This window comes from Pleurodeles waltl, chromosome 11 (genome assembly GCF_031143425.1).
Source record: "Pleurodeles waltl isolate 20211129_DDA chromosome 11, aPleWal1.hap1.20221129, whole genome shotgun sequence".
NCBI classification, from domain to species: domain Eukaryota; kingdom Metazoa; phylum Chordata; class Amphibia; order Caudata; family Salamandridae; genus Pleurodeles; species Pleurodeles waltl.
The window spans coordinates 315,711,549-316,288,264 of record NC_090450.1 but is presented as its reverse complement, the minus strand read 5'-3'; the positions used below and the strand labels follow the sequence as shown (position 1 = coordinate 316,288,264).

Sequence of the window (576,716 nt, the reverse complement as noted above, 5' to 3'; positions counted from 1 at the left end):
GCCCTAAAGGCACTTTTGTCGTGTACGTGTCTTGACTACCTGGCTTGCCTGCCTCCACCTCTTCTTAAAATAGCGTATGGCCAGTCAGTGGTACTGGGATCCTTAGCAGGCTACCACTCTGTTGTTCAGATGTGACCCTTTTAATGGGTAAGCGCAAAGCGCTTCGTCCATTCTGTAATCTCTCTTTGGGGTTCAAACCACGCCCATGTCACGTCAGTTACTTACATTGGTTCCTGGCCTTGCCTTTTAAAATCCGCTTGCTTTCATTTGTGAAAGGCATGCATACGTCATGACTTTTCTGGTGTTTAGCCCACCTAAACAGCACCGGTAAACTACTAAAAACATGCGTGGATCGATATTTTCAGCCTGGAGTCCGGACTACTTTATCTGTTTATTTTCCAAGCAGCGCAATAGCGCTGCATTTTACATAGCGCGATCGTGCTGCGTTTCTTTTTCTTTACAACGCTAATAGCTCTAACTCGAGCAAATGCGAGACCCATTACATTGGAAATGCTTGTTATGAAGTTCCGAGTGGTACTGTCTCAGTCGCTTAAGTTGCTGTAATTTTTTTGCCTATTACCGGAACCGCCTGGATCCCTGAATCTCCATTAATTTCTGTCATCTGACACCCATCTTGTTCACTAGCTTTCTGCAAAATTTCCATATATACCAAATATTTCCAGTTGTATCCTCTTGCCTATTACTAATATATTATATTATTTGTCCTATTGAACCACAATTGACCGCAGAAGAGATTTACATGAATTTTTATTGAACAACCTAACAGTAAAAATGCATGCACCTTTTACTTCCTGATTGCTTGATATTTTATTTGGAACCAGTCAGCATATCTGTGATCTATGATTCATATGAAGTTACTAAATTATCTCCATACCTGAACGGCGGCCTTGTGCAATCTTTAACTCTTTGCTCACCTCAGCCCAGTCCCTTGCTTGTAAATGAGCTTTGAGAGAGACTGATTTCTGACCGATTTTCATCTGTTTCCTAGTTCCTCTTGGAACAGATCCATGACATTTGTTAATCCTAAGTGCCGCAAATTGCACCCCGCTTAAGTTATTTTTATATGTACCAAGAAATAACAACACCATTAGTTTCATTTTTACTTTTCTATGAAAACCACTGAACGATATTAGAGAAAAAAATCAGACAAAGGGGGACAAAGAGTTCACCTATAGAAGAAACACAATAGATTATACAATTCTTAGACTTGGCATCTTTGACGTGGTCTCCCCTAACTTTTTGCCTCTGTTTCCCAGGTTGCTGATGTGTGCTGGACTCTGTTTTTGATGCTCTGGGCACTTTACCACTGTTACCCGGTGCTAAAGTGCAAGTGCTCCCATGCAGAATGCATGTGTAATTGGCTCTTCATGATTGGCATATTTGATTTACTAGTAAGTCCTTAGTACAGTGCAATATGGGTGGCCGGGGCCTGTAAATCAAATGCTACTAGTGGGTCTGCAGCACTGGTTGTGCCACCCACATTAGTAGCCCTGTAAACATGGCTCAGACCTGTCACTACAGTGTCTGTGTGTGCAGTTTTAAACTGCCATTTCGACTTGGCAAGTGTACCCACTTGCCAGGCCTAAACCTTCCCTTTTCTTACATGTAAGGCCCCCCTAAGTTAGGCCCTGGGTGCCCCATGAGCAGGGTGCAGTGTTGTTTAAGGTAGTACATATACTAATGTGTTTTATATGTCCTGACAGTGAAATACTGCCAAACGTGTTTTTCAAGGGTGTAAGGCCTATCTCTCTCATAGGGTGACATGGGTGCTGCCTATAAATATTATTAAAGTGCAGTATCCCTTTGGGAGCAGATAGAAATGTGGAGTTTAGGATCTCTAAACTCACAATTTTAAAATACATCTTTGAGTAAAGTTTGTTTTCAGATTGTGTGTTTGAAAGTGCCACTTTTAGAAAGTAGACATTTTCTTGCTTAATCCACACTGTGACTCTACCTGTTTGTGAATTCCCTGTCTGGGTCAGTTTGACAGTTGGGCTGTTTACACCTCTCCTCTAGACAGTGACACCAAGGGAGCTGAGGTGTAGCCTGCATATCCTGATGAGCCATCTGTGCTGGGAGGGAGGGGAGGAGGGGCCACTCACACCTGAAAGGGCTGTGTCTGCCCTCATACAATGCAGTGTCCAACCCCCTGGTGTGTGTCTGGGGCCTGACCTGGGCAAGGCAGGATCTTACAAACAAGAGAGACTTTCCTTTGAAGTTTGCCTACTTCAAAGGCAGAAAGAAGTATAGGTAGTGGACCCAAAACCCCTGGAAATTAGATCACTTCTGGTATCAAGAGGAACCTCTGCCAAGGAGTAGAGCTGAAGAGCTGTCTGTGAAAGGGGACAAAGACTGGACTTTGTTGTGCGTTCCTGCTTGAGAAGAAGCTCCAAGGGCTTGAACTGAGCTTGCCTCCTGTTGTTGAAGTCTCAGGGCCATCAAAGACTCCCCCTGCAAGCACCTGGACTCTCTGCTGAGACTCCTTCCCTGCCAAATGGTGCCCTATCCAGTCCCTGGGCCCGTGAGAGGTGAAGCTGGCAGACAAGAACTGAAAATCTATGCACAGAATGCAGTGTGGGGAAATTTTACGGTGCACCTTCCGCAACACGGCTGAAAAACGACGCGCCGGCTTCACGTCTGAAATCGATGCTCCACCTGCATAGCGGCTGGGAGATCGATCCGACACCATGGAGAAACAACGCGCAACACCCGCTTACAGAGGCTAATAATGACGCAAACCCTACAAAACGTGTTTTTCTGTTACTGTGCGACCGGATTTTCCACGAATCGTCCCAGGGCATCAAAGTAAACCCAACTCTGCGTGGATTCGAGGTGCCCCACCCAGAAATCGACGTATCGCTCTCTTGCAAGGGAGAAAAACAATGCATTGCTGACCAGACGGAGAAGGAAACAACGCACTGCCTCACTTGTGAGTAAGGAATCAACACATCGCAACCCATTTCTGACGCATGCTAGCTCGTACGGTTTTATTTTTTACACTAACCAGGTAATTTGTGTAACAACAGCATTCTCACTGTTTTATAAGGATTAAGGCCCTCATTATGACATTGACGGTAAATCCCACTTACCGCCATGCCGACTGCTGCCAACATAGCGCGGCGGCGGATAACTGCCAACCATATTCTGACACACACACCACAATCCGTCACTATAGAGCCACACACACAAGTCCGCCAGCACAAAAGTCAGTAATAAACTGGCGGTAGCAAAACTTACACCGTTACGCCAACAGAACAACATCCATCACATTATGACCCACGAATCACTGTGGCGGACATTCAATGGCGGTAAACCATTGGCGATACATACCGCCGCGCCCAAAATACACACACACATACAAAACAACACCACATTGGTCAATTCAAACTACACACACATGACACCCATACACACACCACACCATTATAAAACACCCACCCACATTACCCACAAACCTTTAAAATCACAAACAATTGCCAACAGAGAGGGATACAGCAAGAGCACCCACTCAACCAGAGACACATAACACCATCACCTATACACCACCCATGCCCCTTACATCACACACCCCAACACATCACCCCACACACCTTCACCCACACCACTCACACTACACCCATGGCACCACAACGACACCCCAGGTTCTCAGAGGAGGAGCTAAGGGTCGTGGGGGAGGAATTCATCCGGGTAGAGCCACAGCTATTTGGATCACAAGTGCAGGAGACATCCATTGCTAGGAAGATGGAGCTATGGCGGAGAATCATGGACAGGGTCAGCGCTGTGGGACAGCAACCCAGAAAAGAGATGACATCAGGATGAGGTGGAACGACCTACGGGGGAAGGTGCGTTCCGTGGCAGCAAGGCACCAGCTTGCAATACAGAGGACTGGTGGTGGACCCCCACCTCCTCCCCCACAACTTACAATATGGGAGGAGCAAGACTTGGCAATCATGCATCCTGAGGGCCTGGCAGGAGTAGGAGGAGGACTGGACTCTGGTAAGTCAAATCTCTATTACTATCACCCTGACCTGCATGCATCACATACCCCCACCCTTACCCCTACTCCCATCACTCCACCACCTCCCACATACCCCACCATCACAACCCACTCATCCCAATACCAAGCCCTGCATGCAACACCAATGCATGGACGCCCCTCACAGACCTACATGGACACCTATCACCACTGCATGCACACTGGAGAGAATCACCTAGCCCACCAAATAACAACTCACACAAGGGAAATCTGCCAGGGCAATAACAACCGTAGAGGGCAACGCACCCATGCACAATATGTCACATGCAGAAACAATAACACTGCAATTACATCCCCACAGGTACTCAGCCAATGTCACCAGAGAAGAGGTGCCAGCAACATCCAGTCCCCCCACAGCAGAGGCCCAAAGTGATGACAGCAGCTCTGATCACCTGTATCTGGATGACCAACCTGGCCCATCAGGGATCTCCGGACAGGAACACTCTTACACCACAACAGAGCATCCCCCCTCAGGAAACACCACCAAAGCACCCACCCAGAAGGCCCATACCTCTGTCCCCAGGACACGTCAATCAGCAGTGTGTCCACCACTACAGGGACACCAGGGCACCCCACAAACAGAGGACAATCAGGGACCTCGGGTCAGTGGCAGTGAGCACACGGTTCAGGGGACAGAGGCACAAGACAACAGGGAAGCTGGGAGGACTGCTGTGCGACAGGGGGAGGACAGGCCCAGGGAACCGACTCTCCAGGAGGCACTCACCGCGATCCTGGGAGCATACCAACATTCCCAGGATACACTGGGCCAGATACTGGAGAAGTTGCAGGAGAACATGCGGCTGCAGGAGGGACAGTACCTGGGGATCAGGGAGGACTTGAAGGACATCAACACCACCCTGGTCTCCATTGCAGGGGTGCAGGCAGACATGGCCAACACTATGAGGGAGGCAGTGGCACACCACCAGGCCCCTGACCCTAGTCAAATCAACGAACAGCCCTCCACCTCTGCTGCCGCTAGTGGACAGGAGGCCCCATCACAAGAGCAACAGGCCACCAGCACCCCTCCCACTATTGCCAAGACTCCTGCCAGGAAATAAGACTCTCATGATTGTCACCCTTGTGTCCCACTCAGTCACCCTGTCCACCTTGAACTGCCATTGCTCCCCTTCCTATGCCCCCTTGGACAATGCACCTGTGCTACAAATAGACTGGACTCTATCCTGGACTTTCCTCCATCATCACCCCAGCCCATTGCATTTCCCCCTCTACTTCTTAGCACTTAAACACCCTTTGAAAAAATACAAGTATGGAGTATGTCAAATAATTTAAGTATGTATTCGTTTAACAAGGTTTAAACATTGCAATTCAACTGTACAGTAATGTATACATAGGAAAGACCTGTAGTTGGCTACAGTGAACACACCAGGAGTGACAGTGGGGCACCAACATCTGCAAAAAGAGTTGCCAAAGGGTACAGTGAGTGGCCATAGAAGTGGGAAATCACAGCCTGCCAGTGACAATGTCAAACACTAAACTGTCACTTCAATGTAAAGTTACTCTGTCTCACCTGTGTGCCATTGGAAGTATTGACGAATAATTGCACTTCTGTTGTCCTTATCCTCATCCTCTGCCTTCTCATCTTCACTGTCCACAGGGTCCACTGCTGCCACAGAGCCATCTCAAGCCTCCTCCTCTTGCGGAAAAGGCACCTGGCGACGCAAGACAAGGTTGTGCAACATACAACATGCCACGATGATCTGGCAGACCTTCTTGGGTGAGTAGCACAGTGATCCACCTGTTAGATGGAGGCAACGAAGCCTGGCCTTCAGGAGGCCAAAGGTCCTCTCTATAATTCTTGTTCGCATTGTGCCTCATTTTAATATTCTTCTGCCCCTGTCCTGGGATCCCTCACAGGAGTCAGTAGCCATGAGAGGTTTGGGTAACCAGAGTCACATGCAAATATCGAGGGACAACTGTTAGCTACACGCTAACCCTTAGGGCCCACACCATACCCATACACCAATATATACTGGGTGTGAACCAGGCTCACCTATTAGCCACACCTTGTGCCTCTGGAGTTGAGCCATCACATTTGGGATTCTGCTATTCCTCAGGAAAAAGGCATCATGCACAGACCCAGGGTACTTTTCATTGACGTGGGAGATGTACTGCTCCGCCAGGCACACCATCTGCACATTCATGGAGTGAAAGCTCTTTCAATTGATGAACACCAGTTCATTTCGCCGGGTGGAGAACAAATGCAATATTTGTTCCATCAATAGCCCCATTAATTTTGGGAATATGTCCCATTGCATAGAAATCAGCTTTCACGGTGACCAAATCCTCCACCTGGGCGAAAACGATGTAGCTGCACATGTGTTTAATCAGGGCAGACAGCACTCTGGTCAGCACTATTGAGAACATTGGCTGAGATATTCCTGCTGCTGTTAAGACCACTGCCACTTGGAAAGAACCTGTTGCCAAAAATGAGGAGCACAAATAGCACTTGCACAAGAGGGGAGATCCCAGTGGAATGACGAATAGCTGATATCAGCTGAATAGCTGAACAGCTGAATAGCTGAGGTCAGGCTCCAATTGAGCACACAGCTCTCTGATTGTGGCCCTGTCCAGTCTATAGGTGAGGATAATGTGCCTGTCCTCCATTGTTGCCAAGTCCACCAGGGGTTTGTACACAGGGGGTGTATCCATCTCCTATTCATCTGCAGCTGTTGCCATCTATGGGGTAAAATATTGAGCAGCTGGTCATTCTCTGTACACTGTAACCACTTCAGTTCAATGCATATTGTGATTGTTACAATATTTTGGTGAAATATGCCCAGCTTGTGAAATTGTGAACTATGATGCAGTTGGGATCCATGGCCTCCCCCTCACCCTAAAAATGGCATCCGCCTGTCCTGTATGGAGTGAAAGGTGGAAATTAGATAATTCGCTGACGTTGTGTGCCGTTGCGGGAGGCGGTCGAGAACAGCCGTGCAACTCCTCATTGATTAACATTGCGACCTACGGGGTACAGTGGCCAATGGTGATGTACGCCGGCAGTGACGGAATGCACCGCTGCAGAGGTCACTGCCATTTTCTATCTAATTCCTCACGTGCTTCCTGACCTTTAATAGGAGAGGCCCTACACTGCATGTGCTGCTGTGACCTGTGCCTGGAACTGACCATGGCTCCTGTGACTGGGGCAAGCGCCCCTGCCTTCACCTCAGCGGAGTTGGAGTCACTGGTGGATGGTGTCCTACCCAGTACTGAATGCTGTATGGGCCTCCAGACCAACAGGTGAGTACACCGTGAATACGATGCATGGGGCGTGAGTGTATGGAGTGCTGTGTGTGAAGGCCTCATGTATGGGGTTGGTGGTGGAAGGGCTCAGGGCAGCGTGCAGCATGTGTGGTCGGCCATGTCTGTGCTAATGGGGATGGGAAGGGGCATGGTGGGCTATGAGTGTAACAGGCAGGACGGTCTGACTAATACCTTTCACTGTGTCTATTTCCCTTCTGGTCAGCGCCAATCAAAAGAAGGGTATATGGTGTGCCATCGCCAAGGACGTGCGCACCCTGGGGGTCTATGGCAGGTGGAGCACCCACTGTCGGAAACAGTGGGAGGACATGAGATGGTGGGCATGGAAGACGGCGGAGGCCCAGCTGGGGATGGCCTCCCAACTAGGAAGGGGTGCCACTTGAACCCTGACCCCTCTGATGGCCCGCATACTGGCAGTGGCCTATCCGGAGCAAGATGGGCACTTGGGGGCATCACTGCAGCATCAAGGGGGTGAATACAGTGCCCCAATATACAACTTACGCCTGATGGGGTGGTATCCGGGTGGGTGGTGTGGGCCCTGTGGGTGCCCCTAGCCCAAGCCTGGCATTGCAGGGTAGGTCCCACGTTGGGCAGGGTTCTGATGTGAAAGTGCTCCAACCAAGCTAGTAGGCATCCACTACTGGGCAGGGGTCTGTGGGTCTCAGGTATGCTGCAATTGGCAATAGGTGTCCCTATCCATGGGCTGGTAACTAGTATTGTGACTGGTAGCGGTGTTGCTTAGTGTGTAGGGCTGTTCCCTGTGTGTGAGTGTGTCATGTACGCCAATGGTGGTGTTGTTGGAGCCATTGACCAAGTGTATCCTTTGTCTCTCCTCCCCTCTTTTTTGCCACCCCCCGTCCTTATGTGCATTAGCATCATGTGGCGGAGAAGCAGAGGCACCGGCGACAGAGGGAGCTGCATCCCACAGGACCTAGGAGGCCGAATCCACCGACAGAGGGCGAGGGGGAGCACCACGGCAGAGACAGGAGGGGACAGTTCAGACACAGATACCTCCCCCGATGGGAGCTCCCTGGTGGTGGCAGACACTTCTGTGCCCACCCTAGCTACAGGTACAGCCACCACCCCCGTACAAGCACCACCCTCCCAGCAGCCCCTCAGCAAGTTTCCTGCGCCCGCTAACCCAGGAGGGTGGGCGATCTCCTTCGCCCCAGGCAACTCAGGCCCTGCCCCAGTTAGCCCTGCTGCCCTGAGTGAGGAGGCTATTGACCTCCTGCGATCCATCTCTGTTGGGTAGTCAACCAATGTGAATGCCATCCAGGGGCTGGTAGCCCAAATGCAACAGACAAATGCATTCCTGGAGGGCATTCACACTGGCTTGGCGGCCCAACATAGATCAATCCAGCCTCTGGCATCCTCTCTGATAGCAGCCATTGTCCCTGTTTCCAGCCTCCCCCCTCCAACTACCTCTTCCCAATCCCATTCCCCTCAACCTATCCCAAGCACACAGTCAGACAATCATGCACACAGGACAACACACAAGAGTGGACATGGTAAACACAAGCACCACCCTTCATCCCACAAATACTCACACAAACACCATCCAGAAGCAGACATCCTCATCCACTACCACCATCACCAGCACACCTAACAGTATACACCCCTCACTGGAAAGTCACCAGCCCCACATCCATGCACACATCCCCTGTGTTCTTTCTCACTGGGTTTATGCCCCCTACTCCCAAAGTACACAAACACAAGCACTCAGACACCCAACAGCCATCCACCTCACAACAGCATCCAGCCAATGCACCTGCACCCAAACGCAGCAGACAGACACCTCCTACCACCACTCCCTCTTCCTCCACTCCAAAACCATCTCCATCTTCCCACCCCAATGTCCCCAAGAAGCTCACCATTCACCTCTTCCCTACCCCTCACATCAGGCCAGGGCAGTCGAAACCCAGGCAAGCACCTCAGCCACCCAGTCCACGGGCACAGTAGTTTCCCCAACTACTCCAAGTGGGAAAGGATCACGACCACCAGCCAGCCAGAAGGACAGGGTGTCAGCCCCAAGTGCATTGAGGAAGGGCAAGGAGTCAGCCGCAGCTGCAGGAAGGAAGGGCAAGGAGGCAGCCTCAGCTGCAGGACAGAGGGCATATAATATTTTATATGTTGGTTTTCATGGTTGACGGCAGCATAGTTTCTACTACAGGGCAGAGTGGCCCCTGGCTGAAGGTCTATACCACAATCTATATCATAGTAGTACAGAATAACCATAATTTTTATTTTGTCCAGGACATCTTTATAGGCAGTGTAAGAAATGGGCAGATAGATTCCTGGAGAACTGCATACTGCAGTGGAGCTCAACAGGATTATCAACACATGGATTTCCTTATACACAATTTTAAACCCAAGCTCATGCTCCTTTTTTGGTGGTACACACTGGGGTTAGGTTGTTGGTGCCAGGGTACATGCAGAATGTCTCCAAACAAAGGAGTATCAATAAGATCAAAACTAATTTGTTCCACATAACCATTGTCACATAACATGGTGATTGACTCAGTTTCATAAATTATAAGGCCACAAGAAAGGTCTGAACCATCTACTGCCCATACCACTTCAGGAGTTTCTTCCCAATACAAAAAATATCAAGGGTCTTAGCCGGGGAGATAACCTGGAAATTCTTGGTAGCACCTCACTCAAGCATGTCATTTAGCACTTTTGTGTGCTGTTGGTAGAAATCAAGGTTATAGGGATAGTTAGATGTTTAGGACCAGAGGTTGTAGAGTTTATTTTTCCATTGAGAGAGGAAGACCTGTGTATTACTCTGTAAAACAGTCTTCACTTCCACGAAGCCTGTATGTTAGCTGAATTGTATGTAGGGCAGTGTTTTACATCAAGGCCACGGTTTTGGAAGATGTTAGTTTAGCAGTGCAATCCCTGGAGAAAAATCCTTCTTTTCCACAGTAAAGACATACATTTAATCTCTGTTTATCCTTCTCTTTTTTCAACAAAGGCCCTCTTATGCTCCCAGTTTGCTTAGGTTCCACCTCCTCTACATTGCTTTTTTTTTTCTTGGTTTCCTATTTTGCCTGCCTACTACAATACGAGGGTTAAATCAATTTTTTTTCTCTTTCACGTACACCATTACAATGATCTAACTTAGCTACTAATTCTATGAGACCTTCAATATCCTCAGGCGGATCCACAATCTGGAACTAGGCATCTTTTAAGTCCTCACATAAACCTTGATAGAACAGGGAACATCTTTGTTCATCTGGCCTGTTGGTCTCAGTCGCCAGTCTGTTGAAATTTGACAGATAAGTGAGTCCTTGTTTGCCAGTTTAGCAACTCATTGACAAATAAGTGAGTCCTTATTTCCCAGTTTGAGACTTATCAACTTATTGTCCAAGGCTTATTTGTATGTATATTTGGAATCATATTCCGCATTGCCTCTTTAAATTCAGAATAGCCATATAATTCATGTTTTTTCACCTATGCACAGATGTAGAACAGTAGTGTAAGATGTTTTTTTAAAGCAATTGTTCGGAAGTGTTAAAGTCTATTAATTTATCAACACCCTTAATAAAAATAAAATGTACTAAAATGTGTTGCTTTTCATTGAGCAGTGGCTAAACTTAAATTAAAGTAAGCTGCATCCATTGAAAATCGTTGATGTTTGATCAATTTTGACATTGACTGCCACGCTGAATTTTAACAAGTCCGATTTGTTTTATTTGTGAATGGTTAGACAATGCATGTTTTAAGCTGGCACAGGTTAACTGATTTTCTACGTCTATGTATATTTCCATCAAAACTACTTTTACCAAGTGGTATATGTTCATATTATCTTGCTCAGGACCAGAGACGTTTTAAGACAAGGGCAAAGTGGGCTCTAGCCAAGGGGCTCCAGCTTTTCAGGGAGCCCCTCACTAGATCCGCCTCTGTGCCCCGCCCAGTCCTGCCCTAATGACCTTGAATGATTCTTAAACATAGATTGTTTTAAATACCATTTTCCTCTCATTTATAAAGTGATGTATGGGAGTCTATTACAGAGAAATGTTGTTTGTTTTTCAACACCATGCAACATCCATAAAAAGTTGATTTTATATCAATACCAGACCTCACATATGAGAAATTGAAGTGGGTCGCAGAGTTTATTTCAAATATTAGTGAGCTGCTGCTGCTGTATCACAATATTAAAAATACACATCGCTATCCCTGAATATTAGATAGAAACACATTTAGAATGCAGACCACTGTGCCTGTGCACTGTTGGTTGCCTGGCCAAAGAGGGCATGAAAAAGCTGAAATAGGATCACAAATTCAAAGCTGTTCCAAAGAGGGCCCCTAAAGTATGTTTGGCCTAAAGCCCCCGAATCCATAAGATGTCCCTGACTAGGGAGGTATGGAAGCGTCTCTAGACCCATGTTTGTGTATGTATGTATGCATCCAAATACTGCCACTTCCTCCTTCAAAGCTTTCTCACTACTTAGAGCTCTATTGACATGACCTTCCTTCTAAAGTACCTGATCAGTCCTGCTGGAGGCCATCGTCTTTTCTTGCAGTACCCAGTCAGTTACGTAGGACTTCACACAATGAGCTGGAATGCCTTTTTTCGTGCAGCCGGTGGCCTTGAGGCACTATATATTATGGGTAATATTACTTGTGCCACAGGAACTACATTTGGAAACCAAAATTCTCCCTTTATTCTGAAGTCAATAGCAGCTATGATGTACTGTCACAGCTTACTCATGGAATTTTTAGTAGATTTGTAATTCAGATTGAATATAACACAAGGATCACATGCATAATAAAGCCAATGCTCAATGATAGCTAATAGGAAATGCAGGTCAGTTACAAATAGGTGTACCAGAGAAAATTGGAGGTTCCTACTAGCAACTTCTGGGGCTTAGATACTGCCCTAAATGTAACTCTGTTGTATATAAGTGTTAACCGTGAGTGATACAACTAACCATAAAAGTTACATTACAATGCACACTGATCACAGTCAGTGGGGAATTGCAATACTTTTTCAATAGCCTGTTCTTGGATAACTCAAGTAACTATGTTTGAGGCAACAGTAACTGTTCTGTAAATGAGCAGCAGCACTGTAAGAGAGATCTTATTGATTCCTCAGCTCCTTGTCAGAGTCTTCCTGCAACTCAAGGTTCAAAGTCAGTGCATAAGCAAATGCCAACAGTGTTCCACAGAATGGTTAGGTGATTGGCAAGGAGAGTAACTCAGCCTCTTATTTTTTAATTCTTTGCATGACTCTAGGACAACGCAAAGGCTTCAGTGATATTTACAAAGTCACACAAAGCCTGATTTGCTAGCCCTTCCATGTTTTGTAGAGAAATGTAATATAAGGCAGCTGCTTGGAAACGTTCCATGTGAAGCATGGATGTTCCCATTCATCCAACCATTGATTCTGGTACATTGTCAGCTCTGCAAAGACGTATGAATGAGTAAAAATGCTATGCTTTCCCGAGTGAGGTGTACCGAGAATAAATATCTTTATATATCCTTTATTTATCCTTGTCATTTTCTCTTTCACATGTGCTGCATTCTGCAGCACACATAGAAAAGGGACAATGCCTACAAGGATTGTTTTGTGCAGAAAGATGTCCCTTCTTGCACAAAAGAATCCTGCCTGTAATGCAATCATCCTTGCAAGGGTGCCTGCACACCAGCACATGGAAACAACAGAAATGCTTAGTATCTTTGCAAATATGAAACATTCCCTGTCTCTCCCTTTCATACCATGCAGCACAGCAACTTTGGTAATTAGTAAATGTGTCCCCCAGTATTATCACAATACTTTGTTGCCTGGTGTACCAAGGCCGTGGGCTATGTACCTGGGAATGTAACCCGACAATGTTGAGTTCAGTAGTGAGCTCACAAAAGTGGTCCTGTCACTGGGTTAGAGTACTCAAGGGTGGACTGGTTCCAGTAGCATAACAAAATTTGGGGGGGGGGGGTCTGCAAAGTATATGGAATGTGCCCTTTTGAGCTCACTCAGGAGCTCTCAGGCCTGGGTACTGTGCTGAGGGGGCCTTTGTGATGCCACTGAATGGTTCTTCACAAATGGCAGTCAAAGAAATGGCAGAAATGTTGTAAGCAGCTGATAAATGTTTCCCTTGATATAACAGCCATAGGAACCATAGCAACCATTTGACTCGACACCACCATATTGGAACACCTGGGAAATCTGGTTTTAATATAGCAAGCACCCAAACTAATAAGCACTATCTTTGTAACTCATACCACTCATTGCCAGATAGTGTAGCATAAAGTGATGCCCTCGACTGCAGAATGTGAAGAGGGGAGCCTGAGTCTCCAATATCTCACAGATATTCATTGGCCTTGGGTCAGAATGGGGCCCTCTGAAGGGCTGAAGGCCCTCGTGCCACAGGGGCTGCAGGGGCCAGTGTTACGACCCAGAGACCAGCCAGCACTAGCCAATGGAAGACAGTTGAAATGGCCAGTGTAAGAGGTAGCAACTCATGTGTTTCTCTTAGATTCATGATTTGTTGACATCAGATCCCACAGAGGTTTGCAGTGTGAGGGTTTCCATGCTCACCAACTGAGGGGAGTCCTGTTATGGTTGCAAAATGTCCAAAACCATAAAGCTTATGCATACAGTTATCTTTTTTGTAGCTTTGCTGTTAGTCTGCAGGGCTGACCATTCCTAAAGCTCCTATGCATATTCTCTTCCATGAATCATCTTCCAAACAGGTTCAGTCAGCTGAGTTTATGCTTACTTTGAAAGTCAGGACAGCCTTTTCTACTTTTCACACTAGGCCACCAGTTTGTCTTTCAGATAAAAGATAACAGAAGGGCTTTTACAATTTCCGAGCCTTGGTCTCAGCCATGCTAGCCATTCACACTAAGTCCTGGTCCTTTTCAATGCCTTCTTTGAGCTGGGCTGCTGCACTTATTAGAAGTAATATGTTAATACAACCTGCTTACTCCAGACACCAAGCATATATCTAGATCTGAGGGAAGGGAAGGGAAGCCAGGCCCAATCCAAAGATAAACTTTGTTTAGAAAACAAACTCTGAGTCACACAGGGGAACGTCTTCATGTGTTTTGGAACCAGGGCTTCTACACTGAATGTGTGGAATCGCATTTTACAGTTCCTAGGTATGCTATGCCTAGTGGCCCCTGTGATACACAATGACAATCTCTGCACAGGCCTATCATTAAGTAAAGAGGCCTACAAATGTAATTCGCTACTGCTAGGAACGCATTATGTTGCAAGGCTTGCCCTCTGAACAGACATCATGAAAGATCCTCGTCATTGCATGCTAGCTGAAGCAATCTCCCTTCTGGAAAGTACCAGTCTGAGTACGTGATGTTCTCAAGTTCTGTCACAAGATGGACCATGTGATATTAGGCACGTAGGCCACCTTGTGTAAAATCCTTTTCTAGGCTTTTTGTTACTATATATAGTATGATAGGAAAAACGACCTCAGCCATAATGGAGAAGTAGTCATGCGTCAATCATACGTCAAAGCCAAAGAACCAATAAGACGTTGAATTATGTTTGTGGTTTAATACTATAAAAGATCATGTATTACTTCCTTGTATTAGGCTGCTCGAGTGTACACTAGTACAGAGCATCCTCCATGTACATGTCTTTCTATTCTATCCCTAATAAATTGGTATTATGTTTATCTAGAAGAGCTGGCTAACGGTCGTTTGTATCCTGAATGGGTGCTGAATAATTAAGCTTCTACATTTGGTGGAGAATGGAAGAATTGCGGTCTCGTTCAGCGAATAGTTTCCTTCAGCCCGGCTCCTGTTTCGGTTGGGGCGACAGCTGACCCATTGGACAGGGCCCCTCCTGCGACGGAGTCTGGAGCTGTCGTGAGTATCTATTGCTGCTTCGTGGTCCTGCTCTCGCTGTTTGCTCTACTGTTTTTCCGGTGTAAATATTGCGAAACGGAGGTAACTGGGGTGTTTCGTTAATATGTTTCCTGCATAGAGTGGTTATGCATTTATGGTTAATATTTCTATTTGCCGTACCCCTTAGCCAGCTTTTTGTAATGACATCTTTTTATTTCTCTGTCTCCGGTGGCATGCCAAGGGCATTTCTTCCTCTGTTGTCCTCTGTTGCGGGCTCCGATAATGCACCTCGTGAAAACATTCAGATAGTTAACTATAACCGTCCGCGGGCTGCTAGCATTCTGTGTTAATTTGGTTCTTCCATTGTATTACACCATTTCCTTCCTCCCTGCGCTGCAGCTGTATACTTAGAATAGCTTCCTGTATTTCATGTAGCTTGTTACTGTTAAAAAAAAAAAAGATGTCCGAGGAATAGAGGCAACTAGCGGTGTTGCTTCAGAACACAGCGCGAGTCGCTGTTTGAGGTCCCCAGCCGGAGGGGCTGGGGCGGATAACTCTGGTCAGAGAGGGTGTTGTAAAAGGGCGTTGCCCAGATATGGGATGGTAGTAGTCCGTTCCAGGTTCTATGTGTACATTTAAGAGGAACTGGCATGTCATTTCAGCTTCCTTGTGTTTATAGGAGTGATAGTGGTTCATTCCAGTAACTGGATGATTGTGGTTCATTCCAGTGGAGCAGGCAGGCTCTGTTTGTCGTGTTAAAAAATTGTTATGTTATCTGTTTCCTGTAATATTGCAGCTCTTTGAACAATGCTTATGGCATATTGAACTATCGGCTACTCATGTGAAATGGTGTAAACTGTAGAAGTGGTTTTTGAGGTATAAATCAATGTGTGTGTAAAAGTGGTTTTCGAGGTATAAATCCGTGTGTGTGCTTAAGTGGTTTTTGAGGTATAAATCCATGTGTGTGTAAAAGTGGTTTTTGAGGTATAAATCCGTGTGTGTGCGAAAGTGGTTTTTGAGTTATAAATCTGTGTGTGTGCGAAAGTGGTTTTTGAGGTATAAATCCATGTGTGTGCAAAAGTGGTTTTTGAGGTATAAATACGTGTGTGTGTCTGAAAGTGGTTTTTGAGATATAAATACGTGTGTGTGCGAAAGTGGTTTTTGATTGATGAAGGAAGGGTTGACAACAAGGTGGTGTACTGTAATTTATTTTGACTTCATGCATTTGCGATTTAGGATAAGAATTTTTAGAAAATTTAAGACTAGGTGGGTGGACTCATGGGCGACATAATACAGATTTTTATGACAATTGACTGATTTAATCTGCAAACATCACACAGTACAAACACCCCCCTGCACTCACTACATATTGATACAAGGGTTGGGAGTAGGATCACCCCACAGGGCTAATTGTACTGTGACCCTTGTCTATGGTTCTGCCGTCACATGTGGTTGCTTGACTTGTTCACCGCTATTGCATTATCTGTGTGTCACTGGCCAAGGATCTGGTCCAGCTTCCAATATCATACAGCCGCACCCTGTCCCTCCTGACTATTCTGTCATCTCTTGATTCACCCCAAAGGACGCCAGTGTGGACGCCGTCACTAGCACCTTGGGTACTGTCTGATTTCAAACTTTTTGTGAGCTAAGGTGGACATGGCTGGCTGAAATTGTGGCATGGATGCAGACCGGCTTGCTTCCTGCTTTTACTAATCAATAATTGCGGCTGGCAAAGAGAGGCTGCATGTGTGAATATACCCATTGTTACCCCTTCTGTGTCATGGGGTATGAGCGGTGTAATAAGAAAAAAAATACACCGACATCCTACTGTTTTCTGGAACGATTGTAATTGTCTTCGTGTTATGTAACAAAAGGCTAGGGTAAGACAGTCACGAGGAACCCTCTTAGTAAAGGCAAACTAGAGACACATCAACATAGCGCCAAGGACAGTCCAGCGTACCAAATAGAGGCGAAAGAAGGCCTATAGGGACTACTGTACTTAGACTTTGACTTTGCAAGGAAAGTGACAGTAGTGTTTCTGTAGCTTTGCGGACATGTGTGGTGCTTTACAATGCTGCCTACATGCTAGTTGCATGTGGGATGTGCATTGAATGTGGGGCTGTCCTGTAGGTGGAGGATAAATAAAAAAAAAAGAAGAGAAATAAATAAACTGAACTGAAGAATGGTTTCCTCCACATGGTGGGGGGGCTGACAAGGGCAGGGAAGATTGGAGGACGAAAAAAAAAAAAAAAAAAGAGAGATAATAGGGGCTTGTCAAGCTCTCTTCCTGTGACAAGTGCACAGTCACAGGAACAAAATATCGATTTTGTTTGAAGACATTTGGGAAATACACTACAGCGTGAGGGCACCACAGCAGGGACCAAACACTCTGAGCTGCCTCTACAACAGCAGGCAGAGACGGAACGTGAAAGCCGCACCCTGGAATGGCGTTTGATGGATGAGGAAGTGAAAAATAAAAGCAAAACGTAAGAGACCTTGTGAAAGAATTAGACAGTTATTCCATAGCCAGGGTAAAGAGGAAGTGGCTAATGCAATAAGAAAAAAATGAACAGAAGTACGAACAGATATCAAATTAAATGGAAAAATGTATTGGCAAGGGGCGAGAGGGATCACACAATTTACTATGGGATATGTCCACGTATGCACATCACACAATGCATAACATCAAGATGTGGAAGGAGGTGCTCAGCAATACAAACACACAGCTGGAGATCACAAGAGACAGTCTCTCGACGTACATAAACATGTACAGAGTTAAACAGAATAATAGCCATGGGAAGGGCTGCTTTGGAAGGATCTGAATACATTGTTTAGCATTATTGTACCATGAGATTGGTGGGAGGATTGTAAGAAGGCGATACACTGGCCTGAAATATGTGGCCACTACTCCAATTACTACACTATAATTTGACACTACACTGAGTATGGGAAAGGTTTGCAAGTAGACAAGGGATGGCTGTAACATGCTTACACACTGTAGAAAATTTAAGTTTAATTGTTAAGTTATCACACGTAATAAGACACAAAATTCAGACTTTATTACTTGTTATTTGCTTTAAAAGTACTGCAAAGAGCATTGTACAGCAAAAAAATAAAAGCGTCAAGATAACTCCAGTGATTAATGTACCTGCTGGGGAGGAATGAGAGTTTTGGACAGTGGCAGTGGATGGCACAGTGGGTTACTGCTTTTGTCACAGAGATTCTTTAGTTACTGTACAGTTCATAATAGTAATCTAGCACATTGAGCTATGAACTGCAATTAAGGAGCTGCATGCCAACTGCATAGCACAAATTAGAAAGCTGTTTTTTCCCAGTCTTTCATTTTAAAGTGCTGTAAAGTGCTCCAACACCTACACTGGTATGAGAGATGCTATAATAAAAATTAATTAAATGTGACAAAAAGGATAGGGAGAGAAGAGAGGCACTTATGGTTAAAAATTGAAAAGTTGGTCGCCAAGATGCAGCACCAACATTTCCAATAAAATGTTTAGATTTTTGCATATTTTTTCAATATAAAAAGAATGATTTCATGTTTGAAATTTAAATTGTGCAAATTGCTTGGGGGTACCTGGCTTCCGGTAACGTTTCACTGGTGGTCCCCAGGAGTAAAAAGGTTAGGAACCACAGGTGTACAACAAATTAGAACTTTCTTATGTAGGGATTACATTTAAAAATATTTGACCCATGCAAAGGTTGCCAAAATTCTTACAGTGAACAAATTTAGTCTGGAGGGAACAGAGGATTCATTTGCAGCAGTTAACAATATGTTGTCAGGAGTGTGGAATTTTATAAAATGTCTAAATTGTCCATGGGACAGTTTGTGTCATCAGTCTACTTGTCCTGTAAAAAGACATGCATATTTTCCTCCTGCTAAAATGGTGTTTACAAATATTGTCTAGGAGTTCGATTTCCTGGTCTGCCTCATTAAATGCTAGCTCATGTATAAAAGCTGTAAATTTGCACTAATGCAGGAACAGATACCATGGGTGTACTTTGTGATTTTCTTTGAGAATTCTGCCATAAACTGGTTATCACAGATCTTTTGTTATTTGAATTCTGTCTCTCTGTTTATTGGCTGGCTTCAGTGGTAGTGACACCATTCTGCTCTTCCATACGAAGAATATTGGCACAAAGTAGTTTTGGCACAAAGTAGTTTTGTTCATGCCAGGAACTACTATGGCAATGTGTAACTTTGATGAAAAGGTTACATTGATTTTTCCTGTTATGAATATAAATGTTGGAAATACCACCATGCATCCGCACATTTTACTAAATGATGCTTCAAAGAAATGACACCTAAAACATCATGGTAGTTTAGCAGAATGTTTCTTTCCTAGTTACATTGTTTGTGAAGGTATTTTGAAAGCAAGGAATAACAAAATTTTGCTTTTATTTGTAGTTCCATACCCCTGGTTGTGTATTTCTTCATAGCTTTATAGAGTACATACTAATAATTTAGTCATGTTCAATGAAAGAAGAGATATAGAAATTAAAAGAAGTGTTAAATGTGATGAATTGTAAATAATATAAGTAAATAAGAGATATATAAAAATGTGGGTTATTGTTGGGGTGTAGAGTGAGTTAATGAAGTGATAAACTTCTACTAAGGTGTATTGATATTTAAAATAAACACATTAGTGCAGTAATAATTATTACACATGACGTGTTAGTGACTTATCTATTTCACTTAATGAGAGGCTAAAAGAAAATAACACAAGTGGATGTTTAAACATCTGCAGTACATGTAGTATGTTGAAGTCATGTGAGTGCAACAAGGGTGTCAAAAGGGCAATGAATGGGTATAAATGCAGCACATTTGTCACAAATGTGTTTTATTTTTATGGTATTTTATTTTGTGCATTTATCTGCCAGGTCCCGTCCCTATATTAAATTGTAGCAGTTAAGATTACCTTCCCCATTTCTGAAAACCACAGACTCTGGGCATGACTCCAAGGGCAAAGCCACGGATTGTTGCGATATGTTACCATGACGTTCCAAGTAGAAATGTAAAATAAATGTACAGCTGAATGGAATAGGATTTTTTTTTATAAACACCCTGGACGCAGGATGTATGTATCTACGTAGGAGTATTTTTCTATCCATGTTTTTCCCTAGGTTTCAGAACATGGACGAGAAGATGTGGTTTCTGTATCCGTCTGTCTATGTTACGTTTTATGTTTTCATAATTAATGGGAGTCTTCCGTGGTACATCTTAAATGAGCGCAGTGAAATGGATTGCCTTCATGTGTTGGTAGATTGCAACTAAATATTCTCCAAACTGGTTTTGGGTATTGAAAATACCTATTTTAGGATAGAGTTATTACTACCTTAGGATGTGCTATGTAGTACTGCAATACAGCTATCAGTAATATACCTCTGATGATGAGGGTGCCAAATATAAATAAATAAAATAAATATAATATCTTAAAGGAACATCAGCATTTCAGAACATCACACTTGTACGAGAAAGGGGAAGTGACTTCTGATGGCGGTGATGCCTGCAAAGTCTCAACCCTTCCAGCATTGATGCAGATATTCTGGGTGTTGAAATAGAATAATAGGATACAATGCTATGTTAAAAAATTATACTGGCTGTATACCAGTGTAACATGTGTTTTCGCCTGACCTTTGGATCACCATTTGTTTGGTGAAATAGTTTGTGTGAATATTCCACTGTTACTGAGTGTAATTGTTATTTATTTTTTAGTGTTTATTTGAGTTTAAGAGTGTGCTAGTTACCCCATAAACAAGTCAGATATGTCCCTTTATAAGATTTTGTGCATCTGCTGAGCGGTTCTAGATTGATGCAATACCGCTTGCTTCATTGGTCAAGAAAGGCACCCTTGACAAAGTTGTCAAAGTGAGCACCGACTGAGATACTGTTTGACTGGCCTATGAACATGTCTGGTGCTGAGAAGTTATTATCTGATAGGACATTTTGACAGCAGTTTGCCTTACCTTCAGCATTAGGTGCTGCAGGCCCTTCCTGGCTGGACAGCACTACCTGGACATGATCTCCAACAGGGAGATTGGGCTTGGGTCTCCTGAAAAGTAGGAGGGAATGACCTCCTGGATCCACAGCTATTACACCAAGAAGGTACACCACCGGAACACAACTGCATCCTGTAGACTGGGTGTGGGTAAAGGCCACACCAGACGTCACTGCCTTCAACTACGGTGGAGGGGACCATACCAAGTCCTGTTGACAACAGCCACAGCAGCCAAGTGTGAGGGCATCACATCCTGGGTCCATACCTCACACACCAAGAAGGCCGCTGGACCAAAGGACGACCAGCCGCCAACAAAGTTGCCGATGAGAGTAATGCCACCTTCACCACAGCGGTACAACCTTCGTTCGACAAGCGCCACCAGTCAACACTGACGGAACTGCTCGTGCTACACTCCCACAGGAGTCGGAGAGTGTAAGCGGGTTCCCCAGTACACCAGAGCATTGTTCTTGGACTGCTCGTGCTGCAACCCCACAGGAGTCGGAGGGTGCAAGCGGGTCCTCAAGACACCAGGATATTCTTTCAGAACTGCTCGTGCTACTCTCCACAGGAGTCGGAGAGTCAAGCAAGGCCACTTAAGTATTAAAGACATCAGGATATAAATGAACAGAATACTAAAAGTCCGCTAGAAAAATTTGCGCCAAGAGGTACAGATCCCAGTCCTACGGAAGCGGCTGGTCACTAGGATCAGTGCGGTTTGTAGCCCCATTGGGAGGTGCCTCTTCCAATTAGGAATACAGCAAAAATAGGACAAAAGGGCCATCCCTCTGGTCAGTGGACTATCGCACCCAACTCCCTTAGAACTGGACACTGGGATTCATCCCTTTATACTCTGCATAACTACAAGTGTCAAATAGCATTCAACGTCGCCCCGAAAATATACAGAAGGAATAGACTACTCGTGTGGCACTCCTACAGGAATAAGGAGGTACCAAAGGTTACATACCAATAGAACTGGTTTCAAGTGCTAGCCACATCTGACCACACCCTATAAGGCGACATAGATTTAAGATTACAACATAAGAAAAAGGAGCAGAAGAAGTGGCCTGTGGTGGTCACAGCATTACTCACCCCAGTAGCAGCTATAGTAATAACAACAATCCTGATAGTATATAAAGACGACATACACATTCCATGGCTCGACCAGGAACACTACATCCCCAAAAATGGCCAAGGTGAAAGAACAACAGGTGGTGAGAACAACAATATCTAAAAATAACATGAGAGGGTGGAGGATAAAACAAAATGGGTGAAATATACAAAATGGAAAGAAGATGGAGAAGATTATAAGGTCAATACATTTGTGCAAATGGTATCAATGTACAAAGAACTAGCAAATGTGTCTGATTGTTATATATGTACCCACCTACCGACCACTAGCCAGGAGAAAAGAAATTACACTTAGATGCCCCTCACAGAATTCGTGGCATGTAACATATTAGATAATATGTTAGGGGGAAATTTAAAAGAAATGAGAACAAGGAAAAGGGAAAAGGAGAGAATAAGAGAAAATATAAAGATAGGAGAAATGAGGAGAAAAAGGGATGACTATGGTTTGGAAGACGAACCTTATGTAGGTGATATGCAAGGAAAATTGGTAGAAAGAGTGTAAAATAAATTGAAGGAAAAAGATAGAAGGAGAAGAAAGAAGTGTAGGAGATTAGAACCGGAAGAAAGAAGAAGAGAATTTATTGAATGCATTTACAACAGAAAAAGGGAAGGGTTACACTGAAAGGGATCATGGCTCAGAACAACGAATACCATGCCTGGCCATAGATACAGAAATAAAGGCACCATGGTGTTTAAAATGCTCAAGAGGTAACGCAGACACTAGCAAACACAGAATTGATGTGGGACATAGTATTTGCAATACAACATTGAGCCTGGACTACAAAAGAAATGACACAACAGGCTTGTCCATAGGCCTGACACCTCCCAAAGGAATATTTATTATATGTGGGACATCTGCATTTTTTTTGAATTGCCAGCAGGTTGGCAAGGTACCTGCTACCTAGCATTCGTGCTACCAAAAATGGCACATAGAACCGAATTACAGAAGGGGGAAAAGAGAACACTTGGCGGGGTGCGCAGGAAGAGGACACCAACGTGGGGAATATAAGAAAGGAAATAGAGGATATAAAAAAGGAAGAAGAAGGAGCTGGGAAAGTGGCAGATGGGACAGACGTCAGAGGAATACTGGATCGAGTAGCAGCATGGTTCAGGGGTTGGGGTACCTGGTTGGTAGAGGTACTAGCGATAGGGATCGTGGCACTGATAACGATATGTGTGCTCATACCAGTTTGTCCATCCTTCCTGGCCCTACTCTTGAAAAAAAAAAAAAAAAAAAAAAAAAAAAAAAAAGAAACTGTCACCAGTAGAGGTATAAATGAGAGCAATACACCATGACCCTTAGATTTGTCATTGAGTATCAGAGGGCGGAATGTCGAATTGCATTTTACAGTTCCTAGGTATGCTATGCCTAGTGGCCCCTGTGATACACAATGACAATCTCTGCACAGGCCTATCATTAAGTAAAGAGGCCTACAAATGTAATTCGCTACTGCTAGGAACGCATTATGTTGCAAGGCTTGCCCTCTGAACAGACATCATGAAAGATCCTCGTCATTGCATGCTAGCTGAAGCAATCTCCCTTCTGGAAAGTACCAGTCTGAGTACGTGATGTTCTCAAGTTCTGTCACAAGATGGACCATGTGATATTAGGCACGTAGGCCACCTTGTGTAAAATCCTTTTCTAGGCTTTTTGTTACTATATATAGTATGACAGGAAAAACGACCTCAGCCATAATGGAGAAGTAGTCATGCGTCAATCATACGTCAAAGCCAAAGAACCAATAAGACGTTGAATTATGTTTGTGGTTTAATACTATAAAAGATCATGTATTACTTCCTTGTATTAGGCTGCTCGAGTGTACACTAGTACAGAGCATCCTCCATGTACATGTCTTTCTATTCTATCCCTAATAAATTGGTATTATGTTTATCTAGAAGAGCTGGCTAACGGTCGTTTGTATCCTGAATGGGTGCTGAATAATTAAGCTTCTACAAATGAAGGAGGCGTCACCAACTAATCTGGTCAGAGGATGTGTCTTGAAAAGACACAGACCAGGCAACCTAGACAGGCTCTCTCCAATGCTGCACACACCGCAGGACATCTAAATACGTGAGTTGGGGTTTGGGCGATGCTGTTGGAGGGATCACAATAATTATCAGGATATGAATGTGCATTCCCCCAACCTTCAAACAGGCTACTAGGCTTTACACAAGTAGGTTGTAAAGTTCCACAGGGCAAAGTATCTGGGGCAGGGTACCATTCATGCAGTACATGGACTCTGAAGAATGGGCACAAAACACAAACACCACTGCCTGGAACAAACTCTCAGAGACATTTTAACAACACCAGTTATGGGTGACTGAATACATTTTGTTAAGGTGAGCCAACTCAGTTAAGGTTACTCAGAAGAGCTTTATTAATGCAGCATTCACCACAATGTATACAGGCTCCTTCCTCTCTTCTTTTCCCTTCTCCAACTGCAGCTCTTAGAGTCCCTCGACATCCCACCTTCTAATCTCTGACATCATTAGGCTAATGATGTCAGAGCGCTGAACCAAACCACAACACATCTCCCCCTTCTACAGTAACAACAAATATAGATTTAGCTTAGCTTATGTTACAATGACATCAAAAAACAAATAAAATGAAGAAACAAGAAAAAAGGAAAAAAAACAACAATGCAAACTTGAATAATAGTAAACCCCATTGACTATAAGTAAATGGAATTAATGCAATCCTAAAGATTCTAAAGGTAAAAGAGTTAATGGTTAATATACAATTATACATTATACTACTATCACAGATGCCTTAACGTACAAAATTCTCTAAATATTTGGGAAACATCTTTTCCCTTACACTCCTCCTAATCTTTCCACCAGGGTCAGACCCACCAATATTTAGCTGTTTGCATATTCTCTCACCCAACGATCCTTTATCCACACACTTAGCCAAACGTGACATACTCCACACATCACTTCCTTCCAGAACATTCTTTATGACCTGCACAATCTTCTTCGGTCCCATAAATTTGGATGCACCCTTTTTTTTCCATATAGGTTTCTTTATATACCCCATATCACCTACATGCCAAACTCCTTGACGTGCACTATGTCTGTCATCAAATGCTTCCTTATATTTAGCTTGGCGCGCAATAATTTCCATTAACTGGCATCTCCCCACATTCCTTACCAGGCAACAGCCACAATGGATTTAATTTAGATCCTGCCAATCTACCTCTTAAGATTCTAAAAGGAAACATACCAGTAACAGTATTTTTAGCATTCCTATGGGCCCACAATTTCTCCCTGAGAACAGTTTTTAAAGGAAGTTTATTATCGATAGCAGTCTGCACACTAGCTCTCACTAACTGGTTCATTTTTTCAACCAAACCATTAGCCTGGGGAGAATATAATGCAGTGCAAAAATGAGAAATGGCAAAATTGCTAAGGAAATTCTTCATCTCTAATGAAGTGAACTATACACTATTATCAGTGACTATCACCTTAGGAATACCTTCACATGCAAAAACATTAGTTAAAAACTCTATAATGACATTAGTAGCGATAGAACTCACACAACTGGCAGTGACCCACTTGGAAGTATAATCAACCAGCACAATTACAAACCTTTCAATATAAGGTAAGGTTTCAAACGGTCCCATTAGATCCAATCCTAGTTTGCACCACGATTCATCAGGAACCAGAACAGGAGATAAAGGAACAGTCCTCACACTTTGGGATTTATCATTGCTTGCACACTGCACATCATTTTTAACAATCGCCTCAACTTGTCTATCTAGACCAGGCCTCCCTAAATGTCCTTCATGAGCCAAATTAACCAGTCTCTCATACAATCGAGATGGTGAACCAATCTATCACACCTGTACCAATTACCTTCAACAATACTTAATCCATCTTTGACGTTCCAGAATGCCTCTGCACCTTCCGAACAGCTGTTTAAACCAGGCCAGCCTTCCACCATATAGTCAGAAACCAACTTGCGAACAGTGTCCTTCTCACACTCTGACAACCATTCTTCTTTATCAATATCTGATTCTTTAACCCACAAAATTGGAAACTGATCACCTGCAGTGTGATCCGCCAAAGGTAATCAAGAAAGAAAATCAGCTGGAATATTTTCCTTCCCAGGCAAATATTCAACATGAAAATTATGCTCCATCCAATTTTCTACTCAGCGTTTGATACGCGGGTTGTCTTTTCTATATTACGTCAAGAAAACATCTGCACCAACGGCCTGTGATCACTCCTAAGTACAAATGGACACCCCCAGAGATAGTACCTAAAATGATTTATAGCCCAATTGCATGCCAAGGCCTCACGCTCTATTACTGAAATAACGTACTTCTGCTTCTTTAAGTGAATGAGAAGAAAAAGCCACCACTCTTTCTTCACCATCCACCATCTGTGAGAGGACCACACCAAGACCCGTCAGACTTGCATCAGTGGACAACAAGGTTTTCCTTTTAGTATCAAAATGCCCCAGAGTAGGCATTTCTCCAATTCTGGATTTTACAACATAAAAGGCTTCTTCACACTCTGAAGATCATACAAAACCCATACCCTTCTTTAACGTGACTCTTAAGGGTTGCACCACACTTACAAAATTCTTAATACATTTTGAATAATATTCAGCTAGACCAAGAAAAGATCGTACTTGATCCTTGTCAGAAAGAGCAGGCATCGATATAATTGACTTAGCTAATGCTACTTTAGATTTAATACCATCGCCTGAGATAGTGTGCCCTAAGTAAGAAACTGTACCAACCCTAAATTTGTATTTTTCCTTCTTCAAGGTTAACTCCTTTTTCTTTCAACCTCTTCAAGACCGCTCTGAGAGCAGTGTAATGTTTCTCCTCATTTTCACCATAGATTAACATATCATCTTGGGAAAACAGGACCGAATCCAGACCCTGAAGTACTTCTTTAATCACCTTTTGGAAGCACGCAGCAGCTGATGCTACACCGAAAGGCATCCTAAAAAATCTGAATGCTCCGAAAGGTGTAACAAAAGAAGTAAGGTGCTTCAAGTCTTCATGGAGTAAAATTTGATGCTAAGCTGCTGACAAATTCATCACACTTAATACTTTGGAATGTGAAAGCATAGTCAGGGTTTCATTAATATTTGGTAAAGGTTGACGATCCACCCATATACACTGGTTGAGACTCCTCAAGTCCACACACATTCTTATTTTAGATCCATTATCCTTGGGCACTAAAACAATAGGGGCTAACCATTCTGAAGCTTTAATTTATTCAATGACTCCCAAACTCAACAACCTATTGAGTTCATCCTGCAATGGAGTCAACATCAAATGAGGTACCTTTTTCACTTTATGCACTACTGGTTTAGCAGAAGTTTTCAAAATAATACTATATGTAAAATCCATCAACAACCCCAATTTATCACTGTATACTTCAGGAAATGTATCCACAATATTGGCATCATCCCCTACATGTGATACAATATTGGCATCATCCCCTACATGTGATACAGAAAGAACCTGCTCAGGAGAATTCGGATTGAGAATGATACACAAGCCCCTTTAGTATCTCCAACCCAACAAATTGTCTCCTCGTTTAGCCACATAAATCTTCCCTACTGTTTCTCGCCCTATAAATTTGATTGGCATCAAGGAATAGCTGAATAAATCAATCTTCTGTCCACCATAACCTATGAGGTCAATGTCAGGTGGTGATAGTTCAATGTTGTCATCTCCAAAAAAAAATCCCCATTCAAAGTGAAAGGAGGCCCTGACACTGCAAGGACAGGAACAATTTTCCCGTCAACCTCAATGTCGCATTTTGGCATCACCAGTTTAGTACCACCACTTGTAGAAGGACATTGATTATCAGGACAATTCACATTCAATATCATTTGTTGACTCAACGATGCCTTATCCACCATGTTTATCCTCTGACTCTTGCAAACCTTTGCTAAAGGTCCTTTCTTCCCACAGTTCCTGCAGTTGATATTCCTGGCAGAACATCTTGGGTTATTTGTTAAATGTCCAGAACTACCACATTTGTAACATCTACATTTGGACTCCTTGGGCATCTCATTGTCCCCATTGAGACAGCTTGCTGCTATCTTTTGTATGATGTCTCTTTCTTGCAAACTTTCTTGAGCTGAAACTCTAGCCACTGCAGAATTAAACGAGGATTTAGCTACTGGTGCAGAATAAGCAAGACAATTTGAAGCAGTGTCCTTCATTTCCTTAACCCAACAGGTATCATGCTCCATACTCTCCACAATAGTAATGGCTTCGCATAAAAAGAAGGGTTTTATGTCAACAATTTTTCTTGCACTCTTGGATTATTGGTACACCTTACAAGCTGATTCCTAATAAGAGAATCAGTTAAATCAGCAAATTTGCAGGTCTGTGCCAATGTTTTAAGAGATGCAATGTAGTTTCCCACTCTTTCATCTTTGGCTTGTGTTCTCAAGAAAAATGTAAATCTTTCCATATCAATATTTATCCAAGTACCAAAGTGTTTTTTAGCACCATAACTGACATTAGGCTGCAATAAATATTTTTTCCTTCAATACGCAAATTATGTAAGAGGATTCCTTGCTTCCTTGCAGGCGAGAATTTCTCTCCACCAATGCCAATCAAATAAGACTCAACAAGATTAATCAATTTTTTCCAAGGTAAAACAGGTTCACCTCGTTCAGATAAAAACTGCTGTGGTTGGGAGAAACTGAGAGGAGCCATTTGAGCCATATTGTAGCAATAAGTTCCAATCAACAAGAAAAAAAATAATGAGGAAATAAGAAGTTATGTTAAAATTAACACACACTGCAGCCAATAATAAAAATTTTAAAAAACATGGAATGTTCAAGTTCCAAGTTACTTCTTATGTCTGTAAAGTAAGAAATCAGAAGCAACTTGGAATAATATATAACATTGTTTCTACTCCTTCCTCCTTTAAACAAAAAATTACCATTCTTCTGTGATTATAATTAGCATTCCAGCTTCTTTGTTGAATCAGGAAATGAGTTCACAAATTTCAGGAAGTAAATCAAGTTAAGATGTGCCAATGAAAAAGTTGCCGGTCTAGTCAATTCGCTCACAAAAACACGCAAGATCTGACATTCATGCTAGTCTCCAGACACGTCCGAGTGAATGTGCCAGCCTCTGAATTCTTCCTGCGCAAGCCACACTCAAGCCACGCTCATGCAATGCGCAAATGAAAACACTAACAAAATCTCCCTGTGCACGCTGTGCTCGAGCGGTACACAACGCGCTCCACTACATGCATGAGCCCAAAAGCGGCGAAAACATCCCAAGGAATGCTTCCAGCACAAATCCACACACCCATGTGGAAGGCGGTGCACACAACACGGTACAACAACAGCAGTTCTTCAGCTCGCCGCGCCTCACCAGAATGGCTGCGAGAGTCCTCAATGGCAACAGCCCTCCACCACACGCCGAAATTGGCTGACAATCAACAATACGCTGAGATTCATCAAATCGGTGGATGCTGCAGTCCCTCGTCGCCACTGTTAAGGTGAGCCCACTCAGTTAAGGTTACTCAGAAGAGCTTTATTAATGCAGCATCCACCACAATGTATCCAGGCTCCTTCCTCTCTTCTTTTCCCTTCTCCAACTGCCACTCTTAGAATCCCTCGACATCCCACCTTCTAATCTCTGACATCATTAGGCTAACAATGTCAGAGAGCTAAACCAAACCACAACAAATTTTACATGAGGTCGAAATGCCCTCTTGTTATGTATTTCACCATTTACCTATGAGATTTTGGCAATGGCATTTTATCTGTTACCTCAGTGGAGACATAACATAGATTTTATCATTATAGCTTTATGTTATGATAGTTTGTTGGTTTATGATGTTTATTATATGTCTGTATGAGATCTGTGTATGTACGTAATTGTGTTTTTAACATTTCTATGTATCCATATTTTTGTTCCCTTTATTGGTATTTATCCATATTCATTTTGTGTTCACTGAAAAAATAAGTTACAAGTAGATTTCCAGATTTATTTAGATGATAAATGTATACTCACAACTGGATGCCAGTCATAATTTCGCACTATAAAGTATCCATATAGCACAATAATACAATAAGACAAAATATTGGCATTATATTGCAAACGTGAATATTTGCACGGTATTTAACACGTTCTCAACCTTTCTTTACTCCCCACTTTTTCAGTCTGCACAGGTTAGGCCTGGCACTTTTGATTCACAGCATGGAGAGCCACTCTCAAACGAAGACTTCCTTTCTGTATTTTTTTTTTTTTTTTTATAATGCAGACATGAGAATATAATGTTTATTGTCTGCTTGAGTGTAAAAATCGGTAAAGTGGAAAGTGGGAAGCCTTGTTTATTTATCAATAATAATAATAATAAGGCGCACCCTTTGTTATGCCCTACACTGTACTCATTGTTTTACAGGTGTGCAATTCTTACAATGAATACCCATGGATATCTTGGGGAGACAGTTTCCATGTTTTGTATTCAGCAAACTGTGTTTTAACCCTTGTATAAACCCCTGTGGTTTAGCTACCAGCCAACGGGGACTATTTCATGACGTGAGGCACTCTGAATGGCACCAAAGCAATATGCCCTCAGACTAGTATGCCTGTCAAAAGGTGGGCTGCACTTGTTTCATACTTACTAGAGGAAAGAAATGGGGTTTGGCAGATTCTGTTAGCCCTTTCCTAAAACATTAGTTATATTTCTTGCATTCTGCGTTTTAAATGCCTGTGCTGATGCCCTGATTATTACCACTATAAGTGCTATTCATTTTTAAACTTTAGGTTCCAATGCATTGATCCTTGTACCTAAAGGACGCACCTGACACTTCAGACATGGTCAACACAACTACTTCCAGCGTATTGCATGTGATCTGATTGGGAAAATGTTTTGGAAATTCAATGGCACTCCTCCATTTACATCCATTCATAGTTTATCCAAGTGAATGGAACTTCAGATTCCCAAATGCCTTGAGCCAGAGTTTGAAGCTACATCCTACAAAGAAGTCAACATAATGTCATACTTTCAAGGATGTTCTCTTTTTAGCTAAGATTTTAGCTAAATTAAACAAAACATTTATGGAACCATGCAGGATGTGTCCTGTGTAGGTACTGAGCAAAAATATTAGTTTTTCAAGAAATTAGAAAGTGTATTAAGGTGTGGTGGCCTTAGGGAATGGACCATTCTCCTTATGTAGTAAGTACTGGGATGAAAAAGAGAGTATGGTAGAAGATTGCCAGTAAGTAATCCAACCATCATTTTTTACAGGGGCACTGACATGCATGCGTGGACTTCTTTACATTAAAATAGAAGAAAATATAATCACACCTGTACAACAAATATACAAATAATGCATGAATGGAAAATAGCAGATCATTTGTGGCAGCTTCAAAAAGGGGAAACCATAAGCTTCATTATCTTCCTTCCCAGATGAGATAATTGAAAAATAAAAAAAAAGTTGGAAGAAGTAACTTAACTTCAAGAAGGCAACCATTTTGGACATATTAATTAAACATTCAGAGACCACATGCATTAAATGAGAGAATGAAATGGGGAATTACGGCCGACATGGAAGAAATGTGCTTTAAATGAGTCTTATGGTTAGGAGAAGGGTGGACATTTGAAAAAAAAAAGAAATTGGCGTTATGAAACTCATGTTGAATGTGTATAGGTTTGCTGCCCTTCTCATTCACCTTATGTAACAGAGATATTATGTTTCAATTTCTTGATTTATGTTTAACATACTTATTTTTTTATTGACCTAAACAATGATAGAGGGAATTGTGTGCTATAGTAACCAAAAGTTTGTTCTCCTGATAAAGGGATTTTTTTCCCCAAAATGCAGAGACAGTTATATAAACATTACAAACTTGAATACGGCATTATAACATGGAATTTGAGAAACTGGTTATTAAAGAGGAACTTGAAACACAATGGAATGGACTTTCTGATTTCAAACCAGGGAATGGTGTGTATATATATATATATATATATATATATATATATATATATTGACTAAATTAAACAATTCAGTTTTCAAAATTGAAAAAAAACAGTGATGTAATTCGTTGTGCTTAATGAATGTTGGGTATGTACATGTCTCACAACTGGCAGGGCGGAGCAAAAATCAGTTCCACAGTTGGCATGAAACCTGCATTAGTCATAAACATAGCTCTCTGCCCATAAAAGAGTAAGAGTGAACATCAGAGCCATAAATGCCACATTTAATTTTGCCAGAGCAGCCAAAACCTCATAGTTGCTGTAGGCTAACATTCAAAATAAAAATAAATCGTCTCAGAGTCTAATTTCAAAGGGATAATATGTCAGTGCACAAATGGTTCGATAGATACGTTTAAATATACCCTGGTTCTTGTACTGAGTGGACATTAATGGGGGGCACATTGTGCTTTGCTCCAGATTTAAGGCAGACTAGTGCTAGTGTTTATGATTCCTGGGGATGTCATCAAAACTGAACACCTGTTAATAACCAAGGGCCTCTTGTACAAAGGGGTTTTGAATTTTCAACCCCTCTTATTCGGTAAATCAGTGGATTTACAAATGCTAAAGCCATTTTTGAACTGTATTAAGCCCATTTAATCATTCAGAAAAGGTTTTCCGAATTGTTAAACTGGTTTAGGAAACCATAAGGAATCAGTATTTGGAAGAGGCATGGTAAGGGTGTTCCTTCCAAATGTCAGTCCCTTATGGTCTGGGGCGTAGCTTCCGGGAAGGTGTTACACCCCCTAACAAATATAGTATTTAGTAAATAGTTGGGTACAGGAGCTTTCAGTCAGGCATGAGAGGGTGTCTGTCAGATGACACTAGGGGCCTCATTTACAAGAATCTGACGCATTGTCATTTATGTGTCAGATTTCTTGCACCTGCTGCACATCCCCTAACAATGCCATGGATGCGGTGCATTTACAATACAGAGTTCATGGCGCACATTTTCACAATGCGTCAGAAATTCTGAAACATCTGTTGGCGCTAAATTGATGCATTGCTGGAGTTACGTAGTTAAACTGACGCAACTCCAGCAATGCGAGGAGAGTCCTGTAGGAAAAAGCCTTGCATCAATTTTATGCCTGCTCTGAGCAGCCAATAACATTTTGACACAGTGAAGTCGTAGAATGATGCAGTGAAAAGTTGTAAATTTCACTGAGTCAGTTCTGTGTGGTTTTTCCCAAGGAAACGCCTACCCTGCATACATTATACCTGGCGCAGGTAAAATGTGACACAGGGCTTTACAAAATGACACATTGGGCCCGATGCATCAGTTTGTAAATGTGGAGCATTGTAGTGCACTGCTAGCACCAACGCTGCTTCGAAAAAAATGACATAGCAGTGGCGCAAAGGGATTGTAAATAAGGCCCCGGGATTTTTAAATACTGTTTATCAAGTACCCCTCACAATCTGCACTCTCTTCCCTTTCCACTGGCCCTTAAGCCCCCTCATGCGCTGCTTCTCATGTAATGATTAACATGATATGCCAACTTACTTGTCGTAAAATCAACAGTTACACCCCCCTAGTCTTACTGACTAAGCTACACCCTTGATTATGGTGTGTATTAATGTTCTGCAATTGACATTGGTTGCAAAGTATTAATAGTTTTCCACCACCTCAAAGGAGGGAATATAGCATTTGAAAATGCAAAGAGGTCCCCAAAGGACCCATTCCTCATTGTGAATGTTGAAAAGATGTTTTCTTAAGGAGCAGGCAGGGGTCCATGGGACGTTGCTGGCACCTAAATAATGTTTGCAAAAATGTGCGTTTTATTTTTTTAGACACACACTGTTTTCCAATTAGGAAAACCGGCTCCAGTTTTGTAAAAAAAGAAGGCAATTCTCCAATGAAAATCTGTCTCACTCACACATGTTCTTCCCTTCCATCAAAGGCCACCGACTAATGAATGTCAGGGGTCCTGCACTGCTTAAAGCTGGACTTCAAATGTATTTGTTCTTGCCTGGTGTCATCATAAAGGCATTCCTGGGCAGGAAAAAGCAGAATTGTGCCTAACAGGGAGCTAGAATATTCCTTGTGCAAGATGTATATTTATGTTTTGGTGCTCAGATTGTTTCTGAGAAACAAGAACATAGTGGCGCAGACTGCTAATGGCATGGCAATGATATTTCACCTTATGTTCTCTCTGTGTAAACAGGAGCATTTTTGGCACAGCTGCTGCCCCAACCTGATGCAGAACTCTCGATTTTGCATGCTGTGGTTGTGCTGGCAGAACTGGGAGTCCAAACTTTTGCAGCACACCAGGTAATCTGTAAATGTTGCAGTCTGTTTTATTCCTTTCATATTCGTGGGTTTTGAGTATTTCTCTTCAAGAGTTCCACAAATAAATTTCCCTTTTTCTGCTATGGGAAGAAGACTGATGCCATCTCTTAATTAGGAAGAACATTTGCTTGTTACCACAAGGCCTACCTCTCAATATTAAACCCCCTCTGGCTTCCATTTTCTCATATTAAAAGAATAGTAAACTATGTCTCATTCACCTCTGAATGCTTCCTACTGCCCCATTAATAGAAGCTTTGCCCTATTGTCTTACCTCCTGGTTTTGGTATGTCCTACATTAGATGGTGCTTCAACCACTCCTCCTCAAATGTTAGTTTCACGTGATTTGTACATTCTGCTCTCCTTCTATGCAATTTGTTTGTGTGGGAGAATCTCCTTTAGGTACCTGATTCTCCTCTGACAAGTGCACAAATAATGCTGCAAGACTCTCTAGAGGCTGCCTGGTGTTGTCATGGATACCTATAATGATGTATCTGGGCATATTCCAGAACCAAGGCCAAGCCATTCTAACCTCTGATTCCATGTGAAAACTAGAATCAAAACAATTGCAAATATGGCCTTATAGCCCGCTGTAGTGGGCTACACTGGCCATTAAAGGCCCACTCCAGTATTAAAAACCCGAGCCGAGACCCAGTCAATCAATCAATCAATCAAGAAATTTGTATAGCGCGCTACTCACCCGGAGGGTCTCAAGGCGCTGGGGGAGGGGGGACCGCTTCTGCTCGAACAGCCAGGTCTTGAGTTGCTTCCTGAAGGAGAGGTGGTCTAGGGTCAGACGGAGGTGGATGGGAGGGAGTTCCAAGTCTTGGCTGCCTGGCAGGAAAAGGATCTTCCTCCCATGGTGGCTTTTCTAATGCGTGGCACGGCGGCGAGGGCTTGGCTGGTCGATCGTAGCTGGCGGGTGGGAGTGTAGAAGGTCAGGCGGTTGTTGAGGTACCTAGGGCCCAGGTCGTGGAGGGCCTTGTGTGCGTGGGTGAGGAGACGGAATGTGATTCTCTTGCTGACGGGGAGCCAGTGCAAGTCTGTGAGAAACTAGGGCTGATTGCAGAGGCCCCATAACTTTTTGCCCCCATTTTCCACTTTATGCTGGTGTTTTCCTGACTCTGCTAACCAGTCCCAGGGCCTGTGCTCTGTGTAAAATGGATATGCAAATTAGGCTAATTATAATTGGCTAAGTTAACCTACCTATAAGTCCCTAGTATATGGTAGGGCATGTAGGTTTAGGGACCACAGCATAGGTGGTGCACACCTAGGTGCATTGCTGAGGTGCCCAGTGTCATTTTAAAAGCAAGCCTGCCTTGCTGGCTGCTTTTAAATTAAAGTTATATGCAAATTCGACTTTGGAATTAAAGGTACTTCCAAAGTCTTAAACTACCTTATTTTTACATATAAGTCACCCCTAAGGTGTGCCCTATGTGCCCCTAGGGCTGGGTGCCATGTAACTATAAGCAGGGACTTTATAAAAATAGATTTATAAGCCCTGGTGAGGTAAAAACAGCCAAATTCGTTTTTCCCTCATTGAAGTAAATGGCCTTCATAGGCTAGAATGGGCAGACTTTATTTTAAATTTTAAAGTCTCCTTAAATGTTACATACCAAGAATTTGGTATCAAATTGATTGTTATAATAAATCCCACAACTTCCAGTTGTTGGATTTAATATAACTAGTTCAGGTAAAAAGTTTAGACTTTACCTAAAAAGTTGCCAATTTCAGCTCTGCATTGTTTTTGCTGCTGTGTTCTGATTGGCCAGCCTGCAGCAGCTTCTGCCAGGCTACTTTAATGAGGTGTGAAGTGTCCTGGCTTCACACAAAGGAATGTGCTTGGGTGAGAGAATCTCCCCTCAGCAGATGGTGAGGCAGGAAGGGGGAGGGCTGCCAAACTGGTCTTCAAAGGCAGAGAAGGACATCTGGAGCACCCAGCAACACCCCCACATCCTGCAACCCCAGACAGCTAGGTGCCCCCTTGATTAGATTAGGAGAGGGCAGGAGAGGGGTGTGTTTATGATTTTTAGCCACACCAGTGGGTGGGCTCAGCCAGATCTCTCCTCCAAAAATCAGATTCATCCATTTTGGATTTTTAGAGACTGTTGCCTTCTGGGATGGATTTTTGCCACACTTCCCAGGAAGTGGTCATCACAGGGGGACGACCCTGTCCCTGATTGGAGAACCAGGGCCCCCCTGCTTTTCACCCAGGAGCAAGGATAAAACTGGCAGACCTGCACCCACACCTCAGATCCCCTCCAGAATTCAACAAGAAAGGAACTAAAGAAGAAGAAGGACTGCCCTGCTGGACCCCTGGCCTGCACCTGGACCCTGCACTCAGAAGGACTGCACCAGCTGCACACTTGGGCTTCACCACAAGAAGGACTTTGCCTGGCTTCAACTGGTTCAAGGAGGGACTCCCTGTTTGCTACAGGTGAAAAATTGCTAAACCAGAGTCCCCTGCACCAACTCCTGAAGAAAGCGACCAGCTGACCACTGTCCAGTGGCCAAAAAGGAGTTTGCGCCAGGTGCATTCTGGGAGTTGAAGTCCGCACCCCCCAAGGACCATCACAGAACTTCTGGACCCTTGGGGTGAGCTGTGGACCCCAAAAGAACCTTAAAAGAACATCTGGGTGAAGCCCCAGAAGTTTGGAAAAGATTTGAGAATTTTTGGAGAAAAGCTCCAGAGAGGGACCGACCCGCCGCGGAAATTCTAGCCGGCTTGCCTCAACCGCGACCCGGCCTGACTTCGTGGTTCGTCCCGGTAAAGAAAAACATCCAAAAAAGAGACTAAGTCCGAACGTAAAAAGTTGACCGGGACCTCCCAGCCATCGTATCCGAGAAGGGCTCCATGGACGTCGGATCAAGATCCAGGTTTACCCCGGTCGAAGGATTTTCATCTCGAAAAAACGACTAAGTCCGAAGGTAAAAGTCTCCACCGAGGAAACCCACATCGCGTATCCGGACAAGGGCTCCAGGAGGTCGGATTCAACTGGCAGGTTCGTCCCGGTGAAGAAAAACTTCAAAATAAAGACTAAGTCAGAAGGTAACTTTTTAACCGAGGCCTCCCGCGACCTGTAGCCGAGCAGGGCTCCATCGCGGTCGGCCTGAAAGTTTGACTTTGCCCCGGTCGAGGTGCAACCAGATGACCCGATTGGCGCTTTTTGTTTCTAAGCGCTAGAAAAGTAATAATTCTTTAAAAATTCATATCTCCGGTTCCCCTGAACCGATTTTAATTGTTTTTGTGTCATTTTAAAGATAAAAATATAAACTATTTTTATAAATTGGTTTTGGATTTTTAAACTGTTTCCTGTGTTTTATTTAATTACTGTTTTGTGATATTTGAATGCCTTACACTTTGTCTCCTAAGTTAAGCCTTGACGCTCGATGCCAAGCTACCAAGGGTTGAGCTGGGATTAATTTACTGAGACCCAACTGTACCTATGTGGAGGTTAGTGGCTTGTTGCTAGGTGTAGGTACCTACCTGCCCTACCAATAACCCATTTTCCAACATAATTGGAGGCAGCGACGGGATCCTGTACTTGTGTTCAATATCACGTTACAGTTTTGGGTAAAACAAATTAAAAATCCTTTAAATTGTCCTAGTGCAAAAATTGTTTTTAATTTTTAATTTGGATTAATTTCAATTATTGAATTTTTGTAATTTTTCTAAGTTCTTGTTTCCAATTTTTGCAAAAACTTTTTGTTGACACAAAACTAGGGAACCATGGAGCTTGATCTGGCTAGCCTACCCACACTGACAGTAGTCCAGCATAGGGGGTTGTGTATTGAAAGAGGGTTGCCTGCAACCACTGATCTCAGGAAGCAAATCCTGATCACATCCCTGACAGCATGGGCTGAGGCCCAAGAGGTAGAGTCAGAAGAAGCTCCAGAGGAGGGAGAAAGAAGGGAGGATGCAAGCTCTAACCACTCAGGGGAGGGAAGGCATCTGAGCCTAAGTGAGGATGAGGAAGAACGGTCCTCAGTAAACACAGTCACTAGGGGCAGATCCAAAGCTAGTGGTGGGAAGGGGGTCCTTTCAGGAGGAGAGAACCCATCCATCAGAGAAAGAGAGCTGGAGGCCCAGCTAGCATACATAGCTTTGGAAGCAGAGAAGCTGGCCCTAGAAAAGAAAAAGTGGGCATACAAAGAGAAAAGAGATGGAAGCAGCGATAAAGAAGCTGAGGTGTCCATGGGTGGGGGAGTTTGCCCCATATTACCCAAGGGGGTGGTTCCTGCTTTTGTAGAGGGGGATGACATAGATAAGTGGCTGGGGGCCTTTGAGAGGGCACTCCAAATGAGAAGGGTTAGGCCTCAATACTGGGGTTCCCTTTTGTGGGAGTTGGTCCCCAACTCAGGGAGGGATAGGCTTCTGACCTTAAGGGGGGAGGAGGCGGATTCATACCCTAGTATGAAGAGGTGCTTAGCCAAGAAGTTTGGTCTGACCCCAGAGCAATATAGAATGAAGTTAAGGGACACCCAGAAGGTCAGTACCCAGTCTTGGGTTGACTTTGTGGACATTTCACTAAAGGCACTAGAGGGCTGGATTATTGGTAACAAAGTAGATACTTATGAGGGGTTATACAATCTGATCATGAGAGAGCACATCTTGACCAATTGTACCCAAGAAAGGTTACGCCAGCATCTAGTGGACTCTAAGCAGACCAACCCTAGAGAGCTAGGGGAGGCAGCTGATGAGTGGTTGAGAACCAGGGTGGTTGTCAAGTCCCAGGGGGGAGACTCCAAGAAGGGGGGGACAGGTCCCCAAAAACCTAAGGAGGGAGGTGGTAAGCCCACCACAGAGACTCCCTCTGTACCCCAGAACCCTAAGAAGGAGGAGAGTAAATCCCACTCCCACTCTGACAAGCAGAGACAGGGAGACCCAGGGTTAAAAAAACTCTTGGACAGTAGGGCTTGCTTTGACTGTCAGCAGACAGGTCACTTCAGAGGAGATGCAGCCTGTCCAAGGAAGGTGGTTAGCACTGGGCTGTCCAGTGTAGCCATAGAGGAGGATTCCTCAGATGATGAAGTCCTCCTAGCATTGTGCTGGGAGACAGGACCAGATGGTAAGCTGGTGATCCCTGAGGGTGGGAGTAGGCACTTCCACCACATTCAAGTGAATGGGATCCCTACCACTGGCCTGAGGGACACCTGTGCCAGTCACACTATAGTGAGTGACCGGTTAGTGACCCCAGACATGTATGTCCCAGGAAAGACAAAGAAAGTCAGGATAGCCACAGGGGAGGTCACCTCCAAACCTGTAGCCATAGTGCCCCTAGAGAGGGAGGGTATCCTTGACTGGATTAGGGTGGTAGTCAGTGCTGACCTTCCCCTAGATTGTATCCTGGGCAATGACCTCCCAGAGGTGAGTCTGGTCACAGATGGGGTGGTCGCCCAGGGCGCCCCCCCAACCCAAAGTCCTGGGGAGTCAGTCCCTACAGTTAGGAGACAGGGGTCCCCAAGAAAAAGAAAGAAGAAAAGGAAGGGTAGGCCACTCTTAAAGAGAGTTCCAGGGAGCCAAGGGCCTTCTTCCCCAGTAGGGGGGGAGCCCAGAGTTGGCACTGGTGAGGCCTCACCTGACCCCAAGGAAGTCCTGAGTAGTCAGGCAGCTGTCCAGATGCAAGGTGTTGCCCCTGCACTGACAGAAGGGAGAGTGGAAGGAGGGTGTCTGCCACAGGAAGTGGTAGCCCCCCACTCTAGACAGCAAGAGGGGTGCCAGGACCTCACAATTGCCCCTAAAGCAGCTCATCCACCTGTCAGTGGAGAGCTTAGGGTGTGGTTCTGGGTACTGACAGCTGTCAGTAGCCTCTGCTGGGTGCTAGCCTTCCTGGCAGCACTGTACTTGGCCTGGGAGGCAGACCCCAGGGCCAATAGCAAAGTAGGCCCCCTGACCCTATTGGTCATGGTGGGGTTGCTCAAGTGTTGGGTGACCTCTTTGGGTAAGCTAGGTGTTGCCCTAGCAAAGTTAGGAGTAGGGGAGGTGGGCACCTCACTACCCAAGTTGGCAGAGAGAGAGGAGGAAGACCCCCCTAGAGGAAAGTTTCAGTTTGAGTTGGGTCCTTTTACTGTTGGGATGGCTTCACTACCCAGAGGGAGTGACCCTGACAGGAGGATATAAGGCAGAGTAGGCCCTGCAAAGGGACAGCCAGTTTTCTTCACTGTCTTCCTCGCCTAACAAGCCAGGAAGACTCTCCCAGGGTTGGGCTGAGTCTCCTGGGCGTGTGGGCTGGGGGGGGGTTGTGTGAGAAACTAGGGCTGATTGCAGAGGCCCCATAACTTTTTGCCCCCATTTTCCACTTTATGCTGGTGTTTTCCTGACTCTGATGGTGCCCTGGGTACTGCTAACCAGTCCCAGGGCCTGTGCTCTGTGTAAAATGGATATGCAAATTAGGCTAATTATAATTGGCTAAGTTAACCTACCTATAAGTCCCTAGTATATGGTAGGGCATGTAGGTTTAGGGACCACAGCATAGGTGGTGCACACCTAGGTGCATTGCTGAGGTGCCCAGTGTCATTTTAAAAGCAAGCCTGCCTTGCTGGCTGCTTTTAAATTAAAGTTATATGCAAATTCGACTTTGGAATTAAAGGTACTTCCAAAGTCTTAAACTACCTTATTTTTACATATAAGTCACCCCTAAGGTGTGCCCTATGTGCCCCTAGGGCTGGGTGCCATGTAACTATAAGCAGGGACTTTATAAAAATAGATTTATAAGCCCTGGTGAGGTAAAAACAGCCAAATTCGTTTTTCCCTCATTGAAGTAAATGGCCTTCATAGGCTAGAATGGGCAGACTTTATTTTAAATTTTAAAGTCTCCTTAAATGTTACATACCAAGAATTTGGTATCAAATTGATTGTTATAATAAATCCCACAACTTCCAGTTGTTGGATTTAATATAACTAGTTCAGGTAAAAAGTTTAGACTTTACCTAAAAGTTGCCAATTTCAGCTCTGCATTGTTTTTGCTGCTGTGCTCTGATTGGCCAGCCTGCAGCAGCTTCTGCCAGGCTACTTTAATGAGGTGTGAAGTGGCCTGGCTTCACACAAAGGAATGTGCTTGGGGGAGAGAATCTCCCCTCAGCAGATGGTGAGGCAGGAAGGGGGAGGGCTGCCAAACTGGTCTTCAAAGGCAGAGAAGGACATCTGGAGCACCCAGCAACACCCCCACATCCTGCAACCCCAGACAGCTAGGTGCCCCCTTGATTAGATTAGGAGAGGGCAGGAGAGGGGTGTGTTTATGATTTTTAGCCACACCAGTGGGTGGGCTCAGCCAGATCTCTCCTCCAAAAATCAGATTCATCCATTTTGGATTTTTAGAGACTGTTGCCTTCTGGGATGGATTTTTGCCACACTTCCCAGGAAGTGGTCATCACAGGGGGACGACCCTGTCCCTGATTGGAGAACCAGGGCCCCCCTGCTTTTCACCCAGGAGCATGGATAAAACTGGCAGACATGCACCCACACCTCAGATCCCCTCCAGAATTCAACAAGAAAGGAACTAAAGAAGAAGAAGGACTGCCCTGCTGGGCCCCTGGCCTGCACCTGGACCCTGCACTCAGAAGGACTGCACCAGCTGCACACTTGGGCTTCACCACAAGAAGGACTTTGCCTGGCTTCAACTGGTTCAAGGAGGGACTCCCTGTTTGCTACAGGTGAAAAATTGCTAAACCAGAGTCCCCTGCACCAACTCCTGAAGAAAGCGACCAGCTGACCACTGTCCAGTGGCCAAAAAGGAGTTTGCGCCAGGTGCATTCTGGGAGTTGAAGTCCGCACCCCCCAAGGACCATCACAGAACTTCTGGACCCTTGGGGTGAGCTGTGGACCCCAAAAGAACCTTAAAAGAACATCTGGGTGAAGCCCCAGAAGTTTGGAAAAGATTTGAGAATTTTTGGAAAAAAGCTCCAGAGAGGGACCAACCCGCCGCGGAATTTCTAGCCGGCTTGCCTCAACCGCGACCCGGCCTGACTTCGTGGTTCGTCCCGGTAAAGAAAAACATCAAAAAAAGAGACTAAGTCCGAACGTAAAAAGTTGACCGGGACCTCCCAGCCATCGTATCCGAGAAGGGCTCCATGGACGTCGGATCAAGATCCAGGTTTACCCCGGTCGAAGGATTTTCATCTCGAAAAAACGACTAAGTCCGAAGGTAAAAGTCTCCACCGAGGAAACCCACATCGCGTATCCGGACAAGGGCTCCAGGAGGTCGGATTCAACTGGCAGGTTCGTCCCGGTGAAGAAAAACTTCAAAATAAAGACTAAGTCAGAAGGTAACTTTTTAACCGAGGCCTCCCGCGACCTGTAGCCGAGCAGGGCTCCATCGCGGTCGGCCTGAAAGTTTGACTTTGCCCCGGTCGAGGTGCAACCAGATGACCCGATTGGCGCTTTTTGTTTCTAAGCGCTAGAAAAGTAATAATTCTTTAAAAATTCATATCTCCGGTTCCCCTGAACCGATTTTAATCGTTTTTGTGTCATTTTAAAGATAAAAATATAAACTATTTTTATAAATTGGTTTTGGATTTTTAAACTGTTTCCTGTGTTTTATTTAATTACTGTTTTGTGATATTTGAATGCTTTACACTTTGTCTCCTAAGTTAAGCCTTGACGCTCGATGCCAAGCTACCAAGGGTTGAGCTGGGATTAATTTACTGAGACCCAACTGTACCTATATGGAGGTTAGTGGCTTGTTGCTAGGTGTAGGTACCTACCTGCCCTACCAATAACCCATTTTCCAACAAAGTCTCTCAGGTGTCCGGAGATGTGGCTGTGTCGGGGGATGTCAAGGATGAGGCGTGCAGAGGCGTTCTGGATGTGTTGGAGTCTTTTCTGTAGTTTGACCGTGGTTCCGGTGTAGAGGGTGTTACCGTAGTCCAGTCGACTGGTGACGAGTGCCTGGGTGACCGTCTTCCTGGATTCGGTGGGGATCCATCGGAAGATCTTTCGGAGCATGCGTAGGATGTTTAAGCATGATGATGAGACGGCGTTGACTTGTCTGGTCATCGAGAGGGAGGAGTCCAGGATGAAGCCCAGGTTGCGTGCGTGGTCCGTTGGTTTGGGTGCGCTGCCCAGGGCAGGGGGCCACCAGGAGTCGTCCCAGGCAGAGGGTGATGATCCAAGGATGAGGACTTCCGTCTTGTCTGAGTTCAGTTTCAGGCGGCTGTTCATCATCCACTCGGCTACGTCTTTCATCCCTTCGTGCAAGTTGGTTCTGGCGGTAGCTGGGTCATTGGTGAGGGAGAGGATCAGCTGGGTGTCGTCGGCGTAGGAGATGATGTTGAGGTTGTGTTGGCGTGCGATGGTTGCGAGGGGGCTCATGTAGATGTTGAAGAGGGTGGGGCTGAGTGATGATCCTTGTGGTACGCCGCAGATGACTTTGGTGGCCTCGGATCTGAACGGGGGGAGGAGGACTCTCTGGGTTCTTCCGGCGAGGAACGAGATGATCCACTCTAGTGCCTTGTCTTGGATTCCGATGTTGCTGAGGCGCTGCATTAGGGTGCGGTGGCAGACAGTGTCGAATGCTGCGGAGAGGTCCAGGAGGATGAGGGCCGCTGTTTCCCCGTTGTCGAGCAGGGCTCGGATGTCGTCAGTGGCTGCGATGAGGGCGGTCTCAGTGCTGTGGTTGGCTCGGAAGCCGGACTGCGAGTGGTCGAGGGATCCATTAGTCTCGAGGAAGGTGGCTAGCTGTCTGTTGACGGTCTTCTCGATGACTTTGGCAGGAAACGGGATGAGCGAGATGGGGCGGTAGTTCTTGAGGTCGGTGGGGTCTGCTGATGGTTTCTTCAGGAGGGCGCTGAGTTCGGCATGCTTCCAGCTCTCCGGGAAGGTGGCGGTGTTGAAGGAGCAGTTGATGATGTACCGGAGATGGGGTGCGATGACGGAGTCGGCCTTGTTGAAGACGTGGTGGGGGCATGGGTCGGTTGGTGATCCGGAATGGATGGTGTTCATCATATGGATGGTGTCTTCGGTGCTGACCGGGGTCCAGGCGCGGAGGGTGGTGTTGGGGGGTGTCGGTTTGGTGGTTGGGTGCGTGGTCTGTGCGCCGAAGCTGTTGTGTATGTCGGCGATCTTGCGGGGGGAAAGAACGAGGCGAGTGAGTCGCAGAGGTCTTGTGAGGGAGTGATGTCGTTGTTGGTGGTGTTTGCGGGAGGCGTGCTTGAGGGCGCTCATGTTGTCTGTGGTCGGGTTTTTTCGCCAGGCTTTCTCGAGGGTGTGGCAGTTCTTCTTGGAGTTCTTGAGGTCGTTGTTGAACCAGGAGGCTTTCTTGCTGTTGGGCCTGGTGGGGTGGGTTTTCAGAGGTGCGAGGTTGTCAGCGCAGTTGGGGATCCACTGTGTGAGGTTGTTGGCTGCTTGGTTGGGGTCCGCTGAGCTGGCGGGAGGGTTCTGGCTCAATGATGTGGAGAGCTGGTCAGTGGTGATCTTGTTCCAGCTCCTGAGGGAAGCCTGTTGTGGGTGGTGGTGAGTCGTGGTTCTTCTGAAGCTGAAGTGGACGCAACTGTGGTCTGTCCAGTGGAGTCCGGTGGAGTGGCTGAAGGAGATGTACTTGCTGGAGGAGAAGACTGGGTCAAGCGTGTGTCCGGCGTAGTGGGTGGGGGTGTTCACCAGTTGCTTGAGTCCGAGGTTGGCGAGGTTGTCCAGCAGGGTGGTGGTGTTGTTGTCGTTGTTGTTCTCCAGGTGGAAGTTGAGGTCCCCTAGGAGGATGTAGTCAGCGGAGGGGAGGGCGTGTGGGCTGACGAAGTCTGCGATGTCTTCGCTGAATTGTGTGCGGGGTCCTGGGGGTCTGTAGATGAGGGTGTCTCTGAGTGTGGTCTTGGGGTCGGTGTGTATCTGGAAGTGGAGATGTTCGGCGGCTGTGAGGGTGTCGTCGGAGTTGGTCGTGATGCGGATGGTGTTCTTGTGGACGATGGCGATGCCTCCTCCTGTCTGGTTGACACGGTCCCTCCGGGTGATCTTGTATCCGTCCGGGATGGCGATGGCGATGTCGGGCGCTGAGGAGGCGTTCATCCAGGTTTCTGTGAGGAAGGCGACGTCTGGAGATGTGGTGTTGAGCAGGGTCCAGAGTTCCACGCCGTGTCTGTGGATGGAGCGGGTGTTGAGCAGGATGCACTTCAGGTGGTTGCTGCTGGTGCTTGGCTTGGCGGGTGCGGTCCGGGTTCGGATGCAGGAGAACTTGCAGGATTGGCAGGTGAAGGGCCCGTGGGTGCGTCTAGGGGTGGCTCTGCAGCAGCCGGGGATCCGGCCGGTGTTGAGTGCGATGAGAGTGGCGGCGTTGTAGGTCTTGCGGGTGGGCTGGCCTCTGCGGGGGACAGGGGGTCTGGCGCTGGGCGCGGGCCAGGCGCAGACGGGCGCAGATAGGCTTGCCTTAGGCTGCGCTGCCTCCATATGAGTGGGAGAGGGAGGAGCAGCTGGGAGGTGGGAGCGGGGCAGCCAATGGGGTGCGAGGGGGGCGGAGCTACGGGACGTGGCAGCGGGAAACGGGCGGCGAGGGGGAGACGCGGAGCGCAGAGAAAACAGAAAATAAGGATCACAATCTGGGCAAAACAAGGAGAGGGGAACAATACAAGGCGGCAAGGACACAGGTATAATGGGGGCGAAGTACAGGCACTCACTCGTGGGAACAGAAGAGAAGGAGGGCACTGGCACTCGACGCAGGCAGAAGAATACAGCAGCGGTCAGCGGTCACACAGGGGGCTGCGTGGCGGTGAGGGTCAGAGGTCGCTGGGCAGCATTTTCCCTCTTTCCACATAATGAGAATATGGTAAACTCTGTCTTGTTCAACTCCGAATGCCTCCTACTGCTAAATTAATAGGAGTGAGAGAGTGTAGTTTAAATATTACCTATTTTAGATGTGAAATGCTTATATTTAACAATGTTGCATTAATAATATTCTTAATTGAAATGTATTTTAAACGTGAAGAATTATTGTACGCATATACTAATATTAATAAGAAGAAATGATTACTTGTATTTTGATTAAAACATACGAAGATTGCACTTATTAGAATCCATAAGCCTTAAGTTAGCATGAGATGAAAAACTGGCTGTGTAGCTCTCATATTAAAGCATATTTTTCTGTTTCTCCAGTGTGCTGACTTGCAAAAGGGCCATGACCCAGCATTTGTTCTCTTCTTTGTTTTTGCAACAATGCTAGTTTTTCTCATCCGCATGCTAGCTGCTTTAGTATAAAGTTTATACACTTTGCAACAGAATATGGAAACCTTCAAGGACATTCGACCATGGAAAAGAGAACTTTTGACCTGAAGAACGTGCCAAAGAATGAAGTAACCCCGGATGTGCCACCTACGAAAAACATAAATTATGAAGACCAATCAAAGTGTTATAATTTATCGTGAAATGACAAGTGCATTACTTAATATATAATTTGATAGGTTACAGATAGTGGGGTGAAATGACTATCCAATAGAATTTTGGGGGAAGGTATTGCCAAAAGGGGATAAAAACTCATGACACAGGAGACTCAAGAGAACTAGGTAGGGAATGATATCGATTGCATCCAGAAACTCTGTCACTCTGTTTGGTGACTTGAGACCTAATAAAACCATCCTCACCCTTAGTCGCCCCATTTCACTTTCTTCCTTATGAAGGAAGTGTCCCCTGTCCTTAGACTAGATAGACTAACGGCGATATAACTGATGTCCTGAAGACGAAGACTGATCCTGTATGCTGACTCATTCCGAGGAGGGTAATTATGACTGTTGCGACTGAAATTCGTCTATTTGCCTTTCCTTTCTAGGTACCAACTGCTGTATTTTTGATTAGAGACCTTAGTTAGATGTTTTCCAAATCGATGTTCTAAATTGTTTTTGCATGAAGTCCAACATGCTAATGCTAATTAGTGGTGAGGCTAGGGTTCACCTTGACTGACACGACGAACGTGACTGACATTGTGCTATGCTGAACTGAGACATACGTGCTATTTTACTTCTTTGATTTGTGCATATATCATATATTAGTGGCTAAATGTTTGTCATCTTCATATTGTCAAAATCTTATCATAATTGCCATATCGTGACTATGCTCCTTTGCTTCTTGGTTTTGAGATTAATACATCTGCTGTTAGATTGTAATCAATAGGGAATAAAATTCACAAAACTTCAACAAAGGTGTGGTTATTCATGGTCATGGTTGCGTCGACAGTTTAACAAATGTCTAAAGTGAAATACATTGTGGTGATATATGTTGATAACATTATTGATATATTGCTTGACATACTGATTAGTTACCTCGTCTTACGGTGTCTCACCACTGGGTCAAAAGATTCATCAGCCTAAAACGAGTCCTAATGTGTATAAATTGACATAGAAGGACGCGTTATCAGGAGCATTGCCCATTTATATTACTGACTGGTTGTCAGCCAGGCGGACAGGGTGTCAGCCCCAAGTGCATTGAGGAAGGGCAAGGAGTCAGCCGCAGCTGCAGGAAGGAAGGGCAATGAGGCATCCTCCGCTGCAGGACGGAGGGCATATCATATTTTATATGTTGGTTTTCATGGTTGCTGACAGCATAGATTCTGCTACAGGGCAGAGAGCCCCTTGGCTGAAGGTCTATACCACACTCTATATCATAGTAGTATGGAATAACCATAATTTTTATTTTGTCCAAGACATCTTTATAGGCAGTGTAAGAATTGGGCAGATAGATTCCTGGGGAACTGCATACTGCAGTGGAGCTCAACAGGATTATCAACACATGGATTTCCTTATACACAATTTGAAACCCAAGCTCATGCTCCTTTTTTGGTGGTACACACTGTCGTTATGTTGTTGGTGCCAGGGTACATGCAGAATGTCTCCAAACAAAGGAGTATCAATAAGATCAAAACTAATTTGTTCCTAATAACCATTGTCACACAACATGGTGATTGACTCAGTTTCATAAATTATAAGGCCACAAGAAAGGTCTGAACCCTCTACTGTCCATACCACTTCAGGAGTTTCTTCCTAATACAAAAAATATCAAGGGTCTTAGCCGGGGAGATAACCTGGAAATTCTTGGTAGCACCTCACTCAAGCATGACATTTAGCACTTTTGTGTGCTGTTGGTAGAAATGAAGATTATAGGGACAGTTAGATGTTTAGGACCAGAGGTTGTAGAGTTTATTTTTCCATTGAAAGAGGAAGACCTGTGTTTTACTCTGTAAAACAGTCTTCACTTTCACAAAGCCTGTATGTTAGCTGAATTGTCTGTAGGGCAGTGTCTTACATCAAGGCCACGGTTTTGGAAGATGTTTGTTTAGCAGTGCAATCCCTGGTGAAAAATCCTTCTTTTCCACAGTAAAGACATACATTTAATCTCTGCTTATCCTTCTCTTTTTTAAACCAAGGCCCTCCTATGCTCCCAGTTTGCTTAGGTTCCACCTCCTCTACATTGCGTTTTTTCACCTGGTTTCCTATTCTGCCTGCCTACCACAATACAGGGGTTAAATCTATTTTTTTTCTCTTTCACGTACACCATTACAATGATCTAACTTAGCTACTAATTTTATGAGACCTTCAATGTCCTCAGGCGGATCCACAATTTGGAACTAGGCATCTTTTATGTCCTCACATAAACCTTGATAGAACAGGGAACATCTTTGTTCATCTGGCCTGTTGGGCTCAGTCGCCAGTCTGTTGAAATATGACAAATAAGTGAGTCCTTGTTTGCCAGTTTAGCAACTCATTGACAAATATGTGAGTCCTTATTTCCAAGTTTGAGACTTATCAACTTATTGTCAAAGGCTTATTTGTATGTATGTTTGGCGTCAGTTTCCGCATTGCCTCTTTAAATTCAGAACAGCCATATAATTCATGTTTTTTCACCTATGCACAGATGTAGAACAGTAGTGTAAGATGTGTTTTTTAAAGAAATTGTTCGGAAGCGTTAAAGTCTATTAATTTATCAACACCCTTAATAAAAATAAAATGTACTAAAATGTGTTGCTTGCCATTGAGCAGTGGCTAAACTTAAATTAAAATAAGCTGCGTCCCTTGAAAATCGTTGATGTTTGATCAATTTTTACATTGACTGCCACACTGAATTTTAACAAGTCCGATTTGTTTTATTTGTTAATGGTTAGACAATGCATGTTTTAAGGTGGCCTAGGTTAATGGATTTTCTACATCTATATATATTTCAAACTACTTTTACCAAGTGGGATATGTTCATATTATATTGCTCAGGGCCAGAGACATTTTAAGACAAGGGCAAAGTGGGCTCTAGCCAAGGGGCTCCAGCCTTTCAGGGAGCCCCTCAGTAGATCCGGCTCTGTGCCCCGCCCAGTCCTGCCCTAATGACCTTGAATGATTCTTAAACATAGATTGTTTTAAATACCATTTTCCTTCCATTGATAAAGTGGTGTATTGGAGTCTATTACAGAGAAATGTTGTTTGTTTTTCAACACCATGCAACATCCATAAAAAGTTGATTTTATATCAATTCCAGACCTCACATATGAGAAATGGCAGTGGGTCGCAGAGTTTATTTCCAATATTAGTGAGCTGCTTCTGTATTACAATATTAAAAATACACATCGCTATCCCTGAATATTAGATAGAAACACATTTAGAATGCGGACCACTGTGCCTGTGCAGTGTTGGTTGCCTGGCCAAGGAGGGCATGAAAAAGCTGAAATAGGATCACAAATTCAAAGCTGTTCCAAAGAAGGTCCCCTAAAGTATGTTTGGCCTAAAGCCCCCGAATCCATAAGATGTCCCTGACCAGGGAGGTATGGGTGGGTCTCTAGACCCATGTTTGTGTATGTATGTGTGCATCCAAATACTGCCACTTCCTCCTTCAAAGCTTACTCCCTACTTAGAGCTCTATTGACATGACCTTCCTTCTAAAGTACCTGATCAGTCCTGGTGGAGGCCATCAGCTTTTTCTTGCAGTAGCCAGTCAGTTATGTAGGACGTCACACAATGAGCTGAAATGCCTTTTTTTGTGCAGCCGGTGGCACTATATATTATGGGCAATTTTACTTGTGCCACAGGAACTACATTTGGAAAAACCAAATTCTCCCTTTATTCTGAGGTCAATAGCAGCTATGATGTACTGTCACAGCTTACACATGGAATTTTTAGTAGATTTGTAATTCAGATTGAATATAACACAAACATCACCTGCATAATAAATCCAATGCTCACTGATAGCTAATAGGAAATGCAGGTCAGTTACAAATAGATGTACAAAGAAAATTGGAGGTTCCTACTAGCACCTTCTGGGGCTTAGATACTGCCCTAAATGTAACTCTGTTGTTTATAAGTGTTAACCGTGAGTGATATAAATAACCATAAAAGTGACATTACAACGCACACTGATCGCAGTCAGTGGGGAATTGCAACACTTTTTCAATAACCTGTTCTTGGATGACTCAAGTAACTATGTTTGAGGCAACAATAACTGTTCTGAAAATGAGCAGCAGCACTGTGAGAGAGATCTTATTGATTTGTCAGCTCCTTGTCAGAGTCTTCCTGCAACTCAAGGTTCAAAATCAGTGATGCAGCAAATGTCAACAGTGTTCCACATAATGGTTAGGTGATTGGCAAGGAGAGTAACTCAGCCTCCTATTTTTTAATTCTTTGCATGACTCAAGGACAACGCAAAGGCTTCAGTGATATTTACAAAAGTCACACAAGGCCTGATTTGCTAGCCCTTGCATGGTTTGTAGAGAAATGTAATACAAGGCAGCTGCTTGGAGACGTTCCATGTGAAGCACGGATGTTCCCATACATCCACCCATTGATTCTGGTACATTGTCAGCTCTGCAAAGACGTATGAATGAGTCAAAATGCTATGCTTTCCCAAGTGAGGTGTACCAAGAATAAATATCTTTATTTATCCTTTATTTCTCCTTGTCATTTTCTATTTCACATGTGCTACATTCTACAACACACATAGAAAAGGGACAATGCCTACAAGGATTGTTTTGTGCAGAAAGATGTCCCTTCTTGCACAAAAGAATCCTGCCTGTAATGCAATCATCCTTTCAAGGGTGCCTGCACACCAGCACATGGAAACAGCAGAAATGCTCAGTATCTTTGCAAATATGAAACATTCCCTGTCTCTCCCTTTCATACCATGCAGCACAGCAACTTTGGTAACTAGTAAATGTGTCCCTCAGTATTATCACAATACTTTGTTGTCTGGTGTACCAAGGCCATGGGCTATACTGCTGGGAGTGTAACCCGACAATGTTGAGTTCAGTAGTGAGCTCACAAAAGTGGCCCAGTCACTGGGTTAGAGTACTCAAGGGTGGACTGGTTCCAGTAGCATAACAAAATTTGAGGGGGGGCCAGCAAAGTATATGGAATGTGCCCTTTTGAGCTCACTCAGGAGCTCTCAGGCCTGGATACTGTGCTGAGGGGGCCTTGTGATGCCACTGAATGGTTCTTCACAAATGGCAGTCAAAGAAAGGGCAGAAATGTTGTAAGCAGCTGATAAATGATTCCCTTGATATAACAGCCACAGGAACCATAGCAACCATTTGACTGGACATCCCCATATTGGAACACCTGGGAAATTTGGTTTTAATTTAGCAAGCACCCGAACTAATAGGCACGATCTTTGTAACTCATACCACTCAATGCCAGTAGTGTAGCATAAAGTGATGCCCTCGACTGCAGAATGTGAAGAGGGGAGCCTGAGTCTCCAATATCTCACAGATATTCATTGGCCTTGGGTCAGAATGGGGCCCTCTGAAGGGCCAAAGGCCCCCGTGCCCCAGGGGCTGCAGGGGCCAGTGTTACAACCCAGAAACCAACCAGCACTAGCCAATGGAAGACAGTTGAAATGGCCAGCGTAAGAGGTAGAAACCCATGTGTTTCTCTTAGACTCATGATTTGTTGACATCAGATCCCATAGAGGTTTGCAGTGTGAGGGTTCCCATGCTCACCAACTGGGGGGAGTCATGTTATGGTTGCAAAATGTCTAAAACCATAAAGCTTATGCATACAGGTATCTTTTTTGTAGCTTGGCTGTTAGTCTGCAGGGCTGACCATTCCTAAAGCTCCTATGCATATTCTCTTCCATGAATCATCTTCCAAACAGGTTCAGTCAGCTGGGTTTATGCTTACTTCAGGACAGCCTTTTCTACTTTTCACACTAGGCCATCAGTTTGTCTTTCAGATAAAATATAACAGAAGGGCTTTTACAATTTCCGAGCCTTGGTCTCAGCCATGCTAGCCATTAACCCCAAGTCCTGGTCCTTTTCAATGACTACTTTGAGGTGGGCTGCTGCACTTCTTAGAAGTAATATGTTAATACAACCTGCTTACTCCAGACACCAAGCATATATCTAGATCTGAGGGAAGGGATGGGAAGCCAGGCCCAATCCAAAGTTAAACTTTGTTTAGAAAACAAACTCTGAGTCACACAGGGGAACGTCTTCATGCGTTTTGAACCAGGGCTTCTACGCTGGATGAAGGAGGCATCACCAACTAGTCCGGTCAGAGGATGTGTCTTGAAAAGATACAGACCAGGAAACCTAGACAGGCTCTCTCCAATGCTGCACACACCTCAGAACATCTAAATACTTGAGTTGGGGTTTGGGCAATGCTGTTGGAGGGATCACAATACTTATCAGGATATGAATGTGCATTCCCCCAACCTTCAAACAGGCAACTAGGCTTTACACAAGTAGGTTGTAAAGTTCCCCAGGGCAAAGTATCTGGGGCAGGGTACCATTCATGCAGTACATGGACTCTGAAGAATGGGCACAAAACACAAACACCACTGCCTGGAACAAATTCTCAGAGACATTTTAACAACACCAGTTATGGGTGACTGAATACATTTTGTTAAGGTGAGGCAACTCAGTTAAGGTTACTCAGAAGAGCTTTATTAATGCAGCATTCACCACAATGTATACAGGCTCCTTCCTCCCTTCTTTTTCCTTCTCCAACTTCCGCTCTTAGAATCCCTCGGCATCCCACCTTGTAATCTCTGACATCATTAGGCTAACGATGTCAGAGAGCTGAACCAAACCACAACACATCTCCCCCTTCTACAGTAACAAATATAGCTTTAGCTTAGCTTATGTTACAATGACATCATAAAACAAATAAAATGAAGAAACAAGAAAAAAGGAAAAAAAACAACAATGCAAACTTGGATAATAGTAAACCCCATTGACTATATGTAAATGGAATTAATGGAATCCTAAAGATTCTAAAGGTAAAATAGTTAATGGTTAATACACAATTATACATTATACCACTATCACAGATGCCTTAACGTACACAATTCTCTAAATATTTGGGAAATATATTTTTCCTTACACTCCTCCTAATCTTTCCACCAGGGTCGGACCCACCAATATTTTGCTCTTTGCATATTCTCTCACCCAACGATACTTTATCCACACACTTAGACAAACGTGGCATACTCCACACATCACTTCCTTCCAGAACAACAACATTCTTTCTTACCTGCACAATCTTCTTCGGTCCCATAAATTTGGATGCACCCTTTTTTGTCCATATAGGTTTCTTTATATACCCCATATCACCTACATGCCAAACTCCTTGACGTGCACTATGGGGGTCATTCTGACCCTGGCGGTCATGGACTGCCAGGGCCAACGACTGTGGAAGCACCGCCAACAGGCTGGCGGTGCTTCTGGGGCCATTCTGACCGCGGCGGTAAAGCCACGGTCAGAAAAGGGAAACCGGCGGTTTCCCGCCGGTTTTCCCCTACCCCAAAGAATCCTCCATGGCGGCGCTGCTCGCAGCACCGCCATGGGGATTCCGACCCCCTTCCCGCCATCCTGGTCCTGGCGGTAAAAACCGCCAGGAACAGGATGGCGGGAACGGGTGTCGTGGGGCCCCTGGGGGCCCCTGCACTGCCCATGCCACAGGCAACCTAGGCACAGGCCACAGGCATGGGCAGTGCAGGGGCCCCCTAACAGGGCCCGTAATGATTTTCAGTGTCTGCTTTGCAGACACTGAAAATCGCGATGGGTGCCACTGCACTCGTCGCACCCCTTCGACTCCGCCGGCTCCATTCGGAGCCGGCTTCATCGCGGAGGGTTTCCCGCTGGGCCGGCGGGCGGCCTTCTGGCGTGTCGCCCGCCGGCCCAGCGGGAAAGCCAGAATGGCCAGTGCGGTCATTCGGCGGTTTCCGCTTGGCGGGCCGTCTGTCATCAAATTCTTTCTTATATTTAGCTTGACGCGCAATAATTTTATGCCGGATCGAACCTCAATTAACAGCCATCTCCCCACATTCCTTACCAGGCAACAGCCACAATGGATTTAATTTAGATCCTGCCAATCTACCTCTTAAGATTCTAAAAGGAAACATACCAGTAACAGCATCTTTAGCATTCCTATGGGCCCACAATTTCTCCCTGAGAACAGTTTTTAAAGGAAGTTTATTATCAATAGCAATCTGCACAATAGCTCTCACTAACTGGTTAATTTTTTCAATCAAACCATTAGCCTGGGGAGAATATAATGCAGTGCGAAAATGAGAAATGGCTAAATTGCTAAGGAAATTCTTCATCTCTATTGAAGTGAACTATACACCATTGTCAGTGACTATCACCTTAGGAATACCTTCATGTGCAAAAACATCAGTTAAAAACTCTATAACGACCTTAGTAGAGATAGAACTCACACAGTGGCAGTGACCCACTTGGAAGTATAATCAACCGGCACTATTACGAACCTTTCAATATAAGGTAAGGTTTCAAACGGTCCCATTAGATCCAATCCTAGTTTGCACCAAGATTCATCAGGAACTAGAACATGAGATAAAGGAACAGTCCTCACACTTTTGGATTTATCATTGCTTGCACACTGCACATCATTTTTAACAATCGCCTCAACTTGTCTATCTAGACCAGGACACCAGTAACATTCTCTGATACTAGCTTTAGTCAAATTCCTACCTAAATGTCCTTCATGAGCCAAATTGACCAGTCTCTCATACAATCGAGCTGGTGGAACCAATCTATCACACCTGCACAAATTGCCTTCAACTATACTTAATCCATTTTTGACATTCCAGAATGCCTCAGCACCTTCCGAACAGCTGTTTAAACCAGGCCAGCCTTCCACCACATATTCAGAAACCAACTTGCAAACAGTGTCCTTCCCACACTCTGACAACCATTCTTCTTTATCAATAGCTGATTCTTTAACCCACAAATTTGGAATCTGATCACCTGCAGTGTGATCCGCCAAAGGTAATCTGGAAAGAAAATCAGCTGGAATATTTTCCTTCCCAGGCAAATATTCAACATGAAAATTATGCTCCATCAAATTTTCTACTCAGCGTTTGATACGCAGGGTTGTGTTTTCTATATTACGGCAAGAAAACATCTGCACCAACGGCCTGTGATCACTCGTAAGTACAAATGGTAACCCCCACAGATATTACCTAAAATGATTTATAGCCCAATTGCATGCCAAGGCCTCACGCTCTATTACTGAATAACGTACTTCTGCTTCTTCAAGTGAATGAGAAGCAAAAGCCACCACTCTTTCTTCACCATCCACCATCTGTGAAAGGACTGCACCAAGACCCTTCAGACTTGCATCAGTGGACAACAAGGTTTTCCTTTTAGTATCAAAATGCCCCAAAGTAGGTGTTAGAGGACGGTTCTGACCATCAGGTCTGCCCTGATTTTCTGATTTTTGACCACCTGGTTTTTGACTGTTTACTGTGAGGAAGCCTCCTATGAGGTGACTCACGCACAATAAACACATGGTGAAATGGACTGCACATGTTTACCGCCGGTGCCGCCGTGCTAAGGAAAGGCTGCTGTTGCGCAGCAAGGGCAGGAGGCCCCAGGCAGGTAACATGTGATCATGTGTGCGCTTGGATGTGCACCCATGTGAGGGCTGTGGGAGGAGGATTCCTGGTGTGTGCAGCCCAAGAACTGCGCTTAGGTAGTCCTGATGCAGGAGGAACTATGCAGAGTGGGTGGTGACCTGGAGTAGGTCTCATGAGAGGGGTGTATACATGTGAGGGAGAGTCAGTGTGCTTACTGTCTTTTCACTGTAGGGACACCCAGTTCAATGCCAATGTCAGTGTGCTTAAGGTATTTGCATTGGGGGGATACTCCATTGAATGTCAATGGGAAAGGAGGGCCTAGGGTGCAACTCCAGTTCTCTGGGGTACATCGAGACCAGAGTCACACCAAACTACACTGTAACCTGTAAGAAAAGAATGATGCGGTAGGTCACAAGAGCATAGTTGTACAACTCATGGGTCATCCAGGGATGTCATCTTTCTCTGACTCAGCTCAGGATTAAGCCCAATTACTGCTCTGTCCAGTTGCTGGAGCAGGGCCTTGCATCAATCAGCCAGCTGTCATTCCGTGCCAGGAGCAGGCTGGAGAAGCCCTGCCAGGAATGTCAGGGAGGAGGGGCTGAGACTTTCAGAGCACATGTGGCAACTAACTCCTGGAGGATGCCATTTTGAGCTATCCCAGAAGACTGTGCAAGAAGGAGGGGACGGGGACAAGGAAGTGATGTGGCACATCTGGATAGGCCAGAGGCGCACACCTGCTGGACACTTCCGCCCCCACTTAAAAGGTCCTGCACAGGGAAGAGCTCTCTCTTGGCTGTGCTTCACTGCTGGACACTGGGACTGAAGACTGGCGTCATGGACAACTGGAAGGAAGAACCTCCTGACTGCCCTTGGGACAGGGACTCTGCCCCTGAAGGATTCCAGGCCAGCGAGGCGAATGCCAGGGCCAGGCAAGCTGGCCCCCTTACCCCCCCAGAGGACTAGTTGGGGGAAGGACTGGGCTAGCGCAAGGAGAGCGCGCTGCCCAGAAGGAAAAGAGGTAACCCAGAGGAAAGGCTGCTGCATGGAGTCAGTGGGACTGGCTCCCTGAGGATCTGGGACCCTCCCGGGCCTGGAGGTCTAAGGAGAGTGCTCCTGGTGGCAAGGGCTTGTCACCAGGAGCGGAATGACGCAAGAAGGATGAAAATCGGCCCTTGGGGGCCCGAGATATCACAGGACAAAGGATGGTGACCTTTGACCTTTGGGAAAGCAGCTACGAAGCGCGTGGAGCTCCGCAGCTGCTTGAGACTGTTCCCCCAGGGTGGGCCAGGGCCTGGGGGCTGCCCCAGGAGGAGGAGGAGCAAGGGGGGTGGCGTAGCACTCCCCCTTGCAGAAGAGGAAGGGGCCCCGGACCCCATCCTGGGGCTCCGTGAAGCCTGGTTAATTTTTTATCAGATGGGGGGGGGTGCCGTCGCGCACCCCACTGCCGCTGTGTGAAGGGACCCCGTACCCCATCCCGGGGCCCCATGTGGCGAAGACAAGTCGGGGAGCGCCTTTGCGTTCCCCGCGAAGATGTGAAGAATGGAGGGGGCGCCATCGCGTACCCCCAGCAGAAGGGAAGCTGGGGAGCGCCATCGCGCTCCCGGTGAAGATGGCCCTTAGATGCTCTGGACCCCATCCCGGGGCCCCGTGAAGAGGCAGGAGTGGGGTGCGCCGTCGTGCACCCCCAGCCGAAGAGGAAGCCGGTGGCCAAAAGGGGACCTGTATCCCATCCCGGGGCCCGAGAAGAAGACCTCGGGGAGGGCTGTCCTGCTCCCCGCCAAGGAGAGGAGGGGCCCCAGACCCCATCCCGGGGCCCCGAGAAGACGAGGACCTCGGGGAGCGCCGTTGCGCTCCCCGCCACAAGGAGGAGGGGCCCTGGACCCCATCCCGGGGCCCGAAGATGCAGAAGGAAGGGGGGAGTGCCGCTGCACTCTCCGCGCGGCCGTCCGGCCGTGAGTATTTCTATGTCTGCCAGACCTCAAAGCATCAGGCCGGCTCCCGCAGCAGCACCCGGAGGTGCTGGCCGTGCGGGGAGCTGGCGGGGGGCGGCCAGGGGTGGGCCGCCCTCCATCGAGGGATCCTCTGTGTTGGCTGCGGGGGTGTCCGGGTGGGACCGGCACCCCCAGGAGAACTGTCAAAGAAATGGCACAGCGGCTCTCCCCAGCTCAGCGGGAGAGCCGCTCATCATTTATGCAGCTGCCCCAGCATGCTTTGCGGGGCAGGAGCTGCCATTTGAGCCCCCAGAACGGCTGTGGTGGTCCCAGGGAGATGGGGCCACCACCAAAGGAATACCAAGAGACAGGGGGAGCTGCAGGAGCAGCGCAGACTCCCCCCAACATCGGTTGGTGTCCCCACCCTAGGTAGGGTGGGACACATGAAAGATAACCCCTCAAGGGTTGGAGTGGTGTATGAAGCACAAGCTTCAGTGAGCTTTTGTTTCTGCTTGTGCAAGGGTGCCTACCATAGGTGTATTTTGGTATTGCCCCATGTATTATACTGTTATTTTATGGTCAATTAGGAGTAATCTAAAAGTATTCCTGATGGTCATACTGCTAGAATTTGGTCCCATATGTTCCCTGATTATGCTAATTTGAATAATGATACTGACAGATATCTCTTGTCAAAATGTTGAATACTGTCAAATGTTCAAATGTCGCAAGGGGGGCACTGGCATTGTTTTGCCATGTGGATTGTTGGATTATACTATCCCTTGAGGAGACCTGAGAGATTACATAATGTTTGCCCAGAGTGATTCTATCACTTTGTATATATTTGTAGATTGTTGCATAGTATTGAGTAGTGTGTGTGAATAATAAATGTACTTTTACATTATCAAAATAAAAAGCACAGACTGGACAATCATTTATTGAGAGTCATGCTTGTGTTCTCGTGAATGGGGATTACTAGCCCACACCACCTCCCTTGAGTAAGCCTTGGACTCCTCTGCAACGCTACCCTATGAGAGTCAAGCGCTACAGTGGGGTGTTTGGTTGCCAGTGGCGGTCGTGTGCGGACTCGATACTTGTGCAGGCCAGACAACTAATGACCCACCTTCCAACAGTAGGCATTTCTCCAATTCTGGATTTTACAACATAAAAGGCTTCTTCACACTCTGAAGATCATACAAAACCATTTAACATGACTCTTAAGGGTTGCACCACACTCACAAAATTCTTAATAAATTTTGAATAATATTCAGCTAGACCAAGAAAAGATCATACTTGATCCTTGCCAGAAAGAGTAGGTATTGATATAATTGACTTAGCTAATGCTACTTTAGATTTAATACCATCGCCTGAGATAGTGTGCCCTAAGTAAGAAACTGTTCCAACTCTGAATTTGCATTTTTCCTTCTTTAAGGTTAACCCTTTTTCTTTCAACCTCTTCAAGACCGCTCTGAGAGCAGTGTCATGTTTCTCCTCATTTTCACCATAGATTAACATATCATCTTGGAAAAACAGGACCGAATCCAGACCCTGAAGTACTTCTTTCATCACCTTTTGGAAGCACGCAGCAGCTGATGCTAGACCGAAAGACATCCTAAAAAATCTGAATGCTCCGAAAGGTGTAACAAAAGAAGTAACGTGCCTCAAGTCTTCATGGAGTAAAATGTGATGATAAGCTGCTGACAAATCCATCACACTTAATACTTTGGAATTTGAAAGCATAGTCAGGGTTTCATTAATATTTGGTAAAGGTTGACGATCCACCCATATACACTGGTTGAGACTCCTCAAGTCCACACACATTCTTATTTTAGATCCATTATCCTTGGGAACTAAAACAATAGGGGCTAACCATTCCGAAACTTCAATTTCTTCTATGACTCCCAAACTCAACAACCTATTGAGTTCATCCTGCAATGAAGTCAACATCAAATGAGGTACTTTTTTCACTTTATGCACTACTGGTTTAGCAGAAGATTTAAAAATAATCATATATTTAAAATCCATCAACAAACCCAATTTATCACTGTATACTTAAGGAAATGAATCCACAATATTGGCATCATCCCCTACACGTGATACAGAAAGAACCTGCTCAGGAGAATTCGGATTGAGAATGATACCCAAGTCCCTTTGGTATCTCCAACCCAACAAATTGTCTCCTCGTTTAGTCACATAAATCTTCCCTACTGTTTCTCTCCCTTTAAATTTGATTGTCATCAAGGAATAGCTGAATAAATCAATCTTCTGTCCACCATAACCTATGGGGTCAATGTCAGGTGGTGATGGTTCAATGTTGTCATCTCCAAAAATTGTTTCCCCATTCTTATCACCTATCAAAGTGAAAGGAGATCCTGAGTCAGCAAGGACAGAAACTATTTTCCCATCAACCTCAATGTCGCATTTTGGCATCACCAGTTTAGTACCACCACTTGTAGAAGGACATTGATTATCAGGACAATTCACATTCAATATAATCTGTTGACTCGACTATGCCTCGTCCACCATGTTTATCCTCTGACTCTTGCAAACCTTTGCTAAATGTCTTTTCTTCCCACAGTTCCTGCAGTTAATATTCCTGGCAGAACATCTTGGGTTATTTGCTAAATGTCCAGAACTACCACATCTGTAACATCTACATTTGGACTCCTTGGGCATCTCATTGCCCCCATTGAGACAGCTTGCTGCTATCTTTTGTCTGATGTCGCTTTCTTGCAAACTTTCTTGAGCTGAAACTCTAGCTACTGCAGAATTAAACGAGGATTCAGCTACTGGTGTAGAATAAGCAAGACAATTTGAAGCAGTGTCCTTCATTTCCTTAACCCAACAGGTAGCATGCTCCATACTTTCCACAATAGTTATGGCTTCGCTTAAAGAAGGGTTTTTTGCTAACAAATTTTCTTGCACTCTTGGATTATTGTTACACCTTACAAGCTGATCCCTAATAAGAGAATCAGTTAAATCAGCAAATTTGCAGGTCTGTGCCAATGTTTTAAGAGATGCAATGTAGTTTCCCACTCTTTCATCTTTGGCTTGTGTTCTCATGAAAAATGTATATCTTTCCATATCAATATTTATCTAAGTACCAAAGTGTTTTTGAGCACCATAACTGACATTAGGCTGTCATAAATATTCCTTCCTTCAATACCCAAATTATGTAAGAAGATTCCTTGCTTCCTTGCAGGCGAGAATTTCTCTCCACCAATGCTAATCAAATAAGACTCAAAAAGATTAATACATTTTTTCCAAGGTAAAACAGGTTCACCTCGTTCAGATAAAAATTGCTGTGGTTGGGATAAACTGAGAGGAGCCATTTGAGCCATATTGTAGCAATAAGTTCCAATCAACAAGAAAAAAAAATAATGAGGAAATAAGAAATTATGTTAAAATTAACACACACTGCAGCCAACAATAAAAAAAAAAACATGGAATGTTCAAGTTCCAAGTTACTTCTTATGTCTGTAAAGTAAGAAATCAGAAGCAACTTCTAATAATATATAACATTGTTTCCACTCTTTCCTCCTTTAAAAAAAAATGACAATTCTTCTGTGATTATAATTAGCATTCCAGCTTCTTTGTTGAATCAGGAAGTGAGTTCACAAATTTCAGGAAGTAGATCAAGTTAAGATGTGCCAATGAAAAGGATGCCGGTCTAGTCAATTCGCCGACAAAAACACGCAAGATCTGACATTCATGCCAGTCTCCAGACACGTCCAAGTGAATGTGCCGGCCTCTGAATTCTTCCTGCACAAGCCACACTCAAGCAGTACGCTCGTGCAATGCGCAAATGAAAACACTAAAGAAATCTCCCTGTGCACGCCGTGCTCGAGCGGTACACAACGCGCTCCGCTACATGCATGCGCCCAGAAGCGGCAAAAACATCCCAAGGAATGCTTCCAGCACAAATCCACACACCCATGTGGAAGGCGGTGCACACAACACGGCACAACAGCAGTTCTTCAGCTCGTCGCGCCTCACCAGAATGACTGCGAGAGTCCTCAAAGGCAACAGCCTTCCACCACATGCCGAAATTGGCTGACAATCCACCACATGCCCAGGTTCATCAAATCGGTAGATGCTGCAGTCCCTCATCGCCACTGTTAAGGTGAGTCCACTCAGTTAAGGTTACTCAGAAGAGCTTTATTAATGCAGCATCCACCACAATGTATACAGGCTCCTTCCTCTCTTCTTTTCCCTTCTCCAACTGCCACTTTTAGAATCCCTCGACATCCCACCTTCTAAACTCTGACATCATTAGGCTAACGATGTCAGAGAGCTAAACCAAATCACAACAAATTTTACATGAGGTCGAAATGCCCTCTTGTTATGTATTTCACCATTTACCCATGAGATTTGGGCAATGGCGTTTTATCTGTTATCTCAGTGAGACATAACATAGATTTTATCATTATAGCTTTATGTTAAGATAGTTTGTTGGGTTATGATGTTTATTATATGTCTGTATGAGTTCTGTGTATGTAAGTGATTGTGTTTTTAACATTTCTATGTATCCCTATTTTTGTTCCCTTTATTGGTATTTATCCATATTCATTTTGTGTTCACTGAAAAACTAAGTTGCAACAAGTAAATTTCCAGATTTATTTAGATGATAAATGTATACTCACAACTGGATGCCAGTCATACTTTCGCACTATAAAGTATCCATATAACACAATAATACAATAAGACAAAATATTGGCATTATATTGCAAACATGTGAATATTTGCACGGTATTTAACACGTTCTCAACCTTTCTTTACTCCCCACGTTCCCAGTCTGCACAGGTTAGGCCTGGCACTTTTGATTCACAGCATGGAGAGCCACTCTCAAAAGAAGACTTCCTTTCTGAATTTTCTTTTTTTTTAATAATGCAGACATGAGAATATAATGTTTATTGTCTGTGTTTGAGTGTAAAAATCTGTAAAGTGGAAAGTGGGAAGCCTTGTTTATTTATCAATAATAATAATAATAAGGCGCACCCTTTGTTATGCCCTACACTGTACTCATTGTTTTATAGGTGTGCAATTCTTACAATGAATACCCATGGACATCTTGGGGAGACAGTTTCCATGTTTTGTATTCAGCAAACTGTGTTTTAACCCCTGTATAAACCCCTGTGGTTTAGCTACCAGCCAACGGGGAGTATTTCATGACGTGAGGCACTCTGAATGGCACCAAAGCAATATGCCCTCAGACTAGTATGCCTGACAAAAGGTGGGCTGCACTTGTTTCATACTTACCAGAGGAAAGAAATGGGGATTGGCAGATTCTGTTAGCCCTTTCCTAAAACATTAGTTATATTTCTCGCATTCGGCGTTTTAAGTGCCTATTCTGATGCCCTGATTATTACTACTATAAGTGCTATTCATTTTTTAACTTTAGGTTCCAATGCATTGATCCTTGTATCTAAAGGACGCACCTGACACTTCAGACATGGTCAACACAACTACTTCCAGCATATTGCATGTGATCTGATTGGGAAAATGTTTTGGAAATTCAATGGTACTCCTCCATTTACAACCATTCATAGTTTATCAGAGTGAATGGAACTTCAGATTCCCAGATGCCTTGAGCCAGAGTTTGAAGCCACATCCTACAATAAAGTCAACATGTCATACTGTCAAGGATGTTCTCTTTTTAGCTAAGATTTTAGCTAAATTAAACAAAACATTTATTGAACCATGCAGGATGTGTCCTGTGTAGGCACTGAGCAAACATATTTGTTTTTCAAGCAATTAGAAAGCTTATTAAGGGGCGGTGGCCTTAGGGAATGGACCATTCTCCTTATGTAGTAAGTACTGGGATGAAAAAGAGAGTATGGGAGAAGATTTCCAGTAAGTAATCCAACCATCATTTTTTACAAGGGGACTGACATGCATGCGTGGACTTCTTTACATTAAAATAGAAGAAAATATAATCACATCTGTACAACAAATATAAAAATAACTCATGAATGGCAAATAGCAGATCATTTGTGGCAGTTTCAAAGAGGGGAAACCATAAGGTTCATTGTCTTCCTTCCCAGAAGAGATAATTGAAAAATAAAAAACAAGGTGGAAGAAGTAACTTAACTTCAAGAAGGCAACCATTTTGGACATATTAATTAAACATTCAGAGACCACATGCATTAAATGAGAGAATGAAATGGGGAATAACGGCCGACATGGAAGAAATGTGCTTTAAATGAGTCTTATGGTTAGGAGAAGTGTGGACATTTGACAAAAAATTAATTTTGGCGTTATGAAACTCATGTTGAATGTGTATAGGTTTGCTGCACTACTCATTCACCTTATGTAACAGAGATAATATGTTTCAATTTCTTGATTTGTGTTTAACATACTTATTTTTTTATTGACCTAAACAATGATAGAGGGAATTGTGTGCTATAGTAACCAAAAGTTTGTTCTCCTGACAAAGGGATTTTTTCCCCAAAATGCACAGACAGTTATATAGACATTGCAAACTTGAATACGGCATTATAACATGGAATTTGAGAAACTGGTTATTAAAATTAAAGAGGAACTTGAAACACAATGTAATGGACTTTCTGATTTCAAAGCAGGGAAGGGTGTGTATATATATATATATATATATTGACTAAATTAAACAATTCAGTTTTCAAAATTGAAAAAAAACAGTGATGTAATTTGTTTTGCTTAATGAATGTTGGGTATGTACATTTCTCACAACTGGCAGGGGGTAGCAAAAATCAGTTCCACAGTTGGCATGAAGCCTTTATTAGTCATAAACATAGCTCTCTGCCCATACAAGAGTAAAAGTGAACATCAGAGCCATAAATGACACATTTAACTTTGCCAGAGCAGCCAAAACCTCATAGGCGCTATAGCCTGAAATTCAAAATAAAAATAAATCGTCTCAGAGTATAATTTCAAAGGGATAATATGTCAGTGCACAAATGGTTCGATAGATACGTTTAAATATGCCCTAGGTCTTGTACTGAGTGGACATTAATGGGGGGCACATTGTGCTTTGCTCCAGATTTAAGGCAGACTGGTGCTAGTGTTTATGATTCCTGGGGATGTCATCAAAACTGAACACCTGTTAATAACCAAGGGCCTCTTGTACAAAGGGGTTTTGAATTTTCAACCCCTCTTATTAGGTAAATCAGTGGATTTACAAATGCTAAACCTATTTTTGAACTGTATTAAGCCCATTTAATCATTCAGAAAAGTTTTTCCGAATTGTTAAACTGGTTTAGGAAACCATAAGGAATCAGTATTTGGAAGAGGCCTGGTAAGGGTGTTCCTTCCAAATGTCAGTCCCTTATGGTCTGGGGCGTAGCGAGAGGTGTTACACCCCCCAACAAATATAGTATTTAGTAAATAGTTGGGTACAGGAGCTTTCAGTCAGGCATGAGAGGGTGTCTGTCAGATGACACTAGGGGCCTCATTTACAAGAATCTGACGCATTGTCATTTATGTGTCAGATTTCTTGCACCTGCTGCACATCCCCTAACAATGCCATGGATGTGGTGTATTTACAATACAGGGTTCATGGCACACATTTTCACAATGCGTCAGAAATTCTGAAACATCTGTTGCCACTAAATTGATGCATTGCTGGAGTTGCGTAGTTAAACTGATGCAACTCCAGCAATGCGAGGAGAGTCCTGTAGAAAAAAGCCTTGCATCAATTTTATGCCTGCTCTGAGCAGCCAATAACATTTTGACACAGTGAAGTCGTAGAATGACGCAGTGAAAAGTTGTAAATTTCACTGAGTCAGTTCTATGTGGTTTTTCCCAAGGAAACGCCTACCCTGCATACATTATACCTGGCGCAGGTAAAATGTGACACAGGGCTTTACAAAATGACACATTGGGCCCTATGCATCAGTTTGTAAATGTGGAGCATTGTAGTGCACTGCTAGCACCAACGCTGCTTCAAAAAAATGACATAACGGTAGCGCAAAGGGATTGTAAATGAGGCCCTGGAATTTTTAAATACTGTTTATCAAGTACCCCTCACAATCTGCACTCTCTTCCCTTTCCACTGGCCCTTAAGCCCCCCTCATGCGCTGCTTCTTATGTAATGATTAACATGAGATGCCAACTTAATTGTCGTAAATCAATAGTTACACCCCCCTAGTCTTACTGACCAAGCTACACCCTTGATTATGGTGTGTATTAATGTTCTGCAATTGACATTGGTTGCAAAGTATTAATAGTTTTCCACCATCTCAAAGGAGGTAGTATCCCATTCAAAACTGGAAAGGGGTCCCCAAAGGACCCATTCCTCATTGTGAATGTTAAAAAAAAAAATTCTTAAGGAGCAGGCAGGGGTCCATGGGACGTTGCTGGCACCTAAATAATGTTTGCAAAAATGTTTGTTTTATTTTTTAGACACACACTGTTTTCCAGTTAGGAAAACCGGCTCCAGTTTTGTTTTAAAAAAAGGCAATTCTCCAAAAAAAAATCTGTCTCACTCACACGTGTTCTTCCCATCCATCAAAGGCCACCGACTAATGAATGTCAGGGGTCCTGCACTGCTTAAAGCTGGACTTCAAATGTATTTAATCTTGCCTGGTGTCATCATAAAGGCATTCCTGGGCAGGAAAAAGCAGAATTGTGCCTTACGGGGAGCGAGAATATTTATGTATATTTATGTTTTAGTGCTCAGTTTGTTTCTGCGAAACAAGAACACAGTAGCGCAGACTGCTAATGGCATGGCAATATTTCACCTTATGTTCTCTCTGTGTAAACAGGAACCTTTTTGGCACAGCTGCTGCCCCAACCTGATGCAGAACTCTCGATGTTGTATGCCGTGGTTGTGCTAGCAGAACTGGGAGCCCAAACTTTTGCAGCACACCAGGTAATCTGTAAATGTTGCAGTCTGTTTTATTCCTTTCATATTCGTGGGTTTTGAGTATTTCTCTTCAAGAGTTCCACAAATAATTTTTCCTTTTTCTGCTATCGGAAGAAGACTGATGCCATCTCTTAATTAGGAAGAACTACCTCTCAATATTAAACCCCCTCTGGCTTCCATTTTCTCATATTAAAAGAATAGTAAACTATGCCTCATTCACCTCTGAATGCTTCATACTGCCCCATTAATAGAAGCTTTGCCCAATTGTCTTACCTCCTGGTTTTGGTATGTCCTACATTAGATGGTGCTTCAACCACTCCCCCTCAAATGTTAGTTTCACGTGATTTGTACATTCTGCTCTCCTTCTATGCAATTTGTTTGTGAGGGAGAATCTTCTTTAGGTACCTGATTCTCCTCTGACAAGTGCACAAATAATGCTGCAAGACTCCCTGGAGGCTGCCTGGTGTTGTCATGGATACCTATAATTATGTATCTGTGCATATTCCAGAACCAAGGCCAAGCCATTCTAACCTCTGATTCCATGTGAAAACTCGAATCAAGACAATTGCAAATATGGCCTTATAGCCCGCTGTAGTGGGCTATACTGGCCATTAAAGGCCCACTCCAGTATTAAAAACCCGAGCCGAGACCCAGGAGCTGGGCAGCATTTCCCCTCTTTCCACATAATGAGAATATGGTAAACTCTTTCTTGTTAATCTCTGAATGCCTCCTACTGCTATATTAATAGGAGCATTGCCCATTTATCTTACTGACTGGTTGTGGTCTGTCCTATATTAGAAGGTGTTTCCTCAAATGTGAGTTTCACATGATTTGCACCATTCTGCTCTCTTTCTATGCAATTTGTATGGGGGAGAGTCTTCTTTAGGCACCTGATTCCCCTCCGACAAGTGAACAAATAGTGCTGGAACACTCTCTAGAGGCTGCCTGGTGTTGTCATGGATACCTATAAGAATGTAGCAGTGAATGTTCCAGAACCAAGGGCAATCCATTCTAACCTATGATTCCATGTGAATACTAGAATTAACACCATTCCATAATACAGCCTTATAGCCCGCCGTAGCAGACTATACCGCCATTAAATGCCTGCTCCAGCTTTAAAGGCCCAAGCCGAGACCCAGGAGCTGAGCAGCATTCCCCCTCCTTCCTTCTGAGGCTCAAGTGATTCCGTGAGCTACAGGGGATGGGAGGGGGTTTGTCCTGGTGTGCCCTGCAGCACAGCCTGCTCCTTTTGTTTTTCCTGGCCCATTCCATATATTTTGTAACGTCAGTGGAAAGAGAGAGGTAGAGGCTGTGTATGTTGAGACCAGCCCGCCTGTATCAGTTTATATAAGCCGCTGCTGTTCCATTGTTTTAAATGGAGCTCTCAACTTTCCAATGTTCTAATACATGTAAGAATCCAGATTGGAACTATTAACCTAAATGTTGATATATATTTGAGTCAATGACAAGTGTATCTGGAGACTGGCCTGTCACCATGATTCTGAACTCATTGTTAACAAATGATTATGCAACATCCAGCTCTGCATGAAGAAGTGATGCCTGACCAGCGACGTGTGTGTTTTGGAAAGCAGAGGGTGTTCTTGTGAGCCTCACCTTTTGTAGACACTTCATTACCTTTAGTGCATGCGAAAATATGAGCTGATTTGCATTTTTTTGTTTTGTTTTTCTATGTGAGGAAAGAGTGGTAAATCTCAATGCATGGACAAGAATAACAGAAACATCTGAATGTCTGTAATGAGGACTCTGTTTGAGGCTACATGAAGATATATATCGTGCTGAGAGTTTCCTACACAATATTGAAAGAAGGGTGTATGCTCTGAGTGCGAGGAGTCTTGTCTGACAAAACCGTCCGTGAGTGTATGAGGAACGTATGCCAATGTTCGCCTCAGTCGATGAAGCACTGGAGTCTGGGTCTCACTTGGTTGTAACCGAATAAATATCACAAACAGAACCCTCTCTACATATAGCACTGGGAATGACCTCTAAACCTCAAAGACTCTTTCAGCTCAACATTGTTAAAGTCTGTCCCTCGCTTGAGATTAGTGATTAAAGTCCCTTTGAACAATGATGAGAAGGTCGCCTTCCTCAAAATAATTAAAAGTCCTCTTTCCCAAACTGAAATGGGTGCAGCCCTTTGTGTAGACTGCATTTGTAAGTAAGGAGGTGAGGACCTTAGCTGCACTGACAGTTTAGCACCATAATTTCCTTTTGTCCCCATACATGGACTGATTGTGAGGTTTCCTTTGCGGGGTCATTCGTCCCTCCTCTGGGCTTTCTTCCCCCATAGATTCTAGGCTCCCGAGGTAAAAGGGGTCTCTGGAAGGAGAGAAAGAGGGATCAGGGCTACCTGGGCATGCCCAGAGAGCTGGTCTTAGGTCAGAATGGCCAATGGGCTCATGAGATAAGATGAGCACCATTCATTCCTTGTTTTGAACCTCTCCTCTTGCTTATGTAGAGTGTTAATGTTCACCCACTCGTCCCTTTGATTTGGCCTTCATAAAGACTCTTAATGTTCACTTGTAGTAAAGAAAGACAATGAACAAGCTTATGTGCCTGTTTTTAGTCAAACTTTGTCTTCATAGACTTTAATGTTGGTTTCAGGCTGGTATAAGGTGAAGGATGGCCTACTACTGGTCTTACCTCTACCCCACAGCTGCCCACAACGTGGTGTCTTCTTTTGTTGGTAGGGCTGTAATCTAGCGGTCATCTGGCTTTACCACAGATGGTTCTCCCTGGTTACTTGGTGTCAATCTTTGAAATTACCTAAATTCCACAAAGCAAAGAACAATGTCACAATGCACAAGATGATTATAATTGAAAATTATATAAAAAACAAGCATTTGCAATGCAACGGATCTCGCGTGTGCTCACGTTAGAGCTATTAGCGTCGTAAACTCCTAACCGGACTTTTCTTGCCACAAGATCTAATAATGAAAAGTAAAACAGTTTCACATATGCGAGCTGATGGTCACCATGAGCGTGAAGGAGATAAAGAAAAGGAAAGAGAAGTTCGCTTGCAGTGAAACTTATCAACAAAAGTGCAATTATCCATGTTACTGGCAGAAGTGCAATTATCCATCTAACCAGCAAAAGTGCAATTATCCATGTAACAGGGTCGATCTCATGCAAAGCGCTCAACTTCTGCCTAACGAGATCGCGCTGCACAGGAAAGAATAAATAAAGTAGTCCAGAAACCAGCTGAAAACACTGAGTCTCGTATGTTTTCAGTAGTTTTCCGGTGCACTTGAGGAGGGCTAAACACTGGAAAAGACATGACGTATGCATTTCTTTCACAAATGGAATCAATCCATTTTTAAAAGGCAAGCCCACAAACTAATTAAAGTGACGGGCATGACATGGGCGTGGTTAGAAGCCCACAGAGAGATTACAACATGGTCCAGAGCGCTTGCGCGCGTTCGTCCCTAAAAAGGAGAAAATGTAAAGCTGCTAAAATTATAACGCTTTTTTGGCACAATGTTGAACTGTGCAAGATATGTTATCACTTGCATTTGGTCTTAAGGTTAATCATTAATTATGTATCTTTTGTTAAATGGAAGTTGCCAATTGTTCCACCCAGTAGCTGCTCGAGGGCTACGGAAGGGGCGGGTGGGGTGGCGCAGCAGGGGGGGAGGTGGGAGAAAATAAACATTACATTTAATAAAGAAAAAAAAAACACTTACCTCCTCTGCCGCTCCTCTGTCCCTCGACGCTCCTCTTCCTCTGCAGGCACAAGCTCCCAGCCTGCCCTGCGCCAATCCTGACATTGCTCAAAACAGCTAGGGCACTTCCAAGCAGACTGGGAGCTTGCACAGGTTTTCTCCAGCCTAGCAACTATATTGTTGGGCTGGAGAGAGCCTGCAGCGCATGTGTTTTTGCCCGGCCTGAGACAGCCGGCAAACACACATGTGCTGTGAAGGGGGAGTGCTGAGCACTCCCCCTTAGTGCACGTCACCCTATAGCCCCACCCCTTTCAAAGAAAATGTTAATAAACTTAGTTTATTATCGTTTTCTTTGAAAGGTTTTGCAGCTGCCTCTGCTGACGGGGGAACAACACTCCTCTGCCCAAACGGAGGAGCCACCACTGGTTCCACCTGATAATTCTGATAATTTATATCAAACACTGGTCCAGTCTTCCTATGTGTGAAAAAATGTGTGCGAATACCATTACATTTAACATAACTCATTCTGTTCAACACTAGTAGTCTATCACTATCATGATAAAGTGGGGGAAACACCTTTCCTTGCTGTGGCTAAGTAACAAACAAAAAATCGAAGACGGTCCCTTAGCAAGAATCAAACTAAACATGGTTGATTACATCTTTATTAGTTAAAGGATTATAATACCACAAAGATTCCCCCCATGGGCAATCACAAAACTCCCTGTTCAGACTCCTTTTCTCACCTCCATCTTCTAGAACCCGTGCATTTAAGCCAACAGCATTTTATAAGACCTCATAACTGCTCGGCGGAATAGGACAGAGGAACACAGAGATACCTAAGCACACTAAATAGTTCTGACTCCAAAGTGACAACTCAAAGGAAGGCCATTACATACAGATTTCTACACCTGTTCTGCTGAGCACAACTCAACCACACAAACAATATACTATAGAAAAAGGCCCTCATTAATACTGAACAAATGAGAGTTTAGGCATTTACAGCACAAGGTAAATAGGCATGTAGCAATATGTGGTTGTTAATGGATGAGATACATATGTTGCATCTAGAGCTTACCCCATGAAAATGTTAGGAATTACATGTAGCACTTACTGCTTTCTGCGTCGAACTCCACATGTGTCGAAATGGACTGCACTGCGTTTTGTCAGGTTTGATCTTCCAAAATTCACCAGAGAAACCTTGCATGGGTGCGGTAAATACTGCAAATCTCAGAATTCCAATTCCTGTGCAAACAGGGGATTGCACTGAGTTTGATATTTATCCCATCAGTGATAATCAGGGTCGAAGATGGAAAAATGCTACACAAACAAAAGAGTATTAGTAACCTATCAACAAATCACACATAGTACACAAGCTGTTGTATCAATCTAACACTCATATACAAAAAAGTAACACACCTTCTACTGCACCCTTTGCTTAATCCGTGCAGGGGCCGTGCTCCATCATATGCACAACCAGGGCTAGCTTTAGCGCTGGTGGCACCCTGTGCAACAGTCTTTTTTGACACCCCTCACCCCATGATCACCTCCTTAGATTCCCCTACTATCACCCGGCAAATGTGCCCCTTATCTCTCCATAGCCCCCATTTTACATAAATTCATTTGATTTAAAGCGCTTGTAAAGGCTGGCTTTACTAATCCACTCAGCTATTCACATAAAATACAGTTCTTTTGTTTGAAGCAAGCATATTAACCCTCTATGCTACTTTATGGCAAGTCAAAGCTGCCAATAGACAAATGTCACATCTCTCTCCCTAGCAGGAACATTAATCACAAGAGGTATCACATTTTAATTGCTTCCTGAAGGACGCACAAGGAACACTTTCAGCAGTTGCTTTTAAATCACAAGTTTCTAAATCATTCCTAAACAAGGTGCACCCTGAGGTCAGCGGTCCCAAATTCAGTTTAGCACCCAGTGTAGCTCCACCTCTCACACTACCTAAAGCCGACCCTGTGCTCAACAGTGCACATCCAAGTCTAAGCAAAACTCTGAGCAGGCACATTGTTTGGACTGAAAAGTCCTTTGCTTTGTGGTGCAAGTGCAAACCTGCCTTGAGTGCCCCAGCTGCAATGAAGTCTGAAATCGTAATGTTGATTTTTGTTGTCAAGGGCGAACACAAATTAGGTGTGTGCATCATGACATAGGCCTGTTTTGGAAATGGGGTCTCTAATTGGCAGTCAGTTTATACCCTGTCCAAGTATGACCCTCACTATAGTCAGTGTAAGGGAGTCACACACCTAAGATAACCCCTGCTCATCTCCTTGGTAGCTTGGCACAAGCAGTCAGGCTTATCTCAGAGGTAATGTGTAAAGTATTAGTACACACACACACACACACACACACACAGTAACATGGTGAAAACACCACAAAAGTACTCCACACCAGTATAGAAAAATAGCGAATATTTATCGAGTAAAAAAAGACCAAATGACAAAAATCAAACATACACAAAAAGATATTAATTTTTCAAGTTAAAAGAGTTTTGATACATAGGAATCAATGGATGCATTGTTTTAGCACAAAGTGCCTGGTATGTATCAAAAATAAAGCCGCATGGGAGGTGATGCATCAAAAGAGCAAGCGATGCGTCGATTCCTTACTCGCAAGTGAGGCCGTGCGTTGATTATTTACCTGCTGGGTAGGCAATGCAGTGATTCTTTCCCCCACAGGAGAACAATGCATTGATTTCCAGACACGCAGCCTCCTGTCCTTGCTGCAATGTTAAAGATTTGATGCCCAGGATCAATGCCTGGAAAATTCCGACACACTGTGCTAAGGGTCCACATTGAGAACAGGTTTGCATTGAATTTGCAGCTGCGGGACAGGAGCTGTGTCGGATTTTCAGCCGCTGGACAGGCGCTGCATCGATTTTTCTGACTCACACACAGCGGTGCATGGATCTTCCCATGCAGGATACCTGCTTTCACTTCTTAAGACCCGGGGACTGAATTTGGCACCACTTAGCAAGTCAGGACTCACAGCAGAAGAGCCGAGGCACTGGCAGATAAAGAGGGTCATTCTGACCCTGGCGGCCGGTGGCCGCCAGGGCCACCGACCACGGGAGCACCGCCGACAGGCTGGCGGTGCTCCAATGAGCATTCTGACCGCGGCGGTTCAGCCGCGGTCAGAAGCGGAAAGTCAGCGGTCTCCCGCTGACTTTCCGCTGCTCATTGGAATCCTCCATGGCTGCGGAGCGCGCTCCGCAGCCATGAGGATTCTGACCCCCCCTACCGCCATCCAGTTCATGGCGGGAAAGCCGCCATGAACGGGATGGCGGTAGGGGGGGTCGCGGGGCCCCTGGGGGCCCCTGCCGTGCCCATGCCAATGGCATGGGCACGGCAGGGGCCCCCGTAAGAGGGCCCCAAAATGTATTTCACTGTCTGCCTTGCAGACAGTGAAATACGCGACGGGTGCAGTAGCACCCGTCGCACCTTCCCACTCCGCCGGCTCAATTACGAGCCGGCATCCTCGTGGGAAGGTCGTTTTCCCCTGGGCTGGCGGGCGGTTTAACTGGAACCGCCCGCCAGCCCAGGGGAAAACTCGTAATACCCGCCGATGTCTTTTGACCGCGGCGCGGTAATTTGGAGGGCGGGATCCTGGCGGGCGGCCTCCGCCGCCCGCCAGGGTCATAATGAGGCCCAAAGTCTTTGATGTCTCTGAGTCTACACAACAGGAGGCAAGCTCCGTTCAAGTTCTTGGAGAGCCTTGGAAAGCAGTAGAAAGCAAAGTCTGGTCCTTTCACTCCCAGGGTAGAAGTAATAGCAGCATGCCAGACCAGCAAAGCGACATCCAGTGTAGCAGGTCCTCCTCAAGCATCCACCTCTTTTCCCTGGCAGAGTGTCCTCAGTCCAGAAGTATTCTAAAGTTGTGGGGTCAGCAGCCCAATACTTATACTCATTTCTGCCTTTCAAGTAGACAAACGTCAAAGGAAAGCATTTGTAGTTCACAAGACCCTGCCTCTCCCTGTCCTGGCCCCAGACAGACTCTAGTGGGTTGGAGACTGTATTTTAAGAGGACAAGCACAGCTGTATTCAGGTGCAAGAATAAGCTCATCCCACCACTCAGGATATGCAGGACACACCTCAGCTCTCTTTCTATGACTGTCTACAGTGAATTCACAAACAACCCAACTGTCAGTCTGACCCAGACATATGTTCCACAGCCAGGCAGAGAAACAGAATGGTTAAGCAGGAAAATGTCCACTTTCTAAAAGTGGCATTTTCACACTTACGTTTTAAAAAACAACTTCACCAACAGATGTATTTTAAATTGTGAGTTCACAGACCCAAAACTCCAGATCTCCATCTACTCCTAATGGGAAACTGCACAATAAAGATAATTCAAGGCAAACTCCATGTTAACCTGTGGGAGGGATAGCCTTGCAATAGTGAAAAACTAATTTAGCAGTGTTTCACTATTGGGACATGTAAAACACACCAGTACATGTCGTACCTTTCAAATGCCCTGCACCCTGCCCCTATAGCTGCCTTGGGCAAACCCTAGGGGTGACTTACATAAAATAAAAATGAAGGTTTGGGCCGGTCAAGTGGGTGCACTTGCCAGGTCTAATTGGCTGCTCCAAACCGCCCACACAAACATTGTGGGGGCAGGTCTGAGACATATTTACAGGGCTACTCATGTGGGTGGCACAAGCAGTGCTGCATGCCCACTAGTAGCATTTGATTTACAGGCAGTGGGCACCTCTGGTGCACTTCACCAGGGTCATAGTAGTAAATCAAATAAGCCAATCTTGGATAAACCAATCACCAATATAATTTAGATAGAGCACTGGTCAGCAGTGGTAAAGTGCCCAGAGTACTAATAACTAAAAACAACAAAAACAGGTCAGAACAAATGGGAAGGAAAGAGGCAAAATGTTTGGTAATGACCCTGCAAAAAGGGCCAGGTCCAACAGTCTGTCTCATGGATTTCAATTTTTGGGACCTGAAAGGGTACCCAAGAACTGCCATCATAATGGTGAAAGGCTACTGTCTTTGCCAAGAGTTAAGCAGCACAAGAGCTGTGCTTACTGCATACCATGTAGTGATCAGTAGGCGTGAATAGATTTGTTTTACCTGTGTCACTGGAGCAAGCCCTACAGGCGCACTCATTTAAAGTTCTGTTGCTGTTTGCTTAACTCAGCTTTGGTCTAGATTGGTTTGGTGTGTAGTGCTGCACTGTGCATGTGTGATATCATGTGCTGGGTGCATGTGTGCTTGTCAGTTGTACAATACAGGGATAATGCAGTGCTGTGCAGCAAGAGTATGCTATCCACATGTGCTGGATGTACGTGTCCCTGTAAATGGTACAATGCATAAAGAATTTACTACTGCACAGTGCATGTATGCTATATGCACATTCTGGGTGGATGTTGTCTTTAAAGTGTCACACTACTTGGAAGACTCTGGGTTTTGTCAGAGATGACTAGAGGAACATGAAGAAAGGAAGGATGAAGAGGTATCTCCCCACAGACATATTTGAGGATTGCTGAATAAATGTAAATTGGGTGAGACACGCAGGAGAAAGGTAGAGGCAGGCTCTTCCATATATTTCTAAAGGGTGCTCTTTGTTTCAGAGATAGGCCACTGGGAAGGTTCCTGGGCACATCTCAGAAAGGAGAAGGGGCTGATAAGAGAATCAGTGTAGGTAGGGCTGAGGTCCTGAGGTAAAGCTTTGATGTACATTTCGCTGTGGCGAACATCCCGGTGTGAAACTCTAATCACTCCCATGGCCTCGGTTGTGAGACTATCTGATTTGGAGTTACCCCAGCTGTGACAGACTGCTTTCTGGAAGAAGGGCAAGCCAGAGGAGAGGGCATTTCGTAAGGAAGCAGGCACTCAAAATAAACTTCAAAGACTTAGACTCTAAATCACATCTGGTGTCTAGATTTGGATTATAAGAAGGGGAGTGCAAGGTCCCCAATGTTGTCAGCTGTCAAGTAGCCAGTCTGCTGTGTGAGGAGGAGAATCTCCACAAGACTTCTTCCTGTGAGCAGGGCGGGGGATGAAGGCCTACCAGACTCTCCGCCAGGTGAGATTACGTCATCCTGGTACTCCTGAACAACCTGCCCCCTGATGCCAGGAGCACCTGGCCGCTTGCAAAGATCAGTGTGCCCTGTGAAAGAGAGGAAAGTGATGGAGGGAGTGAGGTCCAGTGGGGATCCTGGCGATTGAGTCCCTGTATGAAGGTGTAAGGAGATGGCTGCTGCACTGATCTGGTTGTTGACCATGTGCAGGGGAAAGTCTGTGACCCCTATATGCCAGAGGAGGGCCGCTGTGAACTTTGCTGCACTAATCGGGTCAACACTCATGTACTGGCTGTAAGCTGGCATCTCTGTATGCCAGTTGGGCACATCATGAAGATCACTGCTGTGCTATTTGGGCCTTAGCTCATGTGCAAAATCAGGTTGGTGACCCTGTATGCCAGGTGGGGCTGAAGTGAGGATTGTTCTTGTGCTGATCAGGCCATAGAACATATCCAGAAGTAAAACCTGTGTGCCTGGGAAGGCCACTGGGACAAGGCAAGGAGTATGGTCTGGTCAAGACTGTTAGTGGAAGAAGGAGGCCACCATACAATTAGAGAGGACCCAAGCCATGAACTGAGTAATATTTCCAGGAGTGCCACACCACTATACCTGGGGGAGGATCCCAAGAAACTTACCAGTATCGGAAGAGCATCAAGAGGATCCCTGCCCTCTGCTGAACTGGAGAGACCAAGGGGCATATTTATACTCTGTTTGCGCCGGATTTGCGTAGTTTTTTTTAACGCAAATCCGACGCAAAACGAACTCCATATTTATACTTTGGCGTTAGACGCGTCGAGCGCCAAAGATCTTGGAGTTTGCATCATTTTTTTGCGTGGACACCTTCCTTGCTTTAATGATATGCAAGGGAGGCATTCCCTACTAAAAAATTACTCTGAGGCATGTGCGTCGTATTTATACTCCTGGGCAAAAATGACGCCCGGGAGTGGGCGGGTCAAAAAAAATGACGTCTACCCTCGTTAGCATCATTTTTTAATGCCTGCTCAGGGCAGGCGTTAAGGGACCTGTGGGCTCGGAAGGAGCCCAGAGGTGCCCTCCCATGCCCCCAGGGACACCCCCTGACACCCTTGCCCACCCCAGGAGGACGCCCAAGGATGGAGGGACCCATCCCAGGGAACTTAAGGTAAGTTCAGGTAAGTAATTTTTTAAAATATTTTTTGTGGCATAGGGGGGCCTGATTTGTGCCCCCCTACATGCCACTATGCCCAATGACCATGCCCAGGGGACATAGGTCCCCTGGGCATGGCCATTGGGCAAGGGGGCATGACTCCTGTCTTTGCTAAGACAGGAGTCATTTCAATGTGGGTTGGGAGTTAAAAAAAACGGCGCAATTCGGGTTGAGGCGAATATTTTGCCTCAGCCTGAGTTGCCCCATTTTTTGACGCCCAAGCTCCATATTCCCCTACGCCGGCGCTGCCTGGTGTAAGTCATTTTTTTTGACGCACACCAGGCAGCTCCACCGGCTAACGTCATTGAATAAATACGGCGCCCGCATGGCGCTTCAGAATGGCGTTAGCCGGCGTTACATTTTTTGACGCACAACTGCGTTGGCGCAGTTGTGCATCGAAAAGTATAATTATGGCCCCAAGGATCTGGCAGGTGCTGCAGCTACAGCACATGAGAAGGCACTCAGAACCTGCTGGTGCATGTAAAACTGATTTAGGAGCCAAATGGGTCAGAGGAATTTGGCTGCCACATAGCACTTCAGCACTGGAACACTTTTGACTTTAATAAAGAGAGCGGGACTCCTGAGACTCCTGATTACTATGAGGGCTTACCCTGAATGTCACCTTTAGTAAATGGGGAATAAGTACTACCACTAGTGAGAGGGGAGTGGGACTGAGAGACATGCCTATGAAACACTACAGCCCTGACCTCAGGGTACTGAAATATTGATGTTGAATGCTGTGTTTTATTTTGTGTTTATATATAAAACTCCTTTTTTCCATAAAAGCAGGTATTTGACTGGACAATTATTTATTGCTGTTGCTGATCATATTTAAAGTTGTGAGTTTGTGTTCACCCACCTGTGTCTACGTCCCCCCGAGGAGCCTTTGACTAATTGACCTGCGCTACCATTGAGAATCAAGTGCTAAAGAGGTACTTGGCCAAGTTGCGCAGGATACATAATAGGTCAGCCCGTGGTCATACAGAGTTAAAGGCCGTAACCTCCATGGTTGGGCCTAGCAGCTCCTGCTTGCCCAATGACCCTGTGAACAGGGTTCTGGCACACATCTTTGCACTGATCACAGTTCTCAGCACATTTGAGAACCCATATGTGGCTGAACTTCACAGTTTTGCTCATTCACAACCTAGCAGTGAAGAAACAGGTATGATGTTTCCTGCCACTTGATCCAGGGACATGACCAATCTGGCCACCTTTCTGCCCATCCACTTGGATATCACCTAGTGAACAACAGTAATCTTTCCCTTTTGTCTACGGGGGGGAAAGGGAGAACTCCTAATAAAAGAGATATACTTTTTCTGCCCTCTCAATGACAGTGACACCCTTGAATCGCTAGGAAAACTCCAACCCTATCACATTGTAATTATAATTGCATATCTGCATCGCTTACTACCCCTGACAGAGTGCTGAAGTACTTTTCATCAAGTACCACGCTAGTCAGGAACTAAAGAGGAATTCGTGGTAGATTAATAGAGGGGAAAATAAAAGTTGTTATTGGGAGTTGTGGACACATGTGCCTGTCAGTTGGATGAATAGGTTAACAGAGGGATAAAGGAAGGAAGAGTTTGGAGAAGGTCATTTGTGATCGGTTATTATTGGGAGTGGTGACATGTGCACCTGTTAATTGGATTAATATATTAAAGGAGGGATAAATGAGGGAACAGTTTGGAAGGGGTTATTTTAGACTCCACTATAGCATGAAACATTTGGGAAGTCAGAGTATGGAGGTAGGGGGATAGTTCGAAAGAGGTTTAGGATTAGTCATAGAGTAGTGACTTGGAGAGTGTTGCAAAGGTTTTTTTTCCCTTTGCAGTAACTGGAAAATATATAAATATATAGATACATATCCACACAATAAATGTATAAATACTTAGAGATGTTAACATAGTACGCGTATGAAAATTAGTTTAAATATTGTTTTTGGAAATGTTGAGCTGGCTCATCAAAAATCAACACCAGCATCCGAACAACAGAAACATTGCAAACTATGTAGGACGGAAACATAATTTTATTTAAGGGACAGAGGTTTGATACATTTAAAATATGGTCATTTGAAAATAGTATAAATAATTCTAATGAAATTAATATTTAAATATATTTCAAGTCAGAAGAAGACAAGGGTTGAGCAACCAATCACACAAAACCTACTCACTCACAGTAACCGAGCTTAGTTTTCAGAATATAAGTAGCTTAATAGTGGCCAGAGTGCCAAGGTACGGTCACTAGAAATTTAAGGCCTGTTTCAAAATATATTTTTGATAATTGTGATTAAATTTACAATTGAAGTGTCCACATTTTAAATTGAGAACTTAGTGTGATATGCACAGCAAAAATGTTGTTTGATTCCTAGGGGCTTTCATACTTCTTGAACTGTGGAGGACACAAGGAGAGAGCCGTTGTAACTGAGAAGTCAAAAAGGGAACACAAAGTAGGAATGAAAGCTCTGATTAACATTTTTGCTACTGTTACGGTGGCTTCCTAAGTAAAGCAGCATGCCTCAATCCATCCAGAAAACATACATTCACCATGATATAAGAGAATGAAAAGTATTCCGGCAATGGATAACATCAATCTGTAGATGCATAAAAAGGCTCCCATTGAAGGGGCTGGGTTGCAGGATGCCTTGTAATCCCTTTAGCAATGCAGTGGGCTTGGCAGGTGGCACAGTGTTGCAGCTGGGATCCATCTATTCAGTGAGCCCTGATTTGTTTGCTTTTTGGATCACCCAGTTTTGGACTTTTAGCTCACTACGTGTGTTTCACCCACTGTAATCACATGGCAAATGCACTGCTTGTGTCTGACCACCAGTGTCTGCCTTTTAAGATATGGTCACTGCAACACTGCAAGGGTAAGGGGCCCTTTGCTAGTTACACATGAACATGTGTACACACACGTACACATGTGTGCAGACTGTGCACGAGAGACTACTGTTCAGAGCAGCCAGGTAACTGTGCACATGCAGCTTGGCGCAATGGGAACTCTGTTGGATTAGATATTCACCTGTGATAGGCCTTGTAATGAGAGTGTACACTAATAGGGAAAGTCAGTGTGATTTACTGTTTTGTCTGTAGTGACACTTCATTATACACATAGGGAGAGAACTGCCTCAGGGTGCAGTTTCGCTTCCCTTTGATCTACAGAGACTATTGACGTCTTGAATTGGTGTGTAGCCTGTGCATGAAAATCAATTCTGTGTTTTTAAAATGGTAATTGAACACTTTATAGAGCATCCAGAGTTGTCATATTTCTCTGGCTCAGCTCAGGATCACAGTCCATGTCTTTTGTCACCCTGATGTGCACAGTTAATTACATTTCTCTCCAGCAGCACAATCAAAAGCTGTCCCACACTAAAGGAGCAATTAACAGTACTTCACCCAGCTCCTGTGGAGGAAAGGGGTTGAGCGGAATGATCTGCGCCAATCACCCTGATGTCACACTGTACCAGGGATGGGCCTGCCCAAGCCGACTGAATAAAGGAGAGAGCCCAGACAACTGGGCCAACCCAGGAGAGAGACCCTTGGCACTTTTGGTGTGCAGGACCCTGGCAGTGATGTCAGTGAGGGACGAAGTTGAGACCCCAGGAGCAGATGTGACTCCTGGATGATGACATTTTAGACTGCCCCAGCATGCTGTACAGGAGGGTTGGGGCGTGGAAGGAGAAGTGATGTGTCCCCCTAGGATTGAACAGGGATGATTGAATTTGGGAACCTTCGTCTCCCCTTTAAAAACTCTTGCACAGGGAGAAGACACTCTCTTGCCTGTGGATTTCACTGCTGGACCTTGAGACTACCATGGAGAACTGAAAGAAGGAACCTCCTGACCTCCACAAAGGACTAAACACTCTACCCAGTTGACTCCAGGACCAGTGGGTCTCCCCATTGGCCAGTGAGACTGGTCCCCTTTCACCCCCTTAGGAAAAGTTGGGGAACTGGACTTTTGTGCCCAGAAACCAAGATCATGAGGAAAGCTGGTGCAGGGAGCCGAGAGAACGAGCTCCTTGAGGGCTGCACTACTGTGGAGGCGAGGAGGCTGCAACTGTTCCTGGTTGATAGAACTCACTACCAGTAGTAAAATGAGTCTAAGATCATCCATATTGGCCCAATGGGGCCTGAGTTATCATATTTTAAGGTTGTGGTGTCCTTTGACTGTTTCTTGACACCAGAGTGCATGGGGCTGCACTGCTTTGTCCTATAATTACCCCTGGGGTCGACCAAGGCTCAGGAGTCGGTGCTAGGAGATTTGTATTCTTCCCCAGGGAGGTGGAATGCCTGGGCCCCCTCCCTTTGCCTTTTTAAATGCCTAGGGACCCCATCCCCAAGTGTACTCTTTGCAGGGGTCTGAGACCACATCCTCGAGCCCCGCATGCACAAAAACAATGGTGGGAGCGCCATTGCGCTCCTTCAACAGTGGTCATCCTCTCCGCTCCTAGTGCCTGTGCCTGGGGAGAATGGGTGGCTGCCACAGACTGCAGTTCCTGCCCACAGAACAAAGAAGGCAGAGAGGCCTTGCCAGCTCCCACAGCAGCATAGAAGAGTGCTGCCTTGGTGGAGAGCCGGGGGGGGTGGCCACAGGTAGGCTCCCTGAGCAGCCTCCTCACTGTGGACAAAGTACAGGGTGCTCGGTGGGACCAGGCACCCATAAAAACATGAAAAAAGGCTGCAAGGTGCAGCATGTAGAAAACAAAAATAAACAAAGGCCATTGCTCTCCCTGGTACAGCGGGACAGGTGCTAATGAAATATTCCATGTTCACAAAAGAGCGTCCCATAATGCTCTGTAGGGCTGGATCATTGTTGACTGTTTTGGCCCTCATTGTCATTGTTTCTTCCTTTGTGGTGGCTACAGAGTGACAGGGGAAACTCCAACAACGTTTTTGAAGTGTGCAGCCTTCCCCAAAAAGGATTGGAGGACTCCCCACCCTAAGATTGGTGGGACTCTAAAAGAATAATCACCCCTAGATTTCCTTGTTCATTCCAAGCACTCCCAAGACTGAAGCTTTTGCTCTACAGTTGAAAGTGCTGGGTTATGTTTAAAGTTGCAGTTGTTATGGTCCGAACGGACCTACATGGTTACAATACAATTTTATGTTCTCTAGTGGCTGCTTTTATAATTACAGTTTTATGGATCACAAAGTTTTTATTTGTATCCATAAGTGCATTTTCCTGGCATTATTGTATTGGATAATCGTATTGGTGTGTTGGATGATAATTTAACATGTGGCTTGTTGCTTTAGAACCTTGACACGATCAATAGACTGACTTGATATATGTGTGTGCGACCCCTTTAGGAGGTCAAAAGTGAGTATGCAGTGTCAACTATGGTATTTTTTATCTGCCAATATACATATTTGTAAATTATTGCATAGTATTTAGTAGTGTGTGTGTAATAAATGTACTTCTTTTTCTAATCAATAAGTACTGACTGGACAATCATTTATTGAGTGCAATGATTGTGTGCCATTGACTGGTGGTTACTGGCCCACACCACCTCCCCTAAGTAGGCCTTCGACTGCTCTGCCTTGCTACCAGAGAGTGTCAAGTGCTACAATGGGTTGCTTGGTTCCCAGTAAGTTGATTGTGGACCTATTACTTGTACAGGTCACACAACCAAAAACCCAATTTCCTACATATGGGAATAGAAATATTTTCAGGCAGCTGAAAAAAATAATGGAAAAACTGATGGGTATTTGCGACACAGTTAATGCCATGCTGAAAGGAGTAATAATATGGTATGATATGGAGATGTTCGGGAGGAGAAATTTTGGGGCAATCACCCTCCTGGTCCTGCCTCTCGAAACTCCACAGAGGTCTCTTTTACAGTTTTGTTTCATTCATGTTTGCGTCCCAGGTTCTGAGGCACACTGCTGCTTTTGACATAAATCTTTAGTGTTGGTACAGCAGTTTTAGCAACATATAGGGTTGTGTAAAAATGTAAGCATGATGCCACTTTCTTTATAGTCTAATTAGCAAAACCACGACCCCCAGGCACTTTCTCCTGAGAAGATTAAAGAGCAGCAGATGAAACAATGGCTATTTTGAAAGGACATTTAAGTGCTTTAAGTACACTCTTAACCTGTTGAGTGCTGAGGACTTACTGCACAGTTCCGTAGCTGAAATCTCTGTGGTGCTATGGACATGTCCAGCATCTCCGAGCACAGGGGACTAGAAAACAATCTGGTGCAAACACCCAAAGGACTTCCTTTATCAAAAAACTCTTTGAGAAAGGGCGATTTACTCAGCAGCCCTATACTTTTTTATGATTTGGAGATGATAAGTGCGCATGGTGCGCTGACAACATCAAAGTTATTGTGGATGCTGTGAAGCCTTACATTTTTTATGGGAAAAGTATTGTTGAAAAAAAGAGACTCTCCCCTTTTCAATGGACCCTCTTCCTGGTAGGTCCCTGCTTGAGGATTGGCACAACTGTTATGTTATGTTATGTCATGTTATGTTATGTTATGTTATGTTATGTTATGTTATGTTATGTTATGTTATGTTACGGTACGTTACATTATGCTCTCGAATAACCTTAGTCTCATGTGTCTTGTCTGCCTTTCGTGTGGTAAAGGTTATGCTTTGGGAGGATGCAAACTTTGACAGCCTGAACCTGCCGCATAGGCTCTCATTATTCTAAAGAGACTGCCGGATTTTGAGTATCAGAATCGCCCGCAGTGTGGGAGACTAAGGTGGTCATTCTGACCCTGGCGGTCTTTGACCGCCAGGGCGGAGGACCGCGGGAGCACCGCCGACAGGCCGGCGGTGCTCCAATGGGGATTCCGACCGCGGCGGTAAAGCCGCGGTCGGACCGGCACCACTGGCGGGGTCCCGCCAGTGTACCGCGGCCCCATTGAATCCTCCGCGGCGGCGCAGCTTGCTGCACCGCCGTGGGGATTCCGACCCCCCCTACCGCCATCCAGATCCCGGCGGTCGGACCGCCGAGATCCGGATGGCGGTAGGGGGGGTCGCGGGGCCCCTGGGGGCCCCTGCAGTGCCCATGCCACTGGCATGGGCATTGCAGGGGCCCCCGTAAGAGGGCCCCTACATGTATTTCACTGTCTGCTGCGCAGACAGTGAAATACGCGACGGGTGCAACTGCACCCGTCGCACAGCTTCCACTCCGCCGGCTCGATTCCGAGCCGGCTTCATCGTGGAAGCCTCTTTCCCGCTGGGCTGGCTGGCGGTCTGAAGGCGACCGCCCGCCAGCCCAGCGGGAAAGTCAGAATTACCGCCGCGGTCTTTCGACCGCGGAACGGTAACCTGACGGCGGGACTTTGGCGGGCGGCCTCCGCCGCCCGCCAAGGTCAGAATGAGGGCCTAAGTCTAACCCACTGCAGGGGACACCTGTCTCTCCAATCCGGGTTTTGCTCCGGCTAACTAGCAGTGCCTCATCTCTACCCGAGGCCAGGGATGACTGGGCAGCCGACGCATGACATAATTGGTTTCTCAGGGAAGCCGTGGTCACTCAGGTCTCATCCGTTCCTCTGTTAAATTAGTCTCATATATACAATGACAAATAGAGGCAGTATATGTTTCAATAATGATTTTAATGAAGCAACTGCATCTTAGATAGCAAAGCGTGAGCTGCAATAACCAGGATGACACAGCATGACAATATTAAAATTGTGGGACAAAATGGCCACAGCACACAGAGAGTAATGTCCAACAGTAAAGCAAGAAGAGATATTCCTGGTGTGGTTCTGTGGGTTGGGAGAAGTATGAAGTTGAAACGAGTCTCAAATCCTGTTTGCAGATGGTGTCTTTATTAGTAGGTGCTTAGAAAGCATTGAGTCATCGTGGAGATACAGCCAACACGTGTTTCGTCACACAGGTGACTTCATCAAGGCTGTAATACAGTAATGACAGCAAACATTGGATACATATGTGTGTATTGGAATCTGGTGTGAAAACCAGAAAACGGAAATCATAGGTGCGAGTTTGTGTAAGTGAGCAATTGGTTAACATGGCTATAAAGGTGAGTGGTGGTGGGACCCAAATTAAGAAACATGAAATTACTAGGTAAAACACCGTGGTCATGTGGAAAATGTCTAAAAACACAAGTGTTGGAAAGTTAAAATTATAAGCACTATGTAGCAATATAAGTACGCAATTGGTATGCAATTGGGAGAATATTGTAAGACTAAGAGAAAGCAGGGAGAGAAAGTAAGTAGAAACAACAAAGGGGAGATAAGACTAGGTGCAAGGTGGAAAAAAGAAGAAGTGACGAGGGCGGTGGGCCCCGAAGGGCATAATGGAGGGGTAGAATTCATACCTGGGGCAGCTGGCCTAAGTAAGTAAGTGGTGGCGTTTAGTAGCGAAGTTGCTCTGTGATCAGTTGAGTGGGCTGGAAAGAAAGTAAGTAGGATAAGCCAAAGAAAGAAAGAGTAATGGAATAGATGGAGGGGATAGGTAATAGTGTGTAACAGGACAGTTGGAAAAAAGCGTAGAAAAATAAAATTAAAATTAAAGATAAGGTAGTCCGGAGGAGAAAATGGTGAGAAAAGTTGGATTGGAGAGAAAGAAAAAGCCATATAAATAGATATAAAATAAAATTGGTCAGTGAGAACATACCTGAGTTAAATGGTAAGGAACTGTAATTAGTATGGCTGCGCCAGGCAGCTACAGGTACGTAGGTAAAAGGCTTGTGTGATAATGAAGATTGGGGAGGCCCTGATAAGCCTGTAAACATGACCTAAAATAGTACCAGGTAAGAAAAAATAGAGTATAAAGAAAGGGCAGGATGGCTAGCACCGGAAGACTTGAAAAGGAAATTAATGTAAAAGAGAAGGTAAAGAAAAAAACGAAATGCTAACGTAAATGTGATTCGAATAAGGAGTAAAAGCATTGGGAAACCGGCATGCATAACTTGTAAGTCGAGAATGCTCGAGCGGTTGGTAACTGGTGATTATGTTAAGGGAAAATGCACCAGAGGTTAAATCACAACCAGTTTAAAGAATCAGAGTCGGGGCGCGCGGTGATATAATGTTGGGCACGTGGCCCCAAATTGGATAAATCATAATTAGAAGAGTAAACATAGCCCGAGTCGTGGTGGGCGGCTGTTGCGGGCTAAACAAAAATGAATCATGGTTAGAAAAGTGGCCGCAGGAGCGTGGGCATAAACTTAGTAAGTGGGAAAGGCAGGAGTTGAAAGATGGTAATTACGGTGAGAAAACCGCTATGAAAAAAGTTACAAAGGCGAGTCTCGATCTAGGAAAGTAATAGGCATAATACGTTGACTGGTAGCAGTGAAAATTGACCGCAGGAGCTTGGGCATAAACTCAGTAAGTGGGAAAAGCCGGAGTTAAGAGATGGTAATTACGGTGAGTAAACCGCTATGAAAAAAGTTACAAAGGCGAGTCTCGATCTAGGAAAGTAATAGGCATAATACGTTGACTGGTAGCGGAGAGGACAACGTTACAAGATACGTTGTAAAGGCGAGTTGGACACTTACCAGGAAGAAGCGTAGCGGTGAGCTATCCAGTAGTCGCGAGAACGTGTATTGTTCTGCGAGGGGAATTGCTAACTAATTAAGTAGAAGGTGGAAATTTAACAGAAATGGAAGAGGGACTTGGCTAAATGGCTACAACGGCGACCATCTTGGGTGTGACTGGGCTATAATGGTTAAAACGGCGGCCATCTTGTGTGTGACACGGAGATAGCGTAAAATGATGATAATGGGAAAAGCAAAGGCAGTAAAGTAGTAAGAATTCGACAATGACTAAGTTGGTGCTAGGCACCGAGAAAGTGCATAGATAACCAGTGAGAAAGATAGAGTCAAGAATTGAGGACGTGACAATGTAATGGTGTCCAAAGATATTAAGAGTGTAATAGTACATTGCTGGGCAGGGACAACAGAAGACGATAGATGAAACGTATAGGAGCCATTCACATGTGTTGCAGTGAAAAGATACAACAATCAAATCAGTATATATAGGTGCACTGTACAATTGTGATGGTAAGTAAAACATATAAAGGTAGAGACCATGAAGTGCAGTAAATAAGTGCAACAGTTAACACATTTGTATAGAAATATAAGTGCATTAATGGGATATACAGTAGTCCACAGTATTATTAGAGTTAGGAAATATTAGGTTGGGTGCAACCGTTAATACATTTGTATAAAAGCATACGTGCATTAATGGGATATACAGTAGTTCACAGTCTTATTGAAGTTAGGAAATATTAATGTGAACAATGTTGCAGACAGGGGGAATGGCGAATCATGTGAGAAAAAAGTGAAGTTCACGATCCGTGTTCAGGCCTAGTTCAACTGCGCGAAGTTTTATGATCCATTTAGACTCGCATCTACGTAGATCTCTGGTTCTGTCTCCCCATCTCAGTGAATTTGGGACCTGAGTGATGCCATGGAACCTAAGGCTCAGGAGATCCTGTTCCCTATGTGAAGTGTTGAAATGAACAGCCATAGGATAGTTAATGTTAGCATTTCTGATGGCTCTGACATGTTCGTGAATCCGTTCCTTCAGTGGGGGTATCGAGCTGCCAACATAGATCAGACCACATACACATATCAGACAGTAGACAGTAAACTTTGTGTTGCAATTCATGAAAGTCTTGATGTGGTGCGTGGTCACGGTGTTGTAGGAAAAGGAAATGGTTTTGTTGAGGGCTAGTTGGAAGGAAATACAGCAGCCACATTTGTAAAAACCATTCGGTTTCACAGGAATCCACCCTGTAGACGGTGTCAGAGGTGAGGGACAGAGAAAGCTAGGGCACAGAATGTTCCTAAGGGTCCGACCTCTGCTATGTACAATGGTTGGAGACCCGCCTATTGAGTCCTTGAGGCATGTGTCCAACATTAGCAGATGCCAGTGTTTCTTGAGAATACGCAGCACATCCTTACTCGCAGGGCCGTATTGGGTAATGAAGGAGACCGGTCTACTGTTAGAAAAGCCCTTGGCCACTGGTTCTCTGCGGCTCTTAATCAGTAAATCGTGTTGGTTTTTGTTTAGTATGCGTTTGCTGGCAACCGAGATGAGTTTGTTGGTATATCCTCTAGCTTGAAAGCGATAAGTCAGGTTCTTAAGCTCCTGTTTGAAAACATCATTGTCAGTACAGTTACGTCGAATTCTGACCATTTCACCGTATGGGATGGCTCTAATCTGTGAAAGGGGGTGGGCGCTATGAGCATGTAGGACAGAGTTACAGGCAGTAGGTTTCCTGTAGAGTCTTGACATGATCTTGTTGTTGGTGATGTACAGAAGTAAATCCAGGAACTCGATTTTAGTAGTGTCCACTTTGTGAGTGAAAACTAAGTTGAAATCGTTGGTGTTGAGGTGTTCAATGAGTATATTGAGGTCCGAAACGTTGCCAGTCCAGATAGCCAGAATATCATCAATATATCTACCCCAATAAAGGATGTGTTCTGTGAGGTGTGACGGGTAGTTGGACCATAAGTGTATTTTCTCAAATTGACCCATGTAGAGATTGGCATATGAAGGGGAGAACTTAGCTCTGCAGGGGACACCTGTCTCTCCAATCCGGGTTTTGCTCCGGCTAACTAGCAGTGCCTCATCTCTACCCGAGGCCAGGGATGACTGGGCAGCCGACGCATGACATAATTGGTTTCTCAGGGAAGCCGTGGTCACTCAGGTCTCATCCGTTCCTCTGTTAAATTAGTCTCATATATACAATGACAAATAGAGGCAGTATATGTTTCAATAATGATTTTAATGAAGCAACTGCATCTTAGATAGCAAAGCGTGAGCTGCAATAACCAGGATGACACAGCATGACAATATTAAAATTGTGACAAGGAGAATGAAGCATAAAAATAACGCTCCCATATTGTCACTACAGTCAATAGACTAATTCCTACCTAGGCTATGATAGAGCACATCGTGTTGAGCTCTAATTCTGCCCTTCAGGTTCCCCTGGGAAGACATCATCCCCCATAGCTGAGCAAAGGCCTGAAGTCTGCAAAACAGCTGTAGCGAAGCATTCGGCAATCAGCAGACAGTCGTGGTTCTCTGGCCAGAATCTCACTCTAACATGTAAGGGACAGGGAAGTGTTTTTATTATAAAACAGCTGATGTTCTGAGAAATTGTCCCTACGTAAGGATGTGTGTTTTCTACGAATGTCGGAGACTAAACTTATACCACGTTCAACGGCAATGCACCTTGCAGTAGCCTTGGAAAAGGCACAGAGTGAGCAAGAATGTCTTGTTTGAGAACAGAGTGCTGGCCTAGGCAAAAACAGTTAGATAAACAGAAAATAAAACAAGACCGTAAAAGTGGCTATTGTAACAATAATAAAATAAAGCCGAATAAAATATATCTAGGTTAGAGTGCACAGCGGCTTGGCCTAGTGTGTCAAAATAACGTGCATGGAGCTATAGCTAAAATGGCTACACAACCCCCTCCCCTTGTCGGTTGAAGGTGGTTCAAAGCCTAGTGACATAACAAATTGGTACTAAAAAAGCTCAACCTAAGATATACATGTAAAAATTAATGTCAATTATGAAAAGTCGAAGGGACACGTGAGCATATGAAAGGACAATTTAAAACGTGAACATGTGGCATAAAAGACTGAATTTCAAAAGACAAAGTTATTTTTTTTTAATTCCAATCGATTCCGAGACCTTAGAAGACAGGAAATCTTCCACTTCGGCAGATGTTAAAGTTGGAAAGGCATCGCCAAGAAGGACCAAGGAGCAGTCTTGTTCCATAGCCTCAGACAAGGCGGCATTCCGTGGTGTACCCACAGATGAGTTAAGAGCCACATCCTCCGGGAAGCGCAACTCATAAGTAGCTTCCCGTAGCAAACGCAACCTAAGCGTGCACGTCTGGTAATGAGCCCTCAGCGAGAACATCAACAGATCAGCGTCCAATTAAAGCAAGCGCTGCGTAGAAAGACAGACTTCCAGTGCGTATTCGAAAGAGCACCAGAGGCACTGAAACACGGGCTGCACACAATGCGAAACCGGTCTAAATGACAGAGAACAGTCACACTCCAAGTGCTCCAAGTGCTCCAGGAGTATTGCTCCAAAATACTGCATTATGCGTTCACGACACAGCTACGCTGATGGGAGCTCTTTCATTCCTCCTTGTTGCGGTTGGGTATAGCTATTGCACATTAAAAATAGCGACTGCAAAATGGCAACAATTATAGCCAACGTTATTGGAAATCCCCTGAAAATACTGGAGAAAATTGAATGAATGGCGATGGTTTCAAACCGAATATGGAGGAGAAGGTGTGAACGAAACAAGAACCAACAGCCTTAAAAACGTTTGCGATTCCAGTTGTACTGGGCGCATTAAATATCCGTCCCACAAGTTCACCAAAGTGTCTTGGAAAGTTTGGAATTAAAAGGGTCTGTATCTCTGCTGATGACCTTGCCACCTGAAGTGCGTAGGTCTTGCATGCAGATGTAAGGGCCACATGCTTCTGAAACAATAAAGCCTTGAGTCTGCTCAACTTGTCAAAATTCACATTAGAAGTAGCAATGTGAGGCCAAATGTCTGCCACCTCTTTTATTTTAGTAGGAGGAAACAGTACGTTCCTGCAGCATGTAACAATCTTAGAGGCCGAAACAACATAAACTATTCAGGCTCGCATCCCACAACAGTCTTCACCGTTGAGGAGAACATAGCTGCCATTTGAAAGCACCTGGAACTTAGGTCTAATCAAGGGGACATAAACTCCTTTCAGATAACAAGCTAAATTTGCTGCAGACACGTTACACGCCCCATGCAAGGACAGCTGTTTACAAACCATTGAATGGCTGACTGAAGTCTTGCATTCACTACCGCTAAGAAAGACTTCTTTCATGCCACTGAGACATTTGTACGAGAAGGGTAGCTCCCACACACCATGGATGTAACTATCTCCAACCTTTCATATCTGCCTACCGGAACGTGTTTTAAACAGAAGGTGAATTGAAGTGTAGAAATAGGCAGATTAATGACCCCGTGTATTAGCCACTCAACAGATGGTATTTCAGCCACAGTAAAAAGCAACTTTTCTAATTTCTCGATGTTAACCATGACATAAGTCGCCTCTTTCGTAGCCATTAGTTGTTGTTGTCACATTAAATTAAAAGAAGAAAATATTTCCCTTGCATTGACATGTTGCCAGGGAATGCGACTCGCCTTCTGTGTTTGAAGTGTCCAACCCAACTGCATAATGGACCTTTGCTGACTCTGTCTGTGGTGTAAGGAAGACATACCTGTTTGTATAATGTCTATAGCAGAAGAGACAATGGGCCTGATTCTAACTTTGGAGGACGGTGTTAAACCGTCCCAAAAGTGGCGGATATACCACCTACCGTATTACGAGTCCATTATATCCTATGGAACTCGTAATACGGTAGGTGGTATATCCGCCACTTTTGGGACGGTTTAACACCGTCCTCCAAAGTTAGAATCAGGCCCAATGTTATTTAAGGTGTATATCCGGTCGGACAGGGTATTAATCCCACTATCCACAACAGCTAATGCCTTTTTTGAATTTTCCTGGTCTATTTGCCTTAACCGGGCAGCTGCTTCTTGTTGGGAACGCTTCCAAATTCCATTATATACTTCCTATAAGAAACACTTGTTGCTGTGTTTTCTGGGGCCTAACAGGAAGTCCTGTAAATCGGTATTACTGGACAGGAGACTGAGGGGTTCTCTAACCGCATCTAGTGAGGAAGTTCTTAACCATTGCTAGCATAGTTTCCCTACACTGTATTTTGTAACTATACCCGCATGTTTGGATGATATATAGCGAGGGTCTGGACTATTAGTTCTAAAACCCCCTGAGGAGGTGATAAAATGTTGGTGACACTCATTGGTATCTACTGGCCACAATACCCACCCACCAGGATGTGTCAGTGAAACATTTAATGTACCATTCTGGACCCATTTGTCGAGCTGATCTTCGGTTGCATTTTTTATATTTTTGCCATTTATAAAATCTTGCAGGTATACTGGGTGTGTTTAATTCTTTGATCTTTGATAAGCCTAGACAACGTGTTTGTTGTACGGTTTCATTTAAGAATATCATTTGTACAGGTATGAGGCCTGCTCTGAATAAAGCTTCCTTACCCCTTATTTGCCAATGTCTAGTTCCCCACACACTTTTTAAGTCAATCGACTTCAGCCAATATTCATAGCCTTCTATAGTCAACATTGAAACAAAGGAATCCGAATATATGCATTTTGTATTTGTCAATAATATTTGTATGTTTTCAGTAGGTGGCAATTGAAAATAATACGACTCAGCATTTGTTAACATCATGACTAGAAAAATATGTACACTTTTCAGAATATGTTTTAGAACTCCCTTGTGGTGGAGTCGGACAATGTTCCCATTGAGTATAATTAAAAACAGTTTTGGGGCTGCTTGCTCTGTGTATGAAATGGTGCCCATAATAATTATAGGAAAACAAATCACCATAATTTTCTTTAGATTGATAAACATCTTTGTTTTCAAATACAGCATAATACTGCAATTCAGTCATCATAGAATCAACTGTTTTCACATCTCAATCATCAGAAACAATGTCTGGTATTATTATATCATTCATGGAGAGTTTGAACACATTTAATATTTGAATGACCTCCGTAGGGCCGTATATATAAAAAGTTACTTTATCCCAAACAATCCCATCAGGAATTGGTATTGCGGATATGTTCACAAAAGACAAGTCTCTTCCGACTTTGTGTGATGAAAAATGTGGTTTTAGGACCTCATCCACCAGTTCAACTATTGATTTTTTAGGAAGAAAATGACCATGTATTAACAAAAAGGAAGTGACGACAAAACCAATCCAAAGTAGGAAAGCTAGTACAGTCAAGGAAAGCCACAGATAGTTCCATGGAAAAATAAAGTATGTTATTTTAAGCCAGGTCATTAGCTTAAGTGTTCTTGACAGTTCAGGTGTTGAAGAGGCGAATGAGTCTGAGATGTCATCATTGATGTCAGCAAAATATCCAGAAGCAGTTTGTGCAAAAACAGGAGCTGTGTTAGTTGGTGGAGTTGATGTTTCTCGCGGTGGCACAGAATAAATAGCACCATCCATTTGTGTTGAAGCTGTATCAAATCAATAAACTATTTCTGTATTAGTTAATGTTAGTGGAACCAATGCAAGATCATTTTCCACCCTCCCCAAACTCGGAAAGGTGTCAGTGTTGCTACTCACAACTTGTAGAGGAACGTCCTGACCAGTAGTGAGCGGGATTCGGGAACTACTGGTTGTTCCTCTTGGTCTTCTGCGCAGGATCGGCCACATGGTGTAGTTTGACATTGTCGACAGAGACAAAACGATTTTCTTTGGCACCTGCCAACGGTGGTAGAATTACAGTTCTGGTACTGTGTATTCCCAAGACTGGGACTGGTGCTCGATAAGAATGACCAAATTCCTTTTTCACAGCAACCTTTTCATGTACTAGATCCCATACTCTAGGAATCCAGCCGGTAGGCATTACAGGTACATCCTTGATTCCTGTGGAGGCAGCACTGATAGAAGAATTGTCGCCACTGAACTGTTGTAAATCCTGTAAGACAGTGACACGTTCATTTATGTCAAAGGGTGTTTCCGCCACCTCCACGCCAGGACCATCCAGATCTGGAACATACATTTGAGTTCCAAAAAGGCACTCATATGAAGTACAACTCCCCAGGGATCTTCTAGGCAGATTGCTAAGTGCTCTCTGAACTCCATACAGGTGATTAAGTCAACTACGACCCGTACCCAACCCTCTGGCTGTTAAGGATTGCTTTAAATCATGGTTTAATCACTCCATGACACTATTTCCCTCGAGATGAAATGGAAACGAGTACTGGAGTTGGACCCCCAACGAAGCAAGGGGGTCCCTGAATGCCCTTGAGGTGAAAGCAGGGCCCTAGTCCGAGTGGAAAGCTGCAACTGCATATGTACCGACAAAGACTCGCAAATCTTTAATAAGAGTCCGAGCGTCAGCTGAGCGTTGTAGCCACACCCATAGAAATCTGGAGCAAGAGTCAACAGCGACCAGAATATACTTGTATGCACTGTCCGGTGTTAGGGGACCGCAATAGTCCAAGTACACACAATGTACAAGTTTATTTGAAATCAAGAGGGGTGTCCATGATGGGGGTTTGGCAGTGGAATCTTTAATTTGTTGGCAGATGTCACAACAAAGGACATACTGCTTTTCTCCTTGTAGAGGCCTGGCCTCCAATAGCGGGCTTGTAAGATTTATATTGTAGCTGCCACACCAGCATGGGCAGATGCTACCCCTTCGTGTACTGCTTTAATCAATTGTGGTCTTATATCTTTGTTGGTAATATCTCACACCCCTACGCCTGGTACCTTAACTTCAGCATTCAGGCTACCTCCCATTTGGTAGGAATATTTGCCAGGAAATGCTTTTGGATAGGGCGTACCATCAGCCGTAGCTTTCACGGCAGCCCACATGTCTGCGTCCGGTTTCATACTTAAACGAGTTACTGCAGCAACAGCAGCCACAGCTACTGCTGACTTTGCGGCTTCATCAGCCAATGTATTCTCAACATCATGTATTCCAACGCGCTGGTGTCCAAGTGTGTGTACCACATGGACATTTGGTAGCGTTTCTTTCAGATCCGCTACTTTCCCCCACAGAAGTCTGTGTTTAATGGTGTTGCCTTTAGAATCTCTGAACCCATTCTGGTGCCAGTAATGCAGATATTCATCGAAGAACTGGACACAATAGTACAAATCACAAACAATCAGTGTATACTATGCAGGATCCATATGTTCCAGTGTCATCACCAGAGCTTTGAGCTCTGCTAATTGTGCTGTGCAATCCCCTAGGACTTGCGTAAATGTATGGAGTGGACAGAACATATTGTCCTCCATATAGCCCGCTTATGACTACGCAAGCAGCAGAGTATTGATCCTTTGTGAATATTGCTTTAACGTTGGGGACACTTGCTTTTGTGACAGCCTCTAGAGCTGGAATTGGAGAAATTACAATATTGCGTTTGCTCTGGGCTAGAGGTCTTTCTTTAATGACAGCCATCTGAACAGCAGTGAGAATTTTCTGAGTGGGAGCAAAGCGTTGTTCTGCTACTGAGTACAAATGTGGTTTGTGAGCTATCAGGACGGTCTGACCCTCATTTAAGGTTACATAAATGAAACCAATGGCCCCAGCAATTACTCTGATGACCAAGTGTGTTTTATTGTCCCTCGTGTGTAGGTGTTGTGCTGCAAGCATGTCTGTCTGCAGTTCCGTAAGTATTTGTGTGTGTTCCACTGTCCAAAATTTACTTGAAAAGTCAGGACGTATTAAGTCACAAAGGTGTGTTAGGCCATTTGCTAATAAATGTGTAGTCAGAGGTTGTCTCATATTGACTGCTATTGCTACCTGTTGCGGATTCACCATTTTAGATGGTAAATTTGTTCAGAGAAAGCATACCAAATAGGGTTTTTCCTTTTAGAGTTCAAGCTTGAACGACCTCTTAGCATCAGATGGGATTTCCTAAGTAGCTGAGGAGGAAGTCCTCAATACCACGGAAGTCTCTGTATACTGTATAGTACTGAGGTATTGATGTATCTAGTGAGACAGAGATACTCAGGAGGACCCGAAAATTAGAGCCTGACCAAACGTTGGCGGTGCCATGTCACGTAGGCTCTCATTGTTCTAATGAGACTACTGGATTTTGAGCGGCAGAATCCCCCGTGGTGTGGGAGACTAACCCATTGCAGGTGACACCTGTCGCTCCAATCTGGGTTTTGCTCCGGCTAACTAGCAGTGCCTCATCTCTACTGAGGGCAGGGATGAGAGGGCAGCCGAGCGCATGACATAATTGGTTTCTCAGGGAAAACGTGGTTACTCAGGTCTCATCCGTTTCTCTCAGTTACATTAGTCTCATTTATACAATGACAAACAGAGGCAGTATATGTTTCAATAATGATTTTAATGAAGCGACTGCATCTTAGATAGCAAAGCGTGAGCTGCAATAACCAGGACGACACAGCATGACAATATTAAATTTGTGACAAGGAGAGAGAAGCATAAGAATAACGCTACCATATTGTCACTACAGTCAATCAACTAATTCCTACCTAGGCTATGAAAGAGCACAGCGTGTTAAGCTCTAATTCTGCCCTTCAGGTTCCTCTGGGAAGACATCATCCCCCATACCTGAGCAAAGGCCTAAAGTCTGCAAAACAGCTGTAGCGAAGCATTTGGCAATCAGCATACAGTCATGGTGGTCTGGCTGGAATCTCCCTCTAACATGTAAGGGACAGGGAAGTGTTTTTTATAGTAAAACAGCTGATGTTCTGAGAAAATGTCCCTACGTAAGGATGTATGTTTTCTACGAATGTCGGAGGCTAAACATATACCACGTTCAACGGCAATGTACCTTGCAGTAGCCTTGGAAAAAGTACTGAGTGAGCAAGAATGTCTTGTTTGATAACAGAGTGCTCGCCTAGGCAAAAACAGTTAAATAAACAAAAAATTAAAACTGAAGGAGAGCCTCAAAGGGAAAGCCGGGCCACTCTAGGTAGGTCACATGTGAGTGGCAATATAGGGCAAAAGCTACCCAGGTGGAAGCTGAAGGTGAGCGGCAAAGGCAAACCTGGTCGCTCTGACAGGTCACAGATGCGAGCGGCAAAGCTGGGCAAAAGCCGTACAGAGTGAAGCTGAGGATGAGGGGCAAAGGAGAGTGGCGCCACTCTGGAAGGTCACAGATGCGAATGGCGAAGCTGGGCAAAAGCTGCTCAGGTTAAAGCTGAAGGTGAGCAGCAAAGGAAAGCAGGGCCGCTTTGCCAGGTCACAGATGCGAGCGGCGAAGTTGGGCAAAAGCTGCTCGGGTTAAAGCTGAAGGTGAGTGGCAAATGAAAGCTGGGGCACTCTGGACGGTCACAGATGTGAGCGGTAAGGCTTGGCAAAAGCTGCTGAAAGTGAGTTGCAAAGGAAAGCAGGGCCTCTCCTGCAGGTCACAGATGCGGGTGGCATAGCAGGACAAAAGCCGTTCGAGTTAAAGCTGAAGGTGCATGGCAAAGGAAAGCAGGGCCACTCCAGCAGGTCACAGATGCGAGAGGTGTAGCTGGGTAAAACTCGCTCTGGTTAAAGCTGAAGGTGAGCAGCAAAGGGAAGCAAGGCCTCTCCAGCAGGTCACAGATGTGAGCGGTGAAGCTGGGCAAAAGCCGATCAGGTTACAGTTGAAGGCGAGCTGTAAAAGAAAACAGGGCCAATTGAAGTCAGTCTGGATTTGTAGGATGGGTCGTGGGTTACTGAGCAGAGATTAGCAGGCAGCAGGGCATCACAGCAAAGCCGGGCAGCAGTTCCTGAGAGCAGTCAAACCTGGTAGAGTATCAATCCTGGCACAGCAGTGCTTATACTAGAAAGTGATTTTGATATGGGGTGACTACAAAGAATTTTTGTGAATTGCAAAGATTTCCCTTTCAGGTCAGCCTCAGCTGCCGACTATCAGTTGAAGGTAATCAGCCCCTTTGTGTGGACTACTACCCTTTGAGATGTAGGTGGTAGCCCTTCCCAACCTCCTCCCCAGGAAGACCAAACTGTATGCAGATGCATGCAGATGTAGTTGAGTATCCTGTGTTGTGGGTGTCTGAAGGGAATGCAGAAGTATAGCTGTCACCTAGCCCAAGCCAGGTGTGATTTGGAGATAGGCTGTGGGCACACAAGCCAGTAAGTGCAGAGAAATGTCTACTTTCTAAAAGCTGCACTTCTAAAATTGTAAAAATAAATCTGATTTTACCAGAAAAGAGGATTTATTATTACCATTCCAATGGTACTAAAAGTGATGCAGCTACTAAGGAATGCCAAATGCAGGCCTATGAGATGGGCAGGCCTCACAGTAATGAAAAACAACTTTGGGGAGTTTTTCATTGCCAGGACAAGGAACTTAAAACTATATGTCCTGCCTTTGGCTTGCATAGCACCCTCCCACATGGGCTACCCAGGGCCTACCTTAGGGGTGACATTTGTAACAAAAGGGGAGTTCTGGACATCGCAAGAAGTTCTAAGTGCCAAGTCAGTGTGGCAGACTGAGCACACAGGCCCTGCAGTGGCAGGCCTGAGACACATTTACATGGTTACTTAAGTGGGCGGCACAATCAGTGCTGCAGGCCCAGTAGTAGCATTTAATTTACAGGCCCTAGGTATATAGTATACCACTCTACAAGAGACTTACAGGTCAATTAAATATGCCATTTGTGGAGACACCAATGTTACCATCTTTTAGGGGAGAAGCACATTCACTTTAGCACTGTGTAGCAGTGGTAAAGTGCTTAGAGTCCTAAGGCCATCAAAACAATACAGGCACAAAACAGGAGGCACAGGCACAAAGTCTGTGGTAAATCCACCCTAAGGATGCCAGGTCTAACAAGTAGCTGCCCAAATCATCAGAATAGTTCAGTTTGCACAGTGAAATCTTGATGTAGCCACGTTTCATTTTTAGGCTTTTCCTGTCATGGCTGAGAGGCACAACCACATCACCAGAGCTCTTTTTTTTAGGGAGAAGTGTAGAACGAGGAGTGCTAGAAATCATCTAGATTCACACACATTGCAGAACTTTTTCTCACTGAAATTTGAGGGGAATGTGCCGTTTTAGGCAAAGGTTGACATTTGAGGGCATTCTGAGTAGGTAAACGTAGCTGGGTCCCCACAAGTCACACCACCAAAGACTCCCCTCAGAGTCTAGTTTTCAGAAATGTCTGTATTAGGTAGGTTTCCCTGGGTCCCAGCTAGCTGGGGCTCAAATTCCTCAGCTGCTAACATCGCCAGAATGGATCCATTCATAAGGCAAAAACTTGATGTCCGAAATAGATTTGGGTACATAAGCTTTACATTTACAATTATTCATACAATAAGTAGTTCATGTAAAATATGTAGCACTTAATTTTCACTCACCTTCAGTGCATTCAAATAAGCACCATTATTATTGTAATAAACAGTGCACTTTAATTAACATAGGAGGTCCTGCTAGCGCGCCTGATCCTTAGTAAGTAAACTTTCGAGGGGACACGTATAGGTCGATGAACCTTTTGGATCGCATGGAGTATCCTAATCATATAGTGACCACTGATATCAATATTCAGTATAAACATTGAATTATATTTTAATGAGATCCACTAAAAACCATCTATTCGTGAATAACCACAACTCATAAAGCGTTTAACAACTTTTATTTCCCTATTTGGTTACAGTACTAAGTCATCAAGTTAGATCAAACTTTATTCAATCAGCTCCGTATTAGTTCATTAAGGAACATCAATATCATAATCTAATCAAAACTTGAAGAAACATATGTTTGAGTGCTCCTACCTAAGCCAATAAAAGAATACATAATATCAATAGCAGAGTTCAGCAGAAAGTTCGTCAGTCATTTTTCACTGTTAATGTCACCCCTAGTAAGCCTGCCTAACCAATATTAGCATTAGCATGTGGGGCTTCATGCAAACAATTTAGGACAAAATTAATTTGGACAACATCTAGCTAGAAGGAAAACTATAAGACAGCGCAGTTGGTACCTAGAAGGAAAGGCACAGAGTTAATCAATCACATTGTCATTGCTACCTATCCACGGAACGGATCAGCAACCAAGTCAGTCTTCGTCTTCTGGTCATCAATAGATCAGTTTATCATCAGGCTCTCATTAGTATGAGCCCAACACAGAATCTCGAACAACGCCTCCTGACCTCTTCAGTCAGTGCTTCCATTGTTCAGGTCCTGAGAAAGTACGTTTAGCCTACTCTATACATAATTGTATCAAATTTTCTTCATCATGCAGAAAATTCCAGCTTAGCAACTTTAACATCGGGTAGTTCAGCGTCAAACCATGCATTTGCTTCTCTACAGCGTGTTAGTATTTCAGTCCTTCTTGTGAGGCCTGGAAAAAGGCTAGGCCTTATCCACGGCTAATTTAACTCTACAAATTAATATGAACATAGGTTATACACTTCAATATGACATATTATTACATTATTCTTATACATTTTCATTATTTCACACAATTTCAGTTATATTAGTACAATCTCGCATAAGTGCCTGACATGCCCCGTAGGCACATTTTCGAACGTGTACATTATTTTTGCTACAATTAATTTTCTATGAGCTTTTCATTAATCAAACACACAATTAGCATATTTGCTCCAGCAGTCCCTTTACAAAAAGGAGTGCTGATCAATGATGGAACCAAGGTAATGGAGACAAGGGTAGAAATGCAGTATGGGAATCTCGTTTTGAAATGTCAACCGCATTGCTGGATGGGCCAGAGTTTTTCACAGCTGATCTCCTAACGCTAGCATCAATACGTCATAAGGTATTTTTCTCGTTTAACACACATTTAAAGTAGATTCCGTTTCAGTCTACAAGGCTCAGTGTATATACGGAGCAGTTGGCAACTCTGGGTTTGCCTTAAACGGCAGTATATCAGCCTGGAAGGAGATGAATAAACTCAGATTGGTCAGGTTGGGACTCAATTGTCTACAGCTAAAACATGAACCTTGCAGATGAGCCAAATCTCCCAACCCCCAATAGTGGTTTTGTCCCACTTTTCATCCCCATCATCCAATAATCTCATTCAATCTGCCTAATCCTCCTGCTGCCTCTCCATTTTACTTTTTTAAAAATAATCAATGCACTTGGAAAGACGTCAGCCTAGATTAATTTGACCCTTATTTTCATTTTTTAGATTGCGAAGCAGTAGTTAGCGATAGATACCAACTCAGGTAATCCTTTAGTCTGAAACCCACTGCAAAATGTTCGGGGTTGCTTCTGGTCTTTGGGTAAGAGACCCTCAATAAAAGCATCACAAATATCTTCCTGAACATTTTTGGCAAGTTGATAAATACAAGAATATATCTCAAATACATCCTTTAATCAATGTAAATAATCAGCAGGCGATTCTCCTTTGTTTTATTTACAGCTTGATGTTGTGTTTTAATAAGTCTTAATTAGGCATGCCCTTTTGCAGCATTTTATAATGCATCCTTTGTGGCTACTGTGACAGCAACATCATCACTGGAATATCATGGCCTGTTTCCCTTTTCCATGAATTAACCGCACAGAAGTACCCAAACTAGTTTGCCATATTGTCACCTACCCAGACAACAATATCAAGTTTCTTCAAAAAGTACTACAACATATAAACATGAGCAGAATTCCAAATTCAAAAACATATACATGCCCTAATGGTGCCTGACCTGATTCGGTGGGGGAAATTCTCTACACCAGTCATCCAGGAGAATATTATTATAGCCTTAGAACCTAGGAGCCCGCTACGGCTGGTTCTAAGGCTATTAGAACATTCTGCCACTCAGGGCAGAATGTTCTATTAAAAAAAAAAATGTTCACGGAGCTCGAGGGGACTAAAATCCCCTCGGGCTCCGTGAGGCTTTGTTCACAGCTGCTGCTGTGAACAAAGCGAACATTGGAATGTTGGCGCTGCGGGCTTTTACCGGCCAGTAAAAACCCTCAGCACTCCATTGTTATCAATGGAGCCCACATCATTCCAATATTCTAATTACCTTTAACGCATAGAGTCAGCCTGTAGGGTCCACCTGACTATTCCTCACCTAAGTGGTGGGGGGAGACAGTCCCCACTAAAGCAGCAGTGGGTGATGACCAGAAGAAAAATCTGCTCACATGTCTACTTGAAGTCTTAACTTGTTTAATAGAAACACAAAATTATATTCTTTGAATTAGAGAGTCAGGTGACAAGAGTTCCACCTGCACCCAATGAACATACATGCTAAGACACATGTAAAAATGTATAGTTTGTACACATTAGCAGAAGGGAAGATCATGCGGCAGAAACATAAACAATGAGAACAGTGCAGGTGCAGATGGAAACTGTCACACAGCACACAGTCACCCTTCCTGTTCTCATGCTGTGGAAACCTTCACCCTATAAGAACTGGGCAAGCCAGAAGGGAAGAGTAAGATTAAGGCCCATATTTATACTTTTTTTCGCCGCATTTACATCATCTTTTGACACAAAAGTTGCGAAAACTTACAAAATTTAATTGTATTTTGTAAGTTTGCGCCGCTTTTGCGTCAAAAATTGAGGCAAATGCAGTGAAAAAAAAGTATAAATATGGGCCTAAGCTACATTTATAATGTTTCTGTAACTCATAGGCTCATATGTATACATCTCTGGGGCCTCATTTGTGCCGCTTTTTGACTCAAAAGTGGCGCAAACTTACAAAATACAATTGTGGCCCATATTTATACCTTTTTAGTGCAGCATGTGAGTAATTTTTTTTTAACGCAAATCAGCTCAAACTTACAAAATACAATTGTATTTTGTAAGTTTGCGCTGCTTTTGCGTAAAAGAAATTAAGCAAATGCGGTGCTAAAAAAGTATAAATATGGTCCTGTATTTTGTAAGTTTGCGCCGCTTTTGCGTCAAAAATCGGCGCAAGTGCAGCGCTTAAAATGTATAAATATGGGCCTTAGTTTGTAGGCTCTTTCCCAGTATCAGTGCCTACTGCCTTCACCATCTCCATTGTTCAAAAGGATAAATGTATGCATAGCGATGACGGGATGCTCTGTATGATGTTTATATGCACACACAGTAAATTTTCTGGTCCCGCCACTAGGTGTCTTCAATAGCCACAGGTTAATATTATGAACCAACCTATGGTCTAAGAGTAACAGTCACCGTAAAGGTATCTTTATCCTTTTGGTTAGAAAATATACTAATATCTATTAGCCATGTGATAGCCGTATGACATTTCTTCCCTTGACCCTTTGAAGTAATGTTGCTGTATTCGGTCTATGACAACTGCCTACCATTGTTAGAACGTGGTAGATGGTGGTGTGTTATTAAATCATGGCTCTATACCTTTCTGAGTTTTAACCTGATTAAACACCTGTAGGGAAATAGGAAGAGGAATGAAAAATAGAGGGAGTAGGAAGAGTGAGGGAAGAGACTGTCAGAAAAAGTAGATAGAAGAATGCAGAGAGATTAATAAAAGGAAATGGAGAGGCAAAGGAGGCAATGAGAGGGAACAAAAAAGTGACACGTTTATTTGAAATATTTCTGCTGGGACTATTACTGTGACCTTCATGAATCACTTCACTACCCTTTGCTCTTTTTGCATACATCAGAGTCGGTTGGAACATATGATATTATACTATGAACTCCTTCGCTGCCAGCCCTTTCCCCCTCAGACGCCAAGGCTTTTTCTTGGCTATTTGGGGCAGTTTGCGCTTAGGGCCTCATAACGTTTTCTCCACATAAGCTACCCACGCTAAATTTGCGTCCTTTTTTTCCAACATCCTAGGGATTCTAGAGGTATCCAGACTTTGTAGGGTCCCTGAAGGAGAAGAAATTAGCCAAAATATTGCAAAAATTTTGTTTTTTTCAAAAAATAGGAAAAGGGCTGCAGAAGGCGGCTTGTGGCTTTGTCCCTGAAAATGGCACCTACAAAGGGTTTGCTGTGCTAAAATCACCATCTTCCCAGCTTTCAGGAACAGGCTGACTTGAATCAGAAAACCCAATTTTTCAACACAATTTTGGCATTGTACTGGGACATACCCCATTTTTACTATTTTTTGTGCTTTCAGCATCCTTCCAGTTAGTGACAAAAATAGGTGTGAAACCAATGCTGGATCCCAGAAAGCTAAACATTTGTAAAAAGCAGACAACATTCTGAATTCAACAAGGGGTAATTTGTGTAGATCCTACAAGGTTTTTCTACAGAAAATAACAGCTGAAATAAAAAAATATTGAAATTGAGCTAAAATAACAGCAATTTTTTGCCATGTTTTACTCTGCAACTTTTTCCTACAATGTCAGATGTTTTAAAGCAGTATACCGTTATGTCTGCTGGACTCTTCTGGTTGAGGGGATATATAGGGATTGTAGGTTCATCAAGAAACCTAGGTACCCAGAGCCAATGAATGAGCTGCACCTTGCAATGGGTTTTTATTCTGTACCGGGTATCCAGCCTTTGTATTTCCAAAATGGGCACAAGATAAGGTGTTGAGAATCTGTGATTATTTGCACATCTGTGAATGTCGGGGTGTCCATACTAGCATGTGAATTACAGGGCATTTTTCAAATAGACGTCTTTTTTACACATTGTCTTACATTTCAAAGGAAAACATGTAGAGAAAGGCAAGGGCAATAACACTTGTTTTGCTGTTCTGTGTTCCCCCAAGTCTCCTGATAAAAATGGTACCTCACTTGTATGGGTAGGCCTAGTGCCTGCGACAGGAAATGCCCCAAAACACAACGTGGACACATCACATTTTCCCAAAGAAAACAGAACTTTTTTTTGCAAAGTGCCTAGCTGTGGATTTTGTCCTCTAGCTCAGCCGGGACCTAGGGAAACCTACCACACCTGTGCATTTTCGAAGAGTAGACACCTAGGGGAATCCAAGATGGGGTGACTTGTGGGGCTCTTACCAGGTTCTGTTACCCAAACTCATGTGCAAACCGCTGATTTTTGCCAAAAAGACACTTTTTCCTCAAATTTTGGTGACAGAAAGTTCTGGAATCTGAGAGGAGCCACAAATTTCCTTCCACCCAGCATTCCCCTAAGTCTGCCGATAAAAATGGTTCCTCACTTGTGTGGGTGGCCTAGGTGCCTGCCACAGAAAAAGGCCAAAAACCTGTAGAGATTGAGGGGATAGCACAGTGAGTTGATAAGCACATATTTTTCTTTTATACATCTTTAGGCTGACTCTGCTTTGGGGACCCACACAAGTGAGGTGTCATTTTATTTAGGAGACTGAGGGGAATGCTGTGTGGTAGGAAATTTGTGAGGGGGCGGTGATCCTACAAAGAAGTGAGAAAAATATGCTTTTTTAAACACTAATTATAAATAAGTACAGAAGTACAAACACAAAAGCTCTAACTGAATACATGACAGTAATGCCAACCATGAAACTGAACATATGAAAATATAAAACAGCAGTTTATGCTCATGGTATTTCCCACTAATTATTCTGTGTTTGGCAGCTCCTGAAACAGCCACCCACACACAGCCCAGGCTTTGAAGGACAACCAGGGCAGTACATCCTAGTCTCCTTCCTGATACCTCTTTGAGCACAGATTCTATATCTCTTAGCAGGAAAGTCTTTTTTAGCTGTGGGTGAAATGTGCTCAGCAAAGTGGCGATCTTTAAATCTAGCCACATCCTCCACCACTGCTTCTCTAGGAACTCTTGCCTGTTCCAGCACAACAAGGCTCGCTATGATAGACTCCTGAAATTTCACAAATGTCATCCTTGACTCTGGAGAACTATCCTTGAACACAACAACAGCATTAAAAGTTGCCAAGTGGAACAGGTGAACCGCTAATTTCTCATACCAAACATAAGCCTGACAAGCAGCAGTGTAAGGTTTCAACCTCTGATCTACTTTATCAACATCACCCATGTGCCTATTGTAGTCTAAAATGCACACGGGCTTGCGCACTTCAGCAACTTGACCCCAAACAGCCACAGGTGAAGTACTCTCATCATGGATGGTAGTTAGCATGTACACATCCCTCCTGTCTACAAATTTCAGAGCTAGCAGCTCATCATTCCGCAAGGCTCTGCACTGTCCCTTCTCACGTGTTTTACAGACAAGCTCTCTTGGGTACCCTTTCTGATTAGAGCGGATTGTGCCACAAGCAACAGTGTCCACTCTGAACAATTCTTTGAATAACTTAACTCCAATGTAGAAGTTATCTACATATAAATGGTGACCTTTGTTAAACAGTCATCTACCAAGTTCCCACACAATTTTATCACTAACTCCAAAAGTGTACGGACAACCAGGGGGGTCAATACTGGAATCCCTACCAGTGTAGACCTGGAAATTATAAACATATCATACTGTGCCCTCTTGCTAGGAATGTACTGCCTAAAAACCAAACGACCCTTGAACAGGACCAAAGACTCATCTACAGATATTTCTTTACCTGGAACATAGATCTCTGAAAACCGATCTACAGAATCATCAAGGACATGTCTAATCTTAAAAAGACCACCAGAATCAAGGTGATCTCGTGGCAAGGCTAAAGCATTATCTACAGAATGCAACATCCGAAGAAGATGCTCATACCGGTTACGACTCATGATTGCAGGAAATATAGCAGTTGCCATCAAGGGACTAGTAGACAAATATGAAGACTGTGATGGCTTCCTTATCAGCCCCATCAAAAAGTTATACACAAGAGCTTTTTCAACTCTTCCAGATTTGTGGGAATCCACCAGCTAGCTCTCGAGTGTGGCCTAAGTCTGGCAGCATTGTCCCTCAAATACTGCTCTGCATACAAATTAGTCTGCTCAACAATCTCTTCCAAAAATACATCGTCCATAAACAACTCAAAGATGTTGACAGGCAAAAAGTTTTCCGTATTTACTCCACACCCTGGGATACCAGTAAAGGCAGGCAACTGCGGCTGCTCCATGTGTGGTGCAACCCATGTGTCAGGTCTTTCACTTCGGAAGCCTTTCAGCCGCTGGCTGCTGCACCATTGGCACATCAGTGTCCTCCTCTAAAACAGGCACGTCATCAGATGATTCCTCTCTGACAGAAAATTCACTTCCAGAATCTTGCACTTCCTCTTCTGCCTCAGATGCAGAGTCAGTCTCATAATCATGGTCAGAAGACGACTCAAAAAGCACACCAACAACCTGCTGAGCGATCATCCTATGGCTAGCCATGATCCTTCCCGCAAAAAGTAACTGTACAAATGCACCACCAACAACCAGCACTGTCTAAGATACGTAATAAAGCGGAGCTTTATCACTAAGATTTAGTACCTCAAAAACTATACTGCTCACTTGCCTGAAAAAGCTTGACTCACCAGCAACTACTCTGCGCAGCCACAGCAATCACCAATGATATCCCACTAAAAAGAAAAAAGAAAATCAAACGAGATATAAGACAACACAAATATAATTGTGCATAAATCTAAGGACAATTTCACACACAATCCTGCATTTACCTACAAACATGTCATTCATGCATGGCAACAATACTCCTTCAGAGTTAATTTATTTATTAATCTAAAACATGCAATTACGCAAACCACATTACAACCACTGCCAAAACTGCAACAAGTCACAGCAAAGGAAGCAAAAGCTTTGAACTAGAACAAAAAGGAGAAATAAACTGTTATAGACACAAATGCAAATACTTCGCCAGTTGACAAACATCCCGCCACCAAACATTTATATATTTTCCCTAGTGTCTAGTGTTCTCTGCCCATGGGCCTAAAAAAGTAGGTCAATCTGCCCCGGTGGGTGGAAATGGCATAGAATATATTGCCCCTTTAGGGGGGCGACCCTTGCCCAAGGGGCCACCCCCACACAAAGCACACACACATGATCCCTGGTGCTAAGTGGATTCTGCCTCCCTTGGGGGCAGATGGGCCTAAAACAAATAGGCTGATCTGCCCCCAACCAACCTAGAAGAAGGTGCAAAAGAGGAGTCTCTGGTTGGAAGCAGACTTCAGCAATGCACCAAGGGAAGATGGCTGCGGGTTCCTGCATGATGCAATGGATGTCCCATGTGGATATGTTGGATGCAGGCGGGTTTCGGCGCTGGATTAGTCCAACAAGCCTTGGTTCAAGCAATATCACAGATTGCGTCAAAGTGGCGCTGCCTGGGCCCAGGAGGAACCTGGGGGCCTCAACTCAGAGGAGGCAGAGGGGAACCCACAGATGACCAGGCAGCACCTACAGAGGTCCCAGGACAAGAGGACAAAGAAGGTGCAAATTGTGGTTGTTCCAGCACTACAAAAGAAGGTCCCACACTGCCGGAGGACAACTCCGCGAGATGAGCATTGCAGGATAGAGTGCTGGGGACCTCGGCCAGGCTGTGCACAAAGGATTCTTACAAATAGTGCACAAAGGCCTCAGGAGGTGAAGAGAACGCAGTGCATAGGGGCACTGTTGCAAACAGGGAAGGCAAGCTCTTACCGCCTCCAAATTTGGACAGCAGGACCTTAGGACAGTGTGTGTCGAAGGGGTCCACCACCTGTGTTCCAAGGAGCACGCTCTTCTCCAGGAGGGGAGTCCAAAAGAACCAGTCATCATCTTAGAAGGTGCCTGCTGGAGCAGGGAAGTGACTCTGTCACTCCAAAGGAAATTTCTCCAGTCCTTCTGGTGCAGGGTGAAAACAGGGAGTCCCCAGAGCATGCACACAGTGGAAACTTTTGCAGTTGCTGGCTGGAGCTGAAGTTGCAGAGGAAAAGTAGCCCTTCTGGATACTTTGTTGCTGTAACAGCGGTTCCTGGAGCAGTCTGCGGTCGATCTGAGGTCAGAGGATGAAGTAGTGGTTGCAGAGGATTCCTGCTGGAAAATTTCAAGTAGAATCTGAGGAGAAACCCACAGGAGAGACCCTAAATTGGGGATTGGATACCTTATCAGGAGGGGTCTCTGACGTCACCTGCTGGCACTGGCTACTCAGAGGCCTCTGGAGTGTCCCCACACCTTGGAAAACAAGATGACTGAAGTCTGGGACACACTGGAGGAGCTCTGGGCACCACCCCTGGGGTGAAAATGCTTTGTTCTGCCTTCCTGGGACTGAGCTGCTCAGACCCCAAGAGGGCAGAACCCTGTCAGTGAGGTGGCAGCAGCTGTAGCTGCAGTGCAAGCCTCAGAGAGCTGGTTTAGCAGTACTGGGGATCCATAGTAGACCCCCAGGATGCCTGGAAATTGGCTCCCCAATACCATATTTGGAATGGGGGGACAATTCCATGATCTTAGACACCTTACATGGCCATATTCGGGGGTTACCATTGTGAAGCTACATATAGGTATTGACCTATATGTAGTGCCCACGTGTAATGGTGTCCCCGCACTCACAAACTCTGGGGAATCCTCCCTGGACTGCGTGGGGGCACCTTTGGTAGTGCAAGGGTGCCCTCACACTTAGTAACTTTGCACCTAGCCTTCAGTAAATGAAGGTTAGACATATAGGTGACTTATAAGTTACTTAAGTGCAGTGAAAAGGACTGTGAAATAGTGTGTGCAGGCTGCAGTGGCAGTCTTCTGAAAGGGTTTGTCTGAGCTCCTTATGTGTGGCAAAAGAAATGCTGCAGCCCATAAGGATCTCCCGGAACCCCAATGCCCTGGGTACCTAGGTACCATATACTAGGGACATATAAGGGTGGTCCAGTGTGCCAATTGAAATTGGTAAATAAAGTCACTAGCCTACAGTGATAAATTTAAAAGCAGAGAGAGCATAAGCACTGAGGTTCTGATTAGCAGAGCCTCAGTGACACAGTTAAGCACTATACAGACACACACATTAGGCCACAAACTATGAGCACTGGGGTCCTGACCATCAGGATCCGAGTGAGACAGGCAATAACATACTGACTCACAGGTAAAAATGGGGGTAACATGCCAAGAAAGATGGTACTTTCCTACAAGATGGCCTAAAAAAAAGGCTAATCTGCCCCCTGGGGGGGCAGAAATGGCATAGAATATATTGCCCAAGGGGCCACCCCTCCACACAAAGCGCACACACATGATCCTTGGTGCTAAGTGGATTTTGCCCCCCTTAGGGGCAGATGGGCCTAAGAAGAAATAGGCGGATCTGCCTCAAGGGGGGGGGCAGAACTATCCAACAGTGCTTTGTCCCCTTTGGGGGTGACCCTTGCCAAAGGGGGTGCCCCCAACATAAAAAAACAAAGGAGAGAAAAAAATAATCCTTGGCGTCTTTATGGCACCTGTCCCCCCTGGGGGCAGAAGGGCCTAAAACAAATAGTCCAATCTGCCCCCAGTGGGGGCATAAATAGCATAGGATATATTGCCCTCTTTGGGGGGCAACCCTTGCCCAAAGGGCCATCCCCCCACACAAAGCACACACACATACATGATCCCTAGCGCTAAGTGGATTCTGCCCCCAGGGCAGAACTGCCTGATAGTGCTTTTTGCCCCTTGGGGGTGACCCTTGCCCAAGGGGCCACCGCACAACACAAAACAAACTGACACAAAAACAATCCCTGGTTTCTAGTGTCTTCTGCTCTGCTTGGGGCAGATCGTCCTAAAAATAAAGGGCCAATCTGCCCCCAAGGGGGGAAGAAACGGCAATAAATATATTGGCCCCCGAAGGGGAGCGACCCTTGCCCAAGAGGTCCATACTCCACATTGTAAACACACACACACACACATAAACAAATTCCCAGGTGTCTAGTGGGCATTCCTGCTGCGTGATCGCATTGGAATGCTGAAAGAGACATCAAGGGAAAGGAAAACCCTTTCCTTTCCTCTGATGCCTCTTTTTTAGCAGTCCCAACCCTCCGTCTTCCTGGCACCCTCGGATGATGTCAGCTCGCGCTTCCCCCGAGGGCCGGTCCCAGGACGTAATGGTTACATCCCCGGCGCCACAGCGCTGTGGCCACAGACGTAACTATTACGTTCTTGGTGGGGAAGGGGTTAAGCTGCAGTAGACTGTAGCTTACCTTTTATATTAGCATAGACCAAGGTGGTAAAGCTTCTCTGCAGTCTTCAAAATACAAGCATGTCTCTGAGACCTGCAGATGCCCTAGAAGTCACTCAGTAGATTCACTTTAAAGTTTTCGGACTATTTATATTTTCCATTTGAGCTAATCACTCTGTATTTTCATTCAAAAGGGCTTGAGCCTTTTCGCTATCTTTGGCCAGAATCCATCCCTTCTAGTAAGCCTACTGTGAAGGGAGGCTTTCAGAGGCTTGGCACACTGTTTTGTAATGTAGGGCCTGATTTAGAATTCAGTTAACATGACAAACATGATGGACATCCTGTCCGCTGTATTACAAGTACATTATATCCAATGCACTTCTAATACGACAGAAAGGATATCTACAAGTTTGTGACAGAGAACAGGATATCTACAAGTTTGTGACAGAGGAACAAGTCCGCCGAACTCTAAATCAGGCCATTAGTTCCATATCACCTACAACATCCTGCTGAGTTCTTCTAATTTAAAAAGCTTTAAAGACCAATCTCTTCAGCTGGCTCCTGTGCCCGGTATTTTTTCCTCTCTTGTGTCTGTCTATTGATTATGGGCCAGAAGTACATACATTTCCATTTGCAATTTCCTAATAGCAGATTTTTGAGATTCGCTATTAGGAAATTGCAAACAACTCTGTACAACAGTGTGTTTTACACTGTTTGCAGTTCCCAGTGGGTCGCAATTGACCTACCTCATTAATAATCTTGAGGTAGGTCACAATTTGCAACACATTGGGAGTCTCTAAAAACACAGGGATAGTGGCCTGCTGGGGACATCAGACCACCATGTCTGTGTTTGCTTTTTAAATAAAGCAACGTTTTTTTTTTAAATGCAGCCTGTTTTCCTTAAAGGAAAATGGGATTCTTTAAACAAAAACAAAAAAAGTTTTTATTTAATTTTTAAGAGTACCACTGCCTGCTGGTGGTAAACTGTGAATGTTTTGCAACCACATTTTGTTCACAACACATTCTTACATGCCACTGAAAGTGTCTATTAGGAAGGGACACCCTTAACACACTCTTTCCAAATATCGAATCGCTAACCTATTTTGTGATTCGTTAATAGGTTACTGATTCACAAAATAGATTTGATACATATTAAAATGCTTTTAACGAGTTGCAAACGGCCCAGTTCTGCGAATTGGGCTGTTTGAGACCAGAGAAAATCTATGTACATCTGGCCCTATGTTCTGTTCCAAGTGCTGTGATGCCATGTGGGATACAGTCTGCACATTACGAATAAATAAATGAAATCATTTGTCAACTTTTTTAGGTAACTGATTTTAGGTTGTTATGTATAGTCCTGCTTCAGTATTTGTATATGCTATAATTGTTTGGCATTGTGGGCTTGAGTCAGCTAGTACTTTCTTGGTGCCATTTTTGGATTTCCAATTTTGCAGTGGCTAAATTCTGAGTGGCAGGAATGCTGCCAGAAATATACAATTTGTTAGAGAAGAAGTTTGCTCTTTCCTTGAGAAGGTCTTACTTTATTGCAGCAATTAATCTACATTTTTTTGCTCCAATTTAAAAAGTCAATATAATGTACAAAGTACATAGTAGGCAAAAATGCTCTTCATGATACAGTTGCACCCGACAACTAGATGAAAGAAAGATGGCAGAGTATCATCAAGCATCCAATGTCATGCATACGTGAGAAAACAAACAACGTGGTAAGATCAGCAAAATGATGGACAGCATGAGGAGGACATGACGGGCAAGCAGCATGAGGGAGGGTGGGGCAAACAAGACCACAGACAGAGGGAGAAGGAGGAAAGGCAGATGAGTCAAGCAAGGAAGGACACTATGTAGAAATCAATCAGTACTTGGTCCATTCTCCATCGAAGGAAAAAACACACAAGACAAAGTGAAACCGAATACAATAACCAGACTTGATAACCAATGAAATGTAAGGAAATAGGAGTGAATATGAACCCAACCAATGATAAGTAACGGGTGGGCTCAAAGACCCTTTTTAGAGTTTTTGTTTCCAGAAACAAAAGATCATCCCAAGGGACAGTACATGCATGCTGCGAGACATAAAAAAGCTGAACACAGCTGCAATTGAAGGAAATGGAGGACCACAGGGGGCAAAGAACGTCGATGAACCCTTTCTTCAGGGAACAACTGCTACTTATCTCACTCAGAAAGGGGTTACCCCACAAAAAAGAAATATCTGCTCTAGAGAACATATGGTGGTGCAGATCGTCGGAGAATAGAGGTGGAGCCAAGCTGCAAGCCGTTCAGATAAAAGGGAATTTGAAATGGAAGGGTCTAGGCTGTATGTGTGGAAGGAAGAAAGGAAGGGTGGAAAGATGGTTACTGGGGAAGCATTTGCCATTGTTACTGGTATTAAGTGCAAGACAGTCATTTTGATCTATCAATTGATTCAAAGATGTGTTATTACTGTTCCATAATTATTTTGGTTGAGGAAGTAGGCTTTGAGTCTCAGCATGCTATGAAAATGTAGACTTTTTTCAGAAGCAAGCTAGGCTAGCATAACACAACCTACCTTCAGCTTTGCCTTACACACTAATCACACCCTCACAATGAACTAACACTAAATAACTATATCTTCCTTAAACAACAATCTAAAGCAACCCACTTCTAATTATTCCCCCACCTGTTCTCATTAACAATAACATTCCTAAATTCCAGCTTCCCCTTTTTGTGTTTGGGCTTATAGTCCCTTCTGGCTGGCTCAGCTCTCTTTCAGCATTACAGACCAGCCCACTCCTGGGCCAGGCTACCTTTCAGGTCTTTTCTCATTCAATCTTCCCCTATGTATTCTGTGGTTCTCTTACTCTTGTTATCCCAATCTTTGCCCTATCTCCCTCACACCACAACCATAAAAACTTCTCCCTTGGATGTTCTTTTCGCCCCCAGTGTCCTTCAACCCTGCCTCCTCCTCCATCCCTGAAACACCTTTGTCACCACCTCCAAGTATATCCTGTTTCCTACTAATCACCGGTGCACCTCATAATGCCTGAACAACACTGCAGTTATTCAAATGTCTGGTGCCTTATGACCTCCATGCCATGGACCCTGCAAAAATCTTAACCTCTCTGTTGACCTCTTTCCTCACCCTGTTGATTGCTGCTGGGTTTCTTGCCTACATCCAAACATCCTAGACAATAAGGCCATGATTTATAGTTTTTGATGCAAAACTGCACAAACGCGGTTTTGCATCAAAAAGAAAAGTGCCAGTTTGCATCCTTCCAGAGCGCCAGCCAGGCGCAAAATTTATGGAATGCTGCAAGCCAGTGCAAAGGGTGGGCTAGCGTAGAAATAATGAAGTTAGCCGGGTGGGGATGGCGGTATGGGAGAAGGGAGTTTTGCACAAAAAAATGATGTTAGGCTGGTTAGAGGCAAAAAATGCCTCTAACCAGGCTAGTGTCGTTTTCTGACGCAAAACCATCCATACCACATGATTCCTGTCTTAGAAAAGACACAAGTCATGCCCACCACCCCAATGGCCAGCACAGGGCACTTTAATTTAAAATAAAAATACTTGCCTATACCTACCCTGCTCACCTGGGATTGGGTCCCCCATCCTCCGATGTCCCTATGGTGTGGGCGGGGGTGTTCCTGGGGCTTGAGGAGGGCACCTGTGGACCCATTCCATGGTGTTCAAGCTGGTCTAACCCAGGCATCAAATAATGGTGCAAAGCATGCTTTGCACCATTATTCAGCCCCTCCTCCCACCTGTGCATCATTTTAGCATGGAGGGATAAATATGGGGCTATGTGGTTAGCACAATTTTTTAGATGTGAACGCCTACCTTGCATCACAAGGTAGGTTTATGCATATTTAAAAATGGTGCAAACTCCAATATTTTGACGTTAGAGGGGTCTAACGTCAAAATATAAATATGGAGTTCGTTTTGCGCTGAATTTGAGTAAAAAAATGACTCAAATTCTGTACTAACTGTGTCCAAAATAGGTTGGACTTGCCCCACCTGTCGTTCACCTTCCTTAAATTCCTCTTAGTCGTTTTTTTCAATTTTAAACAGGTCTCCTTACCCAATTATTTTCAGTCAGGTAGATTACAACTGTGTCTGCCAGGGCCATTTGGCCCTTAATTCCCATATTGTTCACATAATTTGCTCCCATCACTTACCTCCTCGGCCATACCACCACACCAACTCCTCATTAAAATTCAGTGCCAGTTGTTACCCATAGCTTTGTCTCTTCACTTGTACACTTGCCCACTTTACAGTGGAGTAGCCATAAATCCAGACCATATTATTTCTGCTTGCCGCTGCTACATCATTTTGATCAATGTACTTCCGTCCCTGGTCTTATGACTGCACATAAGCCTGCACAAAATGACTCTTCCCTTTTCCAAATATTTCTCCTATCACTCCTTTGGGCCTACCCTAAACCCTTCTTTGGCCATACCTATCTTCAATCAGTGTGAGCCAAACTGTTTTCCTTCCAAACTCCCTATCCCTTTTTAAGGCATGTTCTCAAGATCCCCAGTGCCTGCCTTGCTGCCATCTATATGAAAAAATAAAGGGCTGAATCCCCTTTTCCTGTATTTCAACCACTGCCCCATTTCCCTCACTGGGCATACAGTCACCTAGCCGGAAGGCTTTAGCTTCACCAAAGAGCTGACTGCACTTTGACCCATGTTGCTGTTCCTTACTCTTATCATCATCGTACCTCCTGCCACCATCATGCCTTCCATCAGCAATTCCTCAAAGTCCTTCTCCCAAACCTCTTTTGACACTGTTAATGCTCCAAAGAACATCAACGTAAATAGTACTGTGAACATTTGAAACTCCCAGGCGGATGTGCATGCGCCCACTTCACTATGCCAACTGTAGACACGTTTAATTTGCTGAAAATTATAATTAATTTAGATATGCATTAGTTATTATACCTAGGCCCCACCAGCCCACACTGACAACCACTCATGAAATGCTGCAGAAAACTGCATGTTCATTTTAGGCGTGTATAATATATGTTGTTCTCTCCTGAGGTAAGGATGCTACTTCTCTTAAACTTTTATGGTGGTTTAGCAGATCTCCACTATATTTGAGCGAGCTATTGTATCCCTGTGTTTCATAATGTATGATTTCATCGCCTTAATTAACTTTGCATAGCTTTAACCATTAAGATGCCTTCGGAAGAAGGAGTAACTACGGGTGTTATATCAACGAATATATTGGTTTGTTTTCACAAATGGAATATTTTTAACCAACCATTCTACATAATGTCATGCTCTGAAATGAGTTTGCCTTTTTTTCTGGAAAACATTGTAAAAGACGTGCTTCTTTGGAGGAAAGCCAGATCTTTAGTGCTATATGTCAGTCTAATTTCAGATCTATTTATATTTTTTAACTAACTACTTTTTGTTTTCTGTAAAGATACTTTGCATAAAACCACAAGGTTGATAACTTTAAAATGTTTTTGTGTGCAGGTTTTATTTATAATCTTCAACTAAGTCTATGAGAGATTCAGTCCCGTTCCTGCTTAACAACCCTCTTTTTGAATATGTTGTTGAAAATTGAAGGACTTTCTGTATACCCCTGTGGGATCCTATCCAAAACCAAGACTCTATTTTGAAATTTAAAAGTCAAAAGATATTGACTATTCTCATGAAGAGTAATGGAGGAAAATGCTGTGTACAGATCTTTCACAGTGAACCAATTCACAATTACTGGGATTTGAAACAAAATTACTTCAGGATTCTGTGATACCAACAAGGAACTACTATCACATTTATTGTGTGAAGCCCCTGAACTATTCTCTATTTGTTTTGTGCAATCCAATTATAGATGAATGACATGTCTTTCCTAAAACCTCTTTAGAATGCCTTGTTACACCATCTTTTCAATTACAAGTGCAATCTCTTGTTCAGATCCAGGAGTAAGTTAATATTGGTAATGCATGAATACCCCACAACTAGTTTGACTGTAATTTGCACTATTTTCTTCGTTTTTAATCAGCTCAGTCTCTTTTCCTGTAAATGATGGTCACTGAAATTGGTCTCTACAAATGAACTCTCTTTCCTTTTTCACATTCGTCCCGTATCCTCCATACCAGGTCCTCTTTCCCCAGCTCAGAGCCCCAACAACACTTCCCATAGTAGGTGATACCTGCCACCTTCCCAGTTATCGTAACAGAGGATATGCCTTTGTCAGGTGGGCTCACCACTAATTTCACTATATGATCTGACTGTGCTTCCCCTTTCTATTCTGTCTCGTTTCTTGGCCCCTATACCCAAAAATTCCTTCCACCCTTGCCAATATGATTCCTATGTCGAATCCCCCAGTGACTTCTCTGTCATCTCCTAGGTTCTCATGCTCCAGTGTCCCACATATTGAGTCTTACTGCTATCACTGCATTGTCTGCCTCTGATGCCAAACCATAGAATCTCATCTCATGTGAATGAGACAGTGTATCACAACCTAGTTGCCTGGACCTGGAATGTGTCAAGCCCTAAAACAGTATTCCAATACAAGCACAGCAAAGCATGTTCTCTAAACAAAGCATGTGCCAATCTTTTATGGACTGTTTATTTACCACATGTCCTTCTGCCTAGCTGGCCAAACTGAGGCCCTCATTATGGCTTTGGCAATCATTTTCAAAGAGTTGTAAAGACGCAAGCAGACAGCCTACTGCCAGTGCTGGTGGTATGCTGGTCGCCCTTTTAGGAGTTTTCTGCTGGGCCAGTGAGCAAAAACAGCATTTCCGCCTGCTGGCTGAGTTGAAAACTCACCACAACATTGATGCTGGCTCATAATCGATCTAGCAGCAATGTTGTGGTGCGTCGGGTGCGACAGCGCCTGTTGCTCATTTCACTGCCCGTAATTCAGGCAGTGAAATGAGCGATGGGCCTGTCCATGGGGGCCCCCGATGCCCCCTTTCCACCAGTCTTAGCACAGCGTTGAGGCCCACCATACAAAGACTGGCGGAAAAAGGACTGGTAATCCCCAGGACAGTGCTATTTGCAGCACTGCCCTGGCAGATTGCGACCGCTGAGACCACCAGGATGTCGACAGACGGCAACCTGGCAGTGCCAGCGGTCGGACCATGGCCAATCTGCCATGGTCATGATAGGGCAGTTGGACTGCCCTGTCTTTGGCGTTCCGACCGCAAACGCGAGTGTGGCGGTCTTGTGACCGCCACACTTGTAATGAGGGCCTGAGTGTCGTATTTCTATGCCCCACAGCTCTCCACGCAGCCTGATTGCCAGCACCAATGGAAAAAAGATTAAAAATACAAAGATGTGCCTCTCTTCTATCCATGGCACAAGTCATGCCTCAGCTTGTAAAACTCACTAAGGAAACCATCTTCTAGAGGGAATCTGCCTGACATAGTGTGCCTTAAATAGGATGCATGATTTGTGTGGAAGCCAGTGTAGTTCTTTCATAATGGGAAGATGTAGATGAAGGGCTTCTTCAATTTGGCACAGTTGGCTGTGGCAGGGGCTGAGAGTACAGTGAGTAGGGGATTATCTTTATGTGGGATAAAACCCACATAGAACCTGTATGGTTACTCAGAAATTAAGTAAATCAGAAAGGGGATATTCCAAAGAAGAGATTAAGCTGACACCATTCTTTTAAGGATTCCATCTTTATTGGTGTTCTTTGATAGGGAGCCAAAAGTCCATGTGAAAAGAAAAAGATTTGGGCAACATATGAGATGAGGACAGAAGCGATCAAGGGTACTACAGAGAAATTGGATAAGATTAAGGGGTTTAAATTATTCACTATCCAGGAACATTATCTCTGTTTTTATTGGATTTAGTTTTAGGTTAACACCTGTGTGAAATAGGGAAATGGGGAATGTGCATACTGGAGGTTGGTGGTACAATCACTACCCTCTTCAGCCTCAAGGAGACACATTTCCTAGAGAAAGAGAAAGATGTCTAGGGAGGAGAAAACTGGAAACAGAAAAGGGGTAAACAGATAGGGAAGGGGAGAAAGTGTCTAAAAAACCAAAACATACCATCCTCCAGGAGCTTAGAGTTGATGCAAGGAAAGAGAAACCAGCTGGACCCTCTTGGAGAGACAGACACCAGCCAGACGACCAGCATAGACCGGAGAGCCACAGATGGAGAAGCAGCCTGTACTATGAGGAGAAAGTCCCAGAGAGAAGCAAACTCAATGGGGAAAGTGGAGAGGAGCTGAAACCAGCAGAAGTGCTCCAGGGGACAAACAAGTGGTGCGGGAAGCCAGAAGTGATGACCCACCTGACTTCACAATAATGCGCAGTCATGATCCTGGAGATTTGTGGTATGCTTACTTTGGTGTGTTAAATCAGGAAGGCACGCCATTAAGTGGGGGTGAGATAAAAAGGGGTCACAGGCATTTGTGAGTGACAGGTGGGAAAGGGGTATTGTGGAGACTGAAGGAGAGCTGGGGAATATCTCAAGGCTTCCTCTGGACTGAACTAAATTCTGTGACTCTTTCTTTTTCAATTGTATTTCTTACATTTCAAATACACCTATGGACTATGACAGAGGGAAGGCTGGTTTCAAACGTGCACAGGGAAGCTAATCAGAACCCAGAGGAAGAGCCCAATGTAAACCTCTGTGGGGAGGGGAGATGTGCAGAAGTAACTAGAGATTTAATGAGACATAGGAAAGAGGAGAGATAAAAAGGGCAAATGAGATAGAAAAAAATGGCATCAAGGTAGTCCTGTTACCTAATATATTTCTATTCTCCCAGAGGGCCAACTCTAAAACACCATGTTGAGTGCGGTCCATGGAGACAACAGAAACCTGTCCTGATGAAGAAGCATGGGTTCAGTGCAAGAAAAGGGTAAACACCCATCCTGTATCCTTAATACTTATCCTGAATCTAACTTTATCCTGCCTTTACTGTAAAGATTAATTGTTGGGCATAATAAAAGTCAAACCTGTCCATACGGTAACTAAGCACAATGTTTCTGTACCCGCCTAAACCTGTTACAAACTGGCATCACTTTTAGAATAAAGGAGATGCATTGTTTTCAGAGCACTGACTATCACTGACATTGACACGCTAAGATATATTCACATCATTAGTCTATTATTGGATAAGGTTGTCCAGGTCTACAGTCAGAGCTTGAAGTGGCTACAAATATAATTTGCAGATTATTAGCAATAACATGGACCTTGGGGGTTGATACTGGTATTGGAGTTGTGATATTTCAACTTAGACTAATTGATGTCTGTAAGAAATTGGGTGAGTCAGTTTAGGACTGTGTTTTCAGTGAATACTTTCAAAGATAAGGTAAAAATGAGAACCAGGTGCATGATGGTAGTGAATGATATTGGAAAGGAAGGATGGTCTGACCGGAATAGTTAATAGAAAAAAGGAGACTAATTATTGATGAATACTGTCATACAATGATTTAACATGTGAGTGCCTTATCCTCATGAAGAAGTTGGAATGTACAATAGAATGCTATAATACAATACAATACACTTTGAAAAATAGCTAGCAAAAGGATTGACATTGTGAGGAAACATGGCATCTATTGTCATCAATGAACTATGATGTGTGAAGGAAGCAGGAGTTATACTCCTACATAAGGATTTCAAATGTACACAGAAGTTAAGTAGGGCAGAGATGCCCACTAATTCTACAAACATTCTCACTGGAAGAAAATACATATTTTCTGAGATTTTGCATGGAGTTGCTTGAGCTAAGAAAGTTCTGCTTTCTAATGGAACTATTATCTGACTGTGTCCTTGTTTAATTTTTAAATGGTCTGATGATGGGTTACAGCGGATGATGGGAGTTAGCAAGAGGGTAATGAGAAACTGATTCTAAAACAGAATCATTGAGCATATCAAAGGTCACTCATGACCCAGGAGCACTAGAATGGAATACTTACCCAGATGTATGAAGGAGGTATTCAGCAATATTCCAATGAATTATTAGTTCCTTTCCTGCCAATTACTTTTTTTGCCAATTACTTGTGAGTTTGAGAATGATTTTGCAGACACAACACTGCAACTTTCTTAAGGAACATTAAAAGTAACTGCTGTTTGAAGTGGGAATATATTTAAAGGTAGGCAACTTCACAGAAATGTATATTGGAGTGGGCAAGGGTTAGCACTTTTCATTGTGTAACTTTGGGGCCCAGAAAATGCTATCTGATGGGCAAATGTTTAGTTGGGGGAGAATTTTACATCCTCCTAGCCTCAGTGGACACCATCCTCTGCTACCAGCCTTGTTGGTGCTTTTCTTTGCGCATATTTGGCACCCATAAAGTGCTATCTGAAATTTGCAACTGGGGCTAGTCATCCAGTGAATGCATTTAAATATCATGAAGCACATTAGGCTCCACAAGGAAGGCAAAGAATTGTTAGGTTTTCAAACCAGAAAGGTTTCAAAAAGGTTAAAGGTTTACAGAAACACAATTCATCAAGTTAGAGTTAATCAATAATCAATATAGAAATGCATTAGTAAACATTAAATTCAAATCAATCAAAATGTTATAATTAAAAGGACAACCTTAAAGTTACCCCAAAGGAAAAGCTAAGTAAAATCAATTCTCCCATTAAGAGAGTACCCTACTCTTCTCTATGTTGTCTTGAAAGTGGAAAACTCATGTCTGCAATATAATCTTCCCTGAAGTAATTCTATCATTTGCTACATGTATGCATAGTTCCCATAAAAGATCAAATAAAGTTAGAGTAAAATGATACAATCTTGAGCTAATTCGTTTCTCAGGATCCTCCACAATACAGCTTCTGTCAGTGTCCTTCAAACTTACACTTATCTGCAACAAAGCAAGATGCTTCGGACCATTCTATACCCTCCAGGAGTACTGTGACAATCACTTATAACATTAAATGGTTATCACATAAAAGAAAACATTTCACATATGAAGGAAAGCAAAGAAACATTGCGTTGGTTAATTTTGACTAGTATCAACTAAAAATAAAATTCACGTGCAATGAGGCAAGATGGCAAGTGAACATGGCTATGGTCAATCCAAATGTAAATAGTACACAGTTAATACATTTGCGTGTTTACACGTGAAATTTGAATAAATACAAAACATTTATTATGATAAACAAAACCTTCAATCCCTCCCCCTGGTGACTCTAAGAGACCACAAATTACACTTTTCCTATTTTGAAATCTCCCCTTACACATAAGATGTCGACGTTGAAAGCTTATGTATATATTTCTCAAATTTATGTAGTTCACAGTCAATTTTACTTTGGCGGTCTACAAGTCTGAGCTCTTCACATTTCCCTTTTCTCCCTCTCAAATCTGCCAACTGATTCTCTCCATTGCTCTTTGACCCATTCTTTTGTAGATATCATTTTATTCTTCTTATGAAAAGAAATTAACATATCTTACAAATCATAATGAGCAGTATTAATTTGAGTACCAACTTTAATATTCCACCACTAATATCACTAATCAACTCACCAATCTTGGAAAATACTTTCCCTATTGCTTCCCAGTCATCTGTCTCCTTCAACTCCTTCATCACACGAGAAATGTCAGGCATATTCGTAACAAACTCATCTGGCCATTTCAGGGAAGCAGACGTTCACACCTTGGCTGATCAACATGTTAGAGTGCAGCTGATTTGTTCATTAACTGTAGATGCTTCTTGCCTGTAGCTACAGTGCAATCTCAGCTCTATCTGTAGTGCTACAAACAACTTCATTATGTCTTTTTTAAAGTGGGTTCCACAATCAGACTTCAGAGAAACTGGTAGGCTAAACCTGGCAATTAATTGCCTCAGTAAAATCTTGACCACAGTAAGGCTATAGTACCTTCTGGTTGGGTACCAGAAGGCTTCAACCCAATGGGAGAACAAACAGAGTACCACCATGATATGTCAAAGCCCATTACAGATGGGCATATCTACGACGTTCACCTGAATACTGATGAATACTGTATATAGTTAAGGGAACCACCTGATCTCCCTTTTTTACTCATGGTCACAACTGTACTGCCCGGTTTTAACTGTTGGCAAACCATGCACCTGTGACACAAACTCTCACTAATGATTCAAAATAAGGGATTATACCAGCAGTTCTTGAAAAGATGGATCATAGCATCTCTCCCTGTGTCCGTAAGACCATGGAAATGCCTGACCGCAGGTGAAAGCATAGTATTAAGTAAAACAGGACTCAAATCCGTTGAAACCCAAGCTTCATCCTACTTCCTTATACATACAAACCTCAACCACTTTTCCTTCTCAGTTCCTCAGCTTCATCCTGTAAGTCTTTTAGTTCCTCCCAGGAGTTTATTGCACTCAACAACATGTTTGGATTAGAGTCACTTCTCGAATCACATGGGTTTTCTTAATTGAATGTACAGGCCTCAGTACCTTGCCATTTCAGTCGCATAGCGGCTTGCTGAAGTAACACAATCCAACCTGCTCCTGTGTGTTTCCCATTTTATAACAGATAGTTCACGTCTAACAAACCCATCACATATTTCTTATTTCATACAAGGGACCTAGAGGAAGCCAAGAAACCCCTCTGTGACCACAGCTGTCCAAAATTGGGGACCACAGCAAAACCATATTGACTATATACAGAAATAGTAATACTCAGACTGTCGGAATTGCAACTTTCTCTGGTAAGTGCCATCAGTTCAGCCACCAGTGTAGAGAATGCATTACATAAAGCCTTCTACAACACCTTCTAGTGTGCACACAGCATAAGCTGCTCTTGAAATTCCTCACCCATCTCCTAAATAGGAGCCTTCCAAAAACATGATAAAATCAGGCTCTTCCATAGGGACATCTTGAATGGCGGGTGTTGGTGCACAGTTCAGTATCATTTTGACCAGTGGTTCTTAACCTTTTGACTTCTGTAAATCCTCATGAATAATTAGTGAAATCCAGGGACTCCTACTAAATCATTATTGGAATCTGAGTACTCCCATTGAGTAATTCCTGGAAGATGAAGACCACAGCATAAGCAATTTCTATTATTTGAAACTCAAAACAATACACACAAATACAGGAACAGGCATTCATTATTAAAATACACAAGTGGTGAAAAAATGTTTTTTTCCAAATATAAAAATAAATATTAAAAAAATCATTTTAATTGGAAGTTTGGGGTTTTCCTCAATTCAACTGAGGTCACCCATCATTAATGTTATATTGTGTTTAATGTATTTCCACTGATCCCACAAATAAATCTGAGAACATCAACTTAATTTTTAGCCTCTAATTCTAAAATTCCTCAAGATTTGTGGGTTGTTTTAAAAATTTCAGTCTTACATTTTGTTTCATTATTTTTGTACACTTTATGAATCTGTTAATATTATTTTATTTTCTAAGCAGTCGTGGACCCATTAAGTAGAAGTTGTGGACCCTGAGTGGTCCCTAGACCACAGGTTAAGAACTACTGATCTAGACAGCCATGGTCAACCCCATCATCATCCGAATTGCTCTGTGGAAGTGGTATGAGAGAAGCAGGGTTTAAAATGCTACATCTCTTCAAAGATACAATTTCTTCCGTCAAAATCTCTTGTTCATATTAAGCAAGTCTGCTGTTTGTCATGCGTTTGTTTGAGTGTGGGACAACAAGATATCAACTGAATATAGTACCATAACAATAAGCGAGCAGCCCATAACAATTCCCTTGCACTGTTGGATATTGACACCCACTAACGCCACTGCTTTTAGGCATCCAGGAAGCACTGTGACTGCTAGATCAAGTTTAGTAGAGAATTAAACCACTGGCCATTTTGGTTCCCCATGGGTCTGTATCAAAATAGACAATGAGCACCCTCATGCTTGTGACAGTATATTACAAGGTCTGTTTCATAATCGGCCATTCCTAGGACTGGTGTGTGCAGAGTCTCTCTCTGAGCTCTAGGAAGGTGCTCATGCATTTGTTGTCTCAGGGCAGCGGTTCAGACACATCATTGTGTGTAAGTCTCTGTATAGGCTTTGCCACTAGAAAAGAGTTGGGAATCCACTGACAACAGTAGCTCACTGTTAGAAATAGGGTCTCCAGTTGGCAGTCGGTTTGCATCCTGTCCAAGTAGGGACCTTCACTCTAGTCTGGATAACGGAGATACACGCTCATATAACCCCTGCTCACCCCCTTGGGAGCTTGGTACAAGCAGTCAGACTTATCTCTGAAGCAATGTATAAAGAATTTGCACATAGCACACAGTAATACAGTGAAAACACTACAAAATGACACCACACCAATTTTAGAAAAATAGCAAATATTTATAAGTGTAAAACAAGACCAAAATGATACAAACCCAACATACAGTAATAAATATATGAATTCTGCAAGATTTACTCAAGAATACAGTTCCTTGAAGTTGATAGCTCCACCTGGGGCTATCACGGCGTCGTGATCAACAAAACCACCAGTTCAGGCCAGCTGCTGCATCGCGAGCCATCTACGGTTTTGGGAAGACCTGCAAACAGTACCTTTGGAATTGCAGGGCATTGTGATCCTTGCAGTGAACTCCGGAGAGTGGCATCACTGGCATCACGTTGTTGGTTCCGGAGTCAGTGCGGGAGTCGTCGGCCCTTGAAGTCACATGCCTTGGTGATCGAACTCTGGGCTGATGAAGTCAGGAGCGCTGGCGTGGATGGCATCGGGGCTGCGGTGCGAAGCAGGACGATACAACGTGTCGTGCCCACAGGTCACGTTGCAGGCAGCAGCTCGGTGATTGCGTCCAGTGGCGTTGGTGGGATCAGGGCTGCAGTGTGAAGTGGGGAGGAGCTACATGCGGTGTCACCAGGTCACAGTGCAGGCTACGGAGGCGTCGTTGCTGAAGCGCTTCCATCAGTAGGCCCAAGCCAGCGGTGCGGGACGGGATGGTGCTTTGTGATGCTCACGAGCAGTGTCCACAGGCCATAGTGCAGGCAGGATACCTAGTGATGACACTGGAGTCGGTGGTGCTGGCGTTGGTGGACTGGGGCTGTGGTGAGGGACATGACGGTGCTTCATGTGCCTCACGAGCAGTGTCCGCAGGCCACGGTGCAGGCAGCGGTGCCGGTGTCAGCAGTGGCGTTGTCATAGGGGATGCCCAGGCTGCGGTGTGAGCATAGGATGCCGGAGTGCGGGCCCACAGTTCACTGTGCGAAGCAGGGCCATGCGACTCCGTGCCGCGTCAGCAGGTCACGGTGCAGGCCAGTGGCTTTGTTGGTGGTGTTGCAGTGGATTCTCGTCTTGAACTGCTCAAAACACACAGTTCCAGTGCTGCAGGTTGAGGAAACTGATGTCTTTGGTGTCCCTGAGACTTCCAACAGGAGGTAAGCCCTACTCCAAGTCCTTGGAGAACTTTCTCACGCAAGACACACATCAAATTTTACCCTTTGCAGTCTTTTCAGGCAGAAGCAGCAACTGCAGGCCAGTCCAGTAAAGTAACATAGCAAAGGGACAGTACTCCTCCTCCAGCTCTTCAGCTCTTCTTCTTGGCAGAGGTTCCTCTTGATTCCAGAAAGATTCTAAAATTCTGGAGTTTTGGGTCTTCTTCTTATACCCCTTTCTGCCTTTAAAGTTAGCAAACTTCAAAGCAAAGTCTCAAGTGTTTGCAAGATCCTTCCATGTCCAGGCCAGACCCCAGACACACACCAGGGGGTTGGACACTGCATTGTGTGAGGGCAGGGATAGTCCTTTCAGGTGTAAGGGACCCCTACTCCCTACACTCTAGCTCAGATGGCCCATCAGAATATGCAGGCTACACCCCAGACCTCTTTGTGTTACTTTCTAGATCAAATGCACAACAGCCCAACTGTCAAACTAACCCGACAGGGAATCCACAAACAGACAGAGTCACAGAATGGTTTAAGTAAGAAAATGCCTACTTTCTAAAAGTGGCATTTTGAAACTCACAATCTAAAAACCAACTTCACTAAAATATGTATTTTTCAATTGAGACTTCAGACCCCAAACTCCATATTTCTGTCTGACCTCAAAGGGAATCTGAGCTTTAAAGTTATTTAAAGGCAGCCCCTATGTTAATCTATGAGGGAGATAGGCCTTGCAACAGAGAAACCCAAATTTGGCAGTATTTCACTGTTAGGACATGTACAACACACCAGTACATGTCCTACCTTTTAAATACACTGCACCCTGCCCATAGGGTGACTAGGGCCTACCTTAGGGGAGCCTTACATGTACCAAAAGGGAAGGTTTGGGCATGGCAAGTGGGTACACTTGCCAGGTTGAGTTGGCAGTTTAAAACTGCACTCACGGACACTGCTGTGGCAGGTTTGAGCCATGTTTACAGGGCTACTAATGTGGGTGGCATAACGAGTGCTGCAGGTCTACTAGTAGCATTTGATTTACAGGCCCTGGGCACCTCTAGTGCACCATGCTAGGGACTTACCCGTAAATCAAATATTCCAATCATGGTGAAACCAATACAATTTACCTAGGTAGTACTTGCACCTTAGCACTGATTAACAGTGGTAAAGAGCACAGAGACAATAAACCAGCAAAAACAGACCTGAACAAATAGGAGGAAGAAGGCAAAAAGTTTGGGCATAACCCTGCTGAAAGGGCCATTTCCAACACCCACCATTCCCAGTGACATCCTGATTTATCTCTGTATGGTGGTAGGTGGTCATTTTCAGGATTGTAGGGATACGCTCTTGGAACACTTTCCTAGCTCTTTCTCAAAGTGATGTCCCAGATATAGAACCTCCATCTGACAGTACTGTAATTTAGTAGGGGACACTGTAGTAAAGTGCCCTTCTTGTATGGTCACTCCCACACTTTTAGCTCTCATGCTGATGGTTATGACTCTGAAAGTGCACTGAAGCAGGGGCGGCTAGTGCCATTTCAAAGTGGTGGGGCATAAAAGTTCGGGATGAGTGCCCTGTGGTAAGTGAGCATAAAGAGAGAGTGCCTGAGAGTCATAAGGGAGATTCGGGGGGGTTCTCTCCCCGTTTCTCCCCCCCAGGGAAATTATGAAAAAGAAGTGGTTAAATGGTGCGTTTACAAGAAAATTTGAAAAAGAAAGGTCTATCAAGCAATTGTGAAAGTGTAGACTTAAAATACTAAAACACATACAAATGCTCCACATCATACTGAAATCAAATTGTTCAACATCTTATACATTACCTGCTTAACTTACAAGTTATACAAACAATGACTTCTATCACTGCTTGCTGCAGATCAAGCTGCACAGCACATTTGCTAACTCCCTTGGCTGATCACATGAGCAGACTAGTGTGATCAAAGGCAAGGCTGGGATTTTCTTTCCCAATGTTTACCCAGATCAGACTAGAAGCTGAGGCCATCCGGTACCAGGCTCTGTGTTTATGTTCTGACAGATGGTTTATATTTATTGGTTGCATTCGGAGGGGGTAGAAGTACCAGTTTTCAGCAGTTTTATTCAGATTGAATCCATTTGTCAGGACATAAACACAGACCTGTAAACTAGTTTGATGAAGGAAAGCCCAGGCATCTTGCCTTTGATGCCACATCACACAGACAATCTACCATGGTTAAGCACATATATTACCACAATCAGGGCCTGATTGAGAACTCAAAGCAGTCCTAGCAAATGTTGTCAAACCAGCTTCCATATGGTGCGTAGTGGGTGAGGGCAGCAAGCAAGCCTGAACACTCCAAGGAAGCTTGGATGTGGCGGTCCTCCTTCAAGAAAATGTGGACAAAAATGCCAATTGAATTTGCTCTTATAGCATAGTAAATGATGACCTTACTGTGCACCGGGATTAGACAATCTTTGTTGGGGCTCATCAATAATTCCCTCACTAGCACCCTCTAGCACTGCCCCTCATCTCTCCACAGCTCCTCTCTCACGTGTATTTCATTTGTTTAAAGTGCCAGCAGCGCCTTTCATACCATTGTAGGGTCTCGGAGCACATTACATCATACACAAATACAGAGACAATGAATCATACGTGTGTAAATCAGTTTAAAAAATATTACATAAGACAAAGGGTCTAAAAGATGTAGGTTTCATGTCATCCATACTGATTCAATGCCATGTACATAGAGTGGTGCCTCAGAAGCACAGGCAAACTAAAAGCATGCTGGCGGGCACACCTTTCAGAGAACCATGCATGCAAACATGCACACACTAATTGGTGCACATTTCTGAGACCACTGGCACTGCACACTGAAAATGCCAACACTCAGTGGTCTGCATACACACAGCAACATACTAGTCCGGTGGCACACATCCAATCACTGGTACATACCAACATGCATGAATGCAGTCATGTATCGACAAACTGTCCAAAAACAAAACCATATCAGTAACATAAACCATACCTAGACCCCGCCAGACTAATGTCCCTAAAATACCCCATCACTTACTTGAAGATTGTGTAGGGATACAAAACGGCACCTTTGGGTTGGATTCTATTCCTCATGCGCCCACTCCCTCTCCTTTTTTCAGGTGGAAGGAGGTACTGTGGAACTTGATACCTCTTAAGGGAGGGGGCTTAATTGCCCTCCATGGGGCTGGGTGGAAGTACCACCCCGCGCTGGAATCAGCCATTGGCGGCCTTTGGGAATCTCACAGGGGTTGCGAGCTGCAACCTCCGGTATGTCGCTCCTTATAGAAACTAGAGCCTTTACATTGTCCCACAACTTTAAACTAGACCCTATTACTCATTTTGTGTAAACTACTGTTTAAACTAATGTTCCGTACTGTGTGTCCGCCAGCACTCCACAGCCCCAGGTTCCTTGGCCCTCACCCCTGCCGCTTGTGGATGACCCCAAGGAAGATATTCTTGCACTGCTCCATTCCCCGTTTCCTGAGGCCCGTCCTTCAGGCAGTCTAAGACATGGGTGAGGCGGAGCGCAGCACGTGCATGGCTGCAATAGCCTGGGTGAATGCCTCCAGTTTCACTGGTGTCTGCAATGTCGTACCCTCTCGGTCATCATTCTGGGCTGCCTTTCTTTCTCACCCACAGTCTGTCCCTACCCAACCCAACCATATTTTTTCTTTTTTTTCTGCATTGCTGCAGGGTAGGTAAAAGCAGTGAGGGAGAAACGATGAGGTTACTTAAAGAGGGGTTAAGCACATGTGGGTTGGTTACTGCAGTTATGCAATTGCTGTTAGGGCCACAAGTACTGGCCAGTCCTGACACTGCCTCCTTGCTGAGAGCAGCAACAGTATTAGATTGGGCAGATGAATCCAGTGCTCATTCTGAGCGCAGGGAGCTGCGGCTGCCCAGCCCACTCCCTCACTATGCACAGATGGTAAAAGGCCTCTAGTGCGCATGTCTGGCTGGTCGCTTAAAGGTAGTTGACCAACCTGACATGCGCACTTTAAAGTGCAAGTGTGTGTTGACCAGGAGTTGGGCCTGTATTATAAGTCCTGCCCACTCATCACTAAGCAACTCTCTCTTGGCCAATAAAAAAAATACATAGCGCCCGCCAACTGAATTATTTTTTTTATCTGTACATGTATTTACATTTAATTTGGGGCATAAGGGATGCAAATATAGTTGCATGATAATTGATAACCCCAGTTGGCAATGACATTATCAATCAATCAGGACTTATAAAACGCAGCTAATCCTCCGATAGGGTATCCAGGCACTTGCAGGTCCCACAGGCTTATCAGAACAGTCAGGTCATGAGGGCCATTCAGAATTCCCATAGTGAGGTGATGGTCCGGAGGTGCGTGGGGATGCTGTTCCAGGTTTTTGCCACAGTGTGAGCAAAGGAGCGTCCTCCACTTCTGCTTTGGTAGATTCGGGGAGTATTGGCAAGTGAAAGGGAGACTGAGCATACTCTTCTCGATGGTTGTTGGAAGTTCAGACGGGGTTAATGTACACAGGTCCTTGGTTGTCTACAGCCTTGTGTGCATGGGTCATCAGCTTGAATTGGCATATCTGTACAGGGAGACAGCGGAGTTGACTGAGGTTGGGTGTGATGTGGGTTTGTCGGGAAAGGTTGAGGATGAGTCTGGCTGCAGCGTTCTGTATGGTCTGCAGTATCTGTAGGAGGTGTGCGGTGATTCCTATGTTACGGCATTACAGTGGTCCAGTCAGCTGGTAATGAGGGCCTGTGTCAATGTGCGTCTCGTGTGTAGGGGTAGACACTTGAAGATCTTATGTAGCATGTGCAAAGTGAGAAGGCAGGCGGAGGAGACAGTGCTTGAGCTGTGATTTAATGGTAAGTTTGTTGTCAATGATGATTCCTTGGTTTGTAGTATGGTTGGAAGGAGTGGGTGTGGGTCCTAGCTCTGATGGCCACCATGAGTCATTCCATGTGTTGCAGCTATTGCCAAAGATCTGTACTTTCAGGGAGATTGGCTGGTAGTTTTTAGGTTCTCTGGGGTCGGCAGAGGGTTTTTGAGTAGTGGTCTGACTTCAGCATGTTTCCAGGTGTCAGGAAATGTTACAGTGGTGATAGAGGTGTTGAGAAGGATGGTGAGTTCCCGGCCTATCCTTTGGTTTTCAGGACTGAAGATGTGGTGCAGGCATGGGTCTGTGGGAGCTCCTAAGTAAATGGATTTTATGGTCAGTGTGTGGTTTGTGTCGGTTACAGTGGTGGCATATCTATTGAGGTAGTGTGTAGGTGTAGGTTGGGGTTTCAAGTTTCTTTATATGATTGTGATCTTGTGGTGGAAGTAGTGGGTGAGGTTGTCACACAGCTCCTGTGAGGATGTGATGTTGTTTTCGCTAGCAGACGGGTTGGAGAACTCCTTAGCAATGCTGAAAAGTTCCTTGGTGTTGTTGATGCTAGTTTCGATCCATGCAGCAAGAGCTGTCTTTTCTGTTGCCATCCGCAGGCGGTGGTAGAGGTTGAGGGAGGTCTACAGGCTGCTTTGTTGGAGGCATCCTTGCTGTCCAGCTGTTTGCCATCTTGTTTCGCTATTCTGAGTTCTCGGGCGTACCAGCTGGCCTCTTTGGAGGATTTTCTCTTGTTGCTCTTGATGGGGACGATGCTGTTGTGTAATTGGTGATCCAGGTGTTGAAGTTTTTAACTCCTTATTCAAAGCTGGTGAGAGTAGCGTGGTCAGAGGTGCTGGTGGGTGTCTGCCCAGCTGGCCTCTGAGATTTTGTTCCACCTCCGGTGAGGGGCACTGGTCATCTTGGGGGAGGAGTTGTGGGGACTGAAAGGCTGAAGTGGATGATGGATTGATCAGTCTATGCAAGTTCTCTGACATGGCTGTATTTGACACAGTTGCTGGAGGTGAAAATGGGGTCCAGCGTGTGTCCTTTGGTTTGTGTAAGATCGTGGATGATCTGGGTCAATCCGAGGCTGCTCATGTTGTGAGGAGGTGTGCAGTGATGTTGTCGTTGGGGTCGTCGATGTTTGCATTACCCCTTATAAGTCCTTGGTAAGTGATAACTGTGGTACTAGGATCATGGGTGTTCAGGGGGTCACCAGGATGTGAAGCATTGTTTGAGCCACCGTGAGTGACCCTAGTAAAACAGATGTCAGCAGTCCTGCCATTGCAGACTGCATGAGCAGTGCAAACTGCTTAAACTCAACTTTGTCCTCACCATGAGTGGCAAGGCCAGAGAATATTTTTAGTATGTGCCAGTGCCCTGTAGGAAAGTATCATCTTGCCTGGCATGTTACCCCAATTTTCACTGTATGTATGTTTGTTTTTGCCTATGTGTCACTGGGATCCTGCTAGTCAGGACCTCAGTGCTCATAATGTATGCCCTGTATGAGTACCCTGTGTGGTGCCTAACTGTATCACTGAGGCTCTGCTAACCAGAACCTCAGTGTTGATGCTCTCTTTGCTTTTAAAATTGTCACTGCAGGCTAGTGACTAATTTTACCAATTCTCATTGGCACACTGGAACACCCTTATAATTCCCTTGTATATGGTACCTAGGTACCCAGGGTATTGGGGTTCCAGGAGATCCCTATGGCCTGCAGCATTTATTTTGCCACCCATAGGGAGCTCAGACAATTCTTACACAGGACTGCCACTGCAGCTTGAGTGAAATAACGTCCACATTATTTCACAGCCATTTTACACTGCACTTAAGTAACTTATAAGTCACCTATATATCTAACCCTCACTTGGTGAAGGTTAGGTGCAAAGTTACTTAGTGTGTGGCCACCCTGGCACTAGTCAAGGTGCCCCCCACATTGTTCAGGCCAAATTCCCCGGACTTTGTGAGTGCGGGGACACTATTACACGTGTGCACTACGTATAGGTCAACACCTATATGTAGCGTCACCATGGTAACTCCTAACATGGCCATGTAACATGTCTAGGATCATGGAATTGTCCCCCCAATACCATTCTGGTATTGGGGGGACAATTCCATGCATCCCCGGGTCTCCAGAACAGAGCCCGGTTACAGCCAAACTAACTTTACGGGGTCTCCACTGCAGATACTTCTGCTGCCAACACCTCAGACACGTTTATGTCCCCCTGGGGCCTGGGCAGCCTGGTCCCAGGAAGGCAGAATCTGAGAGTGGGTGTTACACCCTCTCCCTTTGGAAATAGGTGTGAAGGGCTGAGGAGGAAAAGCCTCCCCCAGCCTCTGGAAATGCTTTGATGGGAACAGATGGTGCCCTCGCTGCTTAAGCCAGCCTACACCGGTTCAGGGATCCCTCCCCCAGCTCTGGTTCGAAACTGGACAATGGAAAGGGAAGTGGACACTCTCCTGACCAGCACCTCCCAGAGGAGGTGCCCAGAGCTCCTCCAGTGTGTCCCAGACCTCTGCCATCTTGGATGCAGAGGTGTGAGGGCACAATGGACAGCTCTGAGTGGCCAGTGCCAGCAGATGACGTCAGAGACCCCTCCTGATAGGGGCTTACTTTTCTCAGTAGCCAATCCTCCTCTGTGGGCTATTTAGTGTCTCTCCTCTGGGCTATTCCTCAGATGACGAACGCAAGAGCTCACCAGAGTTCCTCTGCACTTCCCTCTTCGACTTCTGCCAAGGATTGACCACTGACTGCTCCAGGACGCCTGCATAACTGCAACAAAGTAGCAAGAAGACTACCAGCAACATTATAGCGCCTCATCCTGACGGCTTTCTCGACTGTTTCCTGGTGGTGCATGCTCTGAGGGCTGTCTGCCTTCACCCTGCACTGGAAGCCAAGAAGAAATCTCCTGTGGGTCGACAGAATCTTCCCCCTGCCAACGCTGGCACCAAACTTCTGCATCACCGGTCCTCTGGGTCCCCTCTCATCCTGACGGGCGTGGTCCCTGGAACACAGGAGCTGGGCCCAAATGTCTCCCACAGTCCAGTGGCCCTTCTGTCCAAATTTGGTGGAGGTAAGTCTGCTCCCAACGCCAGACAGTAATCCTTTGTATTGCATGAACTGCAGCTGCTCGGGCTTCTGTGCACTTTTGCAAGACTTCCTTCGTGCACAGCCTAGCCCATGTCCCCAGCACTCTGTCCTGCATTGCCCAACTCGCTGAGTTGAACTCCGACGTCGTGGGACCCTCCTTTGTGACTCTGAGTCGACCGCTGTCCTCAGATCTTCTAAGCACCCGTTCAGGTACTTCTGTGGGCGCTGCCTGCTTCTGCGTGGGCTCTCTGAGTTGCTGAGCGCCCCCTCTGTCTCCTCCTTCAAGGGTCGACCTTCTGATCCTTCCTGGGCCCCAGCAGCACCCAAAATCCTCAACCGCGACTCTTGCAGCTAGCAATGCTTGTTTGCGGTCTTTCTGCGTGAAAACAACTCTGCATCCTCCAGCACGCCGTAGGACATCTTCTGACCAAAGGAGAAGTTCCTGCCACCTTCTGTTGTTACAGAATCTTTGGCTTCTTCCACCCAGAGGCAGCCCTTTTGCACCTTCATTCGGGGTTTAGTGGGCTCCTGCCCACCCTGGACACTTGCGTGACTCTTGGACTTGGTCCCCTTCCTTTACAGGTCCTCAGGTCCAGGAATCCGTCTTCAGTGTTTTGCAGTCAGTTGTTGTCCTTGCAGAATCCCCTATCTCGACTTTACTGTCTTTCTCGGGTAGTATGGTAACTTTACTCCTACTTTTCAGGGTTTTGGGGTGGGGTATCATGGACACCCTTAGTGTTTTCCTACACTCCCAGCGACCCTCTACACACTACACTAGGCCTGGGGTCCATTTTTAGTTTACATTCCACTTTTGGAGTATATGGTTTTTGTTGCCCCTAGGCCTATTTCTCCCTATTGCATTCTATTGTGATTCTACATTGTTTGCACTACTTTTCTAAATGTTACTTACCTGATTTTGGTTTGTGTGCATATAATATGTGTATACTACTTACCTCCTAAGGGAGTGCATCCTCTGAGATACTTTTGGCATATTGTCACTAAAATAAAGTACCTTTATGTTTAGTAACTCTGAGTATTGTGTTTTCTTATGATAAAGTGCTATATGATATAAGTGGTATAGTAGGAGCTTTGCATGTCTCCTAGTTCATCCTAAGCTGCTCTGCTATAGCTTCCTCTATCAGCCTAAGCTGCTAGAACACCTTTAATCTACTAATAAGGGATAACTGGACCTCGCACAAGGTGTAAGTACCACACAGTACCCACTATAAGCCAGGCGAGCCTCCTACATGCCCATTAAGACATGCCTCCTGAGCCCAGGTGCCAGGGTGCATTATACTGAAAGTGTGGACATTTAAGTGCAAACTCATATGTCCTTATAGTAGTCTCCTTCCGTCATGAGCTACTATAAATGGTGAGGGGGTCATAGGATAACATGGGCTGGCACTTTGGCTTTTTGGGTTTTGCCTGCTCCTTTATGGCCCACTGAAACATGTGATGGTTGGTATCAAACATCCTTTTTTATTAAACCTGACTTTTTTCCCATGTCAGATTTATTGTGACATGCACCCAGGTGTCTACCTTAGAGGTTGCCCACTTGGTTGCCCCAAGCTTTCTTGTATCATGACTGACAACCTACAGTTGCTGCCACCAAGACATGAATGTGACCTCCTGCCTGGAGGTGTGAACTCTTTTAAAAAATCATAATTCCAGTTACAATCATTGTGATGGGGCATCTTATACTGAAGCTGCCCCTCAGTGCCCCAGGTGCGCTCATCCAATCGCGGACGGCCCCAGGGTGCCTGCTGATGACGACCGCCTGGACCCGGAAGTACTTCTGGGGACTGCCTTCAGGACGGCAGATGTCGAACCATCGGAGTCTTTTGAGAACCCCCACCGTCACTCAAGGAGGGATCCACCTTCCCAGGAAAATGCATTCCAGAGACCTGCCGACGCCAAAGAAGAGGAGGATCGTGGCGTCGGGGAGTCAGGAATCCCCTCTTTCTATTCTTTTGATTCGCTTGTAACGCGTTTGGGTATTTCGTTTGTCTGGTGACTTAAAAATGTTCTAACTATCGCGTCAAGAATTTTAGATTCTATTAAGGACACGGAGGCAAGGATTATGCTTCTCTTAACTTTACTGACAAACACAGCAGCCAATAAACAAACATTTTTTCCAAAAACTACATTTCCCATGAGCCTTAGCCCACCAATCATAGCACGATAATGTCCGTAAATAGCTCAGACACCACAGTCCTTCCTCTTTCTTTGCGAAACAGTTCAAACATGCGAACTTGCCAACTTGATCTAGAACTCGTTCCAACTCTTTAATGAAGATCTCCCGAACTGGAAGATGAACTCAAAACACCTGCTTCCTTGATATCCTTCATGAAGTCGTATTAGGATTTCCTGAAATAACGAAAAAACACAACTACTAATATCAAAGTATCATGGGTGGGCATCATTCTCATTATTTAAAAATTATGACAATTGATCATACTCATATTATTGACTTAAATGACCATCAAACCTTAACCATCTTGATAATATAGCTAAAAAACTGGGTGGGATAATCCTCGCCTCCGTGTCCTTAATAGAATCTCAAATTCTTGACGCGATAGCTAGAAAATTTTTAATTCTATGTCAGGACCGGAGGCTTCGGATTATGCTAGTTCAAAGTCTGTTTACCACCTCCGATACCACATCCACAATAGGCTTATGATAGAAAACCTTAAATGTAGAATCATTGGACCAGTCAGCTGCAGCCATGATGTCTTCCAATCTGGCTCCTGTCGCATAGGCTTTGGAGGCCATGGCCCCTCTAACTGAATGAGCACCGAACATATTTATGTCAATGCCTGCTTCGGCTAAAAGCCACTTGACCCATCGGGCTTACGTTGCTGTAGATACAGGCTTAAACGGTTTTTGTAATGAAATCAACAGTTGCCCTGAAACATCCTGTCTGAAATCTCGTGTGACTTCTTCGTAACACTTCAAACATTGAACAACACATAACTTTTTGTTGTGTGGAAACGAAGGGTAAGAAATGCATTTGGATGAGGTTTTTGTACGTCTGGAAATAGAAAAGGATACCCCAGTAGGAGTGAATATTCTACCTGTTAGATCCAGAGCTTTAACATCCGACACCCTTCTGCAAGATAATAAGCATAAAAGCATAGTCAATTTTGCAGACAGTTGTTTACGGGATAGCTCCTCATTGTCTGGCCAGATCCCGAGGAAACGTAAAATAACATTAACATCCCACAACGCGGAATATTTTGGTTGTGGTGGTTTTACCATACGGATACCTCTAAGTAACTTACAAATCAAAGGTTGTTCACCTACCGGTTTCCCTTGGATGTGTGGATGACCGGCTGAAAGGGCTGAACGACAATTGTTAATTGTCCTATAAGCCAGACCCTGGGAAGCCAAATCCGACAAAAAATCGGCTATGACTTGAATCTCTGACCCCAGGGGATCCACACTCCTTGAATCGCACCAACGTAACCATTTCCTCCAGGCTTGTTCGTATCTTTTGTGCGTGGAGGGGGCCCAAGATTGGGATAGGAAAAACAATGCTGATTCCGAAACTCCCGGCACTTGCCATCGTCGCCTGAAAGTCTCCAGGCCATCAGGGTTAACAGACCTTGTATCACCAATGGATGAAAGCTGCTTGATGGGTCTGATAGAAGATCTTCCGACCACGGAATTCTCACCGGAAGGTTGCATGACTGATTCATTGTGGAAGGGAACCATGGTTGAGCACTCCACCAGGGAGTCACAAGAATGATCTCCGAACGTTGGCGACGCACTTGTGCCAGGACGCGCGGGATCATCACAAAGGGAGGAAAGGCATAGAGAAGGACTCTTGGCCATACTTGCATGAATGCGTCCGTCCCCTTTGCTTGAGGGTCCGGCCTCCAACTGAAGAAACAGGGAACTTGACAGTTCAGAAGCGAAGCAAAAAGATCCATCTGACATGTCCCCCAACGAGATTGCAGCGCTTGAAAAATGCTCCGATTGAGCATCCAATCGCTGCCATCCCGGAGGAAGCGAGAATTCCAATCCGCAGCTGTATTGATTCTGCCCGGAATGTATTCCGCTATCACCGAAATCCTCTGATTGAGGCAGAAATGCCAGAATTCCTTCGCTATCTCCGCTAGGAGACGAGATCTGGTTCCCCTAGGCGATTGATGTACCTTACTGCGGAGACATTGTCCATCCGCAGAAGGATGCAGCAATGAGCCTGGCGAGGGGCCAAGGATTTTATGGCGAAAGATCCTGCCAGGAGTTCCAGACAGTTGATGTGATAGGATAACTCCCCCGGGGACCAACGGCCTCCTGTCTCCACCCGGCCGCATCGGGCTCCCCAGCCCCAACGACTGGCATCCGACTCTATCACTACGTCTGGGGAGGAGGGAAAAATCGCTCTGCCATTCCATGCATCCATGTGATCCAGCCACCACGATATTTCCATCTTGGCTTCCTCTGAGAGGGGAACCAACTCTGAATACTGAAGACCCTTCTGAAGGTGACGAATCTTCAACCTCTGAAGTGCCCTGTAGTGTAAAGGCCCCGGGAAGATCGCCTGAATGGATGATGCTAAAAGACCGACCAGGCGGGCTAAAGTCCTCAAGGATATAGTCGGAGAGGCAAGCGCTCTCCTCAACTCCTTCTTGATCAGGTTCCGTTTGCTGACTGGAAGAATCAGTAATGACGTTAAGGAATCTATCTGAAAACCCAGAAACTCCATATTCTGTGAAGGGATCAGGCTGGATTTCTCTGAATTCAGGACAAACCCGAGGTCCTGGAGCAATTTTATTGTCCAATTTAGATGAATCAGCACTAGATCTTTCTCCTGGGCCATGATGAGAATATCGTCTAGATAAAAAATTAGACGTACTCCTCTCTCTCTCAAGTATTGCACTACAGGTCGGAGGAGTTTGGTGAAACACCAGGGTGCTGATGATAGGCCGAACGGAAGTACTTTGAATTCGAACCATTAGGAACCCCATTGGAATTGGAGGAAACGTCTGTGTGGGGCGAATATTGGAACTGAGAGGTAGGCGTCTTTGAGGTCTAATCGAACCATCCAGTCCCTGTCCCTCAAAAGATCCCTGAGCAGGTGAATACCCTCCATCTTGAAATGGCGATACACCATCCAGGAATTGAAATATTTTAAATTCAGGACTAGTCTGGCTCCGCCGCCTTTCTTTTGCACCAAAAAGATAGTGCTGACGAAACCTCGAGGATGAGGGGAGGATTCCACCACCGCCCCTTTCTGAATGAGAGAAAGAATCTCTTCTTTTATGAAATTGCGATCTGAGAGGGAAAAAAGGAGGGGCGTGGGAGGGTTCGATTGTTTTGGGGGTGCGTAAAACTCTAGATGGAAACCCTGAACCGTCTGCAGAACCCAAGGATCTTGCGTAATGGATTCCCAAATCGGAAGAAACAGACCAATTCTGCCCCCCAACATTACTTCTGAGGGAAGAATGATTCTCACCTGAGTTAGTGCTGTCTTGAATGGAGTTAGCTCCCCGGTACCCTCTTGAATTTCTACCTCGACCTCTGTATCGATTGGGATAGAAGTTGCCTTGGTTTGAATAACTTCCTCTATTACCCTGGGAAGCATATCTGGGGTTCTGGAATCTTCGGCCCGGCGCTCGACCCCTGAAGCGTCCGGCCCGAAGAAAAAGAGTATTGTTGAATACCTTTTTTATGTTAGACTGGGCCTTATCAAGAGCTGTGAATGTAGCCACATATTTGCTTAAATTGGAGATGAATTTCTCTCCGAAGAGCATTCCATTAGCTGCCGGACCGGCTTCGTTAATGGCCAATTCGGCCAGCTTTGGGTCCAAGCGAATCAGGAAGGACCGCCTGCGCTCCGCTGACATGGCGCAATTTGCGTTGCCTAAAAGGCAAATGGCCCTCTGGGCCCATTGAAGAATAGCTTCCGTATCCAGAGGGGTTTCGGATTCTTTGGATTCTACCGCTAAATCCAAAATTTTTGTAAGCGGGCCGGATAAATCTAATAATTTGTCCTGGCAGCCTTTCCAGGCCCGGTCTAGGCCCTTCTTTGGATCCTTAGCGAATTTGCGGAGAAAGGATGCCATGTTGGGATCCAGCTCTGGTGTGTCTGCTACCTTGCCCAGTAGGGAGGGGCGGGGACACTCAGATCTAAGAGTGTTGCGCACATCTTTCTCGAAGCTTTTGCGCAGCCTGTCCTGCACATAGTTTGCAAGCTCTTGATAAGGAACCCACTCGGTAGAGCGAGGATGGATGATATCTTCCGGGGAGAATAAAAGGTTCTTGCCTTGATTAACGTCCTCTTTAGAAGCGCCATGCTTCGTCTTGCGCCGTTTTTTGCGCGGTTGGGGATCCACCTGCGACTCATCTGAGTCCGATTTTGAGGATGACGGGTCGTGATAGCTAGATTGTGATGATGCTTGCACCGGGAAGGAAGATGAGCTTTGAGGAGGCAATAGACCTCCATATGCATGTTCGCGCAACACTGAAGTTGCCATTTGAGACAATATTTCCGCAGAGGAAGTGCCACCTGAGCGCTGTACGTTAAGATCCAGCACCTCACCAGACTCCCCGGTCTGCCTGCGAGGTTGACTACCTTCGCCTAGAAATTCCCTTCTAGCAAAATTAGATAGAGGTTGGGTAAATGGCTTGAGAGCCTGAATTAACGCCCAATTCACGGAATCTTGCACATGGAAACCAAGTGCTTCCACCAGTCTTTCCTCCATATGATGTTCGGAAGGATTCTCTTGCAGTTGCTCATACTGCTCTTCTTCCTCGGCGTAGTACGCCATCCTTAGATTATAAAATTTTGATCTGCTAGGAGGAGTTAACAGGGGGAGGGGCCCTGGACAGGTGTAACAGTTAGAGACTGTATTTCTATCTATATATAGTGGAGGGAGCCACCTGTCCTAATATTCAAAAAGTTTTAAGTCTTATAACAAAAAGCCTCCAGAGCCAGGCTCAGACAGTATTATTACAGCCCCTACGGGCGCTCTGAGGCCACAAAATTGCACGAGGTGCCCAGCGCATAGCTCGCGTCGCACCAAGCCGGTCGGAAAACTCTTCCGATCGGGAAATGGTGCGCGCGCGCGCGCGCGCATGGGCATCAAAAGAGGACTGCGTCCTCCAACACGAGCGAACGCTCGTTGCTTAAGGCCTGCTCCCACTCCACAAATCAACTGCAATGGTACAGCGAGCAAGAGCTCCTTAAAACAATACAATAACACTTATTAAAACGCATTTCGAAAACATTAGCAATCAAACTTAGACGCGCCGATAATTCCCTAAATAGCTTAAACAAATACAGAGCGCAGCGTGCGTGACTTAACTGGCTGCTGGAGCAGCAAAGAAAGAGGAAGGACTGTGGTGTCTGAGCTATTTACGGACATTATCGTGCTATGATTGGTGGGCTAAGGCTCATGGGAAATGTAGTTTTTGGAAAAAATGTTTGTTTATTGGCTGCTGTGTTTGTCAGTAAAGTTAAGAGAAGCATAATCCGAAGCCTCCGGTCCTGACATAGAATCAGGAGTCCGGGCATAGAATTTAATGACCATAGCAAGCACCCTCGAGGCCCATGCTTGCTCATTGTTAATACAACAGTGTTTACTTTTTTTTTTTAGTACACATAGATGTGAAAATACCATAAAACTCGACTGACTCGGCAGAAGCCTGTTCTTTTATTTTCTATGTGGACATATTTCAAGTGGTGTGGGGTCTCAGAGATTATTAAGTAGTATTACAGAATGCCTTTATTTTGGATCGAAACAAAACTCAAGAGAAGCTAACTACAACACACAAAATATCGTGATAGATTATCCAGATAAAGAAGACAGAAAAGCCATTCAAGCACACGGAGAGAGCGAGAGATAGGAGAGAGAGAGAGAGAGAGAAAACCTTAGGAAAAGGAAGAGAAAAGATTAAAGGAAAATAAGAAGTAATAAAGGAAGGACAGAGGGACATTAAGAAGAAAACCAATCAGTAGATACTAGCAACAGGAAAAGAAGAGAAGAAAGGAAAGAGATAAGGTCAAGGGAAGGCTGAAGGGGGAAAAGAAAGAAAGAACCTACATACCCACTGTCTGTGTTCTTCTTTCCCTTACATGCTCCTCCTGAGTGGACCCTGGGAAAAGAAAGAAAGACAAGAGCACAAGTGTGAAAACCCAGATAGAAGACAGCGACGAGGAAGAAAAAACGAAAGACCATAACAGACGTTGTTTGTTTTGTTTTACCCAACAACCTACCATTGACTTATATACCAACAATAAAACTCTTTTGAAAATACGTTCGGGTCCCTCCATTTTCTGACGCCTCCTCACACTCACCATACCATTTTTCATCAATTGTTGTGGGTTTCCTTTCAAGTCATGTCAATTAATTATCATCCATGTTGTACTCTGAAATGCTAAACACATGTTCCTGTAGTAAAGCCTGACTGCTGTATGCCATGCTACCAGACCTGAGCTAGGGATTTATTATTGTGAATCCAAAGGCCTTATTGAGGGTATTGTAAAGGTATTACATAGTGAAGCTTTACCAGCCTCACTGCACAATACCCAACTTTCCGAAAGACATCTTGTGTACGTTCTCTGCCATTTGATTTAGTAATGCACATGTGTCATGTTTACAGTCTTCTTGCATTATTGATGCCAGTAGTTTGTCTTCAATGTATTGGAGCACAGGTGAGTTGCATGGCAACTGCATGGTCTCCAGATTCTTCTTCAATAAGTGTTAAAGATTGAGGGGCTATTTGTTCACCCCTGTGGTTCTCGGCAGCACACCATAGTTTCCCCCTTAAAAACTGAAGCACAAAACAAGCTGACTATTCTCATGTAAGGGAATGGAAAATAATGCTTGACACAGATCAGTGACAGAGAATCACTCAGCATCCCAGGATTTGGTATTAGAGGACAACATTGGATTACAATTTGATTCACCTTTCTCAGGTCTTGGACTATCCTACATTTTTATTTCATTTCTGCAAACCCATCACAGATGAGTTGCACGAACTCCTTAACACTTCTTTTAAGATGCCCTGCTCTAGACAGAACTCAATGACAAGTGTAATTCCAGCCACCGCCTCAGGCATTAGGTTGTATTGGGGCATTCTGCATTAGTCTTTACTTTGATTTTCATTGGTTTGACATTTTTCAACAGACTATAGCTTTTACCTGTGAAATTACAGATTTCCTCTTTCACCACACATCTTAAGTCAGCTTCTCTTGCTAGGACTGGGAACAACCAGTTTTCTACTTCTTGCAATTTTACTTTAAAGTCTACATCCTCATAGTAAGCCCATCTGTGCCCATCCTCATCCAGCACCAGGACCCCTGGTCTTCCCATCCCCACACCACCAAGGAGCTCCAGGTCCTGAATGTCAGACAGATGCTTCACTGCCTCCCCATGCTCAACCAAAAGACCCTTCACCTGCCCACACTGCTGTTTCTCTTGCAACGTGGGGCCCACCAGCGCACTGTATTGCCCGCACTGCACCCACACAGAAGACTACAAACAACCAAGCAGTACTCCAACGCATCCTGCTAAATGCCTGCTCCTTATGCACACAAGTAATGGAATCTGAGACAACATCACCACCCTCAACCTGGACGGGGCCTTCATCACCGAAACATGGCTAACACCCTGCTCAAAATCCAATATCGCCATGTCCAGCCCTGACGGATACAAGTTGATAGACTGAGACTGCACCAACAAACATGGCGGGTCATCTTCAAGGAAACTATCCAAAGTACCATCACCGGCGACGACCGAACGCCTCTCATGGAGCACCTCAATTTCCAACTCCAAACAAATGCCAACACCTCACATACAGACCCCTGGGACCACGCCCAGCCTTCTGGAACATCATCAACAATCTTACAGTCCTCCTCGCCATCAACTCCCTCCACTACATTCTGCTAGGAGATCCCAATTTCCACCTCAATGACCCCCGACTCCACTTCCACTTCCCTCATAGAGAACCTCAGCAACATTGGCCTCACCCAACTAGTCACCAAACCCATGCACAAAGCCGGACACACACTGTACGCCATCTTCACTTCTAGCAACAGAAGCAATTTCACCCATGACTGAACTCACTTGGACTGACCACCTCAACGTCCACTTTACCATCTCCAGTTTCCAGCACACCACCTCCAAGAACCTCAGCACCCCTGCTAAAGCTGGGGCAAGGTAGCCGAGAGCCTGTGGGCACAGGCCCTAGGTACTGCACAACCAGATCCCACGGCAGACCCCGACCCCCAACTGGGCCATGCAAAATTTCAAAATCTGGATCACCAAATTCGCTAACAGAGTTGTTCCGCTGAAACCAGCTAAAACCAATAACACCTCTAAGTCAGCAAGATACTACACTCTGGAGCTCAGAAACTCCAAACATGACTGCCACCAACTCAAGAAACAATCATGCATGACCAAGGAACCCTCTGACAGAGCCACCAACAAGTAACCCTCAACAACTACCACCACCACATCAAGGCAGCAAAAGGAGCAGTAATCATTGCCCACATAAACACAGCAGCTAACCACATGAAAGAACTTTTCAGAATCATCAAGGAATTGTCTAACCCGATAGCCACAGAGATCACCATCCACCCATCTCTGCGATACCCTCTCAGTCTACTTCCATTGCAAGATCTCACCATATACAACAATTTATGACCCCCAACTCTCCACCTTCAACCTAGACAACATATTTCAACCAGCAAACACCAGCCACATCATAACCTCCTGGTCCCCGATTACCATACAGACCAACACAGCCATCATGTCATCCATCCAGTCCAGGGCCCCAACGACCCCTGCCCCCACTGGCTTTTTCAACATTGGAGCCAATACTATTAGCACAGAACTAACCTGCATCCTCAACACCTCTATCTCCACAGCAACCTTCCTGGATGAATGGAAGCATGCAGAGGCCTAAAGAAACCCTCCATCGACCTGAGGAACCTCAAAAACTACAGACCGATCTCCCTGCTCCCCTTCCCGGCCAAAGTGCTTGAGAAAGCCGTTAGCCACTCGCTCACCGACTACCTTGAACAAAACCACCTTATCAACACCTCACAATCAGGATTCCGGGCCAATCACAGCACGGAGGCTGCACTGACCACTGCCACGGACGACATCAGGACATTCCTTAACCAAGGAGAGTCAGCAGCTCTGATCCTTCTGGACCTCTTTGCAGCATTCAATACAGCCTCCCACCACCATCTCCCCAACAAACTCCACAACATAGGCCTTCAAAAAAATGCCCTTAAGTGGGTTGCCTTTTTCCTCTCAGGCAGCACGCAGAGCATCTGCCTTCCTCCCTTCACTTCTACATCCAAGAACATCACATGCGGAATACCCCAAGGATCCTCTTTCAGCCTAAGCACATTCAACATCTACATGGCCACCCTCGCAGACATCGTCAGATCCAACGGAATCAATATAGTTTCCTATACTGACGACTCTCGACTAATCCTCTCACTCACAGAAGACCCCCACAGGGCTAAAGCTAACTTCCGCAATGCCATGACCAATGTAGCAACATGAATGAAAAGCAGCTGCCTCAAACTAAACACCAACAAATCAGATGTTGGGAAGAAAACCTCCACTTGGGACCACATCTGGTGGCGAGCAGAATTAGGACCAATGCCTTCTCCATCAGAACATACCCAAAACCTTTGCACTATCCTTGACTGCCAACCATATATGAATCGACACATAAACTCGGTCACCTCCTCTTGCTTCTATATTCTCTGTATGCTCTGGCAAATCTTCAAATGGATCCCTACAGACACCAGAAAGACAGTCATGCATGCCCTCTTCACCAGCCACCTCAACTATGGCAATGCTCTCTACGCTGTCCTTCCAGCTACTTAAAACACTCCAGACTACAGAACACGGCAGCCAGACTCATCCTCAACCTCCCCAAGCACTCAAGCATCACCCCACACCTCAGGAATCTCCACTGGCTCCCCGTCCAGAAGAGATGCCAATTCAAAATCCTCACACTTGTATACAAGGCTCTCCACAACCTTGGGTCATCCTACATCAACCACTGACTGAACTTCTTTGTCCCAGCAAGACAACTAAATTCTGCCTTTCTAAACCTGGGACACACACCCCACATCCATCGCAGCCGCAGCAGAGGCTGCTCCTTCTCTTACACAGCAGCCAAGTCCTGGAACAGCCTGCCCCTCCTCCTCTGAACAGCTCCCTCCCAGGCAGACTTCAGAAGGAGACTCAAGACGTGGCTTTTTGACAGAGGCACAGCATCCTCAGTCCCCAGATGCATAGGGGTGATAGTGTAGCACTTTACAAATGCTATGATTGATCGATTGATTGATTATGTGGCAGAAGTTCCACACAATCCGGTAAGCAATAAAGCACTCATTTTAATTTGCAGAGTAAATCCATGCCCAACAGATTAACAGGACTTGAGTCATGTATTACAAACAGATGGTCCTCTTCAAGAGGCCCTGTTTTTACCATGACCTTATCTAAAATTCTTTTCGTACTCTGCTGATTTGAAATACCTACAACTTGGACTTGTTTTTCCTAGAGGAGTAGGAATGGGACCTCTACTTTTCTAAAAGTTGAGTGGATATCTCCAGTATCAACATATTGCCAAATCTGGTTTTCCCTTTTGAGCTGCACCAAGTACACAGTCATTCTCAAATCTGAGGCACCGTCATTGTGATTGATTTGAATCCAGTCCATTGTGACTGTCAAACCCTGGGAACTGTTGTAGATTGTTGGCACTCCTGTAAGGGTTCTGTTGAATCTTTGTGTTTGAATTTGATTGTACCTTCGCTTGGCCATGTTTTTACTCCATCACTGGGGATTGGGGCATGTCGGCACTATATGAACTTTGAACTTGAATATTCTGCACTGGGATAGCATTCATATTTGAACATCATTTTGCAATCGATTTGGAGTCAATCTACCTTCTTGTTTCCAGTGGCTTGCCTTATTACAAATAGGACAAGTCGTGGTTTTATTCAACCTGTTTATGTCCATTCATGCATTCTGATCAACAGGTATCCCCCAGCCTCTGCCTTGCAGAGCAAATATTCCCTACCTGTGTCATCTGGCCACAGACTTGAAAACCAACTCTCTGCATTCCTGCGCCAACTCTGGGAGCAGAAATAGACACTAAATCCAAAACATATGGACTGCTCTGAGATCTTCTCTATGCCATGACAGGTTATTCTGTGCCAAATAACTTCTCCTTAATCTTCTGCTTCATCTTCAAGTTTTCACAGCAATATTTTACATCACAAAGAATGTCATCCAGAGAGTCTCACTTACAACAAATCACATTTGCAGTATACAGGAGCTACTTTCTTGATGTAGTCCACAAACAACCTGTGACAAAAACCCACTAAGATTTTCCCTATCAGGATTTTCATACCCCTGATCTTTTGGAAAACTTGCATCAACCTCTCATAACATGCATGCAAAGACTCTTTGGACTTTTGACTAGTTCTTGTTATTTTGGGTCAATCAACCTCTTTCTTCAGGTCCTTAGTTATCAAATGAGCAATTACCCGGTTATACCTGTCCTAAAAGCTAGGGGAAGACACATTTGTTCTAGAATCTCTCTGCTGTTCAGCATTTAGCCAACTTACAACTACCTAGCATACTGTCCACAAGTCCTTAGGGACTACAACATCAAAGAACTCACTCAAGTCCTTCTTTACAGTTGCTGATATCATTTTCTTTAATGCTTCCTTAGTCATGAACATCCTAGGACTCCTCCTTAATTTGTGATTTTTATTCAAATCCACTCCAAATTCAATCTCCAACGCTTCCAATGTTTGCAGCTTCCCTACCCAAGAACTTAAGGTCTGCTTCATGTGTTGAATCTATGAAATCCAACTGGAGACTTCCTTTTGCAAGTTCATTAGATTGTTCATTTAATTTTATGATATGAATTTCTCTAAGAGGAGTCTCTCTTTTCTGAGTCTGTGGCTCTGAATCTGCATCAGTTGCAACAGTAGAGATATTTCTGAGATACCCCTTAGTTATGGGGTTTTGTTCCCAAGTCTAGCGGTGTGCCTGTTCCTGATGTACTAGCAGTTGTGGTGACAACAGATTCAACAAGGGTAGTAATGACAATAGTGGTCCTAGTGATTCTTAATGAGGGATCAGGAGTGGCAAGGTGTAAACCTTCGTCTAAGGATCCCAGGTCAACAAGCGTACTCACACTAACACCCAAGTTTGTTTCTCCACCCTCGGCCCCCACTTTTGGTTTCAGTCCACTACAGGGTAATGAACAACACTGTATGGTGGTTGTCGGGAATTTATTATAGTCAACGTCACAAACATCCAATCCTAGCATGACACTACTGATCTGACCACTTGCAGCGTGGCACCGAATTACGTAACAATCAATCCCTGCACGGGACACAAGCTGAACAACCATCTCCAGCGCTACGCCTACTGACTTAACTCGCAGCACCCCACAAATGCTCTAACTTCACTTCAATCAGCTGCGCATAAGCTACAATATCACAAATAAATCAATCATTGTCTGTTTCCCACCGAAATATAGAATCAATAATCACTGAAAGGGAATAGGCAATGATACCCTCCTAGCACTATCAAGCACACAAAGCGAGTCTTCGACCAGCAGGAACTTACTCATACAAACAAAAGCAATCTACTCCAGAGCTTGAAGCATAGACTACCCATAGATGTTTAATAAGTCCTTATCTTGGTGTATCGTGTACCTTGGTGCCTCATAGTTCAAAATACAATGACCTCATTCAGATATTTGTAATGGAAGTCAATGGCTCATAATCCTGTCAACCTGTCCCCGTGCCTTTCAATAGTGACAGTTTGACACAGACTCCATAGGATCACAATAGATACCTAAAACTCCAACAATCATACAGTATAGACATCAGTTAGTGATCTCCAGGGGTCGCAGCTGCGACCTCTGGCTTACCACTTACATAGGGTGACCAGATGTCCCAGATTTCCCCAGACAGTCTGGGCATTAGAGGATTGTCCCAGTTCCCAACACTTCACCTAATTTTAAATAAATGTCCCGGTTTTGGGGACAAAGGTCATTTTATTATCATCTAGGGAAGCACAAGTTAAAGAGGCCTACAAAGTATGAAATAATTAAAGTATTTTATCTGTTACTGTCAGGCTACACAGTCCCCTGTCTGTTCCGAGCAGAGAGATGGAGTGGGGAGCAGACAGAGGTGAGTAGGGGTAGGATGGGGGTGCAGGGTGGGAGGTTAAGCCATAGCTAATTTTATATCTGTAGTCTTGTACACGTGTGTGTGTGTGTGTGCGCACATGCACAAAGCTACCCAAAAAAACAGGACAGGCCATTTTAGTCCATTTATGTCTGACCTGTCCCGGTTTTTGCTCCTCAAAATCTGGTCACCCTACACTTACAACCCCTGGTACTGCCTTTGCAACTGCTGGCCTCAGAAATGGAAAAAGCAGTATTAAAACAGAATGAAATGTAAAAGGTGCTCTGGTGTGCACTGTTAACTGTGCAGCTCCGGCAGTGAACTGGGGCATTCAACCTCAAACAAATAAGTATACAGCAGTGCAAGGTATACTCTGCTGAATAAAAGTTAACAAATGAAATAAAAAATATGCATTTTTAAACAAGATGTTGCAGATTTTTGATATTGTGAATATACAAAAATTATGTGACTGAAAAAATCCTCTGCTATCTGCTGTAGTGAATGATACATAATGATAATGATACACATAATGCTGACCACAATGCATTAACATTAAGGAACAAATTATTTCAATAATATTGTTCACATTGTTTTGAACCAAAATTCTGCAGCCACTGCCCAACCGTGATGAGGCCTCGGAAAACTGCCGAACGGGGCGAGGCCTTACTTCACCACAAGACGCGCCAGATAACAATTCTCCTTCTTCCGCTTGTAACATTTCGTCTTCTTCCACTTATCTTCTTATAGTAGGTCAGCGTGGCACAGTGTATGTTTTTTATGAGCAAAGCTCTGTCTGCTCTGTTATACAAGCTGGACTCAGGAGGTGTCTCAAGTTAATGGACCTTGGCAAGCACATTTATAGTTTTATATAGCGCGAACTCGAGCATTGGAGCGCTTTCCAGGAGCACCACTTTCATTAAACAATGACGCTCTTTTTAGGCATGAAAATATTAAGTGATTTCCCCAGGATCACAGAATGTTGAACCCCCATATGGATTCGAACTTGGTGCCCCAGTAACAAAGTCGTCAGCTCTGGCAGTAAGCATCTCTTCCATCTCTACTCGTATTCATCCATCTTATTTATTTCTGTTATTATGACAAAATTATGAAAACAGCGTTCCCTGTTATGGTTTGATCCTGCTGTAGCTTTAATGAACTGGTCTACAAACATATCAATAGGGGCTACGATGTGGCGTAAGGACCAATGCTGCTGCTAGCGTGCCTGGTCCTTACGTATAGGCCGATGAACCTTTTGGATCACATGGAGTATCCTAGCTATGTAGTAATCGATGAACATCAATTACTAATGTAATCAATCAATAACCACTAAGAGAATCATTAAGCATGAGACAATATATTGACATTTCGTGAATAACCACAACTCGTTTACACATTTTATCAATTTTATTTACCTATTAGTTACAATACTAAGTCATAAGGTTAATTCAAACTTTATTCAATCAGCTCAGAGTTAATTTATTAGAGACCACCGATAACATAATCTAATCAGAACTCGAGGAAAACATATACTCTAATGCTTCAGCATAAGCCAACAAAGATGACTATGTCGACATATTTAGCAGAGTTCAACAATCAGTTTTTCTTCCATTTATCACTGTCAATGTCACCCAAAGAAACCCTACCTAACCCAAATTATCATTTAGCATGTGGGACTTCATGCAAAAAAATTTAGAACATGAATTTGGAAAACATCTACCTAGTAGATAACCTATAGAAACAGCGCGGTTGGTACCTCGAAAGAAAAGGCACAAAAGTTAATCAGTCACATTGTCATAGCTACCTATCCATGAAATGGATCAGCGACATCGTCTTTAGGTCATCAATTGATCAGCAACGCATCGGGCTCTCAAGAGCATGAGCCCGATGATATAATCTCGAATCGCGTTTTCTGGCATCAGCATTTCACCCCTCACATCTGAAGTTTTAGCCCCTTGTCATGACTTTTTATTAGAGTTTTTCAGTCCATCCCCCTAATTCCTAATTGGTCAGTGAATCAGCAGGACTTTATCCTATAATACTAATTTTGCAAATCTATGAATTCTAATATTTATCCGTCCTCAATTTGTTGATTGGTTCACTGTACGATGTCCTCATCATCCGCCTCATCAGGTATCGAAAATGTTGCATCTTCTTCTCCAGTGTCTTTATTGTTTGAGTCCTGGGCAAGTACATTGAGTCTGTCTTACAGCAAACTGTAAGATTTTATTTTCATAATCTCCTGTCCATTGGTACATTGCAGAAAACTCTAGCAAATCAGATTTTGTTAAGCAGCAAACAGTTCACGGTCAGTTCAACGCACCAGCAACTTCTACATTGTGCGTCTATTAATTCAGCTCCTGCATGAGGCCTGGAAAGACTAGGCCACAACTTCTGCTAAGTTAACTCTACAATATAATGCAGAACATGGGTTGTACATCTTAATATGACACATTACTACTTTAGTAATATACATTTTCAATGCATTTTTAGTCATTTTAGTACAAGTTCATATAAGTGTCTGCCAGTCCCATAACATATAAGCGTTTATTCATCATTTCTAATTAGCATATCTGCTTCAACAGTCCCTCCTCTGATGACTGAATATGTCATCACATTTTTCATTCCCCATCATTTAACAATTCTGTTTCGGCTGTATTTTGTCTCCTTCTCAAATCTTCCCTATAAATTATTTCCCTGTTTCGTACTTCCCTCCTCTGATTATTTTTAGATCTTTCAATTGTATCTTTTGACATAATTTACATGAACCACATAATCCTAATATGCAAGCAATCACAGTTAATATCCCTTGTATGATTTTTAATAATACCCCATTCCAAATTTGCCTAAGCTAATTTCCCACTGAAGCAAATCCTTTTCCATCCTTTTACCAAACACCTGGCTCCTTCAATTCTTTCAAATCCTTACTTGAGTTAGTCAGATTAGTGAGTAAGGGGGTCATCACAACATTGGCGGTAAAAGACGCTTACCGCCGTGCAGAAGACCGCCAATACACCGATGCGGCTGCGGAATTCCGCCACAGCTATTATGACCCACATCTCGGAAACCGCCGAATTTCAGACACCCACACAACTCCGCCACACCAAAGGTCAGTGTTAAACTGGCGAAAACAAATACTCCACCTCCACGGCAACAGAAACACGCCCATGCTATTACGACCCACGAATCCACGCAGCGGTCTTTCAACCGCGGTATTCCATTGGCGGTACACACCGCCGCGCTCAAAATACACACACATCTCCAAAACACCACCACATTGGACAATTCCAAATACACACACCTGATACACATACAAACAACACTCCCACACACCCAACTCAATATAAAACACACACCCACATCACCCACAAACCCCTACGACCAAAGATTTTGACGAAGGCCAGAGAGACAGCACAGCATAGACAACCCCACCACACAGAGGCACACAACACCATCACCTACAAAACACCACACACATCAACACTCACACCGCCCCACACATCACACACACCACCCCATGGCAGGCCAAAGACACCCCCGCTTTTCGGAGGAGGAGCTCAGGGTCATGGTGGAGGAAATCATCCGGGTAGAGCCACAGCTATTTGGCTCACAGGTGGGGCACACATCCATAGCCAGGAAGATGGAGCTATGGCGCAGAATAGTGGACAGGGACAACACTGTGGGACTGGCGGCAGACCCCCACCTCCTCCCCCACATCTAACAACATGGGAGGAGCAAGTCTTGACCATCTTGCATCCAGAGGGCCTTGGAGGAGTCGGTGGAGGAATGGACACTGGTAAGTCAAATCTTAACTATAATATCCCCCACCCTACCTGCATGCTATCACACACCCCCACCCTCACCCCCTCCCCTATCACTCCAACTCCTCACTAATGTACTCATAACACAAACCACACATCCCAACACCAAGCCCTGCATGACACAACTAAGCATGGACACCCAGCACTAAAACATGCTCACTGCACATACCCATAACAACCCCCCAACCATCATCATACAAGCCCCCACACAGGAATGCTTGCACTGGGGTTCACGCACACCCACCCATTGCACACCATGACACACACACATGCAATAATCATGCTCTTATGCCCCTGCAGGATAACGAAGGACCGTCACCACACCGGAGGGTCCAGACATCTCCACTCCACCCACAGAAGAGGCCCACAGTGACAATAGCAGCTCTGCCCTACTGGAGCCTGATGACCAGCCCGGACCATCGTCGGCCTCGGGACAGTCGGTTCCCCTTGCACAGGCACAGCCCAACACTGACCTTCCACCCTCTGGTAACACCAGTACAGCACCCACCCAGCGGGCCCAAACCTCTGTACCCAGGACAGGTCAATCAGCTGTGTGTCCACCACTACAGGGAACCCAGGATAACCCACCACCCCAACAACAACAGTGACCTGGGGGCAGTCGTAGTGGGCACACGGTCCAGGGGACGGAGGCACAGGAACACAGGGGAACTGGGAGGGCTGCTGTGCGACAGGGGGCGGACAGGCCAAGGGAACCCACTCTCCACGAGGCCCTCTCCTCCATCATAGGAGCATACCACCACTCCCAGGAGACGATGGCCACGGTCCTGGTCAAGTTTCAGGAGACCCAGCGCCTGCTGGAGGACCGGTATTTGGGGTTCAGGGAGGAGCTCAGGACCATCAGCTCTGCCTTGGGCACCATCGTAGGGGTGCTGAAGGACATATAGCAGACCTTGAGGGACACCGTGGCACTCCAAGGGGCCCCTGACACTAGCATGGACGATGAACTGCCCACCACCTCCGCCGGCGCTAGTGGACAGGACGCCCCGCCACAGGACCACCACACCAGCACCCCAGACTAATAGACTGGACTCTGCCATGGACATTCCTCCACCATCACCCATCACCATTTTACAACCCCCCTCCATTTTTGAGCACTTAAATAAGCACCCTTGAACCACAAATCAATCTGGAGTCAGTCTATGATTTGGTAAAATGTATTATCAATGACAGTGTCAAAATGCGTTTTTAGTTGTAAAGGCAACATACCAATGTCACACATCACAAGTCCTTGAAGGATGCATGCAGGTGACACACGTTGGTAACCACACCTGTGAAACCGTAATGGAAAGAAACAATTACCAAATAATCCCATGAAATTACACACAGGATAGAGGAAGACGTGTGACACTGAATGTAATGGTAAAAATGAAAATTTTCTCACCTGTGTGTCACTGGAAATATTGCTGTATGACTGACTCCCTGTTGTCGTTTTCTTCTTCCTCAGCTTCCTCCTCATCACTGTCCACAGGCTCCACAGCTGCCAAAACATCGTCATCTGGACCATCCTCCTGCAGAAAAGGCACCTGGTGTTGCAAAGCAAGATTGTGAAGCATCGAGCAGGCGATGATGATCTGGCACACCTTCTTTGGTGAGTAGAATAGGGAACCACCTGTCATATGGAGGCACCTGAACCTGGCCTTCAGGAGGCCGAAGGTGCGTTCGATCACCCTCTTATTCCGCCCATGGGCCTCATTGTACCGTTCCTCTGCCCTGGTCCTGGGATTCCTCACTGGGGTCAATAGCCAGGACAGGTTGGGGTAACCAGAGTCCCCTAATAGCCACACACGGTGCCTCTGGAGTTGACCCATCATATCAGGGATGCTGCTATTCCACAGGATGTAGGCGTCATGCACTGAGCCAGGGAACATAGCATTAACCTGGGAGATGTACTGGTCAGCCAAACATACCATCTGTACATTCATAGAATGATAACTCTTCCTGTTCCTGTACACCTGTTCACTCCTGTGTGGGGGGACCAGAGCTACATGGGTCCCATCAATAGCACCTATGATGTTGGGGATATGACCAAGGGCATAGAAGTCACCTTTCACTGTAGCCAAATCTTCCACTTCAGGGAAAATGATGTATCTCCTTACGTGTTTCAGCAGGGCAGACAACACTCTGGACAGCACGTTGGAAAACATAGGCTGGGACATCCCTGATGCCATGGCCACTGTTGTCTGAAAAGACCCACTTGCAAGGAAATGGAGCACTGACAGCCCATGCACATCAGGGGGTATTCAAGTGGGATGGCGGATTGGTGACATCAGGTCTGGCTCCAACTGGGTACATAGTTCCTGGATAGTGGCACGGTCAAACATGTAGGTGACGATTAAATGTCGCTCCTCCATTGTCAACAGGTCCACCAGCGGTTGGTACACCGGAGGATTCGGCCATCTCCTCACATGTCCCAGCTGACGGTGCCTAGGAAGGACAAAAGTGACTATCGAGTCAATTTTTTCCCAGGTATGTACCCACAGTTACACAGCAGACGACACCAAACACAAAACCCTTCCTGTATGTGTGTTGAGTGTAGGCCTAGCTATGTGTGACGCAGAAGTAAATGAAGCCATGTGGGCCCCTGAAATGGCGGCTGCCTGACCTCTAAACTGGGACAATGGAAATGTGGGGTAACTGCGTTGCCATTGCACACCGTCGCAGTAGGCGGTCGTTGACCGCGGCGCAATGCTGCATTGGTTAACATTGGACCCTATGGGTCCCAGGAGCCAATGAACAAGTGCGCCAGCGGTGATGATACGCACCACCGCGGACGTCACCGCCGCGGATGTCACCGCCATTTTCTATCTGTTCAATCACTAGATACCTTATCTTCGACAGGAGAGGACCTACACTGCAAGTGCTGCTGTGACCTCGGTCTGGGAGCGACGATGGCTGCTGCGTCTGGGGAAAGGGCCACTGCCTTCACTGCTCAGGAGTTGGAGAAACTAGTAGACGGGGCCCTCCCCCAGTACACGCTACTCTACGGTCCTCCAGACCAACAGGTTAGTACACAGGTAGCACGTTGTATGGGTTAGGCCTGGGTGGAGAGGGCTGGTTGTAAGAGGGAAGGGGGCAAAGTTCAGGGAACATGAATGCATGTGAATGAATGTGCCACATGGCTAGAGTAGGGAGGGGGGACACTCACATCGACGGTGCAGTTGGTAATGACTTCGCTTCTTCCCTTGTGAATGTCATGTAGGTCAGCGCTCACCAGAAGAAGGACATTTGGCGTGCCATCGCCAAGGACATCCGGACCCTGGGGGTCTACCAGAGACGGGGCACCCACTGCCGGAAAAGATGGGAGGAAATTCGCCACTGGAGCAAGAAGACGGCGGAGGCTCAGCTGGGGATGGCCTCCCAACGTGGGAGGGGTGCCCGTCGCCCCATGACCCCCCTGAAGTTCTGGATCCTGGCGGTGGCCTACCCTGAGTTGGATGGGGGCTGGAGGGCATCACAGCAGACACAAGGGGGTGAGTACTCTCTCATTCTGGGGACTTTGCGCGCAGTGGAGGTGTCTGGGTGGGGGAGGAGGCCTGTGGGTGTACCTAGGCCAGGGCGAGTTCCATAGGCTAGGCCCCTCCGTAATGCAGACCGCAGTAGAGTGCCAAGTACAGGTATACATGCCCCTGTGGCATCCATGTGTGCAGATGTCCACAATAGCCATGTAGGCCAGATCCCAGAAAAGGCACCTGGCGTTGCAAAGCAAGATTGTGAAGCATCGAGCAGGCGATGATGATCTGGCACACCTTCTTCTGTGAGTAGAATAGGGAACCACTGGTCATCTGTGCGCCCCACTTCTACAGGTACAGCCGCCACCTCCCCTACCAGCACCGCCCTCCCAACAGCCCCTCAGCGTTCGCCTAGTGCCCGCTCACCCAGGAGGGTGGGCATCACCTTCGCCCCAGGCCCCTCAGGCCCTGCCCCTGTCACCCCTGCTGCCCTCAGTGAGGAGGCCATTGACCTCCTCAGGTCACTCACTGTTGGGCAGTCTACCATTGTGAATGCCATCGAGGGTGTAGAAAGGGAGTTGCAACACGGTAATGCATTCCTGGAGGGCATTGATTCTGGTCAGGCTGTCCTTCAGCGAACCCTGCAATCTCTGGCCTCAGCACTGATGGCAGCCATTTTCCCTATGTCTAGCCTCCCCCTCCAACCTCCTCCACCCAGACCCAATCCCCTGTACCCCAGCCCATCCCAAGCATACCTACAGACCAGCATGCACACACGTCAACACACAAGGGAAGCTCAGGCAAACATAGGCATCACACAACCCACAGGCACACACACAAGCATCACCCACATGCAGCCACAGCAACATCCACTGCCTCCACTGTGTCCCCCTCCTCATCGTCTCCCTCCTCCCTCCCTGTCTCGTCTACACTCTCACCTGCATGCACTACATCCACAGGCACCAGGAGTCGCACCAGAACACCCAGCACCACACCCCGCTCACCTGCAATCACCACCTCCACTCCCATTTACACGTCCCCTGTGTCCTCTCCCAGTGTGTCTGTGACGCCCCCTCCCAAAGTACACAAACGCGGGCACCCACACACCCAACATCCATCCACCTCACGACAGCCTCCAGTACCTGCACCTGCACCCAAAACACCTAAAGTGACACCTCCTACAACCACCTCCTCTTCCTCCACTCCCAAACTACCCATCCCAGTGTTCGTCAGAAACTGTCCCACTGTAAAGTTTACCTTTTTGCCCCCACCCCCCTCCAATTCATCAGTCCCGTCGTAGCGCCTCAGCCAAAAAGCCTCCAATACCAGTGGTGCCTGTTCAAGGTGTATGGAGTGCACCAGCCACCAGGGCAGGCAGTGTGACCCGGAGCCAAGGCACTGGCAGCCCACCCCCTGTAAAGGCTCTGAAATTGGAAAGTGGCCGACAGAACCCTGTGAAGACTCCTGGAGGCAAAACAACTCACAGGAGTCCCAGGGGGATTGCAGAGTCAGCTGTGACTCCTCCAAAGGTGGGGAAGGGCCAGAGGAAGTCTGCACAGCCTGGTGTGAGCATCACGGCGGAGAAGGGCGGCATCCTTCCCGGTGGTCGGGACGCCACCGCCAGCACCGTCGTCACTGGTCCGGAGACCACCGCCAGTGTCAGTGCCCAGGAGGGCCCAAGTATCGTCACTGGTCCGGAGACCACCGCCAGAGTCAGTGCCCAGGAGGGCCCAAGTATCGTCACTGGTCAGGAGACCACCGCCACCGCCGGAGTCAGTGCCCAGGAGGGCCCAAGTATCGTCACTGGTCCGGAGACCACCGCCAGAGTCATTGCCCAGGAGGGCCCAAGTATCGTCACTGGTCCGGAGACCACCGCCGGAGTCAGTGCCCAGGAGGGCCCAAGTATTGTCACTGGTCTGGAGACCACCGCCAGAGTCAGTGCCCAGGAGGGCCCAAGTATCGTCACTGGTCAGGAGACCACCGCCGGAGTCAGTGCCGAGGAGGGCCCAAGTATCGTCACTGGTCCGGAGACCACCGCCAGAGTCATTGCCCAAGAGGGCCCAAGTATCGTCACTGGTCCAGAGACCACCGCCGGAGTCAGTGCCCAGGAGGGCCCAAGTATCGTCACTGGTCAGGAGACCACCGCCAGAGGCAGTGCCCAGGAGGGCCCAAGTATCATCACTGGTCAGGAGACCACCGCCACCGCTGGAGTCAGTGCCCAGGAGGGCCCAAGTATCGTCACTGGTCCGGAGACCACCGCCAGAATCATTGCCCAGGAGGGCCCAAGTATCGTCACTGGTCAGGAGACCACCGCCAGAGTCAGTGCCCAGGATGGCCCCGGCTGCCACAGCCCCGCAGGGCAATGAGGGAACGTCATGCCACATACCAATGCCCTGTCCAGAGAACGTCATGCCACACACCAATGCCCAGTCCAGAACTGCCATGGCAAAGCACCACTGAACAGTCCAGAACTGCCATGGCAAAGCACCGCTGAACAGTCCAGAGACCGCCATGGCAAAGCACCACTGAACAGGGCAAGCACCGCTGAACAGTCCAGAGACTGCCATGGCAAAGCACCGCTGAACAGGGTAAGCACCGCTGAACAGTCCAGAACAGCCATGGGAAAGCACCACTGAACAGTCCAGAGACCGCCATGGCAAAGCACCGCTGAACAGGGCATGCACCGGGGAAGAATGAAAAGGCCGCCACATCAAGCATCATTATCCCATGTGCAGCTGGGACAGTGACGTGACAGGAACTTTCACGGGGAGACTAATCCAGTCTGGGCACCAGTCCCCCTCCAGAACCAGTGGAGGCTGTTATCTACTTGCGAAACTGTGGCTTTACACTCCCCAGGATGTAACAGTGGGCAAGCCACCCACTGTAGAGACTTGAGAGACTGGCTTTGCACTCCCCAGGATGATACAGTGGGCAACCCACCCACTGTAGAGACTTGAGAGACTGTGGCTTTGCACTCCCCAGGATGGTACAGTGTGCAAGCCACCCACTGTAGAGACTTGAGAGACTGTGGCTTTGCACTCCCCAGGATGTAACAGTGGGCAAGCCACCCACTGTAGAGACTTGAGAGACTGTGGCTTTGCACTCCCCAGGATGGTACAGTGGGCAAGCCACCCACTGTAGAGACTTGAGAGACTGTGGCTTTGCACTCCCCAGGATGGTACAGTGGGCAAGCCACCCACTGTAGAGACTTGAGAGACTGTGGCTTTGCACTCCCCAGGATCCATCAATGGGCATGGAGCCCATTGTGGATCTGTCTTTGCACTCATCCCGCTGAGGTGCCCCCCCTTCCCTTCCCACTGAGGTGCCTGTAGTATTTCGATGTGATGCCCCGGCAGTGTTCTCTCCGTTTGTGGACAGGTATCTTTTGTGGGCCTCGCCCATGCATTTTTGGACTAGTGGTGCACGGACATTGAGATGTGCATATCTGCACTACTTCTCGTACTGTATATACTTTTGATTGATTTTATAATATATCTGTATATTTTCGAGACATGTATATTGATACATTACAATGTTTGAACTGATTTTGTTTTGTCTTTGCATTCTTCTGGGGGAGTTGTGGGTTGTTACTGTGATTTTTGTGAATGCATTGGTGTGTGTGTTGTAGTATGCGAGGGTGGGGGTGTTTCGTGTGTGTCCCCCTAACTTTTGCCTCCCCCTTCCCCTATGTCGTATGTGCAGTACTCACCATTGTCTTCGCCGGCGTTGCTCTTCGTAGATGAGTAGGAATACAAGGGCCGGTAGGATTTGTAATTCGGGCTCCATGGAGTCCTCCTTCCTCGTGGGATGTGTTCAGGTGAGCGTTTTCCCATTGCAGTAACTGTTTCCGCCGTATTTTTATCCACTGTGAATCCGCCCCGGAAAATGTGGCGGATTGGTTTGTTGTGATACTATGGGCGGTACATTGTCTTCCGCCAGTCTGTTGGGGGTGACCGCCACGCTGCTTGTCTGTACCGCCGTGGCGGGCGGAGTGTTAAAGTGGCTGTCTTTGTTGGCGGTTTCCGCCACGGTCAAAATTCCCTTTTTTTGTCCGCCAGCCTGTTTGCGGTATTACCGCACCTTTAACACCATCCGCCAGGGTTGTAATGACCCCCGAAGTCTCTTATCTCCCTATCATTGTCCGGAATATAGGAACAACAATGCCTAGCATTAATCATCTTACAAACTCTGCCGTCTTTTGCTAAAAGAATGTCTAAAGCAAGCCTATTTTGAAGCATCATAGCTCTATCCGTGGCTAATTCAGTATTTATCAGGATTGCCACTGTAAAATTTGTCAGCAGGTTATCCACAATATTAGACAACGTTTGTATCTTGATCGAATTCAGAATGACTCCCACTGAAAGAACCACTGCACCAAAGATATCTCCCACAATTTCAGAAGAGGTTTCCCTCATTTGTTGCTTACGTTGTAATTCTGTCAATTTCGGAAACTTCTTTAAGTCATCTATCTGGTAAATTTTTGTGAAAACTATCCCCAAATAACATGTCTCATACCATCCTCTTGGAAGATGGTAATAAACATTTAGTCCATAAGGGGGGGGTGGAGCCAGCCGGCCAGCAAGATGGCCGTCACTGAGTGAGGCTCCGCCGGACTTGGGGCTCCTTTCAGCATTTCTCCTGACGGAGTGGCCTGAATAGCGCTCCCCCCGGCTGGGACTGGTGCCCCTGTAGGCATTGAGGCCCCGGCTGTGGATGGGCCTCTTGGCCGGATTGCGAAGGTGGGCCCGGCTGGTGTTGGGCCCGCAAGGAAAGGCGTGCCTGGCCCGCGCGGGCGGCCTCTTGCTGCTGCGGACACCCGGGGGTTGTTTCTTGACCCCCACTGAAGAGGCGCACGTGGTGAGTGTCGCTGGGGAGGGGCCTCGGCGGTCTTGTTGGGCCACGGCCCCCCCCTGGGAGAGCTGCACCTCCGGCGGCCCGTTGCCTGGTGTGGCCTTGCTGCGGGGGAGGCGCCGAGGACGGCAGGGGCTGTTCTGCCTCCGGAGAGGCGGCTGAATTGCACGAGTCCGGGGTCGGCCGGTGGCGGCCTCCTGAGCAGCACGGCCTCTGGAGTGAGGAGGCCCCCCTGGAGTTGGTGGCAGTGGGGCCTCCTGTGCAGGGGAGTGCCTGGGGTTTAGGCTCTGGGGATTTGCGGGCCTGCCCTGGGCCTCAAGTAATCGGCCCTTGCCGGGAGGGCCTGGAAGCGGTGTTCGCCGGTCAGATCGGGCTGGGGGGTGCGCTGGAGGTATTTTTTTGGCGCATTGTCGGTCCCCTGTAGTGAACTGAGGCCCCCATTGGCGAGCTACTGCCGCTGGTGGGCCTGGAGATGGTGACGGGGGCGCCCTGGTGGTGGCGGCGGCCTCTGGGTGCCTCTGGGTGGCATCTTGTGCCATTTGAGGAGAGGGACTTACCTGGAGGATCCCTGGTGCTACTTGTGGCGTGTGTGCTTATTGGCTGAGGGGACCTGTCTGGCCTCTGGGCTCCTCAGCAGAACGACGCCTGGGCCCCATATTTTTTTATTTTTACATTTTTTGTGTGACCTGTCTGCTTCGTGGTAGTTGACGGTGTAATTTCTGTTGGGCTTGCAGTGGTGCAGCTATGGGCAAGGCGGATCTGCGGCAGGCCAAGCTGTCCTTTGATTGCGGCAAGCGGAAGGGAGGCCCCCCTACACCGCTGCCTGGAAACGCACAGACGGACGATGTGCTCTCGGAAACTTCTGTTAAATCCATGTTTCTGGACCTTAAGTGCAGCTTGGCGGGCATTGATGCTAAGCTTGATAATCTGGTGGAGCAGATGGATCGCATCAGGGCCCGGGTAGAGGACCATGACGCCCCATTTGACCGCCTTGAGGCGCGTACCTCGGAGATGGAGGATCAGCGGCAGGGTGAGAGAAAACGCTTGCTGCAGATGGAGATGGTCCTGGAGGTTATCAGGAGCAAAAATGAAGACTTGGAGGCGAGGTCCCGGCGTAATAACATCAGGCTGATTGGTCTTCCTGAGTCCACGGACATGGGTAGGATGGAGGTCTTTATGGAGAAAATGCTTTCTGACTTGTTTCCTTGTGAGTTATCTCGAATGTTGGTGGTCGAGCGGGCTCATTGGTCATTGGGCCCTAGGCCCCCTCCTGGAACTCCGCCACGTCCTGTTATTTTCCGTCTTTTGAATTATCGCGACAGAGACACTCTGTTGCGGTTGGCCAGAGAATGGCACCCGGTGATCTATAAAAATATGGAGCTGCATTTTGTTCCAGACTACACCCCAAGCGCACATGCGGCGCGTAAGGCGTTCCTGCCTATTAAGCGCTCTTTAAGTCTGACCGCAGCTCGTTTTTCATTCATTTATCCGGCGAAGCTTCGAATACAGCATGGGGGCACATTACATTTCTTTACGGATCCGAAGCTGGCGGCCAAATTTGTCAAGACGCTTCCTCGGTGAGCTGCGGCTGAGCAGTCTGGAGATCCTGGCTCGGAGTGGGCAAACCTTAGTGATACTGATTGACTGTTTTTGGCCTTGTGATACTACTGGGCCCTTGTCTTTGTAAAGTGCTTGGCTATGTTGCCTTGTATATTGCTGCTGTGTCGGTTTATCCGTTACTTTAGCCCTTTGTCCCTTCCTGCTCATCTGCGTTGCCGATGGGCTGGATGGCTCGACTCCCGCCCCATGGATGAGTCCTTTTGTTCAGCTATGTTCTTGGTTCCCAATCCCTTTGGATGGGAAATGGGGGGGGGGTTCTGCTTTGGCCCGTTTGGGGGGTCTGCGTGGGTGGGTGTGGGTTTGTGCTGTTGGCTCGTTGTATCTCTGACGTTTGGATCTGTTATCTTTGTCTATTTGTGTTGATTGAGTCTGTTGGATGGTGGCGGGTGACTCTGTGTCGGGACGCATGGAAATGTTGCTGTGACGTGATGGGAGATAATGATGGTGGTTAATTGCTTAACTTGGAATGTGCATGGTTTAAATGATCAGCGTAAGGTGTGTCTTATGTCCGCCTACATTCAGCATCATCAGATTGATGTATGTATGCTTCAAGAGACTCATTTGGTGGCCTCCACGTTGAATCGGCTGAAGGCTGGGTGGATTGGTGAATGCCATGGAGCGGTGTACTCACGTTATGCCAGAGGGGTGGCGATATTGTTGCGTAAGGGGTTGCAGTGGAGTACTCGCCGGGCTATAGTGGACCCAAATGGACGTTATGTGTTGTTGAGCGGGACGCTGTTAGATAGACCTTGCCGGCTGGTGTCAGTTTACGGCCCTAATGTGGATAACCCTGGTTTTTTCAGTGAGGTGTGGCGCCTGATTGAATCACTGGGGGGTGGGGCTGTGATTTGGGGGGGAGACTTCAATGTGGTTTTGGATCCAGAGAGAGACCGAGAGAGTGGGGCTAGGCCCCGACACTCTGCTTCTGCTGCCACCTTGATGACTTTGATGAGTGATGGTCGTTTAATTGTTTTATGGAGGGCTAAGCATGGCGATGGATGGGAGGGCACGTGTGTCATCTATGTGCATAATAGCTGGTCCCATTTGGACCGGTGGTTGGGAACTAGAGATGTCGCGATGTGGATGCAGTCAGTGGAGCAACTGGCCCGGACCCTTTCGGATCATTCCCCGGTTAAGCTGCAGTTGTCGATCCCTGGGATCCCTAGCACTGCGTTTGCTTGGCACTTGCCACGGGGGGGCCTGCGGGATGAGGTGTTTCGCAAGGAGATTCGTGTGGCCATTTTTCATTATTTGGCTGAGAACTCTGGATCGGTTAGTTCAGCCGGCATGCTGTGGGAGGCCTTTAAAGTGGTTATCCGGGGAGAGTGCCTTTCCAAGCAGCATGGTGTGCTTCGCTCCCTGCACCGTGAGTTGGCAGGACTGGAGTGGCAGATAGCGGAGCTGGAGACGAAACTAGTGGAAGATTGGGCTGGTGAGACGCTGGCAGGTTTACGCGAGGCAGTCTCACGATATGAGGAAGCCTCCCAGCGGGAAGTTTGTTTTTTGGGGCGATACGCTAGAGCTCGGCGTTATGGGGAGGGAGACAGGGCGGGTCAAACACTGGCGAACATGTTGCGGAAACCTTGGGTGAGTGACTACGTTACTGAAATTGACCGACAGGGCGGTGAGCGGGTGGTGGGCACGGAGGGAGTCCTGAAGGTTTTCACTAGTTATTTTGAGGATTTGTACTCGGCCCCGCTGAGTTTCATCTTGACGCGGTTCGTGCTTATTTTTCAGAGATTAGCTTGCTTTGGTTCGAAGAGGCACACAGAGCTTACTTTGATGAACCTTCTTTGGTTGAGGAGATCAAGGCCGTAATCAGTGGATTGCCTGGTGATAAGTCCCCTGGCATTGGATGGCTGAACCGCTGCCTTTTACAAGGAGTATTCCGAGATTTTAGCCCCTCATCTGCAGGAGGTTTATGCTGAGGCACTGGAGTCTGGGTCTCTTCCTGCCTCCCTGCGAGAGGCATTGATCGTTAAAATACTTTAGCCGGGTAAGGATCCCTGTCATTGTGAGTCGTATCGCCCGCTCTGCATGATTAATGTGGATAACAAAATTCTGGCTAAGTTGTTGGCGCTGCGATTGAGGCCGCTGATGCCGCGCTTGGTGCTTCCCCATCAGTCTGCATTCGTACCGGAGCGGTCGACGGCACATAATTTGCGTGTGCTTTTTGCGGCTCTGGGTGGCCTTGCGGCAGAGGATGAGGTGGTGGCGGTGTTCCTTGATGCAACAAAGGTGTTTGATTCTTTGGCATGGCTTTACTTATTTGAGTTGTTGGGTAAGGTGGGTATGAGTGGCTGTTTCATAAAGTTGATTTGTCTGTTGTACACGGATCCAGTTGCGAGGCTACGGTTGAACGGCTGTATCTCAGCCCCCTTCCCTGTGGCTCGGGGGACTTGGCAGGAGTGCCCTTTGTCCCCCCTACTTTTTGCTATAGCGATGGAGCCACTGGCAGCCTACTTGCGGCAGCATCATAATGATAGGGGGCTGCAGTTCAGGCAACGTCTGATTTTAATTTCTATGTACGCGGATGACATTCCACTGTACGTGCGGGAGCCGGGTGCAGATCTCGAGGTCTTGCTCGCTGAGGTTGAAAAAAAAAAAAAAAAAAGCATTTAGTCCACATATATTATAGATCCCAGGAATCATAGGGTCCCGACCATTCAGCATAAAAGTCCACTTATTCTGAAACAAAAACACATGCCTCCATTCACTCGTTCCCACAAATAAAGTGTCAGTGTGTGATTTTGGCTTATATATACAAACCTTCCCCACATTTAGTGCATCTAATGCTAATTTCCCTTGCGTTTTAATTGCAGTGTAAGCATAATCATTCTTGTAAGTCCTCTTTCTATCCCCTTCTCTAATTTCTCTTTTAGTGCTTTTCTTTTATCATCAGTATGCCCTATTGAAGCTTTTCTCTAATGGTGTAAGCAAGCATGTTAGGTTGTTCGATGCGCATAGGCTGTTCCAAATGTTAATGTAGGCTCAAAGAATCCTTTAACTAGCACTATATCATGCTCTCTAGCTATTTTACTCAGGTATCTAATAATAGGAACAAATGAAAACACAACATCATGGTCAGAATAAAAATATTGTATATACTCTTGATTATAGAACCTTGTTAGTAGCAAACTACAGCTTATTCCATAGGTTAATGGTAAACTATGGTATGTAACTCCTTCCTCTACTGACGAAGGAATTTGCATACACACAAGACAATTCTTCGCATCCATCATTTCAACATACTCACTCAACAAGCGAAAGAAAACGTTAGAAGAAAGCTCTCCTTGAGCATTAGTATAGTCATACAAATATTTCTCATCTAGCTTAAACCTCTCTAAAGCTGTTAGTGTAGTAGTTTCAGGATCAGGAGTAATAGTAACTCTTTTCATGTCACGAACAGACATTCCCAAATCATCACTATAAACATTATTCCACACATAACTGCCAATCCAACATTCATGTATCTACAATGCCTAGCAATTCTGTCTTGATTATTTAGCTCAGCCATGATCTGTAAAGATATATAGAGTGCAGTAAAGAACTAAAAATGAAGAAAAATTCTTGTCTCACAATTCAGATTCACAACCAGGAACCCTTTTTCCTTGTCAAATTGATTAGCAGCTTGTCACATCCGGTTTTCAGTGTCAAATCAGATTATCAATGTCTCCTTCAGTTTTATTTTCAAACAGACTTTTTTTTCATTTTGTTTCAGATTAGCTCAACAATTCAGCTTCCTTGATCACCTTCAGGTTACATCAAAGTACTGACTCAGAACTTCTCTATCACAACAAAAAGACATAAACTTGTGTTGCCATTCATTGGTAGTTGCATACGCCCAATCAGGACCTGCGTAGCGTCCACCTGCTATTCTCTTTCTTTTCAACCTTCGATCACCACTTAGTTCTCCTTCACTCAATTAATCTTTTCTCGTAGTATCTACTTCTTCCTCTATTGTTTCATTTATGACCAGTTCCTTTTTCTTCCCTTTCTGCGATTCAGGTCAATTATCTCCTTTTCTTGTTCCTTCTGTTAATATTCTTCTCATGATTGGACTCTTTTCCCTCTCTTTCTCTATGGTGTTTTCCCTTCATGGACCTGCAACAGGCTCAGGAGGAGTCAGATCACCTTGACTTTGATCCGTCTGAACTCTTTCTCCCTCTTGGTGTGGCCCTTGCTCTGTCTGCTTTTCAGCACCGTCTGCTTCTGGGAGAACCTCTGCTAAGTCAGGCTCTCCTGCTGTATCCGTTGAGATTGGTTCTGGCACACCCTCCCATAATTCTTCACTTTCATCTCTTACAGGGGTGACAGGACCATCTTCCACAAGCTCTGGTTCAACTTCAGGCTCTATTGGCTCCTTTCTGGTTCAGGTGCGGTGACCTGTTTCGCTGTCATTGGTGCTTTCAACAACGCTTCTTCATGATCTGGTGGACATACCACTCTCTTTGTATGTCTCGCGTGTATCCAGTTTGGGAATCCTGCACACTTCACAGCTGTCGTAGTTGTTAACACCACCTGATAAGGACCACTCCAACGCGGTTCCAAACAGGTCTTGCGACCATGCTTTCTGATAACGACCCAGTCACCGCCTCTCAGATTGTTCCCTGGATCGTGGATGGGTGGCTGGGTGGTGGCCTGCACCAGCTGAGAGAAAGAGCGAACCACATCAGCCAGACCCTTGCAGTAGTCCAATACCATATCATCTGTAATGTTTACAAGTGCATTGGCTGGAACTGCTGGTAATCTTATTGCTTTGCCCATGAGGATCTCATCGGACGACGCCCTGTCTTCCTTTCAGGTGTGTTTCTCATTGACATCAACATCAAAGGCAATGCATTTGGCCATTTCAGATTCGTAGCTGCACACATCTTTGCAATTCTTGATTTCAAGGTACCATTCATCTGTTCCACCAGTCCTCATGCTTCAGGGAAGTAACTACAATGCAACTTCTGCTCAATGTTTAGTGCTGCACATAAGAGTTTAATCACCTTGTTATTGAAGTGAGTTCCCCTATCTGATTCTATCTGATTCTAAAGAGATCGGAAACCCAAAACGTGGTATCAACTCTCTGAGTAACAGCTTTGCTACGGTGAGACTGTCATTCCATCTTGTAGGGACACACACTATCACCAACACACACTTTAAACCTCCACACACAGGAATCTCAATGAAATCCAATTGCATTCTGCTGAATGGACCTCCTGCTCTTCCAATGTGGCTCAAATTCACCACTGTCCCTTTTCCCACATTTAGCTGCTGACAAATTATACAGCAATGACATACTGCCTCTGCTGTCTGCCTAAACTTAGGGTTAAACCAGTCGATCTTGAACAATCTAACCATGGCATCCCTCCTAATATGTGCCTGTCCATGATAATACCTGGCCATTTGCAACAAGAAACTATTGGGCAGGACCATCTGACCCTACTCAGAAACCCAAATCTCATCAGGACGTTGCACACATTTCAATCTGGCCTAAAGACGTTTCTCTTCCTTGTCAACATTACTTTGCAATGTTTTCAACTCTTCAAGAGTATCAATCACTTTTAATGCAAAACTTGTGCATGTGTTATCTTCTTCTGACATTAATCCCACTTGTCCTTGAACGATATACAGTTTAATGAGCAAAACCTTGCAACTTGATCCGCACATCCATTTCCTAGTGAGATGTAATCCTGTGCCTTTTTATGTGCACTGCATTTCACCACGGCAATTTCTTCAGGTAACTGTATTGCATACAACAACTCTTTTATCTTGTCGGCATCTCTTACTGGTGTACCAGTAGAGGTCAGGAAACCTCTTTACAACCGCAATTGACTAAAATCATGAACAATTCCAAATCCATATTGGCTGTCAGTATAGATTGTGACTCTCAGTCTAGCAGAAAAATGCCATGCTCTAGTAAGAGCTACCAATTCTGCTACTTGTGCAGAATATACACCTCAAAGCCAGGAAGCTTCTAATGTACCTGTGAGTGTCCATATAGCACATTCTGCTCTCAATGTCCCTGTCCCATCTCTGAGACATGAGCCATCAACAAAGACAATCTGGTCATTTTCTTCCAATCGTGTATCTCTGATATCAGGCCTTGGTTTTGTACACAGTTCACTTACCTCAAGACAATCATGCTTGATGTCTTCCTCTTTTTCAATTTCAACAGTATCACTTGGAAGTAATGCTGTCGGGTTCGTCTTATATCTTGTCAATCTGGCACCAGTCAAATACTATGTTTTCATCCTTGGCAGTAAAATCTCAACAGAGTGAGGTACCATTACCGTCAAAGGGTATCCCATCACCACTCCCTCACATTGTGAAAGGCTTTTACCAACTGCGGCAACAGCATGCAGACAACCATGGTAAAGCTGCTGCAACTGGGTCCAAAGTAGCTGAAAAATAGGCTACTGGGCGATAAGCACCTCCATGGACCTGTGTCAAAACAGACAAATAACAAGCATCATGTTCATGGCAAAACAATGTGAATGGCTTTGCGTAATCAGGCATTCCCAACGCTGGAGCTCTGTACAAACTCTCTCTCAACTCAGTGAATGCTTTCATCTGAACATCATCTAAAGTTATGGGATCTGTAATCTCTTTGTGTGTCAGCTGCTGCAATGGTTTGGCAATCGCAGCAAAATTTGGAGTCCACCTACGACAATAACCTACCATTCCCAGAAACATTCTGACATCTCTCTGTGAAGTCGGAGGTCTTCTCTGCAATATCATTGTAATCCTTTCTCTGGAGATTCTCCTTGACCCTCTCTCAATCTGGTGTCCCAAGTATTTCACTGACTTCTGACAGTACTGCACTTTCAAAAGTGACACTTTATGTCCAATCTTTTCCAAATGATTCAGCAGGGCAATCGAGCCGTACTTACACTTGTCCCTTGTCTTGGATGCAATCAGCAAATCATCAATGTACTGCACTAGAGTCGATTGGTACTGTAGTTCTAATTACTCCAAATTATTTTTCAGGATCTGATTGAACACAGACGGTGACTCCGAATACCCTTGTGGGAGCCTGCACCAGCTGTAGACTCTGTCTAGGAATTTGAAAGTAAAAAGAAACTGACTATCCTCATGAAGTGGCACAGAAAAGAAAGATTGTGACAAATCAACCACTGAGAACCACTCTGCATCGCATGGAATCTGAAACAGTATCACTGCTGGGATCGGCACTACAGGACAACACTTGACCGTCATGTCATTCACTTTTTGCAAGTCTTGCACAATGCGCACTTTCCCACACGGCTTCTTCAAGCCCATTATCGGTGAATTACATGGACTGCTCAACACTTCTTTCAAAACCCCTTGTTTCAGGAAATCTCCAATTATCTGTGCCACTGACACCAGAACGTCTTGTGCCATGCTATACTGTGGAAGCTGCGGAAACACTACATTCGGCTTCAAAGTAATCTTAATCAGTTCTACTCCTTTGATCAAGCCTACTTCTTTACCTGTCAGATCCCACACGTTCTACCTGCATGCAATTCTCTCACAGTAAAAATCGGGAAAAACACAATCAACAGGTACTGTTTGTTAACATTTTTAGTCTCCGTTTTAGGTGCTTGTTCTTCCTCATCATCACTATTCGTCTGAACTTCTATTCCTGCAGTCGAACAACTAATCGAACATCTGGTCTTGCACAACAAGTCCCTTCCCAGTAGAGATACTGGACTTGAGTCACAGACTACAAACTTATGCAGGAACTGGAAGTTGCCAATCGCAACTTGTACTGGATCTGTGATCGGATTTGTCAATTGCTACTCCCACAACCTGAACTGTTCTGCCTGAAAGAGGTAAATTTGGAACTTCTGCACTTCTTACTGTAGAGCGTGTAGCTCCTGTGTCTACTAAGAATGAGACTCTGTGACCCATCACCTTTCCCTTCAAAAAAAGTCCTCTCTGATCTACCTCTAAGGATGCTGCTAGCATACATGGCTCTTCATCTGAACTAATACTCATCCATTCATCATTTACTTCATTCTCACTATGTAATGTGAATTGGTGCACTGTGGCGTTACTTTTGTCTTGTCTCTGACCTGTGACCTGCTGAATAGCCTTCATATGTTGCTGTTTCAGCGGGGCTTGAGGTATCTGCATTTGCTGTCTAGGTACCATAGGAACCAGCTGCTGCATTGGTTGTAACTGTGTCACTTGTGCACGCGGCATTTGCACCTGCTGCATGGGCTGAAAATTCTGCACTTGATTTTGCAAATTCGGATTAAGTCCTCTCATTCTAGGGACTGTCACAGTTTGGAATGTATTGACCTCACCACTTTGCTGAACAACACTATCCTGCACCATCAACGGACACTCCCACTTCCATTGTCCCATGTTTCTGCACAGATGACACAGTAATATATTTTTCATACCTTGCACATCATTTTGAACCACTACAGTACTCAAATCTGGATCACGAGTCATATTAACTCCATGACCGCTACCTCTCATCTGGGGTTGGAACATGTCAGTTCCCTGCTGCTGCGGCATCTGTTGCACTGAAGCTCCTTGTGCTCCTGTCTATGCTGCCTTACTTTGCATCACCATTGCCTTCTCCTTCAACCTTTTCTGCTTCAACTCAATCTCATCACTACAGTATTTCGCATACTGCAACACCTCATCAATCGGTTTTGCTTGCCAACAGATCGAGTGACTCTTAATCATCTGCCCTATTTTAGGTCACAATCCTTTGATGCACCTAAACACAAAGTGCAAGATGTCTTTCGGCTCAATTGCTTCTTTACCACTGTACTCTTTGAATGCTGTCATTAATCTCTCATAGTACGTATGTATCAACTCTTTTACTTCTTGCACTTTCCTGTCAATCCTCTGCCAGTCAATATTTTTAGGTGAGATTCTCACTTTCAGGAACTCAATCACCTTATAATAAGGTTTCATCACTTCAGGTGATGGTGCACCTGTAACTCTATCTCTTTCCGGTTCACTCGTTGGCCAATCCACTGCTCTCTTACATTCAAGTCACAAGTCAGCTGGAACCACTATTTCCAACAAGGTATTCAAGTCTTCCCACAGACATTACAAAGCTTCACAAATCTATCTGTCTGCTGGTACCACTCAATTGGTTTCTCTCTCAGTTTTGGATAATCATTTGTGAATGACAGAATATTACTCCTGTGCCTTTGAACATGAACAAACTGCCCTCCTGGAATTTCCCTCTTCAGTAAAATGTTCGCTGGATCCTTTTCTTTCTGAACACCATCAGGCCCTTTTTGTGAATCTCGTTTCTGTTTATCCTTCTTCTTTGCCCATCTGCCTTCCCACTTTTCTAATGCTCCTCAAATCTGAGCACTCTGCAATAATTCTTTTAGATAAGCCCTCATCCCTGCTGATCTCATGTACTCAAAACCCTTCGCTTCAACTGCTTTGTTTTCTTAATTTCTATGTCATGTATCTCTGCCAGATCTGCCAATTTCTGATGTATCTTGCCTACTTCTCTTGTAATCCTCAGACACATATACCTCAGCTCTTCTTCTGTATAAGATTCTAATTGATTTATTCCCATCTTTCCCTCGACTAGCTTGGTTATTTTGGTAGCCAACCTTACACGATTTATCTGCTCTTCACCCTTGGAAGCATTACGAGCAGTATTCAAACTATCCAACCACTCATTCAATTGCTGGGCTGTCAATCCCGGTAATGAGATCTTACTTGCATTTGGCATTGGCATCTGTTGTACCATGGCACCTGGAGTTTGCGGTGTCAAAAGCTTCAAGCTCTGACTTACACTCGGGCCATTTATCGCATCTGGAAGCGCAACAAGTGGACTAAGATCCATTAACGATCTAGATCCATCAAAGGTCTGACCCATAGACGATATCACCTGCACATGACCTCTCCCTCCCCTCCTCACGAGGCTCTGTGACATTTCACCCTGTTCTCCTACATTCGAGTTCTTTTGCGCAAACAATGGTACCGCTGGCCCAACAGTAATCGGCAACAATATTGCATCTGGTGCTGCTCTGACACTCGCATTTTGTGGAAGGGCTACTCCCCTACTCTGATTCATCACTGGTGTCACATCTGACTGTGTCCCTGTCATTGGTGTGAACTTGGGCAAACCGTGTGGCTGTGCCTGAGGCAACAACATTGGAGTCGGCTTAGTCTGAACTAACATCGGCCTCAGAACCACTTGCTCCGACGGCACCACTAAGTTCGAAGTTTTCTCAAGAACTGGTACATCTGGATAAATTATCTGTATCAATGGTGGGTGCATCTACACTTGGACCACTCTAAGTAGTCACTGCATTAGGAGTACTCTGCACTATCCCTTGTATCTGACCATTACCTGTCTGCGCTGGTTCCGCTGTTCCCGTCCCTTGTGCTGGAGAAGTCGGAACAAAACTGGTACTTCGACCCCCTTCATGCGCCACATATGGCGGAGGTCGAGCCTTCAATATCTGTGTAATACGATCCTCAACATGTGAATCTTCTTCGCCTTCATAAGTCTTTTTCTTCTTCTTATCTCCTGAACCCTTATCACTCTTGCCAGCATCCTCTTTTTCTTCTGACTCATCTTCCTCCGTAACAGCAGGAAACAACCTAACACCCTGTAACGTTGTCATTCTCCACTTCTTCTGTTCCCAATCCCACCTTGCTTCTGCTAAGGATTTTTCTTCCTTCCTTATTCTCCTTTGGAACTTCATCTCTTGCTGCTGTCTGGCTACAAGCTCCCAAACTGCCAAAGCCTCAAACTGTGCTGGTCTTGGAAGTGGCTTCGTCTCATATAATGTCATTCGCAATTGATCCAAAATTCTCAAATTAAAAGTTCCATGCTCTGGAAACGCCAAAGCTCCCTGTTTCCCTGACACCTCGCTCCTCCATCACAATAAATGCCAGAGAATTTTCCGGTGGGGTTGGCTCCCAAACTTTCGCCTTAATGTAACTATTGCCCTTCATGGCACTCCTGAACGCTTTGAAAAACGTCATCTTCTCTGTTTTTATTCGATTCAATAAGGAAATTACTTTTATTTCCAAGATTCCTTTCACCCGCCTTCTCAACCAATTGCCCCTTACGGAGAGCTGCCAATCTGCTCGCGACTCTTCTCACTAACCGACCTATCCCAGTGCAACTCACTCTGTCACCACACTCACACACTGCGGCTGACAAAGTCTTGCGGCTTGTCCTCCTAATCTTCGATTCACACAAAACTAATGTAAATTATTGCAAGCACTAACCGAAAACCAATAACCAAAAACAAACCTGCTGGTTTACTACAGGAAGGTACACAATTGCTTCAGAGACCGTACGGATTTTCACTGATGGCCCTTTCGCTCATACAGCTATTCCTCTTTCTCAGTCTCCCACATTCGCAAGCAAAATTCGACCCGCCAATTTCACTCTCAACAGATCAATGGGTCTGTCCTGGTGCACGTAGGACTCACCAAATCTCAGTTAAAAATGTATTTAACTCACACACCAACTTCTTGACCCCGCCCGATCAACCTGCTAAACCAGACAGATTACAAAATATAACCAAGTTTCTCCTACACTTGTCAATATACTCCGGAGTCTTAGACCACGCAGGGTCCGCACATCACCAACAACCACGTGGACAATTTTTTAGCACAAAGCGCGACGCATATATGAAGTTCGTTTACTTTCCTACTCTCATACTGCAGAGTATGCACACTCCTTCTAAACCTCAACCGGAGTATGTAAACTCCCTACTTCCCTCACATACATCACAATTTACCTGCGATTTGCATAAGCCTTTGCAAGCGCAATCCTACCACTTTCATACTATCACAAATACGCCAAGAACATACCCAACTTTACTAGCGGGATCCAGGATCTGGGAAAGTCATTTCTGGGCTTAAGGGGACATCATCTTTGCTACAATTTCCATTATGAAAAACAAAAATTCAAACCTCATAAAATGAAAAACTAACCCTAACTTATACTACCACCATAACCATTTATCACCACATAACTAGTTCTCTAAAGAAACTATCCATCAGGCTGCTACGAAAAACTGCTAGCGCGTGGTCCTTAGTAGGTAAGCTTACAAGGGGACGGGTATAGGCCGATAAACCTTTCGGATTGCATGGAGTATCCCAGCTTTATAGTAATCGATGAACATCAATTATTAATTTAATCAATCAGTAACTACTAAGTGAATCATTAAGCATGAGACAATATATCGACATTTTGTGAATAACCACAACTAGTTGATACGTTTTATTAATTTTATTTCCCTATTAGTTAGAATACTAAGTCATAAGGTTAATTCAAACTTTATTCAATCAGCTCAGAGTTAATTTATTAGAGACCACCAATAACATAATCTAATCAGAACTCGAGAAAACATATACTCTAATGCTTCAGCATAAGCCAACAAAGATGAATATGTGGACATTAATAGCAGAGTTCAGCAATCAGTTTGTCAATCATTTATCACTGTCAATGTCACCCAAAGAAACCCTACCTAACCCAAATTAGCATTTAGCATGTGGGACTTCATGCAAAAACAATTTAGAACATGAATTTGGAAAACACCTAGCTAGTAGATAACTTACAGAAACAGCGCAGTTGGTACCTAGAAAGAAAAGGCACACAAGTTAATCGGTCACATTGTCATAGCTACCTATCCACAAAATGGATCACCAATAAAGTCAATCTTCGTCTTCAGGTCATCAATTGATCAGCAACGCATCAGGCTCTCAAGAGCATGAGCCCAATTACATAATTTTGAATCGCGTCTTCTGGCATCAGCATTTTACCCCTCACATCTGAAGTTTTAGCCCCTTGTCATGACTTTTTATTTGAGTTTTTCAGTCCATCCCCCTAATTCCTAATTGGTCAGTCAATCAGCAGTTATGACTCTATCCTATAATATTAATTTAGCAAGTCTATGAATTCTAATATTTTTCCGTCCTCAATTCATTGAATGGTTCACTGTACTATGTCCTCATCATCCAGCTCATCAGGTATCGAAAATGTTGCATCTTCTTCTCCAGTCAGTGTCTCTATTGTTTGAGTCCAGGGAAAGTACATCGAGTCTGCCTTACACCAAACTGTAACATTTTAGTTTCATCATCTCCTGTCCTTCGGTACATTGCAGAAAACTCTAGCAAAGCAGATTTTATTAAGCAGCAAACAGTTCACGGTCAGTTCAATGCACCAGCAACTTCGACATTGTGCGCCTATTAATTTGGCTCCTGCATGAGGCCCGGAAAGACTAGGCCACAACTTTGGCTAAGTAAACTCCACAATATAATGCAAAACATAGGTTATACATCCTAATATGACACATTACTACATTATTATTATTATACATTTTCATTATTTCCACGCATTTTTTGTCATTTTAGTACAAGTTCGTATAAGTGGTTGCCATTCCCCGTGGGCACATTTTCAAACGTGCACATTCATTTTTCTCCACAATTAATTTCTCTGTGAATTATCATAAACCATAACATATAAACGTTTATTAATAATTTCTAATTATCATATCTGCTTCAACACTGCCAACCTTGGAGCCAGAGAACAGGGTTCCAGCTATGGCCTCAGCTCAACATCCTGTGATTCTGGGCAAATCACCTATTCTCCCTTGACCTACCAAAACGTGAATGTATTTTTGTGCACTGTAATTGGTGCACATGCAAAGCGCTCCAATACATTCGGGCCGAGTTGGCGCTATATAAACTGCAAAAAAAACAACAAAAAAAACAAAGAAAAAGCCTGTCTTGTAGGAGATAATATGGCTGACCTACGGCGAGTCTTACAGAGGCTTGATACGCGATTCCTAGAGTGATTATCAAACCATGTTCAAGTTCAGAAGACCCATTTTCAGATATCTACGTTAATTCTTCTGACAGTCGGGAAGTCGCTCGTATTTATATCTAGCTTTTTTAAATTATTTGCCAGTAGTCTATCACAATACCCGTTTTGGATTTTTTTCCCCAAACCACTGTAATATAATACAGCGGTAGTCAATTGAATTTAGCCAAAACTGCAGCTCCCACAATGCTCTATTTTGTTCTATTCCCTTTGCTTCATATGGTCACCTCGTTTGCCTCGCCGTTGGAACTCTTTCGCTACTGTGCACCCTAGAAATTAGATTTTACTTTTACAGGGACGCTAGACGGCAATATACTTCGACTCTCCCGGTACATAACAAGACACAACCTTCCACGCCAACAAAATTAAAGGTAAGCATGCTTATGTTTATCGCCTCTATAAATGCCAGGTAGTACACACCACGCCTAACCAGATAAGCTCCAAATTGGACTTGGGACTGACTTTCCGGCAAAGCAGGTTGTGTATACTTCCTTCTCGTAGCGCTTTGACTGTGCCTCTTAGCAACAAGGAAGCTGGCCCTCGGTTAATACACAGGTGAAAGACACCTGTAGCAGCAGACGCTCAGAATCAAATGCACGATCATACCGACGGTGTAACTTCAGTGTGGAGGCATTAAGGTAAGGCAAGCCTCAGCTATTTCTGCTACCTTAAGTGAAAAATAGGAATGCTGCTTTGAGGAATACTCTGTCGCTAGTACGTCTGGTCCAGGTTAACCCTTGCTCCAATCTTCAGTATACTCGAATTTGGATGTTTTCTGTTTACAATAAAAAAGAACTGAAACTGTGAATGTGGAGGAGAATGCTGGCATCCACCTGTGGACCTTTAGTCAGTTATTATGCGGTCAGGGTTATGAGGCGAGTCGTGCTGCAACACTTCATACCAACAAGTGTAAATAGACCTGTGAACTTCTTGACTCACAAATGTGGGTTAAACCAGGCATCTAAGAAGGTTATCCTATTAAGATGAATGGAAAATTGTTTTTTGGGAGGGTGATACACGTTCGAAAATTGTGTGACCCCTACTAGCGTAGCAAGGATGCCATTGTCCCTGGTACGAGCAAGGACAATGGCCCTTTTCAGTTTTGATGGGTAGTAAATGACAGTAATTATCAGTGTTCAATGTCCCCCCGTACACTGCACTTGCTGCACCAATGGTAGCTACGCCCCTGGTGCTGGTGACGCCATTAAAGACTGGAGGCAGTTTGGATTCTGGCAGATGAACACAAGTAAAAAGAGGGTGGCATGCCAAATGGAGGCGTGTTGACAGGTATCGGTAAACAGCCCCTATATTAACCCAGCAAATAGCGAGAAGTGATTTAAAAAGAGTGAATTAAGAAATACAAGATGGTTGTGAGAAGTAACGGCAAATAAGGTTAAATGCAAACAAGTGCAAATTCACTTTGGAGACCTCAAGTTTCACTCATTTGGTTTGGGGATCCGTTATGCTCCCATTCATATTAGGCTAAGGGCCTGATTTGTGGGAAAAGTTAGCGCCGATTTTGCGTCATTTTCTGATGCAAAAGCAGCACAAACTTACAAAAATGATATTTTGTAAGTTAGCTCCGCTTTTGCATCAAAAAATGACACAAAGGTCGTCACTAACTTTTCACAAATATATTTTGTAAGTTTGCGCTGCTTTTGCGTCACAAAATGACGCAAAGGCGGTACTAACTTTTCATAAATCAGCCCCTACGTGTTATAATTTGCAAGAAACGTGAAGACCTGAACCCTAAGTGTGACTGTTCAGAGCGCCTCTGAGTGCAGAGGAAACACTGGGAGCAAAAGAGGCTTCTTGAATTTGCTGCACTTCTTGCAGCCCTCCTACAGACTCTCAGTTGATGAGAGCAGGTGCTCTGTACACCTAAGTGCTGCATGACTAATTTTGTATTCCACAGGTCTAATGAGATTTTGCTGTTCTTTTGTTCAATTACATTTGTTTGTATAATCTATGTATGGAGTATTTCAACAGGGCAAACCTAGCCAAAAATCAGAGGAATGCTGTACAAAGTCGAGGATAAAGTAAATGAATGATAGGAGAAGTAGCTTGTATTAGATGGGTAATGTATTGTGATGTAATGTTCCTAAAGGGGTGTATCATCAACTCTTTCCTAAATTGGAACAACAGGGTGGTTCAAGACTCTGGATGTACAAATGGAAAAGGCCTACTGCCTTTTTTTTCTTGTTTACAGTTCTTAGGTTTCAGTCTGATGGTGCTCGAGCTGTGGGTGTGCACAGAGAAGCATCAGAGACGGTGAACTTGTCTGCAGGATAACCAGAGTGCTGGTCATGATGGCTTTGTAAATGATGTAGCTGGTTTTGATAATGGTGGTTGCCAGCAAATGGAGACAATGGAGTTACATCAGGGTGAGGGATGTGATCATATTTCTTCAAGCCCTGGATGATATGTGCTGTGGCATGTAGGATGCCCCTAGGGGCTGCTACTGTGGAGTCTTGAAGGTCATGGAGGGGGATGTTAACACCATCCTAATGAAATATATTGAGGACTCAAAGAGTATGTATGAAGTCATTTTCTGGAAAAAACATTTTCACTTTCTTTAGAAGAGAGAGCTGCTATCATGCTGTCTTTGCTTTTTGGAATGTGTTTCTTGAGGGTCAGACTGGTGTCTAGGGTGAATCCAAGTGACTTGGCATTAGATGAAAGTTGCACAACAAAACAGTCATGGGTCTTGTCAAAGAGACAGAACCATCTTGTTTGTTGCTCTTGAAAAAAACAGTAATTTATTCTTGGTTGGGTTGAGTTTCAGGTAGGCTCTGGACCTCCAGGTCAGGATGATACGCAGGCAGTGTTTGAAGTGTTGGATATCTGAAGCAGAGGAGCCTTTCAAGTAGAGCCGGGTATCATCAGTGTATTGCTGAATCTTAATGCTGTTGTATGTGAGTAGAGCACAAAGTGGCTCCATGTAGAGGTGAAAGATTAAAGGACATTATGGAACACTGTAGGACTCCGCAGAGTATAGGGATCTTTTTAGGTCCTGAAGTGCCAATGTGAACAAACTGATGGGTTAGAAACTTGGAAAGAGAAAAAAATGAAAGACGTGTGTCAAAGACAGCTGATAGGTCCAGCAGTATCAAGAGGCAGGGGCCATCATCATCTGTAGTCAAAAGGGCATCATCTACAGTCAATCAATCAATCAAATAAATCAATACATTTTCAGAGTACTACTTGTCACCCGATAGTGTATCTAGATGCTGGCAGGGTCCAGTTGATTAGCCATGTTTCAGTGACTTTCAGAACTCTAGAAGAGATGGGGAGGTCCGTAGATGAAAGGTAAGCTTGTTTCATGTCTTCGCTGTTAGGCAGGACTAGGAGTAACCTCTGCATATGAAAAGTCTGATGAGGGGGTGAGGGTTAGAGAAAGGGATGCAGAGTGGAGGTGTCTGGTAGTCTAATCGAAGTTCAGGGGGCAGTCAAGGAGTTGGGTCTACAGTTCTGTACGGCCTTGTATGCATGTGCCAGGAACTTGAACTCGCATCTTTTCTGTACAGGGAGCCAGTGGAGTTCCATGAGGTAGAAGGTGATGTGGGATGATCTAGGGAGATCCAGGACAAATCTGGCTGCAGCATTCTGTATGGTCTGTAGTAATCAGAGGACATGAGCTGTGAACCCTGTGTAGAGAGGTTTGCCATAGTACAGTCGGCTGGATATGTGGGCCTGGGTAATGGTGCATCTTGAGCTTTGGGGTAGCCATTTGAAAATCTTGTAAAGCATGCAGAGGATAAAGAAGCAGGAGGAGGAGACAGAGTTGACCTTAGTTTTCCTCGTTAGTTTGTTGTCCAGAATGATACCTAGGTTCCTATCATGGTCAGTGGTGGTAGGGCTGAGTTCTGAGGGCCACCTTGATTCGTCTCTGGGGGAGCTTTTGTTTCTGAAAATCAGTACCACTGACTTGTTTGTGTTGATATTCAGGCATTTGTCATTCAGCCTGTTGGTGAAGTCTGTCATGCAGTTGTAGAAGTTGGTTTTGGTGTCGGAGAAGAAGATGATTTGTGTTTCATTGGCATATAATATGATGTTGAGTCTGTGTGCTTCTGGCGATGCTGACCAGGGCTGCCACTTATCTACAGTGTTTAAGATAGCAGTTTCCATGCTGCTGCGTGATCAGAGGCTCTACAGGTATTCGGTCAGCAGATGATTAGCATTATTGTGATCTTGGAGTTGAAGACAGACTTCTTTTATGCAATGTCTGTGTTCTCACAGATGTCAAAGGTTATGGACATTACTTCCTCTGATGCCTTCCAATATGCTAATTAGTTTGCAATCATAAGAATCTTCAAAACATTTTTGGTGTCACGCATGTACAGGGGAGAAATCATGGTGGGAGGACCATAGCTGCTATTAGTGCCACATGTTGTGGCAGTGGGGCAGAGGGACTTAAGGGGCCAACTGTTTGTAATAATTGTTCACTTTTACTACACCATCTGGGGAAAGGGCTCATTTTCCTTGCCAGCATTAGGGCCCATGACATTGCTGCTACTGCATTTCCTTGCAAGTACATATCCCCAACGTATCCCAGTTCACTGAATGAGTACCTCATCCAGTTCAGTCAGAGTTTTGCTTTGGGACTTTTAGTCCTGATTCATAATGTGATAAACATGACTACAAGTCTCAGGCAAATCCAGTCAGTTTCTACAGAAAGCATACTATTGGCTTTGCCAATGCTTTTTGATGTATGCATTCATCCGCATACCAGGCAGTCTTGCACTGGGTTTTCCCTTATTTTAAAAAAAATAATTTCATGATTCCTGCTGATGCTCTTACGTGTGTATTGATGTGTGTAAGTGTTATGACGGGGCCGTGAGCATGCCTCGTGATGCGTGGTAGCTATACTTAGTTTAACATTCTAATATTGCTGAAACCTCTTGTTCGAACAGTACATTACAATTAAAAAATAAAACTGAAAAACAAGTGATTAAAAAAGGAAAGTGAATGACTGTAGCACTCATTAAAATAAATAAGAGTGCATGGGTGGGGGCTGAGGAAAAAGTGGTGGAGAGAGGAAATGAATACACTGCCCTGGAGTGCTTACTGCCAAACAAAGCAAAAAGGTGGCTAAGGCAATAGGTCTGACTTGCATTTTGAGTTCTGGCTAAAATAGTTAGAAAAGTCTGCTGCAGTGAAAAAAAGAAAACAAGAATTATCTTTCTATACAAAATGTTCACTTACATCATCACACCCAACAATTGTGGCAGGTCTAAAAGCGATTATAAATATATATATATATATATATATATATCTAATATATGTGATCAAGACCATGACTGGTTGAAACGTGTTGTGTTTCCCTGTATCTGGCGATTAAAACTACAATCTAAATTGACTCCATTGGTTTTGGCTTGTTTTTAACAATTGATACAAAGGTCTTGGGGCATGGGTCAACACACACACACACACAGACACACACATATATGTGTGTGTGTTAGACCTGGCAGCATTTTGGCGTGTCTCCCCTGTCTTTTTGTTTGCTGACCTTCTGTTTTTATGGGTTACTGGACTCTGTTTTTGCTGGTTTATTGTCTCTGTGCACTGTACCACTGCTGATCAGTGCTAAAGTGCAAGTGCTCCCTAGGTAAATTATACTGTTGATTGGTTTATCCATAATTGGCATAATTGATTTACTGGTATGTCCCTAGTAAAGTGCACCAGAGGTGCCAAGGGCCTGTTAATCAAATGCTACTAGTGGGCCTGCTGCACTGATTGTGCCACCCACATAAGTAGCCCTGTAAACATGCTCAGACCTGCCACTGCAGTGTCTGTATGTGCAGTTTTAAACTGTCAGTTCGACCTGGAAAGTGTACCTACTTGCCAGGCCCAAACCTTCCCTTTTTATACATGTAAGGCACCACTAAGGTAGGCCTTAGCTAGCCCCATGGGCAGGGTGCAGTGTATTTAAAAGGCAGGACATGTACTGGTGTGTTTTACATGTCCTAACAGTGAAATACTGCCAAATTCGGTTTTACTGTTGAAAGGCCTATTTCCCTCATAGGTTAACATGGGGGCTGCCTTTAAATAACTTTAAGGTGTAGATTCACTTTGAGGGCAGATAGAAATGTGGAGTTTGGGGTCTCTGAAAGCACAATTTAAAAATACATCTTTTAGTGAAGTTGGTTTTTAGACTGAGAGTTTGAAAATGCCACTTTTAGAAAGTAGGCATTTTCTTGATTAAACAATTCTGTGACTCTGCCTGTTTGAGGATTCCCCGTCTGGGTCAGTTTGACAGTTGGGCTTCTCACACCTCTCCTCTAGACAGTGACACAAAGGGAGCTTCATGAGCCATCTGTGCTAGAGTGGAGGGAGGAGTGGTCAGTTACACCAGAAAGAGTTGTGCCTGTCCTCACACAATGCAGTCTCCAACCCCCTGGTGTGTGTCTGGGGCCTGGCCTGGACAAGGAAGGATCTTGCAAACACTTGAGACTTTGCTTTGAAGTTTACTTCAAAGGCAGAACGGGGTATAAGAAGAAGACCCAAACCCCAGACTTTTAGAATCTTTCTTGATTCAAGAGGGAAAGCTGAAGGAGGAGCACTGTCTCTTTGATGTGTTACTTTGCTGGACTGGCCTGCAGTTGCTGCTTTTGCCTGAAAAGAGTGCAAATGGTGAACTTTGCTGTGTGTTCTGCATGAGAAAGTTCTCCAAGGGCTTGGATTAGAGCTTGCCTCCTGTTGGAAGTCTCAGTGACACCAAAGACTTCGGTTTCCTCGACCTGCAGCACTGGGAACTGTGTGTTTTGTGCTGTTCAAGAGGAGAAACCACTGTCATGCTGCCAACGACACCGCTGGTCGGCACCATGACCTGCTGATGCCACACGGAGCCCCACTGCCCGCTTCGCACTGTGACCCTGATTGCACCGACATCGTCATCAGATGACTTTACAGAGCCACTGCTCGCACCGCAACCTGTGGGCCCCACACTCTGGCATCGCCTGCTCACACAGCAGCCTGGGCATCCCCAGTGACGCAGCTCCTGCTGACACCGACGCCGCTGCCTGCACTATGGACTGTGGACACCGCTCGTGAGGTACACAAATCACCATCCCATCTCCCACTGCAGCCCCACTACAAGGACACCAGCATCATCGACTCAAGTGTCGTCACCAGGCATCCTGCCTTCATCGTGGCCTGTGGACACCGCTCGTGAGGGTCACGAAGCACCGTCCCGTCCCGCACCTCTTGCTGGGGCCTACTGACGGCAGTGCTTTAGCAACGACGATGCCGCTACCTGTACCATGACCTGGTGACACCGCACGTCGCACCGCCCTGCTTCACACCGCAGCCCTGGTCTCACCGACGCCGCTGGATGACTTCACCAAGCTGCTGCCTGCACCATGACCTGTGGCACCGCATGTCGCATCCTCCCACTTCGCACCACAGCCATCCACGCCAACGCTCCTGACTTCATTAGCCCGGAGTTTGATTTGCAACGTGTTTGACTTGAAGGGGCCAATGACCCACGCACTGACTCCGGAACCGACACCGCAATGCCAGCGACGGCGCTCTCCAGAGCTCACTGTGAGGATCATGATGCCCTACAAATCCAAGGTACTGTTTGCGGGTCTTACCAACATCGTACCTTGCCCGCAACGCCGCAGCTGGCCTGAACTGTTGGGTTTGTTGACCACGACACTGTGATAGCTCCAGGTGAAGCTATCGATTTCAACAAACTGTATTTTTGAGTAAATATTGCAGAATTCATATATCTAATACTGTATGGTGGATTTTTATGGTATTTGGTCTCATCATACAGATAAATATTGGCTATTTTTCTAAAACTTGTGTGGTGTCCTTTTGTAGTGTTTTAGTTTATTACTGTGTGTTATGTGCAAATGCTTTACACATTGCTTCTGAGATAAGCCTGACTGCTCGTGCCAAGCTACCAAGGGGGTGAGCAGGGGTTATCTGAGCGGGTATCTCCCTCATCCTGGATAGAGTGAGGGTCCCTACTTGGACAGGGTTCAAACCAATTGCCAATTAGAGACCCCATTTCTAACTAATATATATATATATATATATATATATATATATATATATATATATATATATATAATCTCACACATCGTTTTTGGAAGGGGTAGTGGTCTTCGGAGTGTTCTCAATAGTTCACATTTTCCTCTTCACACCACTCTCTTTTGGTTAGATACTTAGGGGGTCATTCTGACCCCGGCCGGCGGCGGAAGCCGCCGGCCTGGCTGGAACCTCCAGAATACCGCTGCGCGGTCAAAAGACCGCCGCGGATATTCTGAGTTTCCCGGTGGGCGGGCGGGCGACCGCCAGAAGGCCGCCCGCCCGCCCAGCGGCAAACACCCTTCAATGAGGATGCCGGCTCCGAATGGAGCCGGCGGAGTGGAAGGGGTGCGACGGGTGCAGTTGCACCCGTCGCGATTTTCAGTGTCTGCCACGCAGACACTGAAAATCTATGTGGGGCCCCCAGGGGCCCCACGACACCCGTTCCCGCCAGCCAGGTTCTGGCGGTGAAAACCACCAGAACCAGGCTGGCGGGAAGGGGGTCGGAATCCCCATGGCGGCGCTGCAAGCAGCGCCGCCATGGAGGATTCCTTTGGGCAGGGGTAAACCGGCGGGAAACCGCCGGTTGCCCTTTTCAGACCGCGGCTTTACTGCCGCGGTCAGAATTGCCCATGTGGCACCGCCAGCCTGTTGGCGGTGCTACCCCGGCCTCCACCCTGGCGGTCATAGACCGCCAGGGTCAGAATCAGGCCCTTAATCTCTTTTTCTCCTCATATCTTTTTAAAACACCCTAGCTGCATATTGCACTACTCATTTCATTCCTCTTCAGCATGCTCTTTTCTGCACATACTTGCTTGCATGTGTTTTCGGTTCACCACTCCACACACACACATGCAATGCACTCCTATCTTTTAGAGTCTTGTTTGTTTTCTGGGCTGGGCAGGGCAGAGCTATGGTTATCAGAGTGCACATCCTAAGTGGCATCAATGAATCCAAATGGAATTCATGGCTTCCATCAGATTTTATGCAAGTGTCGTGCAGCTATAAAACCTCTTCAATAGGAATCACGAGTGACAAAACTTATTGATATAAACAAAATAGATGACTGTATCTAGAACAATAAGGACTAATTTTACATCATGATACTTTAACCCAGACCAAGGGAAAGTAAGAGAAGAAATGAAGAAGAGAAAGATAAAACAGTGATGAAAGGAGAATTGAGAGATGATAAAAATAAAAGAGACAATGCAATATGATGTGTAGTGTTGGCGAAGAAAGAGGCATGAGGTGGATTAAACTATAGGCTGCATTGAAGTTTGGCAACCATGCATATAGTGGCACATGTGGCAGGCCTTTAAGAAATATCTGAACCTGCCCATTTCATTGTAGGCCATAAAACATGATGTCTGTCTTCCACGAATGGATTTTTGAACAAGGGAACTAATATACCAGCAACACTTGGATCACTCTGATAATGTTTGCATCCTTAGATCCATGTGAAGTTAAACCACAACTAAACCACTTCTGCCACATTCGCTAGGTTAGACTGATGTGGATATCCAACTCAACTGGGGTGTAAACTTTAAAATTCTGCCAAGAGATGTTTTTATACCACTGCCCATTACTATATAGGTCCGTGGATTTTGACACACTGCTGTGAGCCATGGACCTAGAATAGACGTTCTACAGGAATGCAGAGAAAAGGCAAGCTCGAGTCTTTCATTAAACTAATTTAACCCCTTCGCTGCCAGACCTTTTCCCCTCAGGTGCCAAGCCTTTTTTTGGCTGTTCGGGCAGTTCACGCTTCGGCCCTCATAACTTTATGTCCACATAAGCTACCCATGCCAAATTTGTGTCCTTTTTTTCCAACATCCTAGGGATTCTAGAGGTACCCAGACTTTGTGGGTTCCCCTGAAGGAGACCAAGAAATTAACCAGAATACAGCGAAAACTTCATTTTTTAAAAAAAAAAAGGGAACAAAGGGCTGAAGAAGAAGGCTCGTATTTTTTTTCTCCTGAAAATGGCATCAACAAAGTGTTTGTGGTGCGAAAATCACCAACTTCCCAGCTTTCAGGAACAGGCAGACTTGAATCAGAAAACCCTATTTTTCAACACAATTTTGGCATTTTACTGGGACATACCAGATTTTTACTCTTTTTTTGTGCTTTCAGCCTCCTTCCAGTTAGTGACAGAAATGGATGTGAAACCAGTGCTGGATCCCAGACAGCTAAACATTTCTGAAAAGTAGACATAATTCTGAATTCAGCACGGGGTAATTTGTGTAGATCGTACAAGGGTTTCCTAATAGAAAATAACAGGTGAAATAAAAAAATATTGAAATTGAGCTGAAAAAAACCAGCCATTTGTTTTCCATGTTTTACTCTGTAACTTTTTCCTGCTATGTCAGATTTTTTAAAGCAAGATACCATTACGTCTACAGGACTCATCTGGTTGCGGGGATATGTAGGGCTTATAGGTTCATCAAGAAACCTAGGTACCCAGAGCCAATAAATGAGCTGCACCTTGCAATGGGTTTTCATTCTATACTGGGTATACAGCATTTCATTTGCTGAAATCTAAAGAGTGAAAAATAGGTATCAAGGAAACCTTCAGATTTCCAAAAGCGGGCACAAGATAAGGTGTTGATAAGCAGTTGTTATTTGCACATCTCTGAATTCTGTGGTGCCCATACTAGCATGTGAATTGTAAGGCATTTCTCAAATAGACGTCTTTTTACACACTGTCTTATGTTTGGAAGGAAAAAATGTAGAGAAAGACAATGGGCAATAACACTTGTTTTGCTATTCTGTGTTCCCCCATGTCTCCCGATAAAAATGGTACCTCACTTGCATGGATAGGCCTAATGCTCGCGACAGAAAACGCAACATGGACACATCACATTTTTACATTGAAATCTGAAGTTTTTTTCAAAGTGCCTAGCTGTAGATTTTGTCCTGTAGCTCAGCCGGCACCTAGGGAAACCTACCAAACCTGCTCATTTTTTTAAAACTACACACCAGGGGGAATCCACGATGGGGTGACTTGTGTGGCTCTCACCATGTTCTATTAGCCAGAATCCTTTGCAAACCTCAAAATCCGACCAAAAAACACTTTTTCCTCACATTTCGGTGATAGAAAGTTCTGGAATCTGAGAGGAGCCATGCCCCAAAACACAACATGGACACATCACATTTTCCCAAAGAAAACAGAGCTGTTTTTTGCAAAGTGCCTAGCTGTGGATTTTGGCCTCTAGCTCAGCCAGCACCTAGTTGTAACCTACCAAACCTGTGCATTTTTTAAAGCTAGACACCTAGGGAAATCCAGGATGGGGTGACTTGTGGGGCTCTCACCAGGTTCTGTTACCCAGAATCCTTTTCAAACCTCAAAATGTGGCCCAAAAAACACTTTTTCCTCACATTTCAGTGACAGAAAGTTCTGTAATCTGAGAGGAGCTACAAATTTCCTTCCACCCAGCGTTCCCTGAAGTCTCCCCGTAAAAATGGCACCTCATTTGTGAGGGTAGGCCTAGCGCCCACGACAGGAAATGCCCCAAAACCATGTTCTGTTAGCCAGAATCCTTTCCAAACGTCAAAATTTGGCCAAAAAACACTTTTTCCTCACATTTCAGTGATAGAAAGTTCTAGAATCTGAGAGGAGCCACACATTTCCTTCCACCCATCTTTCCCCCAAGTCTTCTGATAAAAATAGTACCTCACTTGTTTGGTAGGCCTAGCGCCCTCGACAAGACATGCCCCAAAACACAACATGGACACATCGCATTTTCCCAAAGAAAACAGAGCTGTTTTTGCAAAGTGCCTAGCTGTGGATTTTGGCCTCTAGCTCAGCCGGCACCTAGGGAAACCTACTAAACCTGCACATTTTTTAAAACTAGACACCTAGGGGAATCCAAGATGGGGTGACTTCTGGGGCTCTCACTAGGTTCTGTTGCCCAGAATTCTTTGAAAATCTAAATATTTTGCCCCCCAAAGCATTTTCCTCTCATTTCGGTGACAGAAAGTTCTGGAATCTGAGAGGAGCCACAAATTTCCTTCCACCCAGCGATCCCCCAAGTCTCCCGATAAAAATGGTACCTCACTTATGTGCGTAGGCCTAGTGCCTGTGAAGGGAAATGCCCCAAAACATTATCTGAACACATCAAAATTATCAAGTGCGAAACTACCTGTTTTTACAGGGGAGCACCTGCGTTTTTGGTCCTGGGCTCAGCAGCCATCTGGGGAACCTACCAAACCCAGACATTTCTGAAAACTAGACACCGAAGGAGTCCAGGGAGGTGTGACTTGCATGGATCCCCTAATGTTTTCTTACACAGAATCCTCAGCAAACCTAAAATTTAGCTAAACAAAAATTACATTTTTCCCATATTTCTGTGTGGGATCACCGCACCGGGACAAATTTCCTACCACCCAACATTTCCCTCAGTCTCCTGGTAAAAATGATACCTCACTTGTGTTGGTGGACCAAGTGTCTGTGACAGGGAAGAGCGAAAAACATGTCGAAATTGAGGGGGAACCAAAGCGGGTCCAAAAGGGCAGTTTGAAAAATAACATTTTAAGTCTGACAAGTGCAGCACAATTTTTATCGGTATAGATGAGAAAATGCTGGGTGGTAGGAATTTTGGGGATTTCTGCAAATCCTGGAAGGTTCCAGCACAAAAATGTGGGAAAAATGTGTGAGTTCCAGCAAAGTTGGAGGTTTGCAGAGCATTGTGGGTAAGAAAATGGTGTGTGGTGCATGTGAAGCATACCACCCTGGAATCAACCAACTGTTTAGTTTTCAGATGTGTCAAGGTATTGTGGATTGTTCTACATAGCAGTGTCCCAAAGTCAAAAAAGTGCAGCCCTCACCATTCCAAGTGGGATGATTTTGAGAGTTACCAAGCTCTCATTGCCCAAATGTAAAACCAAAACCCCAAATAATCAAATGTCCGCTTGCTTGCCGTGGGATAAGATGTTTTAGTGTGCGGAGGAGAGTTGAAAGACTGTTACCCCCTTCAGTTGGGGTGGGGGCATAATCAGGCCCATACTGGTTGGTAGCCAGCACCCCACTATTTTTTAAAAAATTCCCTAGCATCTAGTAGACTTTCTGACCATCCCCCCAAGGGTGTGAATCAGGGATAATTGCCCAATCTGCCCACTTGTGGCAGCAAACTTTGGCCCCATTTATTTGGGGTGCGGGTATGGCGATACCCCCTCTCTCTTATTTTGAAAAAAATCTTCCCTGGTCTCTGGTGGGCTTTCTGCCCCCTTTGGGGGCAGATGTGCCTTCCAAAAATAGGCTGATCAGATATGGCGAATAGTAATGTGCCCCCATGGGGAGCGCCCTTTGCCCAAGGGGCTGCCCCCAAACAAAACACACACATACACACATACCAATCCCTGGTGTCTAGTGGTTTCTGCCCCCCTTGGGAGCAGATTGGCCTAACACAAATTAGCCGATATGCCCCCAAAGTGGGGCAGAAATGGCCTAAATACAATTTCCCCCTCCTGGGGAGTGACCGTTGCCCGAGGGGCCGCTCCTCTTATGCGGAAGTATAATAAAAAATTCCCTGGTGTCTAATAGTTTCTGCCCCCCCTGGGGCAGATTGGCTTAATTATATGAGGCTGATCTGCCCCCAGGGAGGCAGGAATGGCCTACAAATAATTTGGTCCCCGAGGAGCAACCCTTGCCTAAAAAATATCCCTGGTGTCTAGGGGTTTGCTGCCCTCCCTGGGGGCAGATCGGCCTAATTACCTTAGGCTGATCTGCCCCAAGTGGAGGCATAAATGGACTAAAAATAATGTGGATCCCTGGGGACGCTCCCCACATATAAAAAAAAAATATATATATCCCTGGTGTCTAGCGTTTTTCTGCTCTCCCTGGGGGAAGCAATGGCCTAAAAATAAATCGGCCCCCTGGGAAGCGGCCCTTGCTGAGGTGAGGCTCATGGGGGGAGTGCTAGCGCTTCCCCCATGAGCCAGTAGCAGGACATAACGGTTACATCCTTGGCGCCTCAGCCCCGTAGCCAAGGACGTAACCATTACGTCCTTGGCTGCCAAAGGGTTGATGTTAGCTAAATACACACAAACGAGAATATGTCACAAGAGGAATCCTACGAGAATAAAAATTGAATACAGATCACTGTCGTCGCTAAGCAGTACCCTCAGATTTCAATGGGACAAACCATTTTTTTTGACTGACACAGGCAAAACACAAACTACACATATTCACTCACTATTTCAAACAAGCACAATACGACCAAGGTCAGTAGGTAGGCACGTTTTTGGTCTTTCACTTAAAATAAAAAATGTCTGCCTAGCATCAAACTTCAGACTCACAGCTTTTTCTGTTTTTGATCAATGACTGATATTGTGTAAATTCTTGATTCACTGTACAGCAGTCTTTTGCACTGTGCACATACACTTCAAAGCACAACTGCAAATATTTAAGACAACAAAAGATTATATAGTTACTAGGAGGCTAGAGGTTCCTGTCCACATCTCACCAATGCTCCTTTACGCCACAGTTCCTCTGTATCTTTGTCCGCTTTTCAATCTAAGGTAGCATGTTCCCTAAGGACAAGAGTACCATTAAATGCAAATCTAGCATTCCGCTAAAATATGTTTAGGATACTCTAGAACACAGAAGAACATAAACCTGGATCTCCACTCTTTAGTCTCAAGTGGGTTACCCCCACACCAGTGCCTTTACTAAGATTCTGGCCAGTGTCCGCATTTATACACATAGCAGTAGCTGGGTCCAAGAGTAATGCCTAATGTCTACCTACGTAAAATAAGTACTATGACTGCTGACAAATGCACTCCTTTTATTATCATGTTTATTACATACATGTTAGTAAAGATTCTCTGATTCCACATGCAACAATGATTATGAACATCAGAACAAGTGTGGATGGAAGGCTGCTCCTGTTCATCCTTGGTTTAACTGTCTCTAGATTTGAACAATGAATGGAAAAATGAAGATGGATGAAGGCTACTGTCCCCAGAGAAGCAACAGCAGAGCCCATCTTCTAATCACCCCCTCACACCTTTCTCCACATAATCTGACTATAGGTAATATCCAATTATTCCTATCAGACCTGACCCCAGGAGAATGTATCTGCCTCATGTCACATGCACCAGCCTTCAAAATGCATTTTCAGAACTGACCCAGGCCTGATCTACCCAACATTTTGCTAAGGAGGAAAAATCTGCCCCAATATTACTGTTAGGCTTTGGTACATTATTTAACATATTGACAAGTGTCCACTGCCCTACTGCCATAAATGGAACACAAATGCAGGATTTTCCTGCCATCAAAGGGAGGGTCTACATCCATATTTAGATGCTCCATGAGGTCTTGGGTGGAATGTGTATACATCTTTGGTACTTGCAAGCTTGGACACAATATATCCTGAGGATCAGTCCCCTTTCAAGCGACCCCAACACTGCCTCCCTTAACCTCAAGCAATGGCTCGACGACTGCGCTCCACTCAGAACAAACGCCAACATCCGCACCAGCAAGAAAGCTCCCTGGTTCACCTTAGTCCTTCAAGCCTCCAAGAGGGAATGCCAGAAAGCTGAGAAGATCTGGCGCCAAGAGCAAACAGAAAGCAACCACTCCGCCCTCAAATCAGCCATACACAAACACCACTAGCTCATCCGGACCACCAAAAGAGCTTTCTACAAAGAACGAATTGACAACAATGCACACAACAACAAGGAGCTCTTCAATGTCATCAAGGAACTCGCCAACCCCAAATCCTGCTCTGCCGACCCCCCTCACTCGCAAGACCTCTGTGACTCCTTTGCCACCTTTTTTCACTGCAAGATCACAGACATCCATGAAAGCTTCACAGTGCCGCTTCCCACCATCACCACTACCAACGCCTACCCCAACGCACCCATCCACACCCATCCGCACCAACACCCTGAATGCCTGGTCCCACACCAACGACGAAGAAACTACCAAGACCATGAGCATCATCCACTCTGGATCACCCGCCGACCCATGCCCTCACCACGTCTTCGATAAAGCCAGCCAAATCAATGCTTCCCAGCTCTGGACCATCATCAACAGCTCCTTTGAAACCGCCATTTTCCAGGAGAGCTGGAAACACGCTGAAGTCAACGCCCTGCTCAAAAAGCCCAAAGCTGATCCCGAAGACCTCAAAAACTACTGGCCCATCTCCCTACTCCCCTTCCCTGCGAAAGTCATCGAGAAGATAAGCAAGAGCCAGCTATCTCATTTCCTGGAGGACAACAACCTACTCAACATCTCCGAATCCGGCTTCCGCAAGAACCACAGCACTGAGACTGCTCTTCTCGCTGCCACCGACGACATCAGGAGCAGGCTCGACAAAGGAGAAACCTTTGCCCTCATCCTCCTTGACCTTTCCGCAGCCTTCGACACCGTCTGTCACCACACACTTTGCACACGCCTCCACGACACTGGAATCCGCCACATAGCCTTGAACTGGCTCACATCCTTCCTCTCGGGCAGAACCCAAAGAGTCTGCATCCCACCGTTCCTGTCAAAAGCCACCAAGACCATCTGCCGAGTACCCCAAGGATCCTCACTCAGCCCCACCCTCTTCAATATCTACATGACTCCACTCGCCAACATCGTCCGATCCCACGGCCTCAATATCGTCTCCTATGCGGACGACACTTAGCTGATCCTCTCTCTCATGGACCACGCAACCGCCAAGACCAACCTCCACACCGGACTCCACGCCATCGCCAACTGGATGGAGGCAAGCCGCCTCAAACTAACTCAGAGAAGACCGAGATCATCATCTTCGGCTCCAACAATGCAGCATGGGATGACTCCTGTTGGCCTGCCACATTGGGAACCGCCCCACGCGCGCAACCTCGGCTTCATACTGGACTCATCGCTCACTATGACCCAACAAGTCAACGCCATCTCATCCTCCTGCTTTAACATGCTTCGCAAGACCTTCAGATGGATTCCCATTGAAACCAGAACGGTCACCCACGCCCTCGTCAGCAGCAGACTGGACTACGGCAACGCACTCTATGCGGGAACAACTACCAAGCTCCAGAGAAAAATTGAGCATATCCAGAACACCTCAGGACGACTCATCCTCAACTTCCCTCGCCACGAACACATCCCAGTCCACCTCAGAGACCTCCACTGGCTCCCCGTCAACAAAAGGATCACCTTCAAACTCCTGATCCACGCCAACAAAGCTCTCCACGATGCTGGACCTGCCTACCTCAACGAGTGCCTCAGCTTCTACACCCCAACACGCCAGCTCCACTCCGCCAACCTCGCCCTCGCCACCATTCCCCGCGTCTACCCTACAACAGCCGGCGGCAGTTCCTTCTCCCACCTTGCTGCCAAGAACTGGAACTCCCTCCCCGTCAACCTTTGTCTGACTCAGAACCTCCTGGCCTTCATGAAGCACCTCCCCCCGTGCCTTGAGACCCTACCAGGTGAGTAGCGCGCTCAACAAATTACTGATTGATTGATTTCTGGCCCCTTCAAATCCTTGAACTCTCATCCTAACCATGGAGCCTTTATCCTTCTATCACAAGCGTCTTTCGGTCAGGATATCAGGATACATCTAACTTGTAATTTACTGTCAAACCATAATCTACACGAAAAAGCAGGTTTCCTTCTTGTTCAAATAACTTGTTACCACAAATAATTGATATTACTATGCAAGTCACTTGATTCACCCTCACCCGAAGGTTGTGTCTTTTACATTGTTGCTCATGTAATTTTCCTAGGCATTGCAGTCTGTTTGTGATTGATAGTCACAAAGTATGGAGGATTGATTTGAGGGAAGTTTTTAAGCCTCAATGGTCTCAAATAATTACGAAAAGCATCGAGTTCACAATCACTTAGTAATCATAAACAGTATATAATGGGTGGAGCATGGTGGTCAAGAACTGCTGCTCTATTTAATTTTTAGTATCATATTGCTTTATTTATTTGTGTATTTCCTATGGTATATGTCTGACTATAGAAGTGTGTTAGACCTGGCACTTTTAGGGTGGTTTTCCTCCTAACATTTTGCATTGACTCCTCTTATTTTTATGACTTGTTTTTTTGCTGGCTTTAGGACTCTCCACACTTTACAACTGATAACTAGTGCTAAAGTGATTGTGCTCTCTCCGTAAAACATGGTAGATGTGGCTTATACTGAACTGGCATATTTGATTTACTTGTAAGTCCTTAGGAAACAGCCACAACCTATGGCCAGGGCCTGTAAATCAAATGGTACTAGCGGGCCTGCAGCACTGATTGTGACCCACTCAAGTAGCCCTTTAAATATTTCTCAGGCCTGCAATTGCACAATGTGTGTGCAGTTTTAAACTGCTATTTCAAACTGACAAAATAAACCTTTTGTCAGACCCAAGTCTTCACTTTAATACATATACATCACCCCTAGGGTAGGCCCTTGATGGCCCAGAGGTCAGGGTGCAGTGTATTTAAGGAGCTGGACATGTACTTTTAAGTTGTACATTTCCTGGTAGTGAAAACCTCTTAAATTCGTTTTATAACCACTGCAAGGCCTACCTCTCCCATAGGATAACATTGGAGTTACCGTATTACATTTAATAAGCTGTAATGTCCAAATGGGAACAGGTAACCAGTTCACATATGATGTCTTTGGAACTGTAATGAAATATCCTCTCTTATGGAAAACACAGATTTGAAATAACCATTTTGAACAGGCTACTTTTAGAAAGTTGGCATTTTCCTACCTTAGCCATTTAGCCTGTCTCTGGATCCCATGACTAGGGGTAGCTGACAATTGAACTTTGTGGATTCCTCCTAGAGAGCCACGCACAACAGAGGTCTTAGATGTGTCTGGATGGGCCATCACTGGCAGGATGGGGTAGAGGAGCTGTGCACAGCTCTTCTTAAACTTGAATAGGCTGTGCCCTGCCTCCACATAAAGAGCTACATACCACTTGTAGTCAATGTGGACCACTTTTAGAAAGTTGGCATTTTCCTACCTTAGCCATTTAGTCTCTGTAGCCTGTCTCTGGATTCCATGACTGGGTGTAGCTGATGTTTGAGCTTTGTGGATTCCTCCTAGAGAGCCACACACAATAGAGGTCTTAGGTGTGTCTGGATTGGCCATCACTGGCAGTATGGGGTAGAGGAGCTGTGTACAGCACTTCTTAACCTTAAACTTGAATGGGCTGTGTCCTGCCGCCACATAAAGAGCTGAATATCACTTGTAGTCAATCTGGAGCCATGGCAGGGAAGGCAGGAAATCTGTGCACTTTAAAGGACACATCTGATATAAACTTGGACCTCAGACACCAGCTATTCCATACACCTCTAGACCTGTGGAGACTCTGCCAGGAAGAAGGACTGCTGTTCTTCAGAAAGGACTGCCACTCACTCTGCTGGACGCCTGCCTTGCTGGACTGCTACGTTGCTGGATTGCTGCCTTGCTGCCCTGTTGCCTTCCTGCCTGAGAAAGAAAGAGTGGACCTGAACCCAGGACTCCCAGAGTGACTGTAAGGACTTGTCTGCTGGCCTCCTATTCGGTTCCACAGGGACATAATAGGCTCCCAACCACATAAACCAGCACCCCTGATCCCTCAGGGGAGACCCCTTGGTGTAGAATCAGTGAAGCTGAATTGAATGGGCCTTTTGGCGTCAACACCTTTTCACTAGCACTGCCCGCCAATTCGATGTTCCATCAAACCTACCCTTTGTGCTACAGCATTGTCCGCTCACTGGGGGAGCCACAGCTAAACTCCATCCCTACAGTTCACGATGACAAGAGGATGTTCGCAATATAGCGACACCCGTCCAGGATGCCAGGCCTGCTCTTCCTTGCAACATTGACAACCCTCCACGACTCTTCTCTGCTCTTTGTGGACCCCTCCAACAAGAACAGGACTCTTAAGGCTGAACTGGGAGGGTAACTTTTCAGCGAGACTAGCATGGTCCCTGTATCCAGCTTGCGCTCCAAACAGTAAGCCTGAACTTGTGAATTTCTCCCAGTCTTGCACAACCAGATAGCCATGAGGATTGATTTGGGCTGTTTGGCTATTTTGTTGTTTTGGTGTCAAGTTCTTTGTTACATTTTGCTGTATTGTTTTCAATTGGTGTGTGATTTTTCATGTGTGGTGTTTTCACTTTATTACTGTTTAAAGTGTAGCATAAATATTGTGCACACTGCCTTTTAAGTTAAGCCCAATTGCTCTATGCCAAGCTACCAGAGGGTTGAGCACAGGTTAATATGAAATTTGCTTGTGCCTCATCCGGACTAGGGGTGGGTGGTATTCACAGAGTTTTGTTCCATGGAATTCCGAGGAGTTAGTAAAAACTCAGCAAGCTTCTGCAGCATTCTGCCCACCCTTACTTTCAAATCAGACAACTATTGCATGCATGTCAGACAATCCTAAATTGCTGCCTTGCAAAAATAAATAATGCATGTTTTTGTTTCCATCACTGACACCGGCTTCAAAAGTGATTTGTTTTTTTCAAAATGCTGAAACACACAACAGCATCGGAGTGCAATTTGAATTTCTAACTCAAAGCTTTATAAAAAGTTCAAAGGGCACCTTCAATCTCACACTACCATCTAGATACTGCTGTAGAATGCAACAGCAGCATCATCATCATCATCATCAAAATGCTTTATTTGGTGTGAAAATTATCAACCATAGAAATAAATAAACAACAGATCACATAGAAACAAGATTCATTAAGTCAATATGTATATCCCCTCATGTCATATTAACCAAATTTACACATATAAAACAATTACAGTCCAAAATTAATTAAAAGAATAATAATTCAATAATGTTAAAAATGAAAGATCATTTAAAAATACTCTAAATTGTTCCACCAGGTTATAGCTCCTTTAAGAAAAGACCCCACCCCGCCACACCAGCGCATCAGAAGCCATATGCAGCCACAAAAAACCTGGGCGATATTGCACAGAACCCCTAGGCCTCAATAGGGGGAATAAGAAATGACGCCTAAAGGAGGCATAAAAGTCACAGAACAAAGTAAAATGTATTAAAGTCTGCAGAGACACTCCATCACAGGGGTATAGTTTTATGGATTTTCATCATACTGACCTAACGGAAAGCAGAAGTTGCTTCTGATAACCCCTAGACGGAATCGCAAGATGACAGTCCTTTCCCTCACATTTCTTATCTCCAAGAGGTAGGGCTGAGGACCCACCCCCATCTTTAGCATTATAAAATCCCTTACAGATTTTTTCCTTAGATCTTCCTCCTCCCTATTAACCCCCAAGATTTTCAGGAAATTCTCCTTTGCCCAATGTTTACCAGAGCTAGTTGACCCTCTGGAGCCTCGAACATATCTGGCCAGTCCAACACATAGGCTACCTTTCTTATAAACATGAGCCAGGGAATATCCTTCGCATAATCACAAGCCAAACAGTTCCGCAAGATCTCTCTATTAAAAGAGGCACACTCAGTAGTCCAAATAGAGATCCATAACATAAAGGCAACGATCTGGATGGTATCTCATACAAAATGTAGATCCAATTCAACATGCAGACAAAAGCCAGAGGTATTTTGACCAATTCCTAGCAGCCTTCTGCAAAAGAGATTTTCCTCTACTGCAGGGGCCCTATTATCCGTGTAACCGCAGAGTGGAGCCCCACACAACAGGACTGAGAGACATTTGCGCCTGTAAACTTCAAGCAAGGGCTTAATAGGTTTATTTCCCACCCTTGTGGCAAAGTCGAATGTGGCACCAACTATAGCATTGAAAAGCACCCCTCTCCTGGAAATACAAGGTTTTCAGGTGCCTTTGTCATCAAAATTAACACCCTAAATAGGGGAATTCCTGAACCTTGCTAATTACTTGCTCATTTATCTTCAGCCCCCCCACCCTGCTGAGTGGTTTCCCAAAGACCATAAAATGTGATTTCTTGGAGTTTATCCCTAGATCTAAGGCTGACATAAAAGATTCATAGGCTCTAACTGCCTCACGAAGGCCATTCATAGTACGGGTCATGAACACTGCGTCATCAATGCCAGGACACTTTTACTATTAATTTTGGGAGCATACTTGCATTGTTTCACTAAAAAATGAAACCATTCATTAGTATACAAAAGAAAGAGGGTAGGGGCCAGGACACACCCCTGGCGCACACCCCTGTTAAGCTCAAATGCATCTGGGATTCCCCATTTGTCACAACCCTCACATTTGCATTAGTTCCTAAGTGGAGGTACTAAAGCAACTCCACAATTTGGGGATCCATACCCAAATGGATTAACCTCTCCCACAGCTTAGATCGATTTTCCTTATCAAAGGCACAACTAAGATCCATGAATACAAGATATAAGGTGCCTTTCCTGGCTTGTGTATATTTCCCAATCACCATCAGCAGGTTTAGACACTGTTCCTGCTCAATATTTCATTTTCAGCCATCCAAGCCTCCATGCGCCTTCAAATAATCTGGCCGAAAATTTTGGCCGAAGAATCAAGGAGAGAAATTGGGCGATATGACTTGGGATCATTTCGGTCCCCCTTTTTGAACACAGGAATAATACAAGCCCATCTTCAAGTGGCAGGGATTCCACACTTACTGCTGCATTTAGGACATTTAGCAGGTTGGGCGCCCATAGCTGGGGACAAGATTTATAAAGATCCATTGGAATTGTGTGTGGGCCTGGAGGTATATTGCTAGCACTGTCATGAAGCACCTCCCTTAACTCGTGGAGTGTGAACCTGATAGCTAAATTGGGGTGATCATCATGTTGTTTACCCCAATTATTTCCTAAAGAACTCCCTGGAAAGATTCTACGAAAATGATTCACCCAAACCTCAGAGGCAGTGTTACAGCCCAGACCCTCAGATGTTTCTGATTCAAAGAGACCCCTGTTTACAACCTTCCAAAACAGGCCAGGGTTATTGTGATCTACTGCACGTTCCAATTTCTCCCAGGCTAGCTCCTTGAGCTTTAGCTCTCTTGCTCTCAAGACACTTTTATACTGAGCCCTCGTATCTCTAACATGGTCCTTTTCTCTGGGGTGCACATTTAAGGCCTTCCACAGAATTTTCTTAGCTTCATAGCAGGGCTTACTAAACCATCCTCCCTTATACTTATGGGGGGACTGAGCAGCTAGAATCAAGCAATCTTTAAAAGCTTCATTCACTCTGAGCATCGCATCCATAACTTCCCCTGGACTGGGAGTCTCTGCCAGAAGTATAGCTGTAATCAGATTTAGGTTATCACCCACCACCCTTGTAGGAGGCTGGACTGGCTTGTAGTGAGTACCAAGGGGTACTTGCACCTTGCACCAGGCCCAGTTATCCCTTATTAGTGTATAGGGTGTCTAGCAGCATAGGCTGATAGATAATGGTAGCTTAGCAGAGCAGCTTAGGCTGAACTAGGAGACGAGTGAAGCTCCTACAGTACCACTAGTGTCACTTGCACAATATCATAAGAAAACACAATACACAGTTATACTAAAAATAAAGGTACTTTATTTTTATGACAATATGCCAAAGTATCTCAGAGTGTACCCTCAGTGAGCGGATAGGAAATATACACAAGATATATATACACAATAGCAAAAATATGCAGTATAGTCTTAGAAAACAGTGCAAACAATGTATAGTTACAATAGGATGCAATGGGGACACATAGGGATAGGGGCAACACAAACCATACACTCCAAAAGTGGAATGCGAACCAAGAATGGACCCCAAACCTATGTGACCTTGTAGAGGGTCGCTGGGACTAATAGAAAATAGTGAGGGTTAGAAAAATAGCCTACCCCAAGACCCTGAAAAGTGAGTGCAAAGTGCACTAAAGTTCCCCAAAGGACAAGGAAGTTGTGATAGGGGAATACTGCAGGAAAGACACAAACCAGCAATGCAACAATGATGGATTTCCAGTCGAGGGTACCTGTAGAACAAGGGGACCAAGTCCAAAAGTCACAAGCAAGTCGGAGATGGGCAGATGCCCAGGAAATGCCAGCTGTGGGTGCAAAGAAGCTTCTACTGGACAGAAGAAGCTGAGGTTTCTGCAGGAACGACAAGGGCTAGAGACTTCCCCTTTGGAGGACGGATCCCTCGCGCTGTGGAGAGTCGTGTAGAAGTGTTTACCCGCCGAAAGACCGCCAACAAGCCTTGCTAGCTGTAAATCGTGCGATAAGCGTTTTTGGATGCTACTGTGGGCCAGGAGGGACCAGGATGTCGCAAATTACGTCAGGAGAGAGAGGGGACGTCGAGCAAGAGAAGGAGCCCTCTCGACAGCAGGTAGCACCTGCACCTAGAGAAGTGCCAGAAACAGGCACTACAAGGATGCGTGAAACGGTGCTCACCCGAAGTTACACAAAGGAGTCCCACGTCGCCGGAGACCAACTTAGAAAGTCGTGCAATGCAGGTTAGAGTGCTGTGGACCCAGGCTTGGCTGTGCACAAAGGATTTCCGCCGGAAGTGCACAGGGGCCGGAGTAGCTGCAAAAGTCGCGGTTCCCAGCAATGCAGTCTGGCGTGGGGAGGCAAGGACTTACCTCCACCAAACTTGGACTGAAGAGTCACTGGACTGTGGGGGTCACTTGGACACAGTTGCTGGATTCGAGGGACCTCGCTCGTTGTGCTGAGAGGAGACCCAAGGGACCGGTAATGCAGCTTTTTGGTGCCTGCGGTTGCAGGGGGAAGATTCCGTCGACCCACGGGAGATTTCTTCGGAGCTTCTAGTGCAGAGAAGAGGCAGACTACCCCCACAGCATGCACCACCAGGAAAACAGTTGAGAAGGCGGCAGGATCAGCGTTACAGAGTTGCAGTAGTCGTCTTTGCTACTATGTTGCAGTTTTGCAGGCTTCCAGCGCGGTCAGCAGTCGATTCCTTGGCAGAAGGTGAAGAGAGAGATGCAGAGGAACTCGGATGAGCTCTTGCATTCGTTATCTAAAATTTCCCCAGAGACAGAGACCCTAAATAGCCAGAAAAGAGGGGTAGGCTACCTAGGAGAGAGGATAGCCTAGCAACACCTGAAGGAGCCTATCAGAAGGAGTCTCTGACGTCACCTGGTAGCACTGGCCACTCAGAGCAGTCCAGTGTGCCAGCAGCACCTCTGTTTCCAAGATGGCTGAGGTCTGGAGCACACTGGAGGAGCTCTGGACACCTCCCAGGGGAGGTGCAGGTCAGGGGAGTGGTCACTACCCTTTCCTTTGTCCAGTTTCGCACCAGAGCAGGGCTAAGGGGTCCCCTGAACCGGTGTAGACTGGCTTATGCAGAATTGGGCACATCTGTGCCCAAGAAAGCATTTCCAGAGGCTGGGGGAGGCTACTCCTCCCCTGCCTTCACACCATTTTCCAAAGGGAGAGGGTGTAACACCCTCTTTCAGAGGAAGTCCTTTGTTCTGCCATCCTGGGACAAGCCTGGCTTGACCCCAGGAGGGCAGAAACCTGTCTGAGGGGTTGGCAGCAGCAGCAGCTGCAGTGAAACCCCAGGAAAGGCAGTTTGGCAGTACCAGGGTCTGTGCTACAGACCACTGGGATCATGGGATTGTGCCAACTATGCCAGGATGGTATAGAGGGGGCAATTCCATGATCATAGACATGTTACATGGCCATATTCGGAGTTACCATTGTGAAGCTACATATAGGTAGTGACCTATGTGTAGTGCACGTGTGTAATGGTGTCCCCACACTCACAAAGTCCGGGGAATTGGCCCTGAACAATGTGGGGGCACCTTAGCTAGTGCCAGGGTGCCCTCACCCTAAGTAACTTTGCACCTAACCTTTACCAGGTAAAGGTTAGACATATAGGTGACTTCTAAGTTACTTAAGTGCAGTGGTAAATGGCTGTGAAATAACGTGGACGTTATTTCACTCAGGCTGCAGTGGCAGGCCTGTGTAAGAATTGTCAGAGCTCCCTATGGGTGGCAAAAGAAATGCTGCAGCCCATAGGGATCTCCTGGAACCACAATACCCTGGGTACCTCAGTACCATATACTAGGGAATTATAAGGGTGTTCCAGTAAGCCAATGTAAATTGGTAAAATTGGTCACTAGCCTGTTAGTGACAATTTGAAAGAAATGAGAGAGCATAACCACTGAGGTTCTGGATAGCAGAGCCTCAGTGAGACAGTTAGGCATCACACAGGGAACACATACATATAGGTCACAAACTTATGAGCACTGGGGTCCTGGCTAGCAGGGTCCCAGTGACACATAACAAACATACTGAAAACATAGGGTTCTCACTATGAGCACTGGGCCCTGGCTGGCAGGATCCCAGTGAGACAGTGAAAACACCCTGACATACACTCACAAACAGGCCAAAAGTGGGGGTAACAAGGCTAGAAAGAGGCTACTTTCTCACAACCCTTTCTACTACTAGCTGGATATTGACCTGTCTCCAACCAACTCTCCTGCCCTTGTCTTTTATCCTCACCGAAACTGACCCTTACCGTCCTGGTTTATATAGAGCCTCTGGAAAATTGAAAAAGACCGTGAAGGGGTTATGACCACTAAGGTGCCTCTCTACCACCTCTCCACCTATAACAACAGTTTTTAGAGGCGGGGACACAAACATATAGTCCATTGTTGTACCAGACCCTCTACCTACAAAGGTTGGGAACTGATGTGTACCCACCACTTCAATATCACAAATATTCAGATGACGCATATTCTGTAGGCCCTTAATCAAGTCCCTGCCTCTGGGATCCTGTGCTCCCTCAGCTGAGCAAACCTTGCGATCCAACTCAAAAGGATTTACCACTGTGCTATGCCATTCAATCTTGGCATTAAAATCTCCTGACATAGCACAGAATTCCACCCCTACCTCCTCCATTCTGCAATTCAGTATCTGGAGAACTGAGAAAATGACCCTAATTTTGCACCCCAAGTCCCAAACAGCGTTATAGAAATTTACCAAGCGGACATTAAATTTATTAGGAAAAACTACCCAATCAGTACACCCTGATGGTTACAGTTAATTTGACCGCCGAGCAGCCGGGACTGCAAACCTATGATATCCATCCCAGGCTGCCTGCCCTTTCGACCAGGTTTCTTGGAGCAAAATAAAATCATACTGAGCCAGACACCTTGTCCATTCCTGGTCTAATAACTTTGTGCCATACCCTGCTACGTTCCATGAAATAAGATAGCACTTTGTGGCCCTCCCACCCTGGTCCTCACTAGTCATAACAGCATTGGGGAGTACTGCCAAGCCCTCTATATGTCTCCTTGCGCAGCGTCAATCCACCCCCTCCAAGTCAGGAGTGCTGATAATAGCATTCCTCCAACTAGTTAGCTGTGGGATGCTCTGGCAACATAATTTAAAAGTGATGACATAATTAAAAATTATTTTTCACACTTTCGGGAGAAATGAGTTTGAACTAGCATGGCTTTGCTGTTCCAGTCTGTAATTATAAAGTAATGACACTGAGCAACATCTTTGTAAAGGCACCGGTAACTGGTGACACAGCGCCATTAATATCGCTGATTGCAGTGTGTGCAACCTCACGATTCTTTTGAGGGATTGCAAGCACTGCTCTGGGTATACTGTGGAGAGGCAACCTTGATAACAGTAACCTTCACCTGCTGCCCTCATTACATGGCCTGACCCTCGGGTTGCTCACTTCGCAGCTGGCACCAAAGGCTGCACAGTGGCATGCTCCTCTGCACTGTGGCCATTCATGCCCAGGGTCTCTAGCTGCACCAGAGCGTGGCCTCGGCCACTCGGCTGGTCTTGGTTCAGCTCTGCATGCCGGGCACGGGCCTTGCCACACCTCCTGCCACTGGTGGTTCCTGGAGTTCCTGTTACCAGTTTGCTGCAGGATGGGAGGATACTGTGCATGCCCGCCTCTAGCGGAACCAAATATAAACAATAAAACAACCACAATTCTCCTGGAAAAAAGTCCAAAACCAGCGTAAGACCCACCAAATAGCTCGAAACAAGACCGGCACCCCACAAAAATGCAACCGGGTCAGAAAGGAACTGTAAGGAAATGCCTCCTTGGCATGGTTACCCCCCGACTTTTTGCCTTTGCTGATGCTATGTTTTGATTTGAAAGTGTGCTGAGGCCTGCTAACCAGGCCCAGCACCAGTGTTCTTTCCCTAACCTGTACTTTTGTATCCACAATTGGCACACCCTGGCATCCAGGTAAGTCCCTTGTAACTGGTACCCCTGGTACCAAGGGCCCTGATGCCAGGGAAGGTCTCTAAGGGCTGCAGCATATCTTATGGCACCCTGGGGACCCCTCACTCAGCACAGACACACTGCTTGCCAGCTTGTGTGTGCTGGTGAGGACAAAACGAGCAAGTCAACAATGCACTCCCCTCAGGGTGCCATCCCAACCTCACACTGCCTATGCAGTATAGATAAGTCACCCCTCTAGCAGGCCTTACAGCCCTAAGGCAGGGTACACTATACCATAGGTGAGGGCACCAGTGCATGAGCACTGTGCCCCTACAGTGTCTAAGCCAAACCTTAGGCATTGTAAGTGCAGGGTAGCCATAAGAGTATATGGTCTGGGAGTCTGTCAAACACAAACTCCACAGCACCATAATGGCTACACTGAAAACTGGGAAGTTTGGTATCAAACTTCTCAGCACAATAAATGCACACTGATGCCAGTGCACATTTTATTGTAACATACACCCCAGAGGGCACCTTAGAGGTGCCCCCTGAAACCTTAACCAACTACCTGTGTAGGCTGACTGGTTTTAGCAGCCTGCCACACTCGAGACATGTTCCTGGCCACAAGGGGAGAGTGCCTTTGTCACTCTGTGGCTAGTAACAAAGCCTGCACTGGGTGGAGATGCTTATCACCTCCCCCTTGCAGGAGCTGTAACACCTGGCGGTGAGCCTCAAAGGCTCACCCCCTTTGTTACAGCGCCACAGGGCATTCCATCTAGTGGAGTTGCCCGCCCCCTCCGGCCACGGCCCCACTTTTGGCGGCAAGGCCTGGGGAGATAATGAGAAAAACAAGGAGGAGTCACTGACCAGTCAGGACAGCACCTAAGGCAACCTGAGCTGAAGTGACTCTGACTTTTAGGAATCCTCCATCTTGCAGATGGAGGATCCCCCAAATAGGGATAGGAATGTGACCCCCTCCCCTTGGGAGGAGGCACAAAGAGGGTGTAGCCACCCTCAGGGCTAGTAGCCATTGGCTACTGCCCTCCCTGACCTAAACACCCCCCCAAATTCTGTATTTAGGGTCTCCCCAGAACCTCCGAAGACGCGGGTACTTACCTGCTGGCAGACTGGAACCGGGGCACCCCCTTCTCCATTGAAGCCTATGCGTTTTGGGCATCACTTTGAACTCTGCACCTGACCGGCCCTGAGCTGCTGGTGTGGTAACTTTGGGGTTGCTCTGAACCCCCAACGGTGGGCTACCTTGAACCCAAACTTGAACCCCGTAGGTGGTTTACTTACCTGCAAGAACTAACAATTACTTTCCTCCCCTAGGAACTGTGAAAATTGCACTGTCTAGTTTTAAAATAGCTATATGTGATTTATTTGAAAAGTATATATGCTATTGTGATTATTCAAAGTTCCTAAAGTACTTACCTGCAATACCTTTCTATTGAGATATTACATGTAAAATTTGAACCTGTGGTTCTTAAAATAAACTAAGAAAATATATTTTTCTATACAAAAACCTATTGGCCTGGATTTGTCTCTGAGTGTGTGTTCCTCATTTATTGCCTGTGGGTGTACAACAAATGCTTAACACTACTCCTTTGATAAGCCTACTGCTCGACCACACTACCACAAAATAGAGCATTAGTATTATCTCTTTTTGGCACTATCTTACCTCTAAGGGGAACCCTTGGACTCTGTGCATACTATTCCTTACTTTGAAATAGTGCATACAGAGCCAACTTCCTACAGGAACCATTCCACATTCATCAAATTAGACTTCCCAGAAAACCTAGTGCAGAATGATTAATTCTGTGAGTGGAGCAACCTAATTTATTTATAATTCAGCGTTGCAAGAGTAACGCAGAATTACTAAATAACTTCAATTCCTCTGGCAGAATTAAAAATTCCACCTACCCCTAAACCTGACAAAGATTGTGGTTGTTGCTTGAGTTGGATTTCATCCTTTCAACCAATAGCCCTATTTCTCACACTGTAGCTGCATTTTTAAAGTAGTATTAAACAAAATACGAACTCCTGCTCGATCCTGGATCTTCTTTATAGACTTTCACAGGCTACCTTTGTTTCACAGAGCTTTATGCTAATTTTCCATCACATAAAAATGTAGTGGATTGTAAGGAACCCCCAATCTCCTCTTTGGTATTTCTGAACTTTGACTTGTTGGATTGGGGAAAAGGCTTGCTACTAGGAACATGTTTTCAAGTTATATTGTTGGAGCTGCTGTTTACAGTAAAATTGTTGGTCATTCTTATTCTCACTTCAGACTAATTTTAGATGTGGCTTTAGACAGCTTTCTCTGTCTAATCTACTTTAACCAAGTCTTTAAAATAAACACAAAGCAGGCTTTATCTTTGCCCTAGAGGATTATGGGCCTGATTATGACCTCGGCGAAGGGGGATTACTCCTGCCCAAATGTGACGGATATCCCGTCTGCAGTATTACAAGTTCTACTATATCCTATGGAACTTGCAACACGGCGGACCGGATATGCGTCACTGTGGGACAGTAATCCCCTCCGCCAAGGTTGTAATCAGGGCCTATGTCTTTCTTGCCCAATTCTCCTTGAAGTATCATTCCATTCCCTGTGGAGTGCTTAAATTTATATTAAAAACGGATTATTTTACATCTAAAAGTTGCATTCAATCTTCCCACAATCCATATTTTATGTCATGCATGGATTCTATAAACGAGGTAATCCTTTTTAGGTTAAAGCCTACCAGACAGCCATTAATTTTCCTGCAGCGTCAGACACTCAGAAGCCTGAGGGGTCACCTGAATTGCTACTCCTGTAATCTCTACACATCTTTTTTTCAAGGGGCCATTACATCAGCCCGTGAGTGATTACAAGTGACTACAAGATCCAGAGGGAGCAACAGCAGGGCGGCCACAGGTGATATCGTGCCTGCCTGTTGAGGCCATTTAAAGACTTTGGTGGTCATTACAACCCTGGCGGTCGGTGTTAAAGCGGCGGTAAAACCGCCAACAGGCTGGCGGTAAAAAAAATGGAATTCTGACCCTGGCGGAAAACGCCAACAGAGACCGCCACATCAACACACCGCCCGCCACGGGGGTACAAACAAACAGCGCGGCGGTCCCCGCCAACATACGGCAGTCAATGTACCGCCCACAGTATCACAACCTACCAATCCGCCACCTTTTCTGGGGCGGTAGCCCCACCAATAAAAACACGGTGGAAACAGCCATTTCGAAGGGAAAACGCTCACCTCCATACACCCCACGAGGAATCCGGACAGCATGGAACCCGAACTCCACATACTCCCAGCGATAGTCTTCCTGCTCCTCTACCAGGAGCACCAACGCCGGCACAGAAGACAACGGTGAGTACTGCACCTACGACACAGGGGAGGGGGGAGGAAAAAAATTACGGGGACACACATACGCGACACACCCACCCCCACCCTCACCCACTACAACACACACATCAATGCATAGCAATACATCACAGTTACCCCCCCAAACCCTCCGGAAGAATGCAAAGACAAAAGGAAATGATTCTAAACATTGAAATATATTGCAATACTGCCATACAAATTTATATACACATCAAAAACTCTTATATACAGAAATGTTCCGAGCATTGAGGCAGGCATTGTCCGTGGTCCACTGGGCCCAAATCACATGGGCAAAGCCCACACAGGATACCTGACGCCAACAAAGAGAACACTGCAGGGGCATCAGATAGCAAAACTACAGGCACCTCAGGGGGAAGGGAAGTGGGGGCTCCTCAGCCAGATGAGTGCACGACGCCAGATCCACGAGGGGCTTCCATTGCCACTGTTCAATCCTGGGGAGTGCAAAGCCACAGTCTCACAAGTCCAGACAGTGGGTGGCCTGCCCACTGCTCAATCCTGGGAAGTGCAACGCCACAGTCTCACAAGTCCAGACAGTGGGTGGGCTGCCCACTGTTCAATCCTGGGGAGTGCAAAGCCACAGTCTCACAAGTCCAGACAGTGGGTGGGCTGCCCACTGCTCAATCCTGGGGAGTGCAAAGCCACAGTCTCACAAGTCCAGACAGTGGGTGGGCTGCCCACTGCTCAATCCTGGGGAGTGCAAAGCCACAGTCTCACAAGTCCAGACAGTGGGTGGACTGCCCACTGCTCAGTCCTGGGGAGTGCAAAGCCACAGCCTCACAAGTGGATAACAGTCTCCACTGGTTCTGGAGGGGGCCTGGTGCCCAGAGTGCCTCGTGCAGCCCTGCCTGACACAGATGCGGGCCAGCCCCTGCCGCTCATGGGCCAGCGGTGCCTGCGATGGAGCGGCCAGTTCAGCGGTGCTTGAGACGGCGGTGCCCAGTGTAGCGGTGCTTGAGATGAAGGGCCCAGTTCAGCGGTGCTTGAGATGAAGGGCCCAGTGCAGCTGTGCTTGAGACGGCGGTGCCCAGTTCAGCGGTGCTTGAGATGGCGGTGCCTAGTGTAGTGGTGCTTGAGATGAAGGGCCCAGTGCAGCGGTGCTTGAGACGGCGGTGCCCAGTGTAGCAGTGCTTGAGATGAAGGGCCCAGTGCAGCGGTGCTTGAGACGGCGGTGCCCAGTTCAGCGGTGCTTGAGACGGCGGTGCCCAGTGTAGCGGTGCTTGAGATGAAGGGCCCAGTTCAGTGGTGCTTGAGATGAAGGGCCCAGTTCAGTGGTGCTTGAGATGAAGGGCCCAGTGCAGCGGTGCTTGAGACGGCGGTGCCCAGTTCAGCGGTGCTTGAGACGGCGGTGCCCAGTGTAGCGGTGCTTGAGATGAAGGGCCCAGTGCAGCGGTGCTTGAGACGGCGGTGCCCAGTGTAGCGGTGCTTGAGATGAAGGGACCAGTGCAGTGGTGCTTGAGACGGCGGTGCCCAGTTCAGCGCTGCTTGAGATGAAGGGCCCAGTGCAGCGGTGCTTGAGACGAAGGGCCCAGTGCAGCGGTGCTTGAGACGAAGGGCCCAGTGCAGCGGTGCTTGAGACGAAGGGCCCAGTGCAGCGGTGCTTGAGACGAAGGGCCCAGTGCAGCGGTGCTTGAGACGAAGGGCCCAGTGCAGCGGTGCTTGAGACGAAGGGCCCACTGCAGCGGTGCTTGAGACGAAGGGCCCAGTGCAGCGGTGCTTGAGACGGCGGTGCCCAGTGTAGCAGTGCTTGAGACGGCGGTGCCCAGTTCAGCGGTGCTTGAGACGGCGGTGCCCAGTTCAGCGGTGCTTGAGACGGCGGTGCCCAGTGTAGCAGTGCTTGAGATGAAGGGCCCAGTTCAGCGGTTACGGCCATGGCGGGGAGGTCATTTGCCACCTGTCCTGTGGCTGGCGGGGCCCTCCTGCCCATCTGTCCTGTGGCTGGCGGGGCCCTCCTGGGCAGCTGTGCCGGGGCTGTTGGTGGCCTCCTGCCCACCTGGGATGGGGCTTGCGGGGCCCTCCTGGCCAGCTGGGCTGATGGCGGTGTTGTCGGGCGTGCTGCCCTTCCCAGCCTTCCCTGATCGCCTGTGGCCCTTCCCCACCTTGGGCGGTGTGCCAGCTGTCTCTACACTCCCTGCCGGAGTCCTGGTAGGGGTTTTAGTCCCTGGTGTTTTCACCCTCTCGCGCCGGCCACTGCCTATCTTGGGATGTTTCTCCGGGGGTGGGCTGCCCGTGCCTTGGCTTCGCACCAAACTGGCTGGCCTGGATGGTGGGGCACTCCACTGTCCATGGCAGACTGTGATGACAGGGGCCGGTTTTGTCGTGGCTGAGGTGCTGACTGTAGCCCTATGACATGGACGGGGTGGGGGAGTTGGTGGAAAGAGGTTGAGTTTAGATAGGAAAAGCTTTTTTGGAGCAGTGGGACGGGTAGGTGTAGTGGGTATGGCAGTGGAGGAAGAGGTTGTGGTTGTAGTAGTTGTAAGTCTGGTGGCTTTGGGTGCAGGTGCTTGGGCTGGAGGCTGTCGTGAGGTGGATGGCTGTTGGGTGGGTGGCTGCCTGCGTTTGTGTATCTTGGAAGAGGGGGTCACAGACACACTGGGAGAGGACACAGGGGACATGTAAATGGCAGTGGGGGTGGTGACTGCACGTGTGCGGGGGGTTCCGGTGTGTGTGCTGCTGAGGGACGTAGTGGCTGAAGATGTTGTACATGCAGGTGTGAGTGGAGATGTGACGTGGAGGGAGGAGGGAGACGAGGAGGAGGGGGACACAGTGGTGGCAGTGGGTGTTGGTATGTCTGTATGTGGATGTTGCTTGTGTGAGTGCCTGTGTTATGTGTGGTGTTTATGTCTGGCTGAGCTTCCCTTGGGTGTTGAGGTGTGTGCAGGCTGGTCTGATGGTGTGTCTGGGATAGGCAGCGGTACAGGTGATAGGGTATGGGTGGAGGAAGTTGGAGGGGGGAGGCTAGAGACAGGGACAATGGCTGCCATCAGTGCCGAGGCCAGAGTCTGGAATGATCGCTGAAGGGCCGCCTGACCAGAATGAATGCCCTCCAGGTATGCATTACTCTAGTGCACGTCTCTTTCTACACCCTGGATGGCATTCAAAATGGTAGACTGCCCAACAGTGAGCGTCCTCAGGAGGTCAATGACCTCCTCACTAAGGGCAGCAAGGGTGACCGGGGCAGGGCCTGAGGTGCCTGGGGCGAAGGAGATGCCCACCTTCCTGGGTGAGCAGGCACGGGCCAAACGCTGAGGGGCTGCTGGGAGGGCGGTGCTGGTGCGGTGGGTGGCGGCTGTACCTGTTGTTGCGGGGGGCACAGATGTTGCCTCCACCACAAGCGAGCTCCCTTCAGAGGACGAGTCGGTGTCACTGATGTCTGCCCGAGTCCCCGCTGTGGAGCTCGCCTCGCCCTCCGTCCCACTGGTGAATTCGGAGTCCGTTGCGTGGCCCTCCATGGCCATGTGGGATGCAGCTTCCTCGTGCTCCGATGCCACTTCTCCTCCGCCTGATGATGCTAATGCACACATGAACAGGAAGACCACAAAAAGGGGGGGGAGAGAATAAAGACATGTTGAGTGCATGCATTGGCGACACCGTTGGCGGATAGGACAGACACAGAAGCCCCCTGCACTACGCCGCGCACTTGGGGTCGACTACTCAATCCGTGGGACATGGCCTACAAGCCTATGGATGACATCTGCACACATAGATGACACAGGGCCATGAATAGCTGTACTTGGCACCCTACTGAGGTGGGGGGCGGGGGCACAGGGCCATGCCTTACGGAGGGGCCTAGCCTACAGAAATCGCCCTGGCCTAGGGATACCCACAGCCCTCCTCCCCCACCTAGACACCTCCACTGCGTGCAAAGTCAGCAGAATGAGAGTGTACTCACCCCCTTGTGTCTGCTGTGATGTCCTCACGCGCCCATCCAAATCGGGGTAGGCCACCGCCAGGATCCGGGACATCAGGGGGGTCAAAATCCGACTGGCACCCCTCCTACGTTGGGAGGCCATCCCCAGCTGAGCCTCCGCCGTCTTCCTGCTCCAGCTGTTGCGCCGCGTGGTGCGGCGCGAGCCGAGCATTCGGCTCGCGCCGCGCAGCGCGTTCTCAAGACGCGGCGCGCCCCGAGTCTTCTTTGTACAGCGCGAGGCCCCAGATATTATTTTGGCCCTCGCTCTGCCTTCTGTTGTGTCCCTGTTCTCCCCTGACCCCTCCTTACCTGTTTCTTTTTCTTTCTTCTTCTTCTTTTTCTTCTTTACTTTTTCGAGGCATTTTTCTGTCCTTTCTTTATGTCTTTCCCCCTTCCCATGTTACCTTTTTCTTCCCAGCATTCCTTGGTTCCCATTTTCTATGGTTCCTGTTCTATTCTATCCTATGTACTTTTTCCCTATCTAAAATGGTGTCGTTTTACTTCCTGTTGGTCACTTCCTGTTTCTTGGTATATAAGGGCTCTGTTTTCTCCCTTTCCTTGCGCTGCATCACTTTCTGCTCAGATTGTGTCTTCGCTCCTGATTCTTAGCCTTCGGTTCTGAATCTTTTCAATTTTGCATTTACCTGCATTTTGTTCCTGTTTGATTCCTGGTTTTGTTTTCGTTTCAGGAATCCATTTTTTGGAGGTTTTTTCCCCTTTATTGGGGTTTTTTCCCTCTGGCACTAATTCTAAAGGGCACGGTCTGTTCTTGGCGTTTCCACTGCCTGCAGCACCGTGGCTACTAGAAAGAGTCGCCCTTTTCTGGGCCAAAGCCGAACCCTCAAGACCTACGCCACTAGATCTGCGGTTTCCAGGCGCCAGCAGCACGTGAGTCGTGACCGAATGCAGCGCCAAACCATTCCGACATCTTCTGACACTATGGATGACACAGTGGCGGCGGCTGCAGATCCTGATTCATCTTTTTTGACTACTATTCAACAACAAGCTCAGGAATTGCAACAATTGCGCAACGAGAATGCGGTCTTACGACAGGCTTTGGCCCTCCGCAGTGGCGATGTTCCGACTATCTCCGCCTCAACGCCTCGCTTCTCTGGTGAACCAACTAAACTGCGTGAATTCCTGGATGCATTAACGGTTTACTTCGCCTTCAGACCTACCCAATTCTCTCATGACAGGACAAAGGTGGGATATCTTATTAGTGCATTATCCGGTCCTGCCTTGGCCTGGGCAACCCCGATGGTGTCATCCAACGATCCAGTATTGTCGGACTATTCTGCCTTCGTGACCCGCTTCAAACAAATGTTTAGTCGCCCAGGATTGGAAGCCTCGGCAGAGGAAGCATTATGTGATATCCAGCAAGTTCCCAGGATGTCCTCCGATATATTACACGTTTCCGTCAATTAGCGGCAGAGACCACTTGGGTGGAGCGTACCCTGGTAACTTTGTTCCGCAGAGGACTTAAGGAAGAAATTAAGGATGAATTAGTACATTCCACCAGAGTTGAAGATCTTCGTGGCCTCATGGATCAAGCACTTTCCATCGAGTATCGTCTTCAAGAACGACGAATGGAGAAGAGAAGGAGTAGAGGATCGTCTCAGCCAAGCTCTTCACGGATGTATCCACCTCATCCTGAGGAATCTCGTCCTCCTGCTAAAGATATAGAAGGGGAACCCATGCAAGTGGATTCTACTCGAGGGCCACTCTCTGCTAGTGAGAAGGAAGACAGACGGAAGAAGGGATTGTGCCTCTACTGTGGTTCTGCTGGTCACATGCTTCGTACATGTCCTGTACGTCCACCTAGACCCTTGGGAAACGCCACCTCCCGTCCTCTGTAAGAAGGGAGGGGACGGGATCATCGGCTATACCTTCTATCAGCTCATTCAACGACAATACAACTTACTTGTTCGTGTTACCAGTCATATTACAACTACCTGATGGCCGCCAAGAAAGAACTATGGCATTATTGGATTGTGGTGCTAGTGGTATATACATGGACAAGACATGGGCCACTAATCTGCAAATTCCCACTCAACCCAAAGACATTCCTGAACAAGTACACACCGTGGATGGATCTTTAATATCCTCAGGTCCAGTCGATACTACGACCTTGATGTTAAATTTACAGTTTGGTAATCATCAAGAACACCTCTCTTTTGATCTCATTTCATCTCCCAACCATACCATTATTCTCAGAATTCCATGGTTTACTAGACATAACCCATATGTGAACTGGGTAACCCGGACAATTTCTTTATCCTCACAGTTTTGTCAAGAAAATTGCTTTGCTTCCGATAAATATTGGTCACCAAACAGATTAACACCTATGAAGAGTACTACGGAGTATTCCATCAACACTGTCCAAGGGGTTCCTGAACATTATTTAGAGTTCCAAGACGTGTTTCAAAAACCATCCAGACCTGTATTACCTCCACATCGAGAGTACGATTGTGCTATTCCTTTGGAACCTGGAACAGTCGTTCCCTTTGGGAGGATGTATTCTCTCACGGAACCTGAAAAGGAAGTTCTTAAGGAGTATCTGGAGGAAAATGTACAGGGTGGTCTCATTGTTCCATCATCTTCTCCAGCAGGGGCTCCTCTCTTTTTTGTACCTAAGAAGACCAAAGATCTTCGTCCTTGCATAGACTTTCGAGGCCTAAACAAGATAACTATTAAGGATCGTTATCCTTTGCCCCTCATTATGGATATTTTAGAGGCAGTCAGAGGGGCTCAACGTTTTACCAAGTTGTATCTTCGGGGAGCTTACCACCTTTTACGTATAAAAGAAGGAGACGAGTGGAAAACAGCATTCAGGACACCGTTCGGTCATTTTGAATATAAAGTCATGCCCTTTGGTCTTACGAACGCTCCTGCTATATTTCAAAGGTTTATGGACTCAATATTTTCCGATCTCTTGAACCAGACACTCGTAATCTACTTGGACGACATCCTTATTTTTTCCAGACACCCCGAACTCCATTCTTCTCATGTGAAACAAGTCCTTCACAGACTCCGAGCACATCAACTATTCTGTAAACCCGAAAAGTGTGAGTTCGATAAGACGGAAGTCAAATATCTGGGTTATCATTTAAGTTCCACCGGCATAGCTATGGACCTAGAAAAGGTACAAGCAATTCTAGAGTGGCCTTCTCCCTCTTCTATCAAAGAAACACAATGTTTCCTAGGATTAGCAAATTTTTACCGACAGTTCATTCAAGACTTTGCTAAACAGACCAGCCATATAACCCATACCTTAAAGAAGGAAAATCTAAAACAGGGGTTTGTCTGGACCAAGGCGGCTGAAACAGCTTTTCAAGAATTAAAGAAGGCATTCACTCAAGCTCCCATCTTGAGACATCCAGATACCAATAAACAGTTTATCGTAGTTACCGATGCTTCCGAAAAAGCTATTGGAGCAGTCTTGCTTCAACTTCAAGAAGATGATGGTCTTGAACATCCTGTTTTCTATTTGTCCCATATTCTCTCTTCAGCTGAACAACATTACTCAGTACTAGAAAGAGAGTTGTTAGCTCTGAAGACAGCCTGCCTCGAATGGAGACAGTTTCTGATGGGATCCAAGGAGCCTTTCGAGGCGAGAACAGATCACCGTAATCTGCAATGTCTACGTAATTTTGTATGCCAAAATAGTCGCCAGGCGCGTTGGGCCTTTTTCTTTAGTCAGTATGACTTTTACATCACCTATATTCCTGGATCTCAAAACATTCTGGCCGATGCTCTGTCTCGACGCTATCCAGATTGTACTCCTTCCCCATCTCAGTTTCTACTGGAGCCTAGTAAGATCATTGGAGTTGCTCAATCTTTTCTGGATGAGGTACAACTGGAGTATTCCAGCCTGTCTAATAGCGAAATAGAGAAATTAAGAACCTTTTTATGCAAGAAAGAGGGATTCTTTTTTCATCAGAAGCTGTTATTCCTCCCTACTAACAGAGTGCGAGACAAAGCATTACAGATGTGCCATGATTCACCGGTTGCTGGACATAGAGGTATTAAGGCCACACAAGAACTTCTTTCGCGATCTTTCTGGTGGCCTACCTGGAAATCAGATGTCGAAAGATATGTTCAGGCTTGTCCCATATGTGCCCAAGTCAAGATTCCCCGTAGCAGACCTGCAGGATTACTACAGCCTTTGCCAGTTCCACCAACGCCATGGCATACTATTTCCACTGACTTTATGTGTTCACTTCCGCCATCAGCTGGAAACCAGGTTATCATGGTCACTGTTGATTCTTTCACTAAGATGTCCCACTTTACTGCTCTAAAGAAATTACCAACATCCCAAGAATTGAGCCAGATATTTATCGACCATATTTTCCGTCTCCATGGACTTCCACATACCATTGTGTCTGACAGGGGTCCCCAGTATATTTCCCGGTTTTGGAAACATTTTTGCAAGACACTAAATATCAATATAGCACTATCATCCGGTTTCCATCCTCAGACCAATGGACAAACTGAGCGTTTGAATCAAGGACTAGAACAATACCTTCGTTGTTTTTGTAATTCCACCCAAAGCAACTGGAACACTTATCTTCCTATTGCTGAATATTCCTACAACAATTCTGTCCATAGTGCCTCCAAGGTCACTCCCTTTTTCTGTTCCTATGGCTATCATCCGACCTCTTTTCCTACTGCTCCTCAATCTACCTCTCCTCTGCCTGCCATTACATCTTTTTCCAAACGTCTCCTGCAACTCCATAAGCTAATTAGATCTAATTTATTGCACACTAAGAGATATATGAAGAAGATCGCTGATAAGAAACGTGGACCCACTCCTGATTATCACCCTCAGGATAAAGTCTGGCTTTCTTCCAAATTCTTGCCCTCTCGCCTTTCTCTGAATAAGTTCACGCCTCGCTATTATGGGCCTTTTCGTATTCTTCAGTTGCTCAATCCTGTCACTGTTCGTCTTCGCTTGCCTCATACTTGGAAAATTCATCCGGTCTTTCATGTATCCCAACTCAAACCTTATGTCCCTGATCCTTTCTCTCGTCAGTTTCCTTGTCCTCCTCCTGTGTTGGTGAATGATGTCCCTGAATATGAGGTTCAAGAAATTTGTGACTCTCGCCTTTTTCACCGGCGTCTTCAGTATTTGATTCACTGGAAGGGTTATCCTCTTAGTGAATGCTCTTGGGAAGATGCTTCTTCTGTTCACGCCCCTCTTTTGATTTCTCGTTTTCATCGTTTGTTTCCCTTCAAACCTAGGCCTTCGGGGGGGGGGACCTACTGTTGCGCCGCGGCGCGCCCCGAGTCTTCTTTGTACAGCGCGAGGCCCCAGATATTATTTTGGGCCTCGCTCTGCCTTCTGTTGTGTCCCTGTTCTCCCCTGACCCCTCCTTACCTGTTTCTTTTTCTTTCTTCTTCTTCTTTTTCTTCTTTACTTTTTCGAGGCATTTTTCTGTCCTTTCTTTATGTCTTTCCCCCTTCCCATGTTACCTTTTTCTTCCCAGCATTCCTTGGTTCCCATTTTCTATGGTTCCTGTTCTATTCTATCCTATGTACTTTTTCCCTATCTAAAATGGTGTTGTTTTACTTCCTGTTGGTCACTTCCTGTTTCTTGGTATATAAGGGCTCTGTTTTCTCCCTTTCCTTGCGCTGCATCACTTTCTGCTCAGATTGTGTCTTCGCTCCTGATTCTTAGCCTTCGGTTCTGAATCTTTTCAATTTAGCATTTACCTGCATTTTGTTCCTGTTTGATTCCTGGTTTTGTTTTCGTTTCAGGAATCCATTTTTTGGAGGTTTTTTCCTCTTTATTGGGGTTTTTTCCCTCTGGCACTAATTCTAAAGGGCACGGTCTGTTCTTGGCGTTTCCACTGCCTGCAGCACCGTGGCTACTAGAAAGAGTCGCCCTTTTCTGGGCCAAAGCCGAAGCCTCAAGACCTACGCCACTAGATCTGCGGTTTCCAGGCGCCAGCAGCACGTGAGTCGTGACACCAGCGGCGGATGTCCCCCCATCTCTTCCGGCAGTGGGTGCCCCGTCTGTGGTGGACCCCCAGGGTCCGGACGTCCTTGGCGATGGCACGCCAAATATCGATCTTCTGGTGGGCGCTGACCTATATGAAATGTACAGGGGGAGAAGAATAGTCATCACCTTCTGCACCCTCAATGTGAGTGGCCCCCCATCCCTACCCTTGCCATGTGGCACATGCTCTCACCATCGTTTGATGCATGCCTCAATCGCTCCCCTCTCCCCCATCTTTAATCCACCCCAGTCAACACAGGCATAGCCCATAAAGCATGCTCCCAGTGTATTTACCTGTTTGTCTGGAGGACCGTAGAGTAGCGCGTACTGGGGGAGGACCCCATCCACAAGTTTATCCAACTCCTCCGCAGTGAAGGCAGGGGCCCTTTCCCCAGTCGCATGAGCCATTGTCTCCTCCAGACCGAGGTCACAGCAGCACTTGCAGTGTAGGTCCTCTCCTGTCGAAGATCAGGTATCAAGTGATTAAGCAGATAGAAAATGGCGGTCACGCCCGCGGCGGTGCGTACCGCAGCGGTGCGTACCGCGACCGCTGGCGCACATGGTCATTGGCTCCTGAGACCCATAGGGTTCAATGTTAACCAATGCTGCTTTGCGCCGCGGTCTTCGACCGCCTACCGCCACGGTGTGCAACGCCAGCGCATTTACCTCACATCCCATTGTCGCACTTTACAGGTCAGGCAGCCGCCATTTCAGGGGCCCACATGGCTTACTTTTTACTGCATCACACATACCTAGGCCTTGCATCAACACTCATACAAACCATTCAATGGATTGAGAATCGTGTTCTGTGCAAGCTGTGGTTATGTACCTGTGGGTTGATTGACTCTGTGCTCACTGTTGTCCTTCATAGGCACCGTCCGCTGGGACATGCGAGGAGATGGAGGCATCCTCCGGTGTACAGACCGCTGGTGGACCTGTCGACAATGGAGGAAAGACATGTCATATTGAGATACAGGCTTGACCGTGCCACTATTAATGAACTGTGTGCCCAGCTGGAGCCAGACCTGATGTCAGCAATCCGCCAACCCACAGGGATCCCCCCTCAAGTGCAGGTGCTGTCAGTGCTCCATTTCCTAGCAAGTGGGTCATTTCAAACAACAGTGACCATATCATCAGGGATGTCCCAGCCTATGTTTTTCAAGGTGTTGTCCAGAGTGTTGTCTACCCTGCTGAAACACATGCGCACCTACATTGTTTTCCCTGAGGTGGGGGATTTGCCTATAGTGAAGGGTGATTTCTATGCCCTTAGACATATCCCCAACATCATAGGTGCCATTGATGGGACCCATGTGGCTTTGGTTCCCCCACAGAGGAGTGAACAGGTGTACAGAAACAGGAAGAGTTATCATTTGATGAATGTGCAGATGGTGTGTTTGGCAGACCAGTACATCTCCCATGTTAATGCCAAGTTCCCTGCCTCAGTGCATGACGCGTACATCATGCGGAATAGCAGCATCCCTTACGTGATGGGTCAACTCCAGAGGCCCCGTGTGTGGCTAATTGGTGACTCTGGTTACCCCAACCTGTCATGGCTACTGACCCCAGTGAGGAATCCCAGGACAAGGGCAGAGGAACAGTACAATGAGGCCCATGGGCGAACTAGGAGGGTGATCGAGCGGACCTTCGGCCTCCTGAAGGCCAGGTTCCGCTGCCTCCATATGACAGGTGGATCCCTATTCTACTCACCAAAGAAGGTTTTGCCAGATCATCGTGGCCTGCTGTATGCTTCACAACCTGGCTTTGCGACTACAGGTGCCTTTTCTGCAGGAGGACGGTCCAGATGGTGGTGTTGTAGCAGCTGTGGAGCCTGTGGAGAGTGAAGACGAGGAAGCCGAAGAAGACGACTTAGACAACAGGAACACAGTAATACAGCAGTATTTCCAATGACTCACAGGTAAGAATACACACTGGCATATTACATATACTTAAACACTACTACCTCTCTACTGTCTGTCCTTTTCACCCAGTGTATGGTAACTGAGTTGTGACTTTCCCTTCCGATTTCAGAGATGTGGGCGCCACTGTGTGACATCTGCTTTGTTTCCCCATGGACTACAGCTGTGTGACATTGGTATGTTGGCATTACAATGTAAATAAGCATTTTGGCACGGTAATGTCTAATACATTTGTTCAAAATCACAGCCAGACTCCTGAATGTTTTGTGCAATAACTGTGTTTATTACAGTGCTCTATATTGGTGGGTGGTTGCAAATCGGTGAGGGGTGATGGTGGAGGAATGTCCATGGCAGAGTCCAGACTATTAGTATCACAGGTGCATTTTCCATATGCCTGTGGAAAGTGGAGCAGGGGCAGTTTAAGGATGGACAGGGTGACAATGTGGGACAGTGGGATGACAATCAGGGAGGTATCCTTTCCTGGCGGGGGTCTTGGCATCTTACTCTGTCTTCTTCCTGGATCTCAGGGACCGCTTGCGGGGTGGTTCTCCTTCTGCAGAGGGTGGGGTGCTGGTGGCCTGTTGGTCCTGTGGCGGGGCCTCCTGTCCACTAGCGCCGGCAGAGGTGGTAGGCAGTTCTTGGTCCATGCTAGTGTCAGGGGCCCTTTGTGGTGCCACAGTGTCCCGCAATGTGGTGACTACCAGATTCAGAACCCCTACAATGGTGCCCAGGGCGGAATTGATGGTTCGTAGTTCCTCCCTGAACCCCAAATACTGGTCCTCCTGCAGGAGCTGGATCTCCTGAAACCTGGCCAGTACCGTCGTCATCGTCTCCTGGAAATGATGGTAGGCTCCCATGATGGAGGAGAGGGCCTCGTGGAGAGTGGGTTCCCTGGGCCTGTCCCCCCCCCCGTGGCACAGCAGCCCTCCCAGTTCCCCTGTTTCCCTGGGCCTCTGTCCCTTGGACCGTGTGCCCACTACCACTGCCCCCAGGTCCCTGTTGTTGTTGGGGTGGTGGGTTAACCTGGGTGCCCTGTAGTGGTGGACACAACGCTGATTGACGTGTCCTGGGGACAGAGGTATGGGCCCGCTGGATGGGTGCTGTGCTGGTGTTCCCAGAGGGGGGAAGGTCTGCTGTGGCCTGTGGCTGTCTGAGGGGAACCGACTGTCCTGAGGTCCCCGATGGGCCGGGCTGGTCATCTAGATCCAGGTCGATAGAGCTGCTGTCATCACCGTGGGCCTCTTCTGGGGGTGGAGTGGAAATTTGTGGACCCTCCTGCGCGGTGACGTGGCGTTCGGGTCCTGCAGGGGTATAAAAGCATGATTATTGCATCTGTGTGTGCCATGGTGTGCAATGGGTGGGTGCCTGTGTACCCCAGTGCTTGCATTCCTGTGTGGGGGCTTTTGTGACGGTGGTTTGGGGGGGGATGGGTATGTGCAGTGGGCATGCTTTGGTGATGGGTGTCCATGCTTTGTGGTCGCATGCAGGGCTTGGTGTTGGGATGGGTGGGTTGTGATGGTGAGACATTTGCAAGGAGTAGGAGTGATGGGGGTGAGGGTGGGGGTGTGAGTTGGCATGCTGGTGGGGTGGGTGGGATGAAGTAGTGAAGATGAGACTTACCAGAGTCCATTCCTCCAGATACTCCTGCGAGGCCCTCAGGATGCAGGATCGCCAAGACCTGCTCCTCCCATGTTGTAAATTCTGGGGGAGGAGGTGGGGGTCCGCCGCCAGTTCGCTGAACTGCGATGTTGTGCCTGGATACCGTTGAATGCACCTTCCCCCGTAGGTCGTTCCACCGCTTCCTGATGTCATCCCTATTTCTTGGGTGCTGTCCCACAGCGTTGACCCTGTCGACTATTCTGCTCCATAGCTCCATCTTCCTGGCAATGGACGTCTGCTGCACATGTGTTCCGAATAGCTGTGGCTCTACTCATACGATTTCCTCCACCATGACCCTGAATTCATCCTCAGAAAACCTGGGGTGTCTTTGCGGTGCCATGGGGTGGTGTAGGTGCTGTGTGGGGTGGATTGTGTGGTGCTAAGTGTGGTGATGTGTATTGGTGTGTTGTGTGAAGTGCGTGGTAATATTGCTGGGTGATGGTAATATGTGCGTCTGGGTGCTCGGTTCTCTATTTCTCTGTGCGTTGTCCCGATTCTCTAGGAGTGGGGGTTTGTGGGTGTGTGTTTTATATTTAATTGGGTGTGTGGGAGTGGTGTTTGTATGTGTATCAGGTGTGTGTATTTTGAATTGTCCAATGTGTCTGTGTTTTGTAGATGTGTGTGTATTTTGAGCACGGCGGTGTGTACCGCCAATGGAATACCGCGTTTGAAAGACCGCCGAGTGGATTGTGTGTTGTGATAGTGTGGGCGTATTTCTGTTGGCGTGACGGTGGAGGTTTGGTTATCACCAGTTTCTTGCTGGCCTTTGGTGTGGCGGACTTATGTGGGTGTCTGTATTTTGGCGGATTGCGTGTTGTGGGTCAGAATGACCGTGGCGGTTTACAGCGGCCGCGGCGGTATGTTAGCGGTCTTCTGACAGCGGTATGCGCTTTTTACCGCCAATGTTGGAATGACCCCCTTTATTTTTCCGGCAGCGCGGGACGAGGCCTTAGGGTGACTGGGCCAAGAGTGGGCCCGTTTTCACCCATCATCGCCTATCACTGGCCAGAATCGAAAGCCTAACTCTTGGACGCTTTTTTTGCCAAGTGAATGTACAGAAATCAGTTTGAACCATTTCAAAAAAGGAATTTGGAACCTTAATCATCATATTGGCAAAGGCAAATAGAAAAAGCAGCAAAATATTAATCTTGATGAAGGAGACTCGTCCAAAGATTAACAGAAGACTGTTCCCAACACCGAAGCAACACCCATGATTTATCTACGAAAGATTTATAATTACGATTATAGAGATCAGCATAGTCCAATGTAACTCTTAACCCCCAGGTACCTGATGGAACGCCTGGCATGAAAATATGCAGACCTGACAGCTGGGGGAATCTCAGCCAAGCAGTTAAACAACAATACTTTGGACTTATCCTGATTGATTTTTATAACCCCTTAAAACTGTAAATTCTGCAATTTTATCCAAGGCATACTGAATATTTCCCTTACCCGCCACCAAATAGAGTGCAATATCATCTGCATAGAGCTTAAGCTTGTGGTCATCTGTTAAAGAGGGACGATTTATTTGATACTGACATATAGCACAAGTCAAAGGTTCTATGAATAGCGCAAAAACAATTAGGGACATTGCGCATCCTTGCTGAGTCCCAGTCTTGATTACTAGTTCCCCTACAAAAAGATATTTATAAATATAGAAACTTTTGCCCTGTAATACATTTTACTCAACAAGCTTACAAACTTATCAGGAAATGCCAATTTGCGAGGTATGGCAAACTGAACTTCACATTCGACTAAATCAAATGCGTGCTCTGCTTCAAGCGTTATAGCGGCAGCTTGAACATTCTGACTGGAAAAAAAGTCGATAGCTTGGACTAAAAAGTTTGTATTTGATGCCATTAGCCTTCCGGGTATAAACTCCTTCTGATCCCCATGTATGACTGATGATGCTACAGAGGAAATCCTGTTTGCCAAAATCTTTGCAAAAAGCTTGTAGTCGGTATTCAAAAGGCTAATGGGGCAATATGAATTCGGATCATCTGCTGGTTTGTCTTCTTTAAGAATGCTAACTACCACTGAATCAATGAATGCGCCGGCTATGTAACCACCCTGGAGCATCCGAATAAAAAGTTGTACCAGGAGTGGAACCTTGTGTATTTCTGCCAGTAAGCTGACCTTCACACGACCTTTGGCATTAGCCGTGGATTTAATGGCCAACTGCACCTCATCCAGAGTTATAGGTGCATATTTAATGTCAGTTTGTACTGAAGTCAAAGTGGGGATCTGAATTTTTTCTAACCATACCTCGATAGCCGAGCCAAGACTCTTAGTTTCTAAATACATTCTTGTATAATGTTGTAAAAATACCTGCACAATCTCAGATGCCTGTGTACAAATTCTCTCGGTCTGAGGATCAATATTTTTTTTAAATAATGTTTAAAAATTGACATGCTGTTTAAGAGATCAGGCCAGATACTTCCCTATGAATTCATTCTCCTTGTATCGTCTCTGAAGATAGGCAGAGTGGTTAACTATTTCTCTAGCCATCATAAACTCAAGAAATGTAGATATAGCCTGATCTAAGCTTCCTGACAAAGCTTTACTCGGAGCCTGGGCATGCACTTTTGTTGCTTCATCTAGATTTTTGATGAGCTCAGTATATTCCTCAGCCTTCTCATGTTTCCGAGTGGCCTAAAAAGATATCGCCTGCCCTCTGAAAAAGGCTTTTAAGTCTTCCCAAAATGAAAAATCCAAAGCCAAATCTATATTGATCCTCAGAAACTCTTCCAGACTTCCTTTAATGTGCGTGACCCAACTATCTTCCATAAGAAGTACTTTATTAAAACACCATCTTGCTTTTGATGAGATAACCAAAGAGTGGCAAGAGAATGCAATGTTCTGGATTGCATGATCACCCCCATCAAACAGAATGTGAGATGAAAAAGAAATATAACCTCAACACTGTGCCATATCATTTCGAGTGACATGTATATTGGGAAATCAAGCCATTTTGTGCACGCCATGGGTCGATAAGGGCAAATTTGCGGGTAAGACCTTGCAGTGCATGAATTGATTATGGTTTGTTCTGATGTTTGTTTACCCATGAAGTATCAAGCCACAAATCCTGAATGAAATTGAAGTCCCCCCCTTATTATTATGCACCTCGTCTCATGCTGTAATAACGAATGAAGCTTGTGCAACTGGGAAGACACATCCTCTGTGGGGCGATAATAACTTATTAGGTTTAATGCTTGACTACTTTGTGAACTGCTATTGGCACTGTACATGCAATTAAGATTGCAATGCTGCGGTGTGCGGCCTGTGGCAAGACAAAAAAAGTATATTGGATATCCAAAGTTATACGAGGGGAGGGGCTGCCTGTCTTCATGTGTGTCTCTTGTAAAAATATTATATCAACTTTTAAGGCTTTAAACCAAGCCAGCATATCTTGTGATTTTAACCTTTTGTTAATGCCATTCACATTGCATGGCACAATCCTCCACTTCTAGCAAGACATTGCAAATTATGTACCGCCCATCTGTTTACTGCCAATTTCCCAATTACCCAAACCCACATACCACCCTCTGTGGTGTCTCCCCCCCCTTGAACTCTGGAGCCCGACCCGTCTCAAGCTCCCTCCCCACCTCCTCCTTTCTGAACCCCAGTTTCCCAGCCCTCCACCCCCCTTCCCCTTTGCCAGTTGCTTGGTGCATTGACATTGTACCAAAACGTCTTCTGAGGCAGCCAGGGGCACCTGAGAAGAAAGAAATATCAAGTTACCGCAGAAACACATCCTTCAAAGAGAAAGACCCTCAGTCCTAAACACGAGGCTACATTCATGTCCCCCCATAGTAACACAAGAGAGGGCTGCCATCCATATCACAATCAGAATTTTAACCTATCCTTCCCCCTTATCATTCCTGGGTATTCTACAGAACATATCCCTCCCGTGGCTGAATCTAACATTCAAACTCACAGCCCCACATTGATTTTACCCTGACTGCTTAATTGAATGTAATAATTCCTGTGCTTGCTGTACTAAATGAAAAATCTGAAAGCGGCCCTTGTAGGGAACCTTCAGCTTGGATTGCTGTACAATACCTGCTGGAGCCCCTACTTGCTGAAAGCTGCTAATCAAGCTCCTGAATTCCTTTCTACGATGTGCTGCCATAGCAGATATATCAGCAAAAATCTTAAAGGAAAAATCGCCTGGTATCTAATAAGATTTAATAGCTGTGGACAAGATCAGTTATTTTATTCTGTAGTCACCAAAATTCACTAATATTGTCCGAGGGTACTTTGCATTTGGCGGTTGCGGACGTGGTGTGCACATATAATAGTTAAATCCAGCTTTTGCGCCTCAGCCTCTGCATACACAATTTATTTCACCAAACCAGAAATAAAATTACTTATTGTTTGGCAATTTTCTCACCCTTTCGGGGCACCAATAAATCTCAAATTTGTGCGGTGTGACCTGTTTCTGAATCATCAGTCTTTGCCTGTAGCTCCATCAGTTCAGGTTGAAGTTTAGCAGTCAAGCAGTCCTGCTGCTCTTTGAAATCCTCTAAATCTGCGACCCGTTGCTCAATACAGTTACCAGCATATCATATTCTGCATATTCTGATTAATAAGATTGAGCTGTTGCTCAGTTTTTTATTAGCCTCCTCCTGCAATACCTTTAATGTCCTTAATTCCTCAAAGATCTGAAGAAGAAGTGATCCTGTAGGGGACCTGCCTACTTTGGTCCACTTGTATTGCAGATTGATGGTGGTCCAGGTTAGCAATACCTGTCTGAGTCCAGGGGGTATCAATGTAGGAGTCTAAATGATTCTTCTGCCACCTGGAGTCTTCCACCCCGGGATCCACCAGCAATGTCTGCGGGGTGAGAGTTAATTCCCATTTTTTGAGTAGCCACATTGCCTTTCCTCTGTTCTAGAATTGCAGAATTGCCAGTCAAATTTAAAGATGTGCTGTCATTTGAGGAATCTTTTATCCCAGACCCCACAAATAGAGGATATGTCTGTCCCTTCATAGCCTCTTTGGCTACAGTGTTAGACCCTCCTGTTATCATCCCGGTATCCTGAGAAGCTGCACATGTATTATTTTGGGCACCAGGCTAGAGTCTGGGACTCTTTTCACTATAGTCTGGGAAGTCATATCCTTCTCTCCCCCTCTCCACTGGAACTGGCATTCCTGCCCCCTTCTTTAGATGCACCTGAAAGACCTGTTGAGGATTACCTAGGCTTGAGTTCGAGCATAATGAAAGGTCCAATAAAGAAGAGGGTGATTGACTCTCTGTTGCCATTTAGCGAAGTCCTTGAGCCATACTGATTTGGAGATTACTTTGTCACTTTTAGCAGAAATAGCGTTGAGGTGTTTAACCGATGAATCACGGGACAGGCGCTTCATGGTGTCATGCCCGTCAATAAGCAAACATAAGGTTCTCACCTGAAGCCACAATCTGCACCCGTGACTGTATGGTACGCCTCCATCTCCCCAGGGATCACCTTGCCTTGAGTAGCCTAATGAACTCCCCAAGGATTTATTTTGGTGAATCAGTGAAACACAATGAATCAACAGCTGCGCACAAAATAGCCCAATGAGTAACTTATAATGCCTGGCCTCATCTGCTTTGCAACACCACAAGTCAAAAAAGACAAATTCAGCCCTCAGCAAGAGTAAGCAGCCTACACACTTTGTAACATGAGACCCCAGGAATATGAATGTGCAATATAGAGGACAATTCTAAAACACAGAACGTTAGCAGTGGCTATAACACTAGCTGGCACCATTGTGATTGAAGATGCGATGCTGTGGCTATAAACTGCAAATGTTGTACAGACCTATGCAGCAGGGTCCAAATATTACAATTTAAACTGTCTCAGAAAGCCTCAGAAAGTTGAAAGTGTATTGGCACACCCATTCAGCAAGATAAACAGCACATACAGGGTTGCAGGCACTCACCCCAGGGGACCCGTCACAATATGTACTGGCTTTGGAAATGGGCAAACTAAAGGTGACGCTTAGCCCTAAAGGGTGAAAAAGTCACAAGAGGACATCAAAATCTGCAGCTGAAAATTGTGTGATCACTAATATTGATACTCTAATACAGGAAGTGGAATCACTACTCATCGAAAAGCCATCATCCGCTATGAAGGAGCCACGTGGTCAGAAGAAGATAGTAAACTTTTTTGAATGAAAAGAGTCCTTGCAGGCAGCGATGCAGGGAAAACTCTCCTCTCCCTCCAACTTCAACCCTTTAAATATCACAGTAGATGTACATGAATCACTCCAACTGCTACAAATCCTGTGTACCAACAGATTTATGCTGCTCGAAAATATGTATAGTTTGCCCTGCCCTTCTGAAAAGCCATTACTAAGAGATACATCTACGCAAACGGATGAGGCAGCTGCTTCTCCCTGCTCTGATTCTTTTTTCCCCAAAGCTTCTTTAACCCATCAGTTGCAACTGTAGGTGGTTGACCTCAAAACAGATGGTTCATGAACTGTGCAACATGGTTAAGAATCTTGACAACACCCTCTCTCTCATTCCACTTGTTGGGACTAAGCCCAGCACAATCTCAACCCTCTCTATTCACCACCTGATGCACATGATGTAGAGTGTAGTAGTGTAGGAGGCTGGACTGGCTTGTAGTGAGTACCAAGGGGTACTTACACCTTGCACCAGGCCCAGGTATCCCTTATTAGTGTATAAGGTGTCTAGCAGCTTAGGCTGATAGATAATGGTAGCTTAGCAGAGCAGCTTAGGCTGAACTAGGAGACGAGTGAAGCTCCTACAGTACCACTAGTGTCATATGCACAATATCATAAGAAAACACAATACACAGATATACTAAAAATAAAGGTACTTTATTTTTATGACAATATGCCAAAAGTATCTCAGTGAGTACCCTCAGTATGAGGATAGCAAATATACACAAGATATATGTACACAATACCAAAAATATGCAGTATAGTATTAGAAAACAGTGCAAACAATGTATAGTTACAATAGGATGCAATGGGGACACATAGGGATAGGGGCAACACAAACCATATACTCCAAAAGTGGAATGCGAACCACGAATGGACCCCAAACCTATGTGACCTTGTAGAGGGTCGCTGGGACTGTAAGAAAACAGTGAGGGTTAGAAAAATAGCCCACCCCAAGACCCTGAAAAGTGAGTGCAAATTGCACTAAAGTTCCCCAAAAGACACAGAAGTCGTGATAGGGGAATTCTACAGGAAAGACACAAACCAGCAATGCAACAACGATGGATTTCCAAATGAGGGTACCTGTGGAACAAGGGGACCAAGTCCAAAAGTCACAAGCAAGTCGGAGATGGGCAGATGCCCAGGAAATGCCAGCTGTGGGTGCAAAGAAGCTGCTACTAGGCAGTAGAAGCTGAGGATTTTGCAGAAACGACAAGGGCTAGAAACTTCCCCTTTGCAGGATGGATGTCCCACGTTGTGAAGAGTCATGCAGAAGTATTTTCCCGCCGAAAGACCGCCAACAAGCCTTGCTAGCTGCAAATCATGCCGTTGGGGTTTTTGGATGCTGCTGTAGCCTAGGAGGGACCAGGATGTTGCCAATTGCGTCAGGGAACAGAGGGGGCACCCAGCAAGACAAGGAGCCCTCTCAGAAGCAGGCAGCACCTGCAGAAGTGCCGGAACAGGCACTACAAAGAGGAGTGAAACGGTGCTCACCTGAAGTTGCACAAAGGGGTCCCACGCCGCCGGAGGACAACTTAGAAAGTCGTGCAATGCAGGTTAGAGTGCCGTGGACCCAGGCTTGGCTGTGCACAAAGGATTTCTGCCAGAAGTGCACAGAGGCCAGAGTAGCTGCAAAAGACGCGTTTCCCAGCAATGCAGTCTGGCGTGGGGAGGCAAGGACTTACCTCCACCAAACTTGGACTGAAGAGTCACTGGACTGTGGGAGTCACTTGGAAAGAGTTGCTGGATTCAAGGGACCTCGCTCGTTGTGCTGAGAGGAGACCCAGGGGACCGGTGATGCAGTTCTTTGGTGCCTGCGGTAGCAGGGGGAAGATTCCGTCGACCCACGGGAGATTTCTTCGGAGCTTCTAGTGCAGAGAGGAGGCAGACTACCCCCACAGCATGCACCACCAGGAAAACAGTCGAGAAGGCGGCAGGATCAGCGTTACAGAGTTGCAGTAGTCGCCTTCGCTACTTTGTTGCAGTTTTGCAGGCTTCCAGCGCGGTCAGCAGTCGATTCCTTGGCAGAAGGTGAAGAGAGAGATGCAGAGGAACTCTGATGAGCTCTTGCATTCGTTATCTAAGGAAATCCCCAAAGCAGAGACCCTAAATAGCCAGAAAAGAGGGTTTGGCTACTTAGGAGAGAAGATAGGCTAGCAACTCCTTAAGGAGCCTATCAGAAGGAGTCTCTGACGTCACCTGCTGGCCCTGGCCACTCAGAGCAGTCCAGTGTGCCAGCAGCACCTCTGTTTCCAAGATGGCAGAGGTCTGGAGCACACTGGAGGAGCTCTGGGCACCTCCCAGGGGAGGTGCAAGTCAGGGGAGTGGTCACTCCCCTTTCCTTTGTCCAGTTTCGCGCCAGAGCAGGGCTGAGGGGTCCCTGAACCGGTGTAGACTGGCTTATGCAGAAATGGGCACCATCTGTGCCCATGAAAGCATTTCCAGAGGCTGGGGGAGGCTACTCCTCCCCTGCCTTAACACCTTTTTCCAAAGGGAGAGGGTGTAACACCCTCTCTCTGAGGAAGTCCTTTGTTCTGCCATCCTGGGCCAAGCCTGGCTGGACCCCAGGAGGGCAGAACCCTGTCTGAGGGGTTGGCAGCAGCAGCAGCTGCAGTGAAACCCCTGAAAAGGCAGTTTGGCAGTACTAGGGTCTGTGCTACAGACCTGTGGGATCATGGGATTGTGCCAACTATGCCAGGATGGCATAGAGGGGGCAATTCCATGATCATAGACATGTTATATGGCCATATTCAGAGTTACCATTGTGAAGCTACACATAGGTAGTGACCTATGTGTAGTGCACGCGTGTAATGGTGTCCCTGCACTCACAAAGTCCAGGGAATTTGCCCTGAACAATGTGGGGGCACCTTGGCTAGTGCCAGGGTGCCCACACACTAAGTAACTTTGCACCTAACCTTTACCAGGTAAAGGTTAGACATATAGGTGAGTTATAAATTACTTAAGTGCAGTGGTAAATGGCTGTGAAATAACGTGGACATTATTTCACTCAGGCTGCAGTGGCAGGCCTGTGTAAGAATTGTCAGAGCTCCCTATGGGTGGCAAAAGAAATGCTGCAGCCCATAGGGATCTCCTGGAACCCCAATACCCTGGGTTCCTCAGTACCATATACTAGGGAATTATAAGGGTGTTCCAGTGTGCCAATGTAAATTGGTGAAATGGGTCACTAGCCTGTTAGTGACAATTTGGAAAGAAATGAGAGAGCATAACCACTGAGGTTCTGATTAGCAGAGCCTCAGTGAGACAGTTAGGCACCACACAGGGAACACATACATATAGGTCACAAACTTATGAGCACTGGGGTCCTGGCTAGCAGGGTCCCAGTGACACATAACAAACATACTGAAAACATAGGGTTTTCACTATGAGCACTGGGCCCTGGCTAGCAGGATCCCAGTGAGACAGTGAAAACACCCTGACATACACTCACAAACAGGCCAAAATTGGGGGTAACAAGGCTAGAAAGAGGCTACTTTCTCACATAGTGTTCTAGCAGCTTAGGCTTATTAAGGTAGCTATAACAGAGCAGCCAAGGCTTAACTAGGAGCTCATGCATTACCACTTATCAACTAGGTACTATATCATAAGAAAGACAATACTCATAGTTACTAAAGAATAAAGGTACTTTATTTCAGTGACAATGTGCCAAAAATATCTCCGAGGATATACTCCTTTAGGAGGTAAGTAACATACACAAAATATACACAACAAACTAAATCAGTTAAGTAAAACAGTCAGAAAATAGTGCAAACACTGTAGAATACAATAGGATGCAATAGGCCTGGGGGAAAACAAACCATATATTAAGAAAGTAGAATGCGAACCACAAATGGACATCTAGGCTAGTGTAGTGTGTAGAGGGTGCGTAAGAAAACACTAAGGGTGTAAAAGATACCCCACCCCCAGGCTCTGGAAAGTAGGAGTAAAGTACTACTATTTCCCCAGAAACACACTATAGTCGTGATAAAGGATTTTGCAAGGGCCACAACAGACTGCAAAGCACTGAAGACGGATTCCTGGACCTGAAGACCTGCAAAGGAAGGGGACCAAGTCCAAGAGTCTCTAGAGTGTCCGGGGGGCAGGAGCCCACTAAACCCCGGATGAGGGTGCAAAATGGCTGCCTCCGGTTGGAAGAAGCTGCAGGTTTTGCAACAATGAAAGGAGGTAGGAAGTTCTTCTTCATGCACAAGATGTTCCATGGTGTGCTGGAGGATGCAGAGTTGTTTCCTTGGCAAAATACTGCAAACAAGCCTTGCTAGCAGCAGGAGTTGTGGTTGGAAAAAAGAGTGCTGCCTGGGCCCAGGAAGGACCAGGATGTTGCTACTTGGGAGAGGAGACAGAGGGGCCCTCAGCAACGTAGAGAGCCCACAGACAGGAAGGAAGCACCCACAGAAGTCCTTGAACACGGGTTCAAAAAGTCTAAACACAGCGGTCGTCTCAACACTGCAAAGAGAGGTCCCACAACACCGGAGATCAACTCAGGGAGCTGAGCATCGTAGGACGGAGTGCTGGGGACCTAGGCTTGGCTGTGCGTGCAACATTTCATGGAAATGTGCACAGAAGCCCTTGTAGCTGCAGATCACATGATGCACAGGATTACTGTCCGGGGAAGGGAGGCAAGGACTTACCTCCTCCAAATTTGGACAGTTGGACCACTGGACAGTCTGGGTCACTTGGGTCCACCACCTGTGTTCCACGGGCCACACTCGTCAGGATGAGAGGGGACCCAGGGTACCGGTGAAGCTGTAGTTTGGTGCCTCCGGAAGCAGGGTGAAGATTCCGTCGACCCACAGGAGATTTCTTTGTGGCTTCCAGTGCAGGGTGAAGGCAGGCAGCCCCCAGAGCATGCACCACCAGGACACAGTCGAGAAAGCCGTCAGGATTAGGCGCTACAATGTCGCTTTTAGTCTTCTGGCTACTTTGTTGCAGTTTGCAGGCGTCCTGGAGCAGTCAGCGGTCGAAAGAAGTGCAGAGGAGTCCTGCTGGATTCTTGCAAGTCGTAATCTGAAGAAAAGCCCACTGGGGAGACCCTAAATAGCCCTCAGAGGAGGATTGGCCACCTAGTCAGGTAGGCACCTATCAGGATGGGTCTCTGACATCGCCTGCTGGCATTGCACACTCAAAGGCCTCCAGAGTGCCCTCACACCTCTGGAAACAAGATGGCAGAGGTCTGGGACACACTGGAGTAGCTCTGGGCACCACCCCTGGGGTGGGGATGGACAGGGGACTGGTCACTCCCCTTTCCTTTGTCCAGTTTCACGCCAGAGCAGGGACTGGGGGTTCATTAAACCGGTGTAGGCTGGCTTATGCAAGGAGGGCACCATCTGTGCCCTTCTAAGCATTTCCAGAGGCTGGGAGAGGCTACCCCTCCCCAGCCTTTAACACCTATTTCCTAAGAGAGAGAGTGTAACACCCTGCTCTCAGAGGAAATGCTTTGTTCTGCCTTCCTGGGACTGGGCTGCCCAGACCCCAGGAGGGCAGAACCCTATCTGTGGGGTGGCAGCAGCGTTAGCTGCAGATAAAACCCCAGAGAGCTGGTTTGGCAGTACTGGGGGTCCATAGTGGTGCCCCAAGAATGCATGGAATTGGTTCCCCAATACCAGATTTGGCATGAGGGGACAATTCCATGATCTTAGATATGGTAGATGGCCATATTCGGGGTTACCATTGTGAAGCTACATATAGGTATTGACCTATATGTGGTTGACGCGTGTAATGGTGTCCCCGCACTCACAAAATCTGGGGAAATGGCCCTGAACTCTGTGGGGGCACCTTTGCTATTGCAAAGGTGCCCTCACACTTAGTAGACTTTGCACCTAACCTTCAGCAAGTGAAGGTTAGACATATAGGTGACTTATAAGTTACTTAAGTGCAGTGAAAATGCGTGTGCGTTATTTCACTCAGGCTGCAGTGGCAGCCCTGTGTAAAGGTTTGTCTGGGCTCCCTATGGGTGGCAAAAGAAATGCTGCAGCCCACAGGGATATCTTGGGACCTCAATACCCTGGGTTCCTAGATACCATATACTAGGGAATTATAAGGGTGTTCCAGTATGCCAATAGAAATTGGTAACAGTGGTCACTAGCCTATAGTGACAAATTTAAAGGGAGAGAGAGCATGAGTACTGAGGTTCTGATTAGCAGAGTCTCAGTGACACAGTTAGGCACTACACAGGTATACACTTTCAGGCCACACATTATGAGCACTGGGGTCCTGGCTAGCAGGATCCCAGTGAGACAGGCAAAACATACTGACATACATGTAAAATTGAGGATAACATGCCAAGAAAGATGGTACTTTCCTACAACGCTTCAGACTTTTTGCACTACCTACATAAAAGAGCACTGCTCCTATATAATTCCCAAGTGCTGTGACCTAGCATTCACCTGACTGTTCCAGCCACTTTGATGAAAAGTGTTTTTTTTTGGCATAGGGATATATATATATATATATATATATATATATATATATATATATATATATATATATATATATATATATATATATATATATAAAAACCTAGTGGCACTTGCCACTAGGTAGTTATAGTTAGGAGCTAATTTCTATAGAAAAGGTTGTTTTTGTTTGCTTGCCTATATCTTTGGCGCCGCTTGACGAATCCTCACAAAATTTTCAAAAACAATTTGACAGTCACGTGAGACACTGTCTAGAAAGTTTCAAGGTGATCCACCACGCAGGGGCCGAGATAGGGGGGGTGAAATTTAGAGCATTTCCAATGTTAATTCCCATAGGAAAAATTGAACAGCGATTGTGCAAAAAACACTGTACGGAATTACACCAAATTTGACAGAAAGGTAGCTCTTGGTCCAAAAAGAAACATTTTTCTTAGTTGATGTGAATCCGTTCAGTAGTTTTTGAGAAATGTAAGGAAATTCAAAATTGTGTATATAGGGAGGCGAAGCATTTGCAACCCCTCCCGATCTCGTGCTGAGATCTGCTTGGCTGCCAACACTTCAAACAAGGTCGTGTTGGCAGCCATCGTGGGACTCGGTTTGAGCAGAGTTTCAGAAGAAAAAAAATATATATACAAAAGGAGTCTGGGTATGAACAGCTTGACCCCTTAGCTCTGGACCTGGGGTCCCAAAGGGGCCCTCCAGGGCTAAAAAGCATTTTTTAAAAACATTTTACTGCCGAATCACGACAGGGTCACAAATCCACTGTAAAAAAGAAAAACAAAAGTGTGGGTTCCCGTGATTGTTTTAAAAAAGCCCTCAGGTGGGCCAGGTCCCGGGGGCACTCTTTTCTTTTTATAAGGGTGGGCCTCCTGACTCCCTCACTGCCTCGGAGATCACCACTTCCCCAGGACGAATATTCAAATATGAGTGAGGCGCATAGCCCCCTACTCCCTAGGGACCACCACCCCCTGGGGGCAAAAATGCTTTTATCATGTAGGGGAGGCCCAATGGCCTCCTCCACAGCCCCAGGGACAACCATCTGCCCTAGGCTACAATTAATTATGATGGGGGGGGTCACTCACCCCCAAACGACCCAGGGACCACCACCCCCTGGGGCAAAAATGCTTTTGATATGTGGAGGAGGCCCATTCTAAAAAACTCTATGCCTCTCCACTCGAAGACACTCTGCCACTCCACTCTAAGGCACTCTATGCCACTCTACTCTTCAACACTCAGCTCCACTCTACACCACTCTACACCACTCTAGTCCACTCTACTTCACTCTGTGCCATTCCACTATGTGCCCCTCCACTCTGTGGCCCTCCAATCGATGTTCCTCCATTCTATTTCCCTCCATTCTGTGCTCCTCCACTCTTGGCCCCTCTACTTTACAACCCTCCACTCCCCTCAATTATAGGTCACTACACTCTATGATGTCACTCTATGTCACTCCATTCTACTCTACGCCACTCCACACCACTCCACTCTGTGCACTCCACTAAATGCCACTTCACTCTACTCCACTATATAACACTCCACACCACTGTACCCTATGAATCTACGACACACTACTCGACTCCACTCCATGACACTCTACTCCACTCTGCCACTGCACTGTACATAACTCTATGCCACTCCACTCAGACACTCTGCACAACTTTACTCCTCTCTGCACCACTAAACTCCCCTCTATGCCCCTCCCCTCTGTGCCCCTCCCCTGCATACCCTTCCACTCTATGCCCCCACTCCATGCTCTTCGACTCCCCTCCTCTCCACGCCCCTCCACTCGACAATGCCTCCCTACACCACTCTACTTGTCTCTAGCCCCTCTAGTGCATTACACTCTATGCCACTCCACTCTTTGCCACTCCAAGCTATGCCACTCTACTTTACTCCACTGTACAACACTCCACACCACTCCACTCTGCTACACTGTACACCACTCCACTCTATGACACTCTACTCCTTTACTCTACTCTACATCACAACACTATACATAACTCCATGCACTCCATCCTAACAGTGTGCCACTCTACTCCACTCTATACCACTCTACTCTTCTCTACACCACTCTACCCCGTCTATGCCATTCCCTTCTGTACCATTACACCTCTATGCCGTTCCTCTCTATGTCATTCCCCTCTATGACACTCTACTATGACACTCTACTATGACACTCTACTATGACACTCTACTATAACACTCTACTATGACACTCTACTATGACACTCTACTATGACACTCTACTATGACACTCCACTATGACACTCCACTCTACGACACTCCACTCTATGTCCCTTCACACTACGCTCAACCATTCTACACCCCTCCACTCTAGGGAGCTCCAATCTACAATGCTCTATGCCACTCTACACCAGGCAATGAATCTCCATTTTATGACACTTCTCTCTATAACACTTTACTCCACTCTGTCACCCCACTCTACTCTATGACATTCCACTCTATGGCATTCCACACTATGAAATTCCACTCTACAGCACTCTGCACCACTCTGTGCCACTCCACTCTTAGACAGTCTACTTGACTACTCCAGTGTACACAACTCCACCCTATGACACTCTATGCCCCCCCGCTCTATGCTCCTCAACTCCACTTTACACCACTTGATTCCACCCTGCTCCACACTGGTCTACTCTGTTCTATTATACTATACTCTACATGGCACTCTACTCGATGACGCACAACTCTACAACAATCCACTCAACTCTATGCCCCTATATTCTACTAGTGCGATGTACATGTACCTACACCTTATTACATTAGTAAGAAAGCCAGTTGCTTTTCTCTTCACCCCTGAACAAAGTGAGGTTTTATGAAACCTGACATCCAGGCCATACTATTTGCAAAATAGGAAATGTAAGCCCTTGAATTTACTTATTTATGTTGTAGAGCACAGACAATGCCCTGGATGGGAACACAAAGTGAATGAACCTTCACTTCACTCCTAACCTGGAGACGATAATTGAGCATAGAAGCCTCGAACTCAAGGGGCATATATTGTCATTTTTATGACACATTGTTACCACTGGTGTGTCCTCATGCACAGTGCCCTTGGTGAGGAGCTTCCTTCACACATGCAATGGTTATCTCTTCTGCAAGAGAATAGGTAATAAATAGGCAAAACAAACAAGAGTAAGGTGCCTCAAAAAGAGGCCAAATATTAAATGTTTGGTGTGACAACTTCTCTTGCATACCTTCAAAGGTGCTACCTTCACGAATTATGCTATCCATGTATGGCATTGGGCCATGAATTCAAGATGGTGAGCCTCTCATAAATGGGCTGGCGAACAAATGGTATCAACCATGAATTCTAACCCTTTTGGGCTAATTCCTGTTCCCGTTAGGTGAAGTGATTGAAGCCACATAAACTCACATTCAATATAGAGAGACAATCCATCAGATGAGAAATCACGAACTGAATGGGCATTACAATTGATTTCTTCTTTCATCTCCTAGGCTTATGATCTCTGAGAGCTATCAAACGATGAATGAGCATTTGGACTTAAGCTTCTTAGACATTAATGCCTTCCCGAAAAAAAATAGAGATTGAAAGTTCTTTAAGGCTAAACACCCCTCTAGCCCTGTGGTATATTGGTTTATGAAGATTCTGATGGGCTGGATGAGCATGGAAGCTAAGCTAATATGGAGGATGAATTTAAAGAAACAACCGGTCTAATTCAATTGTATTTATTACAGGTAACTGTAAAAGGGCCCAATGGCATTACATCACCGCCTTAAACTTTGGGAGAAGATTCTGCTGGGTATCTTTTGCTTTCCACTGCTTCCATTCTACCTTTGTTATCTTTGTGAGTATTGGCAAAGTAAATCCATGTGCACCAACTTCTACTATAAATTAATTTGTTCATTCATTTATTCTTAGCCTCTTATATAGCGCTTTATACGACTGGAAGTCTTATCAGGATTCACAGCATGGTGGTAGATTCATATCAGTATGTAGTACGTGCAAGTGTCTAATGCCTACATCTTACTGGCACACACTCATAATATGTATGTACACCAAGGTCCAGACTGATCGAAAAAAATGACGTGATATTGTGGGGTTTAGGTCAATAGACTGAGGTTGGGACAGAGACATCTTTGATAACGTGTTTTTGTAAAATGGGAATCGTGTACAACACCAAAGATCCTTGATTGTATCTATCACAGGGGGTTGGGAGAGAGTCGAAGTGTGAGCCAAAATATATATTTTTTGGAGGCCATTTGACTTTTTGCGATTGCTTTTAGGAATTTACACGTTTGTCATTAAGATACAACCAGCTTCTGAGCATCCGTCTTTAGACGGTTTTTAAGCACTTGTTTAGTGTCTCCAAGTTTCTCGTGCAGGATCCCGGGTGAGCCTGTGCCTGGTAACCAACCACCCACTAGTGTCTGAATCAAAGACTTCTAAGTTTCAAGAACACCCAAACAGGTAGGAACAAAAGCAAGAGAATAAGCTATACTCTTCAATTTTGACAGATTAAGAACTGTTTTATCTAAGAAATGGAAGATGCTCTGCACAGAACCTGCACAGTCCAAAAAAAGCTTGTAGCTGAAGGTTGTTGGATGATAAATTATACATTTATTGTTAGTTTGTGTAGGCCTGCTTGGAGAAGTTTTTTTTCACATAATAGTAGTACCGAATGGTCAGTAAGGATTCAATGACCTGACCTCAATTTTCAGAGACTAAATGCTTCTCCTTTTTTTCTGATGTTCTGCGTCATCAAGTGGTAGCCAAAAAACAGCACGGTGATTAAGTGCATGTATGTCCCTATTTTAAGTTGTTGGCTTTTTTTTCAACCATGTACATCTTCATTCTGTCTACATTTAAATGGTTTGTAGTTAATTGCATCGCAAACCCATTGTTTTCTTTTGTTCTCGTTGGCTCGTGGTGTGAGTGAGTTGTGTGTCTGTGTTGTATGCCTCTTTCAGGTAGTCGTTTAAGGACAATTGCTTGATGATTTCCTTGAAGAGTCCAATTATCTCGAAGGTTATTTATCTAAGGCTTTGCTTTATAGTTTAGTGAGAACTACTTGAAAATAATGCGAGCGACAGTAGTTGACTTGCACTTTGTACTCGTTCACAATGTGTTTGTTGCCTTCAGCCACATTATTAGGAAGGAAGGATCTTGTTTCACTCTTTACTTTACATCAAAGATATTGAGAAAAAGTAAAGACCTACAGCATTGTAATGAGAGAGGCACGTTTAGGGACATCTCCCTATCCGGCTGTCATTGTGCCGTACCAACATAGGCTGAGACCAAGAGGAGAGGTGCCGGTGCTAGAGAACTTCCCCCAAAGCAATGAAGGGTCCTAGAAGGGGACTAGTGAATTATGGGAAGAGTTGATACCAGTGTCCCTGACCAATCCATAAAAGCTAGAGGTGAGGGGAACGCAGCCTGGAATAGCTGGTGAATGAAGCAAGGCAGCAGCCACTACTGCTCCACGGCAAAGCAAGAGCTGCTTAGAAACCAAGCTACGAGACTCTGGGTGGCAATTCTGAGATGGCGAAAGAGGCAGCAAGGTTTCACCAGGTGAGGGATGCAGTTTAGATGCTGCAAATGAACCTCACAGAAAGCCTCATCCACCCTGCAAAATAGCAGAGTAGAGCCCCTCATCTCGACCTCACGGAGGGCAGAAGAGGCTATCTTCACCTGAAGTAATAGGGATTCCCTGAAGAGGGTGGAGGAGGGTGTCACCGTGGGACCCCCTCAAATAAAGGCAAAGGAGAGGAACGGGAGTGTTACAATAATAAACAGAGCTCAGTTTGTGGCGCTCCAAGCCAGTGAACTTACGAGGCACCTAACACTGCAGATGGCGGAGCATGCAGAAACTTCCTTGCTCAAGTGCACACTGACTAAAATAAGTCTAAGGCCCTTAGAATTGTTGGGGCCAGTACCCAAAGAGTATAGTCAAAAGTGAGCTACTGCACGAAGCTTCAAAGATGCGCTTGACTGACCTGGCCATTCCCATCCCAAATATGAGAGAGCAGAATGAAAGTCACTAGCGAAGAGCGACTTAGATCACGTGGATTCCGGCTGTGGTGCCCAGTATGGGGCATGAGCCTGCTTGTGAAGAACAGTGTGCACTGGTTCGTAAAAGAAACCATGTAGCTCGACCTCTCTGAATAAAGTATCCTTTTTGAGCAGCCAGCGAAGTATTCACAAACACCAAATGTGTATGAGGGGTAGAAGAGCTGCAGTTGTGAGTAGACCTAGCAGCCTCTCCTGATGGGCTAAAATCCACATTAAGAGGCATCAACAGCTGTGATCTCCGGACTAGAGAGAAGGGGTAAACTATGGTTGGATTTACACATTTTTATGTGCAGATCCTCTGTTGATAAGCTAAGAGATTGAAAGCCTCACATGAAATTTTAAGTCCCATCTGCCAAGCCATGATTATTGTAGAGACAGTGCCTCCACCGGTAGCTGGGGGATCGCCAAGTTTTGGCAGACCTGTCTTCTCCTAAATTGTTGCTGGCACCAGACCAGCAAGAATAACATAACTATTGTCCCCCATATGATTATCTCCCTCCACATAGGGACATTGGAAGACATTTTTTCTGTTACTGACATCATATACATGGCTGTCCAGAATGGAATGGGCACTAGTGGAAAGAGAGACACCATTTCCACTGGCAATGAAATCTCTGCAACGAGAATCTTGATGACTTAGCTGATAGACGTTTCACTGGTAACAACTGTTAGAAATGGGGATCTGGTTGGCTAGCGTATGCACCTAAGCCAGACAGAACCCACCCATTCTAGTCAGGGCGAGGGAGTTACATACCCAAGATAACCCCTGCTTTACCCCCTTGGTAGCTTGGCATGAGCAGTCAGGCTTATCCCAGAGACAATGTGTAAAGCGACTTCACAACGCACACAACACACGTGACGCTATAAATACACCACAAAGGAAACACAACACCAATTTATATAAAAATAAACTGGATTGCACAAAACATCATTAAACCAAACCCAACATGTCAGAAATACCCTGCTACACTAGCAGTTGTCAGAATATTACACAAGTTACTAGTACTCTTCAAAAGCCAGCAGTTGTCATATGAAACACATAGGTCGCTGAATATTATGCACCACAAGCAGTATTCAGGTTGTCATCACATGTCATAATGCCAAAACGCACGTCATCATGTTCACATAACCACCACTACCAAGACAACATCAGGAATGCAGATTTTCCAGAAATATATGTCAGACACCAAGGGAAAATGCCTCTCGCACCATGTTGCAATCGTACAGTGGGGGGAATCGGTTGGCTCCTGCCCACTCTGATCATCGTACTGCACTGTCAGGACTGAGGGCCTTCATCGAGGGTCGCCACTCCGGCCTGTTAACAACCGAAAAGCAGGGGCTCGGCAGGAATGGGGACCTTCAATGAGGCTTCCCTCCCACCCGCGAGCCACAAAGTAGGAAGGGGACCTGGCAGGAATGGAGACCTCCCACCCGCAAGCCACCAAGTAGGAAAGAGGCCCGGCGGGAACAGGAACCTCTGATGAGGCTTCCCTCCCGCCCCAGAGCCACCTTAATATTCACGGGTTCCTGGGGGCTGCCACCTTCATACCAGCAGTGGGGCAGCTCCCCCTCCACAGCGATTCACTCCATAGGCTGCCCAGGGCCACGGCAGAGTTCGGCACACCCAAGCAGGTGCCTGCTGGTGTCCCAGGTTCAGTTCTCGCACCGCTCCTGAGCCACAGGGGTACCAATCAAAGCCTGGTCCATTCACACTGGCTCCTCTAGACCCGCCGGGGCCACGTCGAAGAACGCACACCAGGGAACACGGATTCCCCTGCGTCGAGGGGGATGGCAACTAGGCCCAATAAAGTGCTTGTCACGCACCACCAAGGTACACAGATTCAAGCACTCTCCTTGCGCTATGGAAATAAATGGCAAAGCGCTCTCCATGTGCTATGGTAATCAGTTGAATGCAGCGCTCTCCAGCGCTGAGCGGCAAGAAGAGCAGCAAGGGAGCAACAGGGCACACTACCTAGCCCCTGGAGACAGCAAAATGGGGCACAGGGCTGTGGCGCCCAGGCAAACAGGCCAGTGCCAATGGTTGCAGACAGTGGAGGTTTCTCATAGTGACTCAGCAGATCACAGATCAGCACAACAGCAGCAGTCCAAAGGTGGTTCCTGGTGAGTCCCTCCAGCTGCATCCTGTGTCTAGTTCAGTAATCCATTAGTGTGTCCTTCTGTACTTATACTCAGTTTTGCACAACTTTTACAAAAGGTGGGAGAAGAGGTTCCAACCAGTCCTAACTGGTTCTAGGAATGTTCCTTCTCTTCTCCATCACAGGCTCCAGACATCAGTGGGGGTAAATAAGACCCTTGTGAGAGGCCAGGGCACAGCCTTTACAAATGCAGGTGTGCCTGACTCTCCTTCTCTAAGCCCAGGAAGACCATTCAATTGGTAGATGCACCTCTGTGACACTTCCACCCTCCCTGTGTACAGGCTGTCTAAAAAGTATGCACAAAGCCCAACTGTCACTCTGCCCCAGACGTGGATTGGAGTCAAGCTGCAAAACACCGGAGTCATAAGCACACAGAAGTGCCCACATTCTAAAAGTTGCATTTCTATAATGGTAATAAAAAATCCAACTACACCAGTAAGCAGCATTTCTCAATACCATTACAACCATACCAAACATGCCTACGCCACCCCTCATAGATCAGACAATGCCTCCTAGACATAAGGTAGGGCATTTCCAATGCAGTCCTATGAGAAAGGCAGCACTCAGAGCACTGACAAACTAAATATGCTGTTTGTCACTACCAGGAGAGGACACACAACCAGGCACATGTCCTGCCCTTTACATACATAGCACCCTGCCCAAAAAGCTAGCTAGGGCCTACCTTAGGGGTCACTTACATGTAGTAAAAGGGGAGTTCCAGGCCTGGCAAGTAAATTTAGATGCCAGGTCCCGGTGGCAGTAAACTGCACACGCAGACCCTGCGCTAGCAGGCCTGAGACAGGTTTGAAAGGCTACTTCTGTGGGTGGCGCAAGCTGCAGGCCCACTAGTAGCATTTATTTTATAGGCCCTGGGTATATGAATACCACTGTACAAGGGACTTAAAGGTAAATTAAATGTGCCAATTAGGTGTAAGCCAGTCATACCAACTTTAGAAGGGAGGGCACATGCACTTTAGCACTGATCAGCAGTGATAAAGGGCTCAAAGTACTAGAGCCAACAGAAAGAGGTCAGAAAAAATAGTAGGAGGAGGCAAAAAGTTTGGGAATGACCCTGTAAAAAGGGCCAGGTCGAACAACAACTCAGTATAGCCCTGCACTCTCATTGAGGCAGGAAAGGTGGCCGATGTCAGATGCGAAATCTTGGTTTTTAGGCAGATGTCACATTACTTCCCTCTTTTTAATGAAAGTCTGAGTAACTGCAACTGCTGCTGCTGCAGGCTTTCTGTAAGACACTCCCTAGCTTACAAAAGGTTACATTCTGAGATCTGAGATCAAGATATTTTCCATAGCAATAGTTTTTGTTGGTCACATGCAAGATGGCAGGGATGGCAACTAAGGAGCACTTCAAATTTAGGATGGAAGGAAAATGTCATCAAATGGAGGAAGGAGGGCTAATAAGAAGTACCAAAACATGGTACTTACTCTAACTTTCATTTGTGTCCAAATTTAGAATAGAAAAGACTCCTAAATTCAGCAGTTCAAAATATTGCAACAGACATCTTGGTAATATGGGAGAATTCAATTTAGTTTTGTGTGTCATGAAAGACCAAACTCAACAGAGGGATGGGAGATGGATGCCAGCTTCTTGCCTGATGGCAAGAAATGGATGAATGAAATAGCGCTGGTGAATGTCTGACATACCAATCAAACTTTCTAATCCTAAAAATGGCATGATATTATTTTGCATAGCGTTTGGACCATATTGCTAAATGTGTGATTATAATGTAGGAACAATTCTGGAACGGTGAAGCATTTTGACTCCCAAATTGGCAGTAACATAGTACTCAAGTTGATATGATTTAAACTCTACTGATCATTTAGGTTCACACCATAAATAGGGCCTATTACAAAATATTATGTCACTAATATTTGTCAAAAAGGCATAGGGGGTTATTACAACTTTGGAGGAGACTTGCATACACTACTAAGACTAGTTCCCAGTAGAGCTTCAAGGTGGGTGTTTAGTGAAACAATAGGGTAAATGCTGAATTTCAGACACACAGACATTAACATTGAACAAAACAAAATATGATGAAAATAAGCCAACAGGGAGATTACGTGGTTTTCCAACAGACACATTATTTGTGAATAATCACACAATAGTTGAGTAGCCCCAAGCATACAGGACCAGGTGATTTACTTAACGCTTTGATACCTGGAATGACACATGTGCATAACAGCAATCAGTGATGTGATGTCCCTTTTGTAATAGCCAATGAGCTAGACTAAAAGCATGAGCTAATCACCAACAGGGGATGTCCTTTCGTCTGAGAAAGTCTAAATTCTTGTGGTAAGTATCCTCACATGCTGCTGCTTCTATTCTCACGACTGTTGAATGCTAGAGAGTTCGCTAAATGACTGTGTGTGAATAAGATGTGTACATTGTACCAAATGTCAAATAAATCAGCTAATAGCTGTAATTACTACATCAGAGATAGTCCACAGTGTTGTGTTTCCACACTTTCAAATTAACATTTTGAAAATACAGCTTGCAAATGTCATGTACCTTTGCAATGAGCCATCTTGTGCGTCAAATAGGACAACAATATCTTCACGCTTCACTTTATGCTCTTTATGAAAAAAGTTTACTATTGTTAAAAAAATTGATGTACCAACGTGAAGATGATAATCTCTTATCGCAATATTCTTGAAACAAGATCGAAAGTGGAAATATACCATGATCATCTGGCATGTATGCAAACAAAGATTTATTTTTGTTTCCGATTCCTACCCTGTTGAAGAAGTTGAAGCAAAACATGAACTTCCTAATCTGTACAAGGAACAATACACAACTCAGGACGTGTTAACATCATTGGAATTGATGCTTGAAGTAAAAGCTTTTGTTTCCATAAATTTCACTCCTGTTTAGCAAGGCTGACTCTCATTGCCCACACTGCCAGAGTACCATAATATGTTGATGCTATGTGTTGAAAAATGGGCTATTGGTAAGGGCAGGTAAGTCCCTACACTTAGCAGTAGGCCACTAACCTCTACCTAGGGCCAGTCAGGTCTCAGTAAATTAAATTTAGCTCAAACCTTGGTAGCTTGGCAACGAGCAACAAGGCTTAACTTAAGAGACAAAGCGTAAAACATTCAAATATCACAAAACAGTAATTAAATAAAACACAGGAAACAGTTTAAAAATCAAAAATCAATTTATAAAATAGGAAATATTTTTAGATTTAAAATGACACCAAAACAAATAAAATCAGATAAGGGGAACCATAGATATGATTTTTTAAAGAATTATTGTTTTCTAGCGCATAGAAACAAAAAGAGCCAATCTGGTCATCTGGTCGCACCTCGACCTGGACAAAGTCAAAGTTTAAGGCCAACCGCGATGGAGCCTGGCTCTGCTACAGCCCACGGGAGGCCCCGTCAAAAGTTTACCTTAGGACTTAGTCGTTTTTCTGGAGATTTTCTTCAGCGGGATGAACCTGCCAGTCCAGTCCGACCTCCTGGAACTCTTCCTCGGATGTGCGTCGCGGGAGCCCTCAGTGAAGATTTTTACCTTCAGACTAAGTCGTTTTTTCAAGGTGAAAATCCTTTGACTGGGGCAAACCTGAATCTTGATCCAACGTCCTTGGAGCCCTCCTTGGATACGCTGGCTGGAAGGCCCTAGTCAACTTCCTACGTTCGGACTTAGGTCCTCATTACAACCCTGGTGGTGAAGGCCGCCAACATACCATGTCCACGGCGGGAATCTGCTACAGGTATTATGACCCACATCTCGTAATCCGCCACAATACAGACACCCACACAAGTCTGCCACACCAAAGGTCAGTGATAAACTGGCGATAGGAAATCCCACACCGTCACACCAACAAGAATACGCCCACACTATCACGACCCACGAATCAACGTGGCAGTCTTTCAACTGTGGTAATCCATTGGCGGTACACACCACCACGCTCAAAATACACACACATTTACAAAACACAACCACATTGGACAAATCGAAATACACACACCTGATACACATACACACGCCACACCCACACCACTATAAAACACACACCCACATTACCCACAAACCCTTACAACATCCACGCACCTCAAAGAACACACACCAACACAACATTTCACACAGCACAACAAACACCACATCACCCACACCACATCATGGCACCTCAAAGACACCCCAGAGGAGGAGCTCAGGGTCATGATGGAGGAAATCATCTGGGTAGAGCCACAGCTTTTCGAATCACAGGTGCAGCACACCTCCATTGCTAGGAAGATGGAGCTATGGCGGAGAATCGTCGACAGGGTCAACGAAGTGGGACAACATCCAAGAACATGGGATGACATTAGAAAGAGATGGAACGACCTACGGGGGAAGGTGTGTTCCGTGGTATCCAGACACCAGATTGCTGTACAGAGGACTGGCGGTGGACCTCCTCCCCCACAACTAACAACATGGGAGGAGGAAGTCTTGGCAATACTGCATCCTGAGGGCATCGCAGGGGTAGCAGGAGGACTGGACTCTGGTATGTCATATCTTAATTACCATATCCCCCAACCCCACCTGCATGCAATCACATATCCCCACCCTCCCCCTCACTCCATCACTCCAACACCTCAAATATGCCCCACTGTCACAACTCAGCTACCCAATACCATGCCCTGCATGCAACACCAAAGCATGGACACCCATTACCAAAGCATGTCCAGTACAGATACCCACACAGACCCCAAAACTCTAATCACACAATGGCAAACACAACAATGCAAGCACAGGAGTAGAGGGTAACTCACCCAATGCACAAGATGGCACACACAGATACAATAACTATGCATTTACACCCCAACAGGACCCATACCCAACGTCACAGGACAGGAGGTGCCAGACATGTCCAGTCCCCCCCAGAAGAGGCCCACAGTGACGACAGCAGCTCTGTATGCCTGGATCAAGATGACCAGCCCGGCCTATCAGGGACCTCTGGACAGTTGGTTCCCCTGCCACAGTCATAAACCACCACAGAGCCTCCCCCCTCAGGAGACACCACCGCAGCACCCACCCAGCGGGCCAATCCCTCTGTCCCCAGGACACGTCAATCAGCAGTGTGTCCACCACTATAGGGACCCCAGGCAAACCCACCAACCCAAGACAATCAGGGACCTGGGGTCAGTGGCAGTGGGCACACGGTTCAAGGGACAGAGGCACAGGATAACAGGGAAGCTGGGAGGACTGCTTTGCGACAGGGGGAGGACAGGCCCAAGGAACCCACTCTCCACGAGGCACTCTCCTACATCATGGGAGCATACCATCATTCCCAGAAGACCAAGGGCACGGTACTGGGCAAGTTTCAGGAGACCCAGTGGCTGCAAGAGGAACACTACCTGGGGATCAGGGAGGACCTGAAGTCCATCAACACCACCCTGGTCACCATTGCAGGGGTGCTGGCAGAGCTGGCCAACACAATGAGGGACACAGTGGCACACAAACGGCCTCCTGACACTAGCCTGAACGATGAACAGCCCTCCACCTTCGCTAGTGGACAGGAGGCCCCGCCACAGGAACAACAGACCACCAGCACCCCACCCCGCAGAAGGAGAACCACCCCGCAAATGGACCCTGAGCTCCAGGAACAAGACAGAGAACATTGCCAAGACCCCCGCCAGGAAATAAGACTCTCCTGATTGTCACCCTTTGGTCCCACTTTGTCACCCTGACAACTCTGACCTGCCATCACTCCACTTCCTATGCCCCCTTGGACAATGCACCTGTGAGACCAAGAGACTGAACTCTACCATGAACATTCCTCCACCATCACCCCAGCCCATTGTACACCCCCCTCCGCTTATTAGAACAGAAATAAACACCCTTGAATCACAAATCAATCTGGAGTCAGTCTGTACTTTCACAAATGTGTAATTGCAACCTCTCAGAAATATAGCAATGCCAATGTTCATGTTCACATACCAATGTTACACAGTTGTTGGGCAGCAGTAAACATAGCAGAGGGCGCAAAATGGGACCTAGATCTGTGTAATGGAAACAAAAAGTGACATGTCAGGGTCCATACATAGAGGTAAAAAGGCAGATTTATGCTATGTCCTACAGTAGTATGAGATGTTAGAAGCAGTGTCATGCTCTTATCTGTGTCTCACTGGAAGTATTGCGTGATGATGTTGTTTAGATTGTCTATATCTTCTTCTTCTGCCTCCTCTTCTTCACTGTCCACAGGCTCCACAGCTGCCACAAGACCAGCATCAGGCCCATCCTCCTACAGAAAAGGCACCTGGCGTCGCAAAGCCAGGTTGTGCAACATACAGCATGCCCCGATAATCTGGCACATCTTCTTCTGTGAGTAGTATAGGGAGCCACATGTCAGATGGAGGCACCGGAATCTGGTCTTCAGGACGCTGAAGGTGCACTCTATTATCCTCCTAGTTCGCCCATGTGCCTCATTGTAGCGTTCCTCTGCCCTTGTCCTGGGATTTCTCACTGGGGTCAGTAGCCATGACAGGTTGGGGTATCCAGAGTCACCTGCAAATATCGAGGGTCAACTGTTAGACATCCTCCAACCCCTAGGGACTCTCCCATACCCAGACACCTATGTCAACTGTGTTGGCTCACCTATTACCCACACAATGCCTCTGGAGTTGGCCCATCACATAAGGGATGCTGCCATTCCTCAAAATGTAGGCGTCATGCACAGAGCCAGGATACTTGGCATTCACATGGGAGATGTACTGGTCTGCCAAACACACCATCTGCACATTCATTGAATGGTAGCTTTTCCGGTTTCTGTACACCTGTTCATTCCTGCGGGGGGACGGGGACAAATGCCATATGTGTACCATCAATGGCACCAATAATGTTGGGGCTATGTCCCAGGGCATAGAGTCACCTTTCACTGTGGGCAAATCCTCCACCTGAGGGAACACGATGTAGCTGTGCATGTGTTTCAGCAGGGCATATAACACTCTGGACAACACATTAGAGAACATTGGCCGTGACATCCCTGATGCCATGGCCACTGTTGTTTGAAAGGAACCACTGCCAGGAAATGGAGCACTGACAGGACCTGCACTAGAGGAGGGATTCCTGTGGGATGGCGGATAGCTGACATCAGGTCTGCCTCCAACTGGGCACACAGTTCCTTGATTGTGGCACGATCAAGTCTGTAGGTGATAATGATGCGTCTGTCTTCCATTGTCGACAGGTCCACCAGGGGTCTGTACACCAGAGGATGCTGCCATCTCATCACCTGCCCCAGCGGACGTGCCCTATGAAGAAGAAGAGTGAGCAGAGGGTCATACACCACATAGGTTTCACAAGGCTGTTTAGCACAATTGAGATCTAATCTTTGTGTGCCTTTGTCTGTCCGTATTCCTGGCCAAAAGTGCTGTGACGCAGTTAGTTGGCCTGCCATGTAGCCACCTGAAATGGCGACTGTCTGACCTGTAAGGAGGGACAAGGGAAAATGAGGTAACTGCGCTGGCGTTCTGCAGCGTTGCGGTAGGCGATCGAAGACTGCTGCGCAATTCAGCATTGGTTATCATTGGTCTCTATGGGTTCCAGGAGCCAATGACGATGTACGCCGGCGGTGACGGTACGCACTGCTGCGGACGTGACCACCATTTTCTACCTCTTCAGTCACTTGATACCTGGCCTTCAAAAGGAGAGGACCTACACTGCTAGTGCTGCTGTGACCTGAGTCTGGAAGCGACAATGGCTACAGTGTCTGGGGAAAGGGCCCCTGCATTCACTGTGGAGGATTTTGACAAACTGGTGGATGGGGTCCTCCCCCAGTACACGCTACCCAATGGTCCTCCAGAAATACAGGTGAGTAAACTGTGTGCATGGTGGATGGCTCATGATTGTATGGAGTGTCGTGGATGGAAGAGACGGGGGGGCACAGGCCAGCATGTGAGGATGATGAGTGTATGTTTTTCTGGGCCAGGGTGGGAGGTTTGGGGGCAGTGAGTGAGAAGAACCGGACGGGGGAGTAACATCCATTTTTACTTCACTATTCCTCTAGGTCAGCACCCACCAGAAGAAGGGTATTTGGCGTGCCATCGCCAAGGAAGTGCGGACCCTAGGGATCTACCATAGACGGAGCACCCACTGCCGGAAAAGATGGGAGGGCCTGCGCCGCTGGAGCAAGAAGACGGCGGAGGCCCAGCTGGGGATGGCCTCCCAACGTGGAAGGGGTGCCCGTCGCACCATGACCCCACTGATGTACCGGCTCCTGGCGGTGGCATATCCTGAGTTGGATGGGTGCTTGAGGGCATCACAGCAGCCACAAGGGGGTGAGTACAGTCTCATTCAGCTGGCTCTGTGCACTTTATGAGATGTCTGGGTGGGGGAAGTGGGCTGTGGGTTCCCCTAGGCCAGGGCAGACGTGCCAAGGTACATCCATTGTTTTGCAGGCTCAGTACCACTATAACCATAAAGGTGGTAGTTTCCCTCTACACCTTGTCACGCTCCTGTGTGTTCCAGCTGTGCATCAAATAGATCTAGGCAAAGCCCCCCATGGGCATGTGCTTTTCCCCTGCACTGTTAGTGCATGCGCTAGTGCATAGGGCTGCTTCCTGTGTGTTGTGTCCGGCAACGGTAGTGGTGTTGCTGCCATTGACCACATGTCTCTTCTGTCTTTCCCCCCTTTTTGTTTTGTCACCCTGTCCATGTGTGCATTAGCATCATCTGGCGGAGGAGCATTGGCACCGGAGCAGGAGGGTGTTGCAACACACATGGCCCATTAGGGTGAATTTATGGAGTCTGAAGGCACCAGTGGGACGGAGGGCGAGGGGAGCTCCACGACGGGGACAGGAGCAGACACCAGCGACAGTGACTCCTCCTCTGATGGGAACTCCCTTGCGATGGCGGGCACCTCTGTGCCCACCGCAACAACAGGTACAGTGCCCACCCACCCCAACCAGCACAGCCCTCCCAACAGCCCCTCATTGAGTTTCCTGTGCCCGTTCGCCCAGGAGGGTGGGCATCTCCTTTGCCCCAAGCACCTCAGGCCCTGCCGCAGTCAGTCCTGCTGCTCTCAGTGAGGAGGCTATTGGCCTCCTGAGATACCTCACTGTTGGGCAATAAACCATTTTGAATGCCATCCAGGGTGTCGACAAGCATTTGCAGCAAACAAATGCATACCTGGAGGGCATACATTCTGGCGTGGCAGCCCAACAGAGAGCATTTCAGGCTCTGGCCTCAGCACTGATGGCAGCCATTGTCCCTGTGTCCAGCCTCCCCCCTCCAACCTCCACTACCCAGACCCAATCCCCTGTACCTCAGCCTAACCCAAGCACACCATCAGACCAGCATGCACACTCATCAACACACAAGAGTGGACATGGAAAACATAAGCACCACACATCCCACAGGCGCTCACACAAGCACCATCTCCATGCAGACACACCAACATCCACTGCCTCCACTGTGTCCCCCTCTTCCACGTCCTCCTCCTCCCTCCCTGTCTCATCTCCACTCACACCTGCATGCACTACGTCCTCAGCAACTGCCTCCATCACCACCAAGCCCGTCACCACACACTGCCCACGTGCAATCACCACCCCCACTACCATGCACACGTCCCCTGTGTCCTCTACGAGTCTGAGCCCTCCTCCCAAAGTACACAAATGCAGGCACACAGCCACTAAACAGCCATCCACCTCACAACAGCCTCCAGCCCATACACCCTCACCAAAACTCAGCAGACGTACACCTCCTACAACCACTACCTCTTCCTCCACTCCCAAACCCCCTCCATCTTCCTGTCCAAGTGTGTCTAAAAAACTTTTCCTGGCTAACATTGACCTCTTCCCTACACCTCCCCCTCCGTCCTTCCCCTAGGGCCAGGATGTCCAGGTCCCAGCCCGACACCTCAGCCACCAAATCCTCCAGCACTGTGGTCTCAGTAAGTCCTGTCACATCGTGGGCGGCACCCATCAGGGCTGCCAATGTGCCACCTAGCGAGGCCAAGGAACAGCCCATTCCGCCACCTGCCAAGGTGAAGAAGGTGCCCACATGCCGTAGGGAAAAGCCGCACCAACCACCCAGCAAGGCCTCCTCCAAGCCAAAAAAAGGTTGGTGCCAAGGGAGCAGCAGCGACATCCAAGGTGGGGAAGGGACACAAGGCTAAGGGGAAGTCAGCACAGGGCACGGACCCTCCGTCTGAGGGACTAGTCACCCCTTCTGGCAACCAGAACAGCAACCTGTACGGCAGTGGACACCGCCACCTGCACCGCCACCTGCACGTCTGCTGCCTCAGCAACAGTCCCCAGCATCATTCCCAGTGGGCAGCCGTCCTAGGCTGCAGGAGACTTCCTGCTCTCTCCCTCCACAGGTTCTGACACATTCACCACCGGCAGCATCTCCGCCACAGACACTGCCGCAACCACCGCCACAAGCCCCACGATGTTTTCAGACAGTGCCACCACAGCCGACATGGCAAACATTCCCAGTGGACAGCCGTCCGAGGCTGCAGGAGATGTCCTGGACCCTGCACAGAGTACATGAGACACAACACCCAGCACTGTTAGTACCAGAAGGTGGCGTGCAAAGTTGCAGCAGGGTGGAGTGTGTCTCTGCCTCCATGGAGTATCATGCTAACTGTTCCCAGGCAATCTCGTGGCACACACACCCAGGTGAGGGAATGGGACCTGCCACACTGCATGTGCAGCACACTAGGCACCAAGCCCCCTCCAGAACCAGTGGAGAAAAGCATCCACTACTCCAGTCCTTGGCAGGATGAAGCACTCTGGGCACCAAGCCCCCTCCAGAACCAGTGGAGAAAAGCATCCACTATCCCAGTCCTTGGCAGGATGAAGCACTCTGGGCACCAAGCCCCCTCCAGAACCAATGGAGAAAGACATCCACTACCCCAATCCTTGGCAGGATGAAGCACTCTGGGCACCAAGCCCCCTCCAGAACCAGTGGAGAAATGCATCCACTATCACTATCCTTGGCAGGATGAAGCACACTGGGCACAAAGCCGCCTCTAGAACCAGTCGAAGAAGTCACCCACTTGAGACTTTGTGGCTTTGCACTCCCCAGGACCAATCAGTGGGCAAACCACCCATTTGAGAGACTTGAGAGACTGTGGGTTTGCACTCCCCAGGACCAATCAGTGGGCATGGAGCCCGCTTGTGGAGCAGTGGCGTTGTCTGTTCATCCGCCTGAGGTGCCCCCCTCCCCCTGAGGTGCCTGTTTATTTTCAATCTGATGCCCCAGCAGTGTTCTCTCTGTTTCGAGTCAGTTATCATGTGTGGGCTTCGCCCATGCATTTTGGGACCACTGGTCCACAGACAATGATTGCAACACTATCCAGATGTGTGTAGTTGTTGTACATATTTGTATACACTGATGATTTTAAGTTATCTTGGCCTATCTGATTTTTCGATGATTACACTCGTTATAATTTCATTTTGTCCTTGCATTCTTCCAGGAGGTGACTGGGTATAAATGTCATGTTGCTGCATGTATTTGAGTGTATGTTGTTGTGGGTGGGGGTGGGGGGAGTTGTGTGTGTGTGTGTCACTCTCTCTTTCCTCCCCTCCTTCCCTATGTGCTAGGTGCCGTACTCACCGTGGTCGTCGCCTGCGTCTTTGCTGCTTCTGGTAGAAGAGGAGGTAAACCAACATGGGCAGGACCTCTAACTCGGGCTCCATGGCATTCTGGTTCCTCATTGGGTGTCAAGAGGTGAGTGGTTTCTGTTCCAAGTCTTGTTTCTACCGTGCTTTTGATGGCGTTGGTACCGCCCCGGAAAAGGTGGCAGATAGGCCTGTTGTAATACAGTGGGCGGTACATTGTGTTCCGCCTCTCTGTTAGTGGTTACCACTGCAGTGTTTGTTTCTACCGCCGAAATTTGGGCCAAAGGAGCTGTGCACTGATTATGTTGAATCTGTGGCCTAAACTGTGAAATGTCTAATCGATTTCTGGGAAAGTGCTTGCTGCTTTTTCTCTAGTACTGTGTTTGCCGTTGACTTCTGAAAACAACTATTACGCTTTGCACTGATTTATAACTTTTAATATTTTAGTTTGGTGCTAGAGTCCTCTGTATGCAAATCTCATGTCTTAGAACTTGGCCCCAGAGATATTTATTATTGTATGGATTTTATTTTTCTTATAATCTATTTTTATGTATATGAAATGTGGTGTTTTTATGTCTTGTGCTTTTATTGTACTAGTTACCGAAATAAAGCTTATTTGAATTGTTTCAATAAGCCCACAGAACTATGGGAAGGTGTATGGGTTTTCTGTCACTTTAGCTAAATTATCCAACAAATAGTTTGCAGTATTGGTGTAAACAGAACTAATGCATACCCTGTTATCAAAAATGCATGACTAATTTCTACCTTTTTATTAAAGGATTACCTTTGCTTTAATCTTGGAATTTTAAGGTCAGCATTGAAAATGTTCAATAGTTGTGGGGTTACGTTTCCCAGTATTTCATATAAACCAGCCAACAAACTCAACCAAGGACTGCCTTCAGCACAATTCTATCCTAGAAGACTGCCTTAATTACAGACATATTGAAGTGTATAAAAAAGTGATGGATGGAATACTTGAACTGGTCTCAAGCACTTGAGGCCGCATCTCAGTCCATCATTATTTTGCATACTATGCAACTTAGTTGGGACCCAGCTATATGTAAATTATTCCTGATCCTGCTCCATTTGGAACAGTTCAACCCGAACTACCAAGCCAGCTCACCTCTAAACCATAACACAAGCAACCCAGGACTGTTTTTGCCCTAGTCATGGGCTCATCAGCCTGGTAGAACTTGGTCCTAGTGACACAGTGTGCACAGGACCTACATCTGGGTGTACCTGTCCCACTTAGATCATCAGACTGAAGTATTAATATGAACAATTAATAGTATGGAAAGTGGATTCTACATCAATAAACCCTCAGTTCTAGGGACAAATTTGTATGTTGTCTGTCAACTTAGCTAAATTGCTCAAGATCAAACAGATCACAGTGTTAGAGTAACCAGAACTAATGCAGGTAATTGTTGTAAAAATGTATGATTAACTTCTATCCATTCTTAAAGAATTATCTTTGCAATGACCTTGCTATGTGGGCTCAACACTAACAATGTTTGATAGTTCTAGGGTCACTTCTGGCACATTTTCTTATGTAAACTAGGCACCAAACCCAAGCTTGGCTTGACTTCAGCACAATTCCAGTCTGGAAGACTGCTTTAATTTCAGGCATGGCTGAAGAACATCATCTAGTTAAGTACTTGGGAGACACTTGTGGTCACTTTTTAGGGCCATTTACCCTTAATTACAGTTCATGTGTTATATTGGTCCAGTCAGACCGAAATAAAACATTAAAATTCTCAATCATCATCTATTTCACCACTGTCCCTTAAACATCACATTCAAACACAGCTTATCCGTTCCTTGTGAGAAAAGTGTATTATTATATGGTGTGGTTGTGAGACCTCTCAGTGTAGTAGTGACACAAATCCGTATGGGGTCCAACTCCAGTCAGGTTGCTTTATAAAACCTTAGTGTAGTCCTGGGTATCCGTAACTCAGAACGGTCCAACGTTAGCAAAGGAACAAGTGCAAAGCACTAGGAGGTACCAAAACAGCAAATAAGAAGAAAACTCAACACAATAAAAATCTGACATCAATTTATCAAAATAGGCTATATTTTTATTTTGAAATAGACACCTCCATGAGAACATCCACTAGATTGTATTGGGGATATGCATTTTTAAAGGGAAAATAATTCACTGTTTTTCACTTGATGTAATAACTCTTTATGATGTATTGCAATCCCAGTGTAGGGTTATCCACAAGAAGCAAGTTGAAAACAGCTACTTGGGCACTCTTAGGAGACAGTCAATGGACCAGTCAGGTCTGAGGGGACAGTTACCTGCCAGTTTTATCAGTTCCAGTCAAGATTTGAATCCTTAGTTCAAACCATCATTGACGTCAATGAAGTGGTACTAATGCAAGGGTTACAAGATGCTGATGATGCTGAGCCGGTGTGGTGAGTCTTCCTGTGGTCACCCCTCAATCTTGGAGATTAGGGGTGACTTTGGCCTCAGGGTTTGATCTCCCTTGGCACCGACTGAAGTCCAGCCCCGGAACAGTTGCTACTTGTCTACTGGTGTCTAGTTACAGCAACTCCAGCTATTTCCTTTGTTTGGGGATTATAGGGTGACCAAAACAGCACTCAGATGACTATCCTGAGTCCAGCAGACTCAGGGGCAACTTTTGATGGTCAAGATTTGATCTCCCAGACTGCATCTCAATGTCCAGCAGTGGTCAGGCTTCTTGGTGCTGGGCTCTTAATGTGCAAGTTTGTAAGGAAATGTCTATTGTTGCATGTTCACCCCCAAATTTTGGATTGTTGCTGCTAGTTTTTCAACTCTGAGAGTGCACGGTGGCCTGCTACCCAGAACTCAGTGCCAGTGTATGAACCCAATACAAATTGCATGTCAAATTGGATACCCCCAATTGGCAAGGCCTGGCTTACTTATAAGTCAATATGTCCTAGCAGCAACACTTCCAAATTGTCGACTTGATGCAGGCAAAGTTGATAGACCCACTGGCTAATGCAGAGTTACCGGGTGGCATCTCAACCGGGCTAACTTTTGACTGGTCATGTGAGGTATCAAACTAATCATGGCATTAAATGTGACCTGATATATATAATCTCACTAGATAGATTTGTAAATATAAATATATATATATATATATATATATATATATATATATATATATATATATATTTACAAATCTATGTGTGTGTGTATATAGCAGGGGCCGTCATTTGCTGGGATAAAACCACTTTCAAGTCCACTCCTCCCAACCAAGTGCGCCCAATTGCGTGTTCTGTTTCCTGTGAAGCTTTTTGTTGGGTGTTTGTCAGCAGCCATGCCCGACACAACGTGCCACCCCTGCCTGTGTTTCAGGGGCAAATTATAGGTTTCATATAATTTTGTGTCACAGCAAGCTGTATTACTGACAATTCAGAAAATTTTGTGAATTTCTGTCAATTATTTGTAATTATGGTAACATTTGAAAGAAAAACCACAGACTCATTTATACATTAATTAATTCACTCATTCATGCACTCAGAGGCTCAGGCGCCCAGTCACACATCCACTCAGACACTCCTGCATCCATTCAGACCCACTCATAGACTCACAAACCCCCTTGCAGACCAACTCAGACACTCCCGCACCCACTCACACCTCTGCTGACCGAGACAGGCCCTGTGGCCAACCTGCCAAAGTCCATGAATGGCACGGGATTGAGTGGTTATAGGGGCTTGGCTGCAAGGCCTACCTACAAGGCCAGGCCTTGCGACCAATCCCCACAGCGCACTGCCTTTGGCCGTGCACGACAGGTGTTGAAATAACATATAGTAATTAAAATTACTTTATGTTAATAATCCATAGAAATTCACTGACAGTAACAAAGGATACAGGGACCTTTTAGTTAGGTTTTGAATTTACTCGTACAACACCTTAGAAATTCAGCAGCTATAGTCTCAACAGAGCAACAGTAGTAAAAATATTGAAATGCAAATAAGTAAATTTTACTATTTCTTCTGCAGTCTAAGCAAGAATAGGGAAAGTACTTCACTTCAAACACATTTTTATATATATAAGTAACATAGATTGTAATAAAAATATTAAAGCTTCGAAATAAAAATTATTAATTAACATGAGATATATCTGTATAAAAAACTGGAAAGCAATTAATCAATTTACATAATTACTACTCCATAAAATAATTATAATTATCAGATAATAAACATGTTATTCTATTAATTACATTTCCACGCTATATTCCTAAAACCCTAGCAGCACACATAAAATATAACTAAAAAAATAAGTATTTTATAATTTACATATTTAAAATCAAGAAAATAATGAACAATTATTAGTTGTTAATTAAAGCCTGATTAATTTCCCTCTCTTTACCCCTACAAACCTCCATAGCCCACAACTAAAATATAAGTGAAATAAATCTGTATTCCATAAATTACATAATTAAAATCAATAAAATTATTAATTTACAAATTAATAATTATTTGTTAATTATTACTTCACTTCCCACCCTAGACCAAAACACCCAGTATCCTGCAACTAAGATATGTCTAAATTTGTAGAGTATTGTGTATTTTACATAATACAAAATCAATTAAATAACTAATAATATATGTTTAATTAATTATTACTCAACTAGCTTCCAACCCTGTACCTCTACAAACCCACTTCAGTACTATAAATTACTATTAATAATTACAAAATCCTAAATTCCAAATCACTTAAAATTGCATGCTTTACTTAAACAACTAATAACAATTATATAAACAATAGTAACAAAATTATTATATCAACTGATATATATTAAAATATTTTAAAATCAAAATATTTAACAACCATATTACTGAAAACAATATTTAAAATATCATTATTCTTTCAAACAATATCACTTTCCTCAAATAATTATATTCTCAACGATATTAGTGGATCATAACATTTGTGTGTCACATTATTTAATTTCTGACATTTATGTATCCCCATATTTTAAACTTGATATTTTGTCTAAGCACTCCGGCACCAGATGCAAGAGAATTAGAGGTACATTAACTTATGACAACTGTGGGTGGGTCAATTACATACACACTTTCAAGGGTAATAGAACTGACACTAAGGCCTGATTAGATGGACTCATTGACTTAGAGTTGAAAAATAGCTGCATCAGTCTAAAGCTTTAGGGGATGATCATGCAAAAAAGAGGCAATTCTTATACTGCTCCCAACAAATGTTATCAGTGTTGCTATTCACAGCATACCTGTACTTAAAGAAGATGCCTTTAGAAGCCAGCCTCCAGTATCCCCTTATGTTTTTTACTCTAGTGGACCTTAAATATTCTTTGTCAACTTACAGCTTAAAAGTTCATTTTTTCTAGTTACTAAGGGCCGCATTAGAAGTTTGGCGATTCCACCACAGGAGCACCAAACTCGTGGGGAGGATGCCCCCACCCTTTTACAAGGTTTATCTGATTGGGCTGACCGGTGGAAAACATGAAATAGAGAGTTCCCACCAGTCAGACCCGCAGGAACAGTGCCACACAATAGCACTTGGCTCTCTTAAAGAAGCTGAGTGCTATCTCGCAGCACAGAGGGGGGCGACCAGCACACTCGAAATGCACACTGTTTGCAAAGCAGACAGTGCACATTTTGAGGGTGCAGGGCATGGGCATGGGCATGGACCTGGGCATGGGCCATGGGCAGTGCAGAGGTCCCACAGTGGCCCCAGTACTTGTTCTCCACAGGCCTTTTCAAGGTGGGTTCCCTGCCATGAAAAGGCTACTAGAGAACAAAGTTGTAATCAGCGAGGTGGTGCTGAGTTCAGCACCGCTTCCGGTTGATTACAACGGAGACCACGGTCACCCCATTGGGATCTGTGATCCTGCCAGGATGGTGGTCTTTAATCACGTCCGCCCGCCTAACTTGTATTGTGGCTGTTGGGCCACCAGAGCCGCAGCAGTCCAACCGCCAGAGTGAGTCTGGTGGTCCTAGGACCGCCAGCCTCATAATGAGGCCATTTGTTTTTAAATGGTTGCTGGGCTTTTCAAATCATGGCCAATTTTTCCCTCATGATTTATCATAGTGTGTCCATAAAGATTTTGTGATTCCAAATTGTGTCTCCTCTTACAGAGATAATCATTTATCAGTATTATTAGCCTTTAAAAATATCTGCTAATACAACTGCCACATATAAGCATTTAATTTTACACATATTAAAAGAAGATATATGTCATTTTTACAGCTGGAAAATGGACTTTGAGTCATTCTTCTGCATGCCCCTGATCACTTAAACCTTTTGGCATGCTGAGAATGATCCTCTGTAGTAAATCCCTGTGTTTTGGAGTAATTCTAAAACCATGCACGGCTAAATCAGGGTTGCCAGCATCCAAAACAATATAGTTTTAACTTGGATTTAAAGAGTAACACCGTTAAATCAGCTTTCCTGCCCCAACTGTGTAACAGTTCTTTTAGAGTTGGATTAAAAAAGTTCTTAGAAGTACATTTACCATTAATATTTTTCTTTCAACTCCGAGTCAATGGAAAAAGATGGTAAATATAGTCCCAACTGGGTCTTGAGAAGTTTTTACTAATTCCACAAATATTCAGAGACCATTGTTCAGGAAGATGATTGTGAGAGCTGAAAGAACTGGATGTTAATTAACCATAGGGCTCACGTGCAACTCAAAGTAATCCCAACCTCCAATCCAAACATTTCAGGTTAGGTGGCTGTATTTTTCCTCAACAAAAATTCAGAAGATACAGCTTTTCGATTAATTCTTGATTTTCAGTCATAGATAACCAACTTTGCAAACAATGCAACCAACAATGATGTAATTTCGTCAGACGATAATTTCAACATGGGCCAATGAGAAAAACACCCAAACTATCACTCAAACTTAGACAATTTTTAGCCAATATTTGGGCAGGGCTTTGCATTTGTAAATAGTGGACACTTTGAGGAATTTGTGAAAAAAACAGATATTTAGATCAGTTGACCATATATATATTCCCCACAGGCCAGAAACATTTGCACGAAGAATGGCCAAAGATTATTGTCTGGCTCTTGGCCATGTAGATCTTCAAAATGTTATGATTAGCCTATTTTGGTATGCTATCCTAAATATTCTGCAAACCCACAGATGAGTAATCAAGAAGAGCAAGTTTGACAATATAAAGTTATGCAGAGGTATGTTCGGACCAGAGAATAGACAACACTTCCTGCTATCACTTATAGCAGACTCAAAGGCAAACAAATATGATGCCAGGACATAGTTCCGGTGGATAGCAGAATGCAATAGTATTCTTTTAGATCGGTTAGATATCCATTTAGAACCAATTACCACCCATGTGTTTTTGAAAAGTTTGTCAATTGTAATTACAATGCGTACAGGCATATCAAGAATATACATTAAAACCCCACCTAGTCCATCACTGTCAAATACCTTTTATCTCGATAATCTCTTCAGTATCTGAAAATTAGAGAGGTGACATTGATCCTTTAGTTGCGCATCCCTCACAGTTCTATAAATTGTCCTATGACGCTATAACATGGTGCTCTAACACTAAAACACAACCGTCACCAGGGATGTGTGAAACTGCAACCTAGGAGAGTAATTCCCCGGTCAGTTATACACCAAAAAACATATATTAGTGGAGCACACGCTAACATATATTTATATTCAGTATCTTAATTGTCATTTCTATTTATGAAGGTTCATTCATGCACCTTGGTACTTATATATATTCAACTTTTACTCTATAGAAGATACTACAAAACTCCACTTCCGACATTTAGATTTGTGAAGTATTTTTCTTTACTTGAGTCTAACAACCAAAACAAGTTGAAAATGTCCTTCACATTCCATATGTTATTAATCCAAGTGATATTAATTAACTATATTTAACTGCTCCACTAATATATCTTCAGTACCACTAGGATTTCCATTTCTGTGATGGTGCATTTAGAGCCTTTTAAAGTGTACCTGTCAAGATTTTATAGATTGCATTAAAATAATACCCTATCCAGGTGTGTGGTGGGCTAACAGAGGCTAACTGTTGGTAATGATTTCTGAACTCCTCATTAATTCTAGTGGTTCTGTGGTGTACCTCATCCATTCATTATTATTTAACACCTGGGTCAGACACCTTCCACTGCTAGTTGTTCACACCTGGGCTCTACCTGCTTCATTCCCCCATCAGTGCTCCTTAAGTTTCTATTTAACACATTTGTATAATCTGTGCCACATTGTCCTGTAGCTGAAAAGTTGTCATTAAAGTGGCTTGGGTGCAGTCTCAAGTGGCCTATTAACCCCTTGGGTTCCGTGGACGTAATGGTTATGTCATCGGCAGCGCCGCTTGGGTGCCGAGGACCTAACGTTACGTCCTGCACCTGGCACTTGGGAGAAGCGCTAGCGCTCCCCGAGGGCCTCCCACCCCCTTCCCTGGGCAGGGATGGAAGGGAAATCGCTTCACCTTCACCCCGAACCTCCTCGCCCCCCCCAGTGATGTCTGATGATTGGTTTTAGGCCATTTCTGCCCACCTTGGGAGCAGATCAGCCTACTTTTATTAGGCCAATTTGTCCCCAAGGGGGGCAGAAACCACTAGACACCAGGGATTTTTTTAAAACATGTTTTTTACAGATTGGGAGTGACCCCTTAGGCATGGGTCGCTACCCTGGGGGCAATTTTATTTTAGGCCATCTCTACCCATCTAGGGGCAGATCGGCCTATTTATCTTAGTCCAATCTGCCCCCAATGGGGGCAGAAACCACTAGACTCAAGGATTATTTTTTTTGCGCCAATTTCACGCAAGGGGAGCGACCCCTTGAGGAAGGGCCACTCCCCAAGGGGGAAAGGGGACTTTTTTTATTAGGCCTTTTCTGACCCCCCGGGGGCAGATCGGCTTATTTTTAATTAGGCTGATCTGCCCCCAGGGGGGGAAGAAGCCACTATACACCAGGAATAATTTGTTTTTAATTTATTACATGTGGGAACAACCCCTCAGGCAAGAGTTGCTCCCCTGGGGGGTAAATTATTTTTAGGCCAGTTCTGCCCCCCTTGGGGGCAGATCAACTTATTTTTGTTAGGCCAATCTGCCCCTAGGGGGGCAGAAACCACTAGACACCAGGGATTTTTTTTCTTTTTAATTTCACGCAAGGGGAGCGACCCCTTAGTCAAGGGTCACTCCTCTGGGGGGGGGGGGGGATTTATTTTAGGCCATTTCTGCCCCCTTGGGGGCAGATCAGCCTATTGTAATATGGCTGATCTGCCCCCAATTGGGGGAGAAACCACTAGGCAATAGGGATTTTAAAAAAAAAATGTTTCCTTGATACCTACTTTTCACGCTTTATATTTCACCAGAATAATTGCTGTGTACCGGGTATACAATGAAGACCCACTGCAAGGTGCAGCTCATTTATTGGCTCTGGGTACCTAGGGTTTTTGATGACCCTACAAGCCTTATCTATCCCGCAACCAAAAGAGTCCAGCAGATGTGATGGTATATTGCTTTTAAAAATCTGCTGTATCTGGAAAAAGTTATAGAAGAAAACGTGGACAGAAATGGCTTTTTTTTCAGTTCAATTTCAATATCTTTATATTTTAGCCATTACTCTCTGTAAGAAATCCTTGAAGGATCTACACAAATGACCCCTTGATAAATTAAGAATTTTGTCTACTTTTCAGAAATGTTTAGCTGTGCGGGGTCCTGCATTGGCTTCACACTCATTTCTGTCACTAACTGGAAGGAGGCTGAAAGCACATAAATAGTAAAAATGGGGTATGTGCCAGTAAAATGCCAAAATTATGTTGAAAAATGTAGTTTTCTGATTCAAGTCTGCCTGTTCCTGAAAGCTGGGAAGATGGTGATTTTAGCACTGCAAATCCTTTGTTGATGCCATTTTCAGGGAAAAAACTACAAGCTTTATTCTGCAACTCATTTTTCTTTTATTTTTTTTAACGAAATTTTAGCTGTATTTTGGTTAATTTCTTGGTCTCCTCCGGGGGAACCCACAAACTCTGGGAACCCCTAGAATCCCTAGGATGTTGGAAACAATGACGCAAATTGACGTGTGAATGGCATATGTGGACAAAAAGTTATGAGGTTCTAAGTGCAAACTACCCCAAATAGCCAAAAAAAGGCTTCGCACCTGAGGGGTAAAAGGCCTGGCAGCGAAGGCGTTAAGGCATACGGATACATCCCTACCACTTTCCTGGCGCCAATCTGTCATTAGCTAAGCTGAGGGCCTAAATTTACATAATCAACCTTGCTTAGCTAATAGCTTCTTGCACATTTGTGCGGCTAATAGCTGGATGGCGGTTGAATTGTGCACGCATCATTCATGGAAAAAAAAACAGTGCACAGCTTTACCTGTATTAAAGGAGTTGCGAGCACCAACCTTCACACAGACAGAATCCCCACCCTGAGCCACCCCCTCTTTTACAGAATGGCAGCGGAAGAAGGGCCTGGCAGAACAGGCAGAAGCTGTTAACCAGTCCTCCCTGAATCTAGAGAAAGACCTTGCCGCACCGCTGAGACTAGGAAGTTAATTTGGGAGGACCTTTGTGTCTATGCATACTTGTTTATGCACTTGGAAGAATATGTGTAGTTGTGGCGATGGTTGGGGATAGCTGTAGGTATGGTATTTGAAGTAGGGCTATGTCAGGTGTTGGATGAGACTAACCCTGGATTAACAGTGTCCCTTCTGGATAGGCCACACGTATTTTTATGATAATATTTCTGTTACTGTCACTTTAGCGGCCTACAATTGACACATACTAGCCCCTCTTAATGTCATCTAGGCAGTGAAGGTGACTTACATTCTAGGAAGCCTTGGGTTAATAGTGCACAGTACTTCACATAACGTGGACATGCTTGACAACATTTTTCTACCCTGGCATCAAAGTGGTCCATTCTTCATGTAGTAAGGGCATTCCTAACTTTATATCTGTAGCTTTGACACATTGCAGAGCGTTTTGATGGGAGTTTGCCTATCGCAGGCATAATTGTGTTTTTTCCTTGACATAGTGTAGGTATTCCTCGTTGCGTTGTGCCTATACCCTGAATAACGGTGACCAATACTTGACATATTGGTGCCAATTCCAAAATCCATATATTAGTTCATGATGTAGTACTTCTCTAGTACTACTTCACCTCATAAATTCCTCTTTCTATTGGCCTTGAATTATACTACACTCACAAAGTGAAGGTCCAAAGAGACTCTTTGCACTACTTGTTTGTGAATAATCCCATTTTAGATGTTTTAGGGACAATCTATGGCATGGGCATTCCCAGAAATAGCCAAGTTTGTATGTATGAGCAAGAATAACTTTAATCACTGGTCAATAAAAAGAATAAACAATTCTCCCAAAATACTGTTGCTAGCAAATATCACTCGCATAGAAAATTAGAGCTCAGTGTCGGAAAAGCTGACAATACAGGGACAGAAAAAAGCTAGTCTCCCACAGTACTAACTAACTTTAGCAATAATGTGGGACAGAAACACATTTTGTAGTGTAAATGGAGAGAAACTGAGGCATTACGTAAGGAAAACGGGGCCTGGTCAACCTAAGTTTTGGCATTCCACTTAGCAGGCTTTGCCCACACAAGGTTATTAAAAAAAGGCCCTGCCAGAGGCAACAATTTACATGTCTCTGTGATTTCATTTCAAAATAAAAATAATACAATTAGAAAGTTCAGCCATTTTAGCACAAGCCATTTTCATTCCTTATGATAGGAAGCAAGAAAACGCACGTTTTTAAAGATGAGCTTGTCTGTCAATTCCATACCAAGTAGAAGAAAAAAAAATCAGAGGATTTGCAAGCTTACCTTGGTGAACTAAAACATTAATTTTGTGATTCTCTTTTCTAATCACAAATGGCTTTAATTTAAATACCATGCACGCTGCAAATAAAAATGTCACGAAATCTAGACAATAAAACATATGAAAACATAGTTCATTCAGTTTTAAAACAGTAAGGAATCACGACATTTGAAATGGGTGAAAAAACACCAAAACAGGCATGGTGATGCAATAACATTTGTAGAAACAACAGTGCCACTCTCCACTTTGAAAAGCCATAATGATTTAACATTGGAACAATATATTGCATGTAGCATGCATGGAGTGGTAGAATGAATAATGGAAAATTCCAGATAAATCAATGCCATCGTAGAGTGCCAATACCATTATTTGTAGGATTTCGATAATAGATGATTCTTAAAATCTCCTCATTTTTTTTTTTTTTGCTTGAATCTGTTTTATTAATATTATTATTGTTTTAGGAAATACAAAGTTGTAGTACAGCATTTTCTGGAAACGGATAACCTTTGCATTACAAGCAATTTCATCACATAGCAGCATTTCAAGCTAGCAATTTGGCACACATTATGTGCAATAACAATACAAATGTAACACAACAAGTAACAATTTTAAGTCAGCTCCGGACCCCGTAGTTACAGCACAGCTCGCCCAGCACCCATCTGCACCAGACCACAATGAGACTGTCTCCTTTCCCGTGAGCGGGGACCAAGGCAGTGCATGCATGCCTCAACAGGTGTAGTGGTCAGCTCTTGTGCAAGACCAGCTTATCTAGTAGGTGACTGTATCGATGGCCATAGTATTATCTGCGTTTGGCCGTTCCCCCGCCCCCGTCAGCACATCCAGCATTGCATCCCAACCGACTGCCAAGGGGTATTTCCGGAGACCTAAACTGTCCTCTCTGCTCCCTCCGCCTCCGCCCACAAGGTAAAGGGATTCTCCCATGATGCTAACACGGGTGGGACCGTAGCCCGCCAACCACTGGTGATAAGGCGTTTGGCAGTTAAGAGTCAGAGATTGAGAAATCTCAACGAGGCTTTATGCCCTTTGGCCCTGGGGAATATACCCAGGAAGCAAGCCTCCCATGTGGACAGAAGTGGCCGCGATGTGCAGTCCGACAGTCGCGTTGTGACGCCTTTAAATCTCCTCATATATTTGTTTACATGTTACTATTCTAGAAGGATTTGAAAGTGACCATCTGCCACAAGGGGTTAGCTTCAGAAAGGCTAATACTGTTTTGAACACGTTTGCATCAATTGATAACCACTTTGACGTGTAGAAATGTTTTAAAAAATAAACTGGAAATGGAACATGATATGTCTAAATGCCATTTCAGAGGGCCATCTGATAATAGGGATTAAAATTTGTGAATCTGTAACCCATCAACTTATTCTACACCACTGAACAAATAAACGGAAAACAATAGATTAGTAGGAGTAGTGGATCAAACAGCACCCCAGATCCAAATGGCCATCCGGCAGCTTTATATATGATGTTTAAAACTGGCTTGTAATTGTTGCCCACTTCTTACTCCCTGCTGGCAACTGAGATACCCGACATGAACAGGGCTTGACATTTTTTCACCCACATTCAAAAGGCTCTGCAGCTGATCCCTGTAGTTATAAGCTGGTAGCCTTATTCAATGTGGAGGCCAAGTTCTTTGGAACAATTCTAGTGAAAGAACTAAAGCAATGTGCAGCCACAGATAAACTTATTGTCTTCATCCATACTGGACTGCAACCATAGAAGGATACAATAGGTAATATTTCACCTTGTTAAATGTAGAATAACTCTCTCTATACAAAAGCTTATTTACTAATGTGGGTTTTGTAGATTTCAAATCTGCATTTGATCGAGTAAACAGAAACCAATTGTGGTACAAATTGAGTTCAAGGGACATCCCACCTTGTTTGGCAGAGGCACCCCTGAAGGGGGCCTCAAGGGCCGGTGCCTTAACGGCTACTGGGGCCCCAGAAATTACCTGTTCAAGCCGCCTGAACGGCAAAACAACAAAGGAATGAAAAGCGCACCAAGGTGGGAGCAAGGTCATCAGGCCAATGAGGGCCCAGCAAGGATGATGATTATTTTTAAACACCCCCTATGGAGGGACAACACTGCCGCCCCTCAGCTGGGGAACGGGGGTTAAAAGGCCTGCGCTGCCCCCACTGAAGGTACATTGTCAGGCGCAGGGGCAGCACACAGGCAATTCGAGGCTGTTTCTGTGGCAAGATAAACTAGCGGGGGCCTCATACACAAGTGCATGCTTTTGCCCTTGCAACTTAATTTTACAAAGCAGATTTTAATGAAATTTGTAATACTGTAGTTCTCACGCCCCAAAATTGATAGGCAGATATTACATCGCTGCAGTAAGCACATAATATTGTCCACTGGTATTAATCACCGTGCTGGAAACATTTTGTAAAACAATCATATGATGATAAATCTGGACAAGACAAAACTGGTAACTTGAGCTAATTTCCTGATATATACGTGAACATTGAATTTTGAGTAAGCCTCATTACAAATAACTAGACATATTTTATATTGGAGGATGTTTTGAACAAAATCTATTGTCACAGAAATCCAGGGCCTTTTCTCTCAGGTTTTGCGTGTACATATTTATGAAAAGTGGCACTGCACATACTGCAGTGCCTCTTTTCTTGCACCCCTTATTGCCCCCATAACGTCACCATGTGTGCACTGTAAAAATGTTGACTCTCATCCTGCAAAGCACCCAGAGGCCCATTGTAACCAATCAGAGCCTCCTTTTAATGCCTGATCAGAGCAGGTGTTAAAAATGGCGAAAGAATATGACACAACGAAATCTCTTAGATTTCTTTGCGCCATTTTTTCAGACCTGCTAACTTGGGAATGCCCCTTTTGCATATATTATTCCTGGTGCAGGCATAATATAGCACAAATGGTTACAATGTGGCACAATGCATGCATTGCTGCACACTGTAAATATGATGCAGCGTTTCTGCCCATCTAACGCCAAATTAGCGCAAATAAATGACACTGGCGTGTCGTTAGAATGGTGCTAGGCCCTCTTAAGTAGGGCAGCACAATGCCACCTTTATGCGCCATATTTAAAACAATACAGAACATTCCTGTCCTTTCCCCTGTGCTGGTGCACAATGGGCTGCCTAGCGCCAATGCAAGCACCCTTACACTGTGGTACAAGGGTGCCTGTGTTGCATGCAGGATTGTTTTTGTGCAGGAAGGGGCACCTTCCGGCACAAAAACAATCCCCTGAGGCTGAGAAGAAATAACAATATTTCTTCTTGTGACGCCTGTTCTGTGGAGGTGTATCTTTTGGCGCATTCCCGGGTTTACAAGTTCTTGTAAATCTAGGAATGCGTAAAAACTCATGGCTGTTGCGTGGGAACACCCAACCAACAACCATGCAAGCACTTCCCTGGTGCAGTTTAATGCAACCTAGTAATTTGGGCTGCCTTAAATTACTAGAGATTTATGAAGCCATGCAGGACTATGCAAGGTGACCTTATATGGCTTCATAAATCACGTTGTGTGGTGCTATTACAAAGCAAAGGGGTTCATAAATATGCCTGTAGGCACTTATCATTACTGGCTTATAGTTCAGGAAAATGGCAAAGTTTCTTCATCTTGCTTAGTGTAATACTTCTAGATCCCTTTTCTCACACCAGCCGTCTACTCCCCACAACCAACTAAGGATAGAATATCAACTAAACAAACAAGCATTGGCTGTGGAAAGTGCTTTTGTAACAATGTGTTATAAATTAGAGTGGTCACAAGATTTGTCACTAAAATATTAAAATCCACAGATCACTTTCAAAGTGAAAGCCCCTGGAGAAAATATCTGGAAGGACCTTTTGGTACCTTGAGAGATGACGAGCTTTAGAATATAACACCATCACTCCCTGTATTTAAATCTAATGTAAATAAAACCCTTAGAGTAATCTCCTATAATGAGCCTTCCACAGGAGAACTCATGATGCCTTGATGGAAATAAAATCTTTTGGAGGTGGCACGTTGTGGTCGGCTGAGGCAAGGCCTTAGCCAGGCAGAACCTACCACTCCCATCGGGGGTGGGTGATTACACTCACTGTATAACCTGCACTCATCCTTGGGAAGCTTGGTACAGAGCAGTCAGGCTTATTATGAGGCAATGTGTAGTGCAATGGCACAGCACTTCCACTGAGCATCACAAACAAGACTTCACATGAGGTGTATGTAAATACAATTTGTATTTAATGCACATTATTAACACAGCATGATCGTCCTGTACATTTGGGCATAAATCACATTCAGAAATATTACTCGCAGTACTAGGCCCAACTGTGTTAAACACCATAAACAGTATGTACACATGAGAAAAATAATACTTTCCCTCTCAGCACCCTCATGCAGAGCCAAGAATTGTCAGCAGGAGACGCACTCTAGCAGCTACCATAATTCAATAGCTCACTATTGCAAGGTGCACCTCGGTACAAAATGCTAGCAGCAATATTTACGTACAAAGACTTGCAGCTCTTATAATTAGCTCCGCGGCCTGGGCCCCACAGGTAAAACTCAATGTCAACCATACAAGGCCACTGGCAAGAAATAATGTGTATGGCAACGCCACTGTGTTGTTTCATCAGTCACCCACAATCACTCCTTACATTCTCTCCGCACCTCTAAGCGGTGGCATTGATTTCAGGTGGCTCGTACACACACACTCACTCCTAGTACCTTAATGAGGTGCACTGCTATCCCGCTGGCTAATGTCCATGTATTTGCAGATTCTTGGGCCCCAAACCAACCAGTTCCTGCTACCTTCCCTCCCACACGAGCTGGAGATGAAAGCAACCTTTCCCTGGATACTAGGTTGCCTGCAGCCAAAGTCACACTTTTCAGGATCCTGGGGACAAGGTGGGGAGGAAGAAAGAGATAACAGCTAATCAGGCAATAGTTAACACGTGGAGATTAGAGCACCACTCAGGAGGTTCACTCAGAGGTCTGCAAAGCCTGTGGGTAGGGTCGCTGGGGCCACACACTAGTCACAGCGGCACCCAGCCAGGCAGTCCAATAACCAAATAGTTACCACTTCTGAACCTCGCAGGAAGGAGGCACAACGTCTGGGGAACGATAACTTGAGCCCCACCGACAATTCCGGATGCACACAAAGAGTTACCAGGTCTGCACCTCTTGTGAAGAAGGTACAATGCCTTGTGCGCTATGACTTGAGTTGCAACAGACAATTTCAATCCCATGCGCAAAGTGCTCAATAATGTACCTCCCTAAAATGAGGCACAACATCTGGGGCATGATGACCTGAGTTGCCCCAAACAATTCAATCACACACGAAAAGGTTTCCAATGCAGTACCTCCCCAGAATAAGGCACTAGTCTGATGCAGGATGACTTCAGTTGCACCACACAATTCCGGATGATCACACAAAGAAATCCAATGTCGTACCTGCCTGGAATGAGGCACAATGCCTGGCATGTGATGACTTGAGTTGCACCAGACTATCCGGCCACACATGAAAAACTCTAATCCTGCACCACCCTGGAATGAGGTGCAATGGCTGGTGCGTGATGACTTGAGTTGCACCAGACAATTCAGTCACATACAAAAGACGCAAGTTGAGTGGTACCACACAAGGTGGAATGCTTCCCTTCTCCGAATGCACCCCCACCTCTGAGATTTGAAACCTATGAATCGCTTTCGCATGCAATGAGCATGCTGTCGGGTGCTGCACAAGAGAAATGCAATGCGCTGGACAAAAGCGGGCCAGCCGGGCTCCTGCGACAGCTGAATCCGCTCAACACAAACAAACAAGATGGTTATAGATGCAATGGCCCCATGGTGAAAGGCTGCACTCCTTAAGTGCAGGTAAAACTTTGAAGGCCCTGCACCAGGCAATTCTGGTCTCCATGCACATTACTTGTTATACGCTCATACTGCTGCACCCAGGTGTAATCCAGCATACGATTTAAGTAGAGAGGAGGGTACCGCTCCCCAGATGACATCAGTGGATGGTGTAGGTCCCTCGCAGGAGGTCTTTGATGTCCCTGAGACCTCCAGAAAGAAAGGAGAGCAAGCCAACAAGCCGTTGCAAAGGACACTTCAGATTGCTACACAGCAGCAGGCAGTCTGCCCAGGCCAGCCACAATGCAGGAAGGGTTAGCAGATTCCTTCCAAGGGCAGTAAATACTCCTGTGCACAACAGATTCCTCTGGCAGTGTGCACCAAGCGGTCCATAGATACCGGTCCCATGTCCCTGCTAGCATATCTCTAAGTTGCTGAAGTGTGGTACTAGTCGGTATACTGATATGTGCCTTTAAATTTGGGGTGGTTCATAGGGTTTCCCTTTGAACCACAGACGTCTATCCTAAACTTCAGTCCTGTCTGCCATGGGGACATGGAATGCAGATCTTTATCTTTAGTGTTACTGTTGGCGCAGATATGCCAATATGAGAAAATTCTAATGATTAGCGTATGAATACTAATGAGAAAATTCGATAAAGAAGCTAATGTTTGAAAATAACATGTATGGGCAAAATGTGCCCACGGGGAGTGGTCACCATGTGTATTAACAAGATGCTAAATAATGAAAAATAGTCATTAAAACGTATTAATATGTCATAATTGAATGTATAACCTATGTTTTATGTTAATTCGTGTTCTTAACTTAGCCAAACTGGAGGCCTGGTTCTTGCTGGGTCTTGCCTGCTTTAACGTGGAGACGCAACAAAGCTGCCTAAGACTGGAACTGGAGAAAAGGACCTTGAATTGTACAGAGTTCAGAGAGAGCTCTGCTAGAAAATTCTGCAAATGTACCAGTGGACAGGAGATGATGAGGACAAATTGATACAATTATGTGTAGTGTAGGCTAAACGTTCTTTCCCAGGACTTGAACAATAGAAGCACTGACTAAAAGACTGTGAGCAACAATTTCGTTATCTGAAGAGCTGGATGATGTTCTCATCGACAGAAGAAACAATCAAACTAATGGAACTTGAATCCCAAATAGACGTGTACATGTGGTAAACAAAAACTATAGGCTAGAGTCATAACTCCTGATAAGGTTGACCAATTAGCAATTAGTGGGGTGGACTGAGAGACCCTAATAAAAAGTCATGACAAGGGAAGGGAATTTAGAGCGGAGAGGCGAAAGTTGATGACGTCAGGAGATGCTGTCCGAAGTACTGATATTTGGGCTTACTCTCTGTGAGCATGATACTTTGCTGATGACTGATGACCTGGAGACCAAGACTGACTCGTTGCTGATCCATCTTGGATAGGTAGCTATAATAATGTGACTGATTAATGAGTGCTTTTTCTTCTAGGTACCAACTGCGCTGTTTTAAATGTTTTCTCCTTTGGATAGATTCTTCAAAATTAATGTTTTTGGCCTAAATTGTTTTCGCATGAAGTCCCACAAGCTAATGCTAATCAGGGTTAGGTAGGCTGACAAGGGTGACTTTGACGGTGACAATTGACTGACTAAAAATTGCATTGCTGAATTACTCTATAAATGTTTTAGGATTTCGCTAACTTCTGTTGTACTTTGTTTGCTTGAGATACTTTTGGTGAACATTGTTTTGTGATGATTAATGAAGCTTGATTAACGATGAAGTTGAATAAGGTTTTGATTAGAATTGTAACTAATGGAGAATAAAAAAAAGATTAACAATTTAGAGAGTGATGGTATTTCTTTTTAGATAAGTTTTTCATAAATGATTGACATTGATTAAGTGCTATTGATGGTTTCACTGGTCTACAGCTTAGCTAGGATACTCCATGCGATCCAAAAGGTTCATCGACCTATACTCGTCCCCTTGTAAGTTCACTTACTAGGGACCAGGAGCGCTATCATTACCATGACCTGGCTCTGAGAGTCCGAGTGTCAAAACCTCTCCCTCTAATCTATCCAGCCAGATCCTCAAATGGCAGAGTTATGTTGTTCCAGTTGTCCAAATGTTGTAGCTGTCGCTGAAGAATGCACAGATGTGCTTTTCCCCCACCTCCAGTGGAATGACGTTGGATTAAAAGACACACAGAGTTTTTAAAATATAGAAATGCCCACTTTCTAGTAGTGACATTTCGAGGGCATTAGTGACAAAATCACCTTTACCACGAGAAGGGGGTTTGTCATTGTGAATCAAATGATAGTGAACATCATGAGGCTGCTCCACTGCAATCCACTATTGCAGCCAGGATTAATTATCAAGTTTCCCCCATGTTAACCTATTGGCAGAGCAGCTCTCATGGGCAGCAAGAACACATATGATATTCTGCACTCCCTGGGCACATGTGCCCTGGCACATGCACAAGTCTGCAGGTGCAAGCTGCACATATTTAGAATCACCAAAAAGGTTCAAGTGCACCCATACAGGCATGCTCTGACATGCTTTATCATATATATGAAAACACCGGGGTACACGTGCACAAACCTGCAAGTTGTGGCAGGCTCAGTATAAAAATACCATTGTGCAAGTGTGCACATATTGGCTAGCTGTACCAGGCTCAGTACATAGGTGAAAACACCATTGTGCAATAGTGCACATATTGTTAAGCTGTGCCAGGTTCAGTATAGAGGTGAAAACACCATTGTGAAAGTTTGCACAACTAGGAAACAATTGCAGACTTAGTACCATATTGAACAGTATTGTGCAAGTGTGCACACACATGCCTGCTGTGTCAGGCTCAGTTTATATTGAACCACCATTGTGTAAGTGCGCACACACTGGCCTGCTGTAACAGGCTCAGTATATCTTAAGGCACCACAGCCAAAGTGCACACATACTGACATGCAGTGGTAGTCCAGTACACACTGGTTAGTGCCACTTTCTAACTGGTGGAAGAAAGGCATGCAAACTTCCACACTGTACAAGGGGACAGTGCCCAGAGCCCTAAGGCCACTACCAGGGAATCAGCCAACCCTATGGAAAAAACCCACCCCCTAATTAGGGAAAACCCACTTGGGGGTTCTCCCCACCAGGGCATGGCACACCTTGGTGTCCCTGTCCTGCCTCACACCTACCACCTTTTCCTCCCTCCAAGGGGTACTCTAGGGGAATTGTAAGGTCTACTCAGGGTTGGCCAGGGCATGGGAGATGCCACCCTGAGCACAGGGTAGGAGGCTGGACTGGCTTGTAGTGAGTACCAAGGGGTACTTGCACCTTGCACCAGGCCCAGTTATCCCTTATTAGTGTATAGGGTGTCTAGCAGCTTAGGCTGATAGATAATGGTAGCTTAGCAGAGCAGCTTAGGCTGAACTAGGAGACGTGTGAAGCTACTACAGTACCACTTAGTGTCATATGCACAATATCATAAGAAAACACAATACACAGTTATACTAAAAATAAAGGTACTTTATTTTTATGACAATATGCCAAAGTGTGAGAAAGTAGCCTCTTTCTAGCCTTGTTACCCCCACATTTGGCCTGTTTGTGAGTGTATGTCAGGGTGTTTTCACTGTCTCACTGGGATCCTGCTAGCCAGGGCCCAGTGCTCATAGTGAAAGCCCTATGTTTTCAGTATGTTTGTTATGTGTCACTGGGACCCTGCTAGTCAGGACCCCAGTGCTCATAAGTTTGTGGCCTATATGTATGTGTTCCCTGTGTAGTGCCTAACTGTCTCACTGAGGCTCTGCTAATCAGAACCTCAGTGGTTATGCTCTCTCATTACTTTCAAATTGTCACTAACAGGCTAGTGACCAATTTACATTGGCTTACTGGAACACCCTTATAATTCCCTAGTATATGGTACTGAGGTACCCAGGGTATTGGGGTTCCAGGAGATCCCTATGGGCTGCAGCAATTCTTTTGCCACCCATAGGGAGCTCTGACAATTCTTACACAGGCCTGCCACTGCAGCCTGAGTGAAATAACGTCCACGTTATTTCACAGCCATTTTACACTGCACTTAAGTAACTTATAAGTCACCTATATGTCTAACCTTTACCTGGTAAAGGTTAGGTGCAAAGTTACTTAGTGTGAGGGCACCCTGGCACTAGCCAAGGTGCCCCCACATTGTTCAGAGCCAACTCCCTGAACTTTGTGAGTGCGGGGACACCATTACACGCGTGCACTACATATAGGTCACTACCTATATGTAGCTTCACAATGGTAACTCCGAATATGGCCATGTAACATGTCTAAGATCATGGAATTGCCCCCTCTATGCCATCCTGGCATTGTTGGTACAATTCCATGATCCCAGTGGTCTGTAGCACAGACCCTGGTACTGCCAAACTGCCCTTCCTGGGGTTTCACTGCAGCTGCTGCTGCTGCCAACCCCTCAGACAGGCATCTGCCCTCCTGGGGTCCAGCCAGGCCTGGCCCAGGATGGCAGAACAAAGAACTTCCTCTGAGAGAGGGTGTGACACCCTCTCCCTTTGGAAAATGGTGTGAAGGCAGGGGAGGAGTAGCCTCCCCCAGCCTCTGGAAATGCTTTGTTGGGCACAGAGGTGCCCAATTCTGCATAAGCCAGTCTACACCGGTTCAGGGGACCCCTAAGCCCTGCTCTGGTGCGAAACTGGACAAAGGAAAGGGGAGTGACCACTCCCCTGACCTGCACCTCCCCTGGGAGGTGTCCAGAGCTCCTCCAGTGTGCTCCAGACCTCTGCCATCTTGGAAACAGAGGTGCTGCTGGCACACTGGACTGCTCTGAGTGGCCAGTGCCACCAGGTGACGTCAGAGACTCCTTGTGATAAGCTCCTTCAGGTGTTGCTAGCCTATCCTCTCTCCTAGGTAGCCAAACCCTCTTTTCTGGCTATTTAGGGTCTCTGTCTCTGGGGAAACTTCAGATAACGAATGCACGAGCTCAGCCGAGTTCCTCTGCATCTCTCTCTTCACCTTCTGATAAGGAATCGACTGCTGACCGCGCTGGAAGCCTGCAAACCTGCAACATAGTAGCAAAGACGACTACTGCAACTCTGTAACGCTGATCCTGCCGCCTTCTCGACTGTTTTCCTGCTTGTGCATGCTGTGAGGGTAGTCTGCCTCCTCTCTGCACCAGAAGCTCTGAGGAAATCTCCCGTGGGTCGACGGAATCTTCCCCCTGCAACCGCAGGCACCAAAAAGCTGCATTACCGGTCCCTTGGGTCTCCTCTCAGCACGACGAGCGAGGTCCCTCGAATCCAGCGACTCTGTCCAAGTGACCCCCACAGTCCAGTGACTCTTCAGTCCAAGTTTGGTGGAGGTAAGTCCTTGCCTCACCTCGCTGGGCTGCATTGCTGGGAACCGCGACTTTGCAGCTACTCCGGCCCCTGTGCACTTCCGGCGGAAATCCTTTGTGCACAGCCAAGCCTGGGTCCTCGGCACTCTAACCTGCATTGCACGACTTTCTAAGTTGGTCTCCGGCGACGTGGGACTTCTTTGTGCAACTTCGGCGAGCACGGTTTCACGCATCTTTGTAGTGCCTGTTTCTGGCAATTCTCCGGGTGCTACCTGCTTCAGTGAGGGCTCTTTGTCTTGCTCGACGTCCCCTCTCTCTTTAGATCCAATTTGCGACATCCTGGTCCCTCCTGGGCCCCAGCAGCGTCCAAAAACGCCAAACGCACGATTTGCGACTAGCAAGGCTTGTTGGCATCCTTTTGGCGGTAAAACACTTCTGCACAACTCTCCAAGGCGAGACGGAACCGTCCACCAAAGGGGAAGTCTCTAGCCCTTTTCGTTCCTGCAGAAACCTCAGCTTCTTCTGTCCAGTAGAAGCTTCTTTGCACCCGCAGCTGGCATTTCCTGGGCATCTGCCCATCTCCGACTTGCTTGTGACTTTTGGACTTGGTCCCCTTGTTCCACAGGTACCCTAGATTGGAAATCCACAGTTGTTGCATTGCTGGTTTGTGTCTTTCCTGCATTATTCCTCTAACACGACTTCTTTGTCCTTAGGGGAACTTTAGTGCACTTTGCACTCACTTTTCAGGGTCTTGGGGAGGGTTATTTTTCTAACTCTCACTATTTTCTAATAGTCCCAGCGACCCTCTACAAGGTCACATAGGTTTGGGGTCCATTCGTGGTTCGCATTCCACTTTTGGAGTATATGGTTTGTGTTGCCCCTATTCCTATGTTTCCCCATTGCATCCTATTGTAACTATACATTGTTTGCACTGTTTTCTAAGACTATACTGCATATTTTTGCTATTGTGTATATATATCTTGTGTATATTTCCTATCCTCTCACTGAGGGTACACTCTAAGATACTTTGGCATATTGTCATAAAAATAAAGTACCTTTATTTTTAGTATAACTGTGTATTGTGTTTTCTTATGATATTGTGCATATGACACTAAGTGGTACTGTAGTAGCTTCACACGTCTCCTAGTTCAGCCTAAGCTGCTCTGCTAAGCTACCATTATCTATCAGCCTAAGCTGCTAGACACCCTATACACTAATAAGGGATAACTGGGCCTGGTGCAAGGTGCAAGTACCCCTTGGTACTCACTACAAGCCAGTCCAGCCTCCTACACAAAGTATCTTAGAGTGTACCCTCAGTGAGAGGATAGGAAATATACACAAGATATATGTACACAATACCAAAAATATACAGTATAGTCTTAGAAAACAGTGCAAACAATGTATAGTTACAATAGGATGCAATGGGGAAACATAGGGATAGGGGCAACACAAACCATATACTCCAAAAGTGGAATGCGAACCACGAATGGACCCCAAACCTATGTGACCTTGTAGAGGGTCGCTGGGACTATTAGAAAATAGTGAGAGTTAGAAAAATAACCCTCCCCAAGACCCTGAAAAGTGAGTGCAAAGTGCACTAAAGTTTCCCTAAGGACAAAGAAGTCGTGTTAGAGGAATAATGCAGGAAAGACACAAACCAACAATGCAACAACGCTGGATTTCCAATCTGGGGTACCTGTGGAACAAGGGGACCAAGTCCAAAAGTCACAAGCAAGTCGGAGATGGGCAGATGCCCAGGAAATGCCAGCTGCGGGTGCAAAGAAGCTTCTACTGGACAGAAGAAGCTGCGGTTTCTGCAGGAACGCAAAGGGCTAGAGACTTCCCCTTTGGAGGACGGATCCCTCTCGCCTTGTAGAGTCGTGCAAAAGTGTTTTCCCGCCGAAAGAACGCCAACAAGCCTTGCTAGCTGCAAATCGTGCGGTTAGCGTTTTTGGATGCTGCTGTGGACCAGGAGGTCGCAAATTGGACCAGGAGAGAGAGGGGACGTCGAGCAAGACAAGGAGCCCTCTCAGCAGCAGGTAGCACCCGGAGAAGTGCCAGAAACAGGCACTACGAGGATGCGTGAAACGGTGCTCACCCGAAGTTACACAAAGGAGTCCCACGTCGCCGGAGACCAACTTAGAAAGTCGTGCAATGCAGGTTAGAGTGCCGTGGACCCAGGCTTGGCTGTGCACGAAGGATTTCCGCCGGAAGTGCACAGGGGCCGGAGTAGCTGCAAAAGTCGCGGTTCCCAGCAATGCCGTCTAGCGAGGTGAGGCAAGGACTTACCTCCACCAAACTTGGACTGAAGAGTCACTGGACTGTGAGGGCCACTTGGACAGAGTTGCTGGATTCAAGGGACCTCGCTCGTTGTGCTGAGAGGAGACCCAAGGGACCGGTAATGCAGCTTTTTGGTGCCTGCGGTTGCAGGGGGAAGATTCCGTCGACCCACAGGAGATTTCTTCGGAGCTTCTAGTGCAGAGAGGAGGCAGACTACCCCCACAGCATGCACCACCAGGAAAACAGTCGAGAAGGCGGCAGTATCAGCGTTACAGAGTTGCAGTAGTCGTCTTTGCTACTATATTGCAGGTTTGCAGGCTTCCAGCGCGGTCAGCAGTCGATTCCTTGGCAGAAGGTGAAGAGAGAGATGCAGAGGAACTCGGATGAGCTCTTGCATTCGTTATCTAAAGTTTCCCCAGAGACAGAGACCCTAAATAGCCAGAAAAGAGGGTTTGGCTACCTAGGAGAGAGGATAGGCTACTAACACCTGAAGGAGCCTATCAGAAGGAGTCTCTGACGTCACCTGGTGGCACTGGCCACTCAGAGCAGTCCAGTGTGCCAGCAGCACCTCTGTTTCCAAGATGGCAGAGGTCTGGAGCACACTGGAGGAGCTCTGGACACCTCCCAGGGGAGGTGCAGGTCAGGGGAGTGGTAACTCCCCTTTCCTTTGTCCAGTTTCACGCCAGCAGGGCTAAGGGGTCCCCTGAACTGGTGTAGACTGGCTTATGCAGAATTGGGCACATCTGTGCCCAAGAAAGCATTTCCAGAGGCTGGGGGAGGCTACTCCTCCCCTGCCTTCACACCATTTTCCAAAGGGAGAGGGTGTAACACCCTCTCTCAGAGGAAGTCCTTTGTTCTGCCATCCTGGGCCAGGCCTGGCTGGACCCCAGGAGGGCAGATGTCTGTCTGAGGGGTTGGCAGCAGCAGCAGCTGCAGTGAAACCCCAGGAAGGGCAGTTTGGCAGTACCAGTGTCTGTGCTACAGACCACTGGGATCATGGGATTGTGCCAACTATGCCAGGATGGTATAGAGGGGGCAATTCCATGATCATAGACATGTTACATGGCCATATTCGGAGTTACCATTGTGAAGCTACATATAGGTAGTGACCTATATGTAGTGCACGCGTGTAATGGTGTCCCCGCACTCACAAAGTCCGGGGAATTGGCCCTGAACAATGTGGGGGCACCTTGGCTAGTGCCAGGGTGCCCTCACACTAAGTAACTTTGCACCTAACCTTTACCAGGTAAAGGTTAGACATATAGGTGACTTATAAGTTACTTAAGTGCAGTGTAAAATGGCTGTGAAATAACGTGGACGTTATTTCACTCAGGCTGCAGTGGCAGGCCTGTGTAAGAATTGTCAGAGCTCCCTATGGGTGGCAAAAGAAATGCTGCAGCCCATAGGGATCTCCTGGAACCCCAATACCCTGGGTACCTCAGTACCATATAGTAGGGAATTATAAGGGTGTTCCAGTAAGCCAATGTAAATTGGTAAAAATAGTCACTAGCCTATTAGTGACAATTTGGAAAGAAATGAGAGAGCATAACCACTGAGGTTCTGATTAGCAGAGCCTCAGTGAGACAGTTAGTCACTACACAGGTAACACATTCAGGCACACTTATGAGCACTGGGGCCCTGGTGAACAGGGTCCCAGTGACACATACAACTAAAACAACATATATACAGTGAAAAATGGGGGTAACATGCCAGGCAAGATGGTACTTTCCTACACAACCCCCCCCCCAAACGAAGGACAATAAGACTAGCCATGACCTGATGAGTCTTCATTGTCTAAGTGGAAATATCTGGAGAGTCCATCTGCATTGGAGTGGCTACTCCCAGGTCTATGTTCCACTGTATAGTCCATTCCCTGTAGGGATATGGACCACCTCAACAATTTAGGATTTTCACCTTTCATTTGTTTTAGCCAAAGTAGAGGTTTGTGGTCTGTCTGAACAATGAAGTGAGTGCCAAACAGGTATGGCCTCAACTTCTTCAGTGCCCAGACCACAGCAAAGGCCGCCCTCTCAATGGCAGACCAACGCTTTTCTCTAGGGGTCAACCTCCTACTAATAAAAGCAACAGGTTGATCCTGGCCCTCTGAATTAAGTTGTGATAGGACTGCCCCTACTCCTAATTCAGATGCATCAGTTTGGACATAGAATTTTTTAGAGTAACAAGGGCTTTTCAGGACAGGTGCAGAGCACATGGCCTGCTTCAGCTCCTCAAAAGCTTTCTGACAGTTTGCTGTCCATAATACCTTTTTAGGCATTTTCTTGGATGTGAGGTCATTAAGAGGGGCTGCAATGGAGCCATAGTTCTTAATGAACCTCCTGTAATACCCAGTGAGGCCTAGGAAGGCTCTCACCTGAGTCTGAGTAGTAGGGGGAACCCAATCAATAATTGTTTGGATTTTCCCCTGAAGTGGTGCAATCTGTTCCCCACCAACAAGGTGTCCCAGATAAACCACCTTCCCCTGCCCTATCTGGCACTTTGAAGCCTTGATAGTGAGGCCTGCCTTTTGCAGGGCCTCCAAAACTTTCCATAGGTGGACCAGGTGATCATCCCAGCTGGAGCTAAAGACAGCTATATCGTCCAAATATGCTGCACTGAAAGCCTCCAGCCCTTGCAGGACTGTGTTCACCAACCTCTGAAAAGTGGCAGGTGCATTTTTCAAACCAAAAGGCATTACAGTAAACTGGTAATGGCTTCCAATGGTTAAAAATGCAGTTTTAGGTTTAGCATCTTCTGACAATTTGATCTGCCAATACCCTGCAGTCAAGTCAAAAGTGCTTAGATACTTGGCAGATGCCAGTGTATCTATGAGCTCATCTGCCCTGGGTATAGGGTGAGCATCAGTTTTGGTTACCAAGTTGAGACCTCTATAGTCTACACAAAACCGCATTTCCTTCTTTCCATCTTTGGAATGGGGTTTTGGTACAAGTACCACAGGAGAAGCCCATGGACTGTCAGAGTGCTCAACCACTCCTAGTTCTAACATTTTCTGGACCTCTTGCTTTATGCAGTCCCTGACATGGTCAGGCTGCCTATAGATCTTACTTTTGACAGGCAAGCTGTCTCCAGTATCTATAGTGTGCTCACACCAAGAAGTGGTACCTGGCACAGTAGAGAAGAGTTCAGAGAATTGATCTAGGAGGTTTATGCAATTGTCTTTCTGCTCAGCAGTAAGACAATCAGCCAAAACTACACCTTCCACCAGAGCATCTTGTTCTGTGGAAGAGAAGAGATCAGGTAGAGGATCACTGTCTTCTTCCTGTCCCTCATCTGTTGCCATGAGCAGGGTGAGATCAGCCCTGTCATAGTAGGGTTTCAGGCGGTTGACATGGAGCACCCTAAGGGGACTCCTGGCAGTGCCTAAGTCAACTAAATAGGTGACTTCACCCTTTTTCTCAACAATTGTGTGGGGTCCAATCCATTTATCTTGGAGTGCTCTTGGGGCCACAGGCTCCAAGACCCACACTTTCTGCCCTGGTTGGTACTGAACCAAAACAGCCTTCTGATCATGCCATTGCTTCTGGAGCTCTTGGCTGGCCTGAAGGTTTTTACTGGCCTTTTTCATGTACTCAGCCATTCTTGATCTGAGGCCAAGTACATAATCCACAATATCCTGCTTAGGAGCTTTTAAAGGTTGTTCCCAACCCTCCTTTACAAGTGTGAGTGGACCCCTAACAGGGTGTCCAAAAAGAAGTTCAAAGGGGCTGAAGCCCACTCCTTTCTGGGGTACCTCCCTGTAGGCAAAAAGGAGGCATGGTAGAAGGATTTCCCATCTCCTGCGGAGTTTTTCAGGGAGACCCATAATCATGCCTTTGAGAGTTTTATTAAATCTCCACCAGTCCATTTGTTTGTGGATGATAGGGTGTAGTGAACTTGTAAGTTACACCACACTCCTTCCACATGGCCTTTAAGTATGCAGACATGAAATTGCTTCCCCTGTCTGACACTACTTCCTTTGGGAAGCCCACTCTGGAAAATATTCCCAGGAGGGCCTTTGCCACTGCAGGTGCTGTAGTGGTCCTTAAAGGAATTGCTTCAGGGTATCTTGTGGCATGGTCCACTACCACCAAGATAAATCTATTGCCTGAAGCAGTAGGAGGGTCAAGGGGGCCAACTATGTCAACCCCTACCCTTTCAAAGGGAACCCCAACCACAGGCAGTGGAATAAGGGGTGCCTTTGGGGTGCCACCTGTCTTGCCACTGGCTTGACAGGTTTCACAGGACTTACAAAATTCCTTTGTGCCCTCAGACATTCTAGGCCAATGAAACAGGGGAACAAGCCTGTCCCAAGTTTTCATTTGTCCTAGATGCCCAGCTAGGGGAATGTCGTGTGCTAGAGTTAGGAGGAACTTTCTGTACTCCTGAGGAATCACTAATCTCCTGGCAGCTCCAGGTTTAGGATCCCTATGCTCAGTGTACAAGAGGTTGTCCTCCCAGTAAACCCTGTGAGAGTCACTGACATCCCCATTAGCCTGTTTGACAGCTTCCTGTCTGAGACCCTCTAATGTGGGACAGGTTTGCTGTGCCACACTCAGCTCCTCCCTGGCAGGCCCCCCTTCACCCATAAGCTCAGCAGTATCTGCTTCCAGCTCCTCTGGTGTAGGTACTGCACAAGGAGGGAATTCTTCTTCCTCAGAAGTAGAATCCACTGTATAGGGAGGGATAGTAGGAAGTGGTTTGCTTCTACTAGCCCTAGCTTTAGGGAGCACTTGGTCCATTGTTCCAGGATCCAAGCTTCCCTGTCCTTTTTGCTTTTTCGCCTGAGCCCTTGTCAAAGCAAAAATATGCCCTGGGATGCCCAGCATTGCTGCATGGGCCTCCAACTCCACATCTGACCAAGCTGATGTCTCCAAATCATTTCCTAGTAGACAGTCTACAGGTAAATCTGTGGCTCCCACAACTTTCTTTGGACCAGTAACCCCCCCCCAGTTGAGATTAACAACAGCCATGGGGTGGCTAAGTGTGTTGTTGTGAGCATCGGTTACTTGGTACCGGTGACCAAGTAGGTGTTGTTCAGGGTGGACCAGTTTCTCTATGACCATAGTCACACTGGCACCAGTGTCCCTGTAGGCCTGAACCTCAACACCATTTATTAGGGGTAGCTGCTTGTACTTATCCATATTAAGGGGACAAGCAACTAAGGTGGCTAAATCAATAGCCCCCTCAGAGACTAACACAGCCTCTGTGGCCTCCCTAACAAGGCCAACCCCAACTAAGTTACCAATAGTGAGCCCAGCTACTCCCTTAGATTGGCTATTAGTAGGTTTGCTCCCACCACCACTGCTATTAGTAGGGACACTAGGGGTAGCAGTAGGGGTTGTAGTGGTAGGAGCATTGGTGCTTTTCATTGGACAACTGGGATCTGTTGTCCAATGGCCTTTTATTTTACATAAATAGCACCATGGTTTCTTTTCCTTGTTCTGATTAAAAGAGGATTTGGGCCCACCACCCCCACCAGAGTGTTTTTGTGGGCCTGATGAAGACTCATTTTTAGATTTGTCCCCACCCTTGTCAGAAGACTTACCATCCTTCTTTTTGTTGCCATCTTTGTCACCCCCTGTATGAACTTTTCTGTTCACCCTTGTTCTGACCCATTTGTCTGCCTTCTTTCCCAATTCTTGGGGAGAGGTCAGATCAGAGTCCACCAAGTACTGGTGCAACAAATCAGACACACAATTATTAAGAATATGCTCTCTCAGGATTAAGTTATACAGGCTGTCCTAATCAGTAACTTTACTGCCATGTAACCACCCCTCCAAGGCCTTCACTGAATGGTCAATGAAATCAACCCAGTCTTGTGAAGACTCCTTTTTGGTCTCTCTGAACTTTATCCTGTATTGTTCAGTGGTTAAGCCATAACCATCCAGGAGTGCATTCTTAAGAACTTGGAAATTATTGGCATCATTTTCTTTCACAGTAAGGAGCCTATCCCTACCTTTTCCACTAAATGATAGCCATAGGATAGCAGCCCATTGCCTTTGAGGGACATCTGGTACAACACAGGCCCTCTCAAGTGCAGCAAACCACTTGTTAATGTCATCCCCCTCCTTATAAGGGGGAACTATCTTGTACAGATTCCTGGAATCATGCTCTTTTGCAGGATGACTATGGGGAATACTGCTGCTGCCACCATGGGTATCTAAACCCAACTTCTGTCTTTCCTTCTCTAGTTCAAAAGACTGTCTATCCAAATCCAGCTGTTGCTTTTTAAGCTTCAGTCTGGTTTGTTCCACCCTCAACTTATTGAGTTCCCTCTCTAACATTCTGTCATCAGGGTTGGTGGGAGGGACATTCCTAGATACAGAGATATGATGGGAATGAACAGAAGGAGACCTGTCCCTTACAGAAGCCACCCTAACAGCTTGGCTGACAGTGTAATGTGAGAGCACATCATCTGGATGATGTGACTCCACCTCAGTACCAACTATGCTAGACTGTCTAGTAATGGGCAGGCTAAGAAGTTTCTTTCCTGAACCTTTTCCTGGGGGAGTCCCTGGATCAGATTGAGAACCATTAGCTACTTTTTCAACAGATGGGGCACTTTTAGCCTTATCTTGTTCTCTAAGCATATTAAGTAACAGTTCCAAGGAAGGATTCTTCCCTACACTCAAACCTCTCTCTATGCAGAGACTCCTTGCTCCTTTCCAGCTAAGGTGATCGTATGCAATCTTAGACAGGTCAACATTTTAGCCTGTGCCAGACATTTTTAGAGAGAGTTAAAGTGATAGAAAAAGAGAAAAAAGTTTTCAGAACTTTTTAGAAAGACAGAAAAAAACTTTTTAAACTTTTAAGAACTTTTTGAAAGATTAGAAGTACTTTTCAGCACTTTAGAAAAGAGTGAAAAGAGGAAATGCAAAACTTTTTAGCTATGTGTACACACACTGAACTTGTTTTGTATATTTTTCTCTTATGAAAAGTACAATGACAAGAGTGGTAAGTAGTCTCAAAGCACTTATCCCACCACTGCACAACCAATGTAGGAGGCTGGACTGGCTTGTAGTGAGTACCAAGGGGTAATTGCACCTTGCACCAGGCCCAGTTATTCCTTATTAGTGTATAGGGTGTCTAGCAGCTTAGGCTGATAGATAATGGTAGCTTAGCAGAGCAGCTTAGGCTGAACTAGGAGACGTGTGAAGCTACTACAGTACCACTTAGTGTCATATGCACAATATCATAAGAAAACACAATACACAGTTATACTAAAAATAAAGGTACTTTATTTTTATGACAATATGCCAAAGTATCTTAGAGTGTACCCTCAGTGAGAGGATAGGAAATATACACAAGATATATGTACACAATAGCAAAAATATGCAGTATAGTCTTAGAAAATAGTGCAAACAATGTATAGTTACAATAGGATGCAAAGGGGAAACATAGGGATAGGGGCAACACAAACCATATACTCCAAAAGTGGAATGCGAACCACGAATGGACCCCAAACCTATGTGACCTTGTAGAGGGTCGCTGGGACTATTAGAAAATAGTGTGAGTTAGAAAAATAACCCTCCCCAAGACCCTGAAAAGTGAGTGCAAAGTGCACTAAAGTTCCCCTAAGGACAAAGAAGTCGTGTTAGAGGAATAATGCAGGAAAGACACAAACCAACAATGCAACAACGCTGGATTTCCAATCTGGGGTACCTGTGGAACAAGGGGACCAAGTCCAAAAGTCACAAGCAAGTCGGAGATGGGCAGATGCCCAGGAAATGCCAGCTGCGGGTGCAAAGAAGCTTCTACTGGACAGAAGAAGCTACGGTTTCTGCAGGAACGCAAAGGGCTAGAGACTTCCCTTTTGGAGGACGGATCCCTCTCGCCTTGTAGAGTCGTGCAGAAGTGTTTTCCCGCCGAAAGAACGCCAACAAGCCTTGCTAGCTGCAAATCGTGCGGTTAGCGTTTTTGGATGCTGCTGTGGCCCAGGAGGTCGCAAATTGGACCAGGAGAGAGAAGAGACGTCGAGCAAGACAAAGAGCCCCCTCAGCAGCAGGTAGCACCCAGAGAAGTGCCAGAAACAGGCACTACGAGGATGCGTGAAACGGTGCTCACCCGAAGTTACACAAAGGAGTCCCACGTCGCCGGAGACCAACTTAGAAAGTCGTGCAATGCAGGTTAGAGTGCCATGGACCCAGGCTTGGCTGTGCACGAAGGATTTCCGCCGGAAGTGCACAGGGGCCGGAGTAGCTGCAAAAGTCGCGGTTCCCAGCAATGCAGTCTAGCTAGGTGAGGCAAGGACTTACCTCCACCAAACTTGGACTGAAGAGTCACTGGACTGTGAGGGCCACTTGGACAGAGTTGCTGGATTCGAGGGACCTCGCTCGTCATGCTGAGAGGAGACCCAAGGGACCGGTAATGCAGCTTTTTGGTGCCTGCGGTTGCAGGGGGAAGATTCCGTCGACCCACGGGAGATTTCTTCGGAGCTTCTAGTGCAGAGAGGAGGCAGACTACCCCCACAGCATGCACCACCAGGAAAACAGTCGAGAAGGCGGCAGGATCAGCGTTACAGAGTTGCAGTAGTCGTCTTTGCTACTATGTTGCAGGTTTGCAGGCTTCCAGCACGGTCAGCAGTCGATTCCTTGGCAGAAGGTGAAGAGAGAGATGCAGAGGAACTTGGATGAGCTCTTGCATTCGTTATCTAAAGTTTCCCCAGAGACAGAGACCCTAAATAGCCAGAAAAGAGGGTTTGGCTACCTAGGAGAGAGGATAGGCTACTAACACCTGAAGGAGCCTATCAGAAGGAGTCTCTGACGTCACCTGGTGGCACTGGCCACTCAGAGAAGTCCAGTGTGCCAGCAGCACCTCTGTTTCCAAGATGGCAGAGGTCTGGAGCACACTGGAGGAGCTCTGGACACCTCCCAGGGGAGGTGCAGGTCAGGGGAGTGGTCACTCCCCTTTCCTTTGTCCAGTTTCGCGCCAGCAGGGCTAAGGGGTCCCCTGAACCGGTGTAGACTGGCTTATGCAGAATTGGGCACATCTGTGCCCAAGAAAGCATTTCCAGAGGCTGGGGGAGGCTACTCCTCCCCTGCCTTCACACCATTTTCCAAAGGGAGAGGGTGTAACACCCTCTCTCAGAGGAAGTCCTTTGTTCTGCCATCCTGGGCCAGGCCTGGCTGGACCCCAGGAGGGCAGATGCCTGTCTGAGGGGTTGGCAGCAGCAGCAGCTGCAGTGAAACCCCAGGAAGGGCAGTTTGGCAGTACCAGGGTCTGTGCTACAGACCACTGGGATCATGGGATTGTGCCAACTATGCCAGGATGGTATAGAGGGGGCAATTCCATGATCATAGACATGTTACATGGCCATATTTGGAGTTACCATTGTGAAGCTACATATAGGTAGTGACCTATATGTAGTGCACGCGTGTAATGGTGTCCCCGCACTCACAAAGTCCGGGGAATTGGCCTTGAACAATGTGGGGGCACCTTGGCTAGTGCCAGGGTGCCCTCACACTAAGTAACTTTGCACCGAACCTTTACCAGGTAAAGGTTAGACATATAGGTGACTTATAAGTTACTTAAGTGCAGTGTAAAATGGCTGTGAAATAACGTGGACGTTATTTCACTCAGGCTGCAGTGGCAGGCCTGTGTAAGAATTGTCAGAGCTCCCTATGGGTGGCAAAAGAAATGCTGCAGCCCATAGGGATCTCCTGGAACCCCAATACCCTGGGTACCTCAGTACCATATAGTAGGGAATTATAAGGGTGTTCCAGTAAGCCAATGTAAATTGGTAAAAATAGTCACTAGCCTATTAGTGACAATTTAGAAAGAAATGAGAGAGCATAACCACTGAGGTTCTGATTAGCAGAGCCTCAGTGAGACAGTTAGTCACTACACAGGTAACACATTCAGGCACACTTATGAGCACTGGGGCCCTGGTGAACAGGGTCCCAGTGACTGTGAGAAGGTAGCCTCTTTCTAGCCTTGTTACCCCCACTTTTGGCCTGTTTGTGAGTGTATGTCAGGGTGTTTGTCACTGTTTTCACTGTCTCACTGGGATCCTGATAGCCAGGCCTCAGTGCTCATAGTGAAAACACTATGTTTTCAGTATGTTTGTTATGTGTCACTGGGATCCTGCTGGTCAGGACCCCAGTGCTCATAGGTTTGTGGCCTATATGTATGTGTCACTGGGACTCTGTCACACAGGGCCCCAGTGCTCATAGGTGTGCATGTATATGTTCCCTGTGTGGTGCCTAACTGTCTCACTGAGGCTCTGCTAACCAGAACCTCAGTGGTTATGCTCTCTCATTACTTTTAAATTGTCACTAACAGGCTAGTGACCATTTTTACCAATTTACATTGGCTTACTGGAACACCCTTATAATTCCCTAGTATATGGTACTGAGGTACCCAGGGTATTGGGGTTCCAGGAGATCCCTATGGGCTGCAGCATTTCTTTTGCCACCCATAGGGAACTCTGACAAATCTTACACAGGCCTGCCACTGCAGCCTGAGTGAAATAACGTCCACGTTATTTCACAGCCATTTTACACTGCACTTAAGTAACTTATAAGTCACCTATATGTCTAACCTTTACCTGGTAAAGGTTAGGTCTAAAGTTACTTAGTGTGAGGGCACCCTGGCACTAGCCAAGGTGCCCCCACATTGTTCAGAGCCAATTCACTGAACTTTGTGAGTGCGGGGACACCATTACACGCGTGCACTACATATAGGTCACTACCTATATGTAGCTTCACCATGGTAACTCCGAATATGGCCATGTAACATGTCTATGATCATGGAATTGCCCCCTCTATGCCATCCTGGCATTGTTGGTACAATTCCATGATCCCAGTGGTCTGTAGCACAGACCCTGGTACTGCCAGACTGCCCTTCCTGGGGTTTCACTGCAGCTGCTGCTGCTGCCAACCCCTCAGACAGGCAGCTGCCCTCCTGGGGTCCAGCCAGGCCTGGCCCAGGATGGCAGAACAAAGAACTTCCTCTGAGAGAGGGTGTGACAGCCTCTCCCTTTGGAAAATGGTGTGAAGGCAGGGGAGGAGTAGCCTCCCCCAGCCTCTGGAAATGCTTTGTTGGGCACAGATGTGCCCAATTCTGCATAAGCCAGTCTACACCGGTTCAGGGACCCCTTAGCCCTGCTCTGGCGCGAAACTGGACAAAGGAAAGGGGAGTGACCACTCCCCTGACCTGCACCTCCCCTGGGAGGTGTCCAGAGCTCCTCCAGTGTGCTCCAGACCTCTGCCATCTTGGAAACAGAGGTGCTGCTGGCACACTGGACTGCTCTGAGTGGCCAGTGCCACCAGGTGACGTCAGAGACTCCTTCTGATAGGCTCCTTCAGGTGTTAGTAGCCTATCCTCTCTCCTAAGTAGCCAAACCCTCTTTTCTGGCTATTTAGGGTCTCTGTCTCTGGGGAAACTTTAGATAACGAATGCAAGAGCTCATCCGAGTTCCTCTGCATCTCTCTCTTCACCTTCTGATAAGGAATCGACTGCTGACCGCGCTGGAAGCCTGCAAACCTGCAACATAGTAGCAAAGACGACTACTGCAACTCTGTAACGCTGATCCTGCCGCCTTCTCGACTGTTTTCCTGCTTGTGCATGCTGTGGGGGTAGTCTGCCTCCTCTCTGCACCAGAAGCTCCGAAGAAATCTCCCGTGGGTCGACGGAATCTTCCCCCTGCAACCGAAGGCACCAAAAAGCTGCATTACCGGTCCCTTCGGTCTCCTCTCAGCGTGACGAGCGAGGTCCCTCGAATCCAGCTACTCTGTCCAAGTGACCCCCACAGTCCAGTGACTATTCAGTCCAAGTTTGGTGGAGGTAAGTCCTTGCCTCACCTCGCTGGGCTGCATTGCTGGGAACCGCGACTTTGCAGCTACTCCGGCCCCTGTGCTCTTCCGGCGGAAATCCTTTGTGCACAGCCAAGCCTGGGTCCACGGCACTCTAACCTGCATTGCACGACTTTCTAAGTTGGTCTCCGGCGACGTGGGACTCCTTTGTGCAACTTCGGCGAGCACCATTTCACGCATCATCGTAGTGCCTGTTTCTGGCACTTCTCCAGGTGCAACCTGCTTTAGTGAGAGCTCTTTGTCTTGCTCGACGTCCCCTCTCTCTTCAGGTCCAATTTGCGACCTCCTGGTCCCTCCTGGGCCCCAGCAGCGTCCAAAAACGCCAAACGCATGATTTGCAACTAGCAAGGCTTGTTGGCGTCCTTTCAGCGAGAAAACACTTCTGCACGACTCTCCAAGGCGAGAGGAATCCGTCCACCAAAGGGGAAGTCTCTAGCCCTTTTCGTTCCTGCAGAAACCTCAGCTTCTTCTGTCCAGTAGAAGCTTCTTTGCACCCGCAGCTGGCATTTCCTGGGCATCTGCCCATCTCCGACTTGCTTGTGACTTTTGGACTTGGTCCCCTTGTTCCACAGGTACCCTAGATTGGAAATCCACAGTTGTTGCATTGCTGGTTTGTGTCTTTCCTGCATTATTCCCCTAACACGACTTCTTTGTCCTTAGGGGAACTTTAGTGCACTTTGCACTCACTTTTCAGGGTCTTGGGGAGGGTTATTTTGCTAACTCTCACTATTTTCTAATAGTCCCAGCGACCCTCTACAAGGTCACATAGGTTTGGGGTCCATTCGTGGTTCGCATTCCACTTTTGGAGTATATGGTTTGTGTTGCCCCTATCCCTATGTTTCCCCATTGCATCCTATTGTAACTATACATTGTTTGCACTGTTTTCTAAGACTATACTGCATATTTTTGCTATTGTGTATATATATCTTGTGTATATTTCCTATCCTCTCACTGAGGGTACACTCTAAGATACTTTGGCATATTGGCATAAAAATAAAGTACCTTTATTTTTAGTATAACTGTGTATTGTGTTTTCTTATGATATTGTGCATATGACAAGAAGTGGTACTGTAGGAGCTTCACTCGTCTCCTAGTTCAGCCTAAGCTGCTCTGCTAAGCTACCATTATCTATCAGCCTAAGCTGCTAGACACCCTATACACTAATAAGGGATAACTGGGCCTGGTGCAAGGTGCAATTACCCCTTGGTACTCACTACAAGCCAGTCCAGCCTCCTACATTGGTTGTGCAGTGGTGGGATAAGTGCTTTGAGACTACTTACCACTCTTGTCATTGTACTTTTCATAAGAGAAAAATATACAAAACAAGGTCAGTGTATATACACATAGCCAAAAAGTTTTGCATTTCCTCTTTTCACTCTTTTCTAAGTGCTGAAAAGTACTTCTAACTTTCTAAAAAGTTCTAAAAAGTTTAAAAAGTTTTTTTTCTCTGTCTTTCTAAAAGCTCTGACAAACTTTTTATCTTTTATTATCACTTTAACTCTCTCTAAAAATGTCTGGCACAGGCCAAAATGTTGATCTGTCCAAACTTGCATATGACAACCTTAGCTGGAAAAGAGCAAGGAGTCTCTGTATAGAGAGAGGTTTGAGTGTAGGGAAGAATCCTTCCTTGGAACTGTTACTTAACATGCTTAGAGAACAGGATAAGGCCATAGGTGCCTCATCTGTTGAAAAAGTACCTAATAGTTCTCAATCTGATTCAGGGACTCCCCCAGGAAAAGATTCAGGAAAGAAACTTCCTAGCCTGCCCATTACTAGACAGTCTAGCATAGTTGGTAATGATGATGAGCCACACCATACAAATAGTGTTGTCTCACATCATAGCAAAAGCATTTATTCTCACCATACTGGTAGTAATGTTTCTGTTAACCAAGCTGTTAGGGTGGCTTCTGTAAGGGACAGGTCTCCTTCTGTTCATTCCCATCATACCTCTGTATCTAGAAATGTCCCTCCCACCCACCCTGATGACAGATTGTTAGAAAGGGAGCTCAATAGATTGAGAGTGGAACAAACCAGACTGAAGCTCAAGAAGCAACAGCTGGATTTGGATAGACAGTCTTTAGAATTAGAGAAGGAAAGACAGAAGTTGGGTTTAGATACCCATGGTGGCAGCAGCAGTATTCCCCATAGTCATCCTGCAAAAGAGCATGATTCCAGGAATCTGCACAAGATAGTTCCCCCTTATAAGGAGGGGGATGACATTAACAAGTGGTTTGCTGCACTTGAGAGGGCCTGTGTTGTACAGGATGTCCCTCAAAGGCAGTGGGCTGCTATCCTATGGCTATCATTTAGTGGAAAAGGTAGGGATAGGCTCCTTACTGTGAAAGAAAGTGATGCCAATAATTTTACAGTTCTTAAGAATGCACTCCTGGATGGTTATGGCTTAACCACTGAACAATACAAGATAAAGTTCAGAGAGACCAAAAAGGAGTCTTCACAAGACTGGGTTGATTTCATTGACCATTCAGTGAAGGCCTTGGAGGGGTGGTTACATGGCAGTAAAGTTACTGATTATGAAAGCCTGTATAACACAATCCTGAGAGAGCATATACTTAATAATTGTGTGTCTGATTTGTTGCACCAGTACCTGGTAGACTCTGATCTGACCTCTCCCCAAGAATTGGGAAAGAAGGCAGACAAATGGGTCAGAACAAGGGTGAACAGAAAAGTTCATACAGGGGGTGACAAAGATGGCAATAAGAAGAAAGATGGTGAAAAATCTCAAGATAAGCATGGGGATAAGGGTAAAACCAAAGATCCCACTTCAAATCTTAAACACTCTTCAGAGGGTGGGGATAAAACTAATTCTTCCTCTTCTTCTCAACCTGCACACATTAAAAAGCCTTGGTGCTTTGTGTGTAAAAACAGAGGCCATAGGCCAGGGGATAAGTCCTGTCCAGGTAAACCCCCTGAGCCTACCACCACTAATACATCAAGCTCTAGTGCCCCTAGCAGTAGTAGTACTAGTGGTGGGACTGCTGGCAACAGTCAAGTTAAGGGTGTAGTTGGGTTCACTTATGGGTCCATAGTGGAAACTGATGTAATCAGTCCCAAGACAGTTTCTGTCACACCTAGTGGCATTGGCCTTGCCACACTGGCTGCTTGTCCCCTTACAATGGATAAGTACAGGCAGACAGTTTCAATAAATGGTGTTGAGGCCTTGGCCTACAGGGACACAGGTGCCAGTTTCACTTTGGTGACTGAAAACCTAGTGCACCCTGATCAACACATCATTGGACAACAGTATAAGATTATTGATGTCCATAACTCCACTAAGTTTCTTCCCTTAGCTATAATTCAGTTTAGTTGGGGTGGAGTTACTGGCCCTAAGCAGGTGGTGGTATCACCTAGCTTACCTGTAGACTGTCTCTTAGGTAATGACCTAGAGGCCTCAGGTTGGGCTGATGTAGAGTTTTATGCCCATGCAGCCATGCTGGGCATCCCTGAGGAATTGTTCCCTCTCATTTCTACTGAAATGAAAAAGCAAAGGAGAGAAGGCCTGAAAACTCAGGATCCCTCTCCATCAACAGGTAAAAAGGGTATCACAGTATCCCCTAACCACCCTACCATTCAGGATACCATTCCTGTGGTGGGAGAAACCTCTCCTGGGGTGGCACCTGTTCCAAGGGAATCATCAGTTGGCAAAACTGTACTCCCTGAGGTGGAAGTACCTCTCTGTGGGATAACTAACATTGGTGAGAAAAAGAGCACCATTTTAGTTAACATGGAGCATCCCTCCAACCCTCCCAGAGAAACTTTAGTGCAGAAACTCTGCACTGCCTCACAACACTTAGGACAGCATCCCTGCCCTAGTGTGGAGCTGATAGGACAGCATCCCTGCCCTGCTCCAACCCAAGAGAAACAGCATCCCTATTCTCTCTTCCAGCCATATGGACAAAGTTTTTGCCCTGCTATGGCTTTTCTGAGACAGCATCCCTGTCTGGCATTTCCATCACTACAAATAGGTTCAGTGGACAATTCCCACTGCTCTAAACTAAAACTTACTGATAGAAACTCTGAAAATACATCTTCGCATTGTTGCTTAGCTAAAAAACTTCAAACAGGGTGGTTTACATCCCCACAGGGAAGTAACCATATAGTGGATGATAAAGGGAGTAACCAGTCTATTGCAGAGCTACTCTCTACTTATCACCACTTAGACAATAAAGTCTCAACTGGCCAAGGTTAGCCTTATTGTCCTTCGTTTGGGGGGGGGTTGTGTGAGAAGGTAGCCTCTTTCTAGCCTTGTTACCCCCACTTTTGGCCTGTTTGTGAGTGTATGTCAGGGTGTTTGTCACTGTTTTCACTGTCTCACTGGGATCCTGATAGCCAGGCCTCAGTGCTCATAGTGAAAACACTATGTTTTCAGTATGTTTGTTATGTGTCACTGGGATCCTGCTGGTCAGGACCCCAGTGCTCATAGGTTTGTGGCCTATATGTATGTGTCACTGGGACCCTGTCACACAGGGCCCCAGTGCTCATAGGTGTGCATGTATATGTTCCCTGTGTGGTGCCTAACTGTCTCACTGAGGCTCTGCTAACCAGAACCTCAGTGGTTATGCTCTCTCATTACTTTTAAATTGTCACTAACAGGCTAGTGACCATTTTTACCAATTTACATTGGCTTACTGGAACACCCTTATAATTCCCTAGTATATGGTACTGAGGTACCCAGGGTATTGGGGTTCCAGGAGATCCCTATGGGCTGCAGCATTTCTTTTGCCACCCATAGGGAACTCTGACAAATCTTACACAGGCCTGCCACTGCAGCCTGAGTGAAATAACGTCCACGTTATTTCACAGCCATTTTACACTGCACTTAAGTAACTTATAAGTCACCTATATGTCTAAACTTTACCTGGTAAAGGTTAGGTGCAAAGTTACTTAGTGTGAGGGCACCCTGGCACTAGCCAAGGTGCCCCCACATTGTTCAGAGCCAATTCACTGAACTTTGTGAGTGCGGGGACACCATTACACGCGTGCACTACATATAGGTCACTACCTATATGTAGCTTCACCATGGTAACTCCGAATATGGCCATGTAATATGTCTATGATCATGGAATTGCCCCCTCTATGCCATCCTGGCATTGTTGGTACAATTCCATTATCCCAGTGGTCTGTAGCACAGACCCTGGTACTGCCAGACTGCCCTTCCTGGGGTTTCACTGCAGCTGCTGCTGCTGCCAACCCCTCAGACAGGCAGCTGCCCTCCTGGGGTCCAGCCAGGCCTGGCCCAGGATGGCAGAACAAAGAACTTCCTCTGAGAGAGGGTGTGACACCCTCTCCCTTTGGAAAATGGTGTGAAGGCAGGGGAGGAGTAGCCTCCCCCAGCCTCTGGAAATGCTTTGTTGGGCACAGATGTGCCCAATTCTGCATAAGCCAGTCTACACCGGTTCAGGGACCCCTTAGCCCTGCTCTGGCGCGAAACTGGACAAAGGAAAGGGGAGTGACCACTCCCCTGACCTGCACCTCCCCTGGGAGGTGTCCAGAGCTCCTCCAGTGTGCTCCAGACCTCTGCCATCTTGGAAACAGAGGTGCTGCTGGCACACTGGACTGCTCTGAGTGGCCAGTGCCACCAGGTGACGTCAGAGACTCCTTCTGATAGGCTCCTTCAGGTGTTAGTAGCCTATCCTCTCTCCTAAGTAGCCAAACCCTCTTTTCTGGCTATTTAGGGTCTCTGTCTCTGGGGAAACTTTAGATAACGAATGCAAGAGCTCATCCGAGTTCCTCTGCATTTCTCTCTTCACCTTCTGATAAGGAATCGACTGCTGACCGCGCTGGAAGCCTGCAAACCTGCAACATAGTAGCAAAGACGACTACTGCAACTCTGTAACGCTGATCCTGCCGCCTTCTCGACTGTTTTCCTGCTTGTGCATGCTGTGGGGGTAGTCTGCCTCCTCTCTGCACCAGAAGCTCCGAAGAAATCTCCCGTGGGTCGACGGAATCTTCCCCCTGCAACCGCAGGCACCAAAAAGCTGCATTACTGGTCCCTTGGGTCTCCTCTCAGCACGACGAGCGAGGTCCCTCGAATCCAGCTACTCTGTCCAAGTGACCCCCACAGTCCAGTGACTCTTCAGTCCAAGTTTGGTGGAGGTAAGTCCTTGCCTCACCTCGCTGGGCTGCATTGCTGGGAACCGCGACTTTGCAGCTACTCCGGCCCCTGTGCACTTCCGGCGGAAATCCTTTGTGCACAGCCAAGCCTGGGTCCACGGCACTCTAACCTGCATTGCACGACTTTCTAAGTTGGTCTCCGGCGACGTGGGACTCCTTTGTGCAACTTCGGTGAGCACCGTTTCACGCATCATCGTAGTGCCTGTTTCTGGCACTTCTCCGGGAGCTACCTGCTTTAGTGAGAGCTCTTTGTCTTGCTCGACGTCCCCTCTCTCTTCAGGTCCAATTTGCGACCTCCTGGTCCCTCCTGGGCCCCAGCAGCGTCCAAAAACGCCAAACGCATGATTTGCGACTAGCAAGGCTTGTTGGCGTCCTTTCAGCGAGAAAACACTTCTGCACGACTCTCCAAGGCGAGAGGGATCCGTCCACCAAAGGGGAAGTCTCTAGCCTTTTTCGTTCCTGCAGAAACCTCAGCTTCTTCTGTCCAGTAGAAGCTTCTTTGCACCCGCAGCTGGCATTTCCTGGGCATCTGCCCATCTCCGACTTGCTTGTGACTTTTGGACTTGGTCCCCTTGTTCCACAGGTACCCTAGATTGGAAATCCACAGTTGTTGCATTGCTGGTTTGTGTCTTTCCTGCATTATTCCCCTAACACGACTTCTTTGTCCTTAGGGGAACTTTATTGCACTTTGCACTCACTTTTCAGGGTCTTGGGGAGGGTTATTTTGCTAACTCTCACTATTTTCTAATAGTCCCAGCGACCCTCTACAAGGTCACATAGGTTTGGGGTCCATTCGTGGTTCGCATTCCACTTTTGGAGTATATGGTTTGTGTTGCCCCTATCCCTATGTTTCCCCATTGCATCCTATTGTAACTAAACATTGTTTGCACTGTTTTCTAAGACTATACTGCATATTTTTGCTATTGTGTATATATATCTTGTGTATATTTCCTATCCTCTCACTGAGGGTACACTCTAAGATACTTTGGCATATTGGCATAAAAATAAAGTACCTTTATTTTTAGTATAACTGTGTATTGTGTTTTCTTATGATATTGTGCATATGACAATAAGTGGTACTGTAGGAGCTTCACTCGTCTCCTAGTTCAGCCTAAGCTGCTCTGCTAAGCTACCATTATCTATCAGCCTAAGCTGCTAGACACCCTATACACTAATAAGGGATAACTGGGCCTGGTGCAAGGTGCAATTACCCCTTGGTACTCACTACAAGCCAGTCCAGCCTCCTACATTGGTTGTGCAGTGGTGGGATAAGTGCTTTGAGACTACTTACCACTCTTGTCATTGTACTTTTCATAAGAGAAAAATATACAAAACAAGGTCAGTGTATATACACATAGCCAAAAAGTTTTGCATTTCCTCTTTTCACTCTTTTCTAAGTGCTGAAAAGTACTTCTAACTTTCTAAAAAGTTCTAAAAAGTTTAAAAAGTTTTTTTTCTCTGTCTTTCTAAAAGCTCTGACAAACTTTTTATCTTTTATTATCACTTTAACTCTCTCTAAAAATGTCTGGCACAGGCCAAAATGTTGATCTGTCCAAACTTGCATATGACAACCTTAGCTGGAAAAGAGCAAGGAGTCTCTGTATAGAGAGAGGTTTGAGTGTAGGGAAGAATCCTTCCTTGGAACTGTTACTTAACATGCTTAGAGAACAGGATAAGGCCATAGGTGCCTCATCTGTTGAAAAAGTACCTAATAGTTCTCAATCTGATTCAGGGACTCCCCCAGGAAAAGATTCAGGAAAGAAACTTCCTAGCCTGCCCATTACTAGACAGTCTAGCATAGTTGGTAATGATGATGAGCCACACCATACAAATAGTGTTGTCTCACATCATAGCAAAAGCATTTATTCTCACCATACTGGTAGTAATGTTTCTGTTAACCAAGCTGTTAGGGTGGCTTCTGTAAGGGACAGGTCTCCTTCTGTTCATTCCCATCATACCTCTGTATCTAGAAATGTCCCTCCCACCCACCCTGATGACAGATTGTTAGAAAGGGAGCTCAATAGATTGAGAGTGGAACAAACCAGACTGAAGCTCAAGAAGCAACAGCTGGATTTGGATAGACAGTCTTTAGAATTAGAGAAGGAAAGACAGAAGTTGGGTTTAGATACCCATGGTGGCAGCAGCAGTATTCCCCATAGTCATCCTGCAAAAGAGCATGATTCCAGGAATCTGCACAAGATAGTTCCCCCTTATAAGGAGGGGGATGACATTAACAAGTGGTTTGCTGCACTTGAGAGGGCCTGTGTTGTACAGGATGTCCCTCAAAGGCAGTGGGCTGCTATCCTATGGCTATCATTTAGTGGAAAAGGTAGGGATAGGCTCCTTACTGTGAAAGAAAGTGATGCCAATAATTTTACAGTTCTTAAGAATGCACTCCTGGATGGTTATGGCTTAACCACTGAACAATACAAGATAAAGTTCAGAGAGACCAAAAAGGAGTCTTCACAAGACTGGGTTGATTTCATTGACCATTCAGTGAAGGCCTTGGAGGGGTGGTTACATGGCAGTAAAGTTACTGATTATGAAAGCCTGTATAACACAATCCTGAGAGAGCATATACTTAATAATTGTGTGTCTGATTTGTTGCACCAGTACCTGGTAGACTCTGATCTGACCTCTCCCCAAGAATTGGGAAAGAAGGCAGACAAATGGGTCAGAACAAGGGTGAACAGAAAAGTTCATACAGGGGGTGACAAAGATGGCAATAAGAAGAAAGATGGTGAAAAATCTCAAGATAAGCATGGGGATAAGGGTAAAACCAAAGATCCCACTTCAAATCTTAAACACTCTTCAGAGGGTGGGGATAAAACTAATTCTTCCTCTTCTTCTCAACCTGCACACATTAAAAAGCCTTGGTGCTTTGTGTGTAAAAACAGAGGCCATAGGCCAGGGGATAAGTCCTGTCCAGGTAAACCCCCTGAGCCTACCACCACTAATACATCAAGCTCTAGTGCCCCTAGCAGTAGTAGTACTAGTGGTGGGACTGCTGGCAACAGTCAAGTTAAGGGTGTAGTTGGGTTCACTTATGGGTCCATAGTGGAAACTGATGTAATCAGTCCCAAGACAGTTTCTGTCACACCTAGTGGCATTGGCCTTGCCACACTGGCTGCTTGTCCCCTTACAATGGATAAGTACAGGCAGACAGTTTCAATAAATGGTGTTGAGGCCTTGGCCTACAGGGACACAGGTGCCAGTTTCACTTTGGTGACTGAAAACCTAGTGCACCCTGATCAACACATCATTGGACAACAGTATAAGATTATTGATGTCCATAACTCCACTAAGTTTCTTCCCTTAGCTATAATTCAGTTTAGTTGGGGTGGAGTTACTGGCCCTAAGCAGGTGGTGGTATCACCTAGCTTACCTGTAGACTGTCTCTTAGGTAATGACCTAGAGGCCTCAGGTTGGGCTGATGTAGAGTTTTATGCCCATGCAGCCATGCTGGGCATCCCTGAGGAATTGTTCCCTCTCATTTCTACTGAAATGAAAAAGCAAAGGAGAGAAGGCCTGAAAACTCAGGATCCCTCTCCATCAACAGGTAAAAAGGGTATCACAGTATCCCCTAACCACCCTACCATTCAGGATACCATTCCTGTGGTGGGAGAAACCTCTCCTGGGGTGGCACCTGTTCCAAGGGAATCATCAGTTGGCAAAACTGTACTCCCTGAGGTGGAAGTACCTCTCTGTGGGATAACTAACATTGGTGAGAAAAAGAGCACCATTTTAGTTAACATGGAGCATCCCTCCAACCCTCCCAGAGAAACTTTAGTGCAGAAACTCTGCACTGCCTCACAACACTTAGGACAGCATCCCTGCCCTAGTGTGGAGCTGATAGGACAGCATCCCTGCCCTGCTCCAACCCAAGAGAAACAGCATCCCTGTTCTCTCTTCCAGCCATATGGACAAAGTTTTTGGCCTGCTATGGCTTTTCTGAGACAGCATCCCTGTCTGGCATTTCCATCACTACAAATAGGTTCAGTGGACAATTCCCACTGCTCTAAACTAAAACTTACTGATAGAAACTCTGAAAATACATCTTCGCATTGTTGCTTAGCTAAAAAACTTCAAACAGAGTGGTTTACATCCCCACAGGGAAGTAACCATATAGTGGATGATAAAGGGGTAACCAGTCTATTGCAGAGCTACTCTCTACTTATCACCACTTAGACAATAAAGTCTCAACTGGCCAAGGTTAGCCTTATTGTCCTTCGTTTGGGGGGGGTTGTGTGAGAAGGTAGCCTCTTTCTAGCCTTGTTACCCCCACTTTTGGCCTGTTTGTGAGTGTATGTCAGGGTGTTTGTCACTGTTTTCACTGTCTCACTGGGATCCTGATAGCCAGGCCTCAGTGCTCATAGTGAAAACACTATGTTTTCAGTATGTTTGTTATGTGTCACTGGGATCCTGCTGGTCAGGACCCCAGTGCTCATAGGTTTGTGGCCTATATGTATGTGTCACTGGGACCCTGTCACACAGGGCCCCAGTGCTCATAGGTGTGCATGTATATGTTCCCTGTGTGGTGCCTAACTGTCTCACTGAGGCTCTGCTAACCAGAACCTCAGTGGTTATGCTCTCTCATTACTTTTAAATTGTCACTAACAGGCTAGTGACCATTTTTACCAATTTACATTGGCTTACTGGAACACCCTTATAATTCCCTAGTATATGGTACTGAGGTACCCAGGGTATTGGGGTTCCAGGAGATCCCTATGGGCTGCAGCATTTCTTTTGCCACCCATAGGGAACTCTGACAAATCTTACACAGGCCTGCCACTGCAGCCTGAGTGAAATAACGTCCACGTTATTTCACAGCCATTTTACACTGCACTTAAGTAACTTATAAGTCACCTATATGTCTAAACTTTACCTGGTAAAGGTTAGGTGCAAAGTTACTTAGTGTGAGGGCACCCTGGCACTAGCCAAGGTGCCCCCACATTGTTCAGAGCCAATTCACTGAACTTTGTGAGTGCGGGGACACCATTACACGCGTGCACTACATATAGGTCACTACCTATATGTAGCTTCACCATGGTAACTCCGAATATGGCCATGTAACATGTCTATGATCATGGAATTGCCCCCTCTATGCCATCCTGGCATTGTTGGTACAATTCCATGATCCCAGTGGTCTGTAGCACAGACCCTGGTACTGCCAGACTGCCCTTCCTGGGGTTTCACTGCAGCTGCTGCTGCTGCCAACCCCTCAGACAGGCAGCTGCCCTCCTGGGGTCCAGCCAGGCCTGGCCCAGGATGGCAGAACAAAGAACTTCCTCTGAGAGAGGGTGTGACACCCTCTCCCTTTGGAAAATGGTGTGAAGGCAGGGGAGGAGTAGCCTCCCCCAGCCTCTGGAAATGCTTTGTTGGGCACAGATGTGCCCAATTCTGCATAAGCCAGTCTACACCGGTTCAGGGACCCCTTAGCCCTGCTCTGGCGCGAAACTGGACAAAGGAAAGGTGAGTGACCACTCCCCTGACCTGCACCTCCCCTGGGAGGTGTCCAGAGCTCCTCCAGTGTGCTCCAGACCTCTGCCATCTTGGAAACAGAGGTGCTGCTGGCACACTGGACTGCTCTGAGTGGCCAGTGCCACCAGGTGACGTCAGAGACTCCTTCTGATAGGCTCCTTCAGGTGTTAGTAGCCTATCCTCTCTCCTAAGTAGCCAAACCCTCTTTTCTGGCTATTTAGGGTCTCTGTCTCTGGGGAAACTTTAGATAACGAATGCAAGAGCTCATCCGAGTTCCTCTGCATCTCTCTCTTCACCTTCTGATAAGGAATCGACTGCTGACCGCGCTGGAAGCCTGCAAACCTGCAACATAGTAGCAAAGACGACTACTGCAACTCTGTAACGCTGATCCTGCCGCCTTCTCGACTGTTTTCCTGCTTGTGCATGCTGTGGGGGTAGTCTGCCTCCTCTCTGCACCAGAAGCTCCGAAGAAATCTCCCGTGGGTCGACGGAATCTTCCCCCTGCAACCGCAGGCACCAAAAAGCTGCATTACTGGTCCCTTGGGTCTCCTCTCAGCACGACGAGCGAGGTCCCTCGAATCCAGCTACTCTGTCCAAGTGACCCCCACAGTCCAGTGACTCTTCAGTCCAAGTTTGGTGGAGGTAAGTCCTTGCCTCACCTCGCTGGGCTGCATTGCTGGGAACCGCGACTTTGCAGCTACTCCGGCCCCTGTGCACTTCCGGCGGAAATCCTTTGTGCACAGCCAAGCCTGGGTCCACGGCACTCTAACCTGCATTGCACGACTTTCTAAGTTGGTCTCCGGCGACGTGGGACTCCTTTGTGCAACTTCGGCGAGCACCGTTTCACGCATCATCGTAGTGCCTGTTTCTGGCACTTCTCCGGGTGCTACCTGCTTTAGTGAGAGCTCTTTGTCTTGCTCGATGTCCCTTCTCTCTTCAGGTCCAATTTGCGACCTCCTGGTCCCTCCTGGGCCCCAGCAGCGTCCAAAAACGCCAAACGCATGATTTGCGACTAGCAAGGCTTGTTGGCGTCCTTTCAGCAAGAAAACACTTCTGCACGACTCTCCAAGGCGAGAGGGATCCGTCCACCAAAGGGGAAGTCTCTAGCCTTTTTCGTTCCTGCAGAAACCTCAGCTTCTTCTGTCCAGTAGAAGCTTCTTTGCACCCGCAGCTGGCATTTCCTGGGCATCTGCCCATCTCCGACTTGCTTGTGACTTTTGGACTTGGTCCCCTTGTTCCACAGGTACCCTAGATTGGAAATCCACAGTTGTTGCATTGCTGGTTTGTGTCTTTCCTGCATTATTCCCCTAACACGACTTCTTTGTCCTTAGGGGAACTTTAGTGCACTTTGCACTCACTTTTCAGGGTCTTGGGGAGGGTTATTTTGCTAACTCTCACTATTTTCTAATAGTCCCAGCGACCCTCTACAAGGTCACATAGGTTTGGGGTCCATTCGTGGTTCGCATTCCACTTTTGGAGTATATGGTTTGTGTTGCCCCTATCCCTATGTTTCCCCATTGCATCCTATTGTAACTAAACATTGTTTGCACTGTTTTCTAAGACTATACTGCATATTTTTGCTATTGTGTATATATATCTTGTGTATATTTCCTATCCTCTCACTGAGGGTACACTCTAAGATACTTTGGCATATTGGCATAAAAATAAAGTACCTTTATTTTTAGTATAACTGTGTATTGTGTTTTCTTATGATATTGTGCATATGACAATAATTGGTACTGTAGGAGCTTCACTCGTCTCCTAGTTCAGCCTAAGCTGCTCTGCTAAGCTACCATTATCTATCAGCCTAAGCTGCTAGACACCCTATACACTAATAAGGGATAACTGGGCCTGGTGCAAGGTGCAAGTACCCCTTGGTACTCACTACAAGCCAGTCCAGCCTCCTACAGTGACACATACAACTAAAACAACATATATACAGTGAAAAATGGGGGTAACATGCCAGGCAAGATGGTACTTTCCTACACACACCAAAAGAGAGTCAGCAAAAAACTGAGAGGAAATAGCAAAAAGTTTCATGAAAATCCACTAAGAACGTCCATGTCCAACAAACCTGTACAATCATTCCCAGCAGCATACTAGCAAAAGCTTTGCAACAAAGATTTAATTGAAATCAGTCACATATATGGACTTTGTGACTACAGAACTGATTGCCTAATGTACCAAGATACTGGTTGTAAAGAGTGGTTGCAAATTGCTACTCTACTTTTTGGGGCCACAATATTATTTTGCAAACTGACTCACATACTAAAAGGTTGGTTCACAAAATACCACATTGTAGAGGGTCGCAGAAATACCAGAAACTCTCTCTGATTGACTGAAAAGATAGGAATGGAGGATTGCAGGACAGGAGACCAACATGGCTGTCTGCATTTCAATAATGAAAACGTTTTTCCTTTTTTTAAGCAGCCTGAGTTGCATGAAGCAAGTGGGGTTGCTTATGTTTTTTAGCAAGCTTTCAGAGTTGGTATTGACCACTGCCTACTCCCCCTCCTAAGCCTTCACCCCAATTTGCAAAGCAGAATGGGTCACCGGAGAACCTCTTCCCCTTCGTGAAAAAGTTACCACCCAAACTTGGCAGTCTGTAACTTATCAATATTGCAATTCGGCATCCATTTCTAAACCTATATGAGGATTCAGCAAAACTTTACTGAGTCCTAAAATGTATTTAGTACATAGTAAATAACTTTTTATTAGACACAAACTCTCTAATCTTGTGAATTGATAGGTTTGCCACCTATCCCTTCTCTTATATTGAAGCGTAAAAGGGCTTGCCACCAGGTAATCATTTATTGTCTTAAGGAAGACCACTCGCAAGTAGCGAGGAGATTCATTACATTTATGGAGGGCACCACAGTGCACTTAAATTCGTACAATAACTGAAAATGAGTAGTAAAAAAGGAAAGCCCTATGATTCTGTTTCTGTAATGCAGGGCTGGTGGTGGCACCGATACAAAGAAGGATCTGATGCTGATTATCTAGAGGGCTCCTTCCTACTATTAGTATGAATGCTGTGAGTTTTAAAGATTGTATTTCAAATGGTCTCAGCTTTTGTCATTGAGAGTAAGGAGGGGGAGCGGACTCTGCAATTTAAATTGTTTAAACAGTCACTTCCTGCTAGAAAGACTGTTTTCAGACAGTATTAAGTTTTATAATTCATGGAGGTTCATCTGTGCTGCTAAAAACAATACAAGTGCAAAAAGAACAGATGGTGGACAGAATTCTGAACAATGCAAAAGTTCCCCCCAGTCATAGATCTGGGTTTAATCCATCATTTTTTTGCTCACCACGTCACCCCAGTTTGGACTGAGGCCATATGCAAATCATTCTTGACCATGCTCCACAGTGGAACAGTCCAGCCCGAACTGCCAAGCCAAGAGCTCCCTGGGCTGGAAACAAGCATCCTGGGACTGATTTTGGGGTATTACCCCTCATCAGCCAGGCTGGCTTGAATCCAGTGGCACAATGATTATGGGACACACATCTGGGCATGTCCTTCCCGTTTATGGTGAAAGAAGCACAACAGAATAGAACCCAGATCTGTGACTGAGGGTGAATGTTTGCGTTGTTCAGCATTCTGTCCATCATCTGTTCTTTTTGCTGAAAACAACACAAAATATGCATTGAAAAGACAGGCCCCTTGATTAATTATGGTTTATTGCTGAACCAGTGTGGTGACGGAATTAAGGAGGTTTTTTGTTGTTACTTTATATACATTTTATGGGGAAACCTGTACTTAAGGTTACAAAATCTACCTGTAATGGTTTTAAATAACAATATTTTACAATATTTAATTCATTAGAGTTTGTGAAGCAATACTACAGGAGTACACCCTCAAACACTCATGAATAGTTTTGATATTGACCCGTTGTGTCCATACTGGAAAAGACATTGACTATCCCTACAGTGACCCATCATTGATTTATTAAGGGGAACTGATCAGTACATAATGGTGACCTTGACAAAATGATTACCACTCTTGACATTGTTTAATGACACTTTACATAATTTTGCCTATTCCTGGCATAATTGTCCCTGTGTGACAGTAGCACATGTGAGTGCTTTGTGAAAATAGCTCACAGCTGTATGTAGGACAAAATGTGTGTGTGCTCACTCGGTAAAACATTATAAAACTGTCTTACGTCTGATTGGCTATGAAATTTGCTTAGAAGTCCTTAGTTAAGTGGTATGCCATATAACCAGGGTCTGTAAATTAATTCTACCAGTGGGCCTGCAACACTCATTGTGCATCCACTTAGGCTCTTTGAAACATGTCTCAGAGCTACCGTTGCAGCTAGCTAGCAGTTTTAAACTGTTAATTCAACATGGCAAAATAACCCCTTTGTCAAGCCTGAAATTTCCTTCTTGATACATATGTCACACCTATGTAGGCCCTAAACATCCAAGATGGCAGGGTGCATTGTAATCACAAAGTTGGTCATGTTATCTTAAGTTTTACATGTCCTCATAGTAATGTGTTTTTTACCACTGTGAGGCCTACCTCTCCCATAGGCTAACATTGGATTGCCTTATTACAGGTAGGAAGTCATGTCTGGTGTCTGAGAAATTGTAATTTAAAGTCCTCTATATTGTAAAGTTGAATTGTAAGCCACAATTTGTTAATGGCACTGTTAAAAAGTTGTCATTATACTGCCCGAACTGTTTGGTGCCCACAGCCTGTTTCTTCGTCACATGCCTAGGTGTAAGTCGTAGTTGGCTTTTAAATATACCTCCCAGACAGCCACACAATGGAAGGATTAGGTGAATCTGGATGGGCTATGTCGAGGCAGAATGTGATGGCGGAGTTGGGCACAGCCCCACTCGGAAATTAATAGGCTGTGACCTGCACACTCACAAAGGATTTCACACTAGTCTATTGTGCCTTTAGCCAGGCTGGAACCAGTGCAGAAAATTCCAAGCCTTTCGGAAAGGGTGATTTCTCGAAACTTCCACTTCAGAAAAGGCACCAGGTTTAAAAAGGGACCCCTCAAACCACTCTCCAGATCACTTTTGGACCTCCTGTGGATGACACAGAGGAAGGACTACTGTTCTGCTCTTTTTAAAGAGGCACTGTCCTGCTGTCTCTTGCTACTCTACTGCCCTGCTGCCTGAGTAGGAAGGACATGACTTGCAACCTGAACCCAAGACTACCAGAGTGACTTCAAGGGCTAGATCGCTGGTCTCTTCATCAGAAGCTTAAAGATAGGAAAGACCCCAAAAATATTGAACCCTGCTCTGTGCTCTGCCTGGTGTGAGTCCCAACCACTGAATGGCGCCCCTCCCGTCCTGAACCTTTTCAAATGGAGCTAAAGGTCCTCTGCCAGCCCAATTGTGGTCTCTAGCAGAACCGACTCATTGCAATGCACACCAGTAGTTTGCAGCCTCTCCTTAGAACCAATGCTTTACGATGTGACCTTGATGCAAGCCCACATCCCAGTCCTTGCAGTTCATCTGAAACCATTGCTGTGTTACATATCCTCAACACAAGCTCATATCACAGCCCTTGCTGTCTATTAGAACCTCTGCTGTGCGACACATCCTCCATGCAAGCCCGCATCTCAGCCCTTGCACCCAGTCTAATCTCAAAAAATGTATTGCAATTTGGTCTATTTTTAAAAATTAGCGTTGCATTTTTTTGTGTTGTGTTTTCACTTTATTACCGTTTGTATGCTGCATAAATACTTTACACATTGCCTCTAAGTTAAGCCTTAACGCATTTTTGCCAAGTTACCAGAGAGTTCAAAACAGGTTAATTTAATGACATTAGTGATTCATTTTGACAGGGATTATGGCTGTTGCTTGAGCAGGGTTTCACCCCCTTCCACCAACACCATTTCTCGCACAAATGTTGTATTTGAGACAAAAATACTGTTTGTTAATGAAAATAACAAACTTCAGTTTGGTGGAATTTTAGCATACTTATCCAAAATAAAATTTCTGTATGCCATGTTGATAAGTGTTTTTTTTAGAACGTCATCGTTGTTCCAGGTAAATGACTGCATATGTGAATTAAATGTAAAGTGGAGATTAGAGAAATAACTCATGTCAAGTTTGGAAGGCTTATTGCTGATTTTCTTTCCTTCACTAAAGCGGTAACTCACTTGTGTGGCGTTTACGTCTTGAGTCATGTGACTATATAAAGCTTTTTATGATATCAGTACTCTTGGCTGTGTCCTGAGCTTGACAGGTTGGTTTAATCTGTCTGCTACCTGATCCTGTGAGTTCCTTACGATAGAACAGTAGCACTGTTTGAAGAGAGTTTAAGAGTGGTCCAACTTTGCTTTTGTTGCATGTGATCGTGACATAAGTAACATTTAATTTCTCCACCTGCCCTTTCCAAATACATTTTAGTGTTTCTGTTATATACCTGATGATCTACTCTGCCTGAGACCAGGCATTTTGTTCATGACTCACCGCTTAAGATTTATCAGGACACCACTTTCAGGGTGTCTTTAAGATTTGTTTCATTACGAGATTTCTTTCATAGCATGTTAAGATCTTTTCAAATTGCTTTTCCAACGTTTTTGAGCTCTCTGGGTTTATTGAAATCTACTAGTATATTATTGCTTGGAGGTGGAAAACAGTTCAAGTTGGTAAGGTATAATCAAAGCATTGAATATTTAGATAATGGTTGGGGTGATGCATCTGTATGTGTGGTCTCTGTATTTTGTGTAAACCCTAGCTCAAGAATGTAGTTGGCTCTGTGTTTGGCAGCACTGAGTATAAGGTTTCTCACACCTGTTGGTTGTCTGTTATTTCTTGTCTTCATCCTTGTCTGTCCACTCATAGATTGAAATTACCCATTAAGAATATTCTTTGTACAAAGTTTTCAGAGTGAGTGCTAGCCTGAGGATTTAGCTTATGAAGATGTAGTTATAACTGTCCGGCAGTGTATTATCGTAGAAACAAACAAGGATTGGGAATCAGTTGCACACCAGCCAGTGGTATGCTCGAATGAGGTGAATTCTTTGTTATATACATATTTCTGAGGATCTTCCTAGGATGTACAATTGGCACTCCTGCTCCTCTTCTGTTTTCTTATATGATCTAGTAACATATCATTAAGGATGACATTCATTTTGTCCCATGACCAGGTCTCAGTCAGTCAAATATTTTACATTCACTCTCGTAATCTCAATTGTATTAAGGGAGTATCCGTGGCTTGAGTGTTCATTAGACCCACTTTTATGTTTTGTCAGCGGCGGCTGCCATAAATCTCAAGGGGAGGGGCGGGCCGGGTGAGGGACGGGTGACAGGGAATAAAAAATAATTTAAATAAACGTACCTCTTCCTGTCGCCATCACCTGCCTCCTCGATCCCCTTCTGGTGTCCCACCTTTCACTGAGACACCAGCATAGGCTCCCCAGCAATTCTGGCACTGCTTTCATGCTGAAGCTAGCATGAAAGAAGCATCAGGATTGGTCTGAGTAGCATGGACTGCCACTCAGATGAAACCCTGGGGTCTGTGAAGTTTCTCCAGCCCAGCTATTCAGCACAGCCAGGATAGAGAAACCTAAGTGCGCATGTGCGTTTGGCCGGCCTGAGACGAACACACATGCGCATTTAGGTGCACTCTCTCCTCCTTCCCCCTCCCACCTACCGTGGCCCAGCCTGCCCCTCTCTTCACATGCTGCTGGCTGAGCCAGCAACTGAAAAAAGATGGAAAGATAAAGAAATATTGTTTTATCTTTCACCTTCTGGCTTAGCCCAGGGGGCGATGCTCCTTCACCATTGCAAAGGAGCCGCCCCGTGTTTTGTTGTTGGGCGCTGGTAGTGTGTCCTCATTTTGGTGATTCACCTGAAGGTGAGCCTGGTTTTGCTGGTCTCTTAGTATCCTTTTCAGTTTCTGGGCCAGGCTGTTTTGAGATTGTTGGGTTTCAAACGGTGCATTGAGTAGCAAGTTTTGCAAGGATTTACTTCCTTTGATTGCTAAATATATGACTTTGGGTTTTAACCTTAGCTTCAAAAACATACCAGCCTTGCCCCTAAAGTGCTCCTTATAAGTGGCAACTTTATTTCCATGGCCTGTAACTACAGCTGCCAGCTCCATTACAACAGCTGCTGTCCCTCTGCTGGTCAAATTTACATACACCCAGAGAGTGAGGCTGCTGAAAACAGGGTGAAAATCCAGGGCAAAGTAAGAAATTACTCTTGGAATTATTCCTCATTTCTAAGTGGATCCCCAAATTGTAAAAGGCAGGATTTGCCCAACCCCCTGTTTTAGTAACTCCTGGGGGAGTGAAATACTAGATCATTTCCAGGGTCACTCTTAATGAGGCCCTGTGAGGTTTGTGCTCTGTGTCTGGCTTGCAACCTCATTTTTGGGTAGCCTGTGGAGCATCTTGAGACCCCAGAGGTTTGAGAGGGAGTCAACTGAATTTCGGCACCTGTCAGACTGCCAGGATTGGTTAGTGGATCCTGATTGTCCCTGGCCACAACTTTATGAGCTCCTTAGGGGTCCATTCTAATGGCAGATTTCCCAGTGGCGCCGACCCTGATTCCTGACTCTGATACAGAACCCAACTAGTAGTGCATGACACCGGCGCCCATTGTACCAAGATCGTGTAAATTGATAAAACCTTTATTTTCCTGACAGGCTCTGTGAGGAACACGAACGGAGGAGATCTGAGAAACCCTACAGTTTTCCTGACCCCATAGAAGAGACCATGACCGACAGTATCTGGTATGAGGAACTGGCTGGTGCCAATGGTCTGGATACATCACCAGACAATGTCTCCCCTCTCCTTCCACAGTGGCTATGGAAGAAGGGGCCTCCTTTGCGATGGTACTTTACAGGGCTGCTGATATCTTGGACCTCAAGCTGCCCACAGGTGCTTCAACCCAGGATATCAGCCTCAGATCCCCTTCTACTGGGGATCCAGCCTTCTTTACCCAGCTCCGTATCCCCGAGAGCTTGGTATGCCAGGCCTCTACATCCAAAATTAACCAAAGTGCTTACCCTACCACCCCACCGGATAGGGACGCAAAGAGGCTGAATACCTTAAGCAAGCGATTTCTGTTTTCTTTTAGCAGCCTTGCAAGCCAGTCTGTGAACACTGCTTACTGATCCGATATTCCTATACAGTATGAGATTCAGTTGCACAAGTGCTGCCTGTGGTCTTGGAGGAGGAGCGAGCCATGCTTTCCCAGGCTATACCTGTGGTAGAGATGCAGCAAAGTCCATTATTTGCTGCTGCAGATTGGATACCATCAACTTGCTGGGCAGAGCCATCGCTTGTCAGGTGGCACTTAGACGTCACACCTGGCTGAGAACAACTGCCTTTTGGTGGATGTACAGGCATCCCTTATGGACATGCCCTTTGATGGCACTTGCCTTTCTGCGGACAAGACAGAATGTTTTAAAGATCACAGGGCCACGGCTAGGTCATCGGGGCTCAACATGGCCTAATGACAACTGCAATCTGCCTTCTGATCTTTCAGTGGCTACGCTAGGGGCTATCAGCTGTGTCCATTCATCCCTAGCAACCACAGCCATCTTGCACCTCCATCCTTTCATGGCCATGGACAAAGCTCCCACAATAGCCAGAGGACTACCAAATCTGCTCCCGCCCACAGCATCTGCAGCCTCAAAGCCCCATTAATTGCCCTAATACCATTATGGGCAACCGGTTGCAGCAGGATACAACACCACCTGCACCAGTGGTGAACAAAAACGTCAGACAAATAAATTCTTAAGACCATTCAGTTAGGTTATGCTCCTGCTTTCCAAAAACGCTGCCACCATCCCCTGATTGGTTGACAGATGACCACCTTTCGCTTTTTAGACAGGAAGCCCAGGCTCTTCTGACCACGGCAGCCATTGAGAAGGTGCCAGCATCAGAAGTATGTTGTGGTTGCTATTACCAATATGTTCTGGTGTTGAAAAAGGATGGAGGCTTCTGTCGATCCAGATCTATGCCCTCTCAATTACTGTCAGAAAAAGTGCACAATGCTCACTCTCACTAAAGTCCTGCCTGCAATGTTTGGGATTGAAAGCTTCCCTTTCAACCATCAAGGGTTGGCTGGTACAGTTTTTTATGAACAATACAGCCATGTAATATTGCAACAGACGGGATGGAGTTGTGTCCTGGACCCTGTGCAAGGTGGCTCGACACCTCTGGACATGGCTGGAATGTCTGAAGATCTTCCTGGTGGTTTAACATCTGGGGGGTTTCCTAAACACTAGATGGGACAAACTCAGCTATTGCTGCCTAGGTGATCCCAAACGTCTTCTCCATCCAGAAGTGGTCTAAGGTCTCTTCAGAGACTGGGGGACCTTGGTTAGATCTATTTGCCACTTGCAAGAATGAGCAATGCCAACACTTCTGCACTCTGGAGTTTCTAAGGAGACACATTTCAATTCCAGTGGTGCTCAGGCATCTTGTACTACTTTCAGCCAATACTATTCCTGCCCAGAGTTCTGAAGAAGATTAGGAAGGATCGGGCCCAAGTCATTCTGTGGCTCCAGTCTGGCCACGGAGAATGGAGTATCCAAACTCTTGAGCATGAGCATTGGACCTCTCAGAAGACTGCCTCTTTGAGAGGATTTCCTGCCGCAGCAGCAGGATAAAGTTCTGCACCAAAGTTTCCTATCTGCCTCCCGAAGTATGTGATGTCATCTTATCAGCCAGACATAACTCCACTAAAACTGTATATGCCAGTCGATGGGACAGATTTGTGGCTTGGTATGGTGCCAGATCCATTGATCCTCTGTCTTCACCCTTCTCTGACATCATCCTATTTGTATCATCTCTGGCCCAAAAGGGCTTTGCTTTGGGCCCAGGTAAAGGGTATCTTTCTGCCATCTTGGCTTTCTTGTGATTGCCGGATCAATCTTTCCTGTTTAAGTCACCTGCTGTGACATGATTCCTGGAAGGTTTACAAGACATATTTCTTCTGCCCTTTCATTATGCCCCAATGAGACCTTAATTTGGTCCTCACTTTCCTGATGTGCTGACCGTTTGAGCACAGGCACAGCTGCCTTCTAAGACAACTCATCATCAAAACAGTCTTCCTTGTGGCAATTACATCTGCCAGGAGGGTTAGTGAGTTGCAGACACTCTGTCAACCCTCCATATATTACATTCTCTATAGAAAAATTGGCCCTCAGAACCAGTGCCTCCTTCATACCCAAGGTAGTAACACCTTTTCATGTCAGACTGCCATTAAGCTGCAGTCTTTTTTTTGCTCCTCATCATTCTCCAAACAAGATGAGGGACTCTACCATCTGGATCCAAAACAAACATGTTGTTCTACAGTGATCGTACTAAAGACATCTGGATGAACATTCAACTATTTGTGGACTTGCTGAAGCCAAGAAGGACAAAATAGTACAAAAGAAAACCGTCTCCAGTGGGATTGTTCTCTGCATAAAGATTTGCTACACACTTGCCAAGAAGCAACCCCCCAGAGGGCTGTGGGCTCACTTCATCAGAGCCAATGCTGCGACCACTGCGTTAGCTCACGGAGTTACTATCCTGGATATCTGTCAGGAGGCAGTGAATGAAGCACACAGTCACAGTTCAGCAAGCACTACTGCCTGGACTGTCAGGGCCAGCGTGATGGGCATTTTGGCTATTCGGTCCTCCTGGCCTTCTTAGTATAAACAGCGCACAGACCCACCTCCGGGGATATTGGTATCTATTCTTCGGTATGGAATTTAGCTAAAAGTCTCTGTCAGATGACCAACTTACCTTTGGTAATGCCTAATCTGGTAAAGACTCTGGGGCTCATTCTGAGCCCGGCGGGAGCCGCCCGCCTGGAGGGAGCCGCCAAATGACCGCACCGCGGTCAGAAGACCGCGGCGGCCATTCAGACATTTCCTCTGGGCCGGCGGGCGCTCTCCAAAAGAGCGCCCGCCGGCCCAGAGGAAATGCCCCTGCAACGAGGACGCCGGCTCAGAATTGAGCCGGCGTAATTGCAGGGGTGCGACGGGTGCAGTTGCACCCGCCGCGTATTTCAGTGTCTGCAAGGCAGACACTGAAATACTTTGCGGGGCCCTCTTACGGGGGCCCCTGCAGTGCCCATGCCATTGGCATGGGCACTGCAGGGGCCCCCAGGGGCCCCGCGGCACCCCCTACCGCCATCCTGTTCATGGCGGGTTTCCCGCCATGAACAGGATGGCGGTAGGGGGTGTCTGAATCGCTCCGCCGCCATGGAGGATTCCCCCGAGCAGCGGAAAGTCGGCGGGAGACCGCCGACTTTCCGCTTCTGACCGCGGCTGAACCGCCGCGGTCAGAATGCTCGTGGGAGCACCGCCAGCCTGTTGGCGGTGCTCCCGTGGTCGGTGGCCCTGGCGGCCACCGGCCTCCAGGGTCAGAATGACCCCCTCTGTCTAGCCACAGATTCCTTACCGCCCAACTAACCTCGCGGTTCTGCAGTCCATCAACTCTATTTGAAGAGGTCCTTGAGGACCTCACTCAGGTGCACTGGCTCTATACCTTCTTACGGCTATGTGCTTCTGCATGGAAAAACCCTCATGAAAATGAGGTCAGTCTGCTGGGGTGCCGCCTTCATGATACCACGCATGTAATTTCTTTTGTGGAGGATGCCATTGATGCCACCTACCAGTGAACAAGGGGACTGCTCAGAAAAATTTCTAGATCCTGTCTGATGCCTGTGGATAATCCTAAGGTAACAAATCTGCAGCCAGATAGAGTCTCTACCAAATAAGGTGTTTCTGAAGTCATTGTGCTTTAAAACAACTTTAGATCTGTGCCCTTATCTGATTTTTTTGATAGATGCCCTTTTGAGGCCACCTTTGCTTAGGAAGTGTTTGGTCTCCCTGTGCAACAGTCTCAAGTAAAATAAATCAGTAAAAGACTGATTGAAATAGGGCCGATAAACTTGCTTTTCAGGGTTCTAGCTTTCCTTCATGCATGTTCTATTTTCATGTCTTAAATATGATGCTTTTCTTTAATATGTATGTCTTCAGCTGTTACTGTTAAACTGTATTTGGCAAGTTGAGTCCACTTTGAGCTCTGTCTTGTACTCATGTACTTCACTAATTGCAGTGATATTGAGCCGGTTATGAAAGGAACTTCAAAACTTTTGTCTCTGTTGTCAGTCCTCGACTGGGAGAACCACGGCTCAAGCAAGGTGTACAAGCATTAGCAATGGGAGCCGGTGTAATTTGACAAAGTGTGTCCTGCTAAGACTCTGCAAGTAGAACCCCTTAGGAGCTCAACTCTCAGTCTTAGGCATAGCAAGCTGTCACAGGCTTCTCTGGAAGGTTAATGTGTGCATATATCAAACAGAGCACTCAAAAGACACCAAACGGTGTAATAAATTGTGTGTCCAGCTCAATGTTTAAAAGAGAACTAAGTTAATACACTAAAAAAACTAATACTGCACCCTACAAAAGCTATGGTACTCAGCCTCTTGTGCAGGGCCATTGCCATTTGGTGAGCATGCCCCATCTGCTTCTCCTTCCCATCACTTTCTCTTTTAACGTTCATATACGTAGGTGTGGCTCTCAAGCAAGTCTAGTGCTCCCCTCTTGTAGGAAGCATGATGCAGTCACTCTCTATTATCTTGTGGGCCCTCAGACATCTTCGACTAGGCCTCCATTTGACCAGGTCTGTGCCTTCCTCCTGTGATGGGAATACACGCTGGACCCAGGAGTGCCTGCCCTTTGCTCTGGTCCTGGGGCTAGACACAGGGCTGCGTGGCAGAGTTCTGAACTGGTGACAGCAGGAGTGCAGCTGCCTTCAGGTTGGTGACCCTCTTCCAGGGGCATGGTGAGTCAGCTGGAGGCAGAGTCCTTTGGATCTTGGCAGGGCCTTGTCCTCAGGAGTTTAGCAGGGCAGAGCCTGCAGGGTTGAGGAGGTGATGCAGTGTACTTTTGGTATCCGGTCCGGGTGGCAACAGTTGGGCTGCTTCTAGGTACATCACAGCTCAATAGCAGAAGGATAGTACGATTGGGCACTCTTATGGTCAGTGTCTCTGACAGCTGCACCATCACTCGGGCACACCGTTGACAAGTACCTCGAGGCAGCTGCTTCACTTGCAGTGGATAGTCCACTCAGGCACACGTTGAACATGTGCCAGGGACTAGTCCCCACAAAGTCCATTCTGACACATTTGGAAAGTGCTGTGGGCATGGCAAAAGCCTGTTGTTTTGTGGCGCACGGTATTTGGGCATGCTTAGGTGAAGTGCCACAGCTGCAATAGTTTCCGTCACACTTGGGCGAGTGCTACAGACTGAGCAGGCAGATTTCATTGAGGTAATCCTCTCTGGCATACTTCAGCCGTAGCACAGATCATCTGCTTCAGCAAGGGAAACCTGTTCAGAGACAAAAAACATGCCAGACACAATGTTGGGAGCCTGAGTTAGATGGCACCCTGGCCCAAGATGAGCTGCTCTTGCCCACCCTCGTAGTCAACTCCCCCTGCAGGTTTGGCTCACTACTCAACTCTTCTTCCAGGCTGGTGTTAGCTTTTCAGGGAGATAGGTAAGGAGATAGCTCTTCCCTCATATCAAGCCCCAAATGAAATCCCCTCATCTCTGAGAAGCTGACTTTCAAGCAGACACCAGCTCTGGTTGCAAAGTAGTCCTGACTGTACTCTGTAAAGCACTCCATACCTGGACAGAGAGAACTTGGAACTGGAACAACACAAATGTCAACCGCTCCAGTAGCTACAGCAAATGAGGATGTGTATTCTCTCTTTGCACATTCAAAACTGGTGTGGGTTAGTTCTATTTTCATTTGTTCTTTTATGGCTGTCTTCAAGACTCAACCGTTATCTGAATGAATGAATCTGGCAACACATGTAAAATGCACTACTACTCTCAAAGGAGCATCTTGCCACTAATGTGCAGAAATGACTCAATCAAGCATCTCCAAACGAGACTTAATCAAGAAATGGTAGAGTAACAAAATACATCGGAAGCTGAAAAAAGCCAGATCTTCGGTTGCTTCTTGAACAATCCTTCAGAATCAACGAGTCTTAAATGACCAGGAAGGTGGTTACATGCTTTAGTGCACAGAAATAAAAATAGTTTACTGCCCCGGTTTTATGTTTAAAACGGGGGAGCTTGAAGAGGTTGGCATAAGATCTCAGAGTTCATTTAGTTGTGTAGTGGGTAAATCTTGCCGTTAGATATCTGGGCCCAGTAAATCTACAGGCTCTGAAGGTGAGTAGGAGAATTTTAAACAAGGTTCTTTAATGCACTGGAAGCCAATGCAGGGCTTTCAGCACTGCCGAAGTAGATGAACATTTAGAAAGTTGCAATATAAGTGTGGTTGTCGGGTGTTGCACAATCTGGAGTTTATGGATAGTTTTTTTGAAGATTCTGCGTACAGGCTGTTGCAATAGTCCAATATTTAGGTTGTCAGGGCAAAGACAACTGTTTCCTTGTAGCCAATGGGAGCAGGTTGAACATTTTTGTCAGTGATCTCATGAGATTATCTAGAGTGATGTTCCTCACATCACAATCATCTCCCGGCCGGAACACTATAATAGATGCACAAAGAAATGTGAGCAGTGTGCACCCAGCTATCAACAGCCACACAAAAAGAGAGACAAAAGGGTGGCCATTTCCAGAGGGCCCCTCCCACCCCTCCCACCCAGTCCCACCCGTCACTCTTCAATCTACCAAATGGCTGTATTCCGGAAGACTAATCCACAGGCCTGTACAGGAAATGGCCCATAATGAATTACTAAAGGGATGCCTGTCTCTTCTCTCCCCACTTGTATGTCTAGGTCCCCTCCATCCAGTCTTATGAATGCCAGCAATGCAGTTCTACTGTCTGGGGAAGTAACCTCACCTCCATCTTGTGCACATGAGCGGGCCAGGCGCTCCCAAAATGGAACTGACGGGCCTTATTCACTCTGCTTAACTCAAACATGCACTAAGTATGTAACTCACAGACCACACCCAGACAGCCACACGTGCTGGAATGTTAGGGCAAGTACCCAGGTTAACTTTTATCAGCGGAGCTTTACAAGAGTTAGCTAATAAGACACCACTTACTAACGCAGGTAAAAAGGGCTGGTTACAATATAAGATTACTAAACCATGGAATTTTGCCACCACTGCTCTACATGCTAGAATACATGACCTGGGCACTAGTCCACTACCAATGCCGAGAGCACGTTTGCTGTGCCCCTGTCTGTCCAGGACTGTTCTCACAACCACAGAAAGTCTAGGCCTTTTCACATCTGCTACGTTAGAATGGAGCTGGGGCGAAAAATCCAAAAGCCGAGATACTTGGGGGTAGATTTATCCTTTTTCCATGTCACATTTGCGTCATTTTGTGACGCAAAAGTGGGGCAAACTTACAAAATGTAATTTAATTTTGTAAGTTTGCACTGCTTTTGTATAAAAAAATGACGCAAATGTGCACTAAAAAGGTATATATATCAGGCCCTTGGTACTTGTAGATGGGCAAACAGGATAGGAGCTACTGCTGTACACCACAGGAGTGACATTCCATCCTAGCAATTGTAAATTGTTTTATACTGTAAATTCTTTCACATGTATGTTAATGTTGTTGCATTTGTTTATATGGACTATAAAGTCATATGGCCATATTTCCTGTTTTGTGTATTTTTTCGATTGCGATTCTCCAGTTTTTTTCCAGTAGAGTTCTTGGCTTCTGATTAAACTTTATCTATACATAAAATATGTATTTACTACTAGGAATGTTGTTGGTGGAGCTTGGCATTGTATAACCTGTTGTAATGTTCTAACAGGCTGCAAAGGAGCTGAAGAGGAGGATAAAGAAGGGCATCAGGATGAACGTAAGTGAAATTTTAACTAAGAGCTAGAGATAGCTGTCTGATGAAGGATTGGATGTCTGCTCTTAATTTAATTTTCCATAATATACAGAGCCTTTCCAGGTGGAATTTAGACGTATTTGGAAAACATCCTAATGTACACGTTTGGAAAGTTCTCACGATTTTCAAAGGCATAATGTATGTGTGCAGTTTCATTCAGCATGTGTGTTATGCACTCAGCGCTAGCATTTTAAAACGACATACTTTTAAAAGCTTCTCATCAAATCGGCTAATTCCGATGCTTCCAAATTACTTGCAAGACATTAACCATCGTCAAAATAGACAAATCAAGAGATTGATATTGTCATGTTCTGAGCAACAATAACATCATTATAGGCAGCTGACTCATCGCATCACCACATATGGCCACAAGCGGGTGATTGGTTGCAACAGATAACCTGAAAATGGCCTTGTTGGTTGGGTGGTGGAGGCACCAAAATGTTTTATTCCTTGCACTGCAGCTGAATGAAGTATGGGACTGTGAACTCAACCTCTCAAACACCCCCACACATAGGCCCTGGTTTATAATTTTTGGTGCAAAACTGTACGAATGCAGTTTTGCACCAAAACGTTTACCACGGGCTTGCACCATTTCTGAGCACCAGCCGGACACCATATTTATGGAATGATGCAAGCTGGTGCAAAGGGTAGGCTATCGTAAAAAAAAATGACATTAGCCGAGTGGGGTTGGCGGTATGGAAGAAAGGGGTTTCGCTCCAAAAAATGACGGTAGGCAAGTTAGAGTAAAAAAAAAATGACTCTAACCAGCCTAGCGTCATTTTCTGACACAAAACAATCCATACCACATGACTCCTGTCTTAGAAAAGACAGGAGTAATGCCCACCACCCCAGTGGCCAGCACAGGGGACCAGGGTCCCCTGGGCATGGCCATTGCACCCAGTGCCATGTAGGAGGTCCCATTTCAGGGCCCACAATGGCACTTAAAAAAAAATATACTTACCTGTACTTACCTATACTTACCTGGGATGGGGTCCCCCATCCTCCGCTGTTCCTCTGGTGTGGGTGGGGGGTGTCCCTGGGGCCTGGGGAGGGCACCTGTGGGCTTATTCCATGGTGTTCCACCATGGAAATAGGCCCGCAGGTCCCCTATCTCCTGCCCTGACCCACGCTTTAAATAATGGTGCAAAGCAAGCTTTGCACCATTATTTGACTCCTCCTCCCCCCGTGCGTGATTTTAGCACGGGGAAAAATATGGCACTAAGGCCATAAAGTCATTTTTTGCAAGGGGACGCCTACTTTGCATCTCACAATGCCAGGTATAATGTAGCGCAAAGGGTTACAAAGTAGCGCAATGCATGCATTGCACCACTTTGTAAATATGGCTCTGCATTCTTGGCCTTCTAACACCACATTAACATACAGATATTATGCCAAAGTGGCGTTAGAATGGTGCTAGAGGCTCATAAATATGTCCCCAAGTTCGTAGAGTTTGTCAAAGAACGTGAAATAAAATCAGAACTTTCCAAGTACTCGGGAAATGTTTTACACATGATCCATCTAATGAAAAACGTGATACATGTTGATTGGGAAGGTGATTGGGAGCTTTATGTGAAGGCTGTGGAGTCACTGATTACTGTGTTTTGCAAAGTGGATTTCATAAATATCCTGAGATATGGATCCTGGTATTTGGAAAAAGTAAAGAAGCTAGAGGTAGAAAAAACATACCTTTGCAGAAAATTAACCCAAGACATTTTGTGGTGAAAGACAGAGAGGGAAGGTTCAATGCTGTGGCTGCAGATATGAAACAATAACAGATGATCCAGAGGTCACAGAAAAGCTCTAGGGGAATTGTTGGTCAGACACGTAAAAGTGAATATGTTGCTCAAGGGCCGGTAGTTTAAAATAAAGTCCTTTCTATTTGCAATGTTTTCACAGAGATGACAAATTCAAAATGAATGGACCATCCTGAAACTTTTCCTCACCACGAACTTGTGGAAAGAGAGGGGTTCGGAATCGGTATTAGGAATGGGCGTCCTGAACACGCTTCTTCTTAATACCAAATCGCAAAACCCAAGTTGCGAAGTTACCTATTCACAATTTGGGCTTTGTACATCCCAAAAAGCATTTTTCCAGTCACAAATGGCCAATTCTGCAAATCAGCCCATTTGCGGCTGGAAAAATGCTTTGTACATATGGCCCCAGAGAGATGGATGTAGCAAAAGAAAGGGGTGAATATATCAAGTACATTCTGTTGCACGATCTTCTTCCAACAAACCCATTTTTTGATGGAGATGCTGCAACCAAACCAGTGAAGTACAAACTTGTACAAGGGCTAAAAAAAAAACCTTTCACCTGAAGAATTTACATTTGAAAAGGTGTACTAATTGAAAACTTCTGTTGTTGTGCACGATCTGTCACAATTGCAAATGGTCATCAACATTGAACAAGATGAACTTGGCGATTTTAACTCAAAACATTGCTGATGCTTCAGTGAACACTTAATTTCCAATTATTGCAAGTGGAATGATTGTCAATGAGGAGTAGGTGCCTGCAGAGATCAATTCAAAAGGTACGGGTCATACAGTATTGTTCAAGAACTTAACAGCAAATTGGAGGTAGCTGACCTTCGTGTTGTGCCACCTGTTGAGTGGGCTGTTCTAAATCGTTCCAATTGAGTCATTGTACTGTCAAATGGCACAGATGTTATTATTGTACTACTTAATTTTTTTGCAATATTCATACAAACACAGGCATACACAGCCCTGAATCTTTCTTTCAAGAGTTGGGGCATGTTTCACTTGTCCATTGCATTTCAGTAAACTTAACTTGTGTTCTTTCTGCCTCACCATTTTCAAATTTGACCAGCTGCCACTGATGCTGAGACTGCTTGTTGATGCGTCTTCAAGTCTTTTCAAACTTCACAGCATTTAGAGTAGATCACTTCCACTTTTGTCTCTGATAATTATTAAAGAACACAAAATGTATGTTCATAAACATTGACATTTAGATGGAAAATGTCTCCAGTCTAACACCAGTTAAGTGACCTATATGAGTGCCACCACAGTAGAAAACCATAATGTGGGGATGGTCACATTCTCTGACAGAGGAAAGTAGTGGGATCGACTGGTTCGATTTTAATCCTCTTTCACCAATCCATGTTATGTAAACTCCTTTTGAACCTAAGTCATTTTAAACATCAGCTTTCTTGTCATGCCCTTTAGCACAAAAACTGAAACTGGCCAACAAACCAAACACTAACCATCTTCACATTCAAGAATAAGGAACATAGAGGAAGATAAACAAATAAACAAATATATAGAGAGGTAGATGATTGGCCATTAGAAACTACTTTATATCAGAAACTTAATTTTGTAAGAAGGACAATTATTGGCCTAAATTCAATTTGGGCTTTTGGTGTAGCACAATACTACCAAATACCAAATATGGTAAGAAAATAAACTAGATTGCAACAATTAAGATTAACAAGTCGTAGAAAACCAATTGAAACACACATTTCAGACCACAAAAATTAGAAAACCAATAGAAATGTTGATAAGAAATGAAATTAATAACCAATCACATAATTCCTAACATAAAGTGGGCTAGAAGCACAGTTCAGAACTACTAAATAATGCCAACAACCATAGAGATTCTGGCTGAGGAGGGATGATACCCCAAAACTGGTCCCAGGATGCTTGTGTCCAGTCCAGGGAAGACCTGGCCTAGCAGTTCGGCTAAACCGTTCCCAAGACTGATTTGCATATGGCTGGGTCCAACCTGGAATGACATGGGTGGCAAAGAAATGATGGATTTAGGCCCAGATCTCTGTTCAGGGGGTGAATGTTTGTCAGTGTTCAGCATTCCGTCCATCACATGTTCTTTTTGCACTCTACTCTACTATAGCACACCGCACTCCACAACACTCTACTGCCATCTGTACCCCTCCACCCTACACCACTGTACTCCCCATATGACAAGCCACTCCACTCAAAAAGATGGCACTCCACTTTAGGACACATCAGTCCACTCTACCACACTCCACTCCACGACAAGTCACTTTGACATGCCCCTCCACTCTATACCCCTCCGCTCTAAGACACTCTCCAGCATTCCAGCATTCCATGCTGTGCCACTTCACTCTCTTCTCTTCTCTTCTCTTCTCTTCTCTTCTCTACTCGTGCAGCTACCCATCCACGTGTCCCAGCACTAGAACCAACCATACGAGATGGAGTGGCAAGTGAATTTCAGATCAGTGCATGGCTTTAAAACATGTGAGTTTTAAGAAGCTTTCTGACCCTTGCTGTTCAGACCTAAGATCTGATGGGAGAGCATTCCAAATTTAGGCACCAAGTACAAAAACGAGTGGCAACTATATCTCGCTTTGCTGATTTTGGCACTGTAAGAAGTCCATGTGTCCCTGACCGCAAAGTCCGCTTGGGGAAATGAGGTGAAATCGGTTTCCTGTCGATAGGTTGGCTTCTTCCATGAATTATCTGATGGCCAATGCAGAGGGCCTTGAAATGAATCCTTAACTGAATTGGTAGACAGTGCAAGGCTGCCAAAGCTGGGCTGGCCAATTGCTGTTTTGGATTTTTTTGTAGAATCCGGGCAGCAGTATTCTAGACTACTTGAAGTCTTTTGATGGCATGTTATATGAAGGAAGTTATCACTGAGCAGATTAAGCTCTGCACAACCATTTTCCTTGTAGGAGGTGGTAACTAGCGTAGTACTCTCCTAAGCCTTCTTAGAATGCTGAAGCAGGACCCTGCCAATTTCGGGTCCTGCATTTCCATGGTAAGTTTATCATCTATCCAGAAGCCAAAACTTTTTACTGCCTGGGCAGGCTTCAGGCAGATTAAATAATCCAGCCAGGAGAGATCAGTCCATCTTGCGGAGTTATTTCCAACTGCCAGAACCTCTTTTGTTTCACCATTACATCATAAACTGCTGACAAACATCCACTTAGTTACTTCCTTTACACACTGATTAGATTGGGTAGATGTATGACTGGTGTTGGGAATGATGGCTGTTGGACTTTTTTGCCTATGCATGGTCATCCTCAATCTTTTTGCCTCCTGCCTCCTATTTTTTCTGACCTGTTGCTCTTGGTTTTTGAACTCTGAACACTTTAAACTGCTAACCAGTGCTATAGTGCATATGGTTTCTGTGTAAATTGTATTGTTGATTGGTTTATCCATGATTGGCATATTTGATTTACTAGTAAGTCCCTAGTAAAGTGTACTAGAGGTGCCAGGGCCTGTAAATTAAATGCTACTAGTGGGCCTGCAGCACTGGTTGTGCCACCCACATGAGTAGCTCTGTAATCATGTCTCAGACCTGCCACTGCAGTGTCTGTGTTGTGCAGTTTTAACTGTAAATTCAAATTCGTAAGTGTACCCACCTGCCAGGCCTAAACCTTCCCTTTTCTTATATGTAAGAAACCCCTAAGGTAGGCGCTAGGTAGCCCCAAGGGCAGGGTGCAGTGTATGGTTAAGGTAGGACATATTGGTGGTCATTACAACCCTGGCAGTCGGTGTTGAAGCGGCGGTAAGACCGCCAACAGGCCGGTGAAAAAAAAAATTTGAATTACGACCGTAGCGGAAGCCGCCAACATAGACAGCGACTTTAACACTCTGACTGCCAAGACGGTACAAACAAACACCGCTGCGGTAACAGCCAACAGACAGGCAGAGGACAATGTACCGCCCACAGAATTACAACAGTCCAATCTGCCACCTTTTCCAGGTCGGATTCACCCCAAACAAAAACACAGCGGAACCGGACTTGGAAGGGGAAACGCTCACCTCTACACACCCCACGAGGAACCAGGACGCCATGGAGCCAGAACTCCATATTCTTCCAGCCTTTATCTTCCTGCTCCTCTACCAGGAGCATGAACGCCGGAGGCGAAGACCACGGTGAGTACTGCACCTACGACACAGGGGAGGGGGGTGGGAAAAAACTGTGACACACACACGCAAGACACAAAACCCCTACCCCCAACCTCACCCACGACAACACACACACTAATACATCATGATACATTACAGTTACACCCCCAACCCCCCCTGAAAGAATGCAAGGACAAAAGGAAATTATTCAAATGATTGTAATATATTCAAATACAGTAATCAAAAATATATACATATATAAAGATATGTACACTATAAACAAATATATACACCAAGAATACAAGTCCAAGGTATTCCATTATCATAGTCCGTGGACCACTGGGCCCAAAAGGCATGGGCAAGGCCCACACAAGATACCCGAACAAGATGGAGAGAACACTGCTGGGGCATCAGATAGAAAAAAAAAAACAGGCACCTCAGGGGAAAGGAAGGGGGGGCACCTCAGCCGGATGAGTGCACAACGCCAGATCCACGAGGGGGCTCCATGCCCACTGTTCAATCCTGGGGAGTGCAAAGCCACAGTCTCTCAAGTCTCTGCCGGGTGGTTTGCCCACTGTTCAATCCTGGGGAGTGCAAAGCCACAGTCTCTCAAGTCTCTACAGTGGGTGGTTTGCCCACTGTTCAATCCTGGGGAGTGCAAAGCCATAGTCTCTCAAGTCTCTACAGTGGGTGGTTTGACCACTATTCAATCCTGGGGAGTGCAAAGCCGCAGTCTCTCAAGTCTCTACTGTGGGTGGTTTGCCCACTGTTCAATCCTGGGGAGTGCAAAGCCACAGTCTCTCAAGTCTCTACAGTGGGTGGTTTGCCCACTGCTGTATCCTAGGGATTGCAAAGCCACAGTCTCTCAAGTCTCTACCGTGGGTGTTTTGCCCGCTGTTCAATCCTGGAGAGTGCAAAGCCACAGTCTCTCAAGTCTCTACCGTGGGTGGTTTGCCCACTGCTTAATCCTGGGGAGTGCAAAGCCAAAGTCTCTCAAGTGGATAACATTCTCCACTGGTTCTGGAGGGGGCTTCGTGCCCAGAATGCTTCATCCTGCCAAGGACAGAGGTAGTGGATATGATACTCCACTTGTTCTGGAGGGGGATTTGTGGCCAGAGTGCTTCATCCTGCCAAGGACAAAGGTAGTGGATGTGATACTCCACTGGTTCTGGAGGGGGCTTTGTGCCCAGAGTGCTTCATCCTGCTCGTGGTGGCCTCAATAGCATCGGAATCTTTGGCGCTCACTGGCCTGCGGTGCTTGTTGCGGGGGTATCCTGGACAGCAGTGCTTGTTGCGGCGGTGTCCTGGGCAGCCCTGGGCAGCGGTGCTGGTGGGGGCGGTGTCCTGGGCAGCGGGGCTGGTGGCGGCAGTGTCCTGGGCAGCGGTGGGCAGCGGTGCTGGTGGCGGCGGTGTCCTGGGCAGCGGGCTGGTGGCGGCGGTGTCCTGGGCAGTGGGGCTGGTGGCGGTCTTGTACACTGTGCAGATTTTCCCAGACTTGCCAGTTTTACTGTGCCCCTTCCCCACCTTGGATGGTGGCGCAGCTGTCTCCACACTCCCAACTGTACCCCTGGGAGTGGCTTTGGTGGCTGATTTCTTTCCTCTCTCCCGCCGGGCACTGGCCAACTTTTTGTGCTTTACAGATGGGGGACTGTCCGTGCTCTGGCTCCTTGCCACACTGGCTGCCCTGCTGTCTGGCGCACTCCAGAAGCCAGTTACTAATGGCACCACTGGTCCCACAGATGTTGTGGCTGAGGTGTTGGGTTGGGACCGAGAGAGGCGGGCCCTAGGAGACCGAAGGGGTGGGGGAGGTGAGGGGAAGAGGTCAAGATTGGACAGGAAAAGTTTTTGGGGAACACTCGGATGGGTAGATGGAGGGGGTTTTGGAGTGGAGGAAGAAGTAGTGGTTGTAGGAGGTGTGCATTTGCTGACTTTGGGTGAAGGTGCATGGGCTGGAGGCTGTCGTGAGGTGGATGGCTGTTGGGTGGGTGTGTGGCTGCGTTTGTGTACCTTGGGTGGTGGTCTCACAGACACACTGGTAGAGGACACAGCAGATGTGTGAATGGTAGTGGAGGTGGTGACTGCACGTGAGCGGGGTGTGGTGGTGGGTGTGCTGGTGATGGACGTAGTGGCTGAGGATGTAGTGCATGCAGGTGTGAGTGGAGATGAGACAGGGAGGGAGGAGAGAGACGAGGAGGAGGGGGGCACGGTGGAGGCAGTGGACAATGGCTGCCATCAGTGCTGATGCCAGAGTCTGAAAAGCTCGCTGAAGGGCTGCCTGACCAGAATGAATGCCCTCCAGGTATGCATTGGTTTGTTGCAACTGCCTCTCTACACCCTGGATGGCATTCAAAATGGTAGACTGCCCAACAGTGAGGGACCTGAGGAGGTCAATGGCCTCCTCACTGAGGGCAGCAGGGGTGACAGGGGCAGGGGCTGAGGTGCCTGGGGCGAAGGAGATGCCCACCCTCCTGGGTGAGCTGGCACGGGACACACGCTGAGGGGCTGCTGGGAGGGCGGTGCTGGTGGGGGGGTGATGGCTGTTCCTGTAGATGCGGGGGGCACAGATGGGCCCGCCACCGCAAGGGAGCTCCCATCAGAAGAAGAGTCTGTATCGCTGGTCTCAGCTCCTGTCCCCGCCGTGGAGCTCCTCTCGCCCTCCGTCCCACTGGTGAATTCAGACTCCGTTGTGTCACCCTCCAGGGCCATGTGGGATGCAGCTCTCTCCTGCTCCGGTGCCACTGCTCCTCCGCCTGATGATGCTAAAGCACACAAGAACAGGGAGACCACAAAAAGGGGGGGAGACAGAAGAAAGACATATTCAGTGCATGGAATACAGCTACCGTTGGCGGACACTACATACACAGAAGCCCCCTGCACTACGCCGTGCACTTGGAGTTCCCTAATCAATCCCAGGGACATGGGTTACAAGGCTATGCCTGATTGCTGCACACATAGATGTCACAGGAGCCTGACTAGGTGTAGTTGTCACTGTACACAGGTGGGGTGGGGTGCCACAGGGCATGCCTTAAGAAGGGACCTTGCCTACTAAACTCGCTCTGGCCTAGGGGAATCCACAGCCCACCTCCCCCACCCAGACACCTCCAATGCGCGCTGAATCAGCAGAATGAGAGTGTATTCACCCCCCTGTGGCTGCAGTGATGCCCTCAAGCGCCCATCCAACTCCGGGTACGCCACCGCCAGGATCCTGAACATCAGGGGGGTCATGGTGCGACGGGCACCCCTCCCACGTTGGGAGGCCATCCACAGCTGGGCCTCTGCCATCTTATTGCTCCAGCAGTGAATGTCCTCCCATCTTTTCTGGCAGTGGGTGCTCCGTCTGTGGTAGAACCCCAGGGTCCGGACATCCTTGGCGATGGCACGCCAAATGTCCTTCTTCTGGTGGGCGCTGACCTACAGGAATTGTACAGGGGAAAAGGAGAAGATATTACTGTCCGCACCGTCACAGTCATTGGCCCGCATCCCTACCCTTGCCATGACGCACATGCACTCACTGTCATTTCATGCACACCTCATTCTCACCCTCCCTATCTTTCATCCACACCACTCCACACAGGCATTGCTCATACAGCATGCTCACAGTGTACTTACCTGTTTGTCTGGAGGACAATAGAGTAGCGTGTACTGGGAGAGGACCCCATCCAATAGTTTCTCCAACTCTTCTGTGCTGAAGGCAGGGGCCCTTTCCCCAGTCACACGAGCCATTGTCTCTTCCAGACTGAGGTCCCAACAACACTTGCAGTGTAGGTCCTCTCCTGTCGAAGATCAGGTATCAAGTGATTGAACAGAGAGAAAATGGCAGTCACGTCCGCGACGGTGCATACCGTCACCGCCGGCGTACATCGTCATTGGCTCCTGGGACCCATAGGGTCCAATGTTAACCAATGCAGGATAACGCTGCGGTCTTCGACCGCCTACCGCAACGGTGTACAACGCCAGCGCAGTTACCTCATATCCCCTTGTCCCACTTTACAGGTCAGGCAGTTGCCAATACATGGGCCCACATGGCATTATTTTGGACTGTGTCACACGTATCTAGGCCTTGCTTAAACACTAATACAGGCATATGTTGATTTGCTAATATTTTTCGATTAAGCTGTGTTTACGTACCTCAGAGTTGGTTGACTCTCTGCTCGCTGTTCTACTACATAGGCACCATGCACGGGGGCATGTGAGGAGATGGCGGCATCCTCATGTGTACAGACCGCTGATGGACCTGTTGACAATGGGGGAGCGACATGTGATCATCACCTACAGACTTGATCATATCACAATCCTGGAAATGTGTGCCCAGTTAGAGCCAGACCTGATGTCAGCTATCTGCCATCCCACGGGAATCCCCCCTCAAGTGCAGGTGCTGTCAGTACTCCATTTCCTAGCAAGTGGGTCTTTTCAAACTACAGTGGCCATAGCATCAGGGATGTCCCAGCCTATGTTTTCCAATGTGTTGTCCAGAGTGTTGTCTGCTCTGCTGAAACACATGCAGAGCTACATCGTTTTCCCTCAGGTGGAGGATTTGCCTACAGTGAAAGGTGATTTCTATGCCCTGGAACATATCCCCAACATCCTAGGTGCCATTGATGGGACACATGTGGCATTGGTCCCCCCATGCAGGAGTGAACAGGTGTACAGAAACCGGAAGAGTTACCATTCGATGAATGTGCAGATGATGTGTTTCGCAGACCAGTACATCTCCCATGTGAATGCCAAATTTCCTGGCTCAGTGCATGACGTTTATATTCTACGGAATAGCAGCATCCCTTATGTGATGAGGCAACTCCAGAGGCACTGTGTGTGACTATTAGGTGAGGACATGGACCCAATACAGTTTGACTAGGTATCTGGGTCTAGGGATGTCCCTATGAGTTAGTGTGTGTCTAACAGTTGTCCCTCAATATTTGCAGGTGACTCTGGTTACCCCAACCTGTCATGGCCACTGACCCCAGTGAGAAATTTCAGGACAAGGGCAGAGGAACGCTACAATGAGGCCCATGGGCGAACTAGGAGGATTATAGAGCGGACCTTCGGCCTCCTGAAGGCCAGGTTCTGGTGCCTCCATATGACAGGTGGTTCCCTATTCTAATCACCAAAGAAGGTGTGCCAGGTCATCATGGCCTGCTGTATTGTTCACAACTTGGCTTTGCGACGACATATGCCTTTTCTGCAGGAGGATGGTCCAGATGGAGGTGTTGTGGCAGCTGTGGACAGTGAAGACGAGGAAGCAGAAGAAGAGGACATAGACAACAGGAACACAGTGATCCTGCAATACTTCCAGTGAGACACAGGTAAGAAGACAACACTGCCTGCTACATCTGATTTGATTCTACTACCTCTCATCTGTCTGTCAGTTTCACCCAGTGTATGATCACTGAGTTGTCACTTTCCCTTATGATTTCACAGATGCGGGTCCCATTGTGTGACATCTGCTTTGTTTCCGTATGGACTAGAGCTGTGTGACATAGGTATGTTGACATTACATTTGATATAGCATTTTGCCACTGTTATTGCTAATACACATTTTCGAAAGTACAGACAGATTCCTGATTGTTTTGTGATTTAAGGGTGTTTATTTAAGTGCTCAATAGTGGAGGGGGTTGTAAAATGATCAGGGTTGATGGTGGAGGAATGTCCATGGCAGAATCCAGTCTATTAATCTCAGAGGTGCATTGTCCAAAGGGGCATAGGAAGTGGAGCTAGGGCAGTTTAAGTATGGACAGGGTGACAAAGTGGGACAGAAGGATGACAGTCAGGGTGGTCTCATTTCTTGGCGGGGGTCTTGGCATTGTTCTCTGTCTTTGTCCTGGATCTCAGGGACCGCTTGCGTTCTCCATCTGCAGGGGGTGGGGTACTGGTGTGGTGGTCCTGTAGCGGTGCCTCCTGTCCACTAGCGCTGGCAGAGGTGGTGGGCAGTTCATCCTCCTGGCTAGTGTCAGGGGCCCCTTGTTGTGCCACAGTGTCCCTCCTGATGTTCAGGAGTTCCTTCACCACCCCTACAATGGTGCCCAGGGTGGAATTGATGGATTTGTGTTCCTCCCTGAAGCCCAAATACTGTTCCTCCTGCAGCCGCTGGGTCTGCTGAAACTTGGACAGTACCGTTGCCATCATCTCCTGGGAATGGTGGTAGGCTCCCATGATGTTGGAGAGGGCCTCGTGGAGAGTGGGTTCCCTGGGCCTGTCCTCCCCCTGTCGCACAGCAGCCCTCCCAGTTCCCCTGTGTTCCTGTGCCTCTGTCCCCTGAACCGTGTGCCCACTACCACTGCCCCCAGGTCCCTGGTGTTGTTGGGGTGGTGGGTTAACCTGGGTTCCCTGTAGTGGTGGACACACTGCTGATTGATGTGTTCTGGGGACAGAGGTATGGGCCCACTGGGTGGGTGCTTGTCAACACCAGAGCAGTACGCGCTCTATTGGCGACTAGAATGCAAAAACCAAGCACTCTCAAAACAACGTAATTTATGCATTGTGCTGATATGTTGTGGTTTAACCTTTTGCATTGCAGAGTTCAATCCTGAAAACTTATTTTTAAAATGCTTACAAATACAGTTCCTTTGCAATGTATTGCTGCAGGTTTTCAGAGTGTGTTAGGGTGTGGCCTCTTTCCAGGGCCTACATGCCAACATGTGGTTGTGGGCTGGGCCAAGACTCTATAAAAGAGAGTCAGCCCAACTCCCAGTGCTCAGTATTCAGAGGTCCCGGTGCAGAGCAGCAGCTTCTTCCTGAGCTCCTGTCCCGGCGGCCTATGGGATTGTCCAGTCTTCTGCCCTTCATCCTTCATTGGTGATCATTGTTCCAGGCGGTAAGACGGTGGTTGGACTGTTCCGACACCGTTATTGAGAATTTTCATATTCTTGGTTTAATTCTGTAATGATTAACAAATTACTTGCGTGCTACCATTTCTTTACATTTATATGGAGGTTTACAAATCGGCAAGACGCACGATTTGTTTCATAAAGGTTTAACTTTGTTATTCATTGCTCGCTACCATTTCTTGGTATTTCTTGGTATTTACATGATGTCTTACGAATCGGCAAGATGCGCAATTCATTTCATGAGGATTTAACTTTGTTGTTCATTGCGAGCTACCATTTCTTGACATTTACATGGTAGCTTAAGAATCGTCAAAAGACGCGCAATTCGTTTTATTGTACCTTGATCTTGTTATTCATTGTGAGCTGTTATTTCTTGCCATTTACGTTGTGGTTTACGAATCGGCAAGACGCGTGATTCGTTTAATGATGATTTGATTTTGATATTCATTGCGTGCTACCATTTCTTGACATTTTACATGGTGACACTCGAATTGGCAAGACGCACAATCATCTCCTCGAGTTTAATTTATGTTGTTTATTGTATGCCACTATTCTAAGATATTTATTATGTAATATTCGAGTAGACAAGTTATGTGATTTGTTTCCTGAATCCATATTGTGTTATTCATGGTGTACAATCCTTTTATGGTGTTTACTATGTATATATATATATCTGCAATATTCGCAATTTGTGTTAAAACATTTTAAGAGTATACAGAAGGCCAGAGTTTCTAGATGAAATATTGTATGGTCCTAGTATGCATTCTCAAAAAAGGATTTATATGACTGGTTTAAAATTTAGTCAGAATGTTTTTTTCATTCTCATGTAAAGGAAAGTACTTGAATAAGAAAGTTTTCATTTAATCCATCTTGATTTCCATACAGGTATCCGACCATCTTGAAACTTAGTAATTTTAAGCTTAATTCTTAGATTGTTCATGGTTTCAGAATGACTAGGCTTAGAATCATAGTCTAGTATTGTTTTCAGGAGATATAATTTTCATATTGTGTGTTCTAACCTTTTTCTTACTACAGGTCTCCTTCCCAGCTGTTCCCTTCCTAATCCCCTCTTCCCCTCTTGAACTCTCTTAGCCTCTGTGATTTATCTATCAGAGTCTTGGAGCTGTTCAGTGGTGGACGTGCTGGGAACGTGCGCAGACCCCGAGGATCTGGTGACTCTGACAGTGCTGTGCTGGAGTTTCCAGAGGGTGGAAGCTCTGCAGTGGCCTGTGCCAGTATGAGGGGAACCAACTGTCCCGAGGTCCCAGATGAGCTGGGCAAGTCATCTTGATCCAGTTGGACAGAGCTGCTGTCATCACTGTGGGCCTCTTCTGTGGGTGGAATGGGCATATCTGGACCCTCCTGTCTGGTGACGTTGGGTAGGGGTCCTGCAGGGGTGTAAAGGCATGATTATTGCATCTGTGTGTGCCATGGTGTGCAATGGGTGGGTGACCGTGTACCCCAGGGCTTGCATTCCTGTGTAGGACCTTGTGTGATAATGGTTTAGGGGTGTGCATGGGTATGTGCAGTGGCCATGCTTTGGTGATGGGTGTCCATGCTTTGGTGTTACATGCAGAGCTTGGGTTTGGGATGTGTGGTTTGTGATATTGGGACATACGTGAGGAGTTGGAGTGATGGGGGTGAGGGCGAGGGTGGGGATATGTGATAGCATGCAGGTGGGTGGGGGATAAAGTAGTTAAAGGTTTGACTTACCAGAGTCCATTCCTCCTGCTACTCCTGCGAGCCCCTCAGGATGCAGTATAGCCAAGACCTGCTCCTCCCATGTTGTGAGTTCTGGGGGAGGAGGTGGGGGTCCGCCACCAGTCCTCTGAACCGCAAGGTGGTGTCTTGAGACCACGGAATGCACCTTCCCCCGTAGGTCGTTCCACCTCTTCCTGATGTCATCCTGTGTTCTTGGGTGCTGTCCCACTGCGTTGACCTTGTCCACGATTCTTCGCCATAGCTCCATCTTCATAGCTATGGTGGTGTGCTGCACCTGTGATCCGAATAGCTGTGGTTCTACCCTGATGATTTGCTCCCCCATAACCCTGAGCTCCTCCTCAGAGAACCTGGGGTGTCTTTGCGGATCCATGGGGTTGTGTGGGTGATGTGTGGGGTGGTGTGTGTGTGATGTGTGGGGTGGTATTAAGAGGTGTGTTGTGTGAGTGCTTGGATGTTGTGTGAGTGTTGGTGTTGAGTGCCTGTGGATGCTAGTTTGTAGATGGTAGTGTCTCTCCGGCCTTCAGTCACAATTGTTGACATAAGGATTTGTGGGTGATCTGGGTGTGTGTTTTATATTGTATTGGGTGTGTGGGAGTGGTGTGTGTATGTGTATCGGGTGTGTGTATTTAGAATTGTCCAATGTGGTAGTGTTTTGTAAATGTGTGTGTATTTTGAGCGCGGCGGTGTGTACCGCCAATGGAATACCACGGTCGAAAGACCGCCGCGTGGATTTGTGGGTCCTGATAGTGTGGGCGTATTCCTGTTGGTGTGACGGTGGAGGTTTTGTTATCGCCAGTTTATCACTGACCTTTGGTGTGGCGGACTTGTGTGGGTGCCTGGATTTTGGTGGATTCTGAGTGTGGGTCATAATGACCGTGTCGGAATTCTGTGGAGGTGTGTTGGCGGTCTTCTGCACGGCGGTAAGCGGCTTTTACCGCCAATGTTGTAATGACCCCCATAGTAATGTGTTTTATATGTCCTGACAGTGAAATATTGCTAAATTCGTTTTTCACTGTTGCAAGACTTTAGGTTAACATGTGGGCTACCTTTAAATCTGATTAAAGTGCAGATTCCCTTTGGGAGCGGATGGACATGTGGAGTTTGGGGTCTCTTGAGCTCACAATTTTAAAATACATCTTTTAGTAAAGTTGCTTATAAGATTGTGTGTTTGAAAATGCCACTTTTAGAAAGTGAGCATTTTCTTGCTTATACCATTTCTGTGACTCTGCCTGTTTGTGGATTCCCTGTCTGGGTCAGTTTGACAGTTGGACTGGTTGCACCTCGCACTAGACAGTGACACAAAGAGAGCTGGGGTGTAGTCTGCATTTCCTGATGAGCCACCTGTGCTAGGAGGGAGGGGAGGAGTAGTCACTTACACCTGAAAGGGCTGTGCCTGTCCTCACACAATGCAGTCTCCAACCCCCTGGTGAGTGTCTGGGACCTGGCCTGGGCAAGGCAGGATTTCACATTCAAAAGAGACTTTACTTTGAAGTAGGACTACTTCAAAGGAGAAATTGGGTATAAGAAGTCCCCCAAAACCACAGACTTTAGAACACTTCTGTAAACCAAGAGGAGCCTCTGCCTGGAGAAGAGCTGAAGGGCTGAGGAAGAAGAGCTGCCCTGCCTGTGACTGTGCTTTGTGGAGATATCCTGCAGTTGCTGCTTCTGCCAGAGTAAGAGGGCAAAGACTGGACTTTGCTTGCCTTCCTTCTTGTGAAGAAATCTCCAAGGGCTTAATTTAGTGCTGGGCTCCTGTTATTTTAAGTCTCAGGGACAGCAAAGACTTCTCCCTGCCAGCACCTGGAGTCTCTGGAGAGACTCCTACTCTGGCCAGTGGGGCCCATCCAGTTCCTGGGACCCTGAAAGGAGAAGCTGGCAGCCTAAGAGAAGGAAATCCACGCACAGATTGCTGTGCGGGGAAAAGTTTGATGCAACTCCAATCTGCGGCTGAAGAAACAACGCGCTGCCAGCTCCATGGCTGAAAATCGACGCTGGCCAGAAACGCGACCGAAGAATCGATGCACGGAGCTGGACAGACGATGTGCAGCATCGCTGACAGAGGCTGGGAGATCGCAACCCACACTGCATGGTTTCTGTAAACGTGTGGCTGGATTTCTGACACAAGCACCGGTGGGCGTGTAAAAACAACGCAAGACTTGCCTGAACCCGAGAGTGCTGACCGCATCAACGCATCGATCTCCTGCGGAGAGAAGGAGCGACATGCCCCAACCCGACGAAAGGAGAAACGACGCAAGGTCCCGCTCGTGAGTGGAATCGACACATCGCAAGCCCTTTTTGACACACACTCGCCCATGCAGGGATATTTTTTACGCACCCAAGGTACTTTTTCACGATAATTTGACTTGTGTATTGTGGATTTTTGTTGTTTTGGTCTTGTTTTGTTTAGATAAATATTTCCTATTTTTCTAAACCTGTGTTGTGTTTTTTGTAGTGTTTTCATTAGGTTACTGTGTGTGTTGGTACAAATACTTTACACCTAGCACTCTGAAGTTGAGCCTACTGCTCGTGCCAAGCTACCAAGGGGGTAAGCAGGGGTTAGCTGAGATTGATTCTCTTTTACCCTGACTAGAGTGAGGGTCTTTTCTTGAACAGGGGGTAACCTGACTGTCAACCAAAGACCCGATTTCTAACAATGGCCATAATGATTTGTGTCTCATCAGAATATGAGACAAGCTCTAGGCCATGAAAATAAACAATCTCTGCCAAGGGGAGCACATAGAGATTAAAAAGCGTGGGTTTCAGTGAGGACCCTTTTGGAACCCCACACCTAAGAGGATGAACCGCTGAAGAGAAGAGTTCCTCACAAACCTGGAAGCTTCTATTTTCCAGAAAAGCTTCTAGCCATTTTCTGACATGCCCAGTTATTCCAAATTATTTCATCCTCTGGATGAGGGTGGAGTGAGAGACAGTATCAAAGCCACACTTAGGCCTAGCATAATCATAGTAGCTGAGTCAAACTGATCCAGGATGGTCTGCAGTTTCTTGGTGGCAGCTAATAATGCAGTCTCAGTGCTGCTGCCCTGCATGACGCCTGTTTGCGTGGGGTAAAGAATGTCATGCACTTTAAGAAAGTTGGCTAGGTGCTTGTTAACATGTTTTCCCACTATTTTTCATGCTACTGGGAAAAGTAAAATAGGTCTGTAATTTTCCACAGTAGTGGGTTAGCCGTAATTTTTTTTAGAAGTCGTTTTACTATTGCATGCTTCCAGGGTGCGGGGATCATATCACTTTCCAATGAATGATTAAGGACCTCCATTAGCAAAGGCAGAAGGACAATGCTACCTTTTAATAGCACATCAGGTGGTGCCAGATTAAGAGAAGATCCAGACTTGATATTTGATGTGACCGCTATAGTAAGGTGGTTAAGAATTTTTATGACTTCATTCCAACAGTAATTAGCAAACATATTGCATTACTCTTCTGATGATGAGCAATATGCAGGACTAAGATGGGCTTTAATAAGGGAATTAATGATCTTAAACAGTTCTTTGGGGAGCTTGGCTCATTCTGTATTTTATCCTTACAGTATGTCATTCTAGCTTACCGTATAGATCGTTTGTACTCCCTTATAGCTGTTCTATATCCGATTTTGCTGGGATTGTCTTAGGCTATTCTCCTTTCCCTTCCCTTTCCTTGTTTTGTTTCCGTTTCTTGTTTCTTCAGCCCAGGGGTGTACAATGAGGCCCTCTTTCCTTTGCCTTCCAATTGCCTCACCTTTCACGATGGGTGCAGACTCTGTAAGTAAACTCACCCTTTCCCCACTATCTAAATTGGACCAAGGTCACCTGGGTTTTTGTAAGGGAAATTGTTTAGATGTTCTATTAGGGACCTAAAGTCCAATAGAGATTATGTGATGGTCTGACCATAGTAAACTATATCATACATAGTCAAATTGGGGGTGTTAGTAAACGCAGAGTCCTGAAGGTGACTGAGCTATGTGTAGGTCCAGTATTAGTTTGCCTTAACTGCAGTGCACCTACATTTTTAACTAATTTTTTAACAGTTTCACAACCAGCTTCTTCGAAGTGAAGTTTAAGATCCCCTAATAAGGTGAAAGTAGCTTTCTGAAGTCAACATTCTGCCACTCTATGATACTTCACTCTTTGACACTCTATGCTCCTCCACTCTACACTCAACTGCACTGTATGCTGTTCCACAACACTCTACTCCAGTCTTCTCCAGTCTACGACACTCTCTTCCGCTCTTCTACAGTCTGACACTCCACTGTATGACACTCCACTATACACACACCACATCACTCTCCTCCACTGTACTTTATGCCACTCCACTCTATTCCGCTTCACTCTATGCCACTCTGCTGTAAAATAGTCTTCTCTATCTATGACACTGTACTACACTCCACTCAATGACACACCGCTCAATAGCACTCCACTTTATGCCACTCCACTCACAACAGTATACTCCATTCCAAAAACACTCAGATAATACTGTAGTAGTGTGTTATAAACTCACTGTCTGGGATGAAGCCAGCATAAGGCACATGTTTAACTTACCTTACACTTACCATTTGTCCCTATATTAGTTACAATGTTTTATTTCTGATACCTGAAAAATAAATATGGTTAACATTGATACAAGCTCTTTATTTATTAAAAAAACTATTTTGTTAGTTCTGAAAATAACTTTTTAAAAACATTTTTTCTGGATTTATTTCGCAAAGGTTAGCATGACTACCAACAAAAACGTACTGACAGAAAAACGGAGAACAACAAAGGCTGACAAAAAAACAAGGGCCTGATTTGCAGTTTGAAGGGGGGGTTACTGTGTCACAAACATGATGGATGTCCTGCTTGCCGTATTATGATCCCATAATAGCCTTTGGAGATTGTAACATGGCAGACTGGGTATCTGTCATATTTGTGACAGAGCAACCCATCTGCCAAACTCTAAATCAGGCATTAAGGTTGTTGGAGAGAAAAATGGTGAGTCATGACAAGCCTCCGCTGTATGGTCAGATCTCTCTCCTGCAACAATCACAGTATGGCACAGGAAGTGGTATGTTGCTGTCCTACCATACTGCTGTAAAATGTGTCTATTCTGCCTCAACAGATGCACTATATGTTCATAAAACAAGTGTAGCCCAGGTCCCTAGCACTCAATCCTGTGACGCACAACTCGCTGAGTTGTACTCCGGCAGCGTGGGACCTTCCTTTGTTGTGCTGAAACGACCGCACTTTGCATCTTCTTTGTCCCCATGTCCAGGGACTCCCGTGGGTGCTGCCTGGTCTTCTGTGGGCTCCCTACAGTGCTGAGAGCCCCCTCTGTCTCCTCAGTCCGAGTTGAGACCTCCAGGTCCCTCCTGGGTCAAGCCAGCTCCATTTTGATGCAAACCGCATACTTGCGTGAGCCAATGCTTGTTGGCGGAATCCAGCGACACAAAGAGCCTGCATCCAACAACTTGACGTGGGACATCTCCTGCACCATGCAGGAACCCACAGCCATCTTCTCTGGTGCTCTTCTGTACTCTTCTTCTTACCGGAGAATCCACTTTGCACCATCTTCTAGGTTGGCAGGCGCTCCTGTCCTTCTTGGAATCTTCTGCAACTTCTGGACTTGGTCTCCTCTCTCCACTGGTTGTTGATTGAAGTCTTACTTTGTTCTTGCAAAATCTCTTATCACGACTTATCACGTAATGTGTCCTGAGGAAACTTGCAGTACTTTACTTCTCCTTTCTTGGGCTCTGGGGTGGGGTACATTACTTACCTTTGGTGTTTTCTTACACTCCCATTGCCCCTCTAGACACCTGCCTAGGGGGGAATTCGTGATTCACATACTACTTTCTTACTATATGGTTTGTGTTGCCCCAAGGCCCATTCCAATCCATTGTATTTTCTACTGTTTGCACTATTCTATGACTGTTTACTTACCTGATTTTGGTTACTAGTGGATATATTGTGTATAATACTTACCTCCAGAAGGAGTATTGCCTCTAGGATATTTTTGGCCCTGTGTCACTAAAATAAAGTACCTTCATCTTTGGTAACACTGAGTATTGTCTTGTATTGTGTATAAGTACTGTGCAAATATTGTGGTTTTGCAGGTGCTTTGCATGTCTCCTAGTTCAGCCTAAGCTGCCCTGCTGCAGCTACCTCTATACAGTCTAAGCTCCTAGAACACTGCCTACATTTAACTAATAAGGGATAACTGGTCCTGGTATAAGGTGTAAGTACCTTAGGTACCCACTACAAACCAGGCCAGCCTCCTACATACCTCCCATAAGGCTTGTGACAATGTTGTCACTTTGCTAAACAAATATGCTGACCAAGTGCCAACCTGTTGTGTACTTGAGAATGCAACTGTGAGATCAAATGAGCAAATTAAGGTTAAAAAATCAGAACAGATTGACCCTAGTTGAAATACTACTGAAAATGCAAATTAAATGAATTGTTTACTGTTAAACACAATACAGACCACATTAACTGGATTGAGGGATCTCCAGGAGGAGGTACCAGAAGGTAAAAGAAAAAAATGGGAATTTCCTGGTTCCACAAAGAATTTCAATGATAAATGGATTACTCCTGTGTTGGAAAATGGGTTATTGATAGGGCAGGTAGGTACCTACACCTAGCAACAAGCCACAAACCTCCACAAAAGTACAGTTAGGTCTCAGTAAATTAATCCCAGCTCTACCCTTGGTAGCTTAGCATCGAGCGTCAAGGCTTAACTTAGGAGACAAAGTGTAAAGCATTCAAATATCACAAAACAGTAATTAAATAAAACACAGGAAACAGTTTAAAAATCCAAAACCAATTTATAAAAATAGCTTATATTTTTATCTTTAAAATGACACAAAAACGATTAAAATCGGTTCAGGGGAACCGGAGATATGAATTTTTAAAGTATTATTATTTTCTAGCGCATAGAAACAAAAAGCGCCAATCGGGTCATCTGGTTGCACCAGGACCGGGACAAAGTCAAACTTTCAGGCCGACCGCGATGGAGCCCTGCTCGGATACAGGTCGCGGGAAGCCTCGGTTAAAAAGTTACCTTCTGACTTAGGCCCTCATTCTGACCCTGGCGGTCTTTGACCGCCAGGGCGGAGGACCGCGGGAGCACCGCCGACAAGCCGGCGGTGCTTCAATGGGGATTCCGACCGCGGCGGTAAAGCCGCGGTCGGACCGGCACCACTGGCGGGGTCCCGCCAGTGTACCGCGGCCCCATTGAATCCTCCGCGGCGGCGCAGCTTGCTGCACCGCCGCGGGGATTCTGACCCCCCCTACCGCCATCCAGATCCCGGCGGTCGGACCGCCGAGATCCGGATGGCGGTAGGGGGGGTCGCGGGGCCCCTGGGGGCCCCTGCAGTGCCCATGCCACTGGCATGGGCATTGCAGGGGCCCCCGTAAGAGGGCCCCTACATGTATTTCACTGTCTGCTGCGCAGACAGTGAAATACGCGACGGGTGCAACTGCACCCGTCGCACAGCTTCCACTCCGCCGGCTCGATTCCGAGCCGGCTTCATCGTGGAGGCCTCTTTCCCGCTGGGCTGGCTGGCGGTCTGAACGAGACCGCCCGCCAGCCCAGCGGGAAAGTCAGAATTACCGCCGCGGTCTTTCGACCGCGGAACGGTAACCTGACGGCGGGACTTTGGCGGGCGGCCTCCGCCGCCCGCCAAGGTCAGAATGAGGGCCTTAGTCTTTATTTTGAAGTTTTTCTTCACCGGGACGAACCTGCCAGTTGGATCCGACCTCCTGGAGCCCTTGTCCGGATACGCGAAGTCGGTTTCCTCGGTGGTGATTTCTACCTTCGGACTTAGTCGTTTTTTCGAGATGAAAATCCTTCGACCGGGGTAAACCTGGATCTTGATCCGACGTCCGTGGAGCCCTTCTCGGATACGATGGCTGGAAGGTCCCGGTCAACTTTTTACGTTCGGACTTAGTCTCTTTTTCGGATGTTTTTCTTGACCGGGACGAACCACGAAGTCAGGCCGGGTCGCGGTTGAGGCAAGCCGGCTAGAATTTCCGCGTCGAGTCGGTCACTTTATGGAGCTTTTTTCTAAAATTTCTCCAATCTTTTCCAAACTTCTGGGGCTTCACCCAGATGTTCTTTTAAGGTTCTTTTGGGGTCCACAGCTCACCCCAAGGGTCCAGAAGTTCTGTGATGGTCCTTGGGAAGTGCGGACTTCAACTCCCAGAGTGCACCTGGCGCAAACTCCTTTTTGGCCACTGGGCAGTGGTCAGCTGGTCACTTTTTCAGGAGTTGGTGCAGGGGACTCTGGTTAGCAATTTTTCACCTGTAGCAAACAGGGAGTCCCTCCTTGAACCAGTTGAAGCCAGGCAAAGTCCTTCTTGTGGTGAAGCCCAAGTGTGCAGCTGGTGCAGTCTTTCTGAGTGCAGGGTCCAGGTGCAGGCCAGGGGTCCAGCAGGGCAGTCCTTCTTCTCCTTGTAGTTCTTTCTTCTTGAAATTTGGTGGGGATCTGAGGCGTGGGTGCAGGTCTGCCAGTTTTATCCTTGCTCCTGGGTGAAAAGCAGGGGGGCCCTGGTCCTCCAATCAGGGACAGGGTTGTCCCCCTGTGATGACCACTTCCTGGGAAGTGTGGCAAAAATCCATCCCAGAAGGCAACAGTCTCTAAAAATCCAAAATGGATGAATCTGATTTTTAGAGGAGAGATCTGGCTGAGCCCACCCACTGGTGTGGCTAAAATCATAAACACACCCCTCTCCTGCCCTCTCCTAATCTAATCAAGGGGGCACCTAGCTGTCTGGGGTTGCAGGATGTGGGGGTGTTGCTGGGTGCTCCAGATGTCCTTCTCTGCCTTTGAAGACCAGTTTGGCAGCCCTCCCCCTTCCTGCTTCCCCATCTGCTGAGGGGAGATTCTCTCCCCCAAGCACATTCCTTTGTGTGAAGTCAGGCCACTTCACACCTCATTAAAGTAGCCTGGCAGAAGCTGCTGCAGGCTGGCCAATCAGAGCACAGGAGCAAAAACAATGCAGAGCTGAAATTGGCAACTTTTTAGGTAAAGTCTAAACTTTTTACCTGCACTAGTTATATTAAATCCAACAACTGGAAGTTGTGGGATTTATTATAACAATCAATTTGATACCAAATTCTTGGTATGTAACATTTAAGGAGACTTTAAAATTTAAAATAAAGTCTGCCCATTCTAGCCTATGAAGGCCATTTACTTCAATGAGGGAAAAACGAATTTGGCTGTTTTTACCTCACCAGGGCTTATAAATCTATTTTTATAAAGTCCCTGCTTATAGTTACATGGCACCCAGCCCTAGGGGCACATAGGGCACACCTTAGGGGTGACTTATATGTAAAAATAAGGTAGTTTAAGACTTTGGAAGTACCTTTAATTCCAAAGTCGAATTTGCATATAACTTTAATTTAAAAGCAGCCAGCAAGGCAGGCTTGCTTTTAAAATGACACTGGGCACCTCAGCAATGCACCTAGGTGTGCACCACCTATGCTGTGGTCCCTAAACCTACATGCCCTACCATATACTAGGGACTTATAGGTAGGTTAACTTAGCCAATTATAATTAGCCTAATTTGCATATCCATTTTACACAGAGCACAGGCCCTGGGACTGGTTAGCAGTACCCAGGGCACCATCAGAGTCAGGAAAACACCAGCATAAAGTGGAAAATGGGGGCAAAAAGTTAGGGGGCCTCTGCAATCAGCCCCAGTTTCTCACATCCTGAATATAAATATGTACTCTCAGATTGAATAGCCCGTTCCTTGGCTCGCTATTTGCATGGCCAAACTCACGTAAAGAGGGATTCAGTGACCAGGACTTTCAAGAAGTGTTGGTTCAATACAAAGTAAGAAGTGTTGCAGACTTCAATGAGATGCCTATTTACAATGGGATTAAATACGTTCTTCTGATTGTCTGTCTTCTTACTCTCTAAATGGGTGTAAGCATATCCAACTTGGAGATGAAACATCATGTCAGTTGCCAAGCTCTTATTAGGGCTGCATACAGGCTGCAATGGCAGGCCGGAGACATGTTATTAAGATAATTGATAACTAGAATTGGTCTTCCAACCTCCATAAGGACAGATCATGGAACTCATTTTAAAAATGAGCTCCTTAGATTAATTTGCACTGCTCTTAAGGTTGAGAGAAAGAACCATTGTAGTTATCATACTTAATGATCTGGAATTGTAGAGGAAATGATTGGAACTATCAAAAATAAACAGGCTAAAGTGTGTGTCTCCACTAATCTGTAATGGCCCAATGATCTTCTTCTTGAAGTACTTCAGATAAAAAAAAAAAGCTCTCTCCCCTTGAAGGGTTAATGGGCAGAGCCATGAGGATTTCCTACATCTCTTCCACAACACTATGCTGTCAATAATACTGTCAATAATGTTTCATTTACACTAATGGAATTGGCAGACTTCGATGACTCTGCATTACTCTTGTAACCCAGAATTCTTCCTGAAATTCCAGAATGGCAGACTTTTCTCCTTTGAGGCTCCAGAAATGCCAGTGATGAATATCGTTCCCTTGCTCAATTTTCTAACGTTTGTGGGTATGGGTTGTAGCTGTTTGAGGGCTGCTTCTTGTGTAGATTTGCTGCAGCTCGAGTAGATTTTCCATTCAAGCAGCAGAAAAATCAACTGGAATGGCCGCTGTTCAAGCTACTGGTGGTAAATTGCTGTGCGAGCAGCACGACATGCATATTTCCACCCATAGGTGAAATCTTGCAGGGTTTTTATGCAATTTTGGGGAACTCCACAGAGTGAGACTACACATGTTCTGCCCACCCCTAGTCAATAAAGATATTGTATTAAATTACTGTAAAGGTCTGGCTGATATGAAGGGCTGTTTCTCATGAGGTGAATTTGGCAACCACACCAACAAAAGAAGCTCCACTTGCATCCACTACAACCAAGGAATTGGATCCTTGTGAAGAAGCATGCCCATAAGAGGTGCCCAGGTGGAAAGGGTAGTATCCAATCGTTATTGCGACCAACACTTTTGTGAAGTGTCTCAGAATCCTGCAATGGAGCCATGCAGCTCACACAAGAAGAATGAAGGATGAATATTTGGTTGCAATAGCCAATGACTCGCATAGACAAACTTAAATTTGCTGTGTGGGTCCAGAAAAGTGGAGAAATTGAAGAGGAAGTTAAAGAAGAGAATCCTAAAATTGGTGAAGTTCTGATGACAGTGGAGATCTTGGTGAAGGCACCAGTGTCCAGTTTCAGTTTGAGAGTCACAGAGGAGAACTGAAGCAAAGTGACAAGCAGCAGCAAGAAATAGTCTCTGATCCAGCTCATTAAAAGCTAGTCTTGAGAGCCCCCTGACAATGTGTCCAGTTACTGATGCTGCCAAAAGCACAAGTTTGCCTGTGAGTTGAGAAGACTCAGCGATTGTTTAAAGGGAAGATTCAATGATTATTTCTTCTAAGGCAGTGAAAAAGAACCTGCAAAAAGAGACATTGGGGAAATGAAAGAATAGAACCAGAAATAGGTGAAATTGATTCTGAGAACAGTGATAGTGAATTGCCCGTTGCCAAAAAATCAACCCGGAAGGGAATCCCAATAACAAAGTATGCTTCACCTGAATGGGAATTCCTTGCATCTGGGTCTGAAGAAGAGGACTATATGTGGTAGGCTAAAACTCAACAAACTTGCCGATTTATCTTTAAAGAAGTACAAATGTATTTTACAACCCAAAAGACACCTCCACATAATGAGCAAAGATGGGTGTTATCTAGGAGAGTGTTAAACCTCAATTTCGTGAGGAAAGTCTCCCAAAACAAGGTGCAAATCGGCATATCAAAAATACTGCCATTTAAGGAAGGACACCCTCAATAAGTGAGTTCTCAGTTGGAATTGAAAATGTATATTGATTACAAAAATGTAAAAGGGTACAATGCCTAAAATATATTGTTAAGATGCATGAAAGCATTGCCTTAAAGGCTCTCAGCAATAGGGCAATACAGAATAAAAGGCAAAATTAAAAATACTCCAAGTTCCAAATGTAAAGCAAAATCAGTAAGAAATCAGACATTATCTTTTGTAGAGTCTAAAAAGATTATGGGCCTGATTCTAACTTTGGAGGACGGTGTTAAACCGTCCCAAAAGTGGCGGATATACCACCTACCGTATTACGAGTCCATTATATCCTATGGAACTCGTAATACGGTAGGTGGTATATCCGCCACTTTTGGGACGGTTTAACACCGTCCTCCAAAGTTAGAATCAGGCCCTATGTCTCACCCCTAAATTTGAGAGTTTGTATAGGAAATCTTCACAAAAGAACAAAATGGCAACTGCAGATTCATCACGGTGTGAGCAAAATCAACAAAACAGAGGATAGAACTGAAGAGTGTTGTACAGTGGTCAGGTTGGAAGCCCTATGTCAAAACTGAATTTTGGTTCACGCCCTTTCTTGCTAACGTCATCTGAAGATGTCAGAACAAACTAGTTATAAAACAACAGTGAGCGATTGTAAATGAATGCAATACGGCGAGCAGGCAAAAGAAACCATGAAGGTTGAAACATTACAGAGCCCATACTAGAAAGTCGTCTTTGAGAATATTATACAGAAATAAACAAACCTGATGTGCACGAGTACGTGCAGCAGAAAAAATAAACCGTGAATGTACACTGTGAGACATTCATTATGAAGAAGATAGCGCTGAGTACTAGCTAGCATTAGACAAGAAAATGCACTTTACTGGGTCGTACCAAAATCGTTTCAAAGGCAGTATCATCATATAAGTGTACATGTGAGTTTGAGTGTACAGTCATTCATCATGTTGTGAACGATGCACAAATGATAATTATGAACAGACACTAATAGCAAGACTGTGTTTGGTGAACAAAGTGGATTTCTTCCACAGATCGTAATCTGATGTCATATTGAATAACATGACTTGGGCTTGTCTGTTGTAGGGAACATGGAAAGAGGAACAATGGATCAAAGACAAGACAATTCTGAATTACAAGCTGGCAGAGGTATGCTAATGATTTAGAAATAACTTTGGGATATGTGGCAAAGCATTATGGTGTACTCACTCAATATCCTTAAAGTCACAATCATAACTGCTTGGACCAATCGCAATATGAAAGAAACAGCACATTACCACTGCAAACATACTCAGCTTGCAAATTGCAGCATTGTGTTCTGTGTCCAGTTAAAGTATTTCTTTCTTTTGAGTCACTTGTATTATAGTGCAATTCAACTGCTTTAAAATAAGTATTATTAGTTTGGCCATGCCATTGTTTATTAATTCAGTCTGAAATATAAGCATTTGACTTGAGGCCATGAGTTAGAGTTAAGGAAACGGACACTCCTTCAGAAAAGGAACGGACATTCCATCCGACCTACAACCGACTTATAACCAGTGTATTAGGATATACTGTACTTGTAATAATGCCGAGAGTATACCTCTTTCTGACAGAGTATCCGTACATGAACATATTTGGATGGGAATGCTTCAAAGAAAGAGATGTTTTACTAGAAAGAAGGGTTTAGCAACATTGTTCAACAGCCTTTGCTGAAGTCGCCCCCCTGTCTAAGCCAGGAGATGAAAGATAAAACAATATTTAATTATCGTTTTATCTTTCATCTGCTGGCTTAGCCAGCAGTGTGTTCATGGCGGGGCTGGGCTGTGGGAGGGGAGAGGGCACTAAGTGCTCATGAGAGTTTGGCCAGCCGTCTCAGGCATATGCCGGGATGGAGAAACAGCACAGACTCCATGCTTGGGTCTGAGTGGCACTCTGAGGCGCTCAGACCAAGCCTGATGCTGCTTCCATGGTATATTTATCATGTAAGTAGTGCCAGGATTGCTGCGGAGCCTGTACTGGTGCCTGCTGGGACACCACATGAAGAACAGAGGAGCAATGCAGCAGGAGGCGGCAACCACAGAAAAAAGGTAAGTTTAAAAAAAATGATTATATATACTTTTTTAATTATCCCTCTGTACCCCCGTCCCACTCCCCGCCCCTTGAGATTTGCTGTGGTTATCGCTGCATGGGACATGTGAATACATGTCACACTGACTGTCACTTCAGCACAGTCTGGAAACCTTCTTTAATTTAAACTATCACACCTCAATATCCAATGCTGGAATTTGCCCTGCTGACAATCACCCGCCTCTATTTGTGACCCACACAGTTATAGAAATCTCTGGGGATGGTTGGCTCTACAACTTAGGTCTGAATATGCACATACCATTCTTTTTTGTCTAAATGGGCATGCTCTTTTAACCTTTTAAAAAGTAATATGGCAGTGCAAGTAGCTTTCTGCATAATCTGTTACTCCCATCTTTGTGCCACCCCAGCCGCCAATATCACGTTTGCCTTATTACTACTGATACTGAATAAGACCTGCAGATGGACACCAAGTGCACATCATGTGAACGTATACATTCATGAGCTCCACTCTCCTGCCTAGTTGCTGCAGGAGGGTGTTTGACTTCAAAGCCACAGGGACATGCAAATCCATTGACATTCCACTACCGATTCAAATGCCAATTCTTGTAGATTATATGGTGTCCGAATTCCTGCCAGTAAGCCAGTGCTGTAACAATGTACCTCTGCTACTCAATGTTTATAGCTTGGAAGAAAACACAACCATATTTTTGTGACCCCCCCCCCAAAGTCTTTTTTGATGGCCTTAGCCTAGCTTTTTGCAATGAGACAGTGATCATTTACAGTCTATATGACAATAAGAGTATAAGTATTGTTTTTAAATTTCAGAGTGGTCCCATAGATGCTCCAGGAATTTGTGCTCTAGCCCCAACCAGGAACTCAAGGCCTTAGTTTTCTAAAAATTTCATATAAGGTTATTTCTGCATGGAATTTCTAGACTGCTGGAGCGCAGTTGTGGAGTGGTCCTACCGAGCAGTAGCTTGTCTTACAAATCTTTAGAGGAAATATCCTATTAAATAGAGGTTTCCCGGTTCCACAGGATGGAAACCGAGACATAAGGTGACAGGACAGGCTTTACTTCAAACAATTTGGGTACTTTTATACACAGGGTACATACGCCAAGGAGTTTGTCTTTTTGTCCAGCCTCAGGGCCTTTACTGCTCTGGTGATTATCAGTGGTGGTGTGAGTATGTCGGACCTTATTTGGTTCCTTATCTTTAATTTCTAGTGTTAGATCAAGCCTGTATGAAAGCCTTTACTGAGTTGAGAGAGAGTCTGTGCAAAGCCCCGGCTTTGGAAATGCCTAACTATACAAAGCCCTTCATGTTGTTCTGTCATGAGCGTGATGCATGTTCTTTGTCTGTCTTGACTCAAGTCCATGGTGGTGTAAATCGCCCAGTAGCAACTTCTTTGTGAGTCAGCTTCTGTAATGGCTTTGAAATGAATGACAACTTGGGAATCCACTGGCGACAATAGCTCACCATTCCCAAAAACATCCTGACATCTCTCTGAGTTCTTGGGGGATTCATCTGCTTTATGGGTGTGACCCTTTCCCTGTAGATTTTCCTAATGCCTTTCTCAGTTATGTGACTCAAATATTTCACTTCTTTCTGACAATGCTGCAATTTAGCTGGCAACACTTTATGCCTATTCTTCCCTAGATGATTCAATAAGGCAATAGTATCATACTTGCATGCTTCCTTTGTCTTTGATGCAACCAACAAATCATCAATGTGCTGTACCAATGTCAATTGGATTGACATTTCCAATGATTCGCGTTATTTTTCAAGGTCTGGTTGAAAATGGACGGTGACTCTGAAAACCCTTGTGGAATTCTACACCAACAGTAAACTCGATCCAAAAATTTAGAACATAAAAAAATGACTATCCTCATGAAGAGGTACAGAAAAGAATACTTGTGACAGGTTCACTACAGTGAACCATTCAGCTTTGCATGGGATCTGAAACAAAATCACAGCTGGATTTGGCACTACGGGACAACACTCAGTCGCAATTTAATTTACTTTCCTCAAATCCTGAGCAATTTGAAATTTCCCACTCGGCTTTTGTAATCCTATTATTGGTGAATGCTCAACACTTCCTGCAAAACACCTTGGTTTACAAATTCTGCAATTATCGGTGCAATTCCTTCAATTGTCTTTTGAGTCATGTGATACTGAGGAATCTTGGGAAAAATTACGTTTTGCTTGACTGTGACCTTAACTATCTCCAATCCTTTAATTAGACCAATGTCATTTCCTGTAAAATCTCACACTTTCATTTTAACTGCTCCGTGTAAGTCAGAAGAAAGATCTCTCACTGTAAAAACTGGGAAAAAACTAATCAAAGGGTACTCCTCATTTACTATGTGACAATGTGATTGTGGGGTCAGGTCATCTTCATTATAACTGTGTGTCAGGATGGCAATTCCGTCATTTGAGCAAGTAACTGATCATCTTGTGTTGCAAAGCAAGTCTTCCTAGTGAGGATACCAGACTCGAGTCACAAACTACGAATTTGTGTAATCCTTTGAAGTTGCCAATTTTAACCTGAGCGGGTTCTGTAATTGGGTTGGTCAAATACTGGTTTCAGCTCCTACAATTTGGACAGTTTTCCCTGAAAGGGGCAGGTTTGGAACATCTGCAGTTCTCACTGTAGGGTGTGTAGCCCCTGTGTCAAATAAAAATGAGACCTGGTGACGCATAATTTTTCTCTTCACATATGGGCCTTTCTGATCCACCTCTAATGAAGCTGCTAACACGGGGTCTTCTTCATCCGAACTCTCACTCACCCAATCATCGTTTACTCCATCCTCACTGTGTAACGGGAATTGGTGTACTGTGTTATTACTCTGATTAAACATTTGACCTGTGAACTGCTGAGGGAGCATCACATGCTGCAGCTCCTTTGGGGCTTGAGGTATTTCAATTTGCTGTCTAGGTACCATTTGAACTTGTGGTTGCATTTTCTGCGACTAGAGCATCTGCAAAATTGGCATGTGCACCTGTTGCATGGGCTGAAAACCTTGCATCTGATTCACACTGCTTCGAAAATTTGGATTGCGATTTCTCATTCTTGGTCCTCTCATATTTGGAAAAGAAATGATTTTGCTTGTTTGCTGAAGAACACCTTCTTGTACGATCATTGGACACTCCTGTTTCCACTGTCTGAGGCCTCCACAAGAATGACATGGCAACAATCTCTTCATTCCTCGCACATCACAGTATTCAAATCAGAACTATGGTTCACATTTTGAATTCCACCACAACCTCTACCTCTTGATTCACTCTAAAACAACGTTTCCCTGTATCCCTGTTTGTGCTGCTTTAATCTGCATCCCCATTGCCTTCTCTTTCAACTTTCTCTGCTTCAACTCAATCTCATCACTACAGTACATTGCACACTGCAATACTTCATCAATCGGTTTTGCTTGCCTACAAATCAAATGACTCATCTGGCTAATCTTGTGTCTGAATCCTTCAACAAATCTGAACACAAAATGAATCATATCTTTTGGCTCAATCATTCTGTGCCACTGTAATGTTTGAACGCCTGCAACAATCTCTCATAGTATGCATGTATGCAAGTCCTGGGCTGTCCTGTCTATTCTCTGCCAGTCAATATTTTTGGGCAACGTTCTAATTTTTTTAAATTCAATCACCTTATAGTAATATTTCATGAGGTCAGGAGATTGTGCACCTGTTGCTGCATCTCTCTTAGGTTCTCTTGTCTGCCAATCTATGCTCCTTTTACACTCGAGCGATAAGTCTGCTGGAACTACTATTTCTAAAAGGGTGTTCAAATCTTCCCATAGGCATTTTGCAAGCTTCACAAACCTATCTGTCTGCTGGTACCATTTTACTGGTTTCTCTCTCAACCTTGGATAATCATATGTAAATAATAGAATGTCACTTCTGCTCCAAGGGATGTGAACAAAATTTCCTCCCGGAATTTATCTCATTAGTAGAACTTTCACTGGGTCCTCATCCTGCTGCACATTTGCAGTAAGATTCACAGAATCCCTTTTTCGTTTGTCTCTTCTCTTCACCCATCTGCCTTCCCATTTGTCTAATGCTCCCCATGTTTGAATGCTCTGGATTAATTCCTTAGGTTGAATTTTCATTCCCAGGACTCATGTTTTCAAAATCTTTTGAGTCAAAATCTACCCTGTAATACCTCTTCAAGTGCTTTGTGTGATCGATCTCTATGTCATACTTCTCTACTGGGTCTGCTAATTTCTGATTTACTATTCCTGCTTTGTTAGTAATCAGCTTGCACAACTAGCGCAACTCATCTTCCCGGAATGTGTCAATTCTGTCTAACCCCATTGTTCCCTCCATTAGGTCTTCTGCCTTTAGTCTAAGCCTGGTCAAATTCAGGGCACTTCCTCCACTGGAATCTCCTTGACTGCTCAACTTTTCCAACCATTTGGTTATCTGCTGAGCTGTCAAGCCTTGTATTGAAACTTTGTTATGGCTGTCACCTGGCACTTCCTATAGTGTTAAGTTTGGGATCTCTGGTGTCACCATGCTTGGATTAGGACCTATGTATGATGTTACCTCATTATTTGGGAATAGTCCTGAAAGGACTTAAATCAATTAACGGACCTGTCCCATCAAATGTTGGTCTCATTGGAGCCATCTTTCTTGCACCCTCTTCGATTCTTTCCTTCGCTATGTTTGGGTTCAGGGTTTTCTGCTCACCTTTCTTATTGTTTCCCTGGACGAACAATGGAATGACTGGACCTATGTTGACTGGTACTGACACTGCATCCGGACTTGGTCGGGCACTTGGGTCTCTCGGGTATATTATTCCCGTATTCTGGCTTGTCAATGTAGACATCTCTGTCTGTGATCCTGTTATTCGAGTGTATCTCAGGATTGTCTGTGTCTGTATCGGGGATATCAAGTTTGGGATAGACCCTATCTGGACCAATGTTGGATTCTGGTAAGTGTGTCCTGTCGGCACTACTAAGTTTGTTGCGGCATCTACAATAGGTACATATGGGTAAATTGTCAGAACATCCATCTGTGACATAGACCTTTGAATCACTGAAGTATTGGGTCCGCTATAGCTAACCTGTATCTGTCTCTTGGTCGATTCAGCTGGTATCAAGGCAGTAGGGTCTACATTGGTGCTTGAACTTCTCTCATGTGCTGCATCTGGTGGGGGACGATTTCTCAATAACCGTACAATTAACTCATCATCATCTGACTCTTCATCATGTATCAAGGACTTCCTAGACTCTGTGGATTTCTGCTCTCTCTCATCTGAAGAGTAAGAATCCCTCTTTCTATTACCATTTCTAGCCTCATTCCGATTCTCCTGTGTGGTTGCAAGAAACAACTTAATTCCCTGTAAAGTCTCAGTTCTCCAAAATGTCTTATCACTATCCCACCTAGCCTCTGCTAGTGTCATCTCAGCTTTTCTCATTCTTCTCTCAAATTTCAGTTGCTGTTGGCTACTAGTTCCCAAATTGCTATTGCCTCAATTTGTGCTGGCCTGGGAGGAGGTTGTAAATCATACAGAACTGTCCTCAAAATCTCTAAAATCCTCAGATTAAATTTTCCTTGGGCAGAAAATGCCAAGCTCCCATCCTTCTCTGTTTCTTTGTACCATTGTTTCAGCCAAAGACACAGTGCAGCACCTTGTTCTTTGAACACAATATAAGTGGCTGTACCCTCTGGCGGTGTAACTGCTCCTATTCTAGTGGGAATAAACATATCTCCCCTTAGGGCACTCTTTAAAGCTTTGAAAATGTTCATCTTCACTAATTTATGCTACTTTCAATCAAATCACGAAGTGACCTTCCATCCCAAAATCCTTTTTGATGACCTTCTTAACCAATTGTGCTTCACGGTTGTCCACCAATTCATTTGCGACCCTTCTCACTAACCAACCTATCCCAGTGTGGCTCTAATGATATCACACTCACACTCACAGAGTCTGACAAAGTCTTTAGACTTGCCCTCCTCAACTCAAATACACATGAATCTACTGCAAAATATTGCAAGCAATAAGTAAAGTCAAACCCCAATTTGTCTGTTTACTACAAGTAGGGTAACACAATTGCTTTAGAAATCTTAATGATTTTTCACTGACTGCCCTTTCTATCTCAGTTTCCCCGACTCACAAGCAAAATTCAACCTGCAAATTTCACTCTCAACTGGTCATTGGGTCTGTCCTGGTGCGCATAAGACTCATCAAATCTCAGTCGAAAACCTTTCACTCCCTTTAACACGCACTCTTGAGTTTGTCAACCACACCTGATTGACCTATTAAACCAGACACATTACAACAGCAAACCAAGTATCTCATACACTTTTCAATACTCTGGAGTCCTAGACCACGCAGGGTCCATATGCCAACAACTATTGGGACAGTTTTTTGAGCACAAAGTGCCACACACATGTGAAGTTCGATGACTTCCCTACTCCCACACTTCCGAGTACGCAAACTCCTTCAATAACTTAATTTGGAGTACGCAAACTCCCTGAATCCTCACAAACATCACATTTCACCTGTAATTTGCATACGTTTTGCAAGCGCAAAACCTATTTCATTCACACGGTCACTAGAACACTGGGAACATCCTCAAACAAGCATTGCCAACTCCAAGTTTCTGGGAAAGTCATTGTAAGTTCTTAGGGCAACATCTTCTTTTCACTGTATATCCTTGAATCTAAAAAAATCTTAACCTTTGCCAATTTTTCTTACCAAATCTGCGACCTAATTTAATCTCTTAAGGAGACCACCCATCCAACTCTTTTACCATTTATAGGAAGCAGAAAGGGACCATACGATGGGCTCTTAAGGAGACTAACCGTCCTATTGTGCTATCATTTCTAGTATGACGGGCTCTTAAGGGAATAAACCATGCAAAGACTCTATGATGGCACTCCAAGGAGGCGAACCATCCTACTCTGTCAATGTTTCTAGAAAGCAAAAACCTTATGACAGGCTCTTAGAAAGACTGACCATGCACCAAGCCTTATAATGGGCTCTTAAGAAGACAAACCATCCTACTCTGCTACTATTTCTGTGAGCGTGTCTGACCTTATTTGGTTTCTTATTTTTAATTCATAATGGGTCGCTTTAGAGGTTCGATGGACCTTTTGACTACGCTTAGAGTAATTCCCACAATTGATCCCAAATGCATCATTGAATCATCAATAACCAACAGTCAATGTCTTCAATAACTTTTGGAGTTAGTAATCTTCACACTCCCTGACTCATTTGTCCATGAATAACCACACCTTTATATAAAGTTAGAATGCTTATTTCCCTAAATTAACAATGCTAATATCACCTAAATTAATGTCAACACAAAATGATAAACATATAAGAATATCACTGGTTGACCAAACCATCTAAAGAATCTCAAATTTGTTAATGCATTAGTCAATAAACACTCAAGAGTTACAGTACAAATAGATAGCAAGAATAACTGCTGTTAGACTTGCCATCCTTGGTGTGGTCTCCCCTAACCTTTTGCCTCTGTTTCCTAGGTTGTTGATGTATGCTGGACTTTGTTTTTGCTGTTTTTGTTACTCTGGGCACTTTACCACTGCTATCCAGTGCTAAAGTGCACGTTCTCCTATGTAAAATGTACGTGTAATTGACTTTCCATGATTGGCATATTTGATTTACTAGTAAGTCCCTAGTACAGTGCACCAGAGGTGCCCAGGGCCTGTAAATCAAATGCTACCAGTGGGCCTGCAGCACTGGTTGTGCCACCCGTATGAGTAGCCCTGTAAATATGGCTCAGACCTGCCACTGCAGTGTCTGTGTATGCAGTTTTAAACTGCCAATTCGACCTTGCAAGTGTACCCACTTGCCAGGCCTGAAACTGCCATTTTATATATGTAAGGCACCCCTGAGGTAGGCCCTAGGTAGCCCCATGGGCATGGTACAGTGTATGTAAAAGGTGAGACATGTACTCATGTGTTTTACATGTCCTAACAGTGAAATACTGTCAAATTTGGTTTTCACTGTTGCAAGGCCTATCTCTCATAGGATAACATGGGGGCTGCCTTTTAATGTCATTAATGTGCAGATTCCCCTTGGGAGCAGATAGAAATGTGGAGTTTAGGGTCTCTCAACTCACATTTTGAAAATACATATTTTAGCAAAGTTTGTTTTTAGATTGTGTTTTTGAAAATGCCACTTTTAGAGAGTAGGCATTTTCTTGCTTAAACCATTCTGTGACTCTACCTTTTTGTGGATTCCCTGTCTGGGTCAGTTTGACAGTTTGGCTGTTTGCACCTCTCTTCTAGTCAGTGACACAAAGGGAGCTAGGGTGTAGCCTGCATATCCTGATGAGCCATCTGGGCTGAGGGGAGGGGAGGAGAGATCACTTATACCTGAAAGGGCTGTGCCTGCCCTCACACAATGCAGTCTTCAACCCCTTGGTGTGTGTCTGGTGCCTGGCCAGGGCAAGGCAGGGGCTTGAAAACAACAGAGACTTCTCTTTCAAGTAGGCCTACTTCAAAGGCAGAGATGGGTATAAGAAGGGCACCCAAAACCCCTGAACATCAGATCACTTCTGGAACAAAGAGGAATCTCTGACAAGGTGAAGAGCTGAGGAGAAGTGCTGCCCCTGTTTGCTGCGACTGTGCTTTGTTGGGCTATCCTGCAGTTGCTGCTTCTGCCTGTGAAAGGGGACAAAGACTGGACTTTGTTGTGCATTCCTGCTTGAGACGAATCTACAAGGGCTTGAACTGAGCTTGCCTACTGTGGTTAAAGTCTCAGGGCCATCAAAGACTTAACCTGCCAGCACCTGGACTCGCTGCTGAGATGCTGAGACGCCTGCCCTGCCAAGTGGTGCCCTATGCAGTTCGTGGGCCCTTTAAAGGTGAAGTTGGCAGACAAGAACTGAAAATCCACGCACAGACCGATGCACCTTCCGTGATGCGGCTGATAAGCGACACGCCTCCGGCTTCGCGGCTGAATTCAATGTTCCAACTGCATCACGGCTAGAAGATAGATGCAACGCTGGTGGAGAAAGAATGCGCAATACCCGCTAATAGAGGCTGATAATAACCCAAACCCCATGCAGCAACATTTCCTGATACAGTGCGACCAGATTTTCAACGCACCGTTCCTGGGCGTCAAAGTCAACCTGACTCTGCGCTGATCCAAGGTGCCCTGTCTGTAAATTGATGCTTCGCTCTCTTGTGGAAGAAAAACAACGCATCGCTGACCTGACCGGAGAAGTTATTAACGCACAGCCTCACTTGTGAGTGAGGAATCGATGCATCGCTACGCTATTCAGACACAGGCTCACCTGTGTCGGTTATTTTTGATGCTAACCAGGTACTTTGTGTAACAACAGCAATCTCACTGTTTTCTAAGGATTAAGATTCTTATTCTTTATAATCTACATACCTTGACTTGTGTATGTTGGGTTTTTGTCGTTTTGGTCTTCTTTTGTTTAGATAAATATTACCTATTTTTCTAAACCTGTGTTGTGTCATTTTGTAGTGTTTTCACTGAGTTACTGTTTGTGTTGGTACAAATACTTTACACATTGCTTCTGAAGTTAAGCCTGCCTGCTTGTGACAAGCTACTAAGGGGGTGAGTGGGGGTTAACTAAGGGTGATTTTCCTTTACCCTGGCTAGAGTGAAGGTCCTTGCTTTGACAGGAGGGAACCGGACTGCCAACTAAATACCCTATTTCTAACATTGGTGAGCAGCGGTGAGGCTTGGACTTGTATTTCTACTTGATATACAGTGATTAAGTGTACACTACTGTTTTCAATGCAGACCATTACCTGACCACATACAGCTTTTTTTTGCTTTTTCTCTTTTGGATTGTTTTTTCTACTTCCATATTTTTGCTGATCTTTGATTGACGTTTTCACCTTCTTTGGGAACTCTTTGTCTCTGCCTTGGAACTTGCACTTTTGTTGATTCTTCATCATGTCTCAATCCGGAGATGCATCAGCTAGAGCTGCTTTTGACCTAGGAAAACTGGAGAGCTATACAGTTGCTCAGTTGCAGTTCTACAAAAATCTTGCCTGTCCAACTTAGGGCTCCACCAGGAAGGAGGAGATGCAGAAGGCTCTGAGGGCCTAGGTGACAGCCAAGGAAGCTGAGGGGCACATAGAGAAGGAGGAGGAGGGTGAGGAGGTGTAATCCATACACAGTGGTATAGTGGGTGGGCCTCGTATGTCCAGGGAGAGTGTCCAGGGCAGATAGCAGTGTGTCATCCAAGGGTCTGACTCCTGAAGAGTTACAGGACAGACAAGCAGAGGGGGCTTACCAGCTGGAGTTGGAAAAATTAGGATGCAGAGGGAGATGAAAAATGGGAGGATAGCCATAGAGGAGAAGAAGATACTGCTGGCTCATGAGCTCATGTTGAGGGAGCTGAATCAGAGGAGCCAGTCCAATAGGGATGGTGGCAACAATATCACAGTGGAGCCTGGGAGGAGGGTGCACATTCCTAAAGACCTTGTGAAAGATTACAAAAGGGAGGATGACATATTCCTGTGGTTCAAGGGATATGAGTGTGCTCTCCATGTGAATTAGATCCCTGAAGCTCATTGGGGGGGCAGGTCTTCAGAAGCACTTTGCGGTAGAGGGGAGGGATACTCTGATACCTTTAGGCAATCTTCAGGGGCTCACCCATTCTATCATGAAGGATGCCGTACTCACAAGATATGGTCTCACCCCTGAGCAGTATAAGGACAAGTTTAGGTCCTATAAGAAGAAGGAATACCAAACATGGTTGGAATGTGTTGATTCTTTTTGTAGGTCACTGGATGGTTGGGTGAAGGGCAGTAAGGTGACAATGTATGAGGGGCTCTACAATTTAATTGCTTGGGAGCACTTGTACAGTTTATGTTTTCCAGAGCTGCGCCGGGAAACCTAATTGACAGCAAGCTGACTGATCTCAGGAAGCTTGCGCAGGAAGTGGACTGCCAGGAGAGCATCAGGGTCCAAAAGAGGTTTGGGGGAGACCACGCAAAGGGTGGGCAGGGCCCCTCTTATAAGAAAGGGTGTAAGGGTGAACAGGGGGATTTCTCTAAAGGGCCTCAACCTCGTTCCGAGGGTTAGGATTCCCAACCCCCCAGTGACAAGAAGCCATGGTTCTCCAATGGGAAACCTGTGGAAGGAGGTCCCCACATAAGTGTTATGCATGTGACCAGCTGGGTCAGGTGATGGGGGACCCCAAATGCCCCAAGAGTTCACCGGCACCCCCATAGTCCCAGGGTTTGACTAGTGTAGCGCGTGGGGAGGAGTTGGTTCCAGGTAGGTGGGAGCCAGCTGAGATGAACACTGTCTCACTTTTGGACAGTGAGATGGTCCAGAGAAACCTAGCACCTGAGAACACTAAAAAGTACAGCTAGTGGTTAACCATTAATGGACAGAGGGTGGAGGCTCTGAGAGACACAGGAGCCAGTGTTACTACAGTGAGGAGTCACCTGGTGTCTGAAGAGCAGATACATCCCCGTGTACTTCACCAAGTAGTTGCCGTATATAACTCAGAGTGCCTGAGCAGAGTGGCACAGGTTCCCTTTGAAAGGGGGAAGGTCTCAGTTTCCTTGAAGGTAGCTATGAGTCCAAACATACCTGTGGATTGTTTGCTTGGCAATGACCTGGAGGATTCCCCTTGGAAGGAGGTGGAACACAGGTCACACTTGGAGATGTTGGGTCTGCCTAGGTGGGTATGTGTATCCACCAGGTCAATGGCAGCCCGTCAGGGTGGTCAGGAGCCCCTGGAGCCTGAAACAGTGGCCCAGGGGACTGCCAAAAAGAGGACAGGCAAGGGGTGTTGGAAACTAACCCCAGAAGTTCCCAAAGTCTGGGAGGAGGTGGAGCCTAAGGGTGACGCTCCAGAGCCTACAGGGGAATAGGTGGCTGAACTGGAGGAGGTCCCTGAGCTGTCACAGAGGCAGCAGGAAGGGGGGCCCACCAGGGAGGTATCGTGTGAGGCACAGAGGACATGCCCTACTCTTGTGGGTTCGGGGCAGCAGGCTGAGGACCAGGCAGCTGGCAAGGAGCCAGGATCTCACATGATTTATTGGGAAGATGGCCTCCTATATAGTGAGCCTAAGGTTGCTGATCCTGGGTCAGCCCATGTGCTGGTGGTACCCAGTGCTTCAGAGCCTTCCTACTGGGTCTGGCTCATGATGTGCCTTTAGCTGGACATTAGGGGCAGGACAAGACCTTTGAATGGCTTGTCCCCCACGCTTACTGGCCCCTAATGTGCAGGCACTCAGATGCTCTTTGCAGGTCTTGTCAGGCAAGTGGCAAGAGTAGGGGGAAATGTAAGGCTCCCCTCCAACATTTTCCAGTGGTTGATACCCCCTCTGAAGGGGTCATTATTGACATTGTGGGGCCTCTCAATCCCGAAACAGTCATGGGTAGTAGGTTCATCCTGGTCTTGGTGGACCATGCCACCCGGTACCCACAGCCATTCCTCTCCGATCAATCACCTCCCTGTGGTGGCTCGTGCATTGATCGGGGTTTTTACCCACATGGCGTTCCCCGAGGAAGTGGTATCTAATAGGGGTACCAACTTCATATCTAGTTATATGAAGTCTCTGTGGCAGGAGTGTGGGGTAACATATAAGTTCACCACTCCTTACCACCACCAAAGCAATGTTCGGGTTGAAAGGCTCAACTGCACCTTATAAGGCATAATCATGGGCCTGTAAGGGCCCTTGAGGTGGAAGTGGGACATCCTCTTGCCATTCATTCTGTTCGCCTCCAGGGAGGTGCCTCAAAAAGGACTTGGATTTAGTCCTTTTCGGTTACTGCATGGCCACCCTTCTCAAGGGACCTTTGAGTCTGGTGAAGGATGGCTTAGAGAAAGACCCCAGTAAATCTTCCCAGGATGTATTTAGCTACATGCTGGCCTTCCGAAACCAGACTACTTGCTTCAGAGATCTCGCACAAGAAAACCTGGAAGCAAGCCAGGCAGACATGAAACGGTGGTATGACCAGAATGCCACTCTGGTTGAGTTTAGCCTGGACAAAAAGTGTGGGTAACGGTGCCAGTGGAGCCCAGGGCACTCCAGGACAAGTGGACTGCGCCATTTGAGGTGGTGGAGCGCAAGATTGAAGTCCAAGTCCAAGTGGACTTGCAGACTCCCAGGAACCCCTTAAGAGCCCTGCATGTGGACCGTCTCAAACCACACCGTGAGCGGACTGAATTGTCCATGCTCCTAGCAACAGATGATGGGGTGGAGGAAAAGAGTAAGCCTCTTCCTGACCTCCTGTGTGCTGTTGAGAAAGATGGGTCTGTGGAGAGAGTGAACCTCACCCCTCCCTGACCTTAGAACAACAGAGGGACTGTCGCCAGGCATTGTGTCAGTTTGTCTCCCTGTTCTCCCTGATCCCAGGGGTCACGCACTTGTGTACACATGATGTGGTCATTGGGGACAGTCCACCCATTAAACAGAAAGTTTACAGGGTGACTGAGAAGGTCGGGGCTAGCAACGAAGATGAGGTGTCTAAGAGGCGATTGAGTGTTCTAACAGTCCTTGGTACAGCCCTGTGGTCTAGGTCCCAAAGGCTGTTGCTCCTGGTGCCACATCAGAACTACAGTTCTGTGTAGACTACTGGGATCTCAATGCGGTCACTAAAACTGACGCGCACCCCATCCCGCAGCTGATGAGCTCATAGATCGGTTGGGAGCTGCCCAACACCTCAGCACATTTGATTTGACGTCTGGGTATTGGCAGATTGCCTTAACTGAGGGGGCCAAGGAGAGATCAGCATTTTCTATACCAGATGGACACTTTCAGTTTAAAGTGATGCCATTTGGGATGACAAATGTCCCTGCCACAGTCCAGAGGTTGGTCAACCAGGTGTTGACTGGGCTGGGTGACTTCAGCACTGCATACCTGGATGACATTGCAATGTTCAGTTCCACTTGGGAAGAACACTTGCAACACCTCTGCAGATTGTTGGAGGCCCTGCAAAAGGCAGGCCTCACTATTAGGGCAAGCAAGTGCCAAATAGGGCAGGGCTCAGTGGTGTATTTGGGACACCAGGTAGGGAGAGGCCAGGTTGCACCCCCACATCCCAAAATTGACACCATTCTGACTTGGGAGCCTCCCAAGACCCATACTGAGGTGAGGGCCTTTTTAGGACACACCGGTTATTACAGGAGGTTTGTCAAGGGATATGACACCATTGTTGCCCCCTTGAATGAGTTGACTTCCAAGAAGCAACCAAAGATGGTGATCTGAACAGAGGCTTGCCAGACCAATTTTGATGCCCTGAAGACTGCCATGTGCACAGCACCTGTGCTGAAAGTACCCAACTACTCTAAGGAGTTTGTTGTGCAAACAGATGCCTCAGAGCATAGTTTAAGAGCAGTACTCTCACAGTTTAATGAAGAGGGCCTAGATCAACCTGTAGCCTTCATTAGCAGGAGGTTACTTCACAGGGAACATTGGTGGAGTGCAATAGAGCATGAAGCTTTTGCTGTGGTCTGGGCGCTGAAGAAGCTAATACCCTACTTGTTTGGGACTCACTTTCGGGTTCAGACTGACCACAGGCCCCTCAGACCAAACCACCAATGTACCCCACGACCGCCTCAGTGGTAATGTCTGCCGGGCTGGAGACTTCACTCTCCAGCCCGGCGGCTGTCACTTGCCCGCCTGCAGGATCATGACCCGCCTACCGCCATGGTTTTAGTGGCATCCTTACCGCCACGAAACCATGTCGGTATGCACTATCAGTGACAGAGAATTTCTTCCCTGTCACCGATAGGGGTCTTCACCACCCCTACCCCTCCCCAGTTTTCCCCCACGCCTCTTCCTGTCCAGACCCCCCTTCAAACACTCCCCTCCCTTCACACATGCATACACACACCTATTCCAACATTCCTCAACGCATGCATACATCCATTCACATGCACATCCACACACACTTACATACATACATGCTGACATGCATTCACACACCTCAACATACACACACTCACACACCCATATATGCACACACATACAACATGCAACACACACCCCTCTACATGCAACACACACCCCTATACATGCGCGCACAGACATACACCCCCACCCCCACACAACACCCCCTCCCCTGTCGGAGCACCCGGCTTGCCTGTAGTCAGTGAGTCCTCTGGCAGGAGAAGGGACGTTGTGCTGCTGCCAGCAGCAGTGTCCACCAGCAGAGCATGCCAGGCCGTATCTTGTGTCGTAATACAGCTGGCGGCAGTCTACTGGCATGGCGCTGCAGCGTTGCCTCCATACCGCCATCCGCCGGGATGGCCACAGCTGGATTTCCGTCATACTTCTGGTGGAAATCCAACTGTGTTCATAATCCGGCAGATGGCTGATAGCCACGGCGACAGTCTTTTGGCGGCCGTCGCCGCGGTGCTAGGCGTTTTTTACCGCTGGGGACATAATGAGCCCCTAAGACTCTCATTCTTTGGAAAATTCATAACTTGACTTGTGTATGTTGGATTTTTGTTGTTTTGGTCTTGTTTTGTTTAGATAAATATTACCTATTTTGCTAAACCTCTGTTGTGTTATTTTGTAGTTTTTTCACTGAGTTACTGTGTGTTTTGGTACAAATACTTTACACATTGCTTGTGAAGTTAAGCCTGCCTGCTCGTGCCAAGCTACCAAGGGGTTGAGCGGGGGTTAACTAAGGGTGATTCTTCTTTACCCTGACTAGAGTGAGGGTCCTAGCTTGGACAGGGGGTAACCTGACTGCCAACCAAAAACCCAATTTATAACAACTGCACTTAAGAAATAGCATACTTCTAGGTTCAACAACTGAGCAACATCAATCATTTGTTAATAACAACCTGCTGACCTCTCAGGACTTCCCTTACTAACTTTCTGATTAGAATAGCATGTTTGGGCTTCATGCAAAACAATTTAGTCAACATGAGATTGGCAAAACATCTACCTATGACTCTATCAAAATAGAGGCTGGTTTCTAGAAACAAAAGCTAAACACATCAAAACAATAGCATTTTGTTATAGCTATCCTCATTTGGATCATAAGCTACGATTATCTTCATCAGTCGACATCTGTTCGGTCCACCTCAGTGACGGGCCATGATAGGGAATGGCTCAGAACTGGGGACTCTAAGCTATCCGAACCATGTAAGGAAGCAATATCTAAGGGATCAGCATTCACCACCAGGTTTTAAACAGTAAAGTTAAAGTAGAATCCTTTCTGGAGTAAATCAAAGTAAGAATGAGCACTCCTCTCTCTGTGTAGTCAGGCTAAGTTAAAATCATCTAAAGAACTTCCCACATTGGCATTGGTCAAAAAATCGTACGTTTACAATTAGTCCAATAAGAATTAACTCAGGTAACAAACATTTTTGTATCCATCCGTACTCCAGTCAGTGCATCCATTGTTAGCTCCTGGGAACATAGCTGTCTCACGCATCAAACTATACATTGTAGCAATAGTTAGTACAAGATTTTCTAGCAAGCAGTTCTCATGAGGAAGCTAAAGATATCTAATAACGTTTGGTCAATTCAGTGGAAAATAATACATGAATTTATTTCTTTAGTCATACATTTCCCTCGATTTATTAGAACAGTACAGTTTAACATGAGGCTGTGCAAACTAGGCCCAGACCTCGATAGCTTAAGGCCTACAATTAATAATGCAAATACATAATGCAAAATCATTAGTATAATGCTCTACTACAATAACCTTAACACAGGTACTTCAATGAATATTTATAAGCATAACAAGGACACTTCATGATTAATGGCGGCCACTGAAGTGGAAACATTTTCCAAGTCACAAATTATTTTCTATGTCAGTCAAACTCTATGCAGATTTATAATCCAAGTACACCAATATTTATTAGCAAAAATTCAGCGTTCGTAGTGGAACCAAGAGAAGGAGGATATTTAATGCAGCAACATCACACACTGTGCACTAATTGTACATGCTCAGGGTGCCATGTAGATACTTGCCATGCAATACTTTATTTGAGGCCGAAGAGTAAAGAATAGTTATCTCTGCTCACAAGGCAAATGCATATCCTGGAAAGCATGTACATGTATGCGCATATTCACTTTCTAACTTTTTGAAGAGAGTAGCATTAACACAATTTGTGATTGAATTGTGGCCATTTTCCAGGCAACTAATTTCTGCCAATGGTGGGCTCTGTTAACTCAGCTAGACGCAGTTCTGAAATCCCCATCTATAGGGTGCAATGGGCACCTCTAAACTAAGGCCACATGAATGTGCCTCGCACACAATCACCCCGGTCTCAGCAACAGGCGACACCTCCAAATTCTGTTACATTACAGGGAGGAGAGGGGGGAATCTATGGTTACTCTTGCTGCACATGGCTTGCACAGTTTGTCACCAATGATAATCTGTATCTACATGTTGGATGAAAGAACCTGATAATATGTTATCCATGCCACGCTCTTTACTTGTGTCAATTAATGTACTGATGTCTATGCTTGATGAAAAACAATAAAGTTTGTGTTAAAAAAATATATAAAGGCTGCAGTGGGGGCATGACAATTTGTTACTGCTTGCTTTTGCCATTACAATTAGAACCGCGGGTGGAGGGGGACAGGTTGTGTGCATACCTTGAGAGAAATCAGGTGCTCACTTGGAAGAAAATAGTTTTTCGATCCATCTATTTAGCTGAACTAAGATTATTGTTGCAAATATTTTGCTAAAACCATATTTTTGATGCTTGATATTTCCCCTTCCCCCCCCTTCTATATATTGAAAAAGGTATGTCTTCTGGAATTCCATTTGTCTTACCAATTCCTTTAAATATGTACCAAAACACTACGTGGAACTATTAAAAATGCCTCCACGTTGAACCAAACCTCAAATAAAACCATGGGTGATGCAAGCAAGCCTGACCCTTCCTAGTATAGCTCTCTTCAACTTTACATCCATCCGTCTATTCATTAATTTTCTCATCCTCCCCCCCAACTCCTTCATCCATCCATGCATCTATCCATTTATCATATTACCTTGCCTTCCTTGCCTTATTTTCTGTACAGGCTTTTTGTTTCACTCTTAGAACTGTAACTCTGTTTTGTAGGCTTTCCAAGTTCGCCTGCTCATTTGACACTTGTTAGAACTTCAGACCTTATTTGGTCTTTAATGTTAATAGATAAGAGGACGCGTTATAGGTCGATGAACCTTTTGACTACGCTTGGAGTAATCCCACCATAACACATTAGTGCAATGGAAATACTACCTCACAATTTTATAAACATCAGTCAATTATTTCCCTGGACTCAGTAATCTTCACACGCTGTGACTTATTAAGTCATGAATAACCACACCTTTTAGTGAAAGTTGATGAGTTTATTTCCCTATGATAACAATAACTAATATCATGTAAATTAGTCTCAAAACCAAATGGTTCGCATAAACAAACAACACCGGTTGGCCAAATCTTCTAAAGAATCTAAATTTAGCTAGTGCATTGGCTATCAAACATTTTAGAATCATAGTACTAATCAATAACAAGAAAAGTTGCACATTAGAAATGACATACATCAGTTCAGCAACTGAACAACATGAATCCTTTTAGTAATGATTTGTTAGCATTTTAAGTGTCTCCCTCTCTACCTCCAAATTGGAATAGCATGTTTGGGCTTCTTGTAAAAACAATTTCAGTCAAAGTTAATTTGGAAACATCTAGCTATGGCTCTAATAAAACAGCATCTGGTTCCTAGAAACAAAGAACAATATTATAACAAAACAATAGCATTTTATTATACCTCTCCTCAATATGGATTGGCAAGCTGTGATTCTCTTCATCAGTTGGACATCAGTCTGGTCTTCTTCAGCAAAGGACAATGAAAGGACAATGGAAGGGAAATGGTTCAGACACACTGGTCTTCAAGTTATCTGAAACATTTAAGAAACAATCTATAAGGGCAGCATCAAATTATTTAGCCATCAAGCTGGAACTGCTCAGCTCCCAAAACAGAATAGAATAAGCCTGCAAAATGAGGGTGAGAAGGAGAATGATCACTTCGCCCCTGTGCAGTCAGGCTAAGTCAAAATCACCCAAAGAACTTCCCACATTGTAATTGGTCAGAAAATTATATATTTGCAGTCAACCCAATTAGAATTTACCCTCAAATCAAAGATTTAACTAAACTGTCTTTCACACGTTAATGATTTGCTCCTCTTCTTCTGTTCCCATCGTCCCACTCGTCAGGTAACAATTTTGTAACACCCGGTACTCCAGTCAGTGCACACATTATTGTTTCCTGGTAACATCGCTGTCTCGTACATAAAACTATACAGTGTAACAACTACTAATACAAGATATTCTAGAAAGCAATTCTTATGAGAAAGTTAAAGACATCTGCTGAAGCTTGGTCAACTCAGTGTGAACAATAAATGGGTTAGATTTTCTGAACATACATTCCCACAGTTTTATTCAGACATTGTATTAGTAAGGCATGAGGCTGTGCAAACTAGGCCCAAAACCTGGCTAACTTAAGGCCTACGATTATTAAGCAAATACATTTAATTAAATCATTAATATAACATTTCATTATAATTTCTCTAAGCATACACTTTGTATAATAATTAATACACATTTACTAAAAGCAGTACATATTAATAGCGGCCACTCAAGTGGGCACATTTTCCAGGTCGCACATTATTTTCTATGCAAATTCATAACTGGCAATACACAAAAATCATTAGTAATAAGTTCAGCTTTCACATCCTTGCCACACTTTATCCCAAAATTGAACGTCACATGTAGCAAATTATTCTGACCTTCAGGCCAGCCATGGGAAAACCCATTGTACCTTCCTCAACTTTGCTTTCATGCCAACAAAAGACAGTTCCAAAACGCATCAGCTGTAGGCAGTGCAGCCACCATTGTACAGATGTGAAATGATGCCAGGCCTAGGCAGACGTATCACTTTTTTGCTGTACTCTGCCCCTCCTGCAGCATGTTCTGGTTCAATAGTACTGCTGCATTTTGAAAGGGAGCGTAGATCCTTTGAAATCCCACGTTTACACCTTCCAATCTTATTAGTACCTAATTTGGCATTCCTGCTGCAGCAGCAATCACAGTGATGGTGGTGTGCTGGGGTCAGCAGACCACCATGTCTGTGATTGCTTTGTCAATAAAACATTTTTTTAATGCATCCCGTTTTCCTTAATGGGAAATGGGCTGCATTTAAAAACAAAAATGAAAAGTTCCCTTTTTTCATGTTTTCATGGTAGGCAGTGGTCCGTAGGACCAATGCCTGCTCTGAAAAAATATCAGCACCCACCATTTGAAATTGCTCATAACTGTGATTGTTTTGCAACAGCATTCACAGTCACAAAACACTCATACATGGGCCTGTGAGTCGCAATTAGGAAGGGACACCCCTGGAACTCCCTTTCCTAATTGTGACTCGCAATCCATATTTTACGAGTCGGTAACAGAATAGCGACTCACAAAATAGGGATAGTACATCCAACAAGGCCATTTTGTAGTCACAAACGCCAATTTTTGCAGTTTGCGACCACAAAATTGTGTCCTACATCTGGCCCTGAGTTCTTTCCTGGAAGATGGGCACAGCGCCATATACAAGAGAGAGTAAACCTTTGCTATTTGCCGCTTGGACCTACCATTCCCTTTTGGAATTAGGAATCATTATATTCATCATATCCTTCTTCACCCACATCTCCTCAATATGGATTTCTCTGATCTCATGCTGATTTGTTTAAGAAACCTTTGACTTATTGACACATGGGGCTTCAAAAATTGCGAATTCATATGAGTAAGCAAAACACTTTTACGTGTAAATGGAAATCGTTTGGATGGCTGCTTTCCTGGTATATAGGAATGAGGCAGAGAGCCTTTCCTGACAGTTGAGGGATCGCCTCTTGTGCCTTCCGTCCTAGATCAGCATTGTCATAATCTGAAAATGGAGTGGAATCTCTCAATATTGTGCAGTTAGGCCACAAATCTCAAAGGCACCATCCTGTCATTTCGGTTACTGGATTTGCCGTTCTGCCTTGCCCATTATATGAAGGAAGAAACCACCTCTTCAGAACAAAAATATGAACTCTGCCTTCCATACCAGTCCTTGTATGTTTTGATATCTACTTCATACTTACCAGCATTCTCGGGGGCAACATGATTAAGGGCAAAATGGTGATCACCTCTACATTTGCTTTTGTGCTGCCCTGCAAGATTCCATCAGAAAGTAAGTAAGAGTATCAGCAATATTTTCCTGAAAATCTTTACTAAAAGTTGCATAAAATACAATGATGTAAAAATATAAAAATCTCGTGCAAATGCATTCAAGCTCTGCAGACGCTGCCTTGCTTCAAGCCCTTTGTCAGGTGAGTGAAATATGCACTATTGCAATACAAGATTGTCCTTAGCATACCGCCTTGGACATGGGCTAGACTACCTTTTTGACCAAGATGCAACATGTTACTGTGGTCAAGAAGGGCGTTGGTGTGTGTGTAGGAAGCCTCAACATCTGCTACAGCCTATTGATCTTGAGACCCAGGAGCACAGCTTTAGAATGCTAGCTGTGTTATGGGTTATTCACAAAAGATTCGCATCAGCTATTTTGATCCTGGTCCCAGTGTACTGGATCTAATTGAGTTACTGTTTAAGGCCATTTTCTCTGGGCTTCCGGCTGCAAACAGACTAGGCCTACCCCTTGCTTTCCAGCAGCTGTGATGATGAGTAGTTGCCATTTTTTAGCTGTATTTTTGTACGTGTGCTTCCTAAATAACCATTCACAGTCATTTCTTCCAGGAAACTATAGATAATAGTATACACACTTTGAACTCCGGTTAAGGAATGTTCTTTACGCCGGCTGTAAAGAGTATCCTCTGCGTTAATCCACATATAACTAAACTGTAACATGTATGTTTCCTCCAACCCAGCCAGCATGTAGACATAGACAATTTCTACAGTCAAGCAATTTCTCCATATTTCCTGCAACAAGTGTTCAGCAATATCTCCCTGTACTTCTCTGTATTTCAAATATGACGGTCTCCCTCTGGGAAATTAAAGTTCCTTTCTTAATAGGCCTGGTTCCTGAATGCCCCTACTTTGTTGCTTTTTTTTTTTTTCCTGTTCACAACTATCCTCGTGTGTGTGTGCCATCTGTATCCCTCTTACAACTCAATGACTGGTTTTGTGCTTTTTTTCTTGCTCCTCTACACTATGAACCTTCAGCTGTGCTTGAATTTTCACAAACTACGCTAATTCTCCAATCTATCTCCATTCTTCAATCCTGTCACCACTTTACCTCCTCCTGCAGTTGAGTCAATTCTTTGAGTCGTAGCACACGACTTTTATCTCTCATCTTCTTACATGCATTACGCTTTCCCAGTACACCACATTGCATGATTCTGTCTCTCGCTTACCCTACCATATCTACTCCCATTACCATTGATATTTCGCCACCTCCTCTCCCTCCTGTCCTTGCTCACATCTGTCTTTTCTCCCGCTCCTCTGTGCTAGCCTGTACTCCCTTTCCAAAGTCTTACTCTTCTCTACTCTTTCCCATTTCACCAAGCTTCCTTTCCCATCTCTTTCCATTATTTGCCCCACAAACACTTTCCAACTTTCCATCCTATCTTACTTTAGCTTCTGCTACCTTCTCACAATCCTTCCATCCCAATGTCTTTTCTTCCCCTTGGCCTTACCATCCCTCACCCTTGTGTCACAAAGTCTGCACACTTGGATTCACTCATGATCTGAACCCTGATCGCATCCACGATTTTTAGGTTAATTGATTTCTCGTCACCAACCACTTCTCTCTCTCTGGTATTACCCCCACTCTATGCTTCTCCATTTTCGGCACCTTCTTAAACAACTACCTAGTGATTAAAACATTATTTCCATCATGTTGCTAATCTTTCTCCTCAGGACCTGACTTATGCAATCAGTGACTTTCTTGCCCCACTGCCCCCCTTACAGTGTAGCATGCTCAGCATAGTCTTCCCAATCAATATAACTACTTACTATGCTAGGTTTATCATTGATAACTGGTGGCCTCATTCAAGGTGAACTTCCCCTTGGTACCTGTCACTAAAGACCCCAATTCCCTGAATCAACCTTCCCTTTCTCTCATAAGACCCGTTCACAGTAATATCTGCTATTAGTGTGCGGGTGGATGCCTAAATGCATCATGACAATACTACACATTGGCTCTACCCAGCACGTTGATGTGATTCAGTGGAATAATTCCATGTAGCATCTATATATCCCTGTGATTGCTGGGGAGATAGCCTGCTTCATTCTCCCATAGCAGGCACCGCTTCTTCATGGCCCAGCAGTTTCTGGAAGACTGGTTATTTCTACTAAACTGGGTAATATTGCAATTAAAAATCCTTGATAATTCATGACCATTCAGGGAACGCATAAGTGATGTATGTTGTTATTGTAGGGTCTGAGCACAAAGGAAGAAAAGTCCAGAATGACTCACTCGTGTTACACCGGAATAAAGGTAAATGATGACAAGTTAAAAATAAGAAATTAATCTCCATGAATTGGGTCTCTGATGTTAATCGAATTCATTAATAACTTAAATGCTGCAAAATTATATATATTTTTTAAACCATCGAAACATAGAAAAATTCCTGTAAATTTATGACTTTATTATTTAGAATGATTAGCAATTATTGTGAGATTTTCAATGAAGTCTTAAAGGAGAAAACCATACTCAACACACACAGTGACAGAAACCTGATGATTCTCCAAACGAACGACTTGACCTAAATCCATATGTCCTGTCCTCCTCCTGACACACTTGCTACTGCTTTCCTGAAATAAAAGATATTGAATATAAGCTTGTGACTCCATCAGACTGTTCAATCACTCGCTGACCTCGCCCCCATCTCTGCTCAGAGAACAATACACCCCTTGGTTTTTAGCATTCCTACCAAGGGTCTGACTGACCTATATAACAATCAGGCAGTGCCTGAAGGCACCGTCTGACTGGTCAGTGGGTGGGATGGTTTTGGGCTGTTTGTGGGCCTGTTTTATGATCTGTTGGGTTGATTTTTACTATCGACAACACTATTAAAAAACATGGAAAAATCGCAACATTAAAACAACATTGCCTGTATAAAGCTCAATGGGGGTACTTTTATGTTGTTGCCCGGGCCTATTTTCTGTCCCATGAAACCCTGCCCCTACCATGGGCCTGTAGTCCCTGCCCTATTCCACTACCTGCGCATAAGTAATTAAATATGCCTCTTTCTCCATAAAATAAATACTAGCAGAGTCTGGAGTGTCACAAAGGAAAAAACTTTTACTAACCATTTTTTTTTTTGTAAAGTTAATGCGAAGATTCACCATGAGGCTGAGACGGCCAGTGACACATCACAAGATATACAAGGTAAAACGCAGCAAGGTCCCAGGATATTTTTTTAAGTAGAATACATTTTTATGTGTTTATTTAGTCTCACGTTTGAAAACTCTATCCTTCTCACAGAACAATTGTTTCAAAACAATTTTAGAAAGAAAGAAATGCTTAAAAAAAGAAGCTTGCCATTAATCCATTACCTCTCCTCAACAATGCCTCTGGTTGTGGTGTATCGAGAGTCAAAACTGATCCCTTTCCAAGCATGCAATCCTTTGTAAGAAATCCCACCTCTGCCTGGTAGACATGAATGTGATTTTGCTTTTTGAATTTCTGGAGTTTAACCTTTGCTTGATCTAAAGCCTGGCGAGAAGGTTTAATTCCAGGTATAATGGATTTAAATGTAGTTTTCCTTTTGTTCCACGGCAGCTCTTTTTGACATAGTTCTGGCTTGACGTATCACTGAAATATTGCCATTGATTAACCCAGCGATTAATAATCAGCACTAAAGGTGCTATTCACCTACAAGGGCAGCAGTTCTTAATTGCCTGAAGGCTTCTTGAAATTGTGTAATATGCATTTCTCTGATGGTCATAAACCATTTCATAAAGTATGATTACTTTGTCATTCCACATTTACAATGTGAGTCAACCTGTGGGGAGAGGTATGCAAACCCTCCGCCAGCCCAGACCAATTCCAGCCCCGGGGACCCCATCCCCCATGGCCACTGAATTATTAAAAGGGAAAGGTGGTGGCATGGCCTCTCTCCCGGGGCCGATTTCAGCCTTGGGGACAGCATCCCGCAAGGCCCAGCCAATTTGTTAAAGGGGGCACGTGACCCCCCCATCAGGGGGTGATTTAGGCCCCGTGGATCCCTTCCCCTGGGGCCAGGCCAATTATTGAAAGGAGGAGTTGGCTACGTGTACCCCCTCCCCAGGCTGATTTTAGCCCCAGAGATTCAATCCACCAGGGCCTAGCCATTTGTTGCTTGGTGCCCTGACCCCACCCAGGGCACCAAGGTGGAACCGTGGGGGAGAGTTCAAAGCCCCCACGTTCCCCCCCTGGCTGTCCGGCTTTAGAGGGAGCCAGAATTCCTCCCCTTCACAGGGAGCAGCAAGAAATACTTCTCCCTGCATGCAGGAGCAATTCTTTCTGTTGACAGCGGGCAGAAAAACTGTTAAAGTCTGCTTCCAGTGAGTGGGAGCAGTTATCCTGCTTCCACCCTCTGAGAGCAGACTTACTGTTTGTAGTTGTCAAAGATTCTACTAAGCGACAGCAAACAGCTATGTCCAGAGAGTGAACACCTCAGGACACAGGGAGCCGGCCCTAGGGGAGGTGGTGGTCCCCAGGGCCATTAACAGCTCCAGGGGTGGGGGGCCAAGCCGCCCTCTCCTTTGTTTTTCCAGGGCCAGCCCTGGGGAGATGGTGGTCCACTGGGCCGAAAATGGCCCAGGAGGTTACCCGTGCGGCCACCCTCCCCATTAAAAATTTGGCCAAGCCCCAGGAAAGTAGTGGTCCCTGGGGTTGAATATGGCCCGGGAGGCCGCCTCCCCCTTTGACTATATGATCATGGCCATGGGAAGGGGGTGGTCCCTGGGGCCCTGTTGGGCTCGGGCGGGAGGTCTATTTACCACCCCCTCAAATTTTGGCCTAGGCCTGGGGATGTAGTGTCCCTGGGGCTGTAAATGGCCTTGGGAGGTGGACTCAGGTCCCTCTTCCACCTGATGTACATTTGGGCTGCCCCAGCTAGGTGGTGATCTCCCCAGAGCCAAGAACGGCAATAGGGAGGGCAGCCACATGTGCCCCCTCCCAAAAATAACTATTACTTTTTGCCCCCGGGACCTGGCCCACCCGCAGACCGATGTCTAAACAAGCATGGGAGACCGCAATTGTTTTTAAAAAAAAATATTTGACAGGGTTTGCTCCTTCACAATTTTCACAGCAATTTTTTAAAAAGAAAATGCTTTTTAGCCGTGGCGGGGTCCCTGGTGTACTCGATTGTCACAGCTCCTTCGTGTGCCTTCTGTACAGTGTGGGTATGGCCTTCAGGGCTCATGTGGGATTACCCTTGTGGTACTTCAAGGCCTACTGCAACACCAAGACAGACATTCCCCGGGGCCCATGGTCATACTGTACTTAACACTAGGGCAGGACCACCTCCTGGAGCACATTAACCTATTGAATACCTTGTACTGTTGTATAATTAGGCTTTCACTTTGTGAAGAAATGCCACATGTTTCCTGTTTTTTTGGCATCGACTGCCGTGGCTTATTGATTCCAGCTGCCAATGTTTATTGACTTCAACCTTCATTTTAAAACCCATTATGCTGATTTTAGAAATGGGGTTTCTGGTTGGCAGTCAGTTTACACTCTTTACAAGCAGGGACCCTCTCTCTAGTCAGAGCAATGGAGATACACTCTTAAGATAACCTCTGCTCACCCCATTGGTAGCTTGGCACAACGAGTGAGGCTTATCTCAAAGGCAGTGTGCAAAGTATTTGTACCAACACACACAGTATCACAAGTGCAAACACTACAAAATGGACACAACACCAATTTAGAACAAAAGCCAATATTTATTTGAGTAAAACAAGACCAAAGCAACATAAATCCAACATACACATGTAAAGTTATGAATTTTTAAATGTTAAACTTCAATATAGCGCTTAGAAATACAAATGCTTCGAATTGGTGATATAACGGTGTCTTGACAGAGTTGTTCCCAACAATCCGACACCAATGCCACAGGTCACGGAGACGCCCAGACTCCGAGGTACAGTACCTTCTGAAAATGAGGAAACAAGGCAGTGCATGGAGTCAGGGACCGAGGCTTCGCTGTATTCGATGCAGCGTCAGTTCTGGTGCTGCAGAGCGAAGAAGCGGAGGCATCGGTGTGAGGTGTCGGATCCTTGCTCCTTGGTGCAGAGCTGTGAAGGTGAGGTGGCTTCGTGTGAAGCGTCGGATCCTCGCATTTCCGGTCGGGTCAATATCCAGAGGTTATGATGTGGTGCGGCAACCTCAGGTGGTTGCGGTCATGTCAAGAGGTTGCAGGTGCCGTGGCGGAGTCGGGTGTCACGGACGTCGGTAACACAACACTTTGGAACTCACGGAGTCGTGGACTTTGATGAGCTGGCTGCAGCAGTGTTGGGCCTGCGGGGTCTTCATACTCCAGAGGGGACCTCAGCTTCAGTTGCAGGTGGCATCCCGGGATGTGGCAAGGGCGTCAGTCCGGGCGCCGTTCGAAGTTGGTGCACTTAGTTCTTGGATTTTCACCAGCTTCACCTTTCAAGGGCACAGGGACTAGATTAGATACCTCTTGGTAGGGTAGGAGTCTCAGCAGTCTTTGATGGCCATGAGGCTTCAGAACAGGGGGCAAGCTCAGTCCGAGCAATTGGAGAATCTTCTCAAGCAGGATAAACAGCAAAGTCCAGTCTTTGCCCTCTCTAAGGCAGAAGAAGCAACTGCAGGTTAACCCAGCAAAGCATGCACAGCAAAGGGGAATTGCTCCTCCTCCAGCTCTTCAGCTCTTCTCCTTGGCAGAGGCTCCTCTTGATCCAGAAGTGTTTTAAAAATCTAGGGGTTTGGATCCACTACTTATACCCCTTTCTGACTTTGAAATTTGGGCAGTGGATTGCACGATGGGACTGTGCATGGGGGCCCCTGCACTGCCCATGCCAAGTGCATGGGCTTTGCAGGGGCCCCAAGGGGCCCCCTGAGTCACCCATTCTGCCCGCTGTTCCCTGGTAGCAGATTACAACCGCCGAGACTGCCATGGCGGTAGCCTGGCGGTATGACTGTGGCAAGACCGCCACATTCATAATGCGGGCTTTAGTACCACCAGCCTGTTGGCTGTACTACCGCCACTTTTGCCCTGGTGGTCAAAGACCGTCAGGGTTGTAATGAGGGCCATAGTGGGCATGTCAGAAAAGTCTTACAAAGACTCCTGGAACTTGGAAAAAAGCACAATTCATACTCAATCTGTTGAATTTGTGTTATATTTCTTATCCCCAGAGGGTGTAACCATGGATAGGAAAAAGGTTCTTTTGATATTAGACTGGCCAGCTCCCCCCCCCTCCACAGTTATAGAGATGCAAAGTTTTATGGGTTTTTCAAACTTTTACAGATGATTTATCACCCATTTTTCTGACATTGTAAATCCATTTACTAGGTTTTTATGGAAGAAGGGACCTTTTGCGTGGTCCCAGGTAGCCAATGATGCCTTCAATTTGCTTAAGGAAAGATTTACCTTGGCCACAGTACTCAGACATCTAGACCCTATGCAGCCTTAATTTGTGGAGGCAGACACCTCTCAGGTAACAGTTGGGAGGATCCTGTCACAATGCAACAGTACAACTGGGCACATGCACCCAGTTGCCGTTTTTCCCCAAGAAATTATTGCCAGCTGAGCAGAAATATGCATTTGCTGAACAAGAACTATTAGCAATTCAATTATTTTTCCAAGAGTGGGGTCAGTGCCTACTAGGAGCTCAACACATCCTTGCTATATAGACTGATCATAAGAACCTACAATGCCTTTGGTCATTAAAAGCACTGACCCATAGACAAATAAGGTAGTTACTGTTTTTCAGGGAATACAACATCATAACTTATACATCAACACTTAGAAAGGAGTGAGAAGTTTCTATTGGTTGGGCCCTCTGCTTCCCAAACTGTGAGCAAAAATATACACAAAGCAGGCTATACCCAACTCTCTTTCATCCAGTTTTTAATCTACTGACTGTATGTCTTTCCAAATACTTCAAGCAAGTGTTTGAACAGCACCAAGGTAAAATGGTGAGATGTCATAATAATTTTAAGGAAGCATGCAAGCAACTATACAGACCACACTAAGGGCCAGATGTAGCAAAGGGTTTTACCCATTCTGTGTCTATGGGAAAATGTGTTCGTACATATGGCCCTTATTGTACTATTTGTGACTTTTAGAAATAGTAATTGACGCTTTGAGGGATGACTCATGAGTAGTTGCATACTTTTACTGCACTCTAATAGGGTGGATGAAACTTAAAGATATTTCATGATTAGGATAACTATTCTCTCTTTTCAGTCATGACCATATCGAGGTGAGTGTCCTAAGTATGGTCTGTAAAATTGCGTGCATGCTTCCTTAAAATTATTATGAGAGCATTATAATAGGTTGGAAAATTCTACTTTATCACGCAGGAATTTAGAATACTATTTAGACCTGAAGAAAGTCGATTGACCCTTTGGGGCAGCTACACGGCTGAGACGTGTCAACCTTTTGAAGTAAAGAGCCATTGTGTTGTTATGGCATCTCACTGTTTTTATTCTTACCAAAGACCCTGCTCATTGAACTGCCTTCACTCTTTAAGTGCTCCACTTACAAATGCATAGAGCCCACCCACTCACATTAGGTGATATGGGTGTGGGTCCAATGATGAAGCATGCCACAGGTGGCACTTGTGGGTGAGGACCCCACAAATATATCCAAGCAATGTGACAAGAGCACTAATTTACCTGGGTGCTGCTCGCACACTTGCTTGAGGTGTTTGGAAGGTCACGCATTCAGTAGAGTAAAAACAGGATTAAAGAGAGTTGGGTCTACTCTCCTTTGTGTATATTTTGTACAATTTCATCAACAACCAACGTTCAGGTGCACAACCTACCAAGGCCGATATGTTATCTAGGTGGGGCTACACAAGTCAGGACTCACAGGAACTGAAACCACAGAACATCATAGTCCCAGAACATATAGTAGGTCTTTGGGACCAAGAATCATTCCTGAACAGAGCTAGGCAAAACATGAGCCAGGACGATATGGCCTCTTGAGTGACTTGAAAGGCTGACCAAACACATCACAATCTTCCCTACCATGGAACCACCTTATGTATTTCCACAAAAGAATTGACACAGGAAACCTCGACCTGGTGTCATGGTACTCTACTAGCAGGACACCCTTGAATTCACAAAACCTTAGCGGACTGTCAGCAATGGTTTTGGTGGCTGTTGGAAAATGGGTTATTGGTAAGGGCAGGTAGGTACCTACACTTAGCAACAGGCCACTAACCTCCCCTTAGGTCCAGTTAGGTCTTAGTAAATTAAACCCAGCTCAACACTTGGTAGCTTGGCAACGAGCGACAAGGCTTAACTTAGGAGACAGAGTGTAAAGCATTCAAATATCACAAAAAAGTAATTACATACAACACAGGAAACAGTTTAAAAATCCAAAACCAATTCATAAAAATAGATTATATTTTTCTCTTTAAAATTACACAAAAATGAATAAAATCGGATAAGGGGAACCGGAGATGTGAATTTTAAAAGAATTATTGTTTTTTTAGTGCCTAGAAACAAAAAGCCCAATCTGGTCATTTGGTCGCACCTCGACCGGGGCCAAGTCAAAGTTTAAGGCCGACCGCGATAGAGCCCGGCTCGGCTACAGCCCGCGGGAGGCCGCCGTCAAAAGTTTACCTGCGCACTTCGTTGTTTTTCTGAAGATTTTCTTCAGCGGGGAGAACCTGCCAGTCCAATCCGACCTCCTGGAACTCTTCTCCGGATACGCGTCGCAGGAGCCCTCGGTGGAGACTTTTACCTTCGAACTTAGTCGTTTTTTGAGGTGAAAATCCTTCGACCGGGGCAAACCTGGATTTTGATCCGACGTCCTTGGAGCCCTCCTCGGATGCGCTGGCTGGGAGGTACTGGTCAACTTTCTACGTTTGGACTTAGTCTCCTTTTTGGAGATTTCCTTCACCGGGACGAACCTGCAAATCAGGCCAGGTCGCGGTTGAGGCAAGCCGGCTAGAGTTGCCGCTGCGGGTCGGTCCCTCTATGGAACTTTTTTTTCAAAAGTTCTCCAACTTCTCCAAACTTCTGGATCTTCTCACAGATGTTCTTTTAAGGTTCTTTTGGGGTCCACAGCTCACCCCAAAGCTCCAGAAGCTCTGAGATGATCCTTGGGGTTTTGGACTACAACTCCCAGAATGCACCTGGCGCAAACTCCTTTTTGGCTGCTGGACAGTGGTCAGCTGGTTGATTTCTTAAGGAGTTGGTGCAGGGGACTCTGGTTAGCAATTCTTCACCTGTAGCAAACAGGGAGTCCCTCCTGAACCATTTGAAGCCAGGCAAAGTCCTTCTTGTGGTGAAGCCCAAGTGTGCAGCTGGTGCAGTCCTTCAGAGTGCAGGGTCCAGGTGCAGGCCAGGGGTCCAGCAGGGCAGTCCTTCTTCTTCTGTAGTTCTTCCTGGTAGGGATGTGGTAGGGAACTGAGGTGTGGGTGCAGGTCTGCCAGTTTTATCCTTGCTCCTGGGTGAAAAGCAGGGGGGTCCTGGTTCTCCAATCAGGTGCAGGGTCCTTCCCCCTGTGATGACCACTTCCTGGGAAGTGTGGCAAAAATCAATCCCAGGAGGCAACATTCCTCAAAAATCCATCATGGCTGAAAGTGATTTTTGGAGATTACATCTGGCTGAGCCCACCCACTGGTGTGGCTAAAAATCATAAACACACACCTCTCCTGCCTTCTCCTAATCTAATCAAGGGGGCACCTAGTTGGCTGGGGTTGCAGGATGTGGGGGTGCTGCTGGGTTGCACCAAATGTCCTTCTCTGCCTTTGAAGACCAGTTTGGCAGCCCTTCCCCTCCTGCCTCACCATCTGTTGAGGAGAGATCCCCTCCCACAGGCACACCTCTTTGTGTGAAGCCAGGCCACTTCACACCTCATCTAGGCAGCTTGGCCAGGCTGCCAGAGGTTGGCCAATCAGAGCACAGCAAAAACAATGCAGGGCTGAAGTTGGCAACTTTTCAGGTAAAGTTTAAAACTCTTTACCTGAACAAGTTATATTAAATCCAACACCTGGAAGTTGTGGGATTTATTATAACTAGTACTTTGATACCAAACTCTTGGTATCTGTCACTTAAGGGGACTTTTAAAATTAAAATAAAGTTTCTCCATTGTAGCCTATGAAGGCCATTAACTACAATGAGAGAAAAATGAATTTGGCTGTTTTTACCTCACCAGGGCTTATAAAACTATTTTTATAAGGTCCCTGCTTATAGTTACATGGCACCCAGCCCTAGGGGCACATAGGGCACACCTTAGGGGTGACTTATATGTAAAAATAAGGTAGTTTAAGACTTTGGAACTACTTTTAATTCAAAAGTCGAATTTGCATATAACTTTAATTTAAAAGCAGCTAGCAAGGCAGGCCTACCTTTAAAATGACACTGGGCACTTCAGCAGTGTACCTATGGGTGCACTAACTATGCTGGGGTCCCTAAACCTACATGCCCTACCATATACTAGGAACTTATAGGTAGGTTGACTTAGCCAATTATAATTAGCCTAATTTGCATACTGATTTTACACAGAGCACAGGCCCTGGGACTGGTTAGCAGAACCCAGGGCCCCATCAGAGTCAGGAAAACACCAGCAAAAAGTGGAAAATTGGGGCAAAAAGCTAGGGGGCCTCTGCAATCATCCCTGTTCTCTCACAGTGGCCACCATTGTCCAACGTTATGCATGACTTTGTCATGACCTGCCCAATAGTTACTCAAAACAAGGCATCTCATTCTGCCAGTGCTGGTTACTTACGCACCTTGCCAGTACCCCCACATCCATTTCTTACCATCAGCATATACTTTATCACAGACTTGCCTAACTCCAATAGGTATAATACCGTTTGAGTAGTAATTTATCTCTTTTCCAAAATGGCACACTTTATTGTCCTTAAACAGATAACCACTGCCAAGATCCTCTCCATGTTATTTGTCCAACAGCTAATGCGATTACATTATCATCATCATCATTTCGGACAGAGACCCACAATTTATTTCCCGGATTTGGCGCAATCTTTGCACATCATTGAACATCGACGGTTGAATCTCATCTGCTAATCACCAACAAACTGATGGGCATACAGAATGGGTGAATCAGGCCTTGGAACAGACACTACAATATCTCCTAACATCTACTCCAAAAGGATGAGGATCCTTGTTACCATTTGCTGAGCTTGAGTGTAACAACTCACAACATTTTGCTACTGGGGTATCCCCTTTCTATTGTGTAATAGGCACACATCCCTGTAAGCTACCAGAAAATGTTGTCTTTCCTTCTGAAGGTGTACCTGCCATTCAAGACTTTGTACAACATCTGTTGAACTCACAAGAATAGGTGTTAACACACTTACATCATTGAGTATGGAAAAGTATGCTAACAAACACTGATAACAACAACCAGTCTACAAAACTTTTTTTTCCCAGACGTGTTAGAAATCTTCTCAGCTGGGCCATTGGATAGACGATATGGGGAAGAGGAAGGCCGATGATGTATCAGTACCCCAGTCTCGGGTTAAAAAACCCAAAAAACGTTCTGTTGGGAAAGTGGAGGGATGTCCTAATACAAATCTACAGCAATTTAAAACAATCGACTCATTGTTTGAAGAGGTAGAGGCTATACTGAGGAGTCCTTCTGTTACGGGTCTTTCCATACCGGATACCATTCCTCCCAAAAAGATTCCTGACCTCTTCAAAAAAAAAAATCAGATGCATAGAACAGAGGTTAAGGTTGATTTACATCCCCCTCCCCACTCCCAGGGTGTAATTCCTTCACTCTTGGAGATTTCACCATCCTTGGTGGAAACCAATGGATGTCTATCTGTAGAAGGTGCACCCTTGAGGTGCACGTCCCCACCTCCTATTGTTATTCCTTGCTCAAATAGGTTTTCGGTTCTGTCCTCTGATTCTGTAAGTCCTGGACATTCACAAACCCTACTTGTAGAGGGAACCGACAAAGACTCTTTGGATGGAAAGATGGGCAACAATGAAGCTTCTCAATTGACTATCATTTCTCAGAAAATAGATGACGTTAAGTGTCTGTTGGTATCTTTGATGAACAAAATTGCTGGACTCTATGATCAAAAGTCTTGTTGTAATTGCATTGTGCCACATGAGTCTGCCCCTTCCTCTGATTTATTGATGGAAACTAAAAAACCTAGTCCTCCTACCGTAGGTGATAAACTGACATCCTCTTCTAAACATAACATCGCTAGGGGAAGAATTGGTAGCTCCACAACGCACAGTAAGTCTGCTTGTCAGACCTTGTTCTCCACCCATGAGCGAGTTCCCAAACTAGGTATAAATAAGTGTGGATCCATCTCTGGTCGGGGGGACAAAGGTACTCCTTGCCCAATAACCTCTCAGTTAAATCTAGGGGGATTGCCCCCTGCAGCAAGTTGTTGTGTTAGTTCCCATTCTGCCACTCACCCTGATCATTTGTCACTCTTGCAGACCTGTGACATCAAGGGAAGGTTAAGAACGAGGAGGGAAGATGCTACCATATATTTGACTAGGGTGCCAAAGCTACCTCAGGGCAATAGAGAGTCGAGTGACTCTCTAACTAACAAAGTCATTTATTGGATTCGCTCCCAGAGGAACTGTCTCTCTGTTATCCGGTCTGATATACGTGAGGCACACAGACATAATCAGTTAGGGTCGGATTTTGATTATATTTCGATTCTTTTTAATGATAGCAGTCTAGTTAATGATCTCCTGGCCTTCGATACACGGACAGGTACACTATGTATAGATAGGGAACCGAAACTTAGACTAAGTAGTCAGCCGCCTGGGGCCCCGCTATGTAGAGGATGTTGTACATCTGGATCTATTGTAGCCGGGGTTATTCCCTCTTCAGATAATTCTGCAACATCTAATTCTGAGAACCCTTACCCCTTACTTTCTGAATCAGATTGACTGATTACCCCCTGTATAGTACTTCCTAAAAAAGCAAATGACGAGTGTCATCCTATAGGGACTCCACTTCCCGTCTCTTTAATGAGATCCAAATTAACAACTACGCCTCCTAAAATCAATATTATATCTTGGAATGTAGCAGGAATTAAGTCAAAGTTCGATGACTTGGAATGGGTAAGCCTTATTAACAAACAAGATATCTGTCTTTTTCAAGAAACCTGGACTGCAGAACAGTTATCCATACAAGGCTTTACAACCTATTTTTCTGCTGCCCAACCTGCCTCTGGTGGCTTTGGAAGACAGATAGGAGGGTTAATGATTTTATTGAACAACAAGCTAGAATGTGACCACTCTATGATAAAGTTTAATTCTTATGATCTGCTGGGTGTGCAACTTTCTTTCCGACCCGGATTCAGGCTGATAGTTCTGAATACCTATGCAAGATCCGTTCCCCGTGGGTCAGAATCAATGGTTCTCACCCAGTTGACGGACTACATAGAGCTTTTGGACCCTTCAGATCTCTTGATCATAGCAGGCGATTTCAATTGTTCCTTTGTGTTGGACAATACTATCAGTAATCTGACTACTGAAGAGGACGAACTTTGGGGTATTCCCCAATCTAAGGAAATGGTGTTTTCTCCCGTTTCCTGTGTTGCATCTCAGTTGTCTTCCCTTTGCCTGAAACATGGCCTGAGAGAATGTAACGGCCGCACTAAATCTGATTCAGAGCGAGCCATCACTTTCAAGCGAGGGCTTTCCTTTAGCACTATTGATTATATCCTGGTGGACATTAGGCTATGGTCAAGTTCACTGGACATGGAAATTTTATCTCGCTTGGATAGCGATCATAATCCTCTGTGCCTTGTACTGACCAACCATGCATTTTTAAGAGTCCAGCACACAACGATTACTAATGTCCCACTCCCTTACCTGAACCATAGACGTTCTCGGGTCTGTTGGCCAAAGGTTGAATCTAATCCGTACTTGATTGGGGAAATATATTCATCATTTTTAAAACTCTTCGTAGATTACGAGGATCAAGAAGCCCCTGACATTCCCATTATGGCTATCCACATCAAATTGGTGGATTCCCTACAGGGTATCTTCTATAGGGAAACCCCTTCCAAATCGAGACCAGCTGTTACCCCCCGTAGGGATTGGTATAATCAAGATTGTGTGCGAGCAAGATCTAATTTAAACAAGGCTGTAAAAAACTCTACTCAAGTGGCTATTAAAGAGGCCCGACGTAGGTATGCTAATGCCCTCAAACAAGCAAAAAAAGACTGGGATAATGAGATATGGCAGAAGCTGCTTGCAGCAGTCAAATACAAAGATGATAGTTCCTTTTGGCGGCTGTTGACCTCTAGTTCGAAAAGGGGCAATGATGATATCGGTATGTATATACAGCCCGAAAGATGGGTGTCCTATTTTTCTGGAATATACGCTCTGCCCGCACCGCAAGCTCCGGAGGATCCTGGATACGATGAGTGTTGGGCTGTTAACATGACCTCAACTGAGAGCATTGTTTTTACCTTAGCCGAAACAATAGCTGCAATCAATTCTTTGAGGCCAGCAAAAGCCCCTGGTCCAGATAAAATCCCAGGGGACCTGTTTAAATCAGAACCAAAGATATGGGCATGGTACATCAATTTACTGTCTAATGCCATAGCAGCTGGTAGTCCTATTCCAGATTCTTGGCGCGGCGCAGAAATAATACCGATTTATAAAAAGGGTGATGTAGGTTCACCTGCAAACTACCGTCCAATCAGCCTTATTGACATCCTTCAGAAGACGTTTGCTAAGCAAGTCTTAGATAGGCTTATCGATTGGATCCAAGACAACCAAATTTTATCCCCCTTACAGGCCGGTTTTCGGCCTAAAACTAATACCATGGACCAAGTCTTCAGACTGTCATTATTATTTTGGAAGTATGTCACCCTATCTAAGCAAAAACTTTATGTTGCCTTTGTAGATCTGAGATCTGCATTTGATCTTGTCCCAAGAGAGAAACTTTGGGGAGTATTAAACAAAATCGGTACCCCAGGAAACTTAGTGCATTTAATTAAAAGATTACATGAAAAAACATTTGCACAAGTTAGATGGGGTAATCAGGGGGAACTCACCGATAAAATAGAGATTAGGAGAGGAGTGCGTCAGGGCTGTGTTCTTGCCCCAACGCTATTTACATTGTTTATCAATGAGGTGGTGCAAGTCGTTACCAACTGCCAAAATGATGCCCCATCCTTGAATAACCACAAAATTCCAATTTTGCTATTTGCTGATGATTCCCTCCTGATCCCCAGAACTCCTATGGGTCTCCAGGCACTTGTGGATAAGTTTAGTTCATTCTGTGTTGACTATGGGCTTGAACTCAACCACAGCAAAACCAAACTTATGACCCTGGGCTGTGGCCCCACAAAGAGATACTCAATTTTCTATAATGGAACGCCCCTAGGTATGGTAAGCTCCATAGATTATTTGGGGGTGAGAATTAGCAACAACCTGCATTGGGGGCCCCAAATCGATAAAAGCTTAGCTCTTCTGGCACAGAGATCTGGGGCCATTTTACGCTTCCATAAGTCCACCTCTGAGAGAGTGATTACTCCAACTATTAAAATTTACCGAGCAAAGGCACAGAGCGCTGCGGTCTATGGGGCAGAAATTTGGGGGCCCTCGAACACTAGCAAGCTAGCAGTGGGGGAAAACAACTTTGTAAGGTCAATCTTGGCCTGTCCTCGCAGTACCCCACTGCTGCCAATGTTCTGGGACCTCGGCCTTCCACGCATTTCAGATGTAATTGCCCTACGACCATTGCTTTTCTGGGTCCGTGTATGGACCACCCCTGAGCTATCCACATACAAGGAGTCTATTCAAGACATTCTAGATAGACCAAATGTACTTACCATTTCCTGGTTTAACCACATCTCAAAATGGTTTCATAGATTGGGTCTTAGTGAGTTTTGGAGTCATCCAGAAAGTATAAGGAAGGATCAGAAGAATCATCTGAAAACTGTTTACTGGATACATGTCAGGGAAAACTATCTGCTGTGCTCAACACACGGCAGATTGACGTCACAATTCTTTGATTTTAAATGGCATCCATATTTGGAACCATTTATGGATACAATTCTTGATCCATTAAGTAACAGTCTATTTATTCAGTTCAGATATGGTTGTCTGCCTCTTAAGTCCTATGGCAGTACGCGGAGTGCGATCCCAAGTCCTGACACTTGCCCGAGTTGCAATCAAATTTCAGAATCTATTGTACATTTCATGTTTATATGCCCTGCTTATTTGACTGCGCGTCGGAAGTGGTTACGATCTGTGTGCAGTAATATGGGGATAAGACACTGTATTGTTGCCTTAAGGATCATGATGAGGGAAACTTCTCTCCCTCTATCTTGTGCGGTTAGCAAGTATATTGTAGCTGCTTGGCATATACGTACAAAACTTTTAGGGAAACAATGATGATGAGGACCAAATGTTTAAAAAAAAATTCGTGTTTTAGCTGCCAAATTTTAAATACACACCTAGACTGAAATAAAACCCCATGTTTAATTTAAATGTTAGATATTAGGGGGTTAGGTGTCTTTTTTAAGGAAATAATTTTATGTGTTTTAAGGCTGACATATATGTTTTTATCTCTTTCTTATCTTTTTTAACCTAATTCCTATCTGCTCTTTCATTTAAACGTTGGTTGTTTTGCTTTTATGGTTGAAAGTAACCGAATAAAGCTATGTGTTGATGATGATGAAGTGGATAATACAAATTTGCTGGAACTTGGGCACTATACAATATGTTACTGCTATTAGGATCTTAAAAAGTGATACTTCTACTCCTATGGTGCTGGCAGCTGGTAAGTTCCTTGTAGCTGCATTGTACATACGCACTTGTTTTTTAAAAAATTGCAAATGAATTAGGCTAGTTTTTTTATCTCAATGAATCATATTTACCAAGTATGAAATCATGTACGTTTAGAGGCCTGGGCTTGGGGATTGATATGGTTTTACTTTTTTTGCTTGTGTTTTATCTTGATCTTTTACTTACTGTATTTATTCATGTAAATTATGTGGTGTCTTTTGTTCTGTCGCTTTAATGGTTTAATGACCGAATAAAGCTTTGTATGATGATGAACAACCAGTCTACAAAACTGGCGATCAAATTTGGTTGTCCACTAAACACTTAGGACTACAGGGTGCACATATATTAGAACCCAGATATGTTGATCCCCTTCCAACAGAACAAATCATTAACCCTGCAGCAGTGAGATTAAAGCTGCTTGAAGATTTACCCATTCACCCAGTGTTTCATGTATCCCTACTGAAGCCCTATAATGCCTAAACCTATCCAGCTCCACCCCTAACACTAGATGGTCAGGTGGAATTTGTGGTACAAGGAATCCTTGATTCAAAATGTGTTATTGGATGTTTGTTTTATTTAATTGATTGGAAGAGCTATGGTCCTGGAGAACTTTCTTGGGAAACAGCCAGCAATGTTAATTTCCCTTGCCTGGTTCATTCCTCTCATGCTTCTCACCCAGAAAAACCATGTCCTGTAGTATGTTTCTTGCAGGGGGAACTCTCACGCCCCCCTCTTTGCCCTCTGTACAGTGGGCCTGGTGCCCAGTGCTTATGTGCTATTACTCCTGTTGCACTTCAAGGCCTACTACAACACCAAGAAACACATTCTCCGGGGCTCATGATCCAAATATACTTAACACTATGGCAAGCCCCCTCACAGAGCACATGAACCCATTGAATACCTTGTACCATTGTTTAATTAGGTTTTTGGTTTGCACACTTTGTGAAGGAACTCCACATGTTTCCTAGTTTATTTTATCCAACTGCTATGGCTTTTTGTTTCCACCAGCCAATTTTATTGGTTCCAACTTCCATGGTCTATTGGCTCTAACCATCATTTTGCACGTGCCTTCTTTAAAGGTCAAAACCATTATGTTGACGTGTTCTCTCTGAGGGTCCTTAATGAGTCTTCCTATCTACCATCTGCGCCATGTACCTCTCAGGAATCAGTCACATGGATTGGACCCCAGACATGGTATTTAACTTGAGTCATTACTTGGCTTTTTTCCTGTCCTGAGCAAGCATCATCTGTTGGCTCACCTGCTGAATCAGCCAGAATCCTCCAGCACTCTATTCTCCCTCAGCCCAAGCCTACCTGGTGTTCCTGTGGTTCTGGCACTATCGCCGTTACCATCATCTCTGTTTCCTGCACGGCAATTAACTCTGTCTCCCTGCATAACAGCTACAAGACTTCCTCCAGATTTCAGTTTAATAATGAGAGACAAGGCTATGTATTTGATCACAGGTTAGTGTGCAGTAATCAAAAAGGTTATTCAAAAGGCCAAAGGCAAGATTGAGTTCCTTAAAAGAAAAAAAAATGTCCTGCAGATAATGAACATTATTTTTTCTCTCTGTGTTCCAACTGTTTTAGCACCTTCGACACATTTACAGAGTTGGTGTTTCAAACTATAGTTACATCAGAACAGAAATACCTCACACCAGTATTTCTTGACAATTTGTTGTAGCAAGAGAAGACTTATTAGAGCACATGATATATGTATATGAATGTGAACAGAAAACTTTATGTAAAGAGATTCTTGAGAGTTCCAGAAATTCCAGCCTTAAGCTACTCTCATGCAGTATTTGACATGAAGGTATTATTTTTATTTTTGTTAATAGCTACATAATCATTGTATCTAGACGAACTGCTGGTAAACTATTCTTCTTGTTGCTTCCAGCATTGTCTCAGCGGTTGGAACCAGGTAAGTGTGACACCCACCATCAGGCATAAGCGGTCAGAGTATTCCCACCCTGCCCCTTTCTCTTCTCTTTGTTTGGGACTCTGTTGAGTTTGAGTCCCAAAATGGCTGCCAACACTTCCTGGTTGAAATGCTGGCAGCTAATTAGATCTCACCATGAGATCTGTCTTGTTGGAACCAGTAAAGGTTTCAGAAATTCAATCAGTTCTTACTTTATTTGATCATTATAATAGAAATGAACATGAAAGAACAATAAATATACATTATCATGGATTCTCTTGCACGTAAATACACCAAAGTTAGATAAAAAGAATAATTAATAAATAATTACAGGATAAAATAGTAATAAGAAGGTAACTAACACCAAAATCTCATTTCTGTACAAAAGACAATAATCACATCTACTTAAAACTTGAATTAGTTTTGATATTGAAGGGCAGATGTATGATGTTACACAGCATGCAATTAACATGTTTTAAAAAGCGCGCCTTTAGGAAAATGAGAACATCTATTTTTGGAAATAAAGTGCCCTACATCACTGTTTACTGGAGTACGGCATATCTCTGCTGTGGAGAAGTTGTTGGAAAATATATATATTTATATTTATATATATATATATATATATATATATATATATATATATATATATGTGTGTGTGTGTAAATAACTATAACTGCTGAATTTCTATGGTTTTGTATGGGTAAAACATCAACCTAACTATAACGTCCCTGTAACTTTTCCTTTTTTCAGTTAGTTACCATGCTTTTTTTTAAAGCACAAGTTAATATTTCTGTCAGGTTGTGGCCACCAATCAGGCCTTTCTTTTCCCCTGGATTCAAGGAGGATCCATGGAGGATTTGAGGATTGCTTGGAAAATAAAAAGGGCATTTTTTTCACCATGAGAGGTCTCTAAAGGCAATGGAAGAAACAAAATAGTGGCCTCAACTCTTCTGTTAGGTTGTGGCCAGCCAATTAGGGCCTTGCTTTTCCTCTGAATCTGCAGAGGATCCAAGGATGATCCATGGAAGATCAGTGTCCTATATATACAAATTTGGCTTTCATTTAACACCTAGAAAACTACTGAACAGATGTACACCAAATCACAAAAAGGGCACTTTGTGGACCAAGAGCTAGCTTAACGCCAAGTTTGGTGTAAATTTGTCCAGATGTTTGAGCTGTAGTCCCTATGGAAATTACCATGGGTGAAATACATTTTTGAGACCTTCCTTGTTCTCAGCCCCCGCTTGAGGAATCACCCCAAACTTTCCAGACAGAAGCTGAAGTAAGCGTAAGATTTGTTGGGAAACTTTTGTGAAGATTCTTCAACCAGCGGCACAGATATAGGCAGGTCAAAAAGCGCTTTTTCAATGCAATAGACATATATATATATATATATATATATATATATATATATATATATATATATATATATATATATTAACCTAATGTCCTAGACATATATATATATATATATATATATATGTCTAGGACATTAGGTTAATATATATATATATATATATATATATATATATATATATATATATATATATATATATATATATATTAACCTAATGTCTTGAGGCTGCTGGATTCAGTGGCAGCATCACCTGAATTGTGGGGAACTGAGTCGAATCCCACAGTGTGACAGCTGTCGGCCTAATCTCTTTCTGGCCAGCAGTGCCTCATCTCTGCCCAAAAGTAGGGATGATTTGTGGCAACCGGACGCATGACAAGATGACGTCTCAGGGAAAATCGTGGTGTATCAGATCTCATCCTTTTCTCTCAGTTATATTGGTCTCACACATGTCAAGACAAACAGAGGCATACAATGTTACAATAAGATTTAGTGAATCAGCTGTCTTAGATAAAATGGCATAGAATGATGAAACATAATAGAAGCAAAATGGTGACAAGAAAAGTGAAACACAGGAAAAGTCCCACTATACTGTCACTATGCTTAATATAGACAGTTCCTACCTAAGCTATGTTAGAGCACAGCATGATAAGTCCTTATCAGCCCTTCAGGATTTCCTCCTGGGAAGACATCATCCCCCATACCTGAGCAAGGAAGCCTGTTGTCTATTGAAACACCATCCCCATGTAGGCCCAGGAAACCGGTAGTCTCGGCAACCAGCCGTAGAAAAGTCAATCAGCATGCAGTCATGGTTTTCTGGCTGGAATCTATTGTTCATGGGACAGGGAAAAGTGTTTATAATAAAACAGCTGATGTTCTGAAAAAATGTCCACATGTAATGATATGTGTGTTTCTGTGAATGTTGGAGATGCAGTGTCCCACTTTGCCAGCAACTCTATCTTGTTGCAGCCTTGAGGAAAGCACAAAGTGAAAAGAATATCTTTCTAAAACAGCCCCACAAATGTGGCAGATTCTGAAATAATAAAAATGAAGCAGAATAAAATGTAACTGGGCAAAAGGGCCAAGCAGCGGGCCTAGTTTTTAAAATAATGTGCCTAGAGATATCATTAAAATGGCTATACAACAGTAATATGTGGGGTAATTAGCAGTGCATGACAAGGATGCAAGTTATAGTTACTTTAGGTCGCAAGCTATAATTACTTGAAATAACCTTATCTATAACTGCTGAATTTCTATGGCTTTGTGCAAATAATTTCAGAACCTAACTATAATGTCCCTGTAACCTTTGTATGTTTGAGTGAATTTCCATGTTCGATCAATTCTATTTCCTAACTATAAGGTCCTTTTGCTTTTTCAGTGAATGTCTATGTTTTTTTAAATTAATTTTATTTACTATATGTTAATCTAACCACTGCCCTGCATGGCCTTAGGCCGTGCGCTGCGGGGGTGGCCACAGGCTAGCCCCACTATAAACACCCAACCCTGTGCCAAGCACAGCTTTCAGCCATGTGCAGTGTGGGGTTGGCCACAATACCTGGCCCGCGACCAAGCCCTGTGGCCAACCGACTCTAAACCACTCCAACCCGCACCACACAAGGCCTTTGGCTGTTCGCTGTGGGGGTTGGCCACAGGGCCAGGCCTGTGGCCAAGATGTATAGCCAACTCCTTCTAACCACCCAACCCTGCACCATGCGCAACCTTTGGCCATGCATGGCAGGGGTTGGCCACAGGGCCTTGCCTGTAGCCACACACTGTGGCAATCCACAGCATCCCCTCACCATGCATGGACTTCAGCCGTGCGCACCTATGGTTGGCTGCAGGGTCTGCGGTCAACTCCTTTAAGCTCCAGAAACTGCTCCACTCATGGCCAAATGGGTTTGGAGCTTAAAGGTGACATTGAATATGTATGTTTAGGGGGGGCACACAGGCCACCACGGGCCCCAGAGACCACCACTTCCCCGAGCCTATCTATTAAGAATTTTTGGGTGGATGTGTAAACACCACCACGAGCCCCAGGGACCCCCACCTCCCCGGGGTAACATTAAATAAATATATGGAGGGCTTCACTGACCTCCCCAAGCCCTGCAGACCATCACCTCCGTGAGGCTACCTAATACAAAAAACTTAGGCGGGCTGTGCAGAACCTTCCTTAGTCCCGGGGACCCCCACCTCCCCAACATTTAATAAAAATACAGGGGTTCATGAATCCCCCCCAGGGACCACCACCTCCCTGTGGTCACATAATAAAACTTAGGGGGACTGCGCAGACACACCTGGGTCTCAGGGACCACCACCTCCCCAGGACAATATTAAAAAAGTATATGGGGGGCCCGCAGTCCCCCAAGGGACCACAAGCTCCGTGGGGTTAAATTAAAAAAAAAAATGCGGGGGCCATGCAATCCCCCACCAAGGACCCATGGACCACCAGAACCCCCCTGGGTCCCGGGGACCACCACTTACCTGGGTCCAAATACTTTTCATAGAAAGGGAGGGAGCCATGGTGGCCCCCTTCATTTGGCCGATTTTGTTCCCAGGGACCCGGTTTCCTAAGCCACGCCACATGTTACTGAGTTCCCAGGGCACCCAGTCCAAATTTATGGGGCCCCGGTGGGAGCCTCAAAGCCCCAGCAGTCCCACCTGCACCTGTCTCCTGCGGGAGCTGGCTTGTTCCCGCATGCAAGTAGCTGCTACAAATAACAGTTCCCTGTATATTGGAGCAATATTTTCATCTCTTTTCCTGCCCGCATGTTAGCATACAGGGAAAGAGATTACATATCTGCTTCTAGCAAGCGGGAGCATTTTTAAAGCTCCCGCTTAATGAAAGCAGATTGTTTGCTTTTGCCTGGCGGGAGCTGTCAGAGAGTGGGCACCTCCGGAGGAAGCAGGAGCCGGCCCTGTAGGGGTGGTGGCCCCCCGGCCATCTATGGCTCCATGAGAGAGGGCTGTGTGGCCCCCCTTCTTCTATTCAATTTGCCCCAGGGAGGTGGTGTATTGCTCTCGCTTATACTAAGAGGAGACAATGCCAAAAGAATGCAGCACTCTTAGTCTAAATAATGATTTTATTGAGGCACTGCCCAAATATCAAATAAAAGTCATACAAATATATGAGAATAAGCATATAACTCAAATACAGTAGAACATGTGTATATACAAAGACAAATGCATATATCAGGTAGTCAAGACTGAAAAAGAAATGTGCAATGTGTTTAACAGAACATGCATACATAAGCTAAATAATCAAGATTTAAGATACATCACCATTGGGGCTGACATCATCCTTGCCAGTGCAACTGGGGAACCTTTGATTCGGTCAGAGAGGAGACCCGATTGGGATCACAAATCAGATCCTGGGCAGCGCGTCTGCTCCACAGACAAGCTTCTGTCTGAGCACCAAGTCTCCTCATCATTTATACCTTAAAACACCTCAAGAAGAAAGTTGTTCTTGAACTTTCTTCAACAAGGAAAGTAAACGTTGGCTGTACTTCATCTGCGCTAAACACACCCATAGAAGCTGGCCAGGTGCCCAGTGTTTGTTCTGAGACAGATTTGTACATTCCTCTGCTAAAAAGAGTCTCAGCGTTGTGGGCTCTTATCAAGTCCACATCCCACATAATTCCAGCACGGTCCGACTCTTCGCTGGTGAAGAGAAAAACAAGTTTTGTACGGAACAACAGCTGCGCTGCCCGAAGCTACAGCAGGGCACAAAATGGTGTCACTAGCACAAAATGAAATTGATGGTCAAATGATGGTTAAATCTAAATAGCATCACAGGTGGTGGTCTCCGGGGCCAGTGGTCTGCAATGGACCCCCTCTGTAAATCATTATATAGTTCCAGAGAGGTCGCAGTCCCCAGGGAACACAGGGGTCCTCAGGACCCTCCTATTATATTTTATATCTGTTGTGAGGTGGAGATGGTGGACCTTGGGGTGCAGGGGGATCTTCAGGACCCCCCATGTATTTCTTGATATGCATACCCCGGAGCTGAGGGGGCCCATGGGTGTATGCATCACCCCATTATATTTCTTTAATATTTTGCCCCAGGGCAGTGGTGGTCCCCGGGGTGCGTGGGCTGTGTGGCCTCACTACATACTTTATATGCTCAGTCCTAGGGAGGTGGTGCTCTCCTGGGCCCAGGGGGGATCCCCTATTACATTATTAAACATACAGCCCCAGGCTGGTGATGTTCCCCAGGTGGCCACATGCCCCCGCATATTTATTAAATCCTAGCCCTGTGGAGGTGGTGGTCCGCGGGGCTTCTAAAAGCCTTTGGAGGAGGCCCTGTGCACTCCCTTCCTATTTGACCCCGCAATGCCCTCTGGACCGGGCCTACTCGAGGGGCCAAAGCTATTAGAAACACAGGAGACTGTTTTTTTTAAATCACAGCGAAATCTGTGGTACCCACTGGACTCCTGACAAAACACAATGATGTGATGCTTGATAAATAGGGACGATTGAAGACCCAGGGCCCTGATCAAGACAACTGTACTATTAGGCTTCCCTCATCTGGCAGCGGGATGGAGCAGGCTGACCCAGGCTTAGACCCAGGCTCGGACCAAGGCCGAAAGGTAATGCATTCTCCCCTTGTGGGTACTCTCGAGAATCAAGGTGATACTGCCTGCCCAGGCACTGCTGGGACTGGGGGTTGATCAGCTATTGGACCCGATGCTGGGGTATAATGGGGTGGCTCTGACAGACAAGGTAGGGGCTGAAGAGGGGGAACTGGGGGGTCCCTGGAGAAGCTGACTTGGCTATGCTTCAGGACCTTATTGGCTTAGCAGATGAGACTACCTTAGAGAAACCGGGAGGAATTTGTGCCTCTCTGAGAAAACCAAAGGGGCTAGAAGTCGAACTTCTAGAGTATTTTTCTTTCTTTCTGATGGGTCAGAGGAGGACGAGGAAGGGTCTGAGTCTGATTCAGTCCTCAAAGCCAGGAGTCTTGGGGGGGTGCAGCAAAACCTGTGAGACTAGCAAGCGTCCAAAGGCTCCTGAGAACAGGCTAAAAGGGAAAGAAAGGAAGGCCAAACAGGATCTTAAATTGGATTCCATGCATAGTACACCTCCCCCTTATGGGTGAAATTGCTGGCGATCTTGGGGCTGCTAGAGACAGCCGGGGTAAGGACACACCCACTCTGGAATTAATCTATGAAACTCTCTTGGCTCATGTGGAGGAATTGGGTATGGAGAGCCAGAAGGCCATGCTGGCATCTCAAAAACTGGAAAGCACGGTGCGTAAAATGTCTAAAATGCGCTCCACTTTTTCAGACAGACTTATCAATCTAGAGCTGCGAGCTGAGACTTTGGAGGCTGATGTAGGCACAGCTAAAGGGCTTACATGGGAGCATGAGACCAAGCTCATGGGCTTTCAGTAAAAACTGGAGGACCAAGGAAATCAGCAGAGGAGAAACAACCTGCAGGTACTGGGGGTCCCAGAAGACAAATAAGGAAATAATCCAAGAGGTTTTGTGATATGCCTGTTTCAGAAAGCCTTTCCAGAGCTTCAGGGGTGGGACTGGGCCCTTGAGGTACAGAGGTTCCATGTTTCCCTCTCCCGCTTGAACAAGCAGATCAGGAGTTGGCTAAACCCAGAGCGATTTTTTTTTCTGAAATTAAGGCTAAAGAATGTTATGGAGACTCTGGGAAAATAAAGTGTTGGTTTTGAAATAAGGTTGTTGGATTGAAAAGGAGAGAGTGTGAGGGTTACCAATGGGAGGCGGAAGGTATACACATATAAGTATTCGACTTGTAAGCATCCTTCCTCGGCCTCAATAACCAAGAAGAACTTTGTTTGCTCAATTGCTTGACTTAGTTATGCTGGTAAAGCCAAAATGCACTTTGCAGGGGGGGGGGGTGGTTCAGGAGGAGCTCAACCATCTTAGCAGACCACGTGTGGTCTGGATGCTTCACATTGTTGGAGTTGGGGAAGTGGGAAGGGTTTGGACAGGGAAGAGTGGGGTTGCACAAGGGGAATGAGGGTGGGTCATAGATGTGGGCAGTAAGAAGGGGAATAAAGAGCATAATCATTATGACGATAGCTGGAGTATCCCAGTGGTGGTATGCTGGGATGTGGTGTGTTGCAGGGCTGGCCAGGCAGGACATAACTTGATTTACTTCAGAACAGAATCTTGACTTGTGTATGTGTTCAGTTCATGTTTGCGGGATGAATAACAAGAATAAAAGGGCCAAAATCATTGAGATGATAAGTGTTTGAGGACCAGCATAATATGTCTTGAGGAGACTCATATACCATGGGCAAAGAAAGAGCTGCTTCAAGTCAGAGGGTACTCCCTTGCTGTCTGTAGTTCGCAGAGTGTCACTATCGGGGGGCAGGGATATTGGTGAAGAGAGCCTGGGTCATGTTTACTTGATCCCTGGCAGATGAGTATGGGCGATGGGCAATTCTTGAGTGTCAGGTAGCCGAAACAAGAAGTACAATTTGCTCAATTTATTTCTCCAATTTGATGAGGGCACAATCTGGGAGGAAGTGACCATGGAGCTTGCTGGGTGGCTGACACCCTTAATGGTTTGTGGGGATTTTAATATCAACATGGAATTAGGGTTGCTCTGTGGGATCCCAAAGGACTATGGGGGAAGGAACCCTCAGGTATTAGGAGCAATCACCCACATGATGAAAAGTCACAGATTAGTTCGTGTTTGGGATCTAGTGAATAATCTGGACCCTGGCTATACATATTTTTCTTATCCCCAAACTAAGTATCCTTGGCTGGATTATTTTGTGGCCTCTTGTGGAGTGGCAGCCTCTCCTGGTGTGAGGAAATTCACAAAGGCTTTCTCAGACCATAATCCATTAGTAATGGAAATTACTGGGCTGAGTGTGGGGTCTCCTAAAGGGTGGTGGACATTTGACAGAAAGTTGCTCTTGGATTTGGAGGATGTGGAAAATAGGAACAAAAAGATAGGGAAATTAATGAGTATTAATTGGACTAGCAATTCTAAAGGGGCTTTCTGGGTTGAATTTAAGGTGGCGGTCAGAGGTGAGACAATGAGCTTTGTGGCTCACTCTAATAGACAACAAGAGAAGGAAAAAAATAAATTAAATATATATTTAATGCAGTTAGAGGTGCTGCCTGCGGCCCGGGGGTGAACCGGCCAAGATGGGAACGATGTTCAACAGGCAATTGCCATCAAGAAAGGTATGATCAATTGGTATTACTCTGAAATATTGGCTAGGAGGTTTGAGGCTAATAAACTTGAAGCATATGAGTATACCACTCAGTGGGGAGGATTTTGGCTCTACAAAGTCAGCAGCCTGAGGCGGACCAGGCTATCGGCCAATTGAGACGGGCGATGGTACAAGGGCCACTACACCTGGGGATATTATTAAGGTATTTCAGGAGTTTTACACAAAGCTTTATACAGCCGATGCACAGTCAGCAGAAGATTCTATGCATGATTTCTTACGAGCAGGGGAGCTTGGATATCTGGGCCATGGGGAGGCAGAACTCCTTGAAGCAGATATTACATCTGAGGAGGTAGAAAGTGCCCTATCGGGCGGCCCTCAGGCAAGATGGCAGGACCTGACCAAATTCCGTTAGAGTTCTATAAAGTATTTGCATTGCTGCTTTTCAAAGATCTGTGGGAGCTCATCTGCTGGTCCAACAAGAAGTGTTTCCCCGGCTCATGACAGGGCACTAACAATGTTGTATTGAGGAAAAAATGTGACACCTCCGGAAAGGCCTAGGTCCTATCAGCCAATATCAATGGTGAATGTAGATACTAAAATGTACCCCAAGGTATTAGCAACACGCTTAGCTGGTATTATAACTAGGCTTGTTTCGCCCTGGTAGCATGGATGTATTCCAAAAATTGCTATGGCAGACCATGTGAAGTGCGCTATAGCCTTGTTTGACAGTGGAGACATTACAGGGCCCCCCTAGCTGTGATCATGTTAGACGCTGACAAGGCATTTGATTGGGTGGTCTGGGGATACCTTTGGAGGCTTTTGGAGCTCCAAGGGTTTAGGTCGGGTATGGTCAAGTCATTGCAGACTTTATATCATCGCCCTTATGCGCAACTCCAGATGATGGGGCAGCAGTCTGTGAGAATTGAGATCCTGCAGAGTACGCGGCAGAACTGTCCCTGGTCCCCTATTTTATTTGCTCTGTACATCAAGCCCCTAATTAGGCAAATAATAAATAATGAGGGGATCTTACCAGTCAGCCTATATGGGTATGACACAAAAATATTAGCATATGCGGATGATATTGCAGTGTTGACTTCAGATCCCCAGACAGCATTATTGGATGTGGAAAAACTGGACCCCGATTTTGGACTATTTTCAGGGTATCTTCTCAATAGGTGGAAGACGCAGTTGTTGTGCACTAGCAATGTAGAGTTGGTAGATAAATGCCGGGTGGAAAATGCCATTTATCTTGGTGTTAAGATTTCAGCAGCTATAGATTCTATCAATAGACTTAATTTTGAAGCTCTGCTCGGGAACGTCAGTCAGGACATAAGAAGAATTAATGGGCTACACTTGACCCTTGTCTGTTGATGTAAGGTGTTGAAGATGAGTGTATTGCCTAAATTTGTCTACCTAATTAGAACAATCCTGCTGGAGTTGGAAGATCTTTGGCTAATGAAGTTGGATGCCTTGTGCACCAATTTCCTATGGCAGTATTCCCGGGCTAGACAGGCTGTCATGTATATGGTCCTTCCAAGGGAGCGGAGAGGATGGATTGTTCCATGCTTTAGTCTTTATTACTGGGCTGTATTGTTACAGCATATGGTAGTGTTACTGGTATCTAAAGATCAGATTCTTCTTAGGATGTTCCCTGAGAATCCTCTGAGTATATTTGAGTTGGTGCTGGGTGGAGCCACAGTCGGCTGTTTGCTACATAAAATTGAGCCTAGTTATTAAGGAAAAGTGAAATTTACGGTGATCGGAGCACCGGCCAAGATCTGGTTGAAGATCAAAAAAATCTTTAAAATTACGAAATACAATCAATATACCTCCCTATGGCATTTGCCGTTATGTCCATAAGTTTTTCATGATGCCACTTGTAGGGGATGAGAAAAGGTGGGCATAGTCCGTCTGGACGATCTATAGTGCCACGGCTAAATGTGTTCTTTCTCTGATTTGCAACTGGTTTACGGTCTGGAGAAAGGATAATTTTTTTAATATCTCCAGATTAGGGATAGCTTGAGGAAACTCCCTGATCAGTTTGTGGTGCTTGAAAAGAATACATTTATTAAAGGGCTTTTATCCACAGGGGTCAGAATTAGTCGGTTATATACTATTTCAAACAATCAGGCCGAAGAAGATTTTGAATATCATGGGGTAAAGTGGGCGGGGAGGTGGCCTGGAGCTCATGAAGTGAGCAGCCGACAGACGGAGCTCTGGCCCGAGGTCCCCCGTCGACAACCATCCTGAAACAGCAGCTTCCTAGTCTGAGCACCCACTCGCCCTCTCAAGGCCCTGGAGGGAGGGGAGTGCAGCGAAACACAAAAAAACAATGGCGACTGGCCCCGGTGGTGATCCGAAATGGGAGCGTCCGCCTGTCCATCTGGCCCCAAAATGGTGGACGGGACGGTCCCAATCGCGAGCACAAAGAGGGAGGCTTCGGGAGACCCTGAGGACACCTGCCCCAAACAAACAATCCCCCCCAGTGAGGAACACAGGAGGTATACGGCAGCAGGGCACTGTGCTGGACCAGCAGGACGTCTGTAGATGGCCCTACCCTCTGCAGGCAGAGGTGTGCGGCTTCTATTAGTTAACGGGTGGCAAGGACTGAGAAGGCCCGAGGGCAGGATCGGCAGGGCCTCGGGGACGGACCCCGCTCGACAGAGGCCATAGAATGAGAGTGATGGGGGGCGTCCCCCGCTTGACTCCGCCGTGCACAACTGGGTACAGAGTGATGCAAAGAATCAGGCGAAGGGCAGAGGTGAAAGTGTGAGCATTCCCATACCCCCCAGAGACTCAAAGGGACCTGGGCACCAGGTCTTTGATTGCTAGACAGTTACCCTCTTCGATCTGTAAGTGCGGTATGGAGGCGACTGGACTTTAGGGAAACATATCTAGCTTGGAGGGCCTTGTCATATGGCAAACCATGACTGGGATAAGGCCTAACGACCCCTAACACAATGGGAAAACCCAACAAGAGAAAAGACACACCAGGCGTTCTCGACCCACAACAAGATCGCACTGCCCCGCCACGGCAACTGTGGTGCAAATTCCACCCCCGGATGCCCCAGCAAAAGGGCCCTCACTAGGAGATATATTACAGGCCATCACGTCCTCCAGAGAAATCCTAGAATTTAAAATCGATGCACTCACTACGGATCTGGGACTCTTGAGAGATGATCAGAGACAACTGGCAGAAAGAGTTGCGACAGCAGAATGAAACATGGAGGAGCTCACGCCAGTGGTGACCGGAGTGGGAGACCGGGTTACCACCCTCGAGAAGCATGTAGAAACATTGATGGCCCGCGCTGAGGATGCTGAAAATAGGTCAAGGAGGAATAATATACGAATTGTTGGATTACCTGAGACAACTGCATGCACAGACTTGACAGAATACCTTGAGACCTGGATACAAGAAGAAGTGGCACCTAAGGGTCTATTGCCGTTTTTTACCTTTGAGAGGGTGCAAAGAGTGCTGGCGCACCCTTCCCCCTCTGGGGAGTTTAAAAGTATTTTGTCTATGTTCTTCACATTTGTGTCACATAGAGAGTATATATATGTTTGCAAAATGGCACCGAAACGCATTCTGTCCGGAGGTACTTAATGAAATAAATGATTGACCTTTTCTAGCCTGTGAGTGGTGTCTTTCTCAGTGAAGGAGGAGAGTTTAAGTAGCATTTAAAGGTGCTAGCTGTAGTCTCTCAACAAGCATCACTGGAGAGATCAGGACAGGAGCAGGCTGTCAAATCCTCACTTTGTTGGGGGATAACATATACATACTGTAAATATATATATTTAGATATATATTTATACCCTTGCAACCAAATACCGTCACCGACCCCGAAAAATACCCTTACCACCCCATGTCCCTACCCACCCCTAAATCATAAAAATATCCTTAACCTACAACCCAATATTCTTACCACCCCTAAAACAACCCTTTTCACACATACTCACCCAATCTATACCCATACCTGCTGCTTAAACATAATATATATATCTCTCTATATCTCTCTCTCTCTCTCTCTCTCTATATATATATATATATATATATATATATATATATATATATATATATATATATATATATATACACACACATATACATATATTACTGGCATCAGCTTTTCAAGATACTCAAACACCACACACAAGCCTGGGAACTAGTCAAGGGACACTTAGGGGCATATTTATACTAGTTTTGAGCTGAATTTGTATCTTTTTTTAACACAAATTCAGTGCAAAACTAACTACATATTTAAACTTTGGTGCTAGACCCATCTAGCACCAAATTTATGGAGTTAAAGTCATTTTTTGGACGTGGAAACCTACTTTGTGTCAATGAGATACATAGTAGGCATTCCCGTGCAAAAAATGACTCTATGGCCTTAGTGCCATATTTATCCCCCCGTGCTAAGATCACACACGGGGGGAGGGTTCAAACAATGGTGCAAAGCTTGCGTTGCACCAGTATTTAACATCTGGGTCAGAGCAGGCATTAGGGAACCTGTGGGCCGATTTCCATGGTGGAACACCATGGAATAAGCCCATAGGTGCCCTCCCCAGGCACCAGGGACACCCACACCAGAGGGATAGCGGAGGATGGTGGATCCCATCCCAGGTAAGTATAGGTAAGTACAGGTAAGTATTTGTTTTTAAGTGCCATTGAGTGCCCTGACATGGCCCCCCTTACATGGCACTGGGTGCAATGGCCATGACCAGGGGACCGTGGTCCCCTGTGCTGGTCATTGGGGTGGTGGGCATGACCCCTGTCTTTTCTAAGACAGGAGTCATGTGGTATGGATGGTTTTTCATCCGAAAATTACGCTAAGCTTGTTAGAGTAATTTTTTTTACTCTAACCTGCCTAACCTAATTTTTTGGTGCAAAACCCCCTTCTTCCATACCACCAGCCGCACCGGCTAAAGTAATTTTTTTTTACGCTAGCCTACCCTTTGCACCAGCTTGCATTATTTCATAAATATGGTGCCCGGCTAGTTTTCAGAAATGGTGCAAGCTGGTGCTGAACTTTTTGGTGCAAAACTGCATTAGTGCAGTTTTGCACCAAAAAGTATAAATCAGGGCCTTAGTGTTCCAGAGCAGCACAGAGTTCAGCTATTTACAAAGTGCACTTTATCAAATGAAGAATTAATGCCTATTGTTAGAAATGGGGTCTGTAGTTGGCTGTCGGTTTGCACCCTCTCCGAGTAGGGACCCTCACTCTAGTCAGGATAATGGAGATACCCCCTCAGATAACCCCTGCTCACCTCCTTGGTAGCTTGGCATGAGCAGTCAGGCTTATCTCAGAAGCAATGTGTAAAGAATCTGCACATAACACACAGTAATAAATGAAAACACTGCAAAATGACACCACACCAGGTTTAGAAAAATAGCCAATATTTATCTATATAAAACAAGACCAAATATGACAACAATCCACCACACAATAAGAAATAGATGAATTCTGCAAGATTTACTCAAAAATACGGTTCCTTGAAGTCCATAGCTCCACCTGGGGCTATCATGGCGTCATGATCAACAAAACCAACAGTTTAGTCGACTACGACGTCGCGGGCCAGCTGCAGTATCGGGAACACCCACAAACAATACCTTTGAAATTGAAGGGTGTTGTGATCCTCACGGTGAGCTCCGGAGAGCAGCGTTGCGGTGTCGGTTCTGGAGTCAGTGCGGGTGTCGGGGGGCCCTTGAAGTCACATGCATTGCAGATCGAACTCCGGGCTGATGAAGTCAGGAGCGCTGATGTAGATGGCATCAGGCTGCAGTGCGAAGCGGTATGATGCGATGTACGGTGCCCACATGTCACATTGCAGGCAGTGTCTCGGTGACGGCATCCAGCGGCATTGGTGAGACCAGGGCTGTGGTGTGAAGCAAGGTGGTGAGACATACAGTGTCACCAGATCACCGTACAGGCATCAGCGGTGGTGTTTCTGAAGCGCGGTCATCTGTAGGCCACAGCCAGCAGTGCGGGACAGAACGGTGCTTCATGACCTTCACTAGCGGTGTCCACAGGCCACAGTGCAGGCAGGGATGCCTGGTGACACCACTGGAGTCGATGGGGCTGGTGTTAGTGGACTGGGGCTACAGTGCAGGCGGGATGGTTCTTCATGTACCTCATGAGCGGTGTCCACAGGCCACAGTGCCCGGTGTCAGCAGGAGTGACATCGTTGAGGATGCCCAGGCTGCAGTGTGAGCGAGGCGATGCTGGAGTGCGGGTCCACAGGTCGTGTTGGGAGCAGCAGCTCTGTGAAGTCGTCTGATGACGGCATCAGTGAGACCTGGGTCGCGGTGGGAAACGAGGCAGTGCGGCTCCATGTGGCGGCGACAGGTCACAGTGCAGGCCAGCGGATTCGTTGGTGGCGGCAGGAGTTTCTCCTCTTGAACAGCACAAAACACACAGTTCGCATGTCTACAGGTCAAGGAAACTGAAGTCTTTAGTGTCCCTGAGACTTCCTACAGAAGGCAAGTTATACTCCAAGCCATTGGAGAGCTTTCTCAAGCTAGACACATAACAAAATTCACCTTTTGCACTTTTTTCAGGCAGAAGCAGCAACTGCAGGTCAGTCAAACAAAGCAACCCAGCAAAGGGACAATACTCCTCCTTCAGCTCTTCAGCTCTTCTCCTGGGCAGAGGCTCCTCTTGATTCAAGAAAGATTCTAAAAGTCTGGGGTTTTGGGTCCCCTTCTTATACCCCTTTCTGCTTTTGAAGTTGTCAAACTTCAAAGCAAAGTCTCAAGTGTTTTGCAAGATCCTTCCTTGGCCAGGCCAGGCCTCAGACACACACCATTCTGCATTGTGTGAGGGCAAGCACAGTCCTTTCAGGTGCAAGTGATCACTCCTCCCTTCACTCTAGCTCGGATGGCTCACCAGGATATGCAGGCTACACCCCATCTCCCTTTGTGTCACTGTCTAGAGGAGAGGCGCAAACAGCCCAACTGCCAGACAGGAATCCACAAACAAGCAGAGTCACAGAATGGTTTAAGCACGGCAATGCCTACTTTCTAAAAGTGACATTTTCAAACTCCCAATCCAAAAACCAACACCACTAAAAGATGTATATTTAAATTGTGAATTCAGAGACCCTAACCTCTAGATTTCTATCTGATTTCAACAAGAATCTTCTATCTGCTCTCAAAGGGAATCTGTGCTTTAAATTGATTTAAAGGCAGGCCCCTTGTTATCTATGAGAGAGATAGGCCTTGCAACAGTAAAACCCCAGTTTGGCAGTATTTCACTGTTAGGACATGTCAAACACACCAATACATGTCAAACCTTTTAAATACACTGCACCCTGCCGGCAGAGCTACCTAGGGCTTACCTTAGGGGTTCCTTACATATACAAAAAGGGAAGGTTTGGGCGTGGCAAGTGGGTACACTTGCCAGGTCGAACTGGCAGTTTAAAACTGCACACACAGACACTGCAGTGGCAGGTCTGAGCCATGTTTACCGGGCTACCTATGTGGGTGGCACAATCAGTGCTGCAGGCCCACTAGTAGCATTTGATTTACAGGCCCTGGGCACCTCTAGTGCACTTTACTAGGAACTTCCCAGTAAATCAAATATGTCAATCATGGATAAACCAATCAACAGTACAATTTACCTAGGGGGCACTTGCACTTTAGCACTGATCAGCAATGGTAAAGTGTGCAGAGACAATAAACCAGCAAAAACAGACATGAAATAATAGGAGGAAGAAGGCAAAAGGTTTAGAGATAACCCTGCAAAAAGGGCAATTTCCAACACATATTGGCTTATAGTATGAATTTAGAATGTTTACATTGATGTGTAGTTGTCTGAAAGGATGTACAAGATTGTTGACCTGTATTTCTCCGGTCTGAGGCAACCTAAGGGCAGTTGCTACTAGAAATAACTCTCACTATAACTGCTGAATTTCTCTGGTTTTGTGCGAATAAATTCAGAACCTAACTATAACGTCCCTATAACCTTTTTTTTTAAAGTGGTATATATATATATATATATATATTACCCTATTGGTGTTATAGTTAGGACCATTTTTACCATAGACCGAGCGTTTTTTGCTTTTTGCCAATAGCTTTGGCACTGTTTAATGAATCTTCACAAAATCTTCAAAACGTATGGTTTGAGCAGTTCAGCTGCTTTCTTGAAAGTTTCGGCGAGATCAATCAAGCGGGGACTGAGAAAAAGGGAGGGTCCCAAAATACTTTTTCCCCATTCTATGCCAATAGGATTTTTCAGAATTTGGAACCCAACTATAGGCGAACCACTGAACTGAACTACACCAAATTTAGCAGAAAGGTAGATCTTGTCCTGATAGCACATTTTGTGTCATTTGGTGTAAATCCATTCAGTATTTTTGGAGATATTTAAGGCCCAAAAATGTAGATATATAGGGATGCAAATTCTCTGTGGATTCAACTGTCTCCGTGCTGATATCTGATTGGCTGCCAATACTTTTAAGTGGCAGTGTTGGCAGCCATCTTGGTACTCAGCTTCAGCCAAGTCCCAGAAAGAAAAGTACAAAAAATAGAAAAGGGTCAGGTTTGAGTCACCCTGATCCCTTAGCTCTGGTGCTGGGGTCCCAGATGGACCCTGTGGGGACTGAAAAGCATTTTTTTAAACATAATACATGGATCCAGATGCATAGACGTGTCTTCAGAGATTTTTTTTTTTTAAAGGGGCGGGCTCCCTGTCTTTTGTTTTATGTGAGCCCTGGGTGGGCCAGGTGCCAGGGGCATTCAGAAAGAAGGTGGCCCCTCCCCTTGGGCTTAAATTAGCTCCTGGGACTATCACCTCCGCGGGGCAATTTATCTTATTGGTGAGTGGGGGCACGTGGCCTCCCCTGCAGCCCTGGGGACCACCACCTCAACTGGGGAAATTGATAAAATATGTGCAGTGGGACTGCAAACACCCACTTCTCTGGGGCCACCACCTCCCGGGGGCTTGAACTGAATGTGATGCAGAGGAGGGTGCCCAGACCCCTGCATCACCAGGGACTGCCATTTTCCTGGGGCATTAATAAATTAGAATGCAGGAGGGCCACCTGTCCCCCAGCAGGTCTGGGAACCACCACCTCCCTGGGGCTTAAATAAAAAAATGAAGGTGACCCCCGGTCCTGGTGACTACCACCTCAAGAAGGCTATTTCCCTGTTGGAGGGGGGCCCTCAAGAAGTCTCTTAGAAACGGGGTCTCTAGTTGGCAGTGGTTTGTACCCTGTCCAAGTAGGGACTCTCACTGTAGTCAGGGTAAGGGAGTCACACAGCTAAGATAATTCCTGCTCACCCCCGTGGTAGCATAGCACAAGCAGTCAGGCTTATCTCAGAGGTAATGTGTAAAGCAGTGTGTACACACACACACAAACACACACACTAACTCAGTGAAAACACTACAAAAGTACTCCACACTAGTTTAGAAATATAGCCTATATTTATCTGAATAAAACAAGACCAAAATGACAAAAACCCAACATATACAAGCAAATATATGCATTTTCAAAGATTAAACTTAAGTATAGTGCACAGAAACACCATAACTCCAACTGGAGCTATCGCTGCGTCCTTGACAGAGTCGTTCCCAACAGTCCAACGTCACTCACAAGGAGGGCAGCGTTGATCACAGATTTGCAAGGACCCCAGGAACAGTACTTTAAAAAACAATGAATCAAAGATGTTGCATGGAGTCGGGGAGGTGAGGCGTTACTGGAGCCGGTGTAACGTATGTTCCGTACTGCTGTGCAGGAGGTGAGTCATCGGTTCCTTACTGCTATGAAGGGGAGGTTAGGTGTCGGTTTTTCATGGGGCAGCAGAGGTGAGGCAGTGTCAGCAGTAAGGCGTTGGTTCCCAACGATCTGGTGATGGGAGTGAGTCCAGAGAGTCAAGACGCGATAGGGTGACCTCATGGAGCCACGGTAACTCCACAGGCCCACCCCCGCTGCTGCAGAGTCAGGTGTCACGGACCTTGGTGACACAGCATTCGGGACTCATGACGTTGTGGGACTTCAGAAGTACTGCAGTGGCCTCAGTCCTGTGCCGTTGGTCGGGATTGTGCACTTCAGCAGGGACCATGGCTTCAGATGCAGGCAGCGATGTGGTGTTGAGCAGCAGTGCCGGTTCCGGAGTCGTCTGGAGTCGATAAGCCTGTTTCTTGTTTTTCTGCCAGATGCCACTCCCAAGGGCCCAGGAAATGGAGTGGGCGCCATCAGGGTCCTCAGCTAGGGAACCCAGGGGCTGGCAGGTGAAGTCTTTGATGTCCCTGAGACTTCTTAACAGGACGCAAGCTCAGTCCAATGCCTTGGAGAAACGTCACAAGCAGGATACAAGACAAAGTCCAGTCCAAAGCAGAAGCAGCTACTGCAGGCCAGCTCAGTGAAGCGCACACACCAAAGGGGCAGTACTCCTCCTCACAGCTCTTCAGCTCTTCTCCTTGGCAGAGTCTCCTCTTGATCCAGAAGTGTTCTGAAGTTGTGGGGTAAGCAGTCCAAAACTTAAACTCATTTCTTTCTTTGAAGTAGGCAGATTTCAAAGGAAAGTCTTTGTAGTGCACAAAACCCTGCCTTTCCCTTTCCTGGCCCGAAACACACTTGAGGGGGTTGGAGACTACCTTGTGTAAGGACAGGCACAGCCCTATTCAGGTGCATGTGTCAGCTCCTCCCTCCACTCTAGACCAGGAAGACTCATCATGATATGCAGTACAATCCTCAGATCTCTTTGTCTGACTGTCAAGACTGAATTCACAAACAGCCCTACTGTCATCCTGACCCAGACATGTATTCCACAGCCTGGCAGAGGCACAGAAAGGATAAGCAAGAAAATGCCCACTTTCTAAAAGTGGCATTTTCAAACTTATATCTAAAAACCAACTTCACTAAAAGATTTATTTTTAGATTGTGAGTTCAGAGACCCCAAACACCAAATCTCTATCTGCTCCCAATGGGAAACTGCACTTAAAATATATTTCATGGTAATTCCCATGTTACTGTATGGGAGAGTTAGGCCTTGAAATAGGGAAAAACTAATTTAGCAGAGTTTCACTATCAGGATATGTAAAGTACACTGGTACATGCCCTACCTTTTACACACATTTCACCCTTCCTATAGGGCTGCCTTCGGCCTATCTTAGGGGTGACTTACATATAGTTGAAGGGAAGGTTTGGGCCTGGAAAGTGGGTGCACTTGCAGGTCGATCTGGCAGTTTAAAACTGCACACACAGACACTGCAGTGGAAGGTCTGAGATAAGCTTACAGTGCAGCCCATGTGGGTTGCACAGTCAGTGAAGTAGTTCTACTAGTAGCATTTGATTTAGAAGCCAGGACACACAGGGTGCACTATACTAGGGACTTACTAGTAAATCAAATATGGTAATCATGGATAGTACTAGAACCATCAAAAAGAGAGTCAGAAAAATAGAAGACCTCAGGCAAAAAGCCTGTGGATAAACCTGCAAAAAGGGCCAGGTCCAACAGAGTCATGAATGGCCCTGGGGACCGCCTCCACCAGGACATAGCTGTTAGCTCCAACAGGGAAAAAGAGAAAACAATTGCTTTTGCAGACAGAGAGCTGCTTGTTTTCCAGCTCCAAGTGTGCAAAAGCAGTGCTGGCTTCCGCAGGGGTCGTGGAGCTGGCTGGGACCTCAGGGGCCTTAAGGCTTCCCCCGTGATCGCCTATGCATACTGGGTGCCCTGGAGAGCACACAGGATTGATGGCCAAGCCCCAGGGGATGGGGTCCCTGGGGCTGAAATCACCCATGGGAGGGGGCCTTCCCCCCCAAAAAAATAGTGATTTAGGCAGGTACCCAGGGTTGTGTTCTCTGGGGCTGAGAACAGCCAGGGGAGTGATGTCAAGGGGTCGCCCCCCCAAAAAATAATTATTTAGGCTGGGCGCTGGGGAAAGGGGTTCCCGGGCTGAGATCATCCTGGGGATGGGGACCATGGGCCCCTTTCTCCCCCAAAACAATAATTATTTAGGCTGGGCCCCAGGGATGGAGTCCCCGGGGGCAAAATCAGACTGGGGATGGGGGCCACATGGCCACCTTCCCCCCCAAAAATTAAATATTTAGGCTGGGCCTGGGGAATGAATTTCCTGGGGCTGAAATCAGCCTGGGGAGTGGGTCCATGCTCACCCCCTTCCAAAAAAAATAATATTTTGGCTGCGCAATGGAGATGGGGTACACGGGCCTAGATTGGGCTGAGAAGGAGGACTGCGTGGCTCCGCTCCCCCAAAAAAATATTTCGGCCAAGTCCCTGGGTTATGAAATCCCCAGGGCTGCAATCGGTCTGGGTAGGGGTGCTCCATGGCCCCCCACCCAAAACAAAAATTAGGAGGCCAGGCTCCGGGAGATGTGGGCCCCAGGGCCGAAATCGGCTGAGAGTGGGGGCATGCGAACATGTGGCGAACTACCGCTGTGCATGGCCAAAGGCTGTGTGCAGGGTGAGGTTGGGTGGTTAAGGGTATTGGCTGCAGGGACTGGCCACAGGCCCTGGGTGCACCAACCCTGTGCACCTCCAAAGATTGTGCGCAGCACGGGGTTGGGTGGTTATAAGGGTTGGTTGCTGGGCCTGGCTACAGGCCAGGACCTGCGGTCAACCCCTGCTGTGCAAGGAGGCTGTGCGCATTGTGGGGTTGTGTGGTTATAAGGCTTGGCTGTAAGGCCTAGCTGCTGTCAACCCACACAGGGCACGGCCGAAGGCTATGTGCAGCGTGTGGTTGGGTGGTTATATGGGTTGGCCGCAAGGCCTGTCCTCCAACTGTGCATGGTTGTGGTCTGATTAATGTATAGTAATGAAAAATACTTTATGTTAAAGGAGCCAAAGAAATGCACTGAAGAAAGCAATGACTACATGGACATTATAGAACGAAATAGAATTAAAAAACATAGAAATGTTATTAAAAAAACAAAGGGTACAGGGAGGTTATAGTTACACTCACATTTTAAACTTACAAAACCATAGAAATTCACCTGTTATAGTTAGAGTTATTTCAAGTGACTATAATTTGTGGACTAAGGTAACTATAACTCACACCCTCGCCATGCACTGTAAATTACCCCAGATATTACTGCAATCATAACAACTTTTATAACATCAATAAATACATCAACAAAACATTAGAAATCAAATTAGTGAAGAATAAACTGTGCATGGCGGGGGGTTGGAGCCCATAAATGCACTAATTCCTCCTCGATACGCATAGATTTCAAAATAGCCCAGAGCTTTGATCCATGCATACTATTGGAGGCACTTGAGAGATCCATAAATGCAAGGGGAAGGGAGCTATGCCTCCATAGCAATGTTACAACACAGAGAGAACCTGGAGGGGTTGTTTAAAAAATTGGAGTTAACGATATTGTAGAAAGCCTCAGTATCTTTCAACAAAGAGGCTTGAACTTGTTTTTACTACAAGTCATTCTCTACCTCTTCTTCCCTTTTTTACAAAGCCAGTTTATAATGCCTGGTGCAGATAGCTATTTGATCCCTATTCCTTGGGGATTAGCACTGCTTTTAATTCAAAATGTAATGTTCCTCTCTCAAGTTCTCTTTAGTGGATTTTTGTCATTTTGGTGTCATAATTTTTTTTAATATTCTTCTTTTCTCCATTAATATTGAAATTTTTCTTGTGTTTTGACATTATTACTGCTTAAGTACTTAACCTTTACACATTGACTCTTAAGTTAAGCCTCTCTGTTCTTTGACATAGATACTCAAGTATATTTAGTAACTTTTGGGGCTTACCGTGACATGGATTGTGATTATTACTTTAGTTGGGTTTTCACCCCACTGCATTAATAAACCAATTTCATGCACTTGTTTTATTTGGATAGACAATAATTGATTTCTGCAAAAATCATTCTCTATCTACTGGTGTCTAACCATTGCTCGCAGTCACACCTTGCCTTTGTAAAATTAGGCTGTACAGCATGACTTAGGGTAACTCGTTTATGTCTGCTTTTCTATTTATGATCACTCTTCAGTGTGTTCTGAACTTTGTACTAGCCTCTATGATGCACAAAGAGGCCCACAGAAAAACTTCTAGACACTCCTTAAAAGCAGACACCTATTTGGCTATTATATAGATATTAGTGTGCAGGAGGTAGACATTTTCCAGAATATTGGGGGTTTCGATGTTAATTTTTCTCTGCTGCGTGACTCTACAGAACTACCAGGCAGCTTCAGATTCCTCTCAATATAATGTAATGTCCCAGCATGTACTACTTTGTGTGGTCTAATGTCTATTTATCTCTCATACTGGCAAGAAGGTGAGTGGGCACTTCACTCAAGGTGGTGAAGGTGGATTTAGGAAGACCAACAAGAGCAAAATCAGTAAATTAAAATATATGTGGCACTGAAATAAAGAATACATTTTTTAAGAAGTGCTGATGTAGATTTCCTAACCTGAAACAAATCAACAGGGGTGACCTTTGTAAAAAAAATAATCAGGTTGGCCTGTTTATGAGGGTACTCAGAACATGCTCTAGCAGAACTTGAAATGTTCCACAGGGCTAGTTACAAAGATTGTGCAATCAACCTTCCAAAGAAAATTAACACTTTCTATTTGTTGCAATATTTGAATGAAACTTTTTAATTAAGTTGTATTAGACGCATGTTAGGTCATTGATAAAGAAGCCTGTTGAATTTTGCCCTAACTATTATACTCCTAGTACTCAAAGTTCTTGCTATGATTAAGAAAACAATTGAAGTTAGAGGATCTACTCTTCCCCTTCTAAGGTTGCGTTTATCTATGAAATTACAATATGTGTATATGCAACTAGTATAGGTACGATTGACTTAACATGTCCTACAAGTATTGGCAATTTCAACTACTAATTCTAATTGAAAAAATGTATGTAGAGAAAGGATCACCTTACAATTTTTCTTTCTCTTTGGGTACGCTTCTATGAATTGCTTAATTCATGTTTATTCCCTTCAAAGTTCCTGACAAACCATAGAAGCATAGGAATTTTTATATAGATAGGACAACATACACACACAATTGTGTTCGCTGTAGCTGACCATAAACGTGAATGTCTGGGTGAATGTAAATAAAAGCTTGATTAGTTCTTATCTAATTTGCCGCCATGTTAATATAACTACTTGTCAATCTGCTCAAGGTTGTGAATAGGTGAAGCTATGCCTCTTTATCCTATCATGTTTCTTTTATGTTGTAATATTGTATTCTATATTATTTTTAAATCCATTTAATGTATTAAATCAACCAATGCATATGACTGAACTAAGCAAGGAAGTTCACTTCAGTACAAATGTCATTTGTTGCAATTAGTCTGCTGTCACAACTTAAGATGTACATGTTTTTGTCATGTGAGGGTGTCCAGTTTGAAGTATACACCAGGACAGCATGTCATTGGCAAGCATTGTGTTCTTGAGATCATGGCGATAACCTTCATCTGTTGACCAAAGCATTTTCTCAGTTGCCAGAATTCATTGGAAGCAAAAACAAATAAACAATTGACCATTAAATTAGACTTTAAAAATGGAAAAGTTATCGAAAGGCTTTTTTTAAGTCTAACCTTGAATGCATATTAGAAGTCTGTCATACAAAAACTAGGAGAAAACATGACATCAAGTTTATCTGGACAAGTACGAAGATATTGTTGTATACATTGTTTTAATCTTGTATTATTAATTCTGGGATGCTGATAAGATTCCACCTATAAAACTGTTCTCCTTCAAGCAACTCAAGAGCCAAAGACTTAGATTTTCTGTAGCTTCTTGTTGGATTTTAAACTTTTAGGGTCTCTTAATTTTTTTTGATATCCACAAAAACTATAATGATACTGTGAGTGTCCATGGTTTCATTTTTTTCTGATTGATATCAGGCAAACTTTCTATAGTTTTGGTACTTCAGAAAACAATACAAATGTATGTATTAAAATAATGTTTTGCATCCTTCAAGTTATCTGAGTCATGGTGGTCTGGCACTGATGGATATTGTTCAGAAATCCCATAGTTAAGTATGTGTAGGTACTTTCAAAGATTTTATATCTCTGAAAAGATACACGAGTGAAAGGTGCAGTTCCAGTTCTTTTGTGACGGTGGAGTACAGCTCTGGCTGTCAAAAACTATTTCTGCTCTCTAAATGTATGAAAACATGCCCACAAGATACCCTTACATTCACTCTGTAATTCCCTTATCAATTTCTCTCTGTTTTTCAACTATTAGGAATATTCTGCCCCCAGCCTAACCTCACTATTTTCCGGCCAAGTTATGGCGATAGTTCCCAGGTGGTACTCCTACCACCGTAGGGTTAGCAGTAAAATGCCAATTGATAGATGACCTTCAAAAAGTTAAGGTGTAACCCCTAAAGTTTAATTTTGTTTGGTTGCCTTGGTAATATGAACACCTGCCCCATATAGGGTGCGAGTTGCTGCAAGGTCTACTCTATGCCCCTATATAGATATAGTTAAGTTCATGCTAAAATGACAACTCCTGTCTAATGCTGCTGAACTATGATCATACATATTGTCACACATGATCTGACCTACTCAGTTGGATGGATGTCAGCTCACTTGGAAAGAGAAACTGGAGAGAAACATGACCTTACACAAGGACGTCCTCATCAATTAGGCCAATAAATGCCAAAATAAAAGCAGTGTTCATGACGAAATGTTTAGAACTAGTGCTTCCTTAGTTGAAGCTATAAACAGGTTTGGAAGAAGAGCAACTTGAAGTCGCTTTTTACACTGAAAATTAAATCTTTCTCTTATTTGTTGTCTTCCCACATACTCAGGTATTTGTCATAGCAAATTGTAATAATGAACTCATACATGTGACAGTGGTGTTTAATTTTGATGTGTTAATATGTTAATAATTAAGAATTGTGAGCCACATTTTTATTCATTTTCATTGACACAATCAATTCCAATGACACACTATCTGCTCAAAAAATGTCCTATGCTGATTTTAAACCTGTTTAATCTATAGATGTTTCCATCTTCTCTTTGCATTTCTATCAGGATGCCAAGTATCATTTGATATGCAACCAAAGATCACAACTCCACAATTTTTGAAGAAGTTGTCATTTGGGAAAGGTAAGCAATGCTGGTGCAGTCCATTTTGACTGAGGTGTTAGTCACTATGGCTGCTGTAAATTGGCAGAGTGCAACAATATCTGCAAGGTAGGTGCCTGTGTTTCAAATAGTGGTACAGCATCGGTTCAACAGACATAAATAGTCTGTCAGAAACTACAGATCTCTCCGAAACTACAGAGCCAGGAGACATTCAATCACCAAGGTACCTATGTCATATATGCTGCAATCACAAAAGCGTGCAGACAACAATCACTGGCATTAATAACTTATGTTACCAATGAAAGTTGCACATATAATTAAATTGTTCATTTATTAATGTAATTAAAAGGAAGCTCATTCCATTAGCCTGGGGACAGTATTAGTTTTAATGAGCGGAAATCAAATAGCATAAAAAGATAGCTTTGCTCTCAAATAAAATATAGTTAAATACCAAAAAAGAACTTAACATTATAGTTTTTGACATAGTGCTTAAATTGTGCTGGTGTATGCTGGTGCTCGCACCGGCACTTACTTGTAAACACTTGCACATATTATGAGAATCCACCTCATGGTGGCACTGTGTGCATATTTTTAAGCAAAATATATTAGTGGAGCATTTATCAATTTAATATATATTAAAAAGCTACAAAACTCAGACTTAAACGTGCAGTTTAAAATAAAGTATGTGTTGTGCCAGCTGCAGTGGACTGCAGTGGACTTGCATAAAATTCCTTGGCCCCTGGCACTTCCTTTTTTTTTTTTTACAAATTAAGCATTGCTTTGACAATACAAGAATGTAAATTCAAGCATTCAAAGTTTGTAATGTTGGAATTCAGCATTCAGAAAACATGATATACAACAATACATACACCGTTTTTGTTGATGAGACATACGTATTACTCAGAAAAAAACACTTTAACATTTCTGAAAGAAAATGAGGATCTCAAGGGTGCTAACTAAAGTGCCTGATGCTGCAAGATACCACCTGCATTCGTCCCACAGTTCTTTATACAAAATACTCACCTCGGAAAAAGCTCTCAGAGAAAACTGATGAGCTTCTACTGATTTCTAAAACTTAAATAAAAAATAGATCCCTCACATCAACAGATGAAGGATCCAACTAATCCAGTGAGAAACGATGTAAAGCAGCAATGTTTCAGCAGTAAGACCAATAAAAGGTTTGCGACGAAAGCCATAGAAAACGGTGCACAAAACTGCAAAAGACAAGAAATCCAGTCATAAGCAGGGGGGTGTTCTATAGCCCGCTCTTTGCATATTGTATTATACACAATGGGTCTTCCGCAACTAGAAGTAAAACGTAATAACAAGGAGCTTAATAATTTAGAACTACAGAAGAAAGGTTGCATGTACAATATGAACAGAATAAAGCAACCCCCCACCACTAAAAGTAAGTTCCATAGCACACAATTAACAATTAACGAGTTAGACCAGACTCAAAATCAGATTGAAGTAATTTAAGCATACTTGAACATTTGCACAATGTGAAAATGCCAAAATAAAATGCATACTGCTCTCTGGTCCCTCAGTCCACACCAAGACTCAGCATAAGGCCAAAAACAATTTAAGGTATTTGATGGTAAATACAGACGAAGACGTTTAAAGATAGATGTACAATAATCTTGTGCACGATAGACCTTTAGAGCATGACAAACATAGTTGCACACGCCTCTGTTTACTTTTCCCATACTTCAACAATGTTTTCCTTCTGGCAGTCTTGTCATAAAAAGTTACTGAGTGTCTAGTAATCACTCATCTCTGTAGTGTGTATACATTTGATAAAAATAGATTTTGAATCCTGAAATTAAGTTAAAGACTCCAAATTGTAAACTTCAATTACTCTTTGCACATAAACGTAGAGAGGAATAAAAATCTACCAATATACCATGCTTACCAGGTGATTAGGAAACCAATTATAAGTCCGTTTTCCATAAGTATTTCGGAAACTTTAAACCAATGATATTCTATTGCATGTTCTTTAACCTAGCTACTTGACAGAGAAGACTGTTTTTTATAGTGCCCATATTATTCACACAATTGCTGAATCCGGATACTTAAGAGATAACGGTGTTTTGTCATTAGTTTTTCACCTGCTAACCTGTGGCTACGTGAAAACTATATTCTACTTTAGAGTGTTATAGACCAATGCACCCCACCCAAGTCAGGAGTTCCTAATTTGTCTACCTGTTTGTATGAAGTACCTATATGATCAACTGAGTGGCCGTCCCTCTTGAAACTGATAATAGGGCTTGAGTGGAATTTCTGATATGGAGTAAAGCTTTGAACAGACATAGGGGGTCATTCTGACCTCGGCGGTAAAAGGCGCTTACCGCCGGTCAGAAGACCGCCATAACACCGCCGCGGGCGCGGGAAACCGCCACAGTCATTCTGACCCGCAACAGGCAAACCGCCAAAAACCCGACATCCACAAAAGTCCGCCACACCAACGGCCAGCGAAAAACTGGCGATGACCAAACCTCCACCGTCACGCCAACAGAAATACGCCCATTCCATTCCGACCCACGAATCCACGCGGCGGTCTTTCAACCGCGGTATTCCATTGGCGGTACACACCACTGCGGTCAAAATACACACACAGCTCCAAAACACTGCCACATTGGACATTTTGAAATACACACACCTGATACACATACAAACACCACTCCCACACACCCAACACAATATAAAACACACACCCACATCACCCACAAACCCCTACGACCACCATTTATTGACTAAGGCCAGAGAGAGACACCACCAGCTAGTACAGTGCATTCACAGGCACATAACACCATCACTCACACAACATCCACGCACAAAACACCACACACCACCACACTCACCACACTCATCACCAAAAACACCACCCCACACCTCATCCACACCACCCCATGGCACCCCAAAGTCACCCCAGGTTTTCAGACGCTGAACTCAGGGTCATGGTGAAGGAAATAGTTCGGGTAGAGCCCCAGCTCTTCGGGACACAGGTGCAGAACACCACCATTGCCAGGAAGATGGAGCTATGGCAAAGAATAGTGGACAGGGTCAACGCTGTGGGTCAGCATCCACGAAATTGGAACGACATCATGAAGCGGTGGAACGACCTACGGGGGAAGGTGCGTTCCATGGTATCCAGACACAACATTGCGGTGCAGAAGACTGGCGGCGGACCCCCACCTCAACCCCCAGAATTTACAACATGGGAGGAACAGGTCTTGGCGATCCTGCATCCTGAGGGCCTCGCAGGAGTAGGCGGAGGAATGGACTCTGGTAAGTCTAATATCAACTACTTCATCCCCCCCCACACCAAGCCCTGCATGCGACCACAAACCATGGACACCCATCACCTAAGCATGCCCACTGCACATACCCATCCCCCCAAACCACCGTCACAACAGCCCCCACAAGGGAATGCCAGCACTGGGGTATACGGGCACCCACCCATTGCACGCTATGGCACACACAGCAGCAATAACCATACTCTTATACCCATGCAGGACCCAAACGCCACGACACCGCCCAGGAGGGTCCAGAAATGTCCATTCCACCCCCAGAAGAGGCCCACAGTGATGACCGCAGCTCTGTCTCCCTGGACCCAGATGACCAGCCCGGCCCATCGGGGACCTCAGGACAGTCGGTTCCCCTCAGACAGCCACAGGCCACAGCAGACCTACCCCCCTCTGGGAACACCAGCACAGCACCCACCCAGCGGGCCCATGCCTCTGTCTCCAGGACACGTCAAGCAGCGGTGTGTCCACCACTACAGGGCACCCAGGTTAACCCACCACCCCAACAACAACAGGGACCTGGGGCAGTGGTAGTGGGCACACGGTCCAGGGGACAGAGGCACAGGGAAACATGGGAACTGGGAGGGCTACTGTGCGACGGGGGGGACAGGCCCAGGGAACCCACTCTCCACGAGGCCCTATCCTCCATCATGGGAGCATACCACCACTCCCAGGAGACGATGGCGACGGTCCTGGCCAGGTTCCAGGAGATCCAGGTACTGCAGGAGGAACAGTTTATGGGGTTCAGGGAAGAACTCAGAAACATCAGTTCCGCAATGGGCACCATCGTTGTGGCTCTCAATCAGATTGTCAGCACATTGCGGGACCATGTGGCACCACAAAGGGCCCCTGTCACTAGCATGGACCAAGAAATGCCTACCACCTCCGCCGGCGCTAGTGGACCGGAGGTCCCGACACAAGAACAACAGGCCACCAGAACCCCACCCCCTGCAGAAGGAGAACCACCCCACAAGCGGGGCCTGAGATCTAGGAAGAAGACAGAGTAAGATGCCAAGACCCCCGCCAGGAAAGGATACCCCCTGATTGTCATCCCACTGTCCCACATTGTCACCCTGTCCAACCTTAAACTGCCCCTGCTCCACCTTCCACAGGCATATGGACAATGCACCTGTGAGACTGAAAATCTGGACTCTGCCATGGACATTCCTCCACCATCACCCATCACCGAATTGCAACCATTACCCAAAATTGAGAACTTTAATATACACACTTATTGCACAAAAATAATCTGGAGTCTGCCTGTATTTTTGAACAAATGTATTACACAGAACCATGCCAAAATGTCCAGTTACATTGTGATGACAACATACCACTGTCACACAGCTGTAGTCCATGGGGAAACAAAGCAGAGGTCACGGAGTGGGGCCCACATCTCTGAAATTGGAAGGGAAAGTCACAACTCAGTTAACATACACTGGGGGGAAACTCAGACAGTAGAGAGGCAGGAGACTTTAAGTAAATGTAAAATGCCGGTGTTGATTCTTACCTGTATGTCATTGAAAATACTGCTGTATTACTGTGTCCCTGTTGTCTGTGTCGTCCTCTTCGTCTTCCTCCTCTTCACTCTCCGCAGGCTCCACAGCTGCCACAACACCACCATCTGGACCATCCTCCTGCAGGAAAGGCACCTGGCGTCGCAAAGCCAGGTTGTGAAGCATACAGCAGGCCACGATGATATGGCACACCTTCTTTGGTAAGTACATTAGGGATCCACCTGTCATATGGAGGCACCTAAACCTGGCCTTCAGGAGGCCGAAGGTCCGCTCGATCACCCTCCTAGTACGCCCATGGGCCTCATTGTACCGTTCCTCTGCCCTTGTCCTGGGATTCCTCACTGGGGTCAGTAGCCATGACAGGTTGGGGTAACCAGAGTCACTAATTAGCCACACACGGTGTCTCTGAAGTAGTTCCATCACGTAAGGGATGCTGCTATTTCGCATGATGTACGCGTCATGCACTGACCCAGGGAACCTGGCATTTACATGGGAGATGTACTGGTCAGCCAAACAGACCACCTGGACATTCATGGAATGATAACTTTTTCTGTTCCTGTACACCTGTTCACTCGTGCTGGGGGGGACCAAAGCAACATGTGTCCCATCAATTGCACCAATGATGTTGGGAATATGTCCAAGCGCATAGAAATCACCCTTCACTGTAGCCAAATCACCCACCTCAGGGAAAACAATGTAGCTCCGCATGTATTTCAGCAGGGCAGACAACACTCTGGACAACACCTTGGAAAACATAGGCTGAGACATCCCTGATGAAATGGCCACTGTTGTTTGAAATGACCCACTTGCCAAAAAATGGAGTACTGACAGAACCTGCACTAGAGGGGGGATCCCTGTGGGTTGGCGGATGGGTGACATCAGGTCTGACTCCAGCTGGGCACACAGTTCCTGTATAGTGGCTCTGTCAAGCCTGTATGTCAGTATGACATGTCTTTCTTCCATTGTCGACAGGTCCACCAGCGGTCTGTACACGGGAAGATTCCTCCATCTCCTCGCAAGTCCCAGCGGACGGTGCCTAGGAAGGACAACATGGAGCACAGAGTCAATCAACCCACTGGTACGTTCCCACAGCTTGCACAGTACACGATTCTCAATGCATTGAATGGCTTGTATGAGTGTTGATGCAAGGCCTAGGTATGTGTGACGCAGTAGAAATTAAGATATGGGGGCCCTTGAAATGGCAGCTGCCTGACCTGTAAAGTGTGACAGTGGGATGTGAGGTCAATGCGCTGGCGTGGCACACCGTTGCGGTAGGCGGTCGAAGACCGCAGCGCAAAGCCGCATTGGTTAACATTGAACCCTATGGGTTTCAGGAGCCAATGACGATGTGCACCAGCGGTCGCGGTACGCACCGCCGCGGGCGTGACCGCCATTTTCTATCTGCTTAATCACTCGATACCTGATCATCCACAGGAGAGGACCTATACTGCAAGTGCTGCTGTGACCTCGGTCTGGAAGAGACAATGGCTGCTGCGACTGGGGAAAGGGCCCCTGCCTTCACTTCTGAAGAATTGGAGAAACTCGTGGATGGGGTCCTCCCCCAGTATGCGCTACTCTACGGTCCTCCAGACCAACAGGTAAGTACACTGGGACCATGCTTTGTGGCCAATGCCTGGGTTGAGTGGGGTGAATAAAAGATGGTGGGGAGGGGAGCGAATGAGGCATACATCAAACGACAGATGAGAGCATGTGCCACATGGCAAGGGTGGGGATGGGGGGCCACTCACATCGAGCATGCAGAAGGTGATGATTTTTTATTTTCTCCCCCTGTACATGTCACATAGGTCAGCGCCCATCAGAAAATCGACATTTGGCGTGCCATCGCCAAGGACGTCCGGACAACATACGGGGCACCCACTGCCGGAAGAGGTGGGAGGACATCTGCTGCGGGAGCAGGAAGACGGGGGAAGCTCTACTGGGGATGGCCTCTCAACGTAGGAGGGGTGCCAGTCGTCAATTGACCCCCCTGATGTCCCGGATCCTGGACGTGGCCTACCCCGATTTGGATGGGCGCGTGAGGACATCACAGCAGACACAAGGGGGTGAGTACAAGCACATTCTGCTGATTTTGCGCACATTGGAGGTGTCTGGGTGGGTGAGGAGGGCTGTGGGTATCCCTAGGCCAGGGCGATTTCTGTAGGCTAGACCCCTCCGTTAGGCATGGCCCTGTGCCCCCGCCCCCCACCTCTGTAGGTTGCCTAGTACAGCTATTCATGGCCCTGTGTCACCTATGTGTGGAGTTGTCGTCCATAGGCTTGTAGGCCATGTCCCACGGATTGAGTAGTGTACCCCAAGTGCGCGGCGTAGTGCAGGGGCCTTCTGTGTCTGTCCTCTCCGCCAACGGTGTCGCCAATGCATGCACTCAACATGTCTTTATTTCTCCCCCCCCCCCCTTTTTTGGTGGTCTTCCTGTTCATGTGTGCATTAGCAGCATCAGGCGGAGGAGAAGTGGCATCGGAGCACGAGGGAGCTGCATCTCACATGGCCATGGAGGGCCATGCAACTGACTCTAATTTCACCAGTGAGACGGAGGGCGAGGGGAGCTCCACAGCGGGGACACGTGGTGACACCAGCGACACAGACACGTCCTCGGAAGGGAGCTCCCTTGTGGTGGCGGCAACATCCGTGCCCACCGCAACAACAGGTAGAGCCGCCACCCAGCGCACCAGCTCCGCCCTCCCAGCAGCCCCTCAGCGTTCGCCCCGTGCCCGCTCACCCAGGAAGGTGGGCATCTCCTTCGCCCCAGGCACCTCAGGCCCTGCCCCAGTTACCCCTGCTGCCCTCAGTGAGAAGGTCATTGACCTCCTGAGGACGCTCATTGTTGTGCAGTCTACCCTTTTGAATGCCATCCAGGGTGTAGAAAGGGAGGTGCACCGGAGTAATGCATACCTGGAGGGCATTCATTCTGGTCAGGCTGCCCATCAGCGATCGTTCAACGCTCTGGCCTCAGCACTGACGGCAGCCATTGTCCCTGTCTCCTGCCTCCCTCCTCCAACTTCCTCAACCCTATCCCACTCCCCTGTACCTCTGCCTATCCCTAACACACCTACAGACCAGCCTGCACACACCTCAACACCCAAGGGAAGCTCATCCAGACATAAACACCACACATCACACAAGCATTCACCCAAGCAACATCCACATGCAGACATGCCAACAGCCACTGCCTCCTCTGTGTCCCCCTCCTCCTCGTCTCCCTCCTCCCTCCCTGTGACGTCTCCACTCACACTTGCATGCACAACATCTTCAGCCACTACGTCCATCACCAGCACACCCACCAGAACACTCCGCACACGTGCAGTCACCACCCCCACTACCATTTACACATCCCCTGTGTCCTCTCCCAGTGTGTCTGTCACCCCCTCTTCAAAACCACACAAACGCAGGCAGCCACCCACCCAACAGCCATCCACCTCACGACAGCCTCCAGCACAAGCACCTGCACCCAAAGACACCAGACTTCGCTCTCTTACAACCACATCATCTTCCTCCACTCCCATACCCACTACAACTACCCGTCCCTGTCTTTCTAAATTGATTTTCCTTTCCAACCTTGACCTCTTTCCAACAACTGACCCACCCCCTCCAGCTCATAAGACTCCAATCAGCACCTCAGCCACCACAAACCCTGGACCACCAAGGACAATAGTCCAAGGATTTTGGAGTCCACCACCTTCAAGGCCAGCTACTTCGACTAGCAGTAAAGAGATGGCCAGCCCACCCCCTGAAAAAAAAGCCAAGAAAGCCAGTGCCCAGCGCGAGAGGCCAAAGACAGCAGGCTCCAAAAGCACTACCATGGCACCGTCAGGAAGTGGGGTGCCACCTGGCACACCGCCAAAGGGAGGAAAGGGCCACAGACAAGCAGAGAAGGGTGGCAAGGGCAGCACGCCCGACAAGTCCGGCAGCAGGCGAGCTGCCCAGGAGGGCCCCACCAGCCCCATTCCAGGTGTGCAGGAGGACACCCACGGGCCTGGGACGGCAGCACAGGAGGGCCCCGCAAGCGAGAAGACAGATGTGCACGAAGGGCCCGGCAGCCACATGTCAGGTGGCGAGTGAAATCCATGTCATGGCCGGATCTGGTGACCTGGAAACACATGTCAAGCACCGCTGAACAGGGCCCTTCAAGCCAAGCACCGCTGAACAGGGCCCTTCAAGTCAAGAACCGCTGAACAGGCCCTTCAAGTCAAGCACTGCTGAACAGGGCCCTTCAAGTCAAGAACCGCTGAACAGGGCACCACCGTCTAAAGCACCGCTGAACAGGGCCCTTCAAGTCAAGAACCGCTGAACAGGGCCCTTCAAGTCAAGCACCGCTGAACAGGGCCCTTCAAGTCAAGAACCGCTGAACAGGGCACCGCCGTCTCAAGAACCGCTGAACAGGGCACCGCCGTCTCAAGAACCGCTGAACAGGGCCCTTCAAGTCAAGCACAGCTGAACAGGGCCCTTCAAGTCAAGCCCAGCAGAACAGGGCCCTTCAAGTCAAGAACCGCTGAACAGGGCCCTTCAAGTCAAGCACCGCTGCGCTGGGCCCTACATCTCAAGCACCGCTCTGCTGGGCCCTTCAACTCAAGCACCCCTCCGCTGGGCACCGCCGTCTCTGCACCGCTCCGCTGGGCCCTTCATCTCAAGCACCACTCCACTGGGCACCGCCGTCTCTGCACCGCTCCGCTGGGCCCTTCAACTCAAGCACCGCTCCGCTGGGCACCGCCGTCTCTGCACCGCTGCGCTGGGCCCTTCATCTCAAGCACTGCTCCGCTGGGCCCTTCATCTCAAGCACCGCTCCGCTGGGCCCTTCAACTCAAGCACCGCTCCGCTGGCCACCGCCGTCTCCCCACCGCTCCGCTGGGCCCTTCATCTCAAGCACCGCTCCGCTGGGCACCGCCGTCTCTGCACCGCTCCACTGGGCCCTTCATCTCAAGCACCGCTCCGCTGGGCCCTTCATCTCAAGCACCGCTCCGCTGGGCCCTTCAACTCAAGCACCGCTCCGCTGGGCCCTTCATCTCAAGCACCGCTCTGCTGGGCACTGCCGTCTCTGCACCGCTCCGCTGGGCCCTTCATCTCAAGCACCGCTCCGCTGGGCCCTTCATCTCAAGCACCGCTCCGCTGGGCCCTTCAACTCAAGCACCGCTCCGCTGGGCACCGCCGTCTCTGCACCGCTCCGCTGGACCCTTCATCTCAAGCACCGCTCCGCTGGGCCCTTCAACTCAAGCACCGCTCCGCTGGGCACCGCCGTCTCTGCACCGCTCCGCTGGGCCCTTCAACTCAAGCACCGCTCCGCTGGGCCCTTCATCTCAAGCACCGCTCCGCTGGGCACCGCCGTCTCTGCACCGCTCCGCTTGGCACCGCCGTCTCAAGCACCGCTGGCCCATTGGCATAAGGGGCAGGCCCGCATCTGTGTCGGGCAGGGCTGCACGAAGCACTCTGGGCACCATGCCTCCTCCAGAACCAGTGGAGTCTGTAATCCACTTGTGAGACTGTGGCTTTGCACTCCCCAGGAAGGCACAGTGGGCAATCCACCCACTGTAGAGACTTGTGAGACTGTGGCTTTGCACTCCCCAGGATGGCACAGTGGGCAATCCACGCACTTGTGAGACTGTGGCTTAGCACTCCCCAGGATGGCACAGTGGGCAATCCACCCACTGTAGAGACTTGTGAGACTGTGGCTTTGCACTCCTCAGGATGGCACAGTGGGCAATCCACCCACTGTAGAGACTTGTGAGACTGTGGCTTTGCACTCCCCAGGATGGCACAGTGGGCAATCCACCCACTGTAGAGACTTGTGAGACTGTGGCTTTGCACTCCCCAGCATTGAACAGTGGCCATGGAGGCCCCTCGTGGATCTGGCGTTGTGGACTTATCTGGCTGAGGTGCCCCCCCTTCCCTTCCCCCTGAGGTGCCTGTAGTTTTGCTATCTGATGCCCCTGCAGTGTTCTCTCCATTGGAGTCGGGTATCCTGTGTGGGCTTTGCCCATGTGTTTAGGCCCATTGGCCCACGAACAATGGCTGATACCCACTTTGCACAGGACAATTTACATATGTATATATAGTTATAGATGTTTGATATATTTTTTTACTTAGCCGTACAATATACTTCAAATTTCATGATCATTTTATTTTGTCTTTGCATTCTTCCGGGGGGTTTGGGGTTGTCACTCTGAGTTGTTGCTCTGCATTGATGTGTATGTAGTTGTGGGTGAGGGTGGGGGTGGGTGTGTCGCGTATGTGTGTCCCCGTAATTTTTTGCCTTCCCCCTCCCCTGTGTCGTAGGTGCAGTACTCACCGTTGTCTTCTGTGCCGGCGTTCGTGCTCCTGGTAGAGGAGCAGGAAGACAATAGCTGGTAGGATGTGTAGTTCGGGTTCCATGCTGTCCAGATTCCTCGTGGAGTGTGTAGAGGTGAGCGTTTCCCATTCGTAATGGCTGTTTCCGCCGTGTTTTTATCGGCGGGGCTACCGCCCCGGAAAAGGTGGCGGATTGGTGGGTTGTGATAGGGTGGGCGGTACATTCTCTCCCGCCTGTCTGTTGGCGGTGACTGCTGCGCTGTTTGTTTGTCCCGCTGTGGCAGTCGGAGTGTTAAAGTGGCAGTCTCTGTTGGCGGTTTCCACCAGGGTCAGAATTCCATTTTTTTTACCGCCTGCCTGTTGGAGGATTGGCCGCCGCTTTAACACCGACCGCCAGGGTTGAAATGACCCCCATAGTATGAAAATGTAGCATAGCTTGATCATTCAAAGGTTTTGACTTTCACTTTGTTCTGTGATGCAATAAAGGAATATCCCTTTGCAACGTTTTCCCCTAGTATTCATTCTGGGCAGCGTATCTATTAAGTAATAATATTAAAATGTTCATGCGGTGTGGCTCTTTAAGTGTGCAGAATATATAGTTGAAAACAAACACTGGACCCCCGTTTGCTTTGCACTCTTTTGCAATCTATTATACTTTATGCAACTAATTAAATTGAAAATGGGTTTCTGTCAAGAAAAACCTATCCAAATGTGACCAATGGTAAAGGGTTTCATTATTAATCTGTCCATGTAGTAAGAGCTTTCCGGGCCACTGTGAATGAAGTAAAAGCATCTGTGGTGGCATAGATGGTCTGTTTCTTTCGTCCGTTATTTTCTTATGTTATTTATATATTTATTAGGTACTGTGTTGTAGAGCGTTATTTTTACCCTTGCAAATATCCTGGTGCTGCTTTGAAATTGCATAGATTTAAAAAGACTTATCAGCTGATTGACAAATAAGAAAGCATTCAAAGCTTTCATAACGTATATGTGCTCTTTCAAAAGATACAAAGATTGAGGCAGTGAGTTTGAAATCTTTGCCCCGGCAAAAACGCACATCTTCACATCTAAATTTAAAGTCTTGGCAGTACACAGATGTCCTTTCACGGCAGAGCACAGATTGTGAGGAGGGAAATATAAAGTGCTTATTCCGTGCATTAAAGAAGGTGTTTTTCCATACCTAGGCCCTGATTACGAGTTTGGCAGACAGGAACACCCATCTGCCAAACTCCAGACAGGATGGCAGCCACTGCAGTGGGGACCTTCCCGGCAGCCCCATTATGACTTTCCCCCTGGGCAGACCAGTGGAAACCGAGGCATTTGCTTGTCAGCCCAGTGGGAAAGTGGGAGCAGCATTGTCGCCGGCTCATAATAGAGCCGGCCGCAATGCTTCCGCCTGCAGGGGGTTCCAGCACCCAAGCAATGCACAGTGTCTGCACAGCAGACACTGCCCTTTACAAGGGTACTGGGCAGGGGCCTCCCTGTGGTCCCCTGCACCTCTTCCCCGTCAGCTTTTTCCTGGTGGTGAAAACTCTATGAAAAGGCTGGTGGAGAACCAGATTGTAATCAGCAGGGCACCACTGATCTCAGTGCAGCCCTGGCTGATTGCAACCTGAACCCGCCCTCCTCCCATTGGGATCTCTGATCCTGGCGGAGATGGCTGTAGGTTGGCGGGTCTGCTCGCCAACCTGATAACCTGTGGCAGGAGTGCCCCAACCACAGTGGTCAGACAGCCACCATAAGTGTGGCAGTCCAAGGACTGCCAGACTCCTAATCAAGCCCCTAATCTTATGACACATGCATAGGTTTGAAAATTAACTCTCTTATTAATTGGCTACCAATGGAAGTATTTTAGATGCACACAAATGGATCCCATGTAGGGAGTCCCAAAAACAATATGGCTGCTAAAGTTTGAATACCCTGTTATTTTCTTTAATATTTAGGAAATGATAAATACTTTGCTATAACCCAGTCATAAGCCCTAACCACTTGGAAGCAATGATCAAGTGGCAGCAGAGGAAGGAATTTCTTTAGTAGTTTCAAGTGAAATAAATAGTAGCATGACAATTTGGCTATTTGAGCAGAGCCATTCATGTTGTTATAAAAAATAAACCCTAAATTGTGCACACAATAAACCAGAGAGTGGCAGTTGCCTAACTCATGTGGCCATTGTTCACTGGACCAAACATCCTTTTGTCATCAAGTGCCTTCTACAGTCAAGGCCTCTGCCTTTTCCAGTCTGAGTTGCAGAACATTTTTGTGCATCCAGCCGTCTGAGGACATACATGCTTGGCTTGATCCAATTCACTCACTTCGTCCACTCCAAGGACGATTTGTGTGTCATCCACATACAATACTACCTTCATTCTAAAAGATTGTATTTAATCTGCAAGCACCAGAGAGATTTGCTGCTAAAAGAAACAGCCTCAGTAACTGTGGGAGAGCTTTCCCAGCTCCTGAAGCTGTTTCTTTGTTTTCAATGAAATTACAATTATCGCCCATGGCATGCAGATGTCATTTCACTGAAAAGGAAACTGAAATGAGCCAAACTGCTTATTTCACATTCACTGCATAGATGTTCGTGGGGCTATCTCAGCCCACCGAGCACATAGGCAGACAGAAAAGGTATCATTGGAAAGCAAAGCATCCCCTCCTTTAATGGTACCTTCCACATTGGATCCCTGCTGGGGGATCGGTGCAGCAGGATGATCCCCAAGTGGGGATTCACTTCACCAGATACCAGGGAGGGGGAGCTGCCCTTGGGTCAAGGGCTTCAGCTCCCCCCCCCAATATATATTTCACACAGTGGGTAAGGGTTGCCTCAAATGGGCATGTCAATGCCCCAACCCACCCCAAACACTAGTGGGAACTGCCTTTTTGCCCCCCTGGGGGTCAACTGAGGGTTATTACCCCTTATTGCCCAACAGGAGGGGCAAAAAACCCGTTAGAGACCAGGTATGTTTTTTTTATAAAGGAGAGATGGGGGCCACCAACAATAAGCAAGGCCATGCCCTCACTTAAAATAAATGGGGACTAAAGTCTTTCACTGTGCCCCCCCCCCCGGAGGTGGGACAGATGGATACAAAGGAACCACTAGGCACCAGGGATTTATTTTTTATATGTAGGTTTGGGAACTGCCCAAAATGGGCATGCCCAACCCCATAAACACAAAGTGGCGTAGTCTGTCTTCCACCCAGGGAGCAGATGTGGGTTATTACCCCGATGCACTAGACATCAGGGACTATCATTTTTTTTTTAGTGTGGAGTGGGGAACCCTGGGTGGCAAGAACCAGCCCTGATCTGCTCCCTGGGGGGCAAACAGACCACTAGATGCCAGGCAATTAAAAAAAACTGAGAGGTGGGTCTGCTCATCGCCATGTGTATGGTTATGCCTCCATCCCAACTGAAGGGAGCAACAGTCTTTCTGCTCCCACTGCAGACTAAAGCATCTCATCCCAATGGCAAGCAAGAGGACATATGACACTTTTGGGTGTTGATTTTACGTATGGGCCAGAAGAGTTTGGCTAACTCCCAATATCGTCCCACTTAAAATCGTGAACAGCTGCAATTTTTGGGCTTGTGTAGGCTGCAACCTGGGAAAACCTGCTGAGACACTTCTGAAGACTAGACATCTGGGGAGTCCATAGTAGTGTGCTTCACATGCGCCCTACACCATGTTTTTACCCAAAATGTCCTGCAACCCCCCAACTTTGCCTGACATCACACATTTTCCTTGAAACTTCAAAAAAACTCCCACCACCGAGCATTGCCCCACCTGTGCAGATGGGACCACTGCCCCACTTGTGTGGGACAGCGGACGCAATGGTATATTGCTTTTGTCAATCTGCCAATGTGACAAAAAGTTACAGATGAAAATGCTGTTGCAAATGCCAATTTTTCATACTCATTTTCAATATTTATTTTCCATGGGAAAACCTGAGGGATCTACACACATGACCCTTTGCTTAAATTGAAATTTTGTCTACTTTTCAGAAATGTAAAGATTTTCTGGATCACCCATGGGTTTCACACTGTTTCAACCACAAACTGAAAGTAGGTTGAAAGCATTAACAAATTAGAAAAAATAAGCTACCCCTTAGAGAAATGCAAAAACTTTAATAGAAAATATGTTTCTTAGATTCAGCTCTGCATTTCCCTGAAAAGCTGCGAAGATGGTAACTTGAATACAGAAAACTGTTCTTCGATGCCATTTTTAGGGGAAAAAAATGACACTTTTATATGGAGACCTTTTTTCCTACTTTTCTCAAAAATCTCAAAAATTGGCCAATTTTGTGCCCAATTTTAAAGTCCCCTCCCAGGACACTCTGGAATCCCTGGACACTTTTATAATCCCCAGGACATTGGAAAAAAAGGGCAGAAACTTGGCATGGCTAGCTTATGTGCACAAACTACCTCAATTAGCTAAAACAGGACTCTGCACTGTGGAAAAGGGTGGCGGTAGCGTCACAAGGATTAATTGAAAGGTGGTGTGGTTACTGCTTGTCTGCATCCCTTTAATTAGGATAGAAGCCTGTTTTGAGCTTTACTGTTAGTGTCTACGTTCAAGAAACAGGAGGACAGGAAGGTATGTGATAGAGCTTTACTGTTAGGGTGTACTTCCAAGAAACAAGAGGACAGGATGGCATTTGATAGCTGTTGAACACAGCTGAAATACCTAGCAGTATGATGCAGCAAACCCTTCCCAATCCCACATAATTCACAGCTGTTTCATCACATAAACTAAAGAAGCCTCAGTAAAATGATCAGCTCTAAACTCTAACAGCTTTTTTTCCAAGATGTTGCTCACTTCATTGAATGTGGATAACTTTGGTGGTCATTACAACCCTGGCGGCCGGTGTTGAAGCAGCGGTAAAAATTTTGCAATTACGACCGTGGCGGAAACCGCCAACAAAGACCGCCACTTTAACACTCCAACCGCCACGGCGGTACAAACAAACAGCTCGGCGGTCACCGCCAACAGACAGGTGGAGGACAAAGTACCGCCCACAGTATCACAACAGGCCAATCCGCCACCTTTTCCGGGACGGATTCACCACAGATAAAAACACAGCGGAAACAGGATTCCAAAGTGAAAACGCTCACCTCTACACACCCCATGAGGACCTAGGACACCATGGAGCCGGAGCAAAACATTCTCCCTGCGATAGTCTTCCTGCTCCTCTACCAGGAGCACGAACGCCGGCAGCGAAGACCACGGTGAGTACTGCACCTACGACACAGGGGAGGCAAAAAACAGTGGGACACACACGCAACATCCCCACCCCCACCCTCACCCTCACCCTCTACAACACACACACTAATACAGCATGACACATTGCAGTTACACCCCCCCAAACCCTCCGGAAGAATGCAAAGACAAAAGGAAATGCGTGTATCCATTGTAATATATTAAAAGCAAGTATGCAAAAATATATATATACACCATTAACAAAATATACACCTAGCATAGTAGTCCAGGTAGTGCTCCAATTAAGTCCGTGGAACACTGGGCCCACACGGTATGGGCGAGGCCCACACAAGGTCTCCGAACTTGACGGAGAGAACACTGCAGGGGCATCAGAGATCAAGAAAACAGGCACCTCAGGGGGAGGGAAGGGGGGGGCACCTCAGTCAGTTGCGTGCACAATGCCAAATCCACGAGAGGGCCACATGCCCACTGTTCAATCCTGGGGAGTGCAAAGCCACAGTCTCTCAAGTCCATACAGTGGGTGGGTTGCCCACTGTTCCATCCTGGGAGTGTAAAGCCACAGTCTCTCAAGTCTCTACAGTGGGTGGGTTGCCCACTGCTTTATCCTAGGGAGTGCAAAGCCACAGTCTCAAGTCTATACAGTGGGTGGGTTGCCCACTGTTCCATCCTGGGGAGTGCAAAGCCACAGTCTCTCAAGTCTCTACAGCGGGTGGGGTGCCCACTGTTCCATCCTGGGGAGTGCAAAGCCACAGTCTCTCAAGTCTCTACAGTGGGTGGGTTGCCCACTGCTTTATCCTGGGGAGTGCAATGCCACAATCTCTCAAGTCTCTACAGTGGGTGGGTTGCCCACTGTTCTGTCCTGGGGAGTGCAAAGCCACAGTCTCTCAAGTCTATATAGTGGGTGGGTTGCCCACTGTTCCATCCTGGGGAGTGCAAAGCCACAGTCTCTCAAGTGGATAGCAGTCTCCACTGGTTCTGGAGGGGGCTTGGTGCCCAGATTGCTTCATCCTGCTAAGGACAGAGGTAGTGGATGTATCTCTCCAGTGGTTCTGGAGTGGGCTTGGTGCACAGAGTGCTTCATCCTGCTAAGGACAGAAGTAGTGGATGTATCTCTCCACTGGTTCTGGAGGGGGCATGGTGCCCAGAGTGCTTCATTCTGCCCCTGTCGGACTCTGTAGCGTCAGTGCCCTTGGCACTCATGGGCCAGCATTGCTTGAGGCGGCCGTGCCCTGTTCAGCTGTGGACAGGACATTTTTTGGGGAGACACTGGGACGGGTAGCTGGAGGGGTTTGGGAGTGGAGGGAAGAGGTTGTGGTTGTAGGAGGTGTTCGTTTGCTGACTTTGGGGTAAGGTGCATGCGCTGGAGGCTGTTGTGAGGTGGATGGCTGTTGGGTGGGTGTGTGCCTGCATTTGTGTATCTTGGGAGGTAGCATCACAGACACACTGACAGAGGACACAGGGGACGTGTGAATGGTAGTGGGGGTGGTGACTGCACGTGAGCGGGGTGTGGTGGTGGGTGTGCTGGTGATGGCAGTAGTGGCTGTAGAGGTAGTGCATGCAGGTGAGAGTGTAGACGAGACTGGGAGAAAGGAGGGAGACGAGGAGGAGGGGGACACCGTGGAGGCAGTGGATGTTGGTGTGTCTGCATGTGTATGATGCTTGCGTGAGTGCCTGTGGGATGTGTGGTGCTCATGTTTGCCTGAACTTTCCGTGTGTGCATGCTGGTCTAAAGGTGTGCTTGGGATAGGCTGGGGTACAGGAGATTGGGTCTGGGTGGAGGAAGTTGGAGGGGGGGAGGCTAGACACAGGGACAATGGCTGCCATCAGTGCTGAGGCCAGAGTCTGAAGGGCCGCCTGACCAGAATGAATGCCCTCCAGGAATGCATTGGTTTGTTGCAACTGCTTTTCGACACCCTGGATGGCATTCAAAATGGTAGACTGCCCAACACTGAGGGACCTGAGGAGGTCAATGGCCTCCTCACTGAGGGCAGCAGGGGTGACTGGGGCAGGGGCTGAGGTGCTTGGGGCGAAGGTGATGCCCACCCTCCCGGGTGAGCGGGCACGGGGCAAAGGCTGAGGGGCTGCTGGGAGGGCAGTGCTGGAAGTGGGGGGTGGAGGCTGTACCACAAGGGAGTTCCCATCAGAGGACAAGTCTGTGTCGCTGGTCTCAGCTCCTGAACCTGCCGTGGAGCTCACCTCGCCCTCTGTCCGACTGGTGAAGTCCGATTCCGTAGTGTGGCCCTCCATGGCCATGTGGGATGCAGCCCCCTCGTGCTCCGGTGCCACTGCTCCTCTATCCGATGATGCTAATGCACACAAGAACAGGGAGACCACAAAAAGGGGGGTACGACAGATGAAAGACATGTTGAGCGCATGCATTACCGCTACCGTTGGTGGAGACGACAGACACACAAGCCCTCTGCACTACGCCGCACTCTTGGGATCCACTGTTCAATTCCTGGGAAATGGCCTACTAGGCTATGGATGACATCTGCACACATGGATGACACAGGGGCATGACTAGGTGTACTTGGCACTCTACAGAGGTGGGGTGGGGTGCCACATGGGTGGCCTTACGGAGGGACCTTGCCTACGGAACTCGCCCTGGCCTAGGGAAACCCACAGCCCACCTCCCCCACCCAGACCCCTCCACTGCGCGCAAAATCAGCAGGATGAGAGTGTACTCACCCCCTTGTGGCTGCTGTGATGCCCTCAAGCGCCCATCCAACTCCGGGTACGCAACCACCAGCATCCTGAACATCAGGGGGGTCATGGTGCGACGGGCACCCCTCCCACGTTGGGAGGCCATCCCCAGCTGAGCCTCCGCCGTCTTCTTGCTCCAGCGGCGAATGTCCTCCCATCTTTTCCGGCAGTGGGTGCTCAATCTGTGGTAAACCCCCAGGGTCCAGACATCCTTGGCGATGGCACGCCAAATATATTTTTTCTGGTGGGCGCTGACCTACATGATTTGTACAGGGGGAAGAGAAACTTATTACCAACTGCACCGCCACAGTCATTGGCCCCCATCCCTACCCTTGGCATGTGGCACATGCACTCACCGTCGTTTCATGCACGCTGCACTCTCCCACCTTCCTTTTTACATCCACCCCTCTCCACACAGGCATAGCCCATACAGCATGCTTCCAGTGTACTTACCTTTTTGTCTGGAGGACCGTAGAGTAGCATGTACCTCCGATGTGAAGGCAGGGGCTCTTTCCCCAGACACTTGAGCCACTGTCTCTTCCAGACTGAGGTCACAGCAGCACTTGCAGTGTAGGTCCTCTCCTGTCAAAGATCAGGTATCGAGTGATTGAACAGATAGAAAATGGCGGTCACATCCGCGCCGGTGCGTACCGTCACCGCCGGCGTACATCGTCATTGGCTCCTGGGACCCATAGGGTCCAATGTTAACCAATGCAGCATTGTGCCTCGGTCTTCGACCGCCTACCGCGATGGTGTACAACGCCAGCGCAGTTACCTCACATCCAACTGTCCCACTTTAGAGGTCAGGCAGCGGCCATTTCAGGGGCCCACATGGCTTCATTTTTAACTGCGTCACACATACCTAGGCCTAGACTCAACACACATACAGGCCACTTTGTAGATTATGATTGGTGTTCTGTGTAAGCTGTGGGTACGTACCTCTGAGTTGTTTGACTGTGTGCTCGCTGTTGTCCTTCATAGGCACCGTCCGCTGGGACATGTGAGGAGATGGCGGCTTCCTCCGGTATACCGACCATTGGTGGACCAGTCGACAATGGAGGAAAGACATGTGATCATCACATACAGGCTTGACCGTGCCACAATCCAGGAACTGTGAACCCAGTTGGAGCCAGACCTGATGTCAGCTATCCGCCATCCCACAGGAATCCCCCCTCAAGTGTAGGTGCTGTCAGTCCTCCAATTCCTTGCAAGTGGGCCATTTCAAACAGTGGCCATAGCATCAGGGCTGTCCCAGCCTATGTTTTCCAATGTGTTGTCCAGAGTGTTGTCTGCCCTGCTGAAACACATGCAGAGCTACATCTTTTTCCCTCAGGTGGAGGATTTGCCTACAGTGAAAGGTGATTTCTATGCCCTGGGACATATCCCCAACATCATAGGTGCCATTGATGGGACACATGTGGCTTTGCCCCCCCCCTCCCACAGGAGTGAACAGGTGTACAGAAACCGGAAGAGTTATCATTTGATGAATGTACAGATGGTATGTTTGGCAGACCAGTACATCTCCCATGTGAATGCCAAGTTCCCTGGCTCAGTGCATGACACCTACATCCTACGGAATAGCAACATCCCTTATGTGATGCGTCAACTCCAGAGGCACCATGTGTGGCTATTAGGTGAGCACCTGGAAGCAAGACAGTGGGAATGGTTGTCTGGGTCTGGGGATATCCCTACAGGTTAGTGTGTGTCAAACAGTTGTCCCTCGCCATTTGCAGGTGACTCTGGTTACCCCAACCTGTCATGGCTACTGACCCCACTGAGGAATCCCAGGACAAGGGCAGAGGAACGCTACAATGAGGCCCATGGCGAACTAGGAGGGTGATTGAGCGGACCTTCGGCATCCTGAAGGCCAGGTTCAGATGCCTCCATATGACAGGTGGATCCCTATTCTACTCACCAAAGAAGATGTGCCAGATCATCGTGGCCTGCTGTATGCTTCACAACTTGGCTTTGCGATGACAGGTGCCTTTTCTGCAGGAGGATGGTCCAGATGACGGTGTTGTTGCAGCTGTGGAGCATGTGGACAGTGACGACGAGGAAGCAGAAGAAGAAGACATGGACAACAGGAACTCAGTGATCCAGCAATATTACCAGTGAAACACAGGTATGAATACAAACCTGCCTACTACATGTACTTAAACTCTACTACCTCTCTACTGTCTGTCGTTTTCACCCAGTGTATGGTCACTGAGTTGTCACTTTCCCTTACGATTTCACAGATGTGGGTCCCAATGTGTGACATCTGCTTTGATTCCTCATGGACTAGAGCTCTGTGACTTAGGTATGTTGACATTACAAAGAAAGAGCGTTTTGCCACAGTAATTGCTAATACAGTATTCCGAAATCACAGACTGATTCCAGATTGTTTTTTGGTTTAAGGGTGTTTATTTAAGTGCTCAATATTGGACAGGTAGCAAAATGGTGAGGGGTGATGGTGGAGGAATGTCCATGGCAGAGTCCAGTCTATTAGTCACACAGGTGCATTGCCCTAATGGGCATAGGAAGTGGAGCTGGGGCAGTTTAAGGAAGGACAGGGTGACAGAGTGGGACAGTAGGATGACATTCAGGGTGGTCTAATTTCTTGTCGGGGTCTTGGCATCGTTCTCTGTCTTTGTCCTGGATCTCAGGGACCGTTTGCGAGGTGGTTCTCCCTCTGCAGGGGGTGGGGTGCTGGTGTGGTGGTCCTGTGGCGGTGCCCCCTGTCCACTAGCGCCGGCAGAGGTGGTGGGCAGTTCATCGTCCAGGCTAGTGTCAGGGGCCCCTTGTAGTGCCACAGTGTCCCTCCTGGTGTTGAGTACTTCCTTCAGCACCCCTACGATGGTGCCCAGGGTGGAATTGATGGCTCTGAGTTCCTCCCTGAAGCCCAAATACTGTTCCTCCTGCAGCCGCTGGGTCTCCTGAAACTTGGCCAGTACCGTTGCCATCGTCTCCTGGGAGTGGTAGTAGGCTCCCATGATGTTGGAGAGGGCCTCGTGGAGAGTGGGTTTCCTGGGCCTGTCCGCCCCCTGTCGCACAGCAGCCCTCCTAGTTCCCCTGTGTTCCTGGGCCTCCGTCCCCTGGACCGTGTGCCCACTACCACTGCCCCCAGGTCCCTGTTGTTGTTGGGGTGGTGGGTTAGCCTGGGTTCCCTGTAGTGGTGGACACACAGCTGATTGACATGTCCTGGGGACAGAGGTATGGGCCCGCTGGGTGGGTGCTGTGCTGGTGTTTCCAGAGGGGGGAAGGTCTGTGACTGGGTGAGGGGAAGCGACTGTCCCAAGGTACCCGATGGGCCGGGCTGGTCATCTAGATCCAGTTGGAAAGAGGTGCTGTCATCACTGTGGGCTTCTTCTGTTGGTGGTGTGGACATGTGTGGACCCTCCTGTCTGGTGACGTTGGGTAGGGGTCCTTCGGGGGGGGGCGGTATAAAAGTATGTTTATTACATCTGTGTGTGCCATGGTGTGCAATGGGTGGGTGACCGTGTACCCCAGTGCTTGCATTCCTGTGTGGGACCTTGTGTGATGATGGTTTAGGGGGGTGTATGGGTATGTGCAGTGGGCATGCTTTAGTGATGGGTGTCCATGCTTTGTTGTTGCATGCAGGGCTTGGTGTTAGGATGTGTGGTTTGTGATGTTGGGACATTTGTGAGGAGTTAGAGTGATGGGGTGAGGGTGGGGGTATGTCCTGGCATGCAGGTAGGGTGGGAGATGTAATAGTTAAGATTTGACTTACCAGAGTCCATTCCTCCACCTACTCCTGCGAGGCCCTCAGGATGCCGAATCGCCAAGACCTGCTCCTCCCATGTTGTTAGTTGTGCGGGAGGAGGTGGGGGTCTGCCGCTAGTCCGCTGAACCGCAAGGTAGTGTCTTGAGACCACGGAACACACCTTCCTCGTAGGTCATTCCACCTCTTCCTGATGTCCTCCCGATTTCTTGGGAGCTGTCCCACTGCGTTGACCCTGTCCACTATTCTTCGCCACAGCTCCATCTTCCTAGCTATGGAGGTAGCTGCACCTGTGCTCCAAATAGCTGTGGCTCTACCGAGACGATTTCCTCCACCATGACCCTGAGCTCCTCCTCCGAGAACCTGGGGTGTCTTTGCCATGCCATGGGGTGGTGTAGGTGATGTGTGGGGTGGTGTGTGGGGTTATAAGTGTGCTGATATGTAGTGGTGTGAGGTGCGTAGAAGTTGTGTGGGTGATGGTGTTGTGTGCCTGTGGATGCTAGTATTGTTGATGGTGGTGTCTCTCTCTGTCCTTCTCTCAGTAATTGTGGTCGTAGGGGTTTGTGGGTGATGTGGGTGTGTGTTTTATATCGTATTGGGTGTGTGGGAGTGGTGTGTGTATGTGTATCAGGTGTGTGTATTTCGAATTGTCCAATGTGGTTGTGTTTTGTAATTGTGTGTGTGTTTTGAGCGCGGCAGTGTGTGCCACCAATGGAATACCGCGGTTGAAAGACCGCCATGTGGATTCGTGGGTTGTGATAGTATGGCCTTATTTTGTTGGCGTGACGGTGGAGGTTTTGTTTTCGCCAGTTTATCACTGACCTTTAGTGTGGCGGACTTGTGTGGGTGTCTGAATTTTGGCAGATTCCGTGCTGTGGGTCATAATAGCTGTGGCGTATTTCCGCTGCCGCAGCGGTGTGTTGGCTATCTTCTGCACGGCGGTAAGCGGCTTTTACCGCCAATGTTGTAATGACCGCCTTTGTTTGCTATTTGGTTCTGCAACTGTGGCCATAACTAGTAGTAAAGATTTCGGCCTCTAAGGTTTTGCTAAAGCTTGTATGCAATGCTTTCTAAGCTTTTGTTTTTACAATTTACTACATTTGTGTAGCAAGGATTTCCTGTGTGTACTGAGATATTTGTAATTTGTTCTTTTACAAAAGAGGATTCTACTCAGCAGGAAATTTCTCATGTTGAATTTTGTCTAGTGCTCAGAAGAAGGCCAACAGCTTTGGGTCGCTATTTTCCCACAATGTGGGAATTTAGCAAACCCTTAAAATTTGACACTTTAGTCCAATGGGTCAATTGAACTACAACTCCTAGAATGGAATGATCCAAATACAGGAGAACACACTTCAAAGTGTAATGAAATGACAGAAACTGTAAGTTACGGATTACAATTCATCGTTATTATCATCACGTATCAAAAAGCACACCAGTCAACAACTCACAGAATGGATTACGTTGTTATGTAAAAACCTGAAACTTGAAACGTGACTTAATTCATAAATGTATGAAACAAGAGATGCACCATGCATATTTTTATCTGCTGCAGTAAAATGCATTTCACCACTAATCCACAAATATTATGGTGCATATCATGCTTTGTTTGTGCATCTCTCCTCCAGTGGCTGTCACACAAACTTTGTCCCGAGTAAGGCCTCTGCTGCAGTGTCAACCCATGTCTCCCACACAGCTCTGACCATCCCAAGCACCAGCAGGTAAACCGCAGGGATTAGACTGCAATAGGGAGCACGGACAGATGCGCATGGCGGAGCACCACAGGCCCATGTGGGACTAGCTGCAAAAGGAGCAACAACAGCCTTGAATTGTTTTGTTCATTGACCCAGAGAGAACATTGTGAGCTGCCTCCACCCGAGCCTACTCCGGCTAGTGCCAATAAAGGGTTGGTTATTGTAGCGACAGGATCTCACCCACCACCAGAGAGAGATTAACACGAAAGGGAGAGTGCAGCACCACAGTGTTAAAATGCAAGTTAGTGCCACCCTGTTACACCGGGCATCCTTGGCATAGTCTCCCCTGTCTTTTTTGCCTATGCTTCCTATGTCTTGACTGTGTGCTGGACTTTGTTTTTGATGGTTTTGATACTTTGGGCACTTTACCACTGCTGACCAGTGCTAAAGTGCAAGTGCTCCCTGTGTACATTATATGTGTAATTCACTTTTCTTTGATTGGCATATTTGATTTACTAGTAAGTCCCTAGTAAAGTGCACTAGAGGTGCCCAGGGCCTGTCAATCAAATACTACTAGTGGGCCTGCAGCACTGATTGTGCCACCCACATAGGTAGCCCTGTAAACATGGCTCAGACCTGCCACTGCAGTGTCTGTATGTGCAGTTTTAACCTCCAAATCAACCCACCAAGTGTGCTCACTTGCCAAGCCCAAACCTTCCCTTTTTATACATGTAAGGCACCCCTAAGGTAGGCCCCAGGTTGCCCCATGGGCAGGGTGCAGTGTATGTCAAAGGTGGGGCATGTACTGATGTGTTTTACATGTCCTACCAGTGAAATACTGCCAAATTCGTTTTTCACTGTTGCAAGGCCTATCTCTCTCATAGGTTAACATGGGGACTGCCTTTAAATATCTGTTAAGTGTCATTACCCTTTGGGAGCAGATAGAGATGTGGAGTTTGGGGTCTCAGAACTCACAATTTAAAAATACATCCTTGGGTGAAGTTGTTTTTTTGATTGTCAGTTTGAAAATGCCACTTTTAGAAAGCGGACATTTTCTCGCTTGAACCATTCTGTGACTCTGCCTGCTTGTGTATTCCCTGTCCAGGTCAGACTGACAGTTGGGCTGTTTTTGAATCTCCACACAAAGTGAGCTGGGGTGTAGCCTACATTTCCTGATGTGTCATCTGGGCTATAGTGGAAGGAGGAGCTGACACTTACACCTGAATGGGCTGTACTTGACCTCAACCCCATGGTGTGAGGCTGGAGCCAGGCCTGGGCAAGGCAGGACCTTGTGAAGAACAGAGACTTTCCTTTGAAGTTTGTCTACTTCAAAGGCTGAAAGGGGTATAAGTAGTGCACCCAAAACCCCAGATTTTCAGATTACTTCTGGAACCAAGAGGAACCTCTGCCAAGGAGAAGAGCCGAAGAGCTGTGAGGAGGAGTACTGCCCCTTTGCCTGTGACTGTGCTTTGCTGGATTGGCCTGTAGTTGCTGCTTCTGCCAGAAAGATGACAAAAACTGGACTTTGTGGTATATTCCTGCTTGTGAAGTGTATCCAAGGGCTTGGACTGAGCTTGCCTCCTGTTTTGAAGTCTGAGGGCCATTAAACAGTTCCACTGCCAGCATCCGGACACTCTGCTGAGACTCCTGCACTGCCAAGTGGTGCCCTATCCAGTTCCTGTGCCCTTGAAAGGTGGAGCTGGTAGAACAAGGACTGAAATCCACCCACAGGAAGTCATGCAGGAAAACTTTTGACACACCACCTGCAACACAGCTGTAAAAATGACGCACCACCTTCCTTGCGGCTTAAACCAACGCACCACCTGCATCGCAGCTGGGAAATCAACGCATCACCTGCATTGCGGCTAGAGAAACAACACTCCTGCTTGTGGCTGCTAAAATTTACGCAAACCCCACGCAGCACAGTTTTCCATCACCGTGCAGCTGGCTTTCGCATCCATCATCGCTAGGTGTCAAAGTCGATATGAACCTGTGGAGATCCGAGGTGCCCCATCCAGAAATCAAAGCATCGTTCTCTTGCGGGAGAGAAAAATGACGCATCGCCTACCCGACCAGAGAACAAATGGCACGGCCTCACTTGTGAGTAAGGAATTGATGCATCACTGACTTTTCCAAAGTACGCTCGCCAGTGCAGCTTTATTTTTGACACAAACCAGGTACTTTGTGTAACAACAACGTTTCCATTGTTTTCTATGGAGTAAGACTCTTTTTACTTTAAAAAATCATATTTTGACTTGTGCATGTTGGAATGTTGTCGTTTTGGTCTTGTTTGATTTAAATAAATATTGGCTATTTTTCTGAACTGGTGTGGTGTCCATTCTGTGGTGTTTCACTGTATTACTGTGTGTGTAGGTACAAATACTTTACACATTGCCTTTGGGATAAGCCTGACTTCTTGTGCCAAGCTACCACGGGAGTGAGTAGCGGTTATCTTAAGTGTGCATCTCCATTACCCTGACTAGAGTGAAGGTCCCTGCTTGGACAGAGTGCAGACTGACTGCCAACCAGAGACCCCGTTTCTAACACATCCTCTTTGCCTTACCCATTGGAGGGTGCAGTAATATGTACTGGGGCGCAGCAGTTGAAGTGCAATAAAAAAGTATGGGAACTGTGATGCTGCATATAGTGGAGGGGAGGGGTCAGTGAGTTTAGGAGTGGGATCAAAGTTATGGCTGAAATAAATTATTTTTTCAGCGTTTTATTTTGGTCTTTCACCATCATGTAGTTACATATAAAATAACATGCAGTTAAATGAAAAATACATTTCAGAAGATGTTACTCATTGAGAAAAGCACTGTAGTGCATTATGAAACCTTGATTAATTCGTTAATGTACTGCAGAGGTCTCTATGTAACTAGAAAGTCTCACAGAATTAAGTCTTAATTGGTGCACTGGAGAAAAGTGACTTGTGTATTTTAGTGTTACAAGGTCACAGCCCATGAAGAAAGCACTGTGAATATGAAATTAATTATTTTAAACTTGCATTACACACAGTATAAGATAGACTGCTACAAAATGTCCAAATTGCTTCCAATCCTCACCAGACTACCACATCATGCCACAAAATTAAACAGCACACTACTACACAACACAAAATACCATTCTATATCATTACACTCTGACACACAGTACCACCCCACATAATTCTAGTACGCTAAAAACCACATAAATACTATCCACATAATTCCATTGCACACCGTGCCACAGAATTCCACTACACACATCCACTCCACACCACACAACTCCCCTCTGGCAAATGAGAGACTGATTGCATTGCAAATACTTGTTTAATAAAGGGATGATTGACAATTTCTTCCAACAGGAAGGATCCATAAATGTAGTTAAAGGCGCAGTTGTTGGTGAGGCCAACGTAGGTGCAATGATTCCTATAACGTACAAAATATTTTACTGGGACAGGGAGCCAGATCTAATATCCTCTTGCTCACAGAAATTATGCAATTCTCGAAAACAGTGGAAATTCTGAAAATGTTGATTGCATATGATCCCAGTTCAGGCGTAGTTGTTAGAGTATAAATAAATTCTTAACATTTCATAGATGTATGAATTTCATTGTAAGCTTGCTTCTTTAACCATGCTGTTGTTTATCCTTTAAAAATATAAGGCCAGACGTACAAAGCCATTTAGCATTTCTTAACGGTCCAAATCGCTATTTTGGCCCATTAGGAAATGCTAAATGGCTTTTCAGATGTACAAAGCCCTTTAGGGAATCGCAAATTGCGATTACTTCCGAGTAGAAATCACAATTTCCGATCCTCTAAATAGGAAATCGCAAATAGGGATTACCTATTTGCAGTTCCAATTCAGATGTACAAAGCATTTCCTAAATGTGAATTGGGAATTTAGGAAATGCAACTACCATTGACTCCAAGCCAATGGTAACTATGTGCAATTAAAACAAAACACCCAAAGATCCATTTTTTAAGTGAAATAGAGCACACACATGCCCTAGCACACACATGCCCCTTGGGCATCTGTGTGCTCTACATGTGCACAACTGTTTTAGAGGTGCATCATGGAGGGCTTTTTGCCCATAGTCATCTTTGGTTTTACATTTCCAAAATAGCCATTTCCTAATAGAAAATGGCTATTTTGGAAATGCTAATCTATCCAATTATAACAAATGGCATTGAATTTCTTAATTGAGATTTCCCTATAGTGATTCCCACTTTGTAGGATATGCTACTCAGAAATTGATATTTTGATACATATCATTTTGCATTTCTTAAATAGTGATTTCCATGAAGTAGCTGTTTAGGAAATGCAAAATTGCATCTACGTACATCTGGCCCTTACATTATATGTTAAAACTTGAGGTTCAAAATGCACTTGTATAACATGCCATGCATATCAGAGTGTATGGATTGTGATTTTTTTTTTTTTATGAGATTATTTCAGTTTTGTGAATTATACAACTAAATTATTATTGTAATTTGTGTACTGCCCTATCTTATACGTATTTCATTAACACCGAAGGCAAAAAACCATAGAAAAGGGAGGTGAAAGACCTTTGAGCAATCCACAGGAGTAGTAGGCGTTCACTGATTTCAAACGTCTCTTTGCAGGAAAGCAGAAGAAGTCCAGCCTGCGGGGCACTGATAATAAAGGTAAGACTGTAGAACCAGAGAAGGACGGATTGCAGAAAATGGAAGCACGGCTTTCATATGTAGCAATAGACTGTGGTGAAAGGTTGCCATCTATTCACCTGCGCAGATAATGCAGAAGCTGAAGGTTTTCCATCTTTAAACAAGTGTGCATGCAGGCTGAGAAGGCCTAGAAAATGTTCTCCATACAATAAAATCAGTTTAAAAGTTCATTTAGGAGTCGATTGTGCAGTTAACGAGTTATGTGATCCCTGGGTTAGAGTGTTTTTGGATAGGTGAAGGAAAGTGAAGGTTGGAAAAACCGAAACCAAAACACTTCACATAAGGTTTATCTACGGGAACTGCCTCTGGAGACCCATTTGGGAGGGAAGCCCACACCTTGTATTATCCGTCATGCTGTGTCATACAATGAGCAGGAACAGGACTATCCTTTATGGTCTTTGGCCTCAGCAGCATGAAATTGCTTGTGAGTGAACAAAGATTTTGACCTGTAGGATTCATGTTTCTAATTCGGAAGTTGATTATGGCTTAGTTTGTACTGTGCCACCTGTATACACAGTCACAGTAGGCCAATAGTTTTTTTTTTTAAATATCTATAAATATTGCATAGCTATACCCTTATTTAATGGTATTTCATACTTTTAAAAACTTTATCAATTGTGTTGATATTTGAACAGAATGCAGTTTAAACATAAACCAACTGCAACCATGGGTCTACAATGGCATGTCAATGATGAATTGCATAAACAAATACTGTTGTAGCAGGCATTTGATCTCCCACAAACAATTGAGGTAAGACAATGAATTTGTATCATTATAACCATTATCATTGTGATATGGTACCCACCAGATGGATGCTCATCTGGTGGGTACCGTAAGTTTCAAGACAGTCAAGCCCATAGCACTACATCTTGAGCTAGTTTATGATCATCCTTTGCCATTTGTAGGGTTGAGCGCACAAGCGCTCTGTTCCTGTTGTAATCTCTCTTTGGGCTTGTACCCACGTTCATGTCACACCTGTCACTTTCATTTGTTCGTGGGCTTGCCTTTTAAAATCTGCTTGCTTTCATTAGTGAAAGGCAGGCGTATGTCACGCCTTTTCTGGTGTTTAGCCCTCCTCGAGCGCACCAACCAACTACTGAAGACATACGAGTCTCGATGTTTTCAGCTCGGTTTCAGCACTACTTTAACTTTTTATTTTCCATGCAGCGCAATCGAGCTGTGTTTAACATAGCGCAATCACACTCCATTTCTTGGTTTTCAATTTCAGTGCAATCACGCTGTGTTTTACATACCATGATTGCGCTAGTTCTTTTTCTTTCAATTTGTGTGGGAAGAACAGTCTGGTTAGGAGTTTACAATGATAATAGCTATAACTCGAGCAAATGCGAGACCCATTGCATTGCAAATGCTCGTTAGCCCTTTTTCCTCTGCCGTACTCCACTCTCCTATGTCTTTAAGCCAGTTTATCAGCTCTGCTGCTCCGATGATCAGCTACGTTGCAGCAACTCGCTGCTTTCCAGCAACAAAGCATAACTAATAAATGTAATTTTCATTTTTTTTTTTGTACGGGATGTCCTTATTCCCAACAAAGAGGCCTGGGGCATCAGACAGAGATTTCTCTTCAACCTTACTTGGAATTGGAACACCACCCATCTCCAATATTCTGTCAGCTACGTGCAATCCAATATCAGGTGGGAAAATGTGGCTTCAGTATTGCCGCACAGCCTTATTTCATACTTGAACACAGCTGTCCCGCGCACTGCCACTTTGTGTAATGGTTGCAATTCTGTAACCATTATGAACCAGGCACTTTCTGAGTTTCTCAAAACAGAACTTTGTTGAGACAGAGGAGAAGATGAATAATTTGGGGTCAGTAACACAAGAAACGGGTGTAATTTTCAGAACTTTGGCAATTAGAAAGGAATTTATATTCAGATTAAATTGGAGGGAATATGTAAATTAAATGAATATTTGAAATTATTTTTATAAGAGGAGATTCCTCCAGCATTGTTTGTGAGTGCATATTCAACCCTGTTTGTTGCCCTAATACAAATAGGCTGTGGATTGTTTATTCTTAGCGTTTTCTAGACCTATCATTATAAGGGGCCACTAGAGCCTTTTATCCTCTGTGTGAGTGCATTACTGCTTTCTCCAGTATAATTCATTCTTTTTCTTGGTCCCAAGACGTTTTTGGTTTCAGATCACAGGTTTTATCTAAGGAACACATGTTAATCTCTGATTGCATTATTCGTATATCTCTACTCCGTTTGATTAAAATACAAACTTTGTATGTGTAAATTATTCTCTAGTGTGCCTATTTCAATTCTTGAAAAAGGGTTTTTAATGGCTGGTAAAGAAGTCTGTAGGTCGTCAAAAACTTATTAATTGTACCATTTAAGCAAATAGCATAAATCATTTGGGTAGCTCACTACACAGTGTCTAAACCTGTATTACTTAGATTTGAGCGGTCCATATGTTTTTGGCTGATGTAATACACGTTGACCTACTGGAATTGTAATACTTTGTTACATCATTTTCAGTTTTCTTGAACTCCGTATCCGCACAAGCGTTAGAGCATCTGTCTTGTGCTTGGTTTGTTTCCTGGTTTTGAGAGAAGAGATGTGCTTGTTCATGCATGGTTATCCTCTGGGGAAACGTCTGCGGAAGAATGCTCTCATACACAGAGATTCTACTTGTACAGGCCTTCATCAGCACCACACAGTAGTAATGCAATTGTTTCAGTATGACCAGCCACTGGATGCAACTGTGCTGGCCCCATCCTCCTCAGATGTATGGCCAGCTGTGCAATTTTGTATTGCACGTTCAGTGTGAGTATTTATTTGTGTGCCGGGGTAAGTGCTTGTGCTTCTTCCTGCCCAGAACATGCTTCAAAATTTCTGTCACAAATAGGGTCAGACAAGTTTTTGTTTGCATTCAGGGAGTGACATATAGTTTCATTCAAGTGCAAATGAACCAAAGTGAGTGTTTGAAGGGTTCAAATAGTCAAGAAAGATTCCCTTAGTCTGCTCACTGTTTCTTCAAGGTTTTTTGACTCTTCACAAGAAAGTACTGCACTTTTTTTTTGTGCATATTTTGATTCGTGCCTCCTGTTTAGTACCTCTTGCCATGGGTATCATATAAATTAATCGACACTGGCAAGTTGCCCTACAGGGCTCCCATTACTCTTGCTAATTTTGTGTTCTCTAATAAGCTCTGTACACATTTTTATATAAATACATTGTTTTCTCTTTATTCCATTACTTCACTTTTTATTAATCAACTCTTTGTTGAGAAAAGTCACTTTTTTTTTTAAATATAATTTGATTTTAACCCCAGTAAATTTCAAGCCACATGAGCTCTTTCTCAGGGAACTTTGATCATATTTCATTGAGCGTTTTTGTTGCCCCATGAACAAACACATGTAGCTTTTCTCTATGATGACAGTCCACCACCTTAGGCGCCTAGTTTTTTGGTGCTTTTGAAGTGTCTCATTTCAAGGTTTTCTTGGAATGTGTAGTGTATTATTTTCTTTGTAATGACTCTTACAGCTTTTGTATCCTATTTTAACTGATGATTTCAATAACTACCTGTTCTGTGCTCTTCCTCCTGCAAGCTTCTGCTTGTCCTGCTCTGATGCAGTTTCAGTAGTAGTAGTACCATGGCCTTTACAATAGATTTATTTTTAAGGTAAATCAGCTTTATTGAAATCAAATACATATTAAACTCATAATAACAGTACAAAATGTCAATCTCAACGATAACAGTATAAATGCGGAAGGAACTGAAAAATCTGTTTAACATTTTAAATGGAATGGGTGATAAACAGGGAATAAAGGGGGAGGAGAAACAATAAAAAGAACAAGACCAATAAAAAGAAGAAAGGTATGGCGTATATTAAAAACTAGTAAGCATTTATTATAATTAAAAGCATATAATAAAATTGAAATTAAAGTCAATCAAGAACAGAGAAAGGAAACCATTTACGGTGGCTTAAAAGTTTCAGATAATGTACAATTAATAGGTTTGCAAGCAACAGCATCAAAATAAGTAGTCAAAGGTAACCACTACAGATCTCTATTAATGGATGGGCAGCAAAAAGAGGTAAATTCAATATCTAGCCTATGATAGTAGCTAACATTATACCACAAAGCTTTATTGGAATTATTGGATGATTTTTTTAAATTAAGGGTAATTTGCTGAAAGGCTAAAGCTAACATAGGATCTAAGAGCCTTAAATTATCACCGTCTGAAGCAATATCATCAGATAAACTACAGAGGAAGAGCGCAGAGGGTATCGCAAATGAAAAATGGAGGTAAGCTGATGCCAAACCTTTCTCCAAAAAGAGCTAGTGGGGGGACATTCAAAGAGGATGTGCATGAGAGCTCCCCTTTGGTTGCCACATGCCCAACAACTAGAAGTGGAGGATACAGAAAATTTAACTATGGCGGATGGGGTAAAATAAAGTATGTGATAAAGACAAAACAATGATTGTGTGGTAGAAGCTGATCTAGATATTTTATGTGACCTATGCCATATCCTGTTCCAGAAAGGAATAGTCCAGGTACAACCCAAATCCAACTCCTACAGAGATTCAATTTTAGATTTAGTTCTTGTCAAAATAGGAAAATGAAAAAGTTTATAGATATTTGATGCCTTAGGAAAAGAGGTAAGAAAGGAAGACAAAGAAGAAGGCAACTCCAAAGAGGAAGGGAGAGTTGGCAATGGAAATAATATATCAGGGATAATAATGATAAGAAGATATTTAGGCATGACGGAGTTAGGGCAGTTAAATAGAAGTTGGAATTGCGGGAATGAAAATGGAGTGTCATTGGAAAATAAGTCTTTGACCAATGCTATGCCTTTTTGTCACTAAGATTTCCAAAATAAAGGTTTTTATTGATAGTCATGAGCTGATTATGGCAAAGAGGGGAGTTTAGAAAAGAGGAATACGTGACAGATGGAGATAAATAATGAGAGCGTAGAAGAGCACAAGTATGTTTAAGAAGTGGAGAGGAGATAATCAAAATATTTTAAGAAAAGGACACCACCTCACGAGGAGAAAATGGTAGAAGAAAAGAACATTCAATATCCAACCATAAGGGGGTAAACTGAGAATTTGACAAGGAAATCCATCTGGAAGCTTGACGCAAACAAAAAGATTTATGGTAAAGTCGAACATCAGGAAAGTTGGCTTCACCTTCCCGTTTAGAATAACGAAGTTGACTAAAAGAAATTCTAGATTTCTTATTGTTCCAAAGGAATTTAGATAATCTTGAATCAAGTTGTTTGAAAAAGGTAGCAGGAAGAGGGATTGGAATCATGGATAGAATATATAAAATGATGGGAGAAATAATCATTTTGATAGAGTCAAGACGACCCCACCAAGATAAGAATAAAGGATTCCAGAACAGAAAGGATCCATCAATCTTCTCTAAAGCATCAGAGACATTTACTTCAATTGACTTTTTAATGGAAGAGGTAAACCAAATAATTAAATATTTAATATTGGATGTATTCCAATGAAAGCCAGTATTAGCAAACAGTGGTCTAAAACAAATTTTTTTTAGAGGGAGGATTTCAGTTTTATCCAAATTTATCTTATAAACTGAAATCAAGGAAAAATCTTCTATCTCCTGGAAAAGAAACAGTATCGAGATTTCAGGATTTGAAACATGTAAAGGTATATCATCTGCATATGCCGTTAGTTTTAAGTGTCTCTCACCATATTGAAAACCCTCAATATTAATATTATTTCTAATACACGACAGAAATGGCTCTAGAGCTAAGATAAATAAGAGAGGAGAAAGCGGACAACATTGACCAACGCCACGACTTAATGTAAAATATCGAGACAATTTTCCGTTAACCAAAACCGATGCCATTGGAGAATGATGAAGCAAAGAAATAAACAAAATGAAATAGGGTCCTAAGCCATGCCAAGCTAAGGCTTTTGATAAAAAAGACCAGTCTATACAATCAAACACTTTCTCAGCGTCCATGGAAATGACTGCTAAAGAGTATGAAAGAGTGGATGCTTTATTGAGTACATTAAAGAAACTTCTAGAGTTATCGGAAGCAAGTCTTCCTTTGACAAATCCAGTTTGTTCCTTACCTATCATTGCAGGCAAAAGTGGGTCAAGACGTAAGGCTAACAATTTAGCAAAAAGTTTATAGTCTCTATTAAGCAGAGAAATTGGCCTGTAATTTTTACCAAAAGTATGATCCTTACTCCCTTTTGGGTTAAGACAAATAGTGGCTTCTTGAAAAGTGCCCCCTGTATAATCTGATTTTGAGAAGAACTGGAAAAGCAGTAAAAGTTTAGGGAGGATGATATTTGAAAAATGCAGGAAAAATTCCACAGTGAATCCATCCGGACCAGGAGTCTTAACTTTATTAAGCGAATGAAGGGCATTAAAAGTTTCTGCCGCAGAAATATCTGCTTCAAGAGAAGAGACATCAAATAAAGTCTTATTGGGATTTGGAATTTTCTTTAAATAGTCATCTATCCGTAAGGAGCACGGGGTTGACTCAGGAGTATAAAGTGTTTGATAATATTTGACAAATTCAGTTAAAATATCATCATCCTTAAAAAGAGACTTTCCAGTATCAGTACTTATAGATTTCACTGTGTGGCGTTGTTTTTGGGCTTTCAAATAATTAGCAAGAAGTTTTCCCGATTTATTTCATCCTCCATAGTGGCGAAGAAGAAAGGAAGAGGCATTATCCAAAGATATTTTATTAAATTGCAATTTTGCTTGAATAAGTTCTCGTGAGTTAAAGTTAGAAGAAGTGGAATAATATTGATGTTCTTAACGCTTAATTTTTAGAAGTAGAGATTGATGTTGTGTTTTATAAGCTTTCTTTTCAGTAGAAAGAAGATTGATTATATGCCCCTTGACCTGCAGCCTTAAATGAATCCCATAGCAATTTTGGGGAGATTTGAGAATCATCATTGAATTTAAAGAACTCCTCCACAAAAGCAATAAAAGTTTGCAGAAAATTTAGAATCAAGCAACAAAGAATTGTTAAATCTCCATCTATTGGAGGATAGAGAAAAATCATCATTATATTGCATACATTGATTAGTAACGCTAGGCCCAAAAAGATAGTCTGATTGATTAGGACCATAAATGTTACCAATAGTCAATGTAATCCCATTAATAATTAGTTTCACAAACAGCCACCTGCCATCTGAATATGAGTCCTGAGAAAGAACATTGACTGATAATTTTTTATGGCAAAGCAAAATTACTCAGTTTTTCTTTGTGGATGTAGTAGAAGTAAAAACATTACCCACCCAACCTCTTTTAAGTTTCATTGCTTCAGGATCAGTCAAAAGGGTCTCTTGTAAAAGGACCAAGTCTGTATTATATTTAGCTAACTTTGATACAATTCTCTGCCTTTTTATCGGATTAATAAAACCTTTGACATTCCAGGAAATAACTCTGAATTTTACGTATATACACACAAAGGGTCTTGTAAAGTAAGTAAAAAAGATTGAAGATATTCAGGAGGAAAAGAAAAGACAGTACATGCCTAATAAGGACGACTGTAAAAACATACCTGACATGAGTGAACAATAGGATATGGGTGGTGACAGCACAGAATGAAGATGGCACAGCAAGGATTCGGAACGCATCAACGGACAAATGATACATGCAAGAGTAATAATATAGAAAACACCAGGAACCTGTAAAAAAGAAAAAAATATATAAAAAAAAATACATATAATAACATCAGTATATATATTATATAAACTGTGAATGGAGAACCATCAGTTGCATCTCAATAAACGTTTACATGGGCATCGTAAATTAAGAAAGTCATGTAGTCAATGTGCAGAAGGGCCAGCTGTTTCCATACAGTTTGTAGAATATATTCTTAAAAAATCACCAAGAGCTGCAGGAGATGATTATGAAGTTGTCTTATTTTGATATGTCACTTTAAACAAACAAGGATGGAATAATCCAAAATGAGCTCCCAAATCACGAAGCTGTGGACAAAGATCAAAAAATTATTTTCTTCTGTTTGCTGTACCATTAGACACATCTTGTGAAATGAAGAGCTTACTTCCTTGCCAGGAAATGTGTTTTTTTGGATTTTGCTGCATTAAGAACTCTCAAGAGATCAGTAAATTCAAGAAACAAAATAATCACTCCCCTTGGCTTAGATAAAGAAGAGTTCTGAGGACGATGTCATACACAAGTTGCCCTCTGAATGTTCAATACTGTAGAAGATGGCAAATCCACTAACTGTGGAAAGAATGAAGCAAAAAATTAAATTGGGTCGCTTCCTTCAAGACCTTTCGGTAATCCATAAAGGTGAAGATTATTTCGCCTATTTCTGTTTTCCAAATCCTCAGCAAGTGACTTCAGTGTTGCTACTTCCTTCTCCAAAATTTTAATTTTATTTGTTTTGTCACATCACTGACTTTTTGCTCCAAATCAGAAACTCTCACTTCCATTTGAGACCACTTATTATCTAGGTTTTGCATCCAAGAGTTAGTTTCTTCAATCAAAGGACGTAGTGCGCGTATTTATTAAAGCACAAGTTCAAGAGAAATCGGTGAAGGAGATTTTACTGGTGAAGGTGGGTCCTGTTTGACCTTCTTATGAGGAGTTGTAGAAATCCTCTGAGAGACTTTAGACGGAGAAGAAGATGACAAAGACATCTTTGACGTGGTAGAAGAAGATGCTGTAGCAAAAGTATCCGGCTTCAAAAACTGTGAGAGTTTATCAGTGGAAGAAGACTGAGGTGACAAAGATTTAAGTTTCTTTCATTTGCCCATATAAGATGAAGAGCCTTCAGAAAGGAAAAACTCCAAATATGTATTGATGGAGCAGCAAAAAGAAGAAACAGCCATTTAAGGAAATAGGAACTTATTCACAAAAAATGCATAATCCAGTCAGGTGAGCACCCTATAATAATGAGCAGTTGAAAGTCAAGATGGCTGCAGCGGTGAGGAGAAGTGTAACAGCATTTTAAAGTACCAAAAAAGGAGCAAGATGGCGTTCAGAAGGATAAAACTGCTCACCAAAACATCAAGCAAAAGTTCAAATGGTAAAAACGCCATGAAACTACAGAAAAACGGTTCCGGCCCTCAAACACGTCTGCTGATGCGCGGAGATCTGTCTTCCGGCGGCCATCTTGGCTGGCGGTTTGCGAGTCCCCCCCTTTGCAATAGACTTCTAAGGAGCTGTCAAGAAAGTAAAAATATTTTATGGGATTTATAAGACTTTCTTTACAAAAAGAGAACCGTCTTTGTTCTTTCCTGATATTTTAATTTTTACTGTTCAGTTTCTTCTAATGTTTTTACATGATTCTTCAAATTGTATTCAGACATAACACATCTAAATGCTTTCTGCCATCTGTACTGCTCTCCAGGGTTGTCTTTCTCGCTGCTTTTTCTTTCTCCCATTTAACCTTTCTTTTTTATTCCTCTCACTTTACCTATCTCAACCTTTTCTCTCTCTCTGTCTGGCTCTTTCTCCGTATAACTTTCTAATTGTTTCACAGCATTTCACAAGCATGCTAACCAATCAGTATATCGCGTTTTCCTGCAGGTTTTCAGGGGAATGAAAGCACAAAGAAACAGGATCAGAAAATTCTGGACAGCAAATATGGTAAAGTTGAAATTCTCCATTTACTTTAAAATATAGTTGGATTTACCGGTGGTGCCTAAAGAGTCCCTTTTAGAACCAATGATAACTTATGTAAACTCATTGTTGATGTTAATGGTGTATATGCTGAAATCATCTTTACCACCATTGATATGAAACCTTATATTTGAGGCCAGTGTTTGAGTTCTTCCTGAATTTCTGTGAGTTCCACCACCTCGGTGAGGTAGTTGTGATATCACTGTGTTCAATATGCATGCGTGCTCAGTCACTGACTGTTAGAACTGACCATCCGTGCTCCTGCTTGGAAGTTCTATATGCTACTCACTACTTGGCACCTTTATGTGACCTGTTGTGCTTGTTAATAAAGGAAGGCATGAGTTGCACTTATTTAAACATAGTGATCAATTTACACCCAGTATTCTTAGATTAGCAGGGGGTTGTAATGTACACCTAATGCTGTTAGGTAATGACATGTTTGCACTGAAAAACTGATTGCGACTTTCAGTGTCTGATCTAACTCTTTGGCATGGGCTCTAGTTCAATGCTGCTGCAGCCTGTAGTTCCTCCCTTGGGAAAAGGTCCCTGTAGTCTGATGTCAAGGCTCTAAACAGAAAAGTGGGAGCACGCAGGAGTGTGGTTTATAATCTCTTATCTGATTAATCTTTTTTAATTGACTGATTCACCAAGGAGTTAACAATAATAACACAATTCAATTTTCGTAAAGCCCATTTGGCCACACAAGGACCAGGAATCCATGATTAAAGTTAAGTAATTTTTATTTCCAATCAATTTGATATATATGCGTGCCAGGAAAATAATAAAAATATACCAGATTATAGCTGACAAGCTAAAATATCGCAATTGGTTCAATCTCAATAGAATAAAATACAGAGCAATAACAGACACTGCAATGCAGAAACTGAGAATTAGGAGTAAGTGTTAAATAAAACTCCTGTTCTCTATCTTAAACATGAAGTGATCCTAAAATCATTGAATCAGTGTTCTAAATAAGGAATGAGGAATAGTCTGAATAGAGTTTTAGGAAAGTTTAGAAATGTGAGAAGGTGTCAGCATAGTGAAGATGCTCCAGAAGAAGTCGTCAAGCAAAGGGAATTAGGGCATATTTATGGCAGAGTTAGGCAGTCCAGTGCAACAAGTCACCTTTCTAAGCTGCAGTGTGTGACAGGGAAAGGGCTGGAATATGATGTATTTAAGTCATGAGAGACCATTCTTGTCCTTTTCCCAGAACTGGTGCACAATGGGCTGCTTAGCCCCAACGCAGGCACCCTTGCATCATGGTTTGAGCTTGCCTGGGTTGCATACAGGATTGTTTTTGTACAGGAAATGACACCTTCCTGCACAGAAACAACCGCCTGAAGCCTTTTTCTCTTCCTATGTGTGCTGCCGAATGTAGCACACATAGAAAGAGGAAAATACAAGGAGAAATACACCTATTTCTCCTCATTACTCATCACCTGGGGTTGCATTGGATTTTGGCGCATTTCCAGGTATACCTGATCTTGAAAATCTGGGATTGTGTTAAAATCCAAAGATGTTGTGTGGGAACACTCATGTAACACCCGTGCGCAGAGTAATGCAACACAGTGATTTGTGCTGCATTACATTATTCAAAATTTATGATGCCTTGTGGAGCTAGACGTGGCTTCATAAATCTCATTTTTAATTTACGCCACACCTGAACCATGTTGCGTAGTGCAAGAATGGCAAAAAGGGGCTTATTAACATAACCAAAAGTGATTAGCATGAAGCTTCATACTTGCAAAAATAAAAAGAAGCAGCAAGGTCTGTACCCCTCACAGTATAAGGGAATCTGTCTTAACTTCTAACAGTGTGAACATTAATTAAAACAAATAGAACCTTCAGCCACAATCATATATCTTCCCACCTCACTAGGAACCACTCATGTCTCCTCCTGTGGTGTGCATTTGCAACATCACTTGAATTTCTCACCCTAATGAACCTGGACAGTTACTGCAACCTTGAGCATTCGCTGTTACTGACATGCGATGACTAATAGACTTCAGCTGCTCATTAGGTCTCCACATCCCTTGCCAAGATTTCTCTTCTCAGGCCTTACTATCAGAAAATTAATACATATAACAATACTCATTTTGTCTAGCTAACGAAACCTTGAAACACACTTGTAAAATAAAGTAAACTCTAACAGAGCAAAATACATTTCAAAATTATGGCCTTTAGTCATGCTAACTTTAACTAAACATTAATGCACATTTCAATTACATGGTTATGCATGCACAAGATTACCAGCTTTCTGTGACTATTAGTGCATGAAACTTCCCAGTTGAAAGGGAACAGAACAGACGTCCTATAGATCAAACAAGTACCTTGAGCACTCTTAAGTCTGAATTGAAGGCATGTTCCATGCCATGGTTTTAGATTGATTAGGGCCATATATTGCGGTAGAGCTGGGGCAGGGATATATTATCAACTTTTGCAGTGACTAGTGGTTGCTTTTCACTGGAACATTACTGGATTGCGCTGCATATAGTTTTAAAGCTAGTAGCATACTTAAAGCCCACAAATGAACTACATAACACAATAGAATGCCATACCAACATAATTCTCCAAACGAAAAGATAACATAGACACATTACTAGGCACAAAATAGCAAAACAACCATAGCCAGCCTCAACAACAAATAGCAATGCACCATATTACACCACCACAACAAAAACACAGCTAAACAAGATACCATATTATCACTATGTCACAACTAGAGACAGCAAATCACAGCATCTACATAATTATTTCGTAACCAGTTTTTATTGATTTTCACATAGCTGCACAAAAAACACGTCATATACAGGCATATAAAAGTGACAAGATCATAACAACTGTTTCCAAAGAGGGCCTAAACATAGTGTGACAGCAAGTATGGCACAGCAGGAGGTATTGGTCCTTAACCATAAACAGATGAAAAACAATACAAACTGCCAGGTCATAACAGTTTCATCTACATTGCAGATACTAAAGAAGTGGTGAAGGTTTGCACTGGCCCTAGGGACAAATCCCCTAATACCAAAAACATTACTGTCAGTATAGAGACAAAATGGGATGCATACATTGAATCATGACATCTCTTGCGCATTAACCAATCAATTGGAAAGGTAGACTAAGAATGCATGCAGAAAGTTAAAGGATCACAATTGTTGATCGGTTGTCTAACGGCTCTTTAAGCTCGGTGGCTCTTTGTGAGTTCTATTAAGTCATGGAGCAGAGTGTCTCATTCCATTGCACTGGGGACCCTATGAAGGCCATGGGCTTCCTCTCTCTGGACGATTACAGTTTCAGCCTTTCCCTATTTGAGAGTGGCTACATGCCAATACTGTAATCCTGGTAGAATGCTGGCCTTCCAATGCATGACAATGGATTTCCGAAACATCAGCTGAGCCAAGTCTCGAAAGCGCTTGGTGGCGCTCCCTGATTTTTTTTATGTTTGAAAAGTCCCCAAAGTTCACTCTCCGTGGAGCACATTCCCCCAACCTTGCGATTTCTGTTGTGTGTCTGTGAGCTCCCATCACAGTGCCTCCACCACTGGGCAGCTCCAAAGCATGTGAGCCATGTCAGGGTCATGTGCTCCACATCTAGGGCAGCGTGAGTTTTGTTACTAATGTCTGGCGTGTACAGTGCAAGGGCCAGCACCAGCCACTGACTTCTGAGGCAGCTGTTTTGTGTTATTTGCAAGAGATTCTTGGATCATTCAAGAACTTTTCCTTGTGGTAGTAATGTCTCCCGCACAATGTGGCAAGCTCAGTCCAGTATGGGTGATTCCAGCTCTTTTAGGAGCCATCACACTAACCAGTTGTGCCAACAGATAATGATGTCCAAAATTGGGGGCTCCCACACCTCCATTCTCCACCGAGAGCTGGAGTTTCTGTAATGCAACTTTGCGTCAGCCATATTCAAGAGGAAACTCCCCAGCATGCTATGTAGGGTGCACAATGTTTTGCAAGGGTATTACACTGGAAGGTTGTGAAAAAAGTTGAGTAGGTGAGGGAGCATCACCTCTTGGATAGAGACACTCAGCCCTGTACTGTGAGTGGAGGCATGCTCCAGAACATCATTTGGGGACAGAGAGAGGCGATAGCACTAGTGAGATTGCCATTAATTTGGTCCTGCATGTTATGGTAGATGTGGATGCCTAGGCACCGGAATGTGCATGGTTCCCAATGTATAGGATGTGGTGGGCCGTCTGGGCTGAAGGGAAACATTCAAGACTTAGCCCAGTTCGCTCCCAAACCCGAGGCAGCACAAAACTCTTCTACGACATCCCGATCTCCTCTATCCCTTGTCAGATGTCTCAGACTTGGATAAGCACGTCATCTGTATAAAGTGAGATGATATGCATTTCATCACCCATCGGTATGCCCCATGCCCGTCCCTTCTGATGCAACCGATGTGAAGAGGAGAAGAGACAGAGGGCATCTCTGGTGCGTTCCTCTGCTTATTGTTATAGGATCTGAAAGGGGCTGTCCAGTCTTTGCATGGGCTGTACGGTCTGTATAGAAGAGACATACGAAGCATGAGAGTCTGCCCACGATGCCCAGCTTTGACAGTGTTGTGAACATGAACTCTCAGTCCACAACTGTAAAATGCTTTCCCTAGGTCAGGTACTAGACAAGCTGCATAAAGTGAGTGGGCCCGTGCATGTTTCATCAGTCTGCAGAGTCAGCATGTATTTAGGGTGGTCGAGCAGTTTGGGATGAAGATGTTTTGGTCCTTTTGGGCCAGAGAGGGTAAGCACTCAAGGAGGCACCCCACAGTGACCTTACTAAGTATTTTATAGTTAGTGCCCAGCATGCATTGTGGGCAGTATGACATCATCTCAAGGTGATCTTTATCTGCTTTTAGTATTTAGAGACACTCAGGGATTACCAAAGTGTTGGAGGAAGGTGGCCTATAGCCAAGGAGCACTGATAAAGTTTGAGCATCTTCAGGACCAGAAGAGCCAGTCGCGGCTCGCGATAACAAGAAAGGGCGGCGCAGGGGGGTGATAAATAATAAGTAATTTTTTTTAATCGTTTTTTTTTAAAAGCACTTACCTCCTCTGTCACACCGCTCCTCTGTCGCTCATAGCTGAGGCACAGGCTCCCAGCCTGCCCTGCAGCTAATCCTGAAATTGCTCAAAGCAGCATCAGGATTGGATACCAGGGCTCTCCCAGGCAGAGTGGGAGCCTGTGCAGGCTCTCGCCAACCCGGCAACAGCTCTCTCCAGCCCCACAACTGTGATGCCAGCCAAACATACATTCGCTCTAAGAGAAATGTTCTGTGTACTCCCCTCAAGTGCTTGTCACCTCCAATGCCCGCCCCTTTTCAAGAAAATGATAATAAACACAGTTTATTATCATTTTCTTGAAAGGGTTTTGCAGCTGCTGGTGCTGGGGGGGTTGACGCTCCTCCGCCCTAATGGAGAAGCCGTCCCTGAGCAAATCCCTGTATGTCTTATAGAACTCAACTGGAAGTTGGTTTAGTCCAGGAGATTCACACGTAGCAGATCTTCAGAGCGCTCCAATGATCTCATGATGGGTGCATTAAGATTCTCATAGACAGTGGGATCCATGGTCATTAGTGTGGTTCCCTCATGGAAGTCCTGTATGTGATCTTCGCGATTGATGGGTGAAGGATTGTATAATAGTCTGAAGTGGGCCACAAATGCTGTGTGACTTTCTGATTGACTGGTGGCTAGGCAGGTCAGTGATTGTCAGATCATCGTTATTGGGGTGGCCGGTGATGCGCTGTGAAGCTGCCACGCCAGGAAGCTGCAGATTTATCATCCTCTGCATGCATCTTTGCCTGGTAGGCTGTAAAGTCTAGGCATCTAAGTTGTTCGATGAGGTGAAAATGGCGATTTCTAGACACCTCTAGCGTTCACTGGGCAGTAGGGACCCTGTAAGTCCCTTTTTCCGTTCTATGGGCCTGGTGGTGGCTCTGCCCCAGTTCCCTTCCAGGTAATGGGACGGCACCTCTCGAGTTGTATCATGAAATGCGGTATACTTCAACATGGCTGGGTCGATGGGGTGTGCCTCATTCAACATGCAGTTGGAGTGGCTTGCGGGTTATGGACTGAGAAGGTTACCCTAGGTACTAAGCATTGGTGACTTGTGAGTGGCCAGTCAGATGGCAGTTTATGCAGTCAAGGAGCACATGCAAATCATCAAGGGGCAATTATCAGAAGTATTCCCATGTGTCACAAGGTAGGGTTTATTAACTATCTAATAGAAACCAGTGTGTGAGCCATTGAGTGAGGCCCGCTGCAGCCGCCATGATTGGGTAGGTTGGCAGTGGAGGGTGCAATCTGTCCGGCCTGGGGTTGAGGGTACAATTGAAATCACCTCCAATAATCTCTGGAATGTGTGCCCATCTAGGAAGGACGACCAAGAGGCTGACTAGAAAGGCCTGCTGCACTACATTTGGTATGTAAATGCTACCTAGGAGAAGGGGGCAACCATCCAGCTACCCCTTCACCAGGATATAGGGCCCTTCAGGGTCCACCTCAATGGCAAGGCAGTAAAAGGGACTGTAGGGTGTACCCATATAAGGGCGTCCCAGGCAAACCCCAAATATATGGTGCAGTAGCATTGTACAACAGCGTTTCTGAAGCTGGGAATCCTCCCCACCCGCAATGTGAGTTTCTTGGAGTAATGCAATTTGCACATTGCACCAATTAATGTATTGCTGTATACCGTCTCGTTTGTGTGCTGTCCCCATACCTCTGAAATTCCATGTGATTATCTGCAATCTAGTCATGTTCCCTTAGTGGTGTAGGAGGTGGGTTTGGCCCAAGGCTAAAGGGTCACGCTGCATGGTCTGTTTAACTTGTATAACAAATCCCACACTGATTAAACTCTTAACGTACAGACCCATGGGGGGAACTCCTGAATGTGGCTCCATACAGTGAACTCCAACCAGAGAGAGTGTCCAGGATAGTGACCAGAAATTCTGACCTGACACTGGTCACCTGATGGTGGGTAAGTTGCGGGCAGACCACGGTCATGGCACAGTGACACATTGCGTCTCAGTGAAGGGAAGGATTAAGTAGGAGATCTGCAGGACGTAGTGAAGGCACTGTGCAGACGTTTACTGATGTAAACATGCAAATGCTCATGGACATTTAGGACCTGATTTAAGAAAAGTGGTGCTGCATCCACTGCAGCTCCACTTTTTTGTTTTACGCCCCTTTGCGACCCCCTAATGCCACCATGTGTGCGCTAAATTTAATATGCGGTGCACCATGGCGGTAGTTAGGGAACTAGCATCAAAATGTTTGACGTTAGTTTGGCACTTTGCAGGATTAGTGTCAAAAATGTTGATGCTAATCCTACAAAGCACATTATAAATAATGGTGTACCTCCTCTTAATACCTGCTCTGTGCAGACTTTAACAATGCTGCAAAACATTACGCAAAGAAATATTTTAGATTTCTTTGCACCATTTTTTGGCCCCTCTAATGGGGGAACACCCCCTTTGCATACATTATGCCTGGCGCATGCAGATTGTGGCTCAAGGGGTTACACAGTAGCGCAATGCATGCATTGCGCCACTTTGTAAATCTGGTGCAGTGATTTTGGCCTTGTTGGGACATACTAGAATAACAAAAAAATTATTCAAATGTGGCACAAGGAGGCGCTAGGCCCTCCTAAATCTGAGCCTTAGTCTGTCGTCCTCAGACCAGTGTATCTGTAGTCTGCTGGGCAACGGCAGGCAGGATTACCGGGGGACACACTGAGAGTCATCAGTGTTTCGTGGCGGGGAAGGGGAATGATGTTTTGAGGCCAGTTTGGTCACATGTGACAGTGGTTGAAACTGCTCCATGTGAGCCTGAGCCAGGGAAGGGGAAGTCTCCATGCGGGACCCCACGGTCTAGTTGTCATTTTTGCCAGCCATGTCTAGCTGGTCCAGGGCACTGTGTTGTTGTGATCAGAGCTGAGCACTCATAGCAACACTGTTCCACCCAGTCCCAGGCATCTGCAGGCTCTGTGAAGAAATAGATGGTCTGGTTGACCAGCACTTTTAGTTTAGGTGGGCACATCAGTGAGTCCCGCCTTTTGCAGTTGTTTCTTGACTCCCAAAAAGGAAGCCCTGCGGCCCTGTACTGTTAGTCTTTAATCAGGAATTAGGAAGATCATATAGTAGTGGAGCTGCCATATGGACTGCATGCAGGATGGCTTAATTGTCTTTGCAATTCATATGTCTGACCACTATTGATCTGGGAGGTGATCCTGTGGAGGCAGATGTGCAGGAACTCAATGAGCGTTCTACACTAGATAGTGAGCTGATAGCTTTGTGGGCACAATGGTTTGTTCCAATCTTGTCTCAAAAAACGTTGCTGTCTCTGGGCCCTCCGCCCCTTCAGTGAATGCAATGATTTGGAGGTTGATACAACACGATCACCTCCGGAGTCTTCTGCCCTGCTCTCCAGCTCCTGGACCTTGGTGACCAGGGAGTGGACTTGCCTTTCAACATCAGAGACAACAGGTTGAATTTCATCTAATGTGCAATCCGTTTGGGTGTCATGAAGCAATCACACCTCAATTGCCACTGTGTCAACCAGGTTAGGGAGGTCCTACCGGGTGCCAGCTATAGGATCAAGGATCTTATCCAGTTTCTTGTCTTAAAGGGACACTGCTGTGCTGTAGTGAATCATAGTTTGTCTTAATGGGATAATGGGAGTTAGCTTAGACTTTGGTTTGCAGACTCGTGCCCCCGACACCTAGTGACTTTTAAATCACTTAGACTCCTCTGTCTTAGACCATTTATTTAATGAAATCTTCTAAGATGGCTGCCTTGTTTATAGTTAGGCCCTTTTGTTTAGAGTTATGTTATCAGTGTCACCGTGCTAAGGCATCAACTCATGCAACAAAGACAAACAAACTGTAGGTGCTCACATTAGAAATTACCCTCCCAAGCATGCAGCGTTATCCATTGTTTTGGAACAACCTACGTCAGGGGTCCAATTAGATCTGTATAAATACATCGCACTTTAGACAGCTAATCAGAGGGATTCTGACCAGATACCATCACTGCTATCAATGCTGCACGTCGCCTTGAAGCTGACCCGGACTTCGTGTTCTTCCGAAGTCTGAGCTCGAGACCTCATTCAAAGTAACCAGGGTTGGGGGCTCCTTCCAGGGACATGGCATTGGCAAATTAGGTTTAACATACCCAGCTCTCCCCAAGTAGAAGGTTAGGCCTATTATGATAGGGTACATGGACATTTGATACACTTTATGTATTTCTATGCTAATACAAGATGGTGGGGGGTCTTCATAATCATGACCCTCATCTTTACAATTCTATCTCGTGTATTGTTCATTATCTTAATTAATGCAGCCAATACAATTTACCGCATTGTAATAAATAAAAACTATTGAAACATTACTGCATCTTTGTTATTGCCTGTGTTTGTTTGAGACATAATATATCTGTGAGAAAGGGGTAATCTCTGTTTAACCTCGACACTCCCTGAGATGTCATACCTCTGAGTCCATGCATAAAGGCTGCCACAAATCACCTTTAACTGTTTGGGTTATTGGTGAGGTACTGCTAGTGAGCCGGAAAGGTTGGGACTACAGTTGCAACTTGTTGTAGGATAGGCATAGTCACCTACAAACATAAGTACTGTCATCCTTGAACCAGCAGTCTTGCCCACAGCAAGAGTCCAAAGTACGACGGTGCCAGCCCTTTGTGTCTCCTTTTCAGGCTGGTCGGTGGACACAGATTCGAGATGGCCTAGTGAGTGGGCTCTGCCTCCGCCCGCTACCCAATCTCTGACAAAAAGTCGATTTTCTTATGTTGCAGTGTAAATTGCATCATCAAAGCAGAGGTCCTTGAAGGGTAGGGGGCGCAGGAGAGGTACGCCATTGTGCTTTAGGTGTCCAACTGCTGGGGACCTGCATGACCCCTAGTACACTTCATGCAATCCTGTGCCAAGGGAGCACAAGTGGTCTTAGCAGCACAGGCCAGCAGCTGTTCCCCTATGTCCAGGCATGTGGCCCAGCCCAATCTAGAGTGAAGAGAGCCTCATGTGTTATTGATCATGGAAGGAGGGGTAGATTCCATGGCAGGAAAGGTCCAGGGAGAGGCCCAAAGGTCGCAGGTCAGTTTGGTAAAAGGACCCGCCACCCCGCACAAGTGCAGCCCAGGTGCGGCCAGGGAGGGGGGTATGAGCAGTCCAAATCACCTCCAAGTGTCCTGCAGGGTTGTCAGTGTGATACAGCGAGGAGGTTGTGGCATTTTTATGGGCGGTTAGTGAGAGTAGCAGTGGGACTCTTTCACCTTCCAGATTCGCTGACACACACAGTTTACCAGTGCTGCTCTCTTTACAGTGGGCCCCACTTATCTCCAGCCTCCACTGACTAGGGGCCCTTGGTGTGCTTCAGGGTCTTTGTGATAGAAGGATGGGCCTCAGGTGGAGTTCAGGTGAGGTACAAACCATGCAGCACCCCAGCCACCCTCCTCATGGCCCCGGGTTGAGGCAAAGAGTGCGACCCTGGGGGCAGGCCTAGAGGAAGAAGAGGAGGGAATCGCAGATGCCCCAGACACAAAGCAGGTTGCCCAAGTCTCCCCGGGCACCACAGCAGTAAGACCCCATAGCGAGGGTAGGCTGGGGCTATAGGCGGAATGATATTATAGGGTACCCCCAACACCTCTTTTGGTGTAGAAGTCATGAGGTTGCAGAAGTCAGGAGGTTACTGAGGAGTCCAGCCTCCAGTCACTGTGGGCCGCTCAGTGTATGGAAATCCCCATGGCCTTGCAGGCGTTGTAATAGAGACGGTCTTTGCTCTCCAAGGCAGTCCAGAGTGGAGGGGAGAAGCACACTGGTGATGTGACTTTGGAGCTAGAGGTCGGAGCCTGAGTCTGCCCCAAAGCCCACAGGCCCAGTGACCTCACCAATCTACTTGTGCTGTCACAATGGCCCACTCTCCGGACAGCGGCCAGGTGAGTGCAGTCCAGCAGTGCCACAGAGAGCCAGCTATACATGACCGCCCTCCCAGAGGGGGCACAGGGGTGATGTGCCTCACCTCAGAGAGGTGCCTAAGTATAGTCTGGGGTGTGGGTAACAGCCAGGCTACCCACTGCGCTGCAGGGCACCGGCAAAGCCAACATATGCGGATCTCAGCTGGGAGCCAGTGTGGGCGCTCAATCGTGCCCAGCAAGCGGCTCAATGGAAGCTAGGGACGTCAGCATCATGTGGGCAGTCGGGGACATGGAGGCTACAGCCTGGATCAGGGAGGATGGTATTGGATCCTGGTCAGAGTGGGGAGCGGAACTAAAGCACGTCCAAAATCTTGCAGCTTCTGGCCACACACCTATAGCAACTATTTCTAATAAAGCTGTAACACATTAATGGTAGAAAACAGAACATTACATTAACAAATCAACAAAAAATACAATATTTTGTTGTTGTACTGTTGTGTTTTGTGTTGTGGTTTGTATATTGTATTATTCTGCTGTGGTGCTGTGTTGTTCATTTGTGTTGTTGTTGTACGTTGCATTGTGGTTGTTCTTATGATGGTGTATTTTTAAGTTGCTTTGTTGTTTTGGTATGTTGTATTTTTGTGTTGTGTTCAAGTGGTGCCATTGTCTTGAGTTGTTCATATATTTAAGAGGTCTGCTGTATATTGTTGTGCTGTTACTGTGTTTTTTTCTTGAATTGTTATATTGCAAGTTATTGTACTATTTGTGTGTTATTGTGGAAATATGTAATTGGAATGTATTGTTGAAGTGATGCTGTGTGTTTGTGCATCAGCTGAAGTTAATGGCCTTGAGTATGCACAACAAAGCATGTTACATATTACCAGCTGCCCAAGACTGCGTTCCTATTACAGGGGTAAAAGGTGCTTGAACCAACATTGCACTATATACCACTAAGAAAATGTAATAACAGGAACCACAAATGTTACTTGATCTGGTTATATGCATGATAGGACCAATCATTAATGTATGGACACTTTAGTAAATACGTTTTACCCACTTAGTCATCCAGTTGTGTATCCATTACCTTTTGCTTTTATTGTCAACAAATCTTACTACCTGATTCTCACATACAGTAAATTCACGGTAGTTGGATTGAGCATGCTAACTGTCAGTGTCTGCCTTCAAGGATGAGGTTGCTGCTGCCCAGTTTGGTTTAGAAGCATTGGGCTGGTTACACATGAACACATGGAAGTGAAAGGGCTGATCTTGGAAAACTACAGTTGGGCGCAGGAAGCCAGTTGCTGTAGGGCCTCTTCAGTGATTGGTACTGACCTGGGGTAGGGCTTGCAATGTGAGTGGGCTTTCATGGTGTAGGTGTCTAGTGCTCACTAAAGGTCTATGTTTTTTTTGATGTATTATACATTACAGGCAAAACTAGCCCTAAAATATAGTACAGCAGATTCAGCAAGGTAATAATCTTGGGTTTAAAATGCACCCTAAGTAGGAATTTGCATTCCCTATTAGCTCACGTACACATCCTATGGCACTTCAAGATTTGTCATATATCCCTGGCTCAGTTCATAATCAGATCCCAGGCTTGTCTCCCTACTGTCCCCAATTGAAACAATTTAATTACTCTGTTCACCAGTGGAAGGGTCAAGGGCCTCCCCGCACAGTAGGGTGATTAATATTGCATGACCCGGTTCCTGGGAAAGGAGTGGGGAAGGAATCTACATCGATATTTAGCTTGTCACACTGCCCTTGGGCTGAGCCAGACCTACTGGAATAAAGGAGTAAGCCCAGACTACTGCAGGTAACACAGGAGGGGCGCGCCTTTGAGGTTTTTATGGGAATGGTCTAGGTAGCTTTATCAATTAGGGGTGGAGTTGAGGCAGTCAGAGCAGGTTTTCCCAGAAACAACTTGAAGTCTCAATTTTGGATTGTCCCAGAGGGCTGTGCAGGAGGGTTGCAAAAGGGGTGGAGGTCATGATGGAACATCCAAGGATTGACCAGGAGTGATTAGCTTCTAAAACATTCTACCCTCACTTACAAACCCCTAATCAAAGGAGAGACAGTACAGAAGACCCTGGAACTGAAAGCGACGACTGCCAAAGGAACCCATACCCCCCCCTGCTTTTGGCCCCGAGGAACAGTTGAGGGAATGGACCCGAATGGAGAACCTGGATGGTTCCCTTTGAACTTTTCTGGCCTGGCCCGGTACTCTACTGATACACCAATGCCATTCAAGAAGTAAGGGGACTCTGGGACCAGGGCAGTGTGGTAAGGAGGATGTTTTGCTATCTTGTTGTTAAGGTACTGTTTAGCATGCCCCCATCAGCAGGAGAATAGCCCCAAATAGCAAGCAGTAGACAGGTCTGGTGTAGGGATCTACAGTATAAATAGGACTATCCTCCTCGAAAAGTACTCCTTTAGAGGCAAAGAGACCTGAAGAAATTGCTTCTGGTGGCTCTGGCTGACCACCAGGAGCAAAACACATCTAGATTCATAAAAATTGGACCTGTGTACCCCTGATAGTAACCTTTAAATCTTGGTCCCCCAGAGAAACCGAGAGGAGACCACACCATGTGGTGATTTGCAGCAACATCACCAATTCCCCAAGTTCCTTGGGGTCAGCAGCTCTTTATTTATTTTGGCTGGGTAGATGGCATGAATGTGGCCCCTCCGTGGCCTGCACAAAGCTGTCCCTGGCTCCATCTCGCCGTAGGCCACTGCAGGATGCCAGCCCAGAGAACCCATCCTGCAGGGCCAGCAGAAAGACCAGGTCAGGCGCGTTGTCTAAACCCTGGTGCCCTGAGCTCACCATGGACAGGAAACCATGCAGACCTCCCATCTGCGAGCAAGTGCAGAAGAAGGACGAACTCCCACTGCTGCGGGAGGACGGGCAGAAGAGTACTGGCTGGCTCACCCGCCAGCTTATAAAAATGGACCGATGCGAAGAAGCTAGCAGGGTTCCGAGGGCTCCACCATAATATAGGGCATGTGGGTGACCCAATCAGACTGGGACACTTACAGTAAAAAGAAAATGACAAATTAGGCCCAAGGCTGCTCTCACATCTGAAAAATGAACGACCTGTGGTTAAGGAGTCACTCATCATTTATGCATAAAATAGGTGGTGGAGCACCTCTAATGCCTTGACATTTGTGCAGAAACTTACTGGTTTGCCTCTAGTGGTGGCCCGAAAATTAGTAGGAGCACCCTCAAACATGTCTAGGAGTGTTGTGGGGAGGGGCTGCAGGTGTCACAGCTCCACCCCCATTTAGACTCAAATAATGTTTTTTAAAGTAGTCCTGCCTAATCCAGGTATTTAAATCCCTGACCCAAAGAGAGGTTTAACTTACTTTCAAGCATTATTGGAGCTGGACCTTTTGCACCTGGTCTCTGGAACGCAGGGGACCCCTTGTGGTTGGTACTTTGGCTGTATTTTGTGGCCTGTGAAAAAATACTCTGACACATGTTTCATTGGAAAGTGCTTTATGTACACTATTGGTGACAACAGTGCAATGTTTACACTTATAATGAATGCTTCTGAATGCTGCTATTGTTCCCATTTATTCTATTGGTGTTACATTGACAAAGTAATGTGGTGATACTCTGACAATGCCAGTAGGCCTGACTTTTTTTCTACTGACACTCCATACATTTTGATGACGTATCTCATCGAAGTGGGGGAGGGGGATATTGTGATTATAGTGTTCATGTTCCTCTAGGGTTGTAATGTGGTATGAGGTTATCATCAAAGATACTTCCATTTACCTAAAGCACCCATTTGTAATTCAAGTTGTAGTATATAGTAGTGTGTGTATGAAAAATACTGTTTCTTTTTAAAGAAAAAGCACTGGGTGGACAATAATTAATTGAGTGCTGTTGTTGCATGCCATCGAATTGCTTTTGCTAGCCCACACCACCTCCCCCGAATCGTCCTCGAAAATCTCTGCTACGCTGCCCTAAGAGAGGCAGGTTATACAAAGGGTATTTGGTTCCCAGTAAAGGCAAAACTGCGGACTTATTACTTGTGAATGATTCACATCATTAGCTTATAACCCATTTTTTTACAGGCACCAGTACAATACCAATAGAGAGTTCAGCTACAAAATTATGGCGTTAACAGATTTGTTTCCTAAACCCGATATTAATAGAATTTTGTACTGGTTGTCTAATAGCTTTACTTTCTTTTTTTTTTTTTTTCTTTCACATGGTAGATATGCTTTGGGAACACTAAAATGAATGTATTTGTGTTACAACATAGCTGCTATGATCTTTAATCTTTTATTGATTCCACATGTAGACCAGTAATGATTCTTGCTGTCTTACTTAACTGTCATACATGATTCCCTACAGACTGGAATAAAATCCCTTTTGTGTAAGTAATTAATGTTTTGCACAACACTAGTGCAGTGGGGATTATGCGTTCATTGTCTCCCAAGCAGATTTTTAGTTCTTATTAGAGGCAGCCTTCCAGACCTCTGAAAATGTTAAAACAATCCTTGGCAAAATCAAAATGACGTTTTTAAGAAGTAAAATCACTTCAAAGATAATGGTCAAGTGTTTGTATGTGTGCATTTGTTTGTTGGGTGCTGGAAGGACGCTTAAGTCACTGATTTAAGGGTTATATGAGTGGATGTAAATGGGCTACACTGGATAGAACATGAGAGAATGAATGTGTAAGACCATTGATTATTGAACAGCAGCATCATTAGTGGTGACTAAACTCATGTAGTCAACTTGTTTATGGCCATCCTTGCACTCACTTACCATTTTATCCATTCATCCGTTCAAGAACCCATTCGTCTATTCCTACACAGCTTCTATTCTTCAGCCATATGACCCTGTGCTCACTCAAGAATTCATCTATCATTCATATTTGCACTCACCTGCCACTTTATCTGTCCATTCAACCATCTATGCACCCACCCAATCAATCATCCATCCATGTAGTAAATTATCCACCAATTCATCTCAATTTTAACTAATTTTCACAGTCACCCATTTAACAACCACCACCATAGACACAAAGGACCTCATTATAACCCTGGCGGTCGGTGTTAAAGCGGCAGTAACACCGCCAACAGCCGGCGGTAAAAAATGGAATCACGACCACGGTGGAAACCACCAACACAGACAGACAATTTAACACTTCGACCGCTACGGCGGCAGCACCAAACACCGCTGCGGTCACCGCCAACAGCCAGGCGGAAGACAATGTACCGCCCACCTCATAACAACCTGCTCACCCGCCATCTTTTCCGGGGCAGTACCAACGCCATCAAAAGCACGGTGGAAATAGTACTTGGAAGGGAAACCACTCACCTTTCGACACTCAACAAAGCACTAGGACGCCATGGGGCCCGAACTACAGGTATTACCGATGTTGATATACCTTCTCATCTACAGGAGTATGACCGGCACCGGCGCCTACCGCGGTGAGTACTGCACCTAGCACACAGGGGAGTGGGGGAGGAAAAAGAGAGTGACATACACACACGCAACACCCCCAACACCATACACACAAACACATGCAACAATATAACATATACATACCGTAACCCTCTGGAATAACGCAAGGACAAAAAGAATTGAGTAAAATGAGTGTCATATCAGAAATAGTCAGATATCTGTTTCAAATTCATAAACAGTATTTACAAAATATACAATCTGTACATAAGGCGGTAGATTGTCCACTCAAAATGTCCATGGGCCACAGGGCCATATCCCATAGGCCAAGCCCACACTTGACTCATGCCTCAATACGGAGAGAAAACTTCAGGGGCATCAGGTCGAAAACACACAGGCACGTCAGGGGGACGAGGAAGGGGGGGCACCTCAGCCAGAGGATGGGACAACGCCACTGCTCCTTGAGGGGGCTCCATACCCACAGCTATGTCCTGGGGAGTGCAAGGCCACAGTCTCTCAAGTCTCTCAAGTGGGTGGTTTGCCCACTGCCTGGTCCTGGGGATTGCAAAGCCACAGTCTCTCAAGTGGGTGGTTGCCCACTGCGTGGTCCTGGGGAGTGCAAGGCCACAGTCTCTCAAGTCTCTCAAGTGGGTGGTTTGCCCTCTGCTTGGTCCTGTGGAGTGCAAGGCCACAGTTTCTCAAGTGGATGCCTTTTCTCCACTGGTTCTGGAGGGAGCTTTGTGCCCAGTCTGTGTCATCCTGCCAAAGATAGGGTGAGTGGATGCCTTTCTCCACTGGTTCTGGAAGGGGCTTTGTGCCCAGTCCGCTTCATCCTGCCAAGGATAGGGTGAGTGGATGCCCTTCTCCACTGGTTCTGGAGGGGTCTTTGTGCCCAGTCCGCGTCATCCTGCCAGGATAGGGTGAGTGGATGTCTTTCTCCACTGGTTCTGGAGGGGGCTTTGTGCTCAGTCTGCTTCATCCTGCCAAGGATAGGGTCATTGGATGCCTTTCTCCACTGGTTCTGGAGGGGGCTCTGTCCCCAGTCTGCTTCATTCTGCCAAGGATAGGGTGAGTGGATGCCTTTCTCCACTGGTTCTGGAGGGGGCTCTGTGCCCAGTGATGCAACACTTTGGGTGTGGCAGTTCACAGTCCCTCACCTGGGTGTCTGAGCCACTAGATTTGCAGTGACCAGGATGCATGGTAGTCCATGGAGGCAGGGCTAAAGTCCATCCCGCGGCGCTACGGCTATGGCTACCCAGTGCTGGTAGTGCCGGTGCTGGTGGGGGTGCTGCCAGTGGTGGAGGGAGGCTCCAGCCCTTCGCCTGCAGCCTCGGACGGCGGCCCACTGGGGCTGCTGCTGCTGGCAGCGGTGCTACTATCAGCAGTGCAGGTGGCGGTGATTGTGGCGGGGCTTGCGGTGGTGCAGGTGGTGGTGCTGGCCGCGGTTCAGGTGCCGGTGCTGCCAGTGGTGGGGGGAGGCTCCAGCCCTTCTCCTGCAGCCTCGGACAGGTGCCCACTGGGGCTGCTGCTGCTGCTGACAGTAGTGGTGCTTGTGGCGGTGCAGGTGACAGTGCTTGCAGCGGTGCTAGCAGCAGGGCTGCTGGCGGTGCTGGCCGCGGTGCAGGTGGCAGTGCTGGCGGTTGTGCTGGTAGCCACCAGGCCTTTACCTGCAGCCTCGGACGGCTGAAGTGCCTTGCCTGGTGTTTTGTGCTCCTTCCTCACCTTGGCAGATGGTGGTGTCACCTTGGGTCTGGCAGCTGGAGTCTTTGAGGGGGCCTTGCTGGGTGGTTGTGGCTCCTTCCCCTTGCTCGATTCTGTCCCCTTCTTCACCTTGCCAGGTGGCAGAATGGATTTTGCCTTGGCAGGGGTTGGTGGCACACAGGCTGGCCTGACAGGTGCCCCCTTTGATCCTCTGACAGCTGCAGGAACCACAGCAGATGTGGACTTGGTGGCTGAGGTGCTGGGCTGGGGTTTGGCCACCCTGGCCGGAGGGGAAGGACAGTGGGGAGGGATAGGGAACAGGTTAATGTTTGCCAGGAAAATCCTCTTAGGGACACTGGGGCGGGAAGAGGGAGAAGGTCTGCGAGTGGAGAAAGAGGGAGTGGTTGTTGGAGGTGTCTGCTGAGTTTGGGTGCAGGTGCATGGGCTGGATGTTGTTGGGAGGTGAATGGCTTTTGGATGGGGGGGTGCTTGCGTTTGTGTACTTTGGGAGGAGGGGTCACACACACATTGGGAGAGGACACAGGGGACGTGTGCATGGATGTCGGGGTGGTGACTGCCAGTGAGGGGTGTGTAGTGATGGGCGTGCTGGTGATGGAGGTAGTGGATGAGGATGTAGTGCATGTAGGTGTGAGTAGAGGAGGGGGGCACAATGGAGGCAGTGGATATTGGTGTGTCTGCATAGGGATGGTGCCTGTGAGATGACGTGTGGTGCTTTTTTTTTGCCTGAGCCACCTCTGTGTGGTGATTTGGGTGAATGTTGGTCTGAAGGAGTGCGTGGGATAGGCTGAGGTTGAGGGGATGGGGACTGGGTTGAGGAAGTTGGAGGGGGGAGGCTGGATACAGGGACAATGGCTGCCATCAGTGCAGAGGCCAGAGCCTGAAATGCTCTCTGTTGGGCCCCCACGCCAGAGTGAATGCCCTCCAGGTATGTATTTGTTTGTTTGTAATGCCTCTCGACACCTTGGATGGCATTCAGAATGGTTGACTGCCCAACAGTGAGGGATCTCCGGAGGTCAATAACCTCCTCACTGAGGGCAGGAGGGCTGACTGGGGCAGGGCCTGAGGTGCCTGGGGCGAAGGAGATGCCCACCCTCCTGTGTGAGCGGGAACTGGAAACATGCGAGGGGCTGCTGGGAGGGCGGTGCTAGTAGGGGGGTGGCGGCTGTACCTGTTGTTAGGGTGGGCACAGGGGTGTCCGCCACTGCCAGGGAGCTTCCATCGGAGGAGGAGTCCCTGTCTGTGGTGTTCCCTCATGTCCCCGTCATTGTGCTCCCCTCTCCCTCTGTCCCACTGCTGCCCTCACTGTTGGTGGATTCGGCCTCCAGGCCCATGTGGGATGCAGCTTCCTCCGTCGCCGGTGCCTCTGTTCCTCTGCCAGATGATGCTAATGCACACAAGGACAGGGTGACAAAACAAAAAGTTGGGGGAGAGACAGAGGATACACTTGGCTTATGCCAGCAACAACACTACCATTGGCGTACACAACTCACAGGGAACAGCCCTATGCACTTTTCCATGCACTACCAGTTACAATGGCAGTCACCAGCCCTTGGGGTACAATGCCTAATGCCATCAGCTGCACACCTGAAATAAACAGGGCCCTGACCAGTAGTAGATGCCCACTAACACTATTGGGTTTGGAGTGCGTCAGAGCCTGCCCAACAAGGGACCTACCCCGCCATGTTCGCCCTGGCCTAGGGGCACCCACAATCCACATCCCCCTACCCAGGTAAAAGCTAAACGTGTGCAAAGTACTGAATCTGAATTAGGACTCACCCCCTTGTGGCTGCTGTGATGCCCTCAAGCGCCCATCCAACTCTGGATATGCCACCGCCAGGATGCGGAGCATCAGGGGTCAGGGTACGATGGGCACCCCTTCCTCGTTGGGGGGCCAGCCCCAGCTGGGCCTCCGCCATCTTTCTTGCCCAGCAGCGCAGGTCCTCCCACCATTTGCTGCAGTGGGTGCTCTGCCTGTTAAAGACCCCCAGGGCCCGCACCTCCTTGGCGATGGCACACAAATACCCTTTTTCTGATGGGCGCTGATCTGCAGGAAAAAAACAGCACAAAAGGGAATTAGTTAACCGTCCGGACCGTCACACTCATGGCCCACCATATCCCTCCCATCCCCTGTCGCACACACATTGACCACCATACATGCAGCTCTCTGCCCAGGACGCCTCAGCCCCCCCTACATGTGGCTTACATAGACAGCACTCCATACATTCATGGCCCACGCATCATGCTCACAGTGTAGTTACCTGTTTGTCTGGAGTACCGTAGAGTAACGTGTACTGGGGTAGGACCCCATCCACCAGTCTCTCCAACTCCACCGCAGTGAAGGCAGAGGCCCTTTCCCCAGACACATGAGCCATTGTCGCTTCCAGACACAGGTCACAGCAGCACTTGCAGTGTAGGTCCTCTCCTGTTGAAGGTCAGGTAGCAAGTGAATGAACAGATAGAAAATGGCGGTCATGTCCGCCGCGATGCGTACCGTCACTGCCAGCATGCATCACCATTGGCTCCTGGAACCCATAGTGCCCAGTGTTAACCAAAGCAAAGTTGTGCTGCGGTCATTGACCGCCTACCGCAACAGCACACAATGCCAGCGGAATTACCTCCTTTCCACTTGTCCCTCCTCAAAGGGGGGCACAGGGCATGGCACTTAACTGCCTCACAGCAGACATTGGCACAGCAACTAACTCTCGGATTCACATACTGGTTCTGTAAATGTAGAAATGCATCATTATTGCAATTGATGTGTGATTATGACCCTTTGCTCACTGTTTTCCCCCCCTAAGCTTCAACGGCTGAGGATGAATATGAGATGGAGACATCCTCCCGTGTACAGACCCCTGGTGGACCTTGCGACAATGGAGGACAGACACACTATCCTAACACACAGACTTGATCGTGCCACAATCCAAGAACTGTGTGCCCAATTGGAGCCAGACCTGATGTCACCTATCCGCCAGCCCACAGGTATCCCCCTCTAGTGCAGGTCCTGTCAGTGCTCCCTTTCCTGGCAAGTGCTTCCTTCCAAACTACAGTGGCCATGGCATCAGGGATGTCTCAGCCAATGTTCTCCAACGTGTTGACCAGAGTGTTGTCAGCCCTGCTTACACACATGCACAGTTACATTGCATTCCCCCAGGTGGAGGATCTGGCCACAGTGAAAGCTGACTTTTATGCCCTGGGACATATCCCCAACATCATTGGTGCCATTGATGGTACACATGTAGCATTTTTCCCCCCCGGTGAAGTGAACAAGTGTTCAGGAATAGAAAAAGGTAACACCATATGAATGTGCAGATGGTGTGTTTGGCGGACCAGTACATTTCCTTTGTGAATGCCAAGTATCCTGGCTCTGTGCATGACGCCTTTATCTTGAGGAATAGCAGCATCCCATATGTGATGGGCCAACTCCAGAGGCACCGGGTGTGGCTAATTGGTGAGCCCAAGGTCCCCACCCAGTATATGTTGGTGTCAGGGTATGGGGTTGTCCATAAAGGTTAGTGTGTGTCTGACAGTTGTCCCTCAATATTTGCAGGTGACTATGGTTACCCCAGCTTCTCATGGCTACTGACCCCAGTGAGGAATGCCAGGACAAGGGCAGAGGAACGTTACAATGAGGCACATTGGCGAACAAGGAGGATAATTGAGAGGACCTTCGGCCTCCTGAAGGCCATGTTCAGGTGCCTCAATCTGACTGGTGGATCCCTGTACTACTCACCCAAGAAGGTGTGCCAGATCGCCGTTGCATGTTGCACAACCTGGCCTTGAGATGCCAGGTGCCTTTTCTACAGGAGGATGAGCCTGGAGATGGTTTTGTGGCAGCGGTGGAGCCTGTGGACAGTGAGGAAGAAGAGGCAGAGGAAGAAGATGTGCACAACAGAAGTAATATCATACTGCAGTACTTCCAGTAACACACAGGTAAGACACTGTAACTTCACTTTACTTTTCAGTTTTGTGTTGGACATTATGCATGACTGCCTGATTTCCCTATGTCTATGGCCACTTACTGTACCCTTTGGCATCTCTATTTTCAGATCTCTGTGGCCCACTCTGGCTCCTGGTATGTTACTGCTGCCCACTAAAAGTCGCACCAATGTATATATACCTGTACATATGACTTGCAATGTTTTCAGAATGTTGTACAAATACATATTTCAATCATTTGACAGACTCTAGGATAGTATTTGTTCCAAGGGTATTTATTTAAGTGCTCGTACATAGAGGGGGATGTGCAATGGGCTGGGGTGATGGTGGAGTAATGTCAAGGTAGAGTCCAGTCTCTTGGTAGCACAGGTGCATTGTCCAATGGGGCATAGGAAGGGGAGAAATGGCAGTTCAAGGTGGACAGGGTGACAGAGTGGGACAGAAGGGTGACATCAGGAGAGTCCTATTTCCTGGCGGGGTCTTGGCAATGTTCTCTGCCTTCTGCCTGGATCGCAGGGACCATTTGCGGGGTGGTTCTCCTTCTGCAGGGGGTGGGGTGCTGGTAGCCTGTTCGTCCTGTGTCCACTAGTGCTGGCAGAGGTGGAGGGCTGTTCTTCGGTGTGGCTAGTGTCAGGGGCCCTTTGTTGTGCCACTGCCTCCCTCATGGTGTTGCCCATGTCAGCCAGCACCCCTGCAATGGTGACCACGATGGTGTAGATGTTTCTTAGGTCCTCCCTGATCCCCAGGTACTGTCCCTCCTGCAGCAGCTGGGTCTCCTACAGCTTGTACAGTATCTGGCCCATGGTCTCCTGGGAATGGTGGTATGCTCCCAGGATGTTGGTGAGTTGGTGAGTCCTCCTGGAGAGTTGGTTCCCTGGGCCTGTCCTCCCCCTGTCGCACAGCAGTCCTCCCATCTTCCCTGTTGTCCTGTGCCTCTGGCCCCTGGGGACAGTAGCATGGGCCCGCTGGGTGGGTGCTGTGCTGGTGTTTCCTAAGAGGGGAGGGTCTGTGGTGGGTTGGGACTGTGGCAGGGTAACCAACTGTCCAGAGGTCCCTGATGGGCCCGGTTGTTCATTGTGATCCAAGCGTGCAGAGCTGCTGTCGTCACTGTGGGCCTCCTATGGGAGGGCACTGGATGTTGCTGCAACTCCTCTCCGGTGATGTTGAGTAGGGGTCCTGTGGGGATGAAAATGCAGTGTTATTGTATCTGCGTGTGCCATCCTGTACATGGGTGTGCTTCCCTGTATGGTTGTGATTGACCTGTCAGCTTTGCCGTGTGTGTGTGGTGATTTTGTGGGCTACGTGATTCTCTCTAATGGGCATGCTGTGGTGATGGGTGTCCATGCAGGTCTGTGATGGGGGTCCATAGATTGGTGTTACAGGCAGGGCTTGGTTTTGGGATGGGTGGGTAGTGATAGTGGGGTATATGTGAGGTGGTGGAGTGATGGGGTGAGGGTAGGAGTTTGTGATGGCATGCAGGTAGGGTAAGATATGACTTACCAGAGTCCAGTCCTCCTGCTACTCCTGCAAGGCCCTCAGGATGCATAATTGCCAAGACTTGCCCCTTCTAAGTTGTTAGTTGTGGGGGAGGAGGTGGAGGTCCACCTCCAATCCTCTGTACAGCTACCTGGTGTCTTGCAACCACGGAATGCACCTTCCCCCGTAGGTCATTCCACCTCTTCCTGATGTCATCCCTTGTTCTGGGGTGCTGTCCCACGACGTTGACCCTGGGCACGATTTTCTGCCATAGCTCCACCTTCCTAGCAATGGACGTCTACTGTACCTGTGATCCGAATAGCTGTGGCTCTACCCGGATGATTTCCTCTACCATGACCCTTAGCTCCTCCTCTGAAAAACGGGGGTGTCTTTGGGGTGCCGTGGATGTGGTGTGAGTGATATGTGTGAGGCTGTGTGGGGTGATGTGTGGGCTGATGTGTTGTGGTGTGTGCTGTGAGGTGCGTGGATGGTGTATGGGTGATGGTGTTCTGTGTCTCAGATTGAGTGGGTGCTCCTGGCTTGTGTCTATTTATGTTGGCAATCTTTTTTTCAGTTGAAAAGGTTGTGGGTAATGTGGGTGTGTGTTTTATAGTGGTGTGAATGTGTGGGTGTGTGTATGTGTGTCAGGTGTGTGTAGTTTAAATTGTCCAATGTGGTGGTGTGTTGTAAATGTGTGGGTATTTTGAGTGCAGCGTTGTGTACCACCAATGGTTTACTGTGGTTGAAAGACCACCGTGGTGATTCATGGTTCCTGATACTTTGCGCGTATTCCTGTTGGCGTAAAGGTGTGGGTTTTGGTACCTCCAATTTATCACTGACCTTTGGGCTGGCAGACTTGTGTGGGTGCCTGTATAGTGGCAGATTTCTCTGTGTGGGTCATAATACCCGTAGCGGTATACCGCCGCGCTCATGTTATCTTGGCGGCCGTCAGCACGGCAGTAGGCGGCATTTACCTCCAGGGTTGTAATGAGGGCCAAAATTGACAATCAATGAAGAAGCACTTTCAATTAATAGAGTGCCAGACATGTTTGGTTTGCCAATGCATGATTATTTGGGGATATCATGCAGAACACTGAAAGTCTTTGAGAAGTTTAGCAAACATGCCCTTTTGCATTATATTAATTTTGGTTAAAAGTGAAGATTGTCATTTGCTGTGCACACACTGCATAGTAAAGCAGTCTTGTTAAGAAGTGATGTACTGTTCTCTTACAGACTAACAGAACCTGAGCGAGAAGCAATGTCCTGTTGTATTAGATTGTAAAGCAGTCCTGATGACAAATGCTGTAAAGCCCATTAGCAAAGAAGCCCTGTTGAGAAGCTCTTTACTGTTCAGTGAAAAAGTGAAGCATCCCTGATGAAAGGAGCTGCACTATCACATAGGGTAATAAAGCTGCCCAAAAGAAGCACACCCCACTGCCCCATTACATCAAAGCAGCTCTAATGAGTTGTGTAAGAGTAAAGCAGAACTGGAACCAAGTGCTGTACTGTCACTAAAAAGCCTTAATGGGATGTGCTTTTCTGTTCTATTAAAGGTAAAGTGGCCCCAGTGAGCCATTTTGTACTGTTCAATAGAAAATACAGCAGCCCTCATGTGAAGCACTGCACAGGATCTGGTGCAAGTTCAGTTGTGACAGTTATCAGAAAAGAGATGCAGGTTGCAGAACAGAAATAACACCCAGCCTCCCCTTCGCCGAAACGTATTAGCAGACAAGTTTTTAATCCCATATAAAGAAAAATGAAGGGCAAGCTCATTAAGGGATTAAGGGACATGATGTGATGGGGACAGCTTATAATGATCTTTTTTGCTCACTCTCTGCAAAGGGCTTGGTTTGTAACCTTGAATTTTTCTCCTCATTTCTATCCACCTGCTTTCCGTAATACTTTTCATCCACAGGCATCTTGGATTTCCGTTAACTGCTTCACAATCTATAATATAACTCTTTGAACAGAGAAGAGCTAGACCCATCTTATCACAGTGATAAAAGTGATAAAAAAAATTGGCAAAGCCAATGTGAGAGCTATTGGCTTTGTCAATGTCTTTTAGCTATGTTATATAGCAGCACGACTGCTGTGCAGCAGGGCTCTAAGTTTGAAAACATAGCACTAAAATGCAGCCAGCATGGCGTGACGAGCAGCGATATGGGTGGTATAATGCATAGTGACAACAGGGGTGGAGGGACGAAGCAAAGCACCAGGAGTACAGCAACGCAGGAGGATAGAAAGAGGGACTGGCTAAAGCAATGTCAGGGCAAGCAGCAACACAATGAATGGGGCTAGCACCAGCACAACAAAGGTTTAACCAACAACAATGGGGCAAGCAACAACAAAGTCTGCCTGCAGTTATAAGCAATGCTGCAACTGAAAAAAAAACTTAGTACCTCCGAAAACTGATGAGCAGTATGAAAAAGCACACTGGGCAAGGAAGCAGTACTTGGGCCATGATGCAGATGAGGGACGGACAAACTCCATCAGAAAGTGAAGCTGGCACCCTCTGATCAAGGACACCCAAGGAAATGAGTGACAATAGAGCCAACAAATGGCAAGCAATGGGCAGGCTCTAAGCCCTCCCTAAGTGAAAAAATATCTCTCAAGTAACAGCAAATGCTCTGTCCCAGATAACTAACAAATGGTAAGCAAATGGTTAGCATTTTTTCCCACTGATTGCTTGCATGTTATACATTTGAAACATTGGTTTATATTTTCTCTGTGGGGCCCATGAGCTATTACATGCCTATCCAGCCGTATGTGGGAGTGCATTGCACAAAAAATCAGGAAGCAGAGATCTGCCCACAAACAGTAGGGTGCTCTGTTTTTGTTGGCCTTAGGACTTTCACCACTACTAACCAGTTCTAGCCAGTGCTAAAGTGCTTGTGCTCAATCCCTAAAACATTGTAAAAAGACATTTGATTGGCATATTTAATTTATGTACGTGTCCCTAGTAAAGTAGTATACCATATACCCATGGGCTGGTAAATTAAGTGCTACTAGTGAGACTGCAACCCTCACTGTCCCACCCACTTAAGTACCTCTTAAAACATGTCTTGTGCCTGCCCTTGCAGATTATATGCAGTATTAATTGTCCAATTTCACTTGGCAAATTAAATAATTTTCCAAGACTAAAACTCCTGTTTTAGTACATATACGTCACCCCTAAGGTGGGCCCTATATTGCCCACAGGGCAGGGTGCACTGTTTTTGAAAATGTGGACATGTATTTTTACGTTTTGCATATTCTGGTAGTAAAAAACTCACAAATTCATTTTCAAAACTGTGAGGCCTATCTTTCCCATAGGATATTATTGGGTTACCTTATTACATTTAATAAGTGATAAAGTTTGCTTGGGAGCGGGTAGAAATGTCATATGTGGTATCTACGGAACGGTAATTCAAAATCACCCGCAATGAAAAACTCAGATTTTATGTCACAATTACAAAAATTACAGTATTAAAAAGTTTTCGTTTTCTTGTTCTAACCATTTGGTGCCTGCAGCCTGTTTCCTGTGTCACATGATGAAGGGTAGTTGGCCTTTGTGCATTCCTCCCAGATAGCCTCACAGTAGGTGACTGGATGCTGGCAAGATGGGCCATCCAAGGCAGGATGAGGAGGTGGAGCTGAGCAAAGCCCTACCTATACTTCATAGCCACTGTCTCACACACAAGTACTTCACATTAGCCTATTGTGCCTGCAGACAGACTGGAACCAGAGAAGGCAGGCAGGCCATTACAAACACTTCTGTAGAAGGAAAACTCTTGAAATTTCTTCTACTTGAAAGTGAGTCCCAGGTACAAAAATAGAGCTCCCAGACCCACTCTTCAGTTCACCTCTAGACCTGCTGAAGGACTCCCATGTTGCCTTGGCTTGCCGTGTACTTCAGAGGAAAAAAACTACTGCCCTTCTTCTGGGGACCTGCTTTCCTGCTTGAACTCAAGACCTCTAGAGTGATTTCAAGGGCTAGTTGGCTGGGCAGAGCCTGAGGAACAGAAAAGACTCCGATTATCTTGAACCCACATCTGGACTCAGCCTGAGTAAGTCCTGGCCCTTCAAGTTGCGCTCCTCCAGCCCTGGACCCTTGGAAGTGGTGCTAAAGCTGGCCAGATAGCTCAAATCCCAAATTCTGGACTTGGAAAATTTTCTACCAAAAAGTTCTGAGTAAGCTGCAAGGAAACCGGGACCTACCTGCTCACAGTTCCCGCTATATTCTTCTCGGCCGCAGCAAGCCCTGTTTAGCGGTTTCTCACAGAAGGAGTATCCAGGCACTTAGAGCCCTTGTTGGCTACAGCCTGATGCTGACGGTAACACTACCGATGTCTCTTTTTTGCCAGTTTTTCCATTCACTGGCCTGGTTGCCCTCTCACCTGAGTTAAATGCTTGCAGGACCACAGCTAACAGACAGCCTCAGTCCCGCCAACTCTGCCAGGAATCTCAAACTGCTTCAATGGCGCAATAGGAAACAGTGGCTGGTGGCAGGACTGCAGCCACTGATCCCACAGTGCTGATTTAGAAGTGCCTTCCTGCTAGGCCGGCTGCAGGGGGAACACCTCCAACTCAAGGCTGGTGGATTGAGGGTGAAAGGAGGTGAAAACCCACGTTTTCTATATTTTTTACCTTTTTGACTTGAAAACGACTGGAGGACGCCTGCTATTGCAGCTGACTCTTCAGCCAAAAGAACACCGATCCCATCGTCGCTGGACCCAATGGTCACCATTACATGGGACTTGTACGCAAAAGAGTGAGCCTGTACATTCTAATGCGACCCAACCGTCAACATACATGTAAGTATGTCTTTTTGTTTTTCTTGGGGTTAGAGTATGTGTTCACACAGGTAGTCAGGTACATTGTATGCAAAACACCTATACCAACTCATATATCCAAGGGGACACTCCCCCTTTGCCACCAACTCGCCGCCTTCACACCACCTGTACAGCAGGAACATCTAAATCAGGCCTGCAGTATACCGTAAGACCAACGGCGCTGGTGTTCAATTGACCAGCAATGGGAAAGCGCCACTGCAGTGGTTTGTTTCCCAACCCTAGACATCTAAATATGGCGGGCGGTACTCCATCAACTGGAAGGAGTACATGGGACTGCCACAGCAGCAGAAATGCAGTAAGACCTCCAAGATCTAAATCAGACCTAAGTCCAAAAGTAGAAATACTCACTGCAACTTTGTCCAGCTGCTCCTTGATAACATGCCTCCTCCTTAGACACCGCCAGCTGCCTTGCTGAACTTTACCTTCTAGGGCATTTATCTTCAAGATTTATTCTCAGTCCAAAGGTAGGCGGAGATGGGGCCCAATCCACTTTGTGTATCCGAACCGCTGTACATCACAGCCGACCATAACTTTCAACTTTGCCATAGTCTTCCATGACTAGCTGTCCATGGTTGATGCTGGAGCTGCATAATTTTGGCTCCACCCTTACACATCACATATGTGCAATATATATATATGTGCACTTTGCATTACATACTTTGAGTGTTCTAATGTTATTAATGTAAAGTGATGTATGTGAACTGAATACTTGAGTACATTCATGGTAGGACTTGAGAATCATATACTCTGTGTGTCTTAACCTTATTAAATGAAATATATGGACATATTTACATGAAACTAGCACATCGCCTCCAATGCGCCAATTTCCTTGCATCACCCTGCGCCCCTAACGACACCATTGTAGCACTTTATTTACAGTACAGCGCACCATGGCGCACACTAGGACAATAACATCAATATATTTGATGCTATTGGGGCGCTTTGCTGGACTCGCGCCAAAGCACAGGGAGGCCCATAGGCTATTGCACTAGTGTTAATTTAATGCAGGCATTAAAACATGACGCTAGGAGGGTGCAGTGAAATCTTGTATATTTCACTGCGTCATTTTTTGGGGCTTCTTTGTGGGGAACGGCCCCTTGCACACATTATACGTGGTGCAGGTATGATGTGTCGCAAGGGGTTACAAATGGCACAGTGCTTGCGTTATGCCACTTTGGAAATATGGCGAAGGGTGGGGGACTGGTTAGTGCCGCCTTGGCATAAAAAGAAATTATGCTAAGGCGGCACTAGGGTCTTGTGAATATACCCCATACTCTTTTGAAATTATATTGAAGCCATCCTCACATCTATTTATTTAGGAAACAAGAAGAGTTAATGTAAAGTTGTGCATCCTTTTTTGGCAGCTGCATTTAAAATGTAGTTCACGGATGCATTTATAATCATGTATTCAAAGTTGCATTGCTTTTACCTAAAACTGTAATATGATTTTAATTTCAACTCATGTACTGACTTTCTCCTATATTTTTAGTTGTATGTGCACAACTGACACATATTAAATGTATACCATTGAATTGTACATTTAACCTTGACATGACGAGGCCTGAATTTTCTGCTTGAGTGTCTTTTTCTTTACCGGAACCTTCACATGAATCATTAGCTTGAGAATAGATGTTACACTAGTGATGGAGAGCCTGAGAAAGAGACCTTGATGAGGAACATGGAGAAATAGAGTGTTAACTGACAGTCTCTATTCAGTAATGTATTGAGGATTTACAGGTGTCCAAGGCCAATGGCATTCTCAGGATTGAGAGAAACCCCAAATGTTGGAGTTCACAACGTGAGAATGGGAAGGATAATAGAACCCCTAATGACGTGAATGAGAGATGTTGCTTAGAGGATTTGGGTGATATTAACTAGTGTTCTTACAGGTTGATGTTTTGATTCTTTTGGACTTTGAGAGGTGCAGACCTCTATACTTTCCATTCTTACCCCTTAAGCTAACACTTATATTTTCTCTAGATGACTCTTGACCAAGCTTCTGAAATGCTAGCAACCTCTCTGATATGCAAGAGCATGTACATTTTTCTCACTTTTTCAACATTAATCCAGATTTTTGAGATTTTTCCTGACTTACTCTTTTTGATTTATTTAGGTCCTAAGCTATATAACTTTAGACATTAATCTTAGTGTCAACTTGTAATAAACCACTGTGACCTTATTCCTTATTCCTGGTCCCCATTGTGTAGCCTAATGTGTCACACTGTTAAATGGAAATTGTATTGACAAATGCTAAAGACTTTCACCTCTCGACTTGAAAAGAAAGGTCCATCAGGTAACTGATTTTGAGAGAGTGGCCATGTGCACCAACAACTGGTAGTATTGTTGGATGGTTTGCTAGCGAAGTGAGGAAGCTGGGGTGTCCCATTCAGAATTTGCCCAAACCCAGCCTAAACGTCCAAAGCACATGGTTCATTCAGACCCTTGATGGAGTTCCAATGGCTCCAAAACAAGTTGTAACAGCGGAGGTGTGAGTATTAATAGGGATGTGAGCTGCAATTGCTCATGCTTAGCTTGCAGTGTTTTGCAGTGATTGTGTGGTGTTCTGCGGAGATATTTTATGTTGTGTGAATGTGGCACTTAGTGCAAAGAAGTTGAAGCGGGTATTGGGACTGCCGTGGACTAGGATCCCAGGATATGGTATTTAAAAGTGTAGAATGTGCTATATATTAGTTGTCTGTTATGTTGTGGTGCTAGTCATGAGACATTGTCGACAGCATTATTTGATAGGGACCTTATCTTTGTGTGATTGTGAGGTGTGGTTGGTATAGTGAATCATAGTGAACAGGTAGGAACTGTATGAATCTAAGTGGGATGTCTCTGGTCAGTGTTAAACTTGACTGTGTATCAGGGCAGATCAGAAAGCGTTACTCCAGACTGTTTCTTGAAGTGTTTGAATACTTTAATTTCTTTAGAGTAGCAGACAAAGTTAGTTGTTGAGGTTACTTTCATTTGTTTTTGCATGTAGATTGTTGAGAGAGAGTATGTTTGCGAAAAATTCTAAAGGAGGGTGAGCTGCTGCAAAGAGTGAGGTTTATGTCAGAGGGTGCTGTGCTGGCATTGGTCGGTCGATATAGAGCCACGCTGGTATTGGTTCGATACGCCATAGAGAATCACGCTGGTATTGGTTGTGAATACCAAGCAGAGGATTGTGGTTGAAAGATCATTTCCTGATTGGAATGCAGGGTTATTTGTTAAATTTGCATATATTGATTGAAAATGTAATTCTTTAAAGCACTACAAAGTTTAGTAAAAAGAGATGTGGCTATTGTGCTCATTACAACCCTGGTGGTAAATCCTGCTTACCGCCATGCCGAAGGCCGCCAACATACTGTGTCCGCGGTGGAAATCCGCAAGGGATATTATCACCCACACTGAGAATTCTGCCACTATACAGACATCCACACAAGTCTGCCACACCAAAGGTCAGTCATAAACTGGCCATAGCAAAACCCACACCATTACACCAACAGGAATACGCCCCCAGTATCACGACCCACAAATCTTACAACCGCGGTAAACAACTGGCGGTACACACCGCCGCACTCAAAATACACACACATTTACAAAACTATACCACATTGGACAATTGAAACTACATACACCTGACACACATACACACACCACACCCACACACCCAATCCAATATAAAACACACACCCACATTACCCACAACCCCTTACACCGAAAAATTTGGAAGAAGCAGAGAGAGAGAAAAGCAAAGACCACACCAGCATTGAGAGGAACAGAACACCATCACTCATACACCATCCACGCACATCACATCACACACCCCAGCACATCACCCCACACATCACATCAACCATCACCTTACACATCACTCACACCACATCATGGCACCTCCAAGACACCCCAGGTTTTCAGAGGAGGAGCTCAGGGTCATGGTGGAGGAAATCATCCGGGTAAAGCCACAGCTATTCGGATCACAGGTGCAGCAGACCTCCATTGCAAGGAAGATGGAGCTATGGCGGAGAATTGTCGACAGGGTCAATGCCGTGGGACAGCATCCAAAAACAAGGGATGACATCAGGAAGAGGTGGTACGACCTACAGGGGAAGGTGCGTTCTGTGGTATCCAGATACCAGGTAGCCGCACAGTTGACTGGCGTGGACCCCCACCTCCTCCCCCACAACTAACAAAATGGGAGGAGCAAGTCTTGGCGTTCATGCTTCCTGAGGGCCTAGCAGGAGTAGCAGGAGTACTGCACTCTGGTAAGTCATATCTTTACTACTATATCCCCCCCACCCAACCTGCATGCCATCACATACTCCCACCCTCACCCTCACTCCCATGACTCCACCATCTCCCACACACCCCACCATCACGACCCACCTCTCCCACAACCAAGCCCTGCATGCAACAACAATGCATGGACACCCATCACAGACATGCATAGACACCCATCACCAAAGCATGTCCACTAGAGAAACTCACCCAGGGCACACAATCACCACTCACACAAGGGCCAAGGTGATAGTGCAAGCACAGTAATAGAGGGAAACACACCCATTGCACAAGATGGCACACACAGATAAAATAACAATGCATTTACACCCTAGGGAGCCAACTGTTAGATGGAGGCAGCGGAATCTGGCCTTCAGAAGGCCGAATGTCCTCTCAATTATACGCCTAGTTCACCCATGTGCCTCATTGTAGCTGTCCTCTGCCCTTGTCCTGGCATTCCTCACTGGGGTCAGTAGCCTTGAGAGGTTGGGGTAACCAGAGTCACATGCAAATGTCGAGGGATAACTGTTAGACACACACTAATCCTTAGTGACTACCCATACCCGGACACCTACTCATACTGTGTGGGGACCTTGGGCTCACCTATTAGCCACACACAGTGCCTCTGGAGTTGGCCCATCACATAAGGGATACTGCTAGTCCTCAAAATGTAGGTGTTGTGCACAGAGCCAGAATACTTGCCATTCACATGGGAGATGTACTGGTCCACCAAACACACCATCTGCACATTCATTGAATGGTAGCTTTTTCTTTTTCAGTATACTTGTTCATTTCTGCGGGGGGGCAAATGCCACATGTGTACCATCAATGGCACCAATGATGTTGGGGATATGTCCCAGGGCATAAAGATCAGCCTTCACTGTGGGCAAATCCTCCACCTGGGGAAACACGATGTAGCTGTGCTTGTGTTTCAGCAGGGCAGACAACACTTTGGTCAACACGTTAGAAAACATTGGCTGAGACATCCCTGATGCCATGGCCACTGTAGTTTGAAAGGAGCTACTTGCCAGGAAATGGAGCACTGACAGGATCTGCACTAGAGGGGGGATTCCTGTGGGATGGCAGATAGCTGACATCAGGTCTGGCTCCAATTGGGCACACAGGTCTTGGATTGTGAAGTCTGTAGGTGATAAGGATGTGTCTGTCTTCCATAGTCGACAGCTCCACCAGGGGTCTGTACACCGGAGGATGACGCCATCTAATCATCTGCCCCAGCGGATGTGCCCTATGGAGGAGAGCGGTGAGCAGAGGGTCATGCACCACATAGGTTGCACAAGTGTGTTTGCATTAATGTGAGTAAATCCGGGTGTGGTGTAGTTAGTCCGTATATCTGCCAAATTGTGCTGTGACGCAGTTAGGTGCCATGCTATGGGTCCCCCTGAAATGGCAGATGCCTGACTTGTGAGAAGGGACAAGGGGAAATGACGTAACTGCACTGGTGTTGTGCAGCATCGCAGTAGGTGGTCAAAGACCACCGCGCAATTCAGCATTGGTTATCATTGGGCCCTATGGGTTCCAGGAGCCACTGGCATGCACGTCGCCGGTGAGTGTACGCACCGCCGTGGACGTGACCGCCATTTTCTATCTGTTCACACACTTGATACCTGACCTTCAACAGAAGAGGACCCACACTGCAAGTGAGATGTGACCTCAGACTGGAAGCAACAATGGGGAAAGAGCCCCTGCCTTCACCACTGAGGAGTTGGACAAACTGGTGGATGGGGTCCTCCCCCAGTACATGCTACTCTACGGTCCTCCAGACAAACAGGTGAGTACACTGTGCGCCTGATGCATGGACAATGCCTGTTTGGAGTGGTGTGGATGGAAGATACATGTGGGGGGGCTGAGGGCTGCTGTGAGGATGGTGAGTGTATGTGCGTCAGGGCATGGGTGGGAACTGGTGGGCAATGAGTATGACGGTCCGGACGGGTGAGTTATTTCCTTACCTCCTGTACCTTTCCTCTAGGTCAGCGCCCACCAGAAGAAGGTTATTCAGATTGCCATCGCCAAGGAAGTTCGGACCCTGGGGGTCTATCGTAGATGGAGCACCCACTGCCGCAAGAGATGGGAGGACCTGCGACGCTGGAGCAAGAAGACGGTGGAGGCCCAGCTGGGGATGGCCTCCCAACGTGGAAAGGGTGCCCGGCGCACCATAACCCCTCTGATGTTCCGGATCCTGGCAGTGGCATATCCAGAGTTGGATGGGCGCTTGAGGCCATCACAGCAGCCACAAGGGGGTAAGTGCTGTGTCATAAAGCTGACTCTGCACGATTTACGAAGTGTCTGGGTGGGGAATGTGGTCTGGGGGCTCCCCTATGCCAGGGCGAACATGGCAGGGTATGTCCCTTGTTTGACAGGCTCTGAGGCACTCCAACCCCAATATTTTTAGTTGGCATTTACAACTGGGCAGGCTCCTGTGGGTTCCAGGTGTGCAGCAATTGGTGTTAGGCATTGTACCCCATGGCCTGGTGAATTTCCTACTAACTGCTAGTGCATGGCCCAGTGCATAGGGCTGCTCCCTGTGTGTTGTGTCCGCCAACGGTAGTGGTGTTGCTGGCATTGACCATGTGTGTTTTCTGTCTCCCCCCTTTCTTGTTTTGTCTCCCTGTGTGCATTAGCATCATCTGGCGGAGGAGCAGAGGCACCAGCGACGGAGGGAGTTGCATCCCACATGACCCTGAAGGGTGAATCCACGGAGGGCGAAGGCACCAGTGGGACGGAGGGCAAGGGGAGCTCCACAACGGGGACAGGAGGGGATACCAGCGACAGTGACTCCTCCTCCGATGGATTCCCCTGGCTGTGGCAGACACCTCTGTGCCCACCCCAACAACAAGTACAGCTGCCACCCCACCACCAGCACTGCCCTCCCAGCAGCCCCTCAGCGTGTTTCCCGTGCCCGCTCACCCAGGAGGGTGGTCATCTCCTTCACCCCAGGCACCTCAGGCCCTGCCCCAGTCAGCCCTTCTGCCCTCAGTGAGGAGGATATTGACCTCCTGAGATCCCTCACTATTGGACAGTCAACCATTCTGAATGCCATCCAGGGTGTTGAGAGGCATTTGCAGCAAACAAATGCATACCTGGAGGGCACTCATTATGGCGTGGCGGCCCAACAGAGAGCATTTCAGGCTCTGGCCTCTGCACTGATGGCAGCCATTGTCCCTGTGTCCAGCCTCCCCCTCCAACTTCCACTACCCAGACCCAATCCCCTGTACCTCAGCCTATCCCAAGCACACAATCAGACCAGCATGCACACACTCCAACACACAAAGTGGCTTAGGCACACATAAGCACCACTCATCCCACAGCCACTCACAGAAGCACCATATCCATGCACACATACCAACATCCACTTCCTCCACTGTGTCCCCCTCCTCCACATCCTCCACCTCCCTCCCAGTCTTGTCTCCACTCATACTTGCATGCACTACATCATCAGCCACTGCCTTCATCACCAGCACGCCCATGCCTGTACACCGCTCACGTGCAATCACCACCCCACTACCATTCACACGTCCACTGTGTCCTCTCCCAGTGTGTCTGTGAGCCCTCCTCCCAAAGTACACAAAAGAAGACACACACCCACTTAACAGCCATCCACCTCACAACAGCCTCCAGCCCATGCACCTTCACCCAAACTCAGCAGACGTACACCTCCTGCAACCACTACCTCTTCCTCCACTCCCACACTCCCTCCATCTTCCCGTCCCAGTGTTAAAAAAAACTTTTCCTAGCTAACTTTAACCTCTTCCCTACACCCCGTCCTTCCCCTAGGGCCAGGATGTCTAGATCCTAGCCCAGCACCTCAGCCACCAAATCTGTATCCGCTGTGGTCCCTGCTAGTCCAGTACGATCTAAGGGGGCACCCGTCAGAGCTGCCTGTGTGCCACCGACAGAAAAGAAGGACCACCCTATTTCTCCACCTGCAAAGGTCAAAAAGGTACTGGCTTCCAGCAGGGGACAGTCACACCACACACCCAGCAAGGCCTCGCCCAAACACCGAGTAGACAGTGCCAAGGTCCCTGCAGTGACTGTCAAGATGGGGAAGGGCCACAAGCCAAAGGGCATGTCACCTCAGGGCACAATGTCTCCTGAAGAGGGGCTGGTGACCACCATATCATCAGGGATGGCAGCCACATGCACCACAGTCACCACCGCCGATCCGACCACCACCTGTACCACCACCTGCACCGCCGCTGCCACAACGTCAGTCTGCAGCATCCTCCCCAAGGATCAGCCATCCGAGGCTACCGGAGATGGGATGGTGTCTCTATATAACACAACAGTCACCTGCACCACGGCCAGCACTGGCAGCATCTCCACTGCAGACACCGGCACCTGCACCACCATCAGCACCGCCACCTGCACAGCCGATGACACTTTGTCGGATGTCAGCCCCATCCCCAGTGTGCAGCCGTCAGAGTCTGCAGGTGACGTCCTTGACCCTGGACACGATACTTGAGACACCACCTTCAGCACTGACACGAACCAGCAATTGGCCGCCTAAGTTGCCGCAGGATGGCGTGTGGCTCTGCCTCCATGGAGTATCATGCTACCTGTTCCAGGTACATCGCGTGGCTAAGACACCCAGGTGACCCAGGTGAGAGGATGTCAACTGCCACACACCAGGTGCAGCATCACTGGACACAAAGCCCCCTCCAGAACCAGTGGAGAAATGCATCCACTCACCCAGTCCTTGGCAGGATGAAGCACTCTGGGCACAAAGCCCCCTCCAGAACCAGGGGAGAAATGCATCCACTCACCCAGTCCTTGCCAGGATGATGCACTCTGGGCACAAAGCCCCCTCCAAAGCATGTGGGCAAACCACTCACTTGGGAGTCTGTGGCTTTGCACTTCTCAGGACCAAGCAATGGGCAGTGAACCCACTTGAGAGACTTGAGAGACTGTGGCTTCACACTCCCCAGGACCAAGCAGTGGGCAGTGAACCCACTTGAGAGACTTGAAAAACTGTGGCTTTGCACTCCCCAGGACCAAGCAGTGGGCAGAGAACCCACTTGAGAGACTGTGGCTTTGTACTCCCCAGACCAGGAAGTTGGCAATGGAGCCCCCTCGAGGAGCAGTGGCGTTGTACCATCATCTGGCTGGGGTGCCCCCCTCCCCTTCCCCCTGAGGTGCCTGTGTTTTTTGTGACCTGATACCCATGCAGTGTTTTCTCCGTTTTAAGGCAAGTGTCATGTGTGGGCTTCGCCCATGCTTTTTGGGACCACTGGTCCACAGACATTTCATGGGACAGTGTACGGACTTGTGTACTTGCTGTAAATATTTGTGTATACTGATTATTTGCTGTTCTCCCGATCTATCTGATTGTTCCAATATTACACTAGTTAAACTCATTTTGTTTGGTCCTTGCGTTCTTCCAGAGGGTGATGGGGTGTTTCTGTGATATTATTGGATATGTGTGTGTATGTTATTGTGGGTGGGGGGTGGGGGTGTTGCGTGCTGCGTGTGTGTGTCACTCTCTTTTCTCTCCTCCCCTTCCCTGAGTGCTAGGTGCAGTACTCACTGTTGTTGTTGTCGCCGCTGCCTTCTTTCCACTTCATGGTGTATTAATAGATATAGCAACATGGGTAGGATCTGAAATTCGGGCTCCATGGCGTCCTAGTTCTTCTTTGGGTGTCGAAAGGTGAGTGGTTTCCCTTCGGTGTACTATTTCCGCCGTGCTTTTGATGCCGTTGGTACTGCCCTGGAAAAGCTGGCTGATTGGTGCCTTGTAATAGTGTAGGTGGTACATTGTCTTCCGCCTTTCTGTTGGTGGTTACTGCCGCGGTGTTTGTTGCTACCGCCTTGGGGGTCGGAGTGTTAAAATGGCTGCCTGTGTTGGCGGTTTCCACCATGGTTGTGATCCCGTTTTTTTTACCGCCGGCCTGTTGGTGGTATTACTGCCACTTTAACACCGACCGCCAGGGTTGTAATGAGGGCCTGTATCTGTTAGAATGGAAGAAGAAGCACCTTCTCGAAGGTACACCAGGTCCTTACATGGTGATAAATGTGGGTCTGCATACGTGTATTTGGCTTGAATTATGTAAAATATGACTGAGAAGGAGGGCCCTCTGGTATTTCCTCGCTATGGCACACATAATTTGAGGATCATTGAACATTTAAGGAGGATGTTGAATGACATGAAACTGCCTCCTAGACTGCACAATATAAAGCACTTAAAGCATGTGAACACATAGCTCTTCAGAAACAGAAGGATATATACCAAAGAAGGGTCAAGAAAGCAATACACACTTATGCGTATGCTAAGTGGGATGAGGAACAGAAGACACGAAGAACTGGTGTGATAGAGGGAACTAGGCTGTATCCTACATTGATGAGTGAGAAAGGGGGAAAAGTAAACAAAAGAAAAAGAAGGAAGAGATAGGTGACAACGAGAACAGAAGGGAGGACAGTGGTAGTGATTCAGATGAAGATTTCATAAACAAACTATTATTACATCATCCACCCCCAGCGGGAAAAGTGAGTAATGTAATATTAATGGGAATTCTGATACACCAGTAGATGTAAGTTCAAATTCAATGGGAGATGGTTCAGGAATGACAGTCCCTCAAAGTGCACCTGCCTTGAACATTCCAGATACATTGACTGTTCCTGTCACCACTCATCCTGTAGTTCCTTTGTATAAACCAGAAGTGACAGGAAGTACTACACATACCTTACCTGTTCCCACTGAAATAGGTACCTCAGGTAGCAATTCTGTGAGCTTGACAATGAGAAGAATCCCTTGAGTCCAAATACGTGGGAATACTCCACAAACTGCAAGTGTAGATCCAACATTAAGTCAGGAAGGGTTTTCCCCGAATGAAAGTTTCCCCCAAGGTCACCATCCGTTTTCGAGCCCAAGAAGAATGTACCTTCATATGTTAATTACAGTACCACTAAGACAGAAATACTCCTAGGTTAGCCAGATTCTGATATGGCCATTTGGAATTCACGAGATAAAGCAAATCCTAGTGTCATGAAGCGAGAGATGATAATTAATACCCCAGCAGAGCAACCTGGTCTTAGTGCCCAACAATTAGATGATTGGCCCAAAGTTATAGACATTCAAAATGAAGGTGAAAGTTCAGGAACAAATGGAAAGACGGTTCAAACCCCAAAAAGAGAAAAGACAATAGATTTGGCTAAATTAAAATTAGAATTAAAGATATGATACAAGAAACCCTTGACATGTCTCAATTAGATACTTGCCAAGAAAATGAGCTCTTCATCATATGCAAAGCTAGCACAAGATGTGCAGGACAGGCTCATGAAAGGTTGTTCTAATTAATTCATAAATACAAACCAAGTCTTTATTATTTTCAGCCGCATCAGGCCATAACAATTAGTAATGCAGGTTAAAACAGAATAGTTACAATAAAATTCGTAATTAGCTCATGAAAACACTTTACAAGATGCGGATAATCCATTGAATGTGATTTTTTTTAAATGTCTGCCACACAAAAGGACCACCTAGCTTGGTGCTTGGGGGCATCAGGACAAAGTGGTATCACGGGGAAGTCATCATGAAGAAATCCAGATAAAGTGCAAGTGCAAAGATGCATCCCTTGCTGTTAGCCCTACAGCTAATCGGCACAAGGCCGCTAGATTCCAACAAAAAAAAGGGCTTGTTTTATTAGTGGATAGTAAGAACTGTATATTTCATTTTCAAGCAACATTCTAGGGTCATAAAGTGCAGGAACAAGTAAATAAACAAATAGGTGTTCTTGCAGAGCATGCCTCATGGGAGTCGATGAATTATTGCACTGGGCATTTATAAAGGGGACAGCCTTCTACTGTGGAGCATAGTTGCAGTGGTGCTATGCTTGGTATTATCCCCCATAATGAACAACCACATTGGTCTGAATTACATGGGCTTTTCACCTACAGGGATGCCTTCACCATTAAGTTGTCTCAATGTATGTTAGCAATACACAAGTAGACAGCTGAACAAAATGTATTGATTTAGGAGTTGGCTTCCTCTATTAAAGTACCAATGCTTGAAATTTCCCTAAGTACTTCCCTTTATGTGGCTATCAAAACCGACTTATGGAAGCATCAGAAGGGCCATTGCTGTTATAAAAGGCACAGAACAAACCCCAAAGTTCATTTTAACAACAGATAGAAGGATTAACACCGAAAATGCTATTGTAGGTCTGCGAGAGTGTCAAATCTGAAAACAGCAACTTGGTTATGGTATTTGTGAGGGTTATACATAACTAAGAGTTCAAGTATAACACTTGTGCCCTTGTAACAACCCTTATGTGCACACAGCATTGTAACACTGGTTAGAAACATAAAGAGTAGTGCACTTGCCAGTGCCTTTACTTAGTGGACCCTGTTACCAATTGATACTAAAGTAGTGTAAAAATAGTATATCAGAGTTGTAATGAGTTCTTCCTTTGGAATTTGTAAATGCATTAGGAGATGCTAATTCTGAGTCCAGAGATTTCTTGAAAGCTGTTTGAATGGTGAGGACGCCTGATCATCAGTTTTTTTAAAATGACTTTCAGTGAACACAGTTGTTCCTGGACTTAAACTCTTGATTTCCAGGCTGCATAAATGTGAGACGAGAAAGTCAAGACTATAATTTTATCATCTGTTCTCATGGAGAGAGCTTCTTTGCACTTCCTAGTATTAGTATTTTTGGATCCTCAACATGTGAGTGCACAGCAGGAGGAAATGAATTAGTTTTCCAGGCATCGCAGAGAGCACATGCACATATATGCTCTCTCGTCAGGATCTGGTTAACATCTTTTAGTAACTTTTAGTATCTTTAATGCCCAGTCTGAATTTTAAATAGAGAGTTCTCTTTTTTTGCTGGTAATATTTTGTCTAAGAAGGTTTCAAAGCTGTGGCCTTTTTTGAATCACAGATAGCTTTTTATCAGAGGAACTTCTCAGCTTAGCATCGCTTGATTAATGTTCCCACTATGACTTTATAGCCAGATCATGGATAGCTTTTGTAATGGTTCTTGGTTGGAGTTAGGGATCTTCTAGGCCGAAGTTACGAAGGACAATTGATATATGGGTACTCTGGAATAATTTTGATTCATCATAATGTATGAGAGTGTGGACCTATCAAAGGCAAGCTTGTGTTTGGACCAAATACAGATCCAATACTTTAACCCCTACGGTGCCTTGGACGAGGTGATCTTGTCCAAGGCACGGGTTCCCGGGTGCCTTGGACGAGATCACCTCGTCTTGCACCCGGGAACTGGGGGGAGCGCTAGCGCTCCCTCCTTGTGCCCCCCACCCACACCCCCCGGTTGTGGATGGAAGGGGAATCCCTTCCCCTTCCCCTTCCACCCCAAACCCCCCTGTGACGTCAGCACGCATTGCGCGCTGGTTGTCACAGGGCCTCCTCCTTTGCGCTGGAAGCTCAGCTTCCAGCATGCTCGGAAGAGAAATGCAAAGCATTTCTCTTCCGATCACGTGGAGGAGGCCGAGAGAGGCTTCAAAGAGAAGGAAATGTATTTCCTTCCTTTTGAAGTCTCAGCGTTTCAAAAGGCTTTTCAAACGTTGTAAGGAAATGCCTCCTTGGCATGGTTACCCCCTGACTTTTTGCCTTTGCTGATGCCAAGTTATGATTTGAAAGTGTGCTGAGGCCTGCTAACCAGGCCCCAGCACCAGTGTTCTTTCCCTAACTTGTACTTTTGTCTCCACAATTGGCACACCCTGGCATCCAGGTAAGTCCCTTGTAACTGGTGCCTCTGGTACCAAGGGCCCTGATGCCAGGGAAGGTCTCTAAGGGCTGCAGCATGTCTTATGCCACCCTGGGGACCCCTCACTCAGCACAGAGACACTGCTTGCCAGATTGTGTGTGCTGGTGGGGATAAAATGACTAAGTCGACATGGCACTCCCCTCAGGGTGCCATGCCAACCTCACACTGCCTATAGGTATAGATAAGTCACCCCTCTAGCAGGCCTTACAGCCCTAAGGCAGGGTGCATTATACCATAGGTGAGGGCATAAGTGCATGAGCACTATGCCCCTACAGTGTCTAAGCAAAACCTTAGACATTGCAAGTGCAGGGTAGCCATGAGAGAATATGGTCTGGGAGTCTGTCATGCACGAACTCCACAGCACCATAATGGCTACACTGAAAACTGTGAAGTTTGGTATCAATCTACTCAGCACAATAAATGCACACTGATGCCAGTGTATATTTTATTGTCACATACACCCCAGATGGCATCTTAGAGATTCCCCCTGAAACCTTAACTGACTACCAGTGTAGGTTGACTAGTTTTAGCAGCCTGCCACACACCAGACATGTTGCTGGCCACATGGGGAGAGTGCCTTTGTCCCTCTGTGGCTAGTAACAAAGCCTGTACTGGGTGGAGGTGCTTCTCACCTCCCCCTGCAGGAACTGTAACACCTGGCGGTGTGCCTCAAAGGCTCACCCCCTTTGTTACAGCACCCCAGGGCACTCCAGCTAGTGAAGTTGCCCACCCACTCCGGCCACAGCCCCACTTTTGGCGGCAATGCCAGAGGAGATAATGAGAAAAACAAGGAGGAGTCACTGGCCAATCAGGACAGCCCCTAAGGTGTCCTGAGCTAAGGTGACTCTGACTTTTAGAAATCCTCCATCTTGCAGATGGAGGATTCCCCCAATAGGATTAGGGATGTGCCCCCCTCCCCTCAGGGAGGAGGCACAAAGAGGGTGTAGCCACCCTCAGGGCTAGTAGCCATTGGCTACTAACCCCCCAGACCTAAACACACCCCTAAATCAAGTATTTAGGGGCTCCCAGAACACAGCAAGATAGCTTCCTGCAACCTAAGACGAAGAAGGACTGCTGAGCTGAAAAACCTGAAGACGGAGACACCAACTGCTTTGGACCCAGCTCTACCGGCCTGTCTCCCCACTTCTAAAGACACTGCTCCAGCGACGCGTTCCACAGGATCCAGCGACCTCTGAAGCCTCAGAGGACTACCCTGCATCTAGAAGGACCAAGAACTCCCGAGGACAGCGGCTCTGCTCCACAAAGACTGCAACTTTGCAACAAAGAAGCAACTTTGAAAGAACACACGTTTCCCCCCGGAAGCGTGAGACTTTGCACTCTGCACCCGACGCCCCCGGCTCGACTTGTGGAGAACAAACACTACAGGGAGGACTCCCCGGCGACTGCGAGACCGTGAGTAGCCAGAGTTGACCCCCCTGAGCCCCCACAGCGATGCCTGCAGAGGGAATCCCGAGGCTCCCCCTGACCGCGACTGCCTGCTTCAAAGACCCCACGACTGGTAAAGACACTGCACTCGCAGCCCCCAGGACCTGAAGGATCTGACCTCCAGTGCAGGAGCGACCCCCAGGTGGCCCTCTCCCTTGCCCAGGGGGTGGCTACCCCGAGGAGCCCAGCCCCCTTGCCTGCCTGCATCGCTGAAGAGACCCCTTGGTCTCCCATTGAAACCTATTGCGAACCCGACGCCTGTTTGCACACTGCACCCGGCCGCCCCAGTGCCGCTGAGGGTGTACTTTTTGTTCTGACCTGTGTCCCCCCCCCGGTGCCCTACAAAACCCCCCTGGTCTGCCCTCCGAAGATGCGGGTACTTACCTGCTGGCAGACTGGAACCAGGGCACCCCCTTCTCCATTGAAGCCTATGCGTTTTGGGCACCACTTTGACCTCTGCACCTGACCAGCACTGAGCAGCTGGTGTGGTAACTTTGGGGTTTCCCTGAACCTCCAACGGTGGGCTACCTTGGACCCAACTGTGAACCCTGTAGGTGGTTTACCTACCTACAAATCTAACAAACACTTACCTCCCCCAGGAACTGTTGAAAATTGCACAGTGTCTAGTTTTAAAATAGCTATTTGCCATTTGTGTGAAAACTGTATATGCTATTTTGCTAATTCAAAGTTCCTAAAGTTCCTAAGTGAAATACCTTTCATTTAAAGTATTGTCTGTAAATCTTGAATCTGTGGTTCTTAAAATAAACTAAGAAAATATATTTTTCTATATAAAAACCTATTGGCCTGGAATTGTCTTTGAGTGTGTGTTCCTCATTTATTGCCTGTGTGTATGTACAACAAATGCTTAACACTACCCGCTGATAAGCCTACTGCTCGACCACACTACCACAAAATAGAGCATTAGAATTATCTATTTTTGCCACTATCTTACCTCTAAGGGGAACCCTTGAACTCTGTGCATGCTATTTCTTACTTTGAAATAGTACATACAGAGCCAACTTCCTACAAACGCCCACTAGACACCAGGGATTTTATTTTTATTGGGAAACTGGCATAAGGGAGCGACCCCTTTGGCAAGGGTCGCTCCCGGGGGGGGGATTTTTTTTTTAAAGGCCTTTTCTGCGCCCCCTGGGGGCAGAAACCTCCAGGCACCAGGGATTTTTTTTTTTTTTTTTGAGGTGGGGAGTGACCCCTCAGGCAAGGGTCGCTCCCCTAGGGGGCGAATTACATTTAGGCCATTTCTGCCCCCTTTGGGGGCAGATCGGACGATTTTAGGTCAATCTGCCCCCAAGGGGACAGAAACCACTAGGCACCGAGGATTTTTTTTTTCGCCAATGTCACGCAAGGGGAGTGACCCCGTAGGCAAGGGTAGCTCCCGGGGGGGGGGGGATGGGGGGGTTGGGGGAGTGGGGGGCCAATTCATTTTAGGCCATTTCTGCCCCCTCCGGGGCTGGCTGAGCTAGAGGCCAAAATCCACAGGTAAGCACTTTGCAAAAAACACCTCTGTTTTCTGTGAAAAAATGTGATGTGTCCACGTTGCGTTTTGGGCCATTTCCTTTCGTGGGCGCTAGGCCTACCCACACAAGTGAAGTACCATTTTTATCGAGAGACTTGGGGGAACGCTGGGTAGAAGGAAATTTGTGGCTCCTCTCAGATTCCAGAACTTTCTGTCACCGAAATGTGAGGAAAACATGTTTTTTTAGCCAAATTTTGAGGTTTGCAAAGGATTCTGGGTAACAGAACCTGGTCAGAGCCCCACAAGTCACCCCATCTTGGATTTCCCTAGGTCTCTAGTTTTCAAAAATGCACAGGTTTGGTAGATTTCCCTAGGTGCCGGCTAAGCTAGAGGCCAAAATCTACAGGTAGGCACTTTGCAAAAAACACCTCTTTTCTGTCAAAAAGTGTGAACGGTCCATGTTGTGTTTTGGGGCAATTCCTGTCGTGGGCGCTAGGCCTACCCACACAAGTGAGGTATCAATTTTATCGGGCGACTTGGGGGAACACTAGGTGGAAGGAAATTTGTGGCTCTTCTCAGATTCCAGAACTTTCTGTCACCGAAATGTGAGGAAAATGTGTTTTTTAGCCAAAATTTGAGGTTTGCAAAGGATTCTGGGTAACAGAACCTGGTCAGAGCCTCACAAGTCCCCTTATCTTGGATTCCCCTAGGTCTCTAGTTTTAAAAAATGCACAGGTTTGGTAGGTTTCCCTAGGTGCCAGCTGAGCTAGAGGCCAAAATCTACAGGTAGGCACTTTGCAAAAAACACCTCTGTTTTCTGTCAAAAAATGTGAAGTGTCCACGTTGTGTTTTGGGGCATTTCTTGTCGCGGGCGCTAGGCCTACCCACACAAGTGAGGTATAATTTTTATCGGGAGACTTGGGGGAACATAGAATAGCAAAACAAGTGTTATTGCCCCTTGTCTTTCTATACATTTTTTCCTTCTAAATATAAGAGAGTGTGTAAAAAAGACGTCTATTTGAGAAATGCCCTGTAATTCACATGCTGATATGGTCACCCCGGAATTCAGACATGTGCAAATAACCACTGCTCCTCAACACCTTATCTTGTGCCCATTTTGGAAATACAAAGGTTTTCTTGATAGCTATTTTTCGCTCTTTATATATCAGCAAATGAATTGCTGTATACCCAGTATAGAATGAAAACCCACTGCAGGGTGCAGCTCATTTATTGGCTCTGGGTACCTAGGGTTCTTGATGAACCTACAAGCCCTATATATCCCCGCAACCAGAAGAGTCCAGCAGACGTAACGGTATATTGCTTTTAAAAATCTGACAGTGCAGGAAAAAGTTACAGAGTAAAACGTAGAGAAAAACTGCTGTTTTGTTCACCTCAATTTCAATTTGTTTTTTTCATTTGTTATTTTCTGTAGGAAACCCTTGTAGGATCTACACAAATTACCCCTTGCTGAATTCAGAGAATTTTGTCTACGTTTCAGAAACGTTTAGGTTTCTGGGATACAGCATTGGTTTCATGCCCATTTCTGTCACTGACTGGAAGGAAGCTGAAAGCACAAAAAATCGTAAAAATGGGGTATGTCCCAGTAAAATGCCAAATATTTGTTGAAAAATTGGGTTTTCTGATTCAAGTCTGCCTGTTTCTGAAAGCTGGGCAGCGGGTGATTTTAGCAGCACAAACCCTTTGTTGATGCCATTTTCAGGGAAAAAAACACCAGCTTTCTTTGGCAGCTACTTTTTCCCATTTGTTTGAAAAAAACTAAGGGGGTTATTCCAACTTTGGAGGAAGTGGTAATCCGTCCCAAAAGTGACGGTAAAGTGACGGATATACCACCAGACGTATTACGAGTCCATTATATCCTATGGAACTCGTAATACGGGTGGTGGTAAATCCGTCACATTTGGGACGGATTACCACCTCCTCCAAAGTTGGAATAACCCCCTACATTTTCACTGTATTTTGGCTAATTTCTTGGCCTCCTTCAGGGGAACCCACAAAGTCTGGGTACCTCTAGAATTCCTAGGATGTTGGAAAAAAAGGTCTCAAATTTGGCTTGGCTAGCTTATATGGACAAAACATTATGAGGGCCTAAGCGCGAACTGCCCCAAATAGCCAAAAAAAGGCCTGGCACAGGAGGGGGAAAAGGCCTGGCAGCGAAGGGTTTAATGGTGCCAATACGATCTGATCTTCAATGTTTTCGATATAAAGATCCACTCTAAAAGCATCCACTATAGTAGTAGGAAGTTGTTTTCAGTATTGTGAATGGATAATTTTTTTATACCTCACTTTCATTTTGTACAATAGCACTGCGCACCTGCTGAACTTTTTCTGCACGATTTAGCAAATCTCAACACCACACCAGCTTGGCTGGAACGGAGAGGTATTTATCTTCAATAGTTGCAAAGCCCACAGTAAATTGTCATCCAAACAGTTGCCCAAGTAGTTATAAGTTGACATCTGATCCAGAGGCTTGTTATAGAGTCTAAAAGTTGCTTTCAAGTTAGATTTTTGATTTAGAATCCTGTATTTTGTTTTCCCAGCATTGAAGGTTAAACTTCTGGTAGTGCAGAATGACTTAAAGCCTGCCAATAAGCAGTGCATTGATAGTTCTTTTCTGGACATCAGCACTGCATTTGCTGCGAAGAGTAATATTGGGATCAGCTCCTCCTCATTTTGGGCATGTCTAGATTGAGGTTTGTTAATGATTTCACAACAGCATTAATATAGCAGTTAAATAGAGTTAGTGCTAGGATGCAGCCTTGCTTGGCGCCTCACTGTATTGGAACCCCTGCTATATATTCGCATCTGGTGCTGTACTTCACCTGGGTGTTGTTACCAGAATGTAGTGCTATTATTAGATTTAAAAGCTATTATGGGATTTCCTGCTCTATTAAGGTTTGCCATTGTGTAGCACAATAAACGCGATCAACACTGTCAAAAGCGGTTTGGAGATTGATGAAAAACAGACAGAGACGACTTGTTGAGTAATGTGTATTTAGAACATATGAGTTATGTGTGAATGCTTGATCCACTGTGCTCTGACCTCCGCTAAAACCTGCTTGGTATGAGGACATTAAAGGCCTGATTTAAGTCTTGGCAGAGGGGAATAATCCATCACAAAGGTGACGGATATCCTGTCCACAGTATAATGATCTGATTATATCCCATGGGGATTGTAATATGGCAGACAGTTTATCTGTCATACTTGTGACAGAGTATTCCCTCAGCTGAGATATAAATCAGGCCCTAAGTCTTTATCTTCCAGCCACTTCTCTAAGCGGGATAATACCAGGTTCCCGAATTTTTTCCCAATTCATCAAGCAATGAAATTGGTTGATAATTCCCCACAAGATCTTTGGGCCCCTTTTTATGTAAAGGCACAATTACTGGTTTTCTCCAGGAGGATGGGAGCTCCTTGAGAGACCAGATGTCATTGAAAGAGTGAGTTAACACAGGTGACCACAGGTTAAGTGGTTGCTGTAGACATCTGAAAGAGTTTTGTCCAGTCTAGCAGCTCTACCCAGCTTTTGAACTTGAATTACTTAGCCCACTTCCTATTTACCAAATTGGTCCATTGGCCCCAGAGTTAAATGGTGGGGGCATGCACTGGCGGAAACAGTAAGGGAATTGCAAGGCTCTGGAGTAGCTATTGTGGCTGGCGAGTGGTTCAGAAGTTGCTGTTCTAACCTGAGATTTCTGCTTATGTTATCCTTCAGATCATTCATGAATGATTTACCAAAATAGAGGAAAGAAAACAGTGGAATGGTGCAGACACATTGACCGTCTTTTGAAAATATCAAAGGTCCTGTGGATAGATTTGAATATCTTATTTGAGACTGTGGCTCCAAGTGATTTGCGAGCTGAATGCAAAATAGCTGTGGATTGGCCTGAAAAGGATCATTTGAGACATCCCAAAATGAAGGCTCCATCTCCAGTGGTGATGAGAAAATATCATCAGGTGATTACATTTTTTAAATGGAAGGTGTCTCATAAGGACAGTGATTGGGTTAAGATTTACAGGACGTTTCAAGAGTCGAAAGAGATAATACTCTCTCGTTATGAGGGACTGCTGTAGGTGTTTAAACACTATAGTGGGGCAGAGGCTATTAAGACCAAAGATATGGGACATTTTGTGTTCAGGTTTTTGCATGGAATGAGACCTGAAATTTGCACAATGGTTCAAAATGAAAACTGCACAATGAAGTCAGAATCAGCAGTTTGCTGGAATGTTGGTCCTATGCAGGGAGTGCATCAACTAGGAGCTTCGATGATGCAAGGTGGCAATCAATTTCCACAACAGAGTAGCCGTTGTGATATCCCAATTGATCTGAGTACAGGGATGGATGTGCCTACTTTGAAGAAAACATCCTTGTCACATCTGCTGCAAAATGGGGCATTGAAAGCTGGAGTATTGTTTCAATGCTGGTAACATGATGAATGACAACCAGGTTCAGAATAATGGATTTGTACAACCTTAGGTTAATAATAGTCAAGTTCAGACACAGCATGTACAGAGATGGTGAACTCAAACTTTTCATGCAACCCAGTTGACTCAGGAAATGCAGGTTCAACAAGCCCCAATGCCACAAGAGAATGCAAATTCTTCCAGATCTAACCTGAATCAGGTGCACAATGCAAAAAAAATACTTTTATGAATCAAGGTATGTCTCAACAGTACACTATGATAAAAACAGACGAGGTAACTCAGACCTGTCACAGTGAGGGTGCCTGAGTGCAGAGGAGGATTACGTACTTGGCACAACCTCAGAGGTAGACCAGAGTGGTCAGTTTGTGGATGGTGAGGTGAATAGCCACCCCATAACATTCTTAATTGATTATGGTGCTACCCGCTCTACTGTGTGAACAGCAGAGGTTCCCAACCTACCTTCTCGGGTAAAAAGAATCCAGATTGTAGGAGTTGCCAATACTAAATTTACTAGCCTTCGTCTTGAAGCTGTACCTCTTAAAATTGAGTTTTTTGAGGAGAATCATTGATTAGTGGTGTGTGATTTGAGTCCTGTATCAAAGAAAACCATAAAAAATACACAATAGCAAGACTTCAAAAGTAAAGTACAGATAATGTGCATAAATCCATAAAAAACATTTGATGTGTGACAATACAAGTAAATTTAAGTAATTAAAACCAGATTTCATCAGGGTACATTAAGACAAGATAAACATTCGAAGCATCTCCACACTAAACCAATTTCCAGAGAGACAAAAACACAATATATTACAAAATATCAAATTTAAAAGAATCAACTCTTCTAAGAAATAAAAGATAAAAGTGCACGGTACAGAATTGTTTCATGATATATTAAAATAAACAATACAAAAAAATATTCCTCACAATCATGGATTGGTTAGCACATATCTTTCCTGATCTTAATGGAAGCACAAATAAAATTAAGGCCAGAATATAAGAAAAGTGATGCTGCATACAACGCAGCGCCACTTTTCTTGCACCCCTTAGCACCCCCTTCCGCCACAATGAGTGCGTCGTATTTAATATACAGCGCACCATGACGCAGGGTAGGGGCAAGGGTTTTTTTTGGTGCTAATCCTGAACAGTACATAGGGACCCATTGAAAACAATGGTATGCCCTCTTTTAGCGCCTGCTCTGATATTCCACTGCACCATTTTTGCAGTCCCTCTAAAGGGAGAATGACCCCCTTGCATACATCATGCCTAGCGCAGGCATTATGTGGCTCAAGGAGTTACAAAGTGCATGCATGCACCACTTTGTAAATATAGCACAGTGAATTTGGCCTCGTTGGCCCACATTAGCGTCATAAAAAATGACATTAATGTGGAGCAAGGAGCAGCTAAGCCCTCTTAAATCTGGGCCTATTGGTGTGGCAGACAGATTCAGATGGTAAATATTGCAAACGTTTAAGACTGTTTCGCAGATCAACAGCAAAAAGAGCATAAAATAATAGAACGTAAATATTTTTTCCTAGGAACAGAATGAAAACTGCACAGTAAAGTAAAATGTAAACATGAATACTTTCTGATATCGTTATAAAGACAACACAGTAGGAATGCAAGCCAGCCCCCCTGTAAAAGATAAGCAACCAAAAAATGAACAACGTTTAACCGAAATTGTGTTAAATAAAAACAAAGCTCAGGATTATCTATCCATCTATCTATCTATTATTGCTATCCATTCCAGATAAGAGCCAGATCCAACTAGAAGGGTAATCTCTTTATGGTAACTCACCGTTGCCATTTCCGAAAATGTTTTGGAAGGGTTTAAATGCCTGTTATCAAGAAACAGAGAACGGACTAAAGCCTTCGAATTACTGTTGATTTTGTCAGGGGAATAAAAATCTATAAAGCCAAGTAATATTGTGTCAGTATCGTAGGGTGATGCATTCAGAGAGGACAAGACAAGAGAAATTCGCATAAAATGAGCTCCTAATTTTGGACAAAAGTAGAAGTGGGGCTAATTTGATTATGTCCTCGATATACAGCAAATTTACCTAAGCACGAGAAATGAATTTTGATGTGCTCGTGGGGACTGATAATAACTTAGAGAGAAATGTATTCTCTGCTATTTGTAGTTGGGTAAAATTGACATACCTCCCACATGCCTGCCCCATAGGTGCCCACAGAAATACACTTGACTTTATTTAAGGTAATTAAATCCCTTATCCGTTTTAGTTTACATTTTCTGGCAAACAGAAAAATTGCATCAGACACATTTCCGATTTTGAACTCTCGTTGGGTCAATAACGTGTCCCATTTAAAGTCCGCATCCATTAGGATCCCTAGGTAATTAAAATTAGAAACTTTTACAATTGGAATATCATCTATGTGATTCAGTGTTCCTAGGACCACAAGTCATGATGGAAGATTCAGCATGATTAACCTTTAAACCTAAATTAATCATAAAGGCATTAAAAACATCCAATAGAGATTGCAACCCAGTGGCAGAATGGAACAACAGTACTGCGTCATCCATGTACAATAATATTGGCACTAGCCTATCTCCTATTTTTGGTAGGTCCTTGCCGTTGGGAAACAAAAAAGGGGCAAAATGCACCCCTGCTTCACTCCCTTAGTAACCTTAAAAGTAGAAGTACACTCCCCAAAAGGACTATATCGAATCTGTGCCGAGATGTCCCAAAGAAGGTATTTTAATTATTTAAGTATGCCTCCATCATCCCCGGCAACAGTCATCAGAGCACATGTCAAGGAGGTCAAAATCACTAGACCAGTCCATACAGGCCAGGTGCAGAGCAATGCCCCTGGTCCTTACACATTTCCCTGTGATCAAGAGCAGGTTAAGTGACTGCTCGACCATGCCCACCCCCTGACAAAAAACATTTGTACCTCTGACAGGAGCCTCTTGTCCTCCGCCCGGTCTTCCAGCTTCTGTAGAACCACCCTACACAGAATCTTAACAGAGGAGGCCAGCAGGGAGTTTAGGTGGTAACATGCAGGGTTTTCCCTGTCACCCTTCTTAAAGGTGCGGGAACTAGTGCAGCATCTCCAGGAAGTAGGTATACTCACCGGGGGAATACATTTGCTAATAAGGATGCCCAGAATGGAACATTGTCTTTAAAGACATCAATAGGCACTCCATCTGGCCCAGTGTCTTCCCAGAGGTGCTATTTAAGATGGTGACAGTTAAGTCAGACAGATCAATTGAGGGCTTGGTGAAAACACCATTTGTCCTGAGGGAGGTGGGAAAAATTAATTCAGAAAAAAGGTTAAGTGGAAGACTAGGCCCAGGGGAACCGAAGTTCATCGAAAAGCGGAGCAACCACCCCTCTTTTGAGATGTGACATGATATTTTAGAGTTCCCATCTGATGAAAAATAGGGGTGATTGACAACTTCCCAAAATGCCCTCAAATCCCTGGATGCAGCAGCAAGTTGTAGATTTTCACATGCCATCTCTCTGATTTTCTTTCTTCTTGACTCAAGGGTCCCCGTTTTACATGCCTAATGTCTTCCAAGTTTCAAGGGACAATATGGAGTTCCCACTTCAAATTCCTTAGCACAACAGAACAGACCTGATTAGACCATCTATAGGGAGTAATTTCAATATTGTTAATTTTGATAGTCATCAAATTGTGCAAAGTAACACAGAGTTCATTAAAACTTCCCAGTATGGAGTGTGAATCGGCTACCTCAGAGAGACAGCACATCACATACTCTCTTTTATAATTAATCATTTTTGGCAAACGTTTGCCCAGATTAATATTTCTAAACTTCAAATGTAACGCTTTATTATGACCAGACTGTATGGTATCTGAAGAAACAGAGGGTACGTAAGATGGTACATTATTGTGTGGGTCTGGATGTGATATGAAGATAGTAAAAGGATTATGGTCACTGAGAATAGTAGATAAAATGACTGAATCAAGCAGTAGAGGTATTACATAAAACAAAAAAAGAATAAAATCGATCATTGACCCACCGCCCCTCTCTGTAAAAGTTGGGGGTTGCACTGCTCGGTCTTTAGCGAAATCCAAATTAAATAACAAATTATTTTTAACAATAATTTGATTTAACACATCTCCATAGAGGTTATGTTTAAAATGGGAAAGGTCTTCATCTTGCAAACCTATTATCCCACATACAGCATTTCCAGGAAGGAGGCAGTTAGTAATATTAAAGTCACCCAGCCATGTAAAGGATACCCTATCTGCGATGTTGTCTAAGAAATTAGAAATAAAGCTCTCTAGATTCAAAAGCAAATCAATACTATAATGGTTGAAAAATAAAATAGTAATTTATCAATATCAACCATCTGAAAAAGTAATTAACAAACTTTGATACCAAGGGAAATTTCAAACTCATGATTAACTCATAAACCAGAATTTAGATAGCAGAGTGAACACCACATTGACAAGCGATGATTTGTCTCAAGAGCTGAAAGAGACACTGTTACCTAAACCCTAAGACTTTTCAGGAAAAGACATAGGTCTCATTAAACGTGTTGAACCTATCCACATAACAGTGAAACCTAACGCTGAATATTTAAGAATTCCACAGTCTAATCTGAACCCAGAAACCCTTGTTGGGATTGCTCCTGAGACTGATGCAATGATTCAACAAGGCAAAAGACAATAAGGGGACTCCGTTTAACTCACCAATTATGGGCTTGTAGAAACCTAATAGCAAGTACCACTTAGTGCAGGATTTGAGAAAGATCAATGCTATTGTAGTTACTTGTTGTCCTTTGGTACCAAATTCAGCTGTGATATTTCAGATTCCAAGTAAGGCTGAGTGGTTCGCTGTTACCGATCTTTCCCAAGCCTTTTTCATCATACTGTTTCAGAAGGATGGCAAGTTCCTCTTTGTATTTTTGTTCAGCAGTAAGTTTTGGCATATTGCCAAGTCCCACAAGGGTATATTGAGAGATAAAAAGAATCTGGAGACATTGGAAATGACTTTTCATTCAATTGTGGTGCAGTTACTGATGATCTATTGGTGGCATCAAATACTTGGGAAGCCTGCAAGCATGATACCATTGCCCTGTTAAACCCACTTATCTGAGAATTGACATAAAGTATCCCAGACAAAGGTATAGTACTGTAAGAGAGAAGTTCTATACCTCGGACATCACATTTAGAATCTCGCCGGTTCTGCAAATAAATCCTCCAACAACTCAGAAAGAAGTCAGGATGTTCTTGGGAATGGTGGGCTACTTTTACCAGTAGATTCCAAACCTTTCCATAATAACCAAGCCTTTACAAATGCTGACACACAAGGATGTCTCAGATTCGGTACCTAGGTATGACACTTGCATGCGTGTCTTCCCAGAGCTGAGAGAAAGTCTCAGTTGTGCCCCTGCTATGGGAATGCCTGATTACAATAAATGCTTTACTTTGTATTGCAGTGAAAGAGAGGGCTACACTCTCCCAGTGCTAATTCAGATGTACAGGAATGCTTCCAAACTTGTTGCTTATTTTTCAGCTACACTTGACCCAGTAGCTGTCACATTGCCTGCCAGTCTCAAAGTCATGACAGCGACAGGCGTCAGTGTTGAACAGTGCAAGAGCATTTTTATGGGTCATCCTCTGAATGTCTTTGTCCCCTACTCTGTGGAAATATTGTTGACCCATACCAGAACCCAACATCTTACCAATAGCCATTTGACTAAATATGAGCAAGTCATACTTGCAGCCATTAATATTCTTCTCAAGAGACATTGAATCTTTCTAAACTGTTACCTCTTCCTGGAAATAATGATGCTGACGGTTAAGTTGAGCATGACTGTCTAGATGTTACTGAACTGTGCATCAAACCAAGACCTGACATACAAGATGTGCCACTATCCGAATCAAATCATGTGATGTTTGTTGATGGCTCCTGTTTACGAGACAATAAAGGAAGTCTGAAAGCTGCCTATGTAATCTGTACTGTCTCAGGTGTGGTCGAAGCCTCCTAGCTTTAAGGAGAATTTTTGACACAACTGGATAAATTGATAGCACTTTCTGAAGCATGCTGTGTTTCAGATCAGCTGAATGTCACCATTTACAGTGATAGTATGGCTTTGGTGTTGTTCATGACTTTGGACGGTTATGGTCACAACAAGTTTTTATGACCTCTTCAGGTTCTATTATTATACGCAATGGAAAAAGTGTGATTAATCAATTAAAAGCTTTACAATTACCTGCTTAGATTGTGATTGTAAAGTGTTCTGCACATCACAAAGGTAATGATTATGGGGGTCATTCTGACCCTGGCGGTCGGTGACCGCCAGGGTCACCGACCACGGGAGCACCGCCAACAGGCTGGCGGTACTCCGAAGGGCATTCTGACCGCGGCGGTTCAGCCGCGGTCAGAAAGGGTAAACCGGCGGTCTCCCGCCGGTTTACCGCTGCCCTAGTGAATCCTCCATGGCGGCGGAGCGCGCTCCGCCGCCATGGGGATTCAGACACCCCCTACCGCCATCCTGTTCATGGCGGGAAACCCGCCATGAACAGGATGGCGTTAGGGGGAGCCGCGGGGCCCCTGGGGGCCCCTGCAGTGCCCATGCCAATGGCATGGGCACTGCAGGGGCCCCCGTAAGAGGGCCCCACAAAGTATTTCAGTGTCTGCTTTGCAACTGCACCCGTCGCACCTTCCCACTACGCCGGCTCAATTCTGAGCCGGCGTCCTCGTGGGAAGGTTGATTTGCCCTGGGCTGGCGGGCGGCCTTTTGGCGGTCGCCCGCCAGCCCAGGGCAAATCTCAGAATCACTGCAGCGGTCTCACGACCGCGGTGCGGTGTTCTGGCGGGGTTACTTTGGTGGGCGGCCTCTATGTATCTCTAGGAAACAGGTATGCTGATGAGGTTTTCAAATATTGTGCCTTTAGTTGCTTGTACTTTCAATGGTGAGTATCAAAATGAAGGAGCAGATGAGACTAACCACAACATTTTGTTAACCATGGCATATACCTGGGAGAAAGTTAGGAGACTGTAGGAGACTGTAGGAGGAAGTATCAGAAGAACATCAGAAAGGCTGGATTAAAAGAGATGAGGATGACATTTGGGTTTCAGTAGATAGAAGACCTGTATTGCGAATAGTTTGTTACCCCCAGCGGCAAGACATTTTAATTGATCAACTCATTTAGGTGCAACTGTTTTGAACAACATAGTTTAATCCTAGCTTCAAATTAATCGTTAAAGCGTAATGTCATAGGTGTGTTCTATGTCAATAGATGAATGTAGGCAAAAGATCTGCAGCAACACAGAGTCTTATAGGGAAATGCAGTTGGACTTCACCAAAATGCATGTGTGCAACGGGCCAAGATATGTCCTGGTGTTCGTGTATATCTTCTCGTGTAGGGTTTAAGCCAACTCTACCAAGAGAAAAGACAGCCTCACAGTAGCTAAACTGTTGTTAATGAACCTATCCCCAGGTTTGGATTTTCAACTTCTCTGGAGTCAGACTGACTTCATCAATCAGGGCCTTGGACTATTGTGTACAGCATTGCAAGTGGGGCAGAGGCTACATTGAAATTATCGACCTGAGGTTTCAGATATCAAGTAGCAAGTCAATAGGATGCTAAAATCCAGACTTGCTAAGGTGTGTGCTTCCACTTCTTTAAAATGGCTTGATGCATTGCCCTTTCGCAGTACTCCAGATATGAAGACAAGATTGTCTCCCCATGAGATCTTCATGGACAGAGCATTGAGATTGCCAGTTGTGCATGCAAATGTGCTTGTGAGCATTATAATGTACATGATTCTTGATACTGCAAAGGACTGGCTGATGTGATGCGTTCTTTGTCTCATCAGGTTGGAGATGCTACAACTGCACATCAACAAGGGTGGTGCCATGACCTTAGTCCCAGTGACTGAGTTATGGTGATGAAGCATGCATGCAAAATTTGTTTGGAGCCTCATTGGAGATGACCCAATAAGGTTATCTTGGTCCCTACAACAGTTGTGCAGTGTGGAGGTCTCCCCAACCTAGGTTCATGCACGGCATACTCGCAGAGTCCCTTGTCCCCTTGATGATATAACAGCATCTCTCCCTAAACTGCTAGGGGTTACACAGAGACAAAGGCTGGAGGTTAGCCAAGCTGATGGGGACCAGCAAGAGTCTGGCCAGCTTGAGGGGGGTCAGAATGAGTCAACAGTTGAAGTCTGGACATGAAGGTTTCATTCTGGAGTGTTGACTGCATCAAATTCAGATCCTGGTAATGGGCCTAGTGCTTCAGTAAAGCGTGTAGTGCCTGGAAACCAGTAGTCAAGAGGACAGAGTCTGCCTGAAGTGTGAGTACCACACATTATCTCAGAAGAAACTGAGGAATCTGGCCAAAATTTGCAGTGACGATGAAGGGCCAATAATGCAGAGATCTAAGAGAGCAAGAGTACCCTGTCAGAGGTACTCCACACCTGAATGGACGTATTTTGTTGCCAATGATTGGGAGAAAGAATGTGGGACATTTTGTTATAATAATTGCAATATAACTGAGTCTCCTTGAACTGAATTTTGTGGCTGAACTAAGCCTTAAAATTATATTACCACTAAACAGACTGAGACCCATTTAGGAAGACTCACAAAGATCTTATAAATAAAAAGTGAATTTCCTTGCATGGACATTGTCTTGCCACTATTGTTCAAGTGGTCGATGGAGAAGAAGTTGCTACTGCTACATTTTGCTAACAGTCTGAGATCATAAAAACCATGGACCCTAATAACAATAGTGGTAGACATTGATACATATTTGCAGGACTGATAGTTGTAATAACTTTAACTGTATTATTAATGGCTTTGCTTGTAGGATTGGGCTTACCTACATGTTATAGTATAGAGAACATTAGAACTACAGACAATAGTTTGCCTTTATTTGATGAGAAAGACTTACATGCAGATCCATCTAGAACAGATTATTTGCTGAATGCCTATTTCAAATTGCTTTATCACTATGTTGACACTATGGATGCTAGGGATTGCTATGCATGTATGCAATTACCTGCATCTACTGCAAAGGGCATAGCATATCACCATATTCCTCTGACTTATGGTGTGTCCTGTGGTTTGTTGCTGAGCATATTCTATGGAAAGGGACATCTCCAGTATTATTATTCAAACTATGACTTAGTTTTCTCAGAGATTCCTCTGTTGAATCATTTGAATTGTCAACCAGATACTAAAACACTAGAAATAGTTGGACATTTCTTTAAACCTAAGCTTATGCTAATAGGCACCACTTAGCATGTACATTGACAGATGTGGAAAATACATTTATAGATTCAATGGAAGGCAGGAGAAGAAACATAATGGCCAGAGCTGCAAATCACCCATTCGCAAATATACTAATTTGAGCTAAGGAGGAGATTGAACATAAGGTAACAGGAGATATAGCAGTTTTAGCATTGGAATTGCAACATCATGGGGAATTGGGTATATTCCTTAGAAAATCCAGATTAGAAACAAATTCTGAAGCTAGGAGTGAATGTGATCACACTTTTAAAATTAAAAAATTGAGGATTACCTTTAGAAGGTAATGATCTAGTTATTCCTTGAGTTTACTATGTTTGTGGGAAAAATGCGTATTACAGGTTACCCAGGAGATGGAATGGAACATGTAGATGAGAGCAGTTTTTCTAACAATCTACCATGTGAGACATCTTGATGATCCCGCTAGAAAAACCATGCCAGAATGAAACAAGGTGCTAGTGAAATTGTTGGAGATATTTTTGGTGCAGTTATTCTATCTGTTGGTGTGATACCGAATTCTCATAAATTAGAACATTGTCCACAATAGTTGATAACCTGTCCACAAATACAGATGGTGTATTTTTAGTTATACATAGGAGCTCATGGATTTCTTCTCTGCAGAATGCCGTGGAGTTGGTTTAAAACTCCGTGGAACTCAGCAGAGTTCTGGGTGCTGCAGAGTGCTGCTTGCCCTACTGGAACCCTGGCCTGAATGCCCCCAATCTCAGAAGCGCTAATTAGGGTCAGGCCTGGTCAGCCAGGCCAACCGTGCTTAGCACTTCCGAGATCAGGTGCATTCAGGTCAGGGCATCATGTGCTGGCACAGCCCAGCGGTCTGGAGCCTGCTGCTCTCCACATCTGCACACTTCCCTTCACTAACTGCCCTCCTTCACAAACTTGCTACGGAGGGCAAGCACACCCCCTGCCTTGCACCAGCCTTGCAATCACTTCCTGTACACTTGCACACAGCCTCAGACTGCGCTCTCTTTAGTGCCGATCACTAGCAGCAGCAAACCATCTCATCACCAACAGCCCTGGGCTGCTGAAGACAGTGAAAGGAGGGAGGCCTGGATTCAGAGCTTGCTCCAGTGCAGCTCAGCAGCAGCTCCACCCCACCGATGTTGGGTCAAGTGTGCACTGCAGCCCTGTTGTGGCCCACACAGCGCAAGCACAGACTGTCTGCGCTTGCGCTGTGTGGGCTGTAACTGGGCTCCAGTGCACACAGGGTGAGCTCTGCTGCACTGCTGGGGCTAGCAAAGGTTTTGGATGAACTCCGCACTCCAAGCGGAATGTGGAGTGCCAAAAACTCAGTTAACTCCGCTTACCTCCCACCCCTAATTATAGATACTGAGATGGCAGCGATTATATCTCTGGTTTTCAAAACAGACTTGCATCAGACGCTCTTCTCACAAAGGAGGGCAGAGTCTGCAGGATTTTAAAGGTTCAGCAGTGCTGTACTTACATTCCTGATAACAACAAGGATTCAAAGTTGTGTATTAAAAACATTACTGATCTAAAAACAGATCTGAAGGAATTAGAAGCAACATGTGCATGAGAAGCAGTAGGGAATGGATTTTCTGCTGTTGGTAGATGGTTTTGTAATTTAGGGAATTGAATTGTTAAAAGCATCTTCAGACTCATATTGATAATTGTTCTTTGTGGGTTCTTCTTGTTAGGACTTTATAAGGAATAAAAATAGAAATAGATGAAGAAGGGAGTAAAGAGGGAAAAAAGCAGGCATAGAATTAGAAAACAGACAGTACAGATACTATTGTTACTCAAATGTAAATTTAACTTGAAATAACAAGACAAGCTGTTTGGTGAAGCAGGAACAGTTAGTTTAATAAAGCACTGCGGCCGGGAGAACAGTTGCAGAAATGGGGTCTGAAGGCTGTCTCAATGTACACTTGATCCGAGCGGTGTTTTATAGATTTCTCTGGACACGATAAAGCAATTTCAGCATTCCTTTTTAGGTATAGAATGTGGGCCGTTGTCTTGGAGTAGGAAATGGGGTCCCTGATAACAAATGCAGATGGGCCTCGATCTTGAGGACACAGTGAGGGCTATAACATGTCCAGATGTCTGACTGAGGGACGCGTGATCGCTGCGAGTTACTGTGCATGCTGTGTTCTGATTGGTGTTGATAACATCTGACTTAGTGGTGTTTTGGGAATGCGCGCACCCCTCCGGCCTTGGGTGCTTTATTGAGGTCAATGTTTTTCTCTGTGTACCAGATTTTATTGCTGCTATTCTGTATTACTGTGTTACTGTACTGTAAGAACTGAACTTCTGGTTTGTCTCATGCTGATTCCCCTAAACTTCTTCAGGAGATTTGGTAATTCTCTTGCATTCTTGTATTTTTACTGCATGTTTTTTAGATTGATTTATATTACCCTGACTGTTGACTTGTAATAAAACTCCTTAACTTTATTCCTGATTCCTGGTCCTAATTGTGTGGCCTAATGTGTTACACTGTTAATTTGAAATTGTTTTGACAAATGCTAACTCCTTTCATTACTCAGCTTGACAAGAAAGGTCCATAAGGTAATCAATTTTGAGTGAGTGGCCCAGCACTCCATCAACACTTTGATCAGTTAGGCTATTTTTCACTTATAATTTTCAAAAATTCATAACTCATCCATTATTCATAACATTTCATAACTCTGGTTATACTGATTGGATTTTCGTAGTTATGATATTGAATAATTTATTCAAAGGTATTCTATTTTTTGTGGGGGATATTTCTTGGGCTGTGCTTTCACTTTATTACTTCTTAAGTGCTGCATAAATTCAGACAAGGATTGTGGCTATTGCTTGCGTGTGGTTTCACCCCTCTCAACCAACAACCTAATTTCTCACACTCTGCCTCTCACCTGCTAAAGTAGGAGGAACATGGCAAGTGCCACAATGCTTGTTGATGAACAGAGGCTTCATCTGTTGAGAGCCATGTGCTGTTCAAAACGTAGGCCATTGCTCCAGGACAACTTCCCAACCAACACGATTTCTGCTGCATTAGTAGCAGCACCCTACCTGTGATGCCACAAAGCAGATTTATCAACAACAAGTACTCTTGTCAACTGTCAAGGAGACAGAGGGGGTTATTCCAACTTTGGAGGAAGTGGTAATCCGTCCCAAAAGTGACGGTAAAGTGACGGATATACCACCAGCCGTATTACGAGTCCATTATATCCTATGGAACTCGTAATACGGCTGGTGGTAAATCCGTCACATTTGGGACGGATTACCACCTCCTCCAAAGTTGGAATAACTCCCAGAATGTCTGTCTGAGATGTGTTGATCCTGTCTACTTAAAGGACGGAAGCCCTCACATACTCTGAAGTGGCATAGTTCAACACTGAACCTCTCCTTACCCTAACTGCACAATAAGTGTTGGTGTGGGCTACTACCCTCATGTGAGGGGGGCTCTTGAGGCATTGGAAAATCCAGAGTGGGTTGTCCATAGGGAGGTTGTTGATATGTGAATGATTGGGAACCTTTTTTTTTTTTTTGTTTTTTGTTTTACTCCAGTGGGTAGAAGGTAAAAAAGCAGGGTTAGTTCAACCAGCAATGAAACAGCAACATGCTTCTGCCTCAATCACACCCTCAAAGACAACGTGGAGAGGCATTCTTCTGGACCATAATCCACTCTGTTAATTCAAATACATAAAGAAAATAATTGGGAATGTACACAGTCAGTGGTAGGTGAACATTTGCTGAAATTCACTGGTCTCTGAACCCACTTGCAGCTGGAATCACACCTGACATCTACTTCCAGATGGAGCAAGAGAATAACTGTCTTGCTACGCTGCTGGACCATTGAGTGCCATCTGTGAAGGAGTGGAGGACACCCAGCTGCTGCCACTGAAGGAGGTGCTTTATAAGATGTGGGTTCTTCTTATTTTGTCTCATGGACTGATGCAAGGGCTCCTGTCCATGCTAATGATGTTGGTGGGGCGTTTCACACCTGTGTGTGATTCCTTGGCTGGATGGGGTTCCCTTTGCCTGGTGGTGCTCAGCTCCAGGGAGCACCTCAGATGCAGTTTTCACACCAAGCACCATAAAGACTCTACCCTTTCTACACATAAGTGTGTGGGTTCCACTACTTTCTCCTCACAAACATTAGCTCTCACAAGATCTCCCTGGAGGGATGTGTATGTTGCGCTGTAGATGTAGCAGTGGCTGTGTCTGTGGACAGGCTCTTTTGCTAATCAGTTGACCCAGTCATAAAAGGGCTAAATGCTCTCCCTCAAATATGACTGACACTCCAATCAACAAATAGCTGTCCTCTGGGCTGAGCCAAAACATTTGAAACACACTGCCAACAAAACAATCTCTTAAATTGTCCATAAACACATAAAACGTTTCTCACCCATGATATCTACAGTATTTACTCATGGGCAGTAAATAATTAGCTAATTAATGCACATAATGAGAAAGGGGTTTAGTGAGGATGTCTTTCACCGAAAATCATAGGAAAATTACATTCTCAATCTTTCATAGACTGTATTGTATTGTATGACAGCATTTATATAGCACTTACTACCCTCTGTGAGCCATTGAATTGCTTACCTACATGGGTAGCACGCTACACTGTGTAGGGTTTGTGGTTGGAAAGATGTTGTCTTTGTTTTGATCCTGTGTGGGAAGTGTTTCCAAGTCAAGCGTGATGACCACCTATGTGTGGGATCATGTTATGGGATGTGGCACATAGCAGTGTGATGGATGTTGAAGGGCAAAAGATAGACATACATATTTTTGGTTTCAGTATGGTGGTAGCTTTGACGAGCTCTGCAGGTCCCTTTATGCTATTTCTTATGATATTGTCTGCTTCCCTGGTTACTGCACTGGCTTGTCCAAACTGAGATTTGGTGTATAGTTGTAGTCCTTAGCTGGCATGGCTGGATGGAGGGAGAGGTGGAGAGATCTGTTGGGATGGACATTTTGTTATCAACCCAAATCTGAGTGCCTTTCTGGGATCCAAAGAGGCAGTCAGAGTGCATAGATATCAGGACATACATCAGTCCTCCCAATTGTCCAGGATGTGTGTATAATCCCTTTAGCTATTTCATGCCTATTAATTTGATGATGTTTGGTTGTTTGGCTGTACAGTGCTTGTGATAGACAACCCTCATAGCAGATACGTCTTATGTGAATTTAAGAGGTATTACTTGGAATTTGCTGCTGACCTCTTGCTCGCCCCTTGAAAACACCCCACATCTCTGTAGGCACAAACTAGATGACCGTGGCTTTGTGGATTAGTATGGGAATGCTTTGTAAATCTGCACACTAATGCAGTATGATTGATTCCACCCTTTTAGTATTTTTTGCAAAGATTATTTGTCTTCATCCATTTCCTCAACTATTCCACAGATTAAAAAAATACTTATGTTATTTGTGTTCTATTTAATTCCCTCTAATTTGATTTGCTTGGGTCACTCACATGGCCAGGCCAAGATCTGCATGAGAGGGATGTTTTCCTGCTGTTTACATTGTAATCGACTGATCAGCATCCTTAAATCAGTTCTGCATTCTACAGTATCACTCTTCCATTTCCATGACTTTGGGGCATTTAGTAAAGTCTTCTCCAACCTTAGTGCCATTCGTGGCAGACAACAGCTAAAAAGGCACAGTTATTTACAAGTGGGGTATAGGAGTGCTCTCTGGCAGAGAGCATGATTATGCACCTTCAGGGTCGGCACAGACGACATTATTGCATGTGCAAAGCAAGTCAATGACAGATTCACTATGTCCTACACAAGAAGGAAATAAATTAAAACGCACGTTATCATTTAAATATACTAATAGTTTTGTAAAATTATTTTGCTTTTCTGTAGAATGCATGAGACGATTTTGAACAGAGATTTATTTTTGTGTCACATAGTCCAAAAGGCCATTAGCATGTCCTAAAAATAACTCGATATTCTGTATAATAATGTTTCTGTCTTTGTTTCTAGCTTACCCCTGGGATCAGTCAAGTTTAAAGTCTTTAGACATAGACCTGAAGAAATTTGAGAGATTGGATGCATATGCTTCAAGGGTAAGGGCTTCCGTTTTCTAGAATGTTGTGGAAAGCATCGATATAATTACTTTACTGCTGGTAATGTTACAAATACCTGCTTGATTTGCAGACTTCACTGAATAATCTCTTTGCTAACAGTAGTACATAACCCTCTATCTCCTTGCTATTTGCATTCATACCATATATGCCACTTGGTGCCATACAAATACATCCCTGCATTTCTTTGATAATGGGTGCTTGTTAACTCTTTAACTCTTGAAGGAAGGTTCTTCAAAGGTGAGGCAGGAATCAGTCAAGCAGAGGGTAGAATTTACTTACCTGCCACCACAGTCACCGCCACTGCCACCCCCACATGCACATACCCATTAAGGGAATTTGGATACAAGATAGTAATCTGCTACTTGCTGGAATCAGCCTCCACTGCAATAAAGAATGAAAACGAGACCACTGAAACTTCAAAAAGTCCTAAAACATTTCTATTTATCACAGTGCAGCACAATTTCATGGCTTTCTCTATCAATCAAGACTGCATACTAAGAGGTGAGGGCTCGCTTTTCTAGCAGTGGGTAAATAAGAGAATGTCTCTCTTAATGCTAAATAGGAAGAAACGTATGTAAAAGAAGAAGTGGGAATGTAAAGGATGGTGTAACCATCACATTAATGAACTTGGTGAGAAACCTGATCTGAACGATACCTCCAACTCCAACAAAAAGGTTTTCACATGGTTATTGGAAAATGAAAAAAACACTTGCTACAGTAAACGTGCCTAATTATTAGCGTATACTTTAAAGATTCTTACATTTCTTCATTATGGTCAAAATCCCGGAAATATGCATAATTTGGTTGTTATTTCCTGTTATTCCTCTCAAAGCCAGATCTTTAGTATATGCTTTCATGCCACGATATAACCAGCTAAAAATCTTGGCTTCATGCATTGCAAAATATTTCAGAACTCCACTTTGGTTTACGGTTGCTTTGAGGAAGGTTGTCATTTTAGGAGCACAGTTAGACTGGAGAGGTGCATAAATGGTGGCTTGGGTGAATTTGTGTGACATTAATAAATGTCATCCTGACAAATGTCATTATGATGAAAGGGTAAAGAAAAATCCTAAAATAGCAAATTTATAAAATCGCATGTTTCTTGTTATTTTTATTCATCTTCTCCTCTCCCAAACCCAACACGACTTCTCCACATCCTTTCCTCCTTTTTTCTACAACCTTTCACATTTCTTTGACACTAGCTTTTCTGTTGTGGTATCATCCATACTGGTCTCATAGCCACTAGTTCCATTTGTTATTACACTATAGACATTTAAATGGGAGTTTTCGGGAGTTTTCGTAATTTCGAAATTTCGCAGCCTGAAATTTCAGGTGACTGTCTTCACTGGTGTGTGGAGTATGTTACCTGCAGCATTCAAGTTCTTCAGTCGCATGGTTCCAGTGGTCAAAGTGGGCGGGATCGGAGGGGCACAGTGCGTCCTTGCTTTTTTAATTTATGAAACACTGTTCCCCTACTTTTTGTAAAAAGACAACCATCCCAGAATGGTTAATTCCAACAGTTTAAATGTCTCAAATGAAGTGTCATTCATGGAGTCTTAATTCATGGAGTCACCTGTGCGTGAAACCAAAGCTGGGCAGGCAGCTAAAGAAGTCTTCCTGCCATGGTGCCTGCTCACCTGAAAGAAATGCAAATGTGAGTTGCGAGTTAATCTGCAAACGTAAAGAATGCTTTGGAGCTGGTACAGGTTTTAATTTACCTAATCACTAGAAGCTTTGTGATGACAAAGATTTATTCTTTTTGAATGGTGGTGCAAAGAGTTAACAAGTGGGTGGTAAAGTGTGTGCTTTTAATTGTAAACGTATTTATATTGCGCTTACTACATCAGGAGGTGTTGAAGGGCCAGTAATGTAAAAAAGCACTATGTACACTCTGGGTATTCTATATTTTGAAAGAACCATTTTATCTTAAACATTTTGCACATTTTGTACCAGTCTATCTTATACTGTGTGTATTGCAAGTTTCAAATAATGAATTACATACTCACACTGCTTTCTGTCAAAGGTTTTGACCTCGTAGCACTAAAAACATACAAACCTCTTTCCTCCACTGCAGAAACCAAGACTTAGGCGGTCATTATGACCCTGGTGGTCTTCAGACTGCCAGGGCCGAGCTGACAGTCAGGCCTCCGCCAATGTGGCAGTCCGGCAGCTACATTACAACCGTGGCATTTGTGCCATGGTCGGCACGCCAGCACCACCAGATCATGATTTGTCATCGGTCTGGCAGTGCTGGCGGTCCTGATCCGCCAGGGCAGCGCTGCAAGCAGTGCTGCCCTGGGGTTTATAAGTCTCCTCTCCACCAGTTTTTCATGGTGGTAGCACTGCTATGTAAAGGCTGGCGGAGACGGGGTGCAGGTGGCCCCATGGGGGCCCCTGCACTGCCAATGAACCTGGGGTGGGCAGTGCAGAGACCCCCATGGCCAGCCCTGTCACGCTTTTTACTGTCTGCTTTGCAACCTAAGCACTGCAACATTGCCGCCGGCTCAATTATGTGCCAGCGTCAATGTTGTAGGCTGTTTCCCACTGGGCCAGTAGACAGAAACCGCCTGCTGATCCAGAGGGAAACTCTTAATAGGGGCCACGGGAAGGGAACCGTACTGGGGGTAACCCGACCACAGGAGTTTGACAGGCGGCCTTTTCTGCCCACCAAACCCATAATGAGGGGCTTAATTCTGTGGTTCTCTGGTTACAAAGAGAACTCTGCAGTGCATTAACTAATGGATGTTTCATAATGCACTATAGTGCATTTCCCAATTAGTGAAAACTTTTTTTTATTTATTTTTCATTTAAGCTCCATGTTATTTTATGTGTAGCTACCTGGCGGTGAAAGACCAAAAAAAACGGAATATTTTATTTTTTAGCCATGCTCACTGACTCTGCCCCACTGCATGCAGCATCACAGTTCCAATATTTTATGCACTTCGACTGCTGCATGGCACACAAGTATACCTGCTCAGCTTTGCCCTAGGACTCACTTTTGTCAATGCAAGACACATGTATTTGTTCTTTTGATTTGATGCCTTCTTCATATTGGTGTCCTTAGTTGGACTTTGTCATATTCTCCATCAATGTCGATATTTATAGAGCTTTAAACCTTGATTCTTCACTATCCTTTGCAGTTTGATGGACATAATGAATATATAAGAGCAATTAAATATATGATTATATTAAAAATATTCATTATAACTATGACCATGTCATAAAATGTTCATGAAATGTTCAGCCTCAGAAAATTGATTTTTCCTTTCTTCTACCACAGGTAGATGTGACAGGCAGTGTGGAAACCCTGTTGGAAATTCTGCTTAAGGAAGCTCACACTGAGCTTGAAAAAATCCGAGCCATCTTTATCTGGATCTGCCATCACATAGGTAGGTCTTTGCAGCTAAGAACCCCCAAAAACTGGACACAGTTGTTTTGTCCAACAGCATACATTTGATAGTTTTCCCACAGCCACTTCCCAATGCTAAGGTTTCATAACATTTATTTGGCTGAAATTCCATTTCATTAATACTATACCTTATTCTCCAGCGTCTGCTTATTTTTTCAAGTCTTAGGACCTGATTTTGAGTTTGCCAGATGGAATACTCTATCACAAAGGTGACGGATATTCTGTGTACTGTATTAGAAGTGCTGCGGGATATAATGCATTTGTAATACAGCAGGCAAGGCAACCATCTGTTTTTGACTGTGTAGCCCATGTGTACAAGGAATGAGACATCAAACTCTAAATTTTGCCCTGTATATAAATGTGTTAAGCAAATTGTCGAATGGTAGAATCACTCTTGCTTATCAGAATATTTTTGAATGTGGCCATTAATAGGCATTAGGTGCCTGTATTCAATGCCCTCTGTCATGAGCTGAGGATGGTCTAGCATACACTTTGCACCCTTCTTTCCTCATCTGATTTTCTACTGTAAGTTATAGCTTTAGGAGGAGCCAGGGGCAGCCTTCTTTGGTGCAGCTTTCGATCAGTAATATTAATCACAGGAGTAGGGAAAGCAGGTGTCTCCAAGGATCACAGTTATGCTTTACTTCACATAACTTGTCAGAAGCCCCATCATTCTCCTTCAGTCTCAACAACCACAGTCACTGAATGACCACTGCCGTAAAAACCACGCACCAGCATGCACAGCATACACAGAAGTTGTGATTCAGTGACAGCATCTGATGATGAAAGATGGGGTATGCACAGCAGGAGGCCATGAGGATGGTTCACAGCTCTAGTGATGTTTGGTTTCTCCTGGGCCGGTTTCACCTTCCTTCCCTTAGTGGAGTTTCTTTTAAATGGCAGGGCAAGAATACGGTGTGTGCGTGTGCACTGGTGTATGGTGCCTGTTCAAACTGCCATTCACTGGTAGTCACTGAAGGTAAAGAATGGGGAAGATATAACATGTTTGTGCAGATCTCAGGTCTCGACCAAAGAGCACACAATTATGTTCTAAAAGCATTAATAGATACTGAAACAGGCAGAATCAGTTGGATAATTGCTCGTATGATCCCACACTTTCGATCTTGCACCCCCTCAATGGAATAGTAGGCTATTATCTCATCAAAGTAATAGAGCTTTAAAAGTTCTCTAATTTTATATTCTGGTATTTGTCCCTGGCAGTACTTCTCCACCTGTTTGCTGGTTCTTACAAGTGCATTGGCCACTGCAATCCAATTCTGGGGCATATTTACAAGGCCCTTGCGGCACCTTAGCACCGCCATTGTGTCATTTTATGGTAAGGCGGCGCTAAGGTGGCTTTGCGACCCCTTGTGCCACATTATGCCTGCGTCAGGCATAGTATTGAAAGGGGGGCATTCCGGAGCAGGGCGGACTGAAAACACGGGCAGTGAAATTTACAACATTTCACTGCACCATTTTTACATCATTTTTAACACCTGCTCAGAGCAGGTGTTAAAATGATGCACCAATAATATTCAATGGGTCTTCCTGTGCTTTGCTGCACTAGTGTAAACATTTTAAACATAGCATAAAAATGTTGACGCTCTTGTGCTAACGACCGTCATGGTGCACCGTATTGTAAATACAGCGCAACCATAGCATCGTTAGGTGCCGGTAAGAGTGCGCAAGAAAAGTGTGCATCATCTATGATGAATCACTTTCTCGTAAAGATACCACTCTGTTTCTTAGTTTTGTCAGTCTCAGTTTGTTGGTTTCCTGCCTTATGTTTTCATGAAATGTACGTTTTAACGCTGCTGTAGATAAAATAAACTGGCTTCTTCGAACTCGTTTTCTTGGGGTATTTCGGAAATGCAACGTTGCTCCAGTAGATAGGTGGGAGAGACATTAGTGCCTTTTCAAGATAGTTAATAAGGATTCATCATCTTCATAATACGGCCTTTTTTCATTTTCCAGAGTATGACGTAGTGGGATTCCATAACAAAGGTGCACGTTCAGGGGATGCAAAAGATGTCCTTCAATCAAGGAAAGGCGTCTGTGCAGGATATGCTGGTCTGTTTCAACAGATGTGCAGGTAACTTTAAAGAAGGGAGGTATTAGCACAAGTAAAAAGGTACAAGGCTAATTCTTTTAAAGTGATGTAGTCGACTCCATGTAAATCAGCTTTTCATCACCCTCAAGTTTACACGTAGTAACATTCATGTGAATGTTTTATAAATAGTTCTGCCTTTTTGTCTTTAGAGGAGCAAAACATGATACCTCAGTTCTTGCAATATGTGTAATTTTTTTGCAGTAAATGATATGTAGGTGTCTGTAATGAGCAAGACTTTTTCTGTCCTGCCACTGATGCACTCAATTGCATACACACCTTGGTCTAATTATTAATTTCTGCATTTCTTATATGAAACAGTACTTATTTCTGTGTACGTTTTGGAAGAGCAGAAAATCATTTTTTAGGAATTTTTTGGGTTTTTTATACCAGAGTTTTCAGAGTTGCTGCTTGAAGCTTGCCTATTATCTGAAGTCCTAAAAATAAAAAAATACTATTAGCAATAAACGTAATTATTAATTAATAACAGTAAGCAATTTCTAGATGACCTCCCGAGCAAAATAGTAGTTTAAGGAATCAGTTTAATTCTGAAAGAGGTTAATTACCTAATTATGCCTGTGATTCAGCTCGTGTCAATGCACAACCCTTGTTGCCTAGTACCGAACCTACACAGTCTGTCAACAGTGTTAGGCCCGAATGTCCTCCTTCCACCACTTAATTGCTCCAAGAACCCCACTTAATTTCTAGGATTCCTAGCAATATGCTGTGTGGGAACTGGGCGATGCTGATTCTAATCCCTTCTATCCTTTGCAGGCTTACCGGAATACAATGCGAGGAAATATCAGGGTATGCCAAAGGGTATGGTTACAGAATCGGGAAGAAATTTTCAGGGGACCCAGACCACGCATGGAACGCAGTTCACCTAAAAGGAAGATGGCACCTGCTAGACAGCACTTGGGCTGCAGGGAACGTCGATGGTAACTGCGCACACTTCAAGTTTGAGTAAGTCATATTCTGTCTTTGGTACATGTTAGAAATAGGGTCGTTGGTTAGCAGTCAGGTTACCCCCTGTCCAAACAAGGACCCTCACTCTAGTCAGGGTAAAAGAGAATCACCCTCAGCTAACCCCTGCTTACCCCCTCGGTAGCTTAGCACGAGCAGTAGGCTTAACTTCAGAGTGCTAGTTGTAAAGTATTTGTACCAACACACACAGTAACTTAAGGAAAACACTACAAAATGACACAACACAGGTTTAGAAAATTAGGAAATATTTATATAAACAACAAGACGAAAATGACAAAAATCCACAATACACAAGTCAAGTTATCACTAAAAACGCAAAAAGAGTCTTCTTGTAATTTTAAACACACACTAACACTGTTAGCGTGAAAATGTACCTTGGGTACATCAAAAATAACCCCGCACAGGCGAGTGTGCTTCAAAAAGGGCTTGCGATGTGTCGATTTCACTCACGAGCAAGACCTTGCGTCGTTTCTCCATTCATCGGGTCGGGCGTGTCGTTTCTTCTCTCCGCAGGAGAGCGATGCGTCGATCCGGTCAGCACTCTCGGGTCTGGGCAGGCTTTGCATTGTTATTACACGCCCAGCGGTGTTTGCATCGAAAATCCAGCTGCACTATGATCCAAACACCATGCAGCACAGGTAGCGATCTCACCAGCCTCAATTAGCGATGCTGTGCGTCGATTCTCCAACCCCAGGTGTCGATCTTCGGGCTGCGTTGCAGGCGAGCGTCGATTTTCAACCGCGAAGCCGGTGGTGCGTCAATTTTTCAGCCACAGATTGGAGTCGTGTCAATCTTTTCCCCGCACGGAATTCTGTCCGTGCATTTCTCACTCTTGGGCTGACAGCTTCTCCTTTCAGGGTCCCAGGAACTGGATGGGCACTACTTGGCAGAGAAGGAGTCTCTCAGAGACTCCAGGTGCTGGCAGAGAGAAGTCTTTGCTGTCCCTGAGGCTTCAAACAACAGGAGGCAAGCGCTAAATCTTCACAAGATGGAAGGCACACAAAGTCCAGTCTTTGCCCTCTCACTCTGGCAGAAGCAGCAACTGCAGGATAGCTCCACAAAGCACAGTCGCAGACAGGGCAGCTCTTCAGCTCTTCGTCGGGCAGAGGTTCCTCTTGGTTTCCAGAAGTGTTCTAAAGTCTGTGGTTTTGGGAGCCCTTCTTATACCCATTTTGCCCTTTGAAGTAGGCCTACTTCAGAGGAAAGTCTCTCTTATATCTGAAGTCCTGCCTTGCCCAGACCAGGCCCCAGACACTCACCAGGGGGTTGGAGGCTGCATTGTGTGAGGGCAGGCACAGCCCTTTCAGGTGTGAGTGACCACTCCTCCCCTCCCTCCTAGCACAGATGGCTCATCAGGAAATGCAGACTACACCCCAGCTCCTTTTGTGTCACTGTCTAATGTGAGGTGCAACCAGCCCAACTGTCAAACTGACCCAGACAGGGAACCCACAAACAGGCAGAGTCACAGAAATGGAGTAAGCAAGAAAATGCTCACTTTCTAAAAGTGGCATTTTCAAACACACAATCTTAAAGTCAACTTTACTCAAAGATGTATTTTTCAATTGTGAGCTCAGTGACCCCAAACTCCACGTCCATCCGCTCCCAAAGGGAATCTACACTTTAATCAGATTTAAAGGTAGCCCCCATGTTAACCTATGAGAGGGACAGGCCTTGCAACAATGAAAAATGAATTTAGCAATATTTCACTGTCAGGACATATAAGACACATTACTATATGTCCTACCTTAACCATACACTGCACCCTGCCCTTAGGGCTACCTAGTGCCTACCTTAGGGGTGCCTTACATGTAAGAAAAGGGAAGGTTTAGGCCTGGCAAGTGGGTACACTTGCCAAGTCGCATTTACAGTTTAAAACTGCACACACAGACACTGCAGTGGCAGGTCTGAGACATGATTACAGGGCTACTCATGTGGGTGGCGCAATCAGTGCTGCAGGCCCACTAGTAGCATTTGATTTATAGGCCTTGGGTACCTTTAGTGCACTTTACTAGGGACTTACTAGTAAATCGAATATGCCAATCATGGATAAGCCAATTACATACATATTTTGTAAAGGAGCACTTGCACTTTAGCACTGGTTAGCAGTGGTAAAGTGCCCAAAGTAACAAAAACAGCTAAATCAGAGTCCAGCACACATCAACAACCTGGGAAACAGAGGCAAAAAGTTAAGAGAGACCACGCCAAGGATGAAAAGTCTAACAGTACATATATCACGGTATTCTATATCGAGCACAGGAAAACTGACCTTAGCACAAATATTTGTTTGGTTTAATCAAGTTTCAGTCATTGTGCTATAAAAGAGTAGCAAGGCGTGGGCACTCGTAGCGGCAGCTTCAAATAATAGAAAGCTGTGAATTCATCAGTATCAAAAACAGAATACCAACAATGAAACCTGTATAATGATGCAGTCTTCCCGGTTTGCTGACACTGCTGCACACTCCTATGTGGTAGATCAAGATTTAGCCACTTTGTGATCTAGCATTTGACATGTTTAAGGGCTGATGGGACAAACATGGGACATATTATCCTGTAATAAGTCTAAGTGTAAAATATAGGCATTTCATATTGAAACCATCAAAAAGTACTTTTCCATATTGCTTCCATATTGGAGACAATGGTAGCAGATGTAATGCACTGTCCCTTTGCAGTGATCCTGTAAGCATGCACACAACTTTAAAGGTATGTACGCAAAAAAAGCAATAGAGTTCTACATAGGGTCAACGAAAAGCATAACACCAATGAGTAATAGGAGAGATAGCTTGTTATTGAATTATTACTTGTTTCCCTGGGTTCTGATCCAGCAGTACACCCAGATTTCTATGCTTTTTTGATCCCCTGGTTTATGGACTTTTAACTGTGGGTGAGCCTCACTACCAGTATCCCACCCACAGCAAGTACCTCATGTGTACCGCCAGTGCCCACCTTTTAAGATAAGGCCGCTGCAACGCAGCAAGTGTAAGGGGCACTTGGCTGGGTACACGTGAACACATGTGCACATGCGTGTACACACGTTTAAGAGCTGCATGTGGGAGACTACTGATTTGCGCAGCCCAGTAACAGCTCACAGGTAGCTTGGCGCAATTTGGACTCTGCACATATAGGTATTCACCTGGCATAGGCCTCATGGGGATAGTGTACACTATTAGGGAAGGTCAGTATGCTTTACTATAGTGACACTCCGATAATACACCTAGGGAGGGAACTGCCTTAAAGTGTAGATTCCCTTCTCTTTGGACTAGAGAGACCATTGACATCGTGAACTAAAGTATAACCTGTGAAGGAAAATCAAATTTGCCACTTCCAAAATGAAAACAGTACATCTCGTGGGTCATTCAGAGTTTTAATGTTTTCATGGCTCTTATGAGGACCCTGGCCTGCTGTCTCCCTGCTGTGTCCACTAATTACATGCTCTCCAGCAGCATGAACAAAGCAGCATGAACAAAGGCTACCACACACAATGGGAGCAATTAGCACTACTTCTCCTTGCTCTTGAGGAGGAAAAGGGGTGGGACGGAATGCTTTGTATCAATCACCTAGCTGTCACATTGCACCAGGGGTATGCCTTCCCAAGCCCCTGGAACAAAGGAGACTGCCCAGAGAACTGGAGCCAAACCACAGGGGTGCCATTGAAATTCTAGTGTGTGCTCCCAGGCAGTGATGTTAGCAATGGGTGGATCTAAGACCCAAGGACCTATGTGACCAGTGACTCCTTGATTATGCCATTTGGAATATCCCAACATGCTGCTCAGGAGGGTTGGGATGGAGTGGAGAGGTGATGTGGCACCCCAGCATTGTTTAGGCTTGCCTGTCTTCTGGAACTTTCCTCACCCCATTATAAACTCTTGCGCAAAAGGAACTCTCTCTCTCCTGTGAACTTTCTACCTGCTTCGCAGCTGGATCCTGAGACTGCCATGGAGAACTGGAAGAAGAAGCCCCCTGATCCCCACTCAGGACCCAGGACTCTGTCCAGTTGACCACAGGATCAGTGGGTCTTCCGAAGGGCCAGTAAAGCTGGCCCCCTTACTCCCCTGAGGACCAGCTGGGGGAAGCCCTGGATTTTTCTGCACCCACCAACAAAGCCCAAATGAAAACTGCGCTGAGAAACAGGAAGACTAGTGTTTGAAGGATTCTAACACTTTGAAGGTGTGAATGTTTGTAACTGCCCCTGGTAGATAGAGTTCACTACCAGGATTAAAATGAGCCTAGGATCGCCCAAATCAGCCCAATGGGGCCCTGGTTATGGCATTTTTAAATTTGGTGACCTTTGACCCAATTCTTCCCCTGAAGCGAGTGGGGCTCCGCCACCATTTCATCAATTTCCTCTCGGGTGGACCCGTGCCAGCAGGATGGTGTAAGAAAGCTGTGAGGCTAATTGTTGGGGGAGAGAGGGTGTGCGGGACCCCTTCCCATGCTTGTATCCCACCTGGGGACCTTATTCCCCAGACTTTTGTTGGAGGCGGCTGGGACCCCATCCCTGGTCTCAGAGTATTCTTAACCATGGGGGAAGTGCCATCGCGCTCCCCCGGAATTCCAAGGATGGGGGGTACCATTGCGCTCCCCGGCAGGAGGCAGAAGAGGCCCTGGACCCCATCCATGTGCCCCGTGGCATCTAATGATGATGGGGGTGCTGCTGCACCCCCTCACATGGCCCATACTCCCCGCTCCTGTGTCTCGCCAGTGGTAACAGTAGTTCAAGATATAGCATGAGGAGTCTGTCCACATTTGTAAAAGAAGAGGGTAGAGAGAAGCGTATTTGTTTGCAATGGTGAGGTGAGGTTAATCAGTGTATGTATTGTGATGGGGTGGTTTCTGATGTTGTGGTGAATGATTAAGGTACCTCAGTTGTAGATGAATGAGGCAGAGTAAAAAAGAGAAGAGAAGAGAAGAGAAGAGAAATAGCGAGTGAAGTATATGGAGTACATGGGGAAGGGAGGGTGGGTAGGGAGAAGAGGGGGCAGGAGAGCGGGGAGAGCGGGGGAAGGGTGGGGAAATGAGTGAGTGAATGCATTCATGATCAAGTAATCAGATGATCGTGGATACATAGACCAGTGAGGCATAAGTTGTCTAGTTTGCACCAGAATTTACCATTCTTCATTGGTGGTGCCTTCAAGAACAAGTTTAGTGAGTTACAGGCAGTTCTGGTGAATTGGATCCATTCCCAGCATACATGGGGGGGGGGGTTGTTTGGATGAGTCTTCCCATTCATTGAGGATAACTTTAAGACCAGTTGTGACTAGAATGTCCCATAGGAGATGGTCCTCTTTGTTTAATGCCCATTTAATGTCAGTGGGGAGGATGCCTATTGTAATAGAGGCTAAAGTAGGAATCCATTTCGTATAAAGTATTTCAGATATTGTATTACCAGTACTGTTAGGTAGAGGTGCACTCCATTAGCATGTGTTTTAATTCTTCTGGTTCTTTCTCACAGCTCCAGCATATGTAGGAGGATTGGAGGCCTAGCTTATACGTTTTTGCAGGAGTTCAGTGGGCCATATTGGCAATCGAGTATCTGCTTTGTAGTAGTGTTGGAGTTATTATGTTGGAAGTGAAGTTATTCCAGGTAAATGGCAAGTCCAGTGAGACCTTTGGAGTGTCGTTAGAGTCAGATAGTAGAGTTTCCCACTTGTCTTGTGTTGGTTTATTTAGTGAGGTATTTGTTGGGGATATGAGGGAGTGCAGTTTGAAGCCAGCCTTTGGTAAATTCTTCTAATGTTTTGGGTAGGTCAAGGTGGTTGGAGGTTTATATTTGGCTATGAATGATTTTATTTTAAGGAAATGGTAAAAAGTCTAGTGAAATTTGTCTTTAATTTTAGAAAACAGTATGGGTTCTGAAGGAGTGCCGATATCTCTCACCAGGAGAATAGCCTTTTCTGCCCATTTCTCTACACACATCATTCTCCCTTCTTGTTTTACGTTTTCATTGTGCCATAGTGAGTCTAGATATGAGTGTTTAATTTTGTTGGGTAGTTTGTTGTGAATTTTGCAGAGTGCCTGTGCTGGATGGAATGTTTATAGAGTGGTGGGTTTTAATTTTTTGGACGGTTAGAAATTAAGTGCGGGGTAAGGGTTTAGCGAGGGCGATTTCAATAGCAAGTTATGGCTGTGAGGTGTTGGTGGTGGTTAGTAGCCAATGGCTCCCCTGTTTCGCTGGGAAGGCATGAAGGTATCTCTGGTAGTTGGGTAAGTTTAGGCCGCCAAGTTTTTGGGGAAGTCTGAGTTTCTTTACGGAAATTCTGGGCTTCTTTAGACTTCCAGAGGAATTCGGTAAGTAGCATGTCTATATTAGTAAAAAAGTTATCTGAGAAGTATATGGGGGACATGCTGATTGCTAGGTTATATTATACCCCACCAAGTAATGAACCTGGTTGACCATTTGTCTAAGTTATCTTTGATGTTATCTAGTAGCTTTTTCTCGTTGAGATCGATGGAGTCTTTAAGGTTATGAGTGAACAATATACCCAGATATTTTATCTTCTCTGGGGCCCATTTGAGCTCATATGGGCTGCTCTGTGAGCTGTTGCAGTACACATTGAGAGGAGGAACCTCTGTCTTTTCCTTTTTGAGATAGTAGCCTTACATCTTAGAGTAATTGTTTATGGTGGATATGATGTGGGGTAAGGCTGAATCTGGGTGGTAAAAATGAGAATGCCATCTGTGTTACCAGCTAGTTTTTGTGTGCCTGATGAGAAAGGAATACCGGGTATGAATAGATTTTTTCCGATCAATGTAAGTAGGGGTTCTAGCATCAAAATTATCATTGATGATTACATATAACCAAAAGCTAGAATAAACATCAATGGAAAGTTGTCTAATCCCTTTTACCTCCAACAAGGAACAACTTTCCATTGATGTTTATTCTAGCTTTTTGATTATTTGTAATCATCAAGGATAATTTTTGAGAGAGCAGATCTAAAGTTGAAGGAAGTGGGGGAGGCTTAAAGGAGGGTCCACAATACCTTTAATGCTTTCCTCTATTGAAGCAATGTTGTGGTGGTCCTAAAGGATACAGGGATGTTGTTCCAGATCCTAGATTGAAAGAAGAAAAAGGTCTGTTCCCTCATTTCTTTTCTTTTTTCACAATTCTTAACCTCTAGTCTGGGAGTATCCTGGATATGGGTGTGCCAAAAGCCATCAGAGTCAGAGAGGATGAGCTTGCCCACAAGAAAACCAGGGATGCAGTGCATGATTGCTATGTTTATGCAGCTAAAGTGACCTGGCAAGGGAAACCGATGAACTGATGAATTTCCATCAGGATGGAGGCGTCCAGCAGTAGTAACTGGTTTGAACATTTTGCCAGGGTTGATTTTTGTTTAATGTCCAACACTACTTGCAACTTCCCTCCTATGCATCAGTGAAAATACTTGCTGGTTTGTTTAGTGCCCATTTATGCCTGTGGCACAAAAGGGCCAGTAACCTCAACATAAACTTGTGAGAACCTTGGGAATGGCCGACCTCTTTTAGAGGGTTCATGACGAGAGAATCAGAAGCAGAGTATTACATAGGGTAAACAGCCACAAATAAAGCAGAATAACATAATAATGTATGTCATTATTTACACATACTTTGAAGTCCTATATTTTTGTGTGCCATTTTTGCTGCACTTAAGAGCAGACATGCAAAAGTGGAAATGAGAAGTACTAGATGTTTACAAACCTACTGCTGTACCTTACTAAAGCCCATTAGCTCATTAGAGTACACAGTTTCAACTTCCACTCCATCACCTATTGCCAGCTTAAGTAAAATTCTGGAAGCCTATGGGATTAAACAATTCTGCTTTCACTTAGAATCTAACAGCCTCTTAGGCAATGTAGAAGAAGGGTTGCGTCCAAACAAAAGCACTAAAAATACTTTAATTGCTGTATTTGAGGATTTCTAAATGACTTCCAATTTCTAAAGTGTCAATGCCTTGATTGTATTAGATATATCCAGAACATTTAACACTGTTGACCATAAACTTCTGATTTAGAAACTTTGCAGTGGTGGTATTAGGTTCCACTATAATCAAGTAGTTTACATCCAAACCCTCTAGTAGAACCTAAAATGTGACTCTTGGCCCTTACATATATACCTCTATGACCATGGACTGTGGAATCCCTCGGTGATTGCCATTTTCCACTTACTTATTTAATGTGGCTGCCAGTTGCTTTGCATCCATCATTCATTTTTATGGGTTACAATTTCACACCTATGCAGATGACATGCAACTATTGTCTAGATTGAGTGGTCAGAAAAAATACCAATTCATGGTAGCTTTGCTTGACTGAAGTAAGGAAACAGATGAGCCAACAGGCTGAAGTTGACCTTTATAGATCAAACAGGGAGAACTCAATTGATCACATCTATATGATCTCGCTGGACCACCTATCTCATCAGGGAAACCCTTTGTGGGTTAAATAGAATTCGCACATCTTCGAATTGCCAGCGACATTACAGCATGCCAATGATAATTTCATGGGGTGAGACTTCTAATTAAGCCACTCACGGATTCTCTAACTAGATAGGTGGTTAGGAGAGATCATATAGATGTGTCCAAAGGGGTTCTCCTCGTTTGATCCACTGTGTACATTTAGAAAACTGGGATTGACCCTGTTTATCTTCTTACTTCTTCTTTTGGACAAAAGATATGTAAGCAGCCCACAGCTGTGGGAGATACAATTAAGCACCACAAGTCATGGTAATAAGGAACTGGAGTCACCATATAAGACAAAGATTCTATTCTTCCAGAACTACTAGTGCTGAACAGAATCATTTTATATATAAAAAAAATCACCATTGTTTTCCCTGAACCCCCTAAGAGTACACATAATGACATCAGAAAACCCAGGCCTTTCCCACACTAATGGGGAGGCTGGTTTAATCCTCTCGGCCTCCCCACTGATGAGTGACAAACAGAAGACTGGAACAGTCTCATGGAGTTGAAATGAAGACAAAAAACATATTATATAGGGTCATCATGACTGAATACTTGCAATTAAATTCAGCCCTAAGAGGACTCCTAGTGAGCAATGCACCTTGAATTTTCTTAGACGATCCCACATTTAGAAAGGATTGGGCTGCAATAGCATGGCATTGCACAGAGGGATTGGCCTATATTAATAATAAAAAACTGCACAGTGATTGTCAGATTCCGTCACAATTAAAATACGAGTTGAGTGAGAACCATTTAAATGTGAGTCTTCTAATATAAACATAAAAAAAGACTAGGAAATTAATTAAGGAATGACTGTATTAAATTACTTACGCAATCAAAGATATAGAAATTACAGAATTACAGTAGGATATAAAATGATTCTCTCAAGCAAGAATATATCCTCACACAGTGATGACTGCAACTTCACTGTAGTGGAGGTAGGACTGAGTTTCAGTCCTTGGACAGGCCATAGCTACAACCCTGGAATATGTATGGGAATATTCTTCAGCCTCCTCTATACCAGCCCCCATTACTATACCCCCCACAACCACTAGTTATAGGTGGATAAAGCTATAAAGCTTTACGCTCCCCACCCCCAAGATTTCCATACAATAACAGGTAGCCTTTTTTAGGGAGAGGCCATGGATAGTCAAGGAGTAGAATAAAAACCATCAGGTTCAGTGGGAGGACATTCAGCAGAGAGTACAGAAACTCAGTTTTGCTCGGGACACAATAGCAGACACGAGCACAAGCACAATCTAGTGATGAATTTGACACAAAAAGATCTAAGTGAGAATCAATTAAACATCTACAGGTACTTAAAAAAGGCCTTGTTTCTGTCCTCATTCTCAACTTCGATAAATTCAGACTCCATTGTGAGTTAAAGGCATACTTTTCAGGAACATTAACAGTAAGAAATTAGGGTGACATAGGCTCACTGAAGAAATCAACCACACAAAGCGCACTGGTAGAGAATAGCCCTTTAACAAGGACATTGTTAACCTTGACCCTACTTAGTTGAGAACCTTCCATAACACGTCAAGAGAAAAAATGTCTCCTAATGAATTAAAAACGAACACTCAACTTATAATAAAGCCAGCAGAAAAGGGAGGTATGCTTGTGATACAAATTACTATAGGAAAGAGTCTGCATATGACTTTGAGGTGATGAAGAAACAATACAAATTTGATTTCAGACCCTACACAGTAAAACACTCTCACAATTTTGTGATTTGTTTTAGCCCTCTAATTCAAAGACCACCTACTTACCTAAAAGATAGGAAGAATTTCCAGACCCTCCAGAAGGGCATATGGTATGAGAAAAGTAATAGCCTGCGTCTTGGATTGGACATATAAAGCCTTTAAACTAGTCTAGCCCAAGAGGAGATGGTGTGAGTTCTTGAAACAGCTCTCGCTCAGTAAAATATGGTAGTATTCTACTCCCCGGCATTTTGATTCGGAATGTGCAAAGTTGTCCCTAACACAGATTTTTTTTTAATACAATGGTACCACATACTTACAGACCCACGGAACGTCAGAAAGGGTGCCCTTGCTCCAAGTGTGGTGGTTCTGAATGTATGCAATTTTGAACAGAAATTTGCCTTGAACACTACTAGTCCATTTCTCAATCAGATAAAAACGTGGAGGGGCTATATAGATGATATCTTCATAATTTAAGAGGGGACACGCTTTCAACCTTACCTTTCTTTATGTGTTGGCATGATGACACATTCATTGAATTATGTCTAACAACATTGTTGCTTTGAACTCTTCATCCTATGTAGTTATGCATAGAAGGTGCTATGGAGGTGCAGAGGACGTGTTTACAAAGATGGGCTGTGGAATCTGCATTTTTTTCACTGAATAGGAGTGAATACAATGGAGCTTTAATAAATGTTTACGATAACCCTCAGTAAAGAAATATGGTGTGAAGCTCTGCACATTACTTTTACATTTATTTTGCTCGTGGTGTTTGGGCTCATGATAATTGTGAGTTAGGCAATTTTTTTATGGTGTGGTTGTGCGACTACACTGTGTAATAAACTCACAAACCCCTATCACATCCATTCAGGTTTGTTTGAAAAAACCCTTAGTTAAGTTCTGGGTAGCTGTGGTTCAGCTCAGTCAGGCATTATCAAAGAAACATGTGTAAAGTATTTAAACGTATCAACACAGTTGAACAAGAAGAAAACACAATATAAATTATACATCAATTTAAAATAGGTTATATTTTCATCTTTAAATAGACACCTCATTGACAAAAATCGAGTCGAGACTTCCAAAGATGTGAATTTTTCAAGAAACAATAAATCACAGATTGTGCCTTGGCACAATAAATCATTGTAATCTAGTTTGATTCAGTCTGTAGGGTTAACCATGACAAGTAACTTTAAAACAGTTATAAGGGCAATCCAGACAGTGAAGACTAACCTCCTCTGGAGTCTTATAATCTTGATAAAAAAACAGAACTGTCACTTCTTGATTAGTGTGGAAGGCCAAATTCTATTTAGCTTCCTTTGTGTTTGAAGACTCTGAAACATGGGTGTCTACAAGACAGAGAGACAGTTCCTGCACCTCCTGGCAAACTTATTGCTACCAAAAAGAAAATTTTTATGGTTAAAAGTCCAATCTCCACTGATTACAAAGGCTCAGAGGGAGGTTTTTTAGAGCCTTGGGAATTACCAGAAGATCCCTTAAGGATTAAAGTCTGGATTAGAGGGTGAATAATAGTGAACCCCTTAAACAGCTTCTGATCCAAGCCCTGCTCATCCGATAAGTTGTTCCGATTAGCTCTAAAAGCCTTTATGGCTGCCTACATTGAATATCTAGAGTTGTAACTTTGAGGCTCAATTAGAACCCACCCTGCAAAAAAAATAGAATCCACACCAACGTTGTGTTCCCTTTGCCAGACACACTTACTAACCATGGCCTATTGTCTCACTTATGAGCAAATGGTAGAAGATCATCTAGAACACGATACAAAAATATTTAACTATTCTTTCGTAAACCTGTCCTTTAAATTTCCACGCAGTTAGTCTGAGCCTTGATGTAGGAAATTGGTTACTGGTTGAAGGAGGATGCAACCCTACCAAGGAGCAATCACAAATCTCTTCAGAGTGAAACACAAGCAAATGCCACATTAACTTGTGCTTAACTCCCTAGGAGCTTGGCACACAAGCAGTCAGACTTAACTTCGTGGCAATATCTAAAATACTTATGCAGCACCTTAATCGGAATAAAGTGAAAACACAACACCAGAAAAATCACACTTCAATTTAGAAATATAGAGTGAATTTTAATAAATTATTTGACACAAAAAGAACAAAATTCCAAATAGCAGTATCGAAGATATGCAAATTTAAAGATTTTGAAAAAAAACAAGCACTTGGTACCAAAAAGTGCTAACCATGTGGTTATCTGGTTGCTGCCATGCAAAGTCTGAATGCGAGATGCATTGTGAAGCTGAAGAGACGATAATCAATGACAAAGAGATATGATGCGAGGTCCTGAGTTGTTGTCGAGAAGACTAGTGGTGCTTGTAGAGACTTGCGCTGCAATGAGTAGGCACAGGGGACAAGATGTGTTCTGCTGGGCTGTTGTCAGACTGCATTTGAGTTGAGGAAGCTACTGGGGCTTGCAAGAACTTGCACAGAGTTGTTCCATGCGTTGTACTGGGTCAGAGACAATGGAGGGCTGCATCAAGATGCGTCAACATTGAAGAAGCATGCTATACCCCCATAGCTTAAAGAAGGGGCCAGTAAACTAACCTCTGGAGATTTCCTAGAGGTCTGGGTCTCCACAGGGAAGCAGGATTCAGCAGGGCAGCTCACAGTAGTAGATCAGTCAAAACATTTTGCCTTGCTCCTCCTATTTTTCTGACCCTCTGTTTGTTGGCTTTGGAGATCTGGCCACTTTACCACTGCTAATCAGTACTAAAGTGAAGTGCTCTCTCCCCTAACACTTGGCATAACTAGATTACCTCTCTGGCTTATTTAATTTCCCTGTAAGTCCCTTGTAAAGTGGTAGCCCATATATGCAGGACCTGTAAATTAAATACTATTAGTGGGCCTGCAGCGCAGATTGCACCACACACAGAAGTATCTTTTCAAACTTGTCTCAGGCCTGCCACTGCAGTGCCTTTATGCACAGTTTATTGCCACACTGACTTGCCAAACTACTTGCCGTGGCCTAATTTCCCTTTTTACTACATCTAGGCCACTACTAACGTAGGCCTTATATAGCCCTATGGGTAGGGTGCTGTGTATGTAAAATAGGGCATATATTTTTATGTGTTACATGTCCCAGTAGTGACAAACAGCCTATTTCATTTTTCACTGCTGTCAGTGATGCTTCTCTCATACATTTCCATTGGGAATTCCTTTTTATATATCTAAGTGGTAATTTCTGATCTGTGAGGAGTAGCTTGGGCATGTCTGGTTCGTTTGGAATGGTAGTGGAATGGTAGTGAGAAATCCTGCTTACTGGTGAAGGTGGATTTTACATTACTATATTAGAAATGCCAATTTTAGAAAGTGAGTGTTTCTCTGTGCTTATAACTCTGGCTCTTTGCAGCCTGGTTCCAATCCACGTCTTGGGCAGAGTGACAGCTCCACTTTGTGCATACTCTCCAGACAGCCATCCATCAGGGAGGATTAGGTGTGACAGGGTCACATCTGCATTCATCTACATACTGATGATCTTCCTGGGCTAGGAGCGAGGGAGGTGGGGTGCACTTTACACTTTAATAGTCTGTGTCCTGCACTCACACAAAGGGATTGTTTACCCCTATTAATGTCTGGAGCCAGAGCAGGGGAGAAGGGAAATACTTGGAATGGGTCAGATCTGGCTGGAATCTTCTCCCACCTTCTAGAAGCTGGGCACCTGGAGTACAAGTACACGGTCTCTTACCCCCATGATGGCAGAGCACTTTTGGAACTGGGACTGAACCTCTGCCAGAAGGACTGCTAGACTTCCCAAAGGACTCATCTGGACTGCTCTTCTTTTGTTGCCCTGGTGCCTGGTGTCTGCTGGGCGGCACAAAGGGCTCACCTGGATTGCTTTCCTACATGTTACCCTGCTGCCATCTGCCTCCTGACTTTGAATTCCCTCTGGACTGTGGTGCAACTAGGAGGAACCGCCATCTAGGATGGGGGCTCTTCTGTACTGATCAGTTGCCTGCTAATTCCTGGGGTGCTGAAGGAACTGTCACACAGCTACCCGCCTTATGTGCTGGCCTGATGCCTATTACCTTACTTAGGGCACCTGAGAATTCTCCAGAGAGCACAGCCGGTGTTGAGTGCTCAAACCTCCCAAAACTGCCAGGGTGGGATGTTCTGGAGTTGGGGGGAGACTGCGCTCTGCCTAATTCCACATAGCGCTTGAATACGTCTTCTGTGGTTTCCATAGAGCGTGTGATAAGTGCTTCCAATTCTTTTGAACAGAGCAGTGTGTGTTCTTCACATACAGCTCCCTTCATCTCTTCAGTGAGGAGGATGCAGCGCATACCAAAGGAGACAGAAGTGCAGTATCGTGGAGCCCTCTCCCTGTTGAGAAGCAGCCTTGGTGATGGTGCAGAGACCCTCCTCCCTCTCCGAGGCCGGTGGTGGGTGGAACATCCCAGACCGAAGAGAGGATGCAACTTTATATGCTGAGGAAGATTATTGTAGCTGGGTGCTGCCGTTCCCAACAACACATGGGGAGCGCTGGCCTTTGATGCTTGAGCAGCCGTGGTGATTCGCCATTCTGGGGGCCCAGGAGGAGGGTTACTCTGTGACCCGCTACAGCATGTGCCCCCCCCAGCTTTGGCACATACCTTGAGGGCACTTGTCCTGTGACTCCACATTACAGGGACACCTTGACATTTTCACTGAATCAGGTACATGCCTTTACTGTATCACTATAAATAGGCACGCAATGGCACCAGCGCCATACATTTAAATGCCCTCCTCTTAATCAGGCCATGGAATTAATGCATTTCCCATATTAGGCATGCAGCTGCTTCCATGCCCTGCTTGAGATACAGGAAGGACCACACAAGGTTTACTAGGAACACCTTTACATCATGCCCATGATTTCATGTTGATATATGTGGTTTTGTCGTCGGCGAGGCAGCAGAAGGGCCTTGCAGAAATTTGTGCTGTGATGTGTCGGCGCAGGGGATGAGATGCATCATGCTGAGCTAGTTTCGGCATCGGGCTGTATCAGAGTTAAATAAGTTGAAGGTGCTTGCAAGGACTTGTGCTGAGATGTGGTAGAGTTGAGGACAAGTTGCGTTTCGATGGACTGGAGTCAATGGCAGGATGTATGGAGCTGCAGTGAGATGCATTGCTGTCAAAGAAATCTGTTATGTCCCTGTGGCTTGAACAAGTATATACCCTGAATTTGATGGCACCCCATTGCACTGGATTCTAATGTCAGAATCAAGGTGCAGGAGGAGATAGTGGAAACCTCTTCAGGATGTTCCGTGTATCTACCCACCATTGTTACACTTCTGTAATTTCTTGGATTGTCGAAATCTTTAGTGACATATCTGACAAAATAGACTCCAATGATTTAGGAAGTGTCTCATGAGTTTACTGGGGTTGAATCTGGCCCATGAAACCAGAACCACAGTTGCTGCTATCTCCCTTTCTACTTTTGGCTATACTGCTAAACTAAGGTAATCCATTGTATTGGAGTCCCACAATAATCATTCCAGGGCTTGTACGGAACCTTGCTCCAATGAATACCTGATCCTGTAATGGTGAAGCTGAGACTTCTTTAGATTAATTAAACATGATTGTTCTCTTAGCACCGACAGAGCGCTTTCTATGTGAGTGTTTATTAGATCCATAGCTGCACAGAAAAACTGATATTTGTCCAGGCAGTGGCGTAATGAAACTTAAGGGGGCCCTCTGCACAGTTCATCGAGGCCCCCTGATCCAGTCAGGTGCTCCCAAGCAGGGGCTTGCCACCTGTCCACAGTTTTTTAGGGACCCTCACCCCATGGGGGGGATGGGTGAGGGGGCTATTGTTACATCAGTGTTTCCAGGTCATGCAAAAAATAAATCCCCTTTTGCTGAAGGTTTGTCTTTATTGGTGCTAGGACCTTAGTAAAGTCACAGGGCCGACTTTAGCCTGAATGGGAGCAATCTGAATGGGAAATTCGAGTCCTTTGTTGTAAAAGAAAGGAACAATTAATACTTTGCATAAATATGGATATTGAGATAAGCATTCTGTAGATCAGTGGTCTTCAAACTTTTTTATGCCATGCTCCACCCCAGTACAAACAAATATATCGGGCCCCCCTCCAAATTTTTCACAATTATTCTTTTACATTTGTAATGTTTAATACATCTAGACTTATTTAAACATTGCAGTTAAGTTATGTTAATGTTGTAAAATTTGAATCAGAGACATGATTTCCAAGCAAACTAATCTGGTCAGGCAGGCCTTGCTAACATGTAAAAGTATCCACAGAGTGGTTATTAGAAATGGGGGTGGGGTTTTGAGAACATTTGGATAACCTTTCACAATTAGAATATCCAATCACATGTTCAAAAGGAATGAATAAATCTCTCCCATGAGAGGAAAACAAAATTTACTTGAGACCATTCCTTATTCTTGTCCTTTCAGAGGCTCCCATGGGCTATCATCCAAGTGTGCCTTCAGCCTGGATGCATACTTTCTTTGCATGTGCAGCCCGTCGGACTTCGTCTAAACCAGCTGGAGTCTTCTCAAGCTTGTCTGAGGCAGAGGGGTCCTGCAGCCAGCCTGGAAGATGCACCTCTCGAGTGCCCACCAGCCCCACCTGGCAGACAATTGGTCTAAATCAGAGGTCTTCAATCTGTGGGGTGAGACCCTGGGGGCTGTGGAGTCATGGAAAGGGGGCGCACATTTCCCAGCCTTATTGTCAGCACAAAAAGGATTTATGAAAAACGGTTTCCCCTACTTTTCGGAAAAAGACAACCATCCCAAAATGGTTAATTTAGATAGTTTAATGCTTCAGCTGAAGTGTCATTCAGGGAGTGTCCTTTGTTGTGACACCAAAGTAGGGCACACACATAAACAACTTCCTGCCAGGGTGTCTGCTGCCTCAAAGAAATGCAAATGTGTGTGAGTTCATCCACAAATATAAAGGGTGATCTGCAAATGTAAGGGATACTTGGGAGACAGTACTGGTTTAATTGATCAAATCTTTGTCATAACAAAGATTTATTCTTTTTGAGTGGTAGTGCAGTTAAAAACTGAGCTCTGATGTGACTGCTTTTAATTGTAATTGTATTTACATAGCGGTTACTAGACTGAGGAGGTGCTGAAGAGGCAGTTAAGTAGAAGTCTGGGTATTACTAAAAAATATATTTTGGAAGCACCATTTTATCATACAACATTTAAAGCATGTTGTAGCAGTCTATCTTATATTGTGTGTAATGCAAGTTTAAAATAATGACTTACATATTCACAGTGCTTTCTGTCACAGGTGGTGACCTCGTAGCACTAAAAATACCCAAGTCACTCTTTTTTCACTGTACCACCCAAGATTTAATTGTGTGGATGTTACACACAGACCATTACAGTGCATTAACTAACAGAGGTTTCAAAACATACTATTGTGCATTTCCCAATGAGACACAACTTTTATATTTATTTTTATTTTAAGTTGTGTGCTATTCTATATGTAGCTACCTCATGGTTAGAGACTTAAAAAATGTACAGAATAGTTTGTTTTTAGCCAAACCTTTGGCCCCACCCCCACGCTTACTGACACAACCCCTATTGCATGCAGCATCACAGTTCTTGTAGTTTGTTAATGCACTTCGACAGCTGGTTAGTCTGGCAGCCTATTCCTGTCCAGATGGTGAGAGGTTGACAAGAATTGAAGCACTGCACTGCACACTGCTCTGACCCCTCGGTGAGTGAAGTTCACTCATCACAATATAGTTCGCACTGGTCGAGCTGGCATGGGGTCTCAGCTGCGCTGGCTGCAGCAGTCAGACCACAGCTGAGACTCACTCCGCCCATGTGGCAAGCTGCAGATATGTTTTTTTTCATGTTGCTGCCTTTGCCTTCAGTTTTGTGCAAACCTCATTGACAATGTGCAACCACTGACATCATTTTTGGATAAATTAAACCCTATATATGTGTTTTTTTATTATGTGAGGGGCACCTCACCTTTAAGTTGTGCAGTACTGTGCTAGTTGCTTTCACAGCTACTCTCCCCCTCAGACAGTGCCTGCTTCATCTTACGACTGCATCCCTGCACCTACGCCAACTCACACTCCCAGGCAACAGCCGAGAAAGAAAGCATTGTGTCACAGGTGCACACATTCATTAAGCCCTATGGTTCATGAGGGCACACCACAGGATGTTATATTACCGGGTTGGGAAGCGCTATCACATGGCTCGCCATGCTCAGACTCTCAAGGCCCTCCAACACCCCCCCCCGAAGCATGACTGAAGCCAACAACAGCAGCAAACTAACATAACCAGCAGTCACCAGCAAACCTTAGGCTTGATAAAAACTGTTTAATATTATATCTCCTCCATAAACATGATTCGCAATGGGAACTGGGGGCGTTTATGGTTGTCTATGATGGGGAGTAACAGGTTCTAGACATTTTTGTCAGAAGGGGGTCCTTATGCAGAAAAATGTTTGATGGGGAGTCTCGGCATCAAAAAGTTTGAAGTCTGGTCTAAATCAAAGTTTTTTCCTAATGCACTGTAGTCGCTGCTCTGCATACATCCAGATATGTCACAGAGACACATAACATGAGGTGAGCGGAGAATGGGTTTTAATGGGGAAGTTTAAAATTGGCCGGTGTGTTTGAAATGCACAAAAGCCTCACATTTTAATTAATTAAAGCAAAGGGGACAAGGAGGTAATGATCCATTATTTGTTTGTCATCCCACCTTCAGTTGATTTTATTTGTGAATTCTGTTATCAATATGAGTTTATGGCTCTACATTTAATAAGAAAAACAATAATAACATTGTTTGTATATAACTTGCAGATTAGCGATCTTACTTCATTCTATCTTAGACCCAAATATTTAAGCATTGGGTCATTGATGAATTAGTAACACATGATGATTTACATTCAAAGAATGGGTAATCACTGAGGGCTTGGCATTGCTTTTGATGCTAGTCTAATCTAGTATTTAGATATTTTGTCATTGCTAAAGAAATGTTCTTTAGTAGTAAAATGTCTTATTATTGTTTAGCTATTGTGCTGTGAGAGGTATTGCATCATTTTATATATTGAATGGGGGTTTCTTTGTTAATGAATGAATGGGAGGAAGTTATAATGAGCAAACATATGCCCTACTGCTTCATTTCGTTAAGAATTGAGAGAAAAAAGACTAATTGTCTTAAAAGTGGAGCCATATCTTTTTTCAGGACAAACACAAGCAGAGCATTCCTGAACAACAGAGAGACAACCAGAAAGGCCTATTCCCCTGCTCTTACCTTTGTAATTTGAAGAAACATTGGCAAAAGTGATTTGTATGATCTCAAGGACCTGCCTCAGGCATATCATGTGAGCAACTTTGAGGCAACTCAGATTTCTTGGTAGGACAGGCCATATGGTAGTATTTCAACAAGGTGACTAACTTCAAATAGTGGGTCAAAGATAAGAAGTTTAAAAATTGCCCTCACTGCATAATTATGAATAAACTGAAGCTTTCAAAAGTCTCTAGGAGAAACCCTAAAATAAGAAGCATTGTGGATTAGTTGATTGCAAAATTTAGCAACAAATTACAGGGGATGAAAGGAGAATGTTTTTGGATGTTGTTTATGTCAGTGTGGTTTAGAGGTGGGTTGTTGCTTAGTTAAGTGACTATGTTATTCTATATTGGTGTACCTCTGAGTTTCTAGATAATAAGAATCTAGGTTTCCAGATAAGAAGAATCCTGTTGTGGGTTTGACTACTTACTAATGCCTCATTGTATTTTTTAGGGTTTCCCTTGCATTTCTGACTTTGCATTTATGTGTAAAGTTTTTGGAGTTTATTGGGCCTTGCTATTAACAATCCTCCTTTATATGGAATAGATTAAGGAGAACTTCTGCTATATGGCTTGCATAATTGCTTTGTCTTTACTTGAAACATGCTTAGATATTTGGAGTATGCTTTACATGTTATTTGGAAATATGAATGGTGAGCTTGGTAACTGTGTTTAGATAATAGTTCTTACATTGTAAACACCTCAAAATTTTAAGAATTGCTGAATTCAAGTAGGCTTTGAGACTATCAAGCTTGATTTCTCAGTTTACCCTACAAGACCTTCAGTATTCATGAATTGCTTTGAACCAATCTCTGTATCTGCTTACTTGGAACTAAAAGGTTCACATGGTAGCTGCATAACATCCTTGCTGTGGTTTTCCTCAAATCTCCTCAACTTTTTTCCATCAATCTTACTGTGGTTGCTGACTTTGTTTTTGCAGGACTTAGGACTCTGCACGCTTTATCATTGCTGGCCAGTGCTAAAGTACTTGTACTCTCTCCTTAAATTAAAATAGTAACAATGGCTTCCACCTTATGGCCACATTTAGTTTATTTGTAAGTCTCTAGTAAAGTGGTATTACATGTACCCAGGGCCTGTTAATCAAATGATACAAGTGGGTCTGCCACACTCATATTGCCACCAACTTAAGTAGCCAAAAAAACATGGCTCATGCCATTGCAGTCTGTTGGCAGTTTCAAACTGCCATTTTGACCTGCAAAATAAACATTCTGCCAGGTATAAACCTTCCTTTTAACAGTCTATGTTACCTATAGGGGGGTAGGTCCTAAACGGTCCGTAGGGCAGGACGCAGTGTATTTGAAAAGTTTGAGATGTCCTTTTGAATTTTACATGTCCTGGTGGTGAAAAACGTTTATTTGTTTTACACTACTGCAAGGCATTTCCCTCCCATAGGATAACATTGGATTACCTTATTGCATTTAAAAGTGATAACTTTCAATTAGAATCAGGTACGAGTGTCGTGTTTTGGCTCTAAAGCATTATAATGTCCAAACCTCTTCAATTGTAAAGTTGGATTTTAAGTCACAGTTTTGAAAATGGCACTTTTAGAAAGTTGGCATTTTTATATCCCAGCTATACAGTGTCTGCACCCTGATCCTGGGGTACATGACTATGTGTAGCTGGCATTTGGTCTTTGTGTATTACTTACAGACAGTGAGACAAAGGGGGAATAGGTGTTGGCAGGATGGGCCTTCTCTGACTTCAAAGGGCGCCAGAGCTGTCACCTACCACACTTGCACGTCACGAAGACTCTGCTTCAGCACACTCGCAAAGTGTTTGAAACTAGTGATTTGGGCTTGAAGATAAGCCGGGGCCAGGACAGTGCTTACCAGTGCCTTTCAGTGGAAAGGGTAGGGATAGGCTCCTTACTGTAAAGGAAAGTGATGCCAATAATTTTGCAGTTCTTAAGAATGCACTCCTAGATGGTTATGGCTTAACCACTGAACAGTACAGGATGAAGTTCAGAGAAACCAAAAAGGAGTCTTCACAAGACTGGGTAGACTTTGTTGACCATTCAGTGAAGGCCTTGGAGGGGTGGTTACATGGCAATAAAGTTTCTGACTATGAAAGCCTGTATAACTTAATCCTGAGAGAGTATATTCTTAATAATTGTATGTCTGATTTGTTACCAGAAGGATGGTAAGTCTTCTGACAAGGGTGGGGACAAATCTAAAAATGAGTCTTCATCAGGCCCACAAAAACACTCTGGTGGGGGTGGTGGGCCCAAATCCTCTTCAAATCAAAACACAGAAAAGAAACCATGGTGCTATTTATGTCAAATAAAAGGCCATTGGACAACAGATCCCAGTTGTCCAAAGAAAAGCACCAAGCCTCCTACCACTACAACCCCTGCTGCTACACCTAGTGCCCTTAGTAATAGCAGTGGTGGTGGGAGCAAACCTACTAATAGCCAATCCAAGGGAGTAGCTGGGCTCACTTTTGGTAACTTAGTTGGGGTTGGTCTTGTTAGGGAGACCACAGAGGCTGTGTTAGTCTCTGAGGGGGCTATAGATTTAGCCACCTTAGTTGCTTGTCCCCTTAACATGGATAAGTACAAGCAACTACCCCTAATAAATGGTGTTGAGGTTCAGGCCTACAGGGACACAGGTGCCAGTGTTACAATAGTAATAGAGAAACTGGTCTACCCTGAACAACACCTACTTGGTCACCAGTACCAAGTAACCGATGCTCATAACAACACTCTTAGCCACCCCATGGCTGTTGTGAATCTCAACTGGGGGGGAGGGTTACTGGTCCAAAGAAAGTTGTGGTTGCCTCAGATTTACCTGTAGACTGTCTATTAGGAAATGATTTAGAGACATCAGCTTGGGCAGAAGTTGGAGGTTCATGCAGCCATGCTGGGCATTTCAGGGCATATTTTTGCTTTGACCAGGGCTCAGGCCAAAAAGCAAAAAGGACAGGGTGACTTGGATCCTGTAAGAATGGACCAAGTGCTCCCTAAAGCTAGGGTTAGTAAAGGTAAAACACTACCTACTATCCCTCCCTCTACAATGGATTCTACTTCTGAGGAAGAAGAATTTCCACCCTGTGCAGAACCTACACCAGAGGAGCTGGAAGCAGATACTGCTGAGCTTTTGGGTGAAGTGGGGCCTGCCAGGGAGGAGCTGAGTGTGGCACAGCATACTTGTCCCACACTAGAGGGTCTAAGGCAGCAAGCTGTCAAACAAGCAAATGGGGATGTCAGTGACTCTCACAGAGTTTACTGGGAGGACAACCTTTTGTACATTGAAGCAAGGGATCCAAAACCTGGAACTGCCAGGAGATTTGTGATTCCTCAGGAGTACAGAAAGTTCCTCCTAACTCTAGCCCACGACATTCCCTTAGCTGGACATTTGGGGCAAATGAAAACTTGGGACAGGCTTGTCCTCTTGTTTCATTGGCCTAGAATGTCAGAGGACACAAAGGAATTTTGTAAGTCCTGTGAAACCTGTCAAGCCAGTGGCAAGACAGGTGGCACTCCAAAGGCACCCCTTAATCCACTGCCTGTGGTTGGGGTTCCCTTTGAAAGGGTAGGGGTTGACATAGTTGGCCCCCTTGACCCTTCTACTGCTTCATTCAATAGGTTTATCTTGGTAGTAGTGGACCATGCCACCAGATATCCTGAAGCAATTCCTCTAAGGACCACTATAGCTCCTGCAGTGGCAAAGGCACTCCTGGGAATCTTTTCCAGGGTGGGCTTCCCAAAAGAAGTGGTATCAGACAGGGGAAGCAATTTCATGTCTGCTTACTTAAAGGCCATGTGGAAGGAATGTGGTGTGACATACAAATTCACTACACCCTATCATCCACAAACAAATGGACTGGTAGAGAGATTTAACAAAACTCTCAAAGGCATGATTATGGGACTCCCTGAAAAACTCCGCAGGAGATGGAATATCCTGTTACCTTGCCTCCTTTTTGCTTACAGGGAGGTACCCCAAAAAGGAGTGGGCTTCAGCCCCTTTGAACTCCTATTTGGACACCCTGTGAGAGGTCCTCTAACACTTGTTAAGGAGAGTTGGGAACAACCTTTAAAAGCTCCAAAGCAAGACATAGTGGACTATGTACTTGGCCTCAGATCTAGGATGGCTGAGTACATGAAAAAGGCCAGTAAAAACCTTCAGGCCAGCCAAGAGCTCCAAAAGCAATGGCATGACCAGAAGGTTGTTTTGGTTCAGTACCAACCAGGGCAGAAAGTGTGGGTCTTGGAGCCTGTGGCCCCAAGAGCACTCCAAGATAAATGGAGTGGACCCCACATAATTGTTGAGAAAAAGGGTGAAGTCACCTACTTAGTTGACTCAGGCACTGCCAGGAGTCCCCTTACGGTGCTCCATATCAATCCCCTGAAACCCTACTATGACAGGGCTGATCTCACCCTGCTCATGGCAACAGATGAGGGACAGGAAGAAGAGAGTGACCCTCTCCCTGATCTCTTCTCTTACACAGAACAAGATGCTCTAGTGGAAGGTGTAGTACTGGCAGATTGTCTTACTGCTGAGCAGAAAGACCACTGCATAAATCTCCTGGGTCAGTTTTCTGAACTCTTCTCTACTGTGCGAGGCACCACTTCTTGTTGTGAGCACACTATAGATACTGGAGACAGTTTGCCTGTCAAAAGTAAGATCTATAGGCAGCCTGACCATGTCAGAGACTGCATAAAGCAAGAAGTACAGAAAATGCTTGAACTGGGAGTGGTTGAGCACTCTGAAAGTCCATGGGCCTCTCCTGTGGTACTTGTACCAAAACCTCATTCCAAGGATGGAAAGAAGGAAATGCGGTTTTGTGTAGACTACAGAGGTCTCAACCAGGTAACCAAAACTGATGTTCACCCTTTACCCAGGGCAGATAAGCTAATAGATACACTGGCATCTGCCAAGTATCTAAGCACTTTTGATTTGACTGCAGGGTATTGGCAGATCAAGTTATCAGAAGATGCAAAAGCAAAAACTGCATTTTCAACCATTAGAGGCCATTACCAATTCACAGTAATGCCTTTTGGATTGAAAAATGCACCTGCCACTTTTCAAAGGCTGGTGAATACAGTCCTGCAAGGGCTGGAAGCTTTTAGTGCAGCATATCTAGATGATATAGCTGTCTTTAGCTCCAGCTGGGATGATCACCTGGTCCACCTATGGAAAGTTTTGGAGGCCCTGCTAAAGGCAGGCCTCACTATCAAGGCTTCAAAGTGCCAGATAGGGCAGGGGAAAGTGGTTTATCTGGGACACCTGGTAGGTGGAGAACAGATTGCACCACTTCAGGGGAAAATCCAAACTATTATAGATTGGGTTTCCCCTACAACTCAGACCCAGGTGAGAGCCTTTTTAAGCCTCACTGGGTACTACAGGAGGTTCATAAAGAACTATGGCTCCATTGCAGCCCCTCTTAATGACCTCACTTCTAAAAAAATGCCTAAGAAGGTATTATGGACAGCAAACTGTCAGAAAGCTTTTGAGGAGCTGAAGCAGACCATGTGCTCTGCACCTGTCCTGAAATCCCCTGTTACTCCAAAAAATTAATTGTCAAAACTGATGCATCTGAATTAGGGGTAGGGGCAGTCTTATCACAACTTAATTCTGAGGGCCAGGATCAACCTGTTGCTTTTATCAGCAGGAGGTTGACCCCTAGAGAAAAGCATTGGTCTACCATAGAGAGGGAGGCCTTTGCTGTGGTCTGGGCACTGAAGAAGTTGAGGCCATACCTGTTTGGCACTCACTTCATTGTTCAGACAGACCACAAACCTCTACTTTGGCGAAAACAAATGAAAGGTGAAAACCCTAAATTGTTGAGGTGGTCTATATCCCTACAGGGGATGGACTATACAGTGGAACATAGACCTGGGAGTACCCACTCCAATGCAGATGGACTCTCCAGATATTTACACTTAGACAATAAAGACTCATCAGGGCATGGCTAGTCTTATTGTCCTTCGTTTGGGGGGGTTGTGTAGGAAAGTACCATCTTGCCTGGCTTGTTACCCCCATGTCACTGTATATATGTTGTTTTAGTTGTATGTGTCACTGGGACCCTGCCAGCCAGTGCCCCAGTGCTCATAAGTGTGACCTGTAAGTGTTACCTGTGTTATGACTAACTGTCTCACTGAGGCTCTGCTAATCAGAACCTCAGTGGTTATGCTCTCTCATTTCGTTCCAAATTGTCACTAACAGGCTAGTGACCAATTTCACCAATTTACATTGGCATACTGGAACACCCTTATAATTCCCTAGTATATGGTACTGAGGTACCCAGGGTATTGGGGTTCCAGGAGATCCCTATGGGCTGCAGCATTTCTTTTGCCACCCATAGGGAGCTCTGACAATTCTTACACAGGCCTGCCACTGCAGCCTGAGTGAAATAACGTCCATGTTATTTCACAGCCATTTACCACTGCCCTTAAGTAACTTATAAGTCACCTATATGTCTAACCTTTACCTGGTAAAGGTTGGGTGCTAAGTTACTTAGTGTGTGGGCACCCTGGCACTAGCCAAGGTGCTCCCACATCGTTCAGGGCAAATTCTCCAGACTTTGTGAGTGCGGGGACACCATTACACGCATGCACTACACATAGGTCACTACCTATGTGTAGCTTCACAATGGTAACTCCGAACATGGTCATGTAACATGTCTAAGATCATGGAATTGCCCCCCCCAATGCCATCCTGGTATTGGGGAGACAATCCCATGATTCCCCAGGCCTCTAGCACAGACCCGGGTACTGCCAAACTGCCTTTTCAGGGGTTTCACTGCAGCTGCTGCCAACCCTCCAGACAGGTTTCTGCCCTCCTGGGGTCCAGCCAGGCTTGGCCCAGGAAGGCAGACCAAAGGACTTCCTCAGAGAGAGGGTGTTACACCCTCCCCTTTGGAAAAAGGTGTTAAGGCAGGGGAGGAGTAGCCTCCCCCAGCCTCTGGAAATGCTTTCATGGGCACAGATGGTGCCCATTTCTGCATAAGCCAGTCTACACCGGTTCAGGGACCCCTCAGCCCTGCTCTGGCGTGAAACTGGACAAAGGAAAGGGGAGTGACCACTCCCCTGACCTGCACCTCCCCTGGGAAGTGCCCAGAGCTCCTCCAGTGTGCTCCAGACCTCTGCCATCTTGGAAACAGAGGTGCTGCTGGCACACTGGACTGCTCTGAGTGGCCAGTGCCAGCAGGTGACGTCAGAGACTCCTTCTGATAGGCTCCTTCAGGTGTTGCTAGCCTATCCTCTCTCCTAAGTAGCCAAACCTCCTTTTCTGGCCATTTAGGGTCTCTGCTTTGGGGAATTCCTTAGATAACGAATGCAAGAGCTCATCAGAGTTCCTCTGCATCTCTCTCTTCACCTTCTGCCAAGGAATCGACTGCTGACCGCGCTGGAAGCCTGCAAAACTGCAACAAAGTAGCAAAGACGACTACTGCGACATTGTAACGCTGATCCTGCCGCCTTCTCGACTGTTTTCCTGGTGGTGAATGCTGTGGGGGTAGTCTGCCTCCTCTCTGCACTAGAAGCTCCGAAGAAATCTCCCGTGGGTCGACGGAATCTTCCCCCTGCAACCGCAGGCACCAAAGAACTGCATCACCGGTCCTCTGGGTCTCCTCTCAGCACGACGAGCGAGGACCCTTGAACTCAGCAACTCTGTCCAAGTGACTCCCACAGTCCAGTGACTCTTCAGTCCAAGTTTGGTGGAGGTAAGTCCTTGCCTCCCCACGCTAGACTGCATTGCTGGGAACCGCGTGTTTTGCAGCTACTCCGGCTCCTGTGCACTCACCGAGGATTTCCTTTGTGCACAGCCAAGCCTGGGTCCCCGGCACTCTAACCTGCATTGCACGACATCCTGAGTTGTCCTCCGGCGGCGTGGGACTCTCTTGTGCAACTTCGGGTGAGCACCGATTCACTCCACTTCGTAGTGCCTGTTCCGGCACTTCTGTGGGTGCTGCTTGCTTCTGAGTGGGCTCTTTGTCTTGCTGGATGCCCCCTTAGTCCCCTCACGCAATTGGTGACATCCTGGTCCCTCCTGGGCCACAGCAGCATCCAAAAAAAACCTAACCGCGACCCTTGCAGCTAGCAAGGCTTGTTTGCGGTCTTTCTGCGGGAAAACACTTCTGCACGACTCTTCACGACGTGGGACATCCATCCTCTAAAGGGGAAGTTTCTAGCCCTTGTCGTTCTTGCAGAATCCTCAGCTTCTACCATCCGGTGGCAGCTTCTTTGCACCCACAGCTGGCATTTCCTGGGCATCTGCCCACTCCCGACTTGATCGTGACTTTTGGACTTGGTCCCCTTGTTCCACAGGTACTCTCGTCTGGAAATCCTTTGTTGTTGCATTGCTGGTGTTGGTCTTTACTGCAGAATTCCCCTATCACGACTTTTGTGATCTTTGGGGAACTTAGGAGCACTTTGCACCCACTTTTCAGGGTCTTGGGGTGGGCTATTTTTCTAACCCTCACTGTTTTCTTACAGTCCCAGCGACCCTCTACAAGGTCACATAGGTTTGGGGTCCATTCGTGGTTTGCATTCCACTTCTAGAGTATATGGTTTGTGTTGCCCCTATCCCTATGTGCCCCCATTGCATTCTATTGTGACTATACATTGTTTGCACTGTTTTCTATTGCTATTACTGCATATTTTGGTATTGTGTACATATATCTTGTGTATATTTGCTATCCTCATACTGAGGGTACTCACTGAGATACTTTTGGCATAATGTCATAAAAATAAAGTACCTTTATTTTTAGTATATCTGTGTATTGTGTTTTCTTATGATATTGTGCATATGACACTAGTGGTACTGTAGGAGCTTCACTCGTCTCCTAGTTCAACCTAAGCTGCTCTGCTAAGCTACCTTTTCTATCAGCCTAAGATGCTAGACATCCCTCTACACTAATAAGGGATACCTGGGCCTGGTGCAAGGTGTAAGTACCCCTTGGCACTCACTACAAGCCAGTCCAGCCTCCTACACAAAGTACTTGTGCTGTCTCCTTTAAACATGGTTACATTGGCTTCAACCCTGTTAACACATTGAATTTTCTTGTAGATGTCTAGTAAATTGGTACTACAGTTACCCAGGGCCTGCTAATTAAAATGCTACTAGTGGGCCTGCAGCACTCATTGTACCACACACTTAAGTAGCATTTTTAAAACATGGCTCAGGCCTGCCGTTGCAGCCTGTTGGAAGTTTTAAACTGCAATTTGTACCTGCACAATAAACATTTTGCCAGGCATAAATCTTCCTGTTTAATACATTTACGTTACCCCTAGGGGCAGGCCTTAAACAGACCTTAGGGCAGGGTGCAGTGTATTTAAAATGTTTGACGTCTTTTTGATGTTTACATGTCCTAGTGGTGAAAAACTCACACATCACTTTTTCACTGCTGCAAGGCCTACCTCCTTCTTAAGATAACATTAAGTTACCCTATTACATTTAAAAAGTGATGACTTTCAAATTGGGAGCTGGTAGGAATATCAAATTTAGTCTCTAAAGAATTGTAATCTAAAATCCTCTTTAATTGTAAAGTTGCATTTCAACATTTTCATGTCCCAACTGTAGGAAGTTGGCTCTGTATGTACTATTTCAAATTAAGAAATAGCATACACAGAGTCCAAGGGTTCCCCTTAGAGGTAAGATAGTGGCAAAAAGAGATAATTCTAATGCTCTATTTTGTGGTAGCGTGGTCGAGCAGTAGGCTTATCAGAGGAGTAGTGTTAAGCATTTGTTGTACACACACAGGCAATAAATGAGGAACACACACTCAGAGACAATTCCAGGCCAATAGGTTTTTGTATAGAAAAATATATTTTCTTAGTTTATTTTAAGAACCTCAGGTTCAAGATTTACAAGTAATACTTCAAATGAAAGGTATTTCAGGTAGGTACTTTAAGAACTTTGAATTAGCAAAATAGCATATACAGTTTTCACATAAATGACATATAGCTATTTTAAAACTAGACACAGTGCAATTTTCAACAGTTCCTGGGGGAGGTAAGTGTGTGTTAGTTTTTGCAGGTAAGTAAACCACCTACGGGGTTCAGGTTTGGGTCCGAGGTAGCCCACCCTTGGGGGTTCAGAGCAACCCCAAAGTTACCACACCAGCAGCTCAGGGCCAGTCAGGTGCAGAGGTCAAAGTGGTGCCCAAAACACCTAGGCTTCAATGGAGAAGGGGGAGCCCTGGTTCCAGTCTGCCAGCAGGTAAGTACCGCGTCTTCGGAGGGCAGACCAGGGGGGTTTTGTAGGGCACCCGGGGGGATACAAGCCCACACAGAAAGTACACCCTCAGCAGCACGGGGGCGGCCGGGTGCAGTGTGTAAACAGGCGTCGGGTTCGCAATAGAAATCAATGGGAGACCAAGGGGTCTCTTCAGCGATGCAGGCAGACAAGGGGGGGGGCTTCTCGGGGGAGCCACCACCTGGGCAAGGGAGAGGGCCACATGGGGGTCGCTCCTGCACTGGAGGTCGGATCCTTCAGGTCCTGGGGGCTGCGGGTGAAGAGTCTTTACCAGGCGTCAGGTCTTTGAAGCAGGCAGTCGTGGTCAGGGGGAGCCTCTGGATTCCCTCTGCAGGCGTCGCTGTGGGGGCTCAGGGAGGCCAACTCTGGATACTCACGGTCTCGTAGTCGCCGGGGAGTCCTCCCTGTGGTGTTTGTTCTCCACAAGTCGAGCCGGGGACGTCGGGTGCAGAGTGAAAAGTCTCACGCTTCCGGCAGGAAACGTGTGTTGTTTCAAAGTTGCAGTCTTTGGGGAACAGAGCCGCTGTCCTCTGGAGTTCTTGGTCCTTCTAGATGCAGGGTAGTCCTCTGAGGCTTAAGAGGTTGCTGGAGTGTCCTGGGGTGCTGTAACAAAGGGGGTGAGCCTTTGAGGCTCCCCACCAGGTGTTACAGTTCCTGCAGGGGGAGGTGAGAAGCACCTCCACCCAGTACAGGCTATGTTACTAGCCACAGAGTGACAAAGGCACTCTCCCCATGTGGCCAGCAACATGTCTGGTGTGTGGCAGGCTGCTAAAACTAGTCAGCCTAACGGATAGTCGGTTAAGGTCTCAGGGGGCACCTCTAAGATGCCCTCTGGGGTGTATGTTACAATAACATGTACACTGGCATCAGTGTGCATTTATTGTGCTGAGAAGTTTGATACCAAACTTCACAGTTTTCAGTGTAGCCATTATGGTGCTGTGAAGTTCGTGCATGACAGACTCCCAGACCATATACCCTTATGGCTACCCTGCACTTACAATGTCTAAGGTTTTGCTTAGACACTGTAGGGGCATAGTGCTCATGCACTTAAGCCCTCACCTATCGTATAGTGCACCCTGCCTTAGGGCTGTAAGGCCTGCTAGAGGGGTGACTTATCTATACCTATTGGAAGTGTGAGGTTGGCATGGCACCCTGAGGGGAGTGCCATGTCAACTTAGTCATTTTATCCCCACCAGCACACACAAGCTGGCAAGCAGTGTGTCTGTGCTGAGTGAGGGGTCCCCAGGGTGGCATAAGACATGCTGCAGCCCTTAGAGAACTTCCCTGGCATCAGGGCCCTTGGTACCAGAGGGACCAGTTACAAGGGACTTAGCTAGATGCCAGGGTGTGCCAATTGTGGAAACAAAAGTACAGGTTAGGGAAAGAACACTGGTGCTGGGGCCCGGTTAGCAGGCCTCAGCACACTTTCAAATCATAACTTAGCATCAGCAAAGGCAAAAAGTCAGGGGGTAACCATGCCAAAGAGGCATTTCCTTACACCAACCATTTAGTTCCTGCAGTCTTATCCTGGGTTTTATGACTATGTAGCTGGCAGTTGATCTTTGTGTATTGCTCCCAGACACTGAGAGCAAGGGAAAATACATGTTGGCAGGATGAGCCACCTCTGACTTGGTGGGGTGGGGGGGTGCAGAGCTGTCATCTACCACACTTGCACATCATAAAGACTGTGCCTTAGCACAATCACAAAGGCCCATGTTTATACTTTTTTTGCGCTGCATTTGTGTCATTTTTTGACACAAAAGCAGCGCAAACGCACAAAATATCATTGCATTTTCTAAGTTTGCACTGCTTTTGCGTCAAAAAATGACTAGTCTTTTGTGCCTCTAGACAAACTGGGGCCAGGGCAAGAAGAATGGGAATTCCGGACACCTCTGTAGGGGAAGGATTCTAAAAGCTTCTCCCACTTCAAAGTGGGTACCAGGTATCAGTATTGGGCCCTCAGACCCAACTCTTCATATCACTTCTGGACCTGTGGGCTTTACCAGGAATAAGGACTAACCAGCTGTGAAGTCTGACCTGCTTGCTGACCAAAGACTTCTTTGCTGCCCAAGGCCTACTGTTGCTGCACCAGGACTGTTCTACCTCTGTGAACTGCTGTGCTCTATTTGGCCTGCCTTTGTGGACCCATAACTCCACTTAGCTGTTGCCTAGCCCTAGGTCAAGCCACAGGGACATAACAGATTCCTTTGACGTCAATGCATCTGACTGCATCTCCGCACAGCATGAATCAGCCCGCCATTGACTCCAGTGCAGCGAAACTCAGTTCATCCTCAACTCCACCACAACTAAGCACAAGTCCTGCAAGCACCTGAAACTTCTTTGACTTGACGCAGCCCGATGCTGAAACTGGCCTAGTACGATGCATCTCATCCCCTGTGCTGACATATCACAGCTCAAGTCTCTGCAAGCCCCTCCTTCTGCCTCGATGACAACACAGGGCCTCACATCACAGCTGTTTGGTGATGGTCATTGACCCTGAAGCTCTGAGACACATCCCAGTGCTAGATCTTGCTTAACAATGGTTCCTCAACACCAGCACAGTCAGCTTGATGCAAGGAATGTGCATCTCAATGCCAAGGGCACAAGATACTTTTCAGTGGGCTAAACTCAGTCTGGTATCTGGCTCGTGCTCTCTCACAGTTGGTCTGAACTTGGGACTTGGACCAGGTCCACCGTGATCAGATACCGCAGTTGGTGCATTTTGCTTCTTAGCGCTTGATTTCTACAAAACCTTTATATTTGCATATTTACAGTTCTGCTAACATGACTGTCATTTTTGTGTGAAGTTATTGATTAAAGTTATCATTAACAATGTTCATATACTTTTAGAAAGCCAGTGTGTGGTATAACAAATAGAAGTTGAGTATGTCTCATTAGTCACGGTTTGTGCTTACGTGTCAAATAGGCAACTCATCATGTTATTTAAAATGTTATCTGTTTTTTTATCTAACATGTTAAGGGACTAACCAAAGTGTTTGAATGGAAATGTCCCCGGCATAGCTCTGGAGAGTGAGTTCCATGCTCAATCTAATTTCTTGTTTGCAGTCACAAGCTTTTTTAGTTTTATGTTAATAACACCAACAGTAATGAATGTTCACTGAGGGATAATCCTGATTTAATGGACTGACATCCCAGAGCATAGCTCTAAGGTTGAGAGGGCATCCTTGGTCTCCCTCTTGTAGAGAAAGTGTACTGGCCTCTCTGCCAGGCTTTGCAGAACCGGTGTTGATGGATGCATTGATTCTAATAAAAGGAGAGGCCTTTTTACCTGTGACAAGGGCTATATCCTGGCAAAGTTTTTTGAGTGTCCTTCCAAATTGTCAGAGGAAAGGGTAACTCTTTCCAGTAGCCAGGATGCCATCCTACGCAGAATAATATATATGACAGGAAACATGTGTCTCCTTTAGAGGGTCACAGCTCGGTAGAAAAATCCACAAAGGGGGAAAAAACTCCTTTTGCAATCTTTGTGAATCTTGATTGAAGATGAAGATAGCATTGCTGAGACCAGCAAGGCACCATTCGCTGGTGACATTAGGAATGCAAAAATAGCCAAGCAGTTCAAGAACTGAGGCAAGGGAAATCCATAGTAAAAGATCCATTCTGAATGACGAAAACATCAGGACAAAAATAAATATCAAAAGGCAATGAGAGTGATGAGAAATCATAAAACAAATGATTTGTGATGCATCATACTTTTCCAATAAATGTTAAGTGGACTGACCACCATCAAAGAAAGGGTAGTTTAAAAGCCTTAAATTACTCCGCTATTGGCTACTTAATGACATTCGTTCTACCTTTAAGAAAAATGTAAAGTTTGACATCCGGTGAGCCAAACCTTATTCTAGAGACTGATCCCTAGCTTTGTAGTACCCATAGCATCTTAGAAGCTCCTTTGGGAAGTCATAAGTGCAGGAGCACTAGAGCAACCTGGGTAGCAAGAGAACGTGATGCCAGATAGAGTATGTCACCTATTAATGTGTTAATGTAAAGCACATAGAGAACTTCTTACCCTTCTAAGCCCATGCTGACTTCTTTGAGTCCTTGAACTTGTTCCTAGTATGAATGTAACAACCTCTCTCATGTATGGTAAAATGCCTAAAAGCCTCCTATAAATGGTGTGTCATAATCTGCTTCTTTTATTTGCATTTGGGTTAAAGGTATATGTGCATTCTGCAGGTGGTGCAGGGTGATTGGAAAGCCAGTGTGCTTGTTTCCCTGGGTGTAGCAGGGAATCCTTTTTGGCAACCATTGGTATATGTGGCACTATAAGATGGTGGAGAGTGCTGGGTGACTCTGTACAGGTCCTATTTAGCCTAGAACTCTACAGTGTAACTTTATTTCCCTCTGCCTATGGTTTCACTGTAGGTGGAAGCTGTATTCTAAGAGAAGCATTGTTAGATTCTTCTTTGTAGTTTGCTGCTTGGTCCCTACAAAAGTACTCTTGGTTCCACCCTCTCACCCTGCCTCACTTTGTGTTGCAGAAGATTTGGTCTACCTATCTGGGTCAAAATAACAAAAGTATAAGGGCTAGTTAGAACCAGCCACTAAGAATCCCCAAACAGACCCCTCTCTCACAAAAAGTGACCAATTAGTGACCATACACATTTTTGATTGGAGGTGGCCCTAAATTTCAAAGGTGGTGCCTGAACTGATCAGCTTTCTGATGTGCTGGAAAGATTGTCAAGATCAGTGTTCCAGAATTTTCTTGTGACCATAGAGGAACTTAACACCACTGTAGTCAAGGAGATTTCTGTCCTCCATTCAGACTGAGACATAGGGTCTGATTCAGATTTTGAAGAACGGGCTACTGTGTCAGAACTGTGATGGAGAGCCAGTCTACCAACATATAAATCCCATTATATCCTATGGGATTTATATTTCGGCTGATGGGCTATCCATCACTGCTGTGACAGAGTAACCGTCTGCTGAAATCTAAATGAGGCCCTAAGCCTCAGTCATTTACCTGCTGGTAGTGCTGTTGGATATCCTAGATGGAAAAATAGACTTGTATCCTATGGAAATGGGTAGTGGAGTGTGCCCTGCATAGGGAATAGGCTGACTGAAGATATCTTGGAAACTGTCTAAGGTCTGCTTTGTCTCAGGAGATGAAGTTCTCCAAAAGATGTGGAGGACAGAATGTACTAACAGACATCAACACTGCCTGGTTTCCAGGGTTAGCATAAGTGCCTACAGAGACTTGTAGCACCCTTTATCTCAGACTCCCACACCTCACTGTGGAGATTACCTTGACCTCACTCCCATCCTACAGAGCATCATTGAGGTAGAAAGATTTGGCTCCTAACAGCTGAACATTGTGAATCGCATCATAATCCATACAGCTGATGTGGAGTTTTAGCTCTTAAAGTGTCAGCCCCAGCCCTGGAATACTTGATTTCCCCATGAACTTGTCCTCAGAGTTGTGGGTAACAATTGGCATGGATAAAGTTGACAATGATCGCAGTTTTCCAAGATATGTGTCTTTTAAATAAATACCACCAGCACGTGAAAAAAGGAGCACTATAAGATGTTTTCAAATTATGCTGCTTTTTAACACCCAGCTCTTAAAATTTTTACCCTTTCAGAAGTAAAAAATGTAGGCCCTTATTACCAGGCTGGTGGTCATGAGATTGCCAGCCTTACTGTGGTGGTCTTACCGCCGTGGACCCAGTGGTAAAGACCGCGACATCACAAGTTGTGGGGTTTGGCAGAAGCCAAACCTCCACAATGCTGCCTGGCCTGCCGGTGCGGTCGGCACCGACGCGGGCGGCAGGGAGCACCTCCAACCTGGTGGCAAGACTCAGCCTGCCAGACGGATTACAAAGCTGCAGACCGCCAGGCTTTCCACGGCGGTCACCCTGCCACAAAAACCCTGGCATAAATGCACCCGGTGACAGAAATCCCCATTCCTGTCACCGGCACATGCACCAATACACATACACACACATGCACTCACACACATCGACACTCTTACAATCAAGCACCTAACTTACCCACGCACTAGCTACATACACCCCCATTCACTCGGGGACACACACTCAAACTTGCAAACCAAAACACGCATTTACGCACAGACAGGCACACCCATGAAAACGCACACACAAATGTTTCACGCTCCCAGAAACATTCAATCGCATACACGCACAAATTAACAACCCCCCTCTGCATACTTGCAGGAACTCACACACGCAGACACACACACACGGACACCCCCCTGCACTGCATACATGTGCCCACAAACACACCCAACCGTACACATCCATTCACACACCTGCACTGACACATACGCACCCCCCTCATCTGCAGACTTGCACACAGACACCCCCACTCCCTCGCTCACAAACATACACTCATACACCCCCATTCGCAGACATACACACACACATCTCACACATGCACCCAACACTCCCCCCCTCGGACAATCATCTTACCTTTTCCCACAAGCTAGTCGTCTGGTAGGGGATGGGTCCTGGCGGTTTTGCACCACCAGGCCAGCAAGATTTCGCCAAGCCGTATTATGGCTCGTAATAAGGCTGGCGGAGTCTTGCTGCCGTGGCAGTGCTGGTGATGCAACCGTCTCTTCGGGGTCAGATTTCCGCCCGTAAATGGGTGGAAGTCCTCCAGTGACTCCAAATATGGCGGTCAGCAGACCGCCAGCACTGGCGGTCTGCTGGCTGTAGTGGCTTCAGCGGTCTTTGGAAAAAATGCCAAAGTCATAATGAGGACCTTAGTGTGACCAGAGTGTCCAGAGGGATCTGGCTTTCATGCATTTAGCTGCATTTTATATGTGGTATTTAGCTCTGTGTGCGATAATGTGCTTTTTTTTTTTAAAGGTACTCACTGACTAAAGTGGTAGCGTTTATTGACTACTCTGTTTACTGATGTTTTCCATTTCTTCACAATTTTGTATGTATTCACCAATATTTACTTTTCCTCTCAGCTTTCCTCATTAATTTTGTTTTCGAATTCACAATTTTGTGCTGATCCAAAAGTTTTAAGCACTACCGTAAGGGGAGCCTTCCTTTATAAGACCCAGGACTGAGTATTCATATTAAGTTCCGTCCTCGAAGGCTCGACTGACCATCCTGCCACTTCCATATTTTATCTGCTTGGCTGCTTTCAGAGCTGGGTGGGATGTCATGATCCAACCATGTTCTTTTGTTGCTATTCTCGTAGCAACCTCCTGCAGTGTGGAGCTGGTTTGAACGTTTTTCAGAGGGCTGATTTTGTTTTCCAACAGTCCGACCAAGCCCTTCCTTAAGCATGAGGTGCAATAGTAGGAAGTGTGTAAATGAAAAGCACATGGTTATTGTTCCCCTGGCCCCATCCTATGAATATTGTTAACTTTTCGGATTGCAGGAACAATAGCGTGCATTTTTAAATCACCATCCCCGACAAGGAATGCTAAAGCCTCATATTCCGCATTTCAGAAAAGCTAATTATTTCATATAAATTGGTTGTGAGTGGAGATTTTCTATATTGCTTTATTTGAATGTAATGAAAAAACGTTTCCTTTGATAATCTGTAATGTGAAAGATGTGCTTATGGACTAGAGAATGGTTGACTCCTAATTGGGGGAACGTGATGGGGCCAGACTTCTATTCACGCACGAGACACACAATTCAAGTGTTTTTGAAGCTAAATTCATTTGACTTCCTATTTACATAAGCAATGAGAACTTCTATTTTTTCCTTTTGCAGATTCAATGAGTTCTATTTCCTTACACATCCAGCCCTTTTCATTGAGCACCACTTCCCTGAAGATAAGGACTGGCAGCTACTAAGCCCACCTCTGTCTTTGAAGCAGTTTGAGAACAACATACGTCATGAACCTGCCTTTTACGATGTGGGGCTACTGACCTCATACCCTGAGACACCAACTGTTAAAACAGGTACATACTATTTAGGAAAGCTTTTAGGGAAGGGTAAAATGACATTTAGGCCTGTTCTATTAAATATTTCGTTTTCTTATTAGTGATGATGTTTTTCCTAGTAATTTTGTGAAGAAATAACCAAAATTCTATTAAGGACTCATTTTTTAAGATTATGTTTGAAATCATTAACTTAGTGCTAACAGCAGTCAACTTAATAACTGTATTTTACATGAAATGCATTTGTTTCACAAAAAGAAAGTAGCTCCATCAGGTCTGGCCAGGCAGCCTCGATAAAACTGGTGCCCGCTTCCGTCCTTTTCATTTCTTTGAAGTGAATGCACATTTAGGGGATTATTTAGAGAATAAAGGCCCACCAGGTCAGGGGGCGCTATAGCCCCCTTCCATGGTGGACGAAAGCCCGTCATAATTAAGGGCCAGATATAGGTAGGTCCGATTCGCAAAATCGGATGCAGAACGGTGTCTCAGACACCATCTGCGAGTAGCTATGGGGTCGCAAAGACCCATCTCATTAATATTAATGAGGTGGGTCGCATTTTACAACCCCATAGCGAGTCCCTGCACTCACAGGGATGGTGGCCTGCTGAAGACAGCAGACCTCCATGTCTTGTACTGCTTTTTAAATAAAGCTGTTTTTATTTTTTATTTTGCAGCCCTTTTTCCTTAAAGGAAAACGAGTAGCAAAATAAAAAAAATAACGAAACCATTTGGGTTCTGTTTTTCAGAGTAGGCAGTGGTCCATTGGACCACTGCCTGCTCTGAAAAACCCTTTTTGGCAACATTCACAAAGGGGAAGGGGTCCTTTGGGGACCCCTTCCTTTTTGCAAATGGGTTACCACCAGTGTGACACTGGTGGTAACTACTAATTGCTTTGCGACCGCATTCGAGGTCACAAAGCAATTTAGCATAGCGATGCGAGTCTCAAATTGGAAGGGGACACCCCTTCCTATTTGAGAGTCGCAAATTGGGAATGAGCATCACAATCGGCATTTTGCATGGCGCAAACTGCGATTTTCGCAGTTTGCACCATGCAAAATGCTTGCTACATCTGGCCCTAAATACCTCGTCTGGGGTCGCTAAACTCTTCAGTGTAGCTGCCTGGGCATCAAGTATGTTTCTCCCACTCCACAAAGCTTTTGTGTTTCAAAGTGGGACTTTGTAACTGAAAAATAAAATCGGTGACCCTGGTATATGGAGAGTTTTCTCCCTGTACTATAGAGCTATTTCTGTTGTTTCCTTTTTGGTAGCAGCATACTTTTCATGCCAGTCCCGAAAAGGTAAAATTTATGGAAAAATGTACATCAAAAGGATCCCCTATATAGGTTGGCCTTTCTGAAGCACAGTTACAGACAGCCCTGTGACGGATGGGTTGATGGTTAAAGGTTTCTGACTCCAGAGCCTCCTGACGCTTAACCAAAAGAAATGTGATGCTTCACCAATCTCTAAATGAGGTAGGAGAATGGCAAGTTTACTGAACACTTTGCCATCTGCACAGTGTAGGCTCCTCCGCTAAGGCTGAGGCACATCGCCCCACTGCTTGTGCGGAGAAGAAAAAATAAAATGATAATAACTGAAAGTTAGCATTTTTTTTTTTATCTCGAGTCAGGTTGGGGAGGGGTGGGATGGAGCAGGGCTGGAGGAGCAGTGGTATGCACACCATATGTACGCATGTCTGTTTGGCGGGCCGTGTTGGGTTGGCCAATCAGACATGGGCACTTAGCATTTCCCCACCCAGCTGTACTGCACAGCCAGGAGGAGAAAGTGCACATGGTCCCACTCCCTGTGTGAGCGACGAATGAGGCAGATCACCTCATCACAACACTGCTGTCATGCTGGTGACAGCAGTGCCGTGATTGGCTGAGGGGAGTGTGAGTGCTTGTGTGCTGCCCGGAAGAGGATGAGGCTGTTCGGAATGAGGACGGAGGAGACAAAGCCATCTCCCAACAAACCATGTGTTTTTTAAATGTTATTTTTATCCCCCTGCCACCCCATTCAGTGGCAGCCGTCACTGCATCTGCATTTGATATTATACAGTGTGACATGTCTGCACTTTTACATTGTCAAAGTCAATTAAGGTCGATTTTACAATTGACTTGGACATTGCTGGCTTTTAAATCAAACAAAGTTCTGTGGAAATATTTGAATTCAACAGAATTGCTTTTGCCTTATATAACTTGTCCCATGTTCAACAGGTCAGAACAAAGAACGATGCAAACCTACACTATGCTTAATATAGAGCATTCAGACAAACTGCTCCTCACAGTAACTGAAACACATTCAGATATATGGTTAATCAATGGTTTTATTTCTTCACCAATTCCTATGTTTCATTTCAGATTGTGTCTCAGACATTTTCAGGTAGGTAGATACGCACAGATAGGTGGAAAATATTTACATGTGTAGGAAAGTACCCTCTTTTTGTCATGTTACCCCCAATTTCTGCCTGATGTCAGTGTGTTTTGACTGTGTCACTGGGATCCTGCTATCCAGGACCGCAGTACTTGTGCTCTCTCTCCTCTCAAATTGGTCACCATGTACTGGTAACTCAGTATTTGATCCCAAATTGGCATACTGGTCAACCCTTATAAGTGCCTAGTATATGGTACTTAAGTACCAAGGGCATTGGGGTTCCATGGGATCCCTATGGGCTGCAGCATCACTTTTGCCACCCATAGGGAGCCCATGCAAAGGCTTCTACAGGACTGCCATTGCAGCATGTGTGAAATGGTGCATGTACCATTTCACAGCCATTTACACTGCCCTATGTCACTTTCAAGTCACCTATATGTCAGGCCTTCCAACCCTGAAGGCTGGGTGCAAAGTACCTGTGTGTGAGGGCACCCCTGCCCTAGCAGAGGTGCCCCCACATCGTCCAGGACCATTTTCCCAGACTTTGTGAGTGTGGGAACTCAATTTTACGTGTGCACTGGACATAGGTCAATACCTATGTCCAGCTTCACAATGGTAACCCCAAATATGGCCATCTAAGGTCTCTGAAAACAAAGAGGAGGGACCTGGGATGTTAATGGTCCAGTGTACAGTCTCCCGTATACAGTAATAAGAAAAAAGGGTACACTGTTCCAAACGCTAAATCACTGGGATTAGTTTCTACAGGAGCGAGAACCCTCAAGCATCACATTGGATGTCTGGTTTCATCATTGGGAAAGCTCCTCGTTAGGCCGGTGCTGCAATGCCTAACGGGCTCCACTGAGGGGGCTCTTAACCGTATTTGCTCTACTGATAGTTAGAGATAAATAATCAATCTGATGGGGTATCTGGTTACAAGATGCCCGAACAATATAGGAGAGAAAACATAGCAAAAATAAAATTGGTTATCCATCAACAATCAATAATCATGATTTTAATCAGTAATAATGTGATGGAGACCAAAGTTAAAAGCAAAAATGGGAGTTAAAATTGAGTGATAATGCTCGTCTACTCGCACAAACAATATGTATAAGAGGGTAAACCCAAAAGTGGCTCCTCTAGAATAGGGGTCTACATGTTTCACGTCTAATGGTCCATCCGGATCCCTCGACGCTTCATCAGGACCAAAGTGAAAAAATCTTATCCAAAAATTCAAAAAAAATCCCAATAGGAGTGAAAATAAAGAAAACACAGTAACTTACTGCAAAGTTGTTCTATATGTCAATCAAGGTCGCCCTAGAAAATAAAAAAGGCAATAGTGTGTAGAAAATAAAGTCCCCAGTGATTGCACACGAATACATACTAGTTAAATACATCATGCGCAGAAAAAGAACTAAAAATTTAGTAATGTAAAATTTATAAAGGCTTACCATCCCCGGTTTGTGGATAGATCCCCTGGGAATCAAATGTCAGGAACCGGAACTTACAATCTGAGTGTCATAATAGTATAAAAGAGAAAATTATGTATAAGGGGTAGTGACAAGAACAATCAAATGTCATGTGCCACAATCAAATATACTATAACTATTGTGGGTACAAAGTCAAAAGCGAAGGAAAATCCAACAATGTTTGTTTTGTTGTAATTGGATCCCATAACACCCATCCAAAATTAGACAAGTCAGTGTAAAGTCAATAGTGTCTCCCATCGTGTAAAAGACTAATATACACGCGGTAACATGAAAAAATCTTCAACTTTAAACGAAGTCAACTAGCCCCGGTGATTTCCATGGACTAGCGGTAAGGAAAACAGCAACACACGGTACAGGTAACACTTACTAGTATCGACGGTCCGTAGGGCATTGCACCTACACTCCCGACAGCGTCCCCGCAAGACAAAGGCGGGCGCTTTCGGGAGTCCTCAAATACGCGTAATCGAACCCGGAAGTCCAACCGGGTTCGTGCGCGTCTCAAGGTGTAAAGGAGTGGACGTAAAAAATAGAAGACGGACTGTTACTCCGTCGCCATATTGGAAAGGCACAGAGCAAGTCAAATTCATAGTTATTGGGTCGGAAAGCGGAAAAGGAAGATGAAAGCTCATAGTTACAAAATCTTTTTTGTGGAAGAACACTAAGGACTCCAGAAAAAATACCATAGACACAAGATATGTAAATAATAAGACAAAATAGTCTGATAGTCAAAAATGGATGATTAAGGTAATACTAGGAACTCACTAGTACAAAAATTATGAAAACATTGAGACAAATCCTCTAAAAAGAGGTCTGTATATCCAGTAATCAGAATATGTCAGTTGCTGATAAAATGACTAGGTTTATCTAAGTCACTAACACAAAAATGATGAAAACATTGATAGAATTCCTCTAGAAAGAGGTCTGTACATTCAGTAATCAGAATATATCAGTTGCTGGTCAAATCACTTGATTTATCTAAGAGTGAGTGAGGACCATGGAATTTCATCATTTAATCCCCGGGTTGAGGTACCCAGTCTAAAAATCCAACGTTGCTCAATTCTAAAAAGAGACTGAGTGACATTCTGTATGGTTCTTGGGGCTTCCAAAATCACCCACCGTAACTCATCTGGGGTATGAGGAAAGTCTATAAAATGAGCGCAGAGTTTGGTGGTTACTCTGCGGCATCTAATATTGCTCCTGTGTTCGTTGATGCGTATCTTCACAGGGCGCGTTGTCATCCCTATGTAACGTAGTCCGCAAGGACATGTGATCATATAAATACAATTCTTGGAGTTGCAATTTGTGTGTTTCTTTAGGAACCATCTCCCAAACGGATCAAGATCCAATGACTTTGTTTGATTAGTCAATGCACACACATTGCAATTACCGCACGGGTAATGACCTTCAACTGGAGGTAGGTCCCACAGTGTTCTTTGTGTAGAGGTGTCATGAGATACACGTGGACGAGTGTGGACCACTATGTCCTTAATGTTGGAAGTCCGTCTAAAGGCAAATAGAGGTTTAGGCATTGGAATACCTCCACTTTCCAATATCGACCAACGTTTATTGATCAGTTTCTTAATGTCATTGGAAAGAGGAGTGAACATCGAGACGCAGGTGATGAATGTCTGAGGAGCCTTCTCTTGCATCAGATAGCACTCTGATGTTCAGTAATCCTCATCTTGACAGGTCTGGTGGTCATGACAATATATCTTCTGGTGCAGGGACAAGTGATCATGTATACAAGGTTCCTGGTGTTACAATTTGGGTGATTTTTCTTGTTTCTGTGTGGTATTGGTCGAGGACAATCTTCTTTGTGGGGTCACTCAGATCTCAAAGCCCACAGGAGCCACATGGATAGTGTCTTGTGACAGTGGTAGATTCCAGAGGGATTGTTGTCAGATCTAGGTGTCCCTTGTGGTCTGTTATGGACGATCATATCTTTCAAAATATGTGTTCATTTGAATTCAAATTTTGGAGTGGGAAACTCGTATGAGCTTGTCTGCTAGTGCTTTCATATGAGTTTGTGTATCTGATTTGAATTAGGTGTAAAAGTAGTAACACATGTGATCGTGCTGTCCTGTTCTCTGCTGCAGGTTTCTAATAGTGCCACCCGATTGTTGTTCTTGGCCCTTTTCCATGCTATATTGATGGAATGTTGTGGCTAGTGGCATACTGTCAAGCTAGTAGTCAGTTGTTGTGCCTGTAGGTGGAAGTCAGCAATCCTGCTACAGTTGTGACATAGCTGCAGGGACTGGCCATAGGGCAAATTGTCCTGTAATGCTTTAGGGTGGTGGCTGTTGTACAGTAGTAAGCTGTTGCTGTCAGTTGAATTGTTGTATGTGGTGATTGTGAGTTTCCCATCAGGGATGGTGATTAGTAAATCAAGGAAGGCGAGACATTTGTCAGAGATGTTTTTTGTAAACCTTAGGAATGGACTAACAGAATTAATCTAAATATGGAAATTGTGTCATTCATCAATATTTCCTTGACAGAAAATAAAACTGTCATCAATATAGCAACATCATAGGAGTATATTGTTGGTGTAAGGATTGTTTTAAAAAAGAATATAATATTTTTCAAAGCCATATAGAGACATGCCAGACTTGGCGCAAAGGTACTTCCCATGGATAGTCTTGGGACCTAATTTATACTTTTTTAGCACCGCATTTGCGTTATTTTTTTACACAAAAGCAGCGCAAACTTACAGAATTCAATTATATTTTGTAAGTTTGCACCACTTTGCATCAAAAAATCACACAAATGTGGCACTAAAAAAGTATAAATCAGGCCCTCGGTCTCCAAATTGAAAGAGGTTTTCTTTAAGTATTATGGTTGCACATTAGGTAATTAAGCTTATCGGAGTGGATGAGGATCAGTTTCTAACAGGCGTGTGTTATCTACCACTTCAAGAGTTGCATCTTGGGGTATATTTGTGTAGAGAGCCTTCATGTTAAGGGCCATGAAGAAGTCAATGTTACTGATGTTGTTTGTGTCATCAATAAGATTAATGACATCCCTAGTGTCCTTAAGAAATTATCATGTTTTCACAACCAAGGGTTGTAAAAACTGATTGCAAAACTTAGACAGAGATTCCAGAAGGGAACCTATTCCTGATAGAATCTGTCTACCTGGAGGTGGTGGGGTACCCCCTTGTGTATTTTGGGCAGGATGTAGAAATACGGGATCTTGAGGTGGGTGTTAGCTAAGAATTCCTCATTTTTTCTTGTCCAGCCCTGGATTTTAGCTGCCAGCACTAAGTAAAGGATTTGAGAAGCAAGTCTTGTGTTGGGATCCTGATTGATGGGGCTGTAATATCTCAGCTCAGCCATTTGTTGGAACCATTCTTTATTGCAGTCTGGGGTGGACTTAATGACAATTGCGCTACCATTGTTGGGTGGTTTGATTGCGAAAGAAAAGTCATTAGCCAATGAATATACTGCTGCCAGTTCTAATTCAACATGTTGTGGAACGGATGCCTAAAGCTTGATACTCTAACTTTGAGGACTGCCTGTTCGAAAGCTAGAATTTTGTATGGAGTCATCCCTGCTTAGGGAGTGAATCTGGACAGGTTGCATAACCCAGTATCTTTTGCTTCAGGTGTGGGTTTGTTGTGAAAGAAGGCACAAAGCCTGATTATCCTAAAGAAATTGTGGAGCTCTCAATTTAGTCAGAATGCATCCTCATTGGGTGTGGGAACATAGCCCAAACCTTTTTGGAGGACATTATCCTCCTCTGTTGGGAGTGTCTTAGTGGATAGGTTCACAATTACTTTTTTATTGACTCCTTGTTTGCATCTGGAGTTCTGGTTGATGCCACAGGACCCGTTTTTGCCCCCTCTTCTTCTACTTCTGCCCCAACCTCTACCTAAAAAAGGTTGGTTAAAGGGCTGTGGGAAAGGAGTATAGGGTCCTTGGGGAAACATATGATAGTGAAGAGGCCACATTGGTTGGAGTCCCTGGTAGAGGGACATGGGGTACCCCTATAGAAGTGGTGTCAGGTAAGGCAGAGCTCAATGCAGAGTCATGCTGCTCACCATTGGGGAAGGAATTGAGCTGTGGCTACTTGAACTGTGATATATTCAGGTGCTCATCCGAGTCTGGCGGTTTTGAGACCGCCAGACTCGGGGTGGCCATTGGACCGCAGCGGTAGTGGCGGTCCGATCCGCCACATTCTGACCGTGGCTGAAACGCCTCTGTAATACCGCTGACAGCGCCACGCCGGAGACGGCCTCCAACCTGGCGGTCCCGGCGGTTGTAATCCGCCAGGGCTGCACTTGGCATGTGCAGTGCAAGGGCCCCCATGCACAGCTCGGTTGCAGGTTTCACTGCCCGAATTACGGGCAATGAAATGCGCGATGGGTGTTGCTGCACCCGCTGCACCGCCACATTGGCGCTGACTCGATTCCGAGCCGGTGTCAATGTTAAGGCCCTCTTCACCGCAGGGCTGTTTTCGCCCGCTGGCCTTGCGGTGAAGTCAGAATACAGCCGGCGGTGTCCTGACAGTGCCAGTGGTCAGGTGGCGCTTTGAGTTCCGCCTGCCAAACTCAGATTGAGCACCTCAATTTTTGAATTTCTTAAAAGTTTTTCCTTTTACCTCAGTTTCCTAACTTAAAAAGATTTCAGCAAACATAGATTGAGCCCACTGGTTTTAAATGGTGACATAAGAATTTTAATTAGCTATTTTTTTAAAAGAAAAAATAGATGAAAGATTAAATAGGTTGATCAGGAATTATGATTATTAAATCCAATATGGTGTTTTAGTGAGATTAATTTTCTTGCCTTATTCCTGTCAGACAGAATATGGTGATGTTTTAGCTCCTCAATTACATCTAATTTTTGCTCGTCACCAGATAATCGTTGATCTAATGCTTTGCTGACAGCTTATTTGCTCCAACTATACCAGATCCTGGTGTGTGTTTCGTCTCGTGAACTATAATCTGGATATTTGTGTTATCTCTTCGGTCAATAACAGATCAGCTAAGTTCTTGGCTGCTGCAACTTTTCCCAGTATTTTGAGACATTGTCTCTCGTGCACATCTTGGGAGGGCCAAGCCCATTGGAAATATATTTGCATATTATCCATTTTTCCAGTTCCAAAGCCTCTCCAAAACCTTGCTGTCATAATTTGAGCTGGTGCAATTGTTTACCTTGAAAACCTTAAACAAAGGGCAAATGTATGTTTTAGTGTCATACATATAATGAAGCTGTAACAATCCACCCACATTTACTGTTGTGTTCTCGTTCAATTATCTTGAAGTACGCATAGTTTTATATCTGCAAAAACCCCTAGCCCAGTCTCCACTGGCCGATTTGATATGGCTGTGTCATCTTCATAAACCAATGAGTGGTATTCACACCCTTGAAAATGGGTTGGCATGATGCACACTTCATATGTATACCCACTAACCAATCAAAATCTACAAAGAATGGTGTGGAAATTGTGATGGCAAAAGCCAGTACTTAAAACACTCCCACTTACATAAATTATGAAATCTGTTCGTGTCTGCCAAGTCACAGAGTTATAGTAGTAACAGTATAAACCACTTGAATCAGAACCAGTACATAAAAAAAGCAACACATAAAGATGCTGTCCATCCCCCAAAAAATATAAAACACCTCACAATTCAAACCCAAAGATCCACACTTAATTGAAGTAAAGAGAAAATGCTCAGAAAGGATTTTCGATCTTGTGTGAAAGGGTTTGAAAGCTATGAAGTAGTCTCCAAAACATGAATAAGAACATTTCTTAGAATAAGAACATCTCAAGAGAAAGTATAAGTAAATTATCACATATTATTCAGAAAACCCAAAAGTACTGTCTAGTGTGTGGGATTTTGGAATTGAGAAGGTAATTGTTATGGACTGTATGCAAGCAGAGTCCAATTCATGCCTTTCATTATGTTTTACAGTGAATGGGAAGTTGGTGATCTCGATGAAGGGACGTTACCCGACTCTGTTCATGTTTACATTAAATGAAACTGAAAGAAGGGGCCTGATGACCCTAGAAAAGTGTGGTATGAAGCTTGAAGTATACCCACAGGAAACAGGGACTCACAGATTGCAGATCTTTGCCAAACCTTTCAACTGTTCCAGTGACCAACATGCCACTGTACTAGAATACGTTGTGGAGTGCAGCTCTGTAGACAAGAGGTTGAAGATCCCCAAAGAGCTGACTAACCCCGTGGGCCCAAGCTGGCTAACAGAGCAGAAAGGTTTCCTCCAACCTTCTCACCCCGATCCTATCATCCATACAGATGATGGGCGTGTTTCTGTCAGCTTCACGCTGAAGGAAGACCTGGATTTGTTTGCCACACTGCACACTGATGAAATGACAGTGACTGAAGATATCAAGAGAAAACACATATTCACATGGCAACATGAAAATCGAGTTCTGTTCAAGGTCCAGCTCCCTCAAGCCGGAACGTTTGTCATGAACATATATAGCAAACCTGAAATGGATAAGGGAAATAGCTATAGCTTTGCGCTTAACTACCTTCTCTCCTGTACCAATACTGCCGTGAAGTGGCCTGTGTTCCCTTTGAAGTATACCTCCTGGTTGAGGCACTATGAGCTTGTTGAACCAACAGCTGGGGTGCTGCCCGCTAACCGCAACGTGCGCTTCAAATTGAAAGTTCCCGGTGTGAACATTGTGTTTGTTAACGACATAAAGAAAGGCCCCCTGACTCTAAGCGATAACGGCTACTGGGAGGGGTCTTTCAACACTGCTGGGTGCAAAGATGTGAATATTATGGTGGAGGAGTCTCCCAACAGGAACTACTACATGACCCTATTGAATTATCAGGTGGAGCACCCGTAAACAGTTCTCCATTAACTGGCTGCACCGTCATGCTTATTAATGTTTTTGTTAAAGTTTTTTGCAAACGCAACGAAAATTGAGATCACACTGCACTTTAATTTCACATTACATAAAAAACAAACATTGTCCCTGATTTTGTAATCCAGTTCTCGCTCAAATAGATATGTTCGAAAGAATAAAATATTTTATTTAAAATGCGGTCTCCTGTCAGTTGTATTCTCTGTCTGGCACCTGCCACTATGTTCGGTATTCGGCCAGTGACCGTTTGAAGAATGCAGAATTTACGAAAAACTGTAGTCTAATGAAATTGAATAGCGAAAATATTAATCTATACTGGTGAGTAGGAATGCATTAACAGTAGGCTTGAAAAAAACTATTAATCTTTATTGGTGAGTAAGAATGCATGAACAGGAGGCTTGAAAGACACATTTCGAAAAAGTTGATGGTGAAGGATATATAAATTCCAGAAGGAACGGGGCTCCATATCTTACTTTTTGCCAGTGTGTGCCGGTGCTTGACTCCGACACTCACATATTTTTTTTTATTATTGTTATTTATTTTGTTGGCCCCTGGGACTTCTATATGATAACTGAGGCAAGCAAGTGGCCTGAATAATGTGTCTGTTGTTTATTTTGTGCTCTACAGCTGCCCTTCTAGCTAAATGGTTTATTTTTATGAACTTTTTGCAGAAAATTCTGGGATTTGCTTTGCAGCCGGGGAAAATCCCAGAATTCTACGCACTCTCCAAATATTTTGTTTTGTGCTCTGTACATACCTCTAACTCATAGTATTGTAAAAGAAGGCCAACAACCAAGCAGCAGAGGAACCGCGACACTCACAACCCACCCGGCTGCTCTTGGCATTTGAGGTGAGTGACAGAGATGTGAAGAGGCAACTAAGTCACCAAGTGCCAGACCGGGTAGAACATTATAACTTCAGCTGTGCGTGGCTAAGATGGGGCAGTAAAATGAGAATGATTCTAGCAGGAAGATGGGAGCAGTAATCCTGCAGCGAAGATAAACATAAATAATAATTGGGTGACCTGAGGGGAGAGTGCTACCAAGCGATTTTATGTTTTTGCTCCATTGTCAACAGCACCGATTTAAACGCCTTGACCACTGTGAGGCCTCATCCCAAGCCATGGGCTGAGAGGAGGGCAGCTCTTGAATAGGAAGCAGTGTAGGGCTGCGGCCTTACTGCTAGCGGTGTTACAGCTGTATTGGAACGTGCTGTTGGGAGAGAGTGACCAAACCACGACTTGTTCATTGTGTGTAAAAGGCCGCTTTATTGGAACAGGTGCCCCTAAACCTACCCCGCCTGGCCTTTGCCTTACAAAACTAAAACCTCACTAGACATCGAATCACCTGTCCCAGACCCTCCCCCCCCTTACCCCGATCCTTCCCCCCTTACTCTCATCCTGTCTTTTCCATCCTCTTGTCTCCTTTATTTTCTCCCGTCCTACCCGCTTCTTTGAACCTGTCCGCTAATGAGCAGTCTCCTGCCTCTCCCTGTCTAATTAATGCTCCTTCCCGTCCTAATACCTGAATTGCCCTGCCAACTCCGTCCTCCCCCCGAGCTTTTAATAGCTGCCCTGCAGCTGTCCCCGCCACCAGAAAAAGGCCCTGACTTTTTCTGCCCCCCCTTTTAGGGCTCCCTTAGCAACAGTTTCATCTGCTCCCTCAACTGCAATAAGTATAGTTCCATCCCTACGAAAGACAAGTGCACCCCGTCGTCCCTGAAGAACTCAGCATCCTCGAACCTTAAATCCGCATGCTACAAAAAGGATACTCCAAGCCTTAAGCAAAAACCTTTCATCTCCTTATTGATCTTACGCCTAGCCCTCTCAATAGCCCCCGGCTTCCTGGCTCCTCTCCACACCCGACACGGAACAAAGGCCGTGAACACAACGGTTCAACCCTTCCACTGAGCTATCAAAATCTGTAAATCCCTCTTCATTACTTTTAAAAGATTCAACCCTGTGGTTCTTACTAAATCGTTCTCCCCCAGATGAATGCAGAGTAAATCTGTACAATGTCCTCTCCCCATTGTGTTCTGGAGGCGAGGCAAAAGCTTACTCCACTTCATCCCCCCTTTCCCGATCCACGTAACCCGGTAACGCGCTGAGTCAAAACCCAGGTTATCCCCTAGGGCAGTCCGCTGAGCCTGTCGCTGAGCCCATTTTACAAACGAGTGACCGATCACCCAGATTGCAAGGTAGTCCGCTTCTGGCCCCAGGACCACACCTGAAAAAGAAAACAGACATGAGGCCACACGAACGCACATATCCACGTCATACATTCCTTAAAAATCCCCTCCCCGCACGTATCGCCTAAAGCAATCAGATCTCCACCTCCCCAGGGACATCAGCTCCTCTCTACCCCATCCCTTGTTCCCTGCTTCTGTAGCCACCCTGATCCGGAACTCGCAGCATCCAACCCAATACCTGCCAGCTCTTTTCGCAAAACTGCTAGCAGCTGCGCCGCGGCATTACGGAAAGCCTGTCCGGCCGAAGACGTAGAACCCGTCCGCAATTGGTCCCCCAAAAACACAGGACAAATTAACCTAACCGGATAACGCCTAAGTAATACCGTGACCCCCACACCTTTTTGATCCATTTTTGATCGCCGAACGCGCACCGCCAGCCCCTCTATCCCCGGTTGAACATCTCTCCATTGGATACCCGACTGCCCCGGCAAGCCCAGCAACTCCGACACACGGAAGGCCCCGAAAAACAGCCACAACATCAATGTCCTGAAAAGAAGGGTCTCGTGCCCATTGTAGCAAATATCTCCCAGAGCCGGTAGCAAACTCTTTAGAATTGCCAAGGATATTGGCTGACGCACCCGCCCCGTCACCCCCAATGCTTTTTCCCAGCCCTGGAGGATCCTAATCCCCAATTCCCCTGCCGAGGGAGGGTAACCCCAAAAGAGCTTTCCCATAAACCCCAAAGCCAACAACTTACCCGAAATCGTGACTCTGGGCCGCCCTTTCCCAATCAAATCCATAATGAACTGTACCACATCCTCCACGACCTCCTCCTGCCTCATCCGTCGCCGAGCCCCGGATCCCAGGAACTCTTCCCATGCTTTTGCATATGCCCGCCGTGTAGAGGGTGCCAAAGAGTTCATAACCAGTCGAAGCATCCGAAATTGCCTACTCTCCACAGCGCCTCCAGCATGCAAATTCTTCTCAGTGCCACACCTGTGGTTAATGCATGGAACCGCTCCCACTGAGAACCAGACAAAGCATCGGCGATGTCATTATTCACACACGGAACGTGTCTCGCTCTAAAATGTATGTCATTCCGCAAGCATTGCAGGACAAATACGCGCAGCAACTGTAATACCCCGGCCTCGCGTGCAGACTGCAGATTAACCATCTGAACCACCGCCAAGTTGTCTACCCGAAAAAGCATCCGCGAGTGCCGAAGCTCCGCTCCCCACAAGCAAACCGCTATTATCAGCGGAAAAAACTCCAAAAACGCGATGCTGCGACCCCCATGCTTCCATTCCCCCGGCCATTCTTCTGCGCACCAACGCCCCCCGTACAAACCGAACCCAGACGACCCCGCCGCATCGGAAAAAAGCTGCACATCCCATTCACAATCATGCCAAACCTTCAGGGGA

At 45.5% G+C, this 576,716-nt stretch overlaps 1 protein-coding gene across 4 annotated transcripts; it reads left to right on the top strand.

The window, feature by feature from the left end:
* The first annotated feature begins 177,821 nt into the window (after window positions 1-177,821).
* On the top strand, window positions 177,822-573,289 carry LOC138265661 (kyphoscoliosis peptidase-like). 4 transcript variants are annotated; one of them, XM_069213567.1, is made up of 16 exons: window positions 177,822-177,942; window positions 238,579-238,688; window positions 320,009-320,056; window positions 347,383-347,445; window positions 371,733-371,792; window positions 372,627-372,686; window positions 389,128-389,151; window positions 414,627-414,701; window positions 443,725-443,766; window positions 453,331-453,390; window positions 518,297-518,379; window positions 521,681-521,789; window positions 523,784-523,901; window positions 524,691-524,879; window positions 562,245-562,435; window positions 572,183-573,289. In XM_069213567.1, exons 2-16 carry the CDS (start codon window positions 238,598-238,600, stop codon window positions 573,088-573,090), a joined length of 2,121 nt encoding a protein of 706 aa, XP_069069668.1. In that variant the 5' UTR covers window positions 177,822-177,942; window positions 238,579-238,597; the 3' UTR covers window positions 573,091-573,289. The 4 variants fall into 4 exon arrangements, with proteins under 4 accessions (XP_069069668.1, XP_069069669.1, XP_069069671.1 ...); XM_069213568.1 differs by lacking the exon at window positions 389,128-389,151; XM_069213570.1 differs by lacking the exons at window positions 372,627-372,686; window positions 389,128-389,151.
* Window positions 573,290-576,716: the final 3,427 nt, after the last annotated feature.

What these genes read in the sequence shown, in the direction of transcription:
- LOC138265661 (XM_069213567.1), top strand. Translation starts at nt 238,598, where the DNA reads ATGGCATTACATCACCGCCTTAAACTTTGGGAGAAGATTCTGCTGGGT. An exon ending in ATTCTACCTTTGTTATCTTT is followed by an intron (nt 238,689 to 320,008) that starts GTGAGTATTGGC and finishes ATGTTCTAACAG; the next exon opens with GCTGCAAAGGAGCTGAAGAG. An exon ending in GAAGTTGTCATTTGGGAAAG is followed by an intron (nt 414,702 to 443,724) that starts GTAAGCAATGCT and finishes GTCTCTTTGCAG; the next exon opens with GAAAGCAGAAGAAGTCCAGC.